We start from the raw sequence: 474,346 nt of genomic DNA on the forward strand, positions 1-474,346 counted from the left end.
ATTACTTCTGACATATACAGGACATATAGTATTAGGTAGGCCTATTATGTCGGAAACGCAAGGACTAATTGCATGTTACCATTCAATTTTCATAAATTAGAGCTACATAAACTCATATTTAAAAAAAGCAAAAGCTTGAAAATTCCTCTTTCTTGCATAGTGGCGCTTGGAAAACGACGAAATGTCAATTTTACTAAATAAATAAAATAATAAAAAAAAAAAACTCAAGAGAGGACCTGATTCGTCCGTGGTTATGTTCCTTTTATGTCATTGGCTCAGGTGTATTAGAGAGGCGGGACAAATGGTTTGATTGGTTTTAGGCAGACTTCCCCACACAGGTGGGAATTTGTCTGTGACCGGAATTTACATGAACACGTATTTGGTCAAACCTGGGACCGTTAAGGGATTTTGTCGACGGTAAAACTCTTTTAGAAGTGATTTTATCATATGAGATATAGCTTTGTTTAATTTCAGGTGTGTGTGTGTGGAAAAGAAAATATGTTTTTCGTGTTTTAGGTTTCAAAAATAATCGTTGCTTTTGTGGAGTACCTGAAACATAATTTTTGCAGCGAAACCTCGCAAAAATGTCGCCCAGATTGCTGTTACCTGCCATTTTCTTATGCGTATCAGGTGAGTTACACCCTCCTCCCCCCACATTGTCTCTGTACTCGCCATGTCTGTTGTGTCTTTTTCCACCCGTTAAGCATACTTATATGTAACCTGCTCTTGGCTAATCTAGTAAACCAGAATTTTCGTGTCCTAATGTAAACATTTAAGCTGTCGGCGTGAATTAGAAGTGTTATTTATGTTCACATTTAGGCATTTTGGCTTCCTACTCTCAAGAATGTGGCCTACCACCGTTACAGGAAAACAGGATTGTAGGTGGGGTGGACGCCACAAATGGGGCTTGGCCGTGGCAGGTGGATATACAGGTAGGACCCTCTGAAACAGACAGGTTTGCCTGTGGGTAGTTGTATGTATTGTGTGGGTTAGTCTAGGTCTTGTTTACCAAACTGACCTGCTGAGAGAGGGCTTTGCCTGTGATGCTGAGGTGACTCATGCTTTTTCTCCCCTCGGCTTCCAGACACAAACTGGTCATATCTGTGGAGGCTCCATCATCACAGAGAACTGGATCCTATCAGCTGCTCATTGTTTCCCCAAGTAAGACACCTCTCCTTAAAATAAATAAATAAAAAATCAGCAGCTGAACAGAGAGCACTCTGTTTATGTGTGCCGCCTTAGTCGTTTTATCGGTATTTCAGCAACAGCTACTGCAGTTTTGTTGAAGCCCTTATTTTTGTTTCAAGAAGAAGATGATTAATATCAGGTAATGCTTATCTCCATCATTTTCTATGTTGAATTCTGTTTATAAAAGCTGTCACTTTTTATTTTTATGCTATGTTGTAGCACATCAGAAAGTTTTATTAAACCCACCCCAGAAGTTAAGTTTTACAACATAACCTTCCAAGGACCAAAATGTTACTGATAGGAGCGCAAGTTGTATGTGACATTGTGCTGTTTCTTTCAAAATAATTTCCCCAGGAATGTGGCAAACATCAGTTTGATTTCAAGTAGACCCTGCTTCACATGAAGCTATTCTCATACCTGGAGGAAGTATACAACATAAAGGTTTCGCATTTCCAGTCTAACAGGTTTCATTTGCTGTCCCTCATCTTCTTTCAGTCCATCCGACCTGAGCTCTTACACCATCTACGCTGGCCGGTACCAGCTCAATGGCATCAACTTGCAGCAATCCTCGCACCGTGTGAGACAGGTGGTGATTCCATCCGGGTACGTCGAACCTCAGAATGGGAAGGATGTGGCATTGGTACAGCTCTCCAGCCCAATAAGCTGGTCAGATTATGTCCAGCCCATCTGCTTACCTGCCTCTGGCACCCTGTTCCCAGGTGGCATGATGTGCTATGTCACCGGCTGGGGGAACATCCGGGATGACGGTAAGGCTTCTTCGCATCATGTTAGCTTGTGTGCAGGTGACTTTTTATAAAGCAGTTAAATGTTTTACAAGTCTTAAAAAAGCCCTTTTATTTTGCATGCATTCTGCCATGCAAATAATCTTGCATTTATGTGAAATAACAGAACCCCGAGGATTGAAATTAATAGAAAAAATTCTCAATTGCTTTCCGTCATGGTAGTTGTTGCTTTTTCAACATAAGCAACGATTAAAGGTGTCAGAAAGTATTCATTAGGTAATAATACATTTTTAATGATTTACTCTCTTTTGTATAGGTATCATTTACAGGTTTTTGTAAGTAGAGCATGGGACAGATGGATGATAGAAGCCAATTCTTTACAAGTAAAGTAATATTTAGAAATCATTAGACCTGAAATCATATTGTGATATAAGACTCAAACTAATCATCCAGTTGTACTTTTGTTTTAGAAATGTGAACAGTTTTGTCTGATGTAATCACATATAACTCACAACTTTTGCCACCAATTATGGATTGTGACCTTTTTGAGCTACCAAAAGAAGTGCTTTGAGCTGGCAGGAGTTATGAGGTGGCCTCACACATGGTTATGAGAGATACATGAGGGTCAATCGACAGAACGCCCTGGACCAAACCTTTTTCAATTACACATTTCTTTGAAAATCTCTAATCAGAATCAGAATTCCTTTATTTATCCCCAGTGTGAATTTAAAATCCAGTGTTTCCCTGCTCCAACACCCGTGATTCAAATGAATGAGTTGTTATGAGGTTCTGCAGAGCTTCATGATCCATTGATCACATGGATCAGGTGTGTTGGAAGAGGGGTGAGGGGTTTCTAGGAGTGTCGGAGGAAGGAAGACTTTAGGAGCCCAGATGATGTCTCACTGCAGAAGCTCTGCAGGTGCAGTGTCATCCAATTGTGCTTACCTGTCTCCAAAAGGGTGTATATAGGTTAGGACATTTCTCCAGTTATGGGCATAACATAGCTGTGTGCTCTAAAATGTGTGGATATGAAGTGTAAAGATTACTCATATTTCAAGTTGCTGTCGCTGAGAGAAAACAAGCAACTAAATGTAAGCTGTTGCGGTGAGAGGAGACTACAAAATAAGCGTGAAGCAAAATTCCATCACACACAACACAATGCCTGATTGGGTTTAAAATGATCCTTTTGCATCAACCAGGGTTTGAACCCATAACCATAGCAACAGAAGGCAAGAGATGGCTTCATGTAATGATAGTATGATCTAGGACATCAACAGGGTTGCATGTAAAGGCAGATTTCAAACTAGCATTAAAAAAATAATAATAATCAAGACAAGATTTTGAAAATTTGTATACTTCGTCTAGAAAGAGAAAGATATATGTAATCTGTTTTAGGTTGATCGCTCCATACATGAGAAATTTTTGATTATTCACAAGTCTGTCTGCATTGTTTTGTGGAGGACAGTGCGAAGGGGCAGTGGAGCAAGTTTGGTGTCAAACTAAAAAAGCAAAAAAAAAAAAAAAAATGTTGGTGGATTTTGTAATTGTTGGCAACTCAAAGGACAGGTAAAGTTCAGCTCAGTTGGGCCTGCATTTTGGTGAAACCTGCAAAGTCATAACATCTCCTCCATCTGTCCTCGTGTTCGTCTCAGTCCCTCTGCAAGGAGTCGGGACTCTTCAGGAAGTGCGGGTGCCAATCATCTCCCAGAGTTCATGTCAGGAGATGTACCGAACCAACCCGCTCAAGCAGGTGGACATCCTGTATGACATGATCTGTGCTGGATATCAGGAGGGCGGCAAGGACTCCTGCCAGGTACTGTTGGATCACATGTCTCTGCTGCTGTGTTTACATTCACAAATACACACTTGCATACACAAGCAAAAACAAGAACCAGCATTGAGAAGTACTCTGTCTAACATGTAAGACCTTCCTTTTGAGCACTTTGATACCTCCCAGTGGTGAGAACTGAATTAGACAGTGTGTGTTTGTGTCGCCCCCTCTCAGGGTGACTCAGGAGGGCCTCTCGTCTGCCAGATGGTGAATGGGACCTGGGTGCAGGCTGGTGTGGTGAGTTTCGGACAGGGCTGTGCTCAGCCAAACCAGCCAGGTGTATATGCCAGACTGACCAGCTACTCAAGCTTCATCAGCAACACAATACCAGAGCTCCGACTGTATGGCCAAGCTAATCAGAACTGCTGTGGGAGGATGGCTGCTTTGTTCAGCTGCCTGTCCACTCTACTGATCCTGCTTCACAGATACTGAAAACCAAAAACCTTGGAGGTACAATGACAATCAGGCCAAATGAAGGATGTGATTAATTATCTGACTTTGTGAATAGTAAAACTGTTCCTGATATGTACATGGAGCCATACTGAACATGAAATTTAATATAATCTGAATTTTTAAAACTATAACTCTGCATTATGATCTTTTAGTCAAAGTAGTTTGGATAGGTTTTTGTATTTTAAATCAGAGTGATGAGATAAATAAATTACGTGTTCTGTATTTTAAATAAATTGTTAATTTGATTCTTAAAATCGGGTCAGTGCTCAGTTCAACTTCTGAAGGCTGAGTTTGGATTGGTTTGTTTTATGAGTATTATGTTGTGGATAAAAACCAAAACTTCAGTCGTGTTGATTCAGATACACCTAGTTACAACTGTAAATACTCGAAATTACCTTGAAAATAACATCTTTTTGAACAAATGTTACCTAGTTTAGAATACACAACACTTCAGAAATGCTGTTTTCATCTTTGTTTGCCATTTAAAATATTACTTTTTTAAAGTGTCAGAGTAACTTTGAGAGCCAAATAAAAGGGGCAGAGGCAGGCAATGACAGTTTTCTTTATTATAAAGAAAGCGCAGCATGTAATAATGGTTTTAAAAAAAAAGACTGCTTGGTAGTGCCTATTAAAAAAAAGCTAGCTTTTAAATTAATTTGACAAATCTTCATTTGAGGGTTTCATGCTAAAACAAAAAACAAAAAACAAAAAACTAACATTTACACAAGTCCAATGGTTGTCTTAAAGATTTCAGGAAAGGAAAGTCAGGCATCAGAAGGAATGGTATCAGAGAGGATCATGGGAGAACCGAGCTGCAACTCCTGCTGCAGAGATTCCAGATCAGCTGGAGTCATGCGGTGAACCTCGCTCCAGTCAGATAAGAGGGAGGCTGAGAGGGGGGCTGAGTCGTAACTGATGGAAGACAAGAAGTACATAGAAAGCATGAAGAGTTAGTCTTGTTTTGATCATACAAAAGAAACTTGGTTCTTGAACAGAACGGAGTGCCAGCACCAATATTCAAAGCTCTTCTTAAAAACTACATGTATGCAGTATTACTCAGTATTACTCTATATACCGGTACTCATGTGTTTTGTATGTGTGACCTTATTTTGGTCATTTTTACAGCAAAAATCCAAAAGTTTCCCCAGTGACGCTGTATTTTGAATCATGATGTTCTTTTATTACAACTCTACACTTCATATATTTATATTGGTTTCCTTTGTTTGCCGTGCAATAGTGAGACAAAGGGAATTTGATAGTAAAAAGACTTCAACCACTTCATTTGTCTAACTCAGACTGCTGCAACCTTATATTAGCGTCAGCTGGATTTTGGAATTCATTTTTACCCAGAGCATTTTGTCCCCATTTTGTTTGGTCACTATAGACAGGGGGAACGATTACAGTGATCAATCATGCTTTAAATGTGCATATGGGCTCGACAGACGAGCACTGTTCTATTCTGACACCTGTTCTTTCAGTTAACTGGTGATGTATCCATGATTAATCTGACGTGAAAACATCATACATGAAATGGTAATGTAAAGCATACACAGGTGTATGACTTTAGCCACATAGGCCTAAACAATCAGATATACAGTACACACCTGCAGATAATAGTCTGATATGGCTAAACTTGAGCAGAAAGCCTTTTCTTTGTCCAATATGAGATACTGGATACTAATATTTGAGCTCAAATTCACACTGAATTGAACGTTACCTGTCCCGGTCACAGTGTTGCAGGTCTGTGAGAGACTGGTTGAGAAGGTCATCCAGGTCAAAGCCCACACCATACCCAGCCCCACTGCCTTTAGGTGTGACTGAGAACACAGGGGGTAAAACATCCTCTACCTGACAGGAGAAAAGGGGGAAACACTGGGTCAGCTGAACTTCGTATCCTTAAGCTCAGTTCAAGGTTAACAGAACATTCTGACATTTATGTCTGGTGTATATGTACAAGAAAATTATTTTTTGTATATCATCTATAATGAAAGCACCTTTAGTGCTGTCAATGCATAAAGCTTTTCAGATAAAATCCTGCCTATAAAAAGCAATAGAATATTGTACAAAGAAGGCACACCTGGGACTTTGAGAGCTGCAGTGTTACTGTATGGATGTCAGGGGCAGTGGAGGGTCCTTGCTGTCCAGTATCTGTGAATCCTAAACTGGGATGAGGCTGCGAGGGGACCCCTAATGTCCCACAGAGAGAGTTAGTAGACTGTGGATCAGATTTTTCTCCCACAGAGGGACACAGCTTCTCCATTGAACCAGCACTTGCAGTCGGGGGGTTAGGCTGGGAGTTGAGGTTAGTTTGGCCTCCAATATCCACGTTCCCGTTTGTCTCTGTGGTGATTAGTGTTGGAGCTTTAGCCAAATATGTCTCGAGAGGAAGCAGCTGGGACTGAGGCTGAGGGTCAGGTTGGGTTTGAGGTTGGAGCTGGGGCTGAAGAAAGCTGGACGGCTGAGGCTGCAGTTTCCTGTTTGCTTGTGGCTGTTGTGGTGGCCTTGTCTCTAATTGCTGACTGGTCCAGTTCCCCAAACAGTTGAAACCACTTTGTCCATTGCTTTCGTTGTGAGGTTTGAGTGTGTTGTTCTTAACAAAGCCACTGGTGACAGTCATTATATCTATGCCTCCGCTTACAGCCACAACTATATCTGCTGGAGGCTTTCTCTGGCTCATGGAGAAAAGTAATGATGGTTGTTGTGAGTTGGGAGGCTGAAACACGCCCTGTTGGTTAGCTTTTAATTGAGAGATTAACTGTTCGTGAGACTGAAGCTTTCTTGCCTCCTTGTCTGTCTTATTGTTCAGTGCTCCTGGAGTATTTTCACTTATAACTATGCACTGGTGCGAGTTCACATTACAGTCCTTATTCTTTACCCCATCGTTATTAGGGATCTGTGATTTCTCATTGCATCTGTCCATCATCTTCGTCCAGCGCTGCAAAAGGCTTTTGTCATTGTCACTCAGCAGAACCCCACCCAGTAAGTCCCCCTGCTTTCCCTCTCGTCTCTCCTTTTCCTTCATTTTCCTTTCCCTTTCTCTTGCCCGTTCCTGCCTCTTCCTTCGTTTCTCTTCTCTTTCTCGTTGACGCTCCTGTGCTGTGACAGGCCGACGTGGCTCTGCAACAGAAGACAGGGAGCACGATGCACCTCCTCCCGCACTGGCGTCATTACCCAGAGCAGGGGTGCCTCCATCTGCAATGAAGATATATCAAATTGAGATAAAGATAGTCTTAACCTGTTATGTTACAGGTTAAGACAGGTTAAGACCGTAACATAACTGGAGGGTTAAGGGTGATATGTCAGTGATATAAGTAGATGAAAAAAATTTACTCACCACCCTTGGCTTTATTTCTGAGAGCTGATTTCATTAAAGCTGCTTTGAGTGCAGCTTTAGTATCCTCTGAAATGGCTCCTTCTTTTCTGGTTCCCTCTCCTGCACCTGGAGGAGGCCTGGCGTTCTTAGACAGTGACTGTGAAAGGGACTGAGACAGGGACTGGGCCTGTGCCATGGAGAGAGAAAGGGAAGGCACAGTGGTGGGTAAGGGTGTCAGGGTCTGTGCTGGTATTGCAGCAATAGGGGTGGGAGTCTGGGTCATGGACTGGCCCTGGGTGGGCTGAGTAAGAGGAGCCTGACTGTTGGTGAGCTGCTCCTCTGCCTCACTGTCTCTCATTGTTCCTGATGCAGTGTCCTGACTAGACACTGGTGTCGTTAAATCTATGGTCTCTGGCTGACCGCTGTCTGAGTTGGCACTGGGCATGTCCACATCAATTGGGCCACTTTCACTTTTAGAGAGTAGAGGAAAATTATGGGTCACATGAGGTGTTTGCATCTGATTTGTAAATGTGTGGTTCACTTTTGCTGGTGTGTGGTCTTGTTGCTGTTGAGATTTTACTTGTGCTACTTGTGGATGTTGTGCCATTGGAACCAGTGTTGATTTGCTCAGGTTAACAGTTGAGGGCTGAGTGCTACACTGGTTACTGCTTTGTGCTGTTGCTCTGACGTTCTCCCTCACCAAGGGCTTGAACTGTAGTCTTTGACGACAGGTCCGTTTATTTTGATGGAAGTCCTGAATCTCCATCAAAATCGCCTCTTTAATTTGTTCCTTGTTCATTGGAAGCTTGTCAAATTCAAAGTCAAAAGCTGGCACGCAAATCGGCTCATCATCTGGGTCGTGGTACTTGGCCAGGTAAGGGTGCTCCAGTGCTTGAGTCACACTGATTCTTTCACGAGGGTCAAAGCGCAACATAGCTGCCAGCAAGTCCAAAGCCTCTGGTTCAGCTTGTGGGAACAGTTTGGCCAAAGGCACAGCGGACCGTGATGGAAGACTCTGAACATAGGAGCGTACTCTGTCAGCCCTAATAGCACCAATCAACAGCTCAGGAGGTGTGCCTAACACTGACAAAATGAGCTGCAGCTGGTGGACGTAGTGCTTCCCAGGGAAAAGTTGTTTACGCCCCAACATTTCCGCAAAGATGCAACCCACAGACCACAAGTCAATGGCCAAACTGTAGTGATTCAGAGACAGCAGGAGTTCAGGGGCACGGTACCATCGAGTCGCCACATATTCAGTCATGAAGGAATGAGACTCCTCAGGGTGTGAACTTAGACCCCTCGCCATGCCGAAGTCACCGATTTTCAGCTCACAGTTCTCGTTCACCAGCAGGTTGGAGGGTTTGAGGTCACGGTGGATGACGTTGGCAGAGTGCACATACTTAAGGCCACGGAGGAGCTGGTACAGAAAGTAGCGCGTGTGCTCTGAGGTGAGCGTCTGGGCAGAGTGTATGATCTGGTGCAAGTCACTCTCCATGAGGTCCAGCACCACATACCTGCACATGAGAAGTTGGAAAAAGTGAAATGAATCCATGACAGTCTCATCTGTTCAACTCTTGATTGTAACTGAAGTCTTGTTGATTTACTGACTGGCAGAAGTGAGCTGTGGTCGTGTAAAATAATGTGTATGATCAACTTAATTAACCACAAAATGATTTCTCGGCAAATGAAAACCTTTTCAATTGACAAAAAAGCAACCACAAGATTTAAGCAATGCAGCCTTGTAGGTTATATTAATCAATTACAACAATCTACAATGTCTGCAAGTTACAGAAACCTGTTCAGTACAATTGCTGCTAATATAATGATGTTGAATATAAACCTTTCTCCTCTGTATTTCAGTAAGCTTAATCATACAGTTTTTTCTAGCCTGAGGAGGAACCTTGAGTTTTTCTTATTTGCCACCAAAGTTACAATGGAAATAAAAAGTACTTACACAGACTTGAAGGCAGAGTGGGGAAGGTTAGGCTGGAGGATGTCTTTGATGGCGATAATGTTGTCATGTTTGAAGTGCTTGAGAATTTTCAGCTCTCGCAATGTGCGTTTGGCATTTGTCACCACTTCAAAAGCATTGGAGATTTTCTTTATCGCCACCTGCTGTCCTGTGAAATGTAAATAAACCCCAATGAAAAAAAAAAGCAAGTTAGGGTATACAACTGAGTTTGAATTACAGTGTTAACTAACCGTTCCACCTTTAGCATAAAGTACTGTAGTACACAAAATGAGCTATGTGTTATTTTCTTCATCAAATCAGCCCTACCATTGTCCCGTCTCCTGGCAGATGAAACCACACCATAGGCCCCGGTGCCGATGGTTTCTATAATATCATACTCCTCTCCGACGTCGAACTTCACATCCAGAGAATGTGCTTTAAGCAAAGCCAAGTTTTTTGCTGTTGTGCTGGTGTCTGCGGTGCCTTCTGTTGTCTGAACGCCACCGTGGTTCTGGGTTTCTCTGCTTTTGTCAGTAGCCATTCTTTCAGGCGACATGGCCACAGGTGGACCATTTTTGCCTTCTCCACCCTCCTCAGTTGACATTTTTCTGTAAGGAATCAAAAACAGTTGAGTGAGATTCATTGGTATCATCTTACAGGTTCTGAACTGCAATGCCATGGATGATATTACAGTACTGCTTGTTTTCAAAGAGTGGTCTTTTATTCTGCTGAAAGATGATTTAAAAACTACTGAATTGTTTCCCAGTTCTAAAAATGATACAAGCACAGCCTAAGTACTAAGTTTAGATGGTACAGTATAGACTGAGCAGCTACACAGACACAGCTTCACAGGACTAAGATAATGATTTAGCAATCGCTTATTAACGACTAAATGGGTGTATTTTATCTTTAAATGCCGATAAAGTTTTTTTTATTAAAACATTAAAATAAGCTGTCTATACATAAACAACGCGTGACCAACACGTTGTCCAGTAACTTCACATAAGCTTGGCCAAAAAGGTAAAAGCGAAAACCTGTAGCTCTCAATCAAAAGACATATCTGAAGTACAGCTTACATAAGAAAGACAGAGAACACGGCTCTCTACTTTTTTTGTACACCAAAGTGATTTCGCTAGGCCTAACCCAATTACATGATAAAGACGCAGCCTTACCCACTTTTGACGCAGGGGCGTAGGCCAGTTACCTGAACTCAGGGTTTCTAGGAATGTAAACCGTTAAACTATGTCTTTCATGGTTTACATAACCAAATGGCACAAAAGAGGGACGTGTTTCTAGGTCACGAAAAAGATTTTCATATTATAAACTAACCACAACATTCGTAATCATGTTTTTTTTTATCCCGAGGTAGCACGGCTATCTCTTGTTTTTGTCTGTCGCTTCCTCATACACTTCCGTGTTGGGTTTAAGTGCTATGGAGCGGACCAATGAGACGAACCGACGTTCGAACGACCGTCCAATAGGAGCAGAGAGCGTGTTGAGAGGTGGGACATTAGATAGACAGTAGGGTCTCTGTTGTCCGAGGAGAGGTGGTGACGGCGTTTTCCAGAATTTATTTGATTTAACAGGGGTCACACTGAGCCAGAATTACCTGACTTAGCTAACATCTTGTAGAGTAGCATTACATCTGGTGACTTTTTAGTATCCAGGTCCATTTTTATCATAGGTTAAATAGCCAATACATTAAACCATGATCCTTTGGTTGATATTGTGCTCAAGTGGCGCAAACAATGCAGTTAGACAGACTGAATAAAACCAAGTGACAAATTGTAAACCCGGTGGTGAATTTGTTTGACTGTTTTAGTAATTACTTCGTAGATTTACATTATTAATACCAAATTTAGATTAACTAATAATTTGTTATGTATTATTACGGATGAAACTATTCACCAGGCTAGAAAGTCATTGTGATTACCCCCCATTTTTACCAGCTGCAATGGCATGAGCACTGAGGATATTTCTTAACCCCCCCAAAGTTCAAGCAGTCCAAAGTCCACAGTAATTACACAGTAAACACCCCTCTGGCTGCTCCAACATCTGGACTCGGCTGTCCAATGGAAGGCAGTGACCAAAATACACCAGACCAATCAAACGTGAGAATCTGACTTTTAACACGTCGCTCCGACTAGGTAAAGTTGTGTAAAATTTTAAAGGAAGCGAGCTGAGGTAAGCCTCTCATCTTTTCGCCCACTGGATTCCTTTACATTCACCTAAAAGTGGCCGCGAAACGTGTCGTGGAATAATCATGACATTGCCGAAATGGGAGAGAAAAGCGCGCATATTTCTGTGCGTTTTCGGATTGCTTTTGTCAGTTTATGCGCTTCACGTCGAGCTGTCCCGAGAGAGAAACCCAGATTACAGGGCGATGTGCGACTTGGGGGAGTCTGTGAGCTGCTCCAAAGTGTTTACCTCAAAGTATGTTTATCATTCCTCACTTTGTTTTTTATCTGATAGCAATTGCTTTGCTGTGCAGAACGCCGAGAGCTCGATTTGTATCTTAGTAACCTTTGAATCATTTCAGGTTCCACTGACTTTTGCTTGTAAAATCTGTATATTTCAAAGCAGGTCCGACTACATTCACTGCCACGTGTTAAAATGTTCTGCAAATATTTTACATCTGATGCTATTTAACATCGTCACATTTTCACAAAAGAAATTATAAGCCATTGTTTAGGCTCTCTTTTCTTTTTCTTTTTTTAATAATGTGTTGTGCTGTTTTGAGTGTTTCCTCTTCCTTTTTGGCAGATGGGGACGTGGTTTTGGCCTGGTCCAGTACTTTGTTGCTAAAGATAACCCTCTGGACCAGCCCAATAGTGTGCTTGGCATCATATTTTACACTCTTCAGATGGGCCTTGGTAAGTCTATCATTGTCTTCTTCAAATTACAGAGCAGTGCTTAGTTTTTTTGGTCAAAATAGCTACTGTTTGCAATCCAGCATGTTAGTGAGCTATGGTTGGCCCTGCATTTCAGTAAAATTCAATATTGCATATTCTTTTAGGTTAAATATATTTACATATTGTATTATATGTTAATGGGTGGATGTATTAATGTACTAAACTCCTCTGTGTTTGTCTTTATTGCAGGATTGTCTCTGTCCAAAAGAGCTGCAGTGTTTCTGGTCCTCTCGTCCTGGGTGTCTGTCGCTGGCTCCGTCTACCTTGCATGTATTCTTGCATTCGTTCTTGGGGATTTCTGCATGGTCTGCGTGTCAACGTATATTGTCAACTTTGCATTGCTCTTCACCAACCTGAAACGAAGGAGAGCAATTGAAGAAATGAAGGAAAAAGCAGGTTAGAAAGTGTCACTTGTGAAATTCAACGCCTACATTTTTTTTCTTTTTTTTTCTTTTCTGCTGAGCTGAAGCTGCACTGGATCTGAAAAGCAAAACTTTCCTTCACGGTATTTCTGTATTGTTTAGACCTGTTAAGACTTTTCATAGAAACAGAGCTGAAAATGTGTCTCAGAAGATCTGTATGATAATTTTTAATGCAGAAATTTATAAAGAAGTGACAGTTTTTGTATATCAATGTGCATTTGTGATGCTGATTACACACTACATCCTGTCTCAAGTGATTTAGGCCCAGCTTGTGAAGCTAACAAAAATCCTGATGTGGATAAATAATATTGTACAGAAGATTACAAAAGTGGCAAATGTGAAGGTGTTAAAGTGCAACCATGCAGTGAGTCTATCTAACCAGTAGATGGAGCTAAATACACATGTTATGTCAATGTGGATGCAGGCCAAGTTAAATGTTTGATTTCAAGAACACACTGAATTTACAATGATTGAATTACATGTGTGAATAAAAATAGCAACTATAACACAAAAAGTAACGTGGATCCACAACCAAACATCCTTAAAACCATACTTAAACCTAAAGTAAAAGTTAGGCCTTGTGTCTACTTTAAGATGACAGTCTCAAGGTCAGCCATTCAGTTTTATCAAGCTGTTCATTAACTAACAGACCAGTAAGCTTCAGTTATTGTGTCATAAGCAATACAGCCTGTTGAATGCAGCTTCCCTCTAATATAAGGAAACCAGTGTTATGCTGAAGCTTTGCTCAAACGAAGAACAATCTTATAAAATATCAGATTTAAAGGGTTAAATATTTAAGGACAGCTATTTAGTAATAATAATTAATCACATTGTCCACACTTTTAAAAAAATGACAAAACTCTTAGAAGAGTGCTGATGAGGGGTTCATGTGTATCTCTTAGCATTGACGGAGGGTGTGTCACAAAATCCCCTTTAAGCCTACAGCTGAGGTTACTTGCAGCCAACATGAAAGGTTTAAGCAGCTTTAGTCATCCTCATACTGTTTGTCTTGCAGTGTGGACAAATGGCACATTAAAATAACATACATACAACAACAAAGACTTGCTTTCAGCAGAACCAAACTGATAAATTTGTCTAATTTCTTATTGTTATTCATGATCTCATCCCCTCACTCAATTGTTCACTTAGTTTACTTCCTCATAAGGTAACTTTCCCTAAGCAGAGCTGATTTTTTAATAATCAGTCACTCATTGGGTCAGTTGTCATGTTTAACCCCTGAGGTCAACAGGGAAATCTGTCATGTCTCGAAACTGTGAAGAAAGGTTGCATTTTTCAAGACTTGAAATAAAGTATAAAATTATCCTAGACTTCCTTTATTTGATGTATGGATGTGCACACACATGCATTTTTTTGCAACCCTGTTACTGTAATTAATGGCACTGGTGTAGCAGACTTGCATCTGCTTCAATTCACTAACAAGAGACAATGTATTATTTAGTAAAATTAAACATTTAATATTTATTTCTGAAACAATATTTGTAATTATGTGTTTTATTCAGGTTCCTGAGTCATTGTAACAGGATTGCATTAAGCACAGCACACAAGAATTTAAATATCTCATAAAAAGTCTTTTTAATACATAATCATCCAACTGCAATAATTTAAACAATGACAAATTAATTACAGTTTAATGGCTGTTTTCAGGTATGTTTAGCAATGTAGCCATTCCAGGAAGTGGGAAAGCATCAAAACTTGGACGGGTGGCTTTTTATTTACTTACTGTCCAATACTGGTCTGTTGCCAGTTTAAAATGCTGGACTGCACATGAGACAACAAAGTAAGTAAGTCATTGTTATTTAATAATAATAATAATAATAATATTTACCAACCTTTGATTCTTTGAATTCCTTTGTGTTTGTCTCTTTTCAATAAACCTACAACCACACAGAACAGTGCCCTTTCAGCAGGCAGAGTCCCTCCTTCTTAGTGGCAATAATAGAAAATGTTATATGTGAATATAAAATGTTTTTCTGCTGTTGAAGGCTCAACTAGCAGATTTTTAGACTTTAGACTAGTTTTTGTACTAACCGCTAAGAAAAAAATCATTAGAATGTGCTAACAGGATACTCAGTAAAGTCCATCCAATGATCAAAAAATAACCAAACACGTAGCATGCTGTGTTGTTTTCAAATATTACATAACTGCATTTGAAAAGATCTTTCCCCTCGTTGTCAAAATGTGTATTTGCTCTTTACAATTGCATAGGAAATGATGGATGAGGTGGTTGAAGACATAACATGAATGTATAAATACCTGCGTAGTATTGTTTTTTCTTACATGAGCCTTTTCAGCTACATGTCAGCGAGAGATACTTATCACTCTGGTTAAATTCCATACTGTCTTTCTTTTTTTCTTTTGCAACCGCAGTGAAACACAAGTTGGTATTTTCAGTTGTCAGTGACATGTTGTGGGTGTTGATGGAAGTCGTAATAATCTCTATCTGTGAATGACGTACTTACCCACAACTCCTGCCCAGCAAACCCCAATAAACCCTACGCTTCAGGGTTTATTTTTAATTAGTAATGCCTGTTGTTTATTTTGAGTCAAGAAGATACTCAACAACCAAGATGAAAACATGTATTACTAATTAAATCAACTGCCATCAAACTGTAGGTATATGCTGTGTAATCTCATTTATTCCATTTCTATAGATAATCAGTCACAGTGTCAGGAGAAGCCTCAATATTACGTCACGTCACATCAGCATAATAACAGCAGTGATGTAACCAAGAGGTGTTTTGTCTCTGAAATATTATTTTACCTATACGTTGTGAGCCGACGTGTTGAAATACACGATTGTTCCATGAACAATGACAGGAGACATCGTCACATTGAGTGAAAATGTTCCACTGCTGGTTATTTCTCAACTGTGGGACATTTTAGGTATTTGAACTCTCAAACTGGATTTGAAAAGCTCTCATGTGTGACTGGTTTGTCCACACTTTTGATGGAGACATGAAGGCAATGAAGGCCAATGTCAGTATATATGCAACAATATAGTTCTACTGAGCTCTGTTACTATTGGGTAGGGGGCAGTTCTGTCAGTAAAATCACAATTCATACTTAAGTTTTATTGCAGATATTATTATTATTATTGTAATTATATTGCTTATACACTTTGTTTAAATCTAGTTGCGTGTCCATTTTGCCAGCTATACTTTCCACACTTCTAATTTTTACTGTTAAAACATGTACACTAGGGACAGTGGTCTCTAAGCTGTGTAAGCAAGAAATCTGTGCTGTAGTCTTTTTCCCAAAAATGAAGCTAAAGGAACAAGGAAACAAGTTGAAGTCCAGCTTATTGGATGTTGGGGGGGGGGCTCGTGGGTGAGGCCTAACTCATAGCAAGTGACAGGTCAAACTGGATACATATAAAGAGTGACAAACCAAAACTGTGCAGTTGCACAATGGCGTTGAGGAAGTGCATCTGTGCATTGACCCTGGCAAGCCTTTTATTAACAGGTAAGTCACCTGCACCTGCATGTTTTTTGAGCTGTGAATGATGAAAAACAATTTTACATTCTATAAGGTACTTAGAAATTAATATAAATTCTGCTTTTATCCATCTTAGACCTGTTTATAAATGTGAAATTTGAGGCTTCTGGATTAGCCTTGAATGAGTCTGAGCCTTTTGATGATAATAAAAGTAACAGAAACTAATATAAGTATAAAGTATAATCTCCTTATAAAGTATAATTTCAGTGGGAAACCAGTATAAAATTAAATGCCATATATAGATTTTCCAGCAACAAAAACTTACAAACTCTTAGATTCTTGGAAGAACATTTATGGCAGACATGCATTTTGGAGCTGTCTAATATGTCTTTGAACTCATTATAAATACCTTTATGAAAATAATGATGAAATTAAACAGTAATAAAAAGCCAGTTTGCCTTTATATTTAGCATCAATAGTTATATTTCTGTTGAAAAAAGTTTTGGTAAGTTATTGGCCATTTATCTTTGAATTAAGAGTTTAAGTAAATAGAAATTTTCAAGGATCTTACATGTAGTCTTTGTCTCTGTTTGAGTCTCAAATACAGTTTCAACCTCACGATGACTTTAAAGACAGCTGAATTTTATTGAAAAACTGAAAACATTATTATAGATATTTGCTGCTGTATAATATATAAAATAGATGGTACATTTTATTTAAATTACACATTAATACAAATTAATTATTTTATACATGTACAGTATGTCTTGTAGAATAATAAAATTGTTTACTGGTGCTCAACATTATCATTTTTCAACTTTTTAAATAGATGCTTTAACAATTACCATCAGTTGTACAAATTTCAGAAATCACCACATCACATTTAAAATGCATGTTTTAATGTGGCTTAAATTTAATATATGAGAGTGAAATAAGGCACAAGTTATGAAAGGTTTATAAGATACAACTAAAGGCTTTATTAGTTAGCTATAAATCCTTTCTTATTCCAGTTGACATAATTATGAAAAGATTTTGTAACTGAGGTGTTAATTAAAACAAATCTTGTGTTACCAGGCTGTGGTTGGTTATGTTATTCCTCCACCAGGATATTTGCATTATCTTTCCAGCTCTCAAGGTCATGAGAAAGATCGTTCTAATACTGCCTTTGGGGAAAGGCAGAACAAGATGCACTGACAACACCTTTTCCTGATGTAGTGCTTGTTAGCACCTGTTATTGAACATAAGAATAATGTTTGTTGCTAGGATTTGTGTGAGGAACCTGTGAGCCATTATGCTTTTAGTGGTGTACAATCTTTTTTCCTGACCTAACAACCCAAAACTTAGACTGACTAATAAATCAAAAGCATTTTGAAGGGATTTAAAAGTAACTAATAAAGCTAGATTTGACAACCACAAGCAAAATAAAGCTTTGATAGCAGAAACATGTTAGGAAATGTCTCATAAAGAAGTTGGGAAAGAGGTTTCACAAAAGCAAAAAATACAAATGAGTTTTCTTTTTTACCTGTGCACAAAAGGGGAAGATTTGAAGATTTTCAATGCAAAAACCCCAAAGTAATTCAGAATGATATATCTAAACTGTGTGTGTTGTCTCATTCCCAGAATCAAATGCTCAACTTGATGGTGAGTTGAATTTGAGATCGTTCTGAAACTCCAGTTTCCAAATTTGATCTGCAATTCTACATTGCTAGTCGACTTTATTAATTTAAAGAAAATGCATTTTATTCTGTATGTGTCAAGCTTGAATGAGTTCCAAACGTATTGCCTTTCCACAATTTTTTCCAGTGTGTGGCATCACTCCCCTGAACACCAGGATAGTTGGAGGTGAAGATGCTCCAGCTGGAAGTTGGCCTTGGCAGGTTAGCCTGCAGAGATTTGGTAGCCATGTTTGTGGCGGTTCCCTCATCAACAGAGAGTGGGTGATGACTGCTGCTCACTGTTTCTTCAGGTGGGTAACTGTAAGATTTCAGTGTCTCACAATATGGTTTGGCTGTTAGTCCTTGTTTTTCCTAAAAGCAATACGTCCTGTCATTTTGACCACAGTACAAGTCCGTCTGGATGGCAGGTTTCTCTCGGCCGTGAGAACCTGCAGTGCAGTAACCCAAACGAAGTGTCCAGAAGTGTTTCCAGAATCATTTTGCATCCAAACTATGACAGCGACACCAGCAACAACGACATCGCTCTGCTCAGACTCTCCTCACCAGTCACATTCACAGACTACATCAGACCTGTGTGTCTGGCGGCCAGTGACAGCGTGTTCAACAACGGGACCGATAGCTGGGTCACTGGCTGGGGAGCAGTGAGGGAGGGAGGTGGGTCTGCTTGTTGCTTTTGTGAGCTTTCAATGTTGATGTGATGTATAACCAGTAAGCGGGCATGTGAATTGTCTCTGTCATTGTCGCTCCCTCAGTGCCATTATCATTCCCTCAAACTCTGCAAGAGGTGGAGGTGCCGGTTCTGGGAAACAGACAGTGTAACTGTCTCAATGGAGTGGGCACAGTCACCAACAACATGATCTGTGCTGGTGTTCTGGCTGGAGGAAAAGACTCGTGTCAGGTAGACTGACAAATAATCTGTCATTTGTCGCTAAATGTGTTTAGGGTTTTCTCAATTTTTTCAAGTCCTCAGATGTCTCATCCCCGTCTCCTCAGGGTGACTCCGGAGGTCCAATGGTCAGCAAACAGGGCTCCGTCTGGATCCAGTCTGGAATCGTTAGTTTTGGTTTTGGTTGCGCTCGACCCAATCTTCCAGGAGTCTACTCCAGAGTGTCCAGTTACCAGTCGTGGATCAACTCCCAGATCCCCTCTGATAGGCCGGGCTTTGTCCAGTTCACCTCCAGCGGGCTGGATGCCGACAGCAGCTACACCTGTCCTGGTCTGCCACCTCCTCTTATTACTACTACTGTTACTGCAAGACCAGATGTTACGACCACAACTTTACCATCCTCTGTTTCAAGTGCTGAATGTAAGTAGCCTGCTTACCACAGTCTTCTGTTCACATACGTGGCTTGTTGCTCTCATTTACTAAAGGTTTCATGCAGTCATGAACTCTGAAAGTTTTGAGTGTCCTTCGCTTGCTCAAGCCTCTGATTTGTGCGTGTGTTCTTTATCCCACCTGCATGGATTATGTTGTTCTGCTTATTATTTGAGTCAGTTTTAGAAAATTTCCCAATTCGTGCCCAGGGCACGCCCATTAGCAGCATGGAAAGTGATGAGTGAAGGTGTTGCACGTTGCTGCTCTTTTGGTATGTGGGTCACCGTGGCAACATTAAGATTCACTTATTGGACGCCATTTGTTTCCAGTGTGTGGCATCACTCCCCTGAACACCAGGATAGTTGGAGGTGAAGATGCTCCAGCTGGAAGTTGGCCATGGCAGGTTAGCCTGCAGAGATTTGGTAGCCATGTTTGTGGCGGTTCCCTCATCAACAGAGAGTGGGTGATGACTGCTGCTCACTGTTTCTTCAGGTGGGTAACTGTACAATTTCAGTGTCTCACAATATGGTTTGGCTTTTAGTCCTTGTTTTTCCTAAAAGCAATACGTCCTGTCATTTTGACCACAGTACAAGTCCGTCTGGATGGCAGGTTTCTCTCGGCCGTGAGAACCTGCAGGGCAGGAACCCAAACGAAGTGTCCAGAAGTGTTTCCAGAATCATTTTGCATCCAAACTATGACAGCGACACCAGCAACAACGACATCGCTCTGCTCAGACTCTCCTCACCAGTCACATTCACAGACTACATCAGACCTGTGTGTCTGGCGGCCAGTGACAGCGTGTTCAACAACGGGACCGATAGCTGGGTCACTGGCTGGGGAGCAGTGAGGGAGGGAGGTGGGTCTGCTTGTTGCTTTCGTGAGCTTTCAATGTTGAGGTGATGTATAACCAGTAAGTGAATTGTCTCTGTCATTGTCGCTCCCTCAGTGCCATTATCATTCCCTCAAACTCTGCAAGAGGTGGAGGTGCCGGTTCTGGGAAACAGACAGTGTAACTGTCTCAATGGAGTGGGCACAGTCACCAACAACATGATCTGTGCTGGTGTTCTGGCTGGAGGAAAAGACTCGTGTCAGGTAGACTGACAAATAATCTGTCATTTGTTGCTAAATGTGTTTAGGGTTTTCTCAAGTCCTCATAAATCTCCACTCCGTCTCCTCAGGGTGACTCCGGAGGTCCAATGGTCAGCAAACAGGGCTCCGTCTGGATCCAGTCTGGAATCGTTAGTTTTGGTTTTGGTTGCGCTCGACCCAATCTTCCAGGAGTCTACTCCAGAGTGTCCAGTTACCAGTCGTGGATCAACTCCCAGATCCCCTCTGATAGGCCGGGCTTTGTCCAGTTCACCTCCAGCGGGCTGGATGCTGACAGCAGCTACACCTGTCCTGGTCTGCCACCTCCTCTTATTACTACTACTGTTACTGCAAGACCAGATGTTACGACCACAACTTTACCATCCACTGTTTCAAGTGCTGAATGTAAGTAGCCTGCTTTCCACAGTCTTGTGTTCATACACATCGCTTGTTGCTCTCATTTACCAAGTTTTTCATGCAGTCATGAACTCTGAAAGTTTTGAATGTCCTTCGCTTGCTCAAGCCTCTGATTTGTGCGTGTGTTCTTTATCCCACCTGCATGGATTATGTTGTTCTGCTTATTATTTGAGTCAGTTTTAGAAAATTTCCCAATTCGTGCCCAGGGCACGCCCATTAGCGGCATGGAAAGTGATGAGTGAAGTTGTTGCACGTTGCTGCTCTTTTGGTATGTGGGTCACCGTGGCAACTTTAAGATCCACTTATTGGACGCCATTTGTTTCCAGTGTGTGGCATCACTCCCCTGAACACCAGGATAGTTGGAGGTGAAGATGCTCCAGCTGGAAGTTGGCCATGGCAGGTTAGCCTGCAGAGATTTGGTAGCCATGTTTGTGGCGGTTCCCTCATCAACAGAGAGTGGGTGATGACTGCTGCTCACTGTTTCTTCAGGTGGGCAACTGTACAATTTCAGTGTCTCACAATATGGTTTGGCTGTTAGTCCTTGTTTTTCCTAAAAGCAATACGTCCTGTCATTTTGACCACAGTACAAGTCCGTCTGGATGGCAGGTTTCTCTCGGCCGTGAGAACCTGCAGGGCAAGAACCCAAACGAAGTGTCCAGAAGTGTTTCCAGAATCATTTTGCATCCAAACTATGACAGCGACACCAGCAACAACGACATCGCTCTGCTCAGACTCTCCTCACCAGTCACATTCACAGACTACATCAGACCTGTGTGTCTGGCGGCCAGTGACAGCGTGTTCAACAACGGGACCGATAGCTGGGTCACTGGCTGGGGAGCAGTGAGGGAGGGAGGTGGGTCTGCTTGTTGCTTTTGTGAGCGTTCAGTGTTGATGTGTTGTATAACCAGTAGGCGGGCATGTGAATTGTCTCTGTCATTGTCGCTTCCTCAGTGCCATTATCATTCCCTCAAACTCTGCAAGAGGTGGAGGTGCCGGTTCTGGGAAACAGACAGTGTAACTGTCTCAATGGAGTGGGCACAGTCACCAACAACATGATCTGTGCTGGTGTTCTGGCTGGAGGAAAAGACTCGTGTCAGGTAGACTGACAAATAATCTGTCACTTGTCGCTAAATGATCTCTATCTTTACTTTATTTTTATATTTTTATTCTTTATTCTTTATTTTTTATTTTATTCTATTCTCTTGTATTTTTGCACAGTTGTTAAAAGGAGTGTTGTTTTTTTCATTTCACTGTGGATGCACATCCACATGTGACAAATAAAGAATTCTGATTCTGATTCTGATTCTGAAATGTGTTTAGGGTTTTCTCAAGTCCTCATAAATCTCCACTCCGCGTCCTCAGGGTGACTCCGGAGGTCCAATGGTCAGCAAACAGGGCTCCGTCTGGATCCAGTCTGGAATCGTTAGTTTTGGTTTTGGTTGCGCCCGACCCAATCTTCCAGGAGTCTACTCCAGAGTGTCCAGTTACCAGTCGTGGATCAACTCCCAGATCCCCTCTGATAGGCCGGGCTTTGTCCAGTTCACTTCCAGCGGGCTGGATGCCGACAGCAGCTACACCTGTCCTGGTCTGCCACCTCCTCTTATTACTACTACTGTTACTGCAAGACCAGATGTTACGACCACAACTTTACCATCCACTGTTTCAAGTGCTGAATGTAAGTAGCCTTCTTACCAGTCTTGTGTTCACACACGTGGCTTGTTGCTCTCATTTACCAAAGGTTTCATGCAGTCATGAACTCTGAAAGTTTTGAGTGTCCTTCGCTTGCTCAAGCCTCTGATTTGTGCGTGTGTTCTTTATCCCACCTGCATGGATTATGTTGTTCTGCTTATTATTTGAGTCAGTTTTAGAAAATTTCCCAATTCGTGCCCAGGGCACGCCCATTAGCGGCATGGAAAGTGATGAGTGAAGGTGTTGCACGTTGCTGCTCTTTTGGTATGTGGGTCACCGTGGCAACTTTAAGATTCACTTATTGGACGCCATTTGTTTCCAGTGTGTGGCATCACTCCCCTGAACACCAGGATAGTTGGAGGTGAAGATGCTCCAGCTGGAAGTTGGCCTTGGCAGGTTAGCCTGCAGAGATTTGGTAGCCATGTTTGTGGCGGTTCCCTCATCAACAGAGAGTGGGTGATGACTGCTGCTCACTGTTTCTTCAGGTGGGTAACTGTAAGATTTCAGTGTCTCACAATATGGTTTGGCTGTTAGTCCTTGTTTTTCCTAAAAGCAATACGTCCTGTCATTTTGACCACAGTACAAGTCCGTCTGGATGGCAGGTTTCTCTCGGCCGTGAGAACCTGCAGGGCAGGAACCCAAACGAAGTGTCCAGAAGTGTTTCCAGAATCATTTTGCATCCAAACTATGACAGCGACACCAGCAACAACGACATCGCTCTGCTCAGACTCTCCTCACCAGTCACATTCACAGACTACATCAGACCTGTGTGTCTGGCGGCCAGTGACAGCGTGTTCAACAACAGGACCGATAGCTGGGTCACTGGCTGGGGAGCAGTGAGGGAGGGAGGTGGGTCTGCTTGTTGCTTTTGTGAGCTTTCAATGTTGATGTGATGTATAACCAGTAAGCGGGCATGTGAATTGTCTCTGTCATTGTCGCTCCCTCAGTGCCATTATCATTCCCTCAAACTCTGCAAGAAGTGGAGGTGCCGGTTCTGGGAAACAGACAGTGTAACTGTCTCAATGGAGTGGGCACAGTCACCAACAACATGATCTGTGCTGGTGTTCTGGCTGGAGGAAAAGACTCGTGTCAGGTAGACTGACAAATAATCTGTCATTTGTCGCTAAATGTGTTTAGGGTTTTCTCAATTTTTTCAAGTCCTCAGATGTCTCATCCCCGTCTCCTCAGGGTGACTCCGGAGGTCCAATGGTCAGCAAACAGGGCTCCGTCTGGATCCAGTCTGGAATCGTTAGTTTTGGTTTTGGTTGCGCTCGACCCAATCTTCCAGGAGTCTACTCCAGAGTGTCCAGTTACCAGTCGTGGATCAACTCCCAGATCCCCTCTGATAGGCCGGGCTTTGTCCAGTTCACCTCCAGCGGGCTGGATGCTGACAGCAGCTACACCTGTCCTGGTCTGCCACCTCATTCAACAACTCCACAACCAAGTCTCACTACCACTACTCCCAGTACTACTACTACTACTACTACCACCACTACTCAACTTATAACAAGTCCTTCAAGTGAGCTTCCTAAATCAATGACGTGTTTCAGCACACTTTTTTACTGTTGGAACTGTTGTTATTTTGTTTTTCTTCATCTGTAATTTCTTTTTTACTGTCATTTTTCATATGTTCTCATCAAGGATCTGTGTGTGGCCAAGCTCCCATGAACAGTCGAGATGTAGGTGAACAGGGTGTGGTACCAGGAGGGACGTGGCCCTGGATGGTTAGTCTCCACAAGAATGGGTTTTACGCTTGTGGAGGAACCCTCATCTCAGACAAGTTTATCCTCACATCTGCCCGATGCTTTTCTACGTAAGTTTAAAAGGATTTTGCTTTCACTATTCATTAATGTCATTTTTAATTCTTTTGTGCAGTAAGGTGTTGTTTATCCTCCTGACAGCCCCAGTCCAGATGTCCGTGAATGGAGTGTCTTTTTGGGCCAGAATCGTGTGAATGGCGCTGAAGTGTTTGAGATGTCTCTGAGTGTTGTTAAGATTACAGTGAGCAAAAGTCCAGGTGCCAACATTGCGCTGTTGCAGCTGAATAAACCAGTCACCTTCAGAGATTACATCCAGCCTGTTTGTATGGACATTAGCAATTCCAGATCCTTCCCCACTGGAACTCAATGCTGGGTGGCAGGCTGGGACAAGAGCAGGGGTAAGGGTTTATCGGGCTTTAGTGTTTGTGTCTAATATAATTAGTTTAATTAATGTAGAACCTGAATATTTTGATGATTCATAAAAACTGAATAAATATTATTTTTCTAGGCTCTAATAAAGCTGGCTCAGGTCTTCGGGACCTTGAAACTCAAGTGGCAGATTGTGAGAATGTCTCTGATTCTGACAATGTTTGCACTTATACCATGGACCTTCATCTGGTAAAATAAATTTCTTCTTTTCGCCAATGATTCTAAAATCTTATCATTTTCAGATTGAGAGTGTTAGGAGCTCACTAAAGTTTCTGTTTTTTACATTTGCAGGGGGACGAAGGCAGCCCTCTGCTGTGCAAATCAGACTCATCTTGGTTCCAGGTTGCCGTTGTAACAATGAGTAGAAGCAAATCAGTCCGCGCTGACGTGCAGGTCTTTGCCAAAACTTCAAGATTCGGGTCCTTCTTGAAAGAGACAGTTGGTGACATGCCATCTCCTGTGACTGCTACATCAGGAAATGCACCAAGTTTTGCAATATCCTTATATGTCTTTTTCACTCTCCCCATTACCTCACTGTTTCTTTTGTCATAATGTTAAATATATCACCGGTGGGGCAGTTGAAGTTTTACAACCTGAAAGTCATGTTGGTTGATGGCTTTGAACACTCTTCTGAATCCCACATTTATATTCTGTCAATGCACTTAACACTCAGGTTAAACCGATAAAACCTTGCTTCGTGAGGCACTTCATGAACTTTATATTTTTGTAAAAAGAAAAGGTATTTTACTGTAGTATGATGTTTTTTTCTAAAAATGAATTGTGCAGGGAAATATCTTTTTTAAAAATGTGTTCACTGAATCCAGTTCAATGAAGGACAGCTTGCTATTTATTCTTTGTTCTTCTTTTTAATCTCATATATCCAATAAATATTGATGAAGCATAAAATAAATGTCTTTTTATGTAAGCACTTTATTCCAAAGCAAGCAAAACTAATTGTCAATAAAAGTAGCAAGTGAGCAGCTCTTAAGCATACATATTGCATTTTAGCAGTTTTACAGTACAAGATGTGTAAAAAAAAAACAGAATGCAGCTGATGATGATGGGTTTTCCCATCATACAACAAATTTGTATACATAGTTTGAAGAAATACAAATGCAGAAATGCTTCACTGTAGACAAATGATGTGATGTGTACAATATGTACAATGTGCAGTCATTTAGTAAAGCCTCCCAAAGTCACATATGGAGCACTATACTTACCCTCCAACATTTTTTAATTGATTTTTAGTGAAATTTATGCTCTATAGTGCCTAAAATCTGAATTCAGTGCTCACTATGAAATATATCAAATGTCTATAATTGAGAACAGCTGTTCCCAGCACAACTGTAATCCTTTCTTTGCAAGATTTTATTTGAAAATATATATAGAATGATTCAAAAATAATCCAAGCGGTGCCAAGCGTCCTATCTACAGAGACCTTGGCTTCTGCCTGTACTTTCTTTTTGTTATTATTTTGCTGTGTTCAGGAAGTTTCTGGGTGTCAGCAGAGTTGGATATTTGCTGAGTCTCCCAGATCGTCAAATATCATTGTTTGGTGACTATTCCTTCATATCTTACTCACTTACATTGCCTTTGAATGTTGTATTTATAAGCAGCACCCAACAAATTGTGCACAGATGAACAATTTTCCTTCTGAGTATAATTATTTTGAGGCACTTGAAACTTCATTCACTTTTTATTACTTCCTAACTTGTGACCATTTCATGTCATTTTGTGACTTCTTGTTGGGGCCAAACAGTTAGTGAGGGAGTGATTTCAGACACAACCAAGGTTTCTTGTTTAAGTGTTAAAGTGGTGGTACAGATATTTACTGAGTACAAATTTTGTACATTCCTAAAATGGCAAGATATTTGTACTGTTGTATATTTTCTATTTCAGATTAGAAATGCTACAGTTCTGACATTGGTATGGATGAACTAATTAGAGATTACAGTGCCACTGTAAATATTCAATTGTTTTGTTTTTTGCAGTCAGCTGCTAGCAGCAGGCTAAAAGTTTGAATGAACTGGAAGTAGCCCATGTCTGTAGGACATCACCTGACTTTATATTTGTCATTCTGGTGTGGGTTCATCTCCAGTAAGCCCTGGATCTTCTGCTCCTTCTGCATTATTAATCATCTCATTGTATTTACTCTTGAAAAATCCAGCCTGAGAGTACAAAACAAAGAAAATTATTCAAATACCTGCATTATAAAAAAAATGAATTGAACAAAACCACAAGAAAGAATCACTGTCAAATAGCCGACATGTAAAATGCCTCCATGAAGCTGTAGAATAAACTTAAATCTTGCATGTACAGTGTCTCACCTTATAAAGGCCTGCAGTGATTAAAGCCAGCAGAGCCAAGCCACCAAGGGATCCTCCGACAATCTCTTTGGTGAAGTCTGGTTCAGTATACACTTCAACCTCTGCCTCAATCTAAGAGATGTCAGAATGTAGATCAAATTCAAGCTCTTATATTGCACAAAAAAATCTAAACAATTTGTAAATACCTTGCGAATAGGAGGGTTGTTATTGGTTGAAAAGAAGATGTACTGGGTTCTGTCATATTCTAGACTGGCTGTGCTGGTCAAGAGGAATTTTGCAGATTGAAGTCCAATCTGTTTGAGAGAAAGATAAGTTGTGGGATGAACCCGTCGATTTGATCTTTAGCGTTGTCAAATTTCATCAAAAAAATAATTACTAATGCAAAGATATTTTACTGCAATGTAAACAGGATTCTTTGTAATCAGAATACCTCTAAATACATTTTCTATAAGTCAATTGGTTAAATATTAAACATACAGTATATGATGATGACTTACCTGCTCTATCCATCCAGAACTAAGGTTGGCAGAGATTTTGTACACCGCCCTATCCTGCCTTCCCATGAACCTAGTGCACTTGAACACTCTGCACTTGGCCACAGAGCAGTCCTGTTGTGGATTAAAAGGCAGAGAATAACCAGGCCTGAAACCTTCAGTAGTATAACAAATAGCAGCTACATAGTAGTTACCTAGGTGTAACTCCACTTCAACGAGTATGTGTGTAGCTTTCTAACAAGCTTTGTTATAGGTTAGTCACATCAGGGCTCCCTGGGACAGATCTTTCCTTTCACTGCCCAATTAGCATGTAACAACCACACACTATAAAGCACATTCACCTCCCTTTTGAACTGAGTAACGGAACATGCACCAATAGAAAGAATCAGATAAACGCTATACATACTCATTAAGGTATATTTTGTTTATTCAATATATGCCAGACTGAAATGCAGTGTAACACAATAATTTCTTTTAATTTGCCTGTGACAAAAATATACACGTAATGCCATAATATACATTTCTAGATATACAGCTAAGTTAAATTCTAATGTTTAGATGATGAAGTCATACTTACCACTGACTTTTTTTCCCGTATCTGAGCAACAAAATCTGTGACAAAAGGCAATTCATCTTTGTCCATTTGGCAGTCTGGAAACTGAAATAGAGCCACATGAAGTCATTTTAAGATAGAACAAGCAATGGTCTTCTTATAACAACATCCATCCATCTATTCATTCATGGGACTGTAAAAAAAAACCTACATTTGAGAGATTTTTCAGTTCAGTACCTGCAAACTGTTCAAATCTACCCAGATGTCTTTATCGCCCAGCTTTACTGGCACCCTGATCACCACAGTGAAGTTCAGTGCTCTCATATCATTTGTAACCTAAAAAAAGGAGGAAAAGAAAAATGTGTCAGGTATTACAAAAACTAACCAAGCTTTAAACTTGGTTTGTAAGATCACTTTTAAAGATATTATGATAAGATATTTTACCACAATTGATTGTTGAACAGGTTTCTGCAAATTATTCTTTCCAAAAGTGAAATTGTTGTAGCTGAGGGAACTAAACAGACAAATTAAACAATTAGTTCTAAAATATCAAGTTAAAATTGTCATTTTTTTCTATTGCTTCACATAGAACAACACAAACCTTTCAATTGTAACAAAAATGCTGTACTTGACATTAATACTTTTCGTTTTGTAGAGTTCGCTTGAGGGGGCGTGCACCTGATTCCCACTAAAAAAGAGTTGAAATTTGTTGCACAAATGGTAGAAGGATCATTTTATCACATGCACACTTGTATATTGCTGAGATTCAGGGCAGACAGCATAACAGTACCTAGTAGCATTTGCAGTGACAAAAATCCTCCTGCCAAGCTGACTATTGGTTTCGATCCCATAAGAGACAATGAAGAAAGCCTAAAATGGAATGAATGAGAGAGATCAGATGGCTTCCTCTTTTTACAGGACCATCTAGGCAGCATTGAAAAGCGACCCTGCTATACAATGAACAAACCTTAGCGTTGTTCTTTAAAATTGGCTTGTCAACAGAGCAGTCTGTCTTTCCTCTCAATAAGCCATCGGCACTGTCCAAGGAGTTGCACTCTATTCTTCCCTTTATTAAAAGCAAAACAAAACAAAAGCAGATATCAACCGGAACTGCAGTATGACCCGAGAGATCAGTTGAGATGAACTGAAACAAACTGGATCGTGACACCTTACCTGCAGAACTGTAATTTTCCTATAGGAGAGACCAGCTGGATATGTGAGAATGACATGACTGTTGTAGGAGTTTTCCTCAGTGTTCTCCACTGAGACAGTGATATTCACCAGTTCATCAATGCCAACTTTAACCTCTGAGGAGCTGACAGATTAAAGGAAAGAGAAAAGAGATGCTAGAAGAAAACAGGACTCTACAGTCATGTGAGGCTTCAGCATAGCACTGCTGATATTTACCATATGAGTTTAGCATGTTAGCATGCTAGAAGTGGAAAAAAATAAAACTTTGATCTGTTGATGGCACTAGATGAAAAACTACAATTCATCCTGAAAGGGATGAACCAAATGCTATCCATAATCATCCAGCACTTAATAATTATAATAATAATAATGTACAAATATAAAAACTCAACAAAAGAAATGTATGAATAAAACAGGAAAAAGGCTTAAGGAATAGAACTTAAAATGCAGATAAAGTTTGGAATGGGTGCAAGTGCAAGACTGCCAGATAATAATAATACTAATAATAAATCAATGGCAAAAATTTGAAAAAATTGATGAAAATGGGCCTTCAAAAGTGATTTAAAACAAAATCTTCAGTCTCTAAGTGTGAGCTGGGAACAGTCAGCAGGTTCCTGTCTGAGGATCTCAGGCTGCACACTGGTTGGTAGTTCCAAAAGAAAACTTTGACTCAACCGCATACTGAAAGAATATAAATAAAAGAGCATGCTGATCAGTTGGAGTGTGCAACGTCTTGGCAGTTGCAGAAAGGAGAAACTCACCTGGTGAAGTTGAAATCCACTTTCAGATTATCTGTACATGTGTTGTCAGAGCCACAGTTGATTTCAAACCCTAACTGTGGAAAAGAGTATGAAGTAAACCATGTTTGTTCAGAAAGAGTGACAGAAAACAGCTAACAAAGACACAAAAGTTAAAAGCCTTCCTACCCCTGTTTACAAATCAGTAAAATTACAACTTATTATTGTTTAGAGGCAAACAATGAAGAACACATTTAAGGAGTATTAGCAAGTTCAGACTGACTAATAAAGGAGGATGTCTTACTCACTGGATGAACAGATGTTGTTTGAGTCAGCAGGGAGAGACTCGGGCTGAGCTTTGTACTAGAAGGCAATCCGTCAAAGGTGAATTTGAGTTCATTGTAAAGTGGATTGAGGGCATCTTCAGGACAAGCCTGTAAGAGGAGGGCAGTCTTGTGAAGGCTGGACTTAACACACCATGGACTTCAAACATGGTTTCAAACACCGAACCTCTCTGGATTAAATTAGTTTCTTCTGATGTTATTCAAAACCTGAGACTCTACCAGATTCTAACACTATGTATGTCTAACAACTTACTTCAATAAAAAAATCCACTTTGACACACTGTGGCTCTGGTGAATCAAGAGGAGTTGATAGGGTTTTCACTCGATTTTTCTCACTGATGTAAGCCCGGTTGTTTGGGATCTTGCGTGTGGCATCCAGTGTAAAAGTAAAGTTGATCCTTGCATTAGCTGGAATAGATAGAGTAGAATAGAGTTTATTTATAAGGCCTTATTTATGCATACTCATCAAGGCTTGTCCAAAATTATGTGAAACTGCATGATTTTCATTGACCCCAAAATCCCTGCACCTAAGTCTTGCACAAAACTAGAGGAAAGGCGGTAAGTATTTAAATGGCTGGACAGTAGAGAAGCAGGAACCTTCGTCTACTCTCGAAACCTGGGTCATGGCAAAGCAGATTTTAGCTGTGTTCTTCAGTGGTGCTGAGCAGTCTGAGTTTTGTGTAGAGATTTGGTTTGGGCTGAATTCCATTGCAACTTCCACCTTTACTATCGGCTTGGATCTGGAAATGGAAAGAGCAGGAAAATACATGTGAATAATAATTATCTGCCTGACACCACCTGTTCTTGAACAGTTCTGTACTAAATTAGCACAAAGACACTGGGCAACTGTCTGTGAAGCTGAGGTTTAGTTGAACTGAAGGTGTAAATGTCTTGTTTTAATAGCAGGTAACTCCAATGGTTGAATTACATTAGAGATCAATTGGAATATCTTGGACTTACCTGAGTAAGACAACTTCACCCTTTGAACCCACGGTTAAGTCAGGCAGTCCATCCCCACTAAGGTCAAAAGATGACTGACTGATCGACATGCCAAAGAACTTCAGTCCTGTCTTGACTTCAGAGCCAGCAATTCTCTATGTAAATACAGATTTTTTACATTTATTAAAGTGGTAAAAGGGAAGCCATATTACTGGATCTCCTGTATCTCTTAAATCTGTATCTGGCTCACCTGTGAGTAAGAAAGCCTGATGCCTTTTCTCCCTTCTCCATGGAATATGTAGATGCTGCCTTGACCGTCATTCTCCAGAGGTGCTCCAACAGCCAGATCACTGAGACCATCTGCGTTAAGATCAGGCAGTACAGCAAGAGAAGACCCAAACCTTGCTTTGTCAGATGTGTCCCCACTCATTATTGATGGAGAATCAACATTTGACTCAAAGTGACACTCGACATTCTGGTGAAAATGTAAGGATGGAAGTCAGCGTTGACGTAGTAAGTAAGTAAACACAAAAGGATTAATGGCAATGGTTAAATCTGTTATTTACCAAACGAGTTAAGCTGCAAACATAAACTCTTCCCTCTTTATCTTTGTCCATGTACATCGGTGCGGATATGAGGATTAGGTCAGTGTAGGTGTCACCGTTCACATCCATGGCACAAACTTCAGCCCCAAAATATTCACCACTCTGAAACTGTGTAAGCAATAAAGTATCAATTAAAAAAGAAAAAAGAAGGATACAACAGTTTTTATTGAGAAAATATTCCTGAATACACTTAGCATTGTCTTTCAGGACTGTCTATCCATTGAAATATAAACACACACCTGCCACGGTGAGGGATCAATCATTTTGTGATTGCCATTTCTCTGAACTGCCACCACAACTCCTCTGTGTTGATATCTTGGGGCACCAACGATTGTAAGCGGGCCTTGCATTGTGTTAGCAACAGCCATGGAGTAACCTAAAATTTAAGAGTCAAACCCATGCATTACCATATATATATATATATATATATATATATATAAATGTTCCTTAGACAAGCCTTCCAGTTCAAAATATAATTTTCTCATATTGTGTGCATTGCATATTTGAGACCTGATTTTCTGCAACATTCAAGTTTGGGCATCATGAACAGTCTTCACACATATCTAGGGATATTTTTGAGAGAGAGAAGATGGATTTCCTTCCTCTTCTAAAATACGGCCCCTATTGGCGTTTCACATGTGTTATAAAACACACACGCAAAATACAAAGATGCTTGCACACACTCCAAACTCTTCCAAAGACTCTGTACTCCTTGTTTGCCTTTTCCTGCACCCTTTGCAAAGTCTTGCATTTGCAAAAGATGCATTAGCACAGAGCATACACATGATAATTTATTGCTAGATTCATACCAAGATAACTGTCAGGCTCCATATATGACGGCTCATAAGACCCCATCTTTGTGCCTTGTCTTGTGTATTGCAGGAAGCCTCCCTTCCACTGGTTGGCACCAACAATTCCCATCTGAATTCCCTGCTGAAAATATGTTTTCCACAAAAAAAATCAGCCAGAGGAAAGACTAATTGCTCCAATAATTCAAAATCTGGTGTGTAGCCTATATCTGTGTGTGTTCTTCATCCCCAAAGGGTGTGTCTGTGTTTCTACAAATACATTGCCAGTGAATGTCTGGTGATTCTAGTTACCCCAGGAACATAAGCTGCACTGAATCCCTCTTGAGACATTTCCATTTTTAGTGTCTCTCCACTTGTTTGAGATCCTGTAACAGCACATTAGTAAGAATTTGAATTTGATTTTCTTAATTCAGCGTGACACCATGATTTGTATCTAAGGTCTTGCAAGTTCATGCTTAGACTGAAAAAATATGTACAGTAAAAAAAACTATTAAGTCTCTGAGATGTAAAAACAGTGTGTATTTTCTTATATTGTCCATTTCACTAAGATCAAATGACTGTATGTCATCTCAAAATAAGACCCTCCAATAAACAACATTAACAGTATTACTTATTTACTGTTTTGAGGAAGAATATTTACATTAACTTCAACTTAAAAAGTGGTTTTAAGTTGTTATACAAAGTTTAAATCTGTACCCTCAATAGAGAAGATTTGTTCCTGCAAATTCTGTCTTATGGCTTCAAGTGCGTTGAAGTTGTCCACTCTAAACACGTGTTTTTGGGGGGGAGAAGATGCAATGGTGTTCAGTTCCTCTTTTGCTCCTTGACTAGAAAAGGCACTCCCCACCTAGAAATGTTGAGAAAAAGCGTTGGAGATGCCGTACTGTCGTACAGAATTGTCATATGTTTTAATGTAAAATACTGACTTGAAATTGAATGAAAATGTAGGCAAGAGTTTACACTGTGAACACTTCACATTGTTTAAAGTGCATATAATGCATAAAAAAGCTGTTATATTGACATTTTGACATTTTTTCTTTAGTCCTTTCATTAATGGTTACTTTAACAGCTACAGATATTTTGGGAACCCTTTTCTTTGGGTCATCTGAAGGCTTTTTAGAGGTTAACTTGAATAGAACTTTAACTTTATCAGTCTATAGTATGTTCCACTGGTTCACATGCCAACCCTTGGCTAAGAGTAGCTTGGCTAAAGCAACATGCCTGTTTATTCAAGCTTGTTATGGAAATTTTTATGTACATGACAGTAAAAAAAAAACACAACTAAATCTGTATCTATTTTGACAATAAACTTCTTAAATTCTTATTTAACGGTTGGTTGAGGTATCTTCTTCTCTTTCAGTTGTCAGTCTAGTTGAATCATTGAACAGTGTTTTGGCCTCCATGTGCAAAATCTTCAAATCCTTCATACAAAACTGAACCTATTTGTAAGTAGTTTCTGCAACCTAAAACATGAGAGTCCATTCAAAATGAAGTGTAGCCCTCTCAGAAATATGACTGTATAACAAATTAAACTTTCTGTGGAAGGTGACTTTGAATGGTAGTGTACATTATATATAAAGATAAACATATACGTAGATACAACTTACCCCAATAGCAAATCGAACAATGTTTTTACTCTGTGCTAAATTCGCTGCCTCTGGCAAGCTGGTTCGGTCATTAGATTCTCCATCTGTGATGACTATCAGAATCTTCTTCACATTTGGCCGAGAACCTCCAGCTGACGAGAAAACACCTTCGCTGTCAAAACAAAGATCCTCTTTCATTCAGTGTTCTTACAGTACATTTTGTAGTGTTAAAATTCATTGTGTTAAACTGATAGTCACCCAAAATCCCAGAGCACGTTTTCTCACTTACTTCTACTGTTTTCTATCGGTCTATATTTCTGAGTAATACTGCAATTGTTTTTGGAAACATTGCTATTTTTTTAATGCTATTAGCATTGCACATGAGATTTCATTCACACTCACTGTATTGGCCTGGAAGAAAAAATATCTGAGACATAAATGTCAAATAAAACCAAAATATCTGCATCTACTGTATAAATACCACTAGCCATGATATTGAATTGCTGTCTTAGTGCTTCTCCAGAAAATCCAGGCAATAGAGTCCCTGATGTGTCTAAAGTTCAATTTAAAGCAAGGTGCACTGTAAGTACTGTGCTTAGATATTACATGAATATTCATGTTCTGCATAATGTGTCTAACTGATTTTTGATGACTCAGTTCATGTATATGTTGTGTTACAATCAAATAGGTTAAGGTTGGGTTTCAATATTTATAAATGGAAATGTCGGTTTCAAGATAAGGACAGTAGAATTATTGGTTGCATTCAACAAATGGTTTATCATAAAAAGCTATCAGGTTCCATCTATTATATTAACATCTATGCTGTCAGGATCACAAGCTGCTCTATTGGTCCACTGTGAGTTTGAGCTGGAAATTTCTGTCTGGATTCATTTTGATAGCTTTTTGTATGTAAAATGTATAGGTGAATCCAGAGTTACTGTTTTGCATTTGCATGCCTCTACACACTGATCAAGTTGTAGTTTACATCGATGGCTGTTCAGACTGATCTAATGTAATGACTGATAGAGTGCTTCGTCACATTGTGGAACATCAAACTCCTGAAGCTCAGTATCAGCAAAACCAATGAGCTTGTATTGGACTACAATGCTTCAGTGCTACAATACGGATGTTGCCGTCAAGAAGCTACAAACTCAAAAACGTTTTGTGGACAAGCCAAAAAGATTGCACTGTGTTTTTAGACTGCATAGAAACACAGTGCAGGCTTGATTCTACTATTTCTACTAAATATATTTGCAAGATATCACCAAACAAAGAGAAGTCTATTCAAAATCTATGACAGGTGAATTTAAGAAAACCATATTGTTCACTTACCTGTACAGAAAATCAACATAATAATGATGATAATGTTACACAATAGCATCATGGCAGCACTTACACAACATGTTTGATGGCAGTAGCTGTATAAGTCCATCCCGTTAACTGTCTTATTCGATTTATTTGAGTTTCCCAAGACCGAGGATCAAATGTGTTAAAGTTATAATGGATGGTGGGACTTGTGGAGAACTGGGCAATGGCAAACTGCAAAAAAGAAAAAAAGTAAATCTATAAATGTATGTGGATATAAATTGAAATATGCATGTAATGGGCAAGTTACAATTTTAAGATGAAGCAGCTAGGCTGTGGGGGCAATTAATAGAGTGTATAAAAACTGTATGGAAGGTTAAAGGTATTTGGTGGATGTTATGTAGACGTAAATGCGGGCATTGGTGGCTATTGAAAAAACACTTATCTATTAAGACAGTTTAGTAAACATCACCTGAATTCTTTATGCCTTGCCTCTTATGATAAAACAAGTTGTACTCACTGGTTATATTTTCGGATGTTGGGGGAACAGTGCAGTTTTTTGTAAGCTCCAAAAGAAATATTAGTAGACAGGTCTTTCTTAAAAAAATCTATGTTTCATTATTTCATGCAATGCCTAAAGCTGCTTGACTTTTCCATATAAAACTCTCAGTGATTCAATACTTTGAACAGAATAACGCAATCTTACCTTTGTATCTTTTCCCAGGAATGACCTGACAAGATCTTTCACAAAGTTTTTCATTGTTTGAAAATCAATTGCATCTACACTGCCTGAGCCGTCCAACAGAAATGCAATGTCTGCTTGGGTTCGGCACTCTGTCAGGAAGAAGAGGTGGATCAATGTCAATGTGAGTAGTTGTTTCATTTTCCCAAGGGTATATTGTCTGTGTACTCGTTCCAGGTCTCAAGTGTGCTCTTGTGCTCATCACTTCAGACAATCCTGTGCTGTATTACAACTGCTGCACCAGTATGCATGTTGGGGTATGCGTGTGAAAAGTGATACTCATATAGCTGCCATATATCTTATTTAATTATTGATATTGTTTTAACTCTGAATTTGAGATGATGAAAAATTCAACATATTTACCTTCAAGAGAAGAAGGCATAAAAGCTGCAATACGATCAAATCTGTTAATCTCAGCGCATATACCATTGTACATGGTGATGCTTTTGCAGTCCTTTGGAATGGTAGAGCCACATGCCTGAAAAGAGACATGGTCAGTCCTGTTTAAAAATCAGTTGACTCTCTAGCTGCAAAAAAAATATTTCACAAGTAGAAAGACCAGAAAAATTGATATGATATTAACAAGGTACTGTAAATCTTTTTTACCAGTTTACCAGCTCACCATAGTGTTTTGTGTGATGGGGTCGTGTGTCATTGTCAAACCAAGGGATGCATTGACTGCAAATTGTGGCACTGCGTTGACAGCATTCATCAGATAAAGATAATTATAAAACAGTTTTTCAGGATAGTTTATCATAGCAACACAAGAACAGTCCCAGTGATCCATAAACCACAGATACCACATACTTTCCTATTAACAGCTACCATTCACCAGCTTTTGCTAGTGTAGCTTACTTTGGATACAAACTATGCAACTATGATCCCATAACATTCTCGATCAAGGCAATTATTATATGACTGTACATATTTTACTAATTTCCAACATCACTGAATGGGACATTTTTATTCTAACAAGTCATTTTGTCTGTTATTCCTAAAACATGCAAAAACAAAAAGAACTGTGGTGGAAGCAAGTTGAGTGGTATTATATACCTGTCAGTAAGTTAACATATAGGCTGAATCTTAAACTAAATACCTTTTCAAGAAAGCTTTCTTACTTGATATATCTAGAAACCATATCTGTCAGGTGGTTCAAATTAGGTCCTGACTACATTCTTCCACAATCAATAACCAAACTTATATTTGTAATTTTTCAGAATGGTAACAGGAAATAAGATTTTGTGCTTGCAATTGCTTTCATCATCCTTCATCTTTATTTTAATAGTTTATTTAAAGCATTTGAAAATGAAGAACTGCTTACATGAAATTGACAGTGGACGGCAGGATGTGGTGGAGCACTTATATATTTTCCCCCTTTCACTTGGTGAATATTGTGCAAGAGGAGCACTGACCAGTGAGCTAAGGGAAATAAAACCAGTCACATGAAAAATACTGCAGGGTAAGCACAGTGCAGCTAAATGAATCCTGGTTTTTGTGTAAATGAAAATGCTACATACTTGACCGCTTATTGTACCACCACAACAGAAATGCTGCTTGGAAAAAACAAGTAGTAACATTTGGCTATCATGGACCCATGTTGCCCATTAACATTCATGCTTTGACTTACTCTGACTGTCTCTGCACCACCTGGTATCCAAAACCTGCAGCTCCGGTACTCAGGGATTTCCAAGCCACAGGATCAACATTAAAACAAAGTGCAGCTTTTAACACTGAGGAATGAAGAAGAAAGAACCACATCTGATCTAAAGCCACTTTAATATGATTAGATCAACTTTAAAGCTGATCTGATTGCATAGGTCTTTGCTGAAAATGTATCATTCATGTGCTGCTTTCACAGGGTATAGTGAATTGGTGTCTGCCAAGATGTCTTTCTGATAATTCCATAAGTCAGACATTTTCTAATTCTAAATACAGTGGCCCTAAATAGTTATTAATTTGAAGAAAAAAAAAGCAAAGAATGTATTCAAGATGGCATTTTTTTTAGCCAGATATTTGCATCTCTGCGTGATTCTCTGTGTTATTTCCTCTGCAGAAACAAACTTGTTGTAATAAGTGAGACTAACTGAAGTGCAATGATGCAGTAGGCTACATGGCAACATGTAGGAGGCGTCTCCTCAATATTTACTTCAGGCATGGGATTTCCTGACAATGAGTGATTGCTGTTACACAAGTAAAGCCTTTACAGCCTTTAAAAGCAACGGTACTGTTACCATTACTGTTGCTTTTATAGCTTCAAAAAGACAGTGACAGGAATGGTCTGTTATAGATTATATTGATTAATCTTTCTTTCTTAATCTTGTTCAAAGTTATCCTTACATAATTTATTTCTGTTATCCATTTCTCTTGCTGTCTGAGACAATCTTAATCACTTGCGCTAAATACTGAAATAATCTAAACCACCAATAGCAATAAAACGTCATTAACCAAGCTGCAAGAAGTCTATCATCACACCCCTATGTGCTGCTACGCATGAGTAGGATGTGCTGCTACGCATGAGTAGGATGTGCTTTTTTGGTCATCACCTCACTTGTTAGGGAGGAGATGTCTGTTAAATTACATGTTTACTTCCAATTTCAAATACCACAATATTTTGGGATGTCTGTCTCTAAGGTTAGTGACATCATCTGCCTATTTATAAAGCTTTTTACTCAGACCTCCTCCACCGAAAGTGTTCTAGAATAGGTCACACCCATCCTTTTTTTTTAGACAAATTATCACACTCTTCCTCCTTCAAGCTTTACCAAATTAGTATACGCCATATTTGGATGGCAACAGAGAAAATCAAAATGTTAAAATTTATATATATTTTTAATGTCATAATTTGTTCATTCGATTCAAACATTTACACTCTTCAACATTTGATGGTATTTTAAAGATAGATGCTGTTACCTTAACATCATAAATAGTCACAACTCAACAGTCACTAATCTGATACTGATGTGAGTATTTTAACTCACAGAAGAATTAAAATGTAAATGTAGAATCTCACCTATGACAGTTATTTATCATCGTATTCATAGTCCTGGTGGTTCTTAAAATATCCCAAATAAATGTATTAAAATGCTATTAAATGAAATGATAGGATGCAATAAAAGACAACTAATCGTATAAACTCTTCTTACCTGACAGGAGCACTGAAGCAGTAATTATCCAGTCCATTCTGGTGCTCCTGTGAAAAAGTGTTTGTATTCTTTGGGCTCATTCAAATACGTTTGAAAACTATTGTGCTCTCTGGCTAACTAGTGATTTCTTATATGACTGAAACTGTCAAGAAGGGATCTGTCGAAAGAAAAATGCAGAAATTATAAGGTGACTCACAGCCAAGGCAGCCAGTTAGAGGAACACTAAGTAGGAGGAGTCACAATATTGGCACACTTTCTGTTTTATATGGGCATGTTGCATGTTATCACTTGATTTACCAAAGCATAAATATTGTTTAATTTTGATCCAATCAATCAACATATACTTGATGAATGAAGATTTTAAAAAATAATTTATTAAACATAACCTCACCCCTAACAGTAGTTCTTTTGGTAGGTGTGGTGCTAAAGGGAGTGGGTAATAAACACTGATGAAAGTGTTCTCATAAAATCTTAAACGTGTTTTCATCTATGTCATGTTTGTGACAGTATCCACATAAGCAAGAGAGCCTATAGAGCATTCAGCTGTAATATAAATTAAGAAAAATGTTAATTCAAATTGCCCTTTCTTGATATACAACCATAAGTTCCTTTTTCCTAACAGTTCTATTAGTGCCTCTTTTCTCCAGCCAATGCCTGTTTTGGAGAGAGGAAGTTGCATTCTACACTGTCGACACAACTCACCGCAGGTAACTGAGCACTTACCATCGTCATGTTTAAAGAATCCTTGTCACGAAAAGAATCCTAAAAATAAAGAGGTCCATTTCTCCTTTTTGTCTTAACTTCCTCTGCATTGTCTCATCCCATCTATGAGTAAAAAAAACTGACAATGCGTCAGTTTTATGAAACTTTTGGAACTATGACATTTTAGAATAGTAGTGGATTCAATTTCCACAGAGTTTATCTGTGGCTGTTAATATACGATTCTGAAATACGAAAAAGAAAAAAGAAGAAGAATAAGAGCAGCTTGCTTTACAAAGCACATGGCTGCCAGATAAACCAAGTGACCTTACTTTCTTCATGTCCTTGTCATAGCTCTGCTTATTGACTCAGTCAGCCCACAGTTCAGGAAGTGAACCTCTTTTCTCGCTACTGCTCACTGCTACTGATAAAGCTATACAGATGTCAGCACAACCCAAAGCCCAACACTAACTACCTTCAAAGTGGTCCAAAATTTCATGCACTCCACCATCCATCCTCTGTTCATTGTCACAGGGTGCTGGACCTGATCCCAACTGACACTGGCCCAAACATGGGGTACCCCCTAGACAGGTTGCCAGTTCACCACAGGGCTGACACACAGAGACAACAATTTACACTGAGATTCACAGACAACCAAACCTAACATGCATGTCTGTGCACTGTAAGGAGAACATGGGGGAGAACATACAAACTTCACACAACGAAAGCCTCGTGGTTAACAACGTGAGGCTCTGTTATATACCACCAAGTTTCCATTTCTATTCAAATGTGTGACTTAATAAAGTGAGAAAATGAAGCACACATAAAGTGCTTGAACTCATAACTATTTGCACATGCAATCTTTGCTAAGTTCACCAGTTGATGAGCAAAGGCGATCGAGAAAGGTCATGAAAAGGTCAAGGATCAGCGCACTGTGTTGCTGTGTCTGGATTAGATTTCTAAGGGCAGGTTAGCAATGTTGTCACATGCTCTCCAAACTTCTGTATGAGCATATGCATGTCTGTGAGTGTGTGTGTGTGTGTGTGTGTGTGTGTGGTGTGTGTGTGGGAGGGCTATTACCCCTTACACAGTTATCTTTCTCTGCATACCCTTTCAAATGACCTCTGGGTGCTGTGATGCTCTTCTCAGTAGAGACAGCAAATTTTAAACTAACTTCTTAAAAAGCATACAAAGTCTCCATTTTTATTCATTGTAATATGCAGACACAAACTGCAGGGAGCAGGGACGATCTTGGAAGATGCATCATTTTGTTTAAAGAGGATGCAGGGGAGCACTGACATCAAATTGAGGCTAATTCATCCACATCGTTCTGTATCACATATTTCTGGTTGATATTCTTTACCCATCTACCTACCTATTTATACTATACCTTTGTACCACATTTCTGCTTGAATTTCTCCGTATAAACTTCCACCCTAATTGTCTCTCCCTCTGTCACACTCTTACACTCTTTGCCCTTTCACTGGTCGCTCACCACTATGTTACTCCAGCCTGAGTCTCTCTGAATGTCACGAGTCATCTCTGGTTGCATCCTGTTCTTTTTATAGCTGAGCAGTTAAAATGTGAGGGGTCATAATGGGAGGATAAATACAAGGGCCAGCAGACTGCAGGGGTGTCGCAGACGAAGGCCGGATCTTCTCCCTCCCTCTCTCTTGTCTCAGTTCTCGTCCTAACCTCAAAGGTAAAAAGAACAGAAAGTTTGATTGTGGTTGATTGTGAATGCGCTGAATATTCAGTTCTTGTTCAAAGCATGGGGTGCAGAAACGTTCTCATACAAGAGAGATGCAGCGTTTCACTGGCTTTTTTGTTGAAATGCATTTGTGGTTACTGTGACCTTTACAGCTATATTTCAGTGTCACATTTATCTTCAGATGCATTCTAGTTATAGTATAGTATAAACTGTTTCCATGCCGTCTAGCTCATCTGTCATTGTTTCACTGGTTGTTGCTACACCCTCCTCTGTGGTGATTCAGTGGTTTGACTAAACTCTTATACAAAACTGTCAAACCTTGTCCTGGCTGTCTTGCTGTTCATTTTCCTATGCAGTGCATGACTTCTGAAAAGTGTTGTATATAGCTGCACAGTTCTCTTTCACGTAAGGCCTTGCTGCTGAGCCACGGGGCTTCGTTGCCTTGCAATAGTTAAATGTTTATATTTAGTTCAGCCTAGTGATAGTGGACGCACACATGCAGGGGAGAGGCAGGAGTGTGTACAGGAGGTGTGGACTAGAAGAGCTGGGAGGAGGAATGGAGAGGGAAGGGGAGCGGTGAAGTGGAATGGAAAGGTCAGGGATAAGAGGACAGAAAACGGAATAGGTCATCCACATGCTTGTCATGTTTTTTGTAAAGGGTGGTCACATATATGAGGGGTGGGGCAGAGAGAGATGGAGGTCTCTCAGACACTGGATCTCCTGTGTCATATGTGTGCTTGAGGAACAGTGTGTAACCCCAGCACATAAAGTGCCTCATGGTACTGGAGCAGTTGCAAGTTTAACGACTGCACTCACGCAGTGGCAACACCAGCTGATTGTTAAAAAGAGAAACTGAGAAGAGAGTACCAAAACCAGACATTAAGGCGTATTTCATCACTTCCTTCACACAGTCAACTCACTATTTTGCAACTTGAATTTTGTTAGATTTTCCTTTCACACTGCGTAGTTTCAGACTTATGTCTTCCTTATTAGCCCGCCAAATATTTGCTTACTAATTTGTCTTTCTCATCCTCCTATCTAGAGTCAGGATGCCTCACGCATACCCCTTCCTCACTCCTGAGCAGAAGAAGGAGCTCAGTGATATTGCTCATAGGATCGTCGCTCCCGGCAAGGGAATCCTTGCTGCAGATGAGTCCACTGGTAAAGGATTTCAAGAACATGTGTTTAACTTTTGGAGTGAAAAAAAAAAAAGAAAAAAAAGGAAGATCCATAATTCATTTAAACCAGTGCATTAGACTGAGTTATTACAGTGTTTACAGTCTTTAAGGTGCACAACAGAGCTAACAAGCGTGAGGTGAAAAGTTTCTCCTAATGATTACCTGTGAAATAGCTCAAATGGATCCAATTTTCAGTTAACTTATGTATTCACAATTTATAGGCAGCGTGGCCAAGCGCTTCCAGAGCATCAATGCTGAGAACACTGAGGAGAACAGGAGGCTGTATCGCCAGCTCCTCTTCACTGCTGACGACCGCATCGTCCCTTGCATTGGTGGCGTCATCCTCTTCCATGAGACCATGTACCAGAAGGCCGACAATGGCAAGACCTTCCCCCAGTACCTCAAAGAAAGAGGCATGGTGGTGGGCATCAAGGTTGACAAAGGTGTTGTCCCCCTGGCCGGAACCAATGGCGAGACAACCACCCAGGGTGAGAGAAGGACAGATTTAGTCACAGACACAACAATGCATCAACATTTTTTTTATATACCTTGTGTCTAATTTTTCTAGCATGTCCTCTCCCTCGTCCACAGGTCTCGATGGACTGTATGAGCGCTGTGCCCAGTACAAGAAGGATGGTGCTGACTTCGCCAAGTGGCGCTGTGTGCTGAAGATCACCCCCACCACTCCCTCAAAACTGGCCATAATGGAGAATGCCAATGTCCTGGCCCGCTATGCCAGCATCTGTCAGATGGTAAGATGCAACAGATAGAAGCTGAAATCAATGTGTGAGTTTTGAGAGGTTTTCCCCATAATTTTACAAGCTCCAAGGCAAGGACAAATTTGTGTATATAAGTTGTGAGAAGAAAAACACACCGTATTCAAAGAATTTGTCAGCAGTCCCAAAATCTGTATTACCTTCTAGCACATGCACTTACTCTGTCATGTAAAAATTAGCATCCGTTCGTTTTTGTTTTGCATGACATACATTTAATGTTATCATGTTACATACTTCCTGCATGGGCAGGAACTTATTCGTGGAACTGAGTTATTTATACTGTTGAAGAACATGTTTCCGCACTGTTGAAAGAAATGTTACTTGTCTCTGACATGTTGGCATAGCAATTTCAGTTCATTGCAGATAATATCAGTTCACCACTGAATTCCATTAGGCCTCCTTGTATGAGTAAAGAAATCATACTAGTGTTATGTATTTCTTCTTTAAGTTGAGAGCTGGAGGTAGCTGTTTTAAACTAAACTGATCTAAATAGCGTGTAAGACTGGATTAGGCTCATTAAGTGTAGAATTATAACCACTGAAATAATAAGCAACAAATACAGTTGCACATTGTCCCTCCTATGTTTTGTATTTCTTCTTTCCTGTTATCAGCCTTTAACAGATAACTGTCATGCTCTCATTTTGACTCTTTTTATCTCTTCCTTCCTCAGCATGGCATTGTCCCCATCGTCGAGCCTGAGATCCTCCCTGATGGTGACCATGACCTGAAGCGCTGCCAGTATATTACTGAGAAGGTTCTGGCTGCAGTCTACAAGGCCCTGTCCGACCACCACGTCTACCTGGAGGGCACCCTGCTAAAGCCCAACATGGTTACCGCCGGACACTCCTGCTCACACAAGTATAGCAACCAGGAGATCGCAATGGCAACTGTTACCGCCCTGCGCCGCACTGTGCCCCCTGCAGTCCCTGGTGAGCTAGAAGCATGCAATACCCTTCTGTTGACACACATTCATTTGCAAATGACACTAAAAAAAGCTGTTTTCCATAAACACTATCTGTCTGCATGACAGTCACTTCAACGTATAGAGAAATACATTGCTAACCTCTCATGCTGTCCCTATAAAGGCATTACTTTCCTGTCTGGTGGCCAGAGTGAGGAGGAGGCCTCCGTCAACCTGAATGCCATGAACCAGTGCCCCCTGCACAGGCCCTGGGCCCTGACCTTCTCATATGGCCGTGCCCTTCAGGCCTCTGCCCTCAAAGCCTGGGGTGGCAAGAAAGAGAATGGAAAGGCATGCCAGGATGAGTTCATCAAGAGAGCTCTGGTATGTGTGAATTTGGTCAAGTTGTCAGTGCCCCTAATCTTCAAATTACTATTATACTGTTGGTACTCCTCTACTATCATTTCTGGAGGTGCTCCTCTAGCATGGTGGTATGAAGAATGAGAAAAGTCTGGATTTTTTTGGAGAAAATGGTAGACTCAAAAGTTTCGAGTCCTTGTGTCACAAAAATAGCACTGACATGTTTTTAATTTATGCAACATAAGTTTCTTACTAAGTTACTCATGTTGCATATTTATTATTGCTAGCTTGATCATGGCGTCCTGTACAGAGAACTGTATAACGTTCCCGTACCATGCATTCAGTAATACTGTCCTGTTCCCTCTTACAGGCTAACAGCCAGGCCTGCGTTGGCAAATACGTTTCCTCTGGAGCCAGTGCTGCCGGTGGAGAGTCACTGTTTGTGGCTAACCACGCTTATTAAGCATGGACACTCACCAAATCAGTCTCCATCTTCTTCCCACCTCACCATGGAAAAGGCCATTTCCTCTTAACCACCACCTAACAGCACTTTTACAGCATTCTGGTAGAAGGCGAAAGAGAAAGATGGAAAAAAAAAAACAACAACTTTCCTTTAAGCTGTTGCTGCAGATGGGAGATCTTGAAAAAAAAATAAAAATAAAAAAAACGTTCTGCCTCCATTCCCTCACCTTTTATTTTTAAACACCTTTACTCAGGTGAAGATTCCCACACTGTTTTACACAAATTGTACAATTTTTTTTTCCTTGGTCTTATTCCACCACGCGCAGTATTTGATTTATACTGGTAACATGGAATAAAGTATTTACCCTAACGTCTTGCTTTACTTCATTTTTGAGTCTGTTCCGTGTTAAGGTCACATTGAAACAACACTAAAAAGAGATAAGTAAAAATTAAAAAGAGTTAAGTAATTTTTTTCTAATGAATATGTTTAAAGCGAAATGTTGTCCTGGACGACAACAGCCCCATCCATTTCTGCATCTTGTATGATAATGTCTTTTCATTGTTCATCAACTTAGCTCAAGCTGAGGATAGTTGTTTGGTCTCAGACCTGAGAATGTGAATGAAAAAAAATGTAGAGGTCTTTTACTTGCGCTTAAATATTTTTACATCAAGGATGTGAGTATTTCTTTCATCACTTGCCAATCATTAATTATTAGTAATAAAAATACACTTTCAATCAAATTCAAATAATCTTTTATTTCAACCCACTGGACAAAACAAGCCATTATTATTTGTGACTGGTATTTCAGAGACTAAGCATATTTTAAATGAAGTTTGTGTTTTATCAGAATAGGCCAACAGGAAGTTAAGTGCAGTGCAAAAACATGTCTATCGTGCTTTAAATACCACCATAAACCTCATATGAAACAAACACCGAGATACAGGAAGAAAAAAAGAAAAAGAGATTTCCTTCTACACTATATCATAGAAACTCATTCACAGTTTCCATGACATTGTAAGTCATAAATCACAAGTGTAACCTGACTCTTGACAAACATAAGACAACAGAAGAAAGAGTTGTCCAAACTGAGCTACAGAGCTGCGACGAGCTGCAGGAGCACTGTCACTGAGATGACGGCAAACGTAAGCTCATTTGCAATGGCGGATGAAGCCTGTTTGCACACAAAGCTGCTGTCTTGGTCGGTGCCACTGGAGCTGAATGTCACAAAGCCAACTGTCGCCCCTGCCACTTGATTTGTGATCCAGCTTTGAAATTGAGACACTCGGGCATAGACCTCAGGGAAACCAGCCAGGGCACAAGGTACTCCATAACTAGTAATGCCAGCCTGGATCCACACTGAGCCTTGTTTGCATTGCAGAGGTCCTCCAGAATCACCCTGCAAAAGAAGAGACAAAACACAATTAATAGATACTACTAGTCACATGCAGAATAAGAGGAGTGGCCTTATGCAGCATAGTCTGGCACATTCTCACTGATAATAACATTATAATAACAAAAATATAAAGTTTACATTTACATATATTTGGGAGACTTTGAGGAAGAAAGAAAAGTCATGTTACTTCAAACATTTAAATGAATGAGTTATTCTTTTAACCTGGCATGCTCCTCTGTTCTCTTGTCCTGCGCAGATCATTTTGTCAGTGATGTTTGAAGCGGTTATGTTTATGTAGTTGCAACTGCACTCCCTATTTCCAATGACAGGAATCTGGACCTCCTGAAGTGGGTAAAAGACTGGCAAGGAAACTGCAGAGAAAGTAAGTGTGAAATCAGAAGAGATGCTATTTATCTTTCCATCTTTTGCACAGTTTTAAGGGGATAGTTTTGCTTTGTTTTGTTTTTAGGTGGTTGTGGATTACAGATGGAATCAGAGAAAATAGTTGAAACAGCGGATTCTGTCTTTACTGTTCACTGCACCATGAACATCTTTACATGATAGTGCACCTTGTACCTGATTAAATGCTCATGTCAGTAACATAGGCAGAATGGCAATAACACGTTGAGGTTTAATATCTTAACTTAGCATGCCAAAATTTTAAATTTTGTCTTGACATTGGCACTAGACAAAAAGCCTGCAGGATACTCACCATCCTTTTGAACTCTGCCCCAGCCGGTGGACCAGCAGGAAGTGGAGTTGTGGAACTGGCTGGAGTAACTTGCCAAGCAAATGGGTCTGATATAGTTAGTGAAAGTGACAGGGCTGCTGAGCTTCATTAGGGCAATGTCGTTGTTAAACAAGCTGTTGTTGTAGTTAGGATGGACGATGACCTGGGACACGCTGCTCCTTACCTCATGAATATTAGGGCCAGACTGAGTCTCTCTTCCGAGGTAGAGGGTCCATGCACTTGGTGAGGTTCTGAGTAAGAGAATAAATAATGACGAATTAAATTAGTCAGATTACAGTGTCATGTTGCATGATAACTAAACCTATCCTCATGTTTCACTTACATAATCTCAACAGGATCTCTCTGTATTTTTTAAATGCTAGGTGGAAATCAGTGAGGTACAATATGGACTGCAACCTTGTACAGAGTTTGCTTGCTTGCTTATACCTTCAGAGGATCTGATATGCACAGAAAGTAAGTGAGTCATTTGACAACAGCTGTACTGTTTTCATGTACAACACATTTGTAAGTGTGACAAGTTAAAAAAAAGGGTGTGTGGGAGGGCTTTTTTCTGATCCTGTGTAGTATTAACTTTGCTACTAGGACAAGTCACCAAGAGATTACATGAAATCTCAAAATTCACTGCTGTTATATCAGTAAATTTCAGAAATAGCAATAAATGCAAGAAAAGTAAAAGTTTGACCAGTGTTAATGCTCCAATTTCCCAAGAAAGGAGACAACTAGACCCAAATAGGAAACCTGACTTGACCTAAACCATGTCTCAGCCTGGTACACTTTTTCTGGTCCACATCCAGGTTGTTGGGTAAAACTTAAATTGATACAGGTCACAGGTCTTGACTAAACAGGACAAAGATAACCACATAAAGAGTCCCAGCAACTCACAGTGCTTATTTGGTCAGGCAGTCTAATCTGCCATCAGCAGCTGGTTTCAGTTGGGTGTTGTAATAGCAACTTCTAATAGCACAGCTCTATAGCAGCTGCAGTTCCACATTGTTATATTCAGTCTTTCGTCAGATTTGTGGCCAAGCGAATATTGACAAGCCTCTTTTACAGTGCCTTCTCTCCAAATTCCCTTATTGGGACATTGTCTGTATATTTTATAGTTTTCTAAGGTAAGATGTTATTGGGCTAACTGCTAGAGGTTACTGCAGACTTGTTACGAATATATGCTGTATAAAGAAATGCCTTATACATTCTTTCCTTCTTCTACTGGTTATACTTTCTTTCAACTTCCCTGCCACATTGTCCACGTTCTTGTGTTTTCATGGTGCCATAGAGTCTACCGCAATGGATATTACAAATGGGAATGTTTATTTCACTAGCCTGTGTGTGTGTGTGTGTGTGTTCTATTATATACTACTACTATGTGTGTACTAATGAATGTACTAATGTATAATCCAGTGATATAATATACATTATCCTGAACTGGGCTATTATACAAAGAGAGGAATTTAATTTTGGTACTTTAAATGCAGGGCTTTCATAAGTAAGAAAGCATTTTTTTACACCGTGTTATTGCTATTTTCACTGCTTAAATAATGATCTAAGTGCCTCTTCCCCTACCACTTCCTGAGGGAACTAAGTGACAGTTAAATAACACCATAACTTCTCTGACAGCTTAGATATAGTTGTGTAAAACTAGTTTTTATGTGACTGTGAATGTATGACCCAACAGGAATGAAATTCAAACCGAATTGCCCACTTAGGAGAAATAAAAGTTTGCAAATCTGAATCTAATTTTTGCAAGAGAGGAAATGTAAGCACTGGAAATGAAACAGGAGCTGATGTTTCTTTCTTACGTTAGGATGCAGTGGGCTGCTGTCAGTACCCACTGGTCATTGATGAGTGTCCCTCCACAGATGTGAAATCCCGCAGTATTAAAGTGGATGCTGACCTGCCAGGGCCACGACCCAGCTGTGGCATTCTGACCACCCACTATCCTGGTGTTCAGAGGTGCCACTCCACAATCTGACAGAGCATAGACAACCGTGTGTCAGTACATGTAAATTTCGACTGATTTGTGAATTCATTTGGACCTGTGTTTATTGAAAGCTGTTCATGTTCAGTGTTGCTACAGTACATCACCTTACCCTGAGCCTTTGACCCTGTGGGAAAAAAAGATGAAAAGGTTACTAGATCTGCAAACCTTAATATGTGTGTGTGTGTGTGTGTGTGTGTGCTTAATTGTTAGATCCAGTAAAACTTTCCAGTATGTTAGAGGCGTTAACAGTGCAGTAGACATGTGTAACTACAGACACAAGGTGGCACTAGAATTCCAGCTGTTTTCTTTAATTCCTTCTTAGACAACCATTGGTAATGTGACAGGCAAACCAATATTTCAATGTCAGGTGGAGGAATGAAGGAATTTTTCCCTCCACTTTTACCTTATACTCTTTTTGGTAACCAAGACCAAATTTGTTGAAGACTGTAACTTTGATGCTAAGGTGCCAGCCAACTTTGTATGTAAAAATCTAATAAATCACAATGAGAATCTGATGGTTTCCAGGTGAAACTTCTCATCTCATCATAATAGTCTGTATTAATAATAGCTGACTTAGTAGGTTCTGGAAGATAAAATAGAGTCTAAGCAGTCCTGTTGCACCCCTATTTAAATTGAACATTATTACATACAACATTATTCTATTCCATCAAAACGAATTAAAACTTAACAATAACAAAAACTTAAGCGCTAGCTTTAAAAGAGAGAATGTATTGGTTTGTAATAGATAATAAACTGGTACCTCAGTGCAAGAGCTCACCTTGCCCACTGAGGGCTGTACACACCAGGAGCATCCATGAAGTCCAGGCTGTCATACTGTACTGCTGCTGCTCTTCTGTATTCAGTGGGTTTTCTATTGTCACTCCTCCTCATTCTTGCACAGGGTGAGGTGTACACATCCTACACAGACTTGTTTTTCTTGATACCTCAGACATACATCCATTCTGCCACACATATGTATTGCCCGTGTGTAATTTGTTTCCTCTAAGTGATCAGGCCTTCTTATTAAATGCATTTTGACCTCTGCTCAGATCTTCATTAATGTCCTACAAAATGCATATCCAGAACAGTTGCGTGATATTTGAGCTATTGTTTGTTTCAGTCACCTTCTGAATGCACATTAACTTCAGACTGTTTAAATAGTTTGCTGGCTTTAACTGTTCCTGTTCTGCTCCCTCTCTGCTTTACTTTGCTTAGCAACTAAAATAAACACAAGTTGAGGGAAGGAGTGAAGTGATCTGACTACTGTCAATATATTTTCACGACTGTCATGCTATAAATCAACCTGTTTAATTGTGACTTTTTTTATTATTATTATTTTGCTTTAACTACATACAAACACGGCTGGATTCTACTCTTGACAGTCTGGACTAAAAATGTATATGATTTAAATACTATGAGATTAGATAAGAATGTTCTGTACATTTTTGCAGTGTATACCTTGTCAAGGTGAACTAGCCTGCAGCATTATATAGGGACAAAACAAACACTGGCTCTAGAGAAGGCCGTTCTTCTCATGTTTTTAGCCCATGGAAGCAGCGGATTAGGTGAGGGTCATTCACTGTGCTGCAGTTTGTGACGTCACCTCTAGATGCTTGATAAAATCCTACCCACTGGACCTTTAGGACACCTTCATTTAGAAGTCATACTCAAATTAACAGACATTTAAAAACAGAAAATAGAAAATAAATATGAAAGAATTATTTTCTTTCATATTTTAGAAAGACAGAAAATGCAATGCCGTTAACATAAATAAAGTGGCAAGCTAGTTCACTGTGAGAATCTATTTATTACATATAAACATACACATTGATTTAAAGCTTGACAATCATGAAGATATCTTTAATATAACTGGTGTGTCCTCACACGTCCCTCCTCTTCTTAGACCCTCCTGAAGTGCCCTCAATCTTTCAACCCGATGAAAGGAATGAGAACGTCACAAATACAAAGAAGAGCAAACAAGACGTTTAATCGGAGAGTCATGCACAAGCACAAAGCACCAAACACAAACAAGAAAATGGAACACATTCATCACCTCCTTTAATCATTTTAAGTCTCTTTTGTTTCTACCTGCAGCAAAGGGAACAAGAGAAGGCAAAACTGCCAGACACAACTCAGTGACGCAGAGAAATTATCCTATGTTCACCGACTGGTGTGAGTTAAGAACAATTAAATTGCAAAGTCAAACAATTTAGACAGATAATGCAGTTAATGAATATTCAGAGTGGGTTGAAAGAGACAACACCTTTTCCTTCAAGCACTTGTCCTGGCTAAAAATTAACTCCAGTCAGAGACACGGATCATAGCAGGAGCTCAGCAGAAAGATAAACAGCCTGTTCACTGGGGAAAAAGTGCCTTTCTCGTGTTTTTATCCTCTTTTTCTCCACATTCAACAGCACACCATCTTTAGATAGAAAAGAATTGTAGTCTCGCCTGAATGTTTGCCCACATAAGCTCAGCGTGATCACCCTCTCCGTTTGTTCATAGCAACACTGCACCAATGTAAAGTAGCCCCAAAACCTTGGCCAGAGGCCCGTCTGAATTTTAAGTTTGCCCACTTGTGTGTCCCTGCACATCTCCCTCCTTCTCCTTCTCGCTCTATCAAGCCTCCGGGGCTCACTTATTTAGGAGGACATACACATATCAAGGGCCTCCTTTTAGTCCTCTGAGGCCCAGGGACAATATTTCTTATTTCCTGTCCGGCTGGACAAACCCGCCCACTGTCACCTCATTGCTCTATATAAGACAGCAAAAGGCCCTGATGATAAGAAGTTGGTTTGGTCTCAAGATAAGCCTGGCCATGAAGTGTAAAGTCCTAGTCTATGTCGCCTTCCTGACTCTCATGAAGAATGGTGAGTGTCTTTACATACACACAGGCTGCACTGTTGTTTCTTCACCTAATAAACAGGTTTGCGCTGATGAGGTGAAATTGGAGATATTTACTCTCAGTTATCTCCGATGGACTGAAATTTGAAAGCTTGTAACAGACAGTTTTCACAGAATAGCCAATCAGTTAGTTTGTGTTGATCCTACTGAGTTAACCGTACACGTACAGCTGGTGCATGTCGGTCATTTTCCGAAATGTAGGAGGTAAGATGCTTCTGATCTCTACTTTGTGCTTTGTGTTGATTTATGGTAACTTTCAGAGTCAGCTCCCCCTTCGTGGCTGTATTAGCCTTTGTGACTGTATTCAAATCAATGCATAGGACTGTTTCACATCATTATTGGATTTACGGAACTATTGCATTAATGTAATGAGGTCCTGTGATTTGTCACATGTTTGTTTCAGCCAAAACTGCGCATTTAAACCTGGCTATTATACAAAATGTCTCCAGATTAAATTTATAGAAAATGTACAGTGTTACAATGCATATCATGACTTATGATATTGCAGTGTAAAATATAGCCATAAATCCCTAAAGTCTAATAATATTCATATGCACTGAGAATAATAATAAAAAAAACCCTGCTGTTTACAGCTGCACTGCCAGTGCTTATTTAGAATGGCTTAAATGGCCTTATACATCAGGTGGCACACATCTTCTTTGTTTACCTGACCTATGTTATCATTTTGATTTGACTATGTGCACTTTTGTAGTCAAAAATAGACACAAATGAAAACAGAGCATTCATGTCATTTAAAGCTCTTGGTTTTTTCCTACCTCTAAACCTGCTTTGATCCGCCCATCTGTCACACTTAATAAATACACTTCACACAAAGCAAGTTTACAAGTTCTTGGTTCTATGCCTGAGGGTATTTATTGTACTAGTTACTAATTAAGCTGATTGGGCGACCAAACCTGAATGAAAAGCTTTATATGTACACTCATTCAAGGGGGTATACTGAGATTATTGATTTACGATTAGGGGTGAAAAGAAAGAATGTGCAGTGGAAAGTTTCATGAGACTCAAACCCCCAGCACAACAGTGTTTGTTCAGGTATTTTTGCATGTTCCAAGTGGAAGAGAAAGATTCTTCTTTTGAAAGAAGACATGACACAATGTAATGCAATGTTATGTAAGCTAGCCTTTAGTGTTACCCTTGACTCAGATTATGAAAGTTTAATAGCAAAAATATACTGAATTCAAATACAAATATTTTGTCGTCCTTTTCCTTCAACAGAAATGTATTTTAAATTAAAACTGCAGTTGAACATCAGACTCAAACAGTAAGCTAATATTACAGGCTCATTTCACAGACCTGTCTGTGTTGTACTAAATAGCATCAGTGAGTGAGTAAAAGCTCTTCATTTTCTCTCCATCTAAACTTCTTCTTTTCTGCTTGCAGTGTCTCCAAGTGACATTCAGGCCAGCCCAAATACAAATGCAACCTTCCCCTGTAATGTGACGTTCCCTGTTGCTTTGAAGAGGGACAAAGTAGACATGTCTCTCATCAAAGCCAGCTGGAGGAGTAACGGCTCTGACATTGCCTCATTCAGTAAAGCATCAGAACAAATAACAGAAGGCTTCAGCTGGGACACCAGAGATTTCATCAATGGGGACTTTTCACTGACCGTCCTCAGGGCCAGTCTTGACCTGCAGGGGGTGTATGAATGCACAGTCAGCTACAACTCCACAATGCAGCACTCCAGTAACGTTACATTTAGCATCCTCTGTAAGTCTTTGTTCAGTCGTTGAGATTTGATTTGGGGTTTAAGTGTCCATTTGAACGCAAAAGAATAAACAAAGCTTCTACTTGTCCCCTCTTTAGCTTCCCCTGCTCTCTCAGTCCCTCAGCAGTGGGTTGTGTTGGAAAGAGACAGCCAGCTTAAATGCCACGCATATGGCTACTACCCTCCTCCTGTGTCTTTCTCGTGGACCAGAAACGGGCAAGTGATTCAGCCTCCCTATCACACTGAAGGTGAACGGACTCCAGATGGGTACTACATGGCCATCGGCAACCTGACCTTCTATCCTTCCCGTCAGGACCAGAATGTGACCTTTGGCTGCAAAGTTTCACACAGTGGCAGTGATCAGGAGCTGGATTTCCGACTCAATATCACCTGTGAGTGGCTCAACAACACAGCACATTAAAGGTCGCAAAGGTCTCTTTCATGTAGAACTAGCATGACTACTTCTGTCAATCATTATAAGACTGAGAACCAAAAGATTTTATTTTGTTTACTGTCTTTATTTCTCAGATCTCCCTATTGTTAGACTTTCAGCCTTGCCCTCACAGTCCAAAAACATCCCTCTCACGCTTTACTGTGATGTGGAGAGTTTCTATCCAGAGGAAGTGTCTGTGTCCTGGCTTCAAAATGGCACACTTCTCCCTGAGCCACCTGCCACTCAGCAAAACCCAGACGGGACCTACAGAAGCAGACGTTTTCATACTTTGAGCTCCCAGCAAAGAGAACAAGGTGGCAAAGTTGAGTGTGCAATAAATCAGCCTGGAGTTGTGCATCCAGTCAGTGCCTCAGCATACCTAGAAAAACTGGATCCTCAAGGTAAAATCTAAATTAATTACCTGCATTATCTGTGAGAACAAGACACTCTACAGTTTAAACCTTATGTTCAAACAGTCTGTGAGTCATTCAACTAATAAAAGAACAAGTCAGCTTCTTTATGCCTAGGCTAAATATTGTTGTGCTATTCCTGTAGGCAGCTGCACTGTTGTAACCTGTTCCTCTTGTTCTTGGTGCTTTGTCAATGCTGCCTTTTATGGTTTATCACTCTTTGTAAACTCAGATGAACCTCCGGTGTTGACTAAATCAGCCAAAGCATCTGTGGCCATGATGTGTATTTCTCTGGTGCTGGTCTTCCTGCTCTGCTTTGGCTTTTCTTGGAGGAGGAGGGATGGTGAGTCAGACCCTTTAAATGAAATAAAGCCCGGTTTGTGACACTCATCACGGAGAATGACCTAAGGGTGGAAAATGGCAACTTTTTCATTTTGAAATGATCTTATTTGGCTTTTGAGAGAAGAAAAAACTATATTTCACAAGAAAAAAGTCAAACCTGGCAGAAAGATTAAAATATACAGAATATAAATGTTTTCTTTCTTATCCTTTAAATTCTGACCAGTTATGTATGCCAGGACATATACAGATATTAAAAACATAAGCAAATAAAGTTTCCAGTAAAAACAGATGCATTGTCGTAGTTTCAGTTCTCCAAGCTGTAAGCACACACTGAATTTTGGAAACACTTGGTCCAACATATTATAGCCTTTAATTATTGCACAATAACTGCCATGTCAGTTTCCCTTCTCTTTCACTGACTTTTTTATCTCCATTCTTTCTCTTCTCACTCAGAGAAACAGAAGTCTCTGAATGTTTCAGGGATCATCCTCCCTCCACGTGTGACTGTAGGCCAAAAGGGCAGGGTGACAGTAAGCATTGAGGGCAGGAGGGTAGACCGAGTCCTGACTGCATGGTTCCTCAATGACACCCCGATCTCTGACACTTCACTGACAGGTAGAAGAGCTCACACACACACTGACATAACCAGGTTATTGTGAATAAGTCTTTGACCACACAGGGCTGGATCAGGCCAATATAGTTTTAAATTTTAGTGGATATCACAAAATTTACAAAACACCACTCTGTATTGTATACACCAAAGCAGAAATACAGCTGTTGTGTAAACAGTGACTTCTGAGGTGACTGTAAGCTTGTTAATCAACCAGTGGAGACACCAGTAGCTGGCAGTTGGAATTTGTTGCCTTTGGACAGCACAAAGTTAGTTGTGTTTCCGATTGTTGTGCTATGCTAAACTAAATGACTGCTGGTTATTGTTTCACAACAACTCAATTAGAGCTACTTTAAGGGAAATGAAAAGGAGGAACTGGATATTAGATGTTTATTAAACATTTTTGAAACATGCTGTTCATGGTGCATTATGGGAAGAATATGAGCCAGCATGTACACCATGTATGTTGGAGCTTGAATCTAATAAGACTCTAAATTTCTGAATATCTGGAACTGTGCTGAATTGATAATTAACTTTCTATTGTTGAACTTGTGGGGGGAAAAAAAACAAACTTTTGTGTTTTCTCTTTTACACTTAATTCTGCTAACAATTTACAATCTTACACACATAGGAACATCCACAGCTAACTTTAACTGTCTCTATAACCCCTTAACCACCATCCATCTGCCCTACGGTCTAACTCTCACCTCCCCAGTATCAGAGAAAGGTCCTCTGCTGCCCTCCAGAGGCGAGATGGGTTACTACAAGCTGCACACGCAGGGGCCGCTGCACTCATCTGGAAGTGACACTCAACAGCTGATCTCCTCCCTCACCTTCATCCCTCAGATTTCTCTCCACAAGGGGGCGGTGTTTAAATGTCAGGTGTCCTACGCAGGCAAAGACAAGATTGTGGTGGAGAAGGTGTCAGAAAAGTTTACAATTCTGTGTAAGAAAAGATGTCCTCTTATTTACTTTGCTGCTGCTTTTCTATGATTTCTTTTTTAAGTTTTTAAAATTTTGTCTTTTTTTAAAAAAAAAAATGTTTTTAAAAACTTTGTCTTTTAGCTGCTCCAGAAGTATCAGAAATTCAGCTGGCAGAGACACAAAATGACTCCAGTAAGTCAAACAGTTTATGTCTCTACTATGGTTAAATACATGTAACATTTTTGGTTTTGTGTGAAGCCACATCCCTGTAATTTCTGTCTTCCAGATGTCATCAGTATGACTGTCAAGGCATCACATTTTCATCCTGATGTCATTACCTTCCGCTGGTTCTGCCAGGGGGGTGAGCTGAGCCCTGTGGCTTCCCAGGCTTCATCCTCACCTCGACCCAATTCTGAAGGCTTGTTTTCAGCCTACAGTCAATGTAAACTGCCCCTGAGTGAACTGGAAAAGGGAAGCACAAAAGTGTGGGTCAGTGTCCACCACATTTCCCTGAAGCAACCGATCACTCGTGAGACCACAGGTGAGACAGAGGGGAAGTAAGGCATAAAATTTAATGGTGCATAATAATAAGTGCTTAATTCCCTTTTTATCTCAAATAGGCTTCATCAAGAGGCCATGTGTATCTGAAATCGTCAGCTCCGCTGCTTCCCCAGGTCAGACTTTGACCTTGGGATGTGAAATCACAGATTTCTACCCTCCAAACATATCTGTCACCTGGCTGAAGCTCAGAGAGGGAGAGCAAGATGACCGAGAGGAGGAGGTGATAGAGGGAGGAGAGATGTGGGGCCCCATACAGACTCATTCCAGACTCTACAGGGCCACAGCCGCACTGACAAGAAGGGCAACACATCAAGAGAAAAAGGAGCGTGGAGGAGGGCTTATATGTAGAGTGGAGCACTGTTCCCTAGCTGAGCCTATTGAGAGACACTGGAGAAATGGTGACATAGGTGTGAATCATTATAGTCACTTTTACTGTCGATAGATTACTCTTTTTGATTTTATCCACACAATATGGAGGATATTCCTACAACATCAATACAAAAAAATTATACAAGTTCATATGCTTTAATGCTTTTTCATTCAATTGCACTTTCTGTTTGCGTTCCTTTAGTTGCTCCCTCCATTCCTGCATCGATCTCAGTGTGTTGGAGCAGTGAAGGAGTTGGTGTGTTCTCTCTCCTGTTGAAGGGAGGTCACCCTAAGGTCAAACTACTCTGGGCAGCGGGAGGACTCAATCTCTCGCCACTGGTGTCCAATGAGACAGAGGAGATAGGAGATGATGGACAGAGGGAGCTGAAAAGTGTGTGCGCCCTGGAGAGGTCCACAAGCCCGCCAAGTCAAACAAGTAAACAGCTGGAGAGACAGAAGAACGGACATGCAATAAGTACTTGTCCTTTATATATACATGTATATAGACGCATGGCAGGGCTGTTCCACTGGTCACACGCCTGATGCATTTCCAAAAGAGTTTTTTTCTTTAGTCTTTAAAAAGTGAGTAACATTTGCGAAAAGTTTGAGGTGAAACAGTGATTTAGTGCATTCAAACACCAAATCCCATTCATCTAAGCCACAGAACTTGTTTCAAAATGTCGGAAAACATTTCACAAAACATTGCTAAATTGTTTGTAGTATTTAAAGAAGAACTCCAATAATTTTAATGTTCACTCTGCAAAAACTATTGTGTTGTGTTTCTCTTGTAAACTCTGGTCGTAATCTTCTTCTTTTTTATTTACTGCTGTTGCTTCACAGAAACAAAAGCTGCTGTCACAGACCCTGACGCTGAGGGAATAGAATACATTGACGAAAAAGTGGATGGAGAGAATAACAACATTGACAGGGACGAGGAAACAACATCAGAGGCGGATGAGGATAGCAACAAAGAGAGGGAGGAAGACCCCAGCGCTCTGCACATCAACAGAGTCAACTTGAAGAAGGGTCCCAGAGAAAATGAGAGAGCGCGTCTGAGAGTCTGTGTGGAGATCACACACCCTGCACTCAAGCTTCCTGTTTACAGAACCTGGACAGGTAAGTCATTGCAAACGGATCACTACTGTAGAATCAGTTTCTCAAATTAACATCTTAGTGGTAGTGAATTAATTGATACAGCATAACATCCAAATGGCGTTTTTAAGCACACATGCAAATTAAAGAGTGTGTCATGAAAAACCTCTCACTAAGGCCGTGAAAGATTACAGAGAAGTGAACTGTCATTTTGTTGGTTCGTTTTTCAACTCCATCTTGTGTCCTTTTTTCAGAGCCCAATGAGGAAATTTCATCTTAAGCGTGAAACTGCTGATGCATGCAGGAGTGCCTCTCTATTTCATATATCCCTTACAGTATAATATATCTAATACTCTGTATGTCTGTGAAGTTAGTATTCATGTTTTTTGGATATCCAGGTGTGGTGTGGTTTTGCTTCCAACATTTCTGGTCTTTATTTATTACTTTATATTCTTAATCTGTCATCCATTTTTTTTTTTCAAACTGCACGATTTTTACAAATGTTTTCATATTTTTGTACAAAGAATTTTACAATAACAATCCAGGTATTTGGATTCTTTTCTAAATCTGCGCTGGAAAATAAAATCTACATTTTGTGAAGAGATGTCTCTTTTTGTTTTGTTTTGGATTTTGTTTTTGTCTATGAAAACTGAATCGGCAGTCACTGTTGGTTGTTGGTCACTAAGTTCCATTTGGTGTTCTGACATTTGTTGTTCGATAAGTTCTCGCTTCAATACAGTACTTCTGTTTTTCTTGTTTGCTCTCCGACCACAGAAGTGTCACTTCACTATGCTATGCAGTGGAGGTGCTGAGTGGTTGAAATGAGTAATCAAGATGTCATTTAGTTAAGAGCTTCCTCCTGTGAGATGATACAGCAAGGGCTTTTGTCATGGCTGCCCAATGTCGACAAATGGAAACATACGTGTTGTAGAATACAGTTTTTGTTCCTTTTACATGAAATTAGGCTTGTGTGTTTTGACAAAATTCTAACAATTTTCCTGTATATTGCATTCAATATTGCACAAGATAAGGGACAGCATCTGAAAAAACGTATAGGCCACATAAAAACTGAGTAATAATGATTGCAGTATATGTGACATATGGGGGAGAATAAATATTGAATAAATAAAAATAGAAACTAAATACAAAAGACAGGATCAATTACATATAAAGCTTAGAGTGAGTCTACGTGGGTGGCAACAGGGAGCAATTGTAGCGTGCAATGTTGTTCAGTTATTAAAATGTATTCTAAATGTTAACGCTAAAAGTGCTGTTAAAAGGGTTCTCCGCCCATTTAACATTGCAAAACCAAAGAGATGATCTTTTTTTGTTCCACACATCCTTCCTCTTGCCAAAGCTTGGTGGCTACTTCACCCACAATTAAAGTCACAACTTCTGTTGGACTAGCACTTGTTGCCTTTGCTTGTTGTTGGCATCCTCTGTGTGTGTGTGTGTGTTTAGGACTGCACATTCAGACATAAAAAAGCAGGCAACAAAGTTTTAATTTATTGCTTTTTAACCCCACAGCTACTAGACCTTGTTTTGTTTTTTTAAAGGGACACTGACTCACGTGACATCGAGGTAATTAGTCAGTCTTTGCGCAGCTGCCTCCAGCCACAAAAGCCTTTCACGGGTTTTGATCGATTCATATGAAATGTGCTTAACATATATATCAAAATTAAGATCTGTTTGCTTTATGTTGTTGTTTTTTATTTTTTTAATTCACAGACTGTGCAAAAATGAGTCAGAGCTCCTGGTGTTTTTGTAACATGTTACTGATGAATATGCGGTGGGAAAGCGGAAACACACGTATCACACATCAACTCACGAACCATCATCACACACAGACACACACTTGTTGGCTTAATTTGGCCTGTCTGAAGCTCTGCGCACATCCGCAAACTGTGCAACACGTAGACTTGATGCACCGGCGACTCAGCTGTGTTAATCACACTCTTCCTGATCATGAAAGATCGGACAGCAGCACGGGGAACTGAAGTGGACGTGCTGAAATCTGGTCGCGTTTGGAGGGAGCTTACCGTCCACTTTCTGATTTACCTTAGATTATCAGATAAGCTCATTTGATTTGTGAGCACATCCACAGGTAATTAAATCTGATGGTCAGAGAATCGGGGAGGAGGAAGTTTGAAGATGGACAACGACAGTCCCGTGTCCAGGGTGGAGAGGACTTTTTGGACAGTTTGGGTGAGCATCATCTCAAAACAAATGTGCACTGATACATTAGATTTAGTTTTTAATTTTAGAGGCTGTGAGATGTGGATGTAAGGTCTCATTTTTCATGTGTCCTTCACCTCCTCCTCCTCTCACACCACAAGGCAGCATGAAGTCTCTCTCTCTCTCTCCCTCTCCCCCCCTCTCCCTCTCTCTCTCTCTCTCTCTCCCTCTCCCCCCCCCCTCCCTCTCTCTCTCTCTCTCTCCCTCCCTCCCTCCGCCTCCCCTTGTCTGTGTTTTTGTTTACCTTGGCTGCTCTCTCTAGTCATCATTCACTGATTGTGGGAAATTTATTTTTCATTTATGTTGAATTGCAAATTTGCCTGTCGGACTTTTTTTTTCTTTTTTGTTTGGTTTTTTTTTTTTTTTTTTTTTTTGCATTTTCAGCCGGCTTTAGCAGTTTAACAGTGTCTAGCAACCCTCCTAAGAAATTATTAAGAATTTGTAGGTCCATGAACTAAAACGTTATTGATTGATTTTTCTTTTTCTTTTTTTTTTGATCTCAGCCACAAGTATGGTGAGGTTTAGCATTAGTGAGGTTTTGTACTGATGATGAACAACAAGGTCTGGCTCGTGTATGGTGTTTCAGACCCTTTTCACAATAAATAGTTTTGCCTGATGAAACTAAGAACATCAGTGTTGAATATATTACATTTAGAGGTTCAAGTGTCATGTCCCTGCTTTTGCTGCAGGCTGGGTCACTTGGAGGACTTACAGTACTTAATGCTGACAACTGTTCATATCAATGTTTTTATATTTACAACAGATCAATTGTTGTGCTTTTACAGCTGCAACTTTACCGTTTTGATTTCTTTCACTGATCTCATCAACTTTGTTTCCAGATGTCCTGGTAGATGTTTTTAGAGGGGGGGGGGGGGCGATAAAATCACCTGATAACCAGACCAAACTTTCAGAGGAAACCGGGTTAATTATGCATTGTACATTGGAGCAGCTCTATAGCCTGTCAAGATCTACCACACCAAACTCAGGAAATGAACCTGGCTTTGTGCGCGAGGGCATTGAAACAGGAAAGGGCTTTCCCAATAATGTTTCTGCAAAGCTTTGAGGGCATTATTGTGTAAATAGCCTTGTATGATGTAACAATAAGATTTCCCTTAACTGGACATCTTAACAAAGACAGCAAATGTACATGGAATGCATAATAATAAAAAAGATAATTGTATAAGAAATGAGAACATACATAGAACAAATGTGCAGTCAATTATGGAAATAAACAAGTCAAAAAGTCTCTGAAAAAAGCCTTTTTTTTTCTCTCCATCTCATTCTCAGTACTATATAACTGGAGCAGTCAACAGATTCCTCAGTCCAGACCCCACTAACACTGTTAGAAATGAGTCAGACTCCTTCCAGGATTCTGCAGCTGACAGTGAGCCTGCAAACTGTGGCCATGCAGAGGGTAATGCTGGTGAAATGGAAGTCGTGGGGGAACTGCCTCTTGCAACAGTCTCTGTGGTTAGCTCATCTCAGCCACTTGTTGCTTGGGAGCTTCCCACCACAGACATTGACTTAGGGCCCGATGAAGAAAGAGTGCAGTTCAAAACCCAGCTGAGCAGAGGCAGTGAAGGCAAAGCATCTGATGAAGCTGAGGACATGACAGAAGAACAGTTTGCCCTAACAGGAAATGATGGAGCAGGACTGCTCATCCCTGAAGATGCAAAAGAAAACAAAGAAGAAGAAAATGGGGCTCAGATATTGTCCACTCATAGACTAGATGAGATGCAGGAGAATGATGAGTATGAAGAACATATGAGCACCAGGTCTTCAGGACTTACAGGTGATGCAGTGAATGAAGATGTGGAGGAAAGAGGAAGACAAGCCGTTGCTGAGGAGGAGATGACACCAAATGATCGACAAAAAATGGATGAGAACTTAACAAAGATTGAAACAGAAGAAGAGGATAAAATGCTTCATGAAGATGAACAAGATTTGAAGGCAGAAGACGTTGAGGTAAAATTATGCACAGTCACGACTTTCAGTCTAGAAGAGGGTGGAGTGCACATAGAAGAGGCAAAGGTGCAGAGAGACATGGCAGATACAGCAGTGAAGCACGAGGGGGTAGAAGAAACCGATGGTGCATTACTGCTGGCCTCTGAGAATGAAAACAAGTCTGATGAGAGAACAAGACAAGCTGAAAATCAACTCATAGTGTGTGAAGATTTGGCAGATTATGACAGAGATATCCAGGAAAACCAAAGCTTTACATCATTACACGCTGAGTTACAAATGGACAAAAGTCCATTTGAAAGCACATTGGATGAGAGGGAGCAGGGTGTCATCACTGAGGAAAAAAAGGGAAGTGAGGCTGCAAACCAAACAACAGATGAAATGCCAGCCCAGGAGGACAACATCAAATCAGTTACAGAAGGTCAAGAAGAAGACATTTCAACCAGACATGTCACAGTCGGTGAAGAATTCATGCAGAATGCTCTAACAGAGCTCCACCCTGTTGAATTCACAGTTGGAGAACAGGAGGGTGTGGCTAAGGACACAGGCGTACAAACCAAGGCAAGAGAGACAGATGATGTTAAAACAGAAAGCCATGGCGAAGTGATCGAGGGAAACGTTTACATGACAACAGGAAACATTTCTGTAGATGAGAAATTTATTGATAAAGATCAAGTAGAAGCTGAGCGACTTCTCAGTGAAAGAGATGGCAAAGAAAGTTACATGGAAGTAGCATGTACAGCCACCTCAGTTACAGTAAAACCTGAAGGCGAGACTGGTCAGGAAATAAGTGGAGAGTTTAAAAATACTCCCCCAGGGATTTGTGAAGGCCAGTTTGTTGTGTCGCAGGAGCTAAATTCTCCAGCATATGAGGAAACACAAGAGGGAGTTCCTGAATACAACAATGAACCAGGGCCAGATGAAAATACAACACAAAGGTTCCTGGAAGAAGGAGATTGCAAGGAAATCCAGAACACGCAATTACCAGAAGAGGTGGAGAGCAAAGAGCTGGAGAGCTTTCAAAACAGCGACTGTGGCAGTGGAGCTGACTTTTTACTCGTGAGGGAGCATATAGAAGAGGAACAAGAACGCACAGAAGATATTAAGAACAGCTTTGAGTTGGTGGTGGAGCAGGACACTGGAATACTGCATCTCACTGATGCTGGATTGTCAGAAGAAGGAGAAACACCACTTGCTGAACCAGTAATTCAAGGATCAGGACTTTTATTTGAGGAAGAGAAAGGACATTTATTGGTTGACTCAATGAAAGCGGTGATTGAACACTCAGAAAAAGAGTCTGAGATGCACATGGGATTAACAGATGAGACTGATGCAACAACAAAACTGCTGCGGGATGAGACTGAAGAGATTGTGGTTGAGAAAGATGAGCTGTTATGTGATATCAAAGAAGCTGATGGTGCTGGAGATCACCAGGAGATGACAGGAGCCATAGCAGCAGAGGAAGTGGTCGGATTGGTTGATGGAACTTCAAAATTTCCAAAGGCTGAAGTGCAGAAGATAACAGAGACACACAGGGAGAGGGAAGATATTATAAACTCAGAGCAAAACAGCTGCAGGACATCAAGTTTAGTAGAAGACATTACTGAATCTGGATTCCTGAAACAGTTGGTTGAGAGTGAGCCTAAATTACCAGAGGATATTGCTGTAGAAATGCAAGATGCATCGATAGATATGGAGAAATCACATCACAGAGTTGAGAAGGAAGCAGCAGAATATGAAGTGCAGAACAAAAATGAGATTGAAATTTTAAACCTGCAGTTAGCAGAAATGGCAGCTGGACCAACTACAGAAAGGAATGAAAAAGAAAACACTTTGACTGCAGAATCTGAGTCACCAGGCACTCAAAATCAACTGTCAGCAGAATCACTTGAAATAAGCAACAAGGAGACTGAAGCATCTGGTCAATCAGTGACAAGTGACTCCGAACCAAACGATTTGACTGCGATATCAGAAGAAGAAATATCAAAACCTGTGACAGAATCAGAGGGGAGTTACGCTGAAGGATCAGTGAGCCTAGTCGGCGGACATCAGGATGTGATTGATGAAGAAATCCTTGACTTGTGGATACAGACAGCGTTGTCGGAGGACACTGATGGCACAAAACAAGAAGGCCCTGAGCCTGGACAACAGATGGACAGAGAAATAGAGCCATCTAAGGAGGAACAAAATGAAACGTCATCAGTGCAGACAGAGAAGGATAAAGAGCAGCTTGAGGAGTCCAATTCAGGGGAATCTGAGTTAGTGAGTGACCCAGAGATGTCTTCATCAGCAGGAGAGTCTGGGTTTTTGGACAAGTCTCCCTGGGAATGGGGTGCTCAGAACAATGAAACTCAGCTTTTGACATCATCTAGCACTGGGTCAATTCAAGGCGTATGCGACATGTTGTCTAATATGTCAGAATCCACAGACATCTCTGAACTGTCGACACACCGATCTAACTCTGAATCTCAGGAGATCTTGATGGAGGAAGCCACTGAGACAGTACAGTCAAACCTGAAAGAGGAGGAATCAGTCCCTGAGACAGGATCTCATCATCATAATTCAGGAGTTACATCATCAGAGGCAAGCCATCTCGATCAAGACCTAGATACATTGCGAGACGACACAGAAGAAGAAACTGGATCGAAGAAGGAGACTAATGCTGAGGTAACAGACCTTGCAATGAAAACCAGCTGGAAAGATACTGTAGAAGCAGGTGCTAAGTCACTGACAGAGATGAGTACCCTTTTAAAAGCTGAAGAAATTGAAGTGGAAGATGAGCCTCTTGAAATGACTGTGTCGGACTCTCCGGAGGGAACGGAGCACACTGACTCAGGATGCTCTAGAAGTGGCTCAGAAGCTTCGTTAAAGGAGGAAATTTTATCAACAGATTCTGGATCACAAGACGGCAGCTGCACTGAATCAGAGAAGGAGTTACTGAAGTTGCCCACACTGGAGAAACCACAGACTGAACAGTCAGAAGATGATATTGATTTATTAGCTGGCCTAAATAAGGCTGAGGTGACAGAGGAGCTGACAACAGAGGCTGAAGATCAGTTGGAGGTACTGTTTCACATTTAACCTATTTATACATAATGCTTTATAAATTCACAAATACAAGCAGACGGTGTTACGGAGATGTTGTGAATTCAGCTGTTTTGGTCACTGCAGGTTGATGCCTCTGTGCTGGACTTTACAGCACAAAGGTCACGAATTGCTGTTAAAAACCCTCGCGTAAGGCCACCCAAAGATCCCCGCTCCCTGCTGCATAAACCCTCAGTGGATCCTACACCCTCTTCACGTCTGCCAGTCAAAATCCCTGCAGGTGTGCCCTTGGGAGGCTTGGGCATTGGAATAAAACTGCCTGGTAGGTCACTTGCAAGACACAGAAAGCCACTATCTGAACTTTTTCAGGTCCATTTATTTTTCGCAATCTGTAATAAGGCCAAACATTTATCTTTTTTAGGGCTTGGTGCAGGTATTCCTGTTTTAAAAAAGACACAACGAGTGGTGAGAGATGAAAACAGCCAGGAAGTCCTCTCACAGGTACTCTTAATAATTTTTAAATGCCACTGTTATGTTGAAGTATGTACATTATTAATATTTCTCAATATCAACAGAAACCTGAGACGAATCCAGAGGAGAAGAGAAACACTCCTAAACCAGATGAGGCACAACACAAACCTAAATGGATGCCACCAAGACAGCCAGGGTAAGTTCTCAGTGCACTGGCATTATTGTATTCAGCACAAAAGAGATGTCTTGTGTTCAAACATTTTCTGATTCTTAGTTTTGTAATTTTTCTCCAGATTTGGAAATCCACTTATGTCTGAGCTGAAGACCAAATTGAAGAAAACACCAAAAAGTGATTAACTGTAATGCTTTGTGTGAATATCTAAATATATCATAAATATTTTTTGTATTTATCAAACTGAATACAGTGATGGAATGTTCATTTTGTCAATTACTTGTCTTATGTTTAACTTTTGTAATAAAGCTTAACTAAAAAGAAGTAATGGTATTTTCTCATACAAAAAGTGTTCATACCTGTTTTTTCATTGTCATTAAAACCTCACATCTCACTCAGTGAAACATTGCACAAGAGACTACAACAACAGAAGGTCAATGCCACATTGATGATGGTGGTGAAGTGTGCTGTCTGACATGTCGGTAAAAAATCTCCCACAGATGTCCACTCAGGTTGAGGTCTGGTGACAGTGAAGTCTATAGCAATGACTGACATAATTTTTTACATCATTTATTCTTTTTCACTCAGTGATACGGGTTTTTCCTTGAATTTGCCTCTAATTATAATAGATCAATATTGAATTTACAGCAGCTGATAATTGCTGCATATTATGCCTTTAGGTTCTCAGAAGTGTAATATTTGCAAAGTACTTTGCTGCACAACATGAACACATTAACTACGACACTTTTTCTCGAGTTAAAATACAACATTCATGAGCAGCTGGAAATTCTTGGAAAATCAAAACTAAAATGCATAAAAAGATTTGGAAAAGGGATAACGTAAGTGTGATCAGAGCGATATTCATTATGATATTATGTTCAGTTTATAGCATACAGACGACAAAATTCACTGGAACGTACCCCCCCGTTTTCAATTCTAGTTTTATATGTTCAATAGATGGCAGTATTGCTTCAGGTATGAGCATAACCACGCTAAAATAATAGAAGAAGAAACCTCCAGTTGTGATTGGCTGGAATTATCCAATGAGCGTGAGGAACACTGACGTTTGAACGAGAGCGGCTCCGCGGTGGTTGTGATTTCATGAAGTGTCGATGCTATTTTGACATTGTTGACGTTAGTGGATAAGTATTTCATTCAGCAGAGTCGAGTCTCAAAAAACAAATTCATATATTTTCACAGGCATAAAACCACCAATAGAAGTGTTTGTTACAATAGGTAAGTCAACGTTTTTTACATTCTACCAACTAACGTTACCAAGCTAACGTTACCGTTTGCTTAGTATCGTCTATGGTGGCTCCTGTATCGAGCATAACCACTATAAATTTTAAATACATCGCCCCTGTAAACTGTCCAGGGTAAAACACGACAAGACAAGGTCGGCTATTGATTGTTTTTCTGAAAGTGTCACGTTGTATATGGTACTTGCTCCATCTGTGAAACGTCTTTCCTAACTTGTTGCGATTTCATTTCTATGTGTTTTCGACCGGCGTTAGCCCAGAGTAAATTGTTGTTTATTATCGTTAGTCAAACAGCACCGTCCTATGATCATATGCTGTCAGTGCCAAATAACATTTCATGGCAGAAGAGGGTGACGCTGCTCCTCAGTTGGCTTTATTTTCTAACTAAAATGTGTTTGTGTTTTGATTTGTCTTTATGTATCCTCTTGCTATTTTTACTGCTTTACTCTGTACATAAAAATTGGTCTCAGAGATGGCAGTAATTGGGCATATTATCCCAATACAAGCTTTATATGATCGTGCAATGCCTAAGTAAAATGTTTTGACAATAAATAAATTGTTTCATCCACAGACTGCAAGCACAGAGAGGCTGAGCGGTTGCCTGAAATAAATATGTTTCAGGAAGTCTGAGTAGTGTGTAAACAAGAAAACTCAATTTTCTTCCCTTAAACGGAAAAAAGAAATCATCTGACATGGCTAATGAGACACCAGTGCAAACCTCATCCAATCAAGAAAATCACAAGACTGATGACCGTGAAAATATTCCACCAGGAGTTACTGCTGCAGCTGGAACTTCACAGCTCAAAGTCCATGTAAGAAATGTGGAAGGATATTCCTGTATACATCCAAGTGCAGAAGATGAACCTCTACCAGACACCTGCACCTTTTCAACCCCAGCTCCATCAAGCAGCAGTGGTGGAGTCAAGGCAAAGTCACGGCTCTCTGGTCTCCAGTCTGCTCTAACACCGATTTTGAAATACTTAAACATTACCAATAAGTGTCCATCCCCAGAACCTTTGAACCATGGAAAAAATCCTCATCCAACAGTTCCCTCTTTGTCCTTTGGCAACACCACGTCAAATTGCCAAAAATCAGCTGAAGGTTCTAGCCAGCACCCCAACTCTGGCTGTTCATTAGGTGACACTAATGCTTCTGTGTGCTGGCTGGCTGATGAATACTTGCCAGAAATTTCTCTCTTTGATGTTACATGTGATGCCTCAATGCAGCTGACTAAAAATCATTCACCTCTTCCTGACAGTGTGCCTTCTACACCTGCAACAGCTCGGTCTCTACACACATTTGTCACTCCCCTGCCCTCCCAACCGAGTGCCTCCATCATATTAAACACCACTGCTCAAATACCCTGCCCTCAAAATAAGACACTGAATATTCTTCAGTCTGATGTTAGCAGTCCCAAAGCTGAGAGTGAGGTTAGAGACCAGGCTAGTTCAGTCTCAAGGAATGCTTCTGAAATGTCCCTTCTTATGAATCAGAGTAGTTCAACTGTGAAGCCAAGTGTTACATGTGATGTGAAAGATGTCACTTTTGACAGAGGTTCTCTTCAAAACTCCAGTGGAAATACTGTTTTAGAAGCTGGCACGACAAACCAGAATGGCACTTTCAATATTAAGCCTTGGAAACAGATTGGCACCACAGCTGGGTCACAAACATGCTCAAGTGACAATCACCAGACTGTAATGGAAAAGTCCTCTTCTTTTAAAGTATGTAGTGGTAAAGAAGTCCACTCTCAAGTCCGCCCTCTGGAAATTCCACAATATCAACATACCCCAGCTGGTAAAGACCCTAATACCAAGATGGGTGACATCCCTGAGAGCATAGATGCTCCTCTGCGCTGGCTGGATGACAGATATTTCCCAGAAATTACTCTCCTTGATGTTACCCGTGATTCAGAGTTTTCACCAGGAGGTGAAATGTCATCCTTGGAGGTCACGCGGGAAAACAACATGCTTTCCTCAGCACCGAGTGGACAAATTGTTACAGAGCCTGGCACACTGGACACAGTTCACAGTGAAGATTTGTCAGGTACCCTTGATGGCAATGTTACCCACACCATAAGCTCCTTTAGTGAACAATCTGATAAATGTGTGGGTGAAAACCTACCAAAAGCGTCCTTGGAAGTGACTCGAGATATTTCCATGGGCAGTGTTTTGGAAGACAGTCGGCCTTCATTGGAGTCCAGTGCACAAAACCCTCTGAAGATTCCAACATCAGATGAGGACATAAACTGTACACACCCTGCTAATATTACCCATGACATAAGCTCCTCCAGCGACATGTCTGTTCAGTCTGCCGCGTCACAGTTCCCTGCTTCTGATTCGCAGTGTAACACTAGTTCAAAGAATGTAACCTCTGAGCTTCATGGTGAACCTGTAGTGACCTCTGTTAATGTGGAAGCTAATAATAAAGAGCTAGGTACCAGCCATGGTGCTGATGAGTTGACCAGCAGAGTGCCACAACCAAGTCCACAAACAACGGAGTCTGTGAACAACACATTTACTGTTACAGAGCAGTCCAGTCTGAGCGCTTCTGCCAATGTGAACACTTCTGCTCAAGTACCGTGTCCTCAGAATCAGACGCTGGATCTTCCCTCATCTAATGTAAACAGTCCCAAACCAGAGAGTGACACTAAAGATCAGGAGACGTCTGTCTCTAAGAACACTACTGAATCGTCCCCTGTTATTAATCAAAATTACTCAGCTGGAAAGCCAAATGATTCATCGGACATGCAGAATGTCACTTTTGATAGGCGTTCCTTTCAAAAATCAGCCAGTAGTGCAACTATTAGCCTTCAAAACAACACTTTTGATGCCAAGTCGCCTTCTAAACAGAATTGCACCGTAACTGTGTCAGAAACAAGTTCAAGCAACGGTCATCAGAACACTTTAGACAAACCCTCTTCTCCTAAGGTATGTAATGCAACAAGTAGCCCCAAAGACGACTCTGAAGTCCCCCCTCCTGAATTGATAAAACATAATGGAACAACAGCTAGTACCGACCCCAATGCCAAGATGGTTGACACTGCTGAGAGCACATTTGAAGCTAATCCAGCTGTGGAGGCAGCTTCTGGAGCTGGTCAACATGAGACTCAGGATCATTCACAGTCAGGTCTACCTATGAGAGAAGGTTTTTCTGACACTTTGGATCATCCAAGCATGGATACAGAGGATAACAAAGCAAACATATTGAATTTGGATGATACCCTAGATTTAAGGGCAGACTCTTTGATTACTTCTACACCAATGACTAACTGCAAAATTTTCAACTTCCATGCTGAGCGAGAAGAGGGCAAAATCGCAATGGCACAGAAAAAACTGTATGGCGATGGACCCAGTAAGCCAGATGGTCAGATGCCATCAGACGTTCCATCAAACATCGTCTGCAACCGAAAAACATTCTTGACGCAGCCCACTGCTAAGTCCCTTTTGCCTCCTCTGAAAACTGCATCCCAGCTGTTGAAGTGCAAGCCAGCTTCCACGCTTCCAGGAAGGTTTGAGCCATTGACATCGGGCCTGCCCATGACAAGACAAAGAACCCAAGCCGAAGTTTTGAGGAACCGTGCTGCTTCTGATGTGCCTCAAGTGGTAGGATTTTGAATCTTCAATATCTTTTTTCTTCAGACAATTGAATGCAAGCGTTGACTACATATATAAATGACATTGACATGTTTTTGTGTATTTAAGACCACAGGAATATCATCCTCCTACAACCTGCGTGCTACAACAACAGGTAGGCCATTGTTTTTAGTTATATTCCCTGTAAATGTTGTTATTGTTTTTCATATTTTTTGAGAAATTGTTATGTACAGTACGTGTGCACATTGTCCACTATCCACACTGACTTCCATCTGTGCTGATGTTAGGATCCAAGCAGCCCAATACTGGATTGCAGAAACCACGGTTGAGCAGCATACCGTCAGGCATCCAGAGAGCTGCACTCGGTCTCAGGCCGCCATCGGCCAGAAGCAACACAGCAGCTTCTTCAAGCACTGACAAACTCCGTGGACCTACAGGTACTCATACAGTTAGTGTTTGTTTTGATATTCAGTTACAGATATGAAAAAAATGTGCGGAAGTTTGACAGTAAAAATGTAAATTGGCACTTGCTGTATATACACATGGTATTCCTGTACAGTTGTATTTCTGAGCCCTAACAAAAAGTAAGAAAAGTAAAAGTAAACAAACTGGGGAATGAATCAGCAGTTTAGCTGTCTTGTGTGGTGTGTGTGGTCATTAATTAATGTGATCATTAATGTAATTGTTTTTGTATTTTTTAACAGTTACTAACCCTGAGACAAAGACTTCACAAGCAAAGAGGCATCCCTTAACCAGAGGTGAAGCTTTGCCAGTAGCTAAGAGGAAGAAAATGGGTAAATACTGCGTTGCTGCACAAGAACGCTGCAGTCATACATATACATTTTGTTTAATATCTTTAAAACTGGAATTGTCACTATTTGCATTAAAATCTAACCTAGAACAGTTCATGGTGTTTAAAAAAACTGACTTGTCGTAACTCACTGAACAGATATACCGGTAAATTACTTGCCTCACATTTTTATCTCCTCCTATCAGATGCTCCTTTGTCATCTGGTAATGCTGAAGCACCAGCATCTTCATGTGATGCTGCAAACAGAGCCAAAAACCTGAAACAGCCCACAAACACTCAGAAAACTTTGTCTGCCAAGACCCAAAAAGAAGGTTGGTTGGGATTGCGTCGTGCTGTTACATATGTAGAACATTCAAGCCGGACTGTGATTGGTAAAGGGTTTTATGGTCTAGTGGGGTCAGTAGCCTGGACTTTCTGTTTTGACTTTCTCTTTTTGTGTGTGTGTGTGTGTGAGAACTACTGACTTACTCTGCTAACGACTTTTATCACATGCTTTCAGACGTTGCAGTGCCAGCATGTACTGCTGAAACATCAACGTCTTGTAGTGCTGTTAGTCGAGTCAGAGCCTTGAAGCAGCCTGCAGCCACCCATAGAGCTCTGCCACCTAAATCCCAAGTCCACGGTAAGTCGGAAGTGCTGAGAAGCCGAAATAGACAGCTGAGGCCACTGGAGGTCCTACGAGGAAAATATGAGGAAATAGTCACCCATAAAAAGTGGAAGATAAAAGGTTTGACAGAGACCTTGTCCTCAGTAATGTAATGATTCAAATTGTATTACAGGTTGTACCAAATGTGTCATGCTTGAACAGCAACTGGAAAAGAAATCAGAAGAAATAAGGAGACTGAAAGAAGGTAGGAGTCAATTTGACTTTGATTTAATCTTCATTAATGCATTGTTAACAATTCAAAAAACATGCTGCAATGTTCTGTGTTGAAAGAAATGACAGTTCTTGTTTAAGATCACTCAGGTGAGTTTTCATTATCCATACCACTCATGAGTGTCACAACTTTTCTATTAACTTTTTTTAATTTTCCAAAAATGCCATTTTTTTTATTCCCAAGTTCGCAATATTTATTTATTACATGTGATAAATGTTTTAATGCAGTTTTCTTTTTTTTCCCAGAGCTGCTGAAGTACAGTAAATGTAAGGAAGAATGCTGATATTGTTTCTGTTGTATTCCCAATGTGAATATTTGTATGAATACTTAGCAGAATATCTGCTATTATTCCTACATGTTTGAAGTTACAGTTTTACATTGTAAATATTTTTTAATCAATAAATGTATTTTAATAAGAATATGCTAACCTTTAACAGAGTTTTACTCATTTAATTCAGTTATTTAGCAATGATTTATTTTATGATATGAAACTCTTCTGTGTAAAATATTGGCTTTTTCGGTTATTATAATACTGAAAATTTGGTGTGTTGTAATATGGGACACAGGGGCACTTTATACCCTGAAATGGATACCAATTACGACTTGAATAAATTGAACCACACATATGTTTAAGTGCTTTAATTGGTTGTCATCTAACCTGTAAGAACATTGAAAGGATGTGATAAATCTTTATAATAAGGCTGAAACAGCCAGTGTAAAAATTAAAGTATATTATTGGACAAAAACGAAAGATACTGGAGGCTGTGTGTATAACTTCTTGCTTTTCACCTAGAGGTGCTTTGTATGGTATTGTCTTAACAGTGTAAGCATACATCTGAGATATTTGAAATAAACAGACTATCATTTGTCTGAAGAGTTCATTGTCCTTTGTATTTTATTTTCTGTGTTGCAAATTTGTCTTGATTATGGGCCCCCCCATATTAGATAAATGGTTTTACGTCAAATATACTTTTCACCCGCTAGGTGGCGACAAAACCTCTCGCCCTTGTGAGCGTGTATATCTCTTGTGGACCATCCTAATGCTTTGTTGATCTACAGCTCACTTCCTTTCCTGACGCAAGTGCCCGGCGAGGTTGTAGCACGCCTTTTTTTGTGGCCGCTGTACAGCAAAACTGGATTTTATAAGAATTCAGGGGAGACAGACACACCACAGAATAGCTTTCAGAAGGACGTAGGTGAGTCTGTTCCAGTATTTGATTAAACTATGATCGACTATTCATCTTTTTAGCGGAGTGTATTTACCGACTTCACATGCGGGGAGGCCTGGTGCTAGCGTTAGCTTAGCAACAACCCCGCGCCACGTTAGAATACGCGTTATCAAATATAATCAGCGTTAGCTTCTTGACCAAAGGGCTATGTTCAAATTGTGTGAATTTTGTAAATAAATAAATAAAGTCTACTGTTTGAATTTTAGAACTGCAGCTACAGTTTGGTGTTCAGTTACAATCGCTACATGTAGTGACAATACAGCTGTCAAAGCTAGATGGTGTTAGCAAAGAGAAGGTTGCATTGCGTAGCACGTACAGTCGCAGGTTGCTAACTTCATTAGCGTCAAACAAAAGTCAGCATCATTCACCGAAAGCATTCCAGATGCTATGCTAAAATAACCCGTCCTTCAAGTGTGCACAGCCGTTGCATATTAAGCTAATCCAAATAAGAACCAGTTTTGCTTAGCTGGTTGTTGCATAGTTAGCTTGACGACATGTCAAGCTTGTTTGTGCGCCGTTAAACCTACACGTTTCACCATTAACCTCTCATGGGATAATCTACATGTACAGCAGTCTTACTTTATGAGCCATCTGGAAAACATTGCTCTTCCAGTTGTGTGATGGCAAGTCTTTATCGAGCAGCAGTCACTTCAGTGTAAAAGTAGAAATCCACCAGCTCAGCTGGAAGTTCCTTTTGACTGAGACATGTTATTTTAGTCTTTCCGTCCTGGCCAGTTAATTCAATTATTAGAAAACTGAATTTTCATTCAGATATGATTACTAATAGGAAGCAGCATTACATGTTCAGGTTTCTTATTGAACAGATGCTGTAATCTCTTATACCATTGCTCATGTGTAATATTTTATCTTTACAGATTGACAGCTTCTTTGAGCAATGTCTCGTTTCTTTGCCACCGGGTCTGACAGTGAGTCAGAGGAGTCCTCATCTGCCGATGAGATCACCCCTAAACCAACCGGGACAACTTTCAAGCAGTCAGTGAAATTTCTTATAAATCCTATCATCTGGTCTCACATTGTACTTTTTGGAGTAATCTCACACATCCGTATTGCTTTCACAGGTCGTTGCTTCTTAGTGATGATGAGGAGGACACTAAGAGAGTGGTGCGCAGCGCCAAAGACAAAAGGTTGGTTTGGCCTCTTTGATTTATTTGTTTTCAACTGTGCAAATTGTTTGTTAGTTGTTATCTTGAGTGCATTCATTCTTAAATTATAGGTTTGAGGAGTTGACCAACCTCATCAAGACTATCCGCAATGCTATGAAAATTCGTGACATGGCCAAATGTTTGGAGGAGTTTGAGCAGTTATGTCGAGCCTTCCTCAAAAGCAAGAATATAGTGGACAAAGAGGGTGTTCCATCCTTCTACATCCGTCTGCTGGCTGACCTCGAGGACTACTTGAACCAGGTCAGTAGCCCAGACTTAAAAGACAACTCTTAATTAAAACTACTTCACCTTGGTTAATTATCGTTGACATGTCTGTGTCATCAGACATGTAAAAAATAATTAATTGTTATAATTGTCACAGACCCTGCTATTCCAGTTCAATTGGAAAAAAATTAACAATACTTTATTTTCAGCTTTGGGAGGACAAAGAGGGCAAGAAGAAGATGAACAAAAACAATGCAAAAGCCCTCAGCACACTACGTCAGAAGATCCGCAAGTACAACAGAGATTATGAAACGGAAATAGCTGCGTACAAGGAGGTAAGTCAGGACACTTTTTCTCAGTGCTCATTTGCTGCTTCAAGATATTGAGAAAATACACTTGTAGAGAGATATAACTACACTTCTAGATCAAAGTCTTAGTGGTGGGATGCTGTTTCAAAGTGTAACATAAATTTGTGAGCAATAGCATTACCACCACATGGGTGCCAGTAGAACTGCTCAGGGGTCAACATGCATAAACGAAGATAAAACTAAAAGCTCAATGTCTTTTGTGTCTCTGTTAGAACCCACAGGAGTCTGCAGATGAAGAGGAGGAGAAGGAGCAAGGGGATTCTGGTAAACTACAAGTTTTTATCTTGATTAAAAAGAACTCTTAAATGCACAAGAATTCAAACAAGCCGCACAATGTTCATACTAATGTTGGATTAGATGAGTGAAATACATGTAATGGATTTGATGCCTTTCAGGGTCCTGTAGCCCAGGTACACCATTAAAAAAAAGTACAAATCAATTATCATTGAAGTGCCATTATAAAGTCGGTAACATGTTTTTGGTTTTATCACCACAAAAAGTTATTGATAGAAGGACTGTAATTTTCTCAAAGAAAGGTTTTACTAGTTTTTGCCACATAGAAGCTTTTCATTTTGAATTAAACTCACACACACACATTTTTTTTCATACTTGTATCAAGATCACAGGTGAACTACCGATGGTGATATTGAACAAGTGCAAGCATCATCTCTAAGATTCATCGTAATTTTGTTCTGCAGGCTCGTCCTCTGACAGCGAAGGGGATGTGGGAGATGAGGGAGTGACAGCAAAGTCCTTCTTAAAGAAAAAGCCTGAGGTTTCCTCAGAGGCCAGCAAGTTCCTCAAGTCTGCCAAGGGATCCGGGGTAAGGCCAACATGCCGTATAAGAATGTATTGCAGACACCAACAAGAAGAAACTCGGTTCAAAAGACCCCATTCTTGTACTGAAGAACTACTTTGTGAGCTGACGTGCTGTGTTTTTCTCTTTCTTTCAGGATGAGTCCTCTTCTAGTGATGATGATGAAGACGATGAAGACTGGGGCTCAGACAGCGTAGACAGTGGCAGCGAGAGCTCAGATGAAGGGGAGGGAAAGAGCTCATCCCTGGCTGTGGTCTTCCTCAAGAAGTGAGTCGCATCCACCTCATGGTTTTTAGTTTAAAACAGAAACATTTGTGAATTTTAAAAATACGAAATCAAACCGTGACCGCTGGCACAGATGCTTTGCTTGGATTTTGTTTGACAGAACTTTAGTCATGTTCAGCTATGATAATTGATGTCATTTAAAAAAAAAAAAAATTGGTTTATGGCATCTTAAGTGAAGATTTTGGGATTTTCGGACTGTTTATAATCATCGTTATGGACTCTGGTATGTTTATTATGTTTCACATAAGGAATTTACAGGCCAAACAATTTAATGTAAATTAATAATTATTAGATGCACCAATAATTACTAATAATAATTAATACCAAGTTTCATAGCAGGCAGTTAGTCAAAGAAGATCAAGCAGTTTCTCTCTAACAGTGTCATGCATACTTACACCACGCTCTGTTTGTCTTTAGGACTCAGGATTCTGAAAAACCTGAGAAGAAGATTGGGAAGAAGAAGAGGGCCAAGAAGAAAGAGCGACTCGAGGAAGAGGCTGAGGAGGAAGGAGGAGAGGAGGTCGAGGGAGGCTGGGAGAAGGTGAAGGGAGGCGCCCCTCTGGTCAAGGTAAATAAGATTAATAAGATAATAAATAAGATACTGCAAAAAGACAGAACAGTAGATGGAACACTTGTTCATATTCATATTTTTGTGACAAAAAAAAAATCGAGTACCTTGCAAAGAACAACTTGTCTAAAAGAAAACAACCACATAATATGAATCAGCAAATTATATCAATATTTGTTGTGGTGTGTCGATCCATCAGGAAAAGCCCAAGATGTTTGCCAAAGGCACAGAAATCAATGTACCGGTGGTGGTGAAGAAGCTGAATGAGATCCTGCAAGCGAGAGGCAAAAAGGGTACCGACAGGTAACCTCACGTCATGTACAGCCACATCATAGAAAATATGGCCGCAGGTGATAATAGTCTTTAAAAAGAAAAACTAGCATTGTTTTCATGTAAATTAATGTCCAGTAAATAAGTTGTGCAGAGAAATGTTTTATGGCAAAGCAACAGCAAGGTATGAACCCCCTATTTATTCTCACATATCTGTTCTCTCTTTATAAGTGTTGATGTAGAAAAGGCTTAGCTCATGTAACACAAAAGAAAATAACTGAGTGGTTTAAACTGGACTTAAAGGACATTTTTCTCCCTCTGACAGGGCTGCCCAGATTGAACTGCTCCATGCTCTGGCAGCCATTGCCAATGAGAATAACTTGGGCCAAGGTATCCTGGTCAAGATTAAGTTCAACATCATTGCCTCTCTGTATGACTACAACCCAAACCTGGCGGCCTTCATGAAGGTAGATGTCCTTTTTTTCTAAATGTTGCAATGTCCTTTAAATTCAGGGTTTGTGCCTCGAAAAAGTTTGAAAAATGAATCTAAGGGACAGAACAAAACAAAAGAAAAACCCAATATGCATATTTATTCATTAATATACTTTAATAGAATGATTAAAATCCTTGTAATATGTGTTATAATTGATGAAGTTCTGAATCAGCAGAAACAAATACTTAAATGATGCATGTTAGACTGAAAATTCTTTTTTTGTTTCCCTGTTTGTTAGCCTGATATGTGGAAGAAGTGCTTGGACTGTATAGATGAGCTGCTGAACATCCTCTTTGAACACAGCAACATCTTCATCGGGGAGAACATTGCAGAGGACAGTGAAAATCTGGCTAACCAAGACCAGGTATCTCATCGTCTTATTCTGGATGGCAGTCTCTGCGATGTCTCCTCCACTGCAGATCTGCATCAGGATTTAGGGAATTATTACTTTAAATGGATCATATGTGAACCGTTAAACTAATGTGGTTGGTGGGTAGGGAATCCCAAAAGTGGATACCTGAAGCACCTGCATTTTTATCATCTATGTTGTATATAATGGGATTTGTCTTCACTGTCTTCATCTTTATATGTCTTCAGCTTACTAGAAATCGGGGATGATGTTTGCAATCAAAATGTGTTAAGCATATTTATTATTTTATTGTGTGTGTGTCAGCCATTCAGGGTACGTGGATGCATCTTAACCCTGGTGGAAAGGATGGATGAAGAGTTCACAAAGATTATGCAGAACACTGATCCCCATTCACAAGGTGAGAATTGTTTTTAATTATCAGTATTACATGGGAAAGTAAACCATATCATGTCATGGCAGGAAACCCTGAAGTGTGTCATCGTTAACAGCTCTTCTTTAGTAACTCATTTCTTTCTTGTTCACTCTCCCTCCAGAATATGTTGACAATCTGAAGGATGAGGGACGTGTTTGTGGCATCGTTGACCGGCTGCTTAACTACCTGGAGAACAAGGGCAGCACAGAAGAGATTTGTCGCATCTACCTGCGCAGAATCATGCACACCTACTACAAGTTTGATTACAAGGCCCATCGGCGCAGCCTGGGCCTCCAGGGAGAATCAAAGGTGAGAAAAGTCACAGAGGAGGTCTGGCCTGTGTGAGAGATTAAATATGCTTAATTAACAAGAAGGTGAACTGGGTTTCTTTTCCTGACAGACATCAAAATCTACAACGATAAGTAGCAGGATGAAAAGCTCATTTTCTTTGTGCTTGTGATGTACTGAGTCGTGTTTCTCTGTCTGCCGTTTAGTCCGAGCAGGACCAGGAGGAGAGCGAGGGGGAGGATAGCGCCGTGATCATGGACCGTCTCTGCAAGTTCATCTACGCCAAGGATCGCACCGACCGTATCCGTACCTGCGCTATCCTCTGCCACATCTACCACCACGCTCTGCACTCGCGCTGGTACCAGGCCCGCGACCTGATGTTGATGAGCCACCTGCAGGACAACATCCAGCACGCTGACCCGCCCGTACAGGTAGGCAGGCAGGAAGGCAGGCAAACACAAAGATAGACAAGAGAACAACAGTGAACCCTAAGTTAAGAACCCATTTTCTCTCATCTAGATCCTGTACAACAGAACCATGGTCCAACTTGGCATTTGCGCATTTAGGCAGGGCATGATTAAAGATGCCCACAATGCCCTTTTGGACATCCAGTCCTCTGGCCGAGCCAAGGAGCTCCTGGGTCAGGGTTTGCTCATGAGGAACATGCAGGAGAGGAATGCTGAGCAGGAGAAGATTGAAAAGAGAAGACAAGTAAGTCCTACACAAGCAGTAAACTTGTGTTCAAGATCACGTTAAACCTGCTGGGTGTAATTCATCTTTACTGAAAAAGAAGCAGAAATTGAGAGGTCTGATATCAATTTATACGATGCCTGATGACATTGTGACATTTCTTTGACCTCCCTCTCAGGTGCCATTCCACATGCACATCAACCTGGAGCTGCTGGAGTGTGTGTACCTGGTGTCAGCCATGCTGCTGGAAATCCCCTACATGGCTGCCCATGAGTTTGATGCCCGCCGCAGGATGATCAGCAAGCAGTTCCATCACCAGCTGAGGGTCGGGGAGAGGCAGCCACTGTTGGGTATGCAACATGCCACCTAAGAGCTCTTTATACCAGGATGTTTAACCTGTAGAGGAACCAGAGAGATAACTGTAGCTTTTGATGTGTCCTCCAGGGCCCCCAGAGAGCATGAGAGAACACGTGGTGGCAGCCAGTAAGGCCATGAAGATGGGAGACTGGCGTACCTGCCACTCGTTCATCATCAATGAGAAGATGAACAGTAAGGTCTGGGACCTGTTCCCTGAGACGCAGCGAGTACGCGAGATGCTCGTCAGGTTAGTATACGCCATTATTATCCATCATTGAATTTATTCACTTTTTCTCTTCTCTTTCTCTGATTATATCATATGTAATTATTACCAGTTACTTAGGTAGCTGTTTTGATGTATATTAAGTTATGCTGTGATTAAATCAGTTTCCGTATCATGTTTCCTTTTTATAGGAAGATCCAAGAGGAGTCACTGAGGACTTACCTGTTCACATACAGCAGTGTGTACGACTCCATCAGGTGAGCACAGGATGCAGCATCTATAACCACAATAACATCAGTCACTAATAAAGAAGTGGTGTGTGTAGATCAGCTTGTATCTACTTAGATCAGAAATACCTCTTGACCTTAATTTTGTGTCAATATGAAGTATTTAACTGGAAAAAAAACATGTTTTATATAAATTAGTAAAAAAAAAAAATAACTCTCTGTCCTTCAGCATGGAAACACTATCTGAGATGTTTCAGTTGGAGATGCCCACAGTTCACAGCATCATCAGCAAGATGATCATCAATGAAGAGCTGATGGTAAGTGTCATGGCTTCTGTGTTCTGTCGAAGTGAATTTATCTCATATCTTCCAATATGGACATACCAGTGCATCTCAACATGTACACATTTCATTTTCATTTCTGTGTTAAATGTTTTCCGGCCTCTTCCCAACAGGCATCACTGGACCAGCCCACACAGACGGTGGTGATGCACCGCACAGAGCCCACCTCCCTGCAGAACATGGCCCTGCAGCTGGCTGAGAAACTCGGCAGCTTGGTGGAGAATAACGAGCGCGTCTTTGACCTCAAACAGGGCGTCTATGGGGGCTACTTCAACAGAGGTGAGTTTAGCCAACACTCTTCGCTGTTTGCATTGTCTACTATATATGTTTGCAGATTGTTTATATTTGTCCTGTTTGCCAGTGACAATAAGTCACATTAAAGCGCTTGGCTATGAAAGCATTGAAAAATTCCTGCAACATCTCTGTTGATAAAAAAGGTTGAATCTTAGAAACAATAACATTTTTTTTCATTGCATTACAGATCAGAAAGGTGGCTACCAACAGAAGCAGTCCTACCAGAGAGGTATGAGCAAGCACAGTGAGTTGCACATACATAAACACCTTAACACAAACCCTACCACAAGCCAAAATGCCTCTGATTTTCTGCAGAGGTTTTATTCTTTATTCATTGCTGCTTTTAACTGTGAGTGGGTTCTCGTGTAATCAGTAACTAACTTGTGATGCATTAAAACGTTAAGATAAAGGTCAGGTTTTGCCAGAACAGAACCAGTGTGTACATCATGTTATACAACTACGTCAGAAGTGTTTGTAGTTGTTCTGCGTGGTTAACACAGGAAGGTGTCGTGAAAAGCCGAGAGAGAAGTACGGCCGATCGCTGTATAAAGTTGAGCTTGAATGCCTGATTGTCACAGTCGCCGTAATTCTTTGTCATCTGATTAAATGCGGCCAGGTGGACACTCGCAGATAATCCCGTTTTTCTTTTTGCATGTTCCACAGATCAGAAAAGTGGTTACCAGCAGAAACAGGGAGGCTACCAACGAGGAGGCTACAGAAATCAAAATCAAAGCAACTATTGAGCTTGGAACATGTGGATTTCAGCCTCGCCACCTCATATAGTTTTCATTCCATAACAATAACAACAATCTGAGTTTCTGTGCTGACGCTGGACATTTGTTGTTCTCCCCCATCTGACTCAAAACTACTTTTAACTCATCCAGAATCGGCTAAAAGTTAGCGCTTCTCACTGCAAGTGCATCGTTTGGTATTTCAGTACGGTCAAGTTCTTTGGATTAACATGGAAAGTTTTAAGGTTAATATTGCTCATAGATACTTATATAAAAAAATTCATTGCAGTGTGGTGGCTCATGGCCGTACAGTCAGGCAATAAACTCGTTGAGTATTGTTGACTTATACTTATGAAATAAACATTAATAAGCAGTGTCTTCTGAGTTTTGGTTTTGACAGATTTGTTTTGCAATAAGATACCAATACATGAAGCAAAAACAAAATAATGTAAATTTCACCTTCTGCACAGCAAACTCCAGATCCATATCTTTGAAAGTCACAAATGGTAGTTCTCTCAGCTGAACTATATTGACAAAAGTATTGGGACACTTGACCATTGCACCAACAGGGACTTTAATGACATTGCATTCTAAAAACATGGACTTTTGTCTACAGAGTCTATTTGATATACAGAGGTTTTCAGTCCAAAAGAAAAGATACATCTGAAAGGTCAGTAGGGAGAGTTTATGTATTAACTGGATACTGAATCAATACACTGTATGGACAAAAGTATTTGCACAACTGCCCCTTACACCAATGGGGACTTTAATGACATTCCATTCTAAATACACAAACAGCTTTGCAGCTATAACAGCTTCCTCTATTCTGGGAGTGTTTCTGTGGGAATTTCTGCCCATTCATGCAGTAGAGCATTAATGAGGTCAGACACTGATGTTGGACAAAAAGGCTTGACTCGTGATCTCTGTTCCAGTTCACCTCAAAGATGTTGGATGGGTTTGAGATCAGAACGCTGTGTGGGCCAGTCAAGTTCTTCCACACCAAACTCATCCAACCATGTCTTTATGGAGCTTTGCTTTGTGCACTGGGACACAGTCGTGCTGGAATAGAAAAGGGCCTTCCCCAAACTGTTGCCACAAAGTTGGAAGCATAGCATTATCCAAAATGACTTGGTATGCTGAAGCATTAAGATTTCCCTTCACTGGAAGTAAGGGGCTGAGCCCAACTGCTGACAAACAGACCCACGCCATATATGAATTGTCCTAAAACCTTTGTCCAATACTTAATTATGTAGGTCAGTAGGTCAGATGAGCCAGACATCTATGAAATTCCATCCAAGACTAACCATTAAACCTCAAACTCATTCACCCTGTTACCGTTAGTGTCGTATAATGGTTACTAATAAGTTGTTGCTTCAGAGTAACCTTTCCAGCAATGTCAAACATGGCTTTGTTTGTTCAGCAGTGTGTTTGTTTTCATATGGATGACTGATTAAAAGTAGATGTGCACAAGTGTTGTTTCAGTAATCAGCTGGAGTTAAAAATGATAATAATATTTCAAAGTATTTTATCACTATAATTCACATTAATATATTGGACTGTTGTAGTTGTAGTCAGCATTGTAACATGTATTTGAAATGTGTCCTTTTTCTTTACAGTTTTCCAAGCACAACATAACCTTGTTGCGTTTAGTGTTCTCAGTTTGCTGCGCACCAGCCATTCAGAGCAAAACTAAAACTACTGATTCCAAGCTTCAAAGGCTACCTGATTTACATTCACTTCAATTTTTCAACAAGATGCAGTGATATCTTGGCTTTTTAATGAGCTCCCTTGGTATTATAAACTTAACAAGTCAAGAGATTTGCATGCTGGTGGCCTTTGAGCTGCCTCCCCTCAGTCTCCTGTAGAGCTCTTGTCGCAGCAGGTCCCTCTCTTTGCGAATTCCCTGCAACACGGTGCGATTCTCCTGAGCCCGGCGCACCAGATAGGGCAGTGTGTCGTCCACTGAGCCATACGGCACTGACTTGTATACAGCATAACCCTCCTTAGCTGGGGGGGGGGTGGATGAGGACAGGGAGAAATGGAATGATGGCATATTAGTAGGGAAAAAGTGAAGACATTGATCATTGAGATGGCATAAATAAAAAAACTTCAAAGGCAAAAATGTGATTGGAAAAATTGAATTTGTAAATTAATTTTTAATCAGTTAATACACTCATTTATCAGGCAATGCAAGCTAATGAAGAGTTAAGCACAATCACTCAGACGGCAGTGCTTTCCTTCATAGCTCCATTTTATGATTTGGGGTGGTCAGGACTGAAACCATGCCTAATGTGAAGGTGTCATTGAATAAGACGCAGGACCTTTTGTCACGTAAAAAAAAATAAAAATGTCATGTAACTAAATGAGGCACAGCTCACCCAGTGTGAGGGAAACGTGATCACACATGCCCAGCAGCTGGCCAAAACACACGGAGCCTCCGTCTTTGTCTATCCCCAACTCTCCCATCCTGGAGATGATATACACAATGCATCATGGCAATAGTGCCAAACCTGGGGGTCGGGACTCGCTTGAGGGCTTGCAAGATAAATTTTAGTAGTTGTAAGACAATGAGAGTGGTCTTCTGGGATAAGAGGTTCAGTTTAGTTTAGGTTCAGCTATTAGTCCCTGACCTTTTTCTTGTTCTCCTGTATATCACTGAAAAATGTCACTTGTATAAATTCTTTTGTTTTAAGAGCTAATGATACACAACATCAAGTGACATTCAAGTGAAAGTAAAATCAGGCCATGGAAATAAAAGAAGAAAATATTACCAACAATGATTTAAATGATGCCAAGTTTATGTGATTTTTTACTGACCGTTTGGCGGCGCGTCTCACGGACTCCTCGTTGTGAGAGGCGACTATGATCCTGTAGCGCTCAGGTTTCTGGGATATGACGTCCAGCATCACATCCAGCAAGCCATTATAACTGCACAAGTAAACCACAAGTAAACCACAAGTAAACAGTGTTGGAGTTGAGTTCCCGGTCAGAAATTATCTGTATTTTTTTTTTTTTTTCCTTTTCAAGAAGCTTCACCACATCACAAAACAAATGCACTTTGATTTGCATCCAGATGCTTTGGTAAAATTGATCCAACTCAGACAAGCACCAGATTCATCTTCATTAAGGTAACATTTTGTCCTTGTCTAGAATGCATTTGCCTGCTTGTGATTAATGGCCCCTGTGTCCCATCCACCTGTCATTGGTGTCCTCCCAGCACCGGTGGATGGGGTCCTGGCGACCCTCTTTCTCTGCCAGTTTCCTTTCTTTGTCCATGTAGGCTCCTCGTACCAGCTTGACTCCCAGACAGAAACCCTCTTTCTTGGACAGACTCAGAGCTTCCAGCAGGAGAGACCTGGACTCCTGAAAGACGCATGCAGAAGAGGGGGACACGGTATTTAACAATGCCTGCCGAGTTTTATGTGTCAGTGCAATTAAAAGAAATCTTTTGATATTTGTAAAAGATACAATGAGAATGAAACATAGTTACCTTCAGATAACACTGATATGTGTTCCAAATCCAGGCGCCATCTTTGTTGAACTTCTTCATCATTGCCATGGTGACAAGAGAAAGGGCGGGGTTCATGTAGGTGTACTCTGCATCAACCAGGACTCGGACTTTGTTCACACTTGCCTAAAGAAACAGTTGATGATGATTGATTACAACTGATCTTCCTAATAAATTTTTAGCTACACTTAAAAAAATAAACACAGTGGAGCTTAAAAATAATAGTCACAATAATTCAGTTGTTTAAGATGCAAAGTAGTAATTCATATATGCCCCATATAAATTACATTTCCCATGGTGCCTCACATGTGTACCTCTGCTATTTTGTTGAGTCTCTGCAGGCCACAAAAGAAATGGGCAAGTTCACGTTCATCTAAACCAGGGAAGCTGATTGGCTGAAGGAGACAGTTTTAGGCAAAGGTCAGAGGTCATTTCACATTTAATGTAACTGTAAATGTATGTCTGAACTGGGGAAAAGGAAAACATTTTGACAAACAGGGTTATTTTGGTGTATAGCGGACGTACCTCTCCATCCAGAGCTCTGACGAGGAGATTCAGGTCATACGGTTGTTTTGCAATGAGAGTTGTGATTTTCACCTTGATAGAAGCAGCACAGCCTCATCAGTGAGAAGAAGGACTCAGAATCAGGAGGGCACAGTGGGAGATATTTTGGGGTGTGGGGTGCATTCAGAAACAGCCTGAAACAGCTGTGGACACTCCAAACACTAACAAGTGCGCTCTTATCTTTTTTCCCATGTATTTGAACTTCATTCAACTACTGTTTGGCTCTGGTCCAGCTCACAGTTTGTCAGGGTTCTTATATGACCTGAGAAACCCTAAAAAACCCCTAGCATTTAAAAGTTTGTTACCCGTGTATGAATTCTAATATGCAGTAACCACTTAGTAGCCGTAGCGGAGAATCATGTCCTAAAAACATTCTTAATGGAGACTGTGAAATATAAAATGTCGCCTTACACACAACTCTGGTCTGAACAGGGCTGTGACCTTCAGCTGCATCATTGGGTCTTTGCTCCAGGCATTGCTGTGAGACATTCGCACGCATTCCAACATGGCGTCCATGTTCTCATCATATGTCTTCTCCCTGGTGGTGACAAAAAAGCAGCATAAGGCTAAAAGGTACTTCACATAGCTTAACTAACTTAATAAAATGATCTATCTGTGCAAACATTTTTTCTCATATGTTTTGCGAAGTGTCACTCTGCATTCGCATGTTATCTTGTGTCCTGGAACAACTTTTTGCTCTCAGTTATTTGTTCTTTTTTTTTTTCATTTTGTATAACTTAACAAGTTAAATTCAGGATAAGATAAGATTAAAATTAAAACTGAGCAAATACTTGTTCTTGGCCTTCATTTGACACTGATACAGGTGATAAAAAGGAGCCTGAGTATGTGTGTTTTTAATACCCGGTGCTTTCTCCCAGATCCTCTTCGATGGGTACTGCCAGCATGGGCCTCAGCCCCAGCAAGCTCATCTTCTCCATGGACTGTGAGATCTCACTCTCGTTCTCTCCAGCCACAAACTGGGCATACACAGTGGGCCGCAGCAGCAAAGAAAACCCCCTGCGTCCCAGGAGGGTACGTGCTATGGACATCAACTGAACGAAGAAGGTGGAGCAGATGGAAAAATTATGGAGATTCATGAGGTGATACAGAAGCAGTGTGTCACATATTTACACGACTGTAAACATCAGCAAATAATCTGCCATAACAAGACAACACAGTCAGTGTGTCAAAGATTGAATGAGAAAAGAAGGAAATCTCTGTTCCTGCTTCTGTCATCAGTCATTTTTCTCCAAATAATGATCACAAGTGGCAAACATACCTTTCCACAGTTGTTAACCAGCACAGGGAAGGAGCAGAGGCGGAAGATGCCCAGAGCACGGAGCAGCTCACCCCAGCTCTTCACCCTGAAGGCGCTGGGATCCTCAAAGGCCAGGGTTGCAGAGAGGTCTGGCTGCTTGCTTGCCACCGTCCTACAGGGAGCAGTACCGGTAACCAGCAGCCTCAGCGACGCAAGGTGAGGAAGTGAGGGACGAAAACGAGAGCAAATCATCATCCCAGAAAGAGTGGGTGCCTGTGAGTGTCTGTATATTCCTGACGCAGCTTGTTGATGAAGTCTCAATGAGTCGAAGCGTTTGTATAAATCTTCCCTTGCTGTAATTTTAAAGCGTGTACCATCTGCTCACTGAGGAAGCTGTATCTAACATGTGCATTTAATGAAAATACACTGATGCAAATTCCAGGATCAGAGCCTGAAAGGTCACCTCAGGGAAGACTTGATATCCTCTCATTTCAGAACCTGTTGGATGAGGAGATAAAAAGGATAGCATGCGTGTTTATGCAGTTACAAGCCTTACTGCATGACCCTGTCAGTGAATTTGACAACATTAAACAGCAACACTGATCAATCAATTATAGAAAAATTAGCACCAATAAAACATCTTTAAGGAGATCGGTAAGTAAAAGTCAGCACAATTGCATTTAGATGTTAGGCAACCCCAAAGACAACAAAAACCTCAAAAATGACCAGAAATTAATTAAGAAATAAGTCAGTAGAAACACATTACCCTCTTTCCGAAAAGTAAGACCCAAAAATGCTGTTGAAACGCTAAGCAGGTGTTATTTGAGGATTTGTGTGTGGATCTGCAAAATTCATCATCTTTTGGCTTTCACACTGGTTAATAAGTGACTACTTGGAAATTTCAGTAAACATCAAGCTGACCCTTAGCATCAAGCCCCAAAATCACCCCTAACATTTAAAGCTCACTTTGTCTTATGTCAAAGCATTTCTCATGTTCAGTCAGGCTTTTATTCTTTATTTTATGCCGGAATAAATTTGCCTGTGAAAGGTAATTCTGTGCTGTTATTTGGTGATAATCCAGTCAGTGTGGGTCGAATACAAGAAGCAGTATTAAATTCACTGCATATGTATGCATGTAAATGTAATGTCGTCATCTGTCCATGACACAGAGCTGAAATTTGACTTGTGATGAAATTTGGGATGTTGTACAATTTTTGTCCAAACTTATGAATCCCACAAACATTAAGTTATTAGTCATATTTCTATCAACATCAATATGTCCCATTTAATAGCACAGTATGTCTTATGTTATGTGCCTCTGTTTTTTAAATAGTACCTGACCTGATGTATTATAATGGTGTCCTAAACGTAATGTTCCCTTATCTGATTATTATTGTTCTGAATCTTTACAAATATCTCAATTACTGTGTTTTTAATCTGTTCTATTTTTAGGCTGACTTTGTAACATCTCTCCGGGGACTAAAGATGATCCGTCTGTGACCCATAAACTGAGAGAAGTGGACACAAAGCAGATACTTAAAGAGGTCAGTTATATTTTAAAGGGCGGATTCTCCCAAGTCCCAACTCCAAGCAAAGCGCCAAAAAGGAAATGATTAACTGCTGCCGTTCTCGTCACGTTTCTCCAACCTGACAGCCTGAAAGGTCTCTGACTTCACACACAGTCCACTTAAATCTTTCCTATGCTGGCACTGCTCACCAACTAGGCATGAGAATTCAAATAGTTAGTCACTGATGCTGTCACTCTCAACTCAAAAAGGTTGAAAATATTCAAGTAATCATGCAGAAATGAAAACAGCTCCGCAGAAATAACAGCAATGTATCAAAAAGTCTTTATTTCATCCAACCATAATTCTATATTTAAATCTACTGCTCAATCTGCAGCAGTTTGGGAAAGAAACGTACACTATTGCAGATGAAGTGGGTAACTCACTTTAAAATGAGTGTTTTCTTTTATCACTCAGAAGATATGGGACACTAAACTCTGATATGTTTTGACATTGTGTGGTCTGGATAATACCTAACATTTTGAGGGAAGAGACATTTTGGGAAATACATGCAAGCAGCCACCTAACTTAGCTTAGCGTAAAGAGTAGAAACGGGGGCACAACTAGCCTGGCTCCAGCATCTTTACCTCTAATTTGTTCATTTGATGCTGCAAGAGTCTTCACCGGTTTCCCGCAAACTAGTTTAGGAATTTCAATTGTCTCACAGTTAGTCAAATTTGTGACCTTATTGAATTTAATTATCTCCAGTAGCATTATGTTTAGTGGCTGTTTTTTGTTTGTTTGTTTGTTTGTTTGTTTTTAATGAAAACAGGCTATAACATGTATGAAAGAAATGTTGACGATGGCAGTATATCTAATTTTGCTAATCTGGATATGCAATCTAATGGGTCCCCTAATTTCATGCACTGTCCAGAAATAGTCCTGTAAATAACTCCTTATACGGTATGTATCAATTTGACTGTATTTTGGATACTCCACAGATTAAATTCAGTTACAAGTTATAACGTGAGTTTTAGAGGTTCTTGCCAAAACAGAGAACCCCAGTAGAACTACAGGCCTACACTTTTGTTTTTACTATGTTCAGTCTTTCAGTTGAAAAGAAATTAATCACAAAAAGTCAGGAACACAAGACTTTTATTTTTCACACTGGAATGGATATTTGAAAATAAAACAACAGCTATTTACAGATTTGGTTCAATTTCATTCATTTGTATATCAGCTGACTTCTTGGGAATACACACTCTCACTTACAGTACATTATGCTACTTGAACTAAAAAAAAAAAAAAAAAACCCTACAAGCGCTATCAAGCTGAAACATTTTGTCAACGTTAACGATCCAGTATTCTAAAATACAGATCTTGTGCTCATGTCCAGGTAAGACCCCTGGGGGTGGGCGTGGCCATGCTGGTGTTGTCTGTACAGATGCCTGAAAGGGATGGAGAGGGATGAGTGAGGGTCCTGACGAAGCCGGAGAGGGTAGGACGGAAAGGCAGGGTAGAGGGCCGGGGGAGGGGTGGAGGAAGGAAGACTCGGGGGAAGTGATGGATCCAGCTGAGGGAGAAGGGATGGGTGGTGCAATACCACTTCTGGTCGGTAGGGGGTGGCGGGATTGAACTGAGGGATGGCACCTATTTCAACCTGAGGGTAGGAAGAGGTTGAGGAGGAAGTGGAGGGATTGGGCAGATTTTGAGGGTGGGCTGTTTGTGTCAATGAGGTGGCGGATTGCTGGAAAGAAGAGGAGACAGCCAAACAAGAGGAGGGCTGGAAAGGAGGGTGAGGAAGGGAGGATGATGGGTGCATGAAGGAGGAGGGAGGGAAGGCAGCAGCAAGGGAGGGAGCTTGGGCTTGGTGGCTCAGATTTGGGAGGTGCAGGGCAGGGTGGGCAGAGCTGGGAGGCATATTTGAAAAAGACAGATTTTGCATGTGTGGCGGGACAGAGGGGAAGGCAAAAGATGTGGGGCCACCATGAGTGGGTAGAGAGCAAGGCAGACCAGGAGCTGGTTGGTTTTGGTTAGCTAGAGGCTGAGCGGTAACTGGAACAGGATTTGCAGAAAGGACATTTGGATAGGTAAAAGCTGCTGAGCTTTGATCGTTGGGCTCATTATTTCCCCTGGTGATCGGTTCACCCTGCAGCAGCTGACTAGGTTGGACAAGCATGGAATGAGCTGATATTTCATGCTGAAGTCCTGACTGACATGTGGGAGGTTGGGCAGCAAATATGGGGTCTGTAGGTGTATGTGGACTGAGAGTCTCAGAGACAGTGTGATAGGTGTTGGCAGAAGGGGAGGAGGAGGAGGACAGGAGTGGCTGTGGTGAGGAGGAGTTTGAAGGAGGCGGAGTGGGGAAGGTGAAGGAGGTCTGCTGCAGAGAGGGAGTGGTGGAAGTGGAGGACAGCGTGGGGGAGGAGGAAAGAATGGTGGGATAGTCAATAGGAGGGATAGGGGGCTGAGAATTGGATGTATCTGAAGAGTCAGGGACCGGAGGGGAGGAGAAGGAGGATGACTGAGGAAGAGAAGCCGAGGGAAAAGAAGAAGAGTTGGGCTCAGCAGCAGGGAAGTTGGAGTTGTAAGATGTAGTGTCTGATCTGTGGAGGAAACAAAGAAATAACAGATATACATTTTAGTGCTGAAACAGTTGTAAGTGTTGAACACGAGTAAAGTACCTGTAAAAAATAAATCCATGTCCTTCCTCACACCTACCTCTCAATCATGCTATTTGCCACCTCGCTTCCTGGTGTGTTCTGCACCCCACTGGCCACGGAGATGCTGATATCAGACATCTGGGATGCCATGAATGCCTGACCGAGGTCTAGTGGCTGCTCCGGGACCAATGTGTCCTGGTAGGAGGCCTCTTCTGGTCTGAACCCACAGGGGGTGTCAGGCAATGGGGGCAGAGAGGCCAGAGCAAGGTCCTGCAGGTCTGTGCTGCCGGTGTTGCCTATAGGTTGTGACAGAACCTCAGTAGGGGCGCATGGATCACAACTCACTGAGAGGGACATGGGAAAGTGTGGGTGTTTTAGGGTAAGGCAATTCAAGACAATACAGGAAGTAACAGTTATATCAAAATTTAAGGATTTAAAGTGGTGTAACTTACCATTAGGCCTGTCCAAGGTTTCTGTCATCGCAGACATTTTGCGCTTCTGTCGTGCATCCCTTTGTCTGCAGAGAAAAACGAGAAGTTTAGATCTTCCACAATGTGTATGCAACGGTGTGAGACATATACATCAATATGTGTGTTTCTGTGTGGATATATTCTGGGAATTACTTTTTGCTGTTCATGCCGTCCTCCCGGAAGCCTTTAGCAAAGGGATTAGAGTTGATCTTAAGTTCTGTGATCTGAAAAAAACAAAAAATAAAAAATTACATTTGGTTGCCTTCGCTCTACTTCAGTTCTTGGCTTTAATTTTCTCAGTGTTGCTGTATTATGGTACCTTGTTGTTCTGGTAGGCAGTGACTGTGATGAACTGGGTCTCAGGGAAAACAAATGAGTGTTGCCCTCCCCCCCATCTCAGCACGTCTCTGGCTTCAATTACATGAATTCTGGGTTGGTAGCGATGCAGCGAGTGCAGGATGATCTGAAAATGCAGGAAAAGAAATGCCTCAAAATTCACCATAAAGATAAAATCTACACATGAAGTTTTTTGTTACTGTAGAATTTTGGTGAGTCAGTCAGTCTGCAGTACTTACGTGTCCCTGTGTGTCCAGTGTGTTGTTGGTGAGTTTGGCGTAGTGAAACGAAATGGTGCGGCTCTGCCAGTGAGCTCCCGTGGCGGGTGAGTCCGGGTGGATGAAAACCCGGTCTGGTAGCCTCGCCTCTGCTCCACCAACAGCCTGCCAGCCACCGCCTTGGAAACGATAGCGGGAGCTGTCAGCAGGGATGATGTCCAGGAGGAGGATGTAACGGAGAGATGGGTTCAGGCCTGAGAGCTTTAACCTCAGCCCGGGGAACATGCGTCTGAGAGAAAAGGAGGGAGGCCAAAAGTTAGCTCACTTTTGACTAGGCTCTCTTCTGGGCAGCTTGTTCATCTCTTTTATATAAAGTTAAGATGTAGACAGAGAGTGGGGTCAAAGGTCAGTGCATTATATCCCCTCACCTGCCCTTCTTTGTGATGATCATCTCTGTGCCCACCGAGCTGAACTGTTTCCACAATGACGCGTTCTCCAGCTCCATCCTCACCTCATCTTTCGGGGTTTTGGTGACAGGCTCATTGGGGCCAGGGGGCGGGGCCAGCAGCCTTGGCGGCAGGGCTTTGGCTGCCATGTCACAGGCAGGAGGGTACAGCGGCATATGGGCTGATGCCTGACGGTCTATGGGAAAACAAATCCAGGGTAAAATGGTTGAAATAAAGCAAATTATATATGTTTTGTATGCATGTATATTTTGGCTGTGTCCCATAAGCTTTACTAAGCTTTATCAGGGGTTTACCACTGGATCAATCAGTGCTCAACCACAAAATACACATCTTCCAACAAACTAAACACCAGGAAGAGAGGTGATAAAACGACAAATCTCAGTGCGTCATTATTATAAACATAGTTAAATCAGTAACTGAGTTCTCTGGTAGCACAGCAGACTTTGCTAAATAATGGATACTTCCTACTTTTACGGATGCAATAGTTGTTCATTTATGGAGAACTTGAGGGGCACTTGAGTGTTTTAGGGTCATGATGTATTTCAAAAGTACCTATGAGTATTGTGAAAAAGAAGGAAAACAGAATTTGGAACATTGCAGGCGATACAAAAAGCCCAGTAGGTGGACCTTTACGGACATGTGGCCACTCAGAGAGAGTAGAACATGTCTTCCCACACTGAAGAAGCGGAGACACATTTGAGTCCTGCTTGTAGATTTGCACTAATGCTGTGGTTATAGACACACCTGAGTTAGCTTAATGCCTCGTACATCTTGAAGGGTCATCTCGAAAACTTGCAAAAACCTTTTTACATCAGTATGAAATCTGGGATTAACATTTAGGATTTCAAAAGCAAACAGTTTAAAAGCGTTAAGTCACTTTTCGACACGGCTGTCCAGTCTGTTTCCATCTCACGCGCACACATGCACACACACTTCCTCTCACCTCTGTAAACGCAGTCTCCGATTCTTTGTGCTCCCAGAGTCAAACTGGGGTACATGTCCACGCTCAGCATTTTCCTTTTTATGTGTTGTTTCAGTATTCTCTCCTCTTCACTGGCTCCAAAGGAACATTTCACACTGTCCCCTTCTCTGTTTTGTTGTACAGATGTGCTGAGCCTGTGGTGTCAATCTTCCGTTGTGCTTGGAGAGCCCCTCTTAAAGATTTCTGCTCTTATCCCTCTGCTGTCCTTTGCTTCAAATGCCCGCAGTGGTGAGTTGCTCAGTTAAATAGGTGTGTGGATATTCACACATAGGGCCAAATGGCAACTTTTTTGTCTCCCTGTCTCTCTACACTCAGCTTCCCTTCTGTCCCGGCTCGACAAACACAAACAAAACCCTTATTGAGAGGTAATTCAAAAAACCTAGAATTTACCCTAATGTCTGGTGGGAAAAATTATGTGATTTGTGTGTAAGTTTGTTAGTAGAGCTCAAATAAGTACCTCCACTCAAGTTCTGTTCAGAGATGTTTGTACTTTACATGTGTTTTCTCTTTTTTATGTTGCTTTTTAGTTCTTATTCACTGCCTTTCAGAGGTAAACTGTACTTGCTGTAGTAACTAGATACCTTGCATATAGGCATTCTACAAATAAAACATAAAATCAGCTTATAAAATATGATACGTCACTGTGAGTTATACTACTCAAACCATATAAATTAGTTAAAATTTGCTCTCTGTCAACCATCAACATTGAAATGTTGCTTACATATTAATGCATCAACAAGTTAAGACTATACTCATTACAGCACTTTTAATTTTCATACTTTAAATTTGTTTTGTTGCTTAAACATCTGTACTTTTGCAGGACTCCATTATACATATTTATCCTCAATTTTAGTCATTAGTACAGCAATTAGTTGGAGGTATGGTATGTGTATGGCCTTTGTAATCTTACTTTCAGATTTTGTTCTTAATTTGTTAATTCTGGGGAATGTTTATGTGAATTCTTACACACATATAGAAAGCTAGTAGTTTAGTGACAGGTCCCCTGTGGCTGTTTGACGACTTGATGACATGTTTCTTCCTCTCACTGGTGTGCTTATTAGGCTTCCTCAGCAGGGAGTCGGGCCTCGAATGAAGGTGGAAGAGGAAGACAGTTTGGCCTACAGTTGCAATTTGGCCACCAGGCAAACACAAGGGTCTAGAATTTTATATAAAAACTTTGAATTCAGGTACGAGTTCAGTATTACAGCTCATTCTGGGCAAAGACACGGGCAATATTTAACACTATTAAACACAGTTGAATGAATATATTCAATAAAAACTCTGTTGTTTGGGACGTTTGGTGAGCAGACAGGACCTGCATTTAGAACACCATAAACAACACAGTGTGGACCACACACACAAACTGGTATTGGCTGAACTGGACAGTCAGTTATTTAGCAGTAGTATGCATGGTAGAGAATATTTAGATACTTCACGTAAGTAAATGTACAACAATGTGAGAATACCTGAGAATAGAAGAATATTTGCAGGTAGCAGTAACCAAAATCATCATCAATCAGTACTGTTAGCGGGATGTACTTCAAGTAAAAGTACTCCTTTTGCAGCACAGTCTCTCCTGTTGGTGAGACTTTTTTGTCATTTAACCAGGAATATACAATATTTTATACACACTATATGTAAAAGGGTATAAGCACATTATTTCCCACTGACATGTAGTGGACCAGAAGAGTAGGTTTTAATACCTTAAACCTGCACTTCAGGGCACTACTTAAGTAAATGTACTTGTATTCTATCTGTTGTATTCTAGCACTGGCTATGAAAGGATTCTATCAGTGGCAAAATGTGAAGTGTCTACAGATAAAAAAATAAATTTCATGTACATAAACCAGTTGCAGTAAGATTTGAGATGTCTTCTGCTCAAATCAATTTATAAACAGAAAGCTTTGGTCTTTCTTTTTATTCTTTTGAGGCACTTAATTTACTTGTTGTTTTCAGCAAGTCCCCCACGCTGTTTTTGCTGTTGTGCAAACTTGAATTGCTTAAAGGTCACATCGCGACCTCTTAAAGAGATTTTAATATTGAAGATCTGGTAACAGTTGGGTGATGTTGCTTGGATGACTTGTCAACAGTCATTGGAGGCAGGTGGTGATTACTGTTATGTCATGAATAGAGCCTTTGCGATTTAAATGATCAGACAGGATAACCTGTGTGGGAGACTTTATGTTTTTAAGAATGTCTTTAAGAATCCTAGAAAAGGAAGAAGAGAACCCAAATATACCTGCTCACAGACATTTCTGCAACTACAAAGTGACAGCTGGAGTCCCTTTACAGGACTGAAACCTAAATGTTGTTCTAGTTGTTGTTTTCCTTCTCCATTTGTGTGTGCGTACATACGTGTCGGGGATGAAAGCGAGCAAGGACTGAGAGGAAGTGGAGGTGTGAACGCCACACCGAGAGTGAGGTCATTACCTCGACGGGGGCTGCGAAGTGCGTGTGACGTCTCTTAATGTTTTTACGAGCTGACAGGTGTGTTGCCAGCACAGCAACCACCAGACTCTCTAATAGTCAATGATGAGGATTGTTACTTGTTTTGTTTATTTACCACTACAATAGTGTTTTGTTTACAGTGCATTAAGTATTGCCATAGGCCTGCTCTTTGACATGTATGTGCTAAGTGGTTTGATTTCCACTTGTGTTTGCTCACTGAGGTCCAAAGGTCAGGTTATTGTGAACACTTTTATAAGACATATTTGTCTTCAAATTGTCATCGTTGGCTCAAAGTGGTGGAGATGTGCGATGTTCGAACACGTCCTGCATAACAGGAGCATGTTTATAATGGGACAACCTTTTAATCCGGTGAGGATTACTGTTTTTTTTCTCCTGTATGCACAATGCAAACACTCTTCCTTTCAGAGTAAATTTGTGAAATTTTCTATCCACATCAGCAAAGAGAGCACTGGTTGTCTGTGGCTATTAGGATTAAAACAGGCTTTATGTTGTCCCTAAATAAATCCTGCGCATGCAAAAGAAATAGGCATTCTGATTCCAGATTACATTGCTTTTATCTTCAGCCCTCACTGTGCATTTGAGGATATTTTGTCTTATCAAACATGCCCACAATCCATTTTTTGATCAAATAGAACCCATTTTTATTAAGACCCTGTCAGGAATACATGATAAATAGTACAAGATGAACCAAGGAAGCACTTTGAGTAATTACATGTTGATACACTAAAATACCGTGCAATGATCACTAGATATATTAAGGGCCTCATTGTGTCACACACATACATTTGAATCACACCATTAGTTAAAGTGCTTTTGTGATGTTGTCTATTTTATCCAACCTAGGCAGAGATCAGTATTAACTAGTGTAACTGTCGGTCAGACCACCTCCAGAGGGTCTCTGTCAGCCTTCGACACCACCACTGTTACACTGTCAGGAAGACGCACAGCCAGCCTCTCCCTGAACACAGACAGAAATCCCCGCTCGCTGTTGCTATGGTCACTGAGAATGACGCTGGTTCCCTTCGCCACGGCGTCCAGCACCTCATGGTGGGACATCTCACCTGAACAATGGATGGAATAATTACATCTGCAGGCATAACTATGCCAAGCACATACATTGGCAATAAAACAAATCATCATGTCAGGTATTTACTTAAAATGTCTACCTGTGATATAAAGGTCTGCCTTTACTCCATTCAGTACCGAGGCCCCAGATCCAGCACACACAGCCACAGTACACACAGAGGACTCTGGAAAATACAAGCATGATAACTTGGGACCATTTCACCATTTTAATATCAATACATGATACGAATTTCAAAACAATCATCTGTCTACCTCTACCCTTCAGCTTTCCTTTAGTGGCACTGGAGTTGTTTAAATGAGACTTTTAAGAAGTTTATTTATCAAGGCTCGTTTAGGGCTTGCTCTATCTGTGAGCCATCAACCTCCAAGGAAGGCAGGCTGACATCTCTGGCAATACTTGTTATTTATTTCCTGAAAAATTTGGGGTTTTATGTGCTAATCTGTGAAACCAGCCAAATGTGTTGTCTACTTGGTGCGAGAATTACAAATCATTTAGGACATCTACTAGGCTAAGGTTCAGATCCTTCACATTGCTGACATGTTTACTGAATTTATACAGTAAAACGTCATGCTGTTTGAAAAAAGAGCGAATTACCAAGCGTCTGCCCCAATCCCAGAGCCAAACGGAGGTGATTCAAACCCAAGTGGGACTTCATTTTCTCGACGGCTGTTGCCACGGTTACTGGCTGGTCCAAAACACTAAGACGTCCTTGGCCATGGCCCGGTAGAGGGCGCTGCAGGGAGTGGAGTGAGAGGTGGAGAGTTAAGTTTAAAACACATAAAAAAAACACCAGTGATAAACAATCACTGCTGTGTCTGTGTTGTACCTTTTCTAACTTCAGGATGCTGAGGGACAGGCCGGGGGTATTGTGTCGTAACAGAGTCTGAACACTGGAGGTCAGTGCTGAGTCACTGCAGTTCACACCGACATGGATCCCACTGCCATCCGGTCTGTTATGAGGGGAGATAAACTATTATTCACCAGCGCCAAGGAACTTAGTGATGACCAGTAGTTAAACCTGTTACATACAAATTCTATACAACTCGCATTCTTACTGCCAGCTAACATAAATGATTAGTCATCATTCTCATGCTGAAAATACGTAATCAATCAGAGTGCATGATTTTGTTTTTCTTATGGAAATGAAGTCGAGTCTGTGTGTCAGTTTTTTCTTTGACACCCAAGGTGTGAAAGTCAACTCCCAAAATGCATTGCACTGACAGGCCAAAGAGCCAAATGGCTTGTCAGTGCAATACAATGAGGAAACAGTAGCTGTTTCTTCATTACAACTGACATTCAAATCTTACACAAACACTTTTTTCAACACTTTGAGACAAAAACAGACCTAAGAACTAGACTTTTCTAGATTGGCTGTGAAGGTTACAGGTGTCTGCAAGTTGATTTCATGCAGTACTGAAATGAAGGAGATTACTTTTAAGGGTGCTTGAATGAAAGGAATGTGTTATGAATGTTTGGCACAATTCTGCAGCTCCGTCAAGCATATGGAATAGTGGGATATTTAAAAAGGCTAACACAAGCCTGTAATTGTTAGTTGCAGCTGACAATTATTTTTATAACGATTGATCTGGCAGTTATCTTCACGATTGGTAGTTTATGAAATGTCAAAATTTCTTTTGACTACTGGATTAATTGGCTAATCACTGCTGCGCTAAGCTGTGCAAATGTGTACAGGACCTGCTGACTGAATGTTGTAGTGACGTTCCATTGTCACAAGCCTTCAGTTCCTCCATTACAGCGTGTAGTTCCTCCATGCTCTTGACTGAGAACTCCAGTTTGTGATTGTGGGAGGCGCCACAGAGGGCCTGACTCAGCACAGACACCTGACCACTACCTGAGAGTCAGAGATAGATAGCAGAGATGGGAAAAAAAACCACTCAAGATAGAGGACACGCTGTCAAAACAGTTGACCGGTGGGTCAGTCTCACAACATTTTAACCTGCACTTTCATTAAATATTCAAGTCCTGTAGGTGTGTGTGACACATTTTCCATTCAGAATGACCTCTTACCAAGTCCCCCCACCAGCCAGTCATTTACTCCTTCTTTAACACTATCCCACGAGGTGTGAGGGGAGAAGATTGCTATCCCAGCCTCCACAGCACGAATCGCCAATCGCTGCTTCCAGTCTTTCTGAACCAGACGCTTGATTGGTCGAAACAACGGGGGGTGATATGAGATAATGAGGTCACAGCTCATGGCCTCTGCTTCCTCCATGACAGCATCTGTGAGGTCGTTGGTCAGCAGGATGGTTTTAACAGGCCGAGATTTACTAGGCTCCACCAGAAGGCCAACATTGTCCCATGCCTCAGCCAGAGACAAAGGAGCAAGCTGCTCCATCACCTGCAGAACTTCTTTTAGCTCCATCGGGCTTGAACAGTGAGGAGAATGAGGAAAGCAGCGGCTGGAAATGAATTGGACAGATGAGTGAAAGGGGACTGAGGTGCGTTGGCTTGTCAAGAAGCTGTGAGATGGGGGAGATGAAGAGGTGGATGAAAGCGCCGAGGGAGAGGAGTAGAGAGCAGCCCGTGAGGTCAAGCTCCTCCTAGCACAAAGTCCTCTATAGGTGGATGGAAAAAGTGTCAGAGAAAGGTTTCTACATCCAGTTAACATCAGTCCTGCGTGGACACAAAAAAATGATCACTGTTAGTCCTACCTTAATAACAAGAGAAAAACATCATATACTCTGAAAAATACTGAAAGTGAAGAATACTGAAAAACAAGCCATCATTCTACTACATACACAACCCACATGAGCGCGACTAGTTGTTAAGCAATTAACTGGTTAACTTGTCAAATGTGATTATATGCAACATTTCACACTGCTTTATATCGTTATAAGTTGAACATCTCTCGTTTTAAGACTCTTTTTTTTCATTTTGTAGCGAAACATTTAAAAGATCTCTAACAGATTATTTAAGAATTAAAGTACCGGTACGTGAAAACCTACTGTTTATAGCACAAATGGACAACAGCCTACAGCCTGAAAGCTATTCGCACCTGTTCAGACATCCACAACAACAGAAACCAGCTGGTGAAATGCGAGCAGGTTAATTTTCGTTCGTTCACATTTAAATCAAGACAACAGGAACACTCAAACACAGCATCCAAACTGAACCATCAGCCTGAGCACTTAGCAACAGTAACGTTAAGGAAAGTGAACTCTGTATTTTTAGCCCAATATCTAATCAGACATTATTAAGATTTCTGGCCCTGAAGCACAATCTTTAGTAAACTGTTGTTTTGTATGAATAAAGTGCTGTAAAGCTCCTGCAAACCAGATCTAACATGACCTACACAGACATTAGTTGTAACTGTGACTGACTGCTGGGAAGCACGCCGCTAACAACACAGCTAGCTATATTAGCTAACATAAGTTAGCTACTAGCACACAGAGAATCGAGTCCGCTGTATTTTAAAACACACTGACAACATATTCAAATGTGCCCGAGGGAGTTTATCATACTTTGGCTTGCCTTTCATTTCAGAAGACTACTAACGCTCTGTTGCTGGACACATTTCTCCCGAAGTGACAGAGAGCCTGCGCTAAGTGGAGAACTGCACATTGTCCCTTTCCGGCTTCCGTTGCTTCACGCAGCGGTTTCAATATGAAAGTTTGAATGTCACTTAGGGAGACCTACCATGTAAAATGCAATGTAAAATATGTATGGATTAGACAAAACTAAACGTTTACTTAGAGATTGAACAATTAATCTACATAACATACATAAAATGCCGCCTGATCTTTAGTTCATACACACTCATATATGAATATATATATGTATCATATATGAAAAAAAACAACAAAAAAACCTGTATGTCACCATTGCCGCACATTTTTGTAGTAATGTATTTTTCTAAGATCTTATGCAAATATCTTTTTATTTTATCTGTGTATTTTATTACTTCTTTCCATCTTCATGTGCCTCAAATACTCAGTAATTTAAACATTAAATGTCTAACCTCATTTATGAATGTACGGGCAGAAGACAGACTGATTCAGCACCCATACTCAGTGGTAGAGAACAGGAGGAAAAAACTCCTCTTTACTTATCTGCCGAAGCGTAAAAAAATTTTGTAGGATATCTTTCTGATACAGCACAAAGGCCGACTATAACCTCTGGACCCCTGATTTTGAGGGATCAAGCTCCTATTTTTTGTGATCTGTAATGATACTGAGTTCAGATTCTGGTCAGTAGTAAGTATCATGTCTTTGCAGGGGCAAATTACCATACATGTACTAAACATTGACATTTTGCCAGCAGAACTTGACAGGGTGAATTTAATCAGGTGACACAGAAGCAATTTACTGAGTTTCCTTATCCCCACAGCAGATGTATCCTGTCACAGTCAGTTATTTCTTTGACTCATTTGTACTGATCTATTGATAGTATTGTAATTTAAAAAAAGCAAAACACTTGAGCTTCCCACAGAGCTACTTTGGATTCAGCCCAACCAGTGAAAAACCAGAAGCGAACATTACGTCATGCTGTTTGTATGTAATGTTATAAAACAAACTGACAGATTAATGTGAACAGGAAAAGACTAGATGATTTTGATAAGCTGTATTTACTCTCACAGGGCAGGTGGTCCAGCAGTGGATACTCAGCGTGGGGTCGACACTTCTCAGAAAGATTACTGGCACTTTGAAACAAATGAATGAAATCCGCACACATGAAAACAGATCAGATGGCTATCAATGTTGGGAGATCCACAGTTCTTATTAAGTGCACTATGGAAAGCTGCTGGACACTGTGGCTTCGTCAGAAGTGAGTCAGAGTGACCAAGAGAGAAAGATTATTGTGGATTAATGCAATAAAGGTTGACGCTGGATGTCAGAGGGATCAGGGAGGGATCAGGCCAAAGGCTGGGCGGCAAGTATTACATCATCTGATTCTTCCCTTGGCCTCATCAGCCTCTCTGAGCATGACACCTCTCAGATCGCATGGGAGCCCCCCTGAACACACACACACACACACACACACACACATTTATTTTGTAAAAGTACTGTCAGTCCCTTTCAAATAACTGTTTCTGTCTTAATTTCATTCTAACTGTGCTCGCATGCAAAAGAGCAACTATTTACGAAACAAGAAAACGCTTCTTCATTAAGCATATTGGACCAGCTACCCTCCTTCCCCAGCTCTAATCTGTGGAGTGCCACTGACAGATGTGCATTTAGTTATTAGGTCTGTGTTTTCAGAGAGAGAACAGCTTCACTTTTGTTAATTGGTACTAAAAGCCCCAATACCCAATCTGTCTACCCATTAGAAGTCTTGTCCAGTTTGTCATTCAGTAACATCTGTCTCCTTGATGTGTCCTGACGGGGGTGCAGCATGTCCCCGTCAACATCCCTAAAGTTCCTCAGTGCAGGTGTTTAATCTCAGCTGTGCTGGCTTTGGGTTTGATACCGAATACTGGAGATAAACCACAAGACAAGTGTGGTTTGAGTCTTTGTATGAGGGTGGAAAGTGAAATCAGAGGTTCTGGTGTGAACTTTGGGCTTTTTATTGTTGTGTTGAAATAAAGTAACCAGAAGTGATTTTTGATTTTTAAGCAAATTAAGCTTTGATAATTTTTTTTTCCACAGAGATTAACAGTTAATACTCTTAAATTCCCCCACACTTTTAACCTCAGAGTCCAAATTTCCAGAAATGTTAACAACTTGTTCAGAATTGCCAAATTCATTTCAAGAATGACTCTGTAAAAGGCTAAATTGTGGGACATGCACATTTTTTCCCCTCTTTTTTTTGCACTTAATACCTTGAAATCTGTTATACATAATGTCATGATGTCAGAATTTTGAGATGAAGTTTTATGAGCAGCTCTCTTATCAAATCAGTAGAATGTCCATTTTTGGTCACAAAATCTCTTTATCCGACCCACAGCAGCATCACTAATGGTTTTAGTTTCCAAATCCCTTCTTTGGCACATGAAAAACATAGATCATTGCCATGAGGTATTATACAAGCAGCGAGTTGTGTATTATTATGGAAGTCATGCTGAGAATATGTTCCACATTTGAGGCAGACAGACCTATGGATTAAACTAAAGTTTGCCATCAGAAACCTTCTTGCACACATAAATTGTTTAAGCAGCTTTTGTTGCTGATCATACACAAAACCAAAAGACAAATTCATGCAAACGGAAATCATGTTGCATTGATTCAAATCAACACTCTTGTGTAAGGTTTAAATATACTGAGATATTTTATTTGTGTTTGAAAAAACAAAACAAAACAGGATCTAACTTGTTGGATTACATCCATAAATGAAGTACTGTATGTAGTCCAGTACAAGTCCAGACTAAATACTGTATACGTACTACTCACAGTAGCTGCTTAACTGTTAGTAAATGTTTGATTATAACATTGTTTGAGTGGTAAAAATTATGCAATACTGTCAGAATGACTGAGTAAAGAATAAATATATTCTGTTAGCGATACATACATTTCAAAAAATCAAATCCAATTCAACATAAACAACGCAGATGCCTTCATCTATATACAATAAATAAGTATCATTAAAATAAATAAATTCAATTGATGTAGTTCCCTTTGTTTACACACTCTTTTCAATAATCTTACATTTAAAAATGAAAACGTCTCTGCATGACTGTCAGGCTTTGCATAGCTGTAAAATTCTTGATTTGTTTTTCCTCGCAGCACTTTAACATGAACGTCAAAATTATCATGCGTTTGTTTTCTGATCAATCAACTAATCAGTCAAGGTGCGCTATAGAAAGATGGCATCAGTGTTGAAAGCATGTGTGCACAGGTGCAAAGGTACTTTTCTTGACTGACAGCCTCCTTGACTGTCATTGATGGGACATCATTCTGACAAACTCTGCAGAGGAGAAGAAGCCTTAGATTAACCGACCGTGTTTATTCATCGTTAACAAAGTAATAGTGATTATATTGCGTCTAAAACAAAGCAACACATTTACTGTAACATCAGAAACTCATCTGCATCACTTGCTTAAACTTCACTTCTGTCCCCCGACTCTTTACAGATGTTAACGTCACTGTACCTTCAAAGTCTACTGTGCCGTCTCCGTTGTCATCTGCTTCTTTCACTATGGCATCTATCTCTCTTCGGCTCATGTGCTCTCCCATCAGCTTGGTCATGGCAGACCGCAGCTCCTCTGTCGTGATCTCTCCATCTCCGTCCATGTCGAACTAACCAGAGAAGAACCGAGGTGTGAGCTCAGGGTTTTGTTCATCACCAAAATGAGTGATTCAGGTGGTATTTGGGGGAATCTGACAATGAAGCAACTGTTTCTTTTTTTTTGTTTGTTTTATTTTTTTCAAAAACAGGGAGGAAAGTTAAAGCGAAAGTGTTTGACTCTCACCTCTTTAAAGGCGTCTTTGAGCTCCTTCATGCCAATCATCCCAGCTGTTTCTGCCAGAAGCTTCGGGGCCATCAGGTCTACAAAATCCTCAAAGTCGACCCTGCCGCCAACTGGAGGTAAAATCAAAAGAAAAGAAGCGAGAATTAAGAAACACCCATGATTCTTTGTTGGTGCTGGTGCTTTATCTTTTTCACATTTTTGGCAGTGCTGCATCTTAAAATACGTTCCTGTGTTTAATCAGTTTTATATCCAGAAAAGCAACAATGTCTGCTGTCAAAAAAAAAATCCTTTTTCATATATTTTGTTCAGCGCGAACTCACGGTTCATGTTGATATTCTGGCTCAGCTCTATCAGCTCCATCTCCGTGGGCATGTAGCCCATTGTCCTCATCAGATTCCCCAGGTCCTTACAGCTGATCAGCCCGTCCTTGTCCTTATCAAACTCGTTGAAAGCATCACGCAGCTCTGCAGAGGCATTCAGCAAAACATTCAGTCAGCCAGGTTAATGGACAAATGAGTGTATAAGATGGACAAGGTGTTAAAAGATCTGCAGGGGGTGTGTAGGCCAAAGCCAATCTATGTGAATTAATCTATGTGCATAATAAAAATTTAACTCACCATCAATCTCATCATCAGCCAGCTGTCTTGACTGCACAAAGAGAAAAATAACTAGTTAGGTCCAGTATAGTATGGACAGTGTGTCCTGTATTACAAAGTTACACTAAAATACAGCATTTGTTAAAAGAAATAAAATGATCTACCAGCACGTCTACCACACGACTAACAAAACGGATGTCACTCCGAACAGTAAAGAGCAAACACAGATTCTCTCTCTGTAATCTCTTTATCATTTTATCCTGTCACCTTCTGGCTCATAATCCAATCAGCCATTTGTATCAGTTTGCAAACACCAGCACAAAAGCCATCAAAAGTAAGAAAAGGTTTTGCAGCCGTACTCACAATATTTTTCCCTCCTCGCAAGAAAATGCATGCGGCCCCAAAACTCATTTCTGCAGGAGGAAAACCATAGTGTGACGTGTGATTAGGGAAAGTGATTGATCAACATTTTCTCACAGTCAAAAAGTCAGCATTAAGACAGTAGTAACTTTAACTTATTGGCAAACACGGTGGTATATCACTTACATAGTTTTCTCAAAGGTCACAGACCATTTTGTCTTGAGCTATTAATAATAAATAAGCAGTAAAATCAGAATTAAGTGGATGTTTGGGCTCACCTTCCTCTGGTGATTTCTTTTCATCAGCCAAGCGCATCATTCACTCTGCAGTGATGAAAAGCCCCCCTGCCCTCCTTCTCTTTCCTAATCTTCTTCTCAGTATTGGTCTCTGTCACTCCTCACACAGGACAGCCCTGTCCTGTCAGCATGAGTCTGCCTGGCCTGACGGGATGCTGGGAGGTGGTATGAAGGGGAGGTGTGGCTGCATCCAGGGTCATCCGGCGGCGGGGAGGAGTCAGCGGTGTGACGGGAGGACGGCAGGGTCATGTGCGAGCTACAGGGTGATGACATCATATTGTAAAGTATCCTGCCACCTGAAGCCACAGCTGACACAAGAGACAGGATGCTATCAGTTCGCAGGGTTAGAGTTGCTTGTTTACGGTTTGCCTGCTGTGAATTCATTACATTCAGTTGTCCAACTCGGTGCTGACACTGTCATTTTTGTCCCTCATTGCTTTATCAGTTATTTCTGCAAATAAGTAATACTAGTTAGTTATTTTTAAAGGTAGGTTCTAGTGGGTCATAAGCAATAACCGAGAGAGATTATTTTTTTAATAAGTTCATGCATTATTTCTTTTTGTGACAATCCTGCATAGTATACCTTCAAGATGTAACATGATGTAACAGGAGAAAGCAGCAAATCTTTCATTTTAAGCTCACCAAATCGTAATTTAACAAGTAATAAATATTGAAAAAGGTTTAGCTTTAATTGTCAGTTGATCAACTAATGCATTAATTGTTTTAATAATATTTAAAATGTTTTCCAGGTTCCTATTGGACTTCTACAACAACAATTTTGTGTTCTTGTTCTCCTCAGTTGCATTTTGTGAAATATTTTGGATTCCTAAAAATCTAATAAAATCAAAAACCGTAATCATGTAACATGGTCTCAAAGTGTTAAAGCAAGCAGCTTCATCAGAACTGATGAAGCTGCTTGGATTAGTAGCGAAACGTCTTCAAGCCAATCTTCACAAGTCCAGACGCCTTGCTTTAACTCTTTGAGTGGATATGACCTGGATGACTGAGAATCTCCACAGATACATGTAATATGGTTTATTTTAATCTCCAGGTCAATTGAATATGTTGGAAATTGCATTTAAAAGATATGAAAGAAAGTAACATTTTACAAATATTTAAGTATGGACGACTGTTGACAGTCCCAGGTTTTATTCTCTTTGTTTGAAAAACATACAGAAGTGTCAGCGCAAGAGAATATTTGATATTAGACAATAATCGGATCCTCTGTTGTGTGAGCCCCTATTGGTTTCAAAGGCATGACAGTAAAACAGATTTATGTTGTATTAACGAACCACGAGCCAGTCACAGCTAATATCCCAGTGTGAGATAATCTGTGTATTGGTTACATGTGAGTAAAGGAAATGGATTATTTTTTTTCTCTGTTAAATTCCCTGATGACAATGTCTAGGATTAATTCCACTGGGCCCAGCTTCACTTCCTGCAGCAACAATGTAAATGCTGAATTAACTGGCTGACCTGAACCACTTCAGTACCATGCCTGGATAAAGTGTGTGTGTTAGTGTGTCCTCTGCTTTGACCTTTTCCCCTCTGCTTCCCTGTTATGTAAAATCATCAGAAATCTGTTCGCATAAGAGGCATAATCCGTCGGGGTACGCGGCGGGAACTAGTAATGATTTTATTATCTTTGTTTTTTTTCTCCCTCTGTTGCAGTGGACCAGCTGAAGGGTTACGCAAGGCCGCACCCACAGCTGGAGGAAGATGAGTGTGGAGGGCAGGACAGGAGGAATAAGGTGAGGAAAGTATGAGGATAAAGAGGAGAGGAGAGGAGAGGAGAAGAGAGGGCCGTGTGGTAGTTAAGGATCTGTTTGTGCAGTATATGAACAGCTGCTCGTCATCTCTATCACAGGCTGAGACTGCTGACGGTTTGACTTCAGCAACCAACTTAGGATGAGAAAAGAGATAACATGCAGAGGGCGAATGTTTGCTGTTATTTTAAATGTTGTGTGTCGGCCAACAGTGCACAAGGCAGAGATTACACTGAGTGGATTATGAGAGCAAGGCTGAGCCAAACAAACCATTTGACATGTGTACAAAGTCATTGAAAGACATTTTAAAAAAATCAAGAAAAGAAATGATAGAAAAAGGATGACACCATAAGTTTACTTGACATGTGGACTGTTAAACCCAAATAATATACAGACACCTGTAACAAGAAATAAATGGCGCATTACCTGAATTATTTCTTGGTTTGCAATTTGCTTTTTTTATTTATTTATTTATTTTTTTTTAATTTTTTTTTAAAAAAAACATACAAGCAACACAAGCCAGATCAGTGTGTAGTTTCTGATGCTTTAAGCAGTAGCTAACAGAAATCTATAGCATTTTTATTTCTCTGTAGGGATTAGACAATAATCCGTCATCCCAAATATCAGCCACGGTTGGAATGGATGGGCTGCTGACGCGTATGACAGCACTTTATGTTTGTTGAGCTATTTTCCATGCACAGCTATGACTCTCATTTCACTATGTTGAACTAATGTTTTTTTGTGTTTTGTGGACAACTGGATAAATCACATACTATGATAAACTATTAATAAACTGCTAAGCTGCGCCCATCAATAGCAATCATATTTCTGTATCAGTTATCATATTACAGAGATTTTTACTTCTCTTTACAATATTGTATATGTATAAAAATTTTGCAAATCATTATGGTTGGTTGATTTATGGCAGTATTATACTTTTATGTGGTTTTCTGTTAATGTGGCAAAGCATCTTGATTTGTAATTTATTTATTTTTAATTCCTGTCTGGTTTTCTTACCTGTACATGGTTTCTAAATTAATTTTCTAGAAAATATGTGAGATTACACATAACATATTAATGTTCCACTATATATATTATAATTTAAGAAAATGACAATATTCTCCAGCACTACTCAGTACAAGTGGTTATCAGAGAAATATAAACTATTCCTAAAACTATCATTGCAGTTTTCATTTCATGAATGCTTTTTTAACAAGTACAATCTATCCTGAACAAGACTGTTAGTCCACTGCCCCGTTTTGGAGGATAGTTGTTTCAAGTGAACTGAGTAAAATAGCGAACAGATGTTGAGTTGGATTAGGATTAAAAGCCAAATTCTGAAAACACTCTTCTTCTAATTTTCATATCGATGTACAAATTAGACTCGATCCTGTTGATTTAGCAGCAAGATGTAGATTACCGTCCTTTACTTATCATTCAAATTTAATTTAATTAAAAACTAAATTAACTTTAAAAAGAATTATAATAATATTGTACTTTTCAGTACTTTTTACTGCACCACATTTCTGTTAGCATACCTGTGACTTTTCAGAAGTAAATTTACAAATTATCATCTTATCACATATATATTTTGCTATAGAATACACTACCCAACATAATGCAAATCAGTTAAAATTACCTCCACCTTGGCCAACTGTCATAATAAAATTCTGATTACACATGAATGTATTATTAACAATAAAACAGTAATATATTAATAAAACAAAACAATTAGATATTTCTGTATTTTTATTTGAGTGACATTTTGAATGCATAACTTTTACCTCTAGATGAGTTATTTCCCACACTAAACAAATGTTAATTTGAGTGTTACTGAGAAACACTTAAATTTTGATACTTATTGCCAAATTGTATCATGATAACAAGATGGTCCAAGCTGTTTATTTACAATAGCTGTTAAGAGAGCTAACATAATGGTTGATTTTATCTTATCATGTTGGTGTCTCAGCCACACGGGGGCAGTGTTGCAGCTCGTCTGCCCGTTTATGAAGCGTCGAAGATGAGCACTTCCGTTTTTCTTTCGGCTCCCGCCCCGCTCCGCCATCATGAAGTCCTGAACAAAAACGGATGAGAGTCGAGCAAAATGGGGATAACACGAACTGGAGATGAAATCCGCCGACAACACTAACGTAATGACAGTACAAAGTGAAGCACGGAGCGGACCCGTGGAAATTAATGAATCAGCTTCCCATTGAAAGCGTCCCAGGCAGCTTCTGGCTTTACGTTATTTAGTTAGCGGCATAGCTAACAGCAGCTAGAGCTAGCCTCTGATTTTCTTTGGAAGACAGCTCTGCTACTAGCTGGCTGCCTCGTCTAGGTAGCTGGCAGGCGTCAGTCAGCTAGCTGTCAATTTAATTGACTGGCACTTTACTCATGTCAAGTCGTGAAGACGTGCTAGCTGTCCAATTGACTGGGAGCATCAGGATGGAGAGGGGTTTGAGTAAAAGCATTGACAGACAGAATGTGGTTTGTTCGTGTTGAATAGACACCAGTGTCGAGGAAAGGGGAGTGAGACCACTATTTTCCAGCCAGGCCAGTAAGCTAGCTCCAGAGCTAGCTACAGTGGATCCCAAAAGCCACGGTAAGACATGTTATAAATCATTCAGCATGTTAAAGCAGGCGAATGCGCCCATCTTCCTCTGTTTGCTGGGAAAGAATCGGCTAACATCGTTGAGTGCCTGATTTTCAGATCACGGAGACGTTGACATTGACAAGCAGGCTTGTTGTTGGCCTGCAGCCTAAACACCCAGCCACTTGGAGTTGTTGTCTGCTGTTGAATATATGTCATGCATTTCTTTGGTGAGCAAGACCAAAGATAGCCTAATTGACCAGCCAAGTGCAAAAGCCATCTAGCCTGCTCAGCTGAGCTGCACACTGTGCAGATTCTTATGGCAAACATCTATCTCGACAATTACTTCTCTGTTTCACCAGCCAAGGACAATATCTACTTTGAGTCTAAAAATATGCCCAGGGGGTTCCAAGGTCGTGAAATTGCTTGTAGGTTAGAGAGATGATCTTGGATCAAACCACATAATGGTAGCATATGTTGCCTCCTCCTGTGTGTGTGAGAGAGAGAATATGACATGGATGGATTCTTAAAAATAGGTGGAGAGCTTTCTTTAGGCTTGGTTGCGAGATTTAAAGAACTTCTCTTTTAAAAAAGGAACCACAGGCTTCCTCTGAGAAAGAAATGTTTCATCTGATGCATGGTCATTTTGGAGTGTTTGGAAATACTGAAGGCCCTGATGTTAAGTCACTGACCACAGCATGGACCATGTGTTACATTTCCACAGTAACCCTTTGACAAAATCCTAATATGCTGTGAAATACCTTGTGTCAGGCTGTCAGCTGGACAGTCAATGCAGTATGTGAAGTAAGCTGAACTGCCGCTTCACTTAGAAGCATAAAATTGCAACAGCTAATATGTACCTGTTAAAAATAGTTTTAGTTTCATTATCTTTCTCCTCTTTTGAAACTAAATGAGAATTGGCAAAAAGAATCTCAAAGAATCTTGTAGTGCTACAAACACGGAGCCAGTTAAATGTATTTTCTCTTGGCAAAAAGTTCTTGTCTGTAGCTTTGTTCTTGAAAGTTACATTTTACAGGGCTGTGATCAAGTAAAGCAATCTGGCTATATCTGTCTCCCATCAGCATTTTTAAAGATGGTATGTAATGTTTCCTGCTATAGTTTAGAACTTGACAGACACCCCACATGATGAATCTCTTTTGTCACAGGATATATAGTGTCATATCGCTTTAATATTCTAATCTGAATTTCCAGTAGCCACATTTTTTAACAGAACTTCATGCTGTGATGAATACCACTCCTTTGGCTGTATTTTCATAATTGGTTAGGAAACCTCTGATGACCTTTTCAGAGCGATATCAAACTCTATTGTGGTTACAGTCCTTTGTGCTTTAAGAACAAAGGTAAAAATTGTGGTGTCGCTGTTCCTATAAACCAGGCAAATCATGAGCCTCCTGGATGACAGTTTACTTTTACCTTTTGAAATGTGGCTTGCTATTGTCTGCTATTTTTTCTGTACTAGATCTAGACCGATAAATCAGCCAGACTGATGCTGTAAAATGACTTGGTCAGTATTTGAGGTTGTCAAAATACCAAAACTGTAAACTTCAGTACTAGAGCAAAAGGATACTTGATACCTCTTTCAATACCATGGCAAAAAAGAAATTCTCAGACAAAATTTGATACTTTTTCTCTGTTTTTTAATAACAACCCTGCACACAGCATTAATAGTTCAGTGTAAATCAGACCAGCGAACTATTGGTAACTATAAATATGTACTGTTGATAGAAAATTAAAATGCATTCATTGTGTTTCATTCATTGGTTTCTTTCACAAATACATACACATGCGTGATGTCAAACAGCATTTGGACATGCAGGTGGTAAAGGACCAGCGAATGACCGGTCCTGTTCAAGGATTATTTTGATAAGCATGCAATAAAAATATGAAGCATTTGTGTTTAGTTTTAATCTTTTTTAATGAATCTGTTAAGGAAATGAGAGAAACAAACAATTGCAGTCTGTCATTTTAAAATATTTTAATTTTGATAGCTCAGAAAAAAGTTCTTCCATGACTGGATCCACAGAAACTAAAGGCTGCATATACTGTATTTGGTGAAATGTTGATAATAAACTTTTGCAACATTGCAATGTTTATTATAAAAATGAAAAATACAGCAGTAAGAGATTATGGAGAAACATAGTTGTTAAGGCTCATTCACACATTGTCAAATACTGATGCTTAATAGTCAGCTAATTATTTGATTTTTTTCCATCAATGTGACCCAACAGATGTGTGATTTTGTAGCCTTAAACAGCTTAAATGCAGATGTACAGAGTAGGAGAGGCTTTTCACACATGAAACATAACCCTGTGGAGTCTTTGAGTTTGGCAAGTTTGAGGAAAAACAAATAAAATTAGACAAACAGATGAATTGACTGAAAGATTAAGTTAATAGATTAAATTAATAACATAAAGCACACGGACAAGTCAGTGTCCATATTTAATTGGCCACTCTCCACACAAATGGCAATAATCCCTCCAAATAACAGACGCTCACCCAGTGTGTCTCTTCCACACTCACCAGGCGCTGGCCATGCCGTCGAGTGTGCGGGCCGGGAGCCTGAAGGACCCGGAGGTGGCTGAGCTATTCTTCAGGGAGGATCCCGAGAAGCTCTTCACAGACCTGAGGGAGATTGGCCATGGAAGCTTCGGAGCGGTCTACTTCGTAAGTTCCTTTGTTCTGCGTTTGGGTCTTTAAATGCATATTGGTGCCTCAGTTTACATGCATATGTTTAAGAGCCCTTGGGTGTAATCTTTTTTTGTTTGACTTCATTTTGAATTAAGACCGGTCCTCTTGTATATGGATCCTTTTAAAAGTTTGAGCTGTATGAAATGTATAATTATATTAAACTTGAAAATTTACCAAGCAAGGGAATTTAGTGGCTGAGAAATGATTACACACATGTCATTTGAATATATCTGTTGGATTTAGTTAGCAGCTAATACTTTGCTCATATGAATACATCCTTAAAATATGGATATCAGCATCTAATTATTAGGCAACTGATAATTAACCAACATTAAGAACAAAAACTTTTTAGTCAAATACACTCATATACTCAACAGGGAAGCTTTTCAATGTGGGCTGCTTTAAAATCATGGCAAGGTTTTCTCTGCCCAGCCCTTTATGAGGCTAATACCCTCGGGATCAATAAAGTATCTATCTATCTACTGAAATGCATTGATTTCTGTTAATATTTTGAACTGCTTTGGGGGTATGAAGCTAGTTGGGAGACTAGTTATATTATTAATCTTGTTCAAATGTTCTTTAAATTGAGACATTTAAGATGAAACTCATCTTGTTGGTTTGAATTTGCCTCAGTTGATCACAAAAATGACTAATGTTGTGTAAATGACACTAAAAAAGCATTCCAAAATGTGTCGATTTGCTTCCTGCTGTCTGCCTGTTGTTGATGTCAGACAAAATAAATCAGTGGAAGATATCTCCTTGATGTAACTCAAGATGGAAGTTTGTCACTAATTTTGACATCACAGGGACTTTGAAAATACAGCTCATCATTGATATAGAGCTTCTAGTGACTGATGGCAGAAAAAAGTAATCATGAGAAAGCAGAATAGCTGACAGACAATAGTAAGAGTGATGTTGTTGGCCAGAGATCGGTTAGACAGGAGGGATGTTGGTACTGTCAATAGGAACAGAAGGTGGATAAAACTGTCAGCTGAAGATGAGAGGTGGCGGGTGAGAAGGAAAAGGTGAAAGTATGATGCGAGTCAAGGACGAAGGACAAACTCATAAGTGGTGGGTGAAAAGGCCCATTTAATGAAGGGTGAAAAGGAGCTAGTCATGGATGAAGGGAGTGACGGGGGAGGGCAGAAGTGAAGCGGGATGGAGGCTCAGCAGAAATCCTTGTTTTATATAGTAGAAATTTTTTGTGGTGGTCTGACATTCTGATGTTAAAATGATTACACTCTGATTTTATTTTTTGAACTGAAACTAGTTCAGATATATAATAATCCCAAAATATAATAGCAGGAACTGCTCTGCTCTGTTTAAAGGATAAATAATATATTTTAAAAAATCTGTTGTCTCTCGCCTTTCCACATTAGGCTCATGACATCCGCACCAATGAGGTGGTGGCCATCAAGAAGATGTCCTATAGTGGCAAACAGTCAAATGAGGTAGGACTTGGGATCACTGTAGTCTTTCGTCTTTGCAGTAGATGTAAGATCAGTGAGGTTTGCTCATCAGTGATCGTGGCTCTGCTTGTGTTCCAGAAATGGCAGGATATCGTCAAGGAAGTGAAGTTCCTCCAGAAGCTGCGCCACCCCAACACTGTTGAGTACCGTGGCTGCTACCTGAGAGAGCACACAGCATGGGTAAGGATGTTTTAAATGTGCTTCAAATTCGAGCTGTAAACTGATCATGCAGTGTGCATCAACAGCAGTTCTGTATGCTGTCTACATCATATTTATGAAAAGTATTATTTTGTGCATACTGGAAGTGCTTCTCAAAGTGTTCCTGTGTTACTTGGTGCCACATAAAACAGCGATAAACACACATGGAAACAACAACAGAGTAGTCGATTTGTTCTTTGTATTTATTTTTGCATTATGTAATGAATGAGAAAAGGAGACAGGAACTCATTAAACAATCTCCTGATTGTTTGCTTATTTATCTTTTAGAACATAACTGCCATGATCTCACCCCTCTCTCTTTCACTCTTTCAACAACAAAGCCTCGCTTTATTTTTTGACAATATTAAGTAGTAAGAAATGCCAGCCCCTTGTCCTAATAAAGATACTAGTGGAACCCAGTACTTCCTTATTTTTTTTCCTGCTATGTGGTAGATATGATGAAGTTGCCACAGTGTCTGTGTTTGGCCAGTCCCTGACAGTAAGCCCTGAAACCACCACACAGGAAACCAGTTTACTCTCTGGTTCTTCTGGTCAAAGTGCAGGTTTAGTTCCTCAAAAAGTTCTTGGTTCCCTGGGAAAGTTGCTTTGTTGGATATGCTCTGAAAGATTAAGTGAGTGCAGCTATCTGCTGTACTGCATAAGTGTGTTTTGTGTAATGATGCATACAGCACTGTATTCTTCCTGAACAGATAACAATAATGTGACATTCAACTGGTTATGTTGATCACCTTCTATGATATGGTTGGCCTCAATCCTCCATTTTGATTTGAGCATGAGAACACTTTTTCTGGGCTGCACCTTTCAAATTCACATCAACTCTCACACTTTAATGATTGTTCTGAACTCTCAGAGCCCCTGGACCAAAATATCCCTTGCCATTCAGGTCAAGTGTGGAAAAGTCCTTCATGTCAAGTGCTCCTGGGTTAGTCTCCTTAAAATAGCATGCGGTTTAACACTCGCTCTGCCTTTCTCCTAGCTGGTGATGGAGTACTGCTTGGGCTCAGCTTCTGACCTCTTAGAAGGTAGGTTTAAAAATAACAGAGACAAATGAGTAATCAAGAAGTACTGATGAGTTAGTTATATACATTGTGTAAATGATGCCTGTTATCCTCTCATATCTGTCTACTCCCAGTCCACAAAAAACCCCTCCAGGAAGTGGAAATAGCTGCCATAATCCATGGTGCATTGCAGGGATTGGTATATCTTCACTCTCACAACATGATTCACAGGTAACCCCTCATTCCTTTCCTCACTAACTGTATCTATTCTGCTCTCCTGCTCGCCCACACTTCCGACTAGAGACAAAACAAATACTGGGGAGAAAGCACAAACTGTGCTATCTAAGATAAGCTTATGCAATGCCGTATGTACTCACACACTGTACAGCAGCACATTTTAGTGCATTGTGCTGCTCTCCAGCTCTATTTGTTTTGTCTTCCTCACAGTTTTCCTGACCAGTTTTCCTATTATCTGAGCATTTCTCTCTCTCTCTCTCTCTCTCAGGGATGTGAAGGCAGGAAATATCTTGCTAACAGAGCCAGGTCAGGTCAAACTGGGAGATTTTGGCTCTGCCTCCATTGTTGCTCCAGCCAACTCCTTTGTGGGAACACCCTACTGGTAAGACATCAGACTTTTTGCTGGTAGCAATGCCATCATGGTCATTAGATGACAGTTTGAGAAGTTACTCCGAATGGATTAATGAGAATTACACCAAATTAAGATCCAGCAAAGCTTCCACCTTGCTCACATCAGTATGAACTGGCTTTATTAAACTTGTATTAAGAAATGGTCTTCACCAAAAATAAATATATAAATAAATAAATAAATCATTAACCCCCAGTATTGACGTCCTGCCACAAGCAGTTGTAGGCCAACTGTTGTTTTCTCCATCAAGTCTTTCCTTATGTCAAGATATACTTCCCTTCTAAAGTTGCAATCCTTAAGAATCCACTCCTGGTTGATTTGGAGACAGTCCTGGTTGCCATGGTAACAGAGAGTGTGATTTAGTACCACTGGTTCCATAATGCTGGAGCCAGCAAACTCTCCTTTGAAAATCACCACTGTCTTGTTTTGTAAACAGATTTTGGATGAACGTTCACAGGGTTGGCACTAACCACGGTGCCGAATACCTTGTGTTTCCTGTTACTGTTTCACAATAAAAGCCACCACATATTTTGCTACTTAACTGCTCTTTGTGAAGCAGCAATAGAAATGATGTGTTTGCAATACGTGTAACTTGCTACAGCTCTAACTCAGTGTAAAGGGAATGGACAGTACATTTGTGAGCCTGTTATCAGTGAGATGAAAGTATACTGGATGCATGCATAAATTGAATCCCTTTCGTGTATACAGCAGCTAAAGATTATTTTCCTTACTAACCTGCCTATTATAATTTTACCATTAAATGTCTAAAAATCGAAATCTAAACAAATCTGAAAAATGTGAAAAATTCTCATCCCAGTTTCCCAGAGCCCCAAGTGATGTCTTCAAATTGCTTTTTTTTCTGTCCAACCAACAGTCCAAAACCCAAAGACTCTCCATTTACTGACATAATAAATGACAAATAAAAACAAATTCCTACATTTAAAAGCTGGAACCAGCAAATTTTTGACATTCTGCTTGAAAAATGTTGGAAAAGATCAACTGATGATCAAAACGGTTGGCAACTAATTTCCTTTAGACTGACTAACTGATTAGTCAACTAATCGTTGCAGCTGTACTTGTGTGCCTTTGAAGGTTGCTGACTCTTCCACCAGTGTGTAAATCTGTTAAATGGCTGTTACCACCCATAAATAATGTGAAAAACAGGGTCTGATTTCCTGAAAATCATAACTCAAAGTGAGCTGATAACATTGCCTTGCAAATGTACCATTATTTTTTCCATATAGTTTGATATTAAAATGTCTTTACTCTGGTTGAATCTTCTTCCAAATCACAAACGTAACCACCTCCAAATGATACCCAGTCAAGCAGAGAGTTTCAGCTTTATTTGTGGTACACCAGACTTTAAATAGCTGACTCCTCACCTCCGTCTGTCCTTCATGTATTGTCACACTTGAGAAGCGAAAAGGTTTGGTAGCCTGAGAGTCAAACATGCAGCAGAGTGAAGTTTTGAACTCTGATGTTTCAGTTTCAAGAAAACCAAAACCAACATTTTTTTTTTCATTGACACACTGATGTTTATTTACATATTCTTTGTATATGTATATCATTACGCATGTATTTACTTTCAGTCAACTACCGTAATCTTTTGCCACCTGCAGATTTCTCGCAAGGGCATCAAATTCCACTCTTCATTGGCTGTAGGTTTCTGTTGTTGTACATGAGGCAGCCCCACCCTCATAATATTCATGTCTTTTCTTGTGGCATAGACGTTGGGTAGGGCAGTGAGCCGTGAAGGGGTGCTCTGTGTTTGGTCCAGGATCAAAGGGAAAGAGCTGGAAATGGCTGAATTGCTTTGTTGTATCCTCCATGCAGGATGGCCCCTGAGGTGATCCTGGCCATGGACGAGGGTCAGTACGATGGGAAGGTGGATGTGTGGTCACTTGGCATTACCTGCATAGAGCTGGGTAAGACATGACTATAAAGACGGTCCATAAATGTGATTTTATGTATTCACAAAGCTGAAAGCATCCCACCCTTTGCTTTCTAATCCTTTTTTTTTTTTTGTTCTTTCTCTTTGTCTGCTACCCGCTGTCTCTGTCACGCTATGTTGTTCTTTGTCACTCTTTAGCGGAAAGGAAGCCTCCTCTGTTCAACATGAATGCTATGAGTGCCTTATACCACATCGCCCAGAATGAGAGCCCTGTGCTGCAGTCTAATCACTGGTAAGAGTCGGCCCTAACCAGTCTGTGTCCTTTTAGGCAAATAAGACTTTTGTTGCACCATGAGTTAGAAATGCTACTTTTATAAAAGAGCATCCAGTGTTACTCAGGCATTTAGGATTTTTTTGGAATTTAATGGATTTTGGTAATGAAAGCAGAAGAAAGTAAAAATTTCAAAATTAAATTGGGACAATGATGATGGCCGGGTAAGAAGAAGCCTTTTGCAGCTTCGGTCTCTTGTAGTTTGTGTTTGCTGATCTCAAGAAGCACATGCCAAATGGGAACAACAATAGATCGATCATTTATTTTCATTAAAAACAAAACCTGCAACATTTCCTGTGTGCTGTCAGAATAAGCATAATTTAAAGGGTCTGAAGCTGAATGTTTTATGGCATTCTGTAACCAGCCATAACAATGAAGACAATTAAGTTAATGTTTTACAATGAAAAACTTCCCACATAGAGTTTTAACACATATTAAAAATCACACTACCTAAATTCATCGATCTGTGCTGCAGTTGGAATACTCACAAGTGGCTCGCACTTCATTGAAATCATTGAACATATCACATCAATAGTGCTTTTATAATCAGATTTTTATCATTTTCAGGTCGGATTATTTCCGCAATTTTGTGGACTCCTGTTTGCAGAAGATTGCCCAGGACAGACCTACCTCTGATGTGCTGCTCAAGGTAAAAGGCGTCAAAAGAGCTATTTGATGTCGTACATGAAGGCAGGCAGAGACATGTGCTTATCTCTTTGTTAGAGAGCGTCCTTGTGGTCATGCAAAATCGAAATCTGAAGTGTAAATCTAGTGTGATTAAAACAAGATGGACCCCTTTCTCTTCGTTTTGAACCAGCTGTTCAGTGTTTGATATGTACTGCAGTAGTCTCTCTTTACACTTGCTCTTACTGTTGGCTCAAGCTTGTGCGGGTACAACAAGCTGACCAGCTTGTTGTTGTTGGGGAAACGAATCATGTGGCAAGCACTTGAACTTCAAAAAGAAATATCAAAAAAAGGGGGCAAGTAGTGAGTGGTGGTGTGATGTGTGAGCATCAGTATGGTCATCATCAGGAAGTAGGCAGAGTAGTTGGGTTAATGTGCAACTTTGTTGCTACAGTGAATGCTTTATAGGAATCAGTTTTGCAATAGATTCTGATTTGGTCAATTGAATTACTGTAAACATACAAAGAAATCCATAGATTGTACAGCGTATCACAGATGTCCTGAAATTACACAACCAATGAATTTGGTTGAGAATGATTCTCCTTTCTTCTGTGTTAACGTTGTGTTAACGTGTAATGGAAAATGATCAAGATCAGCTTCTATACGTAGTTGCCCTAAAACTAGCATCCCGACTTCCGTGTAGGTTTCACATTGGGGCCTTTTTCTCAGAATCCTATGACTGCTGATTTGTTAATGCTGTTTGGCCATCGCCTCTCCTGTCCACACAGCACCATTTCCTATGCAGAGAGCGTCCCATGACAGTTGTGATGGACCTAATCGCCCGCACCAAGGATGCTGTCCGCGAGCTGGACAACCTTCAGTATAGGAAGATGAAGAAAATCCTCTTCCACGAGGCACACAATGGTCCCGCACCGGAAGGAGGTGATGAGGAAGAGGTAAGAATGGAACAGCGGAGGAGGAAGAGACATGAGTTTGAAAAGGCAGGAAGATCATTAGGGACACAGTGACTCTTAACGCATCTCAAGTATTTGAAGCTACAAAACACTCACAATTGTACAGTGGTGTGCCAGAACAGAGCATCCATCACACAAGACAACTTTATTTAGGCCTGTCATTTACTTACCTACAGAATTAATGAAATTAGTGTAAACCATGTAACCTGCTGTTCAAAAAAAAATTAAAACCAAACATCCAACTAATATTGAATGTCCATCCAACTGATATTTGATGTTTTGGGGTTTTGCTTATGAAAAAGAGAGACAATATTTAGTGAATCTGTGTGTTTTGCCAGTCTGGGTGTCAGAGTCACTTGAGTCACTTGCACCGCTGTGCCGAATACATCCACATCGATTTACTTTATTTTAGCAGATCCTTTAAAATATTCCCAGATCATCACCGATACTGATCCTTAGGTTCAGCTCTGGACATCTCTGCTTCAAACATTATAGTGGACTGCTTTGAATGGTTTGACTTTTGTAAAATGAAAAAAGTTTGCGTTGCCTCAAAGTGGTGCATTGTGTTGCAGTGTAATGCATTTCCTTGAAACCACATACTTGAAAAGAATCAAATCCTTTGGTTTTGGCCTCCATTCTGCCTTTTGTATTGTGTTTTCCACTATATGTTGTGAACTTAAAACTCTTTCCCCTCCATACAAAGGCCTTTGTTTCCATCAGCATTTTATCCCAGTTTGTTGTTCCCTTCAAAAGGAAATGACGGAATTCAGAGAATGTTAGGCTGTGCTTGTCCTGTGTGTCACTAGTATGGTTCATATCTTACTCTGTTACTCTGCTCAGATGCACGCAGCCACCACTGTTACTATGAATATAAGTAGTACAGGATCACATCCTCAATTGTTTTTCCCCAGAACCTTTAACTGACTTGACTAAACTCTTTTCCCCTTCCTTTCCTCTCTTCCCAGGATGTGGAGCAGTATATGCTGCGCACTGGCACAGTCAACAGCATGGAGAGCTCCCATTCTCTGCCGTCAATGTCAATCAGTGCAAGTTCCCAGAGCAGCTCTGTTAACAGTCTGGCAGACGGCTCTGATGACAGCGGGGAGATGGCCATGATGCAGGAAGGGGAGCACACCGTCACCTCCAACAGCTCTGTCCTGCACAAGCCCCTGGTCAGTCCAAATGTCTGTGGGAGGTCAAACAATTATACTATATATTGACTGCATGTGTGTCACAGGGGAATCTGTTCTGTCATTCTGTCTTTGGACCAGTTATACACTTGCATACTTGCACCACCTACAGGAAACAGAAGATAATAGCAGCACCAGTTCAGTCCTACAGATGTACAGTAGTCATGTCAGGTTTGCCACCTGCAGAGTAGAAGCAGAAAATTGCCATGCAGCTGACCAATTAGCAAAGCTCCAAGTTTTGTTGGACTCTGAGGACCACATCCATAATCAGTTAAAAGACCAATGTATTTCATTTTTAGTTCAAGGATGACATTTAGTTCAAATACTAGTAACTTGAAAATTCCTTTACCTACACTTTTCCCTCTCCTCTTTCTCATCCTGTGCTTGGTGTCCACTATGTAGAGTCATGACAACATCTACGACGACCCCTATCAGCCAGAGGTTGACTCACAGCAAGAAGCTTCGTCTGCTGGTGGCGGCGGAGGAGGAGGAGGCGGTGGGAGACGGCGTCGAGGCAGAGACCATTTTGCCACCATCAGGACAGCCTCACTCGTCACCCGTCAGATCCAGGAACATGAGCAGGGCTCGGCCCTGAGGGAGCAGATGTCTGGGTAAGGTGGCAACTGTGAATCAGGGCATATATATCATGTTTTATAAGAGAAAGCAACCACTTGTCAAGTTTGTGTAGTTCTTGAACATACTTGCAATTTGAAAGGGCTAATGCTACTGGCCTTAAAGTGACACCTCAGACAAATTTTAAAAGTCAGTTTTGTTGTGTCAGTGTATCCTGAGACTTTACCCTTTTCCTTCTGGCTAACCTCATACCCTGTGTCTCCTCACAGGTACAAGCGGATGCGACGGCAGCACCAGAAGCAGCTGATGGGCCTGGAAAACAAGTTGAAGGCGGAGATGGATGAGCACCAACTGAGACTGGACAAGGAGCTAGAGAATCAGAGGAACAGCTTCTCATTGGAGGGGGAGAAACTCTCCAAAAAGCATCAGGTTATCATGGAGAAAGAGGTGAGCTGGTGCGGGAGGAATGAAGTAAGTTATCCCTGCTGGTACTTGTGTACTTCTCACAGCGCTGATGTTCAAGAAACATTTTCTTTCTTTAAGTCAAAGGCAGTCCTGACTGAGGAGAAGAAGTTCCAGCAACATATACTGGCCCAACAAAAGAAGGAGTTGACCAGTCTGCTGGAGTCCCAGAAACGACAGTATCGTCAACGCAAGGAGCAGCTCAAAGAGGTGCTTCTAGTGTCTGCCTTTCTTCATGCTAACGCTACTCAAACAGCCTTGATCATTCAGTATATCATGGCCTTTTCGGCTAATACTGCTGTGTTTTCTGTTCATCGCTTCTAATTTATTTCCACTCAAGGAACTAAACGAGAACCAGTCAACGCCAAAGCGGGAGAAACAAGAGTGGTTGGTGCATCAAAAGGAGTGTCTGCAGCAGCTGCAGGCAGAAGAAGAGGCGGGCCTACTACGACGGCAGAGGCAGTATTATGAACTACAGTGTCGCCAGTACAAGAGGAAGATGCTGCTGGCACGCCACAACCTGGAGCAGGATCTGCTCAGAGAGGTACCAGCGTTAGATTTGATAAGTGTGCCAAGGATCACCAATTCACTCCTCCTTGAAACATATTTTAAGCAGCCAGCAGTACAGATGGAAGGTGAATCCTACAGTGAACTGATAACTGATAAGTCATCTTGGAAGACAAGTTGAGACTAAAATAAATATTAAAAATATACTTTGGCAATGCCTGTGAGGGAAACTCTGTAATAGATCTGTAGATAAATGTGTTCCGTGAAACATTTCCTTTCTCTGCCCATTTAATATCTTTGTCTGTTCTCTAGGAACTGAACAAGAAGCAAACTCTGAAGGACTTGGAGTGTGCCATGCTTCTGCGTCACCATGAGTCGACACAGGAGCTTGAGTTCCGCCAGCTGGGTTTGGTGCAGCATACGCGGGCCGAGCTGATCCGCACGCAGCACCAGACGGAGCTCACCAACCAGATGGAGTATAACAAGAGGCGTGAGCAGGAGCTGCGTCAGAAACATGCCGTGGAGGTCCGCCAACAGCCGAAGAGCCTGAAAGTGAGTGAGAGCACCCAGGGCCAAGGGTCTCCTGAGAAGGGAGAGAGCCAGACAACAGAGGGGCTGAGCAGCAGCAGGGACAGTGACGCAGGGGTGGTGGAGGATGAGAGGGGTGGTGACTTAGAAAAGGAGAGGGAGGTGGTAGCTAAAGAGATTTGTGATGGTCAGGAAGAGGTTGACGGAGATGAGGTGGATGGTGTTAGTGTTCCTGCAGCTGAGGTACATGATGACAACAAACCAAAGAGAAATGATGACAGAGAGGATGAAAAAGAGGACTGGAAAACTGGTGAAGAAAGCCCAGACGTGAGGGAAGTAGAAGGAGTGCAGTGGGAGTATGAGGTTGAGCACAGTAATACCGCACAGGTAGACACTGATGATGAGGAGGAAGAGGACAGGGGCGTGGCTGACGGATGTCCGTCAGAGCTGATCTCATCCTTGTCCCCAGAAAAGAGACGGCTTCGTGAGCGAGATATAGATGAGCTGTCCGAGTTTTACTTTCCCGACGCTCCAGAGGAGCTTGAGCCCGTACCCACGGCACCCCCTCCTCCCCCGTCTCAGACTTCTTTCCCCTCCCTCTTCTCTCACGCCATCTGCCTCCTCCTCTCCCTCTCCGCTGCTGCCCAGCCTTCCAACATCACCTTGCTGCTGCTCTCCATCTTCCTCCTCTCCCTCCGCCGCTCGCCTCCTCTGCCCTCGGTGGCCTCCATCATGCTCTCCGCCGAGCTTGCCTCCTTGGCGCTCTTCTTCTCGTACCTCTTCCTTCGCTCCTGCTGCTCTCTGTCTCTCTCCACCTACCTGTCACTCAGCCTGTGGGCGAGCGGCCTCTTTAGTTTAGGACTCTCTTTCAGTTTGGGGATTTATTACATCCCCATGATTTTGATCTCAGCCTCATTCCTCAGCTCTCCCTCCCTATTCCTCTCTCTCTACTTGGTGGTGGTGCTGGTTGTCAGGCCGGCCCGTGACTTCCTCCAGTATGCACCCCGCAAAGTCAACCGCCTCTGCATGCGTGTTCTTTTCCGCCTCCCTCGGCCCCTGTTTGCTATGTGCCAGTCAATCCTGGGTGGTATGGCTGAGCGTAACCTTTATGAGATGTTTCCCAAAGCAGGACGCAACTGGGGTGTGCGCCAGTCCAAAATTCCTGTTGCCCTAAAGAGCTTGCCTTTAGCGTATCAGGCTCGCTGCAGTAACACTTCTCCCTTGGCAAAGGGCCTTCTCTGGGTGAGGCGTTTCAGTAGACGCCCTCTCGGAGTCCTGGCAGACCTGGCTAACTCTATAGTGTTAAATCTAGCAAGACAGCTCCTCAAAAAGTTGCCGCTCACTGTCAGAGTGAAACTCCAAACACTGGGCCTCTTGAAGAAGGAAGTCCCGAGCAGGTTGCCTCGACTGCTGCCCAGGGAGGTCAGAGAGCGGAGACAGAGGGAGAGGAGGAGGAGAGAGAGGGAGAGACAGAGGAGGATAGAGAGGGAGAGAATCTTCCGTGATGAGGGGAGGTGGGAGTGCGGGTTGAGACGAACTTCATCTGGAAGGTTTGTCAGGGGGAAAATTCGGCCGTGGAGATAGCATGAGTGTGAGACAAGTTAGTGAAGAGTAGTAAACATTGGGACACGTGTGTGAGTGAGTGTGAGTGTGATCCTTATCATGTTCCATTGTTCAACCATTGTCTGTCTGTGTGTGTGTGTGTGTGTGTCTTTGATTTGGGCCCACATGTCTCCCTTGTTACATAATTCCCAAACTGGTTTTTGGTCACATTTCATCAAGATGAGACATATTCTACGCTGTACACATACATCTGTGGCTGAAAGTGATTTTGGCTGTCGAAGCTTATCCAGACGTGCGTATGTGTGTGCACACAAACCGTACTGTTAAATCAGTGGGCTCTGCAAACGTTAGCCTGCAGCCAAACCCACGGTTACTGTACCCAAACCCAGTGAAGTTATAACATTTTATTATTGTGCTTTTTGTAAAAGTTCCTTTAAGTTTCTTTAATTTTATTATTTTGCTCTTAATTTGTAAGACAAATGTTTCTATGGTTATTTTAAAGACCGTTATTGTGCAATCTTTATTTTTTCTTCATTAGTGATTTTATCTTTGTGGGGCGCACTGTTATCTCAGTGCCTAAAACAAACATTACAGTATTTTGTGGCTTCGTGGGTATAATTTCACTCCCTAAATCAGAATACTGTGAAAAAATATATAGTAAAACTTCATTAACATCACCCTGAACACTAGCTCTCCATCGGTATGAAAGTGCAATAAAGAACAAATAGAATTATCTGGGACCACTGTAGGACATTTGATATTATTTTGAAGTGTAGTTCTATGTTCAGAGGTCTAAGTCGAAAATAGTTAGCAGGTCTTACTTTACACAACTTAAATTAATTCACTTCAGGACAATTTAGCCAGAACCTAAAGCCTGTCCCAGTACATTGTTTAATGTCGAGATATTATTTGATATTCTTTACAGCTGGTGAAATTATTATCTTTCAGATTCTAGTTGGATATATTGCTGTTATTGCGCTTTACGCGGTAATATCATGATTTACCATGTAAACATTTAGTTATGTCCCTCTTAAAAATCAGAAGAATTTACACCAGTTGAGTGCTTAGTTACAACTGTTTGCACAGATGTTAATAATCTGTTGTGAAGCGACATATTCTAAATTCATAGTGAAAGCAGGATATACTTTGAAGTAGTAAAAGTATAATATAATAAAAATCTATTTAATACTTCAGTGTAGTTTAATTTATATGAAGCCATATAGACAATCTTTTGGGATGCACAATCATTAAATAAGTCCAAAGATTGATGCAGCTACTGAATGTGAAACTATCATATGAAGAGAAGATATCTAGTAAAAGCAATCTGTTTAGTTTTGCACTGTCTAGTAGATCATTAAAACATGTACTAAATGTGGGAGAACACATCAGTTTAGGGCTGCGAGTAATAATTATTTTCCTAAGTGACTAAGTTGCTCGATTAAACGTTTAGCCTATGAAACGCCAAAAACTGTGAAAAAAAATGCCCATCGCAGCTTTCCAGTGTGTGTATTGTCTTCCAAACTTATTTTGTTTGACCAAAAGTCCAAAACCCAAAGACATTCAGTTTACATTCATATACATGTTTATACAAGAGAGAAGAGCAGCGAATCTTCTGGTGGAAGAATCTGGAACCAGAGAGGCAATTTCTTGACTGAAATGATTAATCCATTACCAGACTAGTTAACAATAAATTTCCTGTTGATCAGCCAGTCGATTAATCGTTTCAGCTCTGCTTTGGTCGGACCAAAAAGAAACTTGACAGTATATGGGGCCGTTTTTATCTTGCGTTCTTGCAAATTTGAGGGCTTGAGATGAACCAAATGTCGGCAAAAATTTTTAATTTGCGTATTTGCAAGGGAAATCTGGTTAAATAACACATAATACATAAGGCATAAAAATGTTTTTTATGTAGGAAACAGGTGCCCTGTGCGTCAACAGAAGGACGACATTTGAGCTGTTTACATGGAGGAATATTACTGAGAAGGAAAACTCAGTCTTAACTGTATTTGACCCAGTGGGAACAAAAAAAAGTAGTGCGCTTGTTTTAGGTGACCTACATGTGGGAAGTCTAGCTTTAGAAAAAGACATTTCACAGCAAACATTGTTCAATTTGAATGTAACTTATTTATCATTGATTTACATTTGTGTTCCACTATCAGTTGTTTCCTGTTCCTCTGTGTATGTTTACATGTTTGTATTCTGTTTTCTTGTGACACCATCTGAAAGTTTATATCACCTTGAGTTTTTTTTTTTTTTTTTTAAATATATATATTTAATTTATGCGGTATTTATCAGATTAGTACTGCATTATGTGTGGCAGCCATTTTGTTGTCCTTTTATTCTCATTTTAGCTGCATGAGTGTTGGCATACTGTAAGGCTGCATGCTCGCAAGCAAAGAAAAATATTTTGTCATACTTTCGAAATTTTCTTTACACAAAAAATAAATTCTTTTGTGTGAAAATCATTGTCTTGTTTGTTTTTATGATTTTCGTTTCCATTATTACCATGTCTTCATTTCTTTGCTTTTCCCCTGATTTACCTGCTGATCTTATTATATAGAAAGATCTTTTTTACCGTTTTGTTTACCGTCATTCCTCCTGTTTCATCACACATCGTATCTCTGTTGTGCACTTCCCTTTGTCGAATATCCACCAAAAATAAGCACTGTTTCTAATTGGCAGGTTGAAATATATTTAAGGATGTTAACTTACAAGTAGGCTGTGCTATTTGAATCCGTGTCCTGTTTGCTAAGTCACAGGTTTAATTTTGAGTGCGTGGACATTAACAGTTTATCTGTGGGTGAGCTTGTTTCAAGCTTTCACAGTCAAATCTGAATCAATCCCCTGAGTTATACATTAGCATCTGAATATTTTAAAAGAAGACTTAATTCTTAGTAATGATAACTGGCAAATAATAATGTCATTGTTTTTTTTTCTCTTTAGATGCCAGTGCAGATTAATCTCAGTTCTTTTAACGGTGTAGTTTACAATGCAAATGTACTCACCACACAGTTCCTTAGATTGAACGTATGAAAATACCTCAAACAAGAAATTGGACATTCAAATGTTTTCCTCTGTTATATTCTTAATACGTGTTCTCAGGTAAGAAGAAATTGTATTTAAGACACTGACTGAAAAAGGCCTGCATCATTGTAAAAACCTTTCATCCATTCATAGTCGTTCTGTTGCAAAGTTTAAAACGCTTCTCGTTTACGTGTGCTGATTCAGTTGTTTCACAGACTCAGTCAGGTTTTCTGTGTTATGTCTTTAGTTGCTGCTGACAGCCAGAGATTCAGCATTTACAAAGTTCCACAACTGAAAATAATTACAATGATAAACAAAAATAATGATTTAATGGCTTTTGTCAGACCTCCATAAAACACGTGTGTACAAAATCAAGAATGCAAGAGTGCACAAACACTTGTCAACGTGGTTGTGATTCATTTGACAGCTATTTATACTTTCAGTTGTGATTACTAATGTTGTACATTTACATCAGGGTTAAAACTGGTAGCAAATATGTAACACATCTGTTGCCAATTTCATTTATAAAATCTTAGGAGCACTTTAGCCCAGCTGCCTCCATCTCTCTTCTCTTCCCTCCAGTCCAAAGAGCTACAGATTAAGCGTCAGTTCCAGGACACCTGTAAGATCCAAACCCGGCAGTACAAGGCACTGCGCAACCATCTGCTGGAGAACACGCCCAAGTCGGACCACAAGGCTGTACTGAAGCGGCTGAAGGATGAGCAGACCCGTAAGCTGGCCATCCTGGCAGAGCAGTATGACCACTCCATCAATGATATGCTGTCCACACAGGCTGTGAGTAAGGCAAGGAGACGTCGTTCACTTCACACTCACACCACACCACCACAGCTGGCCCAGGGGCCGTCCTGCCCGCCCGCCTGCCCGCCTGCCTGCCCGCCTGTCCATCCGCCCGCCAGCAAGCCTCCCCTTGGTCCCTCAGTGTTAATATCCACCTAAACCCACATTTCCCAATTTTATACCAAACGATGTCCTGTTTCCCCTACAATTAGTTCTGTGCAAGTCGGATAAAGGGGGATAAAGGGGATAAAAGTTACAATACTGTAGAGAAATAAAGTGAGGTTCAGTTAGAACTTAAGGGGGAAAAAACACCCAGATATCCAGACATAATAAGTCAGATTTGTTTTATCTTTAAAAAGAGAAATACACCAATTTGGCGTTGCGCTCCAATAATGTCTGACTCAAGATGGACAGTTTAAAATTTCAGAAGGTCAGAATTGACACAGCAAAACCAGAGACATTGTCTTTCTTATTGCTTGTCAAACCTCGGTGCCTACACTACCCACAATGCACCTCAACTGTCGACAGTTTGGTCGGTAAGCCCACGTCTTTCTAACTCCACACATCCCAGATTTTCAAACTTGTGGTCTTCAGCACAAACGGATGCTGCCTCAAATAACGTCACTTGACCCGTAAACAAACTTAAATATGTAAAATTGGTGAAATTCCCTTTAAAATGGGATCTAAATTATCTTTACAGTCCAATGTTACGTGACTTTGAATATGTACGAGTGCCACAAAACACTGCTTTGACATTTCTTGATACCAAACTAAAATAAACTTCATTCTTATTTTGCATGGAGCTGCAGTGAATGATCATTTGCATAAAGGATTAATTAACAAATTGTTTGGTTTGTAAAACTATCACAGTTATCTAGAGCTCAGCTAATGTTTGGAGAAAACTGACAAAAATGAGAAATAACACGTGGAACAGGTGAAAGAATTGAAACAGTGATCATATACGGTACTTGAGTTACATTTCTATACTTTACATTTAAATAGTCAAATAATGTTTGTGCACTCTCTTATGGCTACACTTTTTTAAGGAATAGGTCAGGACTGTTGAAGTGTGGTTGTGTGAGGTTCTTATTCATTCTTATTGGTTAGTTTGTGCAATTGACTTCTGTGTCTTAGGTTTCAGTTCCCCGCAAGAAAAGGGATGTCTGACAGCAAATTAAAGCAGTAAAAATACTTTAAATGTAGTGTATGTAAATGTAGTTTTATACCTCATACAACCCCTCTTAAAAAAAACCCAAACTGTCCCTTTAAACCATCCATTGCCCTCTAAGCATCAAACTCATACGCACAAATCTGAGGCTTTTAAATGAATGAAACATAGTAGGAAGAGGATTGGACGTAACAAAATGTCTTGTTCCCTTGAATGACGTAACGCCCTGTGCTACTTTAATTACCTCTCATGGCAGCGTGCCACGTAAGCCCAGTAAGCCAAATCCCTGCTGCCCTTGTTTGTCCGCATATCGAGTCATGCTGTGGTTAAAGTCTCTTTGGGAAGGTTTCCCGCTCACTGATTAAACTCAATCCAGAGGTCAGAAAAAATATCCCTGTTTTGAATAAAGAATGTCTTTGCAAACAAGGTTCAGTCTGTTTCCTCAAACGAGGCTTTAAGGTAGGCATCACGCATGCACAGGTAAAATGTTGTTGAACATTTTAGAATATCATATTCGTTTGTTTAGATAATTTTTTTTTAAATTTGTTTGCACTGCAATTTTTGAGATTATATCTGAATAGTCAAACACATATTTCACATATTCACATATAACATTTTAGTTCATCATCAGCATATGCGCTGAAATTCCTCTTGTTTGGTTGTGATTTTAGTTTGACAATTTCTTACATTTACATGGATTATTAAGTTTCACTTAACTTTATCGTATTGAATACAGCACATGCAGGCCCTGACTGATCGAGAAAAACACTGCATCTCCCTTTGTTTTCTTTTTGTCTGCCAAACTTTTCCTTCTCTACCCCCAGCAACACTGAAGCACAGTTTGAAGTCAATACAATCGTGCCATTTTTCATTACTCTCCCTCTTTCTTCTCCCTCTTAGCTGCGATTGGATGAGACCCAGGAAGCAGAGTACAAGGTGTTGCGGATGCAGCTGCAGCAGGAGCTGGAACTGCTTAATGCCTACCAGAGCAAGATCAAGATCCACACCGACACGCAGCATGAGAGAGAGGTTAAGGACCTGGAGCAGAGGGTATCCATCCGCCGTGCCCTGCTGGAACAGAGGGTTAGTGTGCTTTGGCAACTGCTTCTATGAAAGCAAAGCTCCTTAAAATGTAGTGAGTGAGTCTGGTGAGTTTTAGGAATCCAGTTCAGCTTGTAGAGAGTAAACAGTGTAGTAACCATACACTGCTTATGTTAGCTATGGCACCATTGGCTTTTGCAAGACTCAGGTGTTACTTTTTGCTCTCCTGTGCTAAGCCTTGTACAATTCTAATAATGATTTCACGACACGGTCGGACCTCTCGGTAAGTCTTTTTTATGGACGTATTCTTCATGTTAGCTTAAAAATTAAGATCAAAAGTTCGTCCTTGGCCTTGGAACAGCAGTTTACAAAAGACAATCCCACTGATTGTCTTTTGTCAACTGGCCGTCAGCATCGAGAAGGCCTCCTCAGAACATGCCCAGGAGCTTTCAGTCAAAAACAAAAAAATTGAAATTTGAACATCTACATCATTTCCACAACTGGCCAACTGCATCTGCTAAGGAAGACTGTGGGATTTGCTCCAAAACAGTGAGTTCCTGGAGATATATTCCTACAATTTAATGAGAAATACCACTGTGTTTTCATGTGTATTCTCCTGCTCTTCTCCTAGATCGAGGAAGAGATGCTGTCCCTGCAGAACGAGCGATCAGAACGCATCCGTACCCTCCTGGAGCGGCAGGCGACCGAGATCGAGGCGTTTGACTCGGAGAGCTTGCGTCTGGGTTTCAGTAACATGGCACTGACGGGCATCCCAAGCGAGGCCTACCCAATGCAGGGCTACTCCAATGCCCCGCCATCCAGCTCCCGCTCTTCCAGCCACTGGAGCCATGGCATGCACCCGCAGAACATGCCCCCGCAGCAACACTCCCGCCGCAGCCACAACAGCAGCGGCATCGGCGGCAGCAGCGGAGCAGGGGACCGCAGGAGTGAGTCCTCCTCTTCCTCCCATGGCCTGGGAATAGCCCTGGGGCTGGGGCGTGACGGGAGGGAGGTGCACCACTCGTCTCGCTCCTCTGCCTCCTCTTCTTCCTCCTCCTCCTCCTCGTCCTCCCACCACCAGCGCCACCACCTGCCGCAGCACTACCACCACCAGAGCACGCCGCAGCTCTACCGTGAGCGGGAGCGGGATCGGGATCGAGACAGGGAGCGGGAGAAGGAGAGGGAGCGGGAGTGGGCCGGAGTGCGAGGCTCCGGAGGAGACCTGGCCCACCCACACCCCCTGCCCTTCTCCCATCACCTGCCCTCACGCTCCTCTTCTCAATCCCTGGCGATGCTACCTCCCCCGCCGCCAGCACCTCCTTCCATCTCTGGCCCGTCATCCTCTTCCTCTTCCTCCTCCTCCTCACAGGGGGGAATCTACGGCGGCAGCGGGCTGGGCGTGCGTGGCGCCCCCAGCCTGATGGCCCTTAGGAACAGCCCCCAGCCTCTGAGGAGGACGGCGTCTGGCGGGGGGCCTGGTGGAGCCGGGGGCAGCGACGGCGTCCTGAGCCGAAGCACCTCAGTCACTTCTCACATCTCCAATGGCTCTCACCTCTCCTACTCTTAGACAGCAAGAGGAAGAGAGTGGGCAGGGTGGTAGCGTGAAGGGTGGGAGTGATTTAGGAGGGTAGCTATCACAGGTTGCATCTCAATACTCTCAGCTTGCCACCTTGACTTGTGTCCTTTTGTGGACTGATCTCTAGCTGGAATGCAGAGGATTTAGGGATATCACCCTTCCCTCTTAATGCACAGAAAGGAGAGGAGATCAGTCGGTATCACAAGGAGGGAGATGATAAACTGACATTATTGAGCTGCTCCCTGCTTCGTTAGACTCAGGGTGGGTAGAGAGGTTTTCTCCCATTCTCACAGGTATCAAAGCGAGAGGGAAGAATGTAACCACGTGTAATACCACTAAATCAAGGTGATAGTAGATTTAAAAAAAGAGGAGGTTTGTGTTTAATGTTTTTACCTTTGTTAGCGGCTGTATAAAAGTGAGACAGAAAGTGTGAAAGGAAGGATATTTTGCCCTTTTTTCCTCCCAGTGCTGCGGAGTAAAGGGATGGCAGCCATGTCTTCTTCTATGATGTTCTATGCTGGAATGGAGAAAGCGAGAGGACAAGTGGGAGGAAAAAAAGGATTTTTTATTTATTTTTTTTTTTTTGCATTGTGTATGTAATTGTATGTAGTCTGTAGGGTCCCGATGTACTGTATCTAGCAAGCACTTGCAACTTCTGCTCCAGAAAGGGGGAAAAAAAGGGTGAATCACAAAAGATGGGTTTCTTTAGTCTCCAGCCTGCAGGGGGTTGGAAATACACTTTTTATTGATTTACAAGAGTTGATTCTTTTCTTTTGATCGTTTTGTATTAAGTGTAAAAAACAAAACAAACAAACAAACAAACAAACAAAAAAAACAAGTTGCTTGGAACGTCACCAATGCCTTTAAGGGGTTCTTAAAGCGATGTCGTGCCATCAAAATTTTTATTTGATGACTGCAAGATGTTTAAAAAGGAACACGCAGAATGTTTGTAAAAGCAAGAGACTTCTAAAAATGCAGCTGGGATGAGGAGAAACATTTGTGTGGACATGTACAAATAGAGAAAAACAAAAAAAACTTTCCGGCATCCATGACATATTGAGTATCTAAACAACATAGGTGTCTATGGGAATCACTCCAATGCATGAGATAGATGTAAAAAAAAAAAAAAAAAAAAAAAAAAAAGACCGAACACATTTGAAATGTGCCGTACCTGTCTGAGTTTCACTGGCATTTAAGATCACTCGTCCCACATTTTTGATCTTTACTGTACATATTTATGGGAATATTAAAAACAAAAACAAGTCATTGGTTTTATAGAGTAACAAAGATAATGATAGTAATTTTGATATATTCAAATGAGTATTGAATTCAAGATTTAGAGCAACAACTCCAACTGCATTTTCTATAGGTGTCAATATTACCATAACTAATCCTGATGTGATTGTTGTTGTAATCATGTTCACGTTTTTTTTTTCTGCGATAAGAAAAGGGCCCACTTTTACTGTAAAAAAAATGATGATAATGAAAATACTGTTGCATTGTCAGGTATGGTTTGTGTTAAAGGTATTAATAATTATTAATAAGGGATTATTATTAATAATTGTTAACGATTTCTGTTTATGTGTTGAGCAGTCGAGTCTGGTTATATTGCCACAGTTTTGTTTTAGGACGTGAACAACTGAATTTTAAAAGGCACTCCTACAACAGCAACACCCCACTGTTCACATGAACTCTGACCTCCTCTGGACTCTCACAGGAAAAAAAAAAACAAAAAATAACAAAAACCAGATTTCACAATTTGGCACTGGAATGTAAATGTTGGTTTTCCTTTATTATTTATTCGTTTTCAGTTCAAGTTTCCATGCAGAACCTCTCAAAAGAAGCACAGAGGGGGGGGGGGAAATGAGCTGAGATTAAGAGAGACGTGCACGGTCCTGGCTGATAATCTGACTGCTGAAGGGTGCAGCTTGTGACCAGTGCAACCAGCTGGAGGGTGTGATGGAGGAGGAGAAGAAGAAGAAGAAGTGACAGGGTGGGCATTGACTGAGCTGCTGTGCACCCTCTCGTGCTGTTGCAGCAGCAGTGACCGCAGCAGCCCATCCTCACAGAGAAAGACACCAATCAGTGTTTCATGAGCTTCAGAAGGTCCTTTCTCCCTTTTTTGTGGGTCATTTACTTGAAGGAGATCAGAAATAACCAGACTTTTTTTTTTTTTTTTTTTTTTTTTACAGAAGAAAAGAAGAAAAAGATAATCACCCTGCTGTTTGTATGACTCAGAAACACCAGCTCAAGACAATTCCCTGTATAACCTACTACTTTATGCTTGGTTGGAATCTCAGTGCATGCGTAAACTCCTTATATAAACTAAGACTGGCGGGTTCGGTATGGCCGTTGTGTTGGGGAAATCAGTGTGTAGTGTTTTTAGAAGGGTTGTTGTCAGTGTCAGAGGTTGTGGCGGGAGCAGGGGAGTCTCAGTTCCTGCATCATCGCGCCCGGATGACAGATGAAGACGAAGAAGCAACGCAGGCTCATCTGTGTTTTGCAGAGTTTTCGGGTGGGGGTGGGGAGGTGTTGGGGTTTTGAAATCCTTATTAAATATTAAAATCAAGCAATTCAAGCTTAAGGAGGAGAGAAGAAGGATCTTAACACATGTATTGGAAAAGAAATGGGGTGCTTTAAAAAGTAATTTAAAAAAGATAATAAATTGATATTAACACTTTAACTTGTCTTGATTTGATGTACATTACTCAGATGGCATTATTGATAGGTTGTTTATTAAGTGGCTGCGACTAGCTGAAAGAATTAGTCAGTTAATTGATCGTTTGATCACCCGAAAATTAGTCAGCATCAAAAATATTTTTGCCGTGTGAATATTTGCTGTTTTTCTCTGTCTCCTATGATATTAAACTGAATATTTTGCTTTGCTTTTAGCTTTGGGAAATTGTGAAAAACATTTTTAAAAATAATTTTCTAAAATTTTAATGGACCAAATAATCAACAGAGAAAATAACTGTAAGATTTACTGAAAAAAAGAAACTTTTTGCACCCATATACTGTTTTAATTATCATTGCATTTTCTATTTATTTATTTTGTTCATCGCTTCATCATTTGATCCTTTTATTTGTCATACTCACAGTAAAAAACAAAAAAATAGACAACAAAAAACCCAAAGACATCCAGTTTCTAATCAGAGAAAATCAACTAGTTTTCACACTTAATAAGTGGAAAACGACAATGCAGGAGGATTTTGATTTTTTTTTTTTTTTTTAAAAATGACTTCAGTGGTTAATCGATTATCATTTTGTGTCGATTGACTAAGCAGTTAATCCATTAATTGTTTCAGCTCTAGTTTGTTAGACTTGTCATCACAGATTCTCACTACCTGGAAATTTAAAACGACATATTCAATACACACAGTATTTATGTTTATTTTCCTCGACAGACAGTTTATGTGTGTTTATGCAAGGCCGGCAGATCCATTTCTCATCTACTGTGTGTGTGTGTGTGTGTGTGTGTCCTGAGCTGCTATTCGTCCTGTGTACTATATCTGACTCTGACATCATTATTATACGCCGACTGGCAGGATGTGTGCGCACTTCCCTTTAAGATGCGTCTGCCATCTCTCTGTTAATGGAAAGTCGTCCTGGCTGTTTTCTGCGGTAAAGCAGGAGCTCTGTTCCAGCTGGCCCGAGGAAGGAAAAAACAGCACAAAAAAAAAAAGAAAAAAAAGAAAAAGAAAAACATTGTAGTGCATTTTGTGTCGGCCGACTAAACACAGGAAGGAAGGGGAGAGGACTGGCCCTGCCGAGGGAGACGGAAATGAGAGGGGGTGTCCAAAGAGGAAACCCCATCCCTTTAAGAGCAAGTGGGACATAGCGGTGCGAGAAAAGGAGAGGAGGGGGAGAAGAAAGAGGAATTAAAAAAGAAAAGGAAGAAAGAGACAGGGAGGGAGGAGGGAGAGCGGGCGATAAAAAAAGAAAGATGACATCCTCGCTGCTGAACGGCCGAGGTGGAGCGATAGGCTGCGGCCCGGCGAGAGCGCTGCTCGCCGGGGTCAGGGCTTGAATCCAACAACGAGGCTTCGACAAACACCCGATTGGCCTATTGGGGGAAATCGGAAAAATAGATTCATGAATTAAAAACAAAGCATGACCTGCTGTGCTGCCAGATACGTGTGTTATAACCCATATTCGTTCTCTTGCGTAAAAAAATGCATTTATTTTACGTAGAGTGGTTTATGTTTATTGTTAAAATGTAATACTGTAATATGCGATTTTTGTGGAAAACATTTTTATGGAAAGCAGTTTTGTTGGGTGATATTGCGTTTTGGTGAGGTTAGTGTTAAACGAATTAAAGTTAGAAACCAAAGTGAAATAGAAACAGGCCATTATTGGACCCGGCCTGCTCCACTACTGCCTGTGCGCTGCAGCCTGCGTTGAACAGCTGCGTGCATTTTAATGGACAGCATTAGGCTACCTCAATGAGAACGACGTGTTTTTACAGTCGACTTTATTCGCGTTTTTCAAGAAAATCCAGAAACCCGTCGTTTCTGCTGCAGGACAGGCGACTGTTCGCGCCTCGATCACCGGTGGGCCCAACTAAACCATGCAAAGGCTGCTCTCCTCGATCTCAATCAGGAGCTGACTTTATAATCTCCATCGCTGTGGCGCAAAATGGATGCTGCTTGGAGCAATTTTCTCTTCCAGGTAGGCTTGTTGAGCATGGCGTCTCTTTCTGCTCTCATTTTTTACTGCGCGCATTTTCTCATACTGGCCATTTCTGTGTGTGTAAGTGTGTTTGAGTGTCCGGCAGCCCTACAACTCTCACATGTTGCATTTCAACTACCACCTCAAGACAATGCTGTGACTTGTGTTTACATTTGGTGATGGCCTTCTACTTGCTTCTCCAGAATACTCCCACCCAAAACCAAGTGGAGGGGAGCCTCCAATCAGAGCTCATGCAAGTGCATACGAGTTCTCCCCAAACCCCACCCACAGAGCACATAGCACAACCTCCTTCAACTGTGGACACTGCTGCCCTTAGTGAGGAGCCCCTACCTGGTGAGTGACACTGTACTGCACTTCACACCTGTGGAGAAGAGGAAAATAAAATAACAATTCACTCCAGTTTGGTTAATTAATCGACCAGGTGATAGCGTTCCAGTGACATGTATTTTGGCGAGCTGCAGGTGAAAAGACAGGACACGTGGAATTACATCAAGGCAGTAAAGATTTAAATCTCATAAGCAGCTATATATGTGAAGTTTGATCACTGCTGAAGACTTAATGTAGAAATGTAAGTAACACTGAAATATTTCACATTGAAAACTATCCAATAATATCAGTTGAATGTAAAAATCCAGTTCAAGAACTGAGGAAAAGGTACTCATAGAAGTATGTATTTGAACGATACGTAAACTGACAGCAGTGCCCCCCCCTGCACCGATGTATGTCATTTTTGTTTTGTTGTGTTATTTCAGTTCTCAATTATTTATTGAAACAAATTATGAGTTCAAGTCCATGAATCCAATGAGTCAAACTGGTTTGTTAAAATTATTGGTATGGTATTATTAAAATTATTACATCTTTGTATAATAAGAGTGGTAACTTTATGAAACCCTAATAAATATATATATTATATATATATATATGGTAATGACTGACACAAATTCTGAAATTATTTTATCTCAAGTCACATGCAACCTCACAATATATTGACATCAGAAACTTCAGCTTAGTACAGCGACACCTTATGATTGGAATTGAAACAATTCGTCAACAGAATATTACCAGTTATTGATGGTTAGTGGTTATTTGAAATCATTCTTTAAAATGACAAATGCACCTTCTTTGAATTGAACATCTCTTTCCGTCCCTTCTCCCACCTCCCTGTGATCCAGTGAAGCCAGTGTCTCGGCCGGCCCGCGTGCCCCACATCTGTGCCATCTGCAACAAGCAGTTCAAGAACAACTACAACCTGCGGCGGCACCAGTCAGTCCACACTGGGGTACGCATGAAGGACAGGGCCAGAGAGCAGGCGGAGGGGGCAAAGGAGGGTGCAGCCGGCCAGGTGGTGGTGGCGGCCCCGTCGGTGATGGCGGTGGGGGCCGGAGGGAGGGCGGAGAGGACCACTGTTCCCCTCTCCCTGCTACACCTCTCTGCTCCTCCCCCTCTTGCCCCTCCCGGCGTGCTGGCGGGGGCCCAGCAGCCTCCCTTGGGTAGTCAGGATGGTGAAGGGGTTGCCATGCCAAACATAATGGCTAGCGTTAACCCCCATGCTCCGCCTCCTGCTGCTGTCGTCATGGCCACAGGGGCGACAGTACAGGTGGGTCAGGGCCTTGTGGAGATGGCTGTCGTCAACCCCAAACCTTCAAGCATGTTGTTTCTTAAGCTGCCTGGCCACAGGGGTGCTTAAGCCACCACCTTGGTTTACTGTTTGGGACTCACAAGCAGTTATTTTGTGTTGCTTGCTTCATATTTTCCTGAAACCTACTTGTGAGTGAGATTTGTCAAAATGTTTATGTGCAGTAAGTAGTTCAGGGACCAGTCATTTCCATCCCAGCAATTGGCACTGGTCCCCGGTTTGAGAAACAGCGTGCTAGAAGCCCCCCACGCTCCCCTGCATGTTCTCTGTAACACAAACAGTGTGAAAACAGTAGATAATGACTTCAAAACTAGTGGGAAATACTTAACCTAACATGCAAATCAAGTGTCAGAAATGTTTTACGCAAGTGATGACGTGCGACGTCGGTCAAAATGAGGCAAAAATATCTGTGTGCATTTGCATGGTTTCATTTGCATAGATTATATGTTTTGTTTGTGTACGTAACTGCAGAAAACACTTCCCATCTAAACTTTGTAAGGTGTTTATCTGCTTGTCTGTTTTTGTCTCAGCGCCCCTCAAACCCGAACCCGAACCCGGTGAGGAAGAACCACGCCTGCGAGACATGCGGGAAGGCTTTCCGCGATGTTTACCATCTGAACCGCCACCGCCTGTCCCACTCGGACGAGAAGCCGTTCTCCTGTCCCATCTGCCAGCAACGCTTCAAGAGGAAGGACCGCATGAGCCACCATGTGCGCTCCCACCAGGGTGGTGTGGAAAAACCCTACATCTGTCCCCACTGTGGCAAGGCTTTCTCCAGGTGACACTGCGGAACAAGTCAAGTCTCATAATGTTACTGTCAGGATTGAGTTAATTGAAGAGTAAGACACATGTTAGCCTAACTTAGTATAAAGATCGGAAACAGGGAAACAGCTAATCTGAAGATGACAACAACAGCTCCTCAAAAGCTCACTTATTATTATATCTTCATTTAATTTGTAGAAAAATAGGATGTAAAAATGATAATTCTGTCTGCTTGTTGTATCGTCACAAATAGCGTACAACGTGAGTTTTATTCTGACTCGTACTCCAGGTCCTAAAGTTTTCAAAGATTCTAAATATGTAAAACAAAACTACAAGGAAACTTGTGTTAGAAACATAAGCTACTGGTCATATCAGACCAAGTAAGGCTGGATTAGTGAACGTCCTGAGTATAATGAAGTAAGCAGGTGTTTATGGCTTATGACTGAATTCAACTTTTCAAGAGGAAGATGTTACACAGGTTTATATTAACGGAAACATATAACTCAAATAATAAATCCGTTGTTGGTGCCAATGCCTTAGAGAAAGGGGTACTTTATGACATTTCACACACGTATGAAGTTTAATGTCCAAATGTATCAACTCTCATTCTTTTCCCAAGGCCTGATCATCTAAACAGTCACGTCAGACAGGTGCACTCCTCGGAGCGACCCTTCAAATGTCCGGTATGTCATGTTAGCTCTGTGTAATATTCTCACCTGGCAGCTGTACGTCGCATCTTTTATTAGTTCATCCATGTTAGCAGTGATGACTTCTGTATGTGCCGTATCCCAGATGGCTCAAGGTTGAGGTTTCGTACATTACTGCACTTCAGCCAGTGTCTTCAGATGCCTCATACAGATGTTCATGAGTATAAGTTAGTGAACTTTGAGAATATTAACATGGAAACTGATCTGGATAAAATACATGTCTTTTTGAATCAGAACATGCAGCAGATATTTTATTATTATTATTATTATAGTTGCTCTGCAGTTGTTGGGTTTACATGGCTGATGTTAACAGATTTAATGCCTACAAGGAGTGAAACAAAAAATTACATAAAATGTCTTACGTGCAAACGTTTTAAAGATTTCAAATGGTGAAAGTTAACATACTCGTGCGGATGATTTTTCTTTTGTATGTTTCTCTGTAATGATCCATCTGTTTAATATTTTTCAGACCTGTGAGTCCAGCTTTGCCACCAAGGATCGCTTGCGTGCGCACATGATTCGGCATGAGGAGAAGGTCCCGTGCCATATCTGTGGCAAGCTGCTGTCAGCTGCATACATCACAGATCACATGAGGGTGCATAACCAGTCACAGCACCACGCCTGCCATCTCTGTAACCGCAGTAAGTACAGATGCTTTCATTTACTAGTTTTGTTTAAAACGGCTATCGTGATTATTTTTATATGAACATATCCCTCATATTAATATAACACAAGGGTCAGTTCTTTGTTTCAGTTGTTATAAGTAATACAGAGACCCAAATTATGTTCAGCCTCTAATTTCTACCTCTTGTTGTAGCTAATCAAAGTTTATTATGTATTCACTATATGAGATGCCATTTTCAGAGTTTGTTATTTCCATTTGGACTTTCAGTTGTGGTCATCTTTCTTAGGCTTAGAGCTGAATTTTTTCTATAACATGTATCTCTTTCTCTCTCACTGGAATATTCACTCTACCCTCCTGTCTCCCCCGTCAGGCTTCACCACACTGACATACCTGCGTGTCCACGCCCAGAAGCACCATGGCCAAGAGTGGAAGGACAGTCCGGGGGGCTTCGGTGGCACGGCCTCTGGCGGCGTACTCGTCTGCCACTTATGTGGTGTCCACTGCAAGACACCCACCCAGCTCCAGGGTCACATGGGCACCCATAACAACAGCCAGGGTGCCCCGAGTCCCATCACCTCTAATGTGGCTGCCAGCAGCTCTGTCTCACTTAGCAACATGGTCACAGCGCCTACTGTGTATGTCACCGGTAATACGGTGGTGGACCTGCTTGTCACAGACTGCTCTAGCATCGCGGCACCACAGTCCCACAGTTAGCAGTAGAGAGCTCAGCAATAATAACCTCAGTTTTGTAATGTCTCCACTTATAGGTAAGTTTAGGATTAAGGGTGGGGGAGATTAACACCGGTCAGCATTCAAGGGCAGTATCACCTCAGATCTGTAGAGCTGGAGCATCAGAGAAAAGGAGAAAAACGAAGAGCTGTATTAATAGGGCAATGGAGTTATGCAATGAGGGACCTTTGTGGCTGGAGCAGGTTCATCGACACTAACGACATACATGGATGTGTTGTCCGAATATTCCTGAATGCTCCTGTGCATTTAAGAAACTGTGGTATTGTGAGCATCTACTGTATTACTCTCCCCCTTCCGCCCTCCTCCCTCTGTCCCTCCCCTCAACCCTGGCATTGGCTGCTGTCTGCAAATGCACCAAGTACTGTATATCTCACACCAGCTCTGATCTTACCTCCATTTTTGCAGCTCTCTTACTAAGAATCCAAATGGCTTTGCATTAGGAAGGAGTGGGGAGAGAATAGCTCTCAGAAATGTGATGAAGAAACACATTAGAAGGGAAGCTGTGCGTGTAAGTCAGGGCTCCTCCAGCATGTTAGCTTGTTTGTTCACAACACTAAAATCAACATTTGATTTTGCAATGCCAGTTATAGATCAGGACAGAAGACCATATGTGTCGTGGTCAGTGTGGAATTGTGGGATGAACTTTTTTGTTCCCTAATGGTACAGACATAAGAATTGAGTTGTATTCAGGAGTGTCAAGCACCTTAAATTGTTATTGTTTGATTCAGTGAGGATCAAAATGGGTTTGAGATTTCTTGAATTTTCTTGCTCTGAGTCTTCCTCTCTGGGTTCTGGCCATTAAAAAAAAAAAATAATAAAAAAGAAGAGAAACATAACTGCAAATCAACACTTAAGCTTCTGACATGGCAATTCTTGCACCTAAAAACTACCTTTTTGCATGAAAATAAACTAGCTCAGTCATGCTTATTGTTAGGGCGCTGTCATGACAAAAGAAACTTTTAGCATTTCCACCGAGTTAGTTCAGTGTAAACAATAATATCTATGGAAGTGTTGATTTTATTCAGAAATCTTTTAACATTGTTGGCCATTCATTTGATTGTAACTGTCATTGCCATAGCCCTTTGTTTTCTGTATGTACCAGTCCAATGAGTGAAACTTACGCATTAGATTTAGTCATTTAACTCTGTATAGCACAGAAATGTTCAAAACCCAAGTCATTATCGTTCTACATTAATCATGTGAAGAATGATCACTCGTTCATTGGATATTTTGGGTTGGCTTGAGTTATATTGTCAGTGATGTGGTGTCGAGAAGGGCTTATAAAGTAATAAGTCAGGATTAATAAGTACAATGGGAGTTTGATAACACCACATGGTATGCTGTAAACGAATCCTGGTTTTGTACTGGAGTGCTTTTTCGGTTTTGTGTTAATATGTTATCTTAAAATTTGTAGAGTTGTTTCTTTCTTCCTTTTTCTTTTGTTTTTCTCCTTTGGAAATGTGTTCTTCCTGTTGAGAAAAGTAGTGATTTATGAAAAAATAATAATTTTAGGTTTTTCCTCCATTACACTAAGAAAAAAAATAATACCTCTTCTCTAGGATTCTGTACAGCTCTTGTGAAACATCTTAATGCCTTATCGTACTCAACTGCATTTTAATTCTTTTATGATGAAATATTTCAAATCTTAGTCATGGATTCATTAAGAATATTAATGGGATGTATTTATATTTATATTTTTATATTTCTCAACAGTATGCATGTCTAAAAGGTTGTTAGAGCAAAAAAATCAATGATGCTTACTACAGTCATAAAAATTATGTTATTTTGTAGATGAAGTAGAGATCATGTTATTATTTTGTAATTTGGACAATTTAAAGTAAAATGGGTAAACAACGTGTGTTCTGATTTGTTCACCTACTTTGGCCAATAAGCACCTTTGCAACACAGCCTCTTTACTGCCACATCAACGACAGACAACAACTTACAGACATAGAGATAGGCGTTCATTCTCGATGTCCAGCCGTGACATGTGTGTCTTGTTACTTGTTATTGGTAGCGTGTTATAATATGGCTCTAAACCCCGTGCTAAAGTGTGGTTTAAGGCCTGAAATAATGCGGGACGAACTCCTGTCACTGAACACAAACAATCAAGTCACTCTGTATTTTATTAGGTCAGCCTCTCTGGAAGCAGAAGAGAACTTACGAAGCTGTTTTCATCATCCTGTTGGTCAAACATTCAGTATCTGTACATGTTGCTGCATGACTAAATGCACCGCTAAACAAATCCATTCTTAAGTATATTAACTCTGTTGGTGGAAGAATTTCTCATGGATAACTTGCCAAATGTTTACAACATGATATCAGCATATTTTTAGCATAACTATGGTAGAAGTTACATGAAAGTTCCCCAGCAATCTTTTTAGAAAAATCAGTCAATAATCCATAGGATTTTATCATCAACCTTATTATCAGAAAAGAGGTTTCTTTCTAGATACAAAGATCAGCTGCAGACGTCAACACTTACCGTACTTTGAACATACAGTAGTGTAACTCAAGAAATGGCTGACAAAAATAGCCTTACTGAAACCCAGCTATTCAAGTCAGTTTATTGTTGACAACTCATCACTTTAGTCCAGTGTCAAAAAAAAATCATGCAAAGGGGAACTAATGCTCGCCCATTTCTTTAGTTGAAATTCTCAAAAATTTGGTTATACATGAAAACACTAACGTAACTAAAGAAGGTACATCAACAAAAGTGAATTCTACCACTAAACATGAACAGATTTTTCTTCTGTTCTTCTTCTGTCCTTTCTTTTAGAGACACATCATCTTTTCATAACTCTCGTTTTTATGGCAAAGGTTCCAAGTGGTTCATTAAATTTTCCACTCAAGACAAGATGGCTCTTATTCCAACTTCAAAGCTGTAGATCTGCTGACTAGAACTGTAAAATTGTTATTTATTTGCTCCAACTGAATCCTGGTTTGACATTTTCACTGAACTTTATTAAAATTTTTGCATTTTGTAGGATCTCTTCTCTCCTCAACAACATTGCTGGCTGGACATAAGGGGAACATCAGTGGAGGAGACTGAAGGTTTGCTTTTCTTTTTATTCCACCACATTCTCTCTTAAAATCCACTTATATGAAAGCTGATATCTCTCGCTATATAAAACACATCCAGATGTATGCATTTAACTTTGATTGATTTTTGCTTTTTCGTATATTCATATTTGTTTCACCTGCAATCAAATATGAAATGCATGTGTTGCCCATACAGTATGTCCTTGTGTCTGTGTGTATTGATTAAGTTCTTACTTATCGCCTGCATAGGCTTGGAGTAAATATTAAATATGGACACAGTATTTGTTGCAAATTATACTGGTATCACTGTGTACCAAAAGGATACTTAGCATTGCCCCATTTAAAAACTAAGGTAAATAGATCACCAAAAACAAAATTCTAACTTAGCTCCCCAAACTCCAGATTTTTCCTCTTGTTAAAACAGTGTGATGCAACATGTGCGGGTAAGAGATTGATAATTTATCAGTGTATTTGCAAATGCCCCCCATTCAAAGGTCAAAGAAACTAAATCTTTCAAGACACAACTGCTGTTATTGGCTGCGCACGTCTCTGTCTTCAGTACTCTTACCAAGATTTACAATGGTTCTCTGAATTAAATACATAAATGCTGAGTCCTTTTGTCGGTTTGCATGTAAACACTGGACAGACTGGATATTGCAGACTATGGATGCAGCTGTAATAGATGGCCTCCTTATGGGACATCCATTCAACATTTCCCTGGATTTAAAAGAACGAAACACAGTTTACAAAATGCAGAGCTCTGACTGGTGCATATTTCTCGTCATGTCATGAGCTGCTGCCTGGACCTGTAGCAACTAGCTGGCGCAGCACTCCACAGTTGAGTCAACGTTGCATCTGCGAAGCTGAGACAGCGGCATCTCCAGTCTGCTGTTAGACAGATGCGATGACATAGCGACTGGACCCGCTAACGTCACCTTGACACCTAGATGAGACTGTGTCATTCTTTAGTCGTCGATTTGCTGTGTTGTAATTAGCTGTTTGCTTAAACTGGCTAGATCGCAGGCTAGTCATCGATGCTCTTAGTGAGCTGCAATCATATAGATCTAACTTGCTGCAAGCTAGCGTTAGCTCGCTGCTGCTACGCTTCAGACATTGAAGTGGCCACATAAACATGCGGATCATCGAGGCGGAGACCCCTGGGACATCTCTAACGTTAAACGCTTTCTGCAGGACACGAGTTTCGACTGGTCGCTGACTGGAATCTGCAGAGTATCTGTGTAAATGTTTCGTAAGATTTTCCATTTATTCTAAACATGTGCCAACTCCAATCTGTTAGCCAGTTAGCCATAGCTAGCGCTTACGGTGTATGTCAGCGCATGTGCTATCGCTAACTGCTACAAACAAACAAGAAGCTAAGAAAACAGTTTAACGTCAGCATCACTTTGAGATTAATGAGTGACAAACATGCACAGTGACACATTCAAATAATAGTTGTCATTTATTGGGTGTCATCATCTTGCTAACTAACGCTACCGTTATTTGAATTTGGTCAAAACGAAATGGTTGCTAACTAAGCCAGCGGTGACCAACTGCTAATAGCCAACGCTAGATTTGGAGAAATGCTAACGTTCTTAGCGTCATTGTTAGCAGGCGATTCAACAGCGCAGATAGTTGGTCATGCTTACCACGGCAAGGGATGACATTTAGCGTTTAAACATAGTCTCTGTCTACTAAACTTACATACCCGGGTGCGGACTGACACGGTTTTTCTTGCTATTTGACAACCAAAAGATCCTTAGTTTGAATTACCTGTAGCTATCATGTGTTATATTTAGCTTAATTAGCCAGTGTATTTCATGGAAATATTACATATAACGTTAGCGTTAGATAGTTAAGTGCCAGTCAATTTGACATGTGTGCTATCGAACTAAACATTGCATAATCTAGTCCTTAAGTTCCTTAAGATAATGTTACCATTTACAGTTAACGGTTTAGCATTTCAGCGTCAATATTACTTAGTTGTATGTCAACCTGCAGCCGGTCTCAATTCACTTATTTGGTGTGCTACTTGCCTAAGACTGGTAACGTTGTTGCCAGAAACTATGAGCACCAGCAGCCCATGCTCATGTCAATATTTTCGACGTCCAGGGTTTTAAAATAGCGCAATGCGTATTTTGCTAATGGACTTCAACTTTTTAATGAGTCAGCTAGTTCAGTGTAAGCAAACTGCTAAAACGCATGGAGGTACCACATGATCGCCCTAGGAATAAATGGAAATGTGAATAACGCCTATAGTGTCATCAGATGAACAGGGCATCCTGTCGCACAGAGGGACCGTCTATGTGATATCCTGCGCTGGCTTCATTGCTTAACATTTATATACTCTCCCTACTTTTACCAAGCACTGCCCTCTTTCACCCTTAATATACAATGAACCTGTTTTTCACTTTGTGTCTGGTCTATCTTTGAATCCTCCTCTGTCCCCAACCCATTTAACTTTAGTGTACATATGGCAAGACCTTAAGCAAATCCTATATTGCCACATAGTTTGGACTTTGATAGTGTGCTTTGTTTTCTCAGTAAGTACAGACAAATGTATACTCAGGGGATTTGCCAATGTAGAAATCAATATGAACTGCTGCTCACAATTGATATTTTTCTTTTTTTCAGAGAGGGGAAAGAGTGACAGATCTCAAGGACCAGATTGCCCACTGAACTTTTAGCCTCTCAGACAGATCACCAGGGACCATGCTGACCATCCTAGCTGCTGGATCTGTGTTCTTTCCAGGCCTTTTCCTGCTGTCCAAACAATGCCTGAAGTCAATCCCCGCGCTGAGGTGGAGCGAAAGAGATGCAGTCATAGTATCTGCCAGGTGAAACCTTGTAAAAAAATATTGTTTTCAGCGTTGTTGTGTTGTTTAACATGTGAGAAGATGTATGGGTGCAGACATGTCACTTACTCTCACTTGTTATATAACTACAGTGTGCGCCCTAAAGTTCCATCCAGTTTGTTTTAAGACTCACGACTCCCATGTATGGCTGATTGTTGTGGCTTGTGTTAACCAGGCACATGAAAAAGCTTTCACCACTCTGACTAATGAGAAGCACATGTGTTTACTGCTCCTAGGTTGGTGTCGTCAGTTCAGGCAGTCATGGCTTCTTCAGCTGGCTACATCATTGCTTCTTCCTGCGAGGACATCATCGAGGACCAGTAAGTCAAAAAATGTGGCAAGTCAGTTGTCAGGATTTGTGATTTCCAAGGTTAAAAAATGGACCATTCAGAGACACTTGGAGAATTTGCACTTCTCGTTATGGGTTGGCTGGAAAATGTAAACCAGAGATTTAACTCGAAATTGGTGCCTTTATGCATAAGTGCAACTATCAGGTGCAGTGTGAAGTGTATGAACAATTTTTAGTTTAGCTATCACTGAAGTTGTTTTTTTTTTCGCCTTAAAACTAGCCCATGCATTTGATACCTTTTTAGATGGTTGTAAATTCAGGTGAGATGGGTTCCATTGAGATTTTTGATTACAAACGGAAAAAAAAAATCAGAGTACTAACTGCACTGGTTCTTAGAGACATGTCAAATGTTCTTGCTGTAGTTACCTTCTTAGCAGGCAGACATGCTATTAGATGCTATTAGTTGTGTTCTTGCTAATAACAAAGCTTTGTTGAAGTGAATTTTGCCCAGCTCTGTAAATGCTATGTTCTTTCCTTTCTGCTCTAACAGCCAGCTCCTCTTCCTTTCTCCACAGGCATTGGCTGACTTGCACTTACATCATGTTTGCAGTTCCCTACTTCGTGTATGACATCTACGCAATGTTCATGTGCTACTGGTACAAGCTACAGGTCAAAGGGCACGAGGAGGCGTCGGCTGTACCCCAGCACATGAGCTCAGCACTGGCCAGCTACTTGCGTCGCGAGTTCCTGATGGTTCTGCACCATGTTGTCATGGTCACTGTCTGCTTCCCTGTCTCTGTGGTAACTTTCACACATTATTCTTTCTATTGGGCTGAGATTTGATTGAGGCAAGGGGAAAGTATAGCACTTTATCTATATGCAACTACCCACTCTATGTGCAACTGTTTTTGTCATAATTTGAAGGACAGTGTGGTCATAGGAAAATTGTGACTTTTTTTTCTATTTTTATCCAAAGTCAGACAAACTAAAGGTATTTCTTTATGTCCCAGTGTGCATTTAACCTTGCATTAAAACATTTCCTCAAATGCTGGCGAATTACCTTAAAGACAGACCTCATATATTCTAACCTAGTACTTACAGTTTACTGTGACTATTTGTTAGCACATACACAGTCTTAATACATCATAGTCAGAATGACTTTGCAAATGAAAATTATTTTATTGATTAGTCTTTTGGTATGTGAAGCCCAGTTCGGACAAAAGACTCACAATGAGTCAGAACCACTGAGGAACATTGCAGCATTGTCAGTCTGGCTTGGCACACCTTGACTCAAGCGAGGTGATGGAACCACTTTTGACGCAGCTTGTCAAGTTGCCAGCAGCTGGTTTAAACAAATGTAATAAATATCACCTGTTTTAACAGGAAGTCAGCTAGAAGCTTAGTAGTTTTTAACCTTTCATCAATATGGAAATGCAGTTGTAGCAAGTAACTCACTATATTCATTTATATTTTAAGATGTTACAGATTGTATACAGCTACAACAAAAAGTTTGCAGTTAAAATGGAAGTACAGACAGTTGATGCTATGAAAACATGATGATTTTTTTTTGTGAAGTGGACCTGAAACATCAGATAACTCAAACATATTCAGTTTGCTGTATTGTTCAGTTTAAAAAAAGGCAAACATGTAATCAACAATCAACCTTTGGCTTTTTTTGACTTACAAAATGGTGGAAAAGATATGTTGATCAGTCCCAAATTAATTGGCACCAATTTTGATAATTGATTAGTGGACTAGTTGTCTCAGCTTTAAATGGTTATAAAGCTGTGGTAGTACACCATAGCAATGTGTGTATGTAAACTCATAGATTTGAAGGGTGATATAAACTCATTAATACTCAAACTATATAAAGCAGTCGGGATAACCTTTTTGAAAGAAGTTTCTATTTGGCACAGACCTCTTTGATAAGGCGTGTAAAGGACACTGTTCACCGTGTGTTCAAACTGCTTGTAGCGATAGAAAAACCGACATCCTCAAATTTGTGTGATTCTGTGAAAGAAGGAATAATGTATTCAAAATCTTTCACTTGTTGGCTCCAGCTAGTGTTTATTGCAAATCTACCAGAAAGTCACCTAAGAATGAAAGCTGTAATTGCATTGTAGTCAAATAACCAAATTCTTTCTCTGTCTAGTTTTTGCGACAAGGAAAGGGAGATTATTTCCAGGGTATAATGTTCATGGCTGAACTCAGCACTCCATCTGTCTGCTTAGGAAAGATACTCATCCAGGTAAGTTTCTTGGCTCAGCCTCACAGAAGATTAAGGTGCATTTGTTGCATGTGCATGTGTCGCATTAAACTTCTCTTGCACTCTCCACTTCTCTCTTTCCCTTTTCATTCAATGAAGAATATTCAGTATTTCCAGTCATTCCCAGCATGCAGCTTGTACATGCTCATCGGCTCCTGTTGACTATGTCTTACACGAACAGCACTGTCAGAAACATCAGTCATTAATTGGTAACACGGTTTGCTTGAATATACACTGTAGGAGCTGCACCTCCCCTATCTGTTTTATGTTTGTGTGTATAGTCTTAGTTTTAGAGTCTGGATTAAGGTTGTCCCTCCACTGCTTTCTGCTTGTTACCCTTATGGGGCTCCCACAGCTGTTAGCCTCTGAATATAGCCCATAGTATTTAGACTGGATATTCAGCAGCTACAATATCAGCTTGTCCTTTCACCCTCTATCACTCAACACCCTGCCCCTCCCATCCACAACAACAGCGCGTGTGATAAAGAACAGCGTGGCTAAAAGGGACATTGCCTTGTGGAGCTGCCTTTTTATACCTGTAGAATTAGCAAAAACAAAACAAAACAATGGAGTCCAAGAAACAAAAGAGTATTTATTGATTAGCTGCCATGTAATTCTAGGATATGACACCGGTGAATAGATGAGAGCAAAACCTTAATGTGTGTAAGCTTGTCCTCAGTGTTATCTCAAAGAAGCAGGTTGACTGTTTAAGATAAAAGTTAACTCATCTGCTGTAAATAAATGAGAATGTAGAAAGACTGCTTCACTGCCTCCTGTAGAAATCAACCAAGGTCCAACAGCTGCATGGCATCCTGTGCTCTCCCATCGCCACTTCACCAGTCTGTGCAGATATTCTTAACAAGTGTAACAGTGTTAGTATTAACAGTATAACGATGGCAAATATAATTAACACCGTCAGCTTTCACCAAACTGTACTGCTTGCTGTTCTTTCTCTCCCTCTCTCTCGACCTCTCCTTCTGTTTTTTTCTGCTCTCAGTACAAACAGCAACACACTCTCCTGCACAAAGTGAATGGGGCTCTTATGCTGATCACTTTTTTCATCTGTCGAGTCCTCCTCTTCCCTTACCTCTACTACGTCTATGGAAGGTATGTCTGTCTTTCCGTCTTTGTTTTCTCATGTTCTGCTGTCTTGCTGAGCTTGGGTTGCTAACTTGCACAGCCACATGATGTCTATCATATGGTTTATGGAACGGAGACTCAGAACATGTGTTTACAAATCCTTTATGTCTCCCTCTGTTTGGATCCAGGTACGCATCCATTCCATTCCACATGGTTCCCCTGACGGTGCCCTGGCACTGTAACCTTGGCGCTGCTCTGCTCATGGCTCCCCAGCTCTATTGGTTCTCCCTAATTTGCAGGGGCGCCCTGCGACTATTCATGGGCACTTCCCGCTCTCAGAGACCACATGCGAGCACAGCCACAGCCAAGGAGCGGCAGACGGATGGCAACGCACTGCCCCAGCCTTCCAACGGCTACAGCGCGCGCTCCACAGAGCCCGAGCTGGCCACTCACTGAGAAGAGTGGAGGGGGGGAGGGGGGAGGGAAAGGATGGCGAATGTACCAATGAGTATGTAAAGGAAAGAAAGCTTGTGAGGGAAAAGTAAGACTTGAAACAAGTAGCAATATGAGAAGGAAAAAAAAAGCTACAGCTGATGGCCTCAAATAGTACTGAAGTGTTTACGTCCAGTAGTCGAACTCTTAACAGCTAAATGTTTGGTTGCTGGCCTTCAAGTACTTCAGCTGCTTGATTTGTATGAAACTAGAGTGTTAGTGCACTAAGTATTTAAAGATGTCATCATGCACTGTGACAGACAGTAACATGCACTGACTTGAGAGGAATTTGCCTGGATGTATAGTAAGGATAGGTCACTATCTCCCTCATGTAGATCAAATTCAGTCCTCTCTGCCTCACGGTATAGGAAGAGAAGGACATTAGGAATGTATTATATTGTATGTTAGAACATTTGCTGTAGATGGAAGGCCTGATTCAGTTTAGTAATGAAGAAGACCTTCAAAAAAGAAAAAAAAAATAATTCCGGCTAAGCAGTATTTGACTTGTTAGTGTTTATTATCTGTATCCTCTATGTAGTCACTGTCACTCTAACAAAATGTAACCAACCTGCAGACTGACTCACCTTTAGAAGGGAGTTCATCTCAAAAGACTGTATTCTGCTGCCTTATCCCTTATCCCCACATTCTTTGCAGTTTCTTTACGTTTTTTATTTAGTTTTACCCCCAGAGGAGAAGGACGAGGCTCCCTCAGACAGAAAAATGTGACGGGTGTACATAGCTGATGTAAAATTTGTCCTTATTTCCATCTCAGTATTAGGTCAATGTTCATTTCTTTTTTCTTTTTTTTTTTTTTAGGTTTTGTCAATATTACGGCATTTTAGCATTAAAACAAAACATTTCACAGTTTTACAGTTAAGTGTATGCAAACTTCCCCCAAATGTTACGGCAGCGCTTCTTGTTTCAGTGTAGATATGACCTCATTCCATTTACTGGTATCACAGTGTTTTTTCATTCATTGAAGTGATGCACAGTAGCAGTCACTTTTAATATGACGTAACAGGGTTTTTATTTTTTCTTCTTTTAGTTTGGTGCTGATGTTAATCTCACAATATCCATTTGATTGGCTGATTCTTGAGATTTTGCTATTTACAGCATTGTTAGAGGACCTCTAATATTACAGTTTGAAGGGAAACAAAAATAATCTTACAGGGAAGCATTCTCTGGTGGTTGACATGCAGCACATTTGTCCATGGCAACTTGATTTTGATTAATTAAGTGTATGTATTGTTTAAACCTTTCAAATTGTGTGATGACTCATTAAGCTGTTTATTTGAGACACTGGTTCCATGAACCTTCTGTGAACAAACCGGCTAGTTTTATCATTTTATGTCTGTTTAAAGCTTCATTGTCCTAGAAATGGGTCTAAATTTAAAAAAAAAAAAAAAAAAAAAAAAAGAACAAATTAAACAAAGCTCAGAAACCATTCAGACAGGGCAGCGTGTGCCAAAAAAATCTTTACAACTGTGGGCATGTTGAACACAGAATATCCATTCCCATTTCATGAATTCATGAGGTACTGCTTCTTGACAATACTAAAACATTTCAACTGATGTACTGTATATTCCACAAAATGCTTGTTATTTATTTGTAAGTATTTATTTATTTATTTATTTGGTTTGTGGTTTTGAATGCATATTTATGCATACATATTATACTATATGCTTCTGAGCCTTATGTGAAGGCTGTATTGTTACTCAAACTTAGCTAAAATATACTTCTCTGTCCTGAGCCTGCCTCAAGTCTTTTTTTCCCCCATTAGTTTTATAAGTGTGGAATTGTAGAATTTATCAAATCCCATTTTATCCTGCCGCTCCATCAGAGGGTAAAAATGAGCCACGGGAGGGCAGCACAGTCCATGAATTTATTAATGAATTTAACACTTTGCCATCTGTCCAATTTACTTGGTACTTGGACTGACATCTGCTTAGATGATACTTCACTACAGTATAAAAATGCCTTTCGCACATTGTGAAAAAACCCCACAGTGTTTAAAAATGAGGACTAGGATCAGCAGGGATACCATGCCTGCACCCTGGGTTAAGACAAACATGAGACAATAGAAAGTCAGGTGTCAGAGGTTTTAGCATAGCATTTCTATCAAAGTATATCCCTCTCGGTGTGCTGGGCAGTGGTTGAAGTACTTGGATCCTAAAGTAAAAGTACTAAAATTAAACTGTAAAAGTCCTGCAGTGAAAAATCCGACTACAAATATGTACAAGTATTACCAGCTAAATTCACTTATCCAGAAGTACTGAGAAAAATGAAGCATGACAGTTTCACTATTTATATAAGATATTACTATATTACTGTAAAATATTAAGCAGGCCAGTGGCCAGTCTGTTGTCTGTATTATGTTGCAGAGCCATCTAATGAAACGCTGAAGCATGCTAACCAGTTCACCCTGGCCCGTCCTGTCTGTGCCTGAACTACCTGTGTTTTTATTGTCCCCGCAGTCAGAGTCCTGGTACATCACCTCAGTACTGTATTCCCCATCACCAGACTGGCCGGTCTTGAAGGTTAACTGGGCTAATGGCAGCTATGTTTTGCAGCAGTTAGCACTGACTGTGGTGCTATGCTGCCCCTAATTTGTGAGAATGAATTACACAGGTGGTCAATTCTTACATATTACACCTTAAGGCTGTGCTAATTTTAAGCACTTTATATGCGGCTGGGTAGTTTAAGCTACAGCAATGCATCATGTTGTATGAGATCGTATGTTTGTAACCGAAACCGTAAAAAGTCCACGATCAAATTCTGTTACACCCACCCCACTTACTGCACACTGTTCAGTTAATATTCTCCAGGGTTAAAATGTTTATTGCCAACATACAAAACACACATAGAAAACATACAAAACGTTAATTTATAAAAATTCAAGTTTTGAGAAGGCCTTGGAAAACTCTTGGCCTCATCTGCCTCTGAGCAAGTCCTCATCTCTGAAATACTTCAATATCTCCTCTGTCTCGGGGAGAAGATGGTGTTGGGGTTACTGTCTCTCTCTCTCTCCTTCTCCCGCTCTTTCTGGCTGTTGGGAGACAGAGCCTCCTCCAGCTTCTTGTCAGTCTTGAAAAGATCTCGACCCGTGCGCATGATGTGCTCCTCAATTTTGCGGTGACGCTTCATGTCTGACAATACCTTGTCCAACCGAGCTTCCCTTTTCACAGAGGAGCGGGCTGAAGATAGAAAGATACAAAGAAAAAAAAAAACAAGAAGACGAAACACTATTAATTTAGCGTATCTATTTCAAGAATGCACACGTTAAAGCTCAAATCTCAGTGGTTACTGCCTTTCACACCTGGTGTTCGGCGTCTGTTGAAGAAAGCGTTTTTCGGGGTGGCTTGAATTTGCTCTTCATCAAAGTCGAATTCCGTTGGAGTTGGAGGCCTGGGAAAAAAAATTAAGTTTTTATATCTGTACCGCAGTTACTATATATAAACCAAAGTCCTTATAATGAAATTATGACAAATAGTGACACTCACTTGCGCTCTCTCTCCTCCCTCTCCCTTTCCTTTGCTGCCTCTTCCTCGTCATCTCTTTCAGGTGAGGGGGTACGTTCAGGTGTAGGGGGCCTCCTAGGGAGGGGCACAAACTCCAATTCTAGCATCTCCCCTTTGGCGAGGAGCTCATAGAGTCTTTTGATCTCAGCAGGAGGGGGCATCCAGTTTTTCGGGTCCTCCATTTCCTCATCGCTGTATACAACCTCCCATTCACTGTCTGCCTCTGCAGCCTTCTCTCCCTCTTTACCATCCGGCTCCACGTCTGCCTGAGGTTCATCCTTTTGGGCATCTCCTTCCACTGCATCTGAGTCTCCATCTGAGAAAGCAGAAAAAGCGTGTGTAAAGGCAATTTAACAAAACCTGTCGAGTGATAGGAAAATCAATGGTAGGAATAACATCATAACATGATTTTAATATACATCATGCAGAATTACAGTACTTCATTATTACTGTAGATTACATTTCATAAGTGCAACAGATAAATTATACTAAACAATACAGTACTATATATATTACATGTCATGTCCTGGGTAAAACTCTTAATAAATCTGGAAAATGAAGCCTTTGTGAATAAAAGGAAAATAAGTAAGAAAAACTTAAATAAAACGGACACGTGCTGTTGCGATAAACATTGTTAGTGTTTTAGATTACTGATCTCTCTTATCTGACACCTCATTTATATTTACCTATTGTGTTCTGTTATATATTTCATTACATATAGATTATTTTTATAACAAGAAGTGTATTGTTATACACTTTTTTTCTTGTGTTTCCCTTTATGTTTCTTATGCCTGTGCTACATATTTGTTCAAGTTACTACGGTTTATCTACCATATCTCATACTGGTCTTTGTCAAATTTGATAACATTCAGTACTCTTGAATTGCATACTTTTATACTTTTCAGACTCCGAATAAGACTTTTCCTTAATGGTAAAACATCTCGCACTACTGTAAATTGTAGTAATTCCTCTTTTTGGTAATTATCGGGGTTACCCTTTTCATCCTTGGCTGCTGTATCTTCCTCTGTGGCAGCTGTCATCTCCGTGTCCTGTTGCTCGGTGTTGCCCTCTTCCTCTTGCGCTGCTGCAGTCTTCTCTGGGTCCTCCACACCCAGACCCTCTATGCCCTCTCTCAGTGAAGTTTCTGTGGCCTCAGCCTGCATCCTTCCCACTGCAGTTTGTGAACCTTATAGCCACGAATCTGCAGGACAGATGCAATGTGAAAGAACACATTTTAGTGCAACTGAAAGTAACTATGACTGGGCCAGGTAAGAGGTCTTTGAGGGAGCCGAGAGTAATTTCATGCCTATAGTGTTTGCTGCTAAACGATAGGCACGGATGCTGCATCATATTATTAGTTAATGAAGCCACAAATTAAACGTGATCTTGTCCTTATTTGACTTAAGTAAGTTAGCTAGCTAACAGTAGGCCTAATCATCAAGCTATTTCTACACCGCACATTAGAAGGAGGTTAACGTACCTTAAATTATCATTACCGAATATCCGGTTTACTGTGGATCACTGGTGTTGTAGCTAAATTTCGTTAATAAAATCTTAAAAGCTCTCCATGAAACTCGCTAGGGATAATGAACGATTATGCAGAGACGTAAACACAGCGCCATTTTGGACTAGACAAACAGAGTGACGATCATTCTGCAAGTCTACGCATTTCCTACTGATGTAAACGTCACATGGATAGCCCATCGACTCCGCGAATACCCGACAGCAGTTACGCTCGGTGTTGTAGAGATCTACTTTAGCCACGACGTTCTACGCAGTGCGCAACCCGCTGCAGTCCAGAATACACATCAAGCGGCGTTTTAATAAATATACTTTCCTTCGCTATTCACACTAATGACTTGTTTTAAAAAGTGCACATACATGTTTATATAGGATAACGTTGACAACGCAAGAACAAATTATCCTATATATATACGGACCGCAGACGTCAAAGAGGCGCCAGTGTTTCTGATTGGTTGATGGCCGTTTCCGGTTGCTGAGCTCTTCATTTAAAAAATGTTCCGTTAAGAACTTAGTGGGTTCCATCGCCATTGTTATACGGCGGTAATCGCAATGTTGCTAAACTCTAAATAGCAAAGGTTTTGTCCAAGGATTCCGTAAATAACAACGGTAAGCACTAGGAAGCGTTTGTGAGACAACCAGTAAAGGGATAACTGGCCTTAGCTTGGCTGACGCTAGTTTGAGAAGCAAAAGTAAACTAAGCTAAGGTTAACATTAGCTTGCTTGTTGTTAGCCGAGTAAAGCCATAGCTAACGTTGATATAGCAAAACTTCTTTCAGTATTGCAGGGCTATTTTGAGGGGACTCCATATTTAATTGAACTGTAAGCAAGATGTGAACAATCTGTGAACTAGCTGCCAGTTTACAAAGGTTTAAACAGCAGTGCAAGTTATGCAGGGCTAACTTTGCCCATGTTACTATTCGGCCTTTGTTTTTAAGAGCTCGGACATGGCTCAGCGTGTGGTGGTACCGGATGGAGGACACAAGAAGGCCACCAGGGTTCGGGTAGTGGTTCGCCTGCGACCCTTTATGGGCAAACAAGATGACAAAGACGAGGGACCGTGTGTGAGAGGCCTGGACTCGCAGAACCTGGAGATCGTAAACTGGAGAAACGCCACGGAATCAGTTAAATACCAGTCAGTGTCCTCAACATTAAAGTTTAATTAAAGTGACATATTATGACGGAACTGTCCTAATTTCTGACTTCTATTAATATCTCTGATTTTGTCCATTGGTGAACTCTAACAGTGCTATGGTTATTGTTTCAGCTTTGATGCTTTTCATGGTGAGCAAACGACTCAGCAAGAGGTTTTCCTCTCGTCAGTGAAGCCCATTCTGCCACACATACTGAATGGACAAAATGCCAGTGTCTTTGCCTATGGACCAACGGGAGCTGGTATGTTACATATTGCATTTGTTAACTTGTCTTAATTACTTAAACCCTCTTATCATGTTCTTTTTTGTTGAGACACTCTTACTGTTTGCTGCTTTTGTATATAGACTGCTCTGTTTCCCACATGCGTTTTTGTAGCTAACTCACTGTGCCTCTTTCACAGGTAAGACTCACACCATGTTGGGCAGTTCAGAGCAGCCAGGCGTGATCCCCAGAGCTGTTCGGGAGGTCCTCAATCTGGTCAAAGCTAAGGATGAGGATGAAGGCTGGGACTACAGCATTGGCCTGTCTTATTTGGAAATTTACAATGAGAAGGTACGAGAGGCTGGCTGTATGACACAGTATACTGTGCTCACAGTGTTTTCCTCATTTGTGTCCATGTAATGCAGCAGCCATGTGTAATTAAAGTTGTTGCCTGTAGTTCAGTGTCTGAGTTGAGCCTTCTCTGTACCGTGAGCCATTGGGGCATATTATCCATCAGTAGCTAATTTGACATTAGAAGTCTTTTTCTGGCATTTGTTTCTAATGAAGAAGAAAGTCTGTATCCAGCAGGTTCTTATGTTGTTAAAGAAAAATGGAAATAAGATCTGATAAGCCTCTTGATTTTAGTATTTTATTTTTGTTGAAAGAACCAAACTCATGATCATGACAAATGATATATGCTAATGCAGTCCATTTAAAACACTTCAGTACACAGCTTGCTGCTCATTTAATAATATGGTAGTAATAGTTTCTTTGCTGTTGTAAAGCATCCTTGGATAATATGTTTGCTGTGCAATCTATCAGTGCATCCTTTTTTCCCCCCTCTCAGGTGCTCGATCTTTTGTCGCCAAGCTCCCAGGATCTGCCGATCAGAGAGGACAAGGACAAAAACATCCTTATCCCTGGCCTCACTCACACAATCATCTCCTCCTTCTCAGATTTTGACAAACACTTTGTCCCCGCCACCCTTAATCGTACTACAGCCTCTACCAAACTAAACCAGCGCTCCAGCCGCAGCCACGCTGTCCTCCTCATCAAGGTTTGATATGCAATCCGATCAACTCTCAGAAAGGACGCTTGATATATTTCTTATTCTCTTTTGATCCGTTTTGTTCATTGTGGTGGTCTGTGTATGGGTGTCCACTAAGCAGTCAAACAGCATCTTAAACAGGTTGTGGCCTCTGAGCAGTAGGCCAGGATTTGGTAGCTGGTGCTGAAATCAGTTCTCTCTTTTAACACTCCCACAAGCAACTTCTGGGCTTTCTGGGACTATTCTGGGAGAGAAACAAACTGGTCTGCTGTGCTTTTACTAACTTTATCTGCTGTTTACATATTGTGTCACATTTCACTTAAATTATGTGCCTCTTTTGCTGTCTTACCTAACCTTGCGTTTCTCCTTGTCCTCCTTCCTCTGTGTTTCCATTTCGTCTGACCTCTGTGTCACTGCCCTTCTCCAATCTTTATTTTTTCAATGATCCAGGTTGTGCGAACTCAGCGTGCTCGGCCCCACAGACAACAGACAGGCAAGCTCTACTTGGTAGACCTGGCTGGGTCTGAGGACAACCGCCGCACCGGAAACCAGGGCATCCGCCTGAAGGAGAGCGGTGCCATCAACCTGTCTCTCTTCACTCTCAGCAAAGTGGTGGACTCTCTTAACTCTGGCACTGCAGTCCGTGTACCATACAGAGACAGTAAACTGACACGACTGCTACAGGACTCTCTGGGCGGCTCAGCACACTCCGTCATGATTACCAATATTGCGCCCGAGTACAAATACTATTTCGATACCTTTAGCGCCCTCAACTTTGCTGCGAAATCGAAGCTTGTTGTAAATAAGCCTTTCATCCGTGAAACAGTGGCCATGCCTGTGCTGCCAGGTGAGTGAGGAATGCAGTTTTTCATTCAGAGTGCTTGTAAGCATAGAAAGAAAGGGAATAACCAGAGAAGATGAGAAAAAGCTCTCAGAATTTGATTCAAGGCCAAAAGGGGGCACCCATGTTACATCTGTGAAGATAATGTCTAAGGGTAAACAGCCTTAGTGTCTTTTTTTTAAAAAAAAAAAAAGTGCTGTTTTTGATAAGTTGTCTTTCCTATGGTATTGTCTTTGACACATTTCTGATGCTATTCTTCCCTTGGCTTTAATTCAGCCACTGCAATGCAGTCCTCATCGATGCTGTGCTATCTTCATCTGAATTGCTTTGCACTCTAGAGAACCCCACAAAAGTGTTGCTTGAGTGCACTGAATACTAAACTGTTAATTTCCCCTCTGCCTGCATTTCCAGTGAAGCGGGCCAGAGAAGACCACGAGGCACAGGGGTCTGGCACCGAGCCACAGAAGAAGAAGCAGAAAGAGGAGAGGAAATCTGAACAAGACGGTTCCTCACCCTCTGCAAATTTACCCAGGTTAAAGACCACACACAGAAACATGCAGCTTTATTTGTGTGGAGAATCAGACCCAGGAACTGTGTTTGATTGAATTAGATGGATATGCGTCCACCCAAAGATACCACGTCAAAGTCATTTCATACCACAGCAACTTACACCAAAGCAGTACGGGCCAGGATTTTATGGCTTGTGCCGCAAAGGTCTCTCTGCAGCGTTCCCATTGGCCACAGCTGCTGTGTCTGTTGGGATCTCTGAGAGATATAGTGCAAGCACTGATTTCTTGCCATCTGCTATTAGTTGTATAAATCTGTCTGGGCAATGAATCTCTGCAACTTGACACAACCTTTTGACATCTGAGTATTTTTCAAAGCCCCTGCCCATACTGCCAACCCCTCTGCCAGCTTTTTCTCTTGTCTTGATTGGCTTTTCTCTTTTAGTCCATCAGAACCATCAGTGATGGACAGACTAATAGCTCTGGAGAAGCTGATGATGAGCTGTCAAAACAAAGATAGGCTCAGCATGCTGAAAGATGTGGCCCAGTCTCGCAAGGAGATCCAGGTGATAATGCACAAATTTAAACTTGAATGTATCCACTGCGGATGTGAGTTTTGATCATTTGTATATCTTATATCTGCACCTGCTCCAACTTGCATCTCGTGTGTGTGTGTGCGTGTGATTTACTAGATGCTGATACTGTCAGGTCTTTATAATGATTGATCGGTATCTTCGTGGATATTTGATCGTTACTTTTCCCCCAGGAGCTCAAAGAGAAGCAGAAGGAGTTGGAGAGCAAGGCCATGCTGTTAAGTCGCTTGGCTGGAGAAAAGTCCCGCGCCAAACAGGAGCCTGACTTCCAGAACAACACAGCTCCTCTGCACAGAAAACAGTCAACTGCGGCAAAACCCAATAAGCAGCAGGCTGTGGTCCAACCCCTACAAGGTCAGTCAGAAGAGTCCATATGTGATTGTGATCCATTCACTTTGATGTTCAAGATGTAGGAATAAACTACTTGTAAAATCATCTGGTTGTATATAATGCAAGGAACCACAATATTAAGAGTATACTGAATGAGGAAGTACTGTAAGGAAAAAAGTGAAATTGGAAAACATTTTTGTGTTTTGTTTTGTTTTTTTTTATCTATTTTTTGTATAGTGTAATCCGCTTTTATTCGTGTCATTTACTGTCATGTTGAATCACTGGAGCTAATGAGCTGCAATCTGATACAAGACCTCACTCTACAAAATGCAAGCCAGAGAATGGATCAAATGATGATGATGAGGAATCATTTTTACACCCCTCAGCAGCAGAGAGTGAGCCAGGTATCTTTCCTTGATACCTGTCTCACACAGTTGGCTTTGGAACAACTTTCAACCCAAAACCCAATATGACATTAGGACTGTTTCACTGCAGAATCTGTTCTGTTCTAATATGTGGGATTAAATGACTTTATTCTTAATCATATATGTGGTTCCCCTCCCCATCAGTGTCGCAGCTCCAGCCTCTTCAGCAGATTGCAGTGCAAGTAAAGAAACAGTCCGTCTGTGTCAAGAAGAAAGAGAGGAAGCTTACAGATGGGGTTGAGGTCAGCATCTGAGCCTTGACTGTGCTGTGCTTAGCTTGACACAACTGCAGAATTGAAAGAATCAGAAATAAGCTGATGTAGTGCATGTCTTTTTTTGATTTATCTTTTCCCTCTCAGCCTCCATATGGTAAAGAAAACATTACTGAGACTGAATGGGAGTCCCACCTGGACACATCGGTACTGGAGCAATCCAGACAGAAAATCCTGCAGGTTCTCAATACCGGTTCCCTCAAAGATCTGAAGGGTCTGCAGCAAATCGGCGACAAGAAGGCAAAGCTCATCCTGGGATGGAGGGAAATCCACGGTCACTTTGCAAAGGTTGGTAGACAAAATTTTGACCGACATCATCATGTCTTTAAAGTTTTTTTGACTTTAGCTTTTGTGATATAAGCTTACACTTACACATGGTCACGTAATCGTCTGACTTGTTGATTTGCAGTTGGAAGACCTGGTAAAAGTCGAAGGTATGACAGAAAAGAGGTTTTCGTCCTTCGTGAAGGTAAGCCAGGATTTGAGTGAATATTTTTAGCAGGGTGTCTCTGAAATTGGCAATTTGGTACAGGCATCCACATCCCCCACAGAATGTGCTGTAATATCTTTAGTGATCCCCTGATTTTTCACATGGCATAACTTTCTGCCATAACTTTCATAACTTTCTTTCAGCCTCCGCTCTGTTTTGGTGATAAATATCGAATAGTAGACATGCTAAGACAATGAACATTGCACCTGCTAAATATCAACATTTGAACTTTTAGTTAAAAGCTCCCTTATGACCCAATACAGCTTCAGAAAGCTGCTAATATGGATGTACCTGCTAGTTCTTCCTACATCATTGAAAAGGATGACCAGTGTGAGGATTTTACTTATTGTTTTGCTTGATTTATATGTTATGCTATGATACACATTAATGCCCTACCATACTGTGTGCCAGATAATATTACATCACTGTCAATTGACCTTCTAATTTCGTCTTTAGTTGTTCTTGTATAGTTTCTGTATTTACTTCTATCATTTTATTTTTGCGTCTCATATATTTTGCTTTCTCCATGTATCTGTGCATATTTCCCTCTTGGAATCGATAAAGACTTATCTTATACAGCTGCAGGGATGATCTTGCTTTTACTGACTTTTTTTGTTTCTTTTTTTTCCAGGCAAACATCCTGAGTGCCATGGGAAAATGATTTTTTTTTTAATCAGTCATTTCTAATGTATATAATTTCTGTCTGAGATATTGTCATTTATGCTTTGTTTTTATGATATTTTTGTAGTTACTGCTGTGCTCCAGCTGTTGGCGCACTACCGCTTTTAATTAAAATGCCTCGCATATCACTGAATGTTTGTGTTTATTTCATGATCATAAATACATGTGGTGCACAGTCCCCCCTCCGTCCCCCCCTCGCCCAGAGAAAGGAGGACACCCTTTATCTCGGACTGCTGTGATGCAGCATCACTGAGTAAATATTCAGCGTTAGAAGCTGGTTTTAATTTTTGTGGGGGGGGTGAGAAGAGGATGGTATAATCCAGCATCCCCCTCCCTCCCTCCCTCTTTTCCTCCCCCCCTCCTCCTCCTCCTCCTACATCACGTAGTCTGGTGGATTTCACTTTTCATTTCACACACACCCCTCCTCTCTGATCCACCCTGCCATCCCGGAGACTCCCCATCCATCCCAGCACACTGCGCTGGAATAAGGCGCCATAGCAACCCTGTCATTTCTCCAGATTTCATAAAGGATATCCTCGGATTTTGTTCAGAAACTCCGCACTTTTGCTCATACGTTGTGGAGGCAGAAGGCATGTTTGTTCGCATCTGATGCCGATTGTTTTTACACCTGAGAACAACGTTGCCACGATGCCAAAGCCAGAGACGCTCCGGTGTTGAGACAGGCGCTGGATTAGAAAGGTCAGTTTGATTTATATCTTCTTTTTGTAGCCACATTTCTTAGTTAGCGTAAAACTGGGCAATCAGTCATTTGTATTACAAGTCAGCCATAAATCCGATAATCCAATGCATTTTTGCTTATTGCAATATAGCAGTCCACATCCACTGAATCCACATCACCATAAGCAGGCTAATTAACAGACAGCCTTCCTCCGCCTTCACTCGGTCTATCCGAGTGTTTTCCTTTGTCCTTTTTCTGCCCTGCTACCTTTTGTTCTGTGCCTAACAATCGGCCACCATATGTCAGTTTGCGCCTATGTACACATTACGAAATAATGGTATGTACACACCTGCATGGAGACCGTGGTCGCTACTATCGTTTCAAAGGAACCTGCCTCCATCTGCCATGCCTTTGTACTCATTGTGACCTGCTTTTATTGTGTTACCTGATATAGCCGGTCTGCTATTTTAATGTTGGCTTTGAGGCCCTGATTTACCGCAGAACATGCGGGCATTTTTATATGTCTACCTCGAGTCTTTGTTTACAATTCACCCTGAAATAAGGAGCGTTTTTTTTAAAAAGTATAAATGTTATCTAAAGTCAGACTGGGTTGTAAAGAGGCTTATCGTGATATTGAACCTGGATCAAACTGTAAATCGGCTAAAGCAAAAATTTATTTAGGGACTGTACGAAAGTTATTAGGGTGAGAGGCAGTGGCTGAACCTTGGACATCCCTGTGACTTGTCTTTGCATATCACATGACTGAACAAGAATTTTATATGTTATATTCTAATTTAAACCATTAAATCACAGATTTAGAATTGTGAAATGAGTGTTTTACGTATCTATAAAACTGTCAGAATAATTGACAAAGCAGCAGGATCAGAAATATTTTACTTTCTCATTAGGCTACACTCATTCTTCCTACATTGTCAAAACCTGCCACTTTCATTGTGCACTTCAACCACCAACAGTTCAGTTGGAGATTTTGTGTTATGTGGGTCCATATATCATAACTGGATACTGTGTTGGAGTGGGGCTCCCTTTCACTCATGAATGTTGCTCAGTGGCATATGAGGCCAAAACAAAAAGCTACTTCCCCACTTTAAAGAATTTATCTTGATGAATACATACTGCACATGCTCAGTGGTCCACATTACCCAGTCACTTCCACCAGCTGGGCCAGATAATTTCCAATTTAGCCCTTCACTAACTTGAATGGGAATGAAATGATTTAATCGTTGCAGCTCTTTTAAACTTTCCATATGTTATCAGGCTAAATGGATGAAAATTTGATTGTCAAAGGAGCAATCCCAGAAATTAAAAAAACTGTTTTCAGCAAAAAGTAAAATACACAATCCTCTGCCTTTTCAACACTCCAAAAAAACTTTTGTACAGTCCCTAAGCCTTTTGGAGTTAGCAATTTCTGTTTGCTGTGATGGCTGATATAATTTTCTGGCCCCCAGGTGTAACAGCGGGCTGTGTAACAGCACACACAGGACTGGATCACTAAAAGAGGCTTCATTTTGCTATCAGCATGGCTGTGAACATGATGCCATGTCCTGCCATTTGGCCAGGAGAGGAACAACCATCACTGCTAGACCAGGAGGGCTCTCTGTCGAGCCAAGCCCCCATCTCTGAGCCATGCCTACCAGCCAGAGGTGAACAGCTCATCCACAGCAGCAACAGCCCGGCCAGCACAAGGCCCGCCCGCAGCAAATCCAAAGGAGAGCTTGTCATAGTCATCAATGAGAAGCTGAAGAACAGTAAGTAACTGAGTTTGACCTCATATTAAGGCAGGTAGGTGGGTGACACAGCTGCTGAATCAGCTCATCTTTTACCCGTCCTTGTCGTCCTTCATGTGTAGGTAACGGGATCCACCCAGCTCCTGCAGAGAGCACCTCCCCAGTCATCTCTTCTCCTCCCAGAAGACAGCACTCCATCTCTTATCCTCATCATGGCAAGACCAGGAAGGGGAGCAGGGCGAGCTCCATCGGCTACACCGCCTTCTCGCCCAGGCCGTCGCTTTCCCGCCACTCCAGCATTGCCACCAACCCACCCTTAGACCGGACCAAAGTCAAAGACTACCTCCTCCTGTCTGTGCTGGCCTGCTTCTGCCCCGTCTGGCCCATAAATATTGTGGGATTTGTGTACTCAATCATGGTAAGAATGGGATCTTTTTTCTGGTTGTAATTCTTTCTTTTATATATATATATATTTTCACTAAGTAGGAGTAGTTTTGTAGTATAACCCAAATTGACAGATGGTTCATTCTTCTCCTTCAGTCCAAGAACAGTCTCGAGCAGGGAAACCTGGATGGTGCTGTACGTCTGGGACGCGTGGCCAAGATGCTCTCCGTGGTGTCACTAGTAGGAGGGACGGTCATTATCATCGCCTGCATTGTCAACCTGGCCAGTGAGTGTCCCAAATCTGACCTTTAAACCTTAACCTCACCCTTTTCCCCACCCTGCGTAGTTGTGCACAGCTGATTCCCAAACTCCTCCTTTTTGTTTTGATCCTCCTGGCCAAAAAGCTGCTGCTGTCACTGTTTATTCCATCTCAGTATAGTATTTAGCTCTGTTAGTACAATGTGACTGTGATCACTGGTATGATCCCCATCTATGTTTGCATAATATTACACTAGCTCCAATGCCTGCACACGTCTTTACACACTGCAGCACTTTAGCCTTTAGGAACTCTGTCAACACCACACAAAAATCAGAGCCTATTAATCACATTTGCATCAGCCAAATCTACATTTTATGACATGTTTTTCTATTTGCACGGGTGGCCTCCAGCCTCAAGCTGTAAACGACTGCATGCCTCAGATTGCTGTGTGTGAGTGCATCTGTAGTGATACGTGTAGCCCGCTGTCTGCTGTACGCCTTGCCCTGTTTGCTTGTACAAAATGTGAAGTCTTCTTGTCCCTGTACCGTATGTATACATAATGTATGTCAGTACGTGTACATTTATTGTACCTGGCAAATAAATGAATTCTGATAACAGATCAGTGATTATTACTTATTAGTGACTTAGGTACAAGTATTTGTCTCTTTGTACTGTATATTCAGATATGAGAATGAAGGGTCAATCAGTAACATGATTCTTCTCCCTTTCACTTCAGTTCAAGCAGATACTTATCTGTACTTTGCTTTTGAAGGCACACAGTCACAGCCTGTTGGGTCTCATTAAGCCAAGAGATGTTCTAATTAACGTAATGACTGGAAAAGCAATTGCACACACAAGATGAGTTTAAGGGCTCTGGGACTCAACAATTTTTGTTTTTCTCATTACATGACTGTCCTCTGTGATCTGTGAAAGTTTATACATCCATATTAAGTTGCAGTAATATATAGCTCGTCAACTAATACGCTTCCTTTTCCTTTTTTTAGTAAATGTGAAAACCTGAGTTTCATCCCAGGATGAAACTGGATAAGACAACTGACCGTCTGGCCCGCACCTGCACCACCGTCTTTACCGCCTAGTCATTACCTGGATGTGTGGCAAATATGCACCCGATATACAGTGCTTACTAATATTTCTGTTATCTATATAAATCCCCTTTGTTAATGGAAGAAAATAAATTATGCAAATGCTGCTGCTCTGAGTCGAAGTGGGGAGGGTTTGGCCATCTGATTTTAGCTGGAGAAGGGAGTAGACAGTCTAATCAGTCCCTTCTTATTCTGGTCACCACATTCAGAACGATTCTTGAGGAAGACAGGAGCCCCTTGAGAATCTCATCATCACTAGCAGCACTGACTCAGACAAGGTGGACTGGAAAATGGGGAGAGCAGCACAGGTGGTTACCAAACGTGAACCTGGCAGGATTTCCTCCCAGCCTCAGTGCTATATTGCAAGTCCCAACAAAATGTCTGCCAAGTCCATCCTTCACTGCACCAATGACAAGATGAGCATCAGAGCTTCAGCTTGCCGTTAAATCCCCTTGGATACGTGGAGAGTCTCTGGGATTTGTGTTGAACCAGAATCACAGAGCAGAAATTCACCCAATTCCCTCACTGCGAAGAAAGACTTTCAATCCCTGTATGTTCCCTTCGCTTCAGACTCTCCTCTGTGTGGTTCTCATGACCTCCTGCCATACGTCTTGTGTTTGAGAGTGTATGGGTGGCAAAAGAGGATGAAAAAGAGGCTTACCAAGGACTAGCTATGGTTGCTAAAATGGAGGAGATTATGGAAAATCTCACACAGAAGGCACAGTCACCACAGCAAGGAAAAATATGTGCCAAAAAAAAAGAATTTGAATGGAAAGTTTCTTGCTTTGTAAAGGCCCAACTCTGATCACATAATTGCTGTTGTAGAGAGGAACATCAAAAGTGTTATTACTCTCCTTCACCTTCATTTATTTATCTGCTGGACACCACTGACCACTGTGAGCTGGGGGGAATGGCTACATGTGCACGAAATCCCCCACCCCCACTGTAGCAAGATACGTAAAACACTCATTTCACAGTAAAACTAACAATGTCATCCATAGCCTATCTTTTGATAATCTTTGTAAAACATCATTTTGAAAAAGTAAAACAATTTCATAACGAAGTGCTGTGCCGCAACTGGCAGGTGGTGCAAGAATTGTGTACATATGGGCATCGCTATTTGGTTAACAAATTAAATAGCTTGTGATTGCAGTCAAAGTTGTGGCTGGAGCCTCAGTGTGCAACCAACAGGCAGCCTGTACCTATAAGGCAGACAGATTGTGGCATTTTTGACCTTTGAAAATAAATCCTAAAACACTAATGAACACATGAATATATGCCCATTATGTTGTTTTGCACAGTAAGAGTCTGTCTTCTGGTGGTAGGTTTGCAAAAATTATTCTGGGGACTATGGTTTTGTGTGAGACATGAATAGAATTTTAAAATCCGGTTTGTTATTCCTATTATATCTCCTTTGTAGCCTTTACTAACTTCTAACCTTTATCTACCTGTGATTCTCACTGTGATCTGAAGCAATTGGGTTTCACCAAGAGTGGTTCAAGCTCTCCTTATTTATTATATCCTGGATTTCGAATCATGTACAGAAACGCCACAATTTCTCATCATGAGTTCACTGTTAGTACTTAAAATGTAACTTTAATTGTAATCAACAGTTGATGTATTCTGCAAATATAAATCTCAATATTGTGATAATTCTCTAGTTGATATGAGTTAGCATTACGTAGTTATGACCTAACGTAGGCACAGAAACTGTTGGCTAGCTGCCCGACTGTCATTGTATCACCACTGGGCTTCTATAATCTTTGTGGTTATTGGCATGTTGTGCATTCTTATTAATGTATGATGATAGAAGTTGAAAATTACAAAGATAAGCTGGCACTTGGAATATTATACTTCTGCAGCACATTCATAATAAAGACACAATGCATGCAAGATGTTTTCATTGTCATTTTGAAGATATAAAGACCAGCAGTGGAGATTAAAGAGATTTTTGTTTCTGTGGGAGAGAATGAGTGTCAAAAATGAAAGATATCCAGAAAGCTTAGTCACTGAGAGGAGATAGGGTTTTGCAGTTTAGTAGATGAGAGCAAAAAAAAATACGAGAAAGTATTAACGCAGTTGTCTGTGCTGTGATAAGCTGCAGGGATTGAAAGTTCATGCTGTTGTCAGGCAGTGGAGCAGTGACAGCAGGAAGAGCAAAATGCTGAAGGGAGAGGCTCCGAGCCAAGGAAACACACAGTATCATCAGCTGTAATGAGAGCTAAAGCCTCAGATGACTTCAGCAAAACCAAAGCAAAATGTTCCTCATTATTTTCCTCTGATGTTTTTTAAATCCTTAAGGAAGCCGTTACTATTGGCTGGTCAGGCTTTCCTATTTCAGAGTCATGAACATCCATAACAAGAGCAGTTAGATAAAGGAAAGTATTGCTTTTATAGTTGATTTGTATATCCGGACAGTGTTGAACTTGTAAAAGCAGCTCTACATTGCACTGGCCAAATGATACATCAACATTATTGCTTGCACATTTACTTAATCTACTGCTGCAGCGATGAGTTGATTATTCACTGGAAATCCATAATTGTTTCAGTCATTTTTCCAGGAACAGGACTTTGTAGGCGGCTCAGTGAGGCTTTACTTTGACACAGAGTGGAGCTAAATGCTAACCTTAGCTTGCTAACATACCAGTAATGACCATATTAAAATGTTTTATTTGCATACTGAGTGTATGCCGAGGATGTTGGGAGTGTCATCAGTTTGCATATGATTGGTCCTAAATCAAAGTATTTGACAAACTGAAATTTTATTTCTTGGCAAAACATTTCACTTTAGAGATGTCACCTTGGGAACCTGGTGATGGGACCTTTGGTTTTTATTCTTTATAGACCAAATGATTAATCGAGAAACTGAGAAAACAAACAGCACATTAATGAAAAATGACAATCATCATTAGCTGCTGTCCTATTTTTAATGATGCAGCACTCACAAGTAAGTTATGTGCTGACATGTGTTACATGGAAATGAAAATAAAAACAAAATCATGCACTTCATAAAAAAAAGACATGCAGTGAGGCTCTGATGCAATAATGCATTAATGTTATAGCTCAGATAAATGCTGTGTATGCCTATATAAAATAAACAGATGTCACACTTGAAACAGAACTTACACAACCCCCCAGTGAAATAAACAAAAATCAACAACAGGGGCAGAAAAATAACGGCACCCACAACATCTGACAGCAGCAAACTCTCCGCTGCCAGTGTTAACATTTTGACAGCAAAAGGTATTTTTCTTTGTACTCAGCTAATTTAATAGGAGGTAAACAGTAGAGTACAGCTCAAACGGGGATCAGCAGATGAGACAGGGTCACATCCAGATGCAGTAAGTGGGTCAGGGATTATCCAGCTGGGTCACACAAACACTGAGGCTGTGAGTCAACTTGGCAACGTTTGGATGCATCATGATCATACTGTCAGTCCGGATAGCAAGTAGCAGCATAATGAGATACACTGACCGGTGGCCATGCTGTTCTGCTAGTGCCTGCTTTATTTGAAAAGTGAATTAACTAGGACTATAAGAAAATCATTATGTGAATTAAGGCTTGGATAGATTGCTATGGATTTTCTTGATTATTATTATGTTTAATTTAACACCACAATGAGTGGTAAGTTCCCACACTTTCCACATCAACTCTGAGTTAAAGGCTCACTTTGACAGGGATTCTGTTGTACTCTACCTCATCCACTAACAGCCGTCTGGTAGGGCTGATTATTTTCAGTGATGATAACTTTTATCTGACACATTTGTCGACAAAAACTGTCAACACTGTAGACACCAGTGATAAATTAACAATAGACCTTGTTCACAGCGTACAGCTCAATGTGTGACAGCAGGAAAAGTGCAGGGGTGACTAATAACCTTAAATCATGACTCCACCAAGCTGCTTTAGTTCCAGGAATGTATTGAATGCTGGCTCAGTGGCAGAGTTTAATCACTGCACCTAGATGGAATGGAAGTGTAATTAATATTATGCGTCACATCCGAACTTTTCTGCTATGAATCCCTGTAAAAGTCTGCTGTTGTTAAGCCTTTGGTAGTAGCTAAGGCAGCAGTGTCACAAATAACATAAAGGATGGCTCTGCACCCTGAAATCAAGCAGCTGCATGGATTTAATTTTATTTTCCCACATGCTAAAATGCCATCCGTGCAAAAGGCCAATTGTTGATTTCCACTTAATGCATTATGGATTTTCTCTGGAGAAGGTTTTCATCAAACTTCTCTGGCTCAGATGTTTTCAAACATAATCTACATTCGTTTTTTTATGTAGAGGCCTATTTAATAATTGATATAAACTGTCAGCAGTTTTGCCATTAAATGCCATTTTGTCACCTTCAAAGTGAGTGACAAATTAATGATGCATCATTTATTTTCATCATTTATATACATAAACTCATCAGGCTAAATCTGACTGCTTTTCACCCTGTGCCACATAGCCAAGTGGACATAAAGAAAATCCTCCTCAACACTTGAATGTGCCACAGGTACATCAGAGGGCAGCACAGTCTGGTTGTTGTCTGCGTGACATCAGGGATTTGGACCAGCATCACAATAGTTGCTTATATTTTACAATCAGAGCGCTGCAAATTTAGGTCAGTCTGGGAGCTGTTTGAAAAGTTTACCCAACATATACTTATATTTCTACAGCATATGGATAAACACCATGTTTATCCATATTCCTGATCAAAGTCATGATTTATTTCATTGATTTAACCTTTATTTAACTACTAAATCTCAAGAGACTTAATAGTTGAGACTTAATAATTATATGAAGAAAGGGTGACGTAATTTTTCCATGCAAATCGACTCATAAATCTGCTGTTGAACTGGGTTATAATTGAGTACCTTTATAATGTCTGCATGAAGCTTAATTGAAATGTGGCGGGCCTCAGGCTCTTGCTTGGCCCATTATTACTGCACAGTCACACTGCCACACTTCAGCATCCTCTGCAAGCGGCTAACTTTTCATCACAATCCTGGCTAGGTGGCAGTAAAATGCTTGTTGTTATGTTATTGTCTTTAATGAAAACAACTTATCATCATAAGTCAGATTCATGGCTCTGTGTCTCTGCGGTGAAACTTTGCTGTCACCAGCAGTAGTGTAATAACAGGGGATGAAATAAACAGATCCTTATTTTTTTTTCTTTTTCTTTTGCTGCAAACATTTATTTAAGTCATAACCATTTCAGAGCGTCAGACAGCCAGATGGTTGGTGCTGAAATTCACTTTTCTGTGACATTCTGTGTTGTTCTACTAGTATCTTTTATTACTATCCATTATTTGTTTTCTCTCTGCTTGTCCCCGCAGAGAGGACACAGTTTGGGTTTAAATATATGTTTATAGTTAGTACAGAAATCGGCTAAACCCCTGGATTTGAGATTAATCCCCAGTGAGCAACTGCTATTATTTTTTTAACAGCTATAGTAGAGGATGTCGGAATAACTAGAAAGTGTGTTTTTTTGTTCCGTACTTTGTGCTGTTTCCCGTATCTTGTTTTGAAGTCAAATCCTTCCCCGTTTTAGATGTTACCGAAGCTTCTGGTGATCATTTGAATTTAATTAAACATTGTCGCTTGGAGGTTATCTCAGGTATTTTTATTAATCTGCAGTGACTCATTCGTGTTTTTATTATATTTGGACCTGAACTATTGCAATGTCCTGTATCTGTGTTTATGCAAAAGCTTTAGAAATTACTTCACAAACCACAATCACAGGGTCACTCAGAACGTGTGTGTGTGTGTGTACTACATGTTACCATATATCATTTTAGAATAGATTTGTTGCTTGTGAAAAACTGTATCATTTCTTATTCCTGTAGCCTATTGTAGTTCTTAGCTTTAAGTGTAATAGTAATGAAATAGCCTACACAATTCGCCAGTGCATTTTATGAAAGTAAAGTACTTTGTAGATCTACTTGTTTTTGGAAAAGACTTAACAGTTAGTTAACAGTTAGTTGTATATGTAGTACCGGGGATCACCAGCATTAAGACAGTGTGAGTCCAGTTACAGGATCTGCAGAGGACAGACATGACTATGGTGTTTGTGAGTGTGCCCAAAAGCACAAGGAGAGAAACAAACAGTGACTGAGATGAAACAGCAGAAGTCTTCTCTGATTTCACAAAGAGCTTCTTTCCCATTCTGGATACATGAGAAAATGCACAATAATCAGAAACTGCAAAGGACTGCATGCATTTCTCTCCTATTTAAAATGTGGACAGAGTGTCTCCACATCTATGACTTCTGACTTCTGCTTCTGACTCAGACACTCAGTCAGTTCGCAGTCAGCCTCACAGCATGATGCTCTGCCAGAATATCCTGATGTCCTGCTGCTGACCTTTGACCTTCTGTCAAATGGAACAAGCAAATAGATAGATAGATAAATAGATTTTTTCTTGTATTTTTGTATTTTGGACATTTGAATTTTGTATCTGACCTCCACAATAACTCAATTTGTGAAAATGCACCTATGGACCTACTTGACCTGTTGACCAACTGAAAATTTCAGAGGGAAATTCAGACCACATCCCCTCGAACAGTAAAGGATTTTAATGCTATAAATTCAGAAGCATTTAAATTTCAATGTCAAGCATTAAGTAGAGATTAAAATTGTAGGTATTGTTGGCTTCCATGTAATTGTTTGCTGGTGAGAATCCTTAACTGAGAATATTAAACCAGCACTGATGCTAGTGTTTTTTTTAATTTACTTAACCTGTGCCTCTGTGCTCCTCGAACATATCTGCCGGATCCCTATGTTAGAAAAGAGGCTGTGATTGCAGATCCTGAAGGCTAGATGGCAGTATTGGCTTTATTGGATCGCCACTGAGCCAGACGTAAACATTAGAGATTCAAAGAGGCCACTTTGGAACAACTGGAAATTCAGGGATACACACAATCAATCAATATGAATGTTTTATGAAAAAAAGGAGAGAAAACAATCATGCACACTTTAAGTTCCATGTAACAAATATCCAAAGCAAGTCAAACACAATACATATTTACATATGAACACCACTTGTATTTTCAGCATGCCTCTTTTACCACAAGACCGAGCACAGATAAAACCTGTAGCTTGGTTAATGGAGTCCATAGTAAAGCAGCAGTCACAGAGAGTTATCAGACAACACTGTGCTCTATACACCATTCATATTTGTAATTTAGATATTCAACAAAGGCTGACGACTTTATTTACTGTGTGACCATGCAAGGCTCTCCACAACACAACCTGCTATGAAACATTTTGTCTTCCATACAAATTAGGGACCATGAAGCAAAAATAGGTCCATTGATGTGTCACCAACAAGAAACTGACACAGTGATATTAGAGCTGACACATCAAACGAGAACAACATAAAAATAAAGGAAGGTTACCCTTAATTTAAATAAAAATCTCTTCAGTTAATTAAAGCAACACACCTCAGGAGAGTTGAGAACAACACAATGATGAGGATGTCATTCTGCAGCAGAGCCTGGCACATATTTGTCTTTTAGTTTGCTCCATCAACACCAAACATGCAAGTAACTGACACGAACCATCAACATGGAAGAACCAATTATCTTATTAAGCTGTGCTGTCTGCAGGTAATCCAATAGGTACAAAACATCTGACAGTATTAAGACCACTTGGAAATCTTAGGAAGCATTAGGCAAAACATTATTGCAAGGGAGAGGTATGTGCGCTGTGAGACAGAAAGTCATAACAGAGGAGTTTTAATGTCAGCAGTTAATGAAAATAACAGGCCGAATGTAATGAGAGCAAGCAAACCTGACATGAGGGATAATTTAACTTTTTCACTCATTATATTTTCTTTTGCCTGATTTCAGGGTTTCTTTTCTGTTAATTGAGATCTGACCAGTTTGCAGCAGCACAGAGGAGCTCTGAGACTGACATTAAACCCACAAAAGGGACATGGATTGCTATGAATATGATTATGAAAATTCTCATACTGTCAGCTTTGTGGTGGGGACAGTTTCCCAGATTTGCATCAAGTCTATTTTAGATCCACGATTGGAGTATTGATCTCTGAATGTGACCCCCCTTTGGATATGTTGTTGTGAATTATGGTCTCATTTATGACACAAAGTAAGTAGGATATGAATCCCTCATAATCATGCAGGAAATCCCCAGAACATGCGATGAAACGTCTCTCAATCAGAGTTCAGGTCAGTCTCTTCAGCGTCAGGACAGTAGATGAAGATCAGTTCATTCCTGCAGTGTGGATCCAGGCAGCTCGTTGGTCAGTGTGTGCCAGCGCTCCACCTTCTTGCCCTTGTTCTTCAGGCAGTCTATCCAGTGCTGCAGAGTGTCTCCCTGCGAGTGACACCCTAAGGACACACCGCCTGGCCAGGGCACAGAGAAAAAGAAAGTCAGTATGACTTGATAATCAACAAAGAGTGAAGAGCAATGAAAAGTAGCTATAGCTTTAACCTTCACCTTTCTGGTCCATGAGAGTCTTCCATATTGTGTTATTAGGTAGTTTTGTCTTCAGCTGTACTGATTTATTAGCAGCAATTGTATTTTTTACTGGCTTTTGTCCTAGTGTAATTACTTACACACAGAAATCCATTTTAGCTCCAGATGATATTGAGTCAAAAATGCTGTTTTCCTTTTGCAGCTTAAAAAGAAAATCAACTTTAATATATGGTTAGGCATTTAATAATCACTTTTCACTTGAATTTCTGTCATTTTAATTGCATGTAACGATTCAAACAATCAGACAGAGATGAACAGTGTTGAAGAGTAAAATGATTATGTGATGGATGATAAGTAGCTCCTTTAAAATCTAACAATAAACATGACTCAGTTACTCTTTTTCAAAGAAGATTATTTGTTCAAATAGTAAGTTTAATAGTTAGATTAAGAGGAAAAAATGGCATCAGTTTCCTGTTGACATTCACTAATACTTTCATTCTCTAATGGATTGAAATATGATGAATTAGCACTCAGGCCTGGTGATTATATATATTTTTCTATTTGTCAACATAAACAACAAAAGACAAAAATCAACAATGAACTCATTCTGTTGACAGGTACTGTCTTTGTATCCAACGCCTGATGTAATTCATTCCTCAGTGCTACAGAGCTCCTTTGTTGTCCAAAAACAATTAAAAATGTTGTACTGGGTGACATGTTCTGTCATTACTGTGAACATGAACACTGCAGTTTCTTTTGAGGCATCCCACAAACACCGACCTAGTGCTAGAAATACTCACAACAGCACCACACAGCAGAAAACAGTCCTCAGCAGCTGCTTTAAACCCTTTTGTTTGAGTAAAATTTGCTAAAATCTACAGCATCCAGCTGCTTTAGGAAATAATTGAACCTTTTTTTTTTAGAAGAAAAGAAACTATATTTTCGCCACCTGTTTTTAAAGATCAACATCTTATAGAACAACACCAGATTTGACCTTTATCTAGTGTAAGAAACTAAAATCTTGAATTTTAAAGAACAAGAAGCCACAAAAAAAACTTATTCAAATAGAAGACCAGGGCAAAGTATAATTATTCTCTCCCACTCTTAGAGCAAGTATGGCATAAAGCTCATTTTCACCCTTTTGGCAGCCAAAACCCTGCAAATTAAACACAGTGCTGCACTCAGATTTTAGCAGATAATAGAGAACGTCTTAAAATATCTTTGGCAGCATCTGCCATGGATACAACATTATTAGGCTGCTAAACTGGCCAGCGTGCTGATCAGCGATCCCAAAAAGCACCAGCAGGAAATGAACAGCTCCCGGCCTGTTTGTGACGTCAGCTCACCTATGAAGTCATTGGACTTTCCCAGGTCGTAGTCCCACACTGTGACCTCCAGTGTCTTGGTGGCTAACTCTGAGAAGGTGATTTCATAGAAGAACTCCTGAAAAACAAAGAGAGACCGAAAGAGAGAGAGAAGGATGAGTGGAAGAGAGCAAAGGTCAGAAGATCACACCTATAGCACACGTTGCTCTTCGTCTCTAAAACCCTGAAGTTCTCACTAATGAGGCAGCAGATAATAATACGCAAACAGTAATTAGCTGTCTTACAAAAGGTTGGTTAAAACTTTGCATGCAGAGATGTGTCTCTGGAGGACAGGCTAAGTCTAAGTGAGCTAACATTTAATCGTTGCCTCTTGCCCCCACAGTTATACACATGCACAAACATATACTGTATGGGGATGTCTACCTCGTTAAACTCAGGGTTGAGAGTCTTTTTTATGACCGCTGTTTTGTGCTTGGATTTCTTATGAACGTCGGGCTTGAGGTACCTGAGACAGAGGAATGTGACAACATTATCACTCACAGGTCTTGTTACTTCTGAAAGGAATACAGTAGTAAATCACTAATGGTAAAGTAACTACAAATACAAGTCAAATAAAGTTAGAGATGAATTCACATAGAAAATCATTTTGTTCCCTGTGGAATTACTGGCAGTGTTATACCACTCTTTTTCTTCTTCCAAGTGAGATCTTCACTGACGATTCAGAAACAATATTTTAGTACAGGAAAAGTTCGTCATTTGGGAAAATATGCTTATTTGCACTCATTTGCAAAGAGTCGGTTGGCTTAGCATAGAATAAAGACAAACAGATGTGTCTGTGTCGGAATTTAACAAAATGAGCCTGGCCTGTGGATAAAGAAAGACTAGCTCAATCTTTATGCTAAGCTAAGATAACCAGCTGTTGGCTGTAGCTTCACATTGAACACATATATGACAGCAGTATCCATCTTCCCATTTAACACTCAGCAGGAAAGTGATTAAATACATTTTCCTAAATGTTGAAGTATTCCCTCAAATGTTTAATGTATTATTTGTGAAACTAACCATGTGAAAGCATAAGTAATTCCTTCACCAGCACAGCACAGATTGAAAAAGCTCAGTACCCTACTCTGGGTGTCATCTAATTCTCAGGATATTTTTAAGCCAGCTGGAAGGAGTGTGGCAAAATCTCTGTTCACATTTGCTTTCCACCCACCACCCACAGCTCAGAGAGCGTATGTTCCCACACGCTCTCAGACACAACAAAGCATCCGGGAAGATGCTCCCGCCAAAGGGCAAAGACGCAAGCATGCATCTGAAATGAAACAAGGTGCGTGATGTATTAGTGAGGACGTGTGAGGGATGTATGCGTAGGTTCAGTGGGTGTAAAGAAGGAGGGAAAAAAACACGAGTTCAATGCATGACGGGAAAAGGGGAAGGGAGATTAGTGTGCATGAATGTGAGTGTGACAGAAGGTTGTTTAGTGATTTACGCATTCCACAAGCAACCTCAAAGCCAGCACTCAGGAGAGCCCTGAGTGGAGAGGAGAGGATTTTAAAGCTCGTTTGTCCAGTTTCTGTCAGGGTGCATCATTCAACCCAGGGACCTTCCTGCCCTCGCTAGCACACACACAAACACACAGGCTGTGACACACACAGTATTGCTTTCCTTTCATCAGTGAGTAATGAAACTCCAGAGGACCTCCATGACACTAACAATGGCATCCGACTGTCTCCTCTGTGTGTACTGTACGCCCATAACATTAGATCATGTCACTGCCTTTCAGTCCATTCTGAAGGCTGTCAATACACATACACATTGTTATCATTATCTTGATGAATGAGTGATATATTTCGCAGTGGCTTCCACATGTGTGGAAGCTGCCCTTATTTGTCACCATTTCCACGAAAGACATTCATCACTCATGTGTAGCGACAAAAGTGATTCATGGGGTCAATATAAGCCAACGGCCAGTTAAGACAGAGCACAGGTATTAGAGTTTAGAGTGAGATGGATAGGTCAGTCGTTGCTGAAACGGGGGTCATAAAATATCACTCAATAAATCTAAGTTATGTATTAATTATTTAGTATGTGTCTAATATATGGTAGTAAAGAAGCCTAAAATTATTTGTTTTTAGATCTTTACATTGTTCTCTTTCATTTAATTAAACACACAGTGGCATTCAGTTAGTGTTTTACGTTTTAACATAGGGATCTGAGTAGCCGTTGACATCCATGGCTGCCAGGTGGGCACAGCGTTTGACGCCCACGCACAGCCCGCCACGAGCCCTTTCCTTGGCCTCTCCCTTCACGTCGCCATCACTGGACGGGGGGAGGAACTGCAGGCAGAGCAGCAAACGACCTCTCTCCTCAAGACTTCTCTGCTGCTCAGTCTCCCACTGAGAGGGGATACAAGAGATTAAAACAAGGAAGAAAAATCAGGAGAAAAGTTTACAAGCTGCATTTCTAAAATTGATTTGAGGTTCGGGGCTAAAAGTAGGACTCAAATGTCGAAGATGAAAGAGCAATAATATTCAAGTTAATTGACATTTTTGTATTACCCATGAATTAAATAGCTTACAGTAAAAAGCAAACAAATAATAAAAACAAACTCTACACTCTACTCAGCAGCAAACAACAGACAAACAAAGTCGGCCACTAGCTGCTCAACCTAGTGGAGCATTTGGCAGCCATCAGAGGTCGATCAAGAGCAAAAGGGTCAAAGGGAGGGTGAGTGTTATGGACTAATACACAACTTCACATTAATGCTCATGCTGCTCTGCTTCTGTTCGATGTGTGAATGAGCCGCAGCTGCTTGCTAACACGCTCACCGTGTCAATTTAATAAAGTTACGATATGTCAATGCTGTGTTCACTGAAGCCATAAAAATCAATTGATCCTGGTTTAAAGCTGCAGCGAAAATAAAACGGAGCAGATCGACCTGCAGCAGCACAGCAGAAATCAAAGCAGGCATATGTCGCTTATGGTTAACAGTAGCCACAAATGACACAAGTGAAACACAGAGTAACTCAACAAACAACTTCAACAAATCTGACATCTAAAATCAAACTGCAATCTCAGCGTTAACTTTTGTTACTAACTGCAAGCTTACCAAGTTAATGCAATGCACTGGCTACAATCTTTTCTCCTGTCTGCTTGGCATATATGGTTACAACACATAACACCCTATACTGCAGACAACTGCACCGTCTGGGCCCCCTCTGACTGAGAAGCATGACTGTAAACAGTAAAGGAGTGTCAACCAGCAAGCAGTAATGTTTTGTGCTCCTACCAGACCAAGTATGGCTGTGGCTTCAAAAAGTGCATTTAACTCAGGAAGGGAGACTTTTATTGTTTATGTATTCAACAGGGTCTTGCTCTCATTCCTATCTCTATTTTTTACTCATAAGCAGACACATAGTTCATTGACTTTCATCGAACATCTGAGCCCGTATGCTCAAACAAACCCAACAAACACTGACATTGTAATAAACAGGGATGCAGTCGGTCCGATGGCAAGGACCTGTCTTAGACTAACCTTAAAGTCATATTAATACACTTTGTCACTCCGGGCTTGACTATTTTCCATGGACAACATCAAAATGTTACCAAAGCATCTGACAACAAGCGGAACAGCAGAGTAGATTCAAAGTGACAGATGAAAGAAAGCGAGGAAGCAGCAACAGAGGGTGAAGACGGGAGAAGACGATGTTCTCACAGGGCCGTGACTCACCCTCATGGCCGACAGCACCAATACATGTATGTTATTTATAGTGAAGACGCACATTTGCTATTTCAGGACTTTCATCACTGCAGGTGCATCTTTTTCAAGTTATGTCTGACGTTACACCACTGAATATGGAAAAATCTTGGTGTTATTGGCTCTAATGTAATTTTAATATGAAATGGGTTCCTTCACTCCTTCACTGTATTTTTACCAGGTGTCTCTCCTCTCCTTTATATCTATCCATCTCTCATTAAGTCTTATCTCCAGGCGTGAGTTGGACACAGCCAGGGCGATCAATATGCCACCCACCCGACACTCCTACACGTTCCACCCCCCTCCCTCCCTTTCCCTAATTATCTCAACAGCTTGCCCATTTTCTTTTTCCTAATTCTCTCTTCCCTAATTTTCTCCTCTCTTTGTCTGTATTTTTCTTTGAGAATCACCATTACAGCAACCAGGCAGTCCAGCATCTGCTGTGACTGAATGGGAGACTTTAAAACTCGCACTAAATGGGAATAATTTGCACCGGGTATCTGGTAATGAAACAGCTCAGACCTTCACAGATCGATATAAAGTAACTCATTAGGGAGGTGGAAATAAACAGGCATCAGTGTGGAGCCAGACACACACAGTGACAGACGAATGTGAGAGAGATAAATTTGTGGGTGGGTTTGCAAGGCCAGAGAACTGGCAAGATGATCAGCAGACACATTATACAACCTTGGCTATGGTGAGAAACACAAAGGCAGCAATTTACTCCAGTTAAATTAATGGAGTTCAAGGATTACACCTGCCTTTTGGTGTGAATGCAACTCTGACAACAGCTCTGAGACTGGATTGTTATTTAAAAGATTTGACCAGTTTTGGGAAAAATACATCATTCTCCCTCTTATAAATTTACTGCTGAAATCATTCATTCCACTAATAAAAAACAGCCATGTTCAATTCAGCGCACTCGGTCTGGTATAATAAGTAGCATGGCCAATGAATAAACAAAACAAAAAGAAAGGGAAAAAAATAACTATGATCATCATTTAAGCTATTACTCATACATATGCAAAAAAAGAAAAAGAAAAATATACAGCATGAAGAATACTAATGGCTATAGATTAGGTAAGTGAAACATGGGGCAGTAGCATTAAGGCAGAAATTCGAACAAGGATACATTAGAGTTGAGAAGATCATTCAGTTAAACTAAGTTTGTGGGCTACTGCTTTTTATACTTGTCTTGTAATTGTCAATTTTTGCGACTGTGGCTGCCATTCAAAAAATGTAAAAAATGTACTTACATGTAAATGTATAAAAGTGTAGCATGTATTTGTCCCTTTTTATGATGGCTATCGGTTTTCACTCATTTCCATATAATACAAAAATCAAACTCAATTATCCAGCTTGACTGCGTATTGATTCGAAATGTTCTGCACTTAATTACCTCACAACAACAAACTAATGGTGGCATGTCTCAAGTGGGTCCGCTAATTGATTTCCATGTCTTATGAAAATGAATGAAACTAATTGATGCCTGGGACAGTGGAAAAGTAAGTTTGAAAGGTTTGGAAAATAGTTTGCTTTCAGTTTTTGGTAAAATTAAACATATAACTCAAACAAGAGGTGATAATCAACTGTCAATTAATTTGTGAGTTAATATTCATAATTATTTAGTTTATAAGATGTCAGATAACACTAAAAAGTAGCCTACTGACAAAATGGAGTTTGGCATGTCTGTTTGACAAATTTGAGAGGTTAATCAATTATTGAAAGCCCTGTTGTTTAACTTTACTAATTGACTTAATAATTCTGTTTCAGCACTTACTCAGATTTAAACAGTAAAACCTGTTGCTCTGAAGAATCTTACAGGAAAAATTATGAAGACTGACAGTTTGTTTTGACAAGAATAAACAGGCCCTATCATGAAAACTAATGGCAACCCTTTCAATGATAACTGCTTTATTCACATACTTTTAGAATATCATTAGTGTAGTCTCATACTGGCTAAACTGACCAAACTTTAAGGACAGACAGACCGACAGTAGCATAGTCATTTTGCCTGAGACAGAAGAGTCATGTGGTCACCTCTCTCAGGTAGCAGGAGATTCCTCTTAGGGCTGTGCTCATCGCAGTCGGTGAAGGCAGCTAGAGGCAGAGATGGCAACAGAGAAGACAAAGAGATTTAAAAAAGAGTGGGGGAATATGACAGACAGGCTGTAGAAGCAGGTTAGAGGTCCAAAAGATGAAGAGAGAGGGACGGATGTATCGAGCTGAGGGTGAAACCACTTTGAAAATGACAGGCCTGACACAGCGTCTGCTTCGCAGGATGACAGAGGGGCTTTAGTGTTTGATCGCACAGTGGCCACCAACCTCAGAGGGCCAATCTAATACCAAAAGCCCTTTCCAACTCATAAAGAACAAAAACCCAGCCCCCTTAGCGCCTTTTCACACACATGCTGCCCCCACTCCCATACACACATATACACATGCACACACACCGCTCTCCACCACTTTTATTTTTTAATCCATTTGTTTCTCATCTCACCCACTTGCTTTCTCTGTCTATTGATGCCTCCCCTCTCTTCTCCCTTTATTCTCCCAGTCTTTGCGTAGCCTTTTCCCATGCGTGACCCAGCTGACATTTAGCCGGCACAAAAAGCTATTTGTGCCCTATAAGAATAGATGTCATATAAGAGTAGACGTCCTCCGTTTACCTAATACTTCTTCTCGAGCAAGAATCGTCTCAGTTATGTCAGTAGGACAACCCCGACAGCACTATCGTTTTTTTTTTTTTGGTTTTTTTTTGTAGCTTTGGTCTGGGGCTGGTAGCTAACCTTAGTTAAACTGAAGAGAAATCCTTAACCTTAAACAAATGATACAGTGGGATGTTATACTACAATGTAATAAAATTTTGTTGCAACAGTTTGCAGAAAACTCTGCCCTGTTAAGGCGTGTTTTTCCCATATGGCGTGGAGAATCTCTGTTTTGTGCAGAGCCCTGACCTCAGCTCCATCCCACACCATTTGGATGAACCTGAACACCAACTGTGAGCCAGGAATTATCGCTCAACAGCAGTGGCTGAACTCACTAATGCTTGTGGCTGAATTTCTCTCCCTGCAGTCAGATTTAAAAATCTGACCAGAAATTTGTGCTAGAAGAGAGGAGGCCGGTGTAGCAGCAGATTAATGCTCATGGTTTGGGGGGGTTTAGGAATGACATATTCAGCCACTACATCTGGGTGTTATGTTCAAGTGCCTGCATGCTTTATTTGATTGTCCGCATGTTTCTTGTAATGTGATGTAACAGAATAGGTCCTTTATAAAGGGTTTATAAACCACAACTAATTAACACTATTAATGGTTAATAAGAATAACAAATGAACTTATTTGACTGATTGGACTTGGTGACTCACTCTCCAGAAAAAGGATCTGACCTGTCTCCTAGAAATTATGTTTATATGCAACTAACTTTTAAACAGTAAATACGTTTACAAGAGAAACATAATTATAATTATATAACATAATTTTGTTTTTGAGTCCATGTGTCATGTTTCTTGTGTTTCCGTGTTTTATGTTCAAGGGTTCTGTCACGTCCTGGTTCCCTGTCTTTTGGTTTTGAGTCCATGTGTCATGTTTCATGTGTGTCTTGTGTTTCCATGTGTTATGTTCAAGGTTTTTGTCATGTCCTGTTTTATTTTGAAAGCGTTACTTCCCTTTGTGTCCTGTTTTCATGTAGCTTTGCTTTTGGTTATCCTGATTGCTTTGTCCCTCTTAATGTGTGTCACCTGTGTCTCATTGTCTTGCCTATTTAGTCCTTGTCCTCCCAGTCACCTGTGTCAGAGTGTTGCATTGTCTACCTTGTCAGGTTTTGTTTGTTTCCATGAATCCATGCCAGGATATCTTTTGTCTCACCTTGCCATGCTACGCCGTGAACTTTGCCACAGTTTATTTTTCATTGATCCCATGCCACAGTAAGTGTGTGCTTTTTTGAGTTCTGCTTTAATTAAGAAAGACTGTTGTTCGGACCTCTGCCTCGCATCTCAGCCTTTTTGACTCTGCATTGGGGTTCAGCTCTCCCTGCGTCAGCGATGATGCCATACCTTTTGTGACAACGTCCACCCCAAACATTCAGTCAAACAAACGTTATTTTTAACATAATCCAGGCAGGAATTTATGTTTCCCTTGTGTTGCATATTAATTGTATATTAACATAATTTCTAGGAGACAGGATTGGTAAGGCTTTAGTAAATTAGTATTATCAACCAACTCGGTTACAACTTATAAGCTCTTTATAAATGGTGTCATGTTGGAAAATACTATTAATTTCATTTTTAAAGGAATGGTTTTTACAATTTGGGAGATTTAGTTCTCTGCCAGAAGTGTTTCCTGAACTATTCCAGTTACATTTTGTGTTGTATTTGTTTTTATTTACTTTTATCTATATTAAATTTCATTTGAAGTCTGCTATTCGAAATGCGCATTTCCATTTAGTATTGTTGTCTTTAAAGGTAAAATGTATCGTTTAAATGTAAAATGCCTGCCTAAATCCTTTTAATCATGTGTTTACTTTTCAGAAAAATCAGCTTGTTTATTCACTGTTGTCAAATATCAACACTTGTCACACAGTTTTTTAGGTTCAGCTGTTGTACAGACACGTTTTCTAAATATCAATGTTTTAATGCCTGCCTGTTGGCACGTTTCCTCCCTTTCCTTCTTCACCTCATTCTCCCCTCCATCTGTCTTTTTGACCAACATCTATTTTCTTGTTTCAAAGATGTGAGTCAGACAGGAAGTCATAATATATTGAATATTGCTGTACCCTCCAGTCATTTATCTCTCTGCATTTACACATTGATTTTCCTCTTTCTATCCTTTGAATCTTTCTTTCCTGTTCTCCCTTTTATTCATTCAACCCCCAACCCCTTTCTTCTCACAGGAGGTGGATGCTCCAGACAGATGTTAAAGTGTTTGGTCTGGTCAGGCTTCACGCGGCGCAGGGCCACCCGCGACTCCCCGATGAACTCATTATGTGTCAGCTTGTCTTCGTCACACACAGACACCCTGGGAACGAGAGACAGGAGAGGGAGGGGGAAGAAGGTAAAAATGAGAAAACTCAATAGACAAAGATGAATAAGAGATGCTGATTAATGACGCTGAGACGGAGTTAGAAAATTTTAAGTAGGAACGATTTTGTAAGTGCATGAGGGACGACAGTAGTCAGAAAACTTCACATATTTCATTTAAGTATTCATAAAGTTTGTGGCAACATTATAATGAGTGAAAGAAGTTGTTGACATAAACCTGACGTGAATTAAAGAGCACACAGCAAGAAATATCACCTATGAATAAATCTAGCATCTGTATACACATATTGTAAAGGTAATTACCATTTTCCCTCCCCGGAGTATGTAGATAGTGTGAAAGTGCATCATGCAAGGTTAAGTCAATCCATATTTATGGTGCTGGCAAACTTTTACACCTGCCATCAGCTGAAATGCATAAGTGGGTGGGAGCAGCAGAGAGGAGTGATGGAGATGGAGGGAGGCTGCACATGTGAATTTAAAAGCCACAGAGCGAGAGATGGAGTGACGTGGGTGAGAGGGAAAGATAAAAATGTAAAAATTTATTTAAATTTGTGTGTGTGTGAGAGAGAGAGGAATCATTAATGCATACAAATGTGCATGTCCATAAGCAGAAGTGAAGAATCAAGATGCTACAGACTAACTGAAATCCAGTGTCACTTTTTCTGTGCTTTATGGAAATGTGACTGCAAAGATATGCAACAACACAAAACTAAATGCAGATATAATAAAAAAGAATCCAATTTGTCAGAGGTCCAGATATGGACATGCTACCTCTTAGCCTCCTCTTTCATTCGACCTCGAACTAAATTCATAACCGTAATAAGCTCAGGTATTGCAGAAATGTAGACGGTGCAAAGAGCGAGTTGCCTGGGGACATCAGATATTTGGTGGAATTCCCCAGAGGTAATTTCTCATCCAGTAGCTTATTATCCAAAAGGAACCCTTCTTGGATAATAGGAAATAGGAATATGAAAAATGGGAATGAAAGAATAGAAAATAGGAGCCCAAAAAAAAGACAGCAGAAGAGGAGTATAAAGACAAATGAAGTCAGAGGTGAGATGTGAAAGATGGTCTGATACATGGCTGAGTAAAGGGCAGCTCAAAAGGGCTCCAGGATGGAGTGGTGAGTGAGCACACAATAGGTCAAAGAGTCAAGTGTGAAGCGTAGAGTCATCATCACGTGGGATGGACTTAAGTATATGATAATATACACATTTTGCTGTCAGTGTGAGAGCTCACATTTCCCACATCAGAAATGATTCATAATGTCAATAAAGCAGCGTGACATATTGAACAGTGAATTTTTCTGTTGTTTTTTTTGTTTTTTTTTTACAGGAAGCTCATTTATGCCAAAAACAGTGCCCATGATGAAAATCAAAATACACACGGTAGGTCGAAATTTAGTCTAACTCAAAATAATGAAATTATAGATAGATAAATTACTCACTGTTGACCAGTTATAATTTTTTTCATATTATCTCATAGTTTTGACTCACAAAATGAGGAAAAAAGACAACATATTGACATTCATGATTATGTGATGATGTAAGTGTTTTTATTTGTATGATTCACAACTTTTTTAAATGTATTTTGTTTGTTTTTGTTTGTTGTTTGTCTTTTCTATGGAATTAACTTCCATAGAAAATACAAAAGCTAGTTGGCCAATAACCTACAGACTGATGTGCACTTAATGAAAATACATTTAAAAAGGACTGTAAATCATGACTTCCTGTTATCATAATATAAACACAACTGCAGGTATGAATTGTATTTTATGAAATTGTACTGATCTGTCAGGGACTACATTGTATTTTGTTACCTTCAGCTACTGGTTTGAAGTTTGGAGAAACTGGTTTGAAGCAAAGACTACAAAAGAGCTGCAGTTTCTCCAGAAAATAGAGTAGTTCTGCCCTTTTTCACAAAGTGGAATAGCCTGTGGTTGCAATCTTGGTGGTGTTCTGGTCAGAGAAATCCTCCCTTTCCTGTGATGGATTTCTTTCTTTTTTCAAAATGTTGACAGGCAGTAACGAACTGGAAGCCTGGGAAGAAATTCACTTAATTCAAATAAAATGTTGATATTTTAGATAGGTGACATGTTTGTTCTGTTAAATCTTTTAGATGCACTGGAAGCATTATAGCATTTTACCATTCCTCTGTGTTAAGAAAAATGCACTACAGGACAAGAAAACGGACTCAAAATGTCTGGAGTAACTGTTTATGAAATGTATTAAACTGGTTATGCTGGATTTATCCTTTAAAATTTTTCCTAACTTTCATAATATCTATTACAACATATTCGAGATTAACGTGAATGGAAAATAGTGATTAAATTGAGTGTCTGCATAAAATAACTGTACACAGTTTGAAACGACATGAACATGTTTACACACTGCAGTAGGTCAAAGTTCCTGTCCCCTTGTCTTCAAATGGTTCTGCTGAATTAACACAGTGTCAGAGGCCGGTTGTAGGGCCAGTTTCTCTAATTTCCCCCGAGAGATCAACCGTCGATCCTATTTAAATCCCACTCCTACATGTGCTGTGGCGAAGTTTTGGTCACAGGCAGAGACACTTCGCAGCTTTCGTCACCTCTAGAGGGGGGTCAATGAAATTAAAAACCCCGCAGTGCTTAGTCTGACCTCAATCTGTCACTGCAACTTGAACAGAGAGAAAGGAGGGGAGAGACATGGAAAGAAAGACAAAAAGAGAGGGATGGTTTAGAAGGAGTGAGGGGGAGATCGTTTCCAATCCTAGTGGACAGGAGAGATGTGAGGACAGGGAGGAAGGAAGGTGAGGTGACAGAGGAGGATCAGAGGATTAGTACAGATAGAAAGAGAGCGGAACACGGTGAAACAGAAAGGATAAAGGCCTATAAACTGAAAGCAAAAGACTGATTGAGATAAGTGATAAGAAATCCTTTGTAAGCAAGAGCTGGCTTTCTGATGGGCCAGACAGAACAGAGAGGCAGGAAGCGAAGGAGACAGAAATAGCAAGAAAGCCTCTACAGCAAACATTTACCGGAGTGTTTTGCGGTACATGTCTTCCTCTGTGATTCCACAGTAGGTGAGCGTCTCATTCCACACGGGGTTCAGTGTGTTGCGAACAGTCTTTGTTTTCAGTTTATTAGCCTGTGCATCAAAGCGGAGAGGAGAGGAAAATAATAACTTAAGTCAAAGCTTTTTTTCTCAGAGCTGCAAACAGCAAACAACCTCAACAGGAAAACAGTTTCTTAATGGGCAGAAGGTCATTTTGTTTTAGAGCAGATTTACTGGTCTGCAATTCTGCTGGAATTAAATATGCATTCAAAAATCCTGGGTACCAGGTTACTGAAGGTCTTTTTTGTTTACAGCTGTAGAAAAATCCAGGGACACAACCATGCTTTGATAACAAAACCAGACCTTGCAGGCTCCTGGCAGCAGGTGCAGCTTGACATAGGGATCAGCCAAGCCATTAAAATCCATCGGCTTCAGACCCTAATAGAGACAGAGAGAGAAGATACAGGAAGGGGTTATAAAATAATTGGTGGAGAACATTGTTCAAAGTGCGAACACCAGTAATGAATTCTTAAATGATTGTCAGGCTGAGAGATGAGAGGTTCATTTATTAATTGAACCTAAATCACAGGGGTAAAGAGGAAGTGGGGAGGCTTTTAAATTGACAGATATTTTCAGGCGACCAGTGGGCCAGCTAGTGCAGGGTCCATACTGTTCATCCTTTAAAATAAATTAATGATGACAACTGAAATCCTCTACTACACACAAATATAATGTAATACTTTTACCTTGAGGTTGTGTACCTTCAGAACTTTAATTTTTTTTTCTCAAATTGGTGAAACAAAAAGCTGTTCAGCTGTGTTTCTGCGGCAGCAATCGTTAATCTGCAGAGACGTACCTTCAGACTGAGGTTTAATTAACTTTTAAAGTTTGCCTGTGAAATGAACAGTCTGTATTTTCATGCTGTTACCTCAATTCCTGCACAGGTTTCTTTGACCCATGACTACAGTGCAGTTTATTTTGAATTAGTGTGACAAATGTTTTCAAATATTTAGCAGCTATTTAAGTTTTGAGGTAAAAAGGAACTGCTAAATGCTGAACAACATGAACATATTCCATCATTCAGCAGGTATAATGCTGCCATATGACATGTTCACAATTTTAACACAAAGTACATCTGTTAAGACATTTCAATCTCATGGTGGCCTTAGAGTCATAAGATTTATTCTCCGACTCGTCCACCAATATTCGCACAAACTTTCAAGGCAATCCAATATTTGCTGAGTTATCAATATCAGTCTGGACTGAAGTCATGGACCAACCAACCAACCGACAGACACTGCCATCCCTAGAGTCATGATGTTTCTTTTACAGCTTCTTGTGTCAATGGTTGAACCAATGAGTATGATGGATACAAATGTAAATGAAAACTTTTTTCTTTTTCTTATAATTTTTTTTTTTAAGCAACAATGACCTGTGTTGACTCCAGGAGATTTCAGAGTACTTTATTTACCTTTGCTCTCAGGACTGTGCAGCGTAAGGAGCTGGTGGCTCTCTCATACAGAAGGTCAAACTCTAACGTCCCCAAGGAGGCTGGAAAGTAGTTGATGGAAAATTAAAATAAAAAAAAAAAATTAAAAATTAAATTAAAAATTAAATTAAAAATTAAATTAAAAATTAAAAATTAAAATGTGTCACTTTGGTAATTATTCTTCACCTGATGAATTTTTATAGAGAATGACAGGAAGAAATTAACTCTCAGGAATAAATTTCTAGCATTGTCTTGATAGAATGTTAATTTTGATCTCTGTGCTTAGCTGGGTAGTGAGCTATGAACTAACTCATTAAGTTTTAGCATTAGCATTAGCTTTGACAGCTAGCAGCTGATGTTAGTTGTCATTTCAGCCAGCAAAGTCAATGATCATCAGCTAAAAATGAGAAGCCTGCTTTTATATTCTTCAAAGACCCATTGTTTCAAAAATTGCTAAAAATTGTAAATTGCATTATGTATTATGTGAGAAGGGAGAGCTTGACAGGAGGGAAAAATTTTTCTCCCAAATCTACATCCGTGTGAGTTAATTTTTAATTCTGTGACTCAAAAAGCGAAACCAAGTCATTACTTTCAGGTGACTCACTGTTATCGTCGCTGTCACAGCTGTCGATCTCAATGGAGGTGTCCATGCTGCTCATGGTTGACAGTGAGCCCCCTCCGCCTGCCGCCCCTGGTAACAGTGGTGACAACAGACTGCTGCTCCCTCCTCCGCCTCCTCCCCCACCGACAGCCCCTCCACCTTGACCTGCACTACCGGGGCTGAGCGCGGTGGGAGCTGCCACCTGGTTGGGCGAGAGCGGCTCAGAGAAGGAAGAAGTGGGCGATAGGCGAGGGAAGTAGGCTGAGATTTGACGAATGGGGCGGATGGGGCCCGGGCATACATCGATGGCCATGTGCTCCTGGATGGAGATGGCTAAACTTTTTCCTTTTCGCACAGTCATAGGGCTACAGGGAAAGAGACAATGATAGAGGGAGGAAGGGCTTAAACTCAAATCAAATCACTTTTAATTAATACAGCACTTGAAATGAGGGAATGTACTCATCCAAAGCAAGAACGAAAGACACTGAACTACACATGAGCTCAATTTCACCTCTGCTACTGCAGGCGAAGCCAGGTGAGCTTAGTAAGAAAGTTAATGATCAATAAGATCTTTTCCTGTATCTGGATATCATCACACTTAATCAAAGCTTCTCATTTGCCATATAGTCAAAAAGAAGAACTTGTAATAGGAAGCATTTATCTCAATCTGAAACACTGAAACCTCCTTCAGTATAATTAGAACTCTTTGAAAGAAAAACATTACTCATAGGATGACAAAATACAGCAGAGGATGGGCATAAATTTGCATTTCAATTGAATATATCTGAATAAACTCAAGCCTATCAGGGAGGATAAAGGATAATGGACAATATGGGTCTCCCCTGAGTCCTAATCATCCTTGATGAAATTGCAGTGTGTGAGCTGCGGAGTCGCGCATGTTATCTAAAGTGCTTAACAATCCTCCATTGACAGACAGATAATTAATGGAATAAAGTCTTTACAGGTTGTAATGCTTTTCAGTACAGTCGGATACAGAGAAGAGTCCTGATGATTATATAAAGTTGTGGTAGCAGGGAGTAGAGTTGACCACAAGGCTGATGTGTCTGCTCTCTTCCCGAAATAAAAAAAGAGGGGGGTGGATTACAAATATCTCACAGCTTTTGTTTTCTAAAGACAGCAGGCCTTGAGGGGGCGTTCTGTCCTCAATACTGAACAGATCCCCCCCTTCTGCTCTCACTGCATTAATCGATTGAAACTGAGAAGTGAATATTTGCACTGTGAATATTTGCACTTCCCCTGTGTTGTCTGCAAGTTGAACATCTGTGAAGTTTAGAGATATCAAAATGAAGAAAATCTCAGCACTCAGAGGGGGGAGATCCAAATAAAAAAGTAGTAGGAATAGTGGCTGTATTGACTGGTGACTGAATGCCCTGAAATGAATCCCCATGAACAGAAGTAAGCGGAAAATCAGGAATAAGTATTAATTTACAATCCTTATTCAGTCATCAGTGGACTGGATTATCTCAAACCTGCATCCATATAATTGAAATAGCTCAACATATGCTTACTGACTTTCCCTCTGAGCGTTGGATAAAAAGATTAGGTGTTGTTGGATGGATTTTGTTTGCATTCCATTAGTCAACAACAAGCATATTTGTCAAGTGTTCTCAGAATGTTAAACTATTACTTTAGTGCAGAAATGCTGGTTTCAGTTCACCTGCTCCTCAGATGACCTGATATATATGAGACATTAAAACTAATTATCCCTCTGACTTGTGTTTGTGGGGTCAAACCTGTAAACAAGTTCATTTCAGACCCTCCAGTCATCAGGATAAAGTCAATATGACCAATGATGCCCTTCCTCTGAAACTGTCGCCGCTGACTGTTGACCTTCAGGAGAATTACAGGCAGCGCAGGTCATTTGTCATGTATGGGCGAGTCTCTCTGCTGTGAGCACAACAGTGGGTGAAACACATCACAGCTCATCCAGCTTTTCCTTGGCTGGAGATGAAACAAACTTCCGAAAAGCGGTGCAGCATGCCAGCCCGTAAACTTTCTCAACTCATTTGACTGAAAAGGACTATGACAGACCACTGGCTCTGGAATGGAATATGCAGGACATCTTGCCTTTTGAAATTTAGCAGCAGCCATTTTGGTGCCATTAAGGACTGCAATAGCAAAATTAGCGAGTTTTGAAGTGCTGACCAACTAGTCAGAGTTCATCATTGCTCAGTTAAATAACACAGAGGTAACCTTGGACTCCTGTACCTCAGCATAAAACACCTTGTTCTTGATCCTTGTTTTTCAAATCTGAGGTGGATGAATATATAGAGAGGAAGAATGTTTATCACAGCGACTGTGCTGTAAATCAGTCTGGCATAACAATAAAAAAGAAATAATCTTAAATTAAGTGCATTGCAAGACATTAAACAGAAGGTGAAAAACAAGTTAATGAAACCCTGTGATGATGATGATTTTGGCCAGCATTGATTAAAAGATCAATTAACTCAGATGAGCAGATAATAATAATTGTTCCCATGAATAATACATAATACATAATCCCTCAAAGCTCACGCAAACAAATATGTCAATTCACCCATGCACGCATGCAGATACCGTTCTGTCAGATAATTAATTCATCTGTCTACACACACACACACATGCAGCAGTTGCAGGCTTGTGAGTGAGTGTCTGTTGATATAATGTGCGCAGTCAGTCGCCTCCCATTCCTGGCAGATGTGGCCGTAAGCTGGAGCAGCACCATCACCATCACCATCACCAGCGGCGGCAGCACCAACAGCAGCGGCAGCAGCGGCAGCAGCCACACACATACAGCAGGGAGGCCTGGTGGCTCGCAGCTCGCGGGGAAGCAGAATCTCACAGAGAGATCATGATTGATCGCTCTCATGCTGCCAGCTGGAATCTCTCTCTCATCTTTTCTTTTCATCATCATCTAGTTGCTGAGGAGTGTGGCAATGGCAGTGCACACTCAAACAAATAAGGTACAGATTTCTCCTTGCACATCACAGATTTTTACATCCATGACCATAGCCTTGGAGAACAATACTGAACAACTTTACATAATTCCTATAAGCTACAAGATGATGGCCCGTCTTGTCTACAGCCTCTACACTCAATTGTCCTGTGGCTGTTAGTTATGCAACCACATACAGTACAGTACATCCTGCACAGCCCCCTTGTACATATATTTGTGAGGTTACATATGTTTCCAGCTTGGAGAGGGCAGAATGAAGCAGCCAGAAGCCAGCAGTCAGGAATATCTTTGTGCAACATGCAAACCCCCTCCTCCTCTTTCAGCTCCTTCACTTTAAATTAGAGTCACATCACAGCATGGACGCTCTCTCTCCCTCAATCGCCCTCCTCTACCATCACCTTAATAATCCACCTGTTATCTTCTTTTCCCCTGTTTATCTCTGTCTTTATCTCTCCATCAGTCTTTCTCATACGTCGTTACTCCACCTGTAGGTATGGGAGGATGTCTCTCTCTCTCTCTCCCTATCGCTAGACTGGTTTTCTTCTTCTTCTTCTTCTTCTCTTGTGTCCTACATACAATGGGCCCCTGCGGCGGGCTCAGTTCACCTTTAAATAACTAGCTGCTGCCTGACAGGCAGATGGTATGGTACAGTGCCGCATACTGTAGCTACTCATTAGAGCTTGACAGTCAGCTCATCATTTATAGCTAACCACAGTGACAGTGAGCACTTGTCAATTAGAGGCAAGTTATTTTCAGGCAGCAAGGGATGAGTAAACTTCAACGTGCGTGAGCGACAGTCTCGTGTGTTGGAAGGTGTGAAGGAAAAGTGAAGGAGCTGGTAAAAAGACACAAAAACAGACTGCCACATGTTGCACCTGCCTGTGGTGTGTGAATGGTGCAGAAAAAATGTTCCCGTCTCTCAGTCTGGTTTTTTTTTGCTGCATTAGTTTTTGTTTCTCTTGTGCAGTTAACAAAGAAGAATGCATATATGAACCAAACAGACAAGAGAAGTGAAGATACAATCATGGGATGTGAGGGAAGGAAAGAAGACAGTTTAAAAAAAAAAACAGAGTGAAACATAGGTTGTATGTCATGCAGAGAAATGAGGAGGGAAAATACATATGGATCACAAAATGTTTCCCACTGCATTTCAGAATCACAGAATAAAAAATGTTGACCTACCTCACTGATAGTGCAAGTGTGAAACTCCTCATAAAAAAAGAGGGGATTCCAGCGCGGAGAGGAGAGGGAGACTAACTAACAGGTGGAGATGAGAGAGGACCAGAAACTAGAGGGAGAGAGAGGGAGAGAGGAAGAGGAGGGGGGGGGGCAACAAAGAGAGCGAGAGAAAGAGAGAGAGAGAGGGAAAGAGGAAGAGGAGGTAGGGACAACAAAGAGAGGGAGAGAGAGAGAGAGAGAGAGAGGGAGAGAGAGGGGCATGGTGAGCCCTACGCATATCATTAAAAATTAAATGCACGAATAGTTCAAGTTGAGATGAAAACGAGCGGCAGAGGGAGAGAGAGAGAGAGAGGAGAGCGGCATGCTGGAAGAGGATGGAGGGAGTCAAGAGGAAGAGAGAGAGAGAGAGACAGGGGAGAGTTATTCCTTGACATTCTGTTGTGCATGTGACTGTCCTCCCCCCCAACACCATCACCCTACACACACACACACACACACTAGTTTTTGTCACTTATGAGGACAATGCATTCAGCTGCATTCATTCCCTACCCACTTAAAGGATAAGGCTGATGATATTTTGCGTTTTCCTTGAACCAGTATTTCCTGATACACCAAAATAAAACCCGGTATTAACACCAATACTTGCATTAAAGGAATCAAGGAGTTTTATAGTGGTTGTTAGTATCTGGCCCCATTCACTACAAATATGTAACATAGCAGCAGCAACAACAAATTAATTTATTTCAATAAAATCTTAATTAATTTAAATAATTAAATTAATTATTACTGCGAGCTAAGCAGCTAACAACTCACCGAAGTTTTCCTGTTCTCACCATTCTGCCTGTACTGTATGAACTGTGTGCAGGATTAGATCTACACTCGTCAGAAAGAAAGAATTTCTTCTGTCTCCCCAAATTTTAGTGGGGAGTCATTGAACCAAATCTATTATTTAGCAAACTATGGCCAGGGGGAGGGACAGTACATAGCTTATTGACATACACACTGCCAATTTTGGTATCATCATGCATAGAAACCAAAACCAGTGCTAACCAGTTGTAATGGGCAGGCTGTGCTATAGCTGAGGAGGTGGCAAAATGGTAGACGAAATCCTGTACTGAACATTTAGCAGAGGGTTTAGCAGCACTATCTAATATTGATGTTCTTGTCTGGCAGTAATGTAGCCCCCTAAGACCTCGTTCCTCAGATCTGTATGGACTGAACAAATGAGGCACAATGTGTCAAAGGGGCAAGGGCTTGTGAAATATGGACAGAATTCGAAGGCAGCTCTAAAAATATAGGGGGCTGTATATCACCAGAATAACCATCAACCACTGCTCACTGTACTGTTTGAGCTGGTGGCCCTATAGCTGACTGGACTTAGTCCTGAGCGTGACCTCGGATCAAGGGGGGGTCCCGTGGACAAGCAGTCTCCCAGTGAGCACAGCTGGACCCCAGACTGGGACAGGACATGGTCTCCGAGTCAGGCGAAGGCTAGTTTCACAAAAGGAGAGATACAGTACAAAGATGATTTACACTTGCTCCGACAAGGACTATGACTCAAGAGGACGAGAAGGCAAAAACACAGTGTAGAACATTTTCGCCTGGTGCTCTGTGAACTGAGCATTTATTTTTACCTTACCAAAGAATGAAGAGTGTTTTACAAAGAGCTAACATTTTGGGAGTTTGTTTTGCTTTCTTATTAGTTATTAGCTGAAACTACGCGGGGCTGCGCAGACCGTTGCCTCTAGAGGAGCCAAGTGGAATTACGAGACGGGAGAGATTCTCTCATGACTCCCTCCTAAGAGATGTTAATTTCAGTAGATAACTGCAACACAATACTCAGAGGACTCTGACATAATGTCAGCACTTGTTTCTTCACATTCTGTTTTTTGAATGTTTTCAGCTAAAATTTTAGCCACATCTTTCACGTTGCACCTTTAATAAGTCTGCTTTCTTGTAAGTTTTGGCCAGGCTAGCCGTTTCCCCCTGCTTCCAGACTCGATGATAAACTAACTTAATCACTTCCTGGCTCTAGACCCAAACTTAATGCACATAAAGAGTTTTCAACCATCTCCCTAAATGTTACTTGCCTAACCTAACCCTAATTTTCTCCAAAACTCAGTTCATGTCCGAGTCTGTGTTAATTTCAAGGGTAAAAAATATGCCATCTAATAAAATCTCTCCATCTTTTTGTCCATGTTAATTTGAAACTAATACACTGTGTCCAAATCTCTCTGTCTTTCTCCTCTCACTCTCATGTACACGCACACACGCACGCACACACACATACAGTCTCTTCAGGCTTAGTTCCTCCATATAATTAAGCTAATGGTTCTTGAGTCAGTGATAGACAAGGGGAAACATGCTATTTCCCCCTTGCGTCTGTTGAAGGGACAAAATTGGTGTTCTCTCTGTATCTCTGTCTGTTTTTATCAGACTTGTCCCTCTCTCTTTCTCTCTTTCTTTTGCTTCTTCCTTTCAGTGTCAAGTCCACGCTCTCTAAAAATCTCCTGTTAAAAAAAAAAACGAGCTAGGAAGCTGTCACACAGCTCAAGCGGTTGAATAGACTCACTGGTGCTTTTTTTGTGTTATCTTCAAAAATTGCCCGATGTCTTTGTTCAGTGGTGTTCTTCATGTCTCTCTTCTTTCTTATCTCATGCCCCCTCTCCAGCCCTCTCTCTCTCTCTCTGTCTATCTATCTCTCTAGCTCTGTCACAAACACATGGATACACGCACACACGCACACACACCCTCATGTATGTTCTGCTTCCATTAAATTGATGCCATGGTGCAGACATGCATGGATGCTTTAACACAGCAATATAACGAACACAGGCCTACAGAGAAGGATGACTCCAACTCTTTCATGCTGCACACATTTACCCAATCACACACACACACACACACTGCAATTTAAAGATGCCACTCTGCCAAGACCCTTCAATCCCTATTTCACCTTTTTGGGCTTTATTCCACTTCCCTCCCTCTTCCCTTCCCTCCTCCTCCTCATCATATCTCTACTCTCCTGCCTCCTGTTTATGAGAACTGAAAATCTCCTCATTATAAATGCATAGTCGTTACGTGCTCTCTCCACACCAATTATGTCGGGAACGGGTGCTTGTGCTTCAGTGAAAGCAGCTGACCACAACAGAGTCCACAATGGCTCTGACAAGAACAAATGACATCAGCGAAGCAGTCGGCCTGGTTACACACAGATGACAAACACTGAGGAATGGTTTCTCTAACCAGTTTGAAAATGAGAGTCATTTATAACTTATGGGTTTACACATTCGGTTAAAACAACGAAAATATGGTTCATTGTTATTTATGGATTATATGGACAGTAACATCGAAATGTTGCAATGTGTGTGAGGAGAGTAAGAGAGTAAGGATGAAATTTCATTAAACAGGGTATATGTGGGTAAAACATATGGGTGTGCATGTTTGGAGTGAAGAAAAACATGTGGTAGAAAGAGAGAGAGAAAGTAAGAGATATAATAATATCATGATTAATTATATATTAACATGAAGATATAAAGGACATCATCATCAGTGTTATCTATAATATATTACAATAATAACCATCATAATAAAAAACATTACACGGGGGACACATCGGCTCCAATATCGGGAAGATGTGCATCCACTAGAACACAACTCATATGCGACAATGTCTCCAGTTAAGTGGGTGGCAGCGGTATGTAACCTCAAAAGCAATGGCTTCAATCTGCCATAAAATGGAAGGAAGAGGGAGCAGCCATATGGAGTTGATAACCATGAAGGAGCCAGAAGTGAAAAGGAGGGGGTCTGATATTAGGAATATTTTTTAAGTTTCAGAACCGTAAATCATGCCTATATGGGTGTTGACTCAGTAGGGACAACATTAAATGAGAAAAGCTGATCATATTGGAAAAGAATCCAAAATGTCTGACAGCCTGACTGTATTGTTTTACATTAATATTTTGAAATGTCTCTTGACATCAGAATGTTGTATTTTCCACATTAAGATGTTTCCACTATAAACTGATGCAGAAATAACACAGATTGATGTTTAAAAATTCCCTAGAAAACAGGAAATACAACATTTTCGAAGGAAATACTACATAATGGACAATACCTGGGGAAAAATAGCCTGAAAAATACCCAAGAAGGAGAAAACCAAAATAGCAGTGCACTACAGCTGACTGTTTCTTGGAGTTGAAAAACGTTTGATTACAACCTACAACCTATCCATCCTATCCCTGCTGACTACGAGTGAGAGGTGAGGTACAACCTGGACTGGTCGCCAGTCAATCCAATAGCTGACACACAAAGACAGACAATTGCACACACTGGGGGCAATGTAGAGTAGCCAATTAACCTAATGTACATGTTTTCGGGATTGTGAAAGGAAGCCAGAGTACCTGTAGAAAACAAACGCAGGCACAGGGAGAACATGCAAGCTTTACCTGGAACCCACAATGCGACAATGCTAACCACTGCAGCACTGTGCCGCCCCTCCTACAACCTAGTAGCTGAGTTTATTTGTTCGCCTATCAGCTTACACTCTTGGAAAAGTCCACATATTTATGTATCTAATCTACATTTAAATTACTTGGTTAAGTGTATTTACTCAAATATTAATTTATTAAACTAGCTCAACAGTATAATGGATGAGAAAGCTGAAGAAGAAGTAAGACCATTATTGTGTTTGTAGGTACTATGTTTTCTCTGGCCTTTTCTTGCTTGCCCAACCATAGATTAATTATGAGGAATAAACTTGTAGCTGCATCTCCTCTAATAAAATAATGTTGAACACAAGCAAGTTAAATAAAAGAAACAATCACAGAACTCCAGTCTCCTCTTTTCTCTGACTCTCAGCCAAGCGCCTGCAAGGTCATCGTGTACCAGAGAAAAGGACTCCAGCTTTTCACTGCACTCTGTACACTGCTTCTTCTGCAGAATTACTTGTTGAGATCTGCTATCCTGATGTATTGGGCAGCCCACCCGTCCATAAATGTGCGAAATGGAAATGCTAGCACGCCTTTATGTTAGAAATGAAAAGGGAAGCGCCTGATAGAAACACTGAAGAAAGAAACACAGCAGCTGAATGGAGAGTGACAGATAGGACAGGAAACTGCATCCAAGTAACAAAGAGTGAAGTTGTAGAAGAGGGAAGGAGGTGAAGATGTGTGGATTAAAATCTTGACTCCAGCAGTAAAGTGTTTATTCATTTTATTTATTTATTTACTTATTTTTTTGCAGAGCCCACGTCTGCAGAAGTAATCAGTGAGTGTCACGAATGTAGTGTGCAGACAATTCCCTAAAGAATCATGAACTCATTTGGCCAAACATGTCACAAAAAAGTTATCACTGAGGGCAATCAAATCATAAGAAGATGACACCACAAAAATCAAAATGAAGCCTTGGCTACCTGAGGAACTGTCTTTGTTCCTTTCATCTAATGACTGAATGATCTATAAAGATCCAACAGGAACAAATGCTTGAGGCATTTAATATACACTCTTTTATTGCATGACTTCATAAGTCCAGTCAAGAGAGTGTGAAACGATAAATGGAAACAGCACAAAATTTTTGCCTCAAGCGTGTGCTTCTCCTAACTGAACCTGGAAAAGCGCCTCACATTATATTATTGCATATAGGATGTGCCTACGTGCTGCATATCATCCTGGGTGCTGTCACAGTCACATCTTCCATTTTTCCAACTCATCCCCCATGGAGCCTTCCATTCAGAGAAAAGATTATTAGACGCCCACTCTTGCAGCTGCAAATTGGTCCAGTGGAAGACAGGAACAAAAAAAGAAAAGCATATCTTAAAAATTTATTCATTTGAAGTTGTTTTTGAAGGAATTTTTTCCTCAAGGAAAACATGTTGTGTTGTGATAAACAGACAGATACTGAAGAGGTGCTCGACAGCGGAGTCATTTCAAGAGTGGCCTTGACTGCCACACGGAGACGAGCAGCTGGAACAGTCACGAAGGGCAGGGAACAAGTTTACATGAGTGCATGACCGACTGTGACATGTGCAGATGAGTGTGCAGCAGCTTATGAACCCTGCAGCCTAACATGCACGTCCACACAACAGGCATGTTTGTGCGTTGGCACACTTACATTTGCTTATGATAAAGGGATGTGAATATGTCATCTATGTAGTGTATTTAGGCCTGTAGTATGCCGACAGCTTCCAATCATGTACAGTAACATCTTGTGTGCAAGAAAAGAAAGCACCACCCATCCCTCATTTTAGGACTTATTAAAAAAAAAAAGTGCTGTATTGCAAAAATCAATATCGCAGAGATCTCTAATATATACAAGCCCACAGGCTGTGACATATAACATAACCTTTGTGGGAAAAGCAGGAATGAACATGACTGCACAGATTGCTGAGTTTCTTATTGAACTACCCTAAATGAGGAAATTACTGAGGTGAGACAGCTATTAAAGGTTATAACCACTGCCCCGACCATCGTGGACAGTAATGGCTTCTTACCTTTTCTGAATGACTGGAGATCAAACCAGTCAGACCACACTCTTATATTTTCATCACCACAACTGTGTGCTTAATGTTTTTAAAACACTACTTTGAAACTAGATGTTTTGGAGTGTCACCAGGAAATGCTGATACGATTTTGTTTTTTGTTTTTTTAGCTTATATCAGTAATCCCCTAAAGCTCAAGAACCACCATCGAGTCACAGTAGAAGTCATTTCAACACCTTTTGAGTCACCTGCCAATGTCACGATCGTCCTGCGTAATGAGGATGGAGTCTAACTAGCATTAGTTGCCTCTCTTCCTAGGTTCACATGTGGTTAAAACTTTCTGACTTCACTCTAACAAAGTTTTTGCCTTTAAAGCCTTTAAAAACTTTAAATTAGAAAAAAAAATCTCAGAGGAGACGATCACTTTTGTTGAAGTGCTTACAACTCATGGACATATGAGACGGGTTAGTATGGGGAAATAGTTTTGTTTTAATGGGATACAAGCTAAAAAGGCAGAAATTTATATCAAAGTACTGCATAAGTCGATCCCATCTTCAAACACTGGATTGTGTTTAATACGCATTTTTGAGCTTTACTGGAGTTAAGGGGAGCACAAAAGCAGCTAACTGATAAAAATCTCTTTAGTCTATATACAATATACATTATGAAAAATGTGTAAAAATGTATGAAAAAATTCATTGTGAATTCACGTTGGTCGCTGGTTTCTGCACCACAAATGGCCTCAAGTAGCAGTTGTGGAAGCATCAGTGTCATGCATAACATAAAATTAATATTTACATGATCATTGTCATCATCAATTTCACACAACATAACACTCATATATTTCTGTTTTTAAAGTCCTGCATCATTTAAATCTCACACACCTTTGCATTGCGCATGAGATGCAAGCTGACTGGTTGTTATGTCAGCAAAGTCTAAATCTGAGCTGAAGTGAAAGTGCTGAAATGTTCCCTAAAAATGAGAGCATGGCATTGACTTGCTTTTTATTTATTTATTTATCTTTTACTAACTCAGAAGTGCATACATCCAGCCTCAAGTGATGTGCAGCCAGCCACATTCTAAACTGAATTCTATTAAAGGTACATTGATATGCAAAAAGGGTGGAAAGAGCATTTGAAAATGAAGATGTTTTTAAGCCTGATGTTGGTTTGCAGACTTCATGAAGTCGTTGTAAAGCAGAAGCGCTTGGCTATAAAAGAAAAATTACTGTTTTATTGAATATTTTGTACTGCCATGGCCAAAGTGCCCCTCAAACTGAAGCAGTCTATACTTGAAGTTGCAAGACACTGAAAAATGGAAATTGATTTGAAAGTTCAAATGAAGAGTTCATGGCCCAACACAAGACTTAATCAACTTTTCAACATTGTGAAAAATACAACTAACCACAGATATGATAGTTTAAATATCTCATTTTAAATTACTTCTACATTCCAGGTTTCAAGGCTGCGACCTCAAACAACTTGACCAACTACCAACTTGATCAACTTGCAGGTTTTATCTGTAAAAAAACATTTATTGTAACATTGACGTCTGAGCATATTTGTAGGAACTGAGACAACAAGGAACTGAGGGGATTTAAACAGCTTTCTGTTTGAAGCTCTATCATCAGATGGGCTACCCATGATGAGATGAATTTCATATGGAAATATAAAACAACATTTGAATTTTAGATGGTGACAGAGAGACAGTGGAGTAAAATGCATGAAACAAGGCCTTAATTGTCTAAAGCCTGATGTTTGTTTGTTTTTTTACATGACATACAGTAAAACTGAGGCTGCAATCAGCAAATGAATTTGAATAAAAGAACAAATCATAGTGTTGAAGAGACAGAGAGGAAAACAGAGAAGAGAGAAAAAGAGAGGGACAAAGGAAAAACATGGCGGAATTGGAAGAAACCGAGATCGGAAGTCAGATAAACGCTTCCAAAGCCGAGAGTTATCGCGATCATTCAGAGAATTTAAATTGTCTTTTTATTATCTCCTGAAAGAGACTGGATATAAGAATAAAAGAAGCCTTCAGAAGAAAACAGTCAAGTAATCAAGTCATCTAGAAAATGCATCACTGAGGAGGCAGACGTTATTCCTGCTCTGTTGAAGTATTGATTTTACATATCAGAGACACCTTCTTCACTCTACAATGCATTTGAAATTCCTCAAGGATTCAGGATTTATTGGAAAAAAAATCAGAGTGCTGTGCCTTTGCTGAAGAGAGACAAGTCTTTAACGTGTTAGGTGGCTTCCTGTCAGGCATTTTCCTTTTACTGAACATTCTAAACATCCATCTAAAACAAATACATTCCTCACAAACGTCTTTTGAAATCCCTCCATTCACAGATTACCTTACAAATTGCACAATCAGCACTGCTTTACATCTACACCTCACCCTCATCTATTGTTAACCAACTGTTAGACGTTAAACAGTAATTTAAGAGCCTAATTTAAGGGTGAGAAAACAAGACAAATGAGAGCAGAGAAAGATAAAGCAAAACACTGGTCTGGTTCAGGCAAGCTTTCCAATCTGCCTTTCCAGTCTGCCTCTGTTTTCAATTCTGCAGAGTAATGGCTCTTCAAAAACAGCGGAATTACTTCTGTCAGATGACAACCAAGTCAAATGATGCCTGGAACGTTACCTTCAAGAGTGACCTTTCATTATCCAGTAGTGCTTTCATGGCAAAGCTCACAGGACAAATCTCTGAGCTTCACTGACATAAAAAGCTGTGTTTTAATAAATTAAAATTTATGTCAGAATAAGAACAAAGTTGGACAATCTGAAAACAAAAGTTCCTTGCTGGGTAGAAATGAGATAAAAAAAAAAAAAAGGCTTATAGGAATAGGTCAAAATTTTGGTACAAACACTTGTTGCTTGTTGGCAAGAGAGTCAGATGGGAAGATTGATACCACTCTGAGGCTTGTCTGTTAAATATAAAGGCCCAGCCAGCAGCCAGTCAGCTTAGCTTAGCATAAAGTTTCCAAAATACAAAATGCGCCTCTGATTTATTCATTTTATGCTCACTAATTAACATGATCAATCTTGTTTGTAAAAAAAAAAAAGGAAAGTTAGAAAGGAAAATTGGACAGATAATAATAACGGACAGAGTTCATTCCAAACTAAGCTGTTTCCCGGCTGTGGATTCATATTCCACAAACCAACATGTAAGTCTGAGTGTCTTCTTCAAACTCTCGGAAAGAAACCAAATATGTACACTTCCCAAAACGTCAAACTTATTTTTTAAAGCTTATTGACCATGAAATCGCCCTGCAGCCCAGCCATAGGTCTAAAGATTTACAAGGCAGACACCTAGTTACACATTTTGTTATAATCACCACTGTGAGACCAGCTTTATAGTATACTGCCTCAGTGCTGCAGGGGAAACAGGCCACCAGTGACACATCCACAAACACTCACATCAGTCCTTACAGATATGCTCGCACATGCACACACACACACAAGTTCCCTTTGCTCCCGTACACACAAATTGATGCACACATACGCATGTATGCACACGCTGACACCCCCATAAACAGTGTTAAATCTCCACCATGTACGGCCCCAATTGCAATCCACTAGCCAGTTGCTAGGCAACACTGGAACTTGTAATAGCACTCGGGTATCATGGCCCTCTGCTGGTGGGGTGAGGGTGAAGGTGTGGATGGGGGTGCCGGGTGAAGAAGTTGCAGGGTTTTTCAAGAGGGAGCCCCATTGGGAGGGTTGGGGCTCTGATGGAGCATTGTTCACTCCTCCTCTGAACGTCCAACCATCTCTTTAACTGTCACAGGAGCTGACAGCCAATGTTATTACCATTTCTAACAAGATCACTTTTAAAGGAAGGATTATGATGTGCAATGAGGGGTAGAACAACAACGAGTGATGAGATATGTCTTCCATGTCTTCATTTTTCCAGTATGCTCTGACAGTAACTGTAGTAGGAATACAGATGGGCGATAACCAAAGTAATACTGTGACTAGGGATCTCAAAATAAAATTAATTTTAAAAAAGAAAATGAAAAGCAATACAGTGCTAAGCTTATGATATACAGTCCAAAAGAAAATTATAGCTGGAAGAACTATTCAATTCATTCAATTCAAATGGCCGAGTCCAAACCCCGAACATCTCAACATATTTAGTTTTCTACCATATATGAAAAAAAATCAAAAAAGATGGAGCTTGAATTAGAAAATGTTTCTTACTTTTACTTTAAAAAATGAGTACAGTGACTAATCAGTGATCTTTTTAGTTATCTGTCTTAAGCAGTCTTTTTCATATTTCGGAGAAGGGCTTAATGTTACAAAAAATATTAAATATCACAGTATTTAAATCAAACATAGTCATACTGAGGATGTTTTAGGGAGTGGCCACCATGTATGGAAAAAGGACAGAATATCTCATCCAATAGGAAGAATGGATTTTCTTGCAAAGCTGCATCGTCAGTCCTCCTTTCAGACTGCCCACATGTCACCCCAACACCCATGTGAGACTCGCCACCACATCCCTCATCCCGAAGGGCAACCTGGGGGCCAGTTTGTCAGGCTTAGTCAAGCTTATTGTACCTTCTGCCTGTCGCCAAGCAGAACTAAACTATCCAGCCCAGTGGAGAAGCAGTGCTACTGGGGCTCAACCATGCCAAAGGGGGCAATTTAGAAAACATTATAATAACATGAGGAGAAATGTCTCTGACTTGATAATTAGCAGAGGGGAATGAGGGATATCTTTGATGCTGTTTGGTTTGTCTGCAGTGCAACAGCATAATAGGCTTCTTCATTATCCTGTTTTCAGCTGACTCCAAATCCAGAACCACACGCTTTTATAATTCATGCATCTTTTAGGGTAATGGACTTTTGTCAAGGTGTGAGGGTGAATTATGACCACACTGTAAATGCAAACATTGTCCTGACTTGATGAAACAGTGCATTTAACTTAATTCATACTAGTTTTTTAACTTTACTTTCTCTCATCGAGTTTTCTGCACTTTTTACCCGCGTACTTGTTAAGTTATACAAACGTGTTTCTTTAGTGTGTAGCATTGGTTTGTGGTATGAGACTTAAATTACAGAGCTGTGCACCTCAGTGCGCATGTTCATTTCCGGTTAGCGCGCATCTACCGCTACCGCCAAACTCATTCAAACGCAAGAGGTCAAAGTCGTGCACCAGGCCCCAGTGCTCTCACCCAAGGCTGACTCCAGCGTTGATTTCGGTAAGTTTAAAGCTTTTGTTTGTAGTCTTGTCAATCTAATTTGATGTTTGGAATGAGAGTTGTTCGAAGAAAGCTGACATCTCTGACTTTCCGACTTTCTGTTGGCATGTTAGCTTGTGTGTGTCTGTGCGGGTTCACAGAGCTGAAGTTAGCAGCAGTTCGGCATGAGTGAATCCGATTAAAAGTGCTTTGACTCTGTCTGGACCGAGCCCCAGTGTAGTGTTAATATTTATCATGTCTCCACCGGTTCCTGTCTGTTAGCTGCTGGTTTACGACGAGCTGCTAATTTAGCTGTATGAGTTAAAGCCAGTTAGCTTAACAGGCTATGTTCGGCGGCGGCGGCGGCTCCGTGCTTCAGTTCCAGGCAGCAGAACTTACAAGTGTGTCAGGGTGCAGTCATGCTCGTGCTGGGACGTAAACATTAGCTAAGGTCAGTCCAGAGTGTGTGTGTGTGTGTGTGTGTGTGTGTGTGTGTGTGTGTGTGTGTGTGTGTGTGTGTGTGTCACGTCAGTTAAGGTTTGTTCGTCGCAGTTTGTAGACACAACATTCAAGCTGAGCGCTTCTTCTCGGGCTCAGTACACGTCCGCTGCTCCAGACAGCGGTAGAGAAAGGAAAATTCAGACCGAGTGAAGCGCTGTTTGTAAAGAAAAAAGAAGATGAATAAATGTGACAAATGTTTTTTGGTATTGTCTTATAGAATATAGACAACTGTTTGGTGCCGATCCCCTCCTCACAAGTAAGTGTTGTTTCAGATGCTTCATCATTCCCACCTTATGGTAGTGTGCTTGCAAACTTCAACTAGGCCTACAGCTGCTACTAAAATACAAGTGATTCTTTAGAATTCAACTTTGTAACTTGAGCACACATATCCATATAAGTTTGCTTTCATATAGTCTTCTGCGTATTCTTTTTTGTCATCTTTTCCATGAGACCAATGACATCACCACAGCACGCACTGCTGTCCTGCGATGTCTGCCCCTGTGTCTTGGAGATAATTCCAGTGAATTCTTCCTCAGCTGCTCAGTAAGTACATTTATAATGATAATGATTGACCATCGCACAGTGCACATTTTAGGACATCATCAGACCTCAGGTTTAGCCAATAGTAAAATTCCCAAAAACTGAGGTCAAGTTAGTTATTATAGCCTGTATTCACACTTTTCAGAAACCAAACATATTTAAGTGGGGATGTCACAACATTAAACAAGTGACATAATTTTAATCAGCTGGGAGTTACAAACAATTTTGATGCCTCACATGTGATGCTGAAGGAAAGTAATTTTCCATCTTAGTCTATGGTGAAAATGTGTCATTTCAATTTCTGCCCGATATAGAATTGCGTTTAGAAGGTTATATCAATAAATTGCAACAACACATCTATGTTTTATATAATTTTCAATGCATTCAAAGTTTGAGCCAAATCGGAGCTTCCCGGGTGAAATTGTATAGCCTTTTTTTTTATTATTCTTTTTGTTAAGACTGAAGGTGCTGAAATGCAGCCATTTCTACCTGCTCATAATCTAAAGAGCTCTCTAAGACAGTATTCCAGAGTGCACGTTTCTTCTATGTGATGTTGTGCATCATAAGAGTGAACACACCATAACTACCTTAATTTATTTGTGTTTTTTTATTTTTAATGCAGGATTTGGCCTCTGCATGCAACTTCACCCAGCTGCCTGTTGGGGTTCTTAGCATCATGACTGAGGACACGCTGCCACTGATTAACAGCATTTCAATCATCCTTGAAGGAAACGTTGTTATGGATGAGATTCCCACAACCTCTGAAGCACTTTGTCTTCTGTTTGGCTTAATGTATGCACCCCATCTGGATTACTCCAAAGGTATGAAGAACACATTTGAGTTCATCCAGAGGATATTGTTGAACCTTGGACAACAGTATATGATGTTTAGTATTAGAGTGTAGTGTGCTTCTGCAACAAATGTTGCATATATCAAAGTTGTTAAAGAGCTGACTTACATTTTGCTGCTTTGAAGGTGTATGTACAAGTACAGTTTTATGTAATAACCCAGTTTTAATTATCAGGTTTTATTCAGAGTATAAATTTTTAGAGACTAAATGTTGCCAAGTCTGTTTGTTGCTGTGAGACATTCAGGAAAGTGTCCATTGTGAATCAAGGGCCTTCTGTTAGCTTATACCCAGACCAGTCAGCACACCTCACTCATGCTCATTCTCACTCTTAAGTCTCACTCATACATCACATACTGATTTTCACTCATACTCACTGACATACACTTTCTGTCTCACTCATATGCAAACTCATACACTCAGTCTCTCTGACAAACACATAACCTTGAGGAAATAATTTAGAGAAAGGCATAACTTAGCAGGAATCTGAAGCAATCGGCAAACTACAAGGAAGAATTTTACTATTATAGTACTATTATTCAAATTACAGTATATGTATTTTTTTGGTAGAGGTCAAATTTGGTAAGCCCCATTAAAAACTAAGTATATGTGGTGCTAAAAAGATATTCTGGCCTTTTATTCATCTATCCCCCCAATTGTTCAGGCAAACTTGACCTTTGATGGTCTCTTTCCAGAGTAGTTTACAAATGAAGAGCATGTTGATTAATATTGTTGTTTACAGATACTGAAATAAAAAACAAAAAAACATGTTTGTAATGCCATTTTGTGAATTCTTATTTTTAAGTTAGCTAAACTAAGGTATGTTAAGTGCATTTATTTAAAATTAAATACTGCTCACTTACTTTGGCAGAGTTTATTAAGTTAATGTGACTTATCTTTATTGAGTTTCTGTCAACTTTATTGAAGCGGATTACAATAAGATATCTGAAGTGAAGTATATTACAAATTTCAAGTGATGTCCGCTTGTTTTGGCAGAATATATTAAGTTAATGTGACAGTATTTGAGTTGCAACAGCTTGATTTGATTTTAACTGTACTGAGATACATTAAATTCTTACAACTTCAAAAACAAGTAAAGCTCACTTAAATATAATAATTTCACACTACTTCACACAATTAAGTTTGTTTACTTACTTTTCCCAAGGTAATCGGTTTCCTAAATTTCTTTAAGTAAACTCAACTTTTTTTTACAGTGCATCCATAATAGCACTGCTGCTTTCTATGCCTGCAAAAACTATAATATAATAAGTGGTTGCAGGATTTGATATTTTGGGAAACACTCATTTGTTGTCTTGAGAAGTATTAGATGAGAAGGTCAATCCCTATTTCATGTTTGACCATTAAATATAAGGCATAGCATAAAGACTGGGAACTGGTTGCCTTTTCACACTTCGGTTTAGGATGGACCCAACAAAGGATATAATGTGTTGATTCTTGAGCTTTAGAGGTGCTTGCACATGGATTTCATTTTATTTTTTGACAGTCAGGCTACCTCTTCCCATTTCCCCTGTTAAGTTATGTTAACCAGTTGCTGGCTGAAGCTGTATATTTATCTATGAGGGTATGAGAATTATATCAATCTTTTCATCTAAGTCTAAGTAAAAACAAAAATAAGCTTATTTTCAAAATGTTGGTTTTCAATCGATATGTCTTTGAACCCAGGAGTGACTCACTGAGTCAGTCAGTAGCCAAGTCTCTGTCTAAGGTCTGTTTGACACCACTGATGCAGTCGCACCTTTTCTCCTCATCTGTGAAGTCCTCAGTCACGCATGTTCACAATACAGCAAGGTCCCTCAGTTACAACAATAGTGACAGTGAGGCACCAATGTCCACACTGCTACAGCTCTCACCGCTGTGCCCCTCTCTCTGGCTCTTCTCACTATCTGCCTTTTATGGCCCCTGACAACTCATGTGACAAATAGCCTCCGAGCCTCCTTTCTCCTGATTCCTCAGCTCCTTCCACAATCTGCATTCTCCCTTCGATGATAGTCATCTGGTAGACTGACCGTGTGCATAAGCTATTGGGGATCGCTGTCTGGCATCAGGATCCACCAGCTGCTAGCGTCAATCACCAAGACTATTTTGAAGCTGCTGTTTGTGTGCTGTAGTGAAACCATGCCACCCTGTGGAGGGAAGAACCTCAAGCCATCTAAAGCTGAATCTAGGATCCAAAACTTGATTTTAATGTAATATAATGCTTTATTGATCCCTGGAGGAGAATTCTCTTTTCACTTCTTTCCCTCCACCTTTAGGTCAAAGCACTGGGTCAGATACAAGTCAGCCGTGTCTTGCCCGAGGATTTGTTAGCAGGATGGATGCTTGCTGACACTGCAGCTTGGAGCAGAGTCCTCTGGTGGAATGGTGGTCTTCATACCCACATCACCACTCTGCTGCACGAACTGCAATCCAGATCTCGCAGTTTAAATTTCTGTGTCTAACAAACAGAGATCACATCTGGAATCCAGAGGAATATAGAGCAGTTGCAGAGTCTGTCTGTGCAGTGAGAACAACTTGCAGACAACGTGTGAAATCAGAGATGTAGTCTTAAATAAACCAGTGATTCTAGGTTCAACACAAACAATTTTAATGAATGTTTTATGTTTTGAGACACCTGAATGGATTTAACATCCATGTATGTTGTCCTGTTTTGCAGTACATAAGCACCAGTTACATTGGCCAAATTCATTCTACACCCTACTTTAATATCTGTAGTTCTGACCAGATTAAACAAATGAGATATGCAGGGAATTTATTCTGTAAGCTTGAGACACAATGGGGAGCTAGTTTTGTAACCTTTGAAGAGTTCTGGGAAAGCTGTACCCCTGTTTCCAGATTTTTGCCAAGATAAGCTAACTGGTGGCTGGTTGTAGCCATATTAGAGTCCAGATGTGGTATTGAACAATCTTAACAGTGCTTGAATTAAAATCTCTAAAATTGTTCTACTTTTGTTTCAAATACTAACATAGTTTGGAATCTGAAAGCAATGAAAAATAGATTATTATTATTATCAGCAGTAATAGTAGCAATATTAGAGTTATCATTAATTTGATCATTTTTATTATTATCTATTTGCTTATTTATATAAAGTTCAATTAAATGGACACCCAGCCTGACCTTAGACCGTCAGTGAGAGCGAGGAAAAACCCAAGTGACAGGCAACCTCAGGAAGGTCCACTCAAAGACTGATATCTCTCCAGGATGACCAGCTAATGGGTGCTAAAAGTGGGCTGAATACTGTTATGATGATTTCCTTCTGTGTCTTACCCATTTCCCAATTGACTGTATATATACGTAAATGTTAAGATAATATAACTGGGGAAAACAGTACAATAAATAATAACTGGCTGAGCTTAGAGCTGTCAGTCTCCCACAATGCCTGTATTTTCAGTGTCATCATCATTGCAACTACTGTGACCAAAGTCGCAGCCAGTTCTGGGGTCAGAGTCACAGTGAGCCAGCTCATCAAACCATCTTGATTTTTTGATTGTTTTGATGATTCCCCTCATCTTCTACTTCATCATGCTTTTTTGACCTTCTGTTGGATGGACCAGGAGGAGAATCTTCTTCAGACACCTCAGCACTTGCACTGGCATGCTCAGCTGGACTATTAACATCCTTTTTTGACTTTCTTGATCTATTACTAGATGGATCAGGCAGAGGGTCTTCTTCAGCAACCTCAGCTGGATTATTTCCTGTATTCTTGTCAGTATTATTGCTGTCACAGTCAGTGCTGTAACTGTCATCATCAGAGGTGCATTTATATTCATTCGCTTGAGTGTGCTTGCTGCTTATCTCTTCTATCTCATGTTCATCTTCCTCCTTTGGCCCTTCCCCAGATACTCCAGGCAGGGGATTATCTTCCTCTTCACCCTGGTTGACTTCAACACCATCTTCAACCCTAGCAACAGCACCAGCATCTTCTGCATCTTCATTGTTGTTGTTGTTATCAGCATTGCGATTTTCAATGTGAGCATTGCCATGTAAATTGTTGTCGTTGTCTTCATCGTTGTTGAGGTTGTCCACATTATCATGATTTTCATTGTTGCCAGCGTTAAGTTGGTTCTCTGGTTGCAAGAACACCAACGCATTACCAAAACCATTCATACGAATTCCAAGATCATTGACAAAGTCTATCCAGGCTAAGATCTTGATGACCAGATCATTGTTTGGTGCCCAGTCACCTCTTGGTAAAACACGCAGACGAATCTGTGGGCCTACAAGATCAGTCAGAGAATTGTTATCATTAACATTCGCAGAACTAGACTATTAATTAGTTTACTTTAAAGAGATATTGAAAAAAAAAACCTGCATGTTAAAGAGGTCTGTGTGAAATGATGAGCAGAGTACTTACGATCTCTACCATTTTGCTCTCCATCTCCTCTTTCTGCCATTTTGACTAGAATACTCGTGAGAATGACTCAAAAGAAAACAAATGTTAAACATATTTACATTTAATTACTAAGATTGTCAAACTATAACAAATGATTACGACACACGACCAGTAACACTCTGTTCATGTCCTGTCTCACAACAGTGGAGTACATGCACCGTGCAAGAAGCACACATAAATGTGCACCACGCTGCAGTGAATGCCTGGGACCAAGTCAATGATTATCCTGGAGTTACAGAAAGTATTGGCCATTTGTTCTGCTATGTCTCCATCTTGCCCCCTGGAAAGCAGGCTTCCAAAATTGGTTTGTCGCTGCGGTCTTTTTTTAGCCTTTACGTTTTCAGGGAGTCCGCATGAGCAGCCTTGGGTTTAGAAAGTAGCCTGCAGTAACGATAACTTTAGTGAATTGGCGTTCGTGTATGCTGCAGGCCTGTTCTGAGCTGGAAACGAGCTGATACTTGAGTCCAAACAAGCACTTGGTGTGTGCAGCTCTTGAGTCTGCAGCCGCGGTGTTAACTGACGTGAGTGACCGCCTGGTGAAGCTTGGTTTCGCGGAACGACGCATTGCAATGGACCGGTGAGGCTGCGAGTGCATGACGGAGAGACTTCCTGCAGCAAGCGCAGCATTTTACTGAAATTACTTTCAAATCAAGACAGGGTTTTAACTTATGTTTATGGTAACTTATTTATATGTTTGATCGATGTTTGGGTTTATATTTGCATTAAGTAAGAACACGACATATTCGCAAATAAAATGGCCAAATGCAGTGATTGCTCGGGTCATTCATTTGGGGTGTACTTTCATAATCAGCGTACATAGTTGTTTGCATATTAGGTATATTTTCCCATTGTGAGACCTTTCCAGAAATATATCAGAGTTCTGCTTTTCTGAAGTTTTGCAGCAAGTGGCAGAACAAACCAGGCTTTTGGACACCTTACCAGACACTGTACTTTAATCACATTATGAATAAAAGTGAACATTAGTGATGTTGCTCAGTGGTGGACTCAGCTGATTGAGGCCCAGGGGTGCATTCATTCTGAAACAGCTCTGGTTAAGATTATACTCATCCCACTAAGTGACTCGGGTGTTTTAATTACCACACCTATGTAATAAAAACTCACAGGAAAATATGAACAATTTATTTAATATTTTATTTTATTTCCAACATGTAGAGAAGCCCATGTGGCACTGCATCACAGTTTTTCCACTGGAGGGGTGCATTGCATTTTCTCCCATTTTAAGTGCATCCCTGAGGGCACTTTGTCATGTTTGTGCCACTGTAAGAGCTAAATTTTTGTTAACAGAAAGGAAATGATATTGATAAAACCCTATAACACAACTTCTACTCAGCAGTTTCCCTTTTATGGGATGCTAAAACGATCATCTGCACAAGTAATTTTCTGGTTTCGTGTGTTTATAGCTCAGACAGGCACTTCAAATTTGCATAACTTTGTTGAAAGAGTAGTAATAGTTATTTTTTTTGTCTCAGCAGATGTGCCACATTGGAGCATTATAAGGCAGCCATGTTGCTGAGTGGTGTTGGTGATGCTCTTGGATACAGGAATCAGCTGTGGGAGTACAATGAGTCAGGACCAGCTATTCATCAGGTTAGTGCAGGACCAACAGAGAAAGAGAAATCGTATCACAACAAAGTTGGTCTGGGAGTCTCTGTGGCTCCTCGTCACGGTTTCAGGGGGTGCGTTAAGTGTGCATTATTTGTTTCTATACAAAACAGTATCTAATGGGCCCCATCCTTTCTATCCTTGCAGGAGCTGAAAGAGCTTGGTGGGCTGAAGAACATCAAGGCAGAGCTTCCTGACTGGCCCGTGAGCGATGACACAGTTCTGCATCTGGCGACGGCTGAAGGGCTGGCAACTGGTGAGCTCAAAATTACAGTGAACTTGTTTGCTCTCTCCGGTTGTGTCTCTCCTTTGCTAATTTAGTTTCAAACAAGGAATTGACTGGATTGATCTGATTATCAATGGTGCTCTGATGAGGGCTTGTCAGGACACACAACACTCCCTCCTTTCTCATGAGCCCCAGCTAAAGGTTAAATCAAATTTCCAGTCTTGCCTTGATTTGATGCTCTATTATGGCTGTGCACAAGTGGAAGAAAATGGTAGAAATTCCACTTGACCTTTACTGTGATAAGGCAAACAACCAGCCTTGTTAACAGATCTGTTACATCTCGAAACATTAATGTGGACACTGCAGCCTGCAGTTTGAACAAGTTGTCTCGCTTGTAGGGAAGGTGGGGGAGGAGCTCTTGCATGAAGTGGCTGCTCGATATGTGGAGGGGATGAAAGACATGAACGGGAGGAAACCAGGTCCTTCAAGCATTCTGGGTAAGACATGAAGTCTTAATTTTAAAATCATATCATATTTATTTGTAGCAATCTTTGATTTGGGAACTTTGTTTTCCTTTTTTTAGGAGTCTCTCAGCTGAAGCCTGGAGAAGAAGGGGGATACAGGGTGCCATATAACCCTGAGGGGACGGGCTGTGGAGCAGCCATGAGGTCCATGTGCATTGGCCTCAGGTCAGACACTTGTCCCAAGAATAAATGTGTCACTCTAATCCTTATGTATTTCAGTTTTGTCTTAGCCCTCCATGGATTTTTTAAATTGTTGATGACCTTTCAAAATCACTTTCCCGAGCAGCTACGTTGCATCTTAATGAGCAACTGAGGGATAAGCAGAGGAAAGGAAATTACAAATAGGAGGAGGAGTTGCCCTTCTTATGTTACTGACATGACATTCAAGGTTAAGGTCAGAGTTCAGAATCACTCCAAGGTTCCAGACCTACTCACTGTATTTCGGACAGTAACTCCAAGCGACCAGTAAATGTCCTTTCTCTGTTTTTTAGGACCTACAAAAATGATCTCAGTCTAACCTAAGTATTAAGCTAAATGAGGGAACTGATTATTGTTTTCATTATCTATTAATCTTCTGATTATTTTCTCGATTAGGCTGCAGAATGAAGGGAAAAATGTCCAAACTATTGCCCCAAACCCCAAGATAACCTGTTTACGGTAGTGTGAAAGAGGAAATTTTTAGGTTGGAAGTTGGAATCAGTGTTTTACTTTTTTGCTCAAAACATGATTTAAATGACTAATTAATTAATTGTTGTGATTGATTATCTGCCAACCGACTAATTGTCAAATCCACTAATTGCTTGAGCTCTAAACTGATCATAGCTGGTTGTGGATTGACTGGATGGAATTAATCTGTTTTTTACGTGTAGAAAATAAAAAACTTCAGGGAGGTGATCTTCATCTTCATTTGGATTAATGAGGCACAAGTAAAGGAGATTTAATTAAAAAATGCTCTGTGCATGTTGGTCAGCCAATGACACAGAAAACATATCGAAAAAGAACATTTAACAGTTAAATAAGACAAAGTAGAAAATAGCAAATAAATAGTAGAGTTCTGGGGTTAAAACATAGCTAGAACAAGTAAAAACATGATGTGAATTCAGTTATAACATGAAAAAAGTAATCACTGTATACACTCACTAATCACTAAATACAGAATGCTTGAACATATGTCTGAGCTGTGATGGGTCGTGTTAGGTTTTATGTAGAAAACTTCAGCTATACATCCCCCATAATAAATGCTGATAAGAACTTCAGTACTTTTGCCTTCACCAGGTATCCAAAGCCTGACCAGCTGCTGTCTCTGGTGGCGGTTGCTGTGGAGACAGGCAGGATGACCCACCCTCACCCCACCGGTTTCCTGGGCGCAGTAGCATCTGCCTTGTTTACAGCATATGCCGTCCAGCGCAGGCCAATCACGATGTGGGGTCTGGGCCTGATTAACGAGGCCTTACCAATAGCGAAGAGCTTCGTTCAGGGTCGAGGCTTCGCTGTGGAAGAGACGGAGAGAGACTGGGGCTACTTCTGTGACAAGTGGCAGTGGTATGAGCGTCTGAAGTCACCTCAGAATGACTCGTTGTTTCTTTCACTTCTTGGGAATCACATTACACTAGAGGATAGTTTGGATGTCAGGAAAATCTCTCACCTCTGTTCACAGGTACTTGGATTTTAGGGGGATCTCTAATGGGGTGGGGCCAGCGATTTGGCCCACCTCATATGGGCCAGCTGAGAGAGACGAAGCCTACAAGAGCTTCAGTCTGTCGGGCTGGGCAGGACGCAGCGGCCATGACGCTCCCATGATAGCGCTGGACGCCCTGCTGGGGGCGGGTTCGGACTGGGAGGAGCTGATGAGCAGAGCGGGCTTCCACGGAGGTCAGAGTCAGTCTTTTTACATTTTTTCAGTCCTGTTCTCTTGTTTAAAACGGTGGTGTTTTCCCAACATACAGTAGCTCCCATCTTTTCAGGGTACTTGTTGCTCAGACAAGCCATATGGACTAACGGTCTATAGTCTAATGGGTCCTCATTGTCACAGTGTTGAGGACAGAAGCAGCTTTGTAGAAATGAAGTGCAAAGGGAACGTCTTTCATACAGCTGTTAAACAAGTCATCTTTACTATAAAGATGTTAAATCTTCTTACAAACCTTGGGAATTTCAGCCTTCCTGATAGATGTTCTGATTTTGCCCAAATGTCATATAGTTGTCCATGGCTTAAGTTATAATGATTTATACACCCTTTTGGCAGTAGATTAAATTCCTTACAAAAAAACCCAGTGTGTCTATTTATGTCATTGCATGAACTGGGCCTGTAAAACTTGTATCAATATGTAACAAATTTCTAATGCTTTTACAGTCAAGTCAGTTTTATTTATTGCCCTTAATCACAAATCAAAATTGCTGTATTTACTATTTATTGGAAAATTATTTCTCAAACAGCCTCAGAGCTTGAGATTAATGTACTTGATCACAAGACTATAAGAAGTATTTCAAGCAGAACTTGGTAGCAACCAGATGCTTATTTACCAATCTAACATACAGAGTACGTATAACATTCACATTGTGTTGTGCTTCTGGCCACCTGACACATGGTAAGAGCAACATTAACTCTTTTTTAACATCCCCATCAAATCCTGATCACATTATCTGGCTTGTTACTAAATCCGCCACCATGTCCACCAACAGCAAGGTGCTGATGGCAGTGAGACGGAGGTTGCGGGCTGGAAAACCACAATGAACTGAACTACAATAAAAAAGATCAGTAGCTAAGGGAACTAGATAGTTGGGTGATAATTCTCTGTGGGTCTATTACCACGAGTGACTACTTTAATGTTACACAGTCACTTGATATTTTGTTCAAAATATTGATTTGATCAGCTTTAAACCTACCAAAATGTATATCAAAAAACAAAAGCACTGTTCTAGTTCTGCTTCATCACAGGACTTTTGCTGAGGCTGTTCTTTTCTTAATCTCCTTTCTTTCCTGCCCAGGTGACAGTGACAGCACAGCTGTAATTGCCTGCTGCTGCTGGGGTCTCATCTACGGCACCAGGGGGGTCCCTGAAGGCAACTACGTCAACCTGGAGTACCGGAACCGACTGGAGCGCTGCGCTGAGCAACTCTACGCCCTGTCACACTGAGAAGGCCGTCACATCCTGCTGCTCTGATAGTGTGTACAAACATCTTGCACTGAGGGGGAAACTAGGCCATGCGCTCCAACACACTGACATAGAGCTAGATGGGGCGCTCAGTAGTACATCGATCTAGAGTGCTGTCACAAAACAACAAAGTGTGGTGTCATACTTGCCTGAAGGGGAAGTACAGTGTCCCACTAACCCAAACAAGAGTCTCTCTGCCACATCGAGGATGTGCGCCTCATGATGTTAGCACTGAGGAGGGGTGTATTTAGAGGGGTCCCCCTGGTGACCATTTTAAATTAACATGCAGTCATACCACCAAGTGGAACCAATCCAAGCTAATGAGAAAGCGAAGAGAATACAAAAAGTCCCCTAGGAGGTAATTACTTTGCTTTGTCAGCCTGACATAATAGCAAACGCTTAGCAAGCTTCAAATTAAATGTGTTCTTGTTATTGTCTAATGAAAAATAAATTTCTGTGTCTCATTATAGTTAACTGTTACTTCATGCAGTACAAAGTAAAACTGTAACTGCAATACCCAGATAAGCACAATTATTAATACAATAAATTAAGCAAACGAAGCTTTGTAGTTGAGTTGAAAACTTTATTTTTTGGTCATTGTTGTTTTAATATTTTTTTTGTCTTGTCCATTTTTTATTAATTATATTTTCCTACAGGAGAAAACAAGGGCAAAGGGACGGTTTTAACTACTGGATTGAGTTTTTTTTAAAAATTATTTGCTAAAAATCTTCCCCCTCTTCAAATTCCTTCGTTCGTGCTGTATTTGTGAGAACTCCTGTGACAGTCTGTGTTTCCCATTTGTGTCACAGTACTTACAAAACCCAAGGCTAAAAACGCTTTGCTGGAAGATAAAGTGTCTGCCGCTGTTTTCCATCCGTGTCTTTTCCTCTCCGACTGGTCTGCCCAGCAAGGTGCCTCATGTCTCTGAAAAGGGGAGAGGTCGGAGAGACGGGAGGGAGGGATGGCAGCAGGGGTCGGACACTGCTGCTCTCGTCTACCATCTTCATCATTAGCATTAAAAAGGTCCTCCTCATCTGGGGCTGACACCGAGGTTTGTACTGATGAAGAACAATACAGCTGAAGCATAAGGTGCTGTGAGACTTTTTGTCATCTTCTCTCCTCTGCACGATCCTGACTGTTTTTCTTTTTTTAGTCGAGTTCAGTCTGGGCGTCACATCCAGCAGGTAGGGGAGATGTTGGGATCAAATTGGGATGTTGGGGGAGGGGTGCAGGGTTGAAGTAGGTGGTGTTTAGTTTCCAGGTGGGTGGAAGGGAGCAGGGTGTGTTTGTACCTGCATTGCTGTGGGAAGTAAACAAACATCAAAATCAATAAATGCCACACTTCAAACCCACAGAGAGAGCAAGAGAATGTGAATCGTTGTTAATATGACATTATGTCTCATACCTTGTGGATGTCCTATGTAAAAGTGTTGATGTGCTCCTTGCTGAGGTCCGTGTTGGGGGTGCTGGGGAACTGAACCAGGGCCCTGCTGAGGGGGTGGCTGCAACATCACTAACTGGGGCTGACCGTGGCCCCCTGAGTGGTGGGGACCAGACATGGCTCCCTGTACATGGGCCTGCGGGGCCAGGAGATTGACAAAGTTTAGAACTTCCCAAATGAAGCAGCACTTGCAGAATTAATCACGTTTACATGCTAATTTTGCCTTTTAGTTGACAGATGCTAATTTGCAACGATGCACAAGAAGGAACAGTAACTATACAGCAGGAAAAGTAGAAATGCTGTGGATTCATACCTGCGCTAACTGTCCCAGGGGATACGTTGGTGGGATGCCCTGGTGGCTGTGGATGCTGTAGCCCTGAATGGGGTAAGAGCCCTGTGGAGATGTGTGACCTGGCGGCATGTTGGGTGGGGTTGGTGCTGAAAGGGGACCTGAGTGGTACAAGGACTGGGGCTGTGGGCCTGACTGGGCATTCTGAAAGGAGAAATCATGAAGTCAGAATCACCTCAAACAATGTCCAGGCTACCAACACTTTTTGTTTTACCTTTCAGTAATCTTCTGTTATTGTTGTGTAGGCTTTCAGAAAAGGGCCGGGATTGATATTAGCATATACTATGGAATTCAAGCAGTCCTGCATGGGGGGTATCTCACCTGTCCGGGACTCGGTGCAGCATGCTGGGGAGGGGGCTGGTTGCCTGTTGGGGTGCTGGAGGGCTGGGGCTGATGAACTGCACCTGAGTGGTGGGAGAATGACTGTGGAGCTACAGAGAACAACAGATCAAAGATAAGATATTATCAAAGACAATATATCACTTTATATCACCATTTAACTGTCAATACATTGACACTCTGAATGGAAGTGTGGAATTTGCTAAAAGTCACTTGCTCCCTTATCAACAACCGACAAACCGTCAAACTTTTAAAAAACTGAGTATGGAAGCAGTATGACTAAAAATTTTTTATATTTTGAAAATCGGACCACATGTTGATGATATATTGTGTTACTTAGTGCAGTTTTAGTTCCACTCACCATAGATGCCCTGCTGTGGTCCCTGAGGTCCGTCACCCTGTGCAGGGAACTGGGGGCCTCCTGGAGGTCCCAGGGCTTGTGGGTGGGGACCCCCACCTTGACCTATCATCCTGGCTCCACCCTGCAGCATGGAATACATGGGCTAGAGAGGGGGAGAGAGAGGCACAAATAAGCAATTTTTAAATGTTTTATAATGTTGAAATGTGGAGGCAAAATATACCTGTAAGCTTGTAACCTGTAAGCAGAATCAGATTTTCCCCTTACCTGTAATAATGTCATTCACACTTGACCATTTAAATTCTGAATTATTAAAGGGTTAAGAAATTAAACGTCCTACCTGTCCAGGGTAGGGTGTCATGGCCTGGATGACTTGCTGCTGGCCATACTGCTGTGGGTTGTACTGAAGGTATGACTGTGGGTAGGGGGACGCTACCAGTGGGGCCCCAGCTGCTGATGCTGCAGCTTGCAACATGGGGGGTGCTGAAGTACCATGATCAGAACGCTGGGCCACTACTGAGCCTGGTGAAGGCAAAGGATTATCAAGACACATTAGTATGCTTTAAAACATTATATCTTAAAAACAATGAGGCGCTTACAGCCAGAGTTATTTTATTTTGAAAAGCAGATGTCACTGCATTGGTGGGTTGCAAGCTACAGCAATCTGGTACCTTGTAGTAGGATACTTTTATCATAAATGACAGCTTTTGTTACAGGAAGACTGACAAAAGCATAATTTATGGCTAAACCGAAAAGCTCCTCTGTCAGCATTTGACAAAAAACTGACAGGACATTAAATTTAAAAGAATTCCAAATTAAAACAGAATCACTAAATTAAAGCCACAGACACACAGTACTGCATTTACCTTTGGCCCTGGTGTATTTTCCCTGGCTGACTGTAGACATGGTGTACTGGTACATTGGAGGGGGCTAAAAGACAGAAATGATTAACAGGTCAACTCAAAATAAACAGCTGCTGTATTATGAGGATTTAAGTCAAAGTTGTAACAATTACTCAATCAAAAGAAAATCTGCAACAAGCACAATGAAAAAAAGAAAACCCAAAACTAATTAATTTGTATTTGGTTAGATTTTCCAGGCCTTAAAATTGGTAGTAAATGTAAATTTGCTTTTAAATGCCAATGTGTCAGGTGGGAAAAGAAAGTCAGGCACAAGACACACTTGTTACTCCCAAAAATTATATACAAAGGCTTAAATGTCATAAGACACACAACTGCTCTCCTGACAGTTTTTTGGCTTGGGTACCTGCACAGAGTGAATCTGCGATACATAGGAGAGGTAGGGGGCATTGTAGAGTGGTCCCTGTCCACCTGGGTGCTGAAGGACCACTGGGCTTGGAGGAGTTGGCCGAGGTGGGGTGGGTGCAGTGTTGGGCTTCGTCTGTACAATAACAGTCAGAGGTTAATGAATCTGCAAGTCCCTTCAAGGTAACAAAACATATTATTTTTCAGTGCAGGACAATTTCCTCCATACATTACAATAAGTGAAATCATGTCATAGTGCCAATAGACCTGATTCACTCTGACCATTCAATGCATGCCAAAATCCACTTAAATCTACTTTAATAAAGTCCCTGATGTCGACACCACTTAACAAGAGTGCTCTCTATAAACTACTCTAGACTTGTTTTCTGCACATTTAAGATAATACAGAACTTTATGTATCCCAAACAACATTGTTACCTAGCCGGTTCAGTACAAAACAAGAAAGAGTACATACAAAATACAGATAAAAGTGCATTTCCAGGATTAAGAGGAATAAACTGACTTACCATAGGCATTTGAGGTTTGATAGGGTTGAACTCTTTAGCGTTGGGGTTTAATGTCGATTTCTTTACTTGGCTAAAAGAGATTTTAAAAAATGTGTTCATAAATGACTTGAGAAAGTTACACGAAATATTTTCCAATGAGAAAATCCTTTTTGAAACTCACTCTGCTACGCCCTCTGTCCGTTCTATTGTCTCAGATCTGACCTCCTCACTTCCTGGAGTCCTGGCTGGTTGTGGGGTGGCTGGCGAATGCCTGTCTGGAACAGGTGCTGTTGGGGCAGCTGCTGTGGCACCAGGTGTAGTTGTGGTGTCCTTGGTGGGGTCCTCAGCAGGGGCTGGTGAATGCTGAGGTTGGGGCTGGGAAGGACTGGGAGCAGGAGGCTGAGGTTTGGGGTCTGAAGCAGGGTGAGCATCTGATGGCGAGGGTTTAGCTGCGCTGGGTTGGGCACCCTCGCTGATGGCAGGAGGGGTGGCTGCTGCTGGAGAGCTGGGGGAGCTCGAGCTGCCTCCACTCGCCTGGAGCTGAAGAAGAGAGGAAGATGAGGTTAAGTCAATAGGAATAAGATATAGCCTCTAAAATCTTAACTGGCCTTTTTTAGATTTTGATCTGGAGAATAACACACCATACAGAAATCTTAAGCTACCAAATTCAACGAGTGGCCAATAGCCACTAAACAAGTGTCCTTCAGAGGCAAAGAACACATCCAATAAACACCCATGTCCTTCTCAAAAATAATGTCTCAATAACTCTGTTGCAGTATTATTTGCTTCAAAATCTGTTTTCTTAAAATATCAAAAAAACGAGACATTTCTGAATTTATATCTTCCACCACAATGGCAGAAAAAAAAGATATTGACACTACAGTTAATACATATAGTTAAATTAAATAACCACATTATTGAAACTTGAGCCCCTAATGTACAAACATTTTACATTATTTATTGTTAAATTTATTATTTTATAATTTCATTTTCAGTAGAATACTTTTCTAATTGATGCCCACAGCACCCAGTTAACTAGTATTCAGTGTCATGTGAAACATATTAATGGTCACAGCTAAGTGAATAAGCCACTGAGTGATTTTTTTGGAGGTCATCTAACATCAGTGATGTCTGAGGTCACAGCCTCTTGATTGGTCACAGATTTTCTCATTTCACGCTTCATGGAAACGCAACTGAACTCTTACCCTAAATTCCTTGCCAAATTTCCGCAGCTCCTCAATCTGTGACCTTTGCTGAACAGAGGGAGCTGGTGGAGGAGAGAGGGAGCAAAGGTTAATGAAAATGTGAAAACTGCAAACTCAGTGCACGCTGTCAAAAATGCACACCTAAAACTCTTATTTCCATCATTTAGCTGGTATCAATTTGAAGCATTGTGTACATACCTTTACTACTCTTGCTTTCCTCTGCGCTGCTGGGGCTCTCGGCTGAACGTTCTTTAGCAGCGGCGCCAAGGATTTCATTCACTGTAAAAACGAGACAAGCACCAAAGCAATTAGCTGTAGCGCTTCATTAGACTCCACCTTCAAAACCTGTCACTTAACGCTAAGAGGCAACTGTCTCACTGAGGCTGATGAAACTCTCGTCACGGCGGGAAAAAAATGGTTTTGACATTGATTTCAAGTTCTTAACATGAAAGTGAAACAGTACCATCGACAGGGAAGAGAGGGGCGGGGCCAGACGTCTTCTGAGAAGGCAGGGAGACAGACGACGTGTCCAAATAAGGCGTGTCCTGGGAAGAGCCTGATTTAGGAGAGCGAGTAGCTACAAGGACATGACAGAGAAAAAGTTTTAGGCAAAATTCATCATGAATAAGGCACAGGATTTTGTAAAAGCATCTGAATGTACCTGTAGACTGAGAGTGTGTGTTTGCAGCACGGACTGTTCTGCTCGACTGTGGAGGTCTTTGGGCTTTTGGAGATGTTCTAGCAGAGACTGAAAGGCAAAAGAAAAAAATAGTACTTTATCACAATTCATATTTCCTCAGCAACATCCACACATGCTGTTAAAAACATTTTCTGACACAAGTTCACACACTGACCTCCATTAACAGGCCTGCCAGCTTCAGACAGCGAGTGTGGGAGTGAGTGGGAATGAGGGACTGTGTGTCCGTGTGAGGCAGGGGGGCTGGCTGGGGATTGGGCAGCTGAAGCAGAGGCCGACGTGGGCGTCGGTCCTCCTGGAGAGGCAGGTGTGAACGGGCTCGCAGGACCAGAGCCCGGCCCTGGGCTTGGGCTTCCCTGGGGATGGTGGGGAGCGTATGCGCCACCTCTGCCTGACAAAGGGCTGTTTCTCTCCGAAGGGGAGACACCAGGCTGGGGCCCAGTGGCAGAGGGCAGTGGGGGTCTGGGGGAAGAGGAGGATGGAGGGGTGGAGCGATAACCTCCACTTAGACGGTTGTGGGGTGGAGGCCCGCCAGGACCCCTCTCTGCTCGCTCCCGGTTTATCTCTCTCTGGCGTTGAGGTAATGGAATGTACTTGCCCTCCCTGAAAGAGAAAGTGAATGCATCATCATAATCACACAGGGGCAACACATCGGTGACACAAGATATACCACCCTGTCCAAACCGACTGGAGCACAGAAACATGATGAAAGATGAGTTCATTCTTGATCTTGGAAAACAGCATTTGACAAAACAATCTCATCTCTAAGTACATTTAGCAGCTGCTCTGGAACTTTTGACATCACACGATCCTCCTCTACAGAAGGAGCTTGCCTACTTGAAATGATACTGGCTATTGACTGAAAGCTCCAAAGCAGCCACAAAATGGAGCCTAAAATGAGGTTCTTTTTGTCAGCTGTAAGAATGATTTCTGTTTGTTTGAATATTTTTTTTTTGTATTTTTACAGAGCTTTACTGGTGAAGGCAGTTCTCCCTGATATTTTCAGCTTGTTGGTCTTATTGTTGTCTCATAGGTTTGATTTTTACAACTACAGCAGTTGTGAGCACAGTACCCTTTGGATGTCAGCTTTCATAACTCAAGTGTCAGAACTGCAGAATCTTGTTATTTATGGAGAGGATTTTGCCATCTCCTTAGTTTTATTCTGTACTGAAAATAATATAAACCAGCAGCAGGTTGGAGGGCAAAGGAAAATAAACATGTAATAAACCTTTTTTCACAGAACACATTCTTTACAGTATTGACAATTAAAAAAACAGGCGTAAATAATAAAATGAAAGATGTTAATGTTATCAATAGCACCTGTGCTTTAGTCAAAATGTCTCCCGCAGAAAAAGCATTTTGATCATATTCCAGTACAACAGTTACACTAAATGGTAAACTGAGTGGCCCCTCTCACCTGTTGCTGGCTCCAGGGCTGTCTCTGCCCCTTTCACGCTCCCTGTCACGGGGGCTCTCACGGCCCCTCTCACGATCACCAGTGTCCCGGACCACGGCACTGTACCTGTCCTCTTCACTTTTGCCCTCATCATTTTCAAGGCTGACTCGATGCCGGTACTGTGGGCTAGACTCGATCTCGCTGGCCAGGCGGGCGGCGCGTGCCTCCCTCTGCCGGAAGACCTCAGAGTTGCCTTTCTCTAGTGGTACACTGGACAGCAGAAGAGAGACGGGACAAAGGAAAGTCGGTTCAATCCTCAGAACAGCATGATAAATTTAGCCGTGGAAAATAAGAGAAGACTTACATCATGCAGAGAAAATAATTTTATCGACAATTCCTGAAGGTAATGAATCAATATGGAAACTTACGTATACATGGAAAGGCTAGAATCATATGTTGACGTAACTCCGTATTTCACTTCATTGTAACGGAACATTTCATTAGCATCCCATCCATTGGACTGAAGGAACAAAACAAACAAAATGGAGCAATTAATAGTGCAAAAAAAACAAAAACCAATCAAGTACTTCATGATAATGCTTAATTTGTAGAACAGATCAGATTTCTTGCAGCATATCACTAACTGTCTCAGTGTATTACTAAATTAAAAACTAAATAAGAGATGTATGTATAACTGGGGCTGCATATCACGATACAATTTCTGAGGTCAAAGAGCTTTATTATCATTAGAAGGTTAGTTGGTGTTTCTGTGTACATAAAAAATACAGAAGGACTCACTGCATCATTATCCAGATCGTAACTTTCTCCGTTGCTGTCTCCTCCCTCCCATCTCTGCAAAACCTTCTCCTTGTGTTCTCCATTGACACGACTGGAGCTGATGGCTGTGTCTGTGAAGGTGTCTAAAACCAAAGACAAAAAGATGAATTTGCTCACTTGTCTGCAGCCAACATTTGGGTCCAATTCATACTATTACATTACATAACATTGTGTTATCTTTTGCTTTCTTTTCTTTCATAAAATAGGCGCCTGAAGTCCAACTCAAATATTTTCTCTCCCCTTTTTTCTGGCATGATCAAGAGGCAATTCAAAACAGTCAAGTCTAACAATTCATATACTTCACCCCAGAACTGCGAGAACACTACATGAACTGCATACTTTGCAAGAACTTACATGACATAGAAAACCACAATCAGAAATTAAGGATGTTCTTTCTTTCCCTGCCCCATAGCTTGTGAGTGTTTGTACCTCTGGTAGCATAGTTGAGGTCAACATCTCTGCAGATCATAGTCACCAGGTCCGAGGGGCTGAAGATCATAGTGTCAGTGATGTCCTCCCTCCGTGGTGGTCCTGATGACGAGCCCTCCTCCTCGCTGCGTTTGTGTACAGCATCTACAGCCAGCTCACACTAAAGGCCAAACATTAGGAAATCAGCAAAAAATTGAGGACTTGAAATTGCAGAATAGAAATTACAAAGCTTTTAAAAATAATATATTTATAAATATTTTTTCCTTGACACAAGCTTATCACTATAGTGACGGGATTTCTTGCAGTGCTTTACTAAACTGGCAGAGGAAAGTGTGTGCCTGTGTGCTTAACATGAGTTTCTTACCCGAGAACTCAGAGTCTTGAATATGCCTTCAAATACACTGCCATTTTTCACTCTTATGTCACAGGTGGAACCCTGAAGGAGAGAGAGAGATTTTATTAAAATCTTTTTTAAAATGGCAAGAGACAGTTTTTTGCTTTAGCATGGCATTATGAAGTAAATGTAATGTTGATTGCAGTGAAAGTAAAGTGAAAGTAAGTAAAGTAAAGTAAAGTGTAATGGCTACAGGATAATGGCCCAATCAGTATTTAGACCAACTCCCTCTAAACCTCGTGTTCACTATACAAATCTGTCTGCCTCCAGACACAAAATCTTCTGAAAGAATGAAGGCTGAATGACAATCCAGTCAGACTGGCACCATCAATATCTGCTTTCATGTCATTGTAGATTAAACAAATGAATAAACTCTTGCTTTTCCTCTTAATGTCCACTTGTCTTTGTGACAGCTGCACCAACAATAATACCACTTGGAAACAACAAAGGGGTAGGATTGTCTGTTTTCACTTTGACCGTAAAGTGTAAACCTGTAAAAGCATTTGTTGATTAATTATGCATATTTTGTGCACTGTACCTTCTATATACTGTGAATTATTCATATAAAGGGTAGTTAAGGCACAGGATGTAGAGGCTGCCTCTTCATCAAAATATATGACTCTTTTCACAGTCAGATTTATAAAAGGTTTCAACCAACTTCTGGCTGCTGTTACAGACACAGCTGATCATAAAAGAAAAGATAACTTTACAGTACATAAGTACCATGTTACCTGAAATTATTACTGTATATGTCGCAGGGGGTGATGCAAGCCATTTTATTTCTGGAATAATAATCCTGGTCTGAGATTATCATTCATAACAAGCCAAGTGACTTACCACAACAGCTGTAAGGAAATGAAGCATTCTGGCATTGTTGTACACACCCTCGAACACCTGCAGTTGGGTATTAAAGTAAACATCAAGGAAAAACAAAAAACATCATATGAGGTTATACTGATAAAAACATGCTTTGATACTAAAAAAGGAAATCAAGAGAAGGGCAAGAGAAGACTATAGCGAGGAGGTGAATTACTCTCCTGACTACAAGATCAACCCACATTTAATTCATATTCACATGGACTGCTGTCACTAGTTTATTCCTCGTCGTCAGATTCCTGATTATAGTTTCCTGAACACAGTATTATCAGTTTTTAAAAAATGAGTCTTATATCAGTAATGTTTGAAAACACAGGATGGAATTAAACGTCCTTTTATTTTAAGGTATGGTCACTTGAATGCTGATTTCCCATCTCTATTCTCAAACCTCAATTATGTGTTATTACATCTTTAATATGTTGTAAAACGGCAATGGATTTTCACTTTAAGATAAAAACATTTCTTATTGTCCCTTAGGTTTAACAATGCGCACAACATGTTGTGTGTTTGCTGGGTTTGATGCATAGTTTTCTGGATCAGGCTACTCACCGGAGATGACTGGAATGATGGTTTTGCAGAAGTTCGATTCCTGTGAGAAACAGCACAGTTACAACATATTTGACAGCTTAGATGTGGAAGGAGTATAACTTGTTTAAGCAGTGTGGCATTCTCCACATTGCACATGTAAAGCAGATGGCCATTTGAGGAGAAGCTGACTAACAAGTTGCCAAACCAACATTCCTACTGCACTGTAAATGTTGATCTACAGGTGTGTACTTGATCTGGAGAATCATCTATTGTGAATTTATACTTTACAAATAATGTCAGCCTTTATTGTGCCAAGCGCTAGACTTTCACCTGCATTATTCCACCTTTGTAACTTCAAGCAAAAACACTTGCATCTGAACAGAGGCATCTTGTCAAGGGGGCAATGCACAGTATTTCATTCTGTTTTACATTAAACTTAAATATTGGACAACATCCCAAATATTTTCCAGTTGATCTTGATGACGGATCACAGCTTTTTATCTCTTCAAAAAGAAAAGGGACAGCTACATCATTTAAATCATTTCAACATTCTAGATGGATAATGAAAACATGGTTTGGAGCAATATTTTCATCTTCAAACATTCAAAAATGAACACAGATCAATCTGGATATCAAGTGCACCCTCCATAAACAATGTGCATATAAGGAGGTATCACTGCTAGTCACATTCACGGTTACAAAACAAAGACTGAGACGAGAGTTAGGTAAACACACGCTCATCGCTGGGATTTACACCAAATATGACCTTGTGCTTGCTCATACAATCTCTCCGAAGTTAATTCTAACGTTTGTACATCGGGGCTTTCTTTACTACAAAGATGTGTCGTTGTAAAATCAACGTTTTTCGAACATCAATGTCCTTTCGCTAGAACTGACAGGCCAGATAAACTTTGTATCGCTTGTATGCTGATTTGCTACTCCTTGCTTTCGCCAAACTTGGTTCCACCTCACTTAGTTGTCTTTGGTTCAATTTCATGATTCTGACTGGCTCACAGCCACCGTCAATCAAACATAGACTAATCTCATTGGCTCAGAGGGACGCTCTATTTGCGAGACACACCCACTGAGCACTTTAACCGGTAGGCCTCTGACTCACAGGACAATCCCCGGACTGTCCTAACAGGAAACCCCAATCCTCTTACCTCCCGGACGGTGTCCTGTTGCCGCTGTTGATGCCACTGACTGGGGAAGACATACCACCGGGGCCCGAGGTTCCGTTAGAAGCTTTTCTCCCGCCTGAACCGGGTTGCTGCTGTTGTTTCAGCATTGCGAAGCACAAGGCTTAGACAGTACCAAGTGTAAGCTAACTTATAAACACTGATATCTCTCGATGTGATGTTGCTTTAACAGCGAACTATCTTTAGCAATATCACCTGCCCTAAGGAGCGCAGAGCCGGTGTAACCTCAATAAGACCGGCTATTGTAGCTAATCTGGCTAAGTGAATACCAGTCGCTTGTGGCCTAAAATGTTAAGGCAAAACACCTCACTTAATTAATTAAATGTAACATATAAATTAACAGATTTCCCCAACTATCTACTTCGTAACCACAGTGGTTATGTCAAAGCAAGCGACTAACAAAATGACACGAGTTTCCGTATGATTATTTAGCAATGGCTAGCTGAGTTAGCATTAGCTTTGATCCTCAAGCTCACTTCGGGCGCTTTCCCTCCGGGATTTACTTTCTTCTCGCTGCCGCGTCGCCTTAATTCCGGCACCGCTGACGCTTCCGTTAAAAATTAAGGTCCTAGCGTTACTGTCAGTTGCCTTAAGAGGTTCGATTTTTCAGGTTTCTTACTGAAAACCTGCTGCGGTCGGTCAACACCACCTCTCGGTAGGTTCACTTGACTCAATCCGCGCGCGGCTGACTGGAAACCGGCTAGAAGGGGGAGGGGGCGTTGACGTGCGCGTGCGCCTTTGACCTACTAGTGAGCGCGCGTACGTGGAATGATGCGCATTGATGACGATGATGTTCACTGAATCGACAAATGACTGATACCGATTTATTTCTGATATAAACATGAATGGATGGTTTCTACTGTACACGTGGCAGTGTTCCCACAAAACACAAATATTGTTTTGTTTACAAAGTACCACCTCTATATTTATTAATTCCACTTTCACCTCCCACATTAACATGTGTATTTTGCTTTTGTTTGATTTGTTTTTCACTTCATTAATTCATCTACAACTTATAAGAACAGTTAATGCCTGGGATGCCAAAGCAAATCGACCCGGCTGGACAACTTTCTCGGTGCGTCTATACACCAGTTATTACGACTTAAATCCACAGACAGCATGGCAGCTTCCATAAAGAACATTCGTGTTACATAGAAGCAGTTTTATAACTGTTTGGGGGGATCTTTTTTGGTCCGTAAATGTCGCTTTCCTTTTGACTTTGAACAAAACACGTTCTTCATCACATGCCGAAAGTGTAAGTTACTTAAACCTTTCGAATACTTTGATTTGTTAGTTGTGATTAACCTACGCACGCGTTCAAGTACAGGACGTAAATTACATGTTCTTGTGAAGGTAACTGTGATTCTGATCCTGTTAAAAGTAAAACGGAGAACTGCCTGACGAAATGTATTGCTGTATGCTTCGTCGATTTGGTAGACAAACACCTAAAATATACATTAAAGTGATTTGGTCCTGTTTCCATTTATTCACAGAGCTCATCCACCGAAAATATGTTTTTTGTTGTTGTTTTTTTAATCAAACACTGTGCTTTACATGTATTGATTAATTAATACTTGAATAGTTAAGCCTTGGACCTTCACAGTTCCTCATTCATTGATTTCTTTTAAATTGTTTTGCTCTAATGATGGGATACGTTATCAGCACTACATAAAATAGTCAAAGCAGCTTAAATAACAAGTAGTAATTAAGTATGAAGTGACGTTTTCATTGCATGATCAAGTAAATTCTATTTAACTCAAACAGTGTTTTGCTTTAACTCTGTACTGCTTCCAATGAACAAGTCATCACATCACTTTTGACCTTGTGTGTAACCTTCCCTCTACAGGTGTGCACCTCACATGTTCACAAGGAACCTGCACAGCTTCCTGGTTCTGGTTTGTAGACATGCCAGTCGCGTTGCCCGACAGCAGTATGATGTTATTGTTGTGGGTGGGGGTCATGCAGGGACTGAGGCGGCGGCAGCAGCAGCCAGAGTGGGAGCTGAGACGCTCCTGGTCACACAGAAAATTCACACCATTGGTGAGAGGAAAAGCTTATTTTGTGTGCCAGGTTGTGGCGATAAAGCAGTGTCAGCATTTAATTGAGACTTTCTTTTCCTTCTAGGTGCCCTGTCCTGTAACCCGTCTCTGGGAGGAATAGGGAAGGGCCACCTTGTAAAGGAGGTGGATGCTTTGGATGGGCTTTGTGGTCGAGCTGGAGACTGGGCTGGGATCCATTTCTCCATCCTGAATCGTAGAAAAGGCCCAGCTGTGTGGGGCCCCAGGGCCCAGCTGGACCGGCAGCGCTACCACGAATTTATTCAGGTCTCTCATAAACAGATGTAAAAGACAGTATTGTTTCCTGTGTTTAGCATAACAGAGTGTTTCTGTGTGAATGAATCAGAAAACGTCAGTGCAAATGTTTCTGCCTGCTGTTTCTCATTCAGTCTGAGCTGCTGTCCACTCCCAGGCTGACAGTGTTGGAGGGCTCAGTGGAGGAGCTGCTGGTAATAGAACCAAACCCAGAGGAGCCTGGACGCCACAGAGTCACTGGCGTATGTTTGGGTACGAGGCAAATGAGAGCCATCTAATCGTTTTACTGTACTACTGTATTTTGGGTAGAAATTAAAATTTGCGCATGAAAAATTCTTATAAATTATGGCCAGTTGCAAAATATATTTTAAAAAAATTCAAGCACAAGTTGGCAGTTACAGAAAAAAAGCAGCCATCTTGTGATTGCATGATTTTGCACTTCTTTTGACATCTCAGCCAGCGGAAGCCACCCAATCTCAGCGCGCTCTGTGGTTCTTACCACTGGTACTTTCCTTTCGGGCTCCCTCTTCATGGGCCAAGCCACATTCCCAGGGGGTCGGATTGGCGATGCCCCATCGAGTGCTGGGCTGTCCCAGACGCTGAGGGAGAGGCTGGGGCTCAGGACAGGCAGGCTGAGAACCGGTACCCCTCCCAGGATTGTGAAGGATTCAGTAGACCTTTCCCTGGCTTACCTTCACCCCCCTGACAGTAGTCCAACACCATTCAGCTTCCTTAATACACACACACATTGCAAGGTAAAGTTTATATAAAGTTTTCTTTCCAAGTACTTCTGCTTTTATTAATTAATTCATTGTTTACTCTCTAAAATGTTCCATGAGATCAGTTTGTAACTTTGAGAAGACTAACACAGCGAGATGCAGACCAGTATTCCATGTTTTTCCCTTTTCAACAAAAATAATGAAATAAAACCCAAAGTGATGAAGTTGCTCCTCTTGTCTTATCAGTAGTCGACAAAAGAGAAGTTTTTTAATTTATATATATATGAACGACCAAATCTTCATATTAAAAGAAGCTGTAGCTGGCAAATGTTTAGTATTTACTTGATTTAAAGATTAAAATAAATTATAAAAATCTGTCACTTTCAAAGTGCATTCAATTGTTGGCTGATTGATTAACCAGCTGCTTTTTCGATGCTAGCATTAAGAGAAAGGTTCATAGTTTTGGTAGTGCAGTGAGCTCTAAAGCGCAAAGGATTTTGACGTTATATCTTTTAAATTTTTCTAATTGATGAATGCTTTATTTCAAAACTAAACACTTCATAAGCCCGAAGAGCAGCTGCCTTGCCACCTGACTCATACTAACCCTGGTGTAGAGAGAGTGGTGAGGGAGACTCTTCATCTCAACTGTCACATACAGCAAGACACCAAGGGTCCCAGGTACACACACACACAGAGGAAGTGAATGTAAGACATTGTACACAGTGTGATCTGTGGTAACTCTAGTCCTCATATCTCACAGGTACTGCCCCTCCATTGAGTCGCGGGTGCTTCGCTTTCCAGGCCGAAAGCACCAAGTGTGGCTGGAGCCTGAGGGATTGGACTCTGATCTTTTGTACCCTCAGGGTCTGTCCATGACCATGCCCCCTGAAATGCAGCTCTGCCTCATCAGAGAAATCCCCGCCTTGCACAGAGCGGAGATCCACACACCTGGTACGCTGCCCGAATCCCGTCTGATTTCATACAGTTAATGGATCTGATGATAAAGTGTTTTCTCAACACTTGTGATTTTTTGGGGGGGCTTTTCCAGGTTATGGTGTGCAGTACGACTTTGTGTGCCCCACTCAGCTGACCCCTGCCCTTCAGGTGAAGAGCACCCAAGGACTTTTCCTGGCTGGTCAGATCAACGGAACAACAGGGTACGAGGAAGCTGCTGCACAGGTAGCTGGACATTTAATTTACCACTCGAGGTTTTGTATTGTGGGTAATTTCCCTCTATTGCTGCCAGTGCCCTTTGACACTGTGTCATATAGTCAGATATTTTTTCATCATTATTATTTGTTTATTATTTAGCAGTATATGCTCCAGGCCAAAGAAAAGTGGGATTTGGTAATATCTGTAGGTAATATAGAAATAATAAATAATAATGTTTTTGTGCAATCACTCAAATAACTTATCACATTTTAATTGATTAACAAGCATTATCTAAATGTTAGGTAGTTGCAGTTTGCAGATCCTTTTTCCTCATAGCAAATGCTGGAGATATAGTTTGTGCACTAATTAGGAACACACCAGCCTTTATACCTATACAAGTGCTCATTTACATAACAAAAGGACTTTATAATAACAAAGACTATTCAGACCTGAGGAAACCTCTTGTTTGTGCAGGGTCTGTGGGCAGGGGTGAACGCCGCCCGCTGGGCACTTTCCATGCCTCCAGTGGCGTTGTCTCGGACAGAGAGTTATATCGGAGTTCTCATCGATGATCTGGTGAGTCGAGGCGTCACAGAGCCCTACCGCATGTTCACCAGCCGGGCCGAGTTTCGAACCTCTCTAAGGCCAGACAACGCTGACCTCCGCCTCACTCTGAAAGGTAGGCAGAGCGTCAAGGAGTTTAATTGTGATTTACAATAAAATGACACACAAGTTTTTTTTTTAGTCTATTGTTTGAGCTAAGCAAAATAAAAGATGGTCTCTACATTACTACAATTTGGTTGTTGCGTATGCACTGGTATAAAATTTTTAATAAAATAACCTATTTTCACTCAAAACCCCCTTTTGATTTGTTTTTTTTTTTTGGTTTTAAAATCAAATGTAGGTTGTTCTGCCAAGGTTAAAAAATATTCCATGTGATAAGTGTTACAATATGCAGTAGTCACATCTAATCATTTGCACCTAAGATGCAACAATACACACAACATAAAGTAAATCCATTTGTTTTTCAGATTCTCACAGACACAAATCAGGAAGTAAGACAGCTTGTAGAGGCTTGTAGACTTTCAGTCTATTTCTCCTCTCATAAACTTTTTCCTCTCCCAGGGTTTGAGGAGGTGGGATGTGTGTCCTCCTTACGCTATCAGGAGGCTGTGAGAGTGAGAAACAGTCTGCAAGATGCACTGACAGCCTTGCGGTCTATCTCTCTGTCCACTCCCAACTGGAGAGAGAAGCTGCCCGATCTCCGTATGAGCGATGCCAAGAACACAACAGTGACGTGAGTGACAAATATTTTATCTCAAGATACAAAGTATAACCTGTTGGTCCTGACTGCTCCTCTGTGGCTTCTTTCTTCAGTGGTATGCAGGTGCTGCAGTACAATGATGTGTCCTTTGAAAGGCTTGCATCTATTTTCCCAGAGTGCCTTTCACCTTACACGGAGTTCTCACAAAGGCTTAACATAGAGGGTACTTACAATTACAGGCTCGGTTATCTTTCTGCATTCAGTTTAAGTGGCAGCTCCTTTTCTCTTAATAAAACATTTCTCATGTTATTCAGCCGTGTACAGGCCTCACTGTGAGCTTCAGAAGAAAGAGATGGAGAGAATTCGGAAGGAGGAGAACATGTCTCTCCCACAGGACATAGACTATTTCTCTCTGCCAGTGTCACTGTCTCAGGAAGTCAGAGAGATTTTGGACAGAGTTCGACCCAGTACTGTGAGTGTGCACAGTATACCATATTTATAACTTATTGTTCCTTTCATAACTGAAAACAGTAAAAACATTGTGTCTGCCTGTAGAAGAGTTTGTATTTCAGTCACTCTTGGCTATATTAAATTAACTCTCTGATGCTGCATAAAAACAACTTAATATACAACTAATACTTTGCTTTATCCTCCAGCTGGGTGCTGCTGTACGTTTGCAAGGCATAACTCCAGCTGCCATCGTGCATCTCCTGAACTATGTGCGCCACACAGGACAAAAGGAGAGACAAATGAACAGACACCGATCGGCCCAAAAGGAGGAGAGAGAAGAGGAGCTGTGTGCAAGAAACATATCTTTACCACAGTGAAATGATGACTAAAAATGGCTTGTAAAAATGTATTTATTCCTGAAAACGCACAAAAGAATAAAAAGAAAAAGAACAAAAGAATAAATTAAGTGTTCTATACTTTGATGTTTCACCAGTGACTATATAACTCTTCATATTGTATAAAAACAGTTTAACAAAATAAAATCTTTTCCTTAAGATATAAGCCCTCAAAACTTCCCTAACTGCTTCACCCTTAGCGATAAAACTACCTGATGAGGAATTCTAATCCTGTTAGTAACATTACTGTGAACAGTATTAAACTCCATGTGACCTTCTCAGTGCCAGTGCCGTTAATAACGATGTGCCCGTCCAGCTCAGCTGTACCTCTAGTGAAGAAACCAAATGGAAACTTCCAGTTAGGCTGAGGCAAGCCTCTGGGGGGTTCTGGGTGAACTGTAGTGTCGACAAACGTCACTTCAGTGGTTAGAGCGATAGGGGACGGCATAGGACACTAGAAAAAAAAAAGACAAAAAGAGAGTGTGGAAATATGTTTGTTGGACAGAAAAGGTTTTATGATGCTGGCCTCATAATGACAGAGTTTATGTACCAACCTTGAAACTTTTACACTGGAAAAGGTATTTGGCCCCCAGGATGTAGCTCTGGGGAAGGTCTAACAGACCCTGGCGAGCCCACAGCACTTGGATAGAGAGAGAGTGGGGGAGAACACAGCCTGATTCACATGTTTCCTGAGAGAGAGAACAAAAATAAATCACAATCAACAGGAGGCTTTAGATTAAAGCCAAACATGGCTGTAAAGGACATCATTTTAATTAAAGTCTAATAATCTCCAAGTCCTACTGTGCACTGGCACACAGCAGTAACTGTCAGCGGCCACAGAGTTAAGTTTTAGATAATCCAAAAACACAACACTCAAAAGTTCTTAAACTTTCTTTCTTAAATACTTTAAAATCCTCATTCAGCTGTACCTGCAGGCTGACAGGACACTCCTGGATGATGACTCTCGTCCAGTCTGGTTGGGAGCCCCAATTCATGGCAATCACATTAGGAGTAGCAAGTCCCTGCAAGATCCAATAAATCTGGGAGCGCAGCTCTGAACAGTCACCAGAGGAGGAACTAAACGGCACACGGAGTGAGTGAAATGATTCACAGAAGACAGAGTAAAACTAAATATTGTAGCACTACTCTTCAGTGTAATAAACATCAGTAGAAAAGTAGAGAAACAGATAGTGTGGACTCACCTGAACATGCAGCCAGTGATGGTGTTGTGTGTGAAGTGGATGGATGCTCTGCTGAGCTGAGAGGAACACTCCCCACTCTGTGATACCCCCAGTGTGGTCAGCTAACCCACTGTTAAGGAGCCATGATATGTGATTGCCTGAAAGCTTGCTGGAAAAATGATGAATATAATGAATATAACTAAAAGTTTATAATGAATATAACTTAAACAGAAGTTCATGATGTTGTCCATAAGGATACCGGCATCACTTCTCCATCAAATCGACCAATGACAGGAGATCCCACGCTAAGTCCAGCTGCGGGAATTGGTTCTCCTGGAGTGGGGCTGGGTGTTGCCAGCTGAAAGAGAAAAATGTTTTTTGATCTCACTGTTTGAATCTGTAGCTCATTCGGTGATGAAATCTGTGACCTTAACAGGTCTTACCTGGAACTCCACAGAGTGTGTTTGTAACAGCAACTGATTTGGATCCACATCAGCTAAGACTACATTCACCGTTGCATATGTGAGCTCCCCTCTGCCCGTGTATCCTATGACAAACTCCACCTGAAAAGTGAATCAGGAGGAAGAGAATGAAGTCTGATGAATTTGTGAGAAAATAAAAATCACAACTTTTCCTTTACTCACCTTTGTCACCACATTGACACAGGAGCTGTTTTGCTCACTTGGTGCAGGCCAATCAGACACTGGAGTCACTGGGATCTGAAACAAGAGTTTGTCAAGCTCCTTGCTGTGGAATACATACTTACATACATACTGTTCCTCTAGAGGCTGATACCTCCTCACTATAGACAGTATTTCTGCTAAGGTTTCTGTTGCATGTACAGTCAGTGACTTACCAGAAAATCTGACACTTGTGCCTGCTCGACTATTGGAATCTGTAATAAAAATATTTACATTAGTCTATCTGCTGTGAGATTCTTCTCATCTGCAATTACCCAAATATAAAGACAGACTTGCAAACCTTGATCAGACTCAGGTTGGAGAAGTAGGAGCCAGCACTGAGATAGGGGTCTGTGGTGCAGGACTGAGGAGTTAAGATGCGGGTACAAGACAGAGACACAGACCTCATGAATTCTGCAAACAGAGGAAAAACAAAGTGTTAAAATATGGTTGTGAAATAAAGACACAATATACAACACACATGGCAATGAGTATGACCTATTTTTATACAATTGCAGCAAAAGTACAAAAAGAAATGCCTGTAAATTCAGTTTGAGTCTGGTCATGATTTGGGAACCAAGTGCTATCAGTGAAAAACTGCAATGAGTGTACTTCAAGGACTGTTGGAAATCCTTAAAAGAGGTAAAGGAGGACTTTTGGCAAGACATGATTTTTAGGTAATTTTGCTGTGCACTGAGACAAAGACAAGAGGTCATTTTGACAGGAGCAAGTAAATGTAACAAAACTGGCCGGGAGGTCTTTGTTTTTGACTGGGCGTGAGCTTACTTGCAGGGTTGCGGTTGATACAGAGTGCAGCAGCTGCCCCTGAAGATGGCTGACGAAGGAGACCCCGCACTGATGAGCTGGATAAATATGTCTGGATGACATCATCAACCTACAAAATTGATCAGTTTTAAATGTCTCCCATTCCATATTAGTAGCATCCCGCATCCTAAAACTTTACTTTATTACTTTTAACACTCGATAGACAATGCTGTGAAAAGAAAAACTCTGTATCTGTTTACCCTGTAGAAATCTCTGCTATGGCTGCTACTCGTAGGAGCTGGAGGTGAGAAGTGGTATGAGTTCCCTAAAGCTGGATACTGAGGTGGAGATGGGAGAGACTGGGGTGCCTTATCTGCTGGCAGAAGTTGCAAAAATGTGCAGATTTTTAATAGAATTCGTGTTGCATTATATGTTGCTCTTGTAGAATAACTTTTAACATGACCAGTGAATTCCCCTGGTGATGGTACTTGGTCAGTTAATTTAAAAGATAAATTATAAAGCTTTAAAATAAATATATTCCTATTACATCGACGTACCTTCAGATCGGATGCAAAACAAGGACTCAGTCACAGTGACAAGAGACGAATCCACGTTAGCCCTGAACATCAGCCATTTCTCAATGCAAACCGCTGATCTGCAAAATAAAGGCGATTTTTCAAAATACTAAAAACCTGAGTTTAATGTGCTGTATCTTCAGAGCACGTGCAGAAGACTTACATAGCTTTCTGGGGACATCTGGTGAAGACGGTGCTCAAGTTGGCAATACCACAATCTACTGTGTCACAACAGCAGCCGATGTCACAGAACATAGGTGTTAAATCACAGAGACAACCTGGACAAGAAAGACTTGTGTTAGTAAGGACAACGGCTCACTGATTTAATGAATACACTGTCAGGTATATGATTTTAAATCTTAAACTATGTAAATACACTACAGTTGTAAAAAGTGATTTCAAATATGTTTGACTATTGGAAACAGCCTAAATCTAATTGGAAATAGCCAGAATGTTAAGTTAACACTCATATCATACGTATTTAAATTAGAGTTAATGGTTGACCTTTTCAGTGTACCTGACTTAAAACAATCTAATTATGATTCTCAGATTTGTATCTCAATTAGTTTCTTAAGTTCAGCAACGATTACAGCATTTAACCGTCAAAAGAAAACTATTTTAAATAATAGAAATATAAGACATTATCTGATGGCTTGCGTTAGGGGCACCAAAAAGAGATGATATTGTTTGGCAGCCACAGGTATGCAAAAATAAATTAGGAGGACAAGTTTAAATCGTGTCTAGCTTGCAGTGGGAAACAGTTTGATGAGTCATGCAGCACCTTGGCACCAGGCTTACTAGTCCTGACAAACTGCTGCAGATTGGAAACAGGTAGCTGGACTGGGAGTTTCAGTTCCTCAAGCCATTAATAATATAGAAAATTACAAGAGGCGTAAGGTGTAAATTACCCTCTGAAGTCACCACAGGCTGAGTAGTGGTTGCAGAGGGCGCTTCAGTGACTACAGTGGGAGCCTCAGAAACAGTCAGGGTCGTGATTGCCGTTGAGTCCACAGTTGAGTCCACAGTGACTGCCTCAGTGGTGCCGACACCGATGGAGTCCGCAGCCTGTGTACCGCCCGGAGGAGGAGTTGCAGAGTTGAAAGTCCCCCCGTCTGTAGAGCTGACGTTAACGGTTGAATTAATACCTGATTCTGTGGTTCCGTTTGCCAACCGTCCGCACAAGACGATAATAATCTGAAATGACAACCACCACTGGCGGGAGTTCATTTCGTCCACAGTGCGAAGTCTAGCTGGCTAGCGACATACAGTCAGCTAGCTAACGTTAACCTGAGACTTAGCTACGTCCTTCGTTACAACCTCAAAAGCATTGAAGTACCCAATAAACTACAATAAAGTTACAATTAAATAAGCAATTTAGAAAGCGCTTTCTTTTAATGTATTTTGTTAAACATGTCACACATGAATACACGCAGAGCAAGCTTCTTGTTACCAAGGAAGTTGTCAGTCAGAGCGATTTCCGTTTCTAGGATAAAACGACCGTAAAACTTATAAAAGACAAGAAACACTTTTTTCCAGCTTCATGTAATCCACCAGCATCGAGCTAACCATAACCGTAAATGCTGCAATCGTAAGAAGATGGATAAATAAAATGAAGAAAGAAAGTTAAAAAGGTCAGTTATCACATCTGATTTAATAAGTAAGTATATTATGAGGACTTGAGGACTTGAATGCAAATGCAACTTCATTCTTAAGAGAAGGTGAATGGTTGCAAAATGTTTGTAAAATCCAACATAGTCTCCTTTCCCATTTATATCCAACGATTCTGTTTGTAGTTTGTAACAGATTTATCTTTTTCACTTAAAATATTTTTTTTTGCTTGAAATGAACTCATGAAATTGATTCATGATCAAGTTGACCTATATTCACTTCACTCCCATTTCTCTCACTGACTTTTCTCCATAAGGTCAACTTAAAATGGACCGTATGTCCATTTGCTTTTGTTAATATTCCAAACCACATGGATCTTCCAGATCTTCCATGGACCTTGAGCCACAGCTATTAACCCATAAACATTCTTGTTCCCCTTGAACTAAAATGCCTGACTTACTTCTTTATCTTTTATAATCTCCATAAAAATGAGTAAATGAGTCAAAATAGTTATTCACTGAAAGGCTTGCTTTTTTTGTTTTCTGTTTCTGGACTTTGGTCTCTATGTGTATTATTATAAATGGTGTTAAAAAAAGAAGAAAAGCTGTCACCCTGTCTGGGCAGTGTCCAGCCTCACTGGTCTCAACCTTGTGAAAACAAACATGAGTCAGGCCTTTCAATATGTGCATGCTTGTTTGTTTTAAATCACCCAAGTATGAGCTTACTCTTAATCAGGTTAATAGTTACTAGTAAAAAGCTTATAGAAGACCTAGGATCCATGACATGAATAAATACATTGATTTTTTTGACTTTACTGTTTTTACTTAGCATGCCTCAGTGGCCATGATGAGATTAGCAGTACCCTGCAAGGCTGTAGACAGCAGTGAATGCCAATCAGAGGTGAACAAAATGTTCCTTGAGATCTACTCCACCCAACAAAGAAATTTTATTTGGATAACTGGACCTATATTTAACATTCGCAGTCACGCTTGCATTTGTATTGCCTTATATTTATAAAATCCAGTGTATCGAACAGACCAGACTGTCAATGAGACTTTCTGCATTAAGGATGAACAGTGTGCTAGACAGTGAACTCACCTGCACCCTCACTGTTCCCTTTAGCTTCTATGCAGATTTTAAGGCTGTGACTGTGGAAAAAAAAAACACAAACTGACCTCAAGTTCATTCGCTGTAACTCTATGTCTTAATCTTTAATGGTTTCGCACTGTTGTTTTATTCATGTATCGTTCATTTTACTGCTGCTTTGTTTCCAGAAATAGTTGAACTTACTCTGGTGGAGCTGCATGCTCGCTAAGAGAAAATGCTGAGCTCCCAGATGTGAATGTGTGGAACTGTGCAGATTTAAATCAGGGTTGTGCAGGAGCAAACAGTTCTTTATTGACTTAACCTTCATCTGGATAAAGCAATGCAAGCAAACATATGTAAAAAATAACATTTTCTTTCCTTTGTCTACACAATGGATTTGTTTGAATCCTTAAATGATTAAAATAAAGGATTTTGTATGAATATGTATATTTAGACTTACTGCAGGGATTATTTGACCATACAGATAAGAACATGTTTTTTCCTGTCTGTTGGCCCTGCTCAGGTCTGTGACTAAAGGCGTCATCATGACAGTGCAGATTTTACCACCTATGTGAATATACATTGTAACGGCAGATCTGCTTTTACTGCTTACTTACATACATGATGTTATTCATGGTAAATCGAACCCAAAAGAGGTAAACATTGAATTATTAAAATAATTTGCATAAATTGTTTGAAATATGAACGAGCTAACAATTTGTGGAATAACTGAACAAATTGCATAAACTCAACTCATTAGGAAATGTGAAGTCTGCTTTTATTTCATATAATGTCTCTTGCCTTTCAGTCGGTCACATGACCCTTAAGTGAGGCTCGTTGGGAATCAATCAAGATGTTGTTGCTGTAATCTATAAACCTCATGCTGTTAAACTGCCTTTTGTACTATAACCTCATAAACACTGCGCCTGAGTATGTTGTGTAAGGACGAAACTTCATTAATTATTGTTCACTTACAGCTCTGTATGGTCTGCATAGTGTTTCTGCAAACCTTTATCCACATGGAGACACGACATGAAGCCTCTCAAAGAAAATTATAAGGTCCTGCTTTCATTTGACTTATCTCAAAATTAGTTATGTTCGCTTTAAATGTTCCCTTTATTCCGCTGTACTTGAAAAGTCAGCTATCCAAAAACAACTCTGCTGTGAAAGGTTTTCAGGAAACTGTTGAGCTGAGTTTATTTTCATTGAAAACATTTCTATCTCTGGATATTGAATGGGAAAATCGTGGAATGTAAATTTAAAACAGATGCTGAACTGAGCACACCTCACCCTGAGCACAAATAAAATCTTGTTCAGCTCACTGTCTGGCAGCATGTCTGCAAAATTTTTCTTTGCATTACTATGTTGGCTGCAATGAGAACAGCAGACCGTCATCAAGCAAACATTTGCTGCTACTGTTTGGGTACAAAGGTGTATTTCATTTGGAGAGCGTCTACAAATTTTACATCTCCCACAAAAAGATATATTTACTTATATAGAAGAAATATTGACACAGATTAAAATGGCTCAAGTACAGAGCCAGTTAAAGCCTCTCCCTCATCCCTTCCTCAAATTACAGAGGAAGCAGTTAAGATAGTATTGTGAAATGAATTCATACGTAACTGGGAAAGTTACATAAGGGCATTTTAGTGTAGGGCTGGCTGTGCAAGCTCCAGCAGACAGGCAAGAACCTGGTACAAGCACTCAGAGAGTCATGTTACAAAGTTAGAAAGGGGAGAGAAAAGAAACACATTTCAGAGCACTCGGGGTCCAGGTGAGAGTTTGGGAGGGACTGTGTTTGGATTCAGATGTTGGAGAGTATTTAAGCTGGGAAGAACCAGAAATCATGAGGACAGGAAGCGAACACAAGGAGAAGATGATGACAGAGTGACGGGAAATTATATGCAGCGATTGTGGGCTGGACAATCTAGCAGGAGATTTGCATTGCTGAAATTTTTTGTGTACGGAAGCCAATCAAGTGTGGAAGTCTGACAAAGGACCAACAGCCAGCTGAGACAGGAAGTGCAGAAGACGGGATCTCAGGGACAACCACTGTAGTAGTTTTGCTTGATCCATTCTACAGGAAAGATTTGGCCTCGGATTTTTGAGTTCCTCAAGTAAACTTTTCACAGTCTCAGCCATGTCAAAGGAAGAAAAAATGTCTTACACCGAAGCCATTGAAAAGGCTGGCACCTTATTAACTCGCTTCCCCCTCATCCCAGTAAGAGGAATTCCTCTAATGAACTACATCGCCCAGAACTGGGACAACATCTGGGCTTTTCGTCCTGACCCTTCAGACCTCCTCATCGCCACCTACCCCAAAGCAGGTAAAGGCAGCTGCAAACTCTGCTTATATATAGTAGATCTCTATGTGGGCAAGCAGTTTTGGACAGGAAATGTTATTCATATTTGTAATGAAGCTCTGTTAGCGTTAGCACAGTTGGCACCCATGTTGAAAGGTAACCAAGTACATTTGAGCCACTTTATAATGCTACTTTATATTTCTATTCAGTGATATATCAGAGGATTCAACACCCAACAGTATATAAAAAACTTCATATTCATCCTACACAAACACAAAAGGGAAATACTGCTAACACATCATGCAATATTAGTAATATTTACAGTATGTAATAGTAAAACACATGATTGTCATGATTGTTTTTTTCTGGACTATGAATGTCTTTGCTTGTACTACTTCTGTACTTTTTAAACACTTATCTGAGAATACTCTGATAACTCTGTTATGTTTAGCTCAACTTACTTTAATGGATCAGAATTCCTCATCCATCATGAAAATAAGGCCAGTATAACAGAATACTGAGTATACAAAGATAACAAAACAGATGGAGAAACACAGAAAATGGAAAAAATACACAAACAAAATTGATTTAAAAAAAATATACAGGTTTAAATCCAACCTGAGGTGCAGAAACCCATAAAATGCAGAGTAAAGCACATAAGTACAGCAATAATAAGCAGAAATGAGTATATATGAATAGAAATAAGAATAAGAATAGATATACTCAACAAAAATATAACACGTTTCTGAGCACACTAAAGGCTAATTTATCTTCAATTCTGAACACAAATTTGCACTTCTCCTTTGTCAAGAGAACCCACGCGCCTCGCAGGTGAGGCCAGATGTTGTTTACAGCGTGATTATTGCACAGGTATGCCTTAGGCTGGCCACAATAAAAGGCCACTCTAAAATATGACCAGGTTTATCACACATCACAATGTCGCAGATATCACCTGGACAACTTCTGTGTAAACTCACTTCAGTGTTAATTTGTGTTTTGCGGATTTGAGGGACCACATGGACACAGGAGATAATTGACCTGCTTCTTCACAACGGAGATGCTGAGGCCTGCAAACGAGCCCCCACACCTGTCCGCAGTCCTTTTCTTGAGATCACCTCCCCACCACCCATCCCCTCAGGTGTGTATGGATGACTCTGCCTCTGATTGGCTAACCTTGGTTCCCTCAGTACCAGACTGTAAAGACTGCTGTCTCTGCTGGTGAGGGGAAAAAAAATAAAATCTCAAATCATGGCCAAAAGTCAATGATTTGAAAAAAAAGATCTGAAATTGAAAATAGAGTCTTATTTTTTTGGTTTCAGATCTTTTGTTCACTTTCAGATCTGATTTCTTCAGTTTCAGACTTGATATTTGTGCAGTTCCACAGCCACACTTTAACATTTAATGTTTCCTACTTCCACATGCAACTGTGAACACAGCAAAGTATTTGCTAGCAATGGCATCTGCGCCACAAGGACAATAGGCGGGTTGAAATGTTTGTGCGGATGAAATGTAGGCTATTTTTTTGAATATACTGTGAGGAATTATCCCAAATGATATAATTCAGCCCCGCGACCCTGACGGATAAGCGGTATAGAAAATGGATGGATGGATGGATATAATTCAGAAAATTGTATTTAAACTGAAAAAACTTTTCCTACACGTATTTTTAAGTACAATGTACTTACAGTTTAACATGTTTTTTCAAATTAATGAAACTTTTGACCCTGTTTTGGCTCCATACTGGCAGGCCTATCATAAATGAAACCTGCATTGAAGAAGACTGGGCCAAGTCGAGCATATACTGTAGCTGCCTTGAAAAAAATTGTCATTTTGTCATGGTATAAGCACACCATTAGAGGGGGACTTACATCACATAAATGTAAAATGGAACTTAATATAGTGTGTTTCCACTTTTTCTTAGGTGCCTATACATTTTGCTGAACTTATGTTTCAGGTCTTGATCTTCTGAAGACTATGGATCCACCTAGACTTATAAAGACACATCTTCCTATTCAGCTGGTGCCTCCTGGATTTTGGGAAAACAAGTGCAAGGTAAGACTTGATCTGTCAAATACAGGCAAGAGCTAAATCTACTGCCATATTTACTCAAAGGTTAACAATAAATGCAAAGGCTCATGATACAGTGCACGTAAATGGGATGAAAAGAGAACAATACAATACTGTACAACTGGCTTATTAGGTTACACATCCTCTATTGTTGCAATCTAAACCCTTTTTTATGTCCCACGTGATCATGGGTAAAGACTATCTACGTGGCACGCAATGCCAAAGACAACCTGGTGAGCTACTTCTACTTTGATTGTATGAATAAGACTCAGCCGGAGCCAGGGCCCTGGGATGGCTACATCGACAAGTTCATGCGAGGAGAGTGTAAGTAGAATAAATCACATTCCTGGGTGTCACCTTATCTTGAATCTGAACTGGTTATTCCTATTTTCACAAAGCCTGTAACAAGATGCTACATTTACCCACCCCACCAGCCCAAGGTTCTTCAAGTGTGTTTAAAAAAATTAAACAAAAGTTGGTGGTGATGGAAATTCATGATTTTAATTATTTTTTTGGTTGAGATTTTGGGACAAGCCTGTTGACAGCCTTTTTTTTTGCAAATAGTCATGTTCTGAAGAAATGTTATGTTAATATCTACTACAGCCATTTCCTGTTGATTGTGTCTAAATTGTATCTAATAGCTTTATTAATGGTAATAAATCATTTGTTAATGCTTTATGGATCAGCTATAAGAGATTAACAAGAACATCTTTTGGGTTGCCAGATTGTAAAATATAAGAAGTTGTGAAGTAACCTGATGTGTTAATTTGGGTATTTAAAATTGTTTGGTAGCCAGAAACGTGACTCCAAATGATTGCTAATATTGCAGCTTGTTTCTGCTGCCCCCATGTGGGCAAAAGGCAGTCAGTGATTGCAGATTTGAGATTTTTAGATACTGATAGCCAGGTCCTAGATATGTATGCATATCACTTAATAATAATCCATCAGTTCTCCAAATGGTAATAAGTTATTACAGAAAGGTCATAGGTTTCTCTCTTAAAAATCAGCCAATAACAAAAAGGTTTTGAAACATCTGCAGTTTTGTGTTGATACAAAGTCATTCATAAGGCTGGCATTAAATCATCAAGTCATATTGTCAAATTGTTGATAAATGGATTTGGGTCCAGATTCCACACAGCCCTGTTCCTGAGGTTAAGTGAACACTTAACCAATTAACCAACTGATCTAACCAATCAGACTTGAAATAACTGTGCTGATATAAACCTTTATCTGGACTGAGAGCAACATTTCCATACAAGACGCTCATGAATTTGGTTTCTACAGTGTCATGGGGCTCCTGGTATGACCATGTGAAAGGTTACTGGGCAGAGAGAGAGAAGAAGAATATCCTTTATCTCTTCTATGAGGACATGAAGGAGGTAAGGAGAACCCGTGAACTGTCCTATAACATATGGACCCAATATTAACAAAGCATGTTGTGCAAACTCCTACCATCACATCTACTCCTCCAGAATCCTAGACGGGAGGTGGAACGCATCATGAGGTACCTGGACTTGTCGCTCTCCGATGAGGTCATCAGCAAAATTGTGGAGCTCACATCCTTTAAAAAGATGAAGGACAACCCAATGGCCAACTACTCATTCGTCCCAGCACCTGTTTTTGACCACTCTGTCTCTTCCTTCATGAGAAAAGGTGCATCAGTCTGCTCATAGTCTTGTTCAGAAGAAAGATATTGATCAAAATAATTGAAGGTCCAAGTTTCAAAATGAGGATGAGTGATCTGCATTATGTGAATAATGTTTCATGAGCACCTCATTCCACTTCTATGAACGGTCAGTGTGGAGGCCTGACAAAATCCCTGCTATGGTATTATATTGTGTTGTACCATTACAGTTTGTCCTCCACCTGTACTTGCCATTGTACAGAACAGTAGCGCCTCCTAGAGGCTATTAGATTTCTTGCCTTTGCCTCAGTTTTTTTTTTTTTGAGTACATAATGTTTAATACAACTGAAACAACTAGTTGATTAATTAATTCTCAAATGTGAACTTGCTGTTTGTCCTTTATCCTGTAGTAGGCAATAGTTGATTGAATAACTTGAAGTTTTGGACCATTTTCTAGCCAAAGCAAACAACTTGCTAAGATGCCAAGTTGAGTTTTTAGATATAGTGATGGAGATTAGTGGACAAATAATAATAACCTGCAGCCTGACCTTTGCGGGGAAAATAATTTACATCTCAGTTATTTGCTTATTCCAGGATATGGTATATTTGATTTCGATATTGAACATCTTCCTCTTTTCTTTCTTTCCAGGTGAAGTAGGTGATTGGACAAACCATTTCACCCCTGAGCAATCAAAGAAGTTCGATGAAGATTATGAAAAACAAATGAAGGGAGTCAATATACCATTCAGGACCCTCATCTAACAGATTTTGGGGTTTCCTACCTGCTGCAGCTCTCAAAACCAAAGAAAGATGAAGTGACACTGTGCCACATTCAGAAGGAAGAAATACTGTAAGAATATTGGACAGGAGCTAAAAACCAAAAACAAATAAATAAATACTCACTCACTCAAGTCTGAATGTTAAACACTGTGTACACCAAAAGTGTGTTTTAAATTATCAATAAAAATGTGCTCCACAGTACAAATACATGAGTTTGTAATCATCACTTTATTGCAGCTTATTACGTAAACAATATATAAGACCAAAAGTGTTGTGACTGAGTGGATATGTCCATTTTATGCCACAAGACCTCCAACAGAGTCTGCCCACTGCATGGACCCTATAGAGAGCACTGGCAGCTGGAGGCATGGTGGTGGTTTTTCTGCCCATATGAAGTCACTTTGCAACCCTACACCACACTGTACAGATCCCAGCCAAAGCAGAGAGGCTGCATGAGACACAAGCAACAAAGACTAGAATAAACATAATGAGCTGGAAAGTCATTCATATGAAAATGGACAGAGGACACAAAAACACAACAACTGAGAATATCCAAGTTTAACAAAAAATCACTTTTAATACATACTTTATTTCTTAGAATAAAATCTTAAATATTTTAATCCTTTATCAACAGGGATACTTCCCGTCATTTTAATTCAATCTCCTTCCTTATATAGAGGCTATGTTTAAGTAGATTTTTTTTTGTTTTATTGTTTTTTTAGGCATATTTTCATGTATTTTCTCTTCTCTCTTCTACTGTTTGGCTCACTCCCCTCTTCGGTTTTGATCTTCCTTTCTCTCTTCTCCGCCTCTTTCTTTCCAACCCTTAACATCTTCTTCTACATCTCTATTTAGCTTGTGTACCTGGTAAAGAGAAAATAAAAGTCAGAGACAGAAAGAATTTTGGAGTCCAATGCAATGACACTTTTGACAAATTGAACAGACCCACACTGAAAGCATTAAGCAGGTGGTACGCAGTTTTCTACAGGCCTGAACTTAAGTTTGTTTTGGAGCAACACATCAATATTGTCATGTTTACATGAGTACAGGCCTGGGTCAACATTTCAACATTGAAGCTCCATGTGGGTGCAATTTATGGGTTGGCAGGAGGCAGGCTGTCCTGCCCGCCCCCCAGTGTTAAAGATCACTGAATAGGACAAACTGTAACTCTTTGACTCTTTTGTGAAAAACTACAGGCAAATATAGCTTGGTCAGGCCCAAATGAAACGCAGTGTTAGACCTTTACAGAAAACGATTTTCTAAAAAGGAAAATATCTTTTCAAGAACTGGTTGATGTTCCCATAGAGGCTCTTAAACATGAATACTGAAATCCAGTTTTTAAAAAATTCAAAATTTTCTAAAAACTTGTGTAACATTTAACTCCAACTCCCCCACTTATTATTTCTAAGCATTATATAAACATATACTAAATTGTTTGTAACACATAATGGTGTATTTATAAGCAGATATAAAGATATTTGAAGTGTTTCATTTCTCCAGTTAAGACATATTTTATATAATTACAACTGTATTAAATTGTCATTCATTATCTGCTTACATAATTGATCCATAATTAATTCAGTAAAGACATACAAAACTTTCATCATCTTTTCATTAGAAAAAATATTGTATTTAGCATGTACTTACTGATCATAAAAGGTAAATGGGAGGATTAAAATAAAAGCTTGTTGCTGAAGGCTTTTATGGAGCACCGACAATATGAAGCCTTTTTACAGAAAAACATATATAAGAGGTACAAAAACATGAACTGGTCATACTCCTACTACCACAAACAGATACAACCGAATGAACACACAGCAACTCAGAGCTGATTAACTCGCCCTCTGCTGTATCTCATGAACCAGCTGGACATCAGAAATAGCAATAAACAGAGAGCTCAGAGGAGGACAAGATACCAGTTGGTGGACTGAGAGATCTCCCTGTTTGTTAGTCATCATGCCACCTTTTCAGTGGCAGATGGTAGATTCATTTTACAATTGTTTCATTAAGAAGCAGGGAGAACCACATCCACAGGGAAGTGAAAATCTACACAGCAGACAGCGCTGAAGACGGATTTCAGAAACATAAGCAACGCAACATACAAGTGAACTATAGCTACACACAGTGATAGCCATAGAATACCTTGCAATAGTTACAGGCTAAAGGTGGTGGGTTGAATGAATTTAGCCTGGAAATCAACAAAAATGTTAAGTGAGTTAATGATGAAGGGAGAGAGGAGGGAGTGACGAAAAAGATCAGGCAGAAAACAGGCATTAGGGAACTTGTGACTTATGTAGATGAGATGAAGAGATGATGTAATAAAATATAATGACAGTACAGGATGAAGAAGGATTACACTTAAATTAGTTAGTTAATTTAAGTTACGTTAAAATACAAATTAATAAACAAAAAATATGACAGTATTAATAAATTAAAATCATATCAAATGTCTGTAAAAGAAGAACTGAAGAAGAGCTGTTATTTTTGGAAATAGGGTGCATCTTTATTTTGTTTAACATGTTAGAGTGAAGGTGCAACAGTATAAAGCTACTTACTCTCAACGTAGTTACGGGCAACAAACTTCAGCACTTCATCAATGGCGATGACGGGGAAGGAAAGCTTCAAGACCATCAGCCACTGTTCCACGGTCAGATGGGTCAACTTGAAGATCATCTGAGGGTGGCAAAGAGAGGGAGTCAAAAACTACATTGGAAGGCAAAACCTACATGTCACAGAGGACAATACTTCAATATAATCCCCAAAATTGAGGGATTCACACACATAGCTCTTAAATCAATTTGCAAGAAGCACTGGTGGCTGACTCACGGGAAGAGGGTCAACATAGATGATCATGAAGTGCAGGGACATGGAGAGGGTCATGGCGGAAAGCAGCCAGAAGTTGCTCCATGGGGGCATGCGCAGCAGAGACTGGTTCTCAGACAAGCTTGAGAAAGAAGAAAAAGGAATTTTGAAATGTACACACAATAAATATTTTTTTCAATTTGTAATGCTGATTAAAAGTGTTTATTCTGTGCAACATATGTGAAGCATTACCTGTTGAGAGCATTGCACATCTCAATGGTGACCAGCACAGACAGGGCCATGGTCATGGGTGGGCAAGCCTCAAAGATCTCACAGTCAATGCCAGCAAAGTCCTCATTCTCATCGTGGCACTGCATGAAGTGGGACTGCACAGAGGGGAAGTGATGTCATTTAAGGCCTGCATGTGAGTGTTAGTGAGATGCTACATGACAAAGCAACGATTATTTACCAGCTGGTAGTAGGTGACACCGGGGCCAGTTGGATCATAGAGGAACCACCAGGCAGCACCACCAACAGTGGCAGCGCCGACGTATCCTGTTAGAGAAAAGTAACAGCATCAGTGTAGGCAAGTGTTTGTCCTGCATTTAAACAAAACCAAAACACACAAAGTCCTACATACCACCAATGGCCATGTATCTGAAGAACAGCCAGCCAGAGATCAGGGGCTCCTTGGGGGAACGTGGGGGCTTGCCCATGATATCCAGATCAGGGGGGTTGAAGCCCAGAGCGGTGGCAGGCAGACCATCAGTCACCAGGTTGACCCACAGTAGCTGCACGGGGATCAGAGCCTCAGGCAGACCCAGAGCAGCAGTCAGGAAGATACTAAGAGAGTGAAAAGAGAAAAAAGTTCAAATGAAGGGCAGAGGTTAGCCAGACAGAGAGAAAGATGGCTGAATTATGCCGTTCAGGCGCGGATCAGAGTGAATGTTACGCCACTCACCAGACGACCTCACCAACGTTGGAGGAGATGAGGTAGCGGATGAACTGCTTCATGTTGTTGTAGATAGCTCTGCCCTCCTCAACGGCAGCCACAATGGAAGAGAAGTTGTCGTCAGCCAGGACCATCTCAGAGGCAGACTTGGCAACGGCAGTGCCAGAGCCCATGGCGATGCCAATCTCAGCCTTCTTCAGGGCAGGGGCATCGTTCACACCATCACCAGTCTGGAGTGAGAAGAGACAAGTATGAGTTAAATTATTATAAAACCGCACATATGTACATTTCTACATGTTTTTGTCAGATGTAGGTTGTTTCCTATGCTGTTGAGCTCTCACCATAGCAGTAATGTCATCATAACCCTGCAGGTACTCCACAATCTTGGACTTGTGGGATGGCTCCACACGGGCAAAGCAGCAAGCTCTGCGCACAGCCTCAGACTGTTCGTGGAGGGGCAGATCATCAAACTCACGTCCGGTGTAGGCCTTGCCAGAAACATCCTCATCCTCACCAAAGATGCCAATGCGACGGCAGATGGCAATAGCGGTTCCCTTGTTGTCACCTGAAATACAGAGAAGCAGTTGAATGATAATATGCTATAATATTAAATCACAGCGCCTTTCTTTATTGGTAATTTACTGCACTCGTGATACTAACCAGTGATCATAATGACACGGATTCCAGCAGCTCTGCACAGCTCAATGGAGCCAGTGACCTCCTTACGAGGGGGATCCAACATACCCACGCAGCCAACAAAGGTCAGGTCAGTCTGTAGAGAGGAGCATGAATGGAGCCATTCAGTACAAATTTTAACTTGTTCTCACTGTTGTGATCACACATTTCAATATCAAGTCCACCAACTTCTCACCTCGTAGTCGGCAAACTTGGTGGAGTCCTCGAGGTTCATCTCCTCCATCTTCAGTGGGGTGTCACGGGTGGCCAGGGCCAAACAACGCAGGGTGTCACGGCCAGTACCCCAGTCCCTGATAACAGCCATGATCTTCTCCTTGATGGCGTTGGTCAGAGGCACACGAGTGGTGCCAACACGCACATATGCACACCTGTCAATCACACCTTCTGGGGCACCCTGTGGAGACAAAAGGATGTTTATTTCATGTTTAGTTGAATGCTGAGTTCAGTCTCTGATTGAGGGATTTAAGAAAGAAAGAAACTAGCCTTCACAAACATCTTGGCACCACCGTCACCCTTAGTGGGAGTGCAGTACACGGACATGGACTTCCTGTCACGGGAGAACTCCAGAGTGACGTTCTTCCTCATGAGCTGCTTGATGACCTTTTGGAGGACACAGAGATTCAAAATAGTTACACAATTAATAAAATTAGCAATAAACATACAAATTATCCTCAACATGCAGCAAATGGCTGGATGAAACTTACAGTGCAGCAGGCATTGGCTCTCTCAATCCTGGACAAGTTCTTCACGTTGGAGTTGAACACATTCATCTTCTCAACCAGGCAGGACAAGGCGGTCTCAGTAGCCTCACCGACTTTCTCATAGGTCTTCTTGGACTGGAGAAAAGGAAGGCGATGGAGAAAATTGGTTAAATTTGCTGAACCTCAGTATCTTTGACTTCGCAAATATACCGCACAACTTTATAACTTTACCTCATTGTAGTCCAGAGAAGAGTCATTGCACAGGGCGCAGATGGTAGCCAGCTCAACAAGGCCATCGTATCCACTGCAGTTGACTTTAGCACCTCCCTGGGAACTGAAAGACAAAGAGAGAATCGGAAATAAATGAAAAATGGCTCATGTGCACTTCGGTGTGTGACTGATGCTGGATTTGAATGAGGAACAAACAACTTACACTTCGCCGTCAGGGGTGTACTTGGAGCCGGAGATATCAAAGGCATCAAGGTCAACATGGTCGCCTTCAACAGATTTGATGATGAACATCTGTGATGGAGGAAAGGAACTTTTTATTGCAGCCAAAGTAGTTTGCAGAACAAACTGTAAACATGAATTTCTTTTGAACGTGAATAAAGTTTGATACCCACCTTGGTCACACACATCTGGTTGGTGGTGAGGGTGCCAGTCTTGTCGGAGCAGATGACAGAGGTGCAGCCCAGGGTCTCCACAGAGGGGAGGCTTCTGACAATGGCGTTCTTCTTGGCCATACGGCGGGTACCAAGGGCCAGGCAAGTGGTGATGACAGCGGGCAGACCTGAGAGACATCGGTGAAAATTGTGAGCGTGATGAACGAGCAGTGGGGGGACAAACGGTTGTACTGGTTTGATGTGTTTGTGTGCTTCATTACCTTCAGGGATGGCAGCCACAGCCAGAGCCACAGCAATCTTGAAGTAGTAGACAGCACCACGGATCCAGGAACCACCATGGACGGGGTCGTTGAAGTGGCCAATGTTGATGGCCCAGACGGCAACACAGATCAGGGAGATAACCTTGGACAGCTGCTCGCCAAACTCGTCCAGCTTTGCCTGCAGAGGGGTCTTCTCCTGCTCAGTGGCAGCCATCTGGTCACGGATCTTGCCGATCTCAGTGGAGACTCCGGTGGCCACAGCAACACCGATGGCCTTGCCAGCAGCGATGTTAGTGCCCTACAAAGGAGAGAAGAAGTGAAATGAAAGAAAGCACATAGTGGTAGAGAAATAAAGAAATAAAGGGGGAAAATGGCTGCAACACTGAAAATATAATATTCATGCTAGTGAGGCACTTACAGAGAAAAGCATGTTCTTCTTGTCCTGGTTGACAGCTCTGGGGTCGGGAACAGCATCAGTATGCTTGATCACACTGACGGACTCACCTGAGAGAAAAAAACCCCAGAAAATTAATCCAAAACTGCAAATGGAGATAAGACAGAAAAACATGCATTAGGCAGACTTAGGGTGCCTTGAAAGCTTACCAGTAAGGATGGACTGGTCAACACGCAGGGTGGTGGACTTGATGGAAACAATCCTGATGTCAGCGGGGACTTTGTCACCAACTGTGGGAATCACAGATGAGCCATCATAAAAACAAATCCTCATTACTTCTTACTGAAATAAGAAATATTGTTCTTAATTACCTTAACCATAAAATAATTGCAGCTACGATGGCTGTGCATTTGGGATAGTTTAAAATTTCTTATTTTTAATTATTTCCACACCTCCTTCACATTCAAGTGACTGTCATTGCTGAAAGTAGAAGAAACCCATAACTGAAAAATAATTGAATATGTATACAAAAATTAAGGTGAAATTTGTTCCGACTTTGAGCCAAATATTCAGAACGACTGTAATCTACATGGTTATCTTAATCCATAGATTTCATAATAAGACAGAACATAAACTGAGAATGAGAATGAACCACATATGCTGGGGCAAGGGGAGGAGAGCGTTGGGACTCCCAGCTAAAGAGGCAACAGGTGTACACTGGCAAATGTACAGAAGTAGGCAATAGTAGGGAGGGGTGAAGAGGTGCGGCAGGTGCTAGTGAGGGTATTTATATTCCTGATTTTGCTTTCCTTCAGTCAGCATGTTTTTACAGCAGTGCTACTCCATCCTGCCTGGCTCACGTTGCACAAGGCTTTTCCATCAGCCTTCACCAGACACGTATATGCTGAATTTGTGTGTTTCTTTCCCTCAACAGAAATGTAAGTAACTCATCTCGCCTTTAAAAGTAATAAGAAAACAGAGACAATGAACAATTTTGACATTTCTTACCAGACACCTCCACAATGTCTCCAGGGACAATTTCTCTGGCCTTGATCATCTGCACACTCTTTCTGTCAGAACGGTAAACTTTGCCCATCTCAGGCTCGTACTCCTTGAGAGCCTCGATGGCATCTTCAGCGTTACGCTCCTGTGGCAAACACCGACAAAAAGACAAATAAAGTCAAAGTCAGAAAAAGGCATCAGCTAAAATAACAACAGAAAGACATACTCACAGATTGAGAAGAAAACTAACACACAGGGTAACAGTTATCAATAAACCCATGTCAACATGCCTGTTTATCCTTTCTTGAATGTAATCTATATTCATTTTAACCTTGGTCTGGCATGTCAGTCATTACACAGGGCAATTAAACACTGATACACAACCTACCAGTGACACATGAGTAGGTCATATCTATGATCTGATGTGACATTCTGATGTGTGAAAGTATACAAGACAAGGAACTCTGCAACAAGAAAAGTACATGCTGTGTTCAAAGATAATATTTGGAAGAATAAAATTTGATGCGGGTTGCCCAGCATGAATCATCTAATAGAAATGTGCCAAAGTCAGTTCTGTTTCTCAATGACAAAACGGGAATGAAGCAGCTGATTTCAACATTTGGCGGGGATGTGAGAACAACAGTGCTGTCATAGTGACTGATGTCTGACAGCAGTGTCAGTGACTTAATGGCATGTGTGTAGACAAGCGTGACTTGCATGCATAATGTGGACCATCCATCTCCTGAACAGATATTAGAGTGAATAATATTGTTTATTTAAGATTTACTCTATGTTGTAACAGCAACTCTAGACCACATACTAACTATTCTGAGCTTCAAAGCTGTAAAAATGATAATGTTGCAGTTGCGCAACCACGTCTGGGTTGAAAACACGGCAGTAACTGGAACCTGTGTGTTTTCTGCAGACGGTGTGGTGGATATGTCTCATTGCTCAATGTTCTGGGCCATGTCACTGACCTGCCACACTCCAACAACGGCGTTAGCGATGAGGATAAGAAGGATGACGAAGGGTTCCACAAAGGCAGTGACGGTCTCCTCACCTTCCTCGAACCAGGCCAGCACCTGAGGTCATAGTGGCAAAGAGCATATCAGAGAAACAGCATGTACAAACGTCTAAACATCTGTACTTTGAACAGACTTCGTTTTAAATATTACATTGCACCTGAATAAAAAGATTCCTTTATAACCTTGGATATAATTTGTAAAGTCTGAATAACAACATATTTTGTTGTGTTGTTGAGTTGTGGAGGATGTCATGAGCTTTGATATATAATATGTAAATATATATGTTGAATTTATATACGTGTTAATGCCTGTCACACTGATATCTGCGTGTGCAAAAATGTAATTTCAGAATTGTTATTAATTTGATCTCAATGTCCCACAACTCCTTGCTCCTTCTGACTTCAGCCTTTTCTCTGTGGAGGCCCTTCGTTCCTTCCTTCAGGCCTGACCTTTCCCGAAGGATTCAGTTTCTCTCCTCAGCTTGGGGTTTTCTTAAAATAAACCCTTACCCCTCAGCCCCCCTATACTTTCCTGACCCCCGTCTCTCACTGGCTCCTCAATATTCGCCTTCTAAGGCCATCATGACAGCTGCCCGAAGGGGTGAAAGCTGGGCATAGGAATTAATACACCTCCTACAAGCCCTCACTATCTTTCTCCCTCCTCTCAAGTTGTCGTTTTTAAAAATACACGGAGGGGTGAACATGATCAAATACAGGATGTTTGTTTACTGGAGAGGTTTGTGTGGTGGGTTTTAAAGTTATATACAATGAACCTGAATGTGTGCCAAGATGACACTCAAGCATGAGGGTCTAGAGATTATTGTGCCAAAAATATAAATGTGAGAAAGCTCATTTTCAAGTCAAGTGAGCTGCCTGATCCCACGTGGTGTCACTGGTTTCATGTACTTTGCTGCTAACATTGAGTCTACTACAAATCCTATTACTGCTACATGAGTTTAAAATGAACATGACAGGAATAAACGCGGTTTAACATTACTGACACATTAAAAACAAAACAAAAACAAAAACAAAAACCTAACACTTGTTTACTTACAAAAGAGATGCAGGCAGCCAGCAGCAGGATTCTGACAAGCAAATCCTCGAACTGCTCAACAACCAGCTCCCAGATGCTCTTACCTGAGTGAGACAGACAATGAAACAGAGACAGAGAAGAGATGAATACTGGATAATTACCTCAAAATAAAAATGTAATTACCAAAGTATGCAAGTGTTTCAGTGTAATTCAGTGAAATGGGAAGAGTTTAAGAGTGTGTGGTGTGGATTTGTGATCTTTGTTGCTGGAGATGATGGTATGGTCAAAATATAATGTGCATTGACTGTCATTAGCATGAGGGCATTACATAGTCAAAATGCTGCCTGCATGTTTTTATCACAACCCTTCTGTGGATGAGGGGCAGTTTGGAGTACTGATGATGGTCTTCCCATGTGGATTGAATCAGGTGTCTGGAAGTTGTTGTTCAGATTTACATGTCTTATAAATGTGGCTGGATTAAAACTTCTTACCCTCCTCAGCAGGCAGCTCTGGAGATGGACACAAAGGTGAGAGAGGAGAAACGGCGCACGGAGACAAAAAGACAGGGGAAAAAGGATGTTTAGTCAAAGTGATTAATGTTCAGAAAAGAAACATTTCCCATAAAACTTTGAGAGAAAGGTTCTACTTGTTGATATAAGACGATAAATGTGACTTCAAACTCCCAGTTTCCTCCTTTTCAAAGCCCCTGTGTGCTTTACACTTGGCGACATTTAGCACTTAGCCCAGACGCCTGAAATTAAAAAGCCATTGTTCTGTATTCACTTATTTGATCCTGAATCAGATTGCTTTGGTTCTAAGCTGGACCTAATGAAACCTTCACTGCAGTTTAGAAATTCCTTGATTATTAAACAAAATAAATTATAAATTATATTTAATGGCAGCTTACTATAATCTTCCAAGTCAACAGAGACTTGACGGCGAAAACATGAATGTTGCTGCTTTTGAACTTCTATATTACTACTACTATATTACACAGTCTGTGTTCTCTAATCTGCCATTCCACTGGTTATTGATCAGCAATCATATTACAGGTCATTCAGCCGTAAGCCATCTAAGGACCTCCCCTTTTACCCAGCCTAAAATTATCCATCTCTCCTGCTAATGCCTGCCCTGTATATCACCCAGGAAGCTTCTTGAGCCATCACCTGTTTTTCTCCCTCTCCAGCCATCTTCTTTGGCCATCTTTAAATAGCTCTTCAAAGCCCTCAAAGTCTCTGCTTCTCAATGTCTCTGCATTTCTACCAGCTGTTCCAACTCCTCTCTAAAAAAGCATCACATGCAAAAACCTCAACCAAGCCCAGCCCAGCTAGTATCTCAGGAAACTCCACCGGTGCTGACCCAGGATAACATTTGGAGAAGCTATCCTAGCAAATGAACTTGTTGATATTATGAAGGCATACATTCAGATCTTTTTGTTTGCTATATGGCCCAGTTACCAGTTACTGTACTTTGTTAGCCTTTCAGAAAGCATCCCTCCCCATCCCTGATGCCCCACTCTCTCACCATTGAAGCCATACTTCTCCAGGTTCTTCTTGAACTGTTCAGGACTGAGACCAGTGTGCTCATTCACCCCGAAGTAAGCCAGGCATTCTGCTGGCACCTTTGTGTGTGCGTTCTCCATCCTTTCTGGATAGACAAGGGATTGCCTGTCTAACCGTGTCTATCCACGCTCTTTTACTTCTTGTTGTTCTCTGCAGTTTTTACCCTTGGTCCACCACCCTCACCTCAAAGTGTGGCACCCTCCAATGCAGGAGTGCTGGACTGACAGAAAGAGCAAATAAGTGCATACACGCTCAGGGTTTTATACCAGCAAAGGGCTCGGGATTGGTGGACACCCCGCCGACACACGCCTCCAAATTCCAGCATGGGAGGAAATGGTGGGGTGGGGGGACACGGGTGGGGCTCGAGGTGGTGCAATGGGGTGGTGGGATGGTGGACTTTGACAGGAACTGAGGACAAGGCTTGGATTTGGAAAGGAGGTAATGCAGGAGAGTGGTGGTGCTGGGGTTGGAGGAGTGTGGGGGGGTGGGGGGGGGGGTTGCACCGTGGATGAAAATGAGATCTGTTTTTGGAACATGCATGGTCAGTGGAATAAGACGAAGGGAGAAGGTGAGAGAGTGAGACAGGAGACCATCCACGGAAGGGGGGGGGGTACTGAGTGACGGCTCAACTGGTTTGTGCTGAGGAAGGTGGCTGAAGCAGACAGGGAGGAGTGAACTACACAAAGAGGAAGAGACTGAAGTAGGGACTTATTGGAGCAATAACGTAATACAAGAATTAGCTGGCATTTTACACTAACACATAGAGCTCGCTGTGCACCAGAACCTCAACATCTACTATCATCAGAGAACATATAAACTTCTGCAGAGCCAAACACTCTTACTAACTGAGAGCTGATAATAATCCCAGTTGAGTGAAACATGGGAATAGTAAAGAACAGAGGAAAGCGAGTGTGTAGTAGAGGAACGATTGCTGGGGGACAGTCAGAGTGACACTATTGCACCACAGAGGAAAAGCCCAGCCTACAGATACAGCAGGATCAAATTTTATTTCTCTTTTTTTATGAGGAAGAGGAGGCAGCGGGGAGAAATGGTGCAGCTTAGGCAGATGCGCAACACATGATCCCATCACAAATTGCAGTTGGGTGAGGCACAATGGCCTCTTGTGGTGAACTCAGAGCACTGAATTTGTTATTGGCAAGTCACAAAAAAACAAACTTCCTAAACATTTCCTGTTTCAGACACGGCTAGCTTGAATTGAGTGTCGTAAGTGTGTTGAGCACACACTGCGTAGATTTACTATTTGTTTTAAGAGCAGTAAACAGGCTGCTGGGTGGTGCAGAGTCCTCTGTGGACAAGAATTCAAGTTGCTGTTGCTAATCAATAACCTGACAGGTGCTCCTGTTAGAACAGCAGTGGTTACTGCTCATCATGTTTGACAGCTACAGGACACATTTTTTTGGTCCAATCTATTTATTACTGCCTCGTGTTGTTCTGAAGTTTCACAGTGCAATTTGTTGAAATAGGCTTTACTGTAAAAAATGCACTTATTGGTAGTTATTGCATAACAAATTGCACTCTCCAAAGTTTATTTTTGGTCAAACTGCTCCTAGAAAAAGAAAACAGGCCGAGTGTCAGCCATCAACTCGTGCGTGAGGCAAGCAGAAAACAGATGAGACATTTAGCTACAGTGGGATAATTTATACAAGAGCCATACACAGAGCTGATGACGATTTCAACAAGCAACAGTTAACCATGTTGGTGATGTTGTGTTATTTGAGCCGCCTGAAAAGTACCTTTCATGATCGTCAAATGCTTGACAAGTTCTGAAGCTTCGTCCTCCACACTCTTTATTTATATATACATGTATATTTTGTAACGATATCACTGCTCACTCACGTTTACGGTGTGAACAACCAGAAAATGAGCTTTAGGACTCCTCATTAGCCAATACAACTGACAAAAAAGGAAGGATGGCGAAATGTTCCTCTAATTCTACAATTTTAAATTCAATATTGTTCCACTGAATGGTTATTTATATTTGATTTGATTTGTGAGTTATTTTTAACAATTGAAAAGTATTTTTAGCGATTTTCTATTATGTTAAAAAAAAAACCTTTGCCAAGATTTATACTTATGTGCTCACTCCAGCACGACTGACAGACTCTATAGTCTCAAGCATCCTCATGGACAATAAGTGAGTCTGTTGTTATTTTGTATGGTTATAATGTGAATGAAAAGTGTAAAAACATATATATTTGTTTAGTCCAGCTCATTACGTCACTTCACACAGCCATTATCAGTCATGGGTCAGTTTTGTTGTCTCTGTGTGTGTTCCAAATAAATGGAATAAATATCTATATAACACATTTAAACATTATGTGTATATTTACATTTCAAACTCATGTGTACGTTAATGGACTGACCAGATATTTTCAGTACCCGTGGAGTAACTTACAGCTGATGAGGGCATATTTACAGCATGTGCAGTATTAGCCTAACACAAACATGAGCTTCTGCTGCTCCTCCACAGAGAATTTCTAAAATAGGAAATTGTTTTGTGGCCGCTTTCAAGTTTCCAATAAGCTGCGAGTGGCCCACTGACCCGACCCTCCGGCCTGCTGATGAGGAGCAGTTCCTGACCCAGAAGGTGCAGTACATTATCCATGATGTAGAAGAGAGTGGCAATATGATTAAAAATCAAATCATTCTTTATACTTTCTTCATACTTCCTTAAATTTGGGAGAATTTAAGCATTTTTGAAAAGCTGTGTGCAAAGCTGTATGGTGTATTCATACAAATAATTACATATATCTTATATTTTTGAATATTTGTATAAGCTTAAATCTAAGCAGATAACATATTTTGTATTAGGCAACATTTTATTTATAGGTACATATGCATTTCACTGTCCACTGTTCCAAATGGTATGCCAAAAAACTGCAAAACTGTAAACTGCAAGTGCATTAAATTTCAAGGAATTAATTTGCCCAACACCTACAAATAAAATCGACTTTGATAACATTTGGCACTAGCTTTATGTTATCTGAACTTTTGTTGTTCCCAGACATGGTGCTGAAACATTTTATTCTTATTCTGCTCTGCCTGTGTCCACATCTCTGTTTCACCCAGCTGGTCTCCAGGCCTCAGCTGTTGTGCAGCCACTGACCTCTGAGATTTGGGGGCTGTGATAGGGGTCAGCCTGTCAGTGTCTCCCTCAGGGCAGAGCAATGACATTTAACTCAATATCCCAGAAGGATAAGGTTTCTAGCTCTCTCCCCTCCATCTTCCACCTCTGTCTCTGAAGTGTCACAATCCTGTGGGTCCAGGGACTACTACAGCGTAAACCCCTGCAAGATGGGAGACCCATCACCTCCAACTGTGGTGCTAACATGCCACGCCCTCATGCCAGGCTGAGGGATCACCATGTGCCTCCTCAAACCCCCCCCCCCCCCTTCACTTGTGAACTCTATACATGTTCCCAGTTCTGTTAAAGTGTTAAGTGCTGCGATGGTGCAGCTTTACGCACGCCTATCTTATGCAACTAAGTCTGTCTCTGCTGACTTGCACGGCACAAGCCAAGAGAGAGGGACGAAGCGACACTTGTCACTTAAAAACATGGAGCCAGGAAAGACTGGCATACTTCCTAAAGCAGGTCGTCGTCATTAACAGCACATTCTGTGGGTTGCACCTCCTCTGCTGTCCAGCTAATCTATATGCAGTCATAAGCTTTCATTCATGTCGTCTTTCGAAAAAACACCCTGAACTAATTTGCCAGACAGACAGCGTAATTCTTACACTTGAGAAACAGGTTGTTAACATTGATTTTTTATTTTTAAGTAGCACCCTCAACTCAACAGGCTGTGCAATAAATAATTACTGCATCAAAAATCAAAACTGCATCAAAATTGCATCATAAATCTGCAGGTTTGTCACGATCTTTAACTTTTACATGCATGCATGAAATAATGTGTGGTATTGACAGTGAGGACACAATTAGTACTGGGCAATAAGGCCGTGGATAAAAGAGCTACAGTGTCGGAGTTAGCTGGGCACTTGTTACAGCATTAGCTAATAGTAATAATAGAAGTGGCAGCTGAGTCTCTGAATGCAGAATTCCTCATGAGATATAAATAGAGCAGGTGATACTGTGCTGCTGGGCACGGCACCACAACAGCTTTGCGGCTTTTTTATTTCGGAATGCTGGACCTTCTACTTCAGGCTCGTAAGTCTAGCTTTCATCTATTGAGAGAAAACAAGATAGGATGTTGGAGGGCACATCTGACTCCACGGCGTCATCAGTATCCGTGTGGTACATTGGGCCGAAAGAGTTCCTAGTTGTTCGCACCATTCCATGCACTTAGGGCTGTACTATATAAGCCACGGGGGAGCTGAAGGGAAAGTGAGCCTGTTGATCAAAAGTGGTTTTCATTTTACTGATGGGGTCTCATTTACTTGGCAAGCTCTGAATTTTTAGAGGCCAGCGTTGTTAATTTACTGGCAAAGACACTTTATTGGAGAACTCAGAATCACGCACTCTGGTGCTCCTGTTAGTTTTAATGGTTGAGATACTTCAGATTTGACCTCCAGCTGCCTCAAGTTGCTCAAATTTAAGAGGCGCATTTGATTTAATATTTGGCAAGATTCAACATCATAGCAAACCCTATACTCAAATTGCAGAGAAGTTTGATCCAATACAGTATTATGTACATGGTTACATAATCAGCTGAAAAACACTACATAAACAAAAGTATTGCGGCACCTGAGCACTACACCTGCAGGGACTTTAATGACATTGTATTCTAAATACACAGACAGTTTTGCAGCTTTAACAGCTTCCACTCCTCTGGGAAGGCTTTCCACAAGATTTTGAGTGTTGGAGTGTGGGAATTTTTGCCCATTTATGCAGTAAAGCATTTATGAGGTCAGACACTGATGTTAGACCAAAAGCCCTGACTCACAATCACTGTTGCAGTTCATTTCAAAAGTGTTGGATGGTGGCAGTTCAAGTTCTTCCACGTCGAACTCATCCAACCATGTCTTTATGGACGTTGCTTTGTGCACTGGGGCACAGTCATGCTGGAATAGAAAAGGTTCTTCCCCAAACTGACTGCCACAAAGTTGGAAGCATAGCATTGTCCAAAATGTCTTGGTATGCTGAAGCATTAAGATTTCCCTTCACTGGAAGTAAGGCCTCCCTGAAAAACAGCCCCACAAAGAGGTATGTCTTGATATTTTTGTCTACATGGTATACATTTAATACAGCATCCTTCCTACTCTCACTCAGACACTGTGGGAAAAAAACTCTGCACTTCCACTTACTAGTAACACATTTGCAGATACTCCCCATGCTACATTTTTTTATTAATTCTTTTAACCATGTTGATGTAGCCGTAGGGATTTTTAAATCATACTTAAAAGAACTGAGATTTTGCCATGTTGTAATTTATCCATCTGTTTAATCACAAGATTGACATATTAATCTTTTTGTTCCTTAAGTTACTTTTCAGGCATGTTTTCAATTTTTACTTTTACTTGAGTCCTTGCTCTGCTGCAGCCTTGCTCGAATCAACAAGATCGATATAGTAAACCGCTTAATATTTCAGGCAAGCATAGCTGTATGAAATAGTATGTACAGTATTTGGTATCATTTGAAAGATGAACTCTTATACTAGTCATCTTCAATGTCTAGTCTATTTTGAGTGCTCTTATCCAACCGGGATGTTATTTTTGGGTAGATAGCCATGACTGATGAAGTATGTTGCAGCCACACAAATGGACTGAACTGTATAATTTATGAAGTAACGTTTGGTTTTCACACTTTTCTAACAATATTGGATCATGTAAACCTGCACAGATCAGAAACAAGGTCACGTTTGAGTCCCCAAGCCAGACAAAATTCAGAAACATAACACTATAGAATGCTGCAGAGAGAATCTGAGTGCATAGCCGGTGTCAATCTTATGCACGGGGATCCAGAAAAGGTAACAAGTGATTTTGCATCAGCGTATGAGGAAATAAACAGGCAACAATTTCATAATCAGTTCCTTTTTTCTAAAGAAATGTTGTTTTCTGAAAAACACCCGGAAGTGTCTTTGCCTTTCCGAAACAGGATCCAGACATTCATATCAAGCAACAGCACAAGGAATTTTTAAAAAATACAAATAGAAAAACAGTTTCTAGTTTTAAAACCCAAAGCCCCCGACCCCCCCTCAGCAATACCCTTCACCTCTCACCTCCAAGGCCCTGTAAAGGGAAGGCAAAATGATGGACAGAGCGCCTTGAAGAAGGGTGTTGATGACAGGAAGACGAATGAATGCAAAAAGAGCCAGAGAAATGCCTAAGAAAGAAATGGGATCCTTGATAAATATAGAATGAGGAACATAAAAGAGAGGTACATCATTTTCAACACAGCCACTGCATAGCAACAGAAGGTGAATATCACTCTTATCAAAATGATCTAAAATGACAGCAACTTATGAGTGAAGATTTTTGTTTGTTTGTTTTACAAAGTATTGCAACTAATGCAGCTGTGGTTGTAGTTACTTTTATACACACATGCAGCACTCGTGAAATGTTGATCTTCCGCTGGGAAAATGTAAAACTGTGAGCATTTGTTTTTTGCATTATCTAGTGTTTCTGTTTCGTGGTTACGTGGATTCTCTGATTGGAGGTGGCAAATTAGCTCAACGGCACCCCCCTGTGGACAACAGCGGAACTCCTGCGCATTAACATTAACGGCAGGGATCACTGTCGCCAAATGGCAGTTCCCATTGTTTTGGAAATCATATTGATTGTGTGGGACTGAAAGGTGAATATTGAACATCTTTCATTTCAGTTGAGCGGTCTTATGACTTGACCAATCTGCAGCCTTAGTCAGATAAAGATCGTTCATCAGTTTGTTAGTTTTAAGGTTTTTTTGTGAATAAAGGAGCCATTAGCAGCTAACAAAACCACAAGAACTGTGTGAAATTATCTTCTCCCACATCCTACTTGACACATCCTATTTGACAAAAATATTCTTAGGTAAGAAAGCTGTAAACTGAAAACATTTTAGATTTTCAAAATGTCTTTGAGTTTATGTTAAGCCATTGTATGAAGACTCAATATGTACTCAAAATATTTCATATTAAATTAAAAGATGTATCAAATTATCACATGGATAAATACAAAATGTTTAATATAATCATTAAATTGTGATGTAGTCGAGACCTCAAATAAGGTCAATTAATAGATTAGTTGAGTGACAAATATAATTGTCAAATGAATAATTTCTTTACCTAAAACTGGCATAAAATAAAAATTAATCACAACAGACAGGACACGATCACAAAACTGACACGCAGACGTTTTAACTCAGATTCTCGCTTTATTGGTCAACTTGATGAAAGACTACAAAACGAATTCACAAAAAATCTCTTTCAAGTAATCAAATCTGTACAAACCTAAACTGTATGGGGTTTTTACAGCTCTGGCTCATATGAATCTGAAGAGTCATACGCATGAGTGGGTGTGTGTGTAAGCATGTGTCTTGCCTCTGTGAGACCAGGTGACACTACTTCCTGTTAACAAAAACGTCAAACTCAAAAGAGGCAAGACAATGCATTCACACACACACAAACACACATATGCACACACCTGTGTTTGAGATTTTACAGTACAGAGGACAGGGAAAACAAAAGTACTTTCCCCCCCTCTACAAGTACACACACATCACCTGCTGGCAGGGGTTTGCTGATAAATTCAGTCAGCAACATCCCACTGTTTCCCAAAACCCTGCATTTCAGTCAAAATTACTGTACAGACAGACACTGTGGTTTCAACCTTTCCACGGGAAGAGTGGTAAGAGAGGGAAAAGTATAAATCTCTAATACTCTCACACAAAATGTACACGTGCACACATGATTTTAATGCTCACTGGCAGACGAGACGTGTTCGTCATCTGCACACGCACGCACTCACTCAGACAATTCGTAACATTAAATGTTTTAAGAAGTACAGATAAAAAAGGAAAAAAGCCCTGGGTATAGGTTTGATTTCTGGCTGTTTGGTGAAAGAAAGGAGAAGAGAGGTAGAGAGGGCAGGAGGGATGGGTTGGAGGTCGTGGGCAAACTACTGGTGTCATTTCTTAGCTTTCCTTGGGGGAGTGACTGGGCGACCAGAGCCCATGCCCCCTGCTCCACCATAGAACAGCTTCTTGTCTGCAGGTTTGAGAATCTGCAAGAGAAAGATGGCAAAACTGATCGAAAAGGGGGAAAAAAACTTTTCTTTCTAAATGTTGATATGTAAGGCTGGTTTTAATCAGAATGTGGTTGATGTCTTGCTTACCTGGAATGAGCACATTAGGGTCTCGTCTACGCTCATCATGGCGCCAGCATTGTCAAACTCCCCGCAGTAGTTTGGGGCTGAGAACAGCGTTACCAGCTGCCTCTTTGCAAAGAACTCATATCCATCCTCAACCACCTGCAACACAGATAAATGACAGGTAAACAAGATGTTTTTAAAGAGCGGGTGGAATTTTAACACAGTTGTTTCTCCCCTGTTCATATTGTGCCTTTCATTCCTACTACAAGAACATCTTTAATCTGGGGATCAAGGTCATGCACTTGCCTGATGGGCCCGACAAATGAGGTCCATGTCGTGTTTGTGGAGGAACTTGGTGACCACGTCGGCGCCAAAGGTGAACGACACACCGCGGTCGTTCTCACCCCAGCCCAGCACGTCTTTGTCTGGGTCGGCCCACAGCAGGTCGCACAGGAGGCCCTGGTCAGGCACATCAGTGGGGCGCATGACCCTTCGGACCTGTTCCATAGACTGGAGGTCTGGTGATAGGCCTGGAGAAGTCCATGGTAGAACAGTTAAATGTTAGACAGCAAAAACAACGATATACAATATAGTGATGTTACATATGCTCCTGGAGGATGTGCTTGTAAACACAGAAGGAAATCAGGCCTGTACAATACTTTCTAGAGCTGAAACAATTAGGTAGTCAATCTATTGATTAGCCAACAGACACTGAAGTTAATCAGCAACTATGTCAATAATCATTAAAAAAAAAAACAAACAAAAAAAAAACACACACACACGAAAAAGACTCCCCATTTACAGCTTCTCAAATGTGAAGAATTGCTGGAGTTTTGTTGTCTTTAGTGATTGTGAACAGAATTTTGGCTCATTGGTCAGACAAAACAAGACTTTGGTTTCAGGGAATTTGATACGACATTTCAGTATTTTGTACACTAAACAATTAATTATACATAATCAGCAGATTAATCAACAGTTTCAAAATAAAAACTATGATCGGCTGATTTTTCATCAATAAAACCAACTTAACTGTGTGCGCTCTGACTGCAATGAGCTCATCAGATGAAAAACTAGAGCAAAGACACAATGTCCTTGCTGTGTGTTCATTCTTATGTAACTTTATGTTTGAAGAGGGAGATGGTGTTTACCCTCATGATATCAGGGCTTGCTTATATATTTTGCGTCGCAGATCTCAGACACGAGATAGCCGTGACTGTCTGCTGATGTCACGTTATCAGGGCCCTTTGGTCCATTTTATTACACTACTTTTTTTGTTTTGCACTTCAAAAAGATGCTAAAAATACACAATAGTATCTGTTGTTCACAATTCCGTTCCATTCATTCTTTTATCAATCAAATATCCTTGTATATTCTTTAATTACCCCTGCTTTTAAACAATTTTTTAATTGTCAGGAGCCTTGCAGAGAGACTTTTTTAACTTTAACTCTTATTTTCTAAAGGTGAAGACTTTGTGAGTGAATGACGACAGCATTTATTTGAAACTTACTGTCGTTTAACAACATGACCACATCACATATATTTTAATTTGTTTGTCAAAGTCAACACTCGCTATCTGTTTAAGTCGTAGATCAAAATAAAGTTGTATGTATGTGTGATTAGAAATAAGAAACTAAGAAAAAATTGCTGCAGACATGACTGCTGAACAGGACAGATAAGAAATTGTGATCCCACACAGTCCCGCAGGTCTGACCATTAAGTTGACGGTAACAATAGTGCAGAGGAGAGTTTATGCATAGGCGCTCTGGATAGAAGCCAAATGAACTGTTTGATGAGGATACCTCCATGGCAACAGAAGATCTTCTCATCAACAATGGCAGCAACAGGCAAACAGTTGAAGCAGTCAGTGAAGGTCTTCCACAGCTTTATGTTGTATCGCCTCTTACCTGTGGGAGGAAAGCACAATTATTTGGTCACAATCTAATCTTGAGACCAATAAAATCTCAACGACTACACCCATTTCATCGCTTTAGAAACACAACATTTTACATAATCCCAGCTCTGTGAATAGCAGAGAGAGGCATGTGATTAATCACCAGTGCCTGGTCATGCTCCTTAGCCCAAAGCCTGGCATACTGAGAGGTTATCTGTGTTATGGCTTTTGCTATTAATGTTAGTCAGATTCCATGTCAGGATTGAAAAGACAGCTTAGCCCAGATTTACAAGTTGTTACAAAAGGTTTGAATTGTTTTTTGGAGTATACTTAATAATTGAAAAAACTGTATGTTTCTATAATCATTCCAAAGTCAAGGGCACATTTTTGTTTGATAATGGTAACAATTCAATCAAAGTGGTAAAAGCTGATGCACACTGAAGGAATATTTAGTTAATGCGTTTCAAACTTTGCTCCACCATAACTCTGTGACACTCTGTGAGACTGTCTTTCGATGTAGATGGAAGAATTGATGGCTAAAGAAAATTAATTTTGGGGTCTACCAATCAGTGTAGCCCGAACAAAAAACAATGTTTATGTCTTCACTCCAAAAAAACATGTTGTGAAATAATCAAGATTATTATGACACAAAATGAAACAATGTTAACTTTTTCCATAAAGGACAACACATAAAATAACTTTCATTTTAAAACAGCATGCTGTACTGTACACTTAGAGATTACACCAAAGGCTACAACTCAATAAAGTAGACTCATGTCTCATGAATATAGCAAGCAACCGTGCTTGTTAATTGACCAGCACACTCATTTTAGTCTACTCTTTGCACTACTTTATTTAGTTTCATTCCCCAACATTTGACACAAAAATCTGCAGACTTGCAACTCATTCTTTGTATCTATATGTATGTCTTTTGACTTACACTCATCGTAGAAGCCATATATTCTGTTAATGGAGGCGCACTCATGGTTTCCCCTCAGCAGAAAGAAGTTTTCTGGATATTTGATCTTGTAAGCCAGCAACAGGCAGATGGTCTCCAAAGACTGCTTGCCTCTGTCCACATAGTCCCCCAGGAACAGGTAGTTGCTTTCTGGTGGAAAGCCACCATATTCAAACAGTCTCAGCAGATCGTAGTACTGCCCATGAACATCACCTGGTGAGACAAGCAATTGAGTAGTAACATTAGTGCTGGTCAAAGGTATGATTATCATGCTGTGTGTGTGCTGTCTGCACTCTGGAAATTAACAACAACATTTCAGAAATGCACACTATGTTATTTCAGAGCTGCTTTACTTTTACATGATTATGAGACAACAAAATGAAATGAAGAAATTAAGCTTGCTTTCAGTGTTCCTTTAAACTAGCATTATACAGTTCACCCACAAATGAAAAATGTATCCATTATTAATGCAGATGGAAAGTCAACATGGTGGTGCGAAGCTCCACGATGGTGTCATTTACTGCGAAGCTCCAGAAATGTATAGTTAGCTGTTCCTTTAAGTCGCATCAGCAGTGTGTCACAAGAGGGCAACTCCAGGGAGACTTTAAGTGCAAAACAGCAGAGCACTAGTGAACCAGTATTATCAGTTCGTCCCTACAGTTCTGTAATTATGTGGCAAGGTCACAGTCATGCACTGTTTGCTGTTCTAATAATTGTTTTTAATCAACTATCCCTTGAAAAGCCTTCAACATCTAGTATTAATAATCCATAGCATAACATGACTAAACTTTTTCTTGATATTCCAGCACTCTATGCTACAAAAGCCACAACAGCCTTGTACAGCTATAACATTGTGTTTATAAATGCTATGCGGCAACACTTGTGGATTCCCTTGACTCTAAAGAACGTAACTAAGCCTCACCACAAATCTTGAGGGGAGCCTCAAGTTCAAGCAGGATTGGCTGGCTGAGGAAGATCTCCCGGGATTTGAGGCAGAGACCACGGATTTCATTCTCTGTCAGCTGAACATTTTTGCCAGGTCTGGAGCCTTTCACTGTGAGGAAAAAAAAATACCACAAGAGTGAAAAAAAAGGAAGGAAAGGACAAAGGACCGTAAACACAGCAGAGTTTATTATTCAACTGGATCCGCTGTAGGGAGTAGATAGCAAATCAAAAACTGTATGTGAGAGAACAGTCAAATCAGATATTGCATTTTATCTCTAAAAGACAAAAACACACCACAGAATACAAATGTTCTGGGCAAAACAGGGCAGACTGCCACAGACAGTTGGAACATGTTAATTTGTAGTGTGCATGCCGTACTATCATAGCCATCACAATCTCAAAAAAAAATTAGTCCTTTTCATCCAATTTGCATGTGATTTTGTTCATTATGTTACACTTAAACTTTAAAGCTTCAAAGTGTTTTTCATGCTTTATTCTGATTGACCTTTTTAATGCAGTCAAGGGACAATAAAAGAACATGTTTAAAGTCGCTTAAAGACAAATTCTGGAGCTCTCCCACGAACAGTGAAAATTTAAATGACTCATATGATTTAATGACACCCAGGGTATACCACCCAGGGTGCTTTTACTTGACATGGACCACATTTATGAGTCCATCCCGGAAATATTATCTTTTTTAGATGCAATAACATAAAAATGCCATGGGACCACTGTGTACCTGCGAAATCAAAGATTGCCACCTGATGACATGCAATAGTAAATTTAGACTTAGCTTATGTTCCGTTTTCCAGGTCGAAATGTAATTAAATTTTAACCTCACTGACCAAAAGCGGCGCAAACATTTAACTTGCAAAAAAAGTAACGCTAAATCTTGTCCAATCTTTAAAAATAAGTTAGGGAAAATAATATATGTATGTAACATTACATTGCCCCAGTTACATAATTTTATAACGCTCACAATGTAACGATATAACGCTGATCTGCGAACACTCTCTCGGGAAAGGGAAAATATAAATATGCAACACCACGGGTCAATTTGCCGCTAGAAGGATGCTACTGACCAAACACAACAACGACGGTCTATTCAAAACCTGGGTTTCGTTTGCAAAAAGCCAAAGATGAACTTAACTGGCTAACACAGCATAGGTGGCTATCGTTGTCTAGCCTGTTAGCTAAAATGGCTACCCTTGGTGAATAAATATCGAGAGAAATAACGTTATAAGCTTACCTTCCAGCAGACGTTGTATGATGGAGTCAATGTTCAACTTATCGGCTTCTGCCATGCTATTCCTCTATTATAGTCGGTTTCCAATAACTCGTATGAATTTAAGACGTAATAACTGTTAACTGGCTACCGAGTTACCGTTAGCTCAACTAGTTTAGCGTTAATCGGCTATCGTTAGCCCGCTAGCTGGCTAACCTTGGGACAGAATTGGCAACCTCAAAATTTGAGGCGGGATATTGAATTGTTAAAGATGTAATGACTGTCATGTACTTCAGAAATCCACCTTAGTCAAATAAGACAACATAAGCTATCCGAATTCACTTTAAGCATAAGTATTTTCTCGTAAAAATGTTTCTGCCGTAGCTACTAGCACCATGCAATCGAGAAAAAAAGGCTAGACGAGCGTTAGCTCAAAGCGAGGGTGAACGGAAGAGGACAGGCATTTCCCGTACGCCTATTGGTCTGTTTTGCCAATAGGCGGTATTTAATAAAGCCACTCTTCTCTCGGATTGGTTTTTTTCAAAGTCGGTCAGTATTAAAAAATCTTAAACTACAACGTAAGAAGGACAATCGTTCTTGAATATATCTCACGCTTTTTGTAGAAGTTTTTTTTTATTATCTAACAATGCAAGATAAACTGTGTTTGGTCACATTTGCGTAAACATTCGTCTCTGCATCGGTCTGTAGTTGTTGCGCAGCAAAGCGACACCCACGGAAGTGACCAAGATGAGAAGAACTGACGACGTATTTTGGCATGACGCAATGTCCTAGCGCCTGGCAACACGCACTGAGTGATTCATTCTGAAGTTGAGAGATGGCATAGCTAGCTAGTCTGCTAATTTACTAAGATAAACATGAGTCGAACTCGAAAACACGTTAATTTGTCTGTTTTACGCCAATAGTACTTTTGTTTATATAGATTATATCATACAAACGTCTGACCATGAAGTTGCTTCATAAAGACATTGAAAAAGATAATGCCGGGTGAGTGTTTGGCGATAGCTAATGTTAGCAAGCTAGTCAGCATGCTATTTTGCAGCTGACTGTACATGTGTCAACTTAGTCGTGCTAAATGTCAGTCAATTTATATTCAACATTACTAGCAGAGACTTGGTCGTATGGATTGGTGCGAGGATAGTCCCCTTTGTACATAATATATAGATATGTAACGTACCAGTACACAGATCATGAAATGTAACTACTGTATATGAGCACAGATTGTATCACTCAACGTTCGCTTTGATGACTAAGCACAAGTCGACCCAGTAAACAAAATAGCATGGATGCTGATAAATTTGAACATTTACCTGTCAGGGTCTTGTAGATGTTCACATTTTAAAAAGTATATTTCCCATCCTGCACCTGACTTTATCACTAACTTGAATGACACCACCTCAGAAGCTGGCTTATTGATGGCATACACTTCTTCAGTCAGGTGACTCTGATACCAGAGGAGGCAGAGGATATGTGGCACACATACAACCTGCTGCAAGTGGGGGACAGCCTGAGAGCATCCACCATCAGGTAACTACTAATTTCTATAACCATAAAGGTGACAGCTGAAGCCCTACAGTGCACACCTGACTATGATTTTTAGCCCCGTAGAAAGCCAGCCAGTTTAACTAGTTTTGTATAGCTTTAGTAGAGCTGAACTATCCAGTTTAACTTCAGCAAAGCTTTATTGATTAAAGTCACTCTGCATTTGTAAATGCTTGTGCTTGTTTTCTCACAAGTTCCTCACTTTTCTTTCAGCCTTTCTGTGAATCAGTTAGTGTTTTGGTCTCAAAAACACACACATACTAAGGCCCTTTTCCTCTGTTACTACAGGAAGGTGCAGACAGAGTCCCCTACTGGAAGTGTGGGCAGTTCCAGAGTTCGAACTACTCTCACTTTATGTGTGGAGACTATTGACTTTGACTCCCAGGCCTGCCAGTTAAGAGTTAAGGGAACCAACATAGAGGAGAACCAGTATGTCAAGGTCTGATATTTCCAAGTAACCTGACAGTTGCATTCACTCATGATGATGTTTTACAGCACTATTATTTATTCTTTTTCCCCATGCAAAGATCTGAACATCTCTTCTGCTGCAGCTTTCTGTCATTGCCCAGCCAAACTTCTCAGTTTGCCTTAATGTTAACTCATGTTTGATATATGAATTTGTTTATGTTCTCTTCTTCATTCATCAGATGGGGGCTTACCACACTATAGAGCTTGAGCTTAACAGGAAGTTCACTCTGGCTAAAAAGAGCTGGGACAGCGTTGTGTTGGATAGGATTGGTAAGCAGGTGCTACTGTTTACATTTAGCTGAGATATCACTTTGTTGTATTCATTCATAACAATCAGCAGAAAATAGCACTTTGTCTCACTCTTTTGTTTGGTGCTGTAATTTTCACATTAATAAATTAGATTTAAGCAGAAAGTGTTTTTGAAATTCTTAGCAGTAACACAAATCACCAGCAGGCACCAAAACTGTAATTACATATTAATTGCAAAGTTCACAAAATACCCACTACCTCAGATGATTCAGCTGTCATTGTCTTATTCACCCTGCAGAGCAGGCATGTGACGCAACCCAGAAGGCAGACGTGGCAGCTGTGGTCATGCAGGAGGGTCTGGCCAACCTGGTGCTGGTGACCCCTGCCATGACTCTGCTCCGTGCAAAAGTGGAGGTCACCATTCCTCGTAAGAGAAGAGGAAGCTGCACTCAGCACGAGAAGGTAGGTCAGGTCTCTGTGACTGCACAGCTGTAATAAGCTCAGATCTTGTACAGTGGATAGACTACTACTCGAGAATAAAATTTTAGTTGTTTGAGGCACGGCGACCGCTGGTTATGAAACGACCTCCCTCCTTTTTGCAGCATTTTTATATAAGATCTGTTGAAGATAATAAGCACAAAGTGGGAATATATATTTAGCACCTTAAATATATTGCAACATTTACAGTTAAGTAAAGTAGTGTAAATCAAGAAAGGTAAATTTAATCTAAAGAACAATCAAATTTTAAAAACAAGACATTTTGAAAATATTCAGTAATCACACCAAACTAAAGCTTACTGGTATTTCTAAGACACACAGAGTTTGTCCTAAAAACATAAAAAAAAAAATGTATATTAGACATGAATGTAAGATGACCTCCCTTTTTCAAGTGTGATTTTTGAAATAAATAAAAGGATTAATAAATCATTGCCCTATATTTGGACAAATACAGTAACTGGATGTCACAGTCCCTCAGTATGGGGACTGGGTTTATTTGTCATGTCGATTCATTTCAGATTATCTGTCTCTGCTTGCAGGCGCTGGAGAGGTTCTATGAGGCTGTGATGCAGGCGATTCTCCGCCACATCAATTTTGATGGTAATGCTGCTGTGTAGATTGACACACAAACACACTAACACATGCAAAGACTAAAGTATGTTCCCATTTTATGTCACATGCTTCTCCTTTTTATAATTTGTTGTTCTTATGTCTGCAGTGAGCCTCTCATTTATTGTATGTGTAATTTGTATGGCACATTTGTGGCTTAATATTGTATAATATTTCCTTGTTTTCGTTTAAAGAAATTGAACATTACAAAAGTTTAGACTTTAATTTATCTTCCTTACCACCCAGTGGTGAAGTGCATACTGGTTGCCAGTCCGGGGTTTGTGAAGGACCAGTTCATCACCTACCTCTTTAAAGAGGCAGTGCGACAGGACAACAAGATCCTGCTGGAGAATCGACCCAAATTCATGCTGGTCCATTCGTCATCAGGTCATAAGTACTCACTCAAAGGTATGAACTGGTGGGCTCTGAGAATAATAAAGTTCAGCCTTATCACAAGATGAAAAGTCAGTAAATCCTTGTTGTTTTGCAGAAATCCTTTCTGATCCCACTGTGACAAGTAGGCTCTCCGATACAAAGGTGAGTATGCATCCTGTGATTTGTCTTTTTTTGTTTTGTTTTATTGAAGGTTTTGTTTTTAAGTTGGGAAAAAAGGCACAATATGGTTATTTATATTTAACTTTAAGGCAGCAGGAGAGGTGAAAGCCCTGGAAGATTTCTATAAGATGCTCCAGCATGAGCCTGACCGAGCCTTCTATGGGTGAGTGATGATAGACCACAACAGCACATAGGCACAGAGTTCTCATTCATTCAGGCTGATAAACTCCAACCTTTGTATCATTGCATTTTTGCAGACTGGCTCATGTGGAGAGAGCTGCTGACGGCCTTGCCATCGACACCTTGTTGATAAGCGATAAGCTGTTCAGGTACATCCTGAGAGATAGTGTTTATTTCTGGCACAGATCTTCAGGTTGTCTATTTCAGATTCACAGTGCCGTCAAATCAGCCCTGTGTATCAGTGCATGTTTTGTGTGTCTCCATCTGTCTATCCAGACACCAGGATGTCCCCACGAGGAGTCGTTATGTTCGCTTGGTAGATAATGTGAGAGACAATGGCGGCAATGTGAGGTACCAGTTCTCCTTTGTAAAAAGAGCCACAATGTTAACATTCACCAAGAAGTGGCGGAATATCTGATAAGTTTTGTCCCCTTTTTTCACACAGAATATTCTCAAGCCTTCACGTGTCTGGTGAACGTAAGCTATAAATCATTCTAATTTTTGTTAATTCTACATTTAAAAATGACTGTGGTACTTATTTGATAAAATTATCAACAACACTCTAGTGACTTACTGATTCAAGGTATTCCATGGTGTTGTCTTGTAAACAAAACAGTTATGTTTACATAGGAGTTCCTCACTGAAAAGTATTGTGGGTATTCTTAAGGCATATGAAACATATTGAATGTATTTTGACCCTCACAAAACCTTTGCAGGCCTAGTTCTTCAAATATTTTCAGGCCTGCACTTGTAGTCTTCTGCCTTTGGTAGGGCATTAGTACTGTTCTTAGCACATCACTACCAATTATTTATTATAATTATTATTTGGAGGAAAAATTTTGTTATATTATGCATGCATGCATGCTCGTCCTTGTGCACCACGCAAAAACAGAATGTGGACAGTGTCTTCTAACACAAGCTGATGTACAGTACTGGCTGTGTATGGTCATCTTTCGACATAACCTTGACTGTCCCCTCAGAGTTGACTCAGCTGAGCGGAGTGGCTGCCATCTTGCGGTTTCCCATTGCTGACCTATCAGAGGCTGAGGAGGACAGCAGCTCAGACGAAGACTGATCCACAGAAATGGATCAGAGAATTCTTATTGGGAGAAAAGAAGAGGAAGCTTGTCCAGTGCCACAGATAACAAAAGAGTGCATTGACTCAGTGTACTCGTTGTAAAACAATAAAGCTGCTGTGTTATGGGCTACAAATTCCACCTCTGCAACATCCACAACTCTTTCAAGTCTAATCTACTCACCTGTTTTTTAAAATGCCCATAATTTCAAGTAACTTGATGCAGTTTTTGGTGTGTTGATGCTTTTGGTTTGAAGGTGTCTGAAAAATGCCAATGAAAAAAGAATGTAACATAATTGCCAAGTCCAAATGAAAACAGTTCAACTTTTCACTGACCTTTAGCTGTAGAAAAAAGGTGATTTTTCTTTGAGTGTACATACATTTTATCTCTCTTGCAATTAAACAACAGGAGCATTCAACCTTGTTTTTTATTTCTCATCGTGCACAAATGCAACGCAAGTTGGACCATGATATAAAAATATATATAATTTATTACAATAATTTCAAGACTATTTTGGTTATGGGTAATATGACCCAAAACTACTGCATTTCAACAAACTAAAAATCAAGTATGCTCAGGATTTTTGATTCATGATAGTGATATCAAAGTCAACAGTTACAACACTGTGAGTTCCTCTTTTTCTGCTCTGGCAAAATGTCAAATTGCAAACTTCCCTTGCAAAGAATTTCAACGGCTGGAACTAAAGTGCATTTTAAAAACCTTTTTCCTCTCTTTATACTTCACTTTTCCTGCCTCATTGAATCCTAAATCTCATTTCTATCAGCAACCAGCGTAGCTTTGAGTTCATGCTTCTAGGTGACTGATTCTCTTTACATCACTTAGTAGGGCACTGATAGGACTTAATCCAGGCTAAATCCTCCAGTGTGCCCCAATGCAGGTAAATGATTGCGCAAACAACCATCACATGCATTATCTGGTGACTGTTGCCCCAGTTGTCAAACTGGCCTGGGATGAAGCGCTCAGGGATCTGGATGATGTTGACCAGCCCTCCTAATATAGCCAGTGAGTCCATGATAACAAAGAGGCGTAGGGAGTTTGGACTGCCCACCCCACTGCCATACACCCGGAACAAGAAGAGGCTGAAGCGGAACAGGGCCTGCCAGACAAAAGCACGTAGGCGAAGGATGTTGGTACGGGCTGTGGTCGCACAGTATATACCATAAGCCGACAGGAGGATGTAGGCCAACAAGGCAGTCTGTCGAATGGCAGGGTAGCAAAGAAGGGTGATGTGGATGATAGGAAGTGCTCCTGGTGACAAGAGGGAAGATATACCTGTGTATTAGTGAGCAGTGTCAATAAAATTGTTATCAGCTCAGTTGTTGGAGTTATTAACATGGGTGGACACTTTAGACTGGCACAAGAGTCAGGAGTCAAGCTTTACTTGGACTTTACTGGTGTGAGAGTCTGGACTCTTGACTTGATTTGAGACACGAAGACAAAATTAATCAGATTTAAAGCTACACCCAGTCAATGGCAGAAACAAGACTTAAGAAAGTCATTGCTCTTGGCCAAGAAATAGTCCCAAAACCCATTGTAAAACCACAGTTGGGTGTGGTTTACTTTCTTTTTCGGGCATATTTAACAAATCAAAAATAGTGAAAAAGCTAGTAAGTAGACCTTGAGTTAAGATTAATTTGTTTGACTTGGAAACCCCTCTGATTAGTGGTGAAGTTGGGAATAATACAGCAGAGCCAGTTAGCATCAGTGACCTACCCAAAGTGTTAACCAGACAGACCCCAAACATGTCCAGCGACAGCAGGGTGTCGTACACATGTTCTCCTCCCACGTGGTTCATGAACACATGGTAGACCACCGAGCCCACAGTGGGACAGAGGCAGGCCAGGTAATGAACCACGCAGATCCAGACACTGTCCACCTCCATCCAGGGGATACTAAAAGGTAGCAGCACCAAGAAAAGGAAAAATGGGATGCCTGAGGTGACCGCAAGATTAGGAGTTAAAATGGGAGACAGAATAGGGGACACAGAACAGGGGAGAAAATTAGATGAATGAGATAAAAAAAAATGAAAATAAAACATTTTTGGAACCTACACAGAGGTCATTTATAAAATTCTCTAATTATAAATCAGTGCCACCTTGTATTTAATTGCCAGAGACAGTTAGATGGTTAGTACACTGATATGGCCAATGATATCAGTTTTATATTGAGCGGATACAAAATGAGGAATTTAATAAACTTTAAGCTGTTCCTCAGCTCGTTTCCCTACTAGAAACAATGTGAAGTATATGACTGTCGGGGACATGCATGGAGAAACGTGACTAATGCGCTAATGATAATTCCTTTCACTTCCCCTTAGTAAGAGTGTTAGTCTTAACGAACTTAGGGGATACCCAACTAGGAAATGGAGCATGATGAAGATGCCTTCTGAAGTTCAAGGCTGTGCGTGCTTTAGCTCGTGCGTGATTAAATTTACATCTTTGCTTAAGGTAAAAACAAAGCATGTAAAGTCAGGCTTGCTTTTGTTAAAGCACATTTAAATGCATGTATATATGTTCATGCATTTTATTCATTCTGCACCTGCTCTCAATCTATGCAAATGTCTCCAATTTTTTTTTTTTTTTGCCATAACACATATGGACATCAACACCTGAGAAGTGTCAGCCAGCCACAGGACTTTAAAGACCTTTTTAACAGTAGATATTTCCAGGACAGGGATTTCCAGGGCAGATTACGGTTAATACCCCATATCCTCATTACACACTTGCCAAGTATACTTGCAAGTGGCCATAAGTGAGAGTAGTGCACTTATGTGTCCTGTTTTTTTCACATCCTTGTAAAGCTTAAATGAAAACAAAGTGAGAAATTTGCACTGTGTAACTGAAAATGCATATTTTTGGTAGTTAAAACCTCTGTTATTGACATTTGTAACCCAGAATATCACCTTTTGGATGAATTTCTGGATGAACAGAGAAGAAATGCACAAGTAATTTCTTGACTTACCATGGGTGTAAATGTTCCCCAACTCATTGTGCACGTAGAAGAGACTCCTGAGGCACTCCTGAGCCGTGGATACTGGCCGGTACCCTGTCAGGACATATTTATTGAACTGGAGGTGTGTAGGGGTCTTTGCAAAGTCCAACAGCCGCGGTCTTTGGCAGAGCACCATCACAACGTCCTGCAACAATGCCCTTACATTTAGATAGTGCAGACTCCTCACCATTTACATCCTACACGAGGCCACACTCAGTACTCCGAGGCACACTCATGAACATAGCTATCCAGAAATTCTGGTTCTTGACTCCAACATTGGACAGGTGTAATTCCAAGCAAGCAACCTGTTGAGTTAGCAAAGTGGCATGCTTTCAGTTGGACCAATCAGTAAAGGGTTCTTATCCCTAAGCTGGCGTAATCCTCACAAAAAGCTTGAGCACTACGGCAGCTGCTCCTTGTCATGGCTCATAACTGGCTAACACGTCAACTTCACAGTGAACATAAGATAATAATCTGTGTTTCCCTTATTAGAGACTGCACATGCTCCCATTACCCATGCTCACATGCAACAGTGCTGCAGTCAGGATGACCTGGGGATTACAGCACACTAATGAAAGTGATTCACTGATGCTCAAAATTCATGTACATTTAAACATATTTTCAATATAGAAATGCACACATATAAAATAGTGAGGCAAAATTTCCCACGGTTGGTATTCACTGATGGTTTTATTCAATCAAATACTGTACAATCATAAAGTTTAAAAAAAACCTTTCCCATGCAAAATAAATTAGACTAATTTATGTTTTGGATGATTATTTTGAGCTGATAACACCAACTAACACTGACTGACTCAAAAAAACACTGACGATATGCAGCAGGAAAACACCATTTCAAATGCATATACAGTAAACAGTAAGTGCAGGACAAAAAAAAAATCTGTAATGCAGGTTGCATAAAAACACATAGACTGAAAACCCTAACAAATCAAAATGTTTAAATGTTGTTTATATCTCTAGACTTTCAAAACAAACACAAAAATAACAGACAGATAGAAATTAAAAATAATATACAACTGAGAAATGGTCAAAAAATAAGAGAAAGAGAGAGAGGTTATACTTGTCAGCAAGGTTTAACCTGTGTGGAGAAAAGAATGGAGAGTAACGATGAATGTGAGGATTGAGGAAAAACTGAAAATAGAAAATCTTTTCTTTTTTTTTTTTAAACTTTGACTCAGCCTGTTCTTACCTTGATATCCACTATTTCCAAAGAAGCCATTTAAATCATATTTGCCATTCTTTGCTCCTGAAGAAAAGAAAGAATACAGACTATTATGCAAAAGTTTAACTTGTATATCTCGAAATGTTTGCCTCTGTAAACTTGAAGGATTAGTTTGACAAATTAGTTTGATTAATTTTGGGGAAATACACATATTGACTTTCTTGCAGAGATTTCAGCGAGTGGCATACTACACAGGCTTTTTTTTGTAGTACAGTCTGTTTAGAAATACGCTGGATTTTTATTAAATGCTTCAAGTATAATGAAATGAAGAGATGTGCCAAGCATCATCTTAAGAGTCTAAGTCAGTGCATTTATAATCACTTTAGCTTTTTTGTTATTACAGCTGTTGTCTCAGCAAATTATTCACAACTTGGTGTTTATCTTTATATTTTGGGAACAATGTTGATTGATTTGTTTATCAGTAAGAAAATTGATACACCCATATTTATACTCATTGGGATTTTTTTTGTTTGTTTGTTTGGTTTTTTTTACAAATTAAACAAACATTAATTAGGGGGCTTTAGAGGTGCTGGTAGGCAAATTTCATTACCGTTGGACAGACAAGCCGTTTCCCTTTTTCTAGTCTTCATGCTAAGCTAAGCTAATCCACTGCTGAAGAGGGAGTTTTCCAATGGTAGTTTTTGAGCTGTTGTAGGTGTACACTATAGACTGTACACTACAGATGCATATAACACAATGCAAATGACACCTAAATGTCAATCTTTCCGTAGATTGTGCAACCATTCATGAATATTTAGTCTAGATAATCTCGGCAGCCGGACTTGCCTTGGTGGTGAAAATGAAGTTTGAGATGCTGCTGAATGTGTATCTGACGTGGAAGCTGCTGCTGAAGCAGGTCATCAGGGTGCTCTGGCACGCCCTGTGTTTCTGAAGCAGGTATGGAGTCAAGGGCAAGGCTGGCAGTGCCCACAGGGTCGGGCAGGTCACCTGTACCCGCTCCAGGTACCACATCAAGTGAGAAGGAGGAATCCACAGGCAGATAGGACGGGACCGAGGGGTAGGCCTGGGCGGGGCTGGGAGCGGGAGCTGCGGGAAATGCAACCACTAAAAAGGGAGAGCAGATAACACAAACAAGATAGAGGGAAAAAATAATTGAATTGTGTTATTCTAAACTAATATTTAAGTACTGTCTTCTTTGTCTTTGCACTACGTATGCGATTAAAATGTGTTCCTAGTTTTACCTTCTGGCTGCACTTGTCCGTTTATATAGCCCACATTTTCTGAAAGTGACAAAAATAGTTAAACATTACCTGAATGCAACAGAGTCACAAGAGACGACCAGGCAGAAATACACACTATACCATATCTATCAATGGACATCCCCTCGCCTTCGACCGCAGTTGCCGGAGTTGGTACCTCTCCCCTCACTAAGAGAGCAGAAGGGGGAAAAAAAACAGATAACAGATTAGGGTCCACAGTATAGTTGCACTGCAAATCTCACCGCAAGAAACTTCTTTCTCTGACGCACCAAAGGATTTTCCAGCTGAATCTAGCTCAAGGGACAGGGACTCATAAGGTAAAACAACTGTATCTGTTTAAGCCAAAAAATAGATTAATGTACAATTTATTTGTACTTTTCCAACCCAGGTGGTCAGGTAAGTGGTAGTAATAATTTGAAAATACCATATTCCCCATCAGGTCTGCCCTCAGATGTAGATTCAAGGGGCTGTGACTGGTATGATCCCTGGTTGTCTGTTGAGATGTGAAACCATTAAGTAAACATGATTAAATGCAGAGGGAAAGAATGATCAGTATGGAAACATGTAGAGTGATGCACTGTACCATATTTCCCAGAAGACTTTGCTTCAGTCCCAAAACTAAGTGGTTGCGGTGCATAGGGAACTTCACCACCAGCTTAGCAGTTGGCAAAGACACAGAGATGAGCTAAAGTTAAACCAAATAACAAATGACAATGATAAGGTAGCTGCTGTGCTTGCTGAATCTCACCATAGTTCCCTGTTAATTTTCCATTCTGTGTAAGTCCAAGAGGTTCAGGCTGATATGGTGACCCAGCCAGGCCTGGAAGAAAATATCTAATTAAATAAATGACATTAAATCACAACAAAATAAACTAACAAATGCATACATGTGCATGCACTGGTGTGTACAAAGCTAGCCGTCCCATCATGGCTTTGATGTCAACTTTTGGTCAAATTTTAGTATAGTAAGGTATATTATTTTTTCATAATTTACATTTATAATTCACATTTTCATTGACTGAATCATTGAAAGAAAAGTTAAAACATTTCAGAAAATGATTTGCTTTATTGCTGAGTGACATGCTTTTAACAAAGAGCGAAACCGTGAGAAATCACACTGTTAGAGGCTAGTTGTCTCTTCGTGTTTAGTCTAAGTTTTTACCAGATTTGCCAGCAGATTTGGCTTCAGGACTGAGACCAGCTGGTTGAGCTTCGTAAAGCATTCTTCCATGACCTGTAGAAGAGATGGAGAAAAAGAGGGAGAAGAGAAATGATTAAAAGTTAAGGGGGGCTGTTTGTAGGACATAATCACATAAACAAGGACTGAAGCCGATTATTCACCGTATTTGCTGGCTGTATTTCCATTAGCACCAAGAAGCTGTCCCCCACTGGGGAACCCACCATATCCTGAGCAGAGAAGGAGGGCAAACGGTACAAAGTGATCACATGACCTCTTAAAATGGACACTAATGAGAAGCCATTTCACAGTCAAGTGTATATTCTGGATTTAATTTCATAGCCTATAATTTCTGGAATGACTATGACAAAACTATTAGCCACTGCAAAACACATTTTTTTGTTCACACTGACCATATTTTCCAGGTGCAGGATCTCCACTGGCACCAAGACCACCTGCAAGTATTTTGAATTAATATAATCATTGATGTTTCAAGCTATATCTTTGTAGCTCAGTCATAGCATGTATAATTAGTTGGCTTGCTTCCCACAAAACTATTCACTCACCATATTTTCCAGATGATTTGCCATCACCAGCAGGACCATAAGGGTTTCCACCATAACCTGGAAAGAAATGAGACGAACAGTTAGGACATGCATGGACTCATTAGACTGACCGTATATGCTTGTACTGTATTCTTAGAGGGCTATAGTGGCACTCACAAGGAGACACGTTGGTATGTAAGTGGTAAGTCAACACACATGGATTATGAATAAATCAAACACCCACATAAAGTAACTGAATGGAAAGTAGTTAATAATAACACAGACAAACCATAATGTCCTGCTCCATTAATCCCCATACTGAGGGGTTTTCCACCAAACTGTAATCCACCAATACCTAAATCAGAGCGAGCAGTGAGTGACCATGATGTTGGTTGGCATACAAATAATGAGAATTCTACACATCAAGGTAAGGCAAAATTTTAGTAGCTATAAATTCACGAGGTCATAAATATAACTTCCTTTTTCTGAAGTAAATCAACACAATAAAACCAGTGAGCACTTACCGTACTTTGTGTTTGACTTCTCGGCACCCATTCCCAGGGTCTGACCACCGAAAGGCAAGCTGTCCATTCCTTTAACATTGGAGAGAGTTTTGTTTCTCAAATTAATGTCTTTATGCTTTATGAGGTGATTTTGTGACTATGACTCTCATAAAATTACTTTCCCCCCCACTCTGTTTTCTTGAAAAATTATATTAAAAAAACAATATATAAAGTTACACATACCACCGTACAGACTTGGACCAAAGCCAGCTGCCTGAGGCTCAAAGTGGCTCATACCTGTATGAATACACAGGAAACCTTGGTGTATAAATCTATTGACTTTTACACCTTATATGGCAACATCACATTCAGACCAAGACTGTTTGTGAAATCACCTTACTAGAGTGAACGCGTTCAAACTAGAGTGAACGCAATCACACCGTTTCAACAAGAAACTGGACCTGAGATACTGAGATGGAATGAGAACATACGCTTTAGATGCCCAAAGACTGACTCACTGCTTTCTGAGGAACAGCACTGTGCTGCTTAATCACATTTCTGATTTCAGCCACTCTTACGTTAGCCAATCCCAATAACAGAGCTTTCTGGGGTTTTTGTTTATTTCAAACATAGATTACACTGTGGATTGTTATGGTAATTGTCAAAATCATATTTTTCACACATGCTTAAATCACAACTTATATGATGCACTGTCTTACCATCTATCCCAGCAGGAACCACTGGGGCTCCATTGTAAGGAATCTGTCCGGCATCACCTGTAGAATCAGGTGTAAATTGCAAAATAAGGGATTGTTTTCACTGTTTCACTACCCATGTATAATTGAATTTCTTTATTTATTTTGCTATCATCCCCACTTGCCACCCACATCATACCTGATTTGCCATTAGCAGCAGGTAAACCTCGACCAAGACCTGAAAAAATATGAAAGGAAATATTGGCTTTTACTGTAATTCACACAAAAAGAAATTAGTGCAAAACAAATTTTCTGAAATGAATAATGGTACTTACTTGCATAGTCAGGCTGCACACCAGCACTGTAGCCATTTCCATACCCTGCAAAAAAGATATATATGACCTCAAGGCTAAATATCCTGCAATAACACAGCTGCAGCTATGAAAATATATCATTTACAAATTCATTCTCTGAATAAGTTTGTATCCTTTCATGGATTTATTACTTTAACAAAGTTAGTGCAAACACTGAAGCCTACCTGATTTGGACTTGCCTGCTTCACCCAGACCTGCATTTCATGAGAAAAATGGCAAAAGGTAAGTAAAACTCAGACTCTATATTAGAATTATTTAAAGAATGGCATTTGAGTGTCCACTTTCAGCCTGAGTTCATAAAGCTACTATTGGTTTAACTTATCAATTGGCAAATTAATTTATATGCACCTCCATATGAATTTCCTTTTCCATATCCAGCTCCGAGGTACACTCCTTGCCCATGACCTGAGAACAGTTATTAACAATTCAGTCTTCAGTTATAATTCCTCCTGTGTGCTATGAAGTTGAATTGCTCTCAGCTCTCAGCAAAACAGCACTCACCAGGTAGCTGATGTTGCCCTCCATAAGGATATCCAAGGCCTGGACACATAAAATCAAAGATACTCTGAAAATCACATCTTAATGAAAGTGGAAACCAAGAAAATATCACATTCTTCACTGTATGGTTATACTGAACAAATTTTAGTTAAATGAGTAAATATTACCAGCTCCATATCCATTGGCAAGTCCGGGAACAGTGTAGTCTCCTGCTCCGTAACCTTTGGATAAACAAAACTTCCCTAAGTTATCTTCCTATTCATAACATTGAAAAAAAAAAAAGTAGAAGTGCAGAAAAATTATACAGTTACATAAACCATTTTTTACCAACACACTTTAATGAATCTCAGCGCCATTATTGGAACATTTTACTTTATTGGAGGATTTAACTTTATGAATATCACACCAAGACCTCACCCTCATCTCAAGGGCCATTAATTAAAGTGTCAAAGGGAATATATTATGTGTTGTGAAGGTGTGTTTGTTGAGGTGTCGTGGTTGACATTCAAAAGGTGCCAGAAAAAAGCAAAACAAATGTCATTTGGCCTGAAGCAAGCATCATCACCTCATCCAAATGTCTCGGCAGTAAGTTTTCAAATTGTTTCATGACAACTGAATAGGACCTGGTCTGTTTGCTTTAGCTCCCCCTCCATTTGAACATCCCCCCACACCTGCACCGTATCCTGCACAACGACACAATGTCACTGCTGCGAGGCCAGCAGTCATTTCTGCATTTTGATAATGAGCACATCTGCAGCAGCGGTCACAAAATGCTCCACTGTGAGCAATTCATACACACTAACGTTGAGAATGAAGAATATAGTATATTTACCATTGGGTTTTGCGCCATATCCATTCGAAACACCAGCTCCTGCTCCATAACCTCAAAACAAATCAAAGAATCATAAATAATATGAATAGTAAGAATTTTGATACCCATGCAAAATGCACTTATCCATGAAACAAGTGTGTACAAGTATAGTGTACAGTTACCTTTTGTGTCTGTGCCAGAGGAGGGTCCAGCAACTGCATTATAACCTTAAACGGCAATGACAAAGTATCTGTGTTAAATATTCAAGTCAAGGTATTGAAGAAGCTAATACAGGAATACAAATATGTACTACAGACAATGTAAAGTTGTAGCTCCCTCCAATATTTCACTGTAACACTTAAAAGCTACCTCAAATCCTTTTAAATACCTTGTACATGCAGGTACAAGGTGAAATGTGTAGATACACATTTTAGTGTAAAAGTGCTACTAGGTCACTGGAACTGTGGTAAACATTTTGGCACATAGCTGTTCATAGTTATAAACATTACCAGTATTAAACTGTAAAACTCTCAGTTCGTACCAGGTCTGGGTATTTTTATCCATTGTCCATTTGGTACTCCTGATGGCCCACAGTCTAGAAAAGAACGTAAACGTATTATCAGGACAATTCGAGAGTTTGAAGCAAAACATACACAAGCAAACTTTGTGCAACTGTAATGCAATGTTAATTATGGTTAAATAGTGCCACAGTGAAACCATGAACAAAAACCACACAGTGTTTCTGCTACATCTGGATTCTTTTGGTGCCCTTACCTTCTAGAAGATTAGGCCGACCCAAATTACCTCCAATTTATAAAAGACTGCTAAAACCAGCATGCACACATGCTCACAATACTAACATGCTGATGACTGACAGGTATGAATTAATCAAAACTGTGAGCTAATGGTAATAAATGAAAAATTAAAGATCATTAAAGTTGTTACGGTTGTTGTCATCTTGAGGGGAGCATGAATGTCTGTACCAGATTTCAGGGACAGGACTTTAAAAGACAAATGTTTTTACCTGGTTTGGATGGTTTAGCGCCCTGTCCCTTGGTGATGGAAAGTCCTCTTCCATTCTCTGAAAATCAGAAGTACAGGCTGACAGATCAGTTGGAAATGATTCATGATGATACAAAAAAAAGATACAAAATCTTAACTTGCAACATAACACCAATGGTAATTTACCGGTATATAAAAAGTATGTTAAACATGCACTGTATGCACCAAACGTAAGAACCACACAACAAAGAGATACACTTCACACTCTTAATCTAGATGGACATATTGAGAATTGGTTAATTCTCAGACTGGTACAAATGTCAAAGGAATAGCTCCAACATTTTGGGAAATATTGCTTATTGTGCTTATTTGCTTTTTTGCTGACCTGCATAGGAAGATCTCATGTCTAGTCTGACACTGCTAGACATGAGCAGTGTCAGACTAGACACTGAGTCTTCAGACACTGAACACGTGTAGTGTTCACCTCACTAACACGTTGCATTTCATTTGTTTCATCTATAGTAATTTTTCAAGTTGTAAAAAGGACAAGTTTTGGTTTTACAGGCCTGGCAAAGTGTTTCCCCTTGTTTCTAAGGTGAGAGCAGTAAAATCTATCTAACTCTTGGCAAAAAGGTCATTTCCCAAAATGTTTCTTTAAAAGTGACATTTAAAACATGACAAAGTTGGGTGAAGGTTTTAACAACCCATGTGGACACAAACTATTGGCAAATTTCCAAGATAACTGAAGAAAACATGCAACTCAGAAACAAAACTGTAATTACAGAAACATCAAAAGAAATATAACCATGAGCACCGGCTAGGATTCACTCTCAAGATAATACTTCTGTGCATTATATCTGCGAAATTAAAGACAGTCTGTAAATACTGATATTCAGAAGTTATTTAGATCGTCAACATTTTGTGGGTGAATTAGACTGAATCCTAGCCATTAAAAACAAAAATCCTGCAGTGTAAGATACATAATCATCATGTTCACAATTCTGCAACACATAGTTAGGACAAACACAGGCTTGAGTCATCATTTATACATGCAACACAACACTAGACACACCCTGATCAAGATTTAGTTTACCAGTTGCTCCAGTTTCTCCTGCAGGGAGGCCTTTGACCCCGAGTCTGTCAGGTCCTGCCTCAGGTTGACTTTTGATGTTTGCTTCCTCTGGTGCAATCTCAGACACACCCACAGCTAGTGCTTCTTCAGGGGTGATGCTCCCTGTGCTTTTAGCTGCCGCTATTTCAGGACCAGTTTTGGTTGTAAGGGGTTTGGTGCTTTCGGGGGCTACATCCCCTTCACTGGTACTGTCTACCTCAAAAGGAACATCTGCCTCTGCACCTTTTTGCTCAGGCACAGCACTTCCAGTCATATAACCTGGAGGCCACACAATTCGTCAATATTTACTATACACATATTATTTTGCAAATCACTACTGCTAATGTCACCACACAGTAACAACACATAGAAAAACAACATGAAGGGCCTCCAAATTAAATGACATTTTCTCTCAGACTCAACATTTTAGTACAAGTACATATTGTATGTATACAGACAAACCACGGACTACAAATACAAATACAAAGACGCATTAGTTATTCTCATTACTCAACACTCCATGTTGCAGATTTCACAGAACCTTTCTGATTGGACAGTTTGACTTCCTCTGACTGGATGGTCAGTGGGCAACATGCTGACTGGCCAGACACAAAATATTTCAACAGCTGCACTGCAATTTTTTTTCCACATTATAACACAAAGTGCTGTGTGAAATTCCTCTCTTCTATGATTAAACTCATAGAACCTACTTGTTTAATAAAACATAAATACATTCTACAGCTCTATCTAACAAAGCAGATTATCTACAGGGCGCTTCTTTAGGGGGGCAATCAACTAAAGTATTGTCAATTCAAGAGTGTCTTACCATTTGATTTTGTTGTAGAGGACAAGGTGAAACAACCTAAGTTCCTATTCTTACTTTAAGTTACTTTATAGGTTTGTCTAAAAACACTAACACCCTAATCTTTTTTCCTGCTGCAGAAGTACAATACAGATTCACGTTTAGGGCACTTGCCTTGAGGCAGAACTGCTGCCGGCTCTGGTGCTGGGTTAATTTGGGCTGGTTCAGGTGTGGGCTCAGGTGCAGGGTTTGGTTCTTCAGGGGCTGCTGGTGCTGGTTCTGGTATAGCCTGAGGGATTAGTGGTGTCTGCTTGTAGCTTGTTGTTTGTGGCACGGGCGAAGGCAGCTTGTGATATTTCTCATGTGTCACCATAACGAGGATACCACTTGTTGGCTCAGGGGCAACCGGTGCTGCACCTTGAGTTGTCGCTTGTTGAGGTGTAACACCCTGCTCTGGTGCTGCACTTGGCTGCTCAGGGGAGAGAACTTGACCTTTTAGGCCCTTTCCATTGAACGCACCTACAGCTTTTGCACTCTTCCCGTTTGGCATCATACCGTAGCCTGAGGATCAAACAGAAATATGTGGGTGAACATTTTAATTAAAACCACTTGTAGCACAACGAGATAAATCTAGCACAAGACCACCGTAGCCTGTCAAACACAACATTTTCATAAATTCCTGTATGCAATAAGCACTGCTTAGACTGAGAACATGTGATTTGCAGATTCATGCAAAAACTGAGACAAAATGGTACATATTCAGTTTTATCTTTGGATGCTTTTGCTGGCTCAAAACATCATTATTCCCTCCCCTTTTGTTCCTGAGGGAGGTTCAGGTTGGCTATCACAAACACTGCATGTTTTATTGTGAGAATTCTTACCAGTTCCAAGTGTTTCAGTTCCTTCACTGGGTGATACTGCTCCAACTCCTTTGGTAAATTGAGGTTTTGAGTCTTTGCTTGTCCCTCTGTATCCTGTCAACAATGTTTTATAACTATAACTGACATTGTGGAGTATAGAATATCAATAAACTAACCATCATGATAGCCTCAAAAGATTAACTTTGACACAAATTGAACTCAGAGCTTATTAATGAATAACTCTCTCCAAAATAAATTTGACATAGAATGGCTGGAACTTGAACTGACTTTACCTCCATATCCGCCGAGTGCAGCACCATTTCTAACTGCATGACCTTGACAAGAAATGCAGAATAATGAGTTAGCAAGGCTGGTAAAATGGAAAAGAAAGAAAGAAATTCAGAAAGTAATAAAGTGGCATACAGTACATGTTTAATATGCATTTTCTTTTATGTATGTATTTATTATGTCATGATTATTATTCACAATTATTTCACCAAATCTTCAGCCATGATTTTTCCTCATTAAAATCAACTCACAATATAGAAAATAAAGACGTGTATTGCATTTCAGTATTTATAGCACACAGCAGCAGAGGTCTGCCAAGACTAACCACAAAGCAAGTAATTAGTTTTGATGAAGAGGTGCAGAGAACCCCTTCATTAAAACTTTTTATTTTTTGATGAAAACATACTGCATACTCAATATCAAAATTAAAAACAATCAACCGTCCAATCAAAGCTTAGGGGTGGAACCATCCTTTTAAAATATACGCTCCTAAATTTAACTATGATACAATAAATACACACATGAACAGGAAAAACATCAAACAATGTGAATTTCTTTGTTTGACATGTTTTAATTTAGGCATTTTAAATCTTCATATTTCAGAATAATAAACTACATGTTTAGAGTAACAGTATAGAGTAAATTGTGCATTTTATAACAGTTACCATTTGGTTTGGTTCCATGGCCTTTGGGAAGACCAGCTCCAGTACCAGGTGCAGCTCCATAACCTTGGGTCAAACATAACATTACATGAATATACCACCCCATTGAAACAGACAGGACATTTTTCTGCATGAGGAACATTTGAAGCACCTTAATGCTAAATATGTTCCCTTACCATTGGGTTTGGTTCCATGTGCAGTAGGAACAGCTCCTTTTCCATTAGCTTCAGAGTAAAGAAATTATTACAAAACATCCACATCATGTGTTTACAACTACATTTTGTGACACGTCTACAACACCAGCATTACCTGGTTGAGGTCTCACTGCACCTCCTTTGATGGCTCCATATCCTTCATGAAAACAAATCAATATTTAGATATCATAAAAATAAATTTTGAAACATAAATGGATCTGAAATAAAGAACTGATGGTCTTACCATTGGGTTTGGCTCCATACCTATTTGGAACATTTCCGTACCCTGAAAAAAAAACAAAACAAAACTAATAACTTTGTTTGTGCTTTGTAAGTAGAGATCAACAGATTATCTGATTTGACCTGAAGTTATTATTTCTCACAATTATCTTATTATTTTTCGATCTGGGAACTTGTAACCATTCCCTCAAAATTATGTAAAATATATAACAAATCTCTGCAAGATTTTGATATTGCTTCAGATATTATAAACATTATTATTATATTATTCAAATATTATAAATATATTCAAATGTATAAATAATCATAAAAAACAAAGCTGTCTGTTGCTCACCTGGCTAACAATCTTGTCAGAGAGAGAGATAGAAAGTTAATACTTTACTACAGATCTACAGATATATATAATTGTGAATGCACATTTACCTGGTTTTTCTGGCTTGGTGGCTCCACCACTTGGGTATCCATAACCTTAACAGTTTCACAAACAGCAAGAATAATTAATCTCATACTGTAAAGTGAATGAGAATATATTTCTTGCATGCTGACCCACCATTTCGCAAGGCTACTACATATACTTTACACTTTAGAATACAGTAAGTTTAGATTATTTTAACAGTAGCCGGCAAATCAGTTAGTGTATGTGATGTATAGAAATTAGTTTTACCATTAGTTATAGCACCTTGTCCATTGGCTACACCAGCTGCAGCACCATAGCCTGAAATCATCATTATTATTATTGTTGTTGTTGTTGCAAAAATATAAAGATAACCTTCTTTGTGCATACATAATTTTCACTTGTCACTAGAGACAATCCTACCTTGCTTTGGTCCCTTCATCCCCCCATTTCCATATCGAGGTCCCAGACCCAAACCAGCACTGCCATAACCACCAGTGTAGCCTATAAACACACACACACACATATATAGATCAAGAAATAGTATTCAAGCTTTGCTCACCATCCCATATGTCAACAGGGACTGACTTGTGTATGACTCACCTCCCATGGGTTGAGCTCCATAGCCATTATAACCATTGCTGCCATATGCTGGAAGAAAAAATAAAGGCATTGTCACTGGTGTTTTATGGGGTGGCCTCAGTACTGCTTTATGGCCTTCACTCACCTTGGGTCTTTTGATTCCTAGCAAGCTGAGGTACTCCCAGACCTCTGACAGCTCCCATACCTGTACCTGGACCTTTAGCCACAGAAATACACGTGTATCAGTTTTGTTTAAGAGTAAAAAAAAAAAAAATATGGTCACCTGGACAACAAGACGGTACAAGATGAATTACCTGCCCCATATGGTGGTTGGCCATATCCTTTCACAGGTTTACCTCCAGCTCCACCTTGTCCTGTTGAATACAGACTTACTTAAGTTACATAAAGAAAACAGACAGACACGCCAAAGTAACCACTTTTCATCACTTACCATTTGGTCGGCCCCAGTTACCACCAGCTGCAGCTCCTTTACATAAAGAATAATTGTTATATCCACAGGTGTAATATCATTTACATTTTAAAGTTTAAATGTGTGTTTTAAAGTTCAGTTCTTCCAGACATTACCATTTGTTTTAGCCCCATTTCCATTAGATACACCAGATCCAGCACCGTAGCCTAACAAAAACAGGTTATTTAGTCTACATACAGTGCAGCAGGTACTGGAACCGACTACATGTGGCAGATACAACAAGATCAGTTTAAGGTCCCATAAAATTGACTAATTAACAACCATTTGAAGCACACTTTCATCATACACAGCCAGATTGTATTATTCATCATTATAATCACAACAAACACCACACACCAACCCACCTTTTCCTTTTGTTCCAAGTCCATTGTATGCAGCAGCTGTTGCAGGATTCCCTACAAATAGGTACAACTTAGAAAAGTGTTTCATCTCTACAGAGAATAATTTCAACAGTTAAAAGGCAAATACAGATAAAAAAACATTGGTTTTAAAATTGAACATGTACGCGTATCCAATTTTCTCATCACATTGTTACATCTAAAATACCATTGCCTTTAGTTCCTTGTCTGCCGTATCCGCCAGCTTGTGCGCTGTAGCCTGCCAAATAAAGAATGTTTTAATAGATCAGTGCTGTTCAGTGTACGTGTGTGTGTGTTTATGTGGCTTCAATGAGAAATTTTTCTTACCGTTGCCTTTCATTTGCTGTCCATTGGTTGGGCCAGCTTGAACACCATATCCTGAAGCAAAGATTATAGCAAATAATGATTACATTAAATTAGAATTATTTGCTATTACACCCTCAACACCCTCAATTGGGTAGGATTTAGTGCCATCTCATGGTGGGGTTGCAGATTGCAACCAACTGAACACCCCTCATTTTACCCTCTCTTTCCCATCATGCAGTGGACCCTTTGGTGGCCACTAAAAACAAACACTCTCCACACATGCAGTCAATAAGCAGAAGTTTTGTAACAGTGCTGTAGAAACTGCCCTACCTTTGCCTTTGGTTCCAGGCCCATTTTGTCCAACTGCAGCACCATTACCTACAAATAGGCACAGCCCAAAAACGTTTTCAACCTTTTGAAAAGTATAAAGCAAAACTGGCTAATAAATGCCTTTATGAAATAACAAATCAGTTGGCCATAACAGGTAAATGATATCCAACATTTTTGTAGCTTTTTGTTTGAAGCAAATAATTGAAAGGCAAAGAGAATTGGCACTGGTCACTCACCATTGGGTTTAACTCCATTCCCACCTTGAACACCAGCTGTAGCACCATAACCTAAAAGACAGTTAGAGAAAAAAACACCCTTAGACGCATTTGCTATGTACAGTTTTAGAAATGTAAAATGACCTCAAATAGATTCCCAACATTAATTTAGTTAAGTTAATGTCATGTACACATGGCAGACTGCCTGTCTTTATAAACTGATTTAAACTACGGACTTACCATTCAAGTGGCCTCCATTTCCATTTGGTGCTACAGCAGCTGGAGCCCCATAACCTGCTTATTAAAAACAATGAGTGAGCATCTGGTACATGATTTCTCAAATGATCATGACCTTTTATGGCACCCACCCAAAATGGCTTATAAAAATCATGATATATTTCATCTTACTGACCTGGTACATCATCACATCTAAAATATCATTACCTTTAGTTCCTTGACCGCCATATCCACCAGCTTGTGTGCCGTAACCTGCCACATAAAGAACATTTACTCACTCAACAGTGTTGTTATTGCTCAGTATTGAGAGAGTATGTATGTGTCCTCAATGAGAAGCAGTGATTCTTACCATTGCCCTTCATCTGTTGTCCATTTGTCGAGCTGCTTTGCACTCCATATCCTCCACAAATACATTACATCAAATAATCATAAAAACAATCTTTAAGTTAATGTAGAATTATGTAACATGTCCTATTAAATTTCGCATTATGCAAAACAGCTGGATTTCAACCTAGAATAGATTAGAAAGTATGCACAATGAGATCTGACTTAATTTGCAAACTATTTCTTAAAGCTAAAAAAGGTCCAAAAATCAAGATGGGAAGACATAAGCAACAGATTCTGCATAGTTCTTATACCTTTAAAGTAAGGATTTTAATGGAGTGAACACAAGTACATGGCAAACTTACCTTTCGTCCCTCCTCCTTTGGTCACACCAGCAGCTGCACCGTAGCCTTGAATAGATTAGATACACAGTGAGAAGAAGTTGTGCGCATTTACAATAAACTCTAAATCTGCACCTGATGACATTTACCATAAATTTATTTCTCCATTTGAACTTAAAACACCAACCAAGGAATATTATTTCTAAAAATCAGATCAATCCCTCCTGCAGGGTCTGTAATCACCCACCTAATCCTTTTGTGGGGTATCCACCATATCCATTTTGTACACCCAGAGTCTGACCCACACCTTGGAAAATAAATTATATATATTAATGACAAAATATTCTCTGGAACAAGGGATTTCACGGCTGGATAAATTTGCTGTTAACTTACCTTTTGATGGCATCAGCAATCTCCCTACACCTCCACCGGTCTGAGGTTTCTTTCCTGCAAAAATCACCATGACAGCTGTTAACAAAAGCTTAAGAGAAATCCTACAATGTTCTATTTTCAAGACAAAAAGTGTACAGATTGTGATAGATTTACCATTAGGTTGTGGCCCCTGTCCATTTGGTCTGCCGGATACAACACCATAACCTTAAAAACAGTACACTTAATGTAAAATTAATGTCAAGTTACTGCCATTTACTATTTATGACTGTTAAACAACAACAGGTACATTGAGCCTCACTCTGTAGAGCAGGAATAATGCCTTGTGCCGTTGTGGCAAAAAAGGGAAAAGGGAACAAAACAATTTTAAAGTTGTCACAAAAAAGAAACATTCATAATTTAAATATGCCAGAAATAATTGTTAGTTTGCCCATATTCATATTTTAATCAGTTTTCCCTGGTGAGATTTTAGAGCCAGTTTAGATAAAGAAGATAAAAAGAAGATCAGAAGATAAAAAAAAGTTGTCAGTATAACCAAGAAACTTACCGCTATAACCTGTTATTGATTCTGGTAAATTACTTCTTCAGAAAATGAAAATACTGTTTGGTGGAAGATTATGTACAGAGCAGGAGAGACGGGAGAGAGTTGTTTATGTTTTGATTAATTCTAATTTGGAATCTTGCCATTGGGATAAAATATTATGGTGCCCATCAGTAGCTACTGAGCTGCCATCTGCATGAGCCTGACTAATTTGTTCAGTAACACTGATAATCACTTATTTAGAAGCTCTATATTCAAAATTCGAGGCTCAGTACTTGTGCTTTGTGTCAAAACAGCAAAATACATGGCAAGAAAAACTGAAAGTTTTTCCTTTTCTAATTTGTGTTATGTTTCTGTACACATATCGACATGTATAGTACACATATTTGATTGTTCTTCTTCAGGTGTTTCTATTAAGTGTATTGCAGCAAAGCAGTTATGTTTCACCGGAGGGAGGGATTTCTTTATTCATTTATTCCTTTATTTATTTTTGAGAGAAGGGTCCAAAGAAAATAAGAGATAACACTCAGGAAGGTATTGATTTTTTAAAAAGTGAAACATAAGTTTAAATTTCAGCCCCCCTCACTCCCCCTGTATCCCACCCACCCCACCCCACCCCAATGCTTTTCATACAGTCCCTAAATTAGAATGATACATTCAGTTTTTAAAAATTAACTGCAGTCTCCTGGTGAGTCGGTACTCTGACGAACAGCAAGCCTATACTCTGAAGTCAATACAGAAGTCAATGGAGTGACTGTGTACAAGCAGTAAAACTATTCTCTTCCCTTCTCACAGATGGATGTTAAATTTAGACTACTGCTGCCACCGAAGCCAAGCTGCCTTTGATTTCACAAAGTGAGACTGCTGGTAAAGAGAAAAGAATATATAGTTGCTTCTCATCATTACAAGGAAACTTGTAGCTGTACAGCGAGCGTTGCTAAGATTTCAGTTTAACATGATCGTTTGAAATTTGACAGGCAAACCCGAGCACTTTAAAGACATCTGTCTCATCTCTTTTTCATCTTTTCACCAGACTGGAGCAAGCAGTCTTTCAAGCAGGATTTCAACACAGTTTGGCAGAACTCGTGGAAGAATGCAAAACAACAATATGCAGAATACACAAAATAGAGTTTGCTCTGTGAAACCACTAATAGTCTGCAATTTTGTCAGGGAGCAGTGTAATAATTTCTCTGTGGTTTCTATTCAAATTATTTATCTTAAATTTTGTCCCTTTTATTTCAAATTACAATCTGTTATCAAAGTAAGCATGTTTTAAGTTTAGGTCTCAAAGAACGCAAAATGCAACATGTTAAACACGCAAAGAGCTGTGAATTAAAAAAAAAGAGGGATCTAGTATAAAAATGGTGCATATTGTAGTACAGAGCTGATTCAGATGTTGCCGTTTAACACAGTGGAAACATTCTTTATAATTGACTTCAGAAACACATACTGTCCTGTAGCTGGTGAAGAAAGGATTTTCTCACTATGATAGTGTTATGAAATCAAATGCAACGTCAAATAGCAACTTTAAAAAAACGCTTACAAAGGCCACTTTGTGGTTCTAAAAAGTGAGGATTTGCTCAACATACTAGACATGGACATACTTTAACTTTCAATACCTTAAATACCTTTGCTTGATTATACTTTTATACTCTCATACAGGACTTTTAATTGCAGTAACCACATTTTCACAGTTTACCACTATTACTTTTACTTAAGAAAATGATCTGGATACTTCCTCTACCTCTGATTATTTTCGATATAACCAATTCTCAGCATGGGCTTTCACCTCTGCACTTCACTTACCCCCTGTGTGTGCCAGCTGCACCAGCCAAAGGATCATGGCACTCTGAAGCAGTAGCTGTCCCAACATGGTGGACCTGGAGGAAAGAGCCTAAAATGTTTTAGACCCAGCAAGAGAATGAGAAAAGTAAAGCAGATGATCTGGAGTGGGGAACATACCCTGATCGTCAGGGGCTAATATACACTCTTGTCTGAGGCGCCCCTCCTTCTGCTTTTAGGTGTTCCTGTTCTCCAGATACCCCCTCCTCTTGCTGGGAGAAACACCCGAGGTGTACACACACTAACTAAATAATTGGTCACTTAAAGTACATTAACACTTAACAGAGATAGTTGAGCAAAGAGAGGGAGCTCACCAGATTGGTAATGGCTGATGATGACCTCTGGAAGGTGCACCATCATGACTGCTTGAGATGTTTTTATAGACCAACATAGAATTAGTTTCTCATAATTTCCTGAATGTATATATCCTCACAGCACACTAATCTGTTTTGGATCAAAATGTTGACTTTGATGACAGTGGCACAAAGCACAAAGAAAATGTCTGTCCCTAGAAATAGTGCACTTTGTCACTGAATTGTGGCAGTTTGTTAAATGAACTGTAGTCATGAAGATGATGACAGAAGTTACTTTCATATTGGAGTATCAAACACACGGCAAAAAACCAAAACTGAACAGGGAATGAGACTCATCTAAACTGTCCAACCATTTGAATATATGCACTACAGACAGACAGGCATGCTAATCTTAACACTTGCAGACAAATCATTTAATATCATTACCTCAGTGAGAAAATCTGACCTAGCTGAAACAGCTTAGACCAATATTTGGCTTTAAGAGCAATTTTTGGAGGCACTTGGATACAGTTTATATAAACGTTTCTATAGACTGAAATAAATATACTTTATAGCCACAGTTTAAAGAGAGGGACGATGGAAACCAAGAGTGAGCTTCATCCCGTTCCTCACTCTTTTAGTCCATGTCTCCATGGTCCCAAACCGCACACATATACACAGTCGCTGAGTCAGAATGGCCCCTTGCATATTTAAAGAAAAAAGTGAGTAAAACGAGAAAGATATCTCACCTTTCACATAGATTCCTCACTTTAAGTCCAAATCCTCTTCTTATGGGGTCAAGGAGAGGTTAATGTCTCACCCCACAGCCCACACAGACCTCTCACATACTTGGCTTCTCTACACTCTCACCATCTCTGCTGCCTCTGACAAACCAATCACTCTTAACTTTTCACCACCTGTCAAACGAATAACCATTTTTTTGCTTCTTTTCGAATTGAAATTTTGAATGTCATGCAGATCATATAACCTGGAAGCCAAAGGGAAATTTTTGTATAGACATTGATCCTCATCTCAGGATAAATCTTGACTGATTTTCTCACTTTTCCTCTAGTGTTACAATGAGGTTCAAATGCGTTATTTTAAGCAAAATGTCTCAACTATTAGATGGAACAAATACAACAAATAGTTTCTGTTAGGATTAGCAATAATAACTTTAGTGACCATTTTTACACAGCATATCATGAGGCCAAACTTTGTTTGCCCAACACTTCGGTTCATGACCACCAGCCTCAGCTGTACCTTGCGAATAAAAAGTGACAAATGTTAGTTAGATAACACACAAAACAAAGACAGCATACATGGTAAACATACTACCCATTTAACTTCTGGATGTTAGCCTTGATCCATTAGCATTTAGCACAAATTGAAGCATGGCTGCAGACTGTTAGCCCTGTTTAGTTAGATGATTGTCTTGTATGTGGCTGACAGCTGTTCTCAGCGGAAAATGCATGTCTGTACTAAACTCCTCAGGGATGAAGAGGTTGTTCCGCTTCAAAAGCCACTTATATATATATTTTGTATATATATATGTACACACACACAAACCTAAAAATCGTTACAGAACTCACAATCACACCAATATGCTATGCAGACCTCCCACTAGTAGTGTACACACATTATCAGAATGGTTTTCAGAAAGACTGAAGACAAATAGTCATGGTCTCTCCAATAGTATATCGTACTTTCTGACTGACATGTGCTGCCTTGTGCACCTGTCCCATCACTATAAATCCAAGCTCAGCACCAAAATAAACGTAATTAAACACACAGATCACATGAATTGCCGAACTGTATCAGTTAACATAACACTGAAACTGACTTCATTCTGCTCCACTGGTGAGGTTTGGTTATGAGATGGTGGTCTGGATGTTCGTGTGTCACTCTGTACTGTTTTAAAAAAAAAAAAAAACCCATCGGCTTAAGACCACAGTGCAACCACTGTTCGAGGATTCTCAGACTCCACGTAGTCATGTCTGCAATGCATATTCCTGTCCAGATGTGAGCAGCTGTTACAGACAGGCTGACCCACAAGGCTCTGACTTGGTGCTTGGTCGACAGCCAGGGGACTTGGCCAACTGAGGAAATACAACTTCGCTTGTCAACGTTACTTTAAAGCTGCTGCAAATAGACTGACTGACAGCTGTGTGCACAATGACATCAAGTGAACTTTTGCTGTGTTTTTAATGCTTTACAAACAAACTTGGCGATTTCTACACAACATTTGGAAAGATCATTTAAAGAGACAACAAAGATACATTTTCTGCAGACTTAATCAAACGGATGAGCATTTTTAAAGATTTTTTTTTTTATTTGTGCTGCAAGTGCTCTACAAGGGTACAATTTAAATTATCCTGTTTCCAAATGAATACAATAAATAAAAATATCTTCAACTGAAACATCTAAGATGGAAAATTACATCAAATACATCATATTCAGTATCGCTACACATTTACATAATGCATTTCTTTTTAACAAAAACCCAAAAGTGCATGGCTTCTGATGAACTGTGCCAGAACAGCTTCTTAATGATTATTATTATTATTATTATTATGAACATATAGATTTAGCTGTACACTCACAAATTACTATACAATCCTCAACCTGGTCACCTGAATTGATTCCAACATATTTATTTCAGTAAGTGAAACCTCAAGTCTCTTGTCCAACATTTGATATTAACAGATATTGGAAATCGTGCAAATTTAGAGCTGTTTGATAGTAAATCAGCTCCATCTGCTAGTTAATGTAATGTTACCAATTTAGTATATAGCAATCTCATGACATGAAGGCAACATTTATGAAAGTTTAAAAAAAAACAAACAAAAAAAAAAACATCAGGTTTGTGAATTTCAAAATAATTTTCACTGATGTAACCTACTAGAGACCAAAGGGAGGAAAGTAAAAGATCAGATAAAGGAAATAAAACAAAAATGGAAACAGTCTGAGTGTGCAAAAATGTGAAGGGATGAGGGAGGGGGAAGTAAGAATGAAACACTTTTTGAACATAGGTCAGAGTACATATCATATAGCTTCTGTTTATAATGAACACTGAGACTTTTTGTCAGGGCTGTGCCTCTGCTTCTTTCACTCTAGTGCTCACCAAACCAGTCATTAGCTGAACATCTCATTGGCTTCTGACCACACTTAAGATGGAAGAGCCAGAAATCCAGTTGCAGACCTAAATTAAGATATTTGGTAATGATATTTGGGTACATGTCCGCCAAATTAACGTTTTAGCTGTAGACAGCGTGAAAATATCTGCCTGTTGCATCAAATCATCTTAAAGAAAAAGGACTTACTCCATGTTGCTTTTCAGCTGATGCACAGTCCGCTTATCCAGGTAACGACAGAAGAGAGTGAGCAGGTTTGAGGGCAGGAGGAGCGGCTCCACCAGAGAACATTGGGACAGCTGTCCCGCCACCTGGAATATCGTGTCAGTCCTATAAAATAAAACAAAACAACAAAAACACCCCACTAAGGACACTACTAACACCAACGGACAAATTTTATAAGAATGTTAAAATTATCTCTCATAATGGAATATTAGCTTTAAAACTCCTACCAGGTCTCAAAGTCACCAATGCTGGGCTCTAGAGGAGCACCTGAGGACAGCAGCTTCTCTCCTTGGGACAGGAGAGCATACAATAAGGACAGTCCAAACTGAAACAAAAAAGAAGCTTATAAGAGCATGTCATCAGTACCAAAAAAAATATATAAATAAATAAAGTCAAGCAGTGGCAGCGAGCACAGACCTTGTTCTGACAAGCCAGCGTGAGGGACGTCACAGACTCAGATGTGAGATCTTTCAGGACTCTGATTAGCTGACTGAATGTCAGGCCTCCAATCACATTTCGAAGAGGCGGGTACAGCACTGGAAGAGCCTAAAAGGAGGACATGAAGATATAAATTTAAAAATTACAAAATATGCATTCGCTTACGTTTATTGCTACAAGAGCATTTGAACATGGAAGTCTATTTGGACCTTTTGAACAAAGTGTGTAGCTAAACTCAAAAGGTCACTTTTGAGACGCAAAAGAAATTTGCCTCAGTGCAACATCAAATGAAGACAGAAAAACTCCCTCACCTCTTCAGTATCTCTGCTCATCAGTGTAGGCAGATTAGAGGTCACAATTCTTAAGATTTTCAGTGCAGCATCATGTTTGAGGAATGGGAGCAGACGGGCAAGCAACTTTTTGCCTTTTGAGACCAGCAGGAAAGGAAGAAACTCCTCTCCTGAATCTCTACATTGAAACATTTCAGGAAATTCACTGCGCAAATTCAATACCAAAAAATGTTAAATGAACTACAATGGTACATCTCAGTTAAAGCTAGAAACAAGAAGAAACCTAAATTAATTTTCTACAAGCAACACTAACACAACATGCATGACTTCTTGTAAGTGGCGGGGTCTTCATAACTCACAGGGGATCATGGCGTTGCAGCTGGGAGTAGATGTGCTCTACTTTCCTCTGTGTCTCCTCCATCAACCTTCGCTGTTCTGCTTCAGACAACACTGTGGTTTTCATCCTCTCCCTTTCCTCGACCTCCAACAGAACAATGAACAACTGCAGGGAAGAACAGGTGTGACTTTGCTGGAGAACAAGGTTAAGAAAAAGACATCTCACCACATAAAAAAGTAATCAGCAGGTACCTTTTCTACTTTGCCGAGGACCTCTAACCGTTGTTGTCTGATGTCTTTTTGTTCCTGTAATGTGGAAATAAGCCTCATTGTCAGAGGGCAGATTAATGCAGTTCTAAGATGCTACAGTTCCAACACTTACCTCAAGTGGACCTTGAGCTTGGACCGCGTGAACTGCACCAATGGCACGACGAGGAGAGTAACATGTGGACACAGCAACTTGACCCAAAGATCCTTCAATGTGCACCACTGACAGAGCAAAAGAGTTTTACAGATGTAGAAAAACATGCACAGAATTGCGACTTTAAAGCCTGAGCAGAAAAAGATCTTGCATTGCTCATGTCTGCAGGTTTTCCTCTCAGGCCGCATACAGTCCCAACAACCCCTCACAAGCAAGGTAAGGCAGTACGCATGCAACCTGAGAGGCAAAGTACTCCCTTTGCAAAGAAATATTGTTTTGACAGCATAGTAATAACTGAAGGTGGCACATGAGTATGCACTTTAGTGAGATGACTGCTGGACAATCAGAAAAATATCAGACTGACAGAAACCGGATTTTGAAAAATGAAGGTGGAACACACAGAGACAGAGTATGACTGGAACCTTTCCAGGCAACATGAAAGAAGAGGCAATGTGCTCCAGCATCATGAACAGGAGAGGAGAGAAAAACCTGGCGTGTAGGAGTCCGTTTTCGTGATGTAGGGTGTGGTGAGCTTGGGTGGCTCCCTCTTTCCTCTGATGCCCAGCTCTTCCTCTGCCATCTTGGCCTCTATTCGGCGATAGTACTCCTATGACAAAGTATAAACATGCTAGCCATGAAATGTCTTTTCCCTGCAGTCAAAAACTGGCTTTTCTGATTAAAAAAAAAAAAGTTGATTTTCTTAGCTCAAAAGCAACAATGAACAAGGATGACAACACATCAAACATTTCCCACCTGGTAATAGTAGTCTTCAAGGTATGGATGCTCACTTTGCAGCTGAATCATCTGCAGCCTGGTGATCCACTCCTTCTCTTTGGCTGTCATGAGATTACAGTAAGGATCCCAGCCGTCTGGTTTTCTACAAATGGGTCACATTTTTCTATGAGTGAACCTATTCCCATTTCATAACATACTGAATGTGACAAAATAAGTCAGATCTTAACCTTTGGAATATACGCTGTTTTTGACTAAGTAGTCGTTTATGTTGCGGGTGGAGCTGGGTGACAGGACCAGGGTATCTGTGGGTCACATAAAAATAGACGCAATCAACATAGTTTATTTATGCAGTTCAGTGAGGCAATACTAAGTTTTCTCTTGCAGAATGTAAACACCAGGAAAGTTGGGTATTCAAATTGGTCAAATTTTGCACTTGAAATTAAAACTGATCCCATAATCAAGATGTGTTCAAAATGTGCTCACTTTAGTTCTGTTTCTTCTCATTTTAGCCATGAGAATTTATGATCTCTCTTGTTATACACCTCATTTTGGTTTTTATTTTACATGTTTCTGTCTTGAGTTTTAACTCATATTTTTGTCAAGGTCAGCTGTGTATCCGTTCTTGGGATGCACAGTTGCATCCTATCTCCAGAAGGTTAAGTTTTACATTCCCCCAACTTTACACTGTAAATACGCACAAGAAATGGGTGAAATTTAAGGTGTCAGGTCCACGAAAAAGGATTTATGTACCTGTGAGGGATGAACACATCTGCCAAATCATAAACATACTCGATACTCAACCTTTGCTGACAAATTCTTGCCACAAATCAAACACTCTGTGAGATACACAAGATCATCACACACCTGAAATGCTGCACCGAATTAGATGAGGGGCTGTAAAAGGGGGACGGTCTTGGCGAGTTGGCACCAAAGCGAAGTTGCACCATCTTTGGAGTGAGAGACTGAGGAGTGGAAGGGCAGGGCCGGTTCGTAGGAAACATGAAGCCCCCTGTCTGATTCAGGAAAACATCACAAGTCATAACAGACAAGAAGATTTAGTGAATACTTTATAAATACAAATGCTGTTGGACTTAATATATGAGAACAGGTCTGATTATTATGGAATAAACCTGATTGTAAATTTGCCGAGGGGTTAATGGTGGACGTGAGAGGATGGGGGATCCCGGCACAATGGATGCATGTATCTGCAAGAGAAAGCTAGGATTCAGGAAGTAGGATTCAGGATGAATTTAACAGGCCACACCTGACAATGTGTTTAAAAGGAATAGTTTGACATTTTTAGGAAATGCATTTATTTACTTTCTTCAGTGCAGGAGATTGATGAAATTCATGTTTGCACAGTAAATATGTAGATGCAGCCAGTGCCCAATGAAGCTAAGCCAAATACTGGCTCCAGCTTCTAAATCATACAAACATCAGTGGTGTCAAAATTCTTAACCAACCCAGAAGAGGCTGAACTATTCCTTCAAAATAAACTATTATCTGGTAAAACCGAATTCTCCACCTGAGAGGGGCCTCTTTGGCCAAACTGTCTTCTAGGGTAGGATCCTCTGGGTTCCCCTCTCCTGCCCCTGAAGGAAGAGACAGGATATGGCAATTCCAGGAAGTTGGAGGTCAGGTGCTGACCTCTGCGACCATCAATCACACACACTATTGCACTGTCCTAAGAAACAAAATAGAATAAGACAACTATTTAAGTAACCCACTGTCACACAGATGATAACATGTCTTCTTGAATGATCTTAACCTGAAGTATTGATCCTGAGATTCTTCTGGTCTTTCTGGAAGAAGGTGCCATATACTGAAGGAGCAGATAAAAATCAAACGACAACAACAAAAAACATTAACAGTACAAAAATTCCTGTAAAAGTGCACACTTACATCATCCTCAAAGGTATTCCAATACATGGCATTCCCACAGTCCACTATGGCACTGTCAAGACCCTTAAAACGCAAAAACAGATCAAAGTGAAGACAAGCTGTGTGAGATAAGCTGTCAAATCCCCGCTTTCATATGGTAAATAAAAGAGCATCACCTTGAGGTTTGGTCGTCCTTGCACTATCCTCATCACAGCTGGATCTTCAAACATTTGGCCCCTTCCCAGCACTCTTCTCTGTCCCCTACCTCTGCCATGCTGCCCTGGAGGAGCCCGGGGCAGATATCGAGGCCTCTGTCTGGGAGGGGAGGGGGAGCTGTGGCGGGACGGTGGTTTGGGGTCTGCTGGAAATGGGGCTGGTGGAGGAGGAGGAGGAGGAGGAGGAGGAGGAGGTGGTGGTGGTGGCGGTGTTGCTGGTGGGCATGGCAGGTCTCCAAACTGAAGGAGGCCACTGCTGGGGTCCTCTGTAGTCCCCTGTGCATCAAGATCTATGACACAGATATATGTTGAAATACAGTCTGAGAGTAACTTTTTTTTTTTTTATTAACACAGAAAAACCAGAAATTAGAAATTACACTTTGCGAGACCTTAGAAATATAAACTAAACTAGCTCTACTCCAATGATTGAGAAAAAAAATCCCTTTTATAAGGATTTTAAGGTTTATGGGAAGTACATAAGTAAAAATACTGATTCTCTAGTTCAGGTAAAGGGTTCCTTTGATAAATAGTGATTAAATTACTCTGCGTGTCAGCAATCCTTTTGAATTTGAGGTCCAGTATTTTTCTGATGGGGCACCTGACAAATATTATCCGTTATTAAAATAATAAGGATTAAGGCTAAACCCGAGCTCCTTCTGAACGGGCACTGTACTAGTTTCTAAAAAAAAATGTGAGATCTTTAAAATTTATCTACATTTTTTTTGTTTCTTCTCATTTTTCCTGTGTAGAAATACAGTGTGCCATCCGCTGCACCTACTGCAGAGGCTCACAGGACTGTTGCCCCCTTCGAGGACAAAAGGATTGTTTCTATTAATCCGTTACACACCCATTCCAAACGTCTCTTCATTGTAGACGTTGATCTCCTCATCCTCCTCTGCCATGGCCTGCAGAAGCCCACAGTCCATGTTGGTGCCACCCTCTCCGTCGCTCCACTCATCTCCATTCTCTGGCCACTGAAGCTGAGACACCTCTTCAGGCTCCTGGGTGGGTGGAAACAATAAAACACTGAAAAATATATCAGCCAAATATGAGCCAAAAGACTCTGAGAAGCATTCTGGGAACCTTATAACTTAGGCCTAAAAAAAATGTCCACTTCATATGGAAAAGATTTTCACAGACACTGTTGTACTATAATCTTATGGCGACAGACATTTAACATTTAACTTAAGAGCTAAAAACTTTCTTGGCACGCTGCGTACAACCGTGCGCCCAACACCACACATTTAAAAAAAAACCATCCAAATGACGCCGACTTACTTGCAGCTGGTCTGACTCGCTCATTGTGTTTTTGAAAGTTATTTTTTACACTTCGAGCGGACAGGTGAAGACTTTCTTCGCAAAGCTACCCGCTTTCTTCTTACAGATACTGAGGGATGCTCATTAACATTTAAGTGAACTCACCTGCGAAGTGCAGAGGCGTGTACACGTCAACACGCTTCACGTGGAACGTCGTGCCGTCTCGTCTATTGTCTGTTACGGTCTGTGAATATTTTATTACGCTTTTTATGTCTTAAATAATTGATTCATGTTCTTTCCCCTTTTGTCGAAACCTGGACACGTTCAGGGTGCTGCCACTGATTTTAAACTAGTAGTGTTTGAGTTCCATACGGGTCGTCTGGGTGACAGTGAACAGCGACATCTAGTGGTCAAAGTGTACAAGGTTCTAGTAGCATATTCACCATTATACTATTCCTGTCCAGTGAAAACCATATAAAACCATTTGCCATTTTTTCTGACGAACTTTTGTTTATTATTTGTTTTATTATTTGTTTATAATTAAGTGTTCCTTTATGTGTTGGGAAAATTTTCCTACCTCTTAAGTTGAATGAACCATTAAAAAACAAACAAAAAAACAGCTCTTTGATTGGCTGTAAAATGCATTGTTTCACTGCTGTTTTACATGGCAATACTACAAACATATTAATGAGGGTCTTATGGAACATGAAGCATTGCTGTACATTAAACAACAGCAGTAACAGGCGCCATGCACATGAAGGCAGCAGTAATATTAATTAAAAAATAACATAACAGTAAAATACTGAAAGAAGCATTGCCATGAATTCAACATCCTAACTGAAATAACTAAGTAAATAACATCAACCTCTTAATATACATTTTCCTGTGTAATTCTCACTTTTTAAAAACATTTTCTTTCTTCATCTGCTATACATCTGCTGACACTAATTTCTTTGTAATTACTAAACTTTGTTCAGATATTTATTGTTATTATTAATATATTATTATTATTGTATGTTAAAATAATTTACCAGCTTATACTTCCTGATGTCACTGTTCTTAGTGCAGAATTGTGTAGACTTCAGATTACTTTTCATGATAGGTTGGTTTCAACAAACTTCCTCTGAAACAGCAAGACAAATCATGTTCTAATTTATTTTATTCTTTGGGATTGTTTTAAACAGATTGAATAGAGCAATAGTGAAAGAATAATGAAAAAGAAATCTGACATTAAATATATGACAGCTTCATTTGTTACACAAAACATTCCGTATATAGCAGTCAGCGTACAATATATAAATGCAGTTGCAGCGGGTGGCACTTATATTTTTTGCAATATAAAGCAAATATATTAAAGGGGATTTCCTTGCACAACAGTACACGTCATTCACTGAAACAATAAATTTTCTACCTTTGGCAAAAGAATTCAATTTTCAATATTCAATTTGAATCAGTACAGTATGTAAACGATTTACATACATGACAAAAGCATTTGGCGCACATTTTGTTTCTCTCTAACCACTGCTAGAGTTACATTTCACACTGCCAGTCTTAATGCAGTCCACTGTCTTGTTTTGTTTTTTTTAATTAACTGGGTTACACGATTCTCTTTTTGGTTCCCTCTCTCTAACAACTCTAATATTTTTAAAACCATGAAAGAGACCAGCTCCACCCTCATTTCCACAATAACAAACAGACAAAAAAATAAAAAAAAAGTCCTGCTGTGTCCTCAACCAAAGAGTTTGATGAAGCACGGGTGGCAGTAGGGTTTGTTCTCCTGCTCCTTGAAGCAGCCTTTGCTCAGGGGCTTCAGGCAGAAGTGACACACGAGGTGGTGGGGGTGGAATTTGGCCCCCATGGCGGTGACGCAGCGGCCCAGGATTGGCTGCTGGCAGGCCTGACACATGCTGCCACGGGACTGGTGGTAGTGGGCCTCACACAGGGGTTTGCCCTCGTGTTCAAAGAAGCTGCCGTTGACAAATGGGCTGTAGCACTCCTGGAGAAAAGAGGAAGTGAGAGTCAGTTGCAGCCCTGACTCATGGAACTATAATTAGAAAGTTGTCCTGTGAAAGGACAACTTTCTCATGACATAATTCCAAGTAATTTTGAGGTTTTCAGTTTTTTTTTTACATGGCAGTTTTACTTAGAGCAGGACTGCCCTGCTGACACATATGACACAGTTACACATCACAATTCGATCTGTTGGTCACTGAGCAGCTTCAAGTGCCTTGTTCATTGGAACTCATAAAACAAACAGGCAGTTCATTTGTCTCCTAAATGTGCCGTGATGCATTTGCAGGGTCATAGCAAGGATTTTTAGAAATACTGACCTGATAAATCCAAATTGCACAGTGGAATTGTTTTATAAATAATTGTCTGAGAGTTTCACTAAACACAGAGATAGCACTGACTTGGAAAGAAGTTGCTTCAATGTAAAAAAAAACAACAAAACAAAACAAGGCTGTGGTGTAATTAAATAGTTCTGCCATGTTACTGTAGCTTGACACATTTATTAGCTTCAGTGTAGTGACGCTTCATTTAATGTACTGTAACTGGTAGGTTAGCTCACTACATTTCCATGTAGCCTGCCCGACACCACTTTTGACTTCTCCAACTTTCTTGACTCCTTGTCCAAATAAATCTTTAAAAACTGCAACCATGATACTCCAAGAAATCAAGTCCTTGGTCACTCACACTCACCCTACATACGAAGCACTGTGGGTGCCAGAGAGAGTTGAGAGCTGAGATGTAGTTTTCCAGAATTGGCTGGCTGCAGCCTTGACAGCGGGAAGCAAACAGAGTCAAGAAGCACTGCTGGCAGTACTGCTGGCCCTCACGGTCATGGAAACCTGCAGAAGATCCGGTCACAGCTTTACACAGTTCAACAGTTTCTTTCATAAAGGTTAAATTAACTGAATGACGAACAGTGTCTGAACCTTTTCCATGTGACTCCAATCTGTGGAACATAAAACTACAATTTGTAGCAGTTTAAGTTTTGAAGATTTAAACATTGACTGTATTTTTTGTCTCAAAGCTTGTTCTGCTTTAAATTTGTCCATTTTCGTGCCAAAGTATTTCCTGAACTCTTTGTAGGGTGGAGCAGAACATTAACTAGCCTTTGAAAACCGTACAAATTGAATGTTTATAGCAGCTTTTTAAATCAGTCTTACAGTTTAGGGAAACGTGTACATGTCTACCTTCTATAGATTTCTATAGTAAATAAACTCAACAATTCACTGAATGATTAATTGAATGTGTTCATTTAGTCGTGCAAAGTTTTTTATTTATGTAAGCATGACTCTGCTGAGATTCACTGTTAACAGTTGTGTTGAACCCAGACAGGATGTGCCGCCCATTACCTTCCTCTCCGAATGCCCGGCTGCACTTAACACAGCAGAAACACTCTGGGTGCCAATTCTTATCCAGAGCGGTGACCATTTTCTAAACGACAAGCGGAATGAGAAGTTAAATGGCTTCAGGTGGGTCAACTGGGGGGATTAATTCAAGCTGTTCAAGTCAAAAAAAGCTTTGTGATACATGACAAATGCACACTCAAGTCTCTCACATTTAGAATGGGCTTGTTGCATTGTGCGCAGTGAGGGGAGAACAGGGTGAAGTAGTCCGACTCGCAGTACGGCCGTCCATCCTTCTCAAAGAAGTTGCGGCTGCCTAACTCTGTCTCACACTCAGTGCACACAAAGTGCTCTGGGTGCCAGACCTTCCCAAGAGCGGTTACCACCTGCATGATGAAACGTACGAAAGTCTTAATGAACAACATTTTCAAACGATCTTCTTTATGAATTTTGTTAAACTTACACATATGAAGTGAAAATAATTTAAAATAATTTTTGGAACATCAGTTCTAAGTATCATCATATCAATAAAACAAAGTTGTCTCAAGTTTATTATTCTTTTTCATAGTCTTTATAGGCTTATTACGATAACTCACCTGTCCTACCACTGGCTTTTGACAAGCTGAACAGTTTCCCTTGGAGGATGTCTGAACTCCTTGTCGGCTCAGGTCAGACTGAAGCAGCCCGAGCATGCTGTCCAATGAGCCCCCAGATGAGGGCTGCGCTGGGGCGGCGGGCTGCTGTGGTGTTGGCACCACCGGACTGACAGGTGCAGCTGGCTTTGAGAAGAGAAAAAAATAAAAATAAAAATGATATCTCATCTGTTATTGGTATTTTAATTCTCCATGAGTTAAACTTCAGTCTGCAGTTATTCTGAAATTAATTGCTATAAAAAACAGTGACTGTAAGGCTTTTGACAAACAGATAGGAGGATGTGTGGACCAAGGGTGCAGGTTTGGTTGTTTGTAATGCAACTGAAATACAGGTTTCACTTCACTTCACTTCACTGTGAAGGAAATGGCCCTGGTCATACACACACCACAACATTTGGAAACTAGTAGGCTGGGTCACTATGTGGCCTTTCATGCCTGTTCCCTGGAAGTTATCTGAAGTGTTTCTGGTAAATGCAGGAAAACACTGAAGGTACAAGTCTGCTTTCAAACAATAATAAAAGTCTAAGAAATTCCAGTCGCTCTGTGAGACTTAAATACAGCAATTCTTTATGGCAAATGTTAACATCATAACGCTAACGTGCTCATAAATGCAAGACGACCATGATGATGTTAGCAGGTATGATGTTCACCATGTGCTAATTAACACAAAACACAAAGTGCAGCTGAGGGAAATGTCATTAATTTTGTTGGTTTTTGGTCATGAAATTACTGGACACAATGCTCACACTTGTTATTACTCCCAGCTGGACTACATGCTGGAACCTACAATGACTCAAGGAATCACTCCCTTTGCTTACACTGCAGTCACTCACTGAAGAAGAGAATGACTGGCTTATGTACCACATCAAAAGTAGACCTATAACTCTATGTGAAGCTATTTTTGAAGCTGGAAAATTTCTCCACCAAGACTAGTTTCCATCCTCAGGCTCTATCTGGTGACTGGTTTACAGCAGGAAGGCTGTGCTGTGGCCAGGCCACACAATAACAGTGAAGACATCATGAAGTGAACATCTTCATCAGTCAGTGTGAGCTGTGTTTAAGCCTGGAACAACTGGGGTTGAATGGTAGAAAAAAAATACACACGCTCACGCAGTATCATCTTGGGCATAAGAGCGACCAAAATACGAAGCCAAACTGCACAGACTCTGGCTTCAAATGACATCACCAGCACAAGATGGCAGCAGACTTGTTTGAGATCTTTTGCCTTTACTTTTGTACAGTCGGAAGAAGTGTCATCCATCTTTATATATGGTCTACAATTTATACTAAGCATTTACAGGTTCAGTGATTTAAAATGCATTTGTGTGGTCTCTTACTTTGCTCTGGACTCTGAAGTCTGACAGGGAAGCCATCAGTTTGTCCAGTTCCAGTGTGGCTGAAGTTGCTGAAGGCTTCGCAGAGCTAGAGTGCAAAAGTTTTTATAAACCCACAAAATATACAGTTTCACTTGATCTTACTTAAAATACAGATGACATGACCGCACACCAAGCTCCGATAACTTCATTAGTGACGCTTTGGCCAAGCTTACATTTTTGCTTACAGAGATACATAATAACATCAGTGGAGCTTGGTTAAAAACACTGCCCGAAATTAAAACCGAGAGGGACTGTTTGTGGCTGTTAGTCTGCAACTATTTCAACAAGCCATCTGTCTTTGAAAGTGTAATAACAAAAAAACTGCAAAACTGACTTAATTAAGACATTTACTCACTCATACCTTGTGCAGATCAGTTAAAACAGACCTGGAATAAGTGCTATAAAATGCAATGTAATGTATATGTTGAAAAATGTACTTCATAATGCATTATAGACTATATTTCAGGTTATTTTGATCAAACTGTTTAAAAATTGTAAAAAAAAACCCCAAAAAACTTCATTTGATACAAACTACGGTGATAATTTAAATTTGATTAAACTGATTAGATTTGGTACCTGGAAGAGGAAGTCGGGGACTTATCCTTCATCTTGTCCCTCTCATCTTTCTTAGAAGGGAACTGAGCCAGGATCTCATCTGATCACAAAAACAAGGTCATATATGAGAAACAATTCAGAGTTAAACACACACACACACACACACACACACACAAACACACTAACTAACCTGTGATGTTGAACTGGGTGGCGTTCAATTCCTGCAGCAGATGGTCCAGTTCACTCAGACCTCCTCCCAACAGCGAGGAGGAGGAGAAGGCTGGAGGAGGATCTGTTGTGCGGGGAGAACGCGGTTTACACACTGTGCTGTAAGAATTACAAGACAGGCCAAAATTAAGATTAGGAAACATCCTGTCACTAATGTGTTTGGCTTCATTGTGGTCATGACTCACAGGAGACTCTTAAACTTCAGTTGTCCATTCAGAAATGAGTCACGTGGCAACAGATTACACTCATCTGTGCATGTGGTTTAAGATCCAAACACACTCATTGTCAAAACTGATTCTTCTTGAATGTGGTTCTACCTAGCTAACTAGCTTTATGCTGATATTTTCCCATCAAAGCTCAATGAGAGACTTTTTCTCTGATGTGAAATCTGTAGAACAATTTCTATTCAATAGATGTGCCCAAGTACCCAGATATTTTGAATAAAAGTAGCAATACTGTAGTATAAAAATACTCTGTTAGATGTCCTGGTTTTTCAAAGTCAAAAAGTTTTATCTCATTATGTAATTTAGCATCATTTTGTTTTATAATATTAATATTATAAGGTAATTTTATTATAGATCTGGCAGTGTGGCTAAGAAATGTATTCCCTGCAGATGAAGCTTTATTTTAAAATCAAGGAGAGAGTTACCTGTATAATTTGTCTGGGTTGGAGTTCTGGGAGGATTTCATTGCAGCGGAAACAGTCTGAGAGACACAACAGGAACACAATCGATCATAATTTTCACTGAAGAAGGTGTTACAAAAGCAGCATGAAGTCACAGAGACCAGGCAAAATCTCTGCTGAGAAAATTGGTATGAATCCAACCCATCGTCCAGCAGCTAATTGCCTACCTGCTGTGGGGTGTAGGCGGGCGGCGGCGGCCGGGCCGGGGCGGTGTCCTCGCTGACAGGATCAACATTTTGCGGAGGGTCAGAGGTGAGCAGGACAGGACATCGAGCGAGAGGAGAGCCGGTGTTCTCTAGATCAGCCAGGAGGGCATCTGAGAGGGAGGGAGAGAAAGAAATCAACTGAATCAGACATACAGAATCAGCATAAATGTAGTAGAAATTTGGTTAGATTTACAATTCACTTAGCTTTTTGATGAGAAAAGACAGTTAATTTCCCCATAATGTATCTCTATATAATGTGATGGTGTTATGAGTTTGTTTATGAAGCATCAAAGGGAAAAAGAAAAAGATATGAGTTAAGAAACGGATTTAAGAACCATGCAGTGCAGACGATAACACACTGGATGACTGACATGGAGACAAGGTTAAACAGGTAAATGACAGAACGAAGCACATGCAAACACGGGCACAGACAGTTACGTACCAAACACAACAATACGAGGACTGAGAGGGTAATTAGGTGGCTCAGGCACTCCTAAGGAAAGACAGAGAGCCTGTGTGACCAATATAACAGCAACAAAATCAGCCCATGTCAGACGTGACATGGAGGACACTGGGCGTCCTCAGTCAAAACAAGACAGTCCGAATTTTGCACGACCCAGAGAAAGTCCGTCCACACGGCGAAGTTATTAGAGCTCACAAGCATTTCTGCATTCAACTCAAGACATGCTGGCATGGAAAGGAAGCAGAGGAGGAAGAGTGTTTGGCAACTGATATCTAAATGCACTCCGCTCCTCCCTTGTTCACTCACTGCATGCTGAAGTGGACGCTGCCCAGAAACTAAACTTGTTCAAAGGGTAGACTTTGCCGCTGCATGACATCATTCAGTGCTGACAAAATATATGTGCAACTGCAGGCCAAAGTTGTCATACTAAGTATTAATTTAGTAGTTCTCAACCTTTTTTGCCTAATGCGCCCACACAGATCCATCAGATAGCTGAAGTATCCCATTAAAGGGCCCACAGAGTGATTTAGTATCACACTTCATAAAAGCTCTGACACTTGCAAGAGACTCATCTAATAATAAATTAATCAAAGTCACTGCAGAAGAGACCAAATTATCCTGGAATTTGGAATTCTGGATCCTACAGTTCCCATAATTCAACCCAATACCATCTGTCTTTCCAATATATCCCACATCATACAGACTTAATGCAGGGTGTATGTAAAAAAAACTGCACTAAGCAAACTGTTATCAGGGTCATTTTCCCAGACTTGCTGGAATCTTGGAATCGTTGTTGTTTGGGTCTGGTCTCTTTTTTTCCCAGTAGGCTTGCTCGAGCTTGCGCACTGCTACCACTTGGAACAGCAGACATTGGGTGGTTCAACCATTTAACATCACTTTTTTGTCTGTCTATTCAACAGGCATTCACACACTCACAAATGCACCTTGTCATGGTAAGACTGACTCAGGTTGGTGGTGGTGGTGGGGGGGGAGTGTGTCCTGTACAGTCACTGATTGGTTAATCTAACCGACAATAAATATACAATTGTAGAAGCAAATACCTCTGATTGGTAATCACTGATCTGCTGTAGATCATCGTGGGAACAAAAATGAGACATAAAACCAAGTTAAGATCAGAGCTCCAGGACAGGACACGGAGAGGAGCTTTAATAAGGTGCTGTTCCTCATTAACAAGCTTTAATTATAACCATATGCTTCTGCTCTCATCAGTGTCGGTAACATGCATCAGCATGGGGGAAGTCTCACCACAAGGTGTTGGAACTGAAGATGTTCAAATTTCATTTTTTTCAGACAATTTACTTATATTTATTTATATAAATTTCAACATTTATTCCATGTAGAACAGCTACTACTCAACGGATCTCGTTGTGAATTTTCTGATCTACGGTTTCCACGGTCAAGAATGAATTCTGAACCTCAGATTCTCACATTCTGTTGGTCTTTGTAGATGTTTGATTCATCAGGCTTTTCTCTGATACGATAAACCTGAGCTTATTTACGTTGCCTTAGTTCACTGTGGTGGTCACTTCTGCCCCAGATGATTCACACTTCTGGTACGACCATGTGGTGAGAATCTTGCGCATATATTATTTGCCCTCCTCCTCCCTGCTGAGTGTGTGTGTCTCTGTCTCACACACACGTACTCTAAACTGCTCATATAAGGAGCTGAACCTCTCTCAATGGGAATTATGACCATATTTAGAGCTGCCTGTCGACTTGTTTGTGTTGGCCAAAGCAATCTCTAACAAGTGGTCTCTCTCAACGAAAAGCCTCGCCAGATCCAAGATATAAACTTACAACATTGTTGGACAACAGTGTAAACCGAGAGTCCCGAACATGGCCACTGCCTAACTGAAACACTCACCCAGTCACCCAATAACTTGGTCTCACTGCATGTAATCCAATCCAGATGTGCCCAGATGTACTTGGCTACATCTAGTCATTCCTTCCAGTTTTGCTTGAATAGCATAAATCGCCCAATTCTGAAGTGGACTTCAAGCAAAAAAAAAAACAAACAAACAAAAAAAAGCAGCCGAGACAAAAAAAGGGCCTTTCTATTTTCATTGAACTCTGTGGCTTTTTGAAACAGCAGAGCGGCCCTGGGCTATTTCAGGGCCTTTCCGACACAGTTATTCTCAAACACAGAGCCAGCTTCTCATAATGTTGTCCTGAGAAAGGGAAGAAGGCTTCCTTTGACATCACTATCAAGCAGAAAAGACAGAGCAGGGCATGCCTCCTCACTGATGTCTTCAAAATGGAAAACACTCTGTTGCCCATTATGTGGCTTCTCTGCATCCCCTGACTTGTTAATATTAATGGAGGAGGACAGACTGAGGTGGATCCCTTTTCAAATCTAATTTACAAAGAATTTATTAAATTTGCAGGACACACACGAACCACTCAGCAGTGGTCAGGCGAACACACAGCAATGTGGCTCTTGTGTTACCTGTGTGAGTGTGTGCATTTGTGGCCTGTTTGCTTGGAAATCTAAACACAATTCTGCCATTAATAAAATCTGAGAGGATGGAAGCACTCTGGGAACAGGTTAATAAGGTATCACAAGATGTCATATGAGAGAAAGCCCTCATTCAGTCCAAGTTTTTTGCCTTTGCTTTTCTCTGCCTGTATGTTGTGTTATATTGTAAAATCCGTTAAATCCCATTTACATTACAGCCTCATACATGTCTTTGTAGATAAGGAAAGCAAATTCTGCTGCACTGTGACTGCCAGAATGAACAGAGGGCTTATTTCCTCTGTAAAGGCACACCACCCCTTCCCCAAAGATCCCCTCAGGATATCTCACCATGTAGTTCCAACGCTTGAAACGAAGGAACAGCTCTAACACTTACCCAAATCGTCCATGATACGTTTTCAGCCGAGTGTTTCCCTCCTTCTGTGACACGATACGGACGCGGACAGCATTAACAAGTAGTGATGGAAGCGTATCAAAGCCCGCAAGATGAGACTATTGTCTGCGTCGGTCCTGAATAACTTCTTGGACACCGTTATCCGCCAAGAGAGGAGGAGGAGGAGGAGGAAGAGGAGGAGGGCGTCCCGTTTCTTTCTTTCTTTCTTTTTTTTTCTACACGACTCTCTTCCTGTGTAATGCCTACCAGGACCTCAGGCTGGAGAAGGCGTAGTTAAATAAATGTGGTTACAAACCCCGCATTCCCCGGACACAAGACGTCATCCTGGACATTCCTAGTCCATATTTGGGAGAGAAAATTAAGCATTTAGTGGCGCCGGGAGCTGCACAAAGTGCAGCAGGACTCGCTGCAGCGAAAATGTTGGTAAATGCATTTTACTGGCGTGTCCCTGACAGTGAATACAACCTGAGGATACACAGTGACCGGCCGACTCCACAGCATCTGCATGGTTACTGTTATTTCCACTTTAAAAAAATATATATTATTAGGCCAACATCTGATACAAGCAACATGGATTTTTCTCAATAAAAGAATAAAATTATAAAATTTTTGAAAAGGCTTGAAAAAAAATTGGATTTTCCGTTCAACTGCTCTGTTGTAAATTTCTATTACAAATTCATTTTCAATATATGATTGTACCAAAACACGATTTTCTAAGAACTTGCTCCACTCCATGACAGGATTTAAGCCCACATTTGTTGTCTCAAGTGCTTCTTAATATAATACACACATTTCCATATACACACTTAAAAGGGTTGCTGATCCCTGGACAGGAGAAACAACTTAACTGTTAAGGCTCCCTTTTGCCTTTTTTAGTTCCCAGTACAGCACACACATCTGGAATAATACAGATGGAGGCCTCATTATATTTTGCAGAGATCCAGAAAACAACCTGTACTTCTACAAAAGAATAACCACCCTTGGCCCCTGGGGGTTTTCTGTATATCTGTTAGTATGAGGTAACTTGTTGAAACAATTTATTCAGCTAAATGCACCAAGAGCGCAAATGTGTTAGATTTAAATTTACACAACTGACGGAAAAAGTGAGACTTTTGGGAAACCTAGAGGTCAGGGTTTTTTTTGCATATATTTCTTCATAAACTCCTTAGTTTTTCTTCTGCATTATAAAAGCTGAAGACAATGGTGACAAAATCAAAAAATCAAAAGTCTGTTTTTACTAAAACCTCATGTTTTGAACCTCATAATTACAAAATAAAAACTGCACTGAAGGTGTTCAGATTCTAAACAAAACAAAAAAAAAATCAGATGTTTTTCACTAAAGCCTTTGACATGTCACAGTATGAACAGTGAAACCAGTGAAAACATTTGCTGCAAAAAAAGGCTTCTGGAAACTACAGCCCTGGCTAACTGATCCTTTAAATTCTGTTACTTTCATTAAATAGTCAACACATTCCTTAAATAAAAGACAGCCAGAAGTGTAAAAAAAAAACAACAGGAAAAACTTTTAATTAAGCAAGCTCACAGTTACAGGCTATGTGTGATTAGGGGAAGGTGCTGCATTGGTGTTGGTGACATGTGGTGTTGTGTGCATTTCCAAAACTTAAGTGTAAACACCAGGAAATCTATCCTCCTGTGTACACTGTATGTCACAGACAGAATACCCTTTGACCAAATATCCCTCTGTTGTTAAAGAGGTACCTGTTTTTGGTCTCAGTGCATGACACATAAAGACAGAATTGACAAGTGGAACATAATGAAAAGACAAAACATAATGGTTACAAAGACTTTCTTTCCTGGTATAAACCCAAATCAGAAATCTACAAAAAATTGGGGAAAATCACACCAAGGAAACTTATCAGTTGAAGGTCTATCTCTTTCTTTGAAAATAAAGCATTTGTTTTTAATTTCATGCAGTTTTGCGATTCAGACACCAGACTCTTAACTTGAGCACATTACTTCTAGAGAACTGTGATGCACAACTACATCTTCACCTTTTCCCAAATATTAATGACAATAATTATAACACACACACACACACACACACACACACACACAAAGAAATCAACACTTTCCAAACCAACTTCTTCAATTTGAGCCAGTCAGTGCATAAGAATAAAGTCAAGGAGCAGAATCGCATGTGACGTGGAAATGATAAAGAGTTTAAAAAATGACATGTGAAGCAAATTGGGTGGGGTGATGGGATGATAGCATGAAGGTAACACAGATAGGCTTGGTTACCCATAATGTCCCAATCCATCGACTGAAACTATATTACATATCCTTCACCCTGCTTCTTCTCCACTGAAGTTAATTTCCATGTGCCCACTTCCATCCTCCTCTCCAGTGCTCATTTCCTCTCCCTGTCATCACTGCACAGCCTGTTCATTGGCAGTGCTACCAGAGTCCTGAGGCTTCATCACATCAGGGAGCTCTGGGGGGCTGGAGAAGGCCTCGATGTGCAGCTGTTCGAACATCTCGTCTGGAAAGCAGAGTAGACAAGGAAACGTTAGCTCCACCGTGACAGCAGTGTGGCATGTGGCTACATCAGTCATGTCATAAAGTTGCCGCAGTGGACATTGACTGTGGCAAGTCTTTCTGGGTGGATAAATTTAAGCGTGAATGTAAGAAGTACACCGGTTAATGTGAAGATTCAAAAACTGCCCACATGTGAGGATATAATTATCGTGAATCATATTTCAGCTACATTCATAGATGGTTTGAAGTCCAATTGCAATCTAATTTGTAGATATTTGTTTCAGGCTCATATAAAATTCCAAATGGAATATATTTCATCACTTATGTTGACTTGTGCTTGTAAACTCACGTACAATGTAAAGAAAAATTACATCCGAAATTGCCACGGCTTCAGCCCATACACAAGACTTTGCAGTGATGTTTAGAAGTCTTGCAAGGACAAATCCAATGCAGACAAGACAGCACCTTCATCTTTCACTTTAGTACTCTACTGAAGGTAGACTGAGGTGGAATTAGTATAACATGGAGAAAAATTACATTATTTTGTCAAAAAAACAACTCAGATGCCGTTGATCACCTCTGACTGGTATTTAGCAGTGCAAGAGAATGAATGAGTTATACTTGAGTTAATAATCACAGTTATCTCCTCACATACATACTGTCACAGAAACCAGTTACAGTTTAAAAGAACCAGACGGACATAATATACTTGTTTTTACCCAGGGAATCACCATAATATTAGGGGAAAAAACAAAACTTGTTCCTGAGTAGCTCAAAAATAATAAATAAACAAACTGAACACACCATTTATGCGGAACGCCAGACCAACTGTAGCTGGGGCTTGAGGTCTGGCAGTCTGGTTGGTGAATCCACAGTCACCAAGAGTTTTGCTGTCTTCTAGCAACTGGTCATCCTGTGGAATAAGAAAAAAAAAAAGAAAATGTAGAAATGTAGGAAATGTCACAGAATCTGCAAAGGTCCTCAAAATGTATGAACGTTGCTCCAGTGGACATCAGGACATTTCCAGAGAATATTTTTGGTCATTTTGAGGAAATACAAATTAAATTCTGCCAACACCTATAAGGACACTAAAATTCTGCATGTATTTAATCCAGACAGAACTGCGATACTGTGGTTTACATGACCAGCCTTGATTAGGTGTCACTTATATACTTGATTCTAAACTCACTTTGTAGAGTCTCTGGTCTTCAGGTGTTCTCTTAAGAATTCCTTCAACAATGCGCTTCAGCTCATAAACAGTGGTGGACTCCTTGGCATCTGTGAAGATTGTGGTCTTGTGACGCCGGATCATTAAGAACACGTCCTAAAGGAAAGTGGGCATAGAATTATATGAATAAAATAACCATATCAAAAGGCACCTTCATTTTCTATCCTGATGATGAGGATATTAATGTTGGTTAGGGTTATCCTACTGTCACTTCACAGGACAGCTGTGTAAAGTAAGGCTGTGGCTCAGATAAGCGTTTTATAATCAGGTTAACTGACAATTACTTCTTTAACTCCTTTATTTGACATGTTAGCCACTCAAGCCTTTGACGGTTATCCATACGGCAACTATTTGTTCAAGGAAATTAAGATATTTAGTTGGTTGTTACATTATTGGCAATTCACTGACTCATTAGCTAGCCACAAACAATGAACGGCGAGAAGCATAGGTAGGCATTTGAGCTAGCACGAAGTCAACACGAAACAGAAACTTCAATACTTTGGACTCAAAATTACGCCTGTGAGTTACTTTAATAGACACTCTAGGGCTGACAATGACAATATAGGTTCAGCTGATCTAACTTGGTTAACTGGCCTAGTTGCTAGTGTTACATCGGTTACAATGTTAGCTAACCAGAGATAAGTTAGCTCGCTAGCTAACCCACACTTGTCATGACAGCTACAGTGCAGTTAGGCATTGCAAAATTAGCGTTAGCTGGCTAAAAACCACAAACTGAAATGAGCATTTCTACACCTGACAGTATCGTTTGTTATGTTAGCGTCTTTTTAACAAAGACATGAACGCGAATTCGGTGCTTGCAACTACGCTCATAGCTCACAAAATTAATGACAACAATAATAAAGTTACCATTTCCAAACGGTCAGCTAGCTAGCCAGTTGCGCCAGCCCTGTGTTGTGCAGCAGAACCCCAGACTGCACTGCTTGCGGATATTGCGCAATTCAGATAAGTATTTTGTATTCACAAACGGCAGGTACGAAACACTGCGTATAATTTTCAGAATTTGGCGCGAGGTAGTTGCATGCTTGAAACTGTACGCACAATTTGATTTTGGATACAGCGAGTATCTTTGCCCACCGTTTTGAAAGACTCTCGTTAATGCCGGATCATGGTACGTGGTGACGTTTCTTATATCTCCTTTATCTGAGCTGTCAGTTACAAAACGTTATTTGACGGGACGTTAGCCAGTTAGCTAGGTTATGTTGTGTTGTTGTTGACCGGGTCCGCCCTTAGTTAACGTTAGCCAAAATTTGTTTTGGAGGGGTGACAGTAGAAGAATTACTACTGTCATCTTACTTCTTAGAACAATGTATACGTTAGCCATGGCTAATTCAATATTGTAACTGAAATAGGTAATGCAGGTGAAAACTGACTTATCAAACCTTTACAGTGTTTACTCAGTTAACCTAGCTACTGTCCTACTTCTAAGCGCCAATAGCTATCTGTAGACAGAGAACCTGCCAAGGAGTTTGTTTAGGATGTCATATTTCTGTCATCGTGACAAATGAGTGTGACCAATTTGGAAATGAGAACTTCCACCACCAAGTCTTGGTCAATTTTACCACAGTTAGTAACACAGGTACATTTTTGTGCCTGAACATTTCTTTTTAATCTTTACTCTCCATTGGCAGGTCATTTTTTTAAAAAAAAATAGCTCTTGTGTCCAAGTTTATGTTTTATAGGAACAATTAAATATTACACCCTTAGTTTTGTTCTGTGGCAAATAGAGTATGGCAGGTTAGTTCTCCAAAATGTTACACCTGCAAGTTTCAATAGATGTACTTACATTGAATGGGTATGAGCAGTGCAAACGTGATACAGGTGAATTCATATTAACTGTCAGCCAAGACTGTTACTGTATTAACATTTTGTTTTGAATGTTGCAGCTCACTATCTTCAAAGACAGGAACTGAAAAAGTCACAATGTCGGTGGCAATGGAAACCACAGCCGGGGGGCCTCTCCCTCTTCCGATTCACTTTTCCCATGCGGAACAGTCCTTCTCCCTCAAAAAGCGCCGTGTACCTTTTTCCTCATCGTCTACGTCCAACTCACCCTGCTCTTCCCCTGCCCGCCTCTCACATACTCTGCCCCCGCTGCCACCGTCCAAGGGATGTCCCCCTTTGAGCAGGATGTTCCCCCAGCATCCATCCCCCTGGACACCCCTGTCTCGTTCCCTTAGTAAGTCCCCCCCTCTGAATTCTGTATACGATCCCAGCAAACAGCAGTCCTATTTTAGTCAGTGTTTCACTAATTTGGGCCTGCTGGGAAGAGGATCGTTTGGAGAGGTCTACAAGGTGAGCAAGACAAATTTGTGTGTGAATGTGCATGAAAGCGATATAATACACAAACTAAATCTAATTTGAAAAGCTATGACAAGCTAATGTGCCGTTTTATTACCTCTACCTTCGTTTTCTTTTGATTCTTTTCAAACATCTTGACTGTCTGCACATCCATGTGGAAGCTCTGTATGCCATATTTTCTCATAGTGACCAAGATTATCATTTGGAGACTCCCCAGTACAAGATTTCTGCATTTTCTATATTTTTCCAGGTACAAAGCAACGAGGATGGCCGCCAGTATGCAGTCAAGCGCTCCGCTCATCGCTTTAGGGGGAACAGTGAGAGGAACCGGAGTGTGAGAGAAGCCAGGAACCACGAACGCCTGTGTCCTCACCCTCATGTCCTGCATTTTGTGGCAGCCTGGGAGGAGTGTGGTCGACTGTACATTCAGACAGAGCTGTGTAGCACCAGCTTGCTGCTTCATGCTGAGAATCAGCCTCCTGGCCCAGGTCTGTCTGAAAGAGACAATAAAATTGATTCAGATGTTGTAGTAGCTGTATTTTGACACACTAACTTAACTTTCGTTGAAACATTTCAATCCAGATGAGCCTGCAGCTTGGGCCTACCTGTGTGACCTCCTGTCAGCGCTGCAACACTTGCACTCTCATGGTTTTGTACATCTGGACCTCAAGCCTGCTAATGTCCTTATGACTGACTCTGGACGTCTCAAGCTGGGAGACTTTGGGCTGCTGCTTGAGCTTAACAACAAGAGTACAGAGCCTGTAGAGGGGAAAGTGAAAGAGGACATCCAGGAGGGAGATCCCAGGTACATGGCCCCCGAGCTGCTCCGTGGGCAGTATGGACCTGCTGCAGATGTTTTCAGGTACCATAATTGAGAAAATGAAATGATATTCTGTCACAGATTGATCTGATTTAAATTAGTATCTAAATACTGTGAATCTTTTGTATTTAGTTTGGGTGTTTCTATTCTGGAGCTTGCCTGTAATATTGAAGTTCCAAATGGTGGAGAAGGCTGGCAGCAGCTCAGACAAGGCTGCCTCCCCTCAGAGTTTACCAGCAGTAAGATCCACTCTTTTTAAGCCCTCATATATTGTCCAAATTGTCTTTATTCAAACGATTTATGTTTATGTTTTTATGATTTCCGTATGTGTTTGCAGGCTTGTCGTCTGAGCTTCAGACAGTACTGCGGATGATGCTGGCCCCAGAACCGTCTGAGAGGCCCACAGTGTCTGAGCTCCTAGCCCACCCTTACGTTTGGAAACACCGGTGGAAAAGGCGCATCCACCTGATGGTCGCTGAGTCTGCACTGACACTGGCCTCCCTCTGCCGGGTAATGTGTCTAATAAACATACACCCTTAAATGTAAATGCATTCAACATGTAGTCTTGGAAAGAGTCACTTAACACATCAACAATTGGTGCCGTTTAACAAGTCAGGAAACTAAGTAAATAAAATAATATTCAAAATGTAGCACTGGTTTCTGTAATAAACAGCATGCAGTACAATGTGTTTTATTTTCTCAATTGTGCCAGTTACAGTTATGTGTTTTTGTGGTCTTTTTCTTGTAGCAGGTGATGTGCTTTGGGTGTAGACTCTTGTCCTCCCTTCACTTGTCGTTTCTCCCTCATTGGACCAAGCCAGTGCCCTGCACCCCCCCTAAGGATAGCTGGGACAGGGATTTAACTTTACCCCTCAGTGCCATGCAGGCTGACTCGGGGAGCCCTGAGGATGATGTAGTGTTTCTGTTGGATCACAAAGACCCAGAGCTTTCCCCCACGTTCTCACACAGGTAGAGAGCTGATAGGCTGATGTTACTTTATTTTAAGTTTTAGAAATGTTTCTCTCATACAAACATCCAACAGCAAGAGATGGCTCCAAGGACATTTCCATTGCCTTGAGCTAAATTTCTTATTCCTGTCAAAACTCCTGCTTTTTTTTATTTTTTTTTCCTCCACAGGGTCAAATCCAGACTGTCTATGGAAAGCACATCCACTCCTCTCCCAGGTTCACCAACACGCAATCATCGAAGTCCTGCCCACACTCGCTCAAGTATGTGTGATTGGTCTTCCTGTAGCTTAGCACAAACCCCATCCAGCATCCACTCAAATGGTTCCTGCCACACCCTGACGCCCAGCGCGAGCCCCCTACCTGAAGAGCTTCACGCAGACATCACAAATGAAAAATCAACGCACGGCCGACTTTCTTCATCTGCCAAGTCCTCGCAGCGGCGTGGCCGCAACTGGGTCCAAGCGGAAGAGGCTTTACCTCGACCCAACTTTGAACCAAAGAACCTGCTCAGTTTGTTTGAGGAAACAACTCCATGAGTAAAAGGCTGCCAGTTTACTTTCAAGGGCAAGGTTTTTTCACTTTAAAATGTTGGGTGTTTAACTACATGAATATACCATTTTCACTACTTACTACGTATGAACTGCTTTTGCCATTTTGTAGCAGTGCTGCAACAGCTTCTTCTTGGGGAAAAAAATGTAAGGGAAAAGGCTGAATATGTAATCAGACCTTGAAAGCACTTTTTATGTTTGTGTAAATGCAATCTGTTGCTGAAATGACGAAGTCATGATGTGTTGTTAAATACGCTTTTGGCTTGGTGTACTCTGAGTTATTTACCTCATGAGTTACAAACAAAAATAAAACATGGAGGGAAAGAGAATCTGAACTTGTGGAATATTTATGAAGTTAGAGGAACTTTCTAAATGTAAAAACGTGTGATTATCAAGATTCACGTGAGTCTGAAGCAGTTTTCCCTATCAGTGACAGGTCACTGGCAGGCCCAGTGTTATTTTCAACAAATCAGACTGTAAGGGACAAAAAAATCGGAAAAACGTACCATAATATCAACTGAGAACGAATGGACCACCGTAGACTTGAAAGATCCATCTTGCTCGGGATTTCTCAAAGCTGTTTGCGTTTTCACCAGTAGATGGCAGCAACGCATTTCACGCTGGATGTCAGCCGACTATGAAACGCAGGAAGGGGGTGGGTGGGGGTGTGTGGGTGGGAATGTTTGTGCACACAATACCCACACCTATCTGGATATTTAATTTGCCAAAACCATTTTGGATTCAGAGTTATCTGGTGTAAAAGCAGCATCTGTAGATGCATCGTCTACATCGCCTGAGGTTTGTACCGTAAGTGTGGATATCTGCATATTGTGGGCATTGTAAACATTTTATTGGGTTATCTGGGATTCATCAAAACCGCGACAATATTTTACGGGATCCCATTAGGTTCAAGGTATGTTACTTTTCCTTTTGTTTCTATTTTTTCTAGTCTTTTGGGTATACTACTGTGTTCATATGCGTTTTTGTAGTGATATCCGAAAGCTATAAATTGCTAAAATTTGTTAGTTGGAAAGCTCAGAAGTCATCATGTTGGTTAGGAAGCATGTTGCTCGTGGAAAAAGATCTATGATGCAAAGACACTGATCAACACCTATTCTCCATTCATTCCAGTTATCAGTGTGTGAAGATGTCCAAAATTGACCGTCTTAATGCCCGAGTGGGAGAGCTGCTGTCTCGAGCTGTGCAGGAGGTTCTGGAAGCGGTGAAGGAGACGGTTTCAGAGTACCAGGAGAAAACTGCCAATACCCTGCGAGAGAACCAGAGTCTGAAGAGGAGATTGCAAGAGCTCCAGGATACAGTAAAACTGGAAAACAATGGTAAGACAATATGATGCTTGTGTTCAGAGACTGTCAAGTAAAACTGTTGACTGATTGTCTTTTTTTTCCACCTTTGTTGCTATGCAGGATTAGTGGCACACTTTTCCCCTGCAGCCCAGGAGTCTGATGAAGAGCCTCATCTCATGCATCAGAAACAGAAAGAAGAGCTGGTAGAGGACACTGAATTCATCCCCTGTGAGAAGGACATGACAGTAATGTGTCCATCATATCCATTTGAGGACCTTGACTGCGAAGCATCCATCGCATCATTGGCCAGCCCCTGTCTTTCCCCTAGAGCTACAACAGGACTGCATCTAAGTGGTGATAACATGAGCAATCTAAGAACTCTTAAAACGGAGTCTGACAATGGACTGTCAGTGCCATTTTCAAACCACGTAGACCCTGTCACTGCAGTCACACTCTCTAAAAATGATCATAAAATGAAAGTAGAGCCAACATCTGACGAAGACGCCATGCACACCACAAAGTATTCATGTGATAATGCCGGTACGAGTTCTACATCCTTACAGAAACTAAACCTAGAACATCCTCAAGCCAGTTCAGGATTGTGCGATGTCTTCAATCTGGACCAAAATGGCATAGAAGACCCGCTATCTCAAAGATGCAACAAGACAAACAGCGTTGGAGCAGAAAAACAACACTCCATTCAAACAAACCCAAAAGAAAGAGGTTCGGGCTCAAAAGCGCTCCAGAGAAACGTTCGAAAACACTACTGCTGCTCGCTCTGTGGTCGCACCTTCAGACACGCAGGTGACTACAAGAAACACAGCAGGGTGCACACGGGGGAGAAACCGTACTGCTGCTCGGTGTGCGGGAAGAGGTTCAGTCAGTCGGGCTACCTCACAGTGCATCTGCGCTACCATACAGGAGAGAAGCCGTTTGGCTGCAGTCACTGTGGCAAAAGTTTTAGTCACTCGAGTAACATGAAGAAACACCAGCAAACTCATCTGTGAGACTGCTGTTTTACACACATTGTTTCTATACATTTCATGGTAAAGATGTTTAGGGTTGAACAGTGGAAAAGTCTGTCTGTTTGTGAGCTACAAATGGAAATAATAAGTTATCATCTATGAGCCTTTATATGGAGGTCAGCTGAGCGTGTTGCAGTCTTATTTAGAAAATGATGTTGCTTCAAGAGAGGAAAAGTGGTGCCTTCTTTAATGGAAACACAAAGCTTATTATTGTGCACACGTTGTCTTTCAGATAATAATTCCCGTGGTTCTGCCATTCTGCTGTTTTGTCAGATGTTTAGAGATTCGTTTAATGTGTCGTTGCAGAGGTTCTTGTGGGGTCCAAATAAATGGTGCTTCTTTATGTGTATTTTAATGCTTTGTATTTCCAATAAGATTGCTTTAGCTCAGCAATGCGCTAAGCAAATTGTTGCCTGCTGCATGAAACTTCACACACTGAACTAAATGTCCCAGTATGATTTTGAAGTTGACCTGTCACAGGACAGATTAGTTATCAGTGATGAGATGTATTTCATTCTGGTGAGAGATACCAGGTAGTGTAATTAATAATAAATTCTGCCGCTAGAGAATTCATTTCAGCATGGATAGTGTATGAATCATAACTCAACGATTTCTGACTCTTTACGGAGGCTTGGTGTATATACGTCCCTTACAACCTACAACTTAAAAGTGTAAGCATTACAAGATTTTAGAAGTTTTACAAGGTGAGTAACATTGCAGCACCTCATTGCATTCCGTCTCAGAGGGGATGACAAAACATACTTCTCAACCATCATTTCGCAATTACAAAATTTCCCTTTCCTTCCCAGTCGGTTGTGATATGTTTGAGCGTGATACTTGGTTTAAAGAAGTGCCTGCTTAAACAGATAATTCACATCACACCACATAGATTTCTTAGATACTTTCAGGGGCGAGCTACAGGACACACTCCTACAAGACTGAGATACAACAGGTTTGACAAGTAAGTTAGACTTTTCAGTAGCTATTGACGCTCAGTCTGGTACTATCATTAGTCAAAAATTAACATTCTTAATTAATGTATAATTAGCCTGTGCTTTGGCTTTAAGTTTGGATTTCAGTTAGAGCATGAAAAAAACACATTAAACTCAGGTTCACCATTATCTTTATTCGATATTTTCGAAAGGGGCTGGATGCTGAAGCACTAAACGGAAATGCATAAACTATGTGGTAGCCTGTGCTTAATCATGAACCTTTCTGATTGTGTTGTAGAATTTCTGGAGGCGAAGTTGTCATAATGCTGTCTATCAAGTGTGTGGTTGTTGGAGACAGTGGAGTTGGAAAGACCTACCTACTCTCCACCTACATCAAAAAGGTTTTCCCTAAGGAGTACATACCATGTTTCTTCGACACATACACTACCCAGGTTCATGTTGACAGCCAAACTGTCAGCCTGACTCTGCAGGACACTGCTGGCAGAGAGGAATATGACCGTATTCGCACCCTCTGTTACGGTCAGGTCAGTGTCATCATCATCTGCTTCTCCATTGCTAACCCAACATCCTATGATAATGTCAAGCGCAAATGGCATCCAGAAGTGAAACACTATTGCCCTAATGTGCCCATCCTCCTTTTGGGAACTAAGAGTGACCTACGAGATGATCAGGGGGTCCTGGAGAAACTGAGAGAGTCGAATCAGACCACAATCACCCAGCAGCAAGGAACAATGATGGCAAAGCAAATAAAAGCTGTTAAATATCTTGAGTGTGCGTCGATCAACCTGGATAGACTGGACGAGGTGTTTGATGAGGCTGTACGTGCTTTTCTCAGACATTCATCTACCACCAATAAACCCTGTGTGCTCTTGTAATTTGAGGTTGCATATAAATAATTTGGATGTGGCAAAGATGATCTTTGTATGTGCATTTCTTTACATTTCTGTATATCTTTGTGGCTTAATGTGATTGTAAATGGGAGTAGCACTGTGCCTCCTCTTTATTTTATTTGTCAAAACATTAATATTGGTTGGTTGTACGTTTATTACTTGTTAAACCTTTATTCTGAAAAACTACATCACAGAGGACGTGATTCAGTTCCGCTTCCGGGGGTTTCGAGTTGTTATGTTACGTTCTGATTTGTGCTTTTTAATATATTAGTTTTTTTTTTCATTTATTTATTTTTAAGTCAGATTAGTTGGAAATTAATTAAAAAAACAAACGTCTTGCTAACACCATAACCGCACTGTGAGTTTGTCGGAAGTTTAAAGGTACGGAGTTAGCTAATGTTGCTAACGTTATCTATCCACATTACAAAATATCCACTAACTTCAGTTTGCAGGTAGAGCAGTGCTTAACGGGCTTATATGGGGACTGACACTAATTCAAGTGTTGTCATAAAACACGTGTTATAAATATACTTGCTTTGCAGCTGATATCATATGATTATAAACAGGTAACAGAACACTTACTGTAGCGTGGAAATGCTGACCTGACACGGAAATTTAGTAAACATTTCACTGTGATGGCAGTTGACTTGTCTGAGTGAAGATGACTGTGCCACCAAAATATCAGACCAGACTATGTATGTAATGGGTTTAAAAGGCTCAGGCAAAAAGGGATCGTCATTAACCAAACGTTTGCTATGAAGTGTAACTTCTTACTTGTTTATATTGAATGTGTTTGTCCTTTTAACTCATCCGCTAACTTCAGATTGCAGACAGTTTCTCCAGCTTCCAAAGTCACTTATTGTCTGTTGATGAATGGACTTATAGCAGAGAGTTTATTTGCGTCATTGTTTCCATACATTGCTTGTGAAACATATCCTAATAATTATTAGGTCGTGTTATGTACATGCTGCTCACTTTGCAGAGGGTTTTGCATAAGCTGTCCACAGTTATTTCCTACACCTGATTTTATTTCAGGATGTCTAAACTTGAACGTTTGAATGCTCGCGTGGCCAAGCTACTGACTGTGGCTGTGCAGGAGGTTCTGGAGGTGGTGAAGGAGACGGTGTCCGAGTACCAGGAGAAAACTGCCAGAACACAAAGAGAGAACAAAAGTCTGAAGAGAAGACTGCAGGAGCTCCAGGACAAGATAACAAGTGACAACAATGGTGGGTAACAAGTGTTGTTTCCTTATGCCATTTATCATTATAGATGTGACTATCCTATAATGAGAAGTTACTCATTCATTACCTAATAATATTTTTGTCTTAATTTTACAGCTGTAGCATCTTCTAGAAGTCCATCACCTGAAGAACAAGATGACACAGAAAATCAAGGATCGTTCAAGGATTCAGGACTTGCTTTGAGGCAGAACTCAGAACTTCCTCTCACAGAGAAAAAAACAATAAGCAACCACAAATCTGATCATGACACGGAGCAGGAATTGGAACAACAGGAGAGCTACAGTAACCCTGAATCACGAGCTGAGTGCAGCTTGATGCAAGCAACAGAGCACTGCAAAGCACAACCAGAGGAGGCAATGATAGTCCACACATCACACAGTGTAAACAGAGACATCGGCACTGTCTCGCCCAATAATGCATGCACCTCCCATCCCAGCTCATCACTTGGGGTAGACTTGGCTGTTATCAAAAGAGAGCCTGAACCAACAGACTGCACAATATCAGAACCACCATGTTTTCAAGAACAGTATAGTGAATGTGTGGATTTAAGCTGCAACTCTTCTCGTTACAACTCTGCTGAGGTACACAGACCACAAGTTGGTGAAGAAACATGCAGACTTGTCTTTGTCCAATCAAATCATGTCATACCTAGGAGGCACGGACTCACGAAAAGCAACAGGGCCACATTCGACGGGAGAAAAATCAGGATGGAGCACTTCAGGACAGATGGCTCACACTCGTGCATTGTGTGTGGAAAGACATTTAGCAGGGTCGGGAACTTGAGAATCCATCAGCGTTGTCATACAGGAGAGAAGCCGTATGGTTGCACACAGTGTGGGAGGCGTTTTAGTCAGGCAGGAGACCTGAAAAAACACAAGAGGGTCCACACGGGGGAGAAACCGTACTACTGCAATCAGTGCGGCAAAAGCTTTAGTCGGGGGGAGAATCTGAAAAGACACCAGAAGATCCACATTGGACAGATTTTACAGTTACAGCAAGTGTGGAGGGAGCAACAGCAATGATTATCATAGTGGACTCACTGCAAAATCAGCACACTTTTTGTTCTGTGCCATTAGTTTAAGAAGTAGTTGCAAGAACCAGTTGCTTCAGAAGTTTAAAATTAAAAGGCTAGCTCATTGTTACTGGGAGTTACTTGCTATTCTGGTATGTAGCCAGTTTTGTGGTACTTATGATAGTCTTTTTGTTTATCTGTTCATGATGGAGCTAAAGCTTTACAGAGAGAAATGCACTGATATAAAGCTTACTCTCGATATCTGGACTGATACTTTTTCTGATATTCTTTTTGGTTTTATGTGAAAGTTTGCTAAATAGAACTGTTAAATTAGCAGAAGATCAAAAGAGTTATTCTTTAAAGGTCCTGCACACATACATAAAGGTTATTGACATTATTTTGGATGATTAGGTGTCCCGTTAGGACTTTGTTACATCTCTCACAATTTTGTTGCACCTGGCAGTGTGTCAGAAATTACACCTCCATCACTCCCATTAGTACAGAGTAAGTAGTAAAGAGTTTTGTGCTCTTCACCTAACCACAACCTGAGTGACGGCCTCATGTGTCAGAATAAATGAAAACACCTGTGGGTGTGTATAATGTAAAATGTGTAAAATGCATAACATATCAGTAATGCGTCTGACATTAAAAAAGGCAAACTTTTGGACACCAACATTTACTTTAAAAAAGCCATATTGGTGTATCTCTACTTTTTTGTAACAGCTAGTGTCTAAATTGGATTAAACAGATTTACGTCCATTGAACTTTTAATTAAAAAACAGGTTTCAACCTTTTAAGATGACAGTGTGTCAAACAGTGTAACCTTTGGCGGTGTACAGAATGAATTATCTGATCTGAAGTAAATGCTGAAGACAGTAACTGAAACTTTTAACATGAAAAGCATGATTGTCATTAAAACTGCTTGCTTTTCCAGACCGATGCTTGCTGTATGCTGGATATATTTATTGCAGATTTATTTATTTAGGATAACAACGGAGGAAAATCATGTTTAAGCAGCAAAAGCAATAAATTAATTTAATACCAGCAAAATGGCTCAGTAAGTGATGTTTCAGGAAAGTATCCTTCAGAGGACATCGTTAAAGGCTCGTTGAGGTAGTTCCAGGTGTATTGTGTCATGGCTTAATTGATTAGAAAGTAACAACAGACAAACATCACCTTGTTTCTTACATACTGAATTGTTTGGATTGACTGCACAGCAGGTTAGGGATTTAATACACACAACTTATGCACACCCTCAGCCAAAAAGTGCAAAACAAACTGGCATCTGAGGAAGATCCTTGTAAAATTTATGTTCCAAATACTGAATGAATTGTGCAGCATATATATATATATATATATAGAGAGAGAGTTTTGCTATGCTTATTTATCCCCCACCAGTTGTAACAAATTACATGGTAAATGCTGCTGTTGAGCCCCTATACATGATCCACTGGTCTTTGTGTGTGTGTCAAGCACCTGTGAAGTATAGCACATATGACAGAGAACACATGGCAACTTCACTGTATGACCAAGGACCCAGAAAACTATCATAGTATGTCAACTGTCAACATTTCTGTTTAGAGTTTTTAGAAAGATACAACACATGAGTACAATGTAATCTAAAATAACGAAGGCCATAAAGTGGATTGTGAAACAGAATCAGGATCGAGGTTAAAGCCGAGAAAGATTTCACTTACAAGGGCTTTGCCTTGGTGTTTCTGGCACATAGCAAGCACAGAATAAAAGAAAGAACAAAAGTGTGGAATCACAAAATTAGATCTTTTTAATGAAAAGAGCTGTGGTGTTCAAAACTAAGAGGACGAAATACCAGCCCAATGAGTGTGCCAACGTTCACAATATACGCAGTGCACAAGATAGTAAACCAAAACTGTGTGTTAACGTAACACCAACACCAACAGCCAACTGTGGATACTTCACGTTAATGGAGCGTGAAGTATCCACGGGGCGAGTCTGTCAGTAGGGGGTCTCGGGTCTCAGTGATGCGAGGCAGTCAGGTGGCCCCTACATGAGCCAAGAAATGTCTTAATAGTGGAAAATCTGACTTAATCGTGCTTTACTTGTGCAAATTTCCAAGCAAATTTGTAATTAATTAAATAAATAAAACTTCTGCACGAGTCCACCTTGTCTGACAGGTAATGCGTATTTGCATATGTAACTGTTAATTAAATGGTAATTAACACGGTTATGTAATTTCTTTTCTAAAACGGTTTGCTTTAATATAATTCATTCAGTTCAGTGAACCTCCATCTGTAGCCGTTCACACATCCCATACAGTTTGTGCTGTTGACGTGGACCTGCCCTCACCTCAGCACCCAGGAAGTGATTGACACACACACTCTCCGCAGGAAACCGAAACACATTTACACGCTTCAGAAAGGTGAGCAAACAAGAGCAATGTGGAAGTGAAAAAAAAACATGGTTTGTCCCGGCTGTTTCTCAAGTTAAAGTAGGTTACACATGGAAAGCGAAACATGAGCGTCAGACTCAGTTATTTTTATCGTAGGAGAAATGTGTGTTGAGACGATACCTTAAAAACAGCTGGCGGGTCATTAATGGCGGTTATTGTTGGCTCGTCCCCAACACAATAGAAAGCGTATTAAATTGCGCACTTGACTTTTTATTCGGGATATGGAGCAACACGGAAGTGCGCCATAGAGATGGCGAACTTAAAATTAAGCCTTGAGTCCGTTGATAATAATTCTGCACAAACACACAAACAGCCTTAAATGAGGAAGAAGGCTAAATTCATTTTCTTTTGTGTCCGTGTTGCAGGTCCAGTTCAGAGCATCCTGTGATGTTGAAATGAAGCTTGATGAAAAAATCGTCTCCTATTTTGAATCATCCAACTCCCCAGTAGACAAAGAAGGGTACCTGTACAAAAAGGTAAGACACTTTGGATGGGACTTCATCTAAATTCAGGAGGAAGTTTGCCTTTTCCAGTATATTGTGGTTGGTTTCAAAGAAGTATCTATGGAATAGTCAACTTCCCCTTTCAGTGCTTGCATCAGTAATTTCATTTAACACAGTTAACTTCCCAGTAGGCTGCTCATTTCACCAACCAGGTTGTGTAATAGATTGAGCAAACCAACGATTTCTAACAGAGACAGTAAACCACAAATGGCACAATTGCCCCACAGGGTGAGATAAAGACTTCATATCAGAAACGTTGGTGCGTGCTGAAGGGGAACCTCCTCTTCTACAAGGAAAGACCGTCCGACCGGGACCTGACAGGAGTGATTGTTCTGGAGGGCTGCACCGTCCAGCTGTGTGAGTCCGAGGAGCAGTTTGCCTTCTCGCTGGTGTGGAGTGAGCCGGGGCTGCGAACGTACAAGTTTGCTGCAGAGGATCAGGCCAGTCAGGAGAGCTGGATCAAAGCCCTGCTGTCGGCCAACCACAGCTACCTGGCTCTTCTAGTGATGGACCTGGAGAAGAAGTACAAAGGTGAGCGACTGAAAGTCTCAGTGCTATCATTTATCTGTGGGTGAAAGAAGGCTGCTTTTGTTCTGGAGAGCAGCTGCGTGAGGCGCTGAGTCACTGTTTACAGATGCCATGTACATGGTGGTACACGGTATGCAGACAGTTTAATCTCCTAACATCTGTCTGTGGATACTGTGAACACGGTAAGTCAAGTTTGCAGTGATCTTATTTTTCAGACTTTGTCAAGGATAAAGATTCAACTCTCGCTGTAGTTTTTGATCGTATAGTTTTTAGTTATGTTCTATTTGATTTAAGGATGCATGATATATGTCTAATTTTATAATTATTATTTATTAAACACGACAGTCTTCTGTATGCCTTTTGTCATTGTGTTTTTCTGCAGTTCTATAAAAGTCTTTATTTTGGATTGACATGACAGTGTGACATGAGTGTGTCAAAGCATTTGATTTGAATTTGCTATAAATGCCAAAATCTGTTTTTTGATTTACCTTATTGGAAAAAAAATAAACATTTGAATCTTATCAGCCATGAGAAGCTGTTCAGCAGTGTCAGCTGGAAAATCAGGTATAAATGATGGTTTGTCGTCTTCTGTATATGTGAATCAGTTTCTGTCTGATGGTGTACTTTATCATAAGCTTCACAATGGCTGTCTTTATTGCTGAGTTATTTTTATATATAATATAATTTTTTGTATGGCTGCATCTTCAGTTACACTATTTACAGTGGTATTCAGTGATTATCATGTAATGAAGTGAATTAATGGCCTTATGTTTAATAAATGATGGAGATTTTGGAGACTTCAGGAAGGAAGTTTTTGTAGGGAAAGCATGACAATTTGTGGTCTCATTAAACTCCATAAAAAATTATCACTCCGTCCTCCAGCTCAGCTGTACTTTATAGGTTTCAAGAGAGACATTTGAGACATGGTGGACCAAGAGTGTTGTTGGTCATAAATAAAGTATTTAGGGTGATATAAACACTTAGTAAGCTGCAAAGATTGGATGGTTTTTATCTTCTGGTTTTGCAGCCTTGCTAGGAAATAAAAGGGTTGCTCTAAAATACATACAGAAATGGGTTAAAAAGAAAACGTTAACATGTCGACCTAATTTAAAAATAAATCAGTAGTAAATAATAAATCAAAGCAAAGGGGATGTTTGTGTAGTGGTCTCGCCCCTCCATGGTGGATGGTTTGAGACTCCTGTTTAAGAGTTTTTACATTTATTTATATTGTAACAATGCAAACAATGACTTTTTCAGTAGGATAAAATCTTTTAAAAATTAAAGCCTTTATGTTGTAAGACTTTTTCAGTGCTCTACAGCCTGAGTGGCCGTAGGTGGCAGAGTGCTTTGGCTATGATTGTAGGACTGGTTGTTTGATCCGTGGCTCCTTCCAAGACCTGAACCAGCAAAAGTGTAGGAAAAGCAGCTTTGGTGTCTCTGTTAACATAACTTCAGCCATTTGGTTATTTGTGTTTTTTTCTGTTTCTCAGAAGCCTTATTTGAGTTCTCGAGTGAACCAGTCAACACTTTCGTCATGCCAAAATTCAACACAGCAGAAGCGGGATATCCTGCAGCAGGTCTAAGCACACAAACTTCAGCACCGTCTTTGTATCCAGCACCAGCTGTGGGAGCAGGACCCAGTCTGAGCTCCAGTCAGATGCTCCAAGCTTCAACCATTTCATCCAAAACAGCAAGTAAAAGATCACCCAAACTCTGGCCCAAGAGGAATGCAAATGTGGTGCCTGTCAACACTCCTGCTCTGCCACTGGAGGAGTGGTCAGGGGCCTGTTTAGGTACCATGGAGGAATTTAGTAAATTACATGAAGATTATGGAAAAGAGGTGAAGGAACTGATTGCTGATTGGTTGAAGAGGGGACGAGGTGATAAAGCTGTTCAGGAAGAAAACTTGATAGATTTTGGATGAACATAACTAAACCTAAACTTTAATTCCAGTATCTCTGGTTGCACTGCAAAACTATAATGTAAATAGAAATTACAGAAACTATACTGAAGATATATTTCATATATTTCATATATTTGTATATATTTTGTTAGTTGTATTTTAATTATTATTTCATATATTCAATAAATGGTCTATGATCTCCTGCTCTTTTGATGTTTCATCTTTGTGACGTGTGAAGCACTCATGGAAAATTTTAAACAGAAAATGACACTTTTTAAAGACACTAACACCAGCTTCAAATGTGACATCTTTTGTACTCTAGCTACTCTATTGTCTCATTCAGTCTATCAATCAATGAATGAAAATTTGATTAAGATTAGATTAAGATTTCCTTTATTTCCCCACAATGGGGAAACAAACCCCTGTGTCAAATGTGTCTGCCCATACTGTCTGGTTAAAATGAATCTTCAAGGTATTAAAGTACTTTATATAAATGCTGACTTGATACCAGAGTTTCTGTACAGGTACTAAAATGATACTTTTTCTGATATCTTTGAGAAATGTATAGTCATGATGTTTGTCCAAAAAAATAGACATTTATTTTAGTGAGTGAAAGAAGCTGAAGTTCTCATCCCCAAATACAAAAGGCTGTACATTGCCTACAGGATTACAAGACTCTGAATGCCTGGTTTCCGGATTGACAACAGTTTTTTCTTTTAACATGAAAAAAAAGGTGTTTTTGAGGTTGATGATTTGATTGTCCAATTGGATTGTACACCTGTGAATTAAAGTTGCAGGCCGTTTTCACTTTAATGCAGGCCAGTGATTGCGTGGTTAAAAAAAGAATCAACAATTGTATGGGGGCAAACCAGGCCAAGAAGAGGAAAGTCTTGAATCATAGAAGAGAGTCAGAATAGCTGAGAAAGAGAATGGCAGGGGGTAGGCAGAGCTATTTCCGTCTCTACAGCTGTCTTGTTTTTATGGTCTATGACAGAGCTTGGTCTCTTTCTCCCTGTGTCTCTCTCTCTTTTCACCTTCAAGCCCATACTTGAAGTGGCTCGTCCACTGCTCGCAACGTTATTCACATACAACTTAAACTCATTTCTCAGCAAATCGTTCTTTATAAGTTAAGATAAGCAGGGGTTGGATATTTAATCAGTCAACACCCAGACAGTAAAAACATTGCTATGTGAAGTAGTAGATTTACAAATGAGCAAAGACACAGTGTCAGCTCACGCTGGGGCTGGATCCCAATACATAGCTCAGCGGTAGAAGGGTGTGATTGATGGCAGCCTATGGAGCTCATATATGGAGTTTAGTGGGTGGGTCACTGTCCTATTTTTCTAAAGCAACTAAACTGGGAACCTCTAGGAGCAACCCAAATTAGTGCATCCATGGTGGGAAAGCTGCTCATTTAGTCCAATCATCATGTTCTGTTTCCCATCACAGATGTGACTAAAATAACAGAAATAGATTTTAACAGATATTAACAGGTCCTCCTATTACAGAGAGAGATGAAGTATTTGAGAACTAGATTAAATCTGTCACGTGCTATGAAACATAATTCCTTATACCTGCTAATATGTAAACTTCTGGTTTTTTTTTCTAACTGTGTGTGGCATTTTGCACTTCTACCTGTGTGCAAAACAGTGAAACAACATGAGAGAGAAACCAACAGGCTACCATTAGGTGTCTGAATGTAGTGTGCTACAGCCTTTCTCATTGATGCATAGTCACTGTTTCTAGAGGCCTAGTAGGCGTGTGTCAGCGCTGGAGCTAGACCAGTGTCCATCAGCCAAATGTTTTTAAGTTTCATGGCTGATTATAAACCCTGCTGGCCACTACTGATCTGGTCGTGGGCACTAATCTCGCACTAAACCTGTCATTTAGACAGGTGATGACTTTAGGATATGTTGACTGCCAATATGTGTTGACACTTCGAGCAACTCAAAGCTGTTAATTACTTTTAATCCCACATGTGTGTGTATCAAGGGAGTGAAGCAGCCTGTCATAATACTCTGGGTTTTGTACTCCCATGGTGGAATCAAAAATAGCCACAACAAAGACTCTCAGTATGTCAAGAAGAAGGGTATGAGGACAGTTCAGTAGTCCTGCAGCATTCCCTGTCTGGCAGTTTTGCCATATTAGTCCACAGATAACACCAAAGTCACGCCTGCGTGTTGGCATTGAATTCACCTCATTCCAAGACTACTGGGGGCCAATTTTGGAGCATTGGTAAGCTGATCCGCTCCACCACCTTCTTGCTCCTCCCTCTTTCTCTTACTTTTCCTCAGCTCTGTTTCCCTGCCAAACCTGATGTGTGGCTAAAGTTAGCCCCCCGTGGGCTAGTATATAAGGCCCCAAGGGTCCAATACCTACATGTCAGTCACATCGGCTTTGGCGTAGGCTTCTCTTCTTGACCAACAACAACCCCACAAACTTGAGAGATGGTGAGTGTGGCCACGTTCCTTGGAAGAACTGTCTCTAGGGATGTAGGATCTTCTCAGCACTAAACTGATGAGATGAAAGCATCACTGAAACATCTACTATCTGGATTACCAATGGCTCGTGAAGTAAAATTCTCTTGAACCGAGCATCCTGAACTGTGGATTCGGACCCAGTCTTAACTTTAATCTGCTCGCTTGAACTAAAGTTTAGTTAACATCTCAGATCTTAACCATGATGAAATACTGAAAGGCAAAATGTTTTGGGATGACTGGTACGTTATTTTAGCTCCCAAAGCAATTACGTGGTACTTTACCCTCTAAATTGACTGATAGATTTAAAATGGATAGACTTTTTTTCACAAAAGCTTTGTGAACTAAATGTGTGATTTGTTAGCAGTTTGGCCATAATACAGATGTAGAAGTTACTGAAAGGAGAAGTTAAGTACTTCTTTGTGTACTTCAAATAGGGCATCCTTGATAATCTTACGATTACCACTCAGAGTTATGCACTGCATTTTATAGTGATGTCTGTGTGGATAATGTCATGCTTGAGGCTTTACTTTTTGTTTTTAGTTAGTTTTTTGTTTTGTTTTTACCTTGCATCATTGTACAGGCACCCAAGAAAGCCAAGAGGAGGCAGCAGCAGGGTGAGGGTGGATCCTCCAATGTGTTCTCCATGTTTGAGCAGAGCCAGATCCAGGAGTACAAGGAGGTAAAGTTTTCTTTATCAGATCTCCAGCACTTCAAATTTTGTAGTCATGGGAAATCAAATCCTTCTGGTCTTGAGAGAAAGGGGATTTTTGTGGGGCTCATATTAGTGATGACTCCATGTATCATTGACCTTGGTGGTAACTTGAGGAAGCTTCCAAATGATATAGACCTGATTTGGTTGACTGTGTGACAGCAAAAATGTCCTCATCAGCATGACAGTACCGTAAATCAGTTTTCCGATGACAGCAGCTACCTCTCCCCAGGGTTGGCTCAGTAATCCTCCTAGAGACTCAAAACACTCGTTCTCTAACCCCATAGCGATGCCTCCCAACAGCTGGTGGACAGTGATATTAATCAAAGCAGGAAGTATGCGCTCAAGGTTGAAACAATGAGAAAAAAGATGAGCTTCCTAGATTTAAAGTTGAGCCTACATTTTGTGAAAAGAAAAGGGAACAGTAGAAAGGTTGATTGAAAAGAGAATACAGTGGATCCAGTGGCTTAGCTGACCTTTTAGAGGGTCACATTGGGGGATAAGGTCGGAAAATTTAGTCACAAGGCATGAAAAGAAGAAGAGGGGCGGTGACAGCTGTAATCAATACCTTCTCCTTAAATGTCGCAAGGGGCTCGTCTCACATTCCGAGACCATTTTAACACCTTAGAAAGACAAGTGGCCGACCAGCTGCCAAGTCCCAAAAGGTTTGCAATGCCATCTTTGGTTTCACTGGATGCTACGCCCAGCTATGTGCAAAGAGAGGTGGATAACAGCTCCACATTCACACGCTCATGTTGGCGGACTACTGCATGCAAATAATTATCACAAACAAGCCTTATGACGAGGACTTGTGAGAAATGTGAGCGTCTCAAGTTTCACTGTTTTCATTAGTTTTTGGGGTTTTTTTTTGTTTATATTGTGTGAGCTCATGAGTGCCACCTGAGGAGGTGGTGAACCATTTGCAGCAACGTTGAAGCATAATGTCTGTATTTTTTATGCATTAATTAACCTCCCCTCTCTCTTTCCTGGCAGGCTTTCACAATCATCGACCAGAACAGAGATGGCATCATCAGCAAGGACGACCTCAGGGACGTGCTGGCCACCATGGGCCAACTGAATGTGAAGAATGAGGAGCTGGAGGCCATGGTGAAGGAGGCCAGCGGCCCCATCAACTTCACTGTCTTCCTGACCATGTTCGGCGAGAAGCTGAAGGGTGTGTTGACACATGGACACTTCAAGCCTCCCCTGCTTGTTGCTTTTTGTCTTACTCATAAACTTTTTAGCATTGCAAAGAGTACATTTATCCTCTTACTTCTCTTCTTGTTTTTTATCCTTTTTAAGTGAGACTAATGGGCTGTTTTTAACTCTTAGGTGCTGATCCCGAGGACGTTATTGTCAGCGCTTTCAAGGTCCTGGACCCTGAGGGCACTGGCGCCATCAAGAAGGAATTGTAAGGGCTTTTAACTTTAACCTACCTTTTGTCACAACAGTCCGAACTGTCACAATTTTGACTTAAGATACATCCTCTGATATTCATTTTTCTCCATCTACTCCCTCCAGCCTTGAAGAGCTCCTGACCACCCAGTGCGACAGGTTCACCGCTGAGGAGGTGAGATGATCAGTCTTTGTCTCACTGATATTCCCATTCATTCAGTAATTAGTTGTCCAGGGTTGTAAACTGTTTCTGTAATCCCTCCTCTGCAGATGACCAACCTGTGGGCTGCTTTCCCCCCTGATGTGGCTGGCAATGTGGACTACAAGAACATCTGCTACGTCATCACACACGGAGAGGACAAGGAGGAGTAAATCCCCCTCTCTCAAGATCTCTACCTCCGTTCAAACCCATACTTGCCGCACCATCTACTCACTCCCCCTTCTCCGACGCCGTGGCTTCCTTGCACACTTTCGCGCCCCGGTCCACTCTTTTCACTTGCCAGCTCACTACAAAAAGACTTGTCTCCTTTATCGAGATATTCAGTGAGAGGACTGGAGGCTGTGGGGGTGTTTGTGTGTGAGTACCAACAGGGGAACATGGGATTATTTTCAATAAAAATAATCTTGTGGCACTGAAACACTCTCTCTATCTCTGTCCCTGCCTCTTGTTCCTCCGTCTTTTCCTCCCATCATTCATCCTGTTCTTCTGTGTTGAGGCCAACAGTGCATGCATCACACCTACGTGCCGCATGTATGCATATGTAGTTCAGTGTATACAGCGATCAGTCACAAATGTCTCTTGGGTGCTGTGGTGCAAACACAGTCACTTGCTTGAAACAAGTAAGCAGTCTGACCCAAGTGGTCTGTTAGTCTCAGCCTGACACAGAGTGCGTAATGGATCTATCCCTTTGTTTGTATTAGGGAGGAGCGCACAGCAAAAGAGAGGGAGTACTGTACTATAATAGTTTCCCTACCCCTCTCTTTTTATTCTGTCTCTCCTTCTTTTTAACACAGGTATACACAGGAAAAGCCGCAGTGAAAAAGAGGAAAGTTTTTCTTTCAAAACATTAATTCTTATAATTAGAGAAAGAGATGGTGACAGATGGTGAGTGGGAGGCAGAGGTGAAATAAACAAAAGTAAAACATCTTTGTTTCTGACTCTTCTTCCTCCCACTCACTGCTGTTTCTCTCCTGTTGTTGTGACTGTGTCTGTAACAAATAAAGAAGTACAAATAAAATCCACTATCTTTCGTATGACACTGTGTCTGTTGGTTTAAGTGGGGGCGTGGGTGTAAGCACTGCTGGTTAACCATGCCTGGACATCCCTAAAATGACACTGACTGTAGTGTACATATGGAGAAGTATAATCAAGATTTCGATGGCATATTTAATCATCATCATAATCTCAGAGTCTAAAAATATATGAAATATTTCATGCAGTATCAACCCATGTCTCTAAATCTGCAGCACAGAAGGAAATCCTGGAAATACCTAATAATACAGAAGTAGGAATGAAATGGACTGGACTATTGCCATATAAATCCTGGGCCATTACTGATGTCACTATGTGACAACGTGTAAATCAGATTCATCATATGAATGCTACAGAAACTAGTACAAAAATTTATAATGTTAGTGATTGCAAGATTAAGGTTATGGCTTCAGGTTACAGTTTTATGTTGCTGCTGTCAGCATCCTTATATAGTTTAATTTACATTATGACCTTTCCAAGACCGAGAGAGGGGGGAGAAAGACCATCTTCCTATGTACCCTGTGCCTTTAGGGCTGAGGTACATAGGCTCCCCAGGAAACCATCATTAATCACCAGATCTCAGGAAGGCATCAATGGTACCAATCACCAGACACTACAATCTATTCCCAACCCTAACCAAGTGTTGCTTTTCTGTGCAAACCTAACTAGATCTTGAGCTCAACATTGTCATGACAGTTGGAAAGTGCCATATAAATAAATGTAAACTAAAGAAATGTATAGTTACAGCATATCTGTGATTTGCAACTGTACAATGGCAACATTTACTCTGTGATTGTGTGGAAAACCGATGTCTGTTGACAGATGTGACGGATGATAAAGTTTAACGTCCCTTGCCACAATTTTGCTATTCAAATCTACAGAACTTTCTCAAACATGTCATTTGATCACTTTACTCAGCAAGAGGTAGACTCGTTCAGTTTCTGTCGGTGGGTGTTTTCATTCGATTAATTGGACAGCAACAGAAAGTTGCATTTTTTGTTTTGTTTTTTAGCAACACCGCCACCAGAAATCTAAATGTCTAAGTTAATTAACATCACTGACTACTCTAATACAACTGCTGATGAGTGTGAACCTGGGAATTTTATCTTCTGGACATGTTTCACCATAGTTTCCTCTCTTTTTGGTTTTCCTGGAGCTGTTGCCATACTTTTGAACATGTTTTGGAAAGGAAGAAAAGGAGCAACATTCACCCCAAATGATGTCTTTACTTTAAATATTTCTATCATGGATCTGGTTTACTTCTCCTTTACTCCTCTAGAGTTGTATACTACCAGTGTAGGCCATCCTAACTTAGTGTATTTAGCATTTATTTCCTTCTTGTACTCATTCACTTTGTGTGGAAGGCCTCTCTATATAACCTGTATCTGTCTGGACTGCTATGTGGCTGTGGTTCATCCAATTATTTATCGTGAAAAAAAGAGTCTGACTCCCAGGATCCTGGTAGCTGTTGGTGTTTGGACTGTGACTGTTGCTTATGCATGTTGTTTTGCTTTTGGACTTGAGAGAGAGCTTGAGATGAATCCGGTATCCTTTTTCATTTTGACTCTCCCTGTTATTGCTTTCTGTGATTTATCCATCCTCTGGACTCTGAAGAGATCGAATCCTGGAGGACGAAATGTCCACCCGCAGAAGAAGAGGGCTCTGCAAATCATCATCAACAACTTTGTTGTTTCCATTATATCCTATCTTCCTGCAGTAATAACTTGGGTTCTGTTCCAGGTTCTGAAATTCAGCAAAAGTAAGTTTTTTTGTCTTTTTTTTCTTTCAATGATATGCATCACTGTGACAGGAAATACTGTTTCAGTCATGTTGCATTTGAGCAACTTAGGAAAACTGGACTGGCTTAAATGTGGGAAGAAGAAATGAACCTCATACAGCCACTGTTCTCTATTTTCAGTTTTACTTTCTGGAATTTTGCAATCTGTGCAGAGTGTGAGAAAGTGTAATAATGCATATGTCACCATGTTTATTGTAGCAACATATCTTAATTTAGTGCCATAGCATTTGTTTGATGTCTGAGATTTACAAATAAATGTTAATTATGTTTATATTTTTATTAGAATATTATTGTCATTGTTGTTTTCTGTTGTTTTCATTGTATGTATTAGTCATTTAATCATTTGAGGGTATAATGTCTTCTGGAAAACCAGTCTGGATCTTTAAACCAACGTGTTTGACCAAAAAAGAATAATAGTATAACTTGTCAACTTTTCCCATCTTAAAAGTATTTGAAGAATGTGTTTTCCTAATAAGAATAAATTGATTGTAACTTTACTGTTTTGTTGCATTGAAACTAGATGTGTTAAAATAAAGGAACTAAATGCTGTGATATTTGCAATTTGTTTCCTAAAATAATATCAGTAGTCGGATATGTTACTCACTTCATACAATTACCAAACCATAATATACACTCAGAAGTTAGAACAACAAATATATTCTGTGTTTTGTTCACTTAGTGTTTTTAAACAGCGCTGTATTATATCAACAGTTTTTGAAATGATGTATGTAACGTGTTTTGTTTTATTTGACACCTGTCTGTCATTACTCACCACTTCATTTACCTTAAAGGCTACCTCATTTACGATTTGCAAAACACTGATGTTCACTGGCTGTGGAAAGTGACTGGTGTTGAATAAGCATGATGAGTTAGACAGTGAGAAAAGACTTGCATATATTCAAAGCAAGAGATATTTTCCATAACTGCGAAAACACCTGTTAGCGTTACACTTTCATCCAAAAGCAGTGAGGGAGGCTTGTACAAAAAAGTTAAAAAAGTAAGCTTTTGTTACTCAACTTTTCACGGTGTTTTAATCCCCTTAGATACTCTCATATACAGGGTCAGCCAAAATAATGTATACACACATCAGGAAAAAAAGGGTAATGCCATCTGTTGGGAAAACATCGTACAACAGTGTTATCGTAATTTGATCAAACTTCGAAAGAGGTATCTATATGTATAGAAGTACTTACACAAATGAAATATTTATACATGTTTTTCTGTTCCTGATGTGTGTATACATTATTTTGGCTGATTCTGTATACATATCAATGTTTTTAATTTGTTTTATTATTCCTGTGTTTTAATATTTATAATTAGTATTGTTCTTATTTTTATTTGTAAGCATTATGATCGTTATCATTATCAAAAATTATATCATACAGACGTACCATAACATCGATCTAGGTAATGCGCACGTCAATAGATCAATGAATCACGTGACCTTGTGACGTACATTTAATACAGGAAGTAAATTGAACTGTATCATAACGTTCGGCTTTCATAATAAAAGCCACCAATAAGTCGCTTGTCACTTTACAATATCGGTACTGTATCTAACAAATAAGTGGGCTAACAAAACTAGAAGTATTTATCCAAACTAAATGGAAAGATCAGACTGCACACGTGATACTGTAGCTGAAACTCGATATTTTATCGCACAAAACAAAATCTTCCATAAACTTCCACTTGTAAAGATTTTGTTTTGGAAATGACAGCCGGAAACGTTGCGTGGGATGAAACTTGATCCTAATCAAAGAGCAGGGGAACAGTGGACATACACTGTTCTAACTGTAATACATTTCAAGCCTGGTTTGTAGCATCCAACTAGGAATGGCTGTCTAGTAATGAGGACAGTCGGCTGTGGAAGCCATCGTTGCCGCTGTCGTCCCGCCGTGCCTTTGTGAGCTCTGACTGGCCGAGACCCTCCGCCATGGCCTCAGCGTTACCCCGCTGCACATCTGTCAGACTCCCCGCTGTGGCCACTGTCGTCTTGCTCCTGATGTCGTTGAGCACTGTACGGTCCTCTCAAGGCGACAAGGAGCCGGTTTATCGAGACTGTGTTAAACAATGTGTCCGGACCAACTGTACCGGAGCTCGGCTAAGGGGCTTTCAGTCCTCCCAGCCGCAGTACATGGCGCTGACAGGTGAGTTGTTGTTGTTGTTGCCAGGTTAACTTAAGCTAACTTAGCTTGCTAGCAGTCCGTAACTACATTTCTGAACAGTATACCCACTGCTCTTACCTACAATGCATCGTGCTATTTTGATACATTTGATAAATGTATCCCTGGACTATCTTAACATTCATATGTTTACTCATCCACGTTGCTGCTTTGTGGTGAAGCTCATGGTTGCAGTGCGATATTTAACGCGGTGGATTTTCTCACCTTTGACCATTCATGAAACATGTCAGGCTTTTTCACGCACTGAAACAGTTGAAAGCCTGTTTCTCCGGTTGTACAAGGTGTCACAAAGGTAATATTGTAACTCCACCCTCGGCCCGTCTTTAACAACTGTATCGTGTGTCTGTGTTAGAGTTAAAAACACAATAAACGTACGCATCATCTAATCCAGTTTCACTCATTTCAGACGTTTGAAAAGAGGAAGCAGTCGATACAGTGTAATCCAGCCAGGAAAGAAAACCTTAAAAATACTGCCACCTTGTTTTCTTTTTTAGGGCTACCACTAACCATTATTTTAATTAATGAAATGCTACATCTTCAAAATGTCATATTAATGTCTTTGCTCAACCAGTTTTCTGTTCATCTACTTTTCCCTTTATTTGCTTATGGTCACAGTTCTGTACATTCAATCAAAACCTTTTTCAGATACATTTTATTGATGAGTATTTGTACTCATTACCTAGAAGGCTAACTGAACCTGACCCTCTGACCTGTGCCAAACCCTGTTCATGGCCCCATCTCCTTCTCTTTGTTCCTGTGTTCCAGGTTGGACATGTCGTGATGACTGTCGCTATCAATGCATGTGGACTACCGTGGGGCTCTACCAGGCCGAGGGGTACAGGGTCCCACAGTTCCACGGCAAGGTTTGTGCTTCTTACAGAGGCCAGTGTGTGTATCACACTGAGCTTCATCCCAAAATCTTAAGTTTTTCTGCTTAAGTGGCTCTGTAAACAGTGCTTCAGTCTTTCCTTGAGTGAAATGTTATCTCTTTTATTTCTCACAGTGGCCGTTTGCACGCTTCCTGTGTTTCGAGGAGCCAGCTTCTGCCCTGGCCTCTCTACTCAATGGCTTGGCTTGCCTTCTCATGCTGCTGCGGTATCGGAGCATGGTGCCACGCCAGAGCCCCATGTACCATACCATCAACGCCTTCTCTCTGGTTTGTTAAATTCAGCCCCTGTCTGAGTGAGATGGAGAGAATACACCAATACTAAAATGTCTTTCCACTACATTGCAACAATTTTACCATGCGTTCTTAACAAGAGCCCATGTGTGTTTCTTTAGGTATCTCTTAATGCCTGGTTCTGGTCCACAGTGTTTCATACCCGGGACACCTATCTCACTGAGGTAATAATAGTTACTGGATACTTGTAAAGATACATCAAGTGATTTTTACTAGACAGAAAAAAGAGCAGCATGGGCATCTTTTCAGAGTTTTGTTTCTCTATTCAGAACTGATGTAAAATTAATAATCTCTGACCTTTCAGGCCTGCTGTGTTCTACTTGTTCCTGAGAAAGATGTCTTCAGTCAGCTCGCAGCTGGGGCTCAATATGCAGAGCAGTGTACCAAAATAATGAGCTGACATTACTGTAATTAGATTAAAAAACACTCAATGCAGCTTTCTTGCATGCTAACTGGAGAACTGCTAAAATACCTTTCCAGCTGCAGAACTCCCCCTGAGATGAGCGTTTTTTCTGTTTTGTTGGCTACTAACTTCTTTAATGCCACTACTGACAAGCCCACCAGCTGTGTGCAGTATATTTTCTGCAATATCCTACGGGCACAAATGTTTTCTCTTGATCTTGATTTCTGTTCTAAGTAAATGTGTTTTTGTCTGTATGTGTCATTCTTTTGCAGAAAATGGACTATTTCTGTGCAACAGCTGTCATTCTTTACTCAATCTACCTATGCTGTGTCAGGTAAGGTCTGAAACGGGTGGCCTACGAATGTCTCCATTTGTCTCATGATAGAAGATGAAAATATGGTCGCAGAAGAACCAAAATCACATTCAACTCTGTTAATGTTTGAGCCTGGTTAACATTTCTGTCCAATGTTTTCCATGATTGTTATGGTAAGGCTGAATTAAGATTTACTTGATGATGTCAAGGAGCTGGCAAAACAAACAGATCTTCTTGCAAATGTAAATGTTACAATGCTGTGTACCCCTCCTTCATCAGAACATTGGGTCTGAGGCGACCTGGGGTGTCCAGCATGGTGGGAGTCCTGCTCATCCTGGCCTTTACGTCGCATGTGTCCTACTTGACCTTTGTCAGTTTCGACTACGGCTACAATATGGCTGCTAACGCCACCATCGGTACAGAAAATACACAAAAGTCACATGAAAGCTCATATTTAGTTGGTCATAGTAACATATTACACAGTTGTGTAATTTTGAGCACTTTTGTCTTATTAACATCTCAATGCAAGTAGTTTATCATAATCAATTTTACATTTTTTATTCAGTCTGCAGTTTGAACAACTCAGAATATCACAGATAAACCTCTGCCAAATGATGTACTGTATTAAGATGAGTTTCAATGTAGTGACTTATCCTTCAAATGGCTTATCTTGTGCTTTTAATGTTTTTGTCTGTAAAGGCATGGTGAACCTCCTGTGGTGGCTGTGTTGGTGCTGGCAGAACCGGCGGACCTTGCCGTACTGGTGGAAGTGCGGTCTGGTGGTGCTGCTGCTTCATGGTCTGGCCCTGCTGGAGCTGCTGGACTTCCCCCCGATGCTCTGGATTCTAGATGCACACGCTGTGTGGCACCTCAGCACCGTACCAGTCCACTTCCTTTTCTACAGGTTAGCCCTCTCACCTGCTCTGCCTTTGTTTCACAGCATTGCTGAAGAGAGGCGTTTGTGGGACTGTGTGAAAAAGAAAGAAAGATTGTGTTTTTGCCTTGAAATGTCATCAAAATGGGAGAGAGATAGATGCCTTGTAAATGATCTGTACTTCCTTCTCTCTCCAGTTTCCTGATAGACGACAGCCTCTACCTTCTAAACACAGAGAAGATGGGTGTCAAGGTCGAGTAGGAGGAACTCATTGCCTCTTCACCTACACCCTCGCACCTCTCCAATCAGGGCAGCCGGACACCCAAACACGGAAGTAGCTCAGCCTCCCACATGACATGTGTGACACCACTATGACGTCTATCAAAGTAGACATTGTTTACATTTTTTTTTGTTTTTATTTTTTGTATTTTCTTCCAGGTAATTTTGCTCTTCTTTTAGATTTATCATGATTGATGCCTGCTGTGCTTAACTTTGCCTTGTACTGATATGTGCTCTTCCGGTTCTGTTGCCATTTGTCATAACTGCAAAAGAGGATGAAGGAAAAAGTATTTTACTACAGCAGACCCATTTTTTGACATCCAAATAGGATGCATATCCTGTTTCTTCAGAAATTGATCCCCTGAACCCATGATTTGACTCACACCAGCTCCTTGGAAGTCCAATATACTCGGCTCAGGGTAATTTGCTGTGGCTGACAATAGATGGCACCAAATCCCTTTGCCAAGGCATCATCACCTACTTTGTTTGGTGCAGCATGTGTCGGGTTCTGTCTATGCCAAAAGTGGACTGGCAGATACAGAGAGGTGCCCCTTGTGAAGGGGAAGCAAGAGGGGCTGCTAGCAGATTGTTCCAGAGAGAGAGGGGGGAGGGGGTTTATGTTTAGAGGCCATTCTAGCTGACTGTGTTTTTTTTTCTTTTCTCACCATCACACCTTTATTTTTGTGCCTCTGTTGTTTCCACTGCTGCTTTTGTTTCTCTTCTTTATATTGTCAGACTTCCATTTTCATTTGCTGCTTTCGTTGTTTTCGTCCTTTTGTTATTGTCTACCAATTTGTGCTTTATTCTGTTGACAGCTTTCTTTTGATTATTTGAGTTTGAATTTGGGTGGGACATGCCTGATGGTTATAAAATGCAATTTTTTTTTATTTTTAATCACCTGGATTGCCTTTTAGTGTGAGGAAAAGGAGAAAATGACTGAGATGGGAAAAATAAAGTGCAACGGGAAGCTGCAGTCAGAGGACCCAAAGTTTCTAATAAATTCTGGAGTTAGGTGGTGTGTGTGAATGAGTGTTCAGATGTCCGTTTAATGCCCATTATTTGAATTTGGTTGCATTTCTTGTCGTAATATCCCCCAGAGTGGCACTCACCCACTTCAAGTAACTGCCCCTTCATGTAAAATATTCCATTTGTTTCACTCCATGTCTGCCTTACAAACTGTATGATCAGGTTGATGAACAGTTGGCACCAAAACTCTTGAAGTCATACCATGTATGTCTTCATCCCTCAGAGTTTCCCTTCCATATGTGCACTTTACATGTGACTGTATGTTTACAAGCCTTTTTTTTTTCTTTGCTTGAAATCCTGCCCATGCCTTTGTTTTCTGTGTGAGCGTGTGAACAATGAACAGTATGTGTGTACACACTGCCTTGACTTGACAGTTTGTTGGGGTTTTTTTTGCCTTCGTAAACGGAATCGCTGTGTGTGAGAGCTAAATTGTTCTTGATCCTTTGTATGTGTGTTGGAGGTTTGCTGTGTGAATGTGTGTGAGATGATGGGTAAATTTAGCTTTGCTGACAGCCTGTGATTGGGGTGGGGGAAGACCGAGGATGAAAGACATAGAGACAGTGTAATAGTGTATTTCAGATTCCTGAAATAGTGGCAGAGACGTTGGCCTTAGGAGATGAGAGACATCATGTTTTCCATATGCTATTTGTGATGGACCAAAATTGATCAAATTCTCAGATGTAGTATGTAGTTATTAAGCACTGACATTCAAGAAATGATGTCTGCAGCTCAACTGTGACAGTATATACATATAAAAAACCAAAAAATAACTACTCATTTGAACAAAATCTAATTTCAGCTTATCACAAAATCACAGCAATTTCAGAGTTGAAATGATTTTTTTCTACTGATAGGAAACATTTGACTGGTGTCTGTTTTAATAAGTTGAAGATATCCCAAGAGATTAACATTAAACAAACTTCATGGTCTTTGCTCTGTAAATTATTTCATTGCTCACTTCCTTCTTCCTTGCTAATAACCTCCCCACCTCCCCACTCATTTGCTGCCCCCTGCCTGCTGCCCTGTGCACTTTCCTCCACCTCACATATTTGACCAAAAAAATCTGAAGAAAGAAATGAATCAAATAAAAGTGTTCTTCTAAGGCATGGGGCTCGATTGTGTCTTCTTTCCCCCAGACTTGGCTTTTTGTCCTGAAATGTGATTCTCTTCTTAAATAACCTGTTTTAGTGGTCCAGTAAGTATGTGTGAGTAGAGTGTACAAGAGGAATATTATACTGTACATGACACCAAAACATGTTTGCCTTTAAAAACGACCTCTTAGGCGTGTAATTTCTCCACTGTCATGACTTGTGTAAATGCTCTCAATGTAGTAAAAATGCCAGTATTTCTTAGGGAAATGTTGTGGAGGGACATACTCAAAGTACAAGAACCAGAAATCTGCACTGAAGTGCTGTACTTGAATAGATTTACTTAATCCATTACTGCAAGACAGCGATTTTCTTAACATCAGACCATATTTTAGCCCTGATGATGTATTTTCTCCATGCACTGCTCATAACTCATGGTTCATTGTGAGAAACATATTCCAGATTAAAGATTAATTGTCACCGTAACACAAGAATGTATGACCAAACTCATGTTTGCTTTGAGGCCTTCTTAAGTTTCTTGAGCTTACTTTACCAGAGTGGAGATGTTTGATATCCATGGCATGTACTCTGTGATGTTGATTCCCAGGAACCTGAAACTGTCCAGCTTAACTCCACTGACATAGACAGGGGTGTGTGTCTCTTTGGTGCCTTTTGTCTAAAATCAACAGTCTTGGGTTTACTGACGTTGAGCAGTTGGTTGTTCTTTGTGCATCACTCTGCAAGACTGTTAATTTCCTCCTGCTGAGACCTCTCATTGTTTGTAATTCATCTGATGATTGTGGTGTTGCCCACAAACTTCACAACAGAGTTCTCTAAATGTCTGGTGTTCAATACTAGAGTAGAGGTGCGACCGGCAATCCGAACTGTCTGGGGTCTGTCTGTGAGGGAGTCCAATTTCCCTCTACAGAGTGTTTTATTCAAGTCCAGACTGCTAAAGGTTTTGCCATCGGTTATATGGGGCATGTTGTATTAAATACAGAGCTGAAGTAAGCAAACAGCATTCTGGTGTGCTGAGTGGAGACAGAGTGGAGGGCAGTGGAGATGTCATCCCCTGTCGACGTTGTTGCTGTGAAATGTTCACATGCCAAACATTTTCAGCAGTATGCTAAACTCATTTGCAAAGACGACGTAGTGTGTCCAGGACACAGTCAGTGACTGGTGTATCCAATGCAGTCTGATGTACAGGACGTGTACCTTGTGCCAGTCTTACATGTTAAGCTATGAGATAATGTTAATTATCCAAAACAAGCCTGCGCTGAATATTTCTCTGAGTCTGTGTAGTTGTTGTCCCTGTACTTTCTCACTTGCACACAGTATCTCTAGCTCTGGTTGGTTGGTATTAACTTGTATGAGTGTATTTTGTACTAATGTATTTTTAAGAAAATTGACTATTTCTACAAAGCCAGCAAACCAAGACTTGAGGCCTGAGAACTCCTCATAAAACTTTGGTTAATTCATTTTACAGAAGTTTACGGCTGAGAAAATCATACAACCAGAATGCTCTGGTCCCTCAAAGTCCTGCAGCACACTGACTTATTCTGTGGGAACCAAACATTTAAGCAGCTCCAGGACCACTAACCCTTGCAAAAAAAACAAAAAAAAATGTCTTGCATGTGTGTTCTGCGTGGCTCAGTGAGAAGCTTTTTGTTGTTTTGTGCAGCTTTGCGCAGTAGACTGGACTCTGACCCTGGCTGCTGTGGGTGGGGAGAGTGGATAGACTGGGATGAATAGAGTTTATTCTTCCTCCTTCAACTCCTGATTTGTGACCGTGAAGTGAAGGGCATGAGAAATATGAAGATGCTCTAAGCTCAAATCATTTCTCTTTTTCTTTCTTTCTTTTTTTTTTTAATTTCAGTGGCACACCAATATCTGTCACATAAGAAAGTTGAATTGGAATATCCACAATTATGCTTGAGTTTGAAAGCGTAAACAGCATAACATCTAGAAGGAATGCAGTTATCAGATGGATTCTGGGGTAAAAATGTTTTACTTGGATGCTCTTTCTTCAATTAATGATTAATAAAGTCATAAATAACAGCTTTATAGAGAGGCCACAAGTAGACCTTGTTTGTATGGTAGTAAGCCTCCAAAAACCCACTTCTCTTTATTCATTGTAACGCTAAAAGAATTATACAGCACCTTTCTTAATAAAGTTACAAGGTGCTCGAACAAGAAGAATTAAACAAAATACAGATAGCATAATGCAAAATATAGTACAAACTTGCAATACCAAACCAATTAAATAAATAAACTTTAGTACAGGCAATGTTTCGAAACATTAAGACAACATAATGGAGAAAAACATATCGAAATAATAATTTAATAGTAATTTCTACAATAATGAGGTTTAAAAGAGATTTAAAAGTAGAGTCTGAGCTTGCTAACCTGACGTCATCTGCTCCAGAGTCTGGATAGAATTTTACAGCTTGTGATGTCTTATGGTTTATACATTTGCCACCGGTTTACCACTGAATAGTAAAGTAGTCTATTTGTACAGCAGTAGTAGTATTTAAGGTTTACTTAAATACTTCAGGTCTTTTGTGCTTTTTTCTTCTGCATTCTACTTTTGAAGATTAAGATTTTATAGTCCATAAAAAAGCAAATGTAATCATCTTATTATTGTGGATAAAACTGCCAAACTGTTTAAAGTCATTAAAATCTGCTGGTATAACACTCAGAAAAGCATAATGACCACAATTTATATTTGACAATGATGATGATGATAGGGACATGCGCAGCGTGTTAGGCTCAGATTTAACATGAGCACAGAGGCTTTTTCCGCTTTCGGCACGTGAATGTAAAACAGACTCCCAGTGTCACACTCTGCACACCATCAGTACATCATCCTGCATGACGAAGCTCAACATCCAAATGAAACAACAACAACAACAACAACAAAACAGGAAGCAAAACACATAGCTGAGTCCAGAGTGACTGTAAAGTCATCAGATAACATGGGATAAACCTACCAAAACCACATTCTTACTGAGAGATGAACAACTAGGATGAAATGTACTCCTGTTTTCAGTAGTGGTTACTCAAGTAACAACTATTTAAGTACAAATGACAAGTACTTTTGCATTGCTTGATTATGTTGTTTTCATGCCACTTTCTACTTTGTGAAACTTTGAAACGTTGTGCTCTCCACCACACTATAATAATTTGACAGCTTTATTTGTTAGTTACTTTACAAATGAAATTAAAAAAAACATATGAGAAGCATAGAAAGTATGGCACTTTGGTCAATTGAACTACCCAGCAGAGGTCAAATGATTACTTTATTAATCGATTAGTCTATTAACAAAAAAAATTAACTGGCAACTGTTTTCATATTCGCTTAAGCCACGTTTCATGCAAAAACATTTCATACATATGAGGATTTGCTTCTTTTTTACTTAATAACTGTAACTTATTTTTAATAATTTTAAGATTGGGACTATTGACTGCACAAAATAAGCATTGCAAAGGTGTCACTTTGCGCTCATGGTAATTATGCAATTGGTAATTTTCAAAATTTCTTTTACTAACTAAACAATGAATCATTTCACAGAGAAAATAATTAGAAGATTAATCTGTAGGCTAATGAAAAGAACCACAAGTTTCAGGCTTGTAAAAAGTAGTTAAACTGAGCTCCACCTTAATCTTGTACAAGAATAAAATCATGCTTTTACTTGAATGCATGAGTAATAATAATCCAACATATAGCAGCATAACAGTCATATTTTTCTTCACTGAGTGATTCTCCTCAGTAAAGGATCACGCTTTCAGTGAGTAATAATTTACCTGAGTTGTAATATTTTACTTGAGTTGCCGTTGCAGAGGATCTTTGCAGTATGATATCTGTACTTTTACTTGGGCAAAGGGATCACAGTACTTCTCCCACCACTGTAGCAGATCGTTGACGCAGCACTGCCCTGCAGATTAAACTGAAGTGGAGGGCGGGCTGAGTCAACGTGCCACTCCCCGCTCAGGCCTTCACAGGCGCGCGCCTCTGCTCCTGCGCGCTCTCGCGCTCCACTACCAACAGGCACGGAATTCTAGGGAGGAAGTTACTGAGATTGGGAAACGAGCAAGAACTCCTAAGGTGCAGAAAAAGAAAAAAAACCGAACAACCTGGAGACAAGAGCACGTCAGAATACGGCAATTTCTCACTGGGAACAATAAATCCTCCTAACTTTGGAATATGGACTAGAGGCGCTGGGTCACAGCAGATGGAGGCGGCGAGAAGTTTGGTGTTTGTCGGGGCCGTGCTGCTCGGAGTGACGGGCGCCTTGGGCAGAGAAGGTGGGTGACGTTCCTCGCCTTTTAATGGCTCAGCCGTTCGCAAAAATACACGCGCAGTCCAAACGGGAGAGTCAAAGTAGTGTGTGGGTTACACTTGAGTATACTTTCGAGCTTCGGCTTGGTCCTCAGAGGTCGATATTTCTGGTTAGGAGCACATTCCTCCGTGAGTCCGCAGCCCTCGTCCTCACTGCTGAGGCTCGTGGGACTCATGGAGCGCTGACTGGGTGGAAGATCACACCTGTCACAAAGTAGCCTCGACTGATTGTTTGGACTATAACAACCATGTTGCAGCTTGAAGCACGCTTTTGTTGCACAAATAAACCCCGCTGGAACAATGTAGTAGTAGTAGTTGTAGTAGTAGTAGTATTAATAATAGTGAAACAGGTAAGAAATATGAGAACTTGCCGAAGCGCCGACTGACTTGCGTGTGCAGGCGGACGTTAGGCTGGTTTGCGCTGTGCGTAAACAAAAACAAACCTGCACTAACAGACAGCGCATTGTGTGCCAGGGATCATGACGATGTCAATTATTCACTTCTGGCTGTAAAGAGGACATTGTCTGATAGAGGACCACTTGTCAAACTTGGAGCTTGAGTGCATGCGAGGAAAACAAGAGCTAACTGAAAGTGGGACAAATTTTATTTTTATTCTGCGAGTTGATAATGCTAAAGCAAATGAGCATTTAATGATGTAGGATCTCATCTCATTTCGTGCAATTTCACCCCTCTTTAAACATCAGTGTCTCAGTTTAAAGGTTAAACACTGTTGACATTGTAAAGGACAAACAGTTCATCTTTATCATGTAAACAGTCTTTATTTGCAGCTCTAGTTCGTAGTCGTGGTTGCACAGGATTCCGCATTGATTGAGTTCTGTTTTCAAGTGAACTTAAATGTCAATAAACCTGGGCTGACGATTTTAAAAGCATTTAATGTGTCACAAGCTCATGGCAAAATATTGACATTTGATAATTCCTGGCAGTCTTTATTGACATCTGCTTGGCCGGTTTTGCTAAAAAACTAAACCCAGTTGAGGAAATATTGACCAGTGCATGACTTTAACATGATAATATGAAGCACCATCATGTGTTCTTTACTACTAAAATGGCTAACACGAGTAAAAATATATTGTAGTGACGCCTTGTTGTCTTTTATTGGCTGCTACCACCATCACCTCTATAGACACACAAAAAAACAAAGCCAAGAGTCCCAGGTCAAGTAATTTCAAAATACAAATGCATTGTTGGTAGGAACAGGTTGGTGCACTTCACTCAACACTGTCAATCTCCAAAGCATCGCTTCAGTGTGAGGGCTGTGATTGGTCCATAATCACTGAAATCTGTAAGGATTCACGCGCAAGGGGATCATTTTTCACAGTCTTGCTTGCAGTTATTAAACATTGTTATGTGAACAGTTTGTATCCACACACTCACACACACACAAATCCTGTGGCCGACAAGTGTGTGATTTAAAAGGTTGGCGGTTGTGTATTATTGTCTTGTGAATGAAGTTCCATAATCTGCCACTGTGTAAGAACACGCTGTGTGTTTGTTGGCCTCACTGTCCACATAGTTCATGTCCTCGTCACACTCCAGTGCACCCATTGAGCGAAACCCACTGCAAAGTGATTAAGTCCGAGTCTGAATCGCCCTCAGTGGCGGGTTAACTCAGCCGGCCGTGACTCACCAGTGTGTGCTGTGTGTGATCTAACTCGCTCTGGGCTGAGGAAGGGGCCGTCAGTGGGGCTCATTACCAGCCTCGGACGAAACTGTCAACACCTTCCTGTGTGCTTTTCTACGGTTTGGGTTACACACCTGTAGTCTGCATTTGCTGTACACTGACACGCATCAGTACGGTTTGAGAGTAAATCCCAGCAGCCTCAACCAAAATGCTTTTGTTCGGGTTGATTTTCAGCACAGGTCTTCTATAGAGACCCAAGTTTCTATTGTTATCCTTCACTAACCTGAAGCTGAACACTTTTCAGTCAAATTTCAACCAGAAATCATATCTGAGATGACAAGTTAAGAATGAGAATTTCAACAATTTCATCCATACCGTTGTGATAAACATTAGGGATGGGAATTGATTAAACTTTAATAGTATGGCCGTTAATAATTCTATTTTCAGTCTGAGTCATTATCAGAGACAATCATTCCTGCTCAGTGGACCTGTGGCAATGGTCTGTCATCATCTAAAAGAGATCAAATGAGAGAATATATGTACAGCATTGGTTTAATCTTGTTATTTTTGGCCAAAAATCAGCACATCCTGCCTGCATGACTCCAGTGTTGTTGCAGGATATTTACCCTCTGTAACGGATGTGATTTATTGGGAAGCAGTGGTCCTTGTGTGAAGAGTGTCAGATACGTGGCATTTCTGAAATTTAAGCCCCTGTTGTGTAGTTTTAGCATGTTACTCGTGTTTCCTTCCTTACTTGAAATTATCACTTTACAGACATTAAAACCTGCACCACTGTCAATGTTCCTTTGTGAAATGAAGCCACGCTTTGGAACGTTTCTTCCTCCCTGATACAATTCCTTCATTTTCCAAGTTTTATGTCTTTGTTTTGCAACGTGCAACCGTCAGAAAAAACATGCCAGCATCGATGACAGGAATTTATAAGCTCGGAGGTGTGAAATTGAGACTTACCCAACAATTTGGAATCGGTTTTCAAATGGAACCGCTTCTTTTATGCCCCCATCTCTAATGAGTAATCAGTTTTGCATATTGACAGCAGATTATCACCCTCATAAAGAGTGTTTGGTAGCAGCTTTCTACTATAGGAGCACCATATCACCCTGTCATCATCCAGCCTTAAATTCAACAGGTTTTAAACATTAATTAGCTCTTTGCACTTTATACAGTTTTCCCTTTCAAAAGAGCTTTACATGTGGATTCTGATGCTTTCAAACTGTAGTGTATTCTGATGCAGTGGTGTTGTCTGAGGTAGGAGTGAGGAGTTCATATCTGTGTCTTCAGTGGAGTATGGATCCTGTTCTGCTTGTCTGTTGAGCAATACCTGTTTTTTCGTCCTCGGCTGTAGAACGAAGGGGAAGAAAGAATGTGTTCAGGAAGGTTGGGAGAAATTTGAAGTTTATGCAACACACATCGTTAGGATTAGCAGTGTATTAGAAATAGCAATGACATGTTAAATCTGAGGGATAATAAACTGACAGAGAAAGTCCTGTTGGATCACCTAGTTCTGTTTTTGTTAAGTTCTGACGGGATCTGATCCATTAGAGGAGAGAGTCAAACCTGGGAATTTTGTTAACTCTTCTAGTGGGTCAAACTGATGGATTTTTTTCCACCATGGATCAGGCTAACTCCTGCAGTAGCATCGCTGACACCACGTTTCTGTCATTTCCCGCACACACTCTCTAGTAAACACACATGCACACTCCCTGTGCTAACTGGCATGCTGCCACACACAGGTGTGGTTTCAAGATGGCTTTCAGTTTGCAGTGTCAAGAAGTACGCTGGTGCAAAAGTCGCCACATCCTCTCTGGTAGGAAACCAAGTTAAGATACACTCAGGCACTATTACAAGGTACGGCCTGAAGTCACTAAAATAGCCAACAACGTCACTGGGGAAAGACCACTGAACTAGAAATTAGCTCTGCTCTGTTTTATATGATTGTATAGTTAATGCCTTTGAGTTTTAGTCTGTTGCCTTGGGTTCTGTGAATTATGAACAGTATTCTTAACATTTTTTTTTGTGAATTTATTAATTAAAAATTAATAACTTGAATTAAGAAAATTTGTGGGACTGAATAAAATTCATTTCTTTCATGTCTTTTCTTTGATTAGTTGATATTAAGCAAATTACAGGATGCTTACTAACTTGATGCAAGAAAAGATTGGCAATATTCTTTTCCTAATATCAGAATTGGCAAACGAGATACCACTTCTTAAAATATTAGTATAGGTAAGAGCTGAAGTAAAGAAAACATTAAACTAGCATTACGTCAGAAGGCAACACTGTTTACAGCTTCTCGAAAGCCAACAATTAAACATTCACACCCACTTCATGCAGTGATTGGCCAGATATGCAATGTAAGCAAGGTGCAAACGTCCTTTCTCAGTTTCTTCCTCAGTCAACGTTGTGTGTACAAAGAAGTGCAACACTATGACTGCCCTCCAGGAGAGACAGTGTCTATACAGTGTCTGTATTGTGTCTCATGCTGTTTATGATGGCAAGCTTTTCACCTTCAGACAAGGCTGACAGCATGTTCTACAAAGTGGTTTGCTCAATTCAGGTTCCTATGATGCATTAAAACCCTCAGCATATATGCTGAAACACTGAATGAGATCACAGTGAATGCTGTGTCCTAACCGGACTCAGAATTATCAGAATGAGGACAACACACAGACAAAACCTCAGACAGACAAACAGACAAACCTGGACAGTGAAGTTTCCATAGCCATGAAACTCTGTGCAGAAACCAGCACATTTAACTGTGTGTGTTCACTTGGATGTCAGTGACAATCACTGGTTGTGTGGGTGACCCTTTGGACTCAAGTGCCGGAGGGTCACTGGTTGCTGATGGGTCTTTCAACAAGACTGAACTGCAACCTGGTTTCTCTTGCCTGCCTCCCCCAGAACAGCCATGTGTGTCATCTTTTAGATATGCAAAGACACATTCCTGTGAAATGACACTTTTCCAGAGTCCAAAAAGAGTTGGGCAACAACTCACGGAGGAAGAAATGACTGTGGGAACTGGACCTGGAGGTGAAATGTTTCAAACGGCTTGTTTCTGAAAGCAGGTAATAAAGACATGTAGTGGGTGAATTTGAAGGAGGAGGACAGGGATTATCACGTGACGGTGAGCAGATAGAGCCAAGTAAGTGATAAAAGAGAGTGTTTTAGGCCGTGAGGATGGCGGGGTGGGCTGCTCCTCACAAGGCCACACATACTACACACAGGCGCACACAGCCGTTGCTGAGAGACTTTTGGAGAACAAACAATGAGGGAATGAAAGGAGAGGAAGCTGAGAGCTGGCTTTACACACACGTGTTGGAAATGGAAAATCTGCTCTGTTGTACTTTCTGTTACGGCACATTAACCTAATCCCCAGAGCTGGAGCTGTCTCTGTTGTTTGTGTGTGTGTGTGTGTGTGTGGTAGTTTGTGGCGACTCAGGGAGTCAGTTTCTGTTTATGTCTTCTGTTTTACCATAAAGATTTAAATGGTGGAGAATAAAAGCAGGACTTCCTTCTTGGTAAGACGTGTAAAACTATTTTCCATGATGCCATCACTGAAGACGGCAGTGATTAGTCATTTGATTTGATATTTGACACAAGCTGCAAAGCCTGGGTGTGTATTTTTGGCCGCCACTCTGTTAATCACAGACCCGTTTGCTGCATTAGCTTGCTGTCACATCTTAATGCGGACCTGATTTATGCTTTATGACCCAGTGCTTCTTAGCAGAGGTGCAGGAGTTTTGATGTGGGTCAAATTGCTCAGCCATCACCAGGAAACTTAACACGTGGCAGACGCATTTTGTGATAAGAGCATGCCTTTCCTTAACTATGTTGAACCCCAGTGTTTCATAAAAATCACCGTCTTCTGCCTGCCTGCCAGCTCTTCCTGTTCCTCTGATGATGTATCTGAGTCCTTCCTGAGGGACAGAGATAGCACAGGGGCTTCAATCGGGAAAAGTGGGTTGACTATTGAAGGGCTGTTGGAAGGGAGCCAGAGGAAGTCATTTATAACCCCAGCAGAGGAGGGACTGTCCGCTGCGTGACTGCCTGCTAAAACATGGGAGCTATGTGTGTGCAACAGCCCCCCATGAATTGTAGGACTGTGTGACCCTGAATGTAATGCTGTGTGTGACCCGCTGTGGGGAATCTGTGCTGTCTGCTGCCAGTGGAAAATATATCATAAACGCTGAGAGACAGACAGAGGCAGTGCAGATGGTGTGCTTTTCAGAGTACCCATTCAAGGCCACTTGTAAACAGTTACACCGTCAAAATATGTGAAAGTCCTTATAGTCATCGTCATTGCAATCTCTTATATATTCTGCCCAGAAAGACTAAGTCGGTGTTAAGACAGTGACACTTGAAACCTCTGTAATGAGATTCTTTATTTAGATTTCCATCTTTGCTTAGATTATATATATATATATATATATATCTTTGCTGAGCTCATGTGAACAGATGAGGCAGAACAATCACCAGGGTCTGTTCAGGATGTGTCCCACAGAAAACTGAGTGTGTTGCTGTAGAAATTGTAAATATATTATCTACCTGCTGAATATTCTTTCAGTCAGTCGGTCCCAAACAGCTTCAGACAGTTTCTAATGAGGCTGAGTGAATGGAATTTAAAAATAAATAACTATAAATAGATAATTTAATCGTGATCCCATTCAGGAATTGAATAAAACTAAGCAAGTTAAGTAAGGGGGAGGTGAAGGGGTGCCTTTTTCTGAGCTTGGTCTGAGGGGAGGGCCACAGTCTCAGACCTTGAAAAGCCTTGGTTTAATCCATAAAATGTAAGAAAACAATGAGGAAATCTCTCAGTTTTACCAGATGTTCCCAAGGTGAAGTCTTTAAACACAAACACAGTTTCTTTCCCCAAGCAGTCACTCTGTTGAAGTGTCATCATCATCTACCTCACTAATTTAACAACACAGTACCATTATTATCTGTCTGTTGCACAGCACTGCCTTGCACTGTATTTATTTATTTAAATCCTAGTCTACCTACACTGTCACTGCACTACTCCACAGATTCACTGCTACTGTATATAGTATTTTTTTCTATTTTTTATCTTTATCTTATTGTATATAGTACCTTTGTGTTCTTACTGCTAGGTGTTTGTTTTTGTACTCGAGAGCAAAGTCTAACCGGAGTCAAATTCCTTGTTTGTACACGCAAACTTGGCCAATGAAGCTGATTCTGATTCTGATTCTGATTCTGATTTAAATCCCTTCTTTTGTCTGACCAACAGTCCCACCCCAAAGATATTTAACCCGTAATGATATAAAGTGGAGAAAATGAGCAAATTCTTAATTCTGAGAACCTGAAATATTTGATAATTTTTCTGAAATAGTGGATTAATTTTTAGTTAGCTAATTGTTTCAGCACTAAATAGAGCATGTGCTCATTGCTCAAACTTACAAAATTGCAACATTAAAACAGAATTGGCTTTAAAAAACGCATAAATGTTGAGCCACAGAAAAGGTTTTTATTTTTACTGTTTTACATGCCGAATGAAGTCAGGGTCATATGTTATCTGTGTTGCAGTGTGTCTTGGTACAGACATGAAGCTGGCTCTACCCTCCAGCCTGGAAAATCACTACGAGACCCTGAGGCTGCTCTACACTGGCTGCCAGGTCGTTCATGGCAACCTGGAGATTACGCACCTTCATGGAAACCCTGACCTCTCCTTCCTTCAGGTAAAAGACTTTGTGTGTGGGTTTTTAAGGTGGGGCTGGTGTTTTTGGGTGGGCTGTTACACAAAAAAAAATGGCGTTTGAATGGAAACCAGTTTAATCTTGACATGAAATAAGAACAAAACAAAGACAAAAGGTAGATGTTACCTGTTTCTGTTGCCATAACAGCATCATGTATTTTTTTTGTCTCTTTGCCTCGTCTTCTTCTTCAAGGGGATCGTGGAGGTGCAGGGCTATGTGCTTGTAGCCCATGTGTCTGTGAGTCTGATCCCTTTGGACAACCTTCGGATCATAAGAGGCAGCCAACTGTACAACTCCAGCTACGCACTGGCTGTGCTGGATAACACTCTGGGCGGACAGGGGCTCAGGACGCTCCGGCTTCGTAGTCTCACAGGTCAGATACCAGTACAGCAGAGCTCAGAGTTGATGTCCAAACCCAGTATGACCTGTCTGGACTGGACTGGAACTATGACTGCATGTTTCAGTTGTTTTGGCTGATTCAGTTTATCAGCATCTTCACATTTAAAACGTTAAAGCTTTTAAGAGAGTTTGGGGAAGACCTGGAAATGGTGAGGAATTCCGTGGCCTCCTTTCATCCAGCATTTGTTGTATCTATATATTGTGTTCCTTACAGAGATCCTGTTGGGTGGGGTGTATATGTGGGGGAACCCCCACCTGTGCTTCCCAGACCCCCAGAACATCACCTGGAGGGACATTTTGGACGAGCAGAACATCCATGCCAGGCTGTACCGGCTGCAGCCTCGGGCCCCTAAATGTGAGCACCTGATTGACTGATTTTTAAATGTTATTGGAAAAATTTCACTTGTGTCACAGTAAGCACAAAACAGGAGACAGGGGCAAAAGCATTTCTGTGAGCGTATGGAAAAGATAGACCAGATTTAAAACTTACTATACACAATTACAAATGGTCAAACAATAAGGGCCACAATGGAATTTGAATGAAATATCTCATTAACTACTGGATGGATTGCCATAAACTGCTTTGCTACACATATTCATGGTCCCTTGAGGATGAATACCACTAAATTTGGTGATCCCCTGACTTTTCCTCTTGTGCAACAAATGGGATTAAAAATTGTGGTTTTGGCTGAAAGATCTTGACAACAAATTGGGGGAGGAGGGGACTACACCAAGTCACTGTGTGAAGTGGGTGTAAATGTTGGATTGTCACTTTTGGGAAATTACAGAAACGGTTGAATGCAGCCCCCTGTCTGTTCTGACGTTGGAAAGGTGTGAGTCTAGGGGCTTTCCAGAGCTGTTTGACTATCCAACAAGCAGTTTATGTGTTTAAGTCAACTGGCATCTCAAACATAACCCCAGAGCCGTTTGCATAAGTGTATGCTAATTTTATTTCCTCTTAAATTGTGTTGGATACATGCTAGGCTCTTCTTATTTGTTCTTGTTGGGTTTCTCCTGGTACAGGTCCAGATTGTTCTGCTGCCTGTGGGGAAAGCTGCTGGGGAGAAACTGCACAAGACTGCCAGACCCGTGAGTTATGTGCACTCAGTATAACACTGTTTGGTTTTCATTGGAAAAAGTCCAGAGCAGGTGATAATTTTCATTTTGTAATGTCTGTTCAAAGTGACCCATATTAAATGTGGGTCTAGCTGTCAGCGGTGTAAAGGTCCCCTTCCTAATGACTGCTGTCACACGCAGTGTGCTGCTGGATGCACCGGACCTAAAGACTCAGACTGTCTGGTAAATCACAAACACACACAAGCTTATCATATTGTTGCGTTTTCTTATCTCCGGTGTAATCTGCTTGTGTTGTCAGTGATCCCTCTTTTCTGGAGTAACATATTTCCTCCCACCTGTTCTCTTCAGGCTTGCCGACACTTCAACGACAGCGGTGTATGTAAGGAGAATTGTCCTTCGCCTACTATTTATGACCCCGTCACCTTTCAGACCAAACCCAACCCAAACAAGAAGTTCAACTTTGGAGCCACCTGCGTCAAGACGTGTCCTTGTGAGAACTTATTTTGAAAAAAAGAAAACTTAGGAGGAAGGAAGTTAGCACACAGTACTCAACTTGTTGCCAGTATGCATTTTCACTGCTGCACCTGATGTTTAAGTATCTTACTATAGGGGGCCTTGATAAGGGTAGATGCTGATGGCAGAAAGAGAAATAAAGATTATTTATTCATTTTCTTTGCCAAGATTTCTACACACACTCCAGGGATTCAAACTTGGCAATGTCACAGCCACAGTCCTGCTTCTGTAATGGTTCAGGCTACCATAATGCCATGTCAGCATACCTAATTAATTTCCTTTTTCTCTGAAATTGCCCTTTGAACACTTTGTCTTCGTGTCTGTAGATAACTATCTGGCTATGGATATGGCCTGTACTTTGGTTTGTCCCAAAGCCAACCAGGAAGTTATCATCACCCAACCTGATGGAATGGAGTCACAGAAATGTGAAAAGTGTGAAGGAGACTGTCCTAAAGGTGGGGATCATTGTTTCTTTGTGGGTACATTTGAGTTAAAACGTCACATGTTGTTGACATGCACTCAATAGCCCCTTTATTATGCTCACCTGTGCATCTGAACATTAGTGCATATGATCAGACAGTCAATTGGCACAAACCCAGTGCATGTAAAGGCATACAGACACAGGCATGCTCAAGACATTGAGTTGTTCAGAATAAACACCAGGATGGGATGAAATGTGATGGAAGTGATTTTTACCATGGAATGATTAAAGATAGGATGCGTTGAGTATCTCAGTAACTACTATTCTCCTAGGATTTTAATGCATAATAGTCTTTTGAGTTTACAGGGATTAGTGAAAAATGAAATGATAAAAAAACTGTGTGTGGGAGGGGGGACTCAAAACTTTCAGAACTTCAACAGGAAACAGTTACGTGTCATATGATTACTGACGTTCTGGATTAATTTAAGTTGAGCGTTCTTCACATGCATGACAAAGAGCTTCAGTGCAGGTGATTATGATACATACTGATGCTCTGATGCATAGCATGAAGACAGACATGTAAAGTGAACCAACCTGTTTCTGCCATACCCTGTTATGTTTGGCTTTTGCCTCTTGCATCAGCATTGATAAGTGATTTCTACATGGCGAAACAATGAATCCTTTCTTCATACTTCAGTTCTAGAGTTAAGTGGATCCATTCTAGGTAGTGGGTTAATTTGGTTATCTTGGTTAATTCAGTAATTCTGCGTTGGGAGAGAGTTCTCAGCTATTACATAAGTTAATTAAATTACAGTTTATTTTCTGGAGTTAAGATAAAGTGATTAACAGCCATTGTCGTGTTTTGTACTGCAGGGTGTTATGGCCTGGGTATGGACAACCAGGGCGTCGTGGACAACAATGGCATAACCATGGTAACATCCTCTAATGTGGAGCAGTTCAACAAGTGTAAGAAGATTTTTGGTAGTCTGGCCTTCCTTCCTCAGAGCTTTGCACGGTAAGAGATGGGCAAGACCTTAGAAACAACAACAAAATGAAATAATTTAAACTTAATAATGTGCATGTAACCACACATATATGCTTGAAGTTTATTCTGCCACAGAGCAACGTCCCTTCTGTTTAGCACTTCAAATATTTGAGTTTGCAGAAACATCTGTGGAAGATTCTTTGTGTAAGTCCAGGGGGAATGTTGCCACCCAAGCCAAACCCTTTAGGTTACTGTACTCAGACATGAATGTTCTTCACTTTTAATACTGTCTTTGTGTCAACAAGAAAGAAGAAAGAGAAATGTGTTCATGTATTCGTTATGATTGTTCAATTGAAAATGAAGTCTAATTGAAACAAAGTGTGCCGAATAACAATGGTAACGAGTAAATGGTAGAATTTCTGCACTGTAATAATATATACATAACTAATCAGCTGAGTCACTAGTCCCTCTGTGGACGTTAACTGAAAGGCTGGTTGATCAGTCTACGTGACACAAACTGCTGCCGAGATGCCAGGTCCCTGATAAATGATTTTGCGTAGGCCAGTTATTCACAATGAAAGTGTGAAATGTAAACACAAACTTGAGATAACCTGCACCACCTGAGATTTTATCAGAAGGAGAAAATCATTATGTTCCAAATCAAAAATGAAATGATCTAACTCCTTCAGTTGTGTATTAACTTATTTGAACCTTATGTTGTCACTGTCCAGGGACCCTGTGACCAACACGTCAGGCTTGACCCTCAAGCAGCTGAGTGCCTTCAAGAAACTAGAGGAGATTACAGGTACTGATAGTACATATTGGTGTTTGCTGCAGTAAGTGTTTATTAAGAAAAGAAAATCTGCTTATTCATTTTTGTAAAATCATAAGATTCAGAACTGCAGTTTTGCCATTTCACTAAAATTTTCCACATAACCCAGCACAGATGCCTGGTATACAGAGCAGCCTATGTCTGCTCTTTTCAAGTGTTTTAATGTTTTTGTCTGATTTTTGCTCTGCAGGTTATTTGTACATTGATGCCTGGCCAGAAGAGTGGAATAACCTGAGCGTGTTTGAGAACCTGAAGGTGATCAGAGGCAGGATGCTCTACAAGTAAGACTTTTAAACTGTCTGACTGACATATAAGTGAGTAAAATCAAAGGTCCCTCACTGTGCTGTACAAGTTTAACACTGTTGTGATTTTAGCTGCCTACAGATTTTTCTTATGCAGCTTTATACTGCTGCAATAAGTCTTCTTACTGTTGTTATGCTGCTTTGTGTCTTGGTTTGTGCTTGTTTTTTTAGGTTATGTGTCTCTGGTTCAGTTGGTGCAGTTTGTTCACTTTCAGGGTTGTAAAGGCTAAATATTAGCCAGCACAGCTGCTTTCACTTGCAGCACACACCAGACAGGATAGCAGTAAATGTCTACAGATTTCTGGCTAATATAATCTGCTCAAACCATACAGCAAAGTCTGACGTTATTGTTTGGGTAGAACAGTCCGGTCAATTCTTTGTTGTAATTAAAGTTTCTTCCTTGCAGTTCTTTTTTCATCAGTGTTATTTGTGACAAGATGGTCATTTTCCCAAGCTTTCTTCAATTCAGTTTTTTATTCCAGTTCTATAGGCTTTATTGGCATGAAGTTCTGTATTTACTGCCAGAGCCCAACCACAATTGGGAAAAAGAGGATGTTGATGTTGTTTTTCTTCCTTGCTTGCCCCTCAAAGTGTTGTGTGTTGCACTAGTAATATCTCCTAATCTCTGCCTTTTCACTTTCTTTTCAGGGGTGTGTTTTCACTTGCAATCCAGAATCTACACATCCAGTCTCTTGGGTTGCGTTCGCTACGTAGTGTCAGTGGAGGTTTGGTCCTGTTGCATAACAATTCTCAGCTGTGCTACACCAGCTCACTGCCCTGGGAGACTCTCCTCCATCCCACCGATGGACCTCACCGCATTGTCAGCAAGAATGAGGACCCCCAAGTCTGTGGTAGGTGAACACAGCAGCGTCAAGCTCCACCAAAGTGACCACACACTTGTCACTTGGCAGCTGTCTTTATCCAAGTTAAATACCTTGACCAGATACAAGATTCAGTTTCATTTTGTGTTCAAGCAAAAATCCAGCGACTGTTTTATGAATTGCATTTTAAAAAACATTCATGGATGTTGTTGCATGATAGATATTTGCAATTTTTGATAAGACAGGTGGTGCATGTTTGCTTCATCCCTTACAAACTGACATAAACAATTGTTTTCTCTGTTTTTGTATGTGTGTTCAGTGAAAGAAGGGCATGTTTGTCACCCGCTGTGTAAGGGGGGCTGCTGGGGCCCAGGGCCCAGCCAGTGTGTGTCCTGCAGTGCTTTCCAACGCGGCACAGAGTGCGTAGAGCAGTGTGACATCTATCAGGGGTAAGAAGGTTTGTGTGTGTGTTTGTGTGTGTGTGGCTGCATTAAACCAATAATAATAAAAAAGACAAACAAGCGCTAATGTTCCAAATAAAGCCGTATTCTGTGTGCCATAATCCTCTAGAAGTTCACCAGAGTAAACAAAAAAAAAAAAAACAAAATAAAACTTATCATGTATTCACCCAAAGCAAAAATGTGAACAGATGGATTTAAGTAGGGTTGATTTGACTGGATTGCAGCCAATGCCAAAATAGTCACAGCAAATCAATATAAAAGCTTTTAACTTAAATTGTGCCCTTGAGCAACTATATCTCACTGACAAAGTAAATAAATGAGATACCACTGGGTACTCAACGCTAAGATTTCCTTTGTGTGTGTGTGTGTGTGTGTGTGTGTGTGTGTGCATGTGCATATTTCACAGAAGTTAAGTGAATAAGTAGAGATCCATTTCAAAGTGGTCCTGATTTGATGATATATGTGTATGCTTCACTCAGTCCAAAGGCCTAAAATACCCTAATAAAGCCATGCTACACAATTAACCTGTCACATTTTTAAACTCTACTTAAATCGTCTTTGACTATTTTTAGGATGAAATAAGAGTCCTCATTTTTATACGTTTGAAAATGTGTTAGTTGCCCATGTTTTGTCCAGCATTTTTTGGCTGTAAGGGTTGAGCCATTTGGTTAAAATCAACATCACATTATGCATATTTAAAAGAATCTTGATGTTCACTGAACATCAAGATCAACATTGGTAATGACTTGTTCCAGTGCATCCCATGTATGCCTGAACACACTGAGATCTGGGGAGTTTTGGGGGCCAAATTGAGCTTTTTGTCATGTTCCACAAGCTGTTCCTGAACATTTTTTGTGGTGTGGTTACTTGGTTTGTCTTGCTGAGCGGACGACCACCGCACTAAGAGCATGGCATTATTCTCTTCACATGTCAGTGGTTTTAATGTTTTGGTTGATCAGCATATGCCCAGTTGTCATGCATTACATTAGAGAAGGTTTTTCATACATGTAAAACTTGGCCTGTATGCCAGGTATAAAGCTACATCAGCAGCCAGTTAGCCTAGCTTAGCATTAATACTGAAAACATCATGATATGATCAAATTTTAACAATACAATTTCACTCAAAGTTGATGACCAACAGTATGCATTGTTGCCTGACTCTTTGTGGTTCAGAGGGCAAGCTATCCTGAGCAGGTCATCTGGTCTAAGTCTAAGGCTCATAGCTATTTGCAGCTGGGGGCCCCCCTTTCTAAAAATGTGTGTCCTTATGAGAGTGTCAGGTGCTTTGTATAAAAGCATCCAACAAATGCCAGACTGTGTAATTTGATGTTATGTTCTGTGCCTGCTGTGCTTGTGTTGCAGGGCTGTGCGTGAATACGCAGATGGATCTTTGTGTGTCGCCTGTCACACAGAGTGTCGGCCTCTTAATGGCTCTGCTTCCTGTCATGGCCCGGTAAGGTGTTCATGCAGGTTAAAGTCCTTCTGACTGTACAGTGCTGATTGTTATAATTATGTTGGGTTTTATGACAAAGTAAATAATCTGGAAATGTCTCACGTACATGACGCAACCATAATGACTTCCGATGAAATTCAATTCAATTCAATTCAATTCAGTTTATTTATATAGCGCCAGTTCACAACAACACTTTCCAATTTGAGCAGGTCTAGACCAAACTCTTTAATTAAATTGTAAATAGAGAGAGCCCAACATTCCCCCTTCAGCAAGCACTTGGCGACAGTGGCGAGGAAAAACTGCCTTTTAGAAGGCAGAAACCTCGGAGCAGACCCTGGCTCAAGATGGGCGGCCATCTGCCTTGACCGGTTGGAGAGAGAGAGTGAGAGAGAGAGAGAGAGAGAGAGAGAGAGAGAGAGGCAGAGGGGGTGGGGTGTGAGAGAAGGAGCACACAAGCAGAGATGCATAGCAGCAGTAATAATACCAGAAGTATCGGAAATGTAGATAGTGATAATGACAATGAAGTATACAGAAGTTATTATGGTGATTTTGATAACAATAGTAGTAACAATAATGGTAGTAGCTGTACTGAGTCGTAACAGATTTAAATCAGATTATGACTAAACAGTAGTAATTGCAGTAGGTTTTGAGCAGGACCGCAGCAGGAGGTCCAGTCGTGATCGATAGGAATCTGCGGGACAAGAAAGCACAGGGACTCCAGGGAAGAAGTTGTGTTAGTAATATGCATTAATGGGACATGAATGTGTGCAGAAGGAGAGGGAGAGGAAGAAAGAGCTCAGTGCGTCATGGGAGGGCCCCCGGTAGTCTAAGCCTATAGCAGCATAACTAGGGGCCGGCCTAGGCCAGCCCTAACTATAAGCTTTATCAAAGAGGAAAGTTTTTAGTCTACTCTTAAATATAGAGAGGGGGCCCGCCTCCCGGACTGAAACCGGAAGATGGTTCCATAGTAGAGGAGCTTGATAACTAAAGGCTCTGGTTCCCAATCTACTTTTGAGGAAGGAACCACACTAGGAACCACAAGTAGCCCTGCATTTTGGGAACGCAAAGTTCTGGTGGGATAATAGTGTACTATTAACTCTTTAAGATAGGATGGTGCCTGACCGTTCAGGGCTTTATAAGTGAGTAAATCTATCCTGAATTTTACAGGTAGCCAATGCAGAGAAGCCAGAACAGGAGAAATATGGTCTCTCATGCTGGTTCTTGTCAGTAGTCGTGCTGCAGCATTCTGGATTAGCTGGAGAGTCTTTATGGATTTATTGGGGCAGCCTGATAGAAGGGAGTTACTGTAATCCAGTCTAGAGGTAATGAATGCATGGACTAATTTTTCTGCATCTTTCTGCCTAATCTGCCTAATCTTTGCGATATTGCGGAGGTGAAAGAATGCAGTCTTTGAAATATTTGCTATGTGCGAGTTAAAGCACATGTCCTGGTCAAAGATAACTCCTAAATTTCTTACAGTGGAACTTGAGGCCACGGCTAATCAAGTTTGTTGTTATTTCGGGATACAATTAATAAAAATATAGATTTGAATGCATACACATGACTTCAGCATAAATCACTGCGCAGCAAATGGACACTTAGGCTCCAGCCCCCCCGCGACCCTGACGGAGAAGCGGCATAGAAAATGGATGGATGGAAGTCAGAACTTTCGACGGGGCATCCACGTACTATAGTGGTCTAAAGCGCATACCATGTAACCACTAGTCCTGGGTTCAATTCCAGCTGGCGACCTTTGTTGCATGTTACCGCCCTTGCTGTTTCAGCACATTGCCTGCCTGTTTCTACTTTTAAAAAACTCAGATAAACTCAGAAATGGCCGGCAAATAATCTAGATAAAGTCACCTCGCTACATCTGTGTCAATGCGTACTTGAGTTTCTTTCTGTCTGTGTGCCTCCAGGGTCCAGAACACTGTGCAGAGTGTCGAAGCTTTCAGGACGGAGAGTTTTGTGTGGATCATTGTCCCAGCGGTGTGAAGGAGGATCAGCAGACTGTGTGGAAGTACAGCAATGCTACAGGACACTGTCTGCCCTGCAACACCAACTGCACGCTGTCGTGAGTGGACATCACAAACGCAAGCACACACTGACACCACACACACGGTGAGAACGATTTCACAGCCAGCTCTTCTCTGTTTCAGCTGCACTGTGATGGATGAGAGAGGCTGTCCCATCGACACCAGGACAGGGTGAGCTACGCATGTTTGCATTTTCCACTCTTTTTTTTTTTTTTTTGTATGAAACTGAACAAATTCAACAAATCAGAGCTGTGTTGAGCTGTTTGTCTCTATTTAGACCTGGTACAACCATAGCGGCTGCGTTGGGTGGTGTGGTGCTCTTCTTCATCCTGCTGGCTCTGCTGGTCTTCTACCTGAGGAGGCAGAAGAAGCTGAAGAGGAAGGAGACAATGAGGAGGATCCTGCAAGAACATGAGGTGGGCACGAATTTGCACACTGATGTTTATTATTTAAAAAAACAAATAAACATAACATCTTCATGATTTTAACATAAATAAGGCATGCTCGTAATTATTAAACATCGGTGCAGAATTTAGTTGTTAGCTTCCTCTTGGGTGTCATAGTGTCTAATGAAAGAGTCTCCTTCCTTCATGTGTACAGCTGGTAGAGCCTCTAACACCCAGTGGTGCGTCACCCAATCAGGCTCAGATGCGCATCCTGAAGGAGACTGAGTTGAAAAAGCTCAGGGTTCTGGGTGCAGGGGCGTTTGGTACCGTTTACAAGGTATGTGTACTGGTTCTTTAACAGTGTAACAGTATTGGTTGTTATTTGGAGAATAAGTAACGTTTTCAATATTTATTGATCACTTGTTTCAGGGAGTGTGGGCTCCTGATGGTGAAAATGTGAAAATACCAGTCGCCATTAAGGTGTTACGAGAAAACACTTCACCAAAGGCCAATAAAGACATCCTTGATGTGAGTGCAAGCCAGATTCGGACACACATGTCTGTAACACACGTAACTAGAGAGCAACCACTCTACTTGTTTGACCTGTCTTCCTCAGGAGGCGTATGTGATGGCAGGAGTGTCGAGCCCCTATGTGTGTCGTCTGCTGGGGATTTGTCTGACCTCCACGGTGCAGCTGGTCACTCAGCTGATGCCGTACGGCTGCCTCCTTGACTACGTCAGGGAGAACAAGGACCACATCGGCTCCCAGTTCCTCCTCAACTGGTGTGTCCAGATCGCCAAGGTATGTCATCAAGAAACAAGGTCCCGTCTTTTTTGTTGGTGTAGGTACATGCACCATCGCTTGCAGTAGTAGAAGAAATTGTGTGTTTTTAGTTAGCCAAACAGCAGTGTCTGAGTTTTGCTGATCATCTTATTTTTCCTTTCAAATTTGATGTGGTATCAGCTTGTATATTTGTGGGCACAGATCTGTGTGTGATGGAAATGTGTGTGTGTGTAGGGGATGAGTTATCTGGAGGAAGTCCGGCTGGTCCACAGAGATTTGGCCGCCCGCAATGTTCTTGTTAAGAACCCAAACCACGTGAAGATCACAGACTTTGGTCTGGCCCGCCTGCTCGATATAGACAAGACTGAATATCACGCTGATGGAGGGAAGGTGAGAGCACGCCGTGACTGTAGGAATAATATTTATCTACTATTTGTTTACTCATCTATTTAAACAGAAGCTCTGTGTCTGTGTTCCTAGGTGCCAATTAAATGGATGGCCCTGGAGTCAATTCTGCACAGGAGGTTCACTCATCAGAGTGACGTGTGGAGTTACGGTCAGTATCAATCAGGGCTGGAAATGAAAAAACGTAGAGACCTTTTTGAAATTGGTGTTGCTCTTTGTCTTATGTTTCTAATGTAGCATTGTACAACAAAATGTAGGTAAGGTTTAAATCAATTGTCTTTTTGTCATTTTATATTGTTTTCTAGCTGTAATTTTAAGAAAAATTTAGATTTGCCTAATTAGTGGATTCTTAATTTTGGAACAATAGTACTTAGTACTTCAGAAAAGTGGTAGTAAAATTTGAAATTTTGTTTATGTTCAGTCAGTAATTGCGTATTCAATGAATGGGTTTCCAATCTGTAATCCTTACATTTCAATGAAAATGTAAATGTAAATATATGAAATAAAAATAGATGCCATATGATGTTTGCTGAACAATAAATTCATAATAGATGATGATTTTTATAATGTATTCTTTAAGTCAACATGCTCATTTTATGCATATCTTAGTTTCATGCCAGTCACCTTTCTGCGCATTATTCCTGATTTTTATATTTTTATTTATTTACAACATTTTGCTGTTAATAATCATTCGTTTCCTTCTCAGGGGTGACGGTGTGGGAGCTGATGACATTTGGTGCTAAACCCTACGACATGATCCCAGCTAGAGAAATCCCAGATATTTTAGAGGGGGGAGAACGACTTCCTCAGCCAATCATCTGCACCATTGACGTCTACATGATCATGGTCAAATGTCAGTAGTTCTCACTGCAGCGTCTGTCTTTGTTTATCTGCATAGTAAACCATTGAAAGCAGTTGGATGAATAATGTGGAAACTGAATATGACCTTTATGTAGTCTATTTCCTGTTCAGTTCATCAATGAAGATGAATTATTGTTCATTGCAATAATATATTTTAAATAGCTGCCATCGTTACGCATCCCTAACAGAGCTGCATGTTCGTAGTCAGTGTTTTAGATGACTGATTGACATCTTGATGTTATGTTTGAACGACAGGTTGGATGATAGACCCAGACAGCAGGCCGAAGTTCAAAGATCTGGTGAATGATTTTACTGCCATGGCCAGAGATCCTCCTCGCTATGTAGTCATTCAGGTATATTTGTTTCATTTTGCAAATGTTTGAATTTTATGTAACTGTGCTTATATTACGCGATCATATACTGGCCTTGTGATGTACATTGTAGCATATTATTTTTGTAAAACTGTTGTCTGTGATGATAAATAAAGACTTACTTATACGTCACTACTGTGTTTCACATCTGTTCTTGCCTCTGCCTTGCAGAACGACGAGCAGATGAGCATGTCCAGCCCAGTGGACAGCCAGTTCTTCCGGATGCTTCTGGAGGAGGAAGGGAACAATATGAGGGAACTCCTGGATGCTGAGAAGTATCTGGTACCTCAGCCAAACCTCTTCCCCAGGACTCAGGGAGACGGGGCTCAAGCCAACGGGCCATCCAGACATCAGTCACATAAGGTCAGTGGGGATGAACCACCATTCTGACTTTGATTGCTCTTTGCTCTGGGCTTTTACTAAATAAATTTCAAAAGTCAAATCCAAGCAAACAATACACAGATGCTCTGATCTTTGTTTTCAGCTTTTATTGAAATAGTTAATGTCAGATAAAACATAGAAAGTGCGTTCAGACAGTTTGTTTGTCAGATCCAGTTTTTAAGGACTGATTGTTCTTAGTTATCAGGTTGGATTCTGTGTTAAAGCGTCATCAAGCTATTAGCATTGTTCACTGTGGCAGATCTAAAGAGTATCTAAAGTAAATTCAGTTTCCAGGCAGGTTTTCTTTCTTATCCTAGCAGCTATAGGATGGCTGTCATTGTGAGCATGCTAACTTTAACATTTAGCTCAAGCATGCTGGTAGAGCTGCTATTGAGTATTGTTGTTTCCATTTTTTTACAGGATTTTTTTCACTTTTTTGTATTACTAAAGTATAGCTAAGTATTAGTAGTAGTTAGGTAGTTTTGACACATCTCCATAGATTTGCATAGAATCAAACTAGCAATAATCTTTCCTCGCTGTCCAGGTTTGATTAAATCTGATATCAATATAATTTGTGATTTGTACTTAACAGTCCCTTAGCTGTTTGGACATGTAGCAGCCTGGGGACTGTTTGTGTGGCTGAATTCGCCTTCTTTTCTTTACTATTTTATAATGCAACTCTCCTTTCAATCCAGCAGAGCAGAGATCAGGGCTTAGATGTGGACCCCCCTGTTGCCGGTGCTCCTCGGAGCATGTACTCCTCCCTTACCACTCTTGGCCGTGGTCAGTACCCTACCTTACCTTTAGGAGCCAGCACCTCCAATGGCCTGTGGACTCCTCAGTACCCAGCACTGACTCGCAGCCCCTCAGCGGAGGAACAGTCTGACTCAGTCTTCCTGGATGGGCCTCTGGATGACCCCTCACTGCCCCCCGCCAGCCCTGGACGCTACTGCGAAGACCCTACCTACTCCAATGGGAGCCAGGGTGACCTGGAGACAGATGGGCCAAATGGCTTTCACCATCCTCAACACCTTCATCACTCACTGCCCAGACGGAGCCATGGTCATAATCACAATCATGCCTTACCAGGTAAGTTTGACGTTGCATCCATAGTAGACTCTCAGGCTAAATCTCAAAATGTTTTGTTCTGAACGGTCTTTCTTCCAATTTCTGTTTAGAGTACGTCAACCAGGAGATTCAGCATCTCAGACCAGGAATCCCTGAACGGCCCAGCACGCTGCCTCGTAAAGGCACAAGGGCAGAGCGTCGCCTGCCCAATGGCCTGAGCTCTGGTCGTAGTGTGGAAAACCCAGGATACTTGGTCCCCGCAAGCACTGGAGCCTCCACCTCTACAGCCTTTGACAACCCATACTACTTGGACTTTGAGACCAAAGCCAAAGCTGGTGCCGGAGCCGCAGTGATAGACAGCCCTGAGGCACTGGAGAGAGACGGAGGAGTGCCCAGGCATGTGAATGGGTTTGTGACCCCCACGGCAGAGAATCCAGAGTATCTGGGACTAGCGGACACCTGGAGTGGATATACCTGAAGAGAGGGGCTGTGAGCAATATGATGAACTCAAGTCACAGATTCTGTTCTACTGAGGGAAGTGAACAGTGGGAAGGGGAAGATGAATGTTTGTGGGACAGAAATGAGCTGGGTGGTGTGATTGATATTGGGAATAAGCATGTGGAAGTGAATCTCTCCTCAATATCAAGTGAAGTACATGAATCCAAACTAGTTGGGGTTGTCTGGCACTGAAGTCACAAAATCACCCAGCTGTGACACGCCATGACTCAATGCAATGTAGCATTAATCTGGTGTTTGTGGTGTTTGTGTTCCTGTCTCCCTCTCAGAAATCTGTGCTTTCTATGTGACTGCTAAAAAGAAGTTCAGTCTATGTATATACAACGCAGTACTTGATAAACAAATGAATTCACATTTGAAAAAAAAAACCCATCACGGTACAAGAAGAGTCAGATTGTCACAAAATCCAATATTTAATCAGATCATTGAATGCTGTTTTTTATGTTTTATTTTCTTTTTGTTTCTTCTACATGTGAAGCCTTTTTTCGTATTCCCTTTGGTTCCCTCTTGTGTCTTGATATGCATTCAGGCCAGCTCAAAGGAAAAAAAAAAACATATAGAACACTTTGACAAAGTGAGCCATGTTGTGCATTGAAGGTGATGTTTAGTATTCTGGTCACTTTCTCGGACCTGATGGGGGTCTTCAACACACTCAAAGCCATTTTGTTTTGGCCACAGAAGACCCTGCAGCCCATCTGGCCAGTAGACATGCTCTCTGAAAGAAAGGCATGCTGTATGTAGAAGACAGGGACATTGTGCCACACTGATGTCTGTGGTTGTTAGTGTCTGTAGCTGCAGCTACTTTGTGGTACAGCAGATGAGATATGAGGTACTAGCAGACTTTCTGAGTGGCAGAAATTACAAAAAAACAAAAAACTATATACAGGTAACTTAAGTTAGAGCCAGCTTTTCAGGGATTTATCATTTTACAAAGAATTATGGGAGGTTATGTGCATTTTAAATGGTGCACAATGCACTACATGTTCGTATACTGCATATACCCTCCAGGCTTGTGTTATCGCAGTGAGCCTTTTGGTGGCCTTTCACTGCACAAGAAAGCAGTGCAAGTTACTGGTGAGTATATTCCACAAGAAGTGAAGAATTTGCATGTGAATATACATGTGTTTGCTACCCTTTATGGAACAAAGAGCAATTCTTCTGTTTGTGTTTTTGTGTTAAAGTCAGCAATGCACTAGACACTGGAGCTGAATGTGAATCTGCGGAGGATAATTTTAATTCTGCTGTTTGTGTTTTTGTGTTAAAGTCAGCAATGCACTAGACACTGGAGCTGAATGTGAATCTGCGGAGGATAATTTGGATAATCAGTGCATGGCTCAAATTCCACTCAGCGAGAACACACTGGCAGCCCAGTTAATAATCAACAGAATTTTTTTTTTTTTTTTTTTTTTTTGAAGCGTGTTTTTTCCATGTTAACTGGTGCTGGGCTGGGGGAGGTCAAAATCCAGTCAATGGAGCCATTGTCTGACCCTCACATCCTTGATGGAAAGTCAGTGCTCTCTCAGCTCGCACGTCCCAACAACTGTTGTTGTCGCAGCTTTGAAAAGAGAGAAACAGTTTTCCTCTACAGAGGTTTGGAACTTGCCGGCAAAATGTGGTTCAGTGTTTCGGCCTCAAAATCCTCAACAAGTCAACTGACTGGGTTGTTGAAATATGTAGAACCCTCCACAACCCTATCAACACAGCAGCTTTACTCTGAAAGTCTTTGGGAAAGTTTGTTCTCATATGGGTTTTGAAGATTTCCTCCCCACCCCAGAAATGGAAATAGATGGGGTTTTTTTTTTTACATAAAAATGTGCTCAAAATTTATTTTAATACCTTCAGCTATCATATACTAATATAATTTAGAAAGGAGTTATTATTTAGTGATAAGATAACAGTTTTTCATAAACATAACAGTTGTGTCTGAAAACATAACAGTTTTTCTTCCGTGTTTGAATATATATTTAAAACATCCAACATGTAATTTGAGGAAATTCGAGGTGCTATTGGGGGGGGGAGTAAGTTAGTACCCATAAACATGAACTGTGAGTGCTGGAGGTACGACTTTTTCACAGGATCATAACAATATTACAGCAGAGCTCACATGCGTTTCTTATGAATGTGTTATTTCTCCTAGATAGTATGAGACCCCAACTTTATGCACAATCAATGTACGCCTGTTTACACTGTAGTGTCATTTTGTATGAAAAGTCTCATGTAGCTGATACATTACCCAGGAATCTCACAGATGAGGGTCTGATCTACCTTCTGTCCTCCCTAAAACCATGTGTGTTCCTTCTTTGTTTGTCTTGTTCTCTGACACAGTTTTGATATAAAACCATTCAATTGTACAGAGGTAGAGGACTGGCACCAGTCACGGTCTGGTGACTTTGTGGTTTGTGCTGAATCATGTTAAATCTCCTGCTATTCTCCCTGCTGAAGTGTTCTTCGGCAAAATGCTGAATCATGATCAGCTCAATGTCAAAAAAGTAAATTGTTGTTTTGCTCTTCGTAAATTGTGAGATTGAGCAGAAGAGTAAGCTGAACTAAAATGTGTCCTGTGGTTGTTTTTATAAGTTTGTTAAACATCTACCTGTGTGTTTAAAAAGTCTGAAATGTGACCGAAGCAAGAAACTGCATGTTTTTTGGCCAGGAGTAAGCCTAAGAGGAAGGAAGGAATAGTAAGCTAACAGGAGTGTGCGAGTGGTTTTACGAAATCAAATATCTGTAATTTACATTTTGAAAAAAACAAAATCTTTTGTACTTGTGAATATTTTTTACCTTTCACAGTTTGTCTGATTGTGACAATATATGAATAATAACCATTTTTATTGGGAATTTTTAATGCATAATTTTCTATTTGGTCAGTAAGTAAGTTGGTAGCTAATTTGATTGGTTAAATTGTGACCGGTTGCTCTACTGTGGAGGGAGAGGAGAGTAAATACATAAGACAAATATTTCATGAAGAAATGGTCATTTTTATATGGAATTGTTTGAAAACATTATTTGTGTTTAAAAAAAGTTTAAAAGCATACATAAAGTGTTTAAAACTCGAGCTGCAGCATGTTGTGATCCTTTACAGAGGAAACCTGATTTTTCCTGTTAGCAGTTTTCTTTTCCCTCAACATTGGGTTTCTTTTATGTGAACTGCATCAAATACTGAAAAAAGTGCAACATATCAGAAACAGATGTGATATGAAACATTTTAGAAAACAATAAGGGAAAGGAAAAGCACATAGATTAAATACGTAAAAATAATACTTACAGATTTTGTATTTTGAGACTGATTGAAACAATCTTAAATTGTAAAGGAATCCTGTCTTCACCTGGACTTACTTGAAAATATGCATTGATTGCAATACATTTGGCCTGTCTTAAACCTCAGTGTTGCTCACAAAATGAGCTACAGAAATGTGAAAACTCAGACTTAATCCACTACAGGGTGCTGAGCATACAACAAACTGTTCCTGCCACCCAGTGACGAAAACTGGAACTACAGCAACAGGGTTTCGCTGAAGGAGAAAGAGCATCAGGGCATCATGTACTTGTTTGAATTCTCTGAATTGTGTTTACTATGTTAGTTGATTTTCATTCTTTTTTTTTTCTTCATACATACTCCTTTGGAACCACCAGACGGCCAATGTCTCCTGGGTTGGGGTTTCAGTTAAGTTAGTTCCTGTTTTGTTTTGAAGGCTTTCCTCCTCGTGTGTACACATCCTGTCTTTGTCTCTTCCTGCTTTTGTGATTGCCCTGATTAGTTTCATCTGTCCTTCACAAGCCTACTGTGTATTCAGTCTAACTGCTTTTCCTGCTTCAGTTGTCAGTTTGAACTGAACTTGATGCTTCAAATAATTCCATCCATTTTCTATACCGCTTATCCGCTTCAAATAATTATGTCTTTATTTCTTTTATGCCTTTATTAGATGGCAAAAGTAAATGACATGAAATTCTGGTGGTACGTGTTATTATGTTCCAGAGTTGCAGACCTGGTAAATATTGTAAAGAAATGAAATGAAAACACACACACAGAAATGGTATTTTATATAAATGTGTGGGTTTCTTCAGCTGGCCTAATAGGTTGATCTTTGACCTTGAACTGTACATGAGGCAAAAATAATTTGACCATAGTCTTTGCAAATTATATCATATTATCTACTTAACCAGCACTTGTAACAACACATTAACCAATGAAATCAACAATACCCGGACTTATCTGGAGTTTTGGTCTCTAAAAATATCTGTAGAGACCAAGATTGGAACATGATCCTCCATGTAACTTACATATTCAAATTATAATTTTCATAAAATAAACAAATTGACCACTTACTAGAAATATAACTTCACATACTGGAAATTAAAATCCATTTTGAATTTATATGAGCTTGCTGTGTATGCATTCCTGTTTTGTTTTACTCATCGCAATCTTGGGCAAATCCAAAGGCTCCTACGAGATGTTTCTTCATGTGCATCCTCGCTCTCAGAATCTAACCTTCAACTTAAGTGAGCCTTTGGAAGACACGTTTGGACACTGTGGCGACAAGATAGCAGGTATAATCGTCTGGGCTTCCCTCAGCACTCTTTTCTCTCTGGTTGGATGTCCTGCGTGTGTTGCTGTTCTCTGGGAGCTGTTTCGGAGACACAAAGCAGGAACCACCATCACCCCCAATGAATTCTTCATGCTCAACCTCACCATCATGGACCTCATCTTCTTATTTTTTGTCCCATTTGGGCTGTGCAACTTCCTCTTGTGGCACATCAAGTCTGTTCAAATGTTAAGCAACTTTCTGTACGCCCTGAACCTGGCTGGACGACCTCTCCTAACAGCATGTATGTGTTTGGACTGCTACCTGGCTGTGGTCCATCCCGTCACCTACCGCACAAGGAAGAGTCTGACTCCTCGACTACTTATGGCTGCCACTGTATGGATCATCACAATAGCTCAAGGGACCACAGCCATGGTCATTGATGAGCTGAACCACAGTGCCTGGGCCATGTTTCTGTACATCATAGCGCTGCCCGTCATTCTCCTCTGTGATGTCTCCATCCTCTGGACTCTGAAGAAATCCTTTCACACAGGGGGAGACCTCCACCCCAAGAAGAAGAAGGCTCTCCAGATCATTACCAACAGTATGGTCATGACCATCACCTCATATGTCCCTCCACCGCTGGTATACATCATTGGGGATCTGATTATTAGTGATGAAGAAATATATGACTGTTTCTTAGCAATACCTATCCTGATAACCCCGACTGCAGGGAGTGTCATCATGCCTCTGCTCTATTTGGGCAATCTGGGTAGTCTGAAGAGCCACTGCTGTTTGGTGTAACAGGCTAGATGCTTTATAATAGACTTTGTTAGTAATGTGTGTCGCTTGCAAAATGCATGAAGATGGAATGACTTTGATCAAATTTTGTGTAGCCAACAGAAAATAAGACACATATTGACTGTTTGTAGCTGAAGGTGTTTTTTTTTTCTTTATTCTTCATTGGTAACCATGGCATCTACAGGAAAATTACTGTATACATTAATGTAATTTTCACTCCCAGTGTGACAAGTAGTATGCTCAAAAGGCCCTCTTGAGGTTATCTCACCTAATCTTTCAAATATAAATAAAAGAAAATAGAAAAGATAGAAAGATAAGATAAGAGGCCGTAAACTTAAACATTTCTTAAACATATGTTACCCAGCAGAGCTTATCTGATTCCAGTCTTCAAGGCAGCCTTTGGCCCCAACTGCTATGTTTTACTCTATGAATACAGATAGATACTTAGCTAAGTTAGTGATGTAAATAAGTTATGTGTCAGTCAGCAATGGTGTCGGATTTCGGGATGAGGAGCTCATAATATATTGCGTAAATTTGGTGCTTTGTAGATGTTTTGTAGAAAATAATCATTTTGATGAAAGAGCTGTTAAATTATAGTTAACTCATGCACGTTATCTCTCTGTTTTTCTGTAATAGTAAACTTTTGAGATCAGTCAAAGTTTGATGTTTGATGATATTCACTATAAGATCGCTGTATTAAAATGCACGAACGCTCATAATTCAGCACAATTAATGAAATTCATAAATGAAATTAACTGTATGTGAGAGTAAAAGATTTAAACTGTGATGCAAAATCTAAGGTAAAAACAAAAAAATAGGAAATACAACCTCTTTTTGTCTGCCTGAAAATTAAATCTGTTTTTATTAAATACTGTTAGAATCGCTCAGTAGTGTACATCTTCACTGATGCAGTATGTAAATCAAAATGATTTGCTTATATCTGCACACCTGCATGAGTACAACTATCGTGAAAAATGACCTGTCTGCCTCCAGCATTTACATGTGTAATAGATCGTTGTACCTCATGCAAATTGATAGGAGAAAATACGTCTTGTGATGCAGCTGATGAGCTCGTAAAGAGGCTTTTCCCCCCTCACATTTACCGCACCTTTAATTCATTGTGTCAGATCAATATCTCAGTCTGAGGTTTTTAAAAAGTATAAACAGAAGAAGTATCTTCTAGACTACGTTATATAGTTCATGGCTTAGTTCTGCTAACTGAAAAACTTTACATCTTTTGCAAATTATCAAATAATTATAAGATAAAAGTTCCAGTGGTAACTCTAAAGCAGGTCAAACGGTTTTCCTCAGAATTTTTTCCCCCAAGATGTTTATTGTCATGTGTATATGACAATAAATAAAATTAGAGAAACAAGTTAAATTAAAAGCTTATGGCCTGAGGGTAAAAAATATTCCTGAGTCTTGCTGTCCTTGATCTCACGTCGTTAGAAATGTGAAGAAGTTGTGTTGCGGGTGTGTACTGTCCTTGATGATGTTGCATGCTCTCCTGATGACCCTGATTATGTAAATGTCCTGTAGTGATAGGAAGGTTGCTGAAATAAAAAGAGATGAACTGTGCATATTTTATCACATGTTGGAGAGCCTTCCTATCCTGAGCAGTGCAGTTCCCAAACCTCGCTGTGATTGAGGTGGTGATGATATTCTCAATGGTGCTTCTGTTAAAGTTACTGAGGATTTTGGTAGACATACCAAACTTCCTCAGCCTTCTCAAGAAGTATGGCCTTTGTTGAGATTTCTTCAGGAGGTTCTCACTGATGCTGGGGTTGGTCTGGGAGGCCACAAAGTCAGGGGTGAAGAGGCTATACAGTAGTGGACTCAACAAACAACCCTGAAGGGTCCCTATGCTCAAAGTCCTAGTGTCTGATTTCCCATTTTGACTGACGTGGGTCTGTCTGTCAAGAAGTTCTGCACCCAGTTACAGAGGGAGGGCGTCAGGAGATTTTCATGTTATCTAATTTTCCAGACATGTTGGGAGATGAAGTACTTCCAAGGGCATCATAAACCACATTAGCTGGGGTGTCAGAGTTATCCTATTTTCCACTATGGGAAGAAAAGTGGTTTACCATCACTGATCATGAGCAAAACAACTACTTCAACAGCTTTATTGTAAGATTTACTTTGTAAAACATTCGACCTTTCACTTCTAATTAGGACTACAATATCAAAACCGGTTTAGGTCTACAGCTTCGCGAGCACACAAACAGCCTGTACAGATTTTAACAAGCAAGAGGATTAGGTTTTACACAGTTCGGTTTTCGCGGTATATTTTAACTTTCTTTTAAACACATACCCCATATATGACAGATAAAGTAAATTAATAACAACAAGCAAGAAAAATATAAAATTAAATGAATGAAATCAAGAGATAAAAAACTTTGTCATAATGGGATACAGGCATGACAATTTCCATCCTAACATATCGAGGCTGAGTTAAAGTTGACCACTGAAACTCAAATTGAATTAAGATATCCTACATCCTCCAAACCTGAAACAATCCAATTTCCCATTATTGCTTAGGTAGAGTATAGGCATGACCACAGATCCCAAAGTGGAAGAAACAGTGACCGGGATAACAAGAAGGCACATGAAGACATTATCATTGCTGATCAGGTGCTGCCCAATTGCTACCAGAATTATGGGAGGAAGGTAAGAGAGCAGTATTATCACCAGACTGTTGGTGACGGTCTGAATGGCTCTTTGCTTCTGTGGGTGGATGTTTTGCCTGCCAGGGCAAGACTTGACTAGTGCATGGAGGATGAAAGAATCACAGACTCCAATTATTAAAATGGCTATGATAAATGGCACAATAGAAAACATGGACATGAATAACTTGTAAGAAAGAAAGTATGCAATCCCAGTGGCAAGTGTCAAAGTCCAGACAATGGCAGCCATCACAACCCTGGGAGTCAAACTCTTGCTCTTGTGGTAGGTGAGTGGATGAACCACAGCCAGGTAACAGTCCAGACAGATGCAAGCCATCAGAAGGGGTCTCCCACATACGTTCAAGGCATAAATGTTGTTCCAAACTGATTCGAACACAAAACTTTTCCAGATGAAATGATTCAGTGTTCCTGGTGGGATGAAGGCCAAGAAAGCAACATCCATGGCAGAGAGGTTCAGTTGGAAAAAAATGTTAGGTGTGAAGGGAGTTCCTCTCCTGTGGGCCTTAAAAATGTCCCAGAGTATAACAACTGATGCAGGAAAACCAATAGCAAAGCACAGAAGTGTTAAGAAAAGCCAAATATATTTGCCTGTCATAAAGGGCTCACATGCCTCAAAATCAAATCTTTCCCACACAAGTCCTGATGCGGCAGAGCTGTTGGACAGATGCTTTGAAGGAAGAAACATCTCAAGCGACATCATTGAGCAAAGCAGTTTGGAGGACAAACAACCTGGGGGACAAAGATATACTTCTTACAGAGTGGAAAAAATAAATTCACAGACACATTCAGTCATGCTGTAAGCAACAATCTTTGGTGGAATAATACAAAAACATGCAGTCAAACATTTGTTTTTTAAGAAACTGTCAAGGTGCTGGCACATTTTTGACACTTCTTAGAAAATGTACCTTTGTTCTATGTTTTAAATTTACAAAATTTACTGCACATACTGTACCTTTCTATGAGGTTTTGTAGGGATGTTTTTACAAGGTGCTACTACAAGTCTTGTTGCCTTGATGAAAGTGAGAAACCTCTGTGGGAGGTGCTGCAAGTCTTTGTGCGAACGCATCAATCAAATTCATAACCTAGTGTCAGTGGTGGCTTTGCAAATCACATAGATATGGAAAAAAGCCAACACAGCAGCACACAGGAGATCAGACACAGACATAAATCTCAAAACCAATGCTTTGTTTGTTCTGTCTCTCAGCTCTAACATGACAGTAGATCAAAAATGTTTTCCTAATAACACAACAACTAAATGAAATGAGACAATGAGCCAAAGTTCACCTCAGATTCTGTGTGGATTGATGTTGTCTTAGACTATATACGACAAAAGCCAAATATGGCTATATAATAAATCTGTCAAGACGAAAGTGAGATTGCAATGATGTTAGCACCTCTGTGAAGCTGTATTTGGGCACAGCAGAGCTTTGAGTTAAAAACTAATGCCAGTATTTTAACATTATACATTATTATACAACATTATGTAGCTGCTCTACATGTTTACCATGCTAGTTTAGTTTTGTTTGCTAATTAGTGCTTAACAAAAAGCACAGCTCATCAGTAGACAAATCAAAATGTCGGTCTGATGACAGAAAGAGAGTCAGAAGATCACCAGCATCATTACTGTTCATCCTGAAGGGGGGACCATGAGCAATCCATTCACCCATCCAATTCACCCATACATTCATACACTGACCTCTGTTTTCCAAAACTGATGCAAATATTTTTGCAAGCAATGTGTTGAGGAAACACATTCCTGACCCTGTGTGATGACTGGATGAGCAAATGTTGTTTTAGCTTTTAGCAGGTGGAAAAAACACAAAGTGAGTGGCAACTCAAACATCCTGTGCATTAAAGGCAAATTAGGTCTCGTATTCAGTTTTGTGACCAACCAAAACTGGGATTTCTGATTCACAATCGTCAGTATTTATGAGTTTAATCAGCTCTTTCTTTGCTGAGAGTTTGAAACTCAGGTGTGGAGGATGTCCTCTGTAATGCTGCATTCAAGTGCACTCATCAATTGTTCCTTCTAAAGTTGTAATAAACATAGAACCTGATGGACACTGAAGTTGTGGGCATAAAAATCACAATGAATAGTAATGCTGCTTGATGTTTTACTGAAAACACAGTTGGCAACATTCACACAGAAGCTTGTTTGTAGGCTGAGGGCTTTGTTCTAAAAATATATTAGCACTTGTGACAGCCTGAGAGGGGAACATTATCTCAATTACAAGCTTGAACATCATTGCAGTAACTGACATTGTGCACGAGAGGGAGTCGTTCTCATCCTAACCTGTGAATTTAGCCAAACACTGTGGCTGTAAATAACATGAGATTGAAGTGGTGGAGATGGATGTCACTTTTGACACTATACCCAAGAGTTGTCTATAACAGATCCTATACATAGGGGCCTCTAAATGACTGTTTGAAGGAAGTCATTTTTTCTTTATTTATCACTGCAATGTCTCACCTAGGACAAAGATTCCTGGAATTAAACTCCTATATCAAGACTGCTTTATGCAAAACCAGTACAGTCACAATTGCAATATTGTGTAAAAATTTAAGTTTGCACATTACCGATGTGATGTTTCAAGCAACATTACAGATGTTTTATAAATGTTTTATCCTTTACTTGTTTTGCATTTCCCTCTGTTTTATGTCCTGCTGAATAAGAAAACATGCTGAAAATAGTTTTTCACAAGATTCAGTCCATTTTGTCTGTTTGAATTAGATAAATTGATTCAAATCAAACTCCCCCCTCCTCTCTGTCTACCAGAGGACCACCAGGCTTTAATCTGGGACATTCAGTAGATGCTGCTGGCCATTGAGGACCCTATACTGGCCTGCACAGCAGCTATCAATGATGTCCAGTGGGTCTCCGCCCAGCCTGACTGAATCTTTGTCTGCTGCAACGACTGCCTGGAAATCCTTCAAGTCTGAGCAGCAGTCATGAAGAAATTAAAAAGAAATCAAAAAATCTAAAACATTCCCAGTTGGACTTACAAGTTGATCTGATTTTGTTAAAGGGAACTCTTTGATTAAGAAGGACAGAGCAATATTCAGGCCACACTCACATTTGGTTCATGTTGATACTGATGAACGCTTGAGTGTGAACTAGACATTACTGCTTGACTCTGTAATACAACGCCAAGACCTCAGGGATCAGTAAACTCAAACTCAATTAACCAAGTTTCAAGGAACCATCCATCCATCCATTTTCTATACCGCTTATCCGTCAGGGTCGCGGGGGAGCTGGAGCCTATCCCAGCTGACTACGGGCGAGAGGCGGGGTTCACCCTGGACTGGTCGCCAGTCAATCGCAGGGCCTTCAAGGAACCAAAAGATTGTTAACGATGTTGTCATGTACAGACATGTTTAACATCAAATTTCAACCTTGTTCAAACAATGCTGTCAAACAAACAGCTCACAGTTTTTTACATGCTGCATGGTGCATTGTAAGTGCAGTTTCGTCCATTGTGACACCCTGAACTTTTCATTATTTTGGTGCAACAGAAATGCAGTTAAGACATATCTAAAGTTGGACTGAATGTGGTTAAAGTGGATTTAAATGTTCATGTATTCAGTTATTTTTAATGCACATATAAATGTTTTATTCAAATTACATTATGGAAAACATCTCTTGGGATATAGTAATTATATGTGCAACCAAATTAACAGGCCTAAGACTGACTGACTTTTTTTTTTCTAACTTCTAATTCTTTTATTCCTTGTAACATTATTTTTGTTTTATACAAAAATAAACAGTACCTCACAGGTTAAACCATTGAGAAGTTTTATATTTAGACATCAGTTTCAATTATTTCACATTGAGGTGATTCACCAACATATTGATAAGAATCTATAGAACAGATTTACAGTTAGAAATGATAGTTGAAAAGGTGCAGTCTTCTGGTTACTTTATAATACTGAGAAAACACTGCCTTAATTACATAGTCAAAGATCTCTACAAAATAGAGAAACTTACATTTTTGTCCAACAGCCTAGAACACTGTGAAATGCAAGACTTGGGAGTAAACAGGAGTTATTTTTTACCTACTGCACCATGCCTGTTGTTCGGTATGGCATTATGATGTGTGAATATTTTCTGAACATAAAAACCACTTGTTCATTCTAACAAATCAGGGCCAGATCAAGTCCACAGGTCTGCAGCTTTGTTGGGCAACACTTAATCAGAAGATGCAGTACAGAAATGCTAGAGATCTATTTGCTGTAATATAACACAATTTATGCACCAGAGAGCACTGAAATTATAACATAACAGTGAATTGTCTCAGAATGTACATTGTAGATTTTCTTAAAGAAAGAGTCTGACATCAACTGAAATGCACTTATTGGTTGATTTGATTGGTTGATAGATGGGAAGACTGATATCATGCTCAGATCTGTAAGCTATATATGAAGCCACAGCCAGCAATCTATTAGTTTAACATTAGCCTAAAAATTGGGAAAAGATTGCCTTTGGCCTTGTTCAAAGGAACAAAATCCTCCACTTCAGAATAAAGCAATCTCATTCAAATGTTATATCTTGTTTCTTCAATCCATATTAAATCTGAGGCGTAAAAAAAAAATATTTTTCACAGGGGTGAAGTGTCAGACTATTTCTGGGCCACACTTCCTGATATCAGGCAACCGGCACTTCAAGAATTCACTGTACCAGGCAAAGAAATAGTCTGCCACCAACAGTAAGCCTTGTAAAACCAAATGTTATTGTTTTTACACCATGTTTTTCACTGATTAAAAAAGTGCAATATAAATATTAATTAGTAAGCTTTATGAGGTGTTGGTAGGTGTGTTTTATTACTTTTGGATAGAACCAGATTTGCTGTGTTGTCCTGTTTCCAGTCTTTGTGGTAAGCTAAGCTAACCAGTGCTAGCTGTTGATGAATGTGGTATAAATGTTCTCCTCTAACTCTCAAATAAGAATATTTCCTAAACGTGTAAAAAATATCAATAATGGCCTGACAAATCCGGAAGCTCTAGTCTGTAGATCGAAGCTCTGTACCAGTCAACTAGGAAAACAATTACTCAGGATTAAATGTGACACAACAGGGATGGCACTCAAAATTTACTGAACTGGGAAGGAACAACAATACGTAAAAAAGGACTACAAGTTGTGAAGTACAGTAAATTTGTGCACTCTTAATTGTGCACATACTGTAAATTAGCAAATGTCTTTTTAAAAGTATGATAACTGTGTTGTGTTCCTTGTAGCCCACTATCTGAATCTGAGACACCACTCACAGTCCAAATGTGTAATGATACTTGAATCTTGCAGTAGTCATATGGCTCCTTGAAAAAGTCTGTAAGTAGCTGTGTTTTACTACTTTCAAAGTCTCACTGGTTGTCAGGAAAACTCTGGAACTGAAGGTCTTCAGATGACAGGCAGCACAGGGTCTGAGAGGTGTTTCTGGATCTCAGCCAGTCCTGAGGTGATGTCCAGGTTTCCTGGCAGTGAGGGGTAGCGGAGGCTGCCGCACAGTCTGGGGTTCTCCATGAGGGAGGATTTGGCTGAAGGCTGGGGCAGCTGCGGCATCAACCCTGTATGGGTCTCAGTTTCGGGGGTGACTGTCATGAACATGGTGTCATCTGACGCTACAGTCACATGGATACCACTTGACAGTGACTCCTGGGATTTCTTGGTGAATTTAAGGTCAGGCTGGGTAGAGCCCTAGAGCAAAGAAATCACATACATTTTATTTTTATTGTTTAAGTAAAAGGCAAAAAAGAATCTGTTAATAGCCAACACAGTGTCTGACAATCTGTGTTTTCACCGTATCATTTGTTATTCATTTTATACCTGTGTGGGTCCCTGGCTGTCCATCTGTATGGGGGAAATCGGGTACATGCTATGCAGCACTGGTGCCCCAGTTCCATACAGGCCAGGGGAGTCAGTAGGGAGGGTACTGGATGATACAGTGCTGTAAGCAGGAGGTACAGGAGCAATCTGCCGTTGGAGAAGCTGGAGAATAACATTGATGTCAGCTGTCATGCGAGTCTCCAGTCTGGGAAATTAAGACACAATGAGAATGACAGAGGCTATTAAGTGAAATGATTAGTTGCATCAGTAACCCAATCCAAAAATCTTCTTTACAGGCCTCAACATTGGTCATAAGTATTGGCTTCATTTGTGATACTGATAAAGATAAGAGTTCAGGCATTCAGGAGGGTCTCAGTATCAAATTACTGCTTTGAAAGGAGCCAGGTTGGGTAGTTTGAGAACCCAGTACAGCCCTTTATATTTGTTCCAAGAAAGTAGACCTCTACACAGAGCTAAAAAAAAAAATCCTAGAAGGATTTTACATATAAGGAGACATAAAAGCACTTTGAGACAAAGAAAATATAATTTGTCTACTGCTGTACTTGCCCTGTTACCACCCTGGTCAGGAGCATGCCTTTTCAAAAATCAATTAAATAGTGGCACATTGCATCTTCAGTGATTCTAGTTCTGCTCAAAGTGTTTTGGTTGGGTAGTTCCATTTGGGATATGATAAAATTTTTCTAATCCGTTACCTAACTAGCCACTCTAATGCTGTCACTTGTATCAGTATTTTAAAACCACTTGAGAGAATCATTAACCTGTTGAGCTGTGAATGTAAAACCTCAAGTCGAGACTCCAGCTCACTAGGCCTTTCTTCTGTGAATGGTGGTGGGTGGTATGAATTACGGACAGAGGAAGATCGCCAGGCACGACTGGAAAACTGGTGTGACTGTCTGTCTGGCCAGTATCGATACATTCCTGGCACATTTAGTGATGAAGCTGAGGAAAATATAAAGATAAGAAATTGGTGGACATATTCATTTAATTGGACAAAGTATTGTAAATATCTAAAAAGAAGACACACTAGAAGTACAAAATATTAAAGGAAACTTGTGCAGTTTTGACCACTAGTGGCACTTTAGAGCAAAACTTTGAAGTAAGTAATGCATTCAGTGTGTTTATTTTGCCTCAGGGAACCAAACTACCAAAATCAGTTTTTACCATGTAAATTCCATCTTTTGATCTTTACTATTCAAGTCTCAGTCCAATTTATAATATCAACCACTGAAGTTAATCATAGCAAAAAATCTGAGATAAACACAATAGACTCATATCAATCTACCTTGGTGGCCAACATCCTTGCCCACTGAGGTACTGCTTGGAGGTAGGAGCTGCACTACAGGCGGGGAATAGTCCCGTCTGGTATCTTCTTTAGGGTAAGGCTCTACTTTGGTACCATGAGCAAGAGGCTTGGCCAGGTCTTCGCTTGACTGGGAACACAGGGATCTGCAGCTACAGTGGTCGTCCCAGTGGGACTGAGGAGATGAGTGACGGTGACGAAAGGACTGATGGGGGTATGAGTCTTCATGATCAATTCCATCTATTGACAGGAAAGCATCCAATTACTCTTTTATTTGGACCCCATATAGGATGTCAGGAAACCAGAACCTGTAATCAGCATGCCTTTGGTAGAAACTAAAGAGCCAATCATCAAAACTATGACCATCATTAGGCACAGGGTACAGATGCAAATTTTTTACTTCTTCTCCAGTATGGTTCATATTTTGCCAACCTTGTTCAGGTTATCAATCAAAACAATGCTGTTTGTTTTAAATGTGTTTCTGTTAGATTATCAGGGTTAACAGGAGGTTTAACAATTTAAAAAGACATCAGTGTTGCAGCTTTTCACTGTGATACTATGAAATTACATCTCACCTGGTCTGATCCGGCAGTCCAAGGAGTGGATTCTGTGTTTTGGTTTGTGGCGATAACCACAGTCATCACCAGAATCATCGGCTGTTATTATTGGTGGTACTTCATCAGCCTGATGAACACAGTAAAATAGGATCACATACAATTTCTAATTTCTAACTTTCTAATTTCTTAAGTACAATGTGGGGAATTATGTGCAACAATGGTCTACAGCCAGACAAACCACGAATATTGTGGTCAAGACAACCAAAAGGGTTCTCATCTCCCAGTCCTTAGCAATTACAACAACAGTTCAATACATGGTTAAATCTTTGTCTTGGTATCAAAACCTCCTTTGAACCTGGTCTCATGCAACTCACAGAGAGGTAGTTTTTTTCTGGGAAAAATGCTAAAATTTGCAGTTTGTCATCGTCAAGATGCAAATTTCCAACATACATCTCTTAAATCAAAGGTTATCTCTAGGTTCCTCCAGAAATTATCTGCAAAGCTGGGGTACATATCAAGGACCTCCAGCAAGTCGTCCCTCAGGATGCGGTGTAGGTCACAGTATGTGATGGTGTGGACATCTGAATTGGACTTCCCTGGTTCATCATACAGATGGATATGCTCCCCAAAAATGTCATTCTTTTCTGCAAGAGATTCTTTTGGTTAATTCGGTAGATAATGTTTCTGAAGTATAGTATTACAGCATTTGTGAGACACCACAGTCAAATTGTCTGAAGTTAGGTGGTTTACCTAATATTGCAACCACCACATCATCTCTGATGACCTGAATGGAGCCACGTGAGATGAAGAAGAGAGAGTCCAAGATGTCTCCATAGTGGATCAATACATCTCCTGGAGGAGCGTGGACTGTCTTAAACCTCATACTCAAGGCACGCAGACAGGCTTGACTGCCTCCATGGAAAGCCTTGCAGTTATGTAGAAGAGATCTGTTCAAGTGCAAACAGATGTCTGCCTGCAAAGACTCTGGAAATCCCTTTAACACCTGAATATGGAAAAACAAGACCATCAACACATCACCAATTAGATGCAAAACAGGAGTACTGAACAAACTTGACAGCAGTTACAGGCTAAAGTAGTACTTTTGGCGAATACAATCATGTCACCTCTTACTTACAGCGTTCATGTCTATGCCATTCGTGTAGGACCAGGCATGCTGAAAGTACTCCTCCAGCCTTTGACGAAGGCTGCCTGGAATTTGGTGGAATCGGATGAACTCTTTGACTCGTAGCATCTGGGTGTGGTAGCGGGTTGTACCGGAGTACAGTCGTTGAATAATGGCAGACACATTCCCAAATATGCTGGCATACATGAGAGCTAAGACAGAAGAAGCAATGAGGACATACAGACTACAGTTAGGCCATGCTGACTGTGGCATTTCAGTGGCAATATTTGCCCGTTATGCATTCATGCTCTATATATTAAAGGGTTTGAAAATTATTAAACCCACCCATCCACCACAGTAATTTTCATACAGTTCCTAACAATGTTGTTCAACTCACAGCCAATGACCATGACGCAGATGGAGAAGATCTTCTCTGAGTTGGTGTTTGGAGAGACATTACCGAACCCCACGCTTGTCAAACTGCTTAAGGTGAAGTAAAGAGCAGTGACGTATTTGTCTTTAACTGATGGACCAGAGGAGGTGTCACTGTCGTTATATGACTTGCCCAGCTGTTCAGCCAAGTTGTCCAGCCAACCAGTCTCTGTGTATGGTCTCTCCACAAAGCCAATAGCATACCAAATGCAGGCAAGCCAATGGGCAATGAGCACAAAGGTGCACATCAGCAAGAAAAGGACAGCCGCACCATACTCAGAATATCGGTCCAGCTTTCTTGCCACACGGACCAATCGCAGCAGCCGAGCTGTTTTTAGCAAGCTTGTTAGGGTTGCCATCTTTGGTGTCCATTAAAAACAGGGAAGAAGATGTTAGGCAGATAAATTGTAATTCAATTTACAGTATCTTTAAAGAACTTAAGTAAAAATCATTTTAGAAGTTTAGACACTTGAGGACACTAGAATTACATTGAAAAATTACTTCTAAAATAATTTCAATTTCAGAACAATGTGAATGTGAGTTCTTCTGAATAAATTCATATAATATAATTTGCAGAGAGGCAGAGTTCTTACCTCATCAGAACCAGATCTGAAAATGAGAAGGTCAAAAGGGATTGCTGCAAAAAGATCAATAGGGAACCAGCCTTTGATATAGTGCTTGGCTATCCGACTGGGCTGTGTAACCACCTCGTCGTTTTGGTCCACATATGTTGTGCGAAGGTTGATGACTATATCCACAATAAACAGCACATCTACCATGAGATCTGCCACATTCAGAGGGTTACATGTATAGCCACAACTCCTCTGACGTAAATCTCCATGTTCATCCAAGAGGAAAGCAGCTGAGTAAGGAGTGAAAACAGCTGTGTAGAGGACTAGAATGAGAATAATCCAATCCCAAAATGCCTTGAAGGGGCTGTAGTGAAGCAAGATCCACCATGTTGTCTCTGGAACCTGGAGTTTATACTCAGGCAGTACATCAGATTCCAGAGAGAGTACCTAAGCATAAAGAAAACAAGAGTATGCATTGATTCTCACACATGAACTCTGCCTTTTAATCTCGCTTCAGTTGTGTAACATCCATAGGAAAATCTGATATGCGCTATTTAGCGTAAATTTAATGAACTTGCAAGAAAACTTTAACGTTAACAAATCATAAAATTGCAACTCTTCTCACTGTTACATAAAGCAGATCTAATCTTCTGCTTTAAACAGAAAAAGGCAAAACAAGTACATTCCCTGAAACAAAAAGCAGTGTTTTCAAAAATCTCTTTGTCTCTGAGCTAATACTACCCAACAGACCTTTCTAGAAGACGTACTGTTTTGACCAAGTTCTTGGTGGAGACTGCATTTTCTGGTTTTGCGACCTTGTAGGTCCAACAGATCCTTGACCATCCTGTCATTGGTGACTCTCAACGGAGGTAAGACTTGGGTACATCCAGATAGTACAATTATTTCCAGATAGTTAAAAAAAAAAAAGCTTGAATCCGAAGCTTAAGCTGTGGTGTGCAGTAATCAAACATGCAAGAGCTGACTGAGCGCAGGATGCTGGTGGGCTGGAGGGCTGTAACGATGAGTTGGGCGTCACAATCACATTACTGAGTTCATGTGCAGCCACAGACCTTGTGTTATCTTTAGCCCAATTTTAAATTAATATCTGCTGCCTGACCTTGCAGACAGTTATATCTGTCAGGTATATAGATAAATAGATTTATAATTTGATTGAACCATCAGATGGATAGACAGACAAGAATCAACAAGTGACCCCATGCAGCAAGGTCACATGTCGCTGTACACACTTGCCTTGCATTTCTTTCATATCCAGCACACACCATCGCACAGAGGCAGTGATGCAGAATGTCAAGCCCCAGGGCTCCAGCAGTAACAACAGTAGGTCTGAATTGAACTGTGGGTCAATGTAACTTTGCTTTTCACACCCAGAAGAAAAACATCCAGCTACCAAACCACCTACTGATTTTTCCGCAAGCAGGTTGATTAACAGTAGTTTTTTGGGGAGTCATTATTTCTTAGAAATCCAAAGTTTCTGTGCGCTCTTTAAAGGTTAAATACATGAGACTGTAAATATTAAATAGTAAGCAACTATTTGCTATATAATCTACAGAATCGCTTACTGCACCTTTAAAGATGAACTGAAACCGGCAAGCATAATGCCCCCAAATGTTCTGTGAGTCATTACAGTCAAATACTTTTTAAATTTGTTGGTGAATGGCCAAGTTCTTTCATTTAGATCTTTTCTCTGACCTCTCAATCAGTCTATGTGAGCTTCACGGCCGCCCTACCTGCGTGACCTTCTCTGTGACGTTCTGAGAGCGGTCCTTCACCTTGGAGGGGCTGAGCAGCTCCATCCTGGGAGTTGGAGGCGAGCAGCATTCGGGGCTCCTACTGCCTGGTCCCCCACTCCTCTTAAGGTCTGAGTCAGACATGGAGCGTTGCTTGTCGACAGGCGATCGGAAAAGCATGTTTTTATTTATGTATGGGCCAAAGAAATCTTTGTTTTTACATTTTTCTCTTATTAGATACGTTTTAGTGTCTTTTAAATTTTCTAGAGGGACATTTGGTCCAATACCACAACATTATAATTATTCAATGAGTGTTAGTTTCATTACTGTACTCATAATTTACTTTTCTTGCCATACTGAGCTTAAACTGTGAATTCCTTCAATTTTGATGATGTTATTTTATTTCTGAATTTGTCTCAAAAAATCTTAACGTGAATGCAAAAAGTAACTTTTCAGCGATGTTTAATATTCTGCCCCCCCCAATCCACCCACACCCACCCCCACCCCTAACAAATCTGCCCTGATTTCCCAGAATGCCAATCAGTTGTGCCCCTCCCAAAAAGACTCCACACTCAAATATTGGATTGTCTCAATACCTGATTAACAGTATATTGCTGCATTGTGAAGGTTGTAGTCTGAGGGAAAAAAAAAACTAGTTAGTTAGTCAAAGAGAAAGTAAATGAACACCACATACCTGATTTGAAACCAGAATGTCAGATCCTTCTTGGTCTTGACCACTAGGCAGGTATGACTCAAACATCCATCCTTCAGGACACTTTTATGGAGTGTTTTCAAAAACTTTCACTCCCCTCTATCACGGCTCATAATTAGGCAAACGAATGTACTTCTTTCATTCAGAAGTCAATGTTGAACTCTCCACTCTGGCACAGGGCAGAGGACTGACCTGCAGCTTGCATGTTGCCGCGCAACATTCGCCAACACTGGAAACCAATCAATGCCATGCTATAGCTGAGAGGAAGTGACAGGAAAATCGATGATGAGCAAATGGGCTTCGAGCCATTACACTGGACTTTGCCGTTAACATCAAATTACCATTTCAATGTTCCTGTATGCAGCTCAGTTTAGTGATGTGGGTCTAAAATATAGTACAGGCTGTGACATACATAACACTGGTGTTAAAAACTAAATCGGCTGGCTAAAGGTATAGAACCCACTCAATATATTGCATGCATACTGTTAATATGGGATCTATTGACTGCAATGTTGACATTGCAGTAATGTGAGGGTGTAATGACCCATGATGACATTGGCTCAAAATGCCCTTCAGCTGTCACCTTCAGCAATCTGTATTTCTTTCTTTCTTTTTTAAATAAGAGAATATATATTTTGTTTTTAAAGTTTTGAATGGACACTTTTCAAAAAGAGGAAGAGCACGTGACAAAGAAATCAGATTTTGTAGTGAGAAACATAATGTTTTGCTTCTTGTTATTTCACTTGGAAGGTTAGTGTCATTGTGCAGAATGACGTATATGCAGAGTTTGACAGCTTAAGTCTGAGTTTATGAGTAGTATGATTTTATGGCATCACAACTGGTTTGTAGCTAATCACGCAACTTACATGAGTGTGATGTGAAACCTCCAGTGCAAATATGCTGGAATGGACAGAGAAACAGTGGATCAAACTTTAATACTTTTTAAGGAAAGATAAATTGCTATTCACTCTCAGAAAATTGTTTCCAGAGCATTTACAGACACGGAAACGAAAATGTGCTTCAACCTGAAGAAGCACGTGGGGAAACAGGAAAATTCTGAAAGGCTTTGGTGGCAGTAAAGCCCACTGATGGCTTCTGTACGTTTGAGTCCGGCTGTCAATGAACCTCTTATGAAGTCTGACAACAAAATATTTACATCCTAACAAGGACCAAAATTTCACTTTGCTACCAAGTTTTTCCCCTTACAGAATGTATCAAAATCCAATCATTTTCATATGAATAATGACGAACAGTAAGCAGCACAGGGTATCTGCTGACTAATACTTTCTCTGCAAAGGTTCCACATGTAAGATGTTCGGTGTCCACAACTGTCCAGGAAGTGCTGTCAGCTGTCCACTTGGATGTTATCCCACACTTGAACTGTGTCTGGATAGTCACTGAGAGCTTCTATTAGCTTTGAAGCACCATCCATTTGGTCGTGGCTCAGACACACTGGGGTGAGGGGCACAAACTCCACTGCAGCAGTTTTAATCTGCATTCCCATCTCCTCCAATGACGCCTGCACCTTCCTCATGTCCATCACATCACAGATAAACTGAGGAGAGAATAACGGATCAAACCGTCACTTTTAAATGCATTTGAGTCACATTAGTTTGGTCAGTCAACTAATGGCTGAAGATACTGAAAAAGATGTTTGTATAAACTTAGCTATATTATTTTTAACAGGGGAAAACTAACAAAAATAATCAGGGTGGCTCCACACATGTCTCATTCCCGTTACTGCTGCTGTCATTTGCATGTAAGAACACAATCCCTCACATGTTTGCACGCTGCTCTCCGTAGACAAAAAGCCTGTTCATATCTGACCTGCAGGAGGGGCTGCTCCTCCTCATCCACAGTCTCTTGGACATCTTCGGCTCCCACCTCAATGGCCAGCTCCAGAGCTCGTTCCGTTGAGGTGTTCTGGCCCGACACTGCCACCACCCCCCTCTTGTTGAAGCTGTGGCGGGCTCCCTCCGACAGCATCCCTCTGTGGATGAATACAGAATTGCACCTCTGTGACCGAACATAATCATTCAGTAAATTAAATCGATCATCATTACTCAAATGTTTAAACCACTTACTGATGGGTATCTATTAGGTAACTTATTTCTATTTATTTCTCTTCCTGACTAGAATTTTTACCTGTAACAGATACTAAACTACTAAAATCACTCTGAATTTTTCAAATGCCTTACCCAGAATTTCAGAAATTGTAACTGTACTCACTTATTTTGCTCATTATTTTGCATGTTTTTTAATGCCTGTCGCACTCTGTCTGCCCTTTCTGCTATTTTTCATCAATTGTTTACATCTGTGCCAGCAGCTTTTTAATCAAGACAAATTTGTTTGTATGGGGACATCTAGTGGTTCCTGCCATCTGTACAGTTATGAATACACCAACCTCTACTATCACCTCAGTATGATTGCCATGCATTTACATGTATAATCATTGCTATCTGCTCTTTGTACAATAAAACCGATGCACATTGCAAGTTATGATGCAAGTTATTCGCCTTAGGCCGATTAAATGGTTATGTAAAGCTAATGGTGTTTATTTTGCTATTATTTAAGCGCCATATATTTGTGATACTATATATGATATATATAATATACAAGTAACAGTGCATAACATAAAGGATAGAACATCAGTGGTGTGGTGAAAGTGCATTAAATATCACTGAGAATTTCAGCTCCACGGTCACAGCAGGGTATGATTAGAGAAAACAGTCTCTTACCCGTTCTTGTTCAGCAAGCGTTTAATTTCCTGGTAACTGTGTGGGATGCTGTCAGTCAGGACCTCTATGAGCATCAGACACCCACCAGGCCCCCGAGCTTCAAACGTGTGCTGGAAAACTGGTTTGGACTGTAGAGTCATGAACAAAACGATGTGAATGAGAGACTTAGAGAATCTACAGAGTATTTAAGCTGTTTAGATGTCAACCCTTTATGTTGTTTTTTTAAATTACATTTTCACCTAATTGCATGTGACAGTGTGTAGTCAACCTACCGCTCTTTTGATTGCAGTCTCCATGCTCGCTTTGGGCATGTTCTTGTTTCTGCACTGCTCCAGGATCTGGGCTAAATTTACATTCATGTCTGGGTTGGGTCCACCCTCTGCAAATGAAGCCAAAATTGAAATTAGCCACAGGTGGCAAACCCCCCTCCCCACCTCAACTGTGAGTGAGCTGTTTAATCGCACCTTTCACAGCTACTCTTATCATCAGAGCAAACTTCAGGAAAAGCTTGGATCTCGCCTCATCTTTAGGTCCCTTGATATTCTTCACCTTTGACCATTTGTTGTGTCCGGCACACAGAGCGGAGCGCAGCTGCAGTGCCCGAACAGGAAAGGTCCCCCACGGCGGGTACAATGCATGTGAAGCCGGAGTGAGGACGGACTCCGCCGGGACCGGGAGTCTGCATGGGGTCACCACAGTCCGAGGGCGCAAGGTGCGTAGAGCCCTCAGCACTACCGCAACCCCCGCCATGCCCTTCACACACACGCGAACACAGTGTTAATGGAAACATATTACAGGTGAGACCTTTAACTGTAGAAAATAATAATTTTCAGATCTAAAAATAAATGAATCAGAATAAAGTTTACTAACTTACAGTTTTGACGGATCAGCAGAGCATGCAGGAGCTGCTGTCCTTGTTGTAAGAACGGCACTTCCTGGTTCCAATGACGTCAGATATCAGCATTTCAAAATAAAAGATCACTCAAGAAACATGCTTTAAGTTTCAACGTAATATATATAAATAGAGAGAGAGAGAGAGAGAGAGAGAGAGAGTACTAATTGTACTTATACAAATCAACAAAATAAGAAAACGTATAATTATAGCCGTGTTATTAACGTACTTTTTCGTTTTAGCATAACATACTGTTTGTTCATTATAGTCACTCTAGAGAAAAATATTTTTAGTAATTTGTAATATTCTAAAATTTTAGTAATCTATTAGTCAGTTACTTATTGGCTTATATATTCATTTACATAGGTGTTTTCAAATTATCCTTATAGTTTGATTTGTACCTATACAAATAAATAAAACAAACAAAAATATTAGTAATAGTGGTAGCATTAGTATTTTATTGCTGTATTTTTGTTATCTATAACTAATTAAAAATATTAAACTGTTTAAATATGTAAGTATAAAGCCCAGCTAGCTTTGCATCTAATAAGTGTTTTCTGGTTGTTGATTTGGTCATTCTAGTCGGGTCTGCATCATTGTCCTCCAAAATGTCCCAGCGTGGGAACTGAGACTGAAATGTTGGTCTCTTGCCATGGGACCAAAGTGTATTAAATCATTCTGCTTCTATTTATGATGATGGAATATAATAATAATAATGGACTTATGACCCAGTCTCTTGTTAAAAATAAAAACAAAAAAAAACAACCAAAAAACAGGGGTGTACTCTATGTACAGAATCCCTGAACAATATACTAATGTGTCACCAATATATGCCTAATTATCAAAAAGAATGATTAAAATCTGTCAAGAAAAAGAAACCCAGACGCACAAAGAGGATGAGAGAGACAGATGACCACTTCAGAGGAGCACAAAGAGTTAAGTGAGATGGGAGCCACAGCCATTCAAAGCCAACCCATCACTGATAGACAACAGCCCAGAGAACTGTAAAAGGAGGGGATTTCTTCTCCAGTGCTCCCCTCTCTCTCCTCCCATCAGAAACCTTCTCCCACTACAGACTGACTGCTACAAGGTCCCTCAGACAATTAGCGATGTCAGCTGAAACTCAAGGGGAAGACTGGTGAAGAGATATTTTTCAAAAGGGATGTCAAAGCTTGAAATGATCCCATGAGGACAACTCTTATTGATCGATAAAACAAAAATAATCACTTGAAAACACAAGGAGCGCTGATGAGACATCTGAGACAGCCCTTAACTTTGGGATCCGAGGTCCTTCAATGCAACCTGAGGAGGACAAGATGATCTGAGGTCAATTAAACGCCTGTTGACCGTTGAAAAGACACCATGTTTTCTGTACAGGGAACCGGTGCCTTGGCTCTTTTCCACAGTATAATAATAGTGGCTGCACTGGTAAGTCCTATTATACTTATCCTGAGCGTTTGGGTGATTGAGTTATTGATTACTTCTGCTAGTTCTATTAGACCTTATTTTATTGGACAATACTAATCTATATTGGTGGTGATGGACAGGTGAGCATGTGATGTTCTGTGAAAAATCACCAACATAAATAAGATGAACACAGCTAAAAGTTAAGTTCTCAGTCTCTTGGTCCAGCGCTAACTTATCAAAGGGTGGTTTTCATGTTCTAAATTTAAACTTTTCACACAGAAGCATCACATCTTACACTATAATATGACATTGAGGCAGAAGTAACACTCCCGTGCTGCTGCACTTCTGACCAGAAAACTTCCATGTGTCTGCGACTCTCTTTGATTGTTCGAACTTTCGGACATTGATTTATCTTGTGCTTTGGGAAATGTGCCAGCCCTTCAACGGCAAGACTGACCACAGATGAGTTGTACAACTTTCTTCTTTTTTTAACAAATGAGATGACATAGAATAATTTGAAAAATATTGAGTTTTAATTTTTGAATAATTATTGACTCATCTGTTATATAGTTTATTTCTAAATGTAAAATAAAGTCAAATCAGATGACAACGGACCCTCAATGGCCTACTATTTAAAAGACTGTGAACTCATCTTTACAGTTATGGTTTTTTTTGCAGCACAAACCTTTGTTGAAAGAACAGCAATTAAGAAATAACCAATTATCAACAACAAAATAATCAATAAATGATAGGATAAACACCAGATGTCTTGATGACTGCATCAAAACTGCATAAAACTAAACAGCCTAACCCACCAGAACACCAGCAACAGAGAAACTAAACCAGGAACTCTTAAACATTACGATCAGAGGTCATCTGCAGTCTGCTGTACCTCTCAAACCTTCTTTAGCTCTGACCTCTTTAACCTGTTGTCCATTGAAACATGGCATTTTTGCAGCTCACGCTGACCATCAGTCGCTTTGGGGTTCCCTCTCTTCATCTTCCTCATGAGTTGATCCTAACTGTCGACCTCAGGCAGACTTACAACCTCCTGCTCAGTCAGCCTGAAAATCACTTTACATGAAGGAGAGGCCTGAGAGAGCAAATTCAATTATGACTCAAAGGCGAGGAGATGTCTGCACCTAATTGTTTTGCTAACACTCCCTGTCTGTCAGCAGAAAAACCTGCCATACAAAGAAAAGTGAATGGCTTCTTTGTATGAAATGGCTTGTATTGAATTATGCTGCATGTCAATATACTGTGTTCAGTTTTGAGGCTGTTTTGTTGAGGGACAGGTGGAGGACTTGGTTTGACAAAAGAATATATAATTTTTTGTCTTCAAAAATTGACATGTGCTTAAATGGGATTGTGGACAGAAACACACACACATATATACACTATAAGCAGGGTCAACACAGCCAGTGTGTGTCCATAGTCCACTACAATAATGAGTGGCTCGTATGTCTGTATTGAGTTTGGCTGAGAGTCCCTTCTCAAAACAAATCAGCATAGGAAATGAGAGCCGTTCAGCATTCGGAGTTCTACAATACTGTAAATACTGTTCTCCCAGTGGCAGTTTATTTTAGTGGCTTATGCCAAGAATGTTAGTTATCACATATCCATCGACATGGATGGTTTCAGTTGGACTTTAATGTGTTTACCAAGATTGAGAAGATGTCTAGTTTGCCAGGAAGGTGGCTGTGAGAAGCAGCTGTGGAAGAAGAACTCCTTGGTAGCAAAATTGCTACAAAATTGTAGAGCTGAACTATATAGATATAAAAGCTTACTGAGATTAGTTCTTTCCTTGTACCTTTCTGTCTGATTAGCTCACTCACTGTTCTTCTCTGGCAGGCAAACAATCCTCATGTGAGTTCTCTAGTTGCTAGTTTTGCTGCTGTGTTGTGAAATGAACCTGGGAACACAAAAGCTGCTTGTGTAGACCAAGTCTCAACAGCGTAGCCGAGGTCTTGAGGACATGGCCCCCGTGTGGCTGGTGGCAGCCCCCACTGCTGGCGAGGAATCATCACATACCACACCATCACACAAGTATTTCACAACACCTGGCGGCAGCACATCAGATGCTTGACTGTGTTTGCGGTTGACAGATCTCCCATGTTGGAAAGATCCTCCAGAGAAACGTTTTTTAGGAAAATATTTTAAAAGATAAACAGCTGATATCACTCTGCAGGCTTTGACAAATATCAGACAAGCCAGTCAGACCCCTTGCAGAAACATTATAGACAACAACAAGAATTGAAAGCTTTCTGAAAGGATCATGCCATTGTTTTAAAATATTTAAGTAAGGAAATCATAGCCTAATATTATGGTATAGTAAAAGCTTAGTTTTTTTGTTTATTTCTCAAGTAGCAGACGTTGTAATGCAGTATTTAAGTAAATAAAAAGAAAACAATGGCTGCCTGGAAGGTAGGAGTACATCCGAAATCTAAAACTGCATTGCAAACATTTGAGGTGCTCGGAAACAAATGTTACATATTATGTAATTGTGAAGCTAAAACTTAAAATCCTGTGCATATGGTGATATAAAAACATGAGGTTATTTACTCTACTACTCACCAATCATCTCTATTTCATGCCATACACAGTAAAGTGGCTTGCATTCCACATGTAACACTCCTGCATACGTGTCTTAATAACCTTTTCTCTCTCCTCACCTGCTACAGATAGACGCTGATGATGTCATCACACGAGATGAGCAGATCTACGTTCTGATTGGTGCTCATGCCAAGTGTGAAAGGAACATCCAGGCACAAATTGCCCTGGTTAAAGGTTTGTTTGTTTTTTAAAAATTACCCCATTATCAAAAGATCCCAATTAGACAAATTGGCTGACCCCCCAGAAGTGTTTAATAAATTGCCTAAAAACTGCATAAAACAGATATTTTTAAAACTTTTATCTCTGACTTTGTTTCCTGAAATCAGTGTGTTTTAGTTGTGACACATGATGTATCTGTGAAATCAAATTAAATTCAAATTCAAATCAAAACCTCCAATTCACATAAGAAGTCAATATTGGGAATATTTTGAGTTTGGCAACTGGGTTGAACATTTTCTCCCTTTCAAAATATTCAGATGCTCTCCATATTTGGAAAGACAAACACCTCCAGCATCAGTATAAAAACACAAGAGGCCAGCGAGTGCAGATGTATAATCTGACACAGTATTTAGAAGATCAGTTATGTATTTAGGATCAGATATGACACCCATCCAATATCCTGCTGACCAGTATCTCTGTAATTACAGATTATATTTAGGTGCAGACAATAGAGGAGCACTTTTCATTCAGATTATGATGCAGAAACTGATGATAAATGGTTGAATGGTCTTTTTGAAAGAGGAATTTAAGATGGAACCCCAGTATGAAGGCTATTGAGCAGACGGGAGACACAGATAGCATCCAATACTCACTGAGAATCTTTGAAATATATTATATATTGGAAACAATCACAGGAAATCTGTGATGCAGGTTCTATTTCAGACATTCGCATTTGGGCAGTTTTGAAGTAATTTACCTGTTTGTTTTTTTTTTGTTTTTTTTGCTTTTGATGTATAACATCAACTCCTCTACATTTCAGACTGCACAACACCACAACTGACTGCTCCTGGTTACATTTCAGATTAAAGTTTTCATTTAGAACATATACTGAGTTTATTAGACATGATGTACAATTACCAATGAAACCACCTAAGAGAACCTAAAGTGGTTAAAATTATCTTTGGCTTGACTGTTAAAAACATTAAAATGCTGCTTACACATCAATTCAACAAAAGTCAAGTCTCATATACAACATAATAATTATCACACTCTGGGAAGGTTGAATATGCACAATGACTTCTTCAACATTGAATAATTAAAGTATATTTTGTTTCTTACATTACTGAAATAAACATTTGAAGGCAGGACTTTGACTAGTTCACCATTTCTTGTACTACTTTACTATTTGTTCTAGTACACCACTGCCAGGCTTACTTTAACTAAAATATAACACAAAAAATATCAGATCAGACTTGATATCAGTAAATACTCATTGTCAAAACATCAGTATAAAAAAACTGATCACTTCAGAAGCTCTTGTTTAAGGGTCACCTGTCATGTTGGGGCCCTTGGTCCTATGTCAAGCCTACATACTGCAAATAAGTCTGTAGAAAAGCTAAAACTACACCTTCAAATAGCTAACGGCCTTTTCCTATTATTTGTGAAGAAGGTGACTGTATCCCGGAGTGGGATGGGATCATCTGCTGGCCACAGAGTAGGGCGGGTCAGCTGGTTTCCGTCATGTGTCCAGAGTACATCTATGACTTCAACCACAGAGGTAGGAAGGATCAAGAGAAACTAACATGCAGATGTGATACAGTGGCTTTGCCCCAGTGTGTGTCTTTCCTGAAATACAAACCGTATGTTAAAAAAAAAAAAACGTAGGATTCCTGTCAAAGAGTCAAAAAGTTGTGGTCATCAACTTCATTGAATGAATAACTGTGCTTCAAGAGATTTACGACATTTCTTCTGTATCACAGACTGTTGTGCTCATGTTGCGTCTGTGCTCTGCTCTCCAGGGCGAGCCTACCGCCATTGTGATGCATCAGGCAACTGGGAGCAGGTGCCCAGTATCAACCGCACGTGGGCGAACTACACCGAGTGCACCTCGTACTTGACCTCCAACCACAGGAGCCAAGAGGAGGTACGAATATGTGACAGACGGCGTGTATTCTCGTGTGTTTGGATTGGTGTTCAAATGTTTCAGATCTCTTTCACCTCCTCCATATTGATTGTTCTGCTGAAGACACTGAATCTTTCTGAATCCTGTCAGTGTGTTTTATTAAATATATATTTTGTCATATAAAATATGTTTGGTTTCTGATATTTGCAGAATAATAATGCACTGCTGTTTATACTATGTTTTCGTTTTGCTTCAGAAGGTGTTCAAAAGACTCCATCTCATGTACACTGTTGGCTACTCCATTTCTCTTGCATCACTGCTGGTGGCGGTCTCCATCCTCTGCTATTTCAAGTAAGAAAGACAAAACATAAGTAATATTCAGCTGAAAGTGTTTGTTTGTAAAACTGAGAAGAGATTCTCAATGGTATTCTCACAACCCCCCTGAAAAAGACCTTGAAAAAACAATGGAATAATTTGATTAGCATCTCTGTAAGACATCAATGGCCTTTTATTCTAACATCCCAATATCTCCCCCTCCCCCCTCCTCTCTCTCTCTCTCTCTCTCTTTCACACACACACACACACACACACACACACACACACACACACACATACACATACACATATACATATACATGTCTTAAGACGTCTCCATTGCACACGCAATTACATCCACATTCACCTCTTTACCTCCTTCATATGTCGAGCCGTCAGCATTTTTGTCAAGGACGCTGTGCTCTACACCATATCTGATGACAGTGCCGAGCCTGAGTTTACAGCAGTAAAGCCCAACATGGTAAACTCTACTATTTTGTATTTTTACATTTATCCATTGGTTATCCATTATCCATTTCTTTGTTGTGTTTTGATTTCATATTGTTTTAACCCACAGCAGGATGTTGTGTGTTAGGAAATTAAGAGTACACATAGATGATATTCAAAGATGACATTCTTCAAAATGTGTTTCAGATGAATAGTTTGATATTTTGGGAAATAATGTCTGAGAATACATTATTGAATTCTGTTACAAGATATCCAATTTTTACAGTAAATACATAGCTGGAGTTGGAAGCCTTTTAGCTTAGCTTAGCATAAAACTTCATGTTTCTGCTCAAAGGGCAAATTTTGAGGCAAACTGTCACTTCTAATTGGCTGTAGTTTCATGCTTACTGCACAGATATGTGAGAGGTATTCATCCTCAGTCTCCATAAAAACAACTTTGTACATAAATGTGAAGAGTTATTCCTTTAAAAAACATAAGCAGTTTACCTGATCCCAGTTTTTTATTATTATTTTTCACTCAAAGCTAATAGGCTTAAGCAGCAATTATGACTTGTTTGTCTCATTTACGTGCTACTTTGTGTCCTCAGGCTGGCTGTAAAGTTGCTGTTACTTTCTTCCTTTATTTCCTGGCCACCAATCATTACTGGATCCTGGTGGAGGGGTTGTACTTACATAGCCTCATCTTCATGGCCTTCCTCTCCGACAAGAACTACCTATGGGCTCTCACTATCATCGGCTGGGGTAAGCAGCATCGCACCAGATACCGTTTTGTCACATATAAAGCTAAGGGTCAATAAACAGGCTGACAATTTCACAACTCCGCTGTTCTCAGGTGTTCCAGCTGTGTTTGTGTCTGTTTGGGTCAGTGCACGAGCATCGCTGGCAGACACACAGTGAGTCATGTGATGTGACCATTCATGTTCAGTATTTACATAACACCTGTATCACAAATGCTCATTTTAACTCTTTTTAACTTTTTTTAATTTCTCCGTTCAGATGCTGGGACATCAGTGCAGGAAACCTGAAGTGGATCTATCAAGTGCCTATTCTGGCAGCCATTGTTGTAAGAAAGCTTATAATTAATAGTGTTAGTGGACATTTGACGCTGACATTTACTGTACACCTCTGCCCCTGCAGGTGAATTTCCTCCTCTTTGTCAACATAATACGTGTACTGGCCTCTAAACTGTGGGAAACAAACACTGGTAAACTGGACCCTCGCCAGCAATACCGGTAATCCTTACAAAGAAAAAAGCTAGAAAGACAGAAATTAATTATTTGTTTTCTCTTAGTACAAACTTCCTATTGGCTTCCATCATTTGACAAGAGACCTTGTGCAAGCATTAACTCTCTACATGAATGTTTGTATCTGCAGGAAGCTGCTCAAGTCCACGTTAGTCCTCATGCCCTTGTTTGGAGTTCACTACATGGTGTTCATGGCTCTTCCCTACACTGAGGTCACTGGGCTGCTTTGGCAGGTGCAAATGCATTACGAGATGTTCTTCAACTCTTCCCAGGTCAGCGTACGCATTTATAAGAACTAACTCTACAAACAATAGCGTGATGCAACAGTTAACTCAAACTTGGTAGTGAAACGGCAGAATTCAGTAAAATTGCACATAAATGCAAAGCTTTAATGGACTGATTGCTTGGACTCTGGTTTTGCTGCTTGAGAACCACTCATCCAAACTACATCACACTGGGCAATGACTGTGTAGGGTTATGAAAACATGAAAGTTTTCACTTTATACATTTGCTGGTGTATTCTTTATGCAATGACAGTTATCCTAAAAGCACAATATATCACTTTGCTTGCAGTATAGTTTTTTTTTACTAATTAATTCAGTTATTGTGTCTTTTCATTGATGAGTAATCTAGCAATTCTATAATTCTGGATCATTCACTTAACCTAACATTTATTTTATCCAGAATAACTTGAATGTAAAAAACTTGCTTCATTATATTAAATTCCATCATCTAATCATCATCTAATTTATTTAAAATGAAAAAGATTGCTGACATATGGATTAATTTAATCGATCAAGTGACCCTTTACCTGAACTGGTCAGTATTTTCACTTAAGTACTTGACTGAAAACGGTCATCACATGGATTTACTTCATCACTGAAGGAATAATAATCGCGGGCAAATATATTTTATATCAGTGTGAGGTGTAAAATAAGTGGAAAAATCTAATGATGCTGAGCGTAGAGATAGATCACTTATGATGCACTTTACTGCTGCCCTTGTCCACTGCCGTGCATGTATCACTTAGTTTCCTACACTTCTTGTGGGGTGCTGACCACTGTCTACTGTAAGTTTGGTTTTCACTGTCTGCTTTTCTCTTTATAGATCATTCTATGTGAAATTACTTTTCTCTGACTCACTTATTTCTCAGTCTTTGCCTGTCGTCTCGTCTCTCTGTTTGCATCTCACTCACTGACCTGAAGCACCATCTCCTTTGCTGTAATATAGAGTATGGAGAGCTGTGTTATTCAAAATGAAATAAATAAATATGGTTAGGAAATAAATAAACTTATTATAAACTTAATAAAAACTTAAAAAACTTAAATAAAAAAAATACTTTTATTTATTTCAAAATTATGTTTTTCACAGTTTTTCTACAGGGACAGGCTAGCTGTTTCCCACTTTACTATAGCTGACTGTAGCTTAACTTTAAGTGTAGCCTTCAGACATCAGAATGGTATCAATCTTTTCTTTTAACACCTGGCAAGACAAAAAAAGTGTATTTGCGAACATTTCAAAGTGTTTCTTTAATCACATTTTAGATAACAGAACAGTCCTTTCTCAATACACAAAAATCGGGTATCCTTTTTTTTTTTTTTTAACAAAATCTTAATTTCTTCTTTCAGGGCTTTTTTGTGGCGTTTATCTACTGTTTCTGCAATGGGGAGGTAACAAAGCTCTCATTTAGTTTTGAAAAGTGAACTCAGATTTACTCAGGTGTTTGTGGTCTGATAAAATAATATGCAAACATAACTGTGTTTATTTTCTTATTCCTGTCCTCAGGTGCAGGCTGAGGTGAAGAAGGCATGGTTAAGACGCAGCCTCACGCAGGACATTAAACAGAAAGTACGGATAACCAGCAGCGGTGGCGGAGGCAGCTGTTACTATGGCGGCATGATGTCACACACCACCACCCACAGTATCAGCTTGTCTGCTGCCAATCCCAGATCCCTTTCTCTCACTGGAGGTGTGGTTGGTTCAGGTGGAGGTGCTGGTGGAGGGTCAGGAGCCAGGCCACCATGTCACGGTTCTCTCCACCCACAAAGCAGCCTGCCCGGATACGTGCCCGGTGACACTGAGACCCAACAGGAAATGACTGTGTGGAGGCCAGAGGGGATGGAATCTGGAGTTTTTGCCAGGCATGTCAGAGCCAGTAAGGGAAATCATGACTCCAAAAGTCAGGGAGCATCTCCAGCCCAAATCCCTGGAGAAGAAAATCCAGACAACTCCTTATCTCTGAAAGAGCTGGAGACCATCTTGTGATTGTTTGATAAATGTTCAGATGAGGGTTCATGGTCATCTGTGCAAACCCCTATGTTAATGTGCATTCGGAAATACAAAACTGACAAGATACCAAACTAGATATTTTATGGATTTACTTGTGTTGTGAATGTTTTGTCAGCTTCTTCCAAGATCAAGGGAGAACTTTGAGTCTCAAAAACATGGCTGAGTCCTTAATGTGCCCAGAAAATGGACATCTACATTACCATGACAGCTGGACAAACTTTTTCCTGAGGATGTTTATGTGATGTGATGAAAAGCTCCAGAACAGCCAACATGCAACTCTTGTGTTGGAGATTTGTGGTTCTCTGGATATTTTAGAGGAAGAGATCAAATTTGCATGGACTATGAATACAAATGGAGTTTCATTTAGCAAAGTGACAGTCAAAGCCTTTACTTATTCTGACATACCAAATCAGAAATGTATGCACTGTCATACATAACATCTGGACTATGATGATTTGTGTCGTACTATAATCCCAAAATATCTCAAGTAATACACACAATTATTTAATGCATTTCTTTTTGATTTATTTAATGCACTGTCAGTGTACACGAATTGTACATGCGTATGAAGACATATGTACAGATAGATGAGGCTAAATAATCTGTGAAAATTTGATGCTACAGAGAATTTAGAAAGAACAGACTGTTTGTGAATGTTTATTTCTCTCTTCACATTTTTCTTGTGTTGGATTTTTCAGGCCAGACTGGCTGACCCCAGTTCAAACTGCACTTGTGTTTGTGTGTGTGTGTGTGTGTGTGTGTGTGTGTATTTCTAATCAGTTTGGACTTCTCGCTACACCTTTGTTGCTGTCTATGTGGTCTGCTCAGCCCTATTTATCAGTCTGACAGGACCCTGAGGGCTGATGCAAAAACCTTTTACCCATCACAGGCCAAACCCCTGCTCCTTCCTCCGTGTGACCTCTTCCCCAGACGCCCTCGCAACACAGTCCAGAATTTCACACACTCCCCTCAGGTCTTGGCTCACAGAAAGAAGCAGCTGAGCTGTTTGTGGACCTCGAGCATGAGTGACAAACCTGCAACATAAGCCAACAGTCCTCAAAAGATGAGAAAGATGGGAAATTCTACATGTAAATATTTTGTGTTGTTTGGGTGTCCAGAAATAGAGAGGAAAGTTCTGTGTACATTGGAAGATAACTATGAAAGTAAATAAAATAATAAAGTAAAATAAAATAATAAATGGACTAAACCAAATCAAAATGGTTTACATGCTACTTCTTAGCTCTATGTGTAAAATGCTTTGTTTATTATTTCTGGGCAAAACCTCAGTCAGTACACACATTTACTACGTGCACATAATTACACCCATCTTTTTTATTTGAGCTTTGTTGAAGATCCATTAAAGATGGAAACCTCTCGTGTGAAGAAGAACTGGACAGCGTAAAGGCTAAAGGCTAAAAGTAGGCTGAGTTTAGAATGGAGTCATTTGTCATAGAGTTTACAGTGGCCTCGACTTCTGCCAGAGATATCAGACTCATAAATTTAATTTCCTCTTGCAGGCTATTTCGAATGGCTGGAACAGAACACATGCATGTTTTCTTTCTCTGCAACAGATGCATCAGCAACATTACTGGAAGAACCAGAGTATAAAATTTAAGGTTTGGTTCAACAGCTTCAGGTAGTAGAAAAATGCTTTTCTGCTCCCATTAAAGTCATGAATTACATAGGCTTAGCACATTTCTAAATTTCACATTTTTTCCTAAAAACTTATTGCATCTAAATGTTTATATGCAGGTTTAAATGTTTACACAGCATACAGCCTGTATGTGTGTATATTGCCACTGGAAAACACAACCACAATGCAAATATTTTTATTGCACAACCCAAGTGAAGTTTTGACATTAGAAACAGTGTAGAGTCATGAAGATTATGATATAACAGGTAATTAGAGGCAGTTATGTCATGTTTTCTGTGGCTCTGGAGGTGCTTGCCAAAGACTAAAAAAATAACCCTGATGATGCCATTTGAGTTTAAGTTCTGCTTTAAAAACTTTTACCTGTCTTTCCTGAATTCCCAAACCAAGTGCAAGACAAAATCAGTGGACAACCCCTTTAAGTGATTAGGGAAGCTGCAAGATAAAACTCTGCCCCCTGTTGTATGAATTAAAACATTGCAAGTTAAAATGTTCTCACTGATTGTGGCCATTTGAGACGTCAAATGAAATGGAAGTAATTATTAATCGATAGTCTGTGACTGTGTTCACTGTTTTTGAGTTTCAGGCCCTCAAGGACCTATAGACACATATGGAGAATTTGGAGCATGAAGACAACATATGATCCTTTTCGACCCATAACACACATAATCGATGTAAGAAAATAACATGTAACAGTGTAACAAAACATAGTTTGTTTTTAAGTGCATTCAAAATCCATAAAGTACATTGCTGTGATGCTGGAGGACATATGATTAGTTTATGTGGGTATTATATATTTATACCTCTACAACAACAACTTTTGTCATTGTAAATTACAGATTATAGTTCAGCATTTCATAGCTGACAGGGATATGAAGCATGCAAACACATGGAGTACCAGACATAGATACGCATGAGTAATCACTCCTTCATTAGGACAACCCCCCACACAACCACCACCCCTATGGTGGTAACCAGCTGTCAGCTCATTAAAGAGGAAAAGGTTGGGGACAATTTGATGACACTTTACTGTTAATTTAAGGTCAGATACATGATCAGATACGCCTCGTCTGGTAAGGAGAGGAGGAAAAGGAAGGGAGGGAGGAAAGTGAGGAGGATGCTGATCGGAAATTACAGAAGTAGGAAATGATCCAGTGCGATGATCGTGTTCATGATATCATCCTCATTGTACTATAAACCTATGTGTAGAGGCTTTTACTGAACAAGACGTGAAAAACCTGTTATGATATATGACCACAGACATTAATACAAAAAGGTTTTTGAGGGACAGATGCAAGTGAAGTTCAAATAATATAGATGCATGTATTTATATGTACTTCTTTACAGTATCTGTAATGACTGACTCAAAAGGAATTTAATATTTGATAAATCCCATATGGTATTTAGCATTTGGTCATACAACTCAATAAATGCATATTATAAATATAGTTAAGTTGCATTGATAGCCAAATAAATAGGTTAAAGCCACGTTATGAGGCAAGAAACTGCTTTAGAAATGTATGTGCCACTAAAGCCACTAAGGTGATTCGTCATGCTCAGTCTGCGTGATGACAGCCGATCCAGTGACGTGGTCATGTCGTGCGAAAGTGGGCGGGGACAGAGAGAGAGAGAGAGAGAGAGGGAGAGCACAGATGTGACTCAGTCCTCTGTGTATAAGAGTAATAATAAAACAGATCCAACACACTGCATCGGTGTGTCTGATGTCTCTAGCCGCACTCTCTCCGTCATAAGACAAACTGCTTCCTGCGGCTGTCAGCAGCTCTCTGATGCGGCCAGGCAGCATCCTCTCTCCGGAGTCCAGTCGTGAATGAGGAGGGCCGGTGGCCGACTGGGAGGGGTCCTTTGATTTAAAGGCTGCCTCCTCCTGGATGGAGTCCGGCTGTGTGCAGGCAGCGATGGCCACGGGAGATGTCTCGAAAAAAGCGTCGGCTCGGAACGTGGCGGTGGAGCGAAAAAACCTCATCACCGTCTGCAGGTCAGTTTATTGTCATGGAAAGACTCTCTCTCTCTCTCTCTCTCTCCATATATGTGTGTGTGTGTGTGTGTGTGTGTGCTCTAAGTGGGCTAATTGTTGTACTTATTCTATAAGAGGCCATGTGTTTACATGTGTCTATGTTCTAGAGACAACCTGCTCCTGCGTGGTGCCTTCAATCTAACCAGGGAAATTAATACACATCACACACATTTTGACATGCACGCTTACGTCATCCTCATAATAAGTCCTTTCTATGAACTCTGTGCCGACAGTGGACCGAGGCCTATCGAGCCTGTTTGTGTATTAACGACGTTTCATTAGGTCTACAAACTTTCTTCTTTTTTTTAAAATATACAAAATCCGCCGGTCCACAGACAGACTGGCCTCTCAGCGTGAGTTTAGCGGTGTCATTTTGTCAGTGCCATTTATTGTCTCCCTGCTGATGGCCTGGTTGCTATGACGACAACCTTCCTGGGGCAAGGACTAACTGGCACCCCCAGGGACTCGGGGCAAGGAAGGCAGCAGGCTTTAAGCCCTGTACATTAAGTCCTGATTAGATGGGTTTTTTGGATAGAGTTTGAATGCTCTTTGCCAGAGCTGTATACAGATATAAGATATAAACACTGTACATACATTTGCTCTCAGCCCTCATCAGGGATGCTCAACAGCTCTAAAAACCAATAATACCTGCTTACCACCAAGCAGCAGACAGATATAGTTAGTGAACATAGGCTAGAGTAACATTTAGCAGCTAAAGCTAGATATTTTCCTTATTATTGATAAAAAAATATCAGAGCTAAAATGCACATTTGTCAGGTGGCTGGAAACATCAGATTTAGGCTTTAGTGCCACAATTAAATCTTTTTGTACTGAGATAAACCCCTTCCTTTCCCTTCAGTTACACTCTCAGCATACACTACCCACCTGAAAGAAATCCTGCCATAATGCTCTCATTCATTCAAAAAGCATGGCAAATGATCCTGTCTTTATGTTTGCCCTGTCTCTGAATATGCTGCTCTTCCTGCCAAGATAAAAATCATTCTTTGTTAAAGTCAAGCTAGCATCTTAAGTCACAAAACAGCCATATATTATGTGCTTATCATACTGTTTATAGAACTCTGGTTAATCAAACACTGCACACAAACATTCAGACACTGATGCAGGTGAACAAGATTGCACCTCTGCTGAGCCACTGACAAGCCTATCTGGGTCATGTCACATCCCCGCTGTCTGTAATACAGTGAAAACACAGGGGATTGTGCTTGTTTTGAAGATAGTCAGCCAATTATTGTCCAGTCAGAGCAGCTGAATGAGACATTGTTGCCTCTGGAACAAAGGGGAGTGAAATCACTCGCCTCAGTGGCCTGTGTTAGGCTACGAATTGTCTTATAGTCACACACACACTGTTCAAACTTAATATTAAGTCTTCAGATATGTTTTACTAGAAGCAGTTTGGCCACTAAAACCCAAAGGCTGAGTCAGCAAAACTTGATCAATATCCATCAGAGATAAGCTCTCTTTTTACAGCAAAGGCCATGTCTACCATGGTTTGCTTGGCCCCTTTCACCCTGCTGCATATCTCCGTGTCACTGAACAAATAGCATTTGGCAGGTGTTCTTGCAGCAAATAGAACAAATGAATTATTTAGTTTCAAGGAAAAAATATTTAGGAGTGGTCATTTCAGGAAAAAGTTAATGTTACCTGAAATACACTCACCAAAGCATGTGGGTTTACAGGGTCTTTGAGTGCATATATTATGAAAGAAGGTCACCCCCACTTGACATTAAACCTGCAGTTATGTAGGTACATTGTTACACTAGAATCCGGAATAGTAGTTTTTAAATATTTAGCCATATTAGTCGTCAAGCAGTGATGGTCTGCTAGTCATCCAGTTTGTTCCAGAATTAAATATTTAAACAGTAGGCTTATGCATTGCCATGAACTCAAAGGATGAAGCTTCTTCTAGTGCAGCAAAGGTTCACATGTAAGGGTTTAAATGAAACATCTGAACAGCTATTGAATTGATTGTCCTGAAACTGAATGTTCCCCTCAGCATGAATTGCAATCACTTTGGTGAACTTGTGACTTTTTATGTAGCGCCATCATCGGAATTGTTGTCCAGTTCATCAACAACCAGCTGCAGAGCATGTCATTTCCATCAGCCTCATGTGCAGGCTATTTTATGTCTAGAACTAATTACCAAATGCTAGCACGCTAACATAATTAACTAAGATAGTTTATTGCTAACCATCAACACAGCATTGTCATTAAGAAGTTAGCATTTCCTTGTATTCATAAGAACTTTATGACTGAATTTTGCTTTTTTGTGCTTTTGCTTTTGTGCTAATGAAACTAGCTGGATGCATCATACAACCTCAATAGAAAGCAAATTTCACGTATTACATAACTGAGCATATTCTACAGTGGTTTACTCTTTGTGGATACCAGGATGACAATTTAGAGACTAGGTCCCAATTTATTAGACAACATTTAATTACTTTACACCACACTTACAAATATCTTCATATAACCACAATTAACGTGGCACATACAAATACAACCAAAATCACACTGCATGCTGTATAAGAATAAGCTAATTATGAATGAGACCACAACAGTTTGTATCTCGTGCTTCCCCGTTTTGTGTGTCTTCGTCCTGATTGTAAATATGCTTAAAACTATTCATGCTGTTGGCTGAATTCTTTATTATATTTATTCATGTTCTCAGATTGTACTTCATGTGTCACATTCTTACAGATAGTCAATGTATTACATCAGACTGCAGTCATTCAAGCTGTCCAGTAAGAAGTAAAGTGAGTTGTTGGAGCTTGCTGAAAGCTCTGCGTAAATGTCCTCCTCGCAGTTAATGGATGACATCAGGTTTCAGTGTAGAAATAAGAGTTAACTGGGAAATGATAGTACAGTGTGTCCGTGGGAAGAATTCAACAAACATATAGGATGAATGTAGTGTGTGTTTAACAACTAGTGTTATGATGCTTTTTGGTTAATCCATTTTATTATCATTGACTTTGTTTTACTGAATTGAGTGTGTTGGATGAACACTCCAACACACATGGACTTGGATGTGATTTCTTCTTATCGAGCAGAGAGTTTAAATATAGTTTGATCTATGATGTGTTCCTCCTACAGTAAACTGAAACAAAGAAAGCAGTGATCCATTAATCTGCTCCCTGACTAATCTATTCCCTTGGTGACTTTATTGCTGGCAATCAAACTTTTTGTTTAAAACTTTTTTCTCTCTCTCTTCTGCACATAGGTTTTCAGTAAAGACGCTTTTAGAGAAATACACTGCCGAGCCCATAGATGATTCATCTGAGGAGTTCATCAATTTCGCAGCCATCCTTGAACACATCCTCAGCCACCGTTTCAAAGGTGATGAACATGAACAAGGATTTTTTTTGGAATAGACTGCATGTTAAAGCAACATAAACACTGAACATTATATAGAATCTGACATCAAAGCTAAAAGGCATGTTGAAAATGCCCAAATGCTGTATTCATCATAGATTTTTAGAGGACAATGCAGGTTTTCAAACCAATGTATACTGACTTAAATCTGTAGCACTTTCTCCTTGTTTTCTGTGAAGCCTTCACTCCATCCATCACACATTATAAACGACATGTTGACAGTTCATTTCAACACATCGACATAGAAAATGCCTCCACTGATTTTGACATTACATTCTTTTTAGGATCTGGCAGCTGGTTTGATGGTCAGAGGAGTTACTGGGACTATATCCGTCTGGCCTGTGCCAAAGTTCCCAACAGCTGCATCAGCAGCATCGAGAGCATGGAAAACATCAGCACCTCACGAGCTAAGGCATGTCCTTCAAACAATTACAGCAATAGTCGTGATAGAAACCTGAGGGAAAACGTCTATTTTAGTATGGAGGAACAGAAAACACCTGTCATTCAATTATTTGAATGTCAGGTGTTTTCTATTTTGACTTTTATCCTGTGTTTTTCTAGTTTGTGGTTATTGGTTTCTTGACACGTGGACAGGATTTTCATTCAAAGCCTTCCTTTGATTGGTCTATTGAATTGATTGCCCTGATTAGAAACACCTTTTCTTGTTAGCATGAATGTGAAGCACTTATCCTGAAAAAGGCAGTTTATTGTAGTAAAGAAAAATCTAATAAATCAACCAAAATGTAATTAAGGGAAAGGTTTCAGCGATGACTACTCATGCTCAAAGCCCTTTATAGCTTTGCTAACTTTGCAGCAAAGCTTTTCTGAATGGTAGCAATAAATCTAAAGCTGTCTGAGCAAACTGCACTTGCTAAACATGTAAGCATCCAGCTGCACATGAGCATACTTCATCAGTCTGTACATGAAGTGAATTTCTTAACTTCCGGTGACTCTGTTAGGGGCGAGCCTGGATGAGAGTTGCGCTGATGGAGAAAAGGCTGTCTGAATACATCGCCACAGCTCTGAGGGACAGCAGAACAACCAGGTTAGAAGCCCCACACACCTAAATATACAGTACAGTATCACCCCATCCCTATTATAAACATGTTCCAATCTGGTTGTTTCTGTGTATCAGGAGGTTCTATGCAGAAGGAGCCATCCTGTTAAGAGAAGAAGCCACGGTCCTAACAGGGATGCTTATAGGCCTTGGCGCCATAGATTTTAGGTGAGGAGGACCCTTATACTGTGACATTATATGCATCAAATTGATCATTTTAGATGGATATGTATAGTTTTTGTCTTATTTCTATGTGGTTTCTCTTTCATAGTTTTTGTCTGAAAGGGGAGGCATTGGATGGGAAATCTTCTGCTGTGATAGACTACACACCGTACTTAAAGTTCACACAAAGGTATGTTCATTGACACTGTAAACCTCGATACAGTCAGTTAAATCTCCTCATACCTTAAATACTTCTGTAGTAACCTACTGCAGAAATGACTCTTTGAGAATAATTCTTCATTCACATTCGCATTTCTTTTGGGATCTTGCATTCATGGCTTTTTCGTAGCATTTTAACCTGTCGTGAGCGTCACTCATAATAAGTTGGCCGCTTCTGTTGCAGCTATGACTACCTGAGCGACGATGACGATCGACAGAGTGTTGACAGCAGTACAAGTGATGACAGCTTCCCCGAACACCCGTACATCCCTCTGGTCACTGACGAGGAGAGCTGGAGCACAAAATGTCGCAAGATGGAGCAGAGGTTCAAGATCGTCAATGCTCAGAAGGTGTGTGGCCACCTTTTTTGGTGTGAACATAAACAGGATACACAGGACGCTTGAAGACGTAGTTCAGTATTTTGGGAAAAAAATTTCTGGCCAAGAGTCAGATCTTTTTAATCTAACCTTAATCTAACCACCTGCTTTGTAGGTGTAGAGTATTTTCTATTTAAGATGATGTATCAACAGAGACAAGACCAAAGTGAGTCAACATATCAAACAATGTCAACTTGCGTCAAAAAGTTTTATTTCCTCATATTTTTTTATGTATGGCGTATCCTGAACCACATGATCACAAAATAATTGCTTTAATATACTGAGCATCCCAGATGGATGATATGTGATATAAGTATCCGAGGGTTGATGTTTCTTTTCATTCAGTGTGGATGTGCGTTGTCAGGGTTACCTGGAGGAGCTTGTGCGTCTGCGTGAGTCCCAGCTGAAGAATGCTGAAACAGAGAACAAGAGGCTAAAGGCGCGACTGGAGGAGCTGCACAGCTACGGTCTGCAGGAGAAGAAGGAACTGGAGTCCATAGTCCTGGAGCTTCAGGAACAACTGTGAGTGATAGAGAAAGAGGGTAGTGTTCAGGTCTGGAAACTGCAATCTCCAGTTTTGTGGGTCACCAAACCACTGAATGTAGTAAGGCTTACTACATTCTGTGGTTACTAAGACAACTACTAAGTAAGCATTTTGTTGTTAACAGAGGCCTGGATTTGATTTCTGTTTAGTAATGTACCTTATCTTCATGTTTGTCAAGGACAAGCTTGATTCCATGTGACTCCAACCACCTGTCCAAAAACCTGTCAATCCCTTTGGTCAACCAGTGGCCAACACTCCAGCCATACAACAACCAAGATGACGACGTCAAGCTGTTCCGCAGGTTTGACTCGGTGTCTGTCTCCTGGCATAAAAGATTTTCAGTCAGTTCCGGTGTCATAACCCAGGGTCCAAAGCAGCACATACGAGTGTATACGTACATATTTAATATATGATAATCAACTTTGATTTAAATTTACTATATGCCAAATTTTATTGTTTTTATTCTCAGCTACAACAAATTAAAAAACAGAACTTTCAATCAATTCAGACCTGTCTGGAAGCTACTGTATGGTTCACCTAACTTATGTTGACTTACAGGAGGAGTTTTCCCAGCACAGAGCTGCTGTCAGTGGAGATCAGCCTGGATTCAGACTCCCAGAGGATGGAGGGGAAACAGAATGGAGGAGCCTGGTGCACAGGTAACATTTGTAACAGTCACACCAGTGCACCACATTGTGTTCTTGTATGATAATAAGTAAGTAAACACACCCACACCCTTGAATTGACCTTGGATGGTATGTTTGTCCTGCCCCTCCAGAAAAGGACTACACCCCCTCCATGATGGGCCTGTGTGGGTCCTTGGCCTCTCTCCCAAGCTGCAAGTCCCTGGCTAGCCTCAAGTCCAGCGAGTGCCTGGTCAATATCAGCACAGAGAATAGTCCTGCCCTCTCTCCCAGCTAGGGGGAGCCAAAGAAACACTGCCAACCACTTAACAGACACTGAAACAATTCAACATGAATACGAAAAGACTACTTTTGGTAGGTGGACCAATGCTGTCTTGTGTGGCCCTTACGTGAGTCCCTTTACCTTTAAGCTCTGAGCCCAGCACACTCACAGCTTACACCTTTTAAGTGAAAGAGTAGCCTCCGTGTCTCAGACTGCCCAACAAAAATGCAGGAATAGCTGCTGTACTGCCTGACGGCCTCCTTTAGTTTCATTGTCTTTAAATGTATTGACATGATTAAGTCTCCTGAAATGCAAACAACAGGTTCAAGTTTGACCTCTCTTACATCCACAATGCTTAATTTTATGCACTTGAAGTCATGGATCTGTATGTCAAAACTCGTTGTAGGGCTGTTATGTATGTACTTGTCCATTTGTCTGTGTCTTATCAGTCTGTCAGTGTATCTTACTCTGCTTATTGCATAATACTGTCAGTGCAGGATGGATGACCTGTTTTAACTTTTTGGGAAAAAGAAACAACGTTTTTGACATATTATATTACACTATTATAAGAGAGATAAAAAAAGAGAGGCTTATAATGTGCTGAGTAAAAGCGGTCAGACTGTTTTATGATGAAGATTATTTAAAAATTTACAGGTGCATCTTCATGATGCTAGGACAAACAACAGTTTAGACCTTATTAAATCAAACAGTAGGTTAGACACAGATTTTAGATTTTAACATGCAAGATCTGTCAGGCTAAAGAGGTTTGCAGAGCCATTACAATGTGAACATAAAAAAACAGACCGAATATCTATTGCATACAAATGCAAAATGCATTGTGACTATGCAGAATGAATGTTTTCATTGTCTTTTTCTACAAACCTGGCTTGATAGAGTAGTTCAAGAGGGAGAGAAATAGTGAATGTGCAACGTGCGTATGCGTGTCATTTGATTGTTTACTGTCATTTTCTCCCCTATGATCTCCTCTTTTTATATTCATTTCATGGCATACTTACCTCTATTGTTTACCATCATGTAATCTGCAATCTCATGCAATGTTGTTGAAAGGGATATGTTGTGTTATTTAAAATTGCAATAAAAATGCCTCTTCTTTTTTTTTTTTTGTTTTGAAACATTAAATGCTGGTATGCAATGAATGTGTATTTCTTTATTTTTTTGCAGGAGAGATGGCAGTGTCAGTCAGTAGGCCAAATGCTCTTGTCCAGACTATAATATAATATAGGGGATTGCCATGAAATGTTCTAATGGCATTCATGTTCCCCAGAATACTAACTGATTTGAAAATCCCCTGACTTGTCCAATAAAGCCAGTGAAATTTTCAGTTTCAATATTTTGCTATAACTTCATGCCCACATATCCAAAAGACTAATGGCATTTTCATCAGCATCATGTCCTCACTGCTGGTTTGTTAGTTTCTGTGCTAACTTGCTAAATTTAGATCATAGTAAAAATTACTTCATAAAAATCTGCATGTTAGCATTGTTACTGTGCACATGTATGCATTTAGTTCAAGGCAGGACTGTGCAGGGGTGCTAGCAAGACTGTAGTAGGCTCTCAGTCATGTTAGCTAGGGCTAGCAGCTTGCTGTCTACCACATTTAGTCCAGAATGAAATGTCTGAACAGCTAGATAGATTTCCATTAAATTTCAGGATGAGACAGCCATGGTCTCCAGGACATGAATCCTAATGACTTTGATGGTTCTCTGACTTTTTCTTTACTTGAAATGTAATCTACAACATCTACAGAATGTATTGCCATGAAAGTCTTCAGCCTACACAGGTTCAGGGTTCTCAGACAATGTATCCTACTAACTTTGATCGCGGGACTTTTTCTATTGTGCTATCATCAGGTTGACTTTTTCAATATGCCCAGTACTTTGGTTTATGTTTCAATAGCAGCATAGCATTTTCATTGGCCCCAGCTGCACTTTGTGTTTAGTTTTAGTAGCAAACATTAGTCAATACTTACACACGAAACTAAGGTAGAAAACAGGGTAAAGATTATATAGCCTACCTGAAAAACATCAGCATGTAACACCGTCATTATGAGCATGTTGGCATGATAGTGGTAGCATTTAGCTAAAAGTGTTCCTATTCTTGTAAGTGCAGCCTCACAAAGATGTTTGGCTGTATTCTTGTTCCCATATGTTGTTCTTAAATAGCCTCCACATTTATATTTAACCATTCACTTTTTATACAAGACCTGGTCGTTGCCATTTGGCCACTCAGAAACTCCCGATCAGGTTCAAAGATGACAGACTGGGAACTGACACTATAGTCGTTTCCTTTACTGTAGGTCCAAGAAGCCCAACACGTGCTCTTTCCCTCTGTGCCTAGGTCTCTTTTTGTTTTCACGTCTTCCCTGGCTTAACTTTGTGAAGCATGACATCGTCTCTCTTCAAATGGGTTTGAAATAGCTTACGTGAGGTCATAGGTTAGGATCATCCATTCATTAACACAGACAAATACACAGAGCTAAACAAACAGCATCTGAGGTCATTTGGTAAACGTTGGAAATGCATTATGCAGGAGACACATTCCAGATTGACATACTGTCCAATTAACTGCTTGGCTGTAAAATGAATGGTTACCACAGGGTTGTGAAAAGTTGGGTTTAGTTTTCTGGCTTTGTCTTTGGCTGTTTTGTGAGAGTGACATCAATTGTTGGGTGGAGCTGCACCAGACAGATGAGAAGGGTGCTGGACATATGGTTCAGCACTTCACCCCTATTTGATAAAACACATTCACTCCCATTCTGGTGTGCCAGACACATGAGTGTGTTATCTAAGCATGGACTGAGGTCCTGCGTAGATTGTGCAGAAGTGCAGATTTAGGGCCAGTTAGATTTCGTTGCACAGACACTGGGAGCCTCAGCACTGGTCTAGAATCTGCCCCTAAAAGTGTATGCCATGTTATCTCTATCCCCTACTGTTGTCCCACCATTGGCACTCCCTTTTTCGCAGAGTCAGGACATTTATCGCCCACAATGCACACTTTCTCATACATGCATACACCACCCAAAACCACCTCACAGTCCACCCAGATGGTGCACACACACCCAGCTGGGGTGACTTAATAGGGTGATGAAATAATTAGCCTACAAATGAAAGAATGATAATAATGATGAATGTACATTGTTATGAACGTTATTGTCTATTGGAGCCCCTTCATGAGATCACATATCGGCTACAGCTAACCATTCTGCAAATCACACTACAGTGTTTGAGGAAATTTAACATATTTTCATTACTGTTATGAAGTTGTTTCCATTTACTTCACACAGTATGAAAATCTATTACTTAGCAGACTCTTGAAACTTGCTTGGTGATTTGTGTGATCTATCACAACGAACATCAAGTTTGCATTTATTTTTTTTGTCAAATCACATTATGGTATGAGGTAATGCAGTGTGGACTTTTCAGATTAATCTGCTCTTATATTACATCACCATGCAATATGTTACTAACAAAACTGAGACGTGGACTTGATGCAATATTTAATCGATACACAAATCAATCAAGTGTCAGTTGTCTTCATCTTTATGTTCATGCTGTACCAAAATGAATTAAAAAAACAAAACAAAACAAAACAAAGCACTGAAGATAGGTAAAGTACATCCATACAATCTCCAATTGTATAGCATTTGTTTTAAAATGGTCAGCAAAAAATGCAAAGGCTGCATGATTTGTGGCTAAAAGAAAGCCTGATGTGTCCCTTTAAATACATGTGCTCGGTCTCGGTCTACGCTTGAGACGGCAAACTGCGGTAGTTTCAACCATTTTAAAGTTTTAAAATGCGGTCCATGAATTTCCAGTGTCACGGTTAATAGTTGCAATTGCAAAGTTTCTGACGTGAAAAGTTTAAATTTGCGCACTGAAAGGCTAAAATCGGTTAATATAAGATATGAATTGGGGGCGGTGACAGCAAATTTCATTGTCTGAGGTTTGACGGATTGATTGCGGATCATCCAATCGGATGAAGCTTGAAGTTCTATCAGCCAATCAAATGCGATCTCAGGAATCGGGCCTGCCTCCGCATATAATTAAATCCACACCAGCGTGGTCGTGGTGGAAGTGTTTAGAGTTTGCTTTTAAAAGGAGAACGCCGAGGGGACAGGTCCTGTGAGCACCGCGCAGCTTTCTGGGGCAACCAGAAAAAAAAACACGCTTAAGCCCGAAAAACTACAATGAAATACACTTTAACGTTTTCTCAGAAAACGCAGGAGTTGACGTTAAAGTGATTTTTTGAAACTGGACCCGCTTCCTCGCTCGGCAACGGGGTGAAATATCTCAACATCCTCACAAAGAAACTTTGCTTGCTAGGCTGCTAACTCGCACATAAGCCCGAAAAAAAGTATGATCATCGCCGAAGACTTGACTTCTAGCCATTTGTAACGCCTCATCTGTCGAGTAAAGTGTTACTAGTAGTTGTATTTGCTCGGAAATGTTTTTTTAAATGACTCGAGACTGAATTTTGTAACGGTTTTTGGTTGTCATCACCAGTGGAGGAAGGGTTGCAGCTGGTAACTTAGCCAGCTACCAGCAGTGTTTCCACACAGCGCCCCCAGATCTCCACCGGGCAGCACCTTCCTTTTTTTTTTTTTTTTTTGCCATTTTCAGCTAGTTAGCAGTAAAGTAGTTGCACATTTGCCACAGGAAAGATGTCTGTCCGAAGTGGAGCTGGACAGACCCGGGGAGCTACTCTGGGTCCACAGCCCCTTAAGGCTACTGTGCCCTATCAGCTGGCCAGCAAGCCTCGGCCCCACCGGAGAGATGAAAAGTCAGGTATGAGCTCAACACCTGTCAGACTACACGGTTCTTATAGTAATGGCCCTGGTTACATGTGTATTCACTGGTGATAGAAGAGTAAATGTTGGTTAATGTGGACTAAAGCCTTACATGGTTTCACATCAGCTGTATCCATCACCAAGTTAACTAGTATTTGTTAATTTATTACCTACTGATTGATTTCAGATTTGAGATAGATGACCTAGTAAAGCCCCAGTGTTTAGGAGCATACAGTCCTAAAACAAGCAACTTCAAAACGGAAGTAAATGCACCGTCTTTATCTATAATTCACCAGTCATTGTTAGAGGGACGTGTCGATTTGTTTTTATTAGTCTCTCATATTGTGACTTACATTGAATATTAAAAGATAAATAACATAATAAGAAACAGAAGTATAGGTATAGAGAATAGGTATTACTTACTTAAGCATTTTTTTTCCTCAAAGGAATTACTGAAATTACTAACACTAACATACAACAAGTCATCAAAAAATTGTTGCCAGTAAATTTGTCGACTTTGTTTCATAGATGTTGTTAAATGTATTACCGTAACTGTTACACACTTTTAGACTAACATATTAATATGAGTTGTTCACTTGAGCAGTATTATTTATGTGATTTCCTATATGTAAGAGCAGAAAGCTCTTGCATATCGAAAAGTAAACAGTTCTGTCACCAACTGATGCAAACTTAAACAAACAGGAACATTTAATCTGTTGCTGCATGTTCAATAAAAAGTTATCTGCATCTGACAGCCGGAAAGGCCAAACAGCAGCAGCAGCTGAGCTCAGGCATGAGGCGGACAATGTCTCTTGATGCCATCATCGGGCCGTACCTGCAGGGACAATGGCCGAAAGAACCAGAGGGCCAGAGCAGCCTGTCTCGCAAGGACAAATCCACCCAGGTCAGCCCCGGATGAAGACAGTTCCCTAAGTGTGAACATGATAATGCTGCCGAAGTGGAATCAGGGCTGTTTTGTCAGAAAGAAATGAATGGAATGCATTACTTTACCAAACATGTTTCTGTTTGTATAGTTTTAATTTTTAAATCATCAATGTGTCAGTGCTGTTAGAGTTTTTGTGAGGCAGATGGGGTTGGCTCAGGTTAGAAGATTAGTTTGCTGTTTTTGCAGATAAAGAAGTTGCTAGGAGATGAAGGGAGGGAGGGAGTGTCCGCTGCTTGCATAGCTATTACAGAGTGAGAACCACAGCCATGAGAACAGTCCCTAAAGTCAGCTGATGAGGCCGTTTTGGCTGCACCCATCCTTTCTGCTCTCTGTGTGCAGGCACTCGCCACTGCTCTACGGTTGCCCACATCCTCCCCCCCCATTTTTTTGTTTTTCAGTTTCTCCTGCTCTTTCGCTCTTCTAAGTGCGAAGAGAGAGTCTGTGGGTGTGGATGGTGTGATGTGGCTGCAGATCAGCCTTTGAGCATGAAACGCTTTGCTAAGTGTGCAGCTTTTGGTAAAATAATGTGTGGCGTCCTGATATAATGCGTGGCTTAAATGTAACACCTTCCAGTTTTTAAGATAATTACAAGGAAACTTATGGCTGAAATGTGAACATATGTTTGTTTGTCAATCACATGTGATCCCAATTGAAGCGTATTAGTTCTCATGGTTACTTTTTTCCCCCCTCCCCAGACCCCAGACTCCTGGTCAGATAAATCACACACCAGGAGAGGTAGCAGCAGTCACAAACGATCGGCGTCGTGGGGCAGTGCTGAGAATCTGCGAGAGGTGAATCTCTGTTGTTCTACCAGTGTTGCTAAACTAGACATTTTTTGTGTTTCTATCCAAGAGCAAGCTCTTCAAAAAGGCCTGACTTGATTATTTCGACAGCATTGAGCAACAGGAGACAAAATGATCTCATCTGTAAAGAAAACTTCCACTTTGGGCCGGAGCTTCACTCCTCATAACTATTATCTGAACCATCAGTCAATCTGATTGTGACCACTAAAATTGTTAGCAACATGTCTATGAAAGCACCATGTTGTAAAGTGAGTTTCAGAGACTTCCTCTGTGTGTTTGTAGGTGAGGGCAAATTGACTGACATTAACCTGTTTTCATTGCAGATTGCTAAACTAAAACAACAGCTGCATCAGCGCAACAAACCTGCAGTCTCAGGGGGACTCGATAAAGACCGCCAGCGTGGCTATCCTCAGGGGAGCTGCAGCCTAGGAACCACTCAGGTACTTTAGCACTATCACCATACATAAACAAACTGCTTACTTTTATGCAAGTGTGTGTGTGTACATTTTTAACAAGCAAATATTGAAAATATATGTATATATATATATTTTTTAATCAGTGCCACCTGTCTGGTTTCAGACATGTATTACCGATTTATATTCATCAAAGTGAACTAACAGGCACAGCCCGTTGCAGGAAGCGAATGAAATAAAGCACAGAAGCAACAGGAAGACCACTACATCACATTGCTTCTGCTTTTGAGAGCAGATACGTAGTTCTGCTTTTTAGCACAGCTGGTCTGCACTGTCTTGTCACAAGGTGCCACACTCCACTGGGCTGAGGTGGTTTCAGAGCAAAGTGTGATGACAAGATGAACTAATAAGAACTGATTTGTGTCTGGAAGTGTGAATAAGATTTTTAATAACACCTGCAACAGTTCTAATTTGGGATAAACATCATGGAACCTAGTGAATTTAAATGATCTATGGAGCACATGTTGCTCAAGAGCGGTTCACATTTCTTTTTAGTACAACAACAAGCAATATTTATGTAGCACACATCATACAAAGAATGTGGCTCAAAGTGCTTCACAGAGGAAACAAGAAAAACTGACAATAGGGGGGAAAAAAAAGCATGTCTGTGATCTGCTTGAGGTTGCTACTCAAGGGTAATGCAGCCTGAATTCCATGTCACTTGTTTTCATGTTCTCAGACTCAGCCAATTCCCATCCCCCTTGCTCCCCTGTCTACACTGGTCCCTCGACTGCGCTGCAGTGTGGAGGGCCTCAACCAGGAGCTGGAAGGGATGTTCGTCTGCCAGCCATCGCAGCCACAGCAGAGGGTAACTGTCACCTTCTCTCTCTCCACACAGCATGTGCAAGAATTCAGCAGTTGTTCTGCTTGTAATGAAGGGAAAAGTAGCACTTAGTGTAAAGGTGGCTGACGTTAATTACGCAGGTTAAACACGGTTGTTTCTGGTCTTGTCAGCTCCTTGATGTTCCAGACGGTCACCGGGCTCCAGTCCCTCCACAGAGCTGCAGCAGTGGATCTCAGAGTGACCCTGCCACCACACCCCTGTCATCTTCCTCCCAGTCCTCCTCACCCACCTCCCCTCCCACCTACCTCTCAGCCTCCCCGCCCAACACTGAAGACGCACCCCTGGATCTGCACCAAAGTAGGTTTCTGAGTATAATGTGTCGAGCCACTGACTCCAGATTTCATCACGGTATATGTGGAGTTTTAACCACAATGTAATTCAAAAGTGCATTTGAACTGTCCACTGCAAATCCTGTGCTTGCAATCATGGATCTGGAAGTTATCTTTTTAAGCCAAGTGTCGATATATAGCATTAAAAAGTATTAAAGCAGAGAAGGACCTGAAAACAAGTGTGACAGTGTACTCCTGTGTGATACTCGCACCTGTTGCAGCCACTCAAGACATGGCCTAAAATCAGAAAACCACAAACATGCGCTTCACGTCAGGGTTTGGGGATAAAGCAAAACATCAGGTTGGTATCATACCTAAACCAGAGATCATTTTAAAGCTCATCTGAAGTAGTAGATCAGCAGATCGCAGTTTTTCCAGGTTGAATACATTTTCATTTTATGTGTATAGGATCTTTCAAAACAACAGGAAAGAAGGACAGAATCTGATAAAATGCCAATAAAATAAAAACATTACAGAAACAACTGAAAGTACACAATAAAATATTAAAATAAGTTGATTATTAGACCTACATGGCAAGGCATTAAATAAAAGCACATTTATATAGATTGATTATGCAAAGGTAACTCTCAAAAATAAACTTTTCCATTGTGGTTTATGTGCTAATTATTGATTGTGAAACTATGCAGAAGTGATGCAGTTCATGTTGATGGTTTGTCTAACTGGAGAGACTATTAAACTTTAAAGGTTGCGTGATATCTAGTGAACACTGACCACAGTCACACTTGAATTACAACCAATAGGAGCATTTTATACACAAATACTCATTGTGTACTAATGCTGCCTTTTTTTAAAATACAGACTGTAGTGGCAAATGTTGTCCTTTTTGCTTCTAAATTGATGGAGTCGTGCTTAGGTCATTTTTACGTTCAGAACAACCTTAAATCTTTGACCGCTAATTCAGCAATGCTAAAATTCTCTGCAGGAGTTGAGATGAACAGAGTTTATTGGTTCTCATAGATTAAGAACAATTCGTTGTAACTGTCTCGATAAGTGATGTGCACACATTCCAATGTTGTTGTAAGCTTTGAAAAATTGTACGCTGAGGTTTTGCTCAAAGAATATTTTATTATATTGACTTGTCGCACCTTGTGTTCTCAGGTTTGACAGACGGTGCAGAGATGTACCTCCAGTCTCCGTTCTCCTCCCAGAATGAAGCTGACCCCTCCCTGCCTCTGCTGATGTCCACCTCCCCAGGACCCAACAAAAGTTGCTGCTTCCAGAGAGAACCTCCAGAGGGCTGCGAAAAGGTCCGAGTCTGGGAGGAAACCAGGTATGTTTGTCACACGTGTGCTGATTTGACAGCCTTCTCTTTTCACGTTTTCTCTGAACCACAACTATAGGAGTCAGCAGCCTGAAGGAGCTATGAGGAGTACATTACACTCATATAACATTGTCAGACTCACAATGGACGGTTTTCACTTTAAAAAGTATCAGAATCGGTGCCACAATGCTACTTAACCACCGACATTTACTTTGGAGAGTCATCTGTGTGTCCGTGTGGCTTTGAGCCGCTAGCCTCAGGCAGAGACGATTAGTGGTTTACCGGGGTCTGGTATGCTCAGTTTCTACTACCTTGACACCCCCGAGTTCTGAATCGTAGTCTTCAGACCCAACTGACACTCACCCTTCAGACAGGCCCTCTGAAGCCACAGGTGGCTTTATGTTATCCATCGCATGTAGACTCACTTTTAAGGGTAAAATTGTTTAAAAGTTATAACTTGTCTAGTTAAAAGTTCCCTTTTGAACTAGATGAGTTAGCTAGTCTAATATTATTTAGATGGCTTTCTTACCTCTAAAGGGATCTTTCAGTGTGTGGATGCCCTCTGGTGGTGATTTCTCTCTGTCCTCATACAACAAGGAAAGTACACCATGTGCCCTTGATTTTAATTTGGTTTTATGCGGACATGACCAGACATTGAACTTACATTCTTGAACAAGTTTGCTCAAAACGTTCCTCTTTGTAAGATTAGTCGGCGAGCTTTGGATTAGTTAAACATCTGAAAGAAATTTCCCAAAGTTAGGAGAGTTCTTTCAGTCAAAATAAAATCAAAAATGAAACTTAAATGACGAACTGGTAGAGATAAAAAAAAAAAAAAAAAGTGATGTTATTAGTCATGTCCCCTCCCTAACTTCTTGTCCCCACTGTTACTTTCACAGCACCATTTAATAAAGTCTGTCCTTCTTTTTCACTCAACCTGTATATTGTCAGGTGAAATTGGGATGCAATACTTCTGTTGCACTTGCAATTAACTCCTCATTGTTGTCATGATTTTACCTTTTTCCCCCTTCCTAAATAAACACTACTTTTTAGTTTATTTGTAGTTGACAAGCATACTTATATTTGTATACTTTACACTGACTGTCACATTAACCACGTCGGACATGTTGAACGGGTGTTTGTATGTTTAATCATGTCTCGTTTCTATCCACTTTACATGTTTTCTTATTTGTTTCTTACCCTTCTCATCTCATCCTGTAGCACTCCACGCCAGCTCAAACCAGCCCTCATCTCCTCCTGCCCAGACCCCAACAAGGTAAACTTTACCCCCCATGGGGGCTCAGCCTTCTGCCCCGTCAGCCTTCTCAAGCCCCTGCTCCCCTCTGTGGACCTGTTGTTCCGAAGCCTCACCGTCTCTCCATCAGGCAGTTGCTTGAGCCAGGGGACGACGTCCTCCAGCAACCGGTCCACTCCTCCCGATCCTCCCGCCAGCAGCGGCGTGATGGCCGAAGGCTCGGGGGAGGCCCTCGCTTTCTAATCGCATCTGCAGATGTTTTTCTGCGGAAAAGGTGTAACGAAAGTGTGACAGCGGCCACATCGCTGAGGACACGTGTGTTGATGTTGCTTTATTTTACGAAGTACCATTCCTTTCCTATACAGGTTTAAAATGATCTTATGAAAATTAATAATATTGAGAAAAAAAATGTCATACTCGTACACAATCAGTAGATATCCTTTATAGCTATTTGTTTTGGGTTTCTGGGCATAGTGACATTTGTAAATTGCAGCCTTTTTTTGTTGGTTTTGTCATTTTCTAATCCAAAGATGTATTTTTGCCAAACACAAGCGGGATAAACTGTGGAAGTCTAAAGGCAAGACTTACTCTTAACTCTATCTGAGATGGGACTTGTTGGATGGCTGTCTCACTCTGACATTTTTAGTGTTTTCCCTCAAAGAAGCCAGGACACACACTTATTTCTCAATTTATTTAAGCTCTGACTGCAGTGTATCTTCTCTGTCCAAAATGATAAGAATCTGGTTCAACTAAGTCGGGGGGGGGAAACAAAACCCGCTTGTTGGATAAGTTTTTAGGTATTCAGAGATCTTTATTTGCAGTTCACCTTAAATGTTTTACCTAACTTGACCTTGCACCTGTTGCTGGTGTTCAAAGCATGACAAATCAGTTGGGTACTATTTACCTGATTTAAAGCAAAAGAAAAAAACAAAACAATGAAGTCACTTATTGATTGTTGTAGACTGAAGGGACATATTTCCAGTTGTTGGATTTTGGTAGCATCGGTACCTAAAGGCTTCAGTTCATGCTTTCCTGCTTTAAAAATCGTTCCAGAAGTTTTTCTTTTTGTCATCTTGTTTACTTGCAAAAAAAGAAAAGTAACTTTTGCATGTGCTAATGGATAAAAACCCATTTTTGGTTGATGTTCTACATGTGTGCTTGATGTCATGTTTATAGTTTTGAGGTTGCACAGCCTAGTTGACTACCTAACCAGTTTTAGTGGTGTAGATTTGTCATCTTTAATGTTTCTCTGAAGATGTTCTTTTTTTTTTTTTTGCTGACAAGTTGATGTTCAAATAGTTTTATTTCTGATAGATGTTTGCACAAATTGAACTGCTACTTTTGAGTCTTATTTTTTTATATTCACTTTTGTACTTTAAGAGTAGTAATGTGTATTTTCTACATCTTTTCCAGTTACCTGCAACATAAGCTAAAAAAAAAAACCCTGTTACTTTTAGTTTTGTTCTGACAGTATAATTGAGGCAGATGTTACACAAGTTACTGTATCGGGTGGATTTTTATGCACTTCCAGGAGCGGGTTTTATATGGAAGAGGTGACATTTCTTCTGTACTTAAGTCCTGAGTTTATTTCCTCTGACAGAAGTTTTGTTCATATGTGTGCACGTGGATGGAAAGTTAACTAGTCTAATTGTTTAACTTCTCCCAGTTTTAGTATCCTGGTGAAATACTGATGGACTGAAACAATGTCTTTTTTTGTTTTTTCTTTTTCCACATAAGCCTCAATTTCAATGTTTTCTGAATCTGTGTGGATACTGTGCTGTTATCTCAGGTTTTGTGTTCTGTCCACATAAATATATGATAACGTCGTCTTTGTCATTTATTGAACTGGTCATAAGTCATCGTTTGTGACGTTCTGGTCTGAATTTCTAACGTCTGCCGAGCAGCGTAGTGCCTGTAGTCTAAAATTGGTTTGATTTAAGCCATTGTGAAACCAGAACATAAGCAAATAAACATGAAAACACGCACCAGATGTGCGTTTCCGTCCCGCCACTATGACGGAGTGAGTGTGCAGGTTTGCTTTTTTTTTAAACCTTGAAATTTAATTTAAAATAGAATTTTAAATTCACTCCCTCTACTGTCAACTTTGCGTTGCTTCCAGGTTATCCAGATGTTAGCTGTCAAAACATTTTATCAGCTGAGCTGCCTTTCTGTGCTGTTGTGACAATACATGTTGTTTTTGATTTCCTGTTGCCCTTGCATCTGCGGTTTGTACATATTGTAGCGCAAACAATTTTTGTTAATTTTTCAAGCCAACTTCAGCTTCTTTAATGTGATGTTTTTTGTGTGTGATTGTAAGCTAAATATCTTGAGGAATGTGCCTTTTGGTAGGGTAAAACCAACTGTTTCAATATGCCACCTTCAGGTCTGGGAAATTGTGATCAGCGTTTTATTGACAAAATGGCAGACTGATGAAAATAATCTAATTAGCAGCACTGTTAAATTATTACACCTTCAAGCATTGCCACCTTACTGAAGCCTGCCATTTAAGACTTATTCATCTGTTTTTAGCATGTTGATTTGTGCCATTTCAACAATTCATAGCTCCTGAGAGAATTGTGATTCCCTCTGGTCGTAGGTCAAGTTGGTGCAGTCCTGATGCACATTTTTCAGTGCTCTTCATTTATTTGAAAAGGAGCTCCATTTTTTTTAAGTGTTAAAAAAGTGAGAAGCATCAAGTCGTTCAGCATTTAAAATTCATTTGAGTTTGACCTTATGGAGTTAATATTCCTTCAATTGTTTTTTGTTTTTGCTTTTTTTTTTCATCTTTCAAACCAATATGGACACGAAGAAGTCATCTGCGGATGAAGATGGTTAAACGGTCCCTTATTGCACACTCTTGTTGTAAATACTGTTTGTTTTTTCAGGTTCATGAAGATGTTTGAACTTTAAGACGATCTCTCACACACACACGCGCGCGCCGCACAGTGCGGCAGGGTACAGACGTACAGCTGTTGGCGTCGCATTGTGGGATTGGCTTACAGAGGAGGTGGTGGTGGTGCGCAGCCCAGTGCGCGTTCAGGCCTGTAGGAAACAGCACGAGACCTTCCGCAGAAGCGCGTGTTTTTGTCCGCAGATATTCTCTTTGAGGGACTCCGTCAGTGGGAGGATTTTTGTGTCCGCCATGTCGTCCAAGTTGGGTGTCGTCGCCAAACAGCTCAGGACTCACCCCTCTGTAAGTCCCGAGCATTAAATATTGCGATAAAATATTGAACGACCGGGTGACATTGAAAGCGCCGCGGAGGACGCGGACCCGCGTCCCTCCCAAAGCAATCTCACCTTAATTATCTGATGTGTTATGACCTGTTAATATTGTCTTTATTCACACACCTTCTCTCATGTAATGTTTGAGATGTTTTACAGCATACGAAAGGTTATTTTATCATAGGTCGATAGTCGTGTCTAATTTCTCTCCAGGAAGGCAAGGTTACATTCAAATGTACGATAAAGAAACAAATCCACGTTTTAGTCTCACATTTCTATTGCTACTCCTTCCTCTCTCATCGTTATATTCCTCACATCACCCATAATCCTATAGGGGCTTATGTTATTGCTGTGTCACATTAAATCTTCGCGTCTGGATTATTTTTTTCCCTCTTTGACAGCTCTAGAAATGGATCCACCTGCTGCAGCTCGTCAGTATACATTACTAATACATGAGCCTTTGTTTAAATTCACTTGTTTAAAAAGGGGTGAAAGCTCTGCTGTGATGGGCCAAGAAAAAAACCCAGCGTTTCCATATTGTTTAGAGGATTTATGTGCACAGCCATGTATGGAGATCTCTGCAGCACGTACAGTACGCACAGTACGGGGTGGTCTGCATACTGGCACTACTCAAGGCCGGAGCAAAGCACAGATACAGTGTGTTTCAGTGTGTTTATCCAAGGGCAACCACTTTGCTTTACGGCAGCGTCCGTATTAATAGATCAGCAGGTTTCTGTTTCTGTCCGCTAGACCTACTAAGAAGTTCATTCTTCCCTTTGTGTTGAAATGATTCATACTTGTCACTGCGGAGGAAACCGTTATGATGCAGTGATTATTCATAGGCTGAGCATTGCGCCGGTAATTTCCCTGTAATTCTGCCGCTGGAATGGAAAATTATTCTAAATTAAATTATTCTCAGACGTACCTTTACTCTTGGCACCTTTTTTCCAATTCATTACTGTGTTATTATTGTTATTATTATTTTACCTCAGAAACAGCTCAAATAAAACTTTTGGTGAACATGGGTCGAGGGGTCACAAGTGGAAAGTTTTTAGAGGTCTTAAGGCTCAAAAGCACCGGACCAAAGAGCAGCAATATGAACTGATAGGAACAACAGCAGGTTCTGTTTGTTGGCTATCTCGTATGAAACGTGAATTTTGATTCATTTATCTTGCTTTCCCCCACTAGCTCATCCCCCTCTTCGTCTTCATCGGTGGCGGGGCAGCCATGAGCATGCTGTACTTGGCTCGTCTGGCTCTGAAGAACCCTGATGTCTCGTAAGTCTCTCTCTCACATCTGAGAAAACTGACATAGGGATTTCATGTTGTGTAATGTGTGTTTCAGTAAAGTTTCATGAGGAAAAAATTCTGATGAAGTCACATTTTTTAAATTACTTTGCACTCAGATGGGATCGCAGGAACAACCCTGAGCCCTGGAACAAAATAGAACCCAATCAACAGTACAAAGTATGAGAAAGAAAAAGCCATATCTCTCCTGTTATCTGGCCTCAAAGTCCATATTGCCAGCCTGATACTGACTGTGTACATGTGTGTGTGTGTATTTCCAGCTTTTCACAGTTAACATGGACTACTCCAAGCTGAAGAAGGACAGGCCCGATTTCTGAGTCGACGTGTCTTCATGCCTCTGTCTCTGACATTATTGTTGTTGTGAGGAGCCTTTGCACATTTTGCCAAAAACAAAACAAACTTGTGACACTTAACGATGGTTGAATCACACCCTGTGAGCTGTGAGCTGGGGGGGGATCATTCATTTATCAATGAATAAGACAGGCGCACATCTGTTTTACTAATTGATGAGTTTATTTTTGACTTGGTTGTAAATTATTAAAACCACTTAAATCACACATTCCTCACTTCAGTGTGGTTTTTCCCCACTTTGACAAAGGACGACAATCAAGTTTAGGGTTTGGAAGCACAAGTTTTATTTTTAGTTATGATAATGACTGTAAAGAAATATTTAAATTTTAGTATTCCCAGGCCATTATCGTAAGATCGAGTGGCATCCATAGCCTAATATTCTTAGTAAAGTTTGCTCAGAAACACCCTGGTTGAGTGTCTGCTGGTCCTCAGCTGTCAACTACATTTTGAAAGAAACCAGTTAGAACTTCTAAATCTTTATGTAAATTTTGTGGTTGCCATTGACACCTGACACTTGACTTTATACTAAAACTTCAACATATTTTCCGAAAATCAAAGACTCCTTGGAGCTGTAGTCTTTGATTGCTTATAAAATGTGTTTTTTGGTGTCTTTGATAAATGAACATACCATATGAAATGCCTCAACATTCAGCACTCTTTAAGAAATTACCGTTAGCAGTGAGCTCATCACTTCGAGGAAATCCAGTCATTTCCCGTTATGTGCGGAGGTTTCAGTCCATGGAGAATAACACCCAAAGTGGAGATCATTCAATCAAAGTGGAACCTCCAGATAAAACACAAGAACCTTTGATTTACTGACAAGCATCTAAAGTGTTTTAAGGGAAATAAGATTACATGTTATATATTTAGATAGACCTAACCATGATTTTAAACTTCCTCAGTATCTGAAAATGGTTCTGTGTTTAGTCTGCTGACAAATCTTACGCAGTTTATTCTTAGTCCAGAATAAATTTCACATTTTTGTTTCAAGAACACATTTATTTACTTATTTGCCTTTAATGTTTTGTTGTTTGTACAGATTCTTAGAAAGTTGCTGTAACAAACTTGGTGAGACCCTCTTTTTGAAACCACAGAGATATGTAATCTTCTAAAAACCCATTTACCATGGATTTATCTTGTTCACCCGCTGTCTTCTATTTACATGGTGATGATTCATCTAATTACATTCCCACCCGTCTTGGTGTCTAATTGTCTTAAAATTTCCTCTACTTGGACTTGTTATGCCCGTTTTGACCAGGAGGGTGTGCAGTTACTCTGCCAAATTGAAAAATATTCTGGAGAGAAATGCAATTATCCTACAGGGTCCCACTCAAAATAACATAATATCATGTTGTGTGCACATGTGTTTTCTGTATGTCGAAGAAGGAACAAACAGAGGGATATAGAGCTGACTAAAAAACGCTGTTGTCAAACAACTCAACAAATAATATCCTATTTAAAGTGCACTTTCATACTTTAGCAAAATACCAAACTCCGTGTTCTTCTTGAAATTCTCCAGTTGGTGGCGATAGCGCTCTTCTTGGTGGCAACCCACCATTTAACTAAAACAGAAGAAGGACCAGTCTTCTCGCGAGGTTTCACTTAAAAATAACGCGGGACGGTGTTAGAAGATCATCCGTTGAAACAGACAGCATTGGCAGTTAATAAGGTAAATAATGTTTGACTGGTCAAAAACTAATGAATGACACTGTTTTCAGCTCTGCTCCCTTCATCTCACTTAGTGATGTTCTATCGTTTATAAAGGTTTTTCGTTTTAAAAGGTTTATAAACACGGTTAACGTTTTTGTTTACCCTTCGCAAACGTTTGTTAGCTTCCATCAGCTCACCAGCTGAGTGTCGTTGCTCAGTTTCCAAATGGATCCTACGGAGGACTTGTCTGCTCGGGTCCTGCTGAAACATATTCTCAACACCGAGCCACCCAGGACACCAATCACCCGCAGGTACTTCAACAGCACCTTTACCTTTATTAAGTATTTCTAGGACAGAACAGTTAGCTAAGTCAATGCATTGTTCCTTCAGGCATTAAATGACTACCGTTAGCTAAGATAATGCTAACGTTATGCGTTCTTGCTTGGCCTTATGTTGAACGTATTACAGAGAAGCTCAACTTAAACAAATAAAAAATAAACTATGAAAAAAAATCCTCTCACGTCTATAAGCTCACACTTGACACAAGCGGTGCCAAGTTGCTACAAATAAACCTCAGTGCCTTTATTGTATGCAGTATTAATCTAATTATAAGCTGTCTTGTCTTTAGTGCCTCCAAAACACACAGTTCCAACGCGAGCAGGCGCAGCAGTAGACTGGGCAACAAAGATGCTGGTGCCCAAACACCACAGGACATCCTGAGACGCAGCCTGAAGCATAAAATACGTGAGGTGGGGAAGACGAGCAGAAGTAATGATGATGGACATAATGTTGAGCCTTTCAGTGTTCACCCATGTGCCTGCTTTTTTCAGAGTATAACCAGGAAATCCCTGCCAGCTACTAAAAGGAGGACTGCCTCATTTGTCAAAAAGACAAACACGCCTGCCCCAACCTCTATGTTGTTTGATGATGGGGAGACACCAAGGCACATACTCATGAACATCCTGCGGACAGGTATGTACATGGGTCTGACTTTATTCAGAGATCATGCTGCAGCTGTTTTTGTTTGTTTGTTTGTTTGTTTTTTAAATCCTTTTAACTGTGTCATCTGGCATGTGATTCAGAGCCTGTAAGGTCCCCTGTGGTTCATAGTAAAGCTGATTCAGAAGAGCCACAGCCATCTTCAGCTAACTCCAGCATTACCAGCAAGCGTCAGAGGTGAGCTGCAAGTGTAACAGGATCTGCTCACATTTGCTGTGTCCATCCAAAAGCATTTTAAATAACAGAACTACTGTTTGTTGTTAGGTAGAATTGCTTTTTCTATCATTGCTGGCCACCTGACTTGAGTTGTGTATGTATAACAGGTTTACATTTGCTTGAATTTCAGCACTGAATTGTCTGGGTTAGACTTGCCTGATATAACTATTGGCACTGCTGTAAGTACTGCAAAGGGACTAAGCAGAAAGAGACCACGTCGGAGCCTTAATGTAACAGCTTTTGAAAATCGTCTTAAAGATGACGATGGTAAGGTCAAAGCCACTATTGACAGGATTCAATGCTTTAATTTCATTTTGTTATATCGTGAGGATAGCTGTTGCTGTAAATACACGTATTTACATGGATGCTTGTGCTCACAGATGTTGAAGAGGAAAATGAAGTATCAATAGGAAACCATTCATCAGTTCTCTCATCAAGGTAACCTGAATAAAAAACTATTAAATCGTGTAGTTCACATATAAAGATTTGGTGCTGATGAGGCAGTGATCCATGTCCTGTTCAATCTGTTTTTCAGTTCCACTTCTCTGAGTCTAAAAACTCCCTTTGTGGATCTCCGGACTGAGAAAAGGGGCCTGCAGAGGAGAGTTTCTAACCGTCGAAAAATCACAGAAGAAGAATTCGGCGCTGCAGTTAATAAAAGGCAGATGGGAGGTGATTTTGTTGGTTAAAAATACTCTTTGTAATCTCCCAAAATTTTCCATTTTGGTGTGTGTGTGTGTGTGTGTTTGATCACATGTATAACAAGTCAATGAGAACATTGATTAATGAATTGTTTAGCTTTTCCTAGTAAGCAAAAAAAAGAAGATATGGATTTCTCACTGAGGCTGATCAGCAGCCACGGCGCAACCTACTGATAGAAAACAAGGAAAAGGAAGCATTGCTGTAACACAAAAACAATTAACTGATCATAAAATTAAATATTTTTGACTAACTGATTCATAGACTAATGGGACCAGACCGGGCTATTTTAAGTTTAAAATTGTTCCTGTCATGTTTTCTGACCTGTTACAGAGTATCTTTTCCAGCCCAGCTACATAAGTGGTTGAAAGAAACAGATATAGTTGTTGCTTTTTAGAAGAGAGGAGAAAATAGTGTAGTATGTATGAAAATAATTTTGACTAATGTTCCCCTTTGGGTTTTTTATTTTCCTCTCGTTTTTTGTGACCCAGAAGCAACCAGCATCGTGGAGCAGGGTCCCAGTGAAACGGCCTACTCTGAGGGCTTCACTCTGGGCCTAAGCAAACTTGGCGAACCTGATGTCACAAGTGATATCATCCTCTGCAACACAGCTCTGTATGCCCAGTCTGATGCCATGACCTCCACCTTTTCAATTGTTGCAACTCAGGACAAACCCACAGTGATGGCGTCTCAGCTTCAGAGACAAATGATAGAGGCAGAGCAGGAGGAGCTGATGGAAGCAGAAGAGAACAGCTCGGAGAAAGAGAGATCACTGAATCTGTTCCTTACTGAAGAAGGGACTGATGCAGAAGCTCAATGTGAAGAAGGTTTTTCTCCGTCTCAGTCTGAGGATGTAAATGTTGCTGAATCAGAAAAGGAGGAAGGGAAGAGTACAGCTGGTGGTCAAACTGAAGATGCCGTCGCCATGTTGATATCTGAGGAAGAGCAAGAGGAAGGCATAGCTGAATTGCAGACTAGTGGAAGGGATGATACATCCAAGTCTGAAGAGGAGAACAGAGTGCAAGCTCAAACAGAAGAGGATGTTACAGCAGACTCGCAAAATAAAGAAGAAGATGGTGAAGAAGACGAGGAAGCAGTTGGAGTTGAGTCTCAGTCTGAAGAGGATGTTACAGCCAGGTCTCAGTCTGAGGAAGAGGAGGTTGCACCAGACAGTCAAACTGAAAGAGAAGAGGGTGCAGTCGACTCTCAAGATGAAGAATTAGCTGTTAATTCTCATTCTGAGGAAGAGGAGGATTTTGCAGAACATCAAAGCAATCAAGAGAATCCCTCGGAGGGTTGTTTGGCTGATTCTCAAGCTGAAGATGAGCATGATGAGGAGGAAGATGGAGAAAAGGCATCAAAGCATCTGGAACGTGATTTGGAACATATCAGTCGCAGGGCACATCGTTCTGAAGGTGGAATCATACCTGTTACAGAAGCACATGGGGATTGGGCAGACACCACAGAAGGAGGTGAGTACGTCAAACAAACATAACCTTCATCTGTAACTAACAGATTATTTCATGATATGAAACTTATGCCTTAAAATATTATCTTTTCAGTACTAGTATGGCAAATGCAACGTTGTTTTAAAAGACACTGACTACATGCTATACATTGTACTTGTAGTTTTATAATTTTCACAGTCCCGTTGAGGTTTAGAATATCATGTATATCTGGTTGATAATAAATCTGTTGGTCAGACTCATGTCAAGGTATTTTAAATTGAAAGTTCTTGCTTAACGACTGTGTGCTCTTGTTTGCATGTAGGGTTGTCTGATGGCAAGTTGAAGTCCAAAAGGATTTCTGAATTAGCTGAGACCTCAATCCAAGGACAGATAGCTGCTTCTCATACAGAGGCTGAGCCCGATACCGATAAAGAGAACTCCTTTCGTCTATCTATTGAAGACAGTGAGCACCTGAGTAACGATTCACCTGAGGAGGATGCTGCTCAGGACCCTGCTGAAGAGGAGGAAGGGTGTGAGGATGAAGAAGATGATGAAGACAGTGAAGGTCAGTCGCTCTTTGCATGTTTTGTTTTATTTATAAACAATAAGAATAAGGGTAAAACACACAATTTTCTTATTGAAATTCTTCAGATGTCCCCAGCAAGACTCCAGCATTTGTCAGAGAGAAAAGGACATTTTTTCAACCTGATCCTCTGGCCTCACCTTCTGTTCTTAAGAACGTTCAAGCCAGGCAAGTTGCATCTCAAACAGTTTAAAAAAAAAAGTCAGATGTCAAACATAGGATTAAAAAGTTAATATTGTTTATATAGAATAGTTATTTATGTCTTTTATGTTACTGATAAGTTCTTCTAATGTCTGCTTTCCACCAGTAGCACAAGTGAAAGTTTGCCTGCACCTAAACCTAAGCCGATGAGAAAGAGGACAAAGCCAGCTCAAAGGGAGGGTGGCCTTCCTAAGACCTACCTTATGAAGATGTTCAAGCACTTTGCCAAAACAAAGGTCTCTGCAGATGTGTACCCTGTCCTAAAAGAAACGTAAGTACCTATGATTGTAGGTTTTGAGTTTAGAAACTGTTGAAACTACTTAAGCAAAAATTGGTTGCCTGTTTTGCACTATGGATGCACAAATGGATCTTACTACTTGTACTGTATGTACTGTTTATTCTGTTTATCCAACAGAATGGATAAATTCTTTGAGCGACTGGCAGAGGATTTGGAGACGTATGCTGTTCATGCAAAGAGAAAAACCATAGAGTTTGAAGACGCCGAACTTCTGTTGAAAAGGTAGCTGCGTGCAGTGTGCATCTACTTCTTGGATAGCATTAATGACTTTTTGATGAAGAGATTTTAAGAAGTAACTCATCCCTTGAAAATATTTTGCCATGTTTTGGAGCATTGAACTAACATGAATGCTCGTTAACTTTGACTTCTTCATGCAGCACATGTAATAAAATATCATAACATGGCTCATTTCAACGTAAAACATTTACAGTCGTTGATTATGTTTTTCCATACTGGACTTTTAGTCCCAACTTATCATTTAGGGTTGGACGAAATAAACAATCCTCTAACCTGCATTAAGACACTTTTTTGGCAATTGAGGGCAATTCAAGAAGCTATAAACAACAAGCTATAAACAACAGTGACATTTTATCACACCCGGCAGACACGGAGATCTGTAGTTGTGTTTCTGGCCAAGTGAACAGTGTTAAGTCCCATTTTCACTCTCCTTTTAGCCCTTTTTGGGTCTCCATCAACTCCTGGAAAACAAAAGATCTAGTTCTTCATCTGTTAAATACTCCACTGTGTTCCCCAGGTAGTTTTTAATTTTCTCTGTCTGCTGTGAGGTAACATACAGTGAGTGTTTCAAGCTGACTGGTTGGACAAAACACTGATGATAGTGATAAGAGTGAATGAGAACAGTAAAGCTGCAAAGCCATAAAATGCTAACACTGATGTAAAAGAAGCTATAAAACTTTTGTCAGCCTGAAGGGAAGTGCAGAGCCATTGAATTCTCTGAGTTTAATCCTACGAGCGACCTCTGTAACATTAAACGCAGGCATTTTACCCATTGTTAATATAACGTATTGGAACAGCTTTAACAAAGCAATATAATTAATGCATAGTAAAATAAAAAATACAAACTAATGCTTATGTGCCTCTACTTATATGATTGTTAAGCCCTTAACACAGACCTGAGACCTCAAGCATTAAATCACAATTGAAAACAGTAAGAATTACATTACATACATATTATGGCAAAACAGGCCAAACAAAACATGATTATACTGACCTTAGTGTAAAAAGCATCAGATCTCCAGTCAGTTTCATCCCAAGGCTGCACAGACATTAGCATTATTATAATAGTGCTGGGACAGTTACTTTTTCTGCACCAGCTGTGTGCAGGTTGACTGTTTTTGTTTGTTTGTTTTTTTGTTTTGTTTTTTTATAAATATTGTTACCCTAAGCAGTATTGAATCTTTTGAAGTCTTTAATTCTGGTAACCTGACAACCTTATACTGACCTCTAGATGGCAAGCTTGAGCTCCATGTTCATTTTCCTGAAAAATAGTAACAGGAGACAAGCTTAAAAAGGAAATCCTGAAGTATCCCTCTAACATGCAGCTTTCATCTATGAGAGCAGACATCTTGCTAAAAGTATGGGTAAAAAAAATGTCTGTCATATTAGTTTTCTTACATTTAACTTGTGTGTGTTTTTGCACTCTGCAGGCAGGGTTATGTGAATGACAAGGTGCCCGTTGAAGTGCTTATTGAAAAATATCTTCGCATGGACCAGCGTAAGCTCCTGATCCCCATTGCAACCAGCGGAAATGTTGTTGTCCCCAAGAAGCGGAGATGAGTGTCTTATTTACAGCTGCGTTTTTTTTTTATCTGGCTTCATCTCTTGGACTGCTACACATTTAATTGTGTTTGATCTGGACAAGTTATGTCTCCATATAATTTTCTTAATCAATCAGATTATAAATCTGTGTAAATGTAAATATCAATGTATGTAACATGTAAGATTACCTGAGTGTGTGTCAGCTTTCTTTTTTTTTTTTTAGCCTTTTATGCATTCTTTTCTGATAATTTTGAAACAAAGGAATGTGTGTTCCTGTAGACTTGTAAAAATAACAAAACCTGAAATAAAGTTCTGTTTTGTTTTTCTGTCTGACCCAAGCAATCACCCTAAATGTACATCAACTCATTTATCAGTTCCACAAATGAAAACTGGTGATAATGCAGCTTGATGTGCATCTGTGTTTTAATTAAATCAGTTAGTCTTGGCATGATCTCTTAATAACCTTAGTGCAAGGCAATAGCTCAAACAGTCTGCTGATTAAATTAAGATAAACTGGCTCTCAGTGGTAGTGAAATTAAACACTGGCACTAGCCTTCATGTGAATGATCTACAGACATAAACAGTGACAAACAGTTACTTCGCCTCTCATAAACAGGTAAGAAAGCGAAATTATTTAGATAGATAAATGAAATTAAAAAATAATAAACAATTGTTTAGAATCTATACCATAGTTTAATTTTTCATTTTATTCATTGTGAAATTACTCCGAGACGGCAGGGGGTGCTCAATGCGAGACTGTGCAAGTTTGCCAGTTTTACAAGCAGCTAGCCTGCTAGCAAACAACAACAGAAGATCCCGGATAACTAGCGTTATAATTCAGCCTAACACAAAGGTAAGTCCGTCGGTAAATAAAACATAAATGGGTGATATACTGTATATAGATTTAAAATCACTCGGTGGGAGATGCAGTTTCATATTTTAAGCCGCAGTTTATGGGGCAGTTTCCCCGACCTTTTTGTTTGGCTTGGGTTAGCTGCTACATTAATAGGGCTAAGTAGCCAACTAGCTTCATCGCGTTAGCTCTCGTGCAATCGTCAGACTGACTGGATTATTTATAGTATTTATTTCATTTTGAATGTATCAGATCGGGATATGACTGCATGGGATTTTGTTATTATATTTGAGCTCACTGTTCTCGCCCAGCGAAAGTAAATCGACAAGTCAAAGTAAGATACAATCGATTATCTGTATTGTTAGCAGGTTACCTACCAGCTACTGTCACCACCTACATTTTCTGCTAAAGGTATAAGCTTTTATAGAAACACGTTTATTGCTACTAATCTTCGGGTCAAATGAATATAGTGTGTTTGTGGTTAACAAATAGGTATCAGGAATAAGATTTATGTCCTAGGCCTCCATCATACTTTTTCACTGAAACCATGTAATATTGGTTAAATACTGTAGTGGATATTATACAGGCGGTACAGCCCCTGATTTGCTCCTGTTGTTATGGTTTGTTTCCTTAAACTGTTTTTAAACCGGTTAGTTGACCAACTGTCATTTGCAGTTGTTGGGGTAGAAAGGGATGAGTGTAGATCATGTGATCCTGAGGCAGTGCAGCATGAGCACTTGCATTTTGGCATGAGTATGAAGATTATAATGCAATTCTTACGTCTGTTCTAGAGAAGGGTTAAGCAACATATAAAATGCTGTGGTCATAAATTTTGGTGTTGTAAGAGATATGTAAATATATTTTAAGTGAGATGTCCACTGGTTTGCTTTGGCCTGTGCATCTAGACAATGTGGAGTGTCTGACAGCTATTCTTCCATCCAAGACAATGTAAGCTATATTTCAGATGTAATGTCACTATTTCATATCTAACTTAAATGCAATTTAAAGTGGGTTGATATCTTTTTTTTTTTATTATGATGATTTAGAGCATAAGTGTAACCTGTGAGGCAAGACGTTCTTGCCCTACTTGTGATCTTTAGTGATCTTTTTGCTGCCTTGAAATTTAAAGTGCTGCCACACAGCAGATTTCAAATGGTCTCCAATTTAAGGTTTTCCTGAGTCTATCTCTTTGCCTTCCAGATATACTGAGTATACATAACTCACTTTAGCTGAGCTCGCCTTTAGTCTGATGACCCAAAGTAAAGTCCAATGCAATTGCCCTCTCCATTTTTCAAACTGTGTAAAAAAACAAAAAGAATAAAGAAATGTAATTTGGAAAATGATGAACTACGACTGAAGTCTCAAATCAGTTTTCAGCTCAGCAATGCATGTGATCAAATTTTCGTGTCATGAAACCAAGTCACAAACATTTGTTTCATCCCGAGAGTATTTTTAGATTTGTTCTTCTAATGGAGCTTGAGGCTAGATTTATCTTAAGTAGGTAAATTGTGTAACTTTAAAAAACAGAAACCAAATGCCCAGTCTATCCTTTTCAGATATGAGGGATATGTTGACATAATGTGCTTGAATTTTCTGCAGTGTGGCTGACTGGTGTCAACGTGTTCTCGTTTTGATTTTGAGTAACAATTAAAATTTAACTGTACACAAGTGGCTTAGAGAAATTTGTAATAAATAGGCCCCTTGATTAAAAACCTTTTAGAATTATAATTTGTTATACATGGTTCCTAAGGGTGTTTTGTTGATTTCTGGTGACATTTTGTGATATCATGTTTAATGAATTGGAGCTTTTTGTGATGTGGTCATTGATAGTCAGTTGTGAATTCCAGATAATGGCATGACTATTCCCCCCATTCATGACGTCTCACCACAACAGTGTCTGTCACACTTTGTTGATTAAGGATTTGAATTGAAACATCATACAACTCTAGTCTGCAGTGAGTCATTTTTTGCCATTAAATTCTGCTGGCTACTATTCTAATAAATTCACCAAGTTAAAAAATATTAATGGCATAGCTCCACTGCTCCTCAGATACCTCTTAAACCCCCCTTTTAAAGCTCTAATCACTCAACTAGTTGCTACTACTGGCTGCTCTGCTGCCTGCAGGAGTGTCTGCCTTTTAGAGGTCAACCTGTCAAGTGTAACTGTTTGTGGTGGTATGAAAAAGGTGACTGGAGACATTATATATGCATTGAAGTCCCTCTCCCCTTTAACCCCCCATGCCTGGCCAAGAGAGGAGGGTTTTAGTGAGGAAGTACAGGCAGGAGGTGAAGCCTGGGTGCTAATGCTTTTTTGCCCTGTCAAATCCCCTTCAATGTAATTGTGGGTCTACACAAAGTCAGGGATGAGAGCGATGCAAGCTGATCGCCGTAGCAAAATCAATAGTTCATACCTCTCTGAGATTGAGTTTTTAGGAAAGGAGGAGCACCGTGACCAAGGGCAGAATATGAAATCACTCCCACAGAGGCCTGACACGCGCTATGCAATCGATCCCCGGTCCCTGTACCAATTATACTTTTAAGGTTTGTCTGTGGCTTAGTGCAGTCCTCAAAGACTCAAGCTTTGGAAATAGACATTGTGTTCACTGACACCTCGACAAGGGTTGCAGTTTTTTCATTCCCCTTGGATATTGCTGTCTGAAATGCCTCCATACCTTCAGTCTTTAATTTAGAACAGAGATTGATTTCTCCTTTTTCTCGGTCTGAGGAATGAAATGTGAGGGGCAAAAAAGCATTGTGGTTAGAACTGCAACCTTATGTATCATATCTCCACAGATGTATATTCTTCCATTTTCATGTTGTTTTTTTATATTTGCATGTCTAATTCTGTTGTTGTGGCCACAGATGTTGCCATATAAACACTGATGTAAGGTTCTCTCTGTTTGTCTTTGAAATATTAATGTGTGGAATAGTCAGAAAACTAACCTTACTTTCACTAAGATTGAAATCATTAAAATGATTGTTTTTCTTTTTTCTACCGTGCACTAGATTTTGAGTTGATATTTGCTTAGTATTTTTGCTGTCTGTGATGCAATGGATTTTGATTGCAGCCCTTAAAATGTAAAAAACCTTTTCATGTAGTCATATTTGCTTTGATTATTGGACACAGATAATATACGTATATTGATGATAAGCGTATAGATTGTCTGGTTAAAGTTCAGTTGACACCTGTAAAAATTTATCTCCCTGCGCTTGACCTGGTGATAGTTCGTGTTTTTCTTTGAGAAACTTGTGTCTTGATCGACACGTCTTCCAGGTTTTGATTGGTGTCAGGTGTAACACATACAAACAAAGACTTGTTTTAGCAAAGAAGTCCACCAGTAATTACAACTGCAATCAGAATGTGTGCTGCTCATAGTGGCAGTAATTCTGCACACAACAGCAGGACACAGTAAAGTTGATCACTCAGGAGTTGTGTGCCTGCTGCTGTAACTCTTTATCTAACAGCTTGCTGTGGCTGTAGCTTCTTGACTGCCTGTCTTTAAATCCGGGTTTTGCTCACATCTGAGTCCATGGGTAGCTGAAAATGAAACTATAAAGCACAAAAAAGGTACGGCGACTGTTTCAATGCAGTGTGCATCTTCATCGGAATCCAACTGTCCAAGAACCTGGATTTGATTTTGCTCTCATACCTCTGTTTGATTTTGTTTCATCTCTATCTAACCACTTTTTTGTGGTAATTTATCTCTTTGAATGGTTCCAAAGATGGTAGCCCATCTTTCATTTGCCACTTGTTTTTTCATAGGGCTTCTCCTTCACTTTTCTTTTCATTTTCTTTCCCAGTACCCCATTCCTTTATCTTTGTCTCACTCTATCTTAGCAGTTACCAATGTGGAAGAATCAAGAAGATTGGTTAGTTCTTCATTCACTGGGTTTTTTTTTCAGAACTGGGCAAGTTCAAGCTTCAGACAGATTGTTTTGTATTGGCCAGACTTAGTAATGTAATTACTGTGATGGATAACTTCAGTAACATGACAAATATCCCTCTTAGTCTACTGAAATCATATTAGACTAAATATCGGGACTTGAGTAAAGATACACATACTCAAAGTGGCTATGCTCTTAGTAACATTTTTTCCATTAACATGCCGAATTGAGATTTTTCTTGACCATCTAGCGCACCTTTGACTGTAACTTAGTAGTATAGAGTTTTTAACAGAGTACTTGTGTTATGAACATCCTGTCCAGTCCAGAAAGGTTTAAATTGGGTACATGTCTGTTGTCTTCTGAGGTGTTCCTCAAGCCCTCTCACTGTTATTCGCAGTTTATATTTGTTTTGATGACGACAGCCACAGACATCTGTGTGTATTCTGAATTTGGTTACTCCATCCATGAGTGTGACCGCTCTGCATACTGAAATTACAGTGAAATGGGTCTTTTGCACAGCAGACAATTTTACTTGTCGTAGTAGGAAGAGTACAGTGTCACTAATAACACTGAAGAGAGTAGATGAACTTTATTGATCCCACAGTGGGGTAATTCACTAGTCATGGCATTTAAAGTAGTTAAAATAACAAAATTATATCAAACAATGATTGATTGATTGATAGCTTTGTCTGTGTTTTACACAGTGACAGTGTAACTGTGACTGAGCCAGCATGCACAATACCAAGACCTGGAAACTGAAGCAACTAAATGGCATTCAGCCATTGTTCATTTTATTTTCACTGTTCCTTTCCCATTGTGACATGTTAAATCAGGGCATATTTGATTGTCAGTAGAGGAGAAGGGTAGAGCGAGGGGAGATTGTCCACTCGGTAAGTGATTGATTGATTGAGTCACTCTTTCAGATGGATTAAAAAAAAAAACTGCTGACCATTAATATACCTGAGTAGCCTGCCCAAGCAGAGTGTGTGTGTGTGGGATGCACATGGTGTGTTTGTGTGAGAGAGGGGGAGAGCAAGAGGAGGTTGCACAGATCCAAAAATAAAAAATTAATATGTGGTGGGGAGTGTTGAGATTGTGGTGGGCTGCTACAAATGAATGTATGGGAAACCCTGGGATGGAGCCATTAGTGGCTCTGTAGAGCGAGAGAAAGGTAGAGACAGATGAAGGGTTAGGGGGATTGTGAAATAGAAAAAAGGATGTTGAAGAGTGGGAAAAAAATTGGCCGCAGATTAACAGCATGAGGGCCCAGAGAGAAACTGACTAGTATTATATGGGAGTGAAAAACATTGTGAAAAACAGCACCAGTTCAGCCACTGACCTTGCAGCAAGATGAAAAAGGCTTACACATTGGCTGATATTGTGTTAATGAGCGGGTCTCCGGTGCTGGGTAATTTGTCCTCTATAGGTATCAAAATGAGGGGCAATACAGTACCTGTATCAAATAATGAAGGACTGACCTGTATTCATGTTAAACATATATATATATATATATAAAATGCTAATTGTATGCTTTCTTTGTGGTTTTAGTTAACAGTTATGAGTTAAAAATATTCTTTTACGACTCCAAAGTTTATCTCTCAGCACTTTCAGATATTCCTAACATGTTTTTTGTTTCCTACTGAAGCTTCAAAATGTTTTAAAAGGTCACAAATACAGGTTATCTTTTTTCTTTGTATTCTCTTCTATCTATTCTGTCTTAATATTTTCAGTGTTGTGTGATGCTCAAGTGAATATTTACGGTGGCAGGACAATGTATGAGGGAATGACTCGCACATATCACCCAGCAGGACAGTGTGGCTCACTCTTGTGTTTTTCGTCATGTTTGGACAGCAATAGAGGTGTATGGTATGGAGGAGTAAGCTGTATCAGTCTTTGTCTTTTCTTGAAATTCGGTAACATTAACAGTGATATAGAGTATAAACATACAATATGGCACTGGTTTTGTCCTTTAGTGTGTAGATGATGAGGTCTCAGTCATGATAGAAGATTTTAATGCCAAGTCTAAACCCTGACCAGGCTTGACAATCATCCCACCAACCCATCTGTGAAATGTAAACCTTTTCAAAAGGCCAACAGCCTAAACAGATCTGCCCACACTAGTGTTTGCTTTCAAAAATCTGTGTGAAAATGATGAAAGTCCCAGATTGAAATGCCTTGTGATTTTTATGTTGTTTGTTTTCGACTCTTGTAGCTCAGTGCTGTTTGATAAACAGGCAAAATCCTGTTGGTGTGCAGCTGAGTTTTTAAGGTATCTTTTTTACTGGTCTTGATAGTTAAGCTTCACATTATGGCATCTTCTACAATTTTCATTTTGTGTATCTAAAAGAAGGAGAGAAAAGTCAGAATTTTATATAGTGGACAAAATATTTTGTAGCATTAAGCAGTCACTGTCAACTAGTTTAGGCTCTTGAAGAGAGCCAGGTGTCATGGTTGAAGTACCTCGATATGGTGATGCTGTTGAACGTTGTTAAAGGAGTGTGTGTGTGTTTTTGGAGGAAGGAAGTGTGAGTCACAAATCTGCACAATCTTCCTGTGTGACTTGATGGTAATTTGGGAACCTTAGACTTGGCCAATGGCTCTGGCTGACATCCTGTGAGGCAGCTTGTTTACTTACAGTTCATTTTTGAGACTTAATTGCAATTGCAGTGACTATTGATCTTAGAACAGGCATGGGCCATCGATCTCTTGCTGTCCCCTAATGGCTCAGGGACAATTCATCTGGGCCTGACACCACAAACCTCAATAGCAGGCAGTGTGGCCACAAGAATTAAGTGATATTGAATCTTAACTGGATAAAAGAAAGAGGCAGTGCCTATATGTTGCATCACAATGAGCCGAGCTTGTCTTTAAAAAATGTTTTTTTTCCGTCTGGTTGCCTTTTCTTTAAGAAGAAAATGAGATAGGATTTAAATTCTAGTGCGATCATTTAGTCACACTGACATTGTCTGTTCCTAGGGGGCAAACTGCTTCCATCTGGCGTGTACTGATGCAGATGGACGTCAGGACTGAACACTGACGAGCGGATTCCTCCTCCACACCCTCTTGCTCCTGACACCTTCTGTCACGCTGGCAATGTCAAGAGTCCCGAGTCCCCCTCCCCCTGCGGAAATGTCCAGCGGGCCTGTGGCTGAGAGCTGGTGTTACACACAGGTAAAATGACCGCACAGGAAGGTGAACTGTCTATCAACCAGCCTGCATTCAGTAACACTGTTGTCTCTTAATTTCTCTTTAAGTATTCTGAGCTCTTTTCCTTTTGGCAGATCAAAGTAGTAAAGTTCTCTTACATGTGGACCATCAACAACTTCAGCTTCTGTCGTGAAGAGATGGGCGAGGTCATCAAGAGCTCAACCTTCTCGTCTGGGGCCAATGACAAGCTGAAATGGTGGGTGGGCAAGAGAGCTGCTCTGTTTCATCACAGTCAAACACTAGTGTTTTTTAGTCTTGGGGTTGTGGACTGTTGAGAAACATTTAGGAAGTCCCATCCTGTCAGCTTAGAACTGCTGACTCCAACACAAATGTTATTACTGACATCCGGTCCGCTGAAAGTCTTTTTAATCTCGACCTCTTTACCAAACGAGTTACTCAGACATAATATCTTTTCAGGGCAGAGTTTCAAAGCAGTGTGTCCCAAGTGTTACTGACATGCATGAAGGTACTCTTCAAAATAAAACTGTGGTTACTTAGTGTGAACTCTAAAAAAAACATCTGTGTAATTGGTCTAATGTGCACCATGTTGATTAACAATAAAGAGAATTTTTTTTTCATAATTATTATAAATGTATCCCAGCTGTAATAAAAATAAGTATCCCAACCTGCATTTGTCTTAATAGCATCCAAAAAAGTTCCATCCATCCAAAACATTAGAAAACAAAAACATTAAAGGCATATCACAGTAGTCTAGTAAGGAGTGATTTACACCAGTAATACACCATCCCCTTCACTAGAGGTCTTAACAGTTGCACCGTGCTCCACAACCAGGTGTTTGCGAGTGAATCCCAAGGGCCTGGATGAGGAGAGTAAAGACTACCTGTCTCTCTACCTGCTGCTGGTCAGCTGTCCAAAGGCCGAAGTGCGCGCCAAGTTCAAATTCTCCATCCTCAACGCCAAGGGGGAGGAGACCAAAGCCATGGGTAAGTCAGCTGGGTAGCGCAATGTTCTCACTGCAACAGGGGGCATGAAAAAGTCACATTGTCGATGTTATATTTTAAAATCGCACGTTTATTTGGACTTTTGCCTGTTTGTGACTTCTGTATGTCTGGGCTGTGTGCAGAAAGCCAGAGGGCATATCGCTTTGTACAGGGGAAGGACTGGGGCTTTAAAAAATTCATCCGGAGAGACTTCCTTCTAGACGAAGCCAACGGCCTTCTACCTGACGACAAGCTCACGCTCTTCTGCGAGGTACGCTTCTCTACTCTTCTTGGTTCATACCTTTTCTCATTACAATGCCATCATTTTCTTCATTTTATTATTGTATTGCATTGCATTTAATTTCTCTCCCTCAGGTGAGTGTGGTGCAGGACTCGGTCAACATATCTGGACAGAACACCATGAACATGGTGAAAGTACCCGACTGCCGGCTAGCAGATGAGCTGGGGGGCCTGTGGGAGAACTCGCGCTTCACAGACTGTTCCCTGTGTGTGGCCGGTCAGGAGTTTCAGGCCCACAAAGCCATCCTGGCAGGTACAGACTTGAGTCATTCTATTCTGTTTTTCTGTTGCTGCAGTTTCCAATGGATGACTGTGTGGGGAGTGTATGTCTTTGTATATCTATTTATTAGTTAGCTGTCAGACAGCTGCTTGATCCCAGGATTACTAACATAGAAATTTTTTGTTCATGTCCTAATATGTTTCCTTGTCACTGCTTTCAGCACGTTCCCCTGTATTCAGCGCCATGTTTGAGCATGAGATGGAGGAAAGCAAAAAGGTGAGCTCAAGGTCCCATCCCCCTTTTTTTTTTTTCTTAGAAATAAATTTGTTTTGTTCCTCAGTGGCTCAACTGCTCATTTTTTTCCCTGCTGTGTGGAAGGGTTAAAGTGAGTGAAGGATTGTGTGCTGTCAAATGGCTGCAGCACAGAGCTATTTGGTGAAACTGAATGATAGTGCACCTGAAATGAAATTGTCCTGTCGTACTTCAGGGTCGGGATTCATCCTTCACTGACAAAGCTGCAGAATCAGAATTGCTGTTTTTTTTCATTTGTGACTGTAAGAAATGAAATCGCAGGAGAAGCTGCTCAGGTGTGTTTTTAAAACCAAGGCCATTTTAGGTGTTATGTGGCTACTTTTTGAAGGATACAATATTTTACATTGTCATTAACGTTTCAAATGAGGAGTACAGGAGTACATCATAACAATATAGCAATATAAGCAATATAAGAAAAATTAAACCACATGGCAGATAAAGAATCTTACATATAAATGAGATTTTAGAGTAAAAAAAAAGTACAATATATTTTTTAAAAAATGAGTTTGCTTTCAGTTTGAGTTTGCAGGTGCACATACTTTTGTTCTACTGATCGTGACCAAAAATATTGCACATTATGACTTTCATAGCTGGGCATGAAAAGCAGTCATTAAGTCTCCCTCACATTGTTTGCACTAAGGTTGCTCATGTTGCTTGGCACAGCAAGTCTCTCTGCCAACTCACACGTACTGTGTAGTTAAATCATGCAGCATAGACTCATTTGCAGTCCTCATAGTAATCTTGAATACCCCAAAGGAAGTGCAGCTTCCTAGCAAGATGAACAGGGAAGCTTAGAGGACCTGAATAATAATAACACATATTTAATTAAAAGCATGGATTGACTTCAGCAACTTTACAGAGGTACACAATACTTAACAGTTTCATTGCTTATTTACTGTCCCTACTTCCTACATATCAGCATTACAGAATGCTGTTTTTATGGTATAATGCAAAACCTGGTTAGATAATTGTCAGGAAAGCATGAGGAAGATCGCGGAGATGAAGCTTGAGGTGAAATGCTTCAATTGAATCCTTTTATCCCTTGTCTGTTTCTGTCAGAACCGTGTGGAGATCAACGACGTGGAGCCAGAGGTTTTCAAGGAGATGATGTGCTTCATTTACACAGACAAGGCTCCCAACCTGGACAAGATGGCTGATGACTTGCTGGCAGCAGCTGACAAGGTAATATAAGAGCACATACTGTATAACAAACGGCACATCTGCTGCTACATTGATGTATCTTGATACACTGAAACAGTGTTACTTGATCGAATATTCAGAAGCTGTTAGTTAGGGCTGCTTGGCTTTGAGTATTTTAACTCTCCAGGTCTTATTGCATTAATGTCATTAATGTAAGAGTGGCTCTCTCTTGTTTCTGAAAATACCAACTTAAGCTGTCTTAGCATTTAGTTCACACATGCTTCAACAACAAGACCATATTCTGTGCTCTTCTTTACATAACTGGCTCTAACAGTTAATACTGTAGACAACACCATACGTTACTCAGTACAGATGTTAATATTGGCTGCATTTGAAGAGAGTTGCATATTATTTTGTGAGCAGCATGCACTGTGAGCGTTTAGATCTCCCCACAGGTAAATGTAATGAGATGGATTAAGATCTGGGATGATACGAGTGCGCAGTATCCTCTAAACCTTAGTGCAGTAAGCCATCAGGATTCTAAGAAACAGTTGGATGATTTCACACTGATCTCACTCCTCCGTGACACCAAATGGGAGATTGACTTTGAGGCACAGATTCTCTCCGAGGTCGAGCATCCAAATGTTTAATATTGTATTTGTCCTAAAAACTGGATACGTTTCTGGATGGTCTGTGTTAGAGGTGGGTTATCACAGACACTGAGGCCATGCTGTCATCTCCCTGTCGTTCTGAATGCCGAAATGATATTTGCAAATACCACGTGAAACCTGATGAAGACGCGGTGTTACGATATTGCGTCCCTCGCTCTTTCAGTACGCTCTGGAAAGACTGAAGGTCATGTGTGAGGACGCGCTGTGCACCAGTCTGTCTGTGGAAAATGCTGCTGAGATCCTCATCCTGGCCGACCTGCACAGCGCAGACCAGCTCAAAACGCAGGCCGTCGACTTCATCAACTAGTGAGTTCACACACAAGCGCTTGTCATCACGTATAATTAGGACTCCAGCACCTTTTTAAAGATTCACAGCTCCTCAACAATCCAGCGAACATTTTGTCTCTGTTGTTGTGTCTTTCTGTTACATCTTCTTTATCTTGGCATCATTACTGACAGCACCTGGAGTCAGTCTCACCATCTCGCCTCATTTCTTGGTGTCACAGTTAATAATTTAATTTCACATGTCCCTTCATGGAGTGGTCTCTCTGACATATGTCAAGGCACCCTGACTCCTTATGACGTCCACTGTCACTTCTTCTGTTGATGTATGTGTGATAATAACTCTGAACATGTGTCTGTTTTTCTTACATTGTCTCCCTCTGTCAATAATGTGCGATTTATCATTTATATGTATAGAGCTTAAACAGATAGGTGATTAATTGACAGTAGTTAAACGGCAGAAGAACAGTCAGTAGAAATTGTACTCCGTATAATGGCGTATTTGTTTTTTGTCTTTATTTTTAAAGTTTTTAAGAGGTCACAAATAGACTGGTTTGTTTTTAATTTTTACTAGTTGTACGTAACAAGATTTTTTTCTTCAGGAAATGTTCACAGGCATTTTTCGCTGTATTCTGAATGTAAAACAGTGCATGAATTTGATATACTGTTAAGAATGTCAGATTTTGTGAACATGTAATTGTCGGTTCCTTGAATGACGTCTACTTCAAGTAGAATTTCCATAAAAAGAATCTTAATATTTTGGTCAATGCAGTAATCATGATAATCACTGATTAATCAATAATGAAAATAACTGTTAGATACAGCCGTATATATTCATTTATACAGATTGATTGTCTGTAAACTCATTTTTATTTCTTTTGTCCCTCACTCTTTTTCTCTGTCTGTCTCACGTTTCGTCCTCCAGCCATGCTGCAGAGGTGATGGAGACAGCAGGTTGGAAGTCCATGGTGGCGTCTCATCCACACCTGGTGGCTGAAGCTTACCGCTCCCTGGCTTCAGCCCAGTGCCCTTTTCTCGGACCCCCACGCAAGCGCCTCAAACAGTCTTAACAGCCTCACAGCAAGGCGCTACACTCGTGCATTCACAGACACATGCATATACACACACATGAACACACAGACCCCCCCCTCCCCAAACACAGGGACAACTTTTCCCCTTGCTGTTACCTAACACACTACCTACAGCCTCCCCCGATTCTCCCCCTTCTGCCCCATCCAAACCTGCTGTATTTAGTCTCTTCTAAAGATGGAGGGAAGAAGAAGGAGGAGGAGGAGAAGGAGTTGGAAGAAAAGGGCAGGTGGGATCATGAAGTGGATGTTTACTTTGTCGTTTACAAAGAAACCACAACACCCCTCCCCTTGTCTCCTCCGCTCTGGCATAGTGAGGTCTGACATTGTGCTCTTTTCCGTGTGTGAAGTTAAATCCTTCGACATCCTGTTAGTTCCTACTTTGGAATCCGTTCGGGAGGAAAAGCTGGACACAACAACCCAACAAGAGCCAAATGTCTGGAAGGCTTAAAGAACAAACGCAGATGAATAAAAGTCTTTAACTGTCTATTTTATCATAAGGCTTCTTTTTGCTCGGTTCTTAGCGTTTGGAGTAGCGCTGCAGAGAAGCACCCCAAACTAATGGACACATGGACCTGTGAGGGACAGGAGAAGGAGATGAAGAAGTATGCCTGTTAGTTACAAACCAGAAGCCCCCTCCCACTGAGAGAGACAACCAAGGGCTAGTCAACAAAAAAGCAGATATGGGACAAATTCTTCAAAGTAATTCTCCCAAAGAAAGTTGGGAAAACATTGCACTAAAGTCACAGGTCACCCGTTGTCAAACCCTTACCAGCAGTAAAGTAGAAATACTTTAGGCAAGCACACATTGAAGCAAGCTTCATGGACTAAAGACCCAGCTGGACCACCAAGAACAAGTACCCTTTAAGAAGATTAATCAGCAAGTGACAAAAACAGTACATGTACTCCCATATAGAACTCTGCTTTATCCGCGTCCGTTTTCATTTTTTAAATAGCTGGGGGGAAAAACAGTTTAGAGAGGATACAGAAAATAGCAACGCACAACTGGATGTCATTCTTGGGGAAATTGTATTTTGTGTATGGATCTGTCTTTGTAGCCCTTCAGGAGAAAATAAAATCCAAGGTGTCAACAGACAAACCGACCAGGAGACAACAAATGGAGGAGAAAAAAATACGCCAAGAAATGCTTTCAAAATAACATTAGGATTTAATCAGGCATGTTAATGTTCTTTTATGACTTACTTGTTTTTCTCCTCAGAACTGTCATTTCTATTTTTTTCACAGGAATTTGTACAGACACCAGTGTTTTTGAAGCTGTGTAAACAAAAGCATTTTCAACCATGAAATTGAAAAAAAAAAGGATAAAAAAGACAGATGTTTTCTTTGCAGGCATGAAGACTGAGGGGAAATGAAATTGAAATGAACACGTTTTAATGTTCAGAATAGACAGAATGTGAATAAATGCACCAAGGCAAACCACATGAAATACATTTGAAGTTATCATTTGAACCTGGTGGAAAATGGTAATGATAGAAGGAACCATTGTTGTTTCTTTCCTGTAGATATTGCTGGTTATAAGTGACACTTAGTTGTTGCCATTTTTTGTTCCCAAAAGAATAAACCACAACTATTTTGTATTGAATGCAATGCAAACCTTGTCTGGGTATTTTTGTGTGAGTTATGTGTTTGTATTGAATTGGTTATTTTCAGACATCCCATAAAACAACAGGAGTTTCATTTGGAATTGATCATGAGACTTTACAGAAAAATCAAATCACACACAAAGAAAATGTATTTAATGTAATGTATGGTCTGTTCTTGGTGTGTTCAGTATGTACATCATAAATGGTTTAGAACCCAATCCTGGTCCAGTATTCAGCATGCTCTCTCAACAAGCTGAAATAATAAGTTCTAATGGGAATAAGCTACAGTAAGCTACAGGCCTAAACCTACACATTTTGCTTCTAGCTCCCGTGAGTTCTGAACTAAAGAGTTTGCATGAGCATCTTTCCTCGCATTTGTAAGGACTGATTGTACCTAATTCAGTTGAAGGAAATGAAAGACAAATGTAGAAAACAGGTTTTGTAAAGGTTATTTATGAAGTGAGCCCATTAAATCTTCAGTGGCTCCAGAGATCATCCCTTGAATCACCTTTTTTAACCTGTCGGTCTTTGTTTTTTAATCATATTTGTTTCTTTATTAGGCAACATGCAGTAAAGAGTGACATAAATATGACAAAAAAATGCACAGGGTAAAGGCAAGAGCATTACAAACAAAAGACAGTAGAGGATGATGATAAATTAACCTCTGCAAACCAAAATATGGATTACTTGATTATTCGATTTTTGATACAGAATTGATTGGCAACCATTTGAAAATCAGTTAATGTCACATCAGTCTTTTTAAAAGCCTTTATATTTCTTGTGCTGTAAACATATTTTTAAAAACAATCATCACATCAACTGATAATGAAAATAATCCTGATAGCTGCAGCCCTAATTATATTCATTTCATATACAACAAGTCTACAACAAGCAAGATATTGCACTAAAAACATTTACAGCTTTTGTTCAGTTGTTGAAAAAAAAAGCATTCTAAATAAATGATAAACTTTAGAATCCATTAAAAACCCTTTAAAAACCTCCTCTTACTGAAATAACGATTCTCCACTGTCATCCTGGTCAGCCTGTAGGCACGTAGGCTCCCGGATTCTGGTAACTGTAGTCTGGACAGACTTTTTGAACCAGTCTGTAGTCTGTGCTGTAGAAAGACACGTAGACGCAGATGACCTGGAAGGGTTTGGAACACATCCAAGTGATGTGGCTCTGGGTCTGCTCCTGAGCACAAGTCTTGGACGGGTCGTAGTTGCACAGCATCACCTTTTTGTTGCGTTCAGTTTTCTCATAGTCCACCCTGCAGTTGAAAGTCTTCGAGTCTTTGGGGTTGACCACACTTTGACGCTCCAGATCAAACTCCACCTCTTTCATCGGTGGGACAAGGCTGACCGACACGTTGCCCACACCCGTGGAGTTGTGGCGGAAGTAAACTCCAAGAGAACCGTTCCCATGATCCACGATCTTGCCCATTATCAGCAAATTCAGTTTGACCGTTTTAATGTTTGAGTAAAAGTCCCCCCAAGTGAACGTCCTGGAGAATTTAGATGTTCCATGAATTTTCATGGTGGGGTGAAGCTTTAGCTTTAATGGCGGTTTAGTGTATGATTGACTGTGTTTTCCAAGTATTTCCGGAAGTCCCTGATTTGAAAGAGGAATAAAAGAATCGACGGGTAGTTTGGTGTTCTGAATCAAACTCTCAGTTTGGGGTGCCCAGTTTTTCTGCAAGGGAGGGTTCTGGTCTCTAAGTTCTTGTGAAGCACTATTGCTGAAGGTGAAGTTGCCCCGATGTTGCCCAAGAACCAACTAGACAAAAAAATCAGGAGAGAAAGTTAGACCTTGAGTACAACTGGAACTAAAATAATAAGTAAAACAGAGCGAAAATAAAAGGCTAAGGATGATCAGCGATTCAGTTAATCCTCACTTAAAATCCCTGAAAATATAAAAACGTCTGATTAACAACGAATGGAACTACAAACACTGTGTTGAAAGATATTCAGATTAGAATAAATTATGTTCTTAATATAAAATGACCAATTGTAAAGAATGGTACCTTTTAGATCCCTGAAGTAACAGTCTATAAAAAGCCTTTGACTCCTCACAAACACATGAATAAAATGCATCATATTTAATTAGCTTGTAGTCTAGTTTGATGTGTAAAACTGTAAAGTAACTAATAATTTTAGCGTCTCATATGAAAAATAAATAGTCGCAAAAGTCACATAAAGTGTTAGTACCTCACGAGATCTGGAGTATATACAATTTGCAACTTTTCTCCTGCTTCTTTTTGTGCAGAAATTTTAATGTGACATGCATCTACTTTTCTGTTTTTCTTACCAGACAAATTGTTCCTTTAAGAAGTATCCAAACAAAGCACTGCCTGGCAAACATCTCCATTCTGCATCAGTTCCTCTGTGAAGATCCCTCCACTGTCACCTGAACTTCATTCAGGCCTGGTTAACTGTCGGCAGTCCATGGTCAGTGTCTGCATCCACATTAAATGCAGAGAGAAACACTCAGTTGTACCATCAGCTTCCACTCACAGCACACACACTGGGAGGCTTTCTCAGATCTCCAGATTTTCAACACTCTGTTTTGCGGTCTGCGCCCCCATCCACCACCCCCACCCCCACCGCCAGCCCTGCACACCCTTTCACACACACCCTTTCCTTTAAGGACATGCAGTGTTAATAATATCACACTGTGATGAAAAATATCCTGCGTTGTGTTTTTGGTGATTAGTTTACTTCACACTTTTATGAGAATTTACTTTGATTCATGGTGTTAAGGGAGGGAAGCAATGTGATAGTGCCATCTTGTGGCCCCATAGCAAAGTGCAGTAACATTAGATGCAACTGTCTCATTACAACCTGCTTGATGATTAAATCCCTAGAAAGCTTTGCAACAAATTTAGCTCTATATTGCTCTCAGTATCAATATTGATGACTACAGCAACAACAAAGTTTGAAAAAGAGTTTGTCTGCTTCACACCGTGATATGCTTCATTAATAATGATCTGCTCCATGTCAGACAGGTCAGAGCCTGCTGCTGCTTATTAGGGGATTTACTGTGATTTACTGATATGTATGAATGTTGTTTTGGCAGCCCTGACGACCGTCTTAGTGAGGGGAACAGTGGGACTAAATACCCAGGGCCCCAACATGGAAGCTGCCTCTGTTTTTATCAGCAACTTTGAAATGGTACAATTGTAGCAGCTTGAGTTAACTATTAATGCTGACTAAAATAAATAGTTTGATATATTATATATAATACTATTTTATCTAAAACAACATTAGAGTTTCTCAGTTGCAACTATTATCTACTAAGTAGTCTGTTTTATGGCTTCTACTGTACAATATTTTTCAAGAGTGCTTGTTTTTATTTTTGCATTCAAACACTACTGAAGCAAGTACACCTTCAGCCACGTCAGACAAGTTGAAAAACTTGTTAGTATTTATATTGAGAAATACTGAGAGTGACAACAGGTGCTCATCCCGTCTTTTCAGTTTACTGGGCCTGCTTTTCTGAATATATATGGATTTTATTTATGGATTTTAAAAAAAGTCTCTAAATTTATTCACCTTAATTCTGCACATGAAACAAGGTTTGATGAAGTTTATTTGGTTGTCTTTTATTATGAATGTTGCGGCCTCTGAATGAGAGCCGCCTCTGAGCTAGTCAACAAAAAACAAAAGGCAGCTGCGGGTCCATGGATTAACTTAAAGATTTATTAACTGAAATTACAAACCCTTTTGGTTTCTTTCTATGAAAAACGGTAAACACAAATCACTCTCCACACTCTGCCTTTGCAGTCAAAGGCATCATAACACAAGACATCACAAGGAACAAAGTGAAAACTGTAATTCATCTTAAATATAAAGATAATTTGGCCCCAACAATGAACATTAATAAATCCCTTCTCAGCGCAGTTGCTAGAGTAAGGTGATTTTGTACTTGTTGTCACAGAGTGGGACAGATGATGTATTATAAATGGAGGGTTTGTATATGAGCGCAGGTGTTTGTTCTTTGTCATGTTCACCAAACTTTCATCTTCTAATTCGTCTTCTTAATACATAGAAAGATAGATACTTTATTTATTTATTCTTAAAACTGTCTTGGTGACATGGTAGGTTTGTGCCAACAGTGTTTTAGCAAACAAAAACAAATTTTGGCCTTATACCAACAGGAAGAACCTCCATAGCTACTGAATGTCCTATTTTGATGTTGAGCCTTGTGCAGGAAATGGAACATATGCAAGAAATGTTTACACACCCTTAATTTGCTTCCACAGAAGTAGTAATGGCCATCACTACTTCTGTGGTGGTGACCTACTAACGAGTTCTTAATTTCCTCATTAAGAAAAATGATTCTAATTAGCTGCACCTGGAGAAGGTTCCCCAGTCGGTCTTTGCTCATAACTCAGGTCATATTGTTAGTTTGGTTTTTCTTAGATTTAAATTTCTGGGTCAGATTTATGGCAATGAATAAAATTCCCAAATCATCAAATGCCTCTTCCAAGCTTGACAGTGATCTGCACTCTCCTGTTGGCTCTCACTGAATGAGCCTAAAGCTGTTCACCTCAGAGCAACAAGCAGACATTTTGATTGGGCTTCCTGCAATGTTCCTGTTGAAACTGACAAATTTGTAATTTTACTGTGAAAAAATCATGTCAGTTTTTTCCCACTGATTACCATAAGGTTTCATGAAAATCCTCACATTTTATACAAACTCAAACATTATAAGCTTGATGCACGAGCCTGTAATACAGAGTAGAAAACAGAAACTCACTCAACCAGACTTGCAGCCTCACTACAAAAAGAAAGTAGGTTGCCATTACAACAACAACCATAACAATCAACAACTATATCAAAATAAGAAACTTTTTTTTAGTCTCCTGTTAAACATTGGCAGACATCAGCTTTTTACTGAAGGTAAACCACGCAGGATATGTTGGATGATATTTGCAAATGCAAACAATATGTGATTGTGGAGAAAGATTGCTGACCCTCATTCCCATGTTTTGAAACTGCTGCCAGAATGACACTCAATAGTCAACTACCTTTGTTCAGAATCACTGACACCCAGAAATGTCCCGAGCTGAACACAATCATCAGAAAATGCGGTCAGAGGACAGGGTTTGAGCACATACTGCCACACTTACAGTGGTAAGATAATGACTTAAACAAGAAAAATTACATTTGATCTTATTCCAGAGCACTTTAATATTTTTTAATTTGAACAGACCATAAAAAATAGTAGACATATACAATAAATCCAATGAAATACAAAGAACAAAGTTGTAACAAACCAAACTAAATTTTGACAACACAGTGATTGGAGATGTGTCAAACACTTCAGATGATGTCACTTTTTTGTTGGATGGTGTGTGTGTGTGTGTGTGTAGGTGCATATTGGATAGTTGTGGGGACAAAGGAAGGGGCCCGTCGGTGAGCGGCTGGTGGCTGGGCCTTTGCCCATGGGGCCCAGCTGGGCCCAGCCCAAAGCAAGGACATGGGTCTGTCCTCCAGTGGGCCCACCACCTGCAGGAGGAGTCAAAGGGGTCTGGTGCAGTATGGTGCTATTGTTTGTCCATAACTAACACCATGTTCAAACATAAGGGTGTCCACAGGTGCACCTGGCACCAGGACACCCTAGGTTACAGGTCGATGATCAACTTTGTAGTCGTATCAGCAGATCTGTGGCCGCATGTTCCGGACACTCGGGTGAAGAGAGGAGCAGAGCTGTCAACTGATCACCACCTGGTGGTGAGTTGGATCAGGTGGCGGGGAAGAAGCTGGATAGACCTGGCAGACCTAAACAAACAGTGAGGGTCTGCTGTGAACGTCTGGCTCAGGACCCGGTCAGAAACTCCCACCTAAGGCAGAGCTTCAACTGCATTGCAGAGGAGGCTGTTTGCAGCTGTGGTCAGAAAGTCTCTGGTACTAGTCATGGCGGCAATCCTCGAACCTGCTGGTGGATACCGGAGGGTGAAAGGTGTCGTCAAGCTGAAGAAGCTGACAGCTACTGGCAGGCCAGACGGTGCATGGCTTGGGCAGTCACGGAAGAAAAAACCTGCGTATGGGAGGAGCTCGGTGAGACCATGGAGAAAGACTTTCGGTTGGCCTCGAAGAAATTCTGGCAAACTGTCCGATGACTCAAGAAGGGGAAGCAGCACTTTGTTCACACTATTTACAGTGGGACTGAAGAGCTGCTGTCCTACGATTGAGGATATAGTCGGGCGGTGGAAGGAATACTTCGAGTATCTGCTTAATTCCACCAACACACATCCTTGGTGGAAACAGAGCCGGGGGGCTCGGGGGAGGCTCTCCCATCACTGGGACGGAAGTTGCTGAGGTAGTTATACAACGCAGCGGCGGTGCCACGGGGTTGGATGAGATCCGTTCAGAGTACCTCATGCCTCTGGATGTTGTGGGGCTGTCATGGCTGTCATGCCTCTGCAACATTGCATGGTCATTGGGGACAGTGCCCTTGAAGTTGCAAACTGGGATGGTCCAACAACAGAGAGATCACACTCCTCAGCCTCCCTGGGAAAGTCTACGCCAAGGTACTGGAAAGGAGAGTCCATCCGTTAGTTGAAACTCAGATCCAAGAGGAACCCCATCATGGAACACTGCTCTACACAGCTCTACAGCTTCGCAAGAGTGCTGGAGAGGTCGTGGAAGTTTGCCCAACCATGATGGAGGAATTATGTCTCTCGTCTGGCCTGGGAACACCTTGGCATCACCTGAGACAAGTTGGTGGAAGTGGCCAGGGAGAGGACAGTGTGGGCTTCCCTACTGAAGTTTCTTCCCCCACAACCCAGATTCGAATAAGCAGAGGAAGACAAGATGAGACAAGATGAGACAAGATGAGACGAGACGAGACGAGGTGGTGGTTGCATACAGGTACCTTTTCTTATGTCAACAGTATTGGCATATTGTAGAAAACATTTCTACCACAGAGTAATATGAGAACATGCATTCAAGCTTGAAATCTGGTCTTGTTCAATACAAAGTGTTGGGCCAGCAAATGTTATAATAGCATTCAGCGTGTCAAGTGTCAGCTTTGAGATTAGTTTCCGTAACACCATACTGAGTCAGTGATAATAGTGATAATCCAAGTCACCATGGACAGCGAGCAGGATATAATTATATAAACATGTTAGATGTGTGCTGCACCTGTGCCACCTGTCAATACAAAAGCTTAAATCCCATCAAAGTAAATTATGTACTCAGTTTACACATAATTAGATATGGCAAAATGTAAATAGTGGAAGTGTGTAATAAAACAGCAACTTTTTAAGAATAACCTGAAGTATATTGGGTAAATACTCATTCAGTTGAGTGGAAACTCAATGTTCATTCAAAATCTGATTTAGATTTACTTGACATGACATGTATAACATCTTAACTTGATTAACTCCACCAGAAACTTTTTGAGTTTATCTTGAATGTGTTTTTTGTCCAACCCATTTATGTGAATGCATATCTCTGTGGAGTGCAATGCAGTTCAAACTGCAGCCTCCAAAATGATCAAATCTGAAACCGAAAGAAAACGTTTCGCAACCCAAGTTTCAAGCTTTCAAAACTTTTTTGTAAACATGCACACGGCAGTTTTCAGATCTCATATTACAAGGTTTCATAAGTTTCTTGCAAACTGATGTGGTGGGACAACAATGCCATATTTGAAACTCTGAAAATGTATACTTAAAAACAGCAAGGGTACAACAAGAGGTTTGAATCTCTCAAAATGTGAGGCTGAAACTCTGTAATATGCATGTTGCATTGATGAAAAATTGCATTGTAAAAATTCAAGTACAAAATTATGCTTGCAGAGATTCAAACATTTTTTTTCAGAGTTTCAAAATACTTTTGAAGGTTTCAAAACTTATTTTCAGACTTGCAAAACTTTATTTCAGGTTTTAAATTTGACTGACTTTCAGGGTCGTTTTCTTTCGGTTTCAGATAATGGCAGGATTCTAATCCCATAACCTATATAGCACGCAAGTACTAAGGAAGTATGGAAATACAGGCAGATATGGACAAGACCACTTCTAGGAGGTCACAAGTGATGATTGAAAGCAATTACCTTTGTATGAGCATGTGGATATTGTGGAAATTTCAATGAAAATACAAATCATGAGTTCCACACCCCATTTGGAATGATAATCACAACTCCAAATAAGTGTGGCACAGCTTTGATTCATGGCAGGAAACCATACATGCAGGGTGTGGCTCCTCCTGCCCACAATGTGCCAGAGAGTTGCCTACCACGGCCAAGTATGAGGTTATTAAAACAGCTGACGTGCCCTTCAGGTTGTGCCGTGAGCAGATGGACCCACCTCCATATTATTTTCTGTGTGGGGCAATGCATTGTGTCTGCATGTTTTTCATTCAAACTTTAGTATAACAGCAACAACTTTGATTCCTTAGCTGCTTTGTGCCTTGTTTTGTGATACAGGGCCCCTAAGTGATTACCATCTGTGAGTGAGTCAGGATCAATCCATCAGTTCAACCCTGTGATGTTGTTCTTCTGAAGCAACACAGTCACCACAGAGTTCAGAGAGACGAATCCTACCATGACACTTGCCAAGTAGCTACTCAGTATGTACATTTCTTTTTGTCTGTTCATAAGGTCTGTATATAGATAGATAGATTATGGTTTATAATTTGGTTGTTCTCTTGCAGACAAAATGATGAAGCCTCTTTGATAGCCCTGTTTGAGATTTTGCTGGCTGCAAAATATCAGGACAGTAGCTTTATCATGTCACTTTTCATCATAAATTATAGTGTGTGAGTATTTTGCATATAACAAGATTTATGTAGGCCTCAATGTATCAATCTACATATTTCAGAAACTCAAAAGCCTTACAAACATAAAATAGATAGAAATGAAAGAAAAAATAGAAGTAAAGCACCAGCCTGTGTATTGTTTGTCTGGACTGTGGTCCATCAGTGGGTGGAAGAATTTAAGTGTTTAATGTGGTAAAACAGTTCGTGTCAATAACTACTTGGTGAGGATTGCGTGCTTTATCTGTCTGTCACTATGGCATGTTTTTATTGTTTTTATCAGCTGTCACTTTTGATTGATTCTTTCATTGTTGTTACATTAACACCACTCCTTCATTTGTCACATCGTCTCCACCTCTCACATTCTTTCAGTGCCTCTGCATTTTGTAGATTCTCTCTTTATAATACATTGTTTTTTTTAGCAAGGTACAGTTTCATTTTCATACTAAAACACGCCTACTTAAATAGTTTTAGATTTACCAGAAGGAAATGATTTGTTTAGGTGTAGCTTTGATGGAGAAATTTGCAAAAGTCTAATTTTTATCTGTCCTATACAATTTTTTCTCCATTGCATTATACTGGGAGGTTGTGACTTTAATTAGGAAACTGTTATAATTTTTTTTACTTTTGCTATTAGAAGCAGGATTCTCAGGAAAAAAATTTGGATTTTTATCT

General features: G+C 40.5%; 52 protein-coding genes and 3 long non-coding RNA genes across 98 annotated transcripts; 31 read left to right on the plus strand and 24 right to left on the minus strand.

The window, feature by feature from the left end:
* The first annotated feature begins 267 nt into the window (after positions 1-267).
* Positions 268-19,274, plus strand: LOC124053100. Its single transcript, XM_046378064.1, has 17 exons — positions 268-417; positions 517-630; positions 820-932; positions 1,085-1,161; positions 1,684-1,955; positions 3,584-3,744; positions 3,937-4,189; positions 5,948-6,026; positions 10,908-10,981; positions 11,810-11,912; positions 12,243-12,352; positions 12,581-12,787; positions 17,890-17,910; positions 18,031-18,235; positions 18,331-18,599; positions 18,698-18,843; positions 18,939-19,274. Exons 2-17 carry the CDS (start codon positions 585-587, stop codon positions 19,257-19,259), a joined length of 2,457 nt encoding a protein of 818 aa, XP_046234020.1. The 5' UTR covers positions 268-417; positions 517-584; the 3' UTR covers positions 19,260-19,274.
* mapk7 (mitogen-activated protein kinase 7) lies at positions 4,760-10,919 on the minus strand. 3 transcript variants are annotated; one of them, XM_046377728.1, is made up of 7 exons: positions 10,656-10,919; positions 9,807-10,087; positions 9,483-9,648; positions 7,550-9,042; positions 6,293-7,407; positions 5,933-6,063; positions 4,760-5,127 (listed from the first exon to the last, which is right to left on the minus strand). In XM_046377728.1, exons 2-7 carry the CDS (start codon positions 10,081-10,083, stop codon positions 4,980-4,982), a joined length of 3,330 nt encoding a protein of 1,109 aa, XP_046233684.1. In that variant the 5' UTR covers positions 10,084-10,087; positions 10,656-10,919; the 3' UTR covers positions 4,760-4,979. The 3 variants fall into 3 exon arrangements, with proteins under 3 accessions (XP_046233684.1, XP_046233683.1, XP_046233685.1); XM_046377727.1 differs by having other exon boundaries at positions 10,652-10,919; XM_046377729.1 differs by lacking the exon at positions 10,656-10,919 and adding an exon at positions 10,556-10,568.
* On the plus strand, positions 11,552-14,139 carry vkorc1 (vitamin K epoxide reductase complex, subunit 1). Its single transcript, XM_046377732.1, has 3 exons — positions 11,552-11,912; positions 12,243-12,352; positions 12,581-14,139. Exons 1-3 carry the CDS (start codon positions 11,743-11,745, stop codon positions 12,790-12,792), a joined length of 492 nt encoding a protein of 163 aa, XP_046233688.1. The 5' UTR covers positions 11,552-11,742; the 3' UTR covers positions 12,793-14,139.
* Positions 19,275-19,392: 118 nt separating the features above from the next.
* Positions 19,393-25,529, plus strand: LOC124052926 (transmembrane protease serine 9-like). Of its 2 annotated transcripts, XM_046377726.1 has the most exons (16): positions 19,393-19,752; positions 19,848-20,116; positions 20,207-20,352; positions 20,439-20,751; positions 21,090-21,252; positions 21,348-21,616; positions 21,715-21,860; positions 22,126-22,438; positions 22,775-22,937; positions 23,033-23,301; positions 23,400-23,545; positions 23,641-23,971; positions 24,094-24,265; positions 24,354-24,610; positions 24,721-24,830; positions 24,933-25,433. In XM_046377726.1, the coding sequence occupies exons 1-16, from the start codon at positions 19,727-19,729 to the stop codon at positions 25,191-25,193; spliced, it is 3,354 nt and encodes a 1,117-aa protein (XP_046233682.1). In that variant the 5' UTR covers positions 19,393-19,726; the 3' UTR covers positions 25,194-25,433. The 2 variants fall into 2 exon arrangements, with proteins under 2 accessions (XP_046233682.1, XP_046233680.1); XM_046377724.1 differs by having other exon boundaries at positions 19,393-20,116; positions 24,933-25,529.
* Positions 25,530-25,553: 24 nt separating this feature from the next.
* On the minus strand, positions 25,554-39,609 carry LOC124052925 (integrin alpha-M-like). 2 transcript variants are annotated; one of them, XM_046377723.1, is made up of 30 exons: positions 39,417-39,609; positions 37,901-38,003; positions 37,595-37,692; positions 36,896-36,966; positions 36,637-36,751; positions 36,238-36,365; positions 35,623-35,765; positions 34,248-34,398; positions 33,337-33,487; positions 32,932-33,005; positions 32,641-32,761; positions 32,071-32,207; positions 31,793-31,939; positions 31,477-31,701; positions 31,248-31,381; positions 30,885-31,027; positions 30,541-30,695; positions 30,252-30,377; positions 29,968-30,041; positions 29,189-29,330; positions 28,983-29,081; positions 28,806-28,885; positions 28,617-28,703; positions 28,460-28,529; positions 28,253-28,351; positions 28,040-28,120; positions 27,466-27,576; positions 27,154-27,261; positions 26,969-27,079; positions 25,554-26,809 (listed from the first exon to the last, which is right to left on the minus strand). In XM_046377723.1, exons 1-30 carry the CDS (start codon positions 39,451-39,453, stop codon positions 26,714-26,716), a joined length of 3,417 nt encoding a protein of 1,138 aa, XP_046233679.1. In that variant the 5' UTR covers positions 39,454-39,609; the 3' UTR covers positions 25,554-26,713. The 2 variants fall into 2 exon arrangements, with proteins under 2 accessions (XP_046233679.1, XP_046233678.1); XM_046377722.1 differs by having other exon boundaries at positions 32,641-32,764; positions 39,417-39,608.
* Positions 39,610-41,665: 2,056 nt separating this feature from the next.
* Positions 41,666-45,873, plus strand: aldoab (aldolase a, fructose-bisphosphate, b). Its single transcript, XM_046377730.1, has 7 exons — positions 41,666-41,817; positions 42,869-42,987; positions 43,226-43,492; positions 43,596-43,756; positions 44,451-44,709; positions 44,866-45,065; positions 45,412-45,873. The coding sequence occupies exons 2-7, from the start codon at positions 42,876-42,878 to the stop codon at positions 45,502-45,504; spliced, it is 1,092 nt and encodes a 363-aa protein (XP_046233686.1). The 5' UTR covers positions 41,666-41,817; positions 42,869-42,875; the 3' UTR covers positions 45,505-45,873.
* Positions 45,874-46,239: 366 nt separating this feature from the next.
* Positions 46,240-50,575, minus strand: zgc:123217 (uncharacterized protein LOC641414 homolog). The gene is made up of 6 exons (XM_046377731.1): positions 50,408-50,575; positions 49,739-49,753; positions 49,448-49,616; positions 47,610-47,878; positions 47,120-47,268; positions 46,240-46,900 (listed from the first exon to the last, which is right to left on the minus strand). The coding sequence occupies exons 1-6, from the start codon at positions 50,460-50,462 to the stop codon at positions 46,595-46,597; spliced, it is 963 nt and encodes a 320-aa protein (XP_046233687.1). The 5' UTR covers positions 50,463-50,575; the 3' UTR covers positions 46,240-46,594.
* Positions 50,576-52,398: 1,823 nt separating this feature from the next.
* On the plus strand, positions 52,399-67,226 carry si:ch211-180a12.2. The gene is given in 18 exon segments (XM_046376281.1): positions 52,399-52,499; positions 53,935-54,261; positions 54,358-54,651; positions 54,788-55,093; positions 55,335-55,445; positions 55,898-56,059; positions 56,770-57,000; positions 57,120-57,170; positions 57,265-57,519; positions 57,599-57,946; positions 58,111-58,383; positions 58,749-59,024; positions 61,105-61,205; positions 62,523-66,260; positions 66,369-66,564; positions 66,664-66,743; positions 66,818-66,909; positions 67,007-67,226. Coding segments are annotated over 18 exon segments (6,996 nt in total). The 5' UTR covers positions 52,399-52,408; the 3' UTR covers positions 67,071-67,226.
* Positions 67,227-67,913: 687 nt separating this feature from the next.
* On the plus strand, positions 67,914-74,302 carry LOC124052255. Its single transcript, XM_046376277.1, has 9 exons — positions 67,914-68,121; positions 68,716-71,746; positions 71,846-71,891; positions 72,025-72,174; positions 72,442-72,531; positions 72,734-72,859; positions 73,048-73,170; positions 73,328-73,399; positions 73,672-74,302. Exons 2-9 carry the CDS (start codon positions 68,837-68,839, stop codon positions 73,707-73,709), a joined length of 3,555 nt encoding a protein of 1,184 aa, XP_046232233.1. The 5' UTR covers positions 67,914-68,121; positions 68,716-68,836; the 3' UTR covers positions 73,710-74,302.
* Positions 74,303-74,463: 161 nt separating this feature from the next.
* eif3c (eukaryotic translation initiation factor 3, subunit C) lies at positions 74,464-83,153 on the plus strand. Of its 2 annotated transcripts, none has more exons than XM_046376278.1 (23): positions 74,464-74,622; positions 75,531-75,648; positions 75,735-75,800; positions 75,890-76,079; positions 76,253-76,378; positions 76,624-76,675; positions 77,110-77,234; positions 77,365-77,495; positions 77,931-78,081; positions 78,281-78,384; positions 78,677-78,818; positions 79,083-79,208; positions 79,518-79,611; positions 79,748-79,935; positions 80,121-80,345; positions 80,434-80,625; positions 80,783-80,954; positions 81,049-81,208; positions 81,376-81,441; positions 81,641-81,728; positions 81,866-82,031; positions 82,234-82,290; positions 82,710-83,153. In XM_046376278.1, the coding sequence occupies exons 2-23, from the start codon at positions 75,551-75,553 to the stop codon at positions 82,787-82,789; spliced, it is 2,799 nt and encodes a 932-aa protein (XP_046232234.1). In that variant the 5' UTR covers positions 74,464-74,622; positions 75,531-75,550; the 3' UTR covers positions 82,790-83,153. The 2 variants fall into 2 exon arrangements, with proteins under 2 accessions (XP_046232234.1, XP_046232235.1); XM_046376279.1 differs by having other exon boundaries at positions 82,234-82,275.
* Positions 83,154-84,546: 1,393 nt separating this feature from the next.
* prodh2 (proline dehydrogenase 2) lies at positions 84,547-88,998 on the minus strand. The gene is made up of 11 exons (XM_046376280.1): positions 88,874-88,998; positions 88,129-88,605; positions 87,711-87,901; positions 87,261-87,387; positions 86,811-86,882; positions 86,600-86,680; positions 86,268-86,411; positions 85,974-86,140; positions 85,595-85,705; positions 85,156-85,244; positions 84,547-84,784 (listed from the first exon to the last, which is right to left on the minus strand). The coding sequence occupies exons 2-11, from the start codon at positions 88,360-88,362 to the stop codon at positions 84,588-84,590; spliced, it is 1,413 nt and encodes a 470-aa protein (XP_046232236.1). The 5' UTR covers positions 88,363-88,605; positions 88,874-88,998; the 3' UTR covers positions 84,547-84,587.
* A 1,980-nt stretch (positions 88,999-90,978) lies between these two features.
* Positions 90,979-94,779, minus strand: tbx6 (T-box transcription factor 6). The gene is made up of 8 exons (XM_046377494.1): positions 94,710-94,779; positions 93,728-93,941; positions 93,321-93,588; positions 93,065-93,208; positions 92,899-92,969; positions 92,728-92,792; positions 92,334-92,619; positions 90,979-92,218 (listed from the first exon to the last, which is right to left on the minus strand). Exons 1-8 carry the CDS (start codon positions 94,777-94,779, stop codon positions 90,979-90,981), a joined length of 2,358 nt encoding a protein of 785 aa, XP_046233450.1.
* Positions 94,780-97,833: 3,054 nt separating this feature from the next.
* Positions 97,834-101,940, minus strand: nif3l1 (NIF3 NGG1 interacting factor 3-like 1 (S. cerevisiae)). 3 transcript variants are annotated; one of them, XM_046377911.1, is made up of 7 exons: positions 101,797-101,940; positions 100,333-100,938; positions 100,000-100,156; positions 99,131-99,254; positions 98,899-99,037; positions 98,384-98,467; positions 97,834-98,278 (listed from the first exon to the last, which is right to left on the minus strand). In XM_046377911.1, the coding sequence occupies exons 1-7, from the start codon at positions 101,801-101,803 to the stop codon at positions 98,094-98,096; spliced, it is 1,302 nt and encodes a 433-aa protein (XP_046233867.1). In that variant the 5' UTR covers positions 101,804-101,940; the 3' UTR covers positions 97,834-98,093. The 3 variants fall into 3 exon arrangements, with proteins under 3 accessions (XP_046233867.1, XP_046233868.1, XP_046233869.1); XM_046377912.1 differs by having other exon boundaries at positions 101,787-101,933; XM_046377913.1 differs by lacking the exon at positions 101,797-101,940 and adding an exon at positions 101,321-101,637.
* A 3,332-nt stretch (positions 101,941-105,272) lies between these two features.
* cabp5a (calcium binding protein 5a) lies at positions 105,273-107,171 on the minus strand. The gene is made up of 5 exons (XM_046378065.1): positions 107,028-107,171; positions 106,288-106,318; positions 105,991-106,134; positions 105,671-105,780; positions 105,273-105,497 (listed from the first exon to the last, which is right to left on the minus strand). The coding sequence occupies exons 1-5, from the start codon at positions 107,169-107,171 to the stop codon at positions 105,273-105,275; spliced, it is 654 nt and encodes a 217-aa protein (XP_046234021.1).
* Positions 107,172-110,696: 3,525 nt separating this feature from the next.
* On the plus strand, positions 110,697-135,751 carry taok2b (TAO kinase 2b). Of its 3 annotated transcripts, XM_046376466.1 has the most exons (20): positions 110,707-111,290; positions 113,823-113,963; positions 115,367-115,438; positions 115,535-115,636; positions 116,652-116,697; positions 116,808-116,904; positions 117,179-117,292; positions 119,153-119,244; positions 119,409-119,502; positions 120,109-120,190; positions 120,954-121,121; positions 122,105-122,311; positions 122,732-122,940; positions 123,172-123,349; positions 123,446-123,574; positions 123,705-123,908; positions 124,184-124,423; positions 129,569-129,781; positions 131,853-132,035; positions 132,625-135,751. In XM_046376466.1, exons 2-20 carry the CDS (start codon positions 113,832-113,834, stop codon positions 133,558-133,560), a joined length of 3,498 nt encoding a protein of 1,165 aa, XP_046232422.1. In that variant the 5' UTR covers positions 110,707-111,290; positions 113,823-113,831; the 3' UTR covers positions 133,561-135,751. The 3 variants fall into 3 exon arrangements, with proteins under 3 accessions (XP_046232421.1, XP_046232422.1, XP_046232420.1); XM_046376465.1 differs by lacking the exons at positions 129,569-129,781; positions 131,853-132,035; positions 132,625-135,751 and having other exon boundaries at positions 110,697-110,838; positions 111,195-111,290; positions 124,184-128,424; XM_046376464.1 differs by lacking the exons at positions 129,569-129,781; positions 131,853-132,035; positions 132,625-135,751 and having other exon boundaries at positions 110,709-111,290; positions 124,184-128,424.
* Positions 135,752-137,180: 1,429 nt separating this feature from the next.
* Positions 137,181-144,594, plus strand: mazb (MYC-associated zinc finger protein b (purine-binding transcription factor)). Of its 2 annotated transcripts, none has more exons than XM_046376467.1 (7): positions 137,181-138,237; positions 138,441-138,591; positions 139,431-139,855; positions 140,425-140,672; positions 141,276-141,339; positions 141,833-142,004; positions 142,359-144,594. In XM_046376467.1, exons 1-7 carry the CDS (start codon positions 138,205-138,207, stop codon positions 142,700-142,702), a joined length of 1,437 nt encoding a protein of 478 aa, XP_046232423.1. In that variant the 5' UTR covers positions 137,181-138,204; the 3' UTR covers positions 142,703-144,594. The 2 variants fall into 2 exon arrangements, with proteins under 2 accessions (XP_046232423.1, XP_046232424.1); XM_046376468.1 differs by having other exon boundaries at positions 137,190-138,237; positions 139,431-139,537.
* A 1,728-nt stretch (positions 144,595-146,322) lies between these two features.
* Positions 146,323-154,149, plus strand: tlcd3bb (TLC domain containing 3Bb). Of its 2 annotated transcripts, none has more exons than XM_046376853.1 (7): positions 146,323-147,029; positions 148,412-148,614; positions 148,869-148,952; positions 149,497-149,722; positions 151,074-151,169; positions 152,185-152,294; positions 152,456-154,149. In XM_046376853.1, exons 2-7 carry the CDS (start codon positions 148,490-148,492, stop codon positions 152,721-152,723), a joined length of 909 nt encoding a protein of 302 aa, XP_046232809.1. In that variant the 5' UTR covers positions 146,323-147,029; positions 148,412-148,489; the 3' UTR covers positions 152,724-154,149. The 2 variants fall into 2 exon arrangements, with proteins under 2 accessions (XP_046232809.1, XP_046232808.1); XM_046376852.1 differs by having other exon boundaries at positions 146,324-147,018.
* Positions 154,150-155,574: 1,425 nt separating this feature from the next.
* On the minus strand, positions 155,575-158,152 carry pagr1 (PAXIP1 associated glutamate-rich protein 1). The gene is made up of 5 exons (XM_046376854.1): positions 157,758-158,152; positions 157,272-157,478; positions 156,260-156,593; positions 156,076-156,164; positions 155,575-155,953 (listed from the first exon to the last, which is right to left on the minus strand). Exons 2-5 carry the CDS (start codon positions 157,438-157,440, stop codon positions 155,727-155,729), a joined length of 819 nt encoding a protein of 272 aa, XP_046232810.1. The 5' UTR covers positions 157,441-157,478; positions 157,758-158,152; the 3' UTR covers positions 155,575-155,726.
* An 85-nt stretch (positions 158,153-158,237) lies between these two features.
* Positions 158,238-164,468, plus strand: kif22 (kinesin family member 22). The gene is made up of 13 exons (XM_046376851.1): positions 158,238-158,407; positions 158,737-158,933; positions 159,066-159,193; positions 159,354-159,505; positions 160,002-160,211; positions 160,653-161,049; positions 161,455-161,575; positions 161,995-162,115; positions 162,316-162,496; positions 163,042-163,139; positions 163,257-163,457; positions 163,579-163,638; positions 164,291-164,468. The coding sequence occupies exons 2-13, from the start codon at positions 158,746-158,748 to the stop codon at positions 164,318-164,320; spliced, it is 1,887 nt and encodes a 628-aa protein (XP_046232807.1). The 5' UTR covers positions 158,238-158,407; positions 158,737-158,745; the 3' UTR covers positions 164,321-164,468.
* Positions 164,469-164,736: 268 nt separating this feature from the next.
* Positions 164,737-170,387, plus strand: prrt2 (proline-rich transmembrane protein 2). 2 transcript variants are annotated; one of them, XM_046378190.1, is made up of 5 exons: positions 164,737-165,039; positions 166,486-166,785; positions 166,887-167,182; positions 167,305-167,434; positions 168,412-170,387. In XM_046378190.1, exons 2-5 carry the CDS (start codon positions 166,557-166,559, stop codon positions 168,426-168,428), a joined length of 672 nt encoding a protein of 223 aa, XP_046234146.1. In that variant the 5' UTR covers positions 164,737-165,039; positions 166,486-166,556; the 3' UTR covers positions 168,429-170,387. The 2 variants fall into 2 exon arrangements, with proteins under 2 accessions (XP_046234146.1, XP_046234144.1); XM_046378188.1 differs by lacking the exon at positions 168,412-170,387 and having other exon boundaries at positions 167,305-167,996.
* Positions 170,388-175,294: 4,907 nt separating this feature from the next.
* On the minus strand, positions 175,295-196,404 carry LOC124053143 (double C2-like domain-containing protein alpha). Its single transcript, XM_046378112.1, has 11 exons — positions 196,317-196,404; positions 192,182-192,543; positions 191,560-191,639; positions 190,452-190,526; positions 190,072-190,181; positions 186,907-187,033; positions 184,059-184,118; positions 180,458-180,657; positions 178,685-178,766; positions 178,283-178,379; positions 175,295-176,863 (listed from the first exon to the last, which is right to left on the minus strand). The coding sequence occupies exons 1-11, from the start codon at positions 196,346-196,348 to the stop codon at positions 176,727-176,729; spliced, it is 1,362 nt and encodes a 453-aa protein (XP_046234068.1). The 5' UTR covers positions 196,349-196,404; the 3' UTR covers positions 175,295-176,726.
* On the plus strand, positions 187,051-191,704 carry LOC124053144. Its single transcript, XR_006842108.1, has 3 exons — positions 187,051-187,069; positions 188,392-188,444; positions 191,572-191,704. It is a non-coding gene; the product is annotated as an uncharacterized LOC124053144 (long non-coding RNA).
* An 11,426-nt stretch (positions 196,405-207,830) lies between the features above and the next one.
* adprh (ADP-ribosylarginine hydrolase) lies at positions 207,831-220,364 on the plus strand. 6 transcript variants are annotated; one of them, XM_046376325.1, is made up of 13 exons: positions 207,870-208,004; positions 208,266-208,434; positions 208,702-208,740; positions 208,935-209,027; positions 209,647-209,845; positions 213,729-213,858; positions 215,776-215,890; positions 216,053-216,161; positions 216,530-216,628; positions 216,715-216,820; positions 217,931-218,197; positions 218,313-218,527; positions 219,641-220,364. In XM_046376325.1, exons 5-13 carry the CDS (start codon positions 209,701-209,703, stop codon positions 219,787-219,789), a joined length of 1,335 nt encoding a protein of 444 aa, XP_046232281.1. In that variant the 5' UTR covers positions 207,870-208,004; positions 208,266-208,434; positions 208,702-208,740; positions 208,935-209,027; positions 209,647-209,700; the 3' UTR covers positions 219,790-220,364. The 6 variants fall into 6 exon arrangements, with proteins under 6 accessions (XP_046232278.1, XP_046232279.1, XP_046232281.1 ...); XM_046376322.1 differs by lacking the exon at positions 208,266-208,434 and having other exon boundaries at positions 207,831-208,004; XM_046376323.1 differs by lacking the exon at positions 208,266-208,434 and having other exon boundaries at positions 207,831-208,004; positions 218,313-218,537; positions 219,641-219,771.
* A 5-nt stretch (positions 220,365-220,369) lies between these two features.
* LOC124052275 (ataxin-2-like protein) lies at positions 220,370-232,341 on the minus strand. Of its 3 annotated transcripts, none has more exons than XM_046376318.1 (24): positions 232,130-232,341; positions 231,591-231,700; positions 230,449-230,488; positions 229,861-229,917; positions 228,994-229,065; positions 228,630-228,789; positions 228,162-228,283; positions 227,792-227,883; positions 227,385-227,633; positions 226,125-226,570; positions 225,932-226,018; positions 225,734-225,847; positions 225,469-225,549; positions 225,271-225,332; positions 224,247-224,605; positions 224,087-224,156; positions 223,561-223,695; positions 223,161-223,224; positions 222,635-222,816; positions 222,298-222,439; positions 221,919-222,028; positions 221,562-221,741; positions 221,213-221,384; positions 220,370-221,107 (listed from the first exon to the last, which is right to left on the minus strand). In XM_046376318.1, exons 2-24 carry the CDS (start codon positions 231,641-231,643, stop codon positions 221,058-221,060), a joined length of 3,099 nt encoding a protein of 1,032 aa, XP_046232274.1. In that variant the 5' UTR covers positions 231,644-231,700; positions 232,130-232,341; the 3' UTR covers positions 220,370-221,057. The 3 variants fall into 3 exon arrangements, with proteins under 3 accessions (XP_046232274.1, XP_046232273.1, XP_046232272.1); XM_046376317.1 differs by having other exon boundaries at positions 232,103-232,341; XM_046376316.1 differs by having other exon boundaries at positions 231,591-232,341.
* Positions 232,342-232,704: 363 nt separating this feature from the next.
* On the plus strand, positions 232,705-237,989 carry mto1 (mitochondrial tRNA translation optimization 1). The gene is made up of 13 exons (XM_046376319.1): positions 232,705-232,881; positions 233,473-233,666; positions 233,751-233,950; positions 234,073-234,190; positions 234,395-234,693; positions 235,223-235,335; positions 235,418-235,608; positions 235,706-235,836; positions 236,284-236,488; positions 236,935-237,106; positions 237,187-237,296; positions 237,388-237,545; positions 237,730-237,989. Exons 1-13 carry the CDS (start codon positions 232,871-232,873, stop codon positions 237,898-237,900), a joined length of 2,073 nt encoding a protein of 690 aa, XP_046232275.1. The 5' UTR covers positions 232,705-232,870; the 3' UTR covers positions 237,901-237,989.
* Positions 237,916-242,562, minus strand: LOC124052277 (tectonic-3-like). Of its 2 annotated transcripts, none has more exons than XM_046376321.1 (14): positions 242,028-242,562; positions 241,283-241,397; positions 241,102-241,199; positions 240,805-240,917; positions 240,566-240,674; positions 240,081-240,193; positions 239,956-239,994; positions 239,744-239,818; positions 239,543-239,662; positions 239,359-239,457; positions 239,121-239,221; positions 238,848-238,995; positions 238,473-238,607; positions 237,916-238,372 (listed from the first exon to the last, which is right to left on the minus strand). In XM_046376321.1, exons 1-14 carry the CDS (start codon positions 242,344-242,346, stop codon positions 238,127-238,129), a joined length of 1,830 nt encoding a protein of 609 aa, XP_046232277.1. In that variant the 5' UTR covers positions 242,347-242,562; the 3' UTR covers positions 237,916-238,126. The 2 variants fall into 2 exon arrangements, with proteins under 2 accessions (XP_046232277.1, XP_046232276.1); XM_046376320.1 differs by having other exon boundaries at positions 240,805-240,920.
* A 2,897-nt stretch (positions 242,563-245,459) lies between these two features.
* Positions 245,460-250,705, plus strand: sult1st6 (sulfotransferase family 1, cytosolic sulfotransferase 6). Its single transcript, XM_046377386.1, has 7 exons — positions 245,460-246,140; positions 247,126-247,254; positions 248,071-248,168; positions 248,381-248,507; positions 249,468-249,562; positions 249,656-249,836; positions 250,457-250,705. The coding sequence occupies exons 1-7, from the start codon at positions 245,954-245,956 to the stop codon at positions 250,567-250,569; spliced, it is 930 nt and encodes a 309-aa protein (XP_046233342.1). The 5' UTR covers positions 245,460-245,953; the 3' UTR covers positions 250,570-250,705.
* A 435-nt stretch (positions 250,706-251,140) lies between these two features.
* On the minus strand, positions 251,141-261,884 carry atp2a1l (ATPase sarcoplasmic/endoplasmic reticulum Ca2+ transporting 1, like). Of its 3 annotated transcripts, XM_046377385.1 has the most exons (24): positions 261,599-261,883; positions 260,566-260,583; positions 260,096-260,178; positions 258,995-259,099; positions 258,024-258,162; positions 257,225-257,305; positions 257,040-257,125; positions 256,622-256,919; positions 256,362-256,528; positions 256,172-256,260; positions 255,970-256,072; positions 255,742-255,873; positions 255,521-255,637; positions 255,213-255,431; positions 255,002-255,113; positions 254,683-254,906; positions 254,351-254,571; positions 254,030-254,232; positions 253,859-253,944; positions 253,642-253,775; positions 253,414-253,531; positions 253,143-253,260; positions 252,730-252,775; positions 251,141-251,451 (listed from the first exon to the last, which is right to left on the minus strand). In XM_046377385.1, the coding sequence occupies exons 1-23, from the start codon at positions 261,714-261,716 to the stop codon at positions 252,771-252,773; spliced, it is 2,976 nt and encodes a 991-aa protein (XP_046233341.1). In that variant the 5' UTR covers positions 261,717-261,883; the 3' UTR covers positions 251,141-251,451; positions 252,730-252,770. The 3 variants fall into 3 exon arrangements, with proteins under 3 accessions (XP_046233341.1, XP_046233339.1, XP_046233340.1); XM_046377383.1 differs by lacking the exon at positions 252,730-252,775 and having other exon boundaries at positions 261,599-261,884; XM_046377384.1 differs by lacking the exon at positions 252,730-252,775 and having other exon boundaries at positions 260,096-260,171; positions 260,559-260,583; positions 261,599-261,884.
* Positions 261,885-268,943: 7,059 nt separating this feature from the next.
* On the minus strand, positions 268,944-275,406 carry LOC124052612 (serine/threonine-protein phosphatase alpha-2 isoform-like). The gene is made up of 7 exons (XM_046377084.1): positions 274,942-275,406; positions 273,670-273,801; positions 272,730-272,960; positions 271,698-271,802; positions 270,205-270,428; positions 269,923-270,057; positions 268,944-269,811 (listed from the first exon to the last, which is right to left on the minus strand). Exons 1-7 carry the CDS (start codon positions 274,994-274,996, stop codon positions 269,716-269,718), a joined length of 978 nt encoding a protein of 325 aa, XP_046233040.1. The 5' UTR covers positions 274,997-275,406; the 3' UTR covers positions 268,944-269,715.
* An 85-nt stretch (positions 275,407-275,491) lies between these two features.
* pelo (pelota mRNA surveillance and ribosome rescue factor) lies at positions 275,492-280,530 on the plus strand. The gene is made up of 13 exons (XM_046377083.1): positions 275,492-275,922; positions 276,370-276,462; positions 276,766-276,916; positions 277,125-277,215; positions 277,493-277,656; positions 278,232-278,292; positions 278,548-278,709; positions 278,792-278,838; positions 278,946-279,019; positions 279,114-279,185; positions 279,313-279,387; positions 279,482-279,513; positions 280,017-280,530. Exons 1-13 carry the CDS (start codon positions 275,882-275,884, stop codon positions 280,109-280,111), a joined length of 1,158 nt encoding a protein of 385 aa, XP_046233039.1. The 5' UTR covers positions 275,492-275,881; the 3' UTR covers positions 280,112-280,530.
* A 49-nt stretch (positions 280,531-280,579) lies between these two features.
* Positions 280,580-283,663, minus strand: paqr4b (progestin and adipoQ receptor family member IVb). Its single transcript, XM_046377085.1, has 3 exons — positions 283,095-283,663; positions 281,847-282,065; positions 280,580-281,381 (listed from the first exon to the last, which is right to left on the minus strand). Exons 1-3 carry the CDS (start codon positions 283,312-283,314, stop codon positions 280,948-280,950), a joined length of 873 nt encoding a protein of 290 aa, XP_046233041.1. The 5' UTR covers positions 283,315-283,663; the 3' UTR covers positions 280,580-280,947.
* Positions 283,664-284,218: 555 nt separating this feature from the next.
* Positions 284,219-288,742, minus strand: cmn (calymmin). Its single transcript, XM_046378066.1, has 18 exons — positions 288,707-288,742; positions 288,532-288,588; positions 288,056-288,109; positions 287,834-287,902; positions 287,599-287,664; positions 287,331-287,387; positions 287,178-287,219; positions 286,929-286,994; positions 286,750-286,821; positions 286,336-286,407; positions 286,171-286,242; positions 286,012-286,080; positions 285,857-285,919; positions 285,690-285,755; positions 285,570-285,608; positions 285,154-285,432; positions 284,335-284,391; positions 284,219-284,223 (listed from the first exon to the last, which is right to left on the minus strand). Exons 3-18 carry the CDS (start codon positions 288,105-288,107, stop codon positions 284,219-284,221), a joined length of 1,146 nt encoding a protein of 381 aa, XP_046234022.1. The 5' UTR covers positions 288,108-288,109; positions 288,532-288,588; positions 288,707-288,742.
* A 98-nt stretch (positions 288,743-288,840) lies between these two features.
* Positions 288,841-289,608, minus strand: LOC124052268. Its single transcript, XR_006841979.1, has 5 exons — positions 289,547-289,608; positions 289,383-289,421; positions 289,230-289,286; positions 289,046-289,075; positions 288,841-288,887 (listed from the first exon to the last, which is right to left on the minus strand). It is a non-coding gene; the product is annotated as an uncharacterized LOC124052268 (long non-coding RNA).
* Positions 289,609-291,685: 2,077 nt separating this feature from the next.
* Positions 291,686-296,416, minus strand: LOC124053103 (translation initiation factor IF-2-like). Its single transcript, XM_046378067.1, has 10 exons — positions 296,347-296,416; positions 296,167-296,247; positions 295,773-295,817; positions 295,354-295,395; positions 295,225-295,266; positions 295,092-295,139; positions 294,919-294,981; positions 294,259-294,300; positions 293,987-294,079; positions 291,686-293,666 (listed from the first exon to the last, which is right to left on the minus strand). Exons 1-10 carry the CDS (start codon positions 296,414-296,416, stop codon positions 293,224-293,226), a joined length of 969 nt encoding a protein of 322 aa, XP_046234023.1. The 3' UTR covers positions 291,686-293,223.
* On the minus strand, positions 296,356-302,035 carry LOC124053105 (glycine-rich cell wall structural protein 2-like). Its single transcript, XM_046378068.1, has 17 exons — positions 301,665-302,035; positions 299,474-299,524; positions 299,321-299,374; positions 299,175-299,234; positions 298,952-298,996; positions 298,612-298,662; positions 298,470-298,514; positions 298,266-298,319; positions 298,047-298,097; positions 297,811-297,858; positions 297,502-297,552; positions 297,362-297,412; positions 297,160-297,210; positions 296,911-296,961; positions 296,777-296,812; positions 296,640-296,699; positions 296,356-296,542 (listed from the first exon to the last, which is right to left on the minus strand). The coding sequence occupies exons 1-17, from the start codon at positions 301,729-301,731 to the stop codon at positions 296,463-296,465; spliced, it is 906 nt and encodes a 301-aa protein (XP_046234024.1). The 5' UTR covers positions 301,732-302,035; the 3' UTR covers positions 296,356-296,462.
* Positions 302,036-303,671: 1,636 nt separating this feature from the next.
* patl2 (PAT1 homolog 2) lies at positions 303,672-311,104 on the minus strand. 2 transcript variants are annotated; one of them, XM_046377419.1, is made up of 19 exons: positions 310,944-311,104; positions 310,513-310,666; positions 309,627-309,955; positions 309,472-309,534; positions 309,338-309,391; positions 309,095-309,253; positions 308,700-308,774; positions 308,434-308,582; positions 307,797-307,871; positions 307,588-307,711; positions 307,324-307,441; positions 306,796-306,902; positions 306,666-306,719; positions 306,437-306,579; positions 306,099-306,255; positions 305,767-305,895; positions 305,577-305,674; positions 305,314-305,454; positions 303,672-303,901 (listed from the first exon to the last, which is right to left on the minus strand). In XM_046377419.1, the coding sequence occupies exons 1-19, from the start codon at positions 310,965-310,967 to the stop codon at positions 303,892-303,894; spliced, it is 2,163 nt and encodes a 720-aa protein (XP_046233375.1). In that variant the 5' UTR covers positions 310,968-311,104; the 3' UTR covers positions 303,672-303,891. The 2 variants fall into 2 exon arrangements, with proteins under 2 accessions (XP_046233375.1, XP_046233374.1); XM_046377418.1 differs by lacking the exon at positions 303,672-303,901 and adding an exon at positions 304,302-305,192.
* Positions 311,040-315,368, plus strand: LOC124052778. Its single transcript, XR_006842055.1, has 3 exons — positions 311,040-311,164; positions 314,261-314,401; positions 314,844-315,368. It is a non-coding gene; the product is annotated as an uncharacterized LOC124052778 (long non-coding RNA).
* On the minus strand, positions 312,064-321,551 carry LOC124052777 (transforming growth factor beta-1-induced transcript 1 protein-like). 2 transcript variants are annotated; one of them, XM_046377420.1, is made up of 12 exons: positions 321,312-321,551; positions 318,421-318,471; positions 317,940-318,088; positions 317,737-317,792; positions 317,050-317,186; positions 316,881-316,959; positions 316,266-316,350; positions 314,872-315,054; positions 314,488-314,661; positions 314,282-314,363; positions 313,623-313,771; positions 312,064-312,918 (listed from the first exon to the last, which is right to left on the minus strand). In XM_046377420.1, the coding sequence occupies exons 1-12, from the start codon at positions 321,322-321,324 to the stop codon at positions 312,652-312,654; spliced, it is 1,425 nt and encodes a 474-aa protein (XP_046233376.1). In that variant the 5' UTR covers positions 321,325-321,551; the 3' UTR covers positions 312,064-312,651. The 2 variants fall into 2 exon arrangements, with proteins under 2 accessions (XP_046233376.1, XP_046233377.1); XM_046377421.1 differs by lacking the exon at positions 318,421-318,471 and having other exon boundaries at positions 321,312-321,545.
* Positions 321,552-322,830: 1,279 nt separating this feature from the next.
* LOC124052317 (elongin-B-like) lies at positions 322,831-326,057 on the minus strand. Its single transcript, XM_046376419.1, has 4 exons — positions 325,921-326,057; positions 325,015-325,149; positions 324,630-324,738; positions 322,831-323,829 (listed from the first exon to the last, which is right to left on the minus strand). The coding sequence occupies exons 1-4, from the start codon at positions 325,921-325,923 to the stop codon at positions 323,717-323,719; spliced, it is 360 nt and encodes a 119-aa protein (XP_046232375.1). The 5' UTR covers positions 325,924-326,057; the 3' UTR covers positions 322,831-323,716.
* Positions 326,045-330,037, plus strand: pkmyt1 (protein kinase, membrane associated tyrosine/threonine 1). Of its 2 annotated transcripts, none has more exons than XM_046376402.1 (8): positions 326,045-326,182; positions 326,958-327,366; positions 327,623-327,860; positions 327,955-328,234; positions 328,325-328,431; positions 328,530-328,702; positions 328,941-329,161; positions 329,330-330,037. In XM_046376402.1, the coding sequence occupies exons 2-8, from the start codon at positions 326,995-326,997 to the stop codon at positions 329,694-329,696; spliced, it is 1,758 nt and encodes a 585-aa protein (XP_046232358.1). In that variant the 5' UTR covers positions 326,045-326,182; positions 326,958-326,994; the 3' UTR covers positions 329,697-330,037. The 2 variants fall into 2 exon arrangements, with proteins under 2 accessions (XP_046232358.1, XP_046232360.1); XM_046376404.1 differs by having other exon boundaries at positions 328,944-329,161.
* A 333-nt stretch (positions 330,038-330,370) lies between these two features.
* Positions 330,371-334,602, plus strand: LOC124052315 (rho-related GTP-binding protein RhoG-like). Of its 9 annotated transcripts, none has more exons than XM_046376416.1 (4): positions 330,371-330,621; positions 330,840-331,045; positions 331,133-332,998; positions 333,268-334,602. In XM_046376416.1, exon 4 carries the CDS (start codon positions 333,293-333,295, stop codon positions 333,863-333,865), a length of 573 nt encoding a protein of 190 aa, XP_046232372.1. In that variant the 5' UTR covers positions 330,371-330,621; positions 330,840-331,045; positions 331,133-332,998; positions 333,268-333,292; the 3' UTR covers positions 333,866-334,602. The 9 variants fall into 9 exon arrangements, with proteins under 9 accessions (XP_046232372.1, XP_046232370.1, XP_046232364.1 ...); XM_046376414.1 differs by lacking the exon at positions 333,268-334,602 and having other exon boundaries at positions 330,371-330,515; positions 330,615-330,621; positions 331,133-332,392; XM_046376408.1 differs by lacking the exon at positions 333,268-334,602 and having other exon boundaries at positions 330,371-330,515; positions 330,615-330,621; positions 330,847-331,045; positions 331,133-332,392.
* LOC124052314 (zinc finger protein 544-like) lies at positions 333,395-337,068 on the plus strand. Of its 2 annotated transcripts, none has more exons than XM_046376405.1 (3): positions 333,395-333,514; positions 334,916-335,106; positions 335,218-337,068. In XM_046376405.1, the coding sequence occupies exons 1-3, from the start codon at positions 333,483-333,485 to the stop codon at positions 336,141-336,143; spliced, it is 1,149 nt and encodes a 382-aa protein (XP_046232361.1). In that variant the 5' UTR covers positions 333,395-333,482; the 3' UTR covers positions 336,144-337,068. The 2 variants fall into 2 exon arrangements, with proteins under 2 accessions (XP_046232361.1, XP_046232362.1); XM_046376406.1 differs by lacking the exon at positions 333,395-333,514 and adding an exon at positions 334,124-334,261.
* Positions 337,069-338,394: 1,326 nt separating this feature from the next.
* On the plus strand, positions 338,395-341,699 carry LOC124052316 (sesquipedalian-1-like). 2 transcript variants are annotated; one of them, XM_046376418.1, is made up of 4 exons: positions 338,395-338,531; positions 338,927-339,037; positions 339,292-339,595; positions 341,083-341,699. In XM_046376418.1, the coding sequence occupies exons 2-4, from the start codon at positions 338,957-338,959 to the stop codon at positions 341,514-341,516; spliced, it is 819 nt and encodes a 272-aa protein (XP_046232374.1). In that variant the 5' UTR covers positions 338,395-338,531; positions 338,927-338,956; the 3' UTR covers positions 341,517-341,699. The 2 variants fall into 2 exon arrangements, with proteins under 2 accessions (XP_046232374.1, XP_046232373.1); XM_046376417.1 differs by having other exon boundaries at positions 338,530-338,572.
* A 2,095-nt stretch (positions 341,700-343,794) lies between these two features.
* mylpfb (myosin light chain, phosphorylatable, fast skeletal muscle b) lies at positions 343,795-346,717 on the plus strand. The gene is made up of 6 exons (XM_046376420.1): positions 343,795-343,945; positions 344,556-344,654; positions 345,678-345,858; positions 346,017-346,095; positions 346,206-346,254; positions 346,350-346,717. Exons 1-6 carry the CDS (start codon positions 343,943-343,945, stop codon positions 346,449-346,451), a joined length of 513 nt encoding a protein of 170 aa, XP_046232376.1. The 5' UTR covers positions 343,795-343,942; the 3' UTR covers positions 346,452-346,717.
* Positions 346,718-350,764: 4,047 nt separating this feature from the next.
* Positions 350,765-356,491, plus strand: pgap3 (post-GPI attachment to proteins phospholipase 3). The gene is made up of 8 exons (XM_046376309.1): positions 350,765-351,276; positions 352,078-352,175; positions 352,316-352,468; positions 352,594-352,656; positions 353,168-353,229; positions 353,488-353,624; positions 353,908-354,112; positions 354,280-356,491. The coding sequence occupies exons 1-8, from the start codon at positions 351,063-351,065 to the stop codon at positions 354,341-354,343; spliced, it is 996 nt and encodes a 331-aa protein (XP_046232265.1). The 5' UTR covers positions 350,765-351,062; the 3' UTR covers positions 354,344-356,491.
* A 3,951-nt stretch (positions 356,492-360,442) lies between these two features.
* Positions 360,443-385,313, plus strand: erbb2 (erb-b2 receptor tyrosine kinase 2). 2 transcript variants are annotated; one of them, XM_046376307.1, is made up of 27 exons: positions 360,443-360,780; positions 368,019-368,170; positions 368,381-368,561; positions 368,802-368,942; positions 369,611-369,676; positions 369,771-369,886; positions 370,013-370,154; positions 370,504-370,632; positions 371,472-371,613; positions 372,315-372,388; positions 372,606-372,696; positions 373,366-373,568; positions 373,858-373,987; positions 375,362-375,452; positions 377,372-377,526; positions 377,612-377,659; positions 377,766-377,904; positions 378,089-378,211; positions 378,304-378,402; positions 378,491-378,676; positions 378,893-379,048; positions 379,139-379,214; positions 379,770-379,916; positions 380,180-380,277; positions 380,467-380,658; positions 381,372-381,765; positions 381,855-385,313. In XM_046376307.1, exons 1-27 carry the CDS (start codon positions 360,708-360,710, stop codon positions 382,220-382,222), a joined length of 3,912 nt encoding a protein of 1,303 aa, XP_046232263.1. In that variant the 5' UTR covers positions 360,443-360,707; the 3' UTR covers positions 382,223-385,313. The 2 variants fall into 2 exon arrangements, with proteins under 2 accessions (XP_046232263.1, XP_046232264.1); XM_046376308.1 differs by having other exon boundaries at positions 360,445-360,780; positions 381,375-381,765.
* A 9,950-nt stretch (positions 385,314-395,263) lies between these two features.
* On the minus strand, positions 395,264-402,019 carry kcnh6b (potassium voltage-gated channel, subfamily H (eag-related), member 6b). Its single transcript, XM_046378069.1, has 11 exons — positions 401,840-402,019; positions 400,113-400,538; positions 399,485-399,878; positions 399,100-399,299; positions 398,715-398,967; positions 398,415-398,608; positions 397,983-398,091; positions 397,390-397,647; positions 396,866-397,046; positions 396,087-396,291; positions 395,264-395,957 (listed from the first exon to the last, which is right to left on the minus strand). Exons 1-11 carry the CDS (start codon positions 402,017-402,019, stop codon positions 395,661-395,663), a joined length of 2,697 nt encoding a protein of 898 aa, XP_046234025.1. The 3' UTR covers positions 395,264-395,660.
* Positions 402,020-403,896: 1,877 nt separating this feature from the next.
* LOC124053107 (translational activator of cytochrome c oxidase 1) lies at positions 403,897-405,974 on the minus strand. The gene is made up of 5 exons (XM_046378070.1): positions 405,839-405,974; positions 405,562-405,668; positions 405,290-405,417; positions 404,379-404,541; positions 403,897-404,106 (listed from the first exon to the last, which is right to left on the minus strand). Exons 1-5 carry the CDS (start codon positions 405,972-405,974, stop codon positions 403,897-403,899), a joined length of 744 nt encoding a protein of 247 aa, XP_046234026.1.
* Positions 405,742-417,781, plus strand: pth3r (parathyroid hormone 3 receptor). Of its 4 annotated transcripts, none has more exons than XM_046377605.1 (13): positions 405,742-406,086; positions 410,270-410,375; positions 411,808-411,918; positions 412,160-412,284; positions 412,523-412,614; positions 412,909-413,059; positions 413,634-413,787; positions 413,879-413,939; positions 414,043-414,109; positions 414,184-414,278; positions 414,421-414,562; positions 415,919-415,960; positions 416,076-417,781. In XM_046377605.1, exons 1-13 carry the CDS (start codon positions 405,973-405,975, stop codon positions 416,553-416,555), a joined length of 1,740 nt encoding a protein of 579 aa, XP_046233561.1. In that variant the 5' UTR covers positions 405,742-405,972; the 3' UTR covers positions 416,556-417,781. The 4 variants fall into 4 exon arrangements, with proteins under 4 accessions (XP_046233561.1, XP_046233560.1, XP_046233563.1 ...); XM_046377604.1 differs by having other exon boundaries at positions 405,743-406,086; positions 412,520-412,614; XM_046377607.1 differs by lacking the exon at positions 405,742-406,086 and adding an exon at positions 406,994-407,609.
* Positions 417,782-419,879: 2,098 nt separating this feature from the next.
* rundc3ab (RUN domain containing 3Ab) lies at positions 419,880-428,060 on the plus strand. Its single transcript, XM_046378094.1, has 11 exons — positions 419,880-420,226; positions 423,504-423,619; positions 423,940-424,067; positions 424,615-424,700; positions 424,791-424,880; positions 424,984-425,064; positions 425,278-425,443; positions 425,835-425,992; positions 426,193-426,315; positions 426,573-426,673; positions 426,793-428,060. The coding sequence occupies exons 1-11, from the start codon at positions 420,120-420,122 to the stop codon at positions 426,933-426,935; spliced, it is 1,299 nt and encodes a 432-aa protein (XP_046234050.1). The 5' UTR covers positions 419,880-420,119; the 3' UTR covers positions 426,936-428,060.
* A 2,922-nt stretch (positions 428,061-430,982) lies between these two features.
* On the plus strand, positions 430,983-439,482 carry fam117ab (family with sequence similarity 117 member Ab). Its single transcript, XM_046377753.1, has 8 exons — positions 430,983-431,725; positions 432,483-432,631; positions 433,369-433,464; positions 433,800-433,916; positions 434,629-434,757; positions 434,904-435,090; positions 436,242-436,413; positions 437,623-439,482. Exons 1-8 carry the CDS (start codon positions 431,602-431,604, stop codon positions 437,897-437,899), a joined length of 1,251 nt encoding a protein of 416 aa, XP_046233709.1. The 5' UTR covers positions 430,983-431,601; the 3' UTR covers positions 437,900-439,482.
* Positions 439,483-440,650: 1,168 nt separating this feature from the next.
* On the plus strand, positions 440,651-442,742 carry ndufa4b (NDUFA4 mitochondrial complex associated b). The gene is made up of 4 exons (XM_046376899.1): positions 440,651-440,849; positions 442,067-442,155; positions 442,284-442,344; positions 442,446-442,742. Exons 1-4 carry the CDS (start codon positions 440,799-440,801, stop codon positions 442,500-442,502), a joined length of 258 nt encoding a protein of 85 aa, XP_046232855.1. The 5' UTR covers positions 440,651-440,798; the 3' UTR covers positions 442,503-442,742.
* A 1,304-nt stretch (positions 442,743-444,046) lies between these two features.
* On the plus strand, positions 444,047-450,751 carry cenpt (centromere protein T). Of its 4 annotated transcripts, none has more exons than XM_046376891.1 (14): positions 444,047-444,205; positions 444,369-444,497; positions 444,815-444,935; positions 445,017-445,158; positions 445,269-445,362; positions 445,532-445,668; positions 445,782-445,839; positions 445,937-446,073; positions 446,592-447,572; positions 447,871-448,113; positions 448,200-448,299; positions 448,439-448,603; positions 448,748-448,852; positions 450,298-450,751. In XM_046376891.1, exons 2-14 carry the CDS (start codon positions 444,412-444,414, stop codon positions 450,425-450,427), a joined length of 2,499 nt encoding a protein of 832 aa, XP_046232847.1. In that variant the 5' UTR covers positions 444,047-444,205; positions 444,369-444,411; the 3' UTR covers positions 450,428-450,751. The 4 variants fall into 4 exon arrangements, with proteins under 4 accessions (XP_046232847.1, XP_046232850.1, XP_046232851.1 ...); XM_046376894.1 differs by having other exon boundaries at positions 448,442-448,603; XM_046376895.1 differs by having other exon boundaries at positions 446,595-447,572.
* Positions 450,752-451,109: 358 nt separating this feature from the next.
* Positions 451,110-464,916, plus strand: LOC124052523 (speckle-type POZ protein). 2 transcript variants are annotated; one of them, XM_046376896.1, is made up of 10 exons: positions 451,110-451,262; positions 458,124-458,318; positions 458,429-458,550; positions 459,147-459,298; positions 459,439-459,566; positions 459,671-459,848; positions 460,036-460,091; positions 461,187-461,309; positions 462,102-462,244; positions 463,146-464,916. In XM_046376896.1, exons 2-10 carry the CDS (start codon positions 458,241-458,243, stop codon positions 463,288-463,290), a joined length of 1,125 nt encoding a protein of 374 aa, XP_046232852.1. In that variant the 5' UTR covers positions 451,110-451,262; positions 458,124-458,240; the 3' UTR covers positions 463,291-464,916. The 2 variants fall into 2 exon arrangements, with proteins under 2 accessions (XP_046232852.1, XP_046232853.1); XM_046376897.1 differs by lacking the exon at positions 451,110-451,262 and adding an exon at positions 451,305-451,596.
* Positions 464,917-465,012: 96 nt separating this feature from the next.
* On the minus strand, positions 465,013-467,416 carry LOC124052524 (neurexophilin-1-like). Its single transcript, XM_046376898.1, has 2 exons — positions 467,220-467,416; positions 465,013-466,688 (listed from the first exon to the last, which is right to left on the minus strand). Exons 1-2 carry the CDS (start codon positions 467,277-467,279, stop codon positions 465,951-465,953), a joined length of 798 nt encoding a protein of 265 aa, XP_046232854.1. The 5' UTR covers positions 467,280-467,416; the 3' UTR covers positions 465,013-465,950.
* Between the last annotated feature and the right edge of the window lie 6,930 nt (positions 467,417-474,346).

This window comes from Scatophagus argus, chromosome 21 (genome assembly GCF_020382885.2).
Source record: "Scatophagus argus isolate fScaArg1 chromosome 21, fScaArg1.pri, whole genome shotgun sequence".
Taxonomy (NCBI): Eukaryota; Metazoa; Chordata; class Actinopteri; family Scatophagidae; genus Scatophagus; species Scatophagus argus.

Bases quoted from the DNA above. Each gene is read 5' to 3' on its own strand.
- LOC124053100 (XM_046378064.1), top strand. From the start codon at position 585: ATGTCGCCCAGATTGCTGTTACCTGCCATTTTCTTATGCGTATCAG. The intron at 1,956-3,583 runs GTAAGGCTTCTT...TGTTCGTCTCAG, and splicing joins GGGGAACATCCGGGATGACG to TCCCTCTGCAAGGAGTCGGG. The intron at 18,600-18,697 runs GTGGGTCTGCTT...TCGCTCCCTCAG, and splicing joins GGGAGCAGTGAGGGAGGGAG to TGCCATTATCATTCCCTCAA.
- mapk7 (XM_046377728.1), bottom strand. From the start codon at position 10,083: ATGTCAACTGAGGAGGGTGGAGAAGGCAAAAATGGTCCACCTGTGGCC. The intron at 9,649-9,806 runs GTAGGGCTGATT...TACATTTCACAG, and splicing joins TGCCAGGAGACGGGACAATG to GACAGCAGGTGGCGATAAAG. The intron at 6,064-6,292 runs GTGTGCCTTCTT...TTCTCCTGTCAG, and splicing joins TGCAGCTCTCAAAGTCCCAG to GTAGAGGATGTTTTACCCCC.
- vkorc1 (XM_046377732.1), top strand. From the start codon at position 11,743: ATGACATTGCCGAAATGGGAGAGAAAAGCGCGCATATTTCTGTGCGTT. The intron at 11,913-12,242 runs GTATGTTTATCA...CCTTTTTGGCAG, and splicing joins TCCAAAGTGTTTACCTCAAA to ATGGGGACGTGGTTTTGGCC. The intron at 12,353-12,580 runs GTAAGTCTATCA...TCTTTATTGCAG, and splicing joins CACTCTTCAGATGGGCCTTG to GATTGTCTCTGTCCAAAAGA.
- LOC124052926 (XM_046377724.1), top strand. From the start codon at position 19,786: ATGGTTTGGCTTTTAGTCCTTGTTTTTCCTAAAAGCAATACGTCCTGT. The intron at 21,861-22,125 runs GTAGACTGACAA...CCGCGTCCTCAG, and splicing joins GAGGAAAAGACTCGTGTCAG to GGTGACTCCGGAGGTCCAAT. The intron at 24,611-24,720 runs GTAAGGGTTTAT...TTATTTTTCTAG, and splicing joins AGGCTGGGACAAGAGCAGGG to GCTCTAATAAAGCTGGCTCA.
- LOC124052925 (XM_046377722.1), bottom strand. From the start codon at position 39,453: ATGGACTGGATAATTACTGCTTCAGTGCTCCTGTCAG. The intron at 37,693-37,900 runs GTAAGTCAAAGC...TATTTCCCTTAG, and splicing joins GTGGTGCAGAGACAGTCAGA to CTCACTGGTCAGTGCTCCTC. The intron at 36,967-37,594 runs GTAAGCAGTTCT...CTGTCAACGCAG, and splicing joins CCGTCCACTGTCAATTTCAT to TGCCACAATTTGCAGTCAAT.
- aldoab (XM_046377730.1), top strand. From the start codon at position 42,876: ATGCCTCACGCATACCCCTTCCTCACTCCTGAGCAGAAGAAGGAGCTC. The intron at 42,988-43,225 runs GTAAAGGATTTC...CACAATTTATAG, and splicing joins TGCTGCAGATGAGTCCACTG to GCAGCGTGGCCAAGCGCTTC. The intron at 43,757-44,450 runs GTAAGATGCAAC...TTCCTTCCTCAG, and splicing joins ATGCCAGCATCTGTCAGATG to CATGGCATTGTCCCCATCGT.
- zgc:123217 (XM_046377731.1), bottom strand. From the start codon at position 50,462: ATGACAGCCTGGACTTCATGGATGCTCCTGGTGTGTACAGCCCTCAGT. The intron at 47,269-47,609 runs GTGAGTATCCTG...CTTTCTCTGCAG, and splicing joins GGGCAGAGTTCAAAAGGATG to TTTCCTTGCCAGTCTTTTAC. The intron at 46,901-47,119 runs GTTAAAAGAATA...CTTCTTTTGCAG, and splicing joins AGAACAGAGGAGCATGCCAG to GGTGATTCTGGAGGACCTCT.
- LOC124052255 (XM_046376277.1), top strand. From the start codon at position 68,837: ATGGCTAATGAGACACCAGTGCAAACCTCATCCAATCAAGAAAATCAC. The intron at 71,747-71,845 runs GTAGGATTTTGA...TGTGTATTTAAG, and splicing joins CTTCTGATGTGCCTCAAGTG to ACCACAGGAATATCATCCTC. The intron at 73,400-73,671 runs GTAGGAGTCAAT...TTTTTTTCCCAG, and splicing joins AATAAGGAGACTGAAAGAAG to AGCTGCTGAAGTACAGTAAA.
- eif3c (XM_046376278.1), top strand. From the start codon at position 75,551: ATGTCTCGTTTCTTTGCCACCGGGTCTGACAGTGAGTCAGAGGAGTCC. The intron at 75,649-75,734 runs GTCAGTGAAATT...TTGCTTTCACAG, and splicing joins ACCGGGACAACTTTCAAGCA to GTCGTTGCTTCTTAGTGATG. The intron at 81,209-81,375 runs GTTAGTATACGC...TCCTTTTTATAG, and splicing joins GTACGCGAGATGCTCGTCAG to GAAGATCCAAGAGGAGTCAC.
- prodh2 (XM_046376280.1), bottom strand. From the start codon at position 88,362: ATGATGATTTGCTCTCGTTTTCGTCCCTCACTTCCTCACCTTGCGTCG. The intron at 86,883-87,260 runs GTAAGGCGACAT...GCTTCTATCAAG, and splicing joins TGTTCAGACCAGAGTTGTGT to GTGAAAATCACAACTCTCAT. The intron at 84,785-85,155 runs GTGAGCTGTGCC...CCCCCCCCCCAG, and splicing joins TCACGTTTCCCTCACACTGG to CTAAGGAGGGTTATGCTGTA.
- tbx6 (XM_046377494.1), bottom strand. From the start codon at position 94,779: ATGCTGAGCGTGGACATGTACCCCAGTTTGACTCTGGGAGCACAAAGA. The intron at 93,209-93,320 runs GTAAGTACTGCA...CTGCATTTTCAG, and splicing joins CACTGGACACACAGGGACAC to ATCATCCTGCACTCGCTGCA. The intron at 92,219-92,333 runs GTAGGTGTGAGG...TTTCCTCCACAG, and splicing joins GCAAATAGCATGATTGAGAG to ATCAGACACTACATCTTACA.
- nif3l1 (XM_046377911.1), bottom strand. The intron at 99,255-99,999 runs GTCCTGTACACA...CCCTCATAACAG, and splicing joins CTACAACATTCAGTCAGCAG to ACCGGATGGCAGTGGGATCC. The intron at 98,279-98,383 runs GTAGACATTTTA...TCCATTGTTCAG, and splicing joins GGCAGACCTTTATATCACAG to GTGAGATGTCCCACCATGAG.
- cabp5a (XM_046378065.1), bottom strand. From the start codon at position 107,171: ATGACCCTGCCGTCCTCCCGTCACACCGCTGACTCCTCCCCGCCGCCG. The intron at 106,319-107,027 runs GTGAGGAGTGAC...CTCTTTGTGCAG, and splicing joins ACAGGACAGGGCTGTCCTGT to TCAAGACAGCTGGCTGATGA. The intron at 105,498-105,670 runs GTGAGAGTCAAA...TTCTCTGGTTAG, and splicing joins TCAAAGACGCCTTTAAAGAG to TTCGACATGGACGGAGATGG.
- taok2b (XM_046376465.1), top strand. From the start codon at position 113,832: ATGCCGTCGAGTGTGCGGGCCGGGAGCCTGAAGGACCCGGAGGTGGCT. The intron at 117,293-119,152 runs GTAAGACATCAG...TCCTCCATGCAG, and splicing joins TTTGTGGGAACACCCTACTG to GATGGCCCCTGAGGTGATCC. The intron at 121,122-122,104 runs GTAAGAATGGAA...CTCTCTTCCCAG, and splicing joins AAGGAGGTGATGAGGAAGAG to GATGTGGAGCAGTATATGCT.
- mazb (XM_046376467.1), top strand. From the start codon at position 138,205: ATGGATGCTGCTTGGAGCAATTTTCTCTTCCAG. The intron at 138,592-139,430 runs GTGAGTGACACT...CCTGTGATCCAG, and splicing joins TAGTGAGGAGCCCCTACCTG to TGAAGCCAGTGTCTCGGCCG. The intron at 142,005-142,358 runs GTAAGTACAGAT...CTCCCCCGTCAG, and splicing joins CTGCCATCTCTGTAACCGCA to GCTTCACCACACTGACATAC.
- tlcd3bb (XM_046376853.1), top strand. From the start codon at position 148,490: ATGCTGACCATCCTAGCTGCTGGATCTGTGTTCTTTCCAGGCCTTTTC. The intron at 148,953-149,496 runs GTAAGTCAAAAA...CTTTCTCCACAG, and splicing joins GAGGACATCATCGAGGACCA to GCATTGGCTGACTTGCACTT. The intron at 152,295-152,455 runs GTATGTCTGTCT...GTTTGGATCCAG, and splicing joins CTCTACTACGTCTATGGAAG to GTACGCATCCATTCCATTCC.
- pagr1 (XM_046376854.1), bottom strand. From the start codon at position 157,440: ATGCAGGCTGAGGCCACAGAAACTTCACTGAGAGAGGGCATAGAGGGT. The intron at 156,594-157,271 runs GTAACCCCGATA...CTGCTTTCTCAG, and splicing joins AGCAGCCAAGGATGAAAAGG to ATGGAGACTCAGATGCAGTG. The intron at 155,954-156,075 runs GTGTGAAAGGCA...TTCTATCTTCAG, and splicing joins CAACAGACGCCGAACACCAG to CCCGCTCCTCTGTGAAAAGG.
- kif22 (XM_046376851.1), top strand. From the start codon at position 158,746: ATGGCTCAGCGTGTGGTGGTACCGGATGGAGGACACAAGAAGGCCACC. The intron at 159,506-160,001 runs GTACGAGAGGCT...CCCCCCTCTCAG, and splicing joins TGGAAATTTACAATGAGAAG to GTGCTCGATCTTTTGTCGCC. The intron at 161,576-161,994 runs GTTAAAGACCAC...TTTCTCTTTTAG, and splicing joins CCCTCTGCAAATTTACCCAG to TCCATCAGAACCATCAGTGA.
- prrt2 (XM_046378188.1), top strand. From the start codon at position 166,557: ATGGCTGTGAACATGATGCCATGTCCTGCCATTTGGCCAGGAGAGGAA. The intron at 166,786-166,886 runs GTAAGTAACTGA...CTTCATGTGTAG, and splicing joins CAATGAGAAGCTGAAGAACA to GTAACGGGATCCACCCAGCT. The intron at 167,183-167,304 runs GTAAGAATGGGA...CTTCTCCTTCAG, and splicing joins GATTTGTGTACTCAATCATG to TCCAAGAACAGTCTCGAGCA.
- LOC124053143 (XM_046378112.1), bottom strand. From the start codon at position 196,348: ATGAGGAGTTTCACACTTGCACTATCAGTGAG. The intron at 192,544-196,316 runs GTAGGTCAACAT...CTTTCCCTGTAG, and splicing joins ACACTTGCACTATCAGTGAG to CCCTATGACTGTGCGAAAAG. The intron at 190,527-191,559 runs GTAAATAAAGTA...TGTCTCTATTAG, and splicing joins GCACAGTCCTGAGAGCAAAG to GGTCTGAAGCCGATGGATTT.
- adprh (XM_046376322.1), top strand. From the start codon at position 207,846: ATGAGACTTAAATTACAGAGCTGTGCACCTCAGTGCGCATGTTCATTT. The intron at 208,005-208,701 runs GTAAGTTTAAAG...ATTGTCTTATAG, and splicing joins TGACTCCAGCGTTGATTTCG to AATATAGACAACTGTTTGGT. The intron at 208,741-208,934 runs GTAAGTGTTGTT...CTTTTCCATGAG, and splicing joins TGCCGATCCCCTCCTCACAA to ACCAATGACATCACCACAGC.
- LOC124052275 (XM_046376316.1), bottom strand. From the start codon at position 231,715: ATGCTGAAACAACAGCAGCAACCCGGTTCAGGCGGGAGAAAAGCTTCT. The intron at 229,066-229,860 runs GTAAGTCACTTG...TCTCTCCTTCAG, and splicing joins ATTTCCTTACAGCTGTTGTG to GGTTCCACCTGTGACATAAG. The intron at 222,029-222,297 runs GTGAGTGGAACT...TGTTCTCTGTAG, and splicing joins ACCACAGCAGGGCATCTATG to CTCCACAGTCATTCTCCCAC.
- mto1 (XM_046376319.1), top strand. The intron at 233,951-234,072 runs GTCTCTCATAAA...TTTCTCATTCAG, and splicing joins GCTACCACGAATTTATTCAG to TCTGAGCTGCTGTCCACTCC. The intron at 237,546-237,729 runs GTGAGTGTGCAC...TTTATCCTCCAG, and splicing joins ACAGAGTTCGACCCAGTACT to CTGGGTGCTGCTGTACGTTT.
- LOC124052277 (XM_046376320.1), bottom strand. From the start codon at position 242,346: ATGAACTCCCGCCAGTGGTGGTTGTCATTTCAGATTATTATCGTCTTG. The intron at 241,200-241,282 runs GTAAGTCTTCTG...TTTATTTTGCAG, and splicing joins AGATGTCCCCAGAAAGCTAT to ATCAGCGGTTTGCATTGAGA. The intron at 238,608-238,847 runs GTACAGCTGAAT...TCTCTCTCTCAG, and splicing joins AGTGTCCTGTCAGCCTGCAG to GAAACATGTGAATCAGGCTG.
- sult1st6 (XM_046377386.1), top strand. From the start codon at position 245,954: ATGTCAAAGGAAGAAAAAATGTCTTACACCGAAGCCATTGAAAAGGCT. The intron at 248,169-248,380 runs GTAAGACTTGAT...TCATGGGTAAAG, and splicing joins TTTGGGAAAACAAGTGCAAG to ACTATCTACGTGGCACGCAA. The intron at 249,563-249,655 runs GTAAGGAGAACC...CTACTCCTCCAG, and splicing joins TCTATGAGGACATGAAGGAG to AATCCTAGACGGGAGGTGGA.
- atp2a1l (XM_046377383.1), bottom strand. From the start codon at position 261,716: ATGGAGAACGCACACACAAAGGTGCCAGCAGAATGCCTGGCTTACTTC. The intron at 257,126-257,224 runs GTAAGCTTTCAA...TTTTTCTCTCAG, and splicing joins TGACCAGTCCATCCTTACTG to GTGAGTCCGTCAGTGTGATC. The intron at 255,638-255,741 runs GTAAGTTTCATC...GTCCTCCAAAAG, and splicing joins GAGCCAATGCCTGCTGCACT to GTCATCAAGCAGCTCATGAG.
- LOC124052612 (XM_046377084.1), bottom strand. From the start codon at position 274,996: ATGGCAGAAGCCGATAAGTTGAACATTGACTCCATCATACAACGTCTG. The intron at 273,802-274,941 runs GTAAGCTTATAA...TTTTCCTCACAG, and splicing joins CATACAACGTCTGCTGGAAG to TGAAAGGCTCCAGACCTGGC. The intron at 272,961-273,669 runs GTGAGGCTTAGT...TTGTCTCACCAG, and splicing joins GGCTCCCCTCAAGATTTGTG to GTGATGTTCATGGGCAGTAC.
- pelo (XM_046377083.1), top strand. From the start codon at position 275,882: ATGAAGTTGCTTCATAAAGACATTGAAAAAGATAATGCCGG. The intron at 277,216-277,492 runs GTAAGCAGGTGC...TTCACCCTGCAG, and splicing joins CGTTGTGTTGGATAGGATTG to AGCAGGCATGTGACGCAACC. The intron at 279,514-280,016 runs GTAAGCTATAAA...CTGTCCCCTCAG, and splicing joins CCTTCACGTGTCTGGTGAAC to AGTTGACTCAGCTGAGCGGA.
- paqr4b (XM_046377085.1), bottom strand. From the start codon at position 283,314: ATGGTGAGGAGTCTGCACTATCTAAATGTAAGGGCATTGTTGCAGGAC. The intron at 282,066-283,094 runs GTAAGTCAAGAA...CGGTCACCTCAG, and splicing joins GGGGAACATTTACACCCATG to GCATCCCATTTTTCCTTTTC. The intron at 281,382-281,846 runs GTAGGTCACTGA...TCTTGTCACCAG, and splicing joins CTGTCTGGTTAACACTTTGG to GAGCACTTCCTATCATCCAC.
- cmn (XM_046378066.1), bottom strand. From the start codon at position 288,107: ATGAGCCACTTTGAGCCTCAGGCAGCTGGCTTTGGTCCAAGTCTGTAC. The intron at 286,995-287,177 runs GTCAGTGTGAAC...TTCTCTGCTCAG, and splicing joins TCCTGCACCTGGAAAATATG to GATATGGTGGGTTCCCCAGT. The intron at 284,392-285,153 runs GCAAGTCCGGCT...TCTTTTCTTCAG, and splicing joins ACTTCATTTTCACCACCAAG to GAGCAAAGAATGGCAAATAT.
- LOC124053103 (XM_046378067.1), bottom strand. From the start codon at position 296,416: ATGCCTTTATTTTTTCTTCCAGCATATGGCAGCAATGGTTATAATGGC. The intron at 295,267-295,353 runs GTAAGACCATCA...GTTTTCATGAAG, and splicing joins GTATGGAGCCAAACCCAATG to GATATGGAGCCATCAAAGGA. The intron at 295,140-295,224 runs GTAATGCTGGTG...TTTACTCTGAAG, and splicing joins TGCAGTGAGACCTCAACCAG to CTAATGGAAAAGGAGCTGTT.
- LOC124053105 (XM_046378068.1), bottom strand. From the start codon at position 301,731: ATGTTGGGACAGCTACTGCTTCAGAGTGCCATGATCCTTTGGCTGGTG. The intron at 299,375-299,473 runs GTAAATCTATCA...TGATTTTTGCAG, and splicing joins ACAGGGGCCACAACCTAATG to GAAAGAAACCTCAGACCGGT. The intron at 299,235-299,320 runs GTAAGTTAACAG...TTATTTTCCAAG, and splicing joins ATTGCTGATGCCATCAAAAG to GTGTGGGTCAGACTCTGGGT.
- patl2 (XM_046377418.1), bottom strand. From the start codon at position 310,967: ATGAGCGAGTCAGACCAGCTGCAA. The intron at 305,896-306,098 runs GTGAGGGAGTTT...TCCTCCTTTTAG, and splicing joins TGAGCAGAGATACTGAAGAG to GCTCTTCCAGTGCTGTACCC. The intron at 305,193-305,313 runs GTAAGTCCTTTT...ATCTTAATTTAG, and splicing joins CAGCTGAAAAGCAACATGGA to GTCTGCAACTGGATTTCTGG.
- LOC124052777 (XM_046377420.1), bottom strand. The intron at 313,772-314,281 runs GTAATGGGCGGC...GATCTTCTGCAG, and splicing joins CCGGGCATTCGGAGAGGAAG to GTTTCCATGACCGTGAGGGC. The intron at 312,919-313,622 runs GTGAGTGTGAGT...TCTTTTCTCCAG, and splicing joins CACAGTGCTTCGTATGTAGG to GAGTGCTACAGCCCATTTGT.
- LOC124052317 (XM_046376419.1), bottom strand. The intron at 324,739-325,014 runs GTGAGTTTAGAA...CTTATTCCACAG, and splicing joins AAGACCAGAGACTCTACAAA to GATGACCAGTTGCTAGAAGA. The intron at 323,830-324,629 runs GTGTGTTCAGTT...TCTGCTTTCCAG, and splicing joins TCTGGCGTTCCGCATAAATG to ACGAGATGTTCGAACAGCTG.
- pkmyt1 (XM_046376402.1), top strand. From the start codon at position 326,995: ATGTCGGTGGCAATGGAAACCACAGCCGGGGGGCCTCTCCCTCTTCCG. The intron at 327,367-327,622 runs GTGAGCAAGACA...ATATTTTTCCAG, and splicing joins CGTTTGGAGAGGTCTACAAG to GTACAAAGCAACGAGGATGG. The intron at 328,235-328,324 runs GTACCATAATTG...TTTTGTATTTAG, and splicing joins CCTGCTGCAGATGTTTTCAG to TTTGGGTGTTTCTATTCTGG.
- LOC124052315 (XM_046376408.1), top strand. From the start codon at position 330,484: ATGCATCGTCTACATCGCCTGAGGTTTGTACC. The intron at 331,046-331,132 runs GTAAGACAATAT...GTTGCTATGCAG, and splicing joins AGTAAAACTGGAAAACAATG to GATTAGTGGCACACTTTTCC.
- LOC124052314 (XM_046376405.1), top strand. From the start codon at position 333,483: ATGACCGTATTCGCACCCTCTGTTACGGTCAG. The intron at 333,515-334,915 runs GTCAGTGTCATC...ATTTTATTTCAG, and splicing joins GCACCCTCTGTTACGGTCAG to GATGTCTAAACTTGAACGTT. The intron at 335,107-335,217 runs GTGGGTAACAAG...TTAATTTTACAG, and splicing joins GATAACAAGTGACAACAATG to CTGTAGCATCTTCTAGAAGT.
- LOC124052316 (XM_046376417.1), top strand. The intron at 339,038-339,291 runs GTAAGACACTTT...ATTGCCCCACAG, and splicing joins AAGGGTACCTGTACAAAAAG to GGTGAGATAAAGACTTCATA. The intron at 339,596-341,082 runs GTGAGCGACTGA...TCTGTTTCTCAG, and splicing joins CCTGGAGAAGAAGTACAAAG to AAGCCTTATTTGAGTTCTCG.
- mylpfb (XM_046376420.1), top strand. The intron at 344,655-345,677 runs GTAAAGTTTTCT...CTTTCCTGGCAG, and splicing joins AGATCCAGGAGTACAAGGAG to GCTTTCACAATCATCGACCA. The intron at 346,096-346,205 runs GTAAGGGCTTTT...TACTCCCTCCAG, and splicing joins GGCGCCATCAAGAAGGAATT to CCTTGAAGAGCTCCTGACCA.
- pgap3 (XM_046376309.1), top strand. From the start codon at position 351,063: ATGGCCTCAGCGTTACCCCGCTGCACATCTGTCAGACTCCCCGCTGTG. The intron at 353,230-353,487 runs GTAAGGTCTGAA...CTCCTTCATCAG, and splicing joins ATCTACCTATGCTGTGTCAG to AACATTGGGTCTGAGGCGAC. The intron at 353,625-353,907 runs GTACAGAAAATA...TTGTCTGTAAAG, and splicing joins GGCTGCTAACGCCACCATCG to GCATGGTGAACCTCCTGTGG.
- erbb2 (XM_046376307.1), top strand. From the start codon at position 360,708: ATGGAGGCGGCGAGAAGTTTGGTGTTTGTCGGGGCCGTGCTGCTCGGA. The intron at 373,988-375,361 runs GTAAGAAGGTTT...CTTGTGTTGCAG, and splicing joins CAGTGTGACATCTATCAGGG to GGCTGTGCGTGAATACGCAG. The intron at 379,215-379,769 runs GTCAGTATCAAT...TTTCCTTCTCAG, and splicing joins GAGTGACGTGTGGAGTTACG to GGGTGACGGTGTGGGAGCTG.
- kcnh6b (XM_046378069.1), bottom strand. From the start codon at position 402,019: ATGCTTTTCCGATCGCCTGTCGACAAGCAACGCTCCATGTCTGACTCA. The intron at 398,092-398,414 runs GTATGTTGGAAA...TGTGTTCATCAG, and splicing joins TAACCTTTGATTTAAGAGAT to GCTGATGAAGTACCACCAAT. The intron at 397,047-397,389 runs GTAGATTGATAT...TATTTTCCTCAG, and splicing joins CAAGGATGTTGGCCACCAAG to CTTCATCACTAAATGTGCCA.
- pth3r (XM_046377604.1), top strand. From the start codon at position 405,973: ATGGGGTCACCACAGTCCGAGGGCGCAAGGTGCGTAGAGCCCTCAGCA. The intron at 406,087-410,269 runs GTGAGACCTTTA...CACCTGCTACAG, and splicing joins TTAATGGAAACATATTACAG to ATAGACGCTGATGATGTCAT. The intron at 411,919-412,159 runs GTAGGAAGGATC...TCTGCTCTCCAG, and splicing joins CTATGACTTCAACCACAGAG to GGCGAGCCTACCGCCATTGT.
- LOC124053107 (XM_046378070.1), bottom strand. From the start codon at position 405,974: ATGCAGACTCCCGGTCCCGGCGGAGTCCGTCCTCACTCCGGCTTCACA. The intron at 404,542-405,289 runs GTAAGAGACTGT...ATTCATCCACAG, and splicing joins CGCTTGCTGAACAAGAACGG to AGGGATGCTGTCGGAGGGAG. The intron at 404,107-404,378 runs GTCAGATATGAA...TTCTCTCCTCAG, and splicing joins AGGAGCAGCCCCTCCTGCAG to TTTATCTGTGATGTGATGGA.
- rundc3ab (XM_046378094.1), top strand. From the start codon at position 420,120: ATGGAGTCCGGCTGTGTGCAGGCAGCGATGGCCACGGGAGATGTCTCG. The intron at 423,620-423,939 runs GTGATGAACATG...CATTCTTTTTAG, and splicing joins CCTCAGCCACCGTTTCAAAG to GATCTGGCAGCTGGTTTGAT. The intron at 424,881-424,983 runs GTGAGGAGGACC...TCTCTTTCATAG, and splicing joins CTTGGCGCCATAGATTTTAG to TTTTTGTCTGAAAGGGGAGG.
- fam117ab (XM_046377753.1), top strand. From the start codon at position 431,602: ATGTCTGTCCGAAGTGGAGCTGGACAGACCCGGGGAGCTACTCTGGGT. The intron at 431,726-432,482 runs GTATGAGCTCAA...TGCATCTGACAG, and splicing joins CCGGAGAGATGAAAAGTCAG to CCGGAAAGGCCAAACAGCAG. The intron at 434,758-434,903 runs GTAACTGTCACC...TGGTCTTGTCAG, and splicing joins CATCGCAGCCACAGCAGAGG to CTCCTTGATGTTCCAGACGG.
- ndufa4b (XM_046376899.1), top strand. From the start codon at position 440,799: ATGTCGTCCAAGTTGGGTGTCGTCGCCAAACAGCTCAGGACTCACCCC. The intron at 442,156-442,283 runs GTAAGTCTCTCT...CTTTGCACTCAG, and splicing joins CTGAAGAACCCTGATGTCTC to ATGGGATCGCAGGAACAACC. The intron at 442,345-442,445 runs GTATGAGAAAGA...GTGTATTTCCAG, and splicing joins AACCCAATCAACAGTACAAA to CTTTTCACAGTTAACATGGA.
- cenpt (XM_046376891.1), top strand. From the start codon at position 444,412: ATGGATCCTACGGAGGACTTGTCTGCTCGGGTCCTGCTGAAACATATT. The intron at 445,363-445,531 runs GTGAGCTGCAAG...CTTGAATTTCAG, and splicing joins ATTACCAGCAAGCGTCAGAG to CACTGAATTGTCTGGGTTAG. The intron at 448,853-450,297 runs GTAGCTGCGTGC...TGCACTCTGCAG, and splicing joins GCCGAACTTCTGTTGAAAAG to GCAGGGTTATGTGAATGACA.
- LOC124052523 (XM_046376896.1), top strand. From the start codon at position 458,241: ATGTCAAGAGTCCCGAGTCCCCCTCCCCCTGCGGAAATGTCCAGCGGG. The intron at 460,092-461,186 runs GTGAGCTCAAGG...TGTTTCTGTCAG, and splicing joins AGATGGAGGAAAGCAAAAAG to AACCGTGTGGAGATCAACGA. The intron at 462,245-463,145 runs GTGAGTTCACAC...TTCGTCCTCCAG, and splicing joins GCCGTCGACTTCATCAACTA to CCATGCTGCAGAGGTGATGG.
- LOC124052524 (XM_046376898.1), bottom strand. From the start codon at position 467,279: ATGGAGATGTTTGCCAGGCAGTGCTTTGTTTGGATACTTCTTAAAGGA. The intron at 466,689-467,219 runs GTAAGAAAAACA...TTTTTTGTCTAG, and splicing joins TTAAAGGAACAATTTGTCTG to TTGGTTCTTGGGCAACATCG.